The sequence below is a fragment of the Clavelina lepadiformis genome, chromosome 1, assembly GCF_947623445.1.
Source record: "Clavelina lepadiformis chromosome 1, kaClaLepa1.1, whole genome shotgun sequence".
NCBI classification, from domain to species: Eukaryota; Metazoa; Chordata; class Ascidiacea; order Aplousobranchia; family Clavelinidae; genus Clavelina; species Clavelina lepadiformis.
Genome location: NC_135240.1, coordinates 18,290,873 through 18,795,110, shown reverse-complemented (window position 1 = coordinate 18,795,110; position 504,238 = coordinate 18,290,873). Strand labels below are relative to the sequence as shown.

At 34.8% G+C, this 504,238-nt stretch overlaps 14 protein-coding genes and 3 long non-coding RNA genes across 34 annotated transcripts; 9 read left to right on the top strand and 8 right to left on the bottom strand.

The window, feature by feature from the left end:
* Positions 1-3,560: 3,560 nt before the first annotated feature.
* Positions 3,561-20,918, bottom strand: LOC143453844 (band 4.1-like protein 4). 3 transcript variants are annotated; one of them, XM_076954965.1, is made up of 21 exons: positions 20,688-20,918; positions 20,387-20,452; positions 20,123-20,238; positions 19,857-19,941; positions 17,368-17,478; positions 15,736-15,787; positions 15,417-15,599; positions 14,503-14,623; positions 14,155-14,331; positions 13,981-14,044; positions 13,775-13,911; positions 11,332-11,450; positions 11,098-11,191; positions 9,978-10,109; positions 7,256-7,381; positions 7,056-7,166; positions 6,864-6,914; positions 6,723-6,791; positions 6,443-6,532; positions 5,274-5,431; positions 3,561-4,978 (listed from the first exon to the last, which is right to left on the bottom strand). In XM_076954965.1, exons 6-21 carry the CDS (start codon positions 15,770-15,772, stop codon positions 4,863-4,865), a joined length of 1,785 nt encoding a protein of 594 aa, XP_076811080.1. In that variant the 5' UTR covers positions 15,773-15,787; positions 17,368-17,478; positions 19,857-19,941; positions 20,123-20,238; positions 20,387-20,452; positions 20,688-20,918; the 3' UTR covers positions 3,561-4,862. The 3 variants fall into 3 exon arrangements, with proteins under 3 accessions (XP_076811080.1, XP_076811081.1, XP_076811079.1); XM_076954966.1 differs by having other exon boundaries at positions 20,729-20,918; XM_076954964.1 differs by lacking the exons at positions 20,123-20,238; positions 20,387-20,452; positions 20,688-20,918 and having other exon boundaries at positions 19,857-20,029.
* Positions 20,919-26,777: 5,859 nt separating this feature from the next.
* Positions 26,778-52,476, top strand: LOC143445587 (uncharacterized protein C8orf34 homolog). Of its 6 annotated transcripts, none has more exons than XM_076944800.1 (13): positions 26,779-26,909; positions 31,183-31,278; positions 36,426-36,501; positions 43,406-43,558; positions 43,677-43,765; positions 45,892-45,991; positions 46,904-46,991; positions 47,330-47,459; positions 47,546-47,628; positions 48,895-49,000; positions 50,407-50,522; positions 51,549-51,604; positions 52,152-52,476. In XM_076944800.1, the coding sequence occupies exons 1-12, from the start codon at positions 26,841-26,843 to the stop codon at positions 51,589-51,591; spliced, it is 1,149 nt and encodes a 382-aa protein (XP_076800915.1). In that variant the 5' UTR covers positions 26,779-26,840; the 3' UTR covers positions 51,592-51,604; positions 52,152-52,476. The 6 variants fall into 6 exon arrangements, with proteins under 6 accessions (XP_076800924.1, XP_076800915.1, XP_076800932.1 ...); XM_076944817.1 differs by lacking the exon at positions 26,779-26,909 and adding an exon at positions 28,434-28,586; XM_076944835.1 differs by lacking the exon at positions 26,779-26,909 and adding an exon at positions 36,957-37,045 and having other exon boundaries at positions 31,224-31,278.
* Positions 52,445-58,414, bottom strand: LOC143445618 (33 kDa inner dynein arm light chain, axonemal). Its single transcript, XM_076944857.1, has 8 exons — positions 58,377-58,414; positions 58,082-58,212; positions 56,244-56,405; positions 55,988-56,167; positions 53,363-53,495; positions 53,079-53,257; positions 52,626-52,790; positions 52,445-52,562 (listed from the first exon to the last, which is right to left on the bottom strand). Exons 3-8 carry the CDS (start codon positions 56,322-56,324, stop codon positions 52,527-52,529), a joined length of 774 nt encoding a protein of 257 aa, XP_076800972.1. The 5' UTR covers positions 56,325-56,405; positions 58,082-58,212; positions 58,377-58,414; the 3' UTR covers positions 52,445-52,526.
* Positions 58,415-66,211: 7,797 nt separating this feature from the next.
* LOC143453465 (nucleolar transcription factor 1-like) lies at positions 66,212-87,202 on the top strand. Its single transcript, XM_076954813.1, has 20 exons — positions 66,212-66,394; positions 73,246-73,301; positions 73,886-74,011; positions 76,769-77,005; positions 78,284-78,463; positions 78,649-78,759; positions 79,588-79,712; positions 81,447-81,630; positions 82,019-82,074; positions 82,404-82,582; positions 82,678-82,745; positions 82,809-82,886; positions 83,463-83,614; positions 83,835-83,958; positions 84,062-84,229; positions 84,329-84,481; positions 84,633-84,743; positions 84,833-84,964; positions 86,461-86,535; positions 86,726-87,202. The coding sequence occupies exons 1-20, from the start codon at positions 66,349-66,351 to the stop codon at positions 86,828-86,830; spliced, it is 2,466 nt and encodes an 821-aa protein (XP_076810928.1). The 5' UTR covers positions 66,212-66,348; the 3' UTR covers positions 86,831-87,202.
* Positions 87,203-95,083: 7,881 nt separating this feature from the next.
* Positions 95,084-114,232, bottom strand: LOC143445414 (vitamin D3 receptor B-like). 2 transcript variants are annotated; one of them, XM_076944501.1, is made up of 12 exons: positions 113,898-114,232; positions 113,005-113,127; positions 110,950-111,016; positions 110,639-110,806; positions 106,854-106,984; positions 103,949-104,127; positions 99,853-99,941; positions 99,219-99,359; positions 98,904-99,052; positions 97,001-97,117; positions 96,679-96,851; positions 95,084-96,548 (listed from the first exon to the last, which is right to left on the bottom strand). In XM_076944501.1, exons 1-12 carry the CDS (start codon positions 114,103-114,105, stop codon positions 96,477-96,479), a joined length of 1,617 nt encoding a protein of 538 aa, XP_076800616.1. In that variant the 5' UTR covers positions 114,106-114,232; the 3' UTR covers positions 95,084-96,476. The 2 variants fall into 2 exon arrangements, with proteins under 2 accessions (XP_076800616.1, XP_076800626.1); XM_076944511.1 differs by lacking the exon at positions 113,005-113,127.
* Positions 114,233-118,383: 4,151 nt separating this feature from the next.
* On the top strand, positions 118,384-121,372 carry LOC143445407 (uncharacterized). The gene is made up of 2 exons (XR_013113817.1): positions 118,384-119,863; positions 120,039-121,372. It is a non-coding gene; the product is annotated as an uncharacterized LOC143445407 (long non-coding RNA).
* A 1,133-nt stretch (positions 121,373-122,505) lies between these two features.
* On the top strand, positions 122,506-197,602 carry LOC143465550 (WD repeat-containing protein 81-like). 4 transcript variants are annotated; one of them, XM_076963905.1, is made up of 24 exons: positions 122,550-123,309; positions 126,786-126,840; positions 130,441-130,543; positions 132,853-133,026; positions 135,029-135,211; positions 136,998-137,205; positions 138,764-138,936; positions 142,907-143,191; positions 147,529-147,724; positions 148,974-149,187; positions 150,884-151,114; positions 152,581-152,697; positions 155,234-155,346; positions 157,356-157,540; positions 161,751-161,879; positions 164,442-164,508; positions 169,496-169,738; positions 172,157-172,268; positions 176,778-176,913; positions 184,802-185,027; positions 188,698-188,879; positions 189,274-189,454; positions 191,236-191,389; positions 196,850-197,602. In XM_076963905.1, exons 1-24 carry the CDS (start codon positions 122,593-122,595, stop codon positions 196,996-196,998), a joined length of 4,533 nt encoding a protein of 1,510 aa, XP_076820020.1. In that variant the 5' UTR covers positions 122,550-122,592; the 3' UTR covers positions 196,999-197,602. The 4 variants fall into 4 exon arrangements, with proteins under 4 accessions (XP_076820038.1, XP_076820020.1, XP_076820029.1 ...); XM_076963932.1 differs by lacking the exon at positions 130,441-130,543 and having other exon boundaries at positions 123,235-123,309; XM_076963914.1 differs by lacking the exons at positions 150,884-151,114; positions 152,581-152,697.
* Positions 197,603-198,292: 690 nt separating this feature from the next.
* On the bottom strand, positions 198,293-215,726 carry LOC143465570 (43 kDa receptor-associated protein of the synapse-like). The gene is made up of 7 exons (XM_076963942.1): positions 215,274-215,726; positions 212,110-212,395; positions 207,164-207,310; positions 206,737-206,958; positions 204,138-204,191; positions 203,551-203,750; positions 198,293-199,025 (listed from the first exon to the last, which is right to left on the bottom strand). The coding sequence occupies exons 1-7, from the start codon at positions 215,633-215,635 to the stop codon at positions 198,935-198,937; spliced, it is 1,362 nt and encodes a 453-aa protein (XP_076820057.1). The 5' UTR covers positions 215,636-215,726; the 3' UTR covers positions 198,293-198,934.
* An 8,691-nt stretch (positions 215,727-224,417) lies between these two features.
* Positions 224,418-266,852, top strand: LOC143444324 (serine/threonine-protein phosphatase 6 regulatory subunit 3-like). Of its 2 annotated transcripts, none has more exons than XM_076943519.1 (22): positions 224,418-224,637; positions 228,685-228,844; positions 230,412-230,525; positions 231,832-231,969; positions 234,153-234,331; positions 238,966-239,088; positions 239,157-239,286; positions 239,927-240,079; positions 241,050-241,247; positions 243,501-243,684; positions 245,166-245,329; positions 246,175-246,221; positions 246,287-246,338; positions 250,156-250,252; positions 252,134-252,224; positions 254,684-254,796; positions 255,858-255,976; positions 259,463-259,533; positions 260,906-260,964; positions 261,571-261,643; positions 261,761-261,931; positions 264,870-266,852. In XM_076943519.1, exons 1-22 carry the CDS (start codon positions 224,504-224,506, stop codon positions 265,180-265,182), a joined length of 2,883 nt encoding a protein of 960 aa, XP_076799634.1. In that variant the 5' UTR covers positions 224,418-224,503; the 3' UTR covers positions 265,183-266,852. The 2 variants fall into 2 exon arrangements, with proteins under 2 accessions (XP_076799634.1, XP_076799633.1); XM_076943518.1 differs by having other exon boundaries at positions 246,124-246,221.
* Positions 266,853-267,961: 1,109 nt separating this feature from the next.
* Positions 267,962-271,183, bottom strand: LOC143444325 (uncharacterized). Its single transcript, XR_013113708.1, has 2 exons — positions 271,036-271,183; positions 267,962-270,765 (listed from the first exon to the last, which is right to left on the bottom strand). It is a non-coding gene; the product is annotated as an uncharacterized LOC143444325 (long non-coding RNA).
* Positions 271,184-273,739: 2,556 nt separating this feature from the next.
* On the top strand, positions 273,740-354,204 carry LOC143457171 (kinesin-like protein KIF13A). Of its 2 annotated transcripts, XM_076955223.1 has the most exons (34): positions 273,740-274,239; positions 276,119-276,481; positions 282,989-283,070; positions 283,230-283,242; positions 283,665-283,818; positions 291,892-292,072; positions 296,384-296,606; positions 297,457-297,569; positions 297,778-297,889; positions 302,094-302,182; positions 303,635-303,758; positions 304,207-304,317; positions 305,692-305,826; positions 306,736-306,875; positions 309,766-309,926; positions 316,709-316,777; positions 319,111-319,247; positions 324,565-324,698; positions 326,488-326,650; positions 331,945-332,118; positions 333,974-334,123; positions 335,642-335,886; positions 335,977-336,114; positions 336,243-336,527; positions 339,544-339,676; positions 339,784-339,908; positions 346,076-346,194; positions 347,362-347,488; positions 348,299-348,354; positions 350,923-351,038; positions 351,380-351,487; positions 352,431-352,550; positions 353,655-353,765; positions 353,836-354,204. In XM_076955223.1, the coding sequence occupies exons 2-34, from the start codon at positions 276,412-276,414 to the stop codon at positions 354,076-354,078; spliced, it is 4,461 nt and encodes a 1,486-aa protein (XP_076811338.1). In that variant the 5' UTR covers positions 273,740-274,239; positions 276,119-276,411; the 3' UTR covers positions 354,079-354,204. The 2 variants fall into 2 exon arrangements, 1 of the variants encoding a protein (XP_076811338.1); XR_013117127.1 differs by lacking the exons at positions 273,740-274,239; positions 351,380-351,487; positions 352,431-352,550; positions 353,655-353,765; positions 353,836-354,204 and having other exon boundaries at positions 276,276-276,481; positions 347,362-347,501; positions 350,923-351,005.
* LOC143457192 (uncharacterized) lies at positions 343,536-348,343 on the bottom strand. Its single transcript, XR_013117128.1, has 2 exons — positions 348,273-348,343; positions 343,536-344,826 (listed from the first exon to the last, which is right to left on the bottom strand). It is a non-coding gene; the product is annotated as an uncharacterized LOC143457192 (long non-coding RNA).
* Positions 354,205-365,574: 11,370 nt separating the features above from the next.
* LOC143452312 (uncharacterized) lies at positions 365,575-379,949 on the top strand. Its single transcript, XM_076953263.1, has 5 exons — positions 365,575-367,697; positions 368,880-369,025; positions 371,423-371,589; positions 378,173-378,264; positions 379,086-379,949. Exons 1-5 carry the CDS (start codon positions 365,591-365,593, stop codon positions 379,622-379,624), a joined length of 3,051 nt encoding a protein of 1,016 aa, XP_076809378.1. The 5' UTR covers positions 365,575-365,590; the 3' UTR covers positions 379,625-379,949.
* Positions 379,950-391,504: 11,555 nt separating this feature from the next.
* On the bottom strand, positions 391,505-399,197 carry LOC143446341 (serine/arginine-rich splicing factor 1-like). The gene is made up of 4 exons (XM_076945936.1): positions 398,959-399,197; positions 396,375-396,538; positions 394,854-395,026; positions 391,505-392,007 (listed from the first exon to the last, which is right to left on the bottom strand). The coding sequence occupies exons 1-4, from the start codon at positions 399,126-399,128 to the stop codon at positions 391,822-391,824; spliced, it is 693 nt and encodes a 230-aa protein (XP_076802051.1). The 5' UTR covers positions 399,129-399,197; the 3' UTR covers positions 391,505-391,821.
* A 13,360-nt stretch (positions 399,198-412,557) lies between these two features.
* Positions 412,558-428,119, top strand: LOC143445649 (YTH domain-containing family protein 2-like). Its single transcript, XM_076944905.1, has 6 exons — positions 412,558-412,667; positions 414,566-414,682; positions 420,399-420,599; positions 424,775-425,538; positions 425,959-426,640; positions 427,301-428,119. The coding sequence occupies exons 1-6, from the start codon at positions 412,644-412,646 to the stop codon at positions 427,364-427,366; spliced, it is 1,854 nt and encodes a 617-aa protein (XP_076801020.1). The 5' UTR covers positions 412,558-412,643; the 3' UTR covers positions 427,367-428,119.
* Positions 428,120-436,579: 8,460 nt separating this feature from the next.
* Positions 436,580-447,081, bottom strand: LOC143465309 (serine/arginine-rich splicing factor 7-like). The gene is made up of 4 exons (XM_076963570.1): positions 446,796-447,081; positions 444,468-444,659; positions 438,460-438,573; positions 436,580-436,914 (listed from the first exon to the last, which is right to left on the bottom strand). The coding sequence occupies exons 1-4, from the start codon at positions 446,987-446,989 to the stop codon at positions 436,758-436,760; spliced, it is 657 nt and encodes a 218-aa protein (XP_076819685.1). The 5' UTR covers positions 446,990-447,081; the 3' UTR covers positions 436,580-436,757.
* Positions 447,082-458,925: 11,844 nt separating this feature from the next.
* Positions 458,926-503,568, top strand: LOC143458860 (death-associated protein kinase 2-like). Of its 5 annotated transcripts, none has more exons than XR_013117717.1 (14): positions 458,926-459,096; positions 462,995-463,106; positions 464,907-465,497; positions 467,950-468,029; positions 469,094-469,211; positions 471,218-471,338; positions 473,742-473,936; positions 477,607-477,759; positions 478,409-478,507; positions 481,460-481,605; positions 481,851-481,979; positions 482,051-483,665; positions 483,732-483,786; positions 486,805-488,498. XR_013117717.1 is itself a non-coding variant. In XM_076955754.1 (11 exons), the coding sequence occupies exons 2-11, from the start codon at positions 488,542-488,544 to the stop codon at positions 503,196-503,198; spliced, it is 1,491 nt and encodes a 496-aa protein (XP_076811869.1). In that variant the 5' UTR covers positions 483,658-483,786; positions 484,536-488,541; the 3' UTR covers positions 503,199-503,568. The 5 variants fall into 5 exon arrangements, 2 of the variants coding, with proteins under 2 accessions (XP_076811869.1, XP_076811877.1); XR_013117716.1 differs by having other exon boundaries at positions 484,536-488,498; XR_013117715.1 differs by having other exon boundaries at positions 482,051-483,786; positions 484,536-488,498.
* Positions 503,569-504,238: the final 670 nt, after the last annotated feature.

The window sequence follows — 504,238 nt, the reverse complement described above, 5'->3', positions numbered from 1 at the left end:
AGGCTACCCGTGCAGGTTACCTGTATCAGGGCGAATTTGAAATGGAAAGAACATAGGTGATGTAAACAATTACTCGGTTTAAGAGTTCTGTAATTCAAAATGTAAGAAAATTACACAGAAAATATTAAAACTAGAGCCAAACTGAATCGGCAAATTGCAACTAGCCGTGTAAAAGAACGAAGGATCTTAATCAAAGGCAAATAGAAGAACAGAAACGGTAAATCAGCTAAACTCAAACTAATTCTTGCATGGTATGACAACCTTTATCTTAGGAGACTGTCTTTGCACGACTTAAACCCAACAATGATTTCTCGTCGCTCGATGCCTGATTACCGAGCTAGCTTGGTGGAAGTACCGATTGTCACACATTTTTTATTTGTTTTTTATGATTTTTTGCACGAATTAAGTGTTCAGCCCGAGCAAAAGTCATTATGGACATCAGACACTGAATATGAGCCTACTATTCAGTTGGTCAATAAATTAACAACTAAGATTTGATGACTTGCGTCAAGTTACTGGAAGACTCGAGTCGGTTAGAGTCAAGTGATTGACTCGAGTCGGCTAGAGTCAAGTGATTGACTCGAGTCGGCTAGAGTCAAGTGATTGACTCGAGTCATCACAACACTACAAAACGGGATCCAACAAATGCACTAGGTGAGGGGCGGTGAAAGTTGACAATAGATCAGGTGCAAAAAAATAGTCAGACATTAAATCTAAAAGCAGAACCACGGTCATGAGATATAATAAAGCGATGTCAGCAAGTGGTGGAGGAAAAAACAGCATAAAAGAACAAACAGAACTTCAGTACACTGTAGTTTCCATTATGGGTACCACCGCCAGACAAGGAATAGCCGTCGTAGAGGGCTGCAACACCAGCGAAGAACCGAAATTGGAAGCAAATCTAAAACGCGCTGCATCATACATAAATGAAATTGTTGATGAATGTGTAGTGGCTTGGGAGCCACATCCAATACCATTATATCAATTGTGGAAACGTATGCGCCATTTAATTATTGAAACATTGTTCATTGATAAAACTGCAGCTAGCATTTAATATTTGGCTGCAGTTGCAACTTGATAAAACTGCAATCGTAATGTAATATTTGGAAACTTGCCCTAAATAACTTTATGTGAAAATGCCGTTTAGTGCGTTACCAGGTGATTTCATAACATCCTAGTTTTAACTGAATGTAATTCCCATTGCCAACGCTTTGCCTTTATCGTTCACACATTCTGAAATGTTCGTGTATATTGTGTTGAATATTTCCGCTCACATCGCTCCGCTTTATAAACTCGAACTGATACGCGAGTAGCGGCGCAGACAGAGATACCGAATCGTACGAACGTATTACGTTAGTCGTGTTAAAATGTAATTCGTTAGACTTGTTTTAATTGGTGAATGCTAAGTTTGTGATTGTGTAATATTAATCGGAACCTGTACAGTTCCTACAATAAAGGATTGTTTCTGATAAACTGTATATGTTAATCGTAAGAGCTTTCGGCTAGTAACACGTTAAGGTTAGAGAATTCTAACCGCACGCAACCACGGAGTCAGATCATTAATTCGACAGGTAAATTAAGTCCGAATAACAATAGTTAAAACAAACAGCATCCTCCGCAAATGTACAGCTGAAGAGCAGAAGGTAGAATTTGAAGATTGTGGGGCTTCTTTTAGGTCCAAGCGTCAGAAAATTTCTACGGTTACTGCAAGATAACAACAACTCCATCAAAGATCGGAATTGTTTCAGATACAAAGACAGATGGCGAACAAAGTGAAAGAAAAGAAGGCGGAGATGGAAGAATTAAAGGAAACCCTGAAAGAAATTAATTGTGTTTTACATAACTTTCTGGCGGCCATTTATCAAAAATTAAATCGAAAATGACGTGCGTGGTGCAGTGAATATCACGCCTTCGTCTGAAAAGAGCAGAGGTAATAGTCTTGGCGAATTACCAGCATTTTTCAACAGCTACTGAAAAAAATCATAAAATAGCTTAAACTCTTCTGGGCATGAAAATTGTGTGTTGTTATTTAATATCAAGTTTGATGCTTTGTGTTTTTCTATTCCGTTTTAATTTTAATGTTTTCACTTCAGTGTGATTTTGTTTTTTCTTGTTTCCCTAATCATAGGATGAGCTTACACTCGTATTCCCTGTTTACTTGAAACAGTTGACTTTCATGGATTTTTAAATAGCTTATTAAACGCAAATGAAAAATTTCACAAAGCGTGTTACATTTTCATTACGTGTTACTTACTTACTCTGTATGACATACGCCTTTCTCCAAGACTGAGGGTATCTACAACAGCTGCGCTAATTGATTGCGAACGCCACTTTCTCCAGACAAAATGTAAAAACGAATCAAACTTTTTGTATTAACGAATATAGTTTTAATGACGTTTATAATACACAGATAACGTTTATTCACGGTGCAGTAGAAAAGATCGTAACAAGTCTTTGCCGTTGACCTCCAGCATTATATCTCGGATTTTAATCATCGTAATCTTCGATGTGTTCCACAGGAGAATTAAGTAAAGGAATGTCATTACGACAACAAATATAATGCAGCATACAGCATTCTAAAATTAAATTGATCTTGCACAAACAAAGGTAGCTGCTGGTTGTTCCTTAAGTTGAGAGAAGTTATCGCCAAGTTTCTATTTATTGCAACATGTGGCGTCGATGCTAAAACCTGTCTTCCGTGAAGCAATTGCATGGCGGAGGAACGGCCGAAAAGAAATCAGGCGTTTTGCCGTGCGACAATATTATGGGGAAGATACTTGACGTCATTTGCTTGGCAAGCGATCCAAAAGGTGGAGTGATTCCTCCATAGGTTAGCAAGAATTACACCTGCACTGGCGTAATAAAGCTGTTGATACGTAAATCTCATGCAGAGCAAAATATTAAGTTTTTGCCATACCTTTTTTGTAACGTTTCATAAACTTTCGTTATGGTAGAATGTAGTTCACTAGTCATTATAGTGGGGAGAGTGCGCCTCCATGTTTAAACAACAACCGTTTTAAAACAAAAACTGCGAAATATTGAAAAACACAAAACTTTTTCGGCAGAAAAACTCGAAAAGATGAGTCTAAACCAAATTGTCTAAATACCTGTGAGCAACAACCGAAAGTTTAAAACCATTAGACATACCATATTTCGTCTGATATATTTACTGACTCTTCTTTGTTCACTTCACTTGATTCAACACCGGGCTCTCAAATTAAAAAAAAAACAGATTTTTCTTCGTCATATTCAACAAGTTATTCCGAAAAAATATGATTTTGAGCATATTACATTATTCTTACACAGTGAACAACAGGACACTTCTCTTTGACCATGAACCAAAATCTTTGAAAAATACCAACGGTAATGATCTAACTCTAACTCTAGAAGTAGAACAACTTTGGCCAGACTAAATCAGTTTACTTCTAGTTTTAGAATCGGCATATTACCAAGAAACAACTTTCACAAAACCATAAAGCGAATTGCTCCAAAAATATTTACTACAAATATTTTACTTCACTAAAGTCATCAAGTATCATTTTACAAAAACTCGAATAATATGAAAATAGAGACAAGCATTTATTACCAGCATCAAATAACATAATACAGTATGGTAAAAGAAAGTATAAAACTACACACATAGCAAACACTTTACAAAAATAAGCAACAACCAAATACAATTATAAATTAAAAGATTACTGCAATGGAAGATTGATATGATTAACTGATACAACATGTTCAACGTCAGTGTTCAAACATACAAAACGCAGATTGCAATATGGAAGGCACTCAAAACATAAAGATTACGAAAGTAGAAAAACTACCAATAGCTTATGAATTTATAATAAAATTACTTGTATTATTTCCAACTCGTGACAAATGGGAACAAAACGTGATGATCACTTATCTTAACATAGTGCTTAAAGCAAATCAATTAATCAATCAATATAACAGAAAGATATTTTAACACATTTAGCGAACATTGAATTTATCTTGAAGTATAGCCGAAGAAAAACTACAAACGCGATGCTTGAAGGGAGGCACATCACACGTTTTCTTCAAGATCAAACTTTCTGTGAATAAATGTACCTAGAAGCATATGGTTTTAAAAGCTATGTGGTTTAAAAATCAAAAGGTCGTTTCGAAGTTCAGAAAAAGCTGTGCCCAATAAAACGCATAATACTAAAATAAACAAAACACCATTGAAACTAATGAAACAGTACGGAAATCATGGCGTTATATCTAAGCATGCAAAATGTACAAAAATATTTCCAATAAATGTATAACAAATACGCTAAAAAACGTAGAAGTTTGAAAAAAGTGATTACTCTTGCGGCATAAACTCTCAATCTTGATGACAGATGTTGCAGTTTGGCAATATTTAATGACAAAAATTTTGAGTTTTTATAAAGCTTACCCTTGCTTAATGAACCTCATTCACTTGCGTTTATTAACTGTAATTTAAGGAAATATATGCAAATTCCACAACAATAAAAAAAAAACAGAATATACTTTATATATATTAATTTCCAAAAACCACCATTATAAGGATCAATTGCAAAGTCAACTACCAATGTTGCAGGCAACCGTAAGACTTCAAAAACTATTGTGTACTCGGTGGTTGTTAGAAATTCCAGTTGTTAGCACATATAAATTACCACGTTCGTAACAAGGCAACACTGACTTAGGTTTTTTCAACTATATATCAATTACCCCTTAGATCGTCAACCAAACGTCACATGCAACAGCTTAGTTTAAGATTATACATCATCACAATACAACATTTTGCAACATTGTAAAAAATTCTTGAATGGAAATACCACTACGGTAACTAACTAATTGAATTACTGAGGAAAAATGCTTTAAATCCGACTAAAAACCAGCTTTACGTTCGCATCTTTAGCCGTATCAGAGGGTTGATTTTTTCTCGTTTTCACTCTCTGCGCTTTTCCTGAGTTTGTTGTGTGGAATCCATCAACTGTATACAGAGTTGGAAATACAATTATCACCAGGAACAGCACGTTGTTCACAAATAACATCAAAAATAAACACAACATTTGAAATGCAAAAGAAAACCAGAAATCGACTACAATATAACCCATGCACCTCAAAACAAGGCTTTGCTTAGCATAGTACATGTCACTACAAAATAAAACTGCCCTTCAATGTTATACAGACATTGATAACACGGTGTAGGAGGAACCAAAAATGTTATACTGATACCGGTGTCCTGAATTTGAAAACTGAATCTCAGGTTAGATCAATATTGCTACCTGATAACGATGTTTTAGTGTCCCAATCGTTTCCTGGGTATTTTGGTGATCTATACCGTTGATTGTGACTATGCACAGCTTTCCTTTGCTTTTCTTGGAGCACTGATGTGGTAATAGACAGTGGAGAGACCATGCCTTCTTCCAAAGCTTGGTTGTAACTGCAAAACAATCATCATATTACTTAACAGGTCATAAACATACTTTATTTGCAACATCACTAGCTATAAATTGATAGTTAACATAAATCCTTCAATCAGGGCCGGGGCAAAAAACGGGGTTAAAATTACTCAGTTTGAAAGTCATGTAATTAAAACAGTGTATCTTAAACTTTTTTCTTCAGTCAGTGGAACAATGCAGGGTTGATCATCACCCCTAGAAAAGCATGATTGACAAATTACAGTGTTTCTTGAAAATTTTTATGATATGCTGGCACACTTTAAAATGCTAGGTTTATGGAACGTGGGCATTTAGAAAAAAGAAAACACAAAACATGTCTTTTTGCATTATTTTCTCCCATTTCCTCAAACCGAACTGCAACGAATCTTTCAGACAAACTAACTTTCTGAAATAATTCCACTTGTCAGTGGTAACAATGCATTCTTTCATGAATTCTCTATCTGCATGAGGCTTCACTCTTTTGCAATGAGTTTGGTAACTACATAACTTGTTCTGATAATACAATCATGCTTTTTGCAGTACATTGGCTAAGTACTTTACTGTGTTTCTAATTCGCTTTGAAGATCAACAATTTTATCCTGCTGCACTAACTGTTGCAGATTATCATGGCAGGAGTCATACTAACATTCCTAATTTGAATTCTACTTTGCTACTACAAGTCTGCCACAAATAAAACAACAGATTTAATTTTATATTGCTGTTAATGTGCCTGGTAGCAAACATGGTATTTTTAATGAAAAAAAAAAATTTTTCTATTCTTTCTGGAACACTTTACCTTAACCATCAATCTTTCTTTTGTTCCCAGACATCACCCTTTTGCAATTAAAATTTAATTATTCCAAGAACTTCACAAGGAGCCCAGTCATAAAAAGGCAGCTTGCTACATCACAACAACAACGGACAGGTGCCAACCACCATTGACAATGAAAAGTATCACATCCCAACAACGTTGGGGAAGAAAAAGTTTCATACAATATGTAACATTTAATAACCTGTTAGTTGAGATACCACTCGTTCGCTTTCCAGACGAATGCCGATGTCGGTTTCGACGAACTCGAACAGGTGTTGGATTTCCTTCGGTTCTGAAAGCAGAGCAAGTAATACTATATAATTTTTTCAATAAAATATTGCAGTTAGCAACTTTTGTCAGAACCCATTTGCCCACATTGTTAAATATTTTCGCCGTTGCAATTAAAGTAAATATTAGGAAAATAATCTTTTGGTAAAGATAGTTCTTTCTCCCAAAGCTGTGCGAACAAATCAAAAACTCACTTGACTTCAGTGTATGGTATGTCTTGAAGCTGTTCTAATGACTGATTTGTGGGATCTACTACATCTCGCCTGCAAACAACATGGAATTTCACCACCACTTTGGATAAACTATACAAGCTTATGATGATAACTCTTATTTACTTTATATGTTGCCACAGTTGTTCTCTGGCGGCTTCATCTTCCCTGGAGAGCCTACATTTATGAAAGTAAATTTAGCAAGCCCTATAAATTTATCTCGAAAACTGGCATCCAAGTAAACATTCATTCAATGTGTGATGATTTTTGCTAACAGTACCAAACTAAAACATTCGAGAAAAATCCAAGAATGTTTACCTTTTATTTTTCCTTGCCTGGTGTGAAGAACTGCCACTGTTTCTTCTTCTGTTCTTTTCGATATGACTTCCTCCATTGGCCATTTCAGTATCTGTGTAATAATGTTGTCGCCTGTGTGAATAACAAAATGCAAGATTTAGCATAATCAATTTTGCTTGACACAAACACTTGCACCATGAGGAAGAATTTATGTCACCAACCTTCTCCTTCGGTGAGATGTTTCACTCACATCACTACCCATGTTAGAACGATGCCGAGCTCTGGCTCGAATTCTTCTCTTGCTGGGACTGTCTGATTCTTCTCCACTTGAACGACCTCTGTGTGACCTATTCAAAACAAAAATAACATTTCACGATCCAAATCTAATCTTGAGGTTATTTAATGATATTATTTTCAAATAGTGAACAATACACTTACAATATATCAAACTAACAATAATGATGCGAAACATAAATTGAAAGTCAGAAATGAGAGAATCAATTCAAAAAATTGAAATAAGGTAAGGTTGTCTAGACTCTAGAGCAAGGCTTCCCAAACTGGGGGTCGCAGAGCGTATACCAATTTCCCCTTGCGGGGTCGCGTAACGAACTTCAGGGGTCGCAGAGCGTATACCAATTTTACATGAAGTACAAAATACAATCAAAACAAAATATCGTTCCAGCCTAATGAACATTGAAACCACCTTGAGACCAGCATTAACAGATATTGAGCCACGGCTGGACTTGCTTTGTAGCAGAAAGCAGTCGCACCAATCACACTGACTAAATGTGTGTGCTTTTTTGTTTCCAGTAGCCTACATATGTGTAAAGTAGTAAGTAGGCTTTGAGTACTGGTTGCTTGAATTCAGTCTTTGCATCTAAATAAATGTCACTAATGACTAATGTGTATTTTGCACTGCTAATCAATTTAAACGTGAAGGGTCGCGGAAAACTTCAGAAGTTTGAAAGGGGTCGCGAGCAAAAAAGTTTGGGAAGCCCTGGTCTAGAGCATCATAATAACCTAATAATTAATAATCAACTAATAACCATGCTGGCAGTCAACATTCAATTATGCTCTGAATATGAGTCCTCCTATTACTCTTTTCTTCATGATCATTATCATGATACAGCACTGCATAGAGAAGCTGCTAAATCAATTAACTTCTCACATGTAGATTAAATGGTGTATTTGGTAGCATTCCCGATTTCTTGACTGGTCCAAGTTTAAATGTCGTCGAGGATGAGTATGAAACGATGTCTTTATTATGGCAATATGTACTCATTTCCATGCACCATTTAGTTTTTCATTTTTTTACTCCTTTCATCAAATGAACTGACAATTTCACAATACATCTATGTTTATGTTCATGTGTAGTAATTATGATGCAACTTGTATGCGCTTCGATTGTGTGCGCCATAAATTCATGAAAGGGATATTACACTGGCTATACACTCGTTGCAACAGCATAGACTACCAATTGTGATTTACTTGATTAAAAGACGCCTATGAAGCTGGGGTGGAAACATCCTTCAAGAAGTGAGATAGGTCATATTGGAGTTAAGCCAATCATGGTTATTATAATAAGTCAGGTGGCACTCCTCACATATCAAAACATCCAGACACGCTACATGCCCATTACCATTCTTGTGTTAAAGTTACCTAATACAATGTTTATGGTACTTTTCGAGACTAATTGTATGGCTTAAAGTATTGTTGAAAGATTCATAAAAAGAGTTTATTGCATTATCATTAGAATGTGCAATTGGAGCATTATCACAATGATATTTACGGGATCACGTCAATCGACCGTGAACAAATTCACCAGCGACAATTGGTCGTGGTCAACTGACCGGCAACAAATTGGCCGGCGATCAAATTAACCGTCGACGTTGTCGTTGTTACGTTGAATGAACTAGAATTTAACTTGACCATAAGTACTCTATCTAACTATGTCCAGAAAACAGAGAGATTTTAGTAACTGACAGTTTAAGATCAGAGCAACGTCACATTAATGTTATTTACTACACACAAAGTAAATCAATTTGGTTTTTAACAAAATTAACTGCTACAGCCAATCTGATTTGACATAGGTCTAAGCAAATAAATTTGATTCTTTCTATTTCCAGCATTCCATCATCCTGTTGGGTACGTTTGTAACTACAAATACCAATTATGCCATGTATTATTTTTCATTTCATTTTTTCATTGATTCTCTTGGCACTGTATGTATTGAAGTAGCTTTTGCCTGTATTCCATAATTTAGATGCCAACAACTCGTGTTTGGAGTGTGGGTCAGTTTGTGAACTGCATTGTGTTGTTGACAAGAATATTTTTATACCTACTCGACGTTTTGCAAGGAATTCTTTGGTTATCAGCAGGAAGCTGGTTACTATATTGTTAATTACTTCTTGTGACATGGTCGCATGAGATAATGTTTGACGCAGAATCATTTTTTTACCTGATTCCTACTTAGTTTTTGAGTAAAAATTAATCACTCAACAGAATCTCAAAATATCATCAAATTAGACTTTTGAATGAGAAAACTGTGGTGACCCATTACAATCACCAACGTATTCTATGGTTAAAAAGCACTTTTGATGAGGTAGACTGCTTGACTTGAGTTCCGTTTCACTTTCGTTTCGTTCGTTTTAAGTTTTACCTTAAACTGGGGGACCATGGGTCAGTTTTAGTCCAGCATCTATTCTAAAACGCCTTAAAGGCAAATCTTAAGCCCGTTTTTCAACAGGGAAACTATTATTTTTCCTGCTTGCCTCTAAACAAAAGTGATCTTTTTGGAGGAAAGAAAAAGTCTATGCTAGGTATCCGCAAAAAATATACTGTATTTGGGGGTCCTTGTTTAAAAAAGTTTAACAACCATAGCTTTAAACGTTGCGCTAAAATTTTCGTCACATAAAAAATATATTGCAGTTTATTTTTACCAACCTATGCTTTCTGGTACGATTTTCAGTGTCACTAAGAGAATGTAACTGTCGATTCCTCTCACGACGTTCACTTTTTGGAGTCATGTATTGCGACAATTCATTCTGATTGACATCTTCAGCACCAAACATTCCTCTGCATAAATCAAAAGTAGTATTGTTTAGATTGATGTTATAACCATACAAATAAAAAAATGATAATTTCATAAATTTAAAATTTTCCTATTTAGAAGAAAACTGAAAAAGATGGATGCTTGCTAACTCGAAAATTCTGCTTAACTTTTAATAACTCTGAGCGAGTTCAGTAGAAGGTGTTAACCATGCAGCACGTTAACCATGGTGGCTTGCTGGTGACATTTATATTAATTTTTTGGTTATCAGTGATATAGGTATGCTTTTTAATAGTGGTTTGGTACAAGATTGTTTCTCTTTTTCTCATCTCCATCCTTCCCTTGTTCTCGTTTTTTGTTTTTTTTTCTTTCTCTTCACATGCTGTGTATTTCTTTGTTTTCACTGATGGCAGACATTTCGCTCTAATGGTAACCTTTGCTCCGCACAGTTATGGCGAAAATAAACAATACAATACACCAGGTGATACTTTTGGACTTGAATACTGTAAAACAATGAACTTATACCAAGATTATGTTATTTATACTGGTACTGATGTCTGGTACCTAGACCTTTCATTCAATGTTTAGTTTTTTTAACAACAGCATGTCCTAAATTTTCTATAAATCTGGTTGAGAAAAAATAACTTCATGGTATGTCCATTGTTTTACTGTACAGTATTTATGTATAAAGGTCCCACATGGGGTTAGAGCAAAACGTCATCAGTGAAAACAAAGAAATACACAGATGAGAAGAAAGAAAGAAAAAACCAGAGTAAGGGAAGGAGGGAGGGGAAAAAATTTTTTGGATACCACTATTGAAAAAGTGTACAGATATCACTGGTAACCTAATTTTTTAGCTTAGACTACAATGATCTCTTTACAGTTAAACTGAAGAAATTGATCAGCATCAAGCACAAGTTTTAATGGCATAGTAAAAAATTGGAATCAAAAGTACTAGCTTAACGTTTCAACAAAAGTGCAATGAAATATATTGCGTTTGAATTCGTTGCTTACTTTTTGTCAAGCACATGTGTCCAAGACAGTGCATTATTTTCTTTGCTATGTTGTCTATTCTGGTGTGGAAGATTGTGTTCTGAGTTGTTGTCGCCTTCACAAAACACAATATAAACTTAGATAGAAACGGAAAATGCCACACCCAAAAAGATCTTATAATTATGATAGCCCAAAAAGCAGTTTGTCGGATTGTGATGAAAACTATTTGAATTTACATGAAGGCTAATGGCAAACCTTCATTGGTATGATTTACTCTGGGAGGATAGCGTTTGCTGCTACCACGTTGGACTTCTGGCTCTTCCCGTTCAACTTCTGACTGTTGCGCTTCATTCTCTGTTACACGACCACTTGACCTTGCAAAAAAAACAACCAAAAACATTATAGTACTTAGAATTAATAATAATACATTCATTTATAGATTGTTTCAATTTACCATTCACAACTGAAAACTTGGCATGTTAACTTTTAATTTAAATTAATGCCCGGAAAGAGCAGACTGGTCTCCAGCCTAATACTAAGGAGATCGTTTGGCACAATTTCAATCCTGATTCCTGACTTTGAAACTTACTAAATGAAGTTTTAACTTTTCCGGAACTTCACCATCCATAAAAGTTACAAAATAAATCACTCAATTTAAAACAAAATCGCAGTAACTTCTTCAATGCGGCTAAATTGATAACACGAATTATTGCTGAAAAAAATTTCAAGAAGAAATGTGCATGATCAAAGTAGGCCCCAACAACTTTGGCACTACTACTTCCAGGCCTGGACATCATACAGTGACTGTTATACTACCGGTTTTCATTAGAGTTTAGATTAGGTCCTAAAACAGGAAAAATACATGTACACAGTCATGGTCAGTGTTGAGTACTTTTAAGTGAAATACAACAAAACAATCATAAGATACATAACATGCACATAACCGTTTTACGCTGAATCCCACTCGAGCAGACAATATCAAAAAATAAACTAGCTCTTTTGTGCAAACGTGGTTCAGCTAATTTTCTCACAACATCATCGAACACTGTAAAACTTTCATCGATTCTGTTAAGGATGAACGCATTAGGTTCTTGAACCTCTTCTAAAAACATGGTATTAAAGCCTTCTTCATGCGTGGCTTGAATGGGCCCAATGAATTTTCTTTGCTGCACTTTTTTGTGAGCTACAGTCACTTTTACCAGCAAGTAGTTACTAATCTTCATTTACCAACCATCAATTTTTTTGTCCACCTTGATACAGGAAGTTTTCTTGAAGATCTGCTTCACACTCAAGGTTTCTCTCTTCTTCTAGACGTTCCAGCTTAGCATTTCTGTGTCCTTTCGAAGAAGAGTACGATTGCTCCTCCAATGCCAGATCTTCTAATCAAAGTGTTTTCGTGGCGTTACGTACCTCCCTCCTTTTCTTTTTTTTTCGTGGTTAAATTTTCTTGCGAGTAGTCAAAAACTGCCTCACTCAAAAGAGAAGAGTTGGAAATGTCATCTTCTACTGTGCTGGGAATTCCTTTTAAGGCTTGCTGCTGATCAACTGGTGACAGCAGATATGCATAAAATCCTTTCTTTAAGATATCACTTATTCCATCCTGAAGCAGTTGTTCTTGCAGCCATTTCAGCAAACCAGGACAGTTCTTTAGAAATTGTACACCGACCTATCAAAGTAACCACCCGGTTGACGATAACTCAGCGATGATTCTTCACCACGCTAGCTCCAGTTACCAAGTTTGTTTTTGTGCAAGTTCTGATATATAATGATTTTTTATTTGGTATTTTGAATTTTTGCAATTTTCACCTTTCTTGCTCTAAAATACTAAGGATGGGCCAATACGAACCCAAACCCGATTAAATTCACCGAATACCACCTTGTCGAAAATTCGGGCGAACACATATACTAACAATGGCGAACTTGAATACAATATATTTCTCAACTTTTTTTAAAAATGATATTATTTCAAATAGGCTTTTGATCATTAATTTTTAACAATTATGTCTCGTTAGAAAATTTGACAAAATTTTGATGAAATTTTATCATTTGGTGTTGGTATGGATATATTTGGGATTCACTCATGGTGAACTTTATAATATTCAGATTCACACGATCCTGAATATTCGTCCACATGGCACATTGCTATAAAATATACTATATTGTGTTGTCGGGATGAGTTTGCAGCAAAACTTGGTAACGAATGTTCTAATAACCCTGTGTTCTTGCATTCATCATGTGCTGCATATACATTTTTTTCAGTAATATGAAAGTAACAAATTGGGCTTGAGAACTGTACTTTTATGATAAACAAAATTCAAAATCTGATACACAGGCTATAAAATGTGTAATTTTTTTTTGAAGTACAATCCTGGTTTTAGAACTACATATGACAGAAAAGTGTTTTTCACTATGTTTACTGATGCGACATTTACAAAAATATTGAACATAAATTTCTCACAGCGGTTTGGGGGAATTCCCAAATTTAGCTTTGGGGCTGCTGTGGGGGTTAGAAAGTAAAAATTTTCAAAAATTTTATTTTGCAAATTTAATTTTGGTTGATGCAAAACTGGATTAATTTATTTAACTTCAACTTTTTAAACATGATCAAAATATGAAGAACTCTAATATACATAAAAACATATATACAGACTTAACTTGGTACACAAGTTGATGTAATAAAATATCTTCTTCCACTCACCTATATTTGTTACTCCATTGTGTATTTGGAATATTTTGAGGTAATCTGTAAAATGCATGATGATCAACTATGCTCTTCCAAACATGATGGCAGAGGCCAAGAGAACTCAATTCAAAGGTGTGTGTATTTTCAACAATCTATAAAATAAATGAATTTAGAAAAGGAACATCAATAAATTGGGGCTTAACAGACTATGATTAATGTACCTGCTTGGTTGTAACTTTCAACTTCAAGTATTGGTCTTTAAACTCAACATGGTCAATACGCTGCCTACAACAATGCAGATGCAAATTTTATCATTAATACAAATTGTTCTACTTTCTTCCAGTAAGAACCACAGTATTAGCTTAATAATACTAAACTCACAAATGTTTAGTTACCAGTAGTACACAGCAATCCTATATTTATTTTTGTAAGTTTCAATGCCCCTGGGTGAAATTCCAATAGAGTATTTCATCCCAGCATCACCCTTTACAGGATAAATTTCAACTCCATACTGGTCCATTTGGCGACATTTCCTTAAATATTGCATTTCAGCAGTTGCTGGAACAAGTCCTCTGGTAATGCAAAGGTCTAGCATTGTACGGTAGCATATATATTTTACATTTAATACTTCTTTATACTGTTAAGTCTAAACTAAAGAACACACACAAGTTAACCATAACAAGTTGTACGAAAATCATTTTTGTAACTATTGTTATAACATAGTTTGACGTTCCAGTTCATACTTGTACATGGCATGAAGTCGAGCAACTTCAGACTCAAATTTCTCATCCTGATTTTGCACAAATCTGAACTCAGATACATATCCTCGTTTGTGCTCATGTTCTTGGTAATCTCCAATTTCGGCTAAATGTAACAAATCAAGCTAGCTTGTAAACGCATTGTCACTATTCATTGCTCCAAGTTTTAGAGCAATTTACAACATGAATGGCCAAAGTAAAATAAACTTATGTATTAGCTAGAAAAAGGGTTTAACACAAAACCATCTGCAAAATTATCATTGGGGACAAAGTTCAATCTAGTATATTTCGCAGTCAATCAATAAAATATCTATTATTATTTATCTATTTGGCACTTGAACTTGGATATTTTCTAAATCGACAATAGAAACGTTTTTCGGTAATTGGCTTGGAAAACTGGCACCATATATTTTGGAAATAATTGAACCCCTGAAAGAGATGATTCACAATAATATCGTACCCCACCATGTTCTCACAATTATGGAGTATATTAACCCATGAATGTGTTTCTCAGTTAAAGTGGAGTTGGATATCATTACCTAACAAGCCGTAAATAAAAAACCTCTTAGGTCGTTGGTTCAGAGATTGGTAAGGTGTAGTGACTGCAACATGTTAACGTATAAGGTTAACTAACTGGAGTCAGATATCACGTTCGAGCATCTAATTACAAAATACACACTCTACAAAGATGGTGACCATGACGTGATGTTGCTACAGTACTACCATGTTTTGCGAGATTTTGTCAATAATTGGTATACACAACTTTTATAAAAATTGCAGTAAAAATTGGCTGATAGCCCAACACCAATGCATGACAGAAATGGACTATGCCCAATACAAACAATGTAATTAAATAAAGCTTCAAGCATATCACTTATCTGAATATTCAAATGAATTACATTGCAATGCAAGAGAAGAAACTTCTGCAGCCTTCTTCCATGAACATGGAAGCCTTCCACTAAAAATGTCATTTTTTAATTGTAGGAAAAACTGGTAACGAGTAACTTCCTCTTTCAATGCACATGGGTCAACTGCATAAAATTTGACACCAAAATGTAAGGTCCAGGGTGTGTTGGAGGTAACTGGCAATAAAAAGTGAAAAATATGGTTCACGATCAATTGATTATATTGTGTAACTTTTAATTCAACATTACATATGCTTGTATACACTGACATATAACACAACCCATTAATAACATAAAAAGTAAATCAACTTACTACTAACAAATGAATCATCATCGCACAATGGCTTCATAGGATCCAGCCAATGCTAAAACACAACACAACTTTTTTCTAAAAACAATATGGCATACAAAAAAGTGAAGCAGTAAACAGATATATAATTTTTTCATTATCTTGTGGTGGTGGTTCTTAACTTTTTTTGAAGTTTTTTTTAGTTGCTAAAAATATTATTGTGTAACCCTCAATTTCCAGGTATTAAACAGCCTGTGCCAAAATAAAATAAAAATGAAGCAGATATAATGTTCAAACCAACACTTGATCCGAACTAAATGAGCATTACTAACTTTTAAAATAAACTGACTAATTCATATAACTTGATCTTTCCAATACTTTATATTGCCTCAGCAGCCAAGGAGAGTAATTAAATTAGTACTCTTTGCATGTCCTATAGCATTTGCTATCAGGTGACACTCATCCCAAACTAAGGGCCATAAATGTTGAAGTAATAAAAATATCATTACCAATTGGTATTTTATCTCACATATTAAATAACAGTGAGCACAATGACATTTTATACTTTTCTAAATAATATAACGTAGAAGAATAACAATTTAAATGAAACACAAGAAAACTGCCTAACATAGTGAGTTGGCACAGTGCTATTTGCCTTTCTCGCCTCAACAGTCTTTAGCTACGTAGTATATTTTTAAATGATTACTGCTTGAAATGATTAAACAAATACAGTGCTTACTCGATTATCTGGTCTAGTTCAGGGGTGTCCAAAGTACGACCCACGGGCCAACTGCGGCTCGGCACCTGTTTATTATTGGCCCGCAGCCATCATTGAGCTCACACGTAACTTTGTATCAAAGATAAAGAAATACGAAACAAACGTTGAAAGTTTAAGTCTATCAAACTTTATTTCAATACGGTATACATAATACTGCTTAACTTCACACTATTTGGGTGCAAATTATTTTTCCAAGCATTTAGTGGTAATTATTAACTTGCTTTCGTTAATTGTAAGGTTACCTAAGTTAATGTACGTTATTGAGCAGATATTGTGTAAAAATTTAAAAGTTACTACTACTATTTAACATTTTCAGTAAGAAAATGAATTTTGCCACTAATGCCTTTGCTCATGATCTTTACGATGTTTAGTGCGTTGTAGGCAAGCAGCGATCTTCACACATAGTGAGTGGCCCGGACACTGGTTAACTTTTTAGCACATGGCCCTCAGTTAAAAAAAGTTTGGACAACCCTGGTCTAGCTGGGAAAATGTTTTCAAAAATTTGAGTGGATACGCAAAAAAACGAGGAATTGAATTCTTATATTTTAGTCAAAGAAACAGTAGGCCTAATGAACAAAAACATAATACAACAGTAACGAACAAAAGTTCATAAATTCACCAAGAAATTTCCCGCTTAGCTACCAGTATCAGTTGCAACAGTAGATGTACCAAAAATGGATCAATTACAGAAAGTCTGCGGGAAGGTTCATGTTTTTCGACAACAACAACTCTTTTACCATGTTCAGAAATTTTGTTTACTGGTTTAAATGTTAAAATACCATGAAAATATACAAAATATTCAGTAAAAAAGTCATCGCCTATGTCTATGGAATAATGTTAATGTAATTTACTCAATAAATACCAATCATATAACTTACGTATTGGACCTGATGATCAAAGTATTTCAGACCAAAATATTCTGTTTCAATTAAATTAAGATGCAAACATACAGCTTCCAAAAGGATATGAGCTTTTGATGTACTTGATACCTGCAGAAACAGCATAATGAAAGTAATTTAACTTGCTGCTTAAGCTTGTGTATGCGTCTCTTACTGACGGTGCCGGAGCTACATACTGCGGGGGCCCTATTTCATGACGGTTAACGAGGCCTCTTAACTATGCCTGGTAATAAATAGATAAAGATTGGTGTTTTATTTTATTCTTCAATCGTAATTTTGATCTTCCATATAACAGTGTGCTCGTTCTGTCGCTCACATTCTTTTTAGTAAATTAAAAGATGTTCACTCCGGGGCATTTTCGAAAACCAATTGCATTTGTATGTTGTACGTTTGCATTAGTGCGGTTGAGTTGACCGGGGTTGAATAGTCCAGGGTTGAATAGTGCGGGGTTGAATAGTGCGAGGTTGAGTTGCCCAGGGTTGATTTGACCAACCATCTCTAAAAAGACATAAAAACGCACCAATATTGTTATGCATTTGGGTCATTCCACCGTTGCGGATGTAACATTTTCACTTTCATAGTTTTTTCCATTTCTGTAACCTGATACAACTCATTATGAAGTAACGTCTTTACTGAAGGTCCTGCACTAACGAATGCTATATCATTTGCAATCCCAATGCAATATTTTAAACCAACCAAGCTCAACTCATTGCCGTTATGGATGTGACCTACTTTGGACATGCTTTCTGTAACATTTTTTTCTGGTTCAGTATTTTGCGCACAAGCACCACTATGCAGCCATCTTTGTTTTTGTTTAAAAATATTTTTCAGTAAATATTTTTAATGGAATAACAATCTGAAAGCAATAAACATGCTTTCAAGATACGGAGGAATTTTGGCCGTTTTGAATGTGATGTTATGGATATATATATATACCGTATTTTACGGACCATAAGGCGCACTGTCAATAAATTCCTTTGATTAGTTTTTTGTTCATACATAAGGCGCACCAGGCTATAAGGTGCACCCGATTATAAGGAGTATGGGTTACCATATAAAGCTCATTAAAATACGTTGCGCGCATTATGATCCATACATTAGGCGCTCCAGCTTATAAGGCGCACGATCAATTTATGAGGAAAAAAAAGCATTTAAATTGCGCCTTATGGTCCGTAAAATACGGTAAGCCATTGTGTGAATTGCTTTGGTTTCAAGTTACACATTCATTTGTGCAATAGAACAATTATTACCTGATAATTGTGATATTTTCTGTTTGACGTATTTAGCTCATCAACTTAAATTTTCATCATTATGACATCACATTATTTAAAAACTGCTATTAAACTACAGCTATTTCTAGAAGATTAAGCCATGACCAACTTTATTAAGCACATTATTAAGCCATGACCAACTTGGCACTACCAAAATTACTTTTCAAACTTCAATAGTTGATAAAAACAATATTTTGTTGAAGGTATAATTCCATTTGACTGCTTTGTAGTGATTTTTAGAAGCAAATTATACTATTTACTAATTCATGGAATGACCCATTTCTTATCCAGTTAACCGATAGCCAGATAGTCCAGTCCTAATCCTGTGTATGTAAGGTTGTGCAGGCAGTTAAACAGTTATATTCTGTAATACTAACATGCGAGAAAGAAACATGTGTTGTACCAAAGTTGCATTAAACAGGAATATTTTCCTCTTTTCCTGTAATTGACACAACATAACAAGTGCATTTATTGCTTTTTTTCTTTCTTTCAAAACAATCACACAAAACTACAACTTTCACACATTTTCTATGACCATGCATTTGTTTAGTTAACTGTACAATTGTGCAGCTGTTTAACTTTTAAAAACTTTTCTATAAAGCTATCAGTTATTTTAACTCAAGAAGTAAATTAAAGTTTGGGTTGTTTCTGGTTGTATGGTCTACCACAAATTAGAAAATAACTATGGGCATACCAAAATATTGAAATACTTGGACCTGATCCTCTGAAATTTTGGATACCTCCATGTGGAAAAAGCACAGAAACAGGAGGCTATAGCTTTCACAAAGTTTAGTTGACAATAAGCAAATGAAATTTCACACCTTATTACAAATATTAGAACCCATGGTTTTCACAATTGTCGAAATTAAATTGGAATGACCCTACAAGTACCACTGTAACAAATGATTTGTTGCTATAGCATAGTCGTACATGATGGTAATGAAAAAAAAATGTGACAAAGATAAAATGAAAACAGAGGTTAAGGTTAATAGGGACAATATGTTGCCATGAGTCATCTACCACAAAATATGTACCAGATCATGCTAATTACTTTAATATACACATTCCATGATTGTGAAATGCAATAAAATTAATAAGGTTTCACAAAGCTGAAATACTTGAATCACATAAGAAATAAATTAATCATATATCAACAAAAAATCATTTTGCACAGAATAAAACGACATTGTAAACTACCTTTATGTTTTGATTATGGCTTTTTGAAAATGTAAGGTGAGTTCCATCCAGCAAAATCACTTGACAATGAAATGGTTTCTTTGATCTACCACAACACAGCATAATTCTATAACTCTTTGTACACCTATCACATTCTCACATTATAAACAAGTGTCCTAAAAGTTTGCAAAATATTTTCAGTAATACCAGTACTTCATAGTTATAACGGAAGTTAAGAAATAATGTATATGTGATACTGGTATGCATATAAGTATATTCTGTCAGACCTCGTTCATCTGAATTTTGAAAAACCTGGAAACCTCGCTATCTGGCATGAGTTTGCTGGGAATGAAATTCTTTCCACGTATTTACCCCTTTAATCTGGAAACCTCGCTGTTCGACTCTGACATAGTGATTTAAGAATGGATATATGTGAAGCAACCAATAGTATCAAATCAACTGAAAAAATACGCTAATCCAGATCACGACTAATGTTAAATAGTTCTGTACCCGGTAAAGCCTATACCTACAACTACACCAATTTTTCATACCTGTACAGGTCATAATTATATCAACGAAGTGACTACTTCACTGTGTCCGTATTTAGGTCACGTAACCTGTTGTTAAAAATAGGCGGTTAAGTTAAGAGGCTGAATATGCAAAAGGTTGATTTTAGGGGTCTAGTATACAAGTGAACAACCATGCAGATGACGTCACAATTTGAGTAGCTGGGGTTTAGTATACAAAGGCATCCTGTGGTTGCGCACTTGTATACTAGGCTAGACCAGATTTATGCTGTGTAAGGTTTTATTGAAATTATATTAGAAGGTAGATTTAGGTTAGGTTGAATACCCTTTTGCGCTATGCGAGGTTTCCGTCCTCACTGAGCTCACCTCAGGACATCTGCGTTACTCTTTAACAGATGTACCGCCCCAGTCAAACTCCCCACCTGACACGGTCTTCAGAGCGAATCGCCTATGTTATAAAATTTTATCTTAGGTTAACAAGAAACTGACAAAAATAGCTTCGAACGCACGATTTTCTCCGGTGAAATCTCGGCAGCCTTAAGTTATATCAATATTTGAAACCTCACTAAAAGCCTGAAAAGGCTAAAAGGGCTAAATACAAAACAGTGTTTCTCAATGACTTTCTAAAATGAAAATTATGCAATTTTCACACATAATGCAAGGCAAAAAGGCTGATAGTCGCAAAAGTAAAACAACTGAAAGCAACGAGATTGAAAAAGATGTAAACTACTCTACAGTATATGGAAAAGGGTTGGATACAACCAATTTGAAAAAGACTGAAAGTAGCAAGACTGGAAAAAGCTGAAAATTAATATTTTCAAAAAGGCTGGAAACAACTATACTGAAAAGGCCAAACAAATAGGAGAAGGGCAGGAAATGACCAAATTGGAAAGAGCTGAATACGACACTGTGAAGAAAGACTGAAAATGATCGAACTTAAAAGGGCTGAAAACGGCGAGATTAAAAGGATTGGAAATTGTGAGATTACAAAATGCTGAAAACAATAAAATTGGAAAGGGTTGAAAACGTAAAGATCGAGATAAGCTGAAAATAAGCATACAATGCAGGATAGGAATCGTCTATCTCGTCCTCTTACCCGTACCCATCTATATTGCAACCTAGTTATCAAACTCGAGTTGCAAGTCAAGTCATTTACCGTTTAAGACTCTTGAAACATGAAGTCAAGTCGAATCTTTTGGTATAAATGACTCGAGTCAATTGATATTCGAAATCAAGCAAAAATACTACTTTTGTTAACCAAAAATATTTAGGATTATTACAAATTTAGCTTTATTTGATTGCAACGTAGGCGTTCGTAGAAAAATAAATTCGCTTTAATATACTTTAATGTATTCAAACCAATAAATAGGGATTCGTTTTACCGTAATGCTAAAACGTAATAAAAAAGAACCAACTCAAGTCAAGTCGAGTTATTTCAAGTATTTTCAGAGCTCTATTATGAACTCTGAAAACATTAACCCTTTCGTTGAGAATCAGTAATATAGGCCTATCAATATTCAAAACATTGACAGTGTGGTTTTGGTACTGTGATGCTCACGAAAGCTATCAGGAGTTAATGAACGCGCTATCAATGGAGTGAGACTAACGAACAATTGATCACGCAATAGTTAACAACAATCAACCCCAACAATACACGCTCAGTAAGCACAATGACAATACCAAAAAGAATGTAACTGTAATCTGTATATACCACTAGTGCAGAAATAAACATATTTATTAATTGAATGAAATTAAATAACCGCGATGATAACACTAACCAGATAATTGTATGGCAATACGAGTCCTGTCGACTATCCGATAGTCGCTATTGTTTCCGGTTCGTCTATTTCACTTCGCTTTTAATGACGCAGTAATTTAACCTAATTGCAAACCTTCATTCAGCACAGTGTTGTCGCTCAAGTTTGATAGAGGTCTACATACTCATGTCACATATAGGTGAAGAGATTTCCAGTATCACTATGTATTGAGTTTATCGTTTTTCCTGAAAAGTATTTCCTAACGCGAAATGACGACGCAATGTCTAAAAGCTAGCAGCAGCCACTTACACGTTTAAAAAATTTGGCAATGGGAAGAGAGAAAGGCGAGAAATAAGGGTAGGAGTAAAATGCTTACCTCTTCGTCATAAAAACGTTTTAGAAAATGCGTTGTGTAGCATGCTAGCGCTAATATGAAGTAATGATTGTTTTTAATTCGCAAATTAAATTTTAAGCAATGCTCGCAAAAATTATTTTTACTGCCGAGGGTGGCGTTACAACATCTCAACACCCTGGCTGCATCCTCCCCTGATTGTGATCTGTGATGCATTTGCATTGTGCAACAGACGGCTATTATCCGTTTTAAAATAATTAATTCCCCGAGTTCGTTTGCGTTTTTGCTAAATTTCAAACAATACACAAGCATTTTAAAATACTAATTAATTCGTCTATTTCGTCGATTCTTTTTTTTAGTTTATACAGTGTATTGTTTGTAGTAACCTGATCTTATATCCACCATATAGTTTTTTTGTTTAAGTTTTTGTTTAAAACTAACATTCTTGTGGCTAAACTTAAACGTGAGCAATTGATTTCAATAGTCACATCAGGTAGAAAGTGTTTTACGTTGCTATCATGTGGTGGACAGGACCAGGATACCACAAACAATTCACTGCATAGAGCAAAAAAAGAATTGACAAGATTGATAAATTAATTAATATTTTACAATGTTAGTGTCTTTTTGAAAATTAGCAAAAAGGCAAACGAACTCGAGTATTTAATTATTTTAAAACGCACAATAGGTGTTTGTTGCACGGTTTTGTGGTTAACGTCAAAAAATCGATGCAGCCGCCTTACTAGATGCTATTAGGTCTACGTTCGCAATTAACACACTCATGGCTGTGACGAGCGTTAATCAATTAACATTTATGGAATAATCCACACCTAGAAAAGGTTATGGCGTAAATATGTAAAATAACCGTTGAGAAAAGTAGGCCTCTTTGTATGCATTAAATTTTGTTCAAGTACATTCTGGTCTACAGTATTTACTTTTTGCTTAGACTTATCCTGTGATCTTAGACGCTTTTTTCAAATAATTACATCATTAGCGCTTTTATTTTTATTATTTCACCACTATTAGGCCTATGTTGTGATTGTGGAGGCAAGCGCCACGGTCTGATGGACATTTTCCTTTAATAAATTCTTGTTTTTCGCTTTAATTTGCATTTTTTTGTTGATCACTTACTTGTATTTACCTTTGCATTGTCGACTTTTGTCTATAGTACTTTACATTACTTTACGATTATCGGTTTTAGTTTGTTTTTGTATAAACAATTTTATCTGTTGTCCGATATGCATCTATATATCAGTGCTACTCGAGAAGAACACGTGGTTATCCTGCCAATCAAATAAAGCCTCCTTATCATGTACAGAAAAATATGATTGGCCACATGTTTACAACTGTTGTTTTACATACATCACACTTCGCGTCCAACTTCATTTTTAGGTCAAGCAAAACTTTCTTTGTTTCTCCTTTCCTTTACGACCATGACGTCCGTCGCTCGCTTGTTTGAAATTGAATTGTTTATATAAGTACCCATGAGATTCACAAATACACCATTCCAGAGTTACCATATCTTTGAACCTCGCTTGTATATACTGTAATCCACAATTACTTCTTTTTCCCTTTCCATGTGTGTATAAGCAAGTCTCGCCCCTTTGTAGTTTCTTTCTTTTTATTATTGTCGTATGTTGTGTTATTGAGTACACGCCTTTTGTGCGCTTAATGGATAAAATATGTAGGAACATTACTTTATTTTATCTCAGGTGTGTTGTTGTCACAACATACAGACCTGTGCTGTGCTTTTCCCAAAATGCGAATGTTAGTACCTTTTGGATTGGAAAAATCTGTAACTTTCAAAAGGCACCAGGATCGTTACTTTTCAAAATTAATCATAATAGGGAATGGGACTCTAGTTCCCTGGATGGAGTTCATTTTAATGGAGTTTTTTTCCAATCCAGACAAACACAGGTCTGTTCTGAATAACTGCTTTTGGCTTATGAGGACATCTTAACCTAATTTACTTGTTGAATTGTCTGACTATTATTGCGTGCGGTTAGAATACTCTAACCTTTTATCGGCCGAACTGTTTTAATATTAGAGCAGTAATAGCTCACAAGAAAAGGTTTTTATTATAGGTGTTGTACACTTTCTCGATATTACTAATAACAATAATCAAGAACATTCGTAATACTACTGTTTATAAGATGTCTATTGAGTTGCAATCACCATGGCTAGCTGAGACAACTCATCTGTTTATTTCAATTTAAATATTCACTTGGCAAGGCCTAACCCTCCTTGATGTGTAGAAGTGAAAACGTAAAAGCCATGGGAGTTAAAATGTTCGACGTTAAAAACGCATCAAGTTGTAGCATGCGCAACGAGCGAAACAATGTTTTGATAATGTGAAATACATAAAGTTAAAGCTGACACATTGAGACATAGATAAATAATTATAATCAGTGTTAAGATTAAGAAGCTAGCATTTCCAATAAAGACTTCTCATCAGCATATCTGCTGGAAAACAACCTGGGAACGCACTAAAAGTAGTGTTCATATGAAGTTATTCAGAGCAAGTTTTAAATATCAATTCACAGTTCAAGTGTTTATGAATAAACAATTTCATAAATTTAAATGAATAACTACAAAACACTTTTACAAGAAATGATGTAACGGTATTAAAAATACCACCCAGGCCGCTGTAGTTCCATTCTGACTGCGTTACATATGGAAATATTCTGCCATTTTCCCAGCTTCAGTTTGTCTTTAAATTAATACTTTTATACTCTTTGGATTCTTTAAGTACCGGTACCCATGCTACCTCCTTTCTCGCTTTAGCTTCAGTATATATATCAAACAGGGAAAATAGGCAACAACCTGTCATCAATTTAGGGATTTAGTTTTGTAGGCCGGCTTTGTCTTTGCTTGAATAGCTTCTTTTACTTATTGGCTGCAGATTGAGGTTCTTTCCTACCCAATGTTAGCCGCACCAAATTCACCCCACACAAGCAGCATTAAATTGAGGCCTCAGAAAGCTTCTGTTTCTTCCATATAGGTCGGCAGAGCCGCGGTACTTTTTCAGTACCGATACTGGTACCGTCGGTACTTTTGAAAAATAGTATTGAATCTTTGTACCGAATTACTTTTCAAGAAATTTCAGTTGGTCCTGGTACTCAATACTTTTCACGGGATTTTTTCAAAATTTTAACCATTATGTTTTCAAATATTCATGTTAATTAATCCTTAATACTAATTTTACCTTTTTTTGATCTTTTTTAATCTAAAAATGTCAAGCAAAACTGCACGCAATTAACGCCACATATGTTTTGACCTGAAGTAACCTTTACCAAGGACATAATAACAGCATACATTGCATTCGCAGCAGCATCTTTTACACAAAAAGTACCGGTACCGACAAAGTACTAAACTACTTTTTTGAAATGGTATTGAATACCGGAATCGTCAATACCTTTTTTGCCAAGTACCAGTACCACATTTTTCTGCCTTAGTTGTGGTGTATTATCATTGTTGTTAATATGATCGACCATTAGTATCAGCAAAACTTTTCACCCTCACAACTTTGGCAAAAATTACAATGAATAAATCAAATAATGCAGAAACCAAATGAACAAAACAATTTAAGCACCATACTCATCATCTCCCCTTGCTCAAAGTAGACATATTACCATTACTGTAAACTGTAACAATGCCAAGCATGCAGTACGGGTATACATAAAATATGGGCATAGTATCATCATATCATTATAATAAAAATAATAGCTGGCAAAAAACGAAAGTGAAGACAAACATTAAACGGAAGACTTAAACTACAAGATGAAATATATGTGTGCATAAACATATTGGGTTCCAGAGATAACAAGTCAATTATTAAGCATATATATGAAGACTTGCGCGACCTAAGTGTTTGATATTAGAAGATAAGCACGATATCATTCTACAAAAGTTATTACATACTCTTTGTCATGGTATTTGGTCCATGACCCCAAATGAATATAAAGTAGCGTAAGTGAGATTCTATTAAACTATGATGCAAAATAAGTAAGCCACTACGATTTAAGTATTACTTAATTTTTATCACTGTAACCATGTTTATTTTGATTTTTTGTATCATAGAGGTTATACCATTTCCATGATAAGTTTTCACTCAAGTGAATACCAAGAAACTTTACTGTGCTAACGCATTTGATGCTTTGTTCATTCCACTGTTAAAGATATTGAGCTAGAATATTTAGGTTTAGTTGAGAAAATGTGAATTATTTTTTAAGCATTAAACATCAATGGGCAGTACACACATGTCACATAATTGCATAAACATAACAATCTTAGTACTTATCAATGACAGTTGTATGAATTATATATAAAAAGGCTGGTCACCCTGACTATACTATAGGCCATAGTGGAGAGTATGACGACTGCATCCTTGAGATTTTTCAAGACTGCGCTTGCTGCACCCGGATGTCAACTTTCAGGAAAGGTGCGATCTCTAAAAAAGAAACATCCAATTTTCCTTTTTTTTCTAGCGTTTTTCTATTGTTTCTCAGAATGCCTATGAAAATTTAAGTCTGTAACAAATTTGGTTTTACATTTTTATATATATATTTATTATTATAAAATGACCTCAAACATTAACAAAAGATTGATACAAAGAATATCTCTTGTAGACTCGCAGCCTGATGTTGGTGACTTGCGTCATCCTTTTATACAAATGATTAACCAACAACTACATAAAAGAATAGCAGCTTGGTAGCCAAGTGGTTAAAGCTCCGGACTTGTAATAATGCGGCCCACGTTCAATACCTAGTGGCACTACTGGCGTACTGCCATTAGGGAAGGCATTAATGACGCTTGTTCCTGTGTAGTGGCCCTGGTGTACACTTTCAAATTCGGGCAATGAGATATAAGCCAAGTGAAAAATGTGTGACAATTGCAACGTGCACAGATGCAAACTTGGTAACCAGGGCTTGAACGATAAGAAACCATCCTCGGGTATAGTTCGTGTCCAAACTGTCCTCAGTCTGAAGATAAAGATTAATTATCATACCATACCATACCAATATTTACCTGTAATATAATTTGGTATAAGAAAACTTTGAACAACCTGATGAGGGGCTACATGCAAATCGTCTTAAATTAACATTGGCCTTTCCCAAGTTTTAATGTCTATTGTTTAAGTTATAGCAAAGTTTAGTAAAGTAGTAGTGAAAACTTATGTTAAATCACTTCTATTCTTCAAGCTATTTTATTGTTCAATTCAATTTCAAAATTAGAACAACAAATTAGCATTTTTAATTACAAATAGGTTAGCTTATTTGATACAAATAAGGACAAAAAATCATTTATTTTAAAAAGAAATTAATATAGATGCAATAGACTGTTATTGCCTTATACTGTAGCGTATGTATATTGTTGAAAATTTTACATGACTAATTTTAACAATTAATAAACTCCTTGAAGTTTAACTAGAATAGAACATATTCGACTCTACTAGGAGATTGTGACAAAGTGTTGAATTAGGCAAATTGCCTGAATATACAAACAGGTCACAACACATGTACACACACATTCATACATTTAAAATGAGTTGAACATTTAGGTTTTGTTACATTTTACATTACTTATGCTCTATGAAAAAATGCTTAATTAGACAAATAAAAAGCTTTTCGGGATGACAGAAAGGTGCCTAAGTAAGAAAACTGTTGAATTACGCAAAGCCAAATTAATTGAACTGGAGTACATTGAAATGTAACTGTAGATAATTCTGCCGGGATCGACAAAAATGCGACAAATTAGGCAAATCGTCGAATTAAACAAAGCCAAATTAATGAAGTTCTACTGTAGTTAACCACTGATATTTTTAATTATGCTCTCCCTTCAGATTAGGTTCATGACGTTTACAAATACAAAGAAAGATAGCGTCAGGACAAAAAGGAAGAAAAAATTTGGGCTTGCTTTTCAAAACTCTTATAAATGATATTTTACAATGGTTTATTTTAGAATAAATTAGTCCTGATAATTTCATACTGCTTTGTGCATACCAGTAGTAACAACTTTTTTACTTCCATTTCTGGTGGCAACACTGCTTTCCATAATGTCTTCCAAAACACGTATACAGAGCTATTTGAAAAGGAACAAAGTCAGTGAATTATTTGAGGTAAATTTAATTACATTTAATTTAATCATATCATACTATAAAAATGTAATTTAATGTAAATGTAATTAATAAAATTTAAGTTTAACATTGGTCTTAATGCTTTGTTATACGAAATTAAAGGGTACAGAAATATATACTGTATTTGTATATGGGCAATGAATAATGCTGATTCCTAAAATTTTACAAAATGCTTTAACAGTTCTATCAATGCTTTATTAAAGTACGGCAATAATGGCATAATAGATATTCTGTGATACCTTAAACCATGATTTTTATAGTAACTCAGACAATAAAACAACCAAGTTAAATTTCCATAGGATTCATGAAAAAATATTATTGTTAGTGATCATTGCTGGTAGACGCTTTTTAGGTCGAGTGTCGAATATGCTTCATACTGTGACAATTCTTATCATATATAGTCAATTCTGATACAGCACATTTTTTGGAAACTTTCCAATTAAACGCTTGTCTTTGCACCTACTGGCAATGAGTCATACTTGTATGATTATTGTATCGTACATACAACTTATGCCTAACTATATTTATCCGTAGTTATGTTTTTGAAAAGCTACCCTACCCTATAATTTAAAAAATGTTGTGTGCTGATTATCCTCCCAAAAACAATCAAAAACGGTGCAGCTGAAGGAAGAGGGGGCGCAGTGTGATTTGCTATTATCTAGGTCGACTTAGGTTAACTTTATTTAACTGAAAGTTGACTATAAATCAAATAATAATAATAAGCATCCACAGAACCAACAGACTTAAAATGTAATTATACACTAATGTTCAATAAACTAGAGATGATAACAAACACATTTATCGGATAATCTCATAAAAATACCTGACATATTAAATATGCGATTAAATGATTTCATTTGTATATACATGTTCATAGTTTTTGGTCAGCTATAGATTTATACTGCTGCCATTACATCATTAGTGTTTTGACGCAAAAGAGAAACAGTAGTTTACTGTTGCTTTCTGCTTCCATAGTATTCAGCTAACTTGGATTTGTAGCAAGCCATTCATCAGCTGAACTGTAGCATTATGTGTATGAATATATTGTAAAACTCTTATTGTAAAGTATTTTTCGGAGAAGTTTTTGCATGCATGTTTATGGAAAAATTTGTTAGTATAAATTAAATTATTATGGTAGTAAGCAGTTTTGCTATGACTTAAGTCAACTCGAATCATGTTTTTATGACTTGAGTCAAAAGTTCTAAATGACTCGGTTTGACTCAAAGTCTAAAATTACTGAGTCACGGTATGACGATTGTGACAGCAAAAAGACAACTTTTGGTAATGAAATCGGATTTTTTCAAAAAATCTGTAACTCTCTGTAAAAAGCATCAACCAGACTAATTTGTAGACAGTTATGACGTTATAGTAACCAAGTTAATGCCATTCATAATGTCAATGGTGGGCGTAAATTTGGAGGGGGGCTCGAGGTGAGGTTAGCGCGACTTAGGTTTAGGGGTCTAGGGTAATTATGTATAATTACAGGAAACAGAGCAATATATCCTAGGAGGTCCAGGGGTATGCTCCTCTGTGAAACTTTGAATGTACATGGTTTAAAATGCGTAAAATTTTGCTTTTCTTTCAAAAAACTAATTCCCTGAGGTTTGTTTCTGCATTTCTTTTAAGTTGATGGCCCCCTAAATTTTGCTCTATGGCCCCAAAGATCTCACTCCCTTCATTTCTTTGTTGCTATCGAGTGCCTAATACCTCAAAACTTCAGAGGTTTACCTACGGAGAACATAACGTTTTTATTCGTTTTGGCATGTAAACGTTGAGCATCAAGCTCGTATTAATTGGACTGAATTCACAAGGAGGTTCGCTTTACACAACTTTTCTGTATTTTAAATACAATCCATACAGCCAATTAACATGAACCAGTGAATGATTTCTGACCTGATAATGTGTGACTAGGTAACAGTCAAATTCGTATGCACTGTTTGTTTTTTTTAGAGCATGTGTACAGAAATAGAGGGGGAGGGGCGGGTGAGCGTCTCGCTTGTCTCACCCTAAAGCCACTACTGCATAATGTGATCTCAAAATAGTTGTTACATTAAAGACATTGACTTGACTTAACTCGAGTCACAACTTAAATGGATTCGACTTGACTAGAGTCAGAAAAAAATAACTTAGTTACAATCCTGGTTGTAAGTTTGCTTTGCATGTGTTATTTTCGGTTTTTCTAGAAACTACTGTTTTTTGGTTGAGAGTAGCCCGTTTTTCTACATAAACGAGAAGATAAATTGTTAAAAATCCTCATTGATTTGTTTACGTTAATTTGCTATGTTTTTCTTACTTGGCTGGAAATATATTGGGTCATCAAAATAGTATTACAATAGTCCTACTTGCTTGTATGTCAACCTACATTATATAAATAAGTCAGAATCATGTGTGCGGACAGTTGTGTAAACTCTCTTGTTTTCTCTCTGTGTTCTTTTTGCTATTTTAAAAAGAGAGAAAAGAAATTTAAGAAGCAAATTTAAATCGCCTAATGTCACCATGTACAGTTATAGTAGCCAGTGTAAAATGTGCACAGTAAACAATTGGAAAATTTATCATACTGTCATTTTTTTCAATTTAGGAGATGATGTCGAAACTCGTTCAAGACTTACCAGCTAATCCTGTTGAATATTTATTTAATCTACTTCAGGAAAAATATTCTGCAAATAAGAAAGTTGTAAGTATGACATTCAACATAGATCTGTCTTTTGGATGCCCATTGGCGAGAAAGGTTATGTAATATATAACCATAGTGGCTAAGGCACTAACCTTCCTCGGACATATGGCATAATGATATTCTAGGCCAGCATGCTTACAACATAGTCATCACATAAGGACGTTACTATGCAGTTACTAGTATGTGAAACAAGTTAAAAAATTTGTTCTAAACCCACACAAGTGATGTTACAAAAATAGGATTACTCTGACATATAAAGTTAAAATCATAGAAATTATTACTTGAGCCCCAAGTACTTTGCTTTGATATCTCGATGTTGTTGAGGATTTCTCAGACTGCAAATGCATATACAGTATTGCTAGAGTGCAATATCTGACTTTTCTACTGATTTATTTCAATTACACTAGTTAATTTTTTATTTTTTTATTCATTTAATCAGCATTTTATACTGGCTATTAGTTTAAACATGCAAAAAATAACAAATGTATAAATAATGCCGATTATTAGTTAGAGCAGGGGTGTGCAACCTTTTGTACAAGAGGGCCAGATCCCAACAACTGGTTGAAACCGTGGGCCACACCTTTAATTAACATACACGTAGTTAAAAGCACAAAATCAATAACAGTTTCTTTCGTTATTGGTCTTGTGACTTTATTAGGGGTTATCTCCTTGCAGAAATATAAGTTAAGACGCAGGAATTTCTAAAGAAAACTGCAATTTAAATTTATTGTCACACCCGCTTTAAACGAATTCAGTGAGAAATTTGCAACTGGCTCATTTTCCCGACGACTTTTTCCAAATTTGCTTCAAAGGAAGTGCTAGCAATTCGAAGTCCATTTTCCAAGTGTTCGTCTGTCAAAACCGATCGATAGGGGGATTTCATGAAGCCCATTTTGGAAAAAAATTGTTCGCACAAATACGTCGAGCCAAAAAGTGCCATTTTTGAAGCTATGAATTTTTTCAAATGTGGAAAGTCATCTTGGGTGAGATGTTTTCGGTAAAAATCGCCAAGATTCATTTCCAAATACTTTTCTTTTAAATCACTCTGTTGTTGGAGATCAATCAGTTCGAGTTGGATTTCAGCTGGTGCTCTGTCAACATCTGTGTTGAATGGAGAAGAGAATATCTCAAACAAATGTTCATGAGATTTGAAGTCCTTGAAACGAGCTGAAAATTCATGCAATAATTTTTCAAGTTGCTCTACAAATTCAGTCTTCTTCTCCAAATTCATTCCACAGTCTCTCAAAGTTGGAAAGTGAAACACATTTCCTGTCTGCATGTGACTTATCCAAAGTCGTAATTTGGTCATAAAGCCTTTTATGTGGCCATACATCTCATTCGCATACTGGCTTTTTCGCTGCAGTTTTGTGTTGAGTTCATTCAGGTGCACAGTTATATCAACCAAGAAAGCTAGCTCGCACAACCAATTTTCGTCTTCCATTTCAGCTATTGGGCGCCCCTTAAATTTCCAAAAATTAGCGACTTCTTCCCGCAATTCGTAAAATCGTCGTAACATGCCACCTTTGCTCAACCAACGCACCTCGGAAAAGTAGACTAGATCTTGATGTGTCGTGTTGAGATCATCTAGAAACTTTTGAAACTGGCGATGGGGGAGCCCTCGTGCTCGAATGAAATTTACGGCTTTGATAACCGGGTCCAAGACGTGTTTGAATTTCAAGGATTTTGCGCATAGGTTTTGTTGGTGAATGATACAATGAAAAATCACAATATCGTCATTGATATTTCTCTCCTTCAAGGCAGACTTAAAGAGGCCTACGAATCCAATACCAGTTCCCGACATTGATCGAGCACCATCAGTAGCGAGTCCGCATAAGTTGGACAAGTCCAGCCCAAACTTGTCAAAAGCACCAAGTACTTCAGTCAGAATATCAGCACCAGTTGTCGTACCCTTCATTGACTGCAGTGACAGAAGCTCTTCCGTTTCGTTTAACTCTTTGTCCACTCCCTTCACAAATATGGCCAACTGTGCCGTGTCCTTCTGGTCCGTACTTTCATCCATCGCAAAACTCCATGAAACAAAGTTCTTCGCCTTATCCCTGAGAGTGTCGCTAATACCACTAGCAAGATCATCGATACGCCTCGTTATCGTCCATCGTGACATACTTATTTTCTCGAACTCACACTTCATTTTAGGGCACATTTCTTGTGCAATATCCATAATGCACTGCTTCACAAAATTGCCGTCAGAATACGGTTTCATGCTTTTAGCTATTCTTAGTGCAATTAAGTAACTGCACCGGACTGCTTTTTCGCTATCACTGTGCATTTTTCGAATCATCGAACGTTGAATTTTTAATTCTTCCTGCAGTTGCTTTACTTTCAGCTCTCTGTTATGTCCAGCTAGCTTTCCATAAACATCTTTAGAATGCATTGTCTTGTAGTGTCGTTTAACGTTGCACTCTTTTGTAGCATTAACAGTTTGCTTGCAAATAAGACATAAAGGCCTTTTATCTGTATTTTCAATGAAGAAGTACTCCAAAGTCCATCTTGTCTGAAACATTCGATTCTCATCCTCCAACTTTCTCTTTTTTGTCTGCTGCAAATTTGCTACAAAATTAGCCATTGCAGAGTGATTAGTAAATCTGATATATATTACAATTATTTGCAGAGTGAAAAGTTTGTACCTGAAAACCAGTTTACAGTAAGTCAGTCATTTCAAGGTGCTAGTTAAGACTGTTACATACTTTAGCTACTGTATCTCTCAGACTATTTACTAATTGCTTAACCTTCAATTGCCCTTTCTTACTTATTTAACAGCGTCTACATTTTCCTTGAAATGCTAACTGCTCAGCAATTGACATCTTTGTGAATTGCGTTCTTGCTTTGCACAAGCTAGCCGTTAGGCCCTAATCGTCTGTCTGTGACGCAACAATACCCTAACGCAGGGGCGGGCAACTTCTTCGGTCGGCGGGACTGATATGAGAAAATGAAGTACTTGGCGGGCCGGATTCCTGAATAGATTGGAACGCAGCTTTGTCTTATTAATGTTCATGGTCGAAAATGTTTGCTCATAAATGTATGTAGACCCGAACAGAACAAGTAGATTTATGGCCATCTTTCTCAGGTTGGCAAACTTGGACTTATTCAGTGACGCAATACAGGGATTGTGGCAGAATGTGGCCGCAGGCCACATTATCATGTAAGACCGGAAACTGTCTGCGGGCCGCTCAAAATCCCGTCGCGGGCCGGATCCGGCCCGCGGGCCGTATGTTGCCCACCCCTGCCCTAACGGTTAGGGTATTGTTGCATCACAGACATTCAGCCAAGGTTTGATTCAGCACTGCAAGGGGATTGGAATAGATTGCACATAGCAGACTAAACTAAATTAAAACTCGTTTCGGGGGCCGCATACCGTTCAAAATTGTCACTTCTCCGCGGGCCGCATATTTTTCCTTTGCGGGCCGCAGCCATATTTAATCTATTTATGCCAAAAGTTGTAACATTCAAAATTTGATACTTTCTCGTTTAAAAGGATATCAGTTATGTCAATACATCATCATAAAATGCTAATTTTCAAATGCGACCTTGAACTTTTAAAAATACAACAGTTGATGTCATACATGTAGGATGCTAGGGAAATTCACTATACGATTTCAGGTTGTTGCGCATTTTAAGCAAAGATCAATTTAAGTGCTCATGCAAAGTTTTTTTTTAAGTTTTCATTAAAAACGGAAGGAATGAGACACAAATGTTCAAGTTTTACCAGACAGTGCAAAAAGTAGATGGAAGTTAAAAAAGACTTAAGGTTTGAAGCGTTTGCGGGCAACAATGGGCTGCGTGATCTATGTATGGTAAAATAGTCACTCTCCAAAATTAAGTCTAGGCGCTTACAGTTTGCTTGCTATTTTGCATCTGTCTTTTCTTTGTTTTCGTTTTAACGGGATTAACAGTGAAACGATTTAATTTTGTGAAAGCGACAATAAACTTTTTTGCTAGATATGTGTTCACTCGATCTGTTCTCATGGATAAGGCAATTACCATTGTTGTGTTTGGTGTCCACATGAAAATGTTTCAATTACAGCTGCCACTATTTCACCAGAAAAAATCGTGCGTTCTAAGCTGTTTTTCACTGTTCCTTGTTAACCTTTGAACTTAAATTTTTGACTGTCACTATTTCACAGGAAAAGCTGTTATTTTTAAAGCTCTTTTTCATTGTTTCCAGTTATGTTATAACCTAACGTAACTCGATCAATTTTCAAGTGTGTTCAAGTTCAAGTTTGATTTCAGAAAAGTTTTTAAAGCCCGGGTTCGAGTTCTGCATTTTCAATTATTCGAGTTCAAGTTTAATAGAAAGGTTTTTAAAATCCGAGTTTGGATTCTGTATTCCAGTTATTCGAGTTCAGCAATATTATTAAGTTCTACTTCAAGTTTATCTGATCAATTTTGGTAGTTTGGTATAATTTCAAGCTACAAAACTTCATGGAGTTTTTATTATGATTCATATAACAAACCAGCAAAGCACGGATGCATGCCATATTAAACTTAAAAGTAGAAATAGATTTGTTCTCAAAACAGTTAAGTTGGTGATTTTTCGCTAACAAAATGTTGTTGTGTATCTAAAAATTCAAGATACAGTAGAATTTATATAGAACGGTTTGGAATATATTTACTTATAATGTCAGTTAATCTACAAAATCGCTTTTCGTCAAATTGATTAAAAGTAAAACAAGCTGCTCTCAGTAACAGATTTAATTCCAAACATTAAAAAACGAGCAAAATCAAGGCAATTTTATGTTTCAAGTCTAATTATGATACGTTAAGAAAACTTTAATTTGCGAGTTAAAGTTCGGCAAAATAACCGAGTTCTTTAGAGTGTGCAGCCCTATCGAAATTTTCTAAGTTTCGTTTGGATAAGCGTTTACACCTTTCATTTATCAAGTCTAAGCAATCTGTAACACTCGTTTGAATATTTTTTTCAGTTGCTGTATCAAACAAAAACCCTTTTCACTATGCTTAGCTAGGCAGCTAGCTTATTAGTTGACCATGTCATATGTTCTTATAGTATTACTTTATTACAGCTATCAATTTGCTGTAAACATTCATTAAGTGTTATAATTTATATTAGTGGTTAACTGGTTATATTAGAGTTTAACGAAATAAGCCTCAATCCATTTTATGATGATTAGAGTTCCCATCAAAAAACTGCAGTGCCCATTACAAGAAGTTTAGCTCAAACATCTCCTAATGCTAATCGCTGGAGTGGTAAGTATAATAGTTCTATGTTGCTTTCTGGTGGTATTTTTATACATTCAATCACAGGTAGTGTGTGGTTTTTGGTGATCTCAACCCACAATGTCGTATAATCATAAGTTTATCATGTAGCTTATTTACTGTTTGTTTGTGTGGTGTCCAGCTTGCACTGCTTTTAGTTCTTCATCTGTTTTCAAAACCCAATCTATTCATTTTTGTGTGCGAAAAAGTGCATCATGTGCTTTAGATATTAACTTCAAACATTAACTCCCCCATTTGTACAGTATTAAGCAGATTTTGCTATATAGAACAATATAAGTTTCAGTATAGCAAATTACGTCTCATTAGTTGAAGTAGCGTATGATACACAGTGGATCATTATGTTTACAACAGTAAAACCCAGGCTATTGACACAGGATTTAATCACAGGAGTCTTCAAACTTTCATTGAAAATCTTTGACCATTAGGTGAGATGATGAAGGTTGATCGGCACATGTGTTAATGCTTAGTCACGTCTCACATGCACATGTTAATGCTTTCTCCTTCTTGCATACTGGTGGGTATGTGCCCTATAAATGTTTAGAAGAACTGTTTTGTGGCAGTGAATAAATTAATGATTTTAAATATTGTGATTTAGATATTGTGCTGTTTTTATAATTATAAACCATTAAAAAAATTTGTACCAGATTTTGACCCTGAGCATGCATAGACGTCGATTCTCGGGTGCCAGGGGACATGTCCTCCGTGTTGTGAATTATAGGGGGGCAGAATAGCCCTCCCTGGTTTTGATCTTCAATTAACCTGTGTAACTTCTTATAAATTTAAATTTTCTTATTTTTTGCTATCAACATCGATGTTTCGTCTCAATTGCAAATGAAAATCGTTTTCTTGTTAGTTAGTTATCTTATCTTATTGGGACACTTGTTAGTGTTGTGCAGCAAAACAGCTTTGAGGCTTCTAGATGAGCTTTCGATAAAGAGTCTCCACTCAGAAGATTTGCATGAAATACCTACAGTCTGAAAGAGTCCTTCTATATAATGGCAGTAGCATAAACCATCTTTAAATGTGTAGAACACTGAGAAGCTGCGATGTCACTTTCTCTGTGAAGTAATTTGAACACTGTCAACAACTAAATCCCATTGCTTTAGTCTGGAAATGAGTAGCTCAGCATTCGACTTTGTCAATGAAAATTCCCTGACAAGATCGTTAATATCTTCTTGGTTGGGGTAGTAGGGGCACCTTTCACTAGAAACTCACAAAGCTGTAGTGGCATGGGAGGCATTTTTAATACCATTATGTCATTCGTGGGAAAATAGTCGCCAATTATTTATTGAAATATTGTTTATTGATAAAACTGCAATTGTCGTTTAATATCTGGAAACTTGCTCTAAATAACCTTAGGTGAAAACGCCGTTTAGTGCGTTACCAGGTGATTTCATAACATCCTAGTTTTAACTGAATGTAATTCCCATTGCCAACGCTTTATTTTTATCGTTCGCACGTTTTGAAATGTTCGTGTATTTTGTGTCGGATATTTCCGCTCACACCGCTCCACGCCGTTATAAGCTCAAACTTCTGTGCGAGTAACCGCTGACGCGCAAACAGAGATACAGAATCGTACGAACGTATTACGTTAGTCGTGTTAATTGTGATTCGTTAGACTTGTTTTAAATGGTGAATGTTAAGTTCGTGATTGTGTCATATTCGGAATCTGTACAGTTCCTACAATAAAGGATCGTTTCTGATAAACTGTATCTGTAATAACGTAGGAGCTTTCGGCTAGTAAAAGGTTAGAGAATTCTAACCGCACGCAACCACGGAGTCAGATCATTAATTTGGCAGGTAAATTAAGTCCAAAATCACAAGTTAAGACTGACAAACAAGTGCAAGACCTCTGCGTTTTGGTGACAACCTCGACGTGTTTCAATCCGGCAGCCATTCTTCATTCTGGTGAAAACACCCGACGTGTTTCAATGTGGCTGGTACTGCTAACTTTATTCTTGTAAACAAGTTGATTTAACAACAACGACAGCAATGGCTCCAGCTCAAAGTAGTTCAGTTTCTGACGGAGATGACGAAGACGACGATGATGACGACGCTACAACCTCTTCTGCCACATTCAGGACTTCTTGCAAAATCCTTCCACCGAAACGTTTTTCTGATTACAAACACAACATGTTCTTTTGTTTGCTGCTTACGTGTTTTCTTGTGTTTACATCAACCGATCAGGTGAATCTTCATCTGGACTCACGACAGTTTCTATTAGGTCAACGTTCGTCGCTTGGATCGCTTGCATCGTGCTCAATCGAGCGTGGATATTGCTTAACGGGCAATCGTATGTTTATATGGCGAGTACCTTCGCATATCAACTGCCCCCCAACCAAGCCTCTTGGATCGCATAAGATGCTACTCCATTACAACTCTACGTCTTTATATAGAGTTTCCTTACCTGACCTCGGGATCTCCGTACATCACTGGAGGAAATGCTCCACACGTGCGAAAAGCTGCTATGGCGAACATATTCACTGCGACAACAACAACTTTATCTTTCGCTACCAGCAATGTACAGAGCTCGACAGACTCGCTCTTTTTCGTCCTAACCTGCCAAGGCGTGTATCTTCTCAAACGCCACACTCTCAATTCTCGCGACTTCTTGCAACCTTTGACGGACAACAGGACGATCTCATTTCCGAAGTTCTCACTACTTTCAACGAAGAGAACAAGTTCCTGCATTGTCAACTCACGAAGCTGATTGGCACACTCTACAAAGCAGTTGGGAAGATCTTCCCTACTGAGATACTGTCTTCCACTCTTGGACATCAAACCATGGGTTCCAGCCTTGGAGATTTTATGTCCAGAGCAACATGTCACTCTATCAACGGTACCGTCTTACCGTCACTTCCGTACCGCAACGCGTTTAGCCAATGTCCTCTCATCCTATATCGCTATCAAAACGGCCACAGTCAATACGGCCAACTCATTTCAGACAACATTGTCTTACCGGGAGTACATCTGCTGGAATCGTATCGACCAGCGAGAAGTTTTGTCTTCCGATATCTGGGACACACTGTCCTTTATCACAACTACACTTTATCGCACGAACATGTGCAGGTGCACCAACTCAACTTACCTTTGTCGACTATACACATCAACTACAATGCTCCCGACTACGAGAAGATTCTCAACGAGCTACCTGACTCCGACTCGTTCACTGACCTTCAATCGCTGCTCAGCTCTATGTCTGAAGCCGACCTGCTTAAGGAGAAAATGCGACATGTCATAACAAGTCTTACTACTGGCTCCTACGTCGCAGACACATTCACGCACGCCGCAAAACAAATGTTACTGCTTGCACTGTCGCAGATTACGAATCCATTTCTCTCAGCCCTTATATTCATCCTGCAACTACTTGCCATGATGTGGGCCCTCTTCCATACCATCGGGTTTATCCGATCATCTCCGCAACATTTGCAGTATGCCAGATCTCTTGTATCCCGTATTCGCGCTGGGCGCCACCAACAGCAGGCACGAGATGCACGTCCACAACAAACTCAACCGTCGCCTTTGCTTCGACGTTCTCGTGACCAACCGTCTTCTTCTGGATCTTCTGTGACGCGCCGCCCGCTTCGTCTTCTCGTGATGAGTTCGCAGACACACACACACTTTGAGTTTCATTATTTGTATCAACTTGTTTTTCGGTGTCGCTAATGTCTTATACATGTACCCTTTTGCCATTTCCCTTTGTACTTGTCGGCCGACATTTTTAGTATATCTCTTTTGCTTAGTGCATGCGTAATAATTTGTTCATGCTCACTGTTGTTATAATCAGAATGTTACATTTTAATTGTCAATTTTTTCCCTTCCCGTAGCGGGGGAGGAATGTAGTGGCCTGGGAGGCATTTTTAATACCATTATGTCATTCGTGGCAAAATAGTCGCCAATTAATTATTTATTAAAATATTGTTTATTGATAAAACTGCAATTGTCGTTTAATATCTGGAAACTTGCTCTAAATAACCTTAGGTGAAAACGCCGTTTAGTGCGTTACCAGGTGATTTCATAACATCCTAGTTTTAACTGAATGTAATTCCCATTGCCAACGCTTTATTTTTATCGTTCGCACGTTTTGAAATGTTCGTGTATTTTGTGTCGGATATTTCCGCTCACACCGCTCCACGCCGTTATAAGCTCAAACTTCTGTGCGAGTAACCGCTGACGCGCAGACAGAGATACAGAATCGTACGAACGTATTACGTTAGTCGTGTTAATTGTGATTCGTTAGACTTGTTTTAAATGGTGAATGTTAAGTTCGTGATTGTGTCATATTCGGAATCTGTACAGTTCCTACAATAAAGGATCGTTTCTGATAAACTGTATCTGTAATAACGTAAGAGCTTTCGGCTAGTAAAAGGTTAGAGAATTCTAACCGCACGCAACCACGGAGTCAGATCATTAATTCGGCAGGTAAATTAAGTCCAAAATCACAAGTTAAGACTGACAAACAAGTGCAAGACCTCAGCAAAGCAAAGACACGCGACATGCAAGCATAGGTGAGACAAGTAAGGCCAAAGTGTGATAAAAGATAATAAAAGAAACTGCAAAACGTAACATAGGACGGATTTATGAAAACACCTCAAGTATGACATAATAATGCAGTTTTCCTGTTTAATGTGACGACGGGCGATGTGTCCAGCCTGTTAACTGTTTCAAACTGCATAAGTATTTGAGTGAGTCAGTAGAATGGATTTAACTTTCACCCACTATAAGCAACCTCTGCTCCTGTGAGTAAACTTCAAAATGTCTAGTTTAACCAATTCAATTTTCTGATGAATTACAATGCGTAAATCTATCAATTCGTATACCCTTTGAGAACTGAAGCGTCACAACAACATTATGAAAGTAGTTTTGGCGATATTTTAAAATTTGTTAACAACTTTTAAACAACATCAATAAAAAAATTTGTGTGGTTGTAATATCGACTTCTGATTAATAAAATATTTTCTGCTGTTTCGGCTCTTGGTACTCATTCTACGTATCAATTGAAAAGATTAGCCCACATCGTATTTTGCTGACGTAATGTCACTCAATCTGTTGTTAACGATGTGCATTCAAATAAGGCTGCTCTTAAAAATTGCCCCAAAGATATGATTTATTTGATAAGTTTACACGCATGTTTCCACATGCATAATTAAAACTATCTACAGTACTAATAAACTCAATGAAAATGAAATGAAAGAATAATATGCTTTTAAGCTTTTTGCTTGTAAGCTTTTTAAGTAGCTTGGCGGTCGCCATGTTCTCAGATATGTCGGCAAATCGTCTTTGATAGCGTCTTTAGTGAAGACCATTTGCTTTAACTATGATAAGAAATTCTTTTTACATTTACAGTTTAAATAAAGTAGGCATAATATTTTTCTTGGGACAAGTTGGAAAAGCAGGCCAGGTTACTTCATAAAACGTACTGCATTATATAACCACACAACGATGATAATGTTGTGCCAATCTTATGCTCTCACAATGGGGAAAACTCGAACTTTAAATTTTTCATATTTTTCCTTTTCTTTTGAAAAAACTGACGCCTATCATGCACGCGACTTATAAATACGGTATCAAAATATCTACAGTAGACTCCGCTTACTATGACCACCTTGTGACCAGACCCTTTTGGTCACATTATTTGAATGGTTATAATAACCAAAGCTCTTAGGTTGTTAGCACCGATAAGCTACACCAGGATCGATACAGCTTAAAATGATAAAAAACATCGAATTCATCATTTATTTTATGTTATGCAGTAGATAGATATAGAGAATTTTTTTCTCCAATCAGAGAATAAATAAATTATAGAAGTTAACAAAATTAACAGTTGCATGGCGTGGGGCGGCGAAAGACCTTGCGATCATTGAAGTCTACCACCCCAGATTCTATGACAAATCAAAAAAAGGCTTTCGTATATCAAAAAGTTAATATTATAATGTAATTAATAAATGAAACAAAATTAAAATATAAAACAAATGTTACAAGAGCATTCCCCTCAACAGAACTTCTCCTGCAGCAATTCAGATCTCAAATGTTTAGAGAAGTATTGTTTTAGTGTTTAAGCATTGTTAGAGTGTGATTTGTTTTTTCAACTTATTTGATAATTTATTCCAGAAGTTTGGCACTTCTAAATATTAAGCTCTTTTTTCCGTTTTCTGTTTTAGTACGGGGAAAAAATAGAATGTCTTGTAATACCATGTCTTGTAATGACATGGTATTGTATATCACAGAAATAATTGTTGAATATATGGTGTAATACTGATAGATTTAGAATATCATTTTGAACATAAAAAGTTTTTAATTTGGTATATTTATTACTAAAGGTAATTAGTCTTACTATTTTGTTTAAAAGTTTTAAATATATTTAAAGGTTTTAAAACACCGTCTGCTGCAGATCCCCAGACTACTATTTCATATTGTAAGGCACTGTAAACTAGGTCATAGTATAACTATAACATCATTTTTTTTTTGTATATTGTCGAATTTTATGTAGAACACCAAAGGTTTTTGACATTTTCTTCAATCTAGTCATAATATCTGACTGATCATAGTAAATTGATCATTTTATATGCCAAAATGCGTGAAAAGGTCATATAAAGCGATTAGTCATATTAAGCAGATTCTACTGTAGTTTTTATATTAACTGTATATATACTGAAATGTGTATGCTACCTTTCTAATGTCATTGACTTTTTAATGTCATTGATCGTTGGAATAGGTTCAGTTTTAGCTTTCTGCATTAGTTGTGTTATCAGCAACTAATTGGCATTTTTAACCATTTATTTTTTATAAATCTTGTCTGTCAATACTTTTTATATATACATATATATAAAAAGTATATGATTTGTTAGGCTACTGCACAGTATTTATCTTTCAGATGCTGGTAGTAAAATTGAAATAGAAAGACTTTCACGAACTGCAGATTTAAGTTTGGTAGATACTGATGGCCAAAATGACTCAAATCGTCAGTATGCTAAACCTTGGTTAAACAACTGTAAAAAATCATCTTATCTAAGGGAAACTAAGCATGGTAGGTAAAAATAGTGTACCGTGCAAAGTGTGTTAATTGTTTAAAGCTAGTTTGTTTCTTAAACAGAAAGAAGTCTTATTGCATAATGCTGTGAAATAATTATTCTGTTACATTTCAGGATCACCGACTAAACTAGAATCTAGTATGAGAAAGACTGCTACTTCTCCAAAGCCTTGTAATGATAAAATGGCTGATGAAGATTTGTCGGTGAGCCTGTTAACTAAGAAGAAATTTCCAAGTATTTAATAGTAATACGGTCAGATCTCATTAATCTGAACTACGAACAATTGAAATTCCTGCTATCCGACATGAAACTGTACAGAACAGACTTCTCCCCATGTATTTTACATCTTTAATCCCGAAACCCTACTGTCCGAATCGGACACAGAAGTTTCAGATCGAATGTACTAAATCAATAGAAAAAACTCTGATAATGCAGATTGCGAAGTGCGAAGCGAAAAAGATTGGTTGTGAATACAAGTTTTTTGCATTTGTTGTATTTGACGAAAATAAAATAATAGTACAATTATATACGCACAATGAAAGCAGCAGTCTCACTCTTAAAACTTCTCTAAGTTAAGTTAAGTGTCATTTACATTTTTTGATGAAACTCAGTAGTCTGGATTAACGAGGTCTGCCTGTACCTAAAATCTTTCCTAAAATATTACTGCGATTTAGTTTTTTGTTTCTCACAAAATCTTACAGAAGTTTAACTTTGAGAGAAGGCTTGTATGGGAATCATGTAAACTTTACCATGTCTGTTGGACAACATTTTTCGGTTGCACACACAGAACACTTATCATGTTGCTAAAAAGTCTTTTTGTCTACAAAAACTATAAGTAAGTTTGCAATCGAACAAGGAAGGAAATACATGACAACTTAATTGAAGTCTTACGTGGTGTGGATCCAATGAGTAGTGCTTCTTAATTCTATGAAAATACAAAGCCGAATCAAAACATAAGCTTTTTCCTCTTTGCTTCCACTACTAGTTTTCAGTAAAACGTCTCAGAGTCGTTCAGCATATATCATGTGCATAATTTACACCCAATTTTTTGCTTTTTTTTCTTGGGCAAGAATCTTTGAGATATTTGTGAATATGTATAGTTAAAGTATAACCGTAATAATTTAAGGGTGAAAAGGGTGCTGAAAGGAACCACATCAAAATTACATGTTACTTGCTGCTTTTTAATGCATAATTAGGTTGTAGGTCTTGTCACAGGGAAAGCCTAAAAATTCTGCTAAGGAGTATGTCTTATATTTTGGTAAAATCACGGTATATATGTATAGATATCGATGTTACAAATATACCAAAGTCCAATGATAAAAATTAGTATAGACTTCTTATTCTTAAAAAAAAAAATTTATCTTACTATGCATTTGCAACTTTAATGCTGAGTTTGGCGAAACGGTGAAAATCTTTGATGGTCTAAATTTTTATTTGGAAGTTGGACCATCTTCAGAAAAACTTTCAGTCAGAGAATGAGAAACAATTTTAATCCCAGAAACTTCTTAGTTGGCACACTACTGGTGGTTTACAATCGTGTTATTTCAGTAACATTTTATTTTATGAGCACATACCATAGCATTGAAAAGTTTGTAACATTTGATTACGATGGTCAAGACTTAGCTAACTATTTTATTCCAAATGCTTACAATAAAAATTATACTAAGCGCAATTGCACACAGATAAAACATACCTATACTCAACTACGAGGTGGAAATAACAAGATACACATTATCAATTGGCTTCTACTGTCACAAACTTCTTGCACTGTTTTCATTGAAATTGCAAACAACTTGTCTCTCAAAATACTCATTAGTTTATTGTTTTCATCAGGAATAGTAAACAAAAGTCGTAACAAACATGTGTTTATTGCAATAACTGCTATAATGCATATAGTAATATATGGAAGCTTTTCACTGCAGTGCTGAATATGCTTGTAATTATTATGCACAATTTCCATGATCATGAAGCACTCTAAACTGAAGGCAAAATGATAATTACGTTTTGCAGCTTAAATGCTGTGTAAGAAATTGCTTTCCGCAATGCATGAACTTAAATGGCTCATATGGTAATTGCCAATATACAAGAGAAAATCAAAAATTGTGTTGCGCCAAAAAGAAAAGCGAGAGTGCGCTCTACAGCAATGTGCGGAAAATTTTTGACTTTCCCTCCCTCGTATATAGTATCATAAATTTCAGTCTTCTACTAAAGGTAAATATTTCCTGCCATCTTTTTTTTTAAATGTTTGTATTTTGTGAGAATACTCATAGTTTTTGTGTCATATGTCGCATATTTCAATTTTCAAACCTAAGATTTTATTTTTTTTAAGGACGTGGACTTGCGTCTCATATACGCGTCTCCCAAAGTATGTGGTAAAGAAATAAATGTGATGCATGACGACAGTGAGCTGCCACCAGTTGATTTTAAAGGTATGCAGTATGTGTGTGTAGTATTCACATATGTGGGAAATTTTTAGTCACAAAGTCTCCTTTTTTGATCAAATCAATGTACTGTACTACTGTAGTTGAGTAAAATTTGCTTATCTTGGACAATTACATCTTGCTAATAATCAAAAGTCCTTTGATCCAAAGTTCTTTGGTCAAGCAGACTAAATGTCAGTGCAATTAAACTTTATATTTATATCATTTGTGTTTCTTTGAGCGATCCATTGCTTGTAATAATTGTTAACGCCTTTGTTATTTTGAGATCTATTAAACCAAATATCGTTTTTGGCCTCTAACGCAGTGTGCTCATTAAATGGCAAGGAATTAAAAAAAAAACAGGCTAAAAGATAAGAAGAAAAAGAGACAATGAGAGACACACCACACACATTTTACAACATTGTTAAGCTACATGAAAGTAAAGGATAAAGTAGCACTATGTTTGTATGTGGTATTGAATAAAATTAAAGCACAATATGCTGCTCTTGCATTTTTATGTGATATATGTTTGATAGTTGTTTTTCCAATTTATTGTCCACAAAATTTTTATGTTTGGTATAATCAGTGATAAGTCTTGCTTGATACAGAGTTTGCTTGTGTTTGTATTGACCCTACACTTGCTTCACTGTTGTACAAATGAATTGTAAGAGAAATTACAATTTTGCAATGAATTTGTTAAAAAACTAGCAGTTTGGTTTCCACTAAACTTGAATCGTTTCCATGTATGTTGTATAATATCCTGGGTGTACTGTACAATTAAACCAAAGAACTACAGAAGCGTTGCCAAATTTTCACACCGGAATTATGATTTTTATTGTTTGTTATGTCATGGCAAAAGTATAATGAATGAAATTACCAATTAATGAGCAGATGATTGATGTTTTGTGTTTATCCAAATAGGAAATTTGCAAGATAAAAGTACAAACGAATATTTTCGTGGGCCATCTAGTGAAGCCGCAGCAAAGCTCAAAAGACAAAAAGAATTAAGGTACCATTACACTTATTTGAATTTGTTTTTTGTGGTTTAACTGGGCTGTTATCAAGTAATTTTTTTCTGACTCGAGTTAAAACAAGTTAATGCATTTACTGTAACTTAAAAATCCTTCTGATGTCCCACTATATGTAGCATTGAGTTGATTATCATAATGTCATGGTTGCCTTCATATTAATGTGGTTTATATTTTTTTTCAGAGAAAGGTAATTTTGTAGAAAAATATTTGCTTTTGTTACCTGAAAGTTCAATTTTGTGGTGTCACAACTGTTTTGTTGTTTACTGTTTGTGATTGTTTGTTTACTTGCAAAACACCATAATACATGTTTTTGTAGACAAATGGTCTTAGAGGCAGAACGTAAACCGAAGTTAGCAAACAAAGTTAAAGTAGATGATGAAACTGATGATGATGATGCCATAGAACTTAGCGAAGACTGGTCGGACCTACAAGATGAAGGCGTAAAGGTGTCTTGTTAGTGTAATACTAACCTCTTCGATTTGACAGTTCGATTACTCACCACTCGCAATATTTTCTAATTGCCATCATGTAGAATCCACCCAAGACTGGGATTCATGTATCCAAATTGAGGACTCAGAAAAAAGAAGAAATTGAACTAATTCTTAACATGTCAAAGTAAGTTTTAAAGTAGTATTATTTAGTTTAATCCTAGAACTACCAGAAAATCGTTATACCTAGAACGACCAGATTGTTCAATTGGCCGGTAGATAAGGATAGCGGTGTTTGCAGGTGTTGCTAAGGTAATTTAGCTCATTTGTGATTTATAAGCAAGTTAATATCAGAGATGTGATCAACTGAGTTTGATTATTCGCTATGGTCGTATCAGAAAAAGTGCAGAATTGGCGTTTTCTCTTCATCTGTTCATGAAAGTACTGGAATTGGCTGGTGGACAGATTTACACGTTTCAGCTGTAGTAGCTATTACAGAAAGATCTAACTAGTTTTGAAAGTTCTACAGTGTTTAGCTTTGTCAATTTTTGTGTTTCTAACAATTATAGTGTAACCAATAGCATAAAATTAAATATATATATAATAATTATATAATTTGCTTGAATTCATTTCTGAGATCCAAAGATATCGGCATGGCGCATTGCAGCAGGCGCCACTTTCTTTTGCAATTAGGAGAGTTGTTGTGCACTGCAGATAGACAACGACGAGCCCCTTCAAATCAACCTGTACAATTCGCGCAGCCACCTGTAAATGCTAGCTGGGTTGCTGCATTCCCTGAGAGAAAGAGAACCACTTGCAAGCTGTGTCAGAAAAACAAAACTCGAACGCAGTGCAGCAACTGTACAATATATGTGTGTGGATCATGTGCCAAATCTGTATGTCATGCTGGCTTGCCATCACAACACTAAACCCTAAGTTTCGAGGCCATGATGGCGTCGTCAAAAATTTGAGTACATCTGCAAAAACACCTTGCTGTTTTGATTTTATTGGTATACGAACGAAACGTGTAGCTAAGCCACAATGACTATTCTTGTTCTATACAATTGTCCTTTTTGCCCTCTTTACGTTGACTGAACCTTTTTCTGAAATTTTCTTTCTTCTCAAACTGTTATGTGTAAACATTAAGGTTTGCAGGAAAACTTTAGCCATTATTTTTATTTACCGGTCAATTGACCGGTGTGGTTGTTCTAGGTATATTTACGATTTTTTCGGAGGTTTTTGGGTAAAACGCAATTATCTTTATAGAGCACGTAGTTCATACCTAACTCGAGGATCAGTCCGTAATATTGTTTTAAAAAATTCCCTACCGGTCAATATTTAGTATGTATATTGCAAAACCGTCAAACCATTAACTTACAAACGTTTATTTTCTACCTTTGTATAATAATCTATTACTTTCTACCTACCTGAAATTAAACAAATCTGTGCACAGATTTTTTGACAGCCTGGGTGGTGCTGTTAGTGTAACAGACTTGGATGGCAAACCTAAATCACAAGTTATAACTGACCTTGATGATGACTTTGAAAGTGCTTCCCAGGTAAATTCGGCAATATGTACTTGTGAATTTCTGTTATATTGTTGTTAGTGTTCATGGTATTTTATGTGTCTTATGTTGCTATCAGTCACAAAATATTGATCGTGCTTTATCTTTTGAATGCAAAATAAGTTAAGTTTGGTTTCAAATGACTAGCTTTAGCCAAGATATCAATTTTGTCAGTTTTTGTGATTGTTTTTGTATCTTCATTCTTCATACTTGTTTTCATGAGCAGTCTTTTTATTTTGGCTATGACCGTATTCCAAAATTTCATCATCAAGCTTGAGTCTGTGCAGTACACGATAAGAAAGAAAACATTGCATAGATTAATATAAAAAATTTAAAAACATATCTGTATGAACACCATTCAATGGTTAAATTGAAAACCATAATTTATTATAGTTCTAGTGCAATTATGCATAAAAAGCACAATTTGGAAATCATTCATATGCAAAACAAAACTGATGCCAGCCGGTGAGGTTGGTAAAGTAAAACGTTTGAAAGTATTTAGAAAATTTTCATACAATTTTGTAAAGGTGCTAATTTCCAAAACCATGTTTTTGTTGTATTATATCAGAGCTGGGCAACACTCGTTTAAAAAGAGCAGCGCTTACCTTCATGCTTGTCAAAGAAAAATCAAGTACCACTTTTACTCACGTGCTTGAATAACACATTTAGCGCACTCGCCTTTAAGGTTGCGCTCACGAAAATAGAAATGAGCATGCTCGTGTTCATTATCATAAAAGGCATTTTTGTCATTTCTGTACATTTTCGTTACACAATTGCATTTGCATGTTGTAATGCAGAACTTGTTTCCATTTTGTAAGTTGTCATGATAACGTTTAACTAAAAGTTTGAGACGGTTAGAGGCAGCAAAAGTAGATTGCTAGTTCACTTTATTGGAATTTAGTTTTAATTACTTTCTGTTTTTATTTGTCTTATTGGAACATAGACAATGTAAGTATAATAAAGTTTGTTACATACATAATATATATAATGCGTATGTATTGGGATTATTTAATTTTGTTATTTTTTCATATCCCTTACTCCAATACCATTCATAAGCATATAAAAGTTCTTTAATCTGTTCTTCTTAGGCTGTTGTCATTGTTTCTTGTGACCACTTGAAAACAAAGCATTTAGTCCATCAACCATGTGCGCTACAATCTAACCTATATTTGAAGTGTATCCTTTGCGACTAGGCCACTGTTTTTTATTCACCTTCACCTGAAAATTACAACTAATCTCAAAGCGGTCAAAGCTTCTATACTTTGTTAGCTGCAAATGACGTTCACAGCGTTTTTTGTGAACGTCAGCTCTGATTATTGTAAAATTATATTGATTTATCTGGGAAACTTATAAGCATAGTATGTTAGATCGACATTATGACAATGCTGTTTTGAACAAAGGTCACTGGGCCAAGACATCCAGTGTGGGATGCTCCTGACTCAGAAGTGGATTCAGCAGTTAGTTCGACAAAAAAAAACATCTCTCGCCGCATGAAAGCATCTATGTTTGATTTAAAGTAAGCCACTGATTAACATTTACACATTGTAGTAAAATTATTTTCCTTGAAGATAGTTTCCTGTGTTTTGTTATCAAACATGCATAGTTTGTTTTTGAAAAGAGTTGTAGTAGCAGTAGTTGTATGTTTTGCAAAATTTTACTGATATTGCAATGTGGCCTGTATAAATACATTGTGAACGTGCATATTTAACCAATTTTCTTGACCTTTTTTTTACAATTTCTAAACGTTTCTAACTTCCCGTTATTACACGATCATATCACACTGGTTTAATCCAGGCATGGGCAATAGTTTTATACAAAGAGCCAAATTGAAATGTTATGAAAAGAGCAAAGGCCGGACATTCAATTAATTTTATATGTAGGCTTTTAACAAATCATGATAAGAATGTTGTTTTATTATTTCCATAAAGTTTTCTGAATCTCATTACAAAATTACTGGGATGCTTGGCATCTTCTGTTTACGCATTATCTTGTGACTAATGCTAATAGGATCGTCATAAATACTGTGTTAATAGTGACATAAAATAATTTGGTACCATACCATGACCTACACATTTCTCCTAGTAAGTAGATTAAAGGGTTATAAAGAAATTTGCACAACATGGTCTACATATTGAAGTTTATGCGAGTGAGATAAAATGATTGTGTATGCCGCACTTTGGACAGCAGGTCTTTTGTTGGCCACCTCAAGTCTAAAGTGAAAAAATCTAAAGATTACTTGTGTACTTGCTGTAACTTTATTCAACCAGTTAATAACTAGTATATAGACACACTTTTCAAATAGACATTTTGTTGCCATTTTTGTTCATTAAAATTTTTAATGCATATTGGTGCAAAAAATGTGTTAATTTCAAAGAAGCTGTCGGTGTGTATTAAATAATTTATTAAGTCGTAAATGTAATTATCTCGTTCTTAGAATTTTAAACTTGTATTTTAGCTCAGCATTGGGTATCAATTCATCAACATATACCAACCTGGTCTCTAACATTAACTTTAAAAATACATTTTCTTTGTTACATTATAGGTCAGAAGTAAGCAACAGTGGCAGTCAGAAAAATAAAAAATAATCATCCACTGCTGGTAGGTGATAATGTGGCATTATAAGCTGACAAAACATCGTATCATTTATTATATTGCTATTAACTGTGCGGAGCAAAAATATGATGTTGGTCGTTAAAGCACAATAATAAATATGCTCATGAACAATTTATATATATTTCTCCTGCACAAGTATCATGGCTCGATTATAAGCTGTATTTATTGGTGCTAAAAATTAATCCAAGCTGCCATTGATTGTAAGCCATATGTAATCATAGAATAAGACGAACAGGAACAAAAGGTACAGTAAGCCCTCAGCAATATACTCCCAATGAAAATATTTTAAACCGGTTACATAAGGTACAGTAAGCCTTTTCAATATACAGTATTCTCCATGACAATATCACAGATAAAATTTTGGTTTGATAAAAATGTAAGCAGTATAAATGATGGTGCAAAACAATTTGTAAGGTGCGGCTTATAATCGAATCAATATGGTATGAGTATTTGCTTAAACATGAAGTGCTCACGTATCTTGTTATAAAACACTTGGTGCTGCATAAAATCTATTCTTGTTTATTTGTTTTAGTTAAACTGAAAGAAAACACTAGCCCCGAGTTACCAGAGCGGCCTTAAAGAGCTATTGTACCGCAGTAGTGTGTCTATAAATCTTGAACTTTTTTAGTACACTTTTACATTACGACATTAAGGATATAAAGATCAATAAATTTTTATTTGTGATTAATTTTGTATTTTTTTGTTGTACAATATAAATGGTGTGTGTCTAGCAAGTAATATGCACTGTATGTTTTTAGTTAGTACCACTCTAAGTTGTAATATATTTATACTGTAGTATCAGTCTTGTGCAAGTACCAGACAAACTTTGGTAAATAAAACAGCTGTATTTAAAAATATACGAAGTTGCATTTATACACTAACATAAACTAACACACAGAGAGTCATCTTATTTCTTCGGGGCAATTATTCCTTCAAGCTGAGTCTGAAAACGAAAAAACGAGTTTAATTGGCATCTCAGTCAGAGGCATATTTGTCAAAAACATACTTTAAGTTGTTGGTTTGTTCGTTTGAGGAATTGAATTTCTTCTGAATGTTTTTTCTCTTCCACTTGTCTTCTTTCAGCTTCCCGTTTCTCTATTGCTTCACACTTTGCTTTCAGTTCATTTACTGTTCTTTCCAGTTCTCTTTTTTCATTTTCCAGATCTGATATCTGTTATTTACTACAGTAATCAATTTTGAATTTATACTCTTAAACAAACAATGGATCTACTTAACAGCAAACAGTGAGTTGGCCAGCACTCACTAAACAAAAGTATAAAGTGTAATCTTAACAACACAGAGAATCAAGTAAAACACTAGACAAATGCAGCATGAACACAATAAATACTCTTAGTTTTGGTCTTTTTCGAAAGCTGTGCTCAATTTAGTATTACCTTCTGAGCAAGCCCAACAATTTATCACTAACATTGTCATGTATTTATTAAAAGACATCTTTTACCGTTTTCTCCATGTCTGCTTTGCCTTGTTCTGCTTGTAGTGCTTTCCTCATGCCAAATGCAACACTACTTTCATACAGGGTTTGGTAAGCTGCAATTGTCATTCGAATTTCATCTCTCACACGCAAAAGAAGCAAACCACGTTCTGCGCAGTTGATAGTGACTTGCCTTATTAGCTCATCTGCAAAATATTAAGTTGTTATTTATAAACACTTAATTTTTTTAAGATTTTTTCTGTTGAGTATGTTATAATTTCAGCACGAATATCCTAAACCAAATTCAATACCAAAGCACTGGGAATAGAGTTCTCGTCTCACAGGACAGATTCCTGTTTCCCTGGCTTGCCTCTGTTGTAATCGCTTGTCAAGTTCTTCTTGTAGATTTACAACATCAAGCCTAGTTGCTGGTGTACTTGATACCTTTATTAAAACAATCTAAACCATTACAGATGGCAAAAATTTGAAGTTTATTTGTTCGTAATTATTGCCGTAGCCTTACAAGTATTTGTGTGTGAGTGAAACTGTATTTATTGGCTTTAAATAACTATTTTGAAAAAATATGAGGCAAATTCAGTAGAACGCCTAATGCAGTTTCGTTTAATATTTCAGTTTACTTAATTAAGCATATTTTTGTCAGTCCCAGCAGAATTGCATATATTCTAATGTTAGCCATTTCATTTAAATGCATAATTTGAAAGTTTGATTACTCTAGGAACTTTTTTTCTATCCCCAAAAAGCATTTTGTTAAAGGCTATGCATCAATTTGAGCATACGCAATCAATGTTGTAAGAGAACCTGACTCATGATGGCATTTTAATTGCATTAACGTTGACATATATAACCGCAAGTTTTATAGTCATTTCATTTTCTTTGGGTGAGTGAGTGTGTTTATATAAGGAATGCATGAACTCTATTTAATTGTGCGAATAATGTGTCTGTCAGTGTTTCACTACCGATTCCATAACTCAGTAAATCACCTAATTTAGTACTTTTAGTAATCCTCTGGATATGTAGAAACTTCCCTCATTTGGTTTGTAAATGGAAAGAATACTAAAATGCAGAATTTTGTGTTCCGATGTTTTTTTTGATTTAATGAAGCTAGGACCACCACATAAAAACTGGAAGTTATTTGTATTGTTTATTTTTCGCCATTAAATATGCAGAACGAAAATGAAACTGTAACCAAATGTCCAATGAAGTGCTTAAATTGATACCAAACATAATTTCTGTAAGACAGGTTTTTTAGTGTAACAAATACAGTTTAAGCTGGTATTGCAGTTGTAGCCACTTTTTCGATATACTAGTGGCAAATTTATAACACTATGTAACACAATTTTTGTTTGGCTACTTTTTTTAGGCCCCTTTATGTATTTTTAGGTGCTGAGTTCAAAAATCCCGTCAGTTTTTTCAAGTTTTTTCCTACTACCATCGTTACTTTTTGTTTCATCTGATGTAGCTGTCAGTAGCAAATTGTGTTTTACTCTTGCAGTAGATTTTAACTCCATATCAAGGTTCCGGTCGGTTTATAAAAAGCAAAAGTCAGTTTTAAAACGTTAATAAGAGAGGCTTGTAGATTTTTCAAACAGTAAAAGTCATTCAAAAATGTTCTTTTGAGCGAGCTTTTCTTCTATGACCACACCTGTCTTGCCTTACCAAAGACCAAATGTAGTCTGCCATCATTGTACTGTCCCAGCGGCCTTTATATCTTTTTTCCATTGGCTCAATATCCTGGCAAAATCTCTCACCATGCTTCTCACTGAAGTCACCAAGATTTTCTTGAAAAAATTCCAGATGGGAACGTTTTTCCACGAACTTTTTGTAATTTTGGTCCCTTTTATTTCCCAAAAGTCCATCAATCACACCTCGACATGCTTGCCACGCTTCTTTTTCTGTTTCATTCATTTTTTCTTTCAAGCTTTTACGCTTTAACATTGTGTTTATCTGGGGTCCAACAAATATTCCTCCTTTTATTTTGGCAACTGATCGTCTGGGAAACATTGAACAGATTTCTTGCAAAACTTGTCCTTGAAAATTCAAAGCTTTTAGAAACTGTTTTACCTGACCTAATTAGATATCATGAAACTACCTAAACTAACACGACTTTCTAATAAGGCTATTCTGAATTTAACAGGCTGAGATAAAACGAAAACTGAGATAAGAAATAAAAGCACTTTTGTCTGCGAGATTTCCCACCCCACATGCCCATTCATGTCCTCAAGTAAATAGAACGCAGATTTACAGCATGATAATGCTGACAGACAGAGATCATAGCAATCATAACATTAATGAAAAATCATTGTATCTTGAAAACGATCGATGATAGAAAAAAAACGATAGCATTTTTGGAATCAACGCTTGAAAATCATACAGACACACTTAAAAAATGTAGCCAAACAAACTTTTTTAAAAATTTTGTTACGTAGTGTAATAATACATCAACGTTATGGTAAGTATTGTACTAAAGTATGGCAAGAATTACAAGCGAATTAGGATAGTGTATTTAATGTATCTTGTGCTAGATAAAAAGCGTAACATGACATGTAATGATATGGTTTTTGTTTTATACAGGGTGCTTGTTTGCCATAATTCAAAATAATTTGAAATTTGCTATCAGATGGATTTGATTGTCTACTTGAATGGCTATTTTTTCTTTTTCATATAATTGGCTAATTAGGATTGCAAGTCGATTAGAGTCTAGATTTAATAACTTGGGCATTTTCTAAGTAAAATATTCTATTAAAAAGTAAATATCATGTAGCAGGTGGCTGGAATTTTTAGTTGCTGATCCATTAAACGTATTCTACTGTGTTACATAATGCAAAAAATTTGAAATAACACTAAAACTATTAGGTTAGGTTTAAAATGAAGATGTTTATGTATGTTTATAAATGAAGATATGAAAACCTTCCCACCTGTTGAACCCACAATTGGCCCGACTCATTCCATTCCCTTGGTGGTAAAATACTGTTCAGTATTTCATCTGTTTGTTGTTGCCTACTTGCATCTATTGGAGACAATTGCCCACTTTTGGGAGGACCTGGGACCGGACCCTGACCCACAGGTTGCTGAGGGCTAATTTTTAAAGCTCTAGACTGTAAAGGAATTTAATTTGTAGTTTATACTAAATTTGCTCATGAATAACTGGGCTTTAATTTAAAACCATATTACCTTTGGAGTTTTCTTTTCTGTATTTCTGCTGACTAGCACTGGATTATCATACTTGAGCAATGATGAATTCGGTGGGATCATATTGAAGTTGTGATTATTTAACTAGTATTGTGGCCAATTTCAATTAAAACCTCTGTGGTAAATGTATAATATACCTTCCTACTGAAAAATAAATAGAATGTTAAAATTCATTTTTTATCAAATAATACAAAAATGCATCTAACGGAAATTTCATACAATGTTGGTGTATAGAACTGTGATCATAATTCAGCTGGAACAAAATGCTGTATTGTTTATTTTCCTTTCAAAATAGTTACGCTCACTAGCCAAAAATAAAGTAGCGCATTTTACACTTGGGAAGTTAAATTGTCATCATTTAATGAAAATCCTCGATTTCCAGTCATTTTGATTATATACAGACACTGAAAATTTCCTTTGTGTTCATACCATATTCAAAGTTTAATTACACCTCACGATCACTTTTAAGGTATCCATTATGCGTAAGCTGTTTTCTGTCAGGGTGGACCAGTTGCCTGGTTACCTCATTCGGCAAAAGGATAATGCCAATAATAATAAGTGCTTGCCAAAAACCAAAGTAGCGATTTTAAATACAATAATAAATATCTAAAACAGTAAAAACGAAGGGGTAACTAAATCGAAGATTATTGAAAACGTCTATATGCAAGGATCATGTTACAAGTACTAATCTACCTGTTTTTAAACGCAAGAATCCCAACTATGAAACACCCACTTTTGATAAACTGGATGTGTCATTTGAGCACGGAGAGAATTGTACAATTGTAGCCTAAGTTAGCTAAGCCTGAATCAGGAATGAAGTAAAATTGCGTGAAACTTGAACTGGTGTTAAACCGTATTCAGCTGTGGCTCAACCTATCCTATGGCACTAATATGAAGAGCATTATAATTATGAGAACAATATACTGCAGTGGTAGCTGGTTTCATGCAAAAGCAGCAATTTTAAAGTTATAACAAATGCTAATAATCCATACAATGCATTTTGATTCATGAATATGGCTTCACTCGTCAAATGACAGATAAGAGCTTAAAGATGATACCTTAATCATGTCAAACTATGCTATAGCAACTTTGTTTCGTGGTCACAGATACAGTATTACATCCTACATCGGTGTCTGTTTAAGAGTCATCATTTTTTGTACTCACTCATCTGTACATTCTGCAAATTCACTGAGAGACTTTTGTCTTGGGATTACAAAGGTTGGAGATCTTAGTCAATGATCGACGATCAACATTGTCAAGCACGTATGTATGTCATGTATGTGTATGTGTAATTCTCCAAGTTTTCCTAAATCATTTCATTTGTCAAGATTTTTTGCCAGGAGGGCAAAATGTATCTGTGGTGTAAGACTGGTGGATAGAAGGACTACAACTGAACTTGTAGACTATGTCTAAAGCCACTTTTGATGGAAGATCTATTTATTAAATTACAACAACGTTTTGACTAAAAATCGTCTTGGTTTATGTGAAGTATTGCATCAATCAGGAAGATTGCACAATGCATCATGTTTTGTTATTTTACCTCATGGGACAGTAGGCCTAGATAAAATGAGGACACACTAAAAGCCGGAAAGTTTTTCTGAACTAAGCCTATTTTCTTCGTTTCAGACTTTATAGTGAGATCCGAAAAATGCTACAAAGACAAGCTCAGTAACCATTGGGCTTGAGTGATAAAGAATCATCACCTAGTTTAAGCCATGGCCAAACTGAAGATAAAGACTGTGTTACTAATCACCGAGTTTAAATCATGCTAAAGATAGCCTGAAATCCTGAATGTCGATGTCACAAACACGCTGACTTACGTTACACTAGTTTCTAAGCTTGTGAACTGAATTTATTTCTATGAACTTCTTTGTGAAAAGGGTGACTTCGTTTATGCCAACACAAAACTGCTGATCAAGTTGAGTTGGTACACCCGGGCAGGTTTCCTGAACTGAAAAATAGCCTAGTAGTTTAATGAGGTTTCTTATAAATAATAAATCCTAATCCAATAGGCTACCCTACTGAACGACGAAAAATACAACAGATATTTGAAGTTACTTTATATACCGTAACTGTAAAAGAGCTGATAAATTACAGAAATAAACTATAAATTACCGTAGTTAGGCAGGTTATACCTTTTTCCATTCTGGGTTCTCAAACCAGAAATAACAGCGTTTTCCAGGTCCCAGATTTAACTGCTGGTATTGTTGTTATAGCAACCCAAGTTTCCATTTAAAAATGCACAATATTTATTCACTTGGAGCGCGAATGAATATTGTGTTATTGTATAATGTATATTATTATTGTGGTATTTTATTGTTATTATAAAACAAACGATTTAAAAATATTTGTGTCAATATAAAAAATAAACTTGCAGTAAATCCAAAACCAGAGAATCCAAAGTATGAAAACTACAGGGCCGGATCAAGACAGTGATGGCCTCGAGCGGGGCTAAAAGGTACCAGGGGGTTTACACGAAATTGTCTCTCTACCATTTAATATAAAAAAAGCATACAAAGTATTCAGAAACAGTATTCCCCCAAATATGTAATAAAAATTCTATATTTTTTAACTATTCAAGCAATACATTCCCACATACATTTTAAACCAAATTAAATTATACCTCTATTATTGGTTTATGAATTTAAACTGCAACTATGCATTTTGGAGAATTACCTGCAAACGCAATTTTTCGTTATTCGTCATTATTTCTTCGTTAATAGACCTTTTTGTACACCACAAACGCTTGTGAATGTCAGTCACGAGACACTTTCTGATGACAAATAAATAATCGGCTGTTTCGCCTATCTGTTATCTTGACATAGTTCATTTGTTTATTGTATGCTTATAGGCCCGTGGCGTACAGTGTTACCTTTTTGTAATCAATTACATAACAAAAATCAGTGTTGTGTTTGCGGTTTTCCCCTTTTCTCGTATTGACAGATTCTTTAAAAAATCCTAGTTGAAGCACGAATTGTCGCGCGATCAACGCCGTGCCAATGAGGGACGTTGTAGTCAAATGTCTACAATCGACTCGCCTTATTCCTTTGTGCAGTCAAGGGGTCAGAGGAAAGATGTAAATTTGACAACTCTCCCATGTACAAGCATCAACGTTTGATTTAACAGGAAACAAGTGATGTTAAAGAATTGTGGCACTCCAAGCCAAATTTTTTTAATTTTAATAATTTAATTTTTTTTGAACATTTTAGTTTTCGTTTATCCTGGCGACCTTGTAAAGTAGCCTACACTTCGACTAGCAAGTGTTGAAGCGAGGATGCTCGTTATATTTTTTATTGCTCAGTTTACAACGCCCAATTGAAATAGAAGTTTTTCGGGCTTTTGATTTTGATTTTGCGCCACAGAATGAAGATTCAAAAAAAGTTAATTTTGCAAACGAAACATGCCGTTAATCAATCCAAGCCAAACGAAGACTAAACATGAAATTTTTTACTAGTTCAGCGCTATTCATGAGGTTAAGCGTGGTACAAGAATGGGCCTGTCATACATTGATTCACGACAGCAAGTAGCAATGGGTAGAGCAATAAAGATTCATAGCTAAATACTCTTGTATCATTTCCGATGATGAGTTCACAAAATGGAAACGGAAATCCCTCAATCGATCAGAAAATATACGATCTAGCATGGACTCCCAAAACGTAAAACGGCTCGCTCCATGGCAATCAGTGAATTATCGCCCACTGCTCCGTCGCGCAAAAATAGTTTTCAATCTGAAAATGACAAAGGTAGGTAGACAGAAATAAATAAATTACATAAATTCCAACACCAGTGCAAAATTTACCACTGTTAAGTTTAAAAAGTCTTTTTAAGTACTTCGAACCTTCATTTAGGTTACAAAATTTATGTCCAAGCTTTAAAAATTTTGGTTCCTTTTTTGCTCGTGAGCAAAGGTTTGAAAACTAACATAACCGGTGCAGGTATGGGTATATAATAAAAACCTAAAACAGTAAAAACAAAGGGGCAAAAACCTGAACCGCAGTTCAATTTCTCTTGGCCGCAACTATACCTTTTAAGTGCGGTAACTTTATCGAAGATTATTGAAAACGTGTTTTTGAAAAGTACGAATTAGGCCCTACATGGCTATATGCAAGGAGAATGCTACAAGCACTAATCTACCTGTTTTTAAACACAAGAATGCTAAACTATGAAACACCCACTCTTGATAATATAATTAATTGAGCTTATCAAGATCTGCTTGGGCAGTGCAGTTGCGAAAATTAAAAACAAATAACGGGAAGTGTCATTTAAACATGGAGAAAACCGTATAATTGTAGCCTAAGTTAGCTGAGCCTGAACCGGGAATGAAGTAAATGTTTGCATTCTTTGCAAACCCCAACAACAGTAGGTTATAATTACAACCGCAAAAGTAAAATTGTGTGAAACCTGAACCGGAGTTAAACCATTTTCAACTTTGGCTCGACACCAGGCATTAAATTGACTTGGTTGTCATTATCAACCGCTGCCAAATAAGTTAAATGTAGTTTGACTTGTAGCCTAGTGCGTGTGTTTTTTTAACTTCTCTGTATTTTGGTTTTGACCTAAATTAGAACGTAACAAAAAAGTTTTTAATTATAGTGAGTTGCATTTGAATAGGCATGTTGAAACTTCGTCGTTTGAGCGTTTCTTCTTTCCCCAACTAGATTTCTGGGCATGACGTCATCAGCCATGTGATTGTGTCTTCGTCCAGTGTTTTCAGACCACGCACACCATGTGGGGGCCGATGGATTGGGCAGTCATTGATGACGTGGTCTGCTGTCTGCTCTGTGGCACCACACTCGCATCCTGATGAGGGAGCCAGTCCCCATTTGTGCATATCTGAGCGAAAACGTCCGACGCCGGTGCGCAGGCGAAACTGAAACCGTACTATACCAGTTGATAAGTAAGGTGTGCATTGCAACCCAGCATAAAATCTGTGGTCCAGAAGAGCTGTTGGCCTGAGGCGGAGTTCTAACCAAAAGAATGGATGCTGCAGCCGTCTGTTTTCCAATAGCACCCTGCTATTTTATTTGCTCCTAAATCGTTGGTGCAAGCTGTAGTTGAAAACGTAATCAATGGCAATTCGGTTTTTAAGAAAGTGAACGGTTGGTGTCAATTTTTTAAAGAAAAGTGTGCATTGGTTTTTATAAAAAAACGTTTGTAGCCGTCCATGCCAATAATGCTCTCCGTACGTTCTTTTCACAAACAGTCTCCTATCCAGGCCGTAGCTAGCATTCAATTTTGAGGGGGCGCACGAAATTCACGAAGGGGCAGAAATCTAGCGCTAACGCACACTCAAATGGAAAGCTATTAATCTTCAAAGTTACAACAGCTTTTACAGTCACTTTATGTTGATGGATTTCGGAAAACACTTTTGTGTAAATGAATTACACATGTTCACAACCTATAGCCTAAAAACCCTAAACCCAGTCAGCAAGTAGATTGCAGCCGCCAGCCTTTGCAGACTTAAACGTTTTCATCTACTTTGCCCAACAACAATCCTCACCCACCATTTCACTCTTTGTTAAGTGTAATCGCGCGTTTTTGTCCTACTTAGCCAAACCAAAACCTTACCCGGAAAGGTTTTCACTTTTATCCAGTATGGTGTGCCATATCCAGTGGTGAAGAAAACGTTTCACCTTTGTGACGTCACTATTGCACTTCAAGTCGTATGTCATTCTAGCTTGTTTTCAAGAAGATTATTGCCAAGGAAAACGGCGCTCTATGAACATTGAGCAGTTTAAGAAACCTTTCCTGTCTGACAACAAGCAATTTTGACTGAAAATATGTTAAAAATTTCTCGTGCAATCACCAATTGCAGCTTGCTGTTTTTGAGTAGGTAGCACCGCAATTGATGACGTCACTTAGTCGCTGATTAGTGATTTAGAGAGGTCGTATTGCATTGTTTATTTTTCATGATTGTCTGATAAGGAAAGAATAAAACGCTAACCAATATAGCGTGATAAAATAACAATAAACAATTCCGCCAGCAAACAATGAGCGGGAAAAAGCAGCAAATCCCAAAAGTTTAAAACGTGTAGCAATCATGTAACTAAGTGATAAAGATGAATAATAGTTAGCATGGCTGCTAAACCAATATACAATAAATAAGTCAAAAAATTGCAATGGTAAAACAATATTTACAAACATATGTGATAAGTTATATTATGTTTGATTCTACGGTAGTGCAGTAACTAAGCAAAAAATATGCTAATAAAACGGACTTGTAAAGATACACTTATATTGACATCTGACATGGCAACCATAAGAACGACTGTTATTGTTGTACAGCAAACTGCCCATTTCAAATAGCACCCTTTTACAATTTATCGCTCAGTATTTGAAAGGCTGTTGTTCAAAGGCATAGTGAACTGTCATGCAGTCACTGAGCAGCAAGCAACAACAGGCTGCAGCATCTTTTGGTTACGAACCCGCTACTTGTCTGAAGTGAGGAACTGCTTGTCACAACCGCAACTCGCGTTATTGAGAGATTTCGACCACATATAAAGGCTTGCGGTAGTGCCGTTTGTTTGATTGTCGTCGGCAATATGACATGAATATTGCCATAGAAACAATTTAAGCACGGTAAAAAAGCATGGCATAACTAATTAAAGTGCCAAAATTATGGACTAATTGTAACTATTTTTTTACAAAAAATATGTATTTTAACTCCCCTGACCGCACGACCCTGGTTTAACGTGTAAAAACCTGAAGAACACTTTGTCTTATGAGGGCATCTTAACCTAATTTACCTGTTGAATAATTATCTGACTCGATTGTTGCGTGCGGTTACGGTACTCTAACCTTTTGTCGGCCGAAAAGTTTAGATATTACAACAGAAATAGTTTACAAGAAAAGGTGTTTATTATAGGCGTTGTACACTTTCTCAATATTACAAATAACCAAGAACATAAGCAATATTACTGCTTACAAGATGTCTATTGAGTTGCGATCACTATGACTAGCTTAGACAACTCATCTGTTGATTTTGATGATTCACTTGGCTAAATCTCTCTCTCTTTCTGCTCACTGGTAGAAGTGGGAGTTTATAAAACGTGAAAGTAATGGGAGTTAAAATGTTCGACATGAAAAACGCTGCAAATCGTAGCAGTGCTGCGAGCGAAACAATGTTTTGACAAGGTGAGATAAATATAGCTAAAGCTGACACATTGAGACATAGATAAATAATTATAATCAGTGTTAAGGTTAAGAAACGAGCATTTCTGAATCTTCTGAAAAGCTCTTGCGATGTCATTCCATATACATCTCTCGAAGGGCAAAAAGTTCGAGCATTTGCTAAGCTTTTGAAGAACAAAAAGAATCTGACAGAAAGTATTGGTGCAAAGTTTCGGCTCGAATTTTAAGCGTGATAAAATTCCTGTCATCAAGAGGGTTAGCCTTCCGCGGAAGTTTCAAGCATTTTTGTATGAACGTCAAGGCAGGACGATTTTGCTTTATTTGAAGGTTTATTTTTATTTCGGAAAGTAACGAGTTGATTGGTTCTCCACAAAATGGAAACTTCCTACTAATTTTGGAGTTATTGGCAGAATACGATACTTTTCTAGCTGAGCATATTCAAAAGCGAGTGAACAAAGGCGACGACCACGTTTCATATTTCTCATCAACTGTTTGCAAGAAATTTATTGACATACTTGCAACGAAAGTCTTAAATATTATTATTTCCGAAACAAAACTAGCAAAGTTTTATTATTCAGTGTCTGTAGACTCAACACCTGACGTCACAATTATTGACCAGCTAACAAAAGTGTTTCGGTATGTTTTACCGGATGATCGTGTGGAACGATTTGTCAAATTTATGTCCATCCGTGAGCACACTGACCACCGATTGACTGATGTTCTTTTAAAGTTTCAGAAGACAAGGAAATCGGCTTGAAAGATCTCAGAGGGCCATCGTATGACAACGCTTCTAACATGAGCGGAAAATATAGAGATACGCAAGCTATAATAAACGAGCAAAATTATCTTGTAGAATAGCCTACATTTTTTGTGCAGCACATGCATTGAATCTTATGGGAAAATGTACTGCTGAGTCTTGCCAATCAGGACTGCGTTTTTTATTTTTGTGCAGTGTCTCTATGTGTTCTTTTCACCTTCAACACTCAGGTGGAATCTCCTTACTGACGTACTGAAACCACTTCACTTGCCAACAATTAAGCCTTTGTCTCACACATATTGAGAGGTGTATTAAATGATGCCGTTATATAAAGAAATTCAAATGTTTAGATTTATAAATGAAAATGAGTTCTTGTAAGTATTTCCTAACGTATCTATTGTATGAAGAATGTGTCTTTGTCTGATGATTTCCAGTTGTTCGGGCGAGCGCTCATTTTCAGTGTTTGAAAGAGTAAAAAATCAACTTCGTTCGTGTATGGGCCAGAAAAGGTTGTTATCCTTAGCAATACTCTGCATTGAAAACGAATTATTAGAGAAAATAAATACCGATGATGCTATTAACAGCTTTGTTTTGCCAAAACCAGAAGACTTGTCATCTAAATGTGTATTTAATAAATAAATATGTCGGGTATAATTTTCGCTATTTCATTTTAATTGTTGTTGGAACAATGAACGGAATGAATTATAGGCCTCTAACTACCATGTTGCTTCAGGTCCATCAAAATCTTAATCCGGCCCTGGTAATGAATATAGACTATTTGCACCCTAACTAGTTATAGTAGGGCTACGCGGCCTAACTATCATAAAATCTGATTCCTGCTTTGTTACGAAAGCGTATCCCTGGAGCGTTCGCTACATTGTCTGCTAGATAACGGTAGGACAGTACGTCGATTTGCCGAAAGAGTTATTGTGTGTTTTTCTTTGTTCACCATTCGTTTTTCGAGTCAACTTTAAGACGAAGAGGCACATAAACGCTCTTTTGAGACGTCTCTCTCCGTCAAGTATTGCTTGTGCTTCGTCACATGTTATTTGCTAATAAAATAATATTAAGTTAGCCGCAGCTGTGGATCAGGAACAGCTCAGCAACATATAGGCCTATAGCGTAATGGCTTTGGTTGATTGATTGCGCTATATCCTTCTCAGTTAACACAGGCCGGTAGGGGCATGGCAATTTTTTTTCCAGGATTGTATGTAGAGGTTTGGCATGACTCTGCGTAAGTTTTCCGTACGAAAACCTCGGATATTTCTATCGTATTTAGGAAAAGCTTATAAGGTTACAAAGTTAACTTGCAAAAAAACAAAACGTACAAGCTTACTGGGAATAGAAGGTTTTTGATAGAAATACTTGCACTGAGTCATGCAACGTTTTTACGTCACAAGGACAGAAAAAATTTGACTCAACACCGTTATTGGAAACCAGAACATTCCACAACAAAAAAATAATTCCCTTTTACTGGCTGTTCCACATCCACCGATTGGTTAGCGTTAAACGTCCATAAAGACAAACAAAAACAGCAGATCAACTCTACTTAGAATTGTGCTTCCAGTCCGGCCGCTAATTTCAACTGATCGTAACGCTCCATGTGCAGCGTAGAAGGTCGCGCTTTTGTAACATCATTATTGGTTTCCACGGAATTGTGATGTTTGTAGCCTGGCCTGACGCCAACCGCCACTTGTCTACCTCAGGAATCAGAGTGCTTTGCACTGATATGTGTTGCTATATTGGGCGTTAGGCTGCATACCGTAACAGATTATGAACGTACGATTTTTTTCCGGTGAAATAGCGACAGGCTATAATAATCTATCATTGGCAAGAGTTAATATTATTTTTTTGGTTATAGGCTAGTAAAAGGAAGAAAAATCCTGTTCATTTATAGCCTAGCCTAGTTTTATTTCGATCAAACAATGTCTGCCAGAAGTTTTTTTGTTTGTTTGTTAGGATGATATACGTAAAAAAACATCAGTGATCTAAAAAAACGAATCACTTTTTACAGATCAGTGATTTACATTGACGTTAGCAGGCGGCAACTAGACTAGCTAAACCAGAAAATTTTCATCGGCAGGAATAGGCTAGGATTTTTAGTATAAAGTGTATTTTGTTGACAAACCAAAGACTTACTCAATGTCGGAATTGGTGGATGGCTCACTTTCTTAACCATTTCTCAACAAAGCAAGAATTATGAGCAATAAAAAGCATCTCAAGCAAGAGGAATCTGTGACTGAAGGTGAATGGTAACCTACGGTATTAGGCAGTGGTTGGATTCAAACATTTTAACATCTGGTTCTCTAACTAACAGCATGCCATATTGGCCCGGGGCCAAAATATACAGATCTATACATACTCTTGTCAATAACCGGTTCCCATGAACCGGCTGAATCTCACCACTGGTATTAGGCCTAGTCCATTAGTGCCAACTGGACTGCATACGTCGACAGTTCGGCGCGATAGCGTGTACTGAAGGCTCAATTCTTTATTTATTATATACTGGCGTTCACACAGCCAGCTTTTTTATTTATTATAAATCAGCGTGAAAATAGACAAAATCGGCATGCACATTGATAAATAATCTCGTGTGTTCAACTGCCACACTTTCCACTATGGGGCCTAGTAATAGACCCTTTTTGAGTTCCTGAAATTTGTTTAGGTGGCAGAGTTTTATCAATCTCCTGTAGGCCTACGTAACAATGGAAATTCTTGCCCCACTTAGATTTGTTTTTTGAAACACAAGCGTTTAGGATTTTGGATCATAAAGATTTCGCTTAGCAGTTGGGTTGCACATGAATTATTTTGGTAGTTGATCAACTGAGTGACAGTTCATTTGAGTGACACATTGGTAAGTACTGTTCAAACTACAGTAATGGGTTAGGGTTAATTATGTCACTCGAATGAATAATTTATGTCATAATTATGTCACTCAAATACTGTCACTTAAATGAACTGTCACTCAGACGATATACACCCAATGTTTTAAGCGATAAAACAATATTGAATATATGTTACCTAGCGGTGTTGCACGCAGAATATTTTCCAATGGTTAGCACAGAATTATCTTATGCCCATAATGATACAATTGTGTTGTATTCTACATATCAACCTTGTGTCCAGGGGCGAATTTAGTATTGTGTTGAGGGGTTTGAAATTTTTTGAAAGCCTGAAATTTCTGCCTGTGCCAACCCCAAAGCTGCCCAAAATATGTAGATCACTAAAATTTTGCCCTTTCGTGCCTCAAAAGAGTTTTAAAACTCCTAGAAATGATTCGTTGTTATTGTAGACGATTTTTAAATTTCATAAACAACTATTTTGGAATGCCATATAAGCCGCTTTTTTATGCTATGCAAGGTCCAGCCAAGTTTAACACAATGTCTGTTTTAACATTTTTCTTTTTATAAGTAAACATTTGCTTTATCAAATGCCTTGCTTTTATATGGATTTTGCATCTCACTTGCTCCATACAGGTGTTAAATAATCTCTAGTACACGACGCAAGTTAATTATGAATGGTTCTTGTGATCTTCATAATAATAATTATTATTCAACACAAAACAAAGAATAATTTTGAGTAATTTAATCATAATAGCAATGCTTTGTAATTATTACACAATAAAACCTTTGTTGATTTCATAGACGTTTTGCTTAGGTTAGCCAGAATAAATCAGTCAAATAGAATTAAGTAATGTACTTGTGATAAATACGTATCCAATCAGTGACAATAATTATGACTCTGAAACTAACATGATGACATCCTGCAGGTATGGAAGAAAGGGTCTATTACGCTAGGCTACAAAGTTGTGATAGAAAAACTTGTGATTTTAGGTGAAGAAATTCATTTTTCAGTCATCATCAAAAAGAATGCCATTAATTCACCGGAAAATATTGTGAATCGCAAAAAAATCGGTAAAAAGCTATGTTTCACAGTTTCTTGTTAATCTAACTTAAATACAATAAGATTGTGAGATGCAGAATCTCCCTACTGTAACGGGTGAGTCTAATGATCAATGTCCTGCTATAACAATAAAATTCAGCAAGTTTTTTTTAAAATCTACCAGACAGTGTGTTACAGAGAAATATATTTTTGCCCAATAGCGGAATCGTCAGTTCCTTATTCAAATAGAATGAAATCTAATCAAACTTAACTTATCAAAGCTAACTTAAATGTTATAACATAATAACTTGAACCTTACCTAAATATACCTTCTAATCTAAATGTAACCGCAATAAAACTTTAAACAACTGAAAATAAGTTTTTGCATACCTTTATCTTTAACCTTTAACAACCTATCTTTAACAACAGGCTGCATGACCAACATACAGTAAAATAGTCACTTCGTAATCAAAATCATAGCAAAAGTTTTACCGCTGTGTAGGCTCTGTAGCTGAGTGGTTCGAGTACTGGCCTCGCAATAAATGCGGCTCAGATTCCGTTTTTTATCTCAAGGTTTTATCGATTATCGCAGTTAAGTTATGATGCCAGTTGTAAAACAATCAGCCTCCCACGTAGCAGGAAACGTTTTTCCGCTTACTATGGCATTGTTTGCACTGGAGACATTGCCTTTGTTTACAACGCCACTTTCAGTACAATGCAACATGATGCGTGAGGTGTCGACAGCTAGTCTTGTACCAAAAAAAGTTGTCTAGGTAGCTTCAGTGTATAATGCGCAATTAAGTTGCCAGTTTCGTTTTTGTTTTTTTGTGCCCTTGTTTTCTCTTTCAAACTTTGTTTTTATAAGTCACGCAATGAATTTCTTGTATTTAGTTTTTGACAATAACGGTAGCAATGAAACTGTAATCATTATTGTAAACACAACTTTTGAAATCTTATGGTCAGGTCAGATTAGGTCATGTGTTATAAACTTTGATTTCTTTCCTTTATCTCGTACCGCCGTTTTCACATGATTTTTAAATTTGCGATAAAACCGTACATATTCCACATCACAACAACAATAAAGCTGATTCTTAAGTCAGGGGAATCCCCAATTTTTGTGAAGATCCGATCTGGAATTTAGATAGTTTGGCATCCATGTAGTACATATTACACTTCATTTATAAGTATAGTTGAGAAGTACTGAATTACTGTCCCGTTGTACTTTTTCAGTTACCGATACTGTCGGTACGTTTAGAAAAAATACCAACTCCCTTTTCCGAATTACTTCTATCAAGAAAGATAAGTTGGGGGTTACTTAAAAGTACTAGGTACTTTTAAAGTGATTAATTGAAGGCTTTGAGAAGTATGTTTTTCGAAACCTAATTTTAATTAAACCATGATTCCAATTTTAATGCTTTACGAGGTGTGTTTGAAAAGTATCCGACCTTTTCTATTCCATATGAAAGTACTGCCACCTGCACCAAGTTTTTTTTGGGATATTGTTACGTCACTATTAATCCGTACGTGTGAATCATTTCAAGCCGATCGGCCATGTCATTCTCTCTGTGTTAAGCATTGAATGCAGGTATACGGTACGTACTTTGCGATTTTTTTTTCATGCAAAATCGCATTTCAGTGACAGAACTCATCAAACAGAGACATTGCATCGAGTTTTTCCAAAAGCTTGGTGATAGTCAAACTAAAACAATTCGAAAGATTTAGTAGGCTTTTGAAGAGGCCAGGCTAACTCAGATAAAGGAATGGTTTAATCGCTTTAAAGATGACCGAATGTCTGTGGAGAGCGAGCCACGCTCAGGGACTCCATCTACAAGCCGAAACGAGGAAGTGGTTGAGAAGGTTTGCCAATTAGTACTGCAAGATCGTCGTTTAACAGTACAAGATATCGTTACAGATGTGAGAATAAGCACGGGTTCAGTTCATTCCATCTTAATCGAGGATTTGCACCTGCGGTGAGTGTCCGCCAAATTCGTTTCCGAACTGCTGGCAACAGAAAGAACTTCGGAAGGAAATTACCCTGTACATGATTAATTGTGCAAACCATGACCCAGAATTTATGAAGACTATATCATCACTGGCGATGAAACATGGGTTTGTGGTTACGGCTCAGAAACCAAGTTTCAATCCTCACAATGGAAGCATGTGGAATCTCCATGGCCCAAAAAAGCACAAGTTCGAAGCCATATGAGAGTGATGATAACCTGTTTGTTTTTATTCCTGATGCCTTGTGCATCACGAGTATGCACCAGAAGGCCAGACAATCAACAAAGAGTACTATTTGGAAGTTCTAGGTCGCCTTTGTGAAGTGGTGCGAAGAAAGCGGCCAGAGATGTGGGCAGCAAAGCATTTTCAGCTTCACCACGACAATGCAACCACTCATTCCGCTCATGTGATCCAATCCTTTCTGGCCAAAAACTGCATGCCACTCGTTCGCCAGGCTCCTTACTCTCCAGACTTGGCACCATGTGATTTCTGGCTTTTCCCCATGTTTTAAAACCACACTAAAAGGGACATGATTTCAGTAACGAGACGAAATTATAGAGAAATCGCTGGAGGAGCTATAGAGAATTCCGGAGGAGCAATTCAAGAGATGTTTCGAGAAGTGGAGGAAGCGCTGGGAAAGGTGTGTGGACCTCCGAAGGGGATTATTTTGAAGGAGATTAAATAATATTTATGGAATACATTGTGTTGTGTGCTTTATGCCAAAGGTCGGATACTTTTTGAACAGACCTCGTATGTTCTTTTTTAATCACCTCTGTTTATAAGTTATTTGTTCAGGAAAAAGTAATTTCGGTTATGTTTTGTTTAAATAAATACATATAATACATTTATATGTATTAAATATTAATTAATAATACTTAAATATAATACATTTAGGCTAGGAGGCTGTTCTATGTACAAAATTAAAATCTTAATATCTCAACAAACGTTAAGTTTTAACCAAAACAATTTACAGAGTTTTTAATCTAAATGTATTATCTCAAAAAATGCAATAAAAAATTCAGTTTTGTGTTGTTTGCCTAAGTCGCCAGTTTTTCTGTTCCGCTAGAGGTGTCGACTTAAATAAATTCTTCTATATCCGTATGTAATGTATTGTTAAATTTCGGTTCTGCACGATTGATTTGATGGAAACCAAGGTTACTCTAAAGAGAATAATTTAGAAATATGGAGCAAGTTTATCTGTGTTAAGCCACCAGACATTGACAATCAGCTAGGCTTGCAAATATATTTGTTCTTTTTTTCTGGCTAAAATGTGGCTTCAGAACATCTGTGATTGTATTGTGTTGTAAACATCTTTGATGACATTAACGAAAGACGCAGGACATTGTTGCAAGAGTGAGTTAAATAATATGCGCCAAAATTGGATAATAAAACATTAATAAAATTAACTTAATTCTTAAAGGGGTGGTGTTCAAACACCTGGACACCTAGGCTAGATCCACCTCTAAGTTTCGGTTATAAAAAAACAGACATTCTATAAATTGCCCTTCCAACGCAGAAAACGAATCAGCATGAAGCTTTCTGCATGTATGAGTTCCTAGATCCTATAAACTGCTTAATAATCCTAAAAGACTTATGGGCTTTGCTAAACAGCTTCATGAAGACCGAAACGATAGCTTTACTAATGCGAAACATTATGGATCTGACTTTAATACAAGATAGCATAAGAGATTTTACATGGTGAGCACTGAGGTGAGGTGAGATCTACACGACACCAGCATGTAAAAAAGCAACTAAACAAAGTTTTATGTAAGCCCAAGCGTTACTGACGCACACAATTGTGAAGATGGGTATCTGATATAAAGCGATAAACTAAATATTAATGAAGAATTCTGTAAACTTAGAGGATTGCTTAGGCCTAGTATTATGGCACCTACGAAAACAATAAATACAATCTTTGGTGTATTTTCCAGATAGTAAGAAAATAGTTTGCTCGGTGTATTGTCATGCAGCTTAAACGCAAAGAAAACTGTCGTATTCGCACACACCCAAGCGCTGTCACGTCTTTGTGTTGGTTTTAATAACTTCTTAATTTCTGCTGCTTTTAAAAATGATCAAATAGGCCGAGCTACCAGGACTTGAAGATCTGTGGTTGTGGATGTTGGCAAGAAGCACCTTAATTGTATGAAACCATGCCACAAAAAGATAGTGCTTTGCAATATTCATTTTACTTAAAAACAAAATGAACTCATCAGTGCAATATTAAATATTAAGAAATAAAACGAGATTAAGAAAAAGGATAATGATTAATGTTAAAAGAAATAAAAGAGGCTATTTGGCCATTTTGGCCTACCCACCCTAGGGGGCACTATTCTTCTAACTGTATTAAACTTTTCACGCAATACTTTTTAAATAATATATACCAATTTAAATCGAATATATTAAAATGAAATATTTAACAAGCATATTTACCTTGGCATTGAAAAATAAATGAGACAATACGCATGTGTCGTGACTATAATCTTTTCCATTTATAATGAAGCTTCATTGTCGCTTCAGAAACAGGAAACAAAAAAGCATGCTCAGCCGGTCAGCTTGCACATAGCGTTGGTTCTTAATTATTTCCAATCAAATTTAGTCTTGACAGAGTGATCTTGTTTAGCTTGTTTAGAGTTACCCGAAACTTTCCGCCATACCGCTCGTTTTCATGAATGCTACGCATCAGAGACCAAATGTTCACCCACTGCATGACTGAAATATTTTATTTCAGTTCACCTAACCGTTTCTGGTGATGCTTGAAGAAAAGTTTTGCAAAATAAGGCTGAATTTACTAATAAAAATCGTCCCAAAGTTAGTACCTTTTAAGTGAAAACTTTAGTTCAAGAGCAGATTGAAAAAGTTACAATTCTCAAAGTTTTTTTTGCTAAATTAGTTTTTATTGATGCAGAATAGGATTTGTTTGATTTAACTTGAACTTTTTGAATATGGCCAACCCTACCAGGCGTGTTGTGATTTTTTCACTTCAGTAAGTGCATGTCGGTGAAATAGTGATTTTGTTCGTACTTCCGTATTTTCTCACTATTTCACTTTTGCATTTTTGTTTTACTTCATCACTTCCGCAACTTACTTACCTATTTCTTTAGATTAGTGTTGACCTCAAATTTGACCTTGTGTACCATATCAGTATAATAACTGAATAATCCAATACTTCCTTTTAAGTTAGAATATTTTTAACAATTACTTTGATTTTGACAGATTCAACAAAATGGACAACAGAAGACACAAACAATTTGTTGTCAAGAATGTTGTGTGTAAGTTTCTGTAGTGTTAACTTCATAAATGAAATTTTTCATTTTTTGAACTATTTGCAGAACTATGGGCTGCTGTAAATACTCATGTGAGGGTTGCTAGTTGGAGGTTGTTTTTGCCTTTAGAAATGGGTGTGACCCACGCTTAGCCCAAGTTGCACTTGATTGTTACATGCCTCCGGTCATGTTTAGCATCAGCGAAGTTGTTATCACTGCGGTATCTGTTGTAATTAAATGGTGACAAAATTCAACACAACGAAAGAATAAATTCAAGCGAATCATGTTATTTTTGATAAAAAGCTTTTAAATCCCCGTTTTTAAGTCACACTAAAAAACTCATTCGACTTAAATCAGATAGGAAAGTTTGGTAAGAGCATGATAAAAAATTTACGGTCCGCTTTGTGTGTATAAACCAAAATTAGTCTTTTGCTTTCGCAGATTCCTTGGATATATTCTAAACTGTGCGGAGCATGTCTAGCAATGTTATAGTTAACAATGAGCCAAAAAAAACTATTACCAAAAAAGGTTGATAACTACGGCCTAAGTGATTCAACTAAGTTAATAGGAAGCATTTTTCTCAATTTCAGAATCTTTCCAAGCCTGATACCATGAAATACACAAGTATGTTGGACAAACTTGCTTGGGATAAAGTTAAATTTGGAAATTTCAGTGCTGATGATTGTAAATTGAAATGGACTACATTGTCTCGGGAGGTAAGATAGTGCATGTATTGTGATGTTATTTTTTGATTCATAATTGGTTTCTTACATATACAAACAATCACAGACACATGAACAGGGTTGCATTTTTGTTTTAGGCTAACCAGGTGAGCTAGTTATCTTTGAGCTAGTGATATAATTATTACATGGAATAATATTTTGAGCAACATAAGAAAATTATTGCATAGAGGTTTTTCACCCATGAGATTAAACCAACTGCAATTACGGATTTATATACTTAACGTATTAGGTAATTCAGCAAATATGATGCTTAAGCTGCTTTGTAATCATTCTTTTAGGAAAGATCCCTGCTCTTACCTGATCTGCCTAGTAAACTGCATGCTGTACGTAGACTAACAAGGAAATTAAATTAAGACACAAGGCTTTGATTTACTTATTTTTTATGGTTCATTTTGCAAACTAATTTTAGTTTGTTGTAAAAGTGTAGCAACAGAAATATGGTTAATGCTAATGCTCTACTTGCTTATATTTATATTCTAAACCGACTCTTTTACCTCTGTGCTCTGGCTCTCGTGACTCAGAGTCAGCTCATTTAGGAAATCCTTATGTGAATAAATGATGGTGTTTATTACTGTCACAATGTAATAACTTAATGCGTTTGTCAGATTGTTATTTAGAATGGTTTATTCCAACGTGGAAAATCTTATATACAATTACTACACAGTGAGGGCACAGTGACAATTTTTGAGAGTACCCATCTTGTCTCGTGTTGTCAACAAGTTAGTGTCAAGTAATAGCTAATAAATCTAACTGTACAGCAGGTTTATTGTTAGAATCAGTGAGGGTTTAATGAAAGGCGGAGGCATAAGCCAATTACGAATTACTACTCACTATAATTACTGTACATATATATTAGCTGCAGTATTCTTGTCATTCTTGGTCATTCGGCCATTCTTGCTCAGAATCATAAATGGAATGACATTGAAACCCTTCCCAAACCGGACCAACTTGTATTCGATACATGGAATGCCATTTCTGACTCTGATATTAATATAAAAAATATGCCTTTGGAGTCCTTCGATCTTTGGATCCACATACTTATGCGAACAGGAGTTTTTCTGCTATGAACTACATCAAAAGTAGACATCGCTCCCGCCTCACAGATGAGAGTTTGCAGTCCTGCATGAAACTAAAAATATCTTCTTTCATACCTGACGCGGATACGCTGTGCAGTCACATTAACTGGGTGAAATTATTTATTAAAAGACCACTATTTGGAAAATGTACGAGTATATCGGGTGTGTATGTTTTTATCAGATCATGTACCGACGAATTGTGTTTTCCAGTCAGGTTGACAGTTGACTGCTGTTAAAATAAAAAAATACAAGTTAGTTCTATTTTCTTTATTGATATAAAAAAGAAACATACTAAATTTTGTACGTGTAACTGTAAACATTAGTTTAAATTATATAGGTAGCGTTAGCTTTTTTGTTTTAAGTAGTCAATTAGGTGCTGTGGTTCAGAGTAGGTTTTAGTTTGGTGGAAACGAGACCAAATGGTTCTTTCAATGCTAAAGGTTGCCGACACGTGTTCTAAACCATAATTATCATCAGCTGTAGTGGCAAATAAGCATCCAAATCCAAAAGGTTTCTTTTTCTCACCTTTGCTCATTTGTGAAGAGTGAATAAACTTTGGTGAATTCACTAAACAAATCGGCAGTTTGCACAGGCCGACAGGAGTAATTATAATATCTCTTTCACTACGTTGATAGGGAATAGGGAAGCTATTTTTATTTTACTTTTGTCGCACCTCATATGAATACTTCACAGCTGAAAGCCTGACACGAATTGTCCCCCTAAATGTATTCCCCATCCGTGTTAATGCACTTCTGCCTTTGATGTTGCAAGCCACAGAAAGACTGGGAAACTCCTCCTATATGAATCTCTTCAGCTCTTTCGTCACTGATACCTTGATTTCTTCTAAAGATGTGAGATGTGTTTATTTTATCACCTTCTTCACCCTGGGAAAAAGCTAAAAGTCACATGGTGCTAGATCTGGGTAATACGGAGGATGGTCGAGAGCTGTGATATTTATTTTAATTTAAAGCTGCCTCATACTGATTGCGTTGTGTTCGAGAGTATTGTCATGGTGGCGAAGACGGATGTTGTTTCTCCACAGAGCCGTCAGCTGTCTTAAACGAGAACATGCTGACAGAAATACCGATCCACTGTTTCACCTTAAGGCAAAAATTTATGATGTACCAGATTGACTCTTCTGGTCAAAAAATGCAACTAGCATCCTCCATTTCGTCACGGCTACTCTTGTAGTGCTTGTGTCACTCAAAAAGTCATGTGCACATCATCACATCTTTCCGGTAACCTTCTTGAAGAAGCTTGAAACACCTAGTTGGAGCCTTCCACAGCTTCACCGAAAAAATTTCAGTTGACTGATTTGCCAACAGCACAGGGTGCAAACAAGCGAAAGTCAAACTACACTGACAAGGGATACCAACACTATGTTACACAAAAGCTGGAAACAGAAGAACGGAATGCTTGAAGTTAAAAATATTATCACACAATGGCGCTAAGACTCAGCCAAATACTGCAAAGGAAATTAATTTGAAAATGTTGTCATTATATATAGTAACAACTAGAGTTATTTTCAAAATTAAACATTGCTGGTCAATGGTTTGAGAGGGTTTATCCCAATGTACAACTTTTTGTATGTGTTATCTTATACAAAAATCTAATTTGGTTTTCAACATGCTTCAACATTAGATTTTCATTAAAGGTACGAAAATACAGAACTCTCACGGAGCTGGTTATTGATGCAAAGGAATATTTAAGAGATCCCTACAAGGGTCAGATTAAAAAGCACCCAGATTATCCCAAGCGACCACTCACTCCATACTTTCGTTTTTTCATGGAAAAGAGAGATACATTTGCAGAAAAACATAAAGACATGACTAACCTTGAAGTTACTGCAGAACTTAGTAAGCGGTATAGAGCATTAGCTGCAAAGAAAAAGGTGAGTTATTTTATTTATCATATGTATTAAAATTAAAAATCAATTAAATAAATTTGTTTCTGTAAAAGTTTTATTTTGCATTCTGTCTTAGTTACTTTGTCATTATACCGCCAAGTATTCGGTGACGTTATATGACTTTGAATTTCCACAAGTAATACTGTTGAAAAACAGGTTTGGTGACACTTAATAACGCGACACTTAATCACGCGACACTTAATCACGCGACGCTTAATCACCGACACATAATCACTAGGACATTTAATCACGCAACACTTAATCACGCGACACATAATCACTAGGACATTTAATCACGCGACACATAATCACTAGGACATTTAATCACGCGACATTTAATCACACATTTACAATGTTTATTTACAATTTACAGCAATGTTATGCATGGGAAATGTAAGCAACTGCACGAAGATAGACTAAAATCTCGCTTGACAGATAACGGTCAACTGTGTTTTGCACGCGCAGTTTCAGTGCCTTGTACCGCATTGGAATAGAAGGTTGAGTACTAGCAATTCCTTGCAAAAACGTTGCACGTTGTGACAATAGAATAATGTTAGATATTAATATTACATAGGTTATACGTAGCAATGCAAAATGACATGTTATTTCCTGATTGGCTAATGTGTTTGTATAAAAACTAAGGTTTGGTTAGAATCTCCCCTTCTTGTCTCTACACATAATATCAGTTTTACCTTCTGGACTGTTCATTACTGAATTGGAGTTATAGTTTTGTTTAAATGTGAAAAGATGATGAAAATGTTTCTATTGTGATACAACTTACTTCGGACAATATAACAATTAAGTTAGACTTTATGAAGCTGGTGTTGATTTAAAGAAACATTATAGAGAAAGCCGGCGCAACGGAGTCAAAGACAATTGTCGGGGAGTTCTAAAAGAAAGACTAATAGCCTTTGGCTTTAGGCCAACCTTAAAAGCAATCCACATCGCCATCCCCACAGAGAGATGCACACGAGCTTGAATTACTGAATTTTCCTCACGCTTTTCCGACATCCAAGTGATTATGTGTCGCGTGATTAAATGTCGCGTGATTAAATGTCCTAGTGATTATGTGTCGCGTGATTAAATGTCCTAGTGATTATGTGTCGCGTGATTAAATGTCCTAGTGATTAAGCGTCGCGTGATTAAGTGTCGCGTGATTAAGTGTCGGTACACCGAAAAACAAGACTAAAAACAACTGAAAACCAGTCTCAGCCTATGTTTTGTCACTAATCAGATAATTGGAGGAAGTATTTTTTCATGCAGGAAAAGTATCTTGAGGAATGGAAGAAAGAAACCATTAATTTCCAAACAGCTATGAAAAAATTTAAAGAAGATCATCCTGATTATTTTGCTGTGGGCCCAACAAAACCACCGGAACCTCATACACCTATGATTGTATACAAGGAAGAATTTTATGAAGAATATGCTCGAAAGCACCCTAATGTAGGATAACAATGTTTTATTTTATCACTAATCAATTCATTGTTTGAGAATCTAATCTTGTTAATGTAACACATGGAGTGCTATTCTTCAATTTCTTTTGTAACTACACAAAAAAGCAAATAGTTTCTTGGCATAAAAATATTTAAATGTACTGCATGTATAATTATATCCGCATATACTTTTAGTTATCCAAAAAAGAATGTTGTGAAGCGTTGAAGAAGAAGTACAAAAGTTTACCTGATGACAGAAAGCAAAAATACATAGAAAAAGCTTTGAAAGAACAACAAGACTATAAGGTATTTTCATATTGCAATACCTTTACAGTGAGAGCTTAATGTTACATTTTCTGCTTTTTTATTTGGTATCTGCCAGGCAAGTTGAACTACCTAACGTTTATGGGCCTTATTGTAATGTATATACAATATACAAGATGTCACAAGGGCTGCACCACCTTGATTCGTATTTGAAAGTAAGGTACTGCATTTTCTTGATAAGAAAGTACATAAAAAGTTTCTGAAAAATACATCTTAAAACACCTTGTCTTAACAAAGGAGACTTGAGGAAGTGAGCATAATTACTAAGTAACAGGATAAGCAGTACTGTAATTTTAGTGCATACGCTACTTGTCCAATTTATTTATTATTGCAAAGAAAATAGAAGGTTCCCTTGAAAAAAAGCCACACTGCAAAATGCATTTGAAAAAGTAGAAGCTGCACCTTCTGTTTGAGTAAATACAGTAACTGTAATTATCAAACATGAACGATCGAACAATAAACGAAAACTATCCCAGCAAAACCTCAAATGTTAAAATTCAAAAAAAAACTTCCACTGCAATACTAGGTCCACAGCTGTGTTTGAACTACGCTCTTAAACAGTTATGTGATGGTGATTTCAGCTTAAGAGGTTCCCTTTGCAATACAGTGTGGCAAATCTTTTTATTAGCAATTCGGTATGCTTTGATGTTGGCGTGTATTGAATAAATACGAGATGTGGCCATTGATTTTAGAAATAGTGTTGAATGTAATTTACAATGAGATTACGACACTAAAACATGACATGTTCAAAAAAAGTTAAACGTTCCTTGTATAAACAGTCTTTTTAATAATTACCTTTATTTCTTTAAGGTTGCCATGGAGAAGTATTTGGAAAGTAATCCTACTGTGGCAAAGAAAAGCAGTAGGACAGTTTTAAACAAGTATGAAAGAAAATTGAATGACAAGAGCATCGGGAAGCCGGACAAACCTCCATCGTAAGTACTTACGTGAAAATATGGTCCTAAATGATCATGGAATACTGTACTTTTGAGTTCTTACATTAAACACAGTATGTGTATATTGGATTGAATTATGTGATAAAACATGTAAATAATAAAGTCACCATATCTGAGGACCCACGTATTGCACCATTTTATTCGTTGCACAAAATTCACAAAACCCTGCCCTAACCCTGGCTAACCAATTGTTTCCGGCAATGGTACACTCACAGAGATGATATTTGGCCATGTAGAAGGCGTGTTAAAACCTTATGCATCCGGAAGCAGCAGCTACATCCAAGACACCACTGATTTTCTCAAAAAAAATCGCATTGGTGAGAGATCTACCTGATGACACCATCCTTGTGACCATGGCTGTGAAAGCATTATTTACAAACACTCCTCAAAAAGCCAATCTACACGCCATCCGTTGTAGTCTTTCACCTGATCACACCTCTACCGTTACCAAATCTTTGACTAAATTTATTTTGGAACACAATTAATTCATTTTTGAAAACATAATTTATCTTCAAAAGAAAGGCACAGCTATGGGAACTTGAAAATGATATAAAGTGGAAAAATATGATGCGGTGAATGGTGATGTTTAATCTTTGCATAAATTTCCAAAAGGTAAGAAATCCTGGAGAGCCTAATCAATTTGTGCTGCTGACTAGACGAAACTTTAAACGGCCCTTAGAGAAAAGTTTGCAGTTAATATTTCCATCAAAGTTCTTATTACAAATCCAGTTGTAGACTCTCTTCTTTTGGCATAGGTACTTTGTTGTTATTTTACTCAAAATAGTTTTTACCTATCTAGGCTAGTTCGTGTTTGCCAAGTCCTAGACCTATTAATGTTTTTGCTTCTTAAAAATGTATATTTTGAAAAACAACTGTTTAACTTGGTTATGGTTTAGGGCCTGGAAGTTTTACAGTTGTTTTATGTGGACTTCTGTCCAAAAAAATTGATAACCATACCTGGTACTAGCTTAGCTTATTTGTGAGGATGAATCCTACTTTTGCTACTAGCAGCACTGGTTATCACTTCTATAGGTCAGCACCAAGTGACTTACCTCTGGGATCAAGTATAGCATCCAAGAGATTGTACCTTACTTCCACAAAAATGCAGGATGTGAACAGGTTATGAGTGCAAAAGTTGATTTACAATTCAAAACCTCTTTTCCGGCGTAGAGGGTAATTCATAGTCAGGAAGATCTCCACAAATTGTAAATATTGTGAATACAAATGAATTTCTACTAACTACATTTGGACAGTGTGGCATGCAAAAGATGTGGCTGCTTACAGTTTAACACAACTGGTGTATCCAGGGTGTTTGAGCAATTACATATTAATTAATTATATCGGTTTGGAATTAATGCTCAGGTATTACTATAAATCTGACCATATTTTACATTAGACCTATCTTCAGGTTTTTCCTTCTGTGTACTGTGTACTTCTGTGCGTGTACTTCAAGTACCTCACCTGATAACTACAACTTGCAGGACAATATACTCCCTTATTAAAGACTAATTTCTTGCAAAAACAATCCAGTGATATAGATCATATTTCTGACAAAACCATTTGCAACTTTACAACGTAAAATTGTGAATAACTTTTTTACTGTATACATGCAAAAAGCAGTTTCTAATTTAGCTACTAGCTGGTCATTTTTGACTTGCACAAAAGTTTTATCAGGAGCTCTTTAATTGGTTAATTAATTATATTTCTTCATAGAAATGGATATAACTTATTTTGTACGGAGACAATGTCCACGCTTAAGTCTATGTTGAGTCAAAATCGAATTATTGAATGTGGAAGACTTTGGAATCTCAAATCTGCAGAAGAAAAGCAGCACTATCACATACGTTATTTAAAATTAAAAGAACAGTATAATGAAAATTATAAGAAGTTTTTAAATGTAAGTTTGATGCTTATGTTAATGGATGTTTAAATGTTTGAAATTATGTGGTTTGATTGTAGAAGTGATTGAACTGTGCTTACTATTGATGAGCATATGTATTTAGCATATGGTTGCTTGACTTACGATTTGATAAAGCTGTGTTAAACTTTGTAAATGAAATATACAAACATAAATAAATCTCCATAGTAATGAACTAGAAAAGAAAGTAATGGTTAAAGTGTATATACTGTATGTAGTCACTAATCAAAAGTTCTTTAATTATTTTGTGATGTTACTGGAGTGCTCAAGTTTCTGTACTTTTTGAAAAAATAAAATTTTGGCACAGTCTGTGAAATTCTTCATTAGCTTTTATTATAGTTGCTTTGCTTTGAATTTTAATTATTAGAGTCTTACACCTGATGAACGAAAACAAGAAAAGGAACAATCTCAACCAAAGAAAAGGTATTTAGATATTTTGATGTTTGATAGTACATTGTTGTTTCAAACAGTTATTTGCTGCAATATTGCGTGCAGCAAATATCATGTAGCGACTGTCTGTTATTTGTTTATCTGTTGGTGTTAGATTGGGTTGCTACCTACCTTAATGCCAACTCAACACTGGAATAATCCAAATTTTGTAATAACAATCATAACTAAAACTTTGGCCAATGCTTGAAATTTATTCAATACTAATGCTCGAACTAACCCAATCTCTTAACTCATCTGAAAATCTTGTTCCTGTTAAAATCAATTTATTTCAATCAAAAATAAACAAAAAAAATTTATTGAAGGCAAGCAACAAACTCAAATACAACGGGAAAATTAATCAAGTTAGAAGCAAAAGATAGTAGTTCTGAAGATTCAAGTGATGATGAATATGAAAACATCAGTGATCATTTGAATGACACTTCAGATGATGATGAGGATGAAGATGATGACAGTGACAGTGGAAATGATGAAGAGGATGATAGTAAGTGAGGAGAGTGATCAGCTTGATAAAAACCAAAATCATTTCTAAATTTCACGGTGTATGTTTGTGTGAGTGTTAATTACATTAGTATTTAGATGAAAATGAGGAAGATGTTATTGATGAAGATGCAAAAGAGGAAAATGACATTAAGAGTAAAGTGCTGGTGGGTAAAAGAGTGTTTTTACCTGGCTCATCTTGTTATTAATTGTTTTTAATTTTTTCTTAGTTACCAGGTCTTGCCCCTGTAAGACCAACTACTCCTATTTCTGCACTCTTTCTTTATCAGAAAGCACATCGAAAAAAGGTTTGCGATATTACTTCGAATATACAACAAATTGTATTACAATTTTACCTTGTAAAATAAGAAACAGGATATAGTTTGGCACTCTTAAGGTGAACTTTATATTTTTTGACATGTTACCTTGTTTGCACATTATTATTGGTTAAATGCTGAACTTGATAATACAGAAAACAATAGACTCTTGACTGGAACCAAGCTATGTGCGACGACTTAAACGAGTTCTATTATAGTGGCCGGTTGGCACTGGTCATCTGTTTATGCATAACGCATTTTTTGAAAAAGTATAAAATTATTTTGCAAGTTTTGTATCGCTTTCGATGTTTGAATATTTGTTTGCTTATAAGTTGTCTCGCAGCTTAACATTTAGTTTAAGTGCATTTTTACTGAAGGTTTTAGTGACTTGTCTATAATGGCGATAATGATGATGACATTATATGATGTTATATGTCAATTCACTAAGTCCCTGTGACGTGCCTTTATGCTATAATTTTTATGCAGTAGTAGGTTTAGTTTTGTACAAAACAAAAATGTTTATAAAGACAAACAAATGAAAGCTTCTATCTTTTTTGTGAATTTTAGGTGGAATCTCAGTATCCTCGGATGTCATCTGATGAAATTACTAGACTTCTTGCACGTCGATACCATGAATTGCCAGAGCACAGACGCCATAAATATGCACAAAGAGAAAAGCAACAGAGAGCATTATACAATGAAAAAATGCAACAATATTTGTAAGTTTTTACAAGTTGATCATGAATCTGTATACAAAATCTTTTTAAGCGTTCTTAAACATTATACTATTTGTACTTGGTGGTTGAGCTAGAATTTCTGTATTTTACTAGTTTTTCAAATCTGCCTTATTTTCATTTGTACAGCTAAGTTGGATTATTTTTGTCTATTTACATTAACTTAGCATGACATTTTTAATGCATTACGGCAATGTTTTATTAGAAAAACCGGTACGAAAAAGAATGGTACGGAAACCAAAAATGATCCACCAGTCCAACCTCAACCAGTAACTGGAGAACAACTTTATCATGAGAAATGTGCTTCGTTCTATCAAAAGAAGTTTAAGGTTTTTGTACAAAATTGAATGCTTTGTTTTAGCTCACAATACGTTTTGCACCTGTAACTATTTTAACCATGGGTTGTTGGTAATTTCATTAAACTGTTTTCAGACTCAGGCAGAAGTGGAAGCTGCATTAAGGACTTCATGGAGCAAATTTAGTAAAGTTCGTAAACAACCATACATCAAAGCTGCACAAGAACTAAATGAAAAAAATATTGCCGCTTATCGTGTAGCAATGGAAAAGAATAATTTTGTTGTGCACGACAGTGTTAGTGAGGTATAATTAATAATCATGTATGTTGCTGCATGGGTTATTTAGTTTATTGTAAAATTTTGTATAACATGCACATTTTGTATTTGTTTGTATGATTTTAAGGAATACAGTACCGAAGGAAAAAGTAAAACCATGTCTGCAAGAAAAGTGAAGCTAGATGGGGAACCAAAAAAGCCTCCACCAAATGGTTATCAGCTCTTCAGTGCAACATATCTTTCAAAACTCTCACATTTGTCCCAAAATGAGAAATTTAAAGTAAGATAATGATATCTTGCTTTATATCTGCCTCAGCTAGAAATGCTCATTAATTCAAAATTTATATCGAAGTAAATATTTCTGAAGTTCATAGCTAGCTCTTGTAACTTTTCCTCGACTCTATCAAACTAAGCAATTGCTTTTACTACAGGAAATTGGGCGAATGTGGAAAAAACTTGATCCTGCAAAGAAACAAGCATTTGCCAATGAGGCTAAGAAAAGCAATGATAAATACAAGAGGGAACTTGAAATTTGGCTCAAGGTACTTTGCTTTTGCCTGCGAAAAATCGCTTGGTAGGACAAATTCTTTTCACATTCTTTGTGTAACTGTTAGCGATGATACTATTGCAGCAACTTCCTCCAGATGTTGTAAAGCAGTATATCGAACAGCAGTCTAAGAAAAGAATAAAAAAAGTTCGTGGTGATGCTGAATCATCACCAAGTGACAAAAAAATTAAGCTTACCAAGGCAGAAGAAGATCAGGTATGATATGCATTAAGAAATATACCTTAATGGTATTTCAGATTACATCAAATTATATCGCCAATTCATAAAATTGCACCCCTACCAAAACTTCAACAAGGGGGTGCAACCTCAAAATGACGTCATAGATCAAAAAAAAAGGTTAGATGCTTTCATTGTGCCCAAAATACCGCCTAGAGAAACTCCAAGCTTTTTTAAATTTCAAAATGATGAAACAATGAAACATCCTAGAAACTACGCTTCTGAAAAAAATTTTAGAAGCTTGAAAATGTATGTTTTCAGCACTAATAACTCCCTCCCATACTCTTTGGTGGTTTGCTTTAATACATTTCTCTTTAACATGCTGTTTGGGCAATGATTGGATCCAGTCATGTGATAAGGAGTTATAAGGCGTAAATTAGTCACATGCCAAATTCAACACAAATCTGAATCTTGCAGGCAGATTCAGATCAAAATTTTGTCCACCCTCTTTTCTAAAACAACTTCCTCGCACTACATAATTTCAAAAAGCATTGATTAACTTCAATAGTGAACGAAATCCCAACTACATTAAATACTAGAACTTCAAAATCCTGTAAGGATTTAAAACAAATCTGCAAATTTTTGATCCACTATAACAGACGAGTATCAATCAAGATTTAAAAGTCATGTTTCACTCAGATTAAAAACTGCAAGTATTAGGGTAATTATGAAAAAGGGAATTTGGTAACTTGGAATTATTTTATGTTGCATTTTATTTCATATGAGCTGTATACATTCAGGATGTTTTTTTGGTAAGTTATTACAATTTCGGGATATGTCAAGCCGGGGAAGTGTCTGTTGTGGAAATTGTGTGCATTTGTGTATTTGCTTTATTTGGTAACGTATATAATTGTTCAAAAAGCAATTCTAATACTTGAAAAAGTTCTGCATGGAGCTTTCTGAAAGTTTACACTGATTTAGCTTGTTTTAGTCTATAATTTGTAATACTAGTGTTTAAGTCTATAATTTCATAAATTTCCAACAAAATTGCCTGTCTCCAGCTCCTTCACTTGCATGTCAACGTTAATACTAAATATTTTGGTCAAAGAATATTCCTTTTATCAATTTTTATGTTAATTTTTACGTTTTATGTGCCTCTTTGCTATTTTACATACGACAATTGGCAGTATAATTCCCAAGGTACTGTCAAAATTGCTCCTACCATACTACCCTATGCTTGGTCTAACCACGTTTTTTTATGGTGTTAGATTTGCTTGACCATATATGTTCTATAGGAGTTTTATTTTTTCCGGAGCCATTGTTTTATACCACTGTATTTTGGAAAACGTCAAATGTTATTGCTATGTTATTGATGGGCCTCGTGTGACTCTTAAAATGTAACAAACAGATTGAGTAAACAGAACAGACAAAACTTGATTTTCTTTTGTATTAATAATGTAGGCAAGATTACACAAAACTTTACCACCTTTGAATATGTGAAATATCATTTTTCTTGAATAGCATTGTTATTTTAGGAAACTAAAAACGTTGATCATAGTAGTTCCAGTGAATCTGCAGCAGACAGTGATTCTTCAAGCTCTGAGGACGAGGTAATTCCGAGATTTTTTACACGTTAGTCAATAAATCAGTGTTTTTTGTACGTTTAGTATGCAAAAAGATATGTATAATGCATCTTCTAGTAATACGTTTCCTATCATAACTATCCTCAATTTAAATGAAATGAACTGCTCTAATACCATTGTGGTGAAAAATATTACATTATATATATCTTTATTACAGAGCGATGACGAAGACAGCAGTTCAAGCTCATCGGATTCTGACGGGGACGTAAGCAGCGGGAGCAGTAGCAGTGAGGATATGTCATCTAGCTCACAGTCAGATTGATTAATGACGTAACTTGCAGCAGTCAAGGTGTAAGAGATCACTAGCCGGCCGCTGTTGCATGATGTTCTTCATTTGGATCATAGCTCGCTGGTTTTTAGCGAACTCATTGCATACTACAAACATCATCGCACACTCATTGCTTCAAATATAGCTAGATTTTGAGCAATTCTGTTTTGTGATAATGGCATTTTGTTTCTGCTATCATTGTAGTAAGCATTTTTAACCGTGCTTTTAAATGGTTATCTTTTCGGAAGTATAGTTTGATAACTTTCGTTATAATACTGCATTGTATTTGTCACTGCCTATTTTTCTCCTATCTTTTTACCACGATTTTCAAGAATTGTTTTAATACAAAATTGTTTGGAATCACTATTCTTCGTGCAATTACACCGTCAGTTGTACGCCTGCGACGTATGTTTTTGGACAACAATGGAAAAATTTGTTAACAAAGGTTTTTGTTGCAAAATTTAACAGGAATAACAACCAGTGAAGTTGTAAAGTTAACAACAACACAAAACAATTTGTGAAGTTACGTGCCTTGTACATGAATTAACAACATGTTTCACAACTTTTTACTTATGGCATATGACAATAACTAGTTCCAAACATTTTCTTCTAATTAAGATCATTGCAGTTTTTTAGATGATACAAAACGACTAACTCTTGCAAGGAAACATCGATCATTCTGCACTAAGGTTACCAAATACCAACCTGGGATTGCTGTGGATGGCAGCATAAACTTTAGAGAGTTCAATTAGATAGACTTCAAGTTCAATTTATTCTTTTATATGATATTTTGTCCTGCTATAAACTAAACTTACATTTTGGTTATTTATTAACGGTCGTTATAACGTCTATCAGCAAATTATATTAGAAAGTAACTTTACCACCGTAGGTAGTATGCTCAGCTCGTTATTAGCTTACATATAGGCGGCTATGATATTTGGTCAATAAATAAGTAAAACGTTGATTTTCTTTATTGAGGGTTTAATTGAAGAAATATTTACGTTAGGTTTAGTTTACTATGTTACAACAATTAAGCTGGGATAACAAGGATTAAAACTGTAAAAATAGCCTTGAACAAAACATGTTTTCCGGAGTGGCAGTGACAGCCAATACACTTAAGCTACAAAACGCGGAGGATTGGGGAAACCGGAAGGAATTGATACAAGAGTGGGTTGTTACAACTCGTTTTTTGCTGTAATGAATCTTTTCTTTCGCTAGAATTACTATCACGGGATCACTTTATTCGCATCCTTGTAGGCCTAAATGATGTTAATTTTTGCGGATTTGAATGTTGCCGTAGAGGTGGGAGATAAAAGTATGTTTTGAGAGTTAGAAAGAAAACTTTTGCTTTTCTGAAAAATTGTCGACTAAAGTTGTAAAAAGAGCACATCTTGCCTACTTTAAGATCAAATAAGGTGACCAAGATAAAAGTTGGGCACCACATAAGGTTTGCAAAACTTGTGTGGAAAGTTTAAGATGTTGGACTCAGGTGAAACAAGTACATCTTAATTTTGGATTATAAATGATTTGGAGAAAGAAAAAAATCACACAAATGGCTTGAAGAACACTTTGTCTTATCTTAACTTAAATTACCTTGTAATGAAATGATTGTTTATCGTTCCTTATCCTGTAAGGGCGACCACTTCAATTACAAAGTCTGTCTGTTGAATTGTTGTCCTTGATGATAAATGAGTCTTAGGTCGTTGTTTCGCTTTTCTTAATCTTAGAATTAATTGTTCACCATGACAACTGTATAAACTGATTATATTGTTTCTTGTTTAAACGATTATATTAAGTAAAACATTGTGACAGCTACATAATAAAGTCGACCACTTTCTCGGGTTAACTTCGTAGACTGTGACGCAATGAATAGCTATAAATGAAAGAATAACTCACGTCACGATTTATAACGATATACAGGAAGTCATGCATAGGCGACACGTAACGCAATGCTTTGCTTTGCCGATTTCCGTATTCTATGCGGCATTCGATTTGCAAGCAATTTTATAAAATCATCACAACCTGTTGAATTACACCATGTAACAAAATTTTGCGAAATTTTTAGTTGCCAAAAAATGTTTATGTATTGTGTTTTGCTACTCGGAACTAATCACAAAAATGCAAATATTTTTCCTGAAGTGTCCTAAATTTTCAAGAAATATCGCTTTTTCTGATTTTACCCAAAATTTTTCAGTATTAATAAGCATTATTTTGTATAAGACTCACAAACACGCTAACACATAGAAGTATTGTCCATAATATAGCCTGGTAATGCATTATGTAAGGATCCATATTGCAAACATTCCAAAAAACTTCAGAAGTGGTTTTGTTTGCGTGATTTGCGTCTATGAACTGAGAAATCTTCTCGTATTATGACCACAAATAAACCCCCATCATGTTGCGACTCCACCTTCCTTGGTATCTTCTTTCCATATCAGAAATGTCCTGGTGAAACCTTTCATCATGTTCTTCGCTTACACACCCATATTTGGACTGAAAAAATCAAGGTGAGAGTGCAGGTAATGCATTTTCAAGGACATACGACATCCCAATTTTTCGTATTCCTCCATCAGATTGTTCACCAAAACTTTATAGTCATCGCTTCGTTTACTACCGAGAAAAAAATTAACTACTTCTCGAAATGCATTCCATGCTTCTGCTTCTCTCGTAGTCATTTTATTTTCAAGTTCTTTACACTGGAGCATAAGTCGAACCTCCACAGAGTTGTATCTAGCATGGTTAATACTTTCAAGAAGAAACTTTACATTTTTGTAATCTTCTCTCATTTGGACAGAATGGTCAACGGGTATAGATGGATACTGGTTTCTATTGTTAAGGAGGACACATTTCAAACTTCGGGAAGAACTGTCTATAAATAGGCGCCACTCCTTTGGGTCATGATCGAGCTATTCGTATTTCTTCAAAAAGGTTATCAACATTACTACACAAGCAAAGAGAGCCGGTCACAGAAAAATACCTTGAAAATCTTTCATGCCTTTTTCTCGACAAAGAACATCGACATGACGAATCTAATAAGTTCCATTGTTTCAACCTTGAAATCAGAAGTTCGGCATTTGACTTAGTGAGCCCCATGTCTCTAACTAAATCATTTAATTCTTGTTGGCTTGGGAAGTGTGGTTCTGAAATCAAGTCTGTATGAGATATGTTGAATTCATCATCTGAGTCTTTTTCAATATCTTCAGACCCTGCTAAATCTTCTGGAGCTTTTTTGCTCGGTGGTTTGGGCAGTGGCAACTCACTGCTATGCGGAACAGGTGCAATAGAAGACGGTATAGAAGGATATACAATGTCACGTCGGTTTTTAGTTCTTCTAAACCTTGAAATGTCAACCATACAGAAATAGCAGTCATCTGTATGATTTTGGGGTTCTCTCCAGATTCTCGGAATAGCAAATGGCATCGAATGCCGGTCTCCTCTAAGCCAGCCATCCAAATTTGATCGGCATGTTCCGCAGATCACACGAGGTGCCCAGTGTTTATCTTGGTCACCAATTTTCATGCCAAAATAAAGTTCATAAGCGTAAGAAAATTTTGCTTCTACCTTTATTCTGTATTTCACTTGCTTTAAACTAATGTATAGACCACAGACATAGCAAAAACAATCAGCAGACAGCTTACATTTACGTGATGATGACATCCCTCAATTTATCGAGAATCACGCTACCTGTAATTAACCTGATAAGATACCAGTAACAATAAAATAGCCAATGTGGCAACCTTGATATACTGGCTCACTGAGACTATGCCAAGAATGATCATTGTTACGATACAGGCTACAATTATGAAGTTAAAATGTTGGGCCATAGTGACGTCACACTGCACCAATGTTATAACGAATTTACAATCAGAGTTAGAAAAAACAGGGTGCTGAAAATTTAAAAAGCTTAAAATAACATTTTTATACAACATTTGAGACAAAAAATTGCCAGAAATATGTTTTACTCAGTAATATGTTTCAGAAAATATTAAAAAATCGTCACAACTAAATTTTTGTTACATGGTGTTATCTGACTCTATTGTTGCTTGCGGTTAGAATACTCTAAGCTTTTGTGAGCAGAAAGTTTTTAATATTACAACAGAAATAACTCACAAGAAAAGGTTTTTATTATAGGTGCTGTACACTTTCTCAATATTACGAATAACCAAGAACATAAAAATAATACTACTGATTATAAGATGTTTATTGAGTTGAAATCACCATGGCTGGCATAGGCCGTAGACCAGGGGTTCCCAACCTTTTTATGTTCTCGTACCACTTAGCCACCACTGATTTTCAACACGTACCACTATTTGCAAAAATGTAATATATATATAATATATATATATAATATACAAAAATGTAATGCTGTTCAGGATTCAGCCACTACACGTGGGAAAACCAACATCAGAATAAACGCAATTCGGCAATTGCACAGACCACATTGCTCACGTAATAGTTTCGTCACACACACCATTCACATTGCACATATAATAGTTTCGTTACAGACACCATTAAGTTCGCACAGCAGCATTGTATTAATAACAATGACACGCAAGGAGCAAGATCGACAAAAGTAGCTTACTGAGTGCAGAGAATTTAGTACGGAAAGAAATAAAAGTGTTGTTCGCATATTTTAGCAACTCAAAATTAAATTGTTATACTACTATATATCGCATGCAACGGAGAGCTGCTCGCGTACCACCTGAAAAGCTCCCGCGCACCACTAGTCACTAGTGGTACGCGTACCACCGGTTGGGAACCCCTGCCGTAGACAATTCATTTGTTGATTTGGAAGATTCACTTGGCTAACTCTATCTCTCTCACTCTCTATTCACTGGTAGAAGTGCGAGCTTATAAAACATGAAAGTGATGGGAGTTAAAATGTTCGACATGAAAAACGCTGCGAGTCGTAGCAGGTGTAACGGGCTAAACAAATTCTGATAATGTGAGATATATATAGCTAAAGTTGACACATTGAGACATAGATATATTATGACAAAGAAATAGTTCGCTTGTGCACTACTTGTGTGAAGTATTACACAAGGAACATATCTTTCATAATGTCCGCGTATGCTGGCGGTAATTGTTTGAATATGAGCGAGGACGATTGATGGTTGGTGACTTGTTTTGCTTCTGCTTCGATGGATGAGTTCTCATTTCTCAAATTTGCGTGACTATGCTGTTAGTTGCTTGATTCTGTCTATACAAATTACTAACTTATAAAGTTCCCATTTTATTTATTATAACACAAAGGTTTTCACCTTCGGGCAAATCTTGCTGAATGTTACATAGCGCTGTAGTAACCAGTAAAATCGATCACACGAAAAGGAAAGATTGAAAACATTACATCAGTATTTATATGTGACACACCAGTTCAAGCGAGGAAATTATCTGACGTCATTAAGGAAAACGCAAATTTGGTCAACAACTGAATTACGGGATTCTAAATTAAATTTCAAACATCTTGGAAAACAACTCGTGATTCGTGACGTAATCGTCACAATATAATGATCAGTGTTAAGTTTAAGAAGCGAGCATTTCTTATAAAGACTTCTTATTAGCATAGATGCTGGAAAACAACCTGGGAACGTAACAAAAGGAGTGTTCACACGAAGTTATTCAGAGCAAGTTTCCAAATATCAATCGACAGTTGAAGTGTTTATCAAAAAATAATTTCATAAACTTCAATCAATAACCAGAAAACACTTTTACAAGATATGATTTAATGTTATTAAAAATACCACCCAGGCCGCTACAGGTTATTATTTCTGTCCTGTTAACATTAAGGGGCTAAATAAGAAGTGCAAGCACCATTTGAAATATCCCTGTCTTGATTCTGCTATACGACTGGTTCTTCACAGAGATCAAATAACAGTACCAGGTAACTTACAAATTTGCCAGAACTTTAACATGAAGGTATGGTATCATCGTCAGATATTTCCGATTACTTTTGGAATGTCATGAGAGATGTTCCTCGTACCCAAAGGTGGGCAGTCGGTGCTTAAGTACCGTAGGTAACGCTACCCGTACTCGGCAAAAAATGTACCGATAGATCCGGTGTCGTGCAGAATAGTGACTCATTACCAAATATTGACTGCAAATACTAAATTTGTGACGTAACAAATTCATTCATTCATTGCGCAATCGAGTTGCCTACAGAACTTACCGACAGAAGTAGGCCAACACCTGTGACCTACACACGGTGTTTTGTTTGCCAGTATACATGCATTCGCAAACGTTTCGGTATCATACTATTCAGCAACTGAATAGGAACACGTATTCTGCTGAGCAAAATCCTTTATCACACACTGAGTTTATTACGTCACAGAGGGGTTCAATATTTGGCAGGGAGTCACTATTTGGCATTACACCGGTATTCGATACTATTTCAAAAACATTGTTCGGTACTTTACCCGTACTAAGTACCGGTACTTTTTGTACAGCGGATCCTCTTGCAAGTGCAATTTTTGCCTATATTATGACCCCACTACAGTTACTTCAGGTCAAAAAGTATGTGAACTCACTCTTCGCAACTTTATTAGACACTTTTAAATTAAAAAGAACAAAAAGTGCTAAACTTGGCACAAAGTTTTAATTAAAATGAAGTTTCGAAAACATACTTCTCAAAATTATTTGAAGTAATCATTTTAAAAGTACTGAGTACCGGGATCGACTTTATATTTCTTGAAAAAAGTAATCTGGTAATTCGGTACTTTTAGAAAAAAGTACCGACGGTACCTGTATCGGTACTGAAAAAGTAATGCGGTACAGTAATTCGGTACAACAGTACCGCGGTACTTCCCAACTCTGCTCATACGGTATTCAGAAGAAAATCACCCAAATGAAAATTTTCAAATATGTGAATTGAAATGTTTTGATAAGTATTGTTGGTCAAGTGCTAATGTTTTATAGCTCTTTTTTTATCAAGTTTATGTTATTATTGAGCGCTTCGAGTTTGTGGTATTGTTTATGGTAACAAAGGATAAGCTTTATTTCTAAATCTGGATGTGATACGTACAAAATAAGATCAGATTTGAAACTAGTGACCCAAATTTAGAAAAGTTTAGCTGTCAAACTCCATTCCAGAAAAATTGTGTAAACCAGTGATAATTTAACACAGTGTTGCAATGACATAAGTGAGAAGATGTCTTGATTACTACTTTCATTAAACAAATTGCAATAGCCTATTCTGGAAAGTTGACTAAGTTTTGGAAATATAATATTGATTAAAAATTGCTAAAAGTTAATTATTTTGAAATAAGGTTACATATTTTTTACAAGATTTTCGATTAATCCGATCTAGTAGATAATTAGGAATTAGTGAACAGGACTCGCTAAATAGCTCGTACATATCATTTTTCGTCGCTGTGTCAGTTAAACTTTATTTTTTCTCGACTTTTATTCACACCAACTGTGAATAAATCTATTCCGGTAATTTTTTATGTTACAAGCCTACTGCTACACTACAATTTAGTGTGTTAATTCAGTTAGCGCAAGAAATTAAACTTCGATCACTGAAGATGGTTTTTTGGCGTTTAGCGCCACACAGTCATGTCGTATGGCACTACCCCTTTAACTTTTTGAACTTCTCGGCGCATTCCTCACATATAATTGATTGGTATTGGGTGTGCTATATCAATGCTTCCGCTGACAGAATGTCTTATTTTGCACTACTTTGAATAAACATTTTCGTTTGAGATTTTAACCCACTGTATGTCTACAGAAAAATACACGTAGCCATTGTGGCAGTCAGGTTAAGCGGAGTTTATTGACGCAGACAAATGATCTCCCAACCAGAGATCGCTGCAATGGTGACCTCGCAAAGTTCTGCATGCATTGCTACAACAACGTCAAAGGACCAACGCCTGGTTGCAAATAAACGTAAATTATTTACAAATTTGCTACCCTAAAATCGAATAATCAACCGATTACTAAATATGAATCCAGAATGTTTCCAAATAAAATTCGATTACCAACAAACTGCTAATGATTGACAACAATCGATAAAGAGCACCCCAACCCCAGTGTTAACCCTGTTAAACTGATTTAGTCAGAAATGCTAGCTATCTTATAAAGCTGATTATGTCGATTTTCAAGTGGGTAAGAACATTATGTAAATTTTACATAAGCTAGTTGCCAATTCTAAGGGATCATGCAAAACAGCATTGCGTGGCCTGCACGAAAACTCTTCCTGGAAGGCTAAATCTACATCTAAAAGGAACATCCCAAAATTTTCTTACAAGGATGCAAACACACTTCACTCTTTATATACAAACAACATCCATGCAATTTTAAACAAAAAATTATATCTATGCTGATAAAAACTGCCCGCCATATAGGCCAATTACGAAAATTGGAGGAGCAACAATTTTCGAAGGTATCGATATCTTATTTTACTTCGAAAAAACGATAAACATTTTTTAAAAACATAACACATCCGCATATTCGTAACCACGCACATGATCTTTGATCAAATGGTCACTTTATACTACGACATGCTAGGAAGGAGAAAAAATAATACCTTATTACATACAAACTTACAGTAGAAAGGTGATTTAAGGAACAGTATCTTATGTTATTACTTACGTTCATTTGCTAGGTCTCGAATTCTAAACCAATTGCACTTTGTGATAACTAACGGATGGTTACACGAGCAACAGAACAACAACGCAGACAGTTATTAAACTTGCTCCGGTGAAAATAACGGCCCAGAGAATTAAAACATCAAACAAGTAAGATATCCACAGAATATGCTTATTTTTCAAGTAAGTAAGTAACAGCTTCTTTAGAAGAACCCTTTTAATGATAGAAGACGTAATTGCGCAGAAGTATGAATAATTAATATATGCGCAGTAAATAATAAATGGTACGGATATTCTACATGTAAGATGGTTTATTTAGTGTAAAGATATATTGTGCTGCGAAGAGCAACAGAAAAATAAACAGCACGCAAAGAGTAACGTATGCTAGAAAAATAGCACTATGCATGCAGCGTTTTTTCGAAATTAGTATATATATACAATTTCACATGTAAATATGTATTTACTGGAAGGGCTTTTGTACAACGTGTACAAAAGCCGGAGCTACAATGCACAACCAACCTTTCCTTGCATTGGTAATACTTCACAAACTCTCGACCTACGCCACAAAACCATTCAAACACTACCAGTTCTACTGGGATTCTTGTTAGACAGAAAATTAAACCGGCGAGGTAGAAAAGTGCGCATAACAGATGCTTGCAAAAGCGACAGAAAACCTAAGATTCCAACAATTCCAGTCAACATAATACATCGAAAAAAATGTACACGAAATAAAAAAAAATGAAGAGATATTTTCAAACCGAGACGATACGATGGCCGTTCTTGTCATTGAAACTTAGTTGAAATATAAAAACACTTTCAATTTAATAAAAACAAAGTTAATAAAACCAGGTCAGTTTATGAATCAGAGAAATGGTTCTACCCACAAGATATCTTTACAACAGTAAACCAATCAAGATTTTGGTCCTATCACATAACCCATTTTACAAAATACTGCCCAAAAACATTACAAACGCGAATTCACTGCTGTGTAGTTCTTGCAATGCTGCATCGCTCCAATAAACCACCAAAGATGTAGAGAAAAGTATTCTTAAAATGTTTCAACTGTTGGGATCATCGTCGTCAGGTCGAACTTCTTTTACCAAAGGATGTATATTGTCTCCAAACGTTTTCTACATAAAAATATAACACATTAACTCAGGTCAAGCAAAATCAGTTTCCTACTCATTGCTAGGTCTAACACAACATTCTTCGTCCAGGAAAAAGTATAACTTTGCCTAAGTAAAAGTATCTTCAACTTACTTCAACAGTTGAGAAGGCATGAGTACATAACGCGTTCAAAGTTCTTAATCGTGGAAGAAATGCCATTATACTGGCAAACCTATTTCTTGTTGAGTCAGAGTAAGATTGAAGTGCGCAAGCAATAATTTCTTGCTGAGCTTCTACTCGATTCTGATCAACAATATCAGTGCGATCTATTCAATGAAAAGAAATAACGAAATATTAAAAAATCAATTCACAGACCAAGTTTTACAATATCAAGTGAGTGGGTATAGCAACTCAAAAATATAACTTAAATGATAGCACACAGGGCAAAAGGAATTATAACGATCTCAAATACTACCAGCTGAAAAAAGAGCAATAGCAGAAAGAGTGGACATTTCTATGTCATCCAAACGAAGAGCACTGAGATCTTCATGAAATTTAAGGTATGTGTCCGTATAGTCATCAGACATTCCACCTGGTAACACAGTCGAGCAAATTAATAATTGATTCAACTATGCGACAATCAAAGGTATTATAGGGTAACTTAGATCATTTTCAACCTATTTTCTAAAAAGGATAAAAATATGCTTATTCCAAAAATATAAACGAAACTTCTCTATCTTTTTTCGTTAACGAGTTATTTGCAAAACCGTTTTCAAAAAACTGTGCAGGGAGCGAATCTGACGAAATGTCACCAGGGTTGTTGGTGATGGAGCACGCTTCAAGCGCATATGAAATCAATGGAAAGTTGCTGTTGGAAGACTCGTTTCAGCAAATTTAGCGGTCTTGTTGGACAATTATTTTAAATTTTTTTCTGTGATGGATGATTGAATAATTATACGAGGCGATTTTAATCAAACAGTGTTATCTGTATGTTCATTGTGTGGCCTTAGCTCTAGGTACAGTATAACTATATACAGTTTGATTAGGCCTAGCTGACTTTCAGCTTTTCAATAATGTTTAGAAATAAACTTTTAGGTCTTACCAAATATAAAAAAAACATTGCCAAGTTGTTGCAAGTTAAGTTACTAACACTCAGTTGACTGAGTGACTACAAATAAGGTTGACTTGATTGTCAGTAGCAAGATCATGAATGAACAGAGGCTAGCCACTAGCTAGAACTGTAGGCTCAAACTTATGGTCAAGTGCAGAACCGTGTGTTGTAATAGTTAGATCGTATGCTAGACGTCTTCTACTCAATTTGTGATGTCAGGTTGTTCTGCACTAGTAGACCCAACAGTTGAGTGAGAAATTGTTTTGAATTGTCAGTTTTTTAAAAATAGATGTCATGCTCCAGGTTGGAAAGTTTACAAATTGTGCAGGGATTTTAAATCTGTGCGTTACTTTGTTTTGGTAGGGCTAAAAAGTTTACATTTATGAACATTTTTTAAAAGCTGAAGGGCAAATAGGCCTAACAAAGCTATATATAGTTACTGTGGATTAGGCTTAAACTACCTAAAGTTAGGCTACACAATGCACATACAGTTAACACTTTTTGATTAAAAACGCCCCGTATAATTAGTCAATTATCCATCAGTGAAAAAATGTAAAAAAAGCTGTCTAACACAATCACTAAATTCGCCGAAACGAATCGGTGCAACAGCAACTTTCCATTGATCTGATATGCGCTTGAAGCCTGCTTAAACACCAGCAACCCTGGTGACGTCACATCCACTTCTCGAACAGTTTTGCAAATAACCTGTTAATAAAAAAGACAAAAAAATTTTGCTTCCATTTCCAAAATCAACATATTTTTATCTTTTCTTTAGAAAATATGTTGAAAATGACTTCAGTTCACTTTTCAACTGTCATTGCATTGTCTGTTGCGCTATTACGTCAACTTCTGGCCAGCCAAATTAAAGAATACATCCATAGGAAATTGCACATAGACAAGTTTAACCAGAGACTTGAGTGGTGAGGAATCATCGCCAAGTTTAAGTCCTGCAAGGACTTACCTCACACCGAAAACAATGATTCTACCACTGTAGCATAACTTTTCCTTAACAAGGAATTAGGGAAAGATATTATATGGCATCAAAACTGTCTCTGTACTGATATCAAAACACATAAGTTTTTTGAACACGCAGCTTGTAGCAAGATCAGGTGAATATTATCAGATAGCTTGCAATGGATGCACAATTGCACATACTGTACATGCAGTATTGTAACAAAGATTTTCGTCAGAGGTCTGTTTATAACACATAAAAAACCTAATGTTAACATAGCCGCTTATATTATATAACTACAAAAAACTTGCCAACCCTGTAAAAATGACTCCCTTGTGTAATAGAAGTCTGGTCCTAGGGTCAATGCTTTTCTTTCAGAATCATATGTATAATTTGCTTTTAGAAATAAAATTTCGGTGCAACCCGCTTTAAGAAGAGCAATTTGATCATTCAAATCCAAGCCTCTAAAAACAAATCGTATTTACACAACTACATATTTCTGATCACAGTTTATGTCAAATGTACAAAAACTGGCACAACACTTTCTTGTTCGTTGTTGTTTTCGAAACCTGTGCACTGCCATTTCAACCAAATAAAACGAAAAACAAATACAAAAAATGTTAAACTTACAAAAACGTGGGTATTTTTTTGCAGAACTTTATCACTTCTCTAATGCTGTATTCCATGATATCAGTGAAATGCAGAACATGGGCAGCATTAGTCATATTGCTTGGTGTACGGGCAACCATATCAGATGAAAGTGTCTTAATTCTATGAAGAAAAATGTTACGAAAAAACAAATTTAATTAACCAATGAACTAATAGTTATTAAAATGGAACAATAATAAGAACTGCAGATCTGTTTCAATGTTATTTGAATCAATCAATCAAATTCTTTCAATGTTACTCTATTTTTTAAACAAAATCAATCGTTTCAAAAAGCATGCTTATAACAACTTGAATTACATCTCTCATAAACCAGTCTACCAACCGACTGAAATTTGGTCAACTCGTCTTTATTATCGTGTACAGTCGTACTATTGTAAATTAAGTTTATGTTAACATTTCGTTTTAATCCAGTATTATTTATTGTAGCAATAGCCTGTTTTTCATTTAAAACAATGATTTTTCGTTGTCACAGTTATCCTAAGTTTTTTCAAATTGAAACAATTAAAAATGTTAATTTGGTCAATACAATATTGCTTAATTAGCAGTTTAAGAAAAGCGTGTAATAAAAGTTTTCTATATTCAATTAAAAACTCACAAATCAAGAAAATTTGAGCTGTTGCTGGAATTTGGAGACAAAGATGGAGAATTTCCACTGCTAGCATCTTTTTCCACAATCTCACCACCCTAAAACAAGTGTAATGTTAAGATACGAAGTGCCAGCATTATGTAAATACAAAGTGGACCTTTGTTGAATTCCGAATCGAATCAGAATCTTGAAATAATCACTTCGAAAGTATCAAGTACCGCGACCGACTAATATTGCTTGGTAGAAGTAATTTGGTACGGTGATTCAGTAATTTTTTCCACAAGTAATGACGGTATCACCTCTGGTTTTTGGATGGTTAGGATAATGAAGTAATGTTGGCCATGGGATGGTTATACCACTCTCATGAACAGTGATTAATGAACCATGAAATCGAAATTGTAACAATTGTTTATGAAGATAATGTCATTTGTTTCAACAAGTAGAAAAGCAAAACAGGGCTATTAATCAGCAGTGCTGCATAAAAACAATCGCATTGTTGATACAAAGAGTAACATCATGACTGGAATGAGTTCAACTGGACTGAATAAATTTTGACCTAAGAAAAACTTCACATGATCTTTTCCAAGTTTACTTGATTGATATAACTTTAGTAGTATTGATAAGTGCACCTGAAATAACAGACCAGTAATATGTTTTTTTCTACTTCATAAATTGCAATGAAAAGCGTTTAATACTTCTGTTTTAGCTAAAACTTATTAGATCACACATGCCTGGCCTAGAAGCGTTGGTACAATGGCAGTGACATATATATATATATATTATTTTGATTACTCGGATAGTGCCACAATGGTAGACTAGTGCACAATGGTGAACATTTATGCACGAAGTAGTCACAATCACAACACTAAACTAATGCTAAGCTTTCAACTAATCCTCATTAGTGTAAAAGGAAAAATAAACTAAAGAAAAATTATTTACCATAAACTTAGGTATCCGTAACTACCTTAACTTCCTGTTTGATCATGTATACTAGGGCTTCCCAAACTTTTTTGCTAGCGACCCCATAAAATTTGATACAATTTTTCGTGACTCTCCACATTTCATAGTGATAAATAGCTAAAAGTATTTATATGCTTTAGTATTTATCTTCAATTTTGTTAAAACTCGATACTGGTCTGGTACTTAATAAAATCTAAAAAAAATCACTTCAGAACAAAAACAAACGAATAATCACATTTATTAAGATTAGCTGTACAGCATTAGCCTATTCAATGAGACGGATGTGACTGTGTTTCTTTTTTGCACAGCAAGTCAAAACGTGGCTCAATGTTTGTCAGTGCAGGTCTCAATGCAGTTTCAATGTTTTTAAGGCTTGAACGGTACCTTGTTTTGATTGCAGTCAACGTTGAAAAAGCATACTCACATAAATACGTTAAAACAAATGGCAGGAGTACAGTTACAGCTACATCAGACAATGTTGGATATTCTACTCTAACACTAAGCCAAAAAGTACAAAGTTTTTTCTTTGAAATTCAAGTCGCAAATTTAAAACAGAAAAAAAGTTCAGCAAGTTCTTCCTTACATATGAGAGAAGTGCTCGATGCTTTGTTGCTGTACTAGAAATGGGTTCCGGACCCAATCTAATTTGGCAATGTCTAATTCTGGAAGAAAATAGATCCGAAAGTTGTTCACCAAACTTGACAAATCGGCAATTACAATTGCCTTAATAATATCCGATTCCACATTATTTGAAGCCAAAAAGTCTTCTGTGGATGGGAACATTTTAAATGAATCATTTTCAGCATTTTGTTTCCAGATGTTTAATTTCTTTATGAATGCTTCAATTTTGGATTTCAATGTGAAAATATTGGTGTTCTCTCCTTGGACGGACAAATTCAGTTGGTTGAGCTTTTCAAACATATCTGATAAATAGCATAATTTCAACAATCAACTATAATTCTGAAAATGGTGGACCAACTCTGAATTTTGTTGGGATAGAAAAATCATAACTTCGTTTTTCAACATTAACAGCCTTTTTAAAGCTTTCCCTTTGGATAGCCACCTTACTTCACGATGAAGTAAAAGTTTATTAAAGTCCGATTCCGTTTCATCACATAAATTTGCAAATAGGCAGGTATTAAGTGAGCGGCTCTTTATGAAGTTGATAACTTTCACAGCATCTTGTATAACTGCATTTAGATCAGGAGAAGTTTTTTTAGCCGCTATGGCCTCTCGATGGATTATACAATGTGTAAAAGTAACAGGTGCATCACTAGCAGATCACTCTATCATGAAAACCGGCTGTGTGTCCCGTCATACAGGACATATTAAATAAATTATCTACTCCAACACAGTTCTTCCAGTGCAGCCCCACCTCCATGAAAAAATTAACAACTTTCTGAAAAATATCCATTCCCGTGGTACGTCCACACATTGGTTGACAAAACAGTAAATCCTCGTTCATGTCGTCATTGTGATTAAATCTCACAAAAGCCAAAAGATATGCCATATTGGTAACGTCAGTGGATTCATCAAGCTGGATAGCAAATTTAGAAATTACTTTAATTCTTAGAATAAGTTGCTAACGTTGATCATGGCTAATTTCAGAAATTCGCCTGGACATGGTATTGTTTGATAAAGGAATTTTTCGCATTTCATCGGCTACTGCTTTTCCGTGAACAATTGCATTCATTTTAATTGTGAATGGTAAACAAAGTTCTTCACCAATGTTGTACGGTTTCTTAGCTTTAGCAATCAGCCAAGATCCCTCAAACTATTCTCTTGTGTACTCATCTTGACTGGGAAACTCACCTTCAAATGATTGTTGTCGTTTTTCTGTTGTTCTCAATAAGCGTTGAAAAAACTCAACGAGTTTATTGCAGTAAGAATCGTGTTTGGTCTTAAGATGTCTTTTCAACTTGCCAGGTTTAAGACTCTCATTTGCCAATATTTCATTGCAGATGAAACAGAGTGGGCGGTGTTCACCGTTTTCCGATACGAAAGTAAATCCATACTGAGCAACACTTTCATTATATTTCCTATTTTTCGTAGATATACTTGGGCTTTTCTCAGTCTTGGAATGCTTTGTAAGGCTGCAAGTTGGCGTTAGTTTTGCCTATTCTACATTGTCGACAGCTTCAACATTCTCTGCAATAACAATATCTCAACCACTTATCCATTCAGTTTGTTTAATTAAAATCTTTTAAATTAAAATTTTTGTTGTGTCCGTACTCACACTAGCTACCTTGCATACGATTTGTTAAAACTGGTCAAAGTATACTGCTTTGAATCAGATCACTGGCAGTAACTGAACAATTCTTGCGCTCACTAGCAGCGTGGACCGTGCTTCTACCAGCAGTAGCCTTTAGCTAGCGCGCGCATTCACATTGGAAGCAGAGCTAATGTGACAAAACAACAATATTGTGATGAAATAAACTGCTAATAAACTTTGGTAATCCTTCCATTTAGAAACACATGTGTTGACTGCTGTAGTGTGTAGAGTATGGATTATAAGTGAACTTTAGTAATTGTTAGAAACAATGCCAGTAAAGGAAAGTATCATCTAATTTTAGGTCGCTTCGTAGTACGGTCCTACTTTTGTGTGAAATTGAGGTACTCTTCGCGACCCCTGAAATTCTTCATGTGTCCCCGCAAAGGGTCGCAACCCCCAGGTTGGAAAGTTCTATTGTATACTAAGCATGCATTGTTGATGTGTGTAGCTAATTGCAATAGCATTTATTACACTGCGTAATACCAACTGTCAAACAACATGTGAGCAAGTCAATTATATGAAAAATAAGCCTGCATGTGTATTGTGAGAGTTCATAGAAGATTTCATTAATTGGGAATATTTCAAAGGCTAGGATTCTCAAACATATGTGCATTCATACCTCTTATTTTTAAATTTGAGCATTTTGAATCAATTGGAAAACAGATAAAACTTCAAAAGAAGTGGATGGGCAAACTACTTTTTCATAAAACACTAGTATCTAGCAAAATAAAACCTTAAAATAATGCGTTCATATCTTTAAATACATCTACAAGTACAAGAGATGGAATAAAAACAGAATATAAAAAAGCTAACAGCAAACAAACAACAGGGTACACTAGTTCCAAAGAATTTTTTGTCATCGTCATTTCTCACCCTTAAGATGCTCTTGTCTGGAGGACTGTTGCTTTGCAAGAAAGCAGTGCAAATTGTATCCAAAAGATCTTTTTCTTCTTGACTTAGTTCCCTTGGCACCCATGCTTGTGCTGTCCTTTTCATACGATTTGTTAAGACAAGATTTTTTTTGGATTCAATTTGGTCACTAGACATGATACCTGAAAACAATACCCTGATTATACCCCAATTGGGAGAAAACTGACCTGCGTTACAGCAGACACAAATGTCAAAATACATTAGTTAAATGTAATGCTTGAAATATTTTTGTATACTGAATAACTACAATTTTAGCATTTTAGATTGGTACGGTATCATAATCTTTATCCTCAAATTAAGAAAAGTTCTTTGCTCAACTTAAACTCAGCAATGGTACTACTCAAGCCTTGGTGTTTTTGTTCAGAACCATTAATTCAGTTTTCGCTTGACATCGCTCTCTTTTTCTTACATGATAACAATAGATAATCGTATAATTATTCATATCAGTATATTACAGCTGTTTCTCTCAACAGAAAAGTTTAAAAACTCTAAAGCAATATTGAAAACACCAAAATTTTGGTATAGAAAATGACAGTGTAAAATATTATAGTAATGGAAAATGATAGTAAAGATTCTTTTTTCCAAAATAGAAAGCACCTTGGCCTAAATAAAAATTCACTTGAATGAAAAGGTAAAGGATGGTTTTATCACAGACAAGCTCATTGATGTCTAGTCATAAGTAAAACTTGCTTTCATTGAAAGGACCTCTTGTTTAGGATGTATCTAGATAAGCTAAGTGTCAAAGTATCAATCAGCGGCATGCGTGCCCAGTAATGACAACTATACTTTAACTTCATATGCAGCAAATAGCTGTCGAGAACACTTTGGCCGGAGAAAATTGACTAAAACAAACCATTTTCATGTAGAACAAAGCAGCGATTTGGCCCACCTGCCACTCTGTAATAACACCCAAGAAATGTGGAAAGCCAGTCGCTACATGAATGTGCTCAAATATTACACAATTCAAAACTGCTTTACAAAGAGCGATTTTTTTCACTTATAAATTGCATTGAATTTAATCAAGTGTAATAAAATTGTGTGGAGTATGATAAGTAATCGATATAGACAATACTGTTGGCTCGAAGGGAGAAATTACTCAAATATGCTGAGAAACGACATGGTAGATGGTACGACACCATTCAGGTTAGACACCTTTATGCCACAACAATGGTGAATTCTTACATGAAGATGAATTCTTCTCACATGCTCATTGAATAATTTATTAATTACTCAGATTACAACTGGGTTATACATTCACTACAATGCAAATCTTTCTATATTGCAAGCATTATTGTAGGTCTCCAGAAGTAATTTTATTATGTTGTAAACATGTTTGAGCATCACAATAACTGGCAGACTTGCAATTTGCAGTGGACATTTCATTCATCCCAGAACCATAAAAACAACCATTGGTCAGATTCAGACTGCTTCCGCTTCTTACTACCCGTATATGACTATGCTTAATGGTTATCAAAATCAACTCCAGAATTCAAATAGACCCTAAATCAAAAAGTTGGTAATGCAAATGTTTTTATTTTCAAATCTTTTTCGGATCTTGAAGAAAACTAACAAAATGTCCTACCATGTGAAATGCTCATGTGTGTTTTCTTCCAAAAAAAAAACGCTATTAAAAAAAGGAAAAAGATGAAATTGATGAACTACACACATAAAAATGGCAGGGAAATTGCAACAAGCGATGGTTAATAAACCATTAGAATTCGAAAAAATGCAACTTCACTTAATACACTACCTCAGTGTTGATTTTAGTGGAATTTTAGTGTTTTGGTGTCATGGCAACCAAATTTTGAATTGGGTATCCAACATCGAGCTGAATGGATGCCCACTGGGCATCTTTTTAATGGTTGGTTTTCACTGCAAAATAAGGTTGCTCATGTGACTGATGTCTGGACAATGCCATTGTTTAAGGTGTGATCTCTGCTGGACTATGCTACTGGCACAGCTTGAAGAGATTGTATTAAGAGATGTAGTTGCAGGAAATGACTCTGACAATTGTGACCAGACCAGTGGAGAGAAAAAGTACAGAGTGTTTATGAAATTTTAAACCTAAAAAACTGCATCATTGATTGTGGCTGTTGGCAGATTAAGCTTAGTTTGCCAGAATTGGGTATCCAACTTTTTGAAGGGTACCCATTTTGCAAAGCCAGGGTGCCCAAGGGTATCCAAAGGGTATTCACTGCTATCGGTTGTATTTATTTCAAGCTTTGTACTCGTTGAAAAATTCCAGTAAAAAACCACATGCCTACAATAAGACTAAGCAATCAGTAGGGATAGACTGATATAATAATCGGGCACAGTCGATATACAATCAGCGGCAATATTTCGGATATCGGTATCAACCTTTTTTAATCCAGCGGCTGATATCAGATCACTTCATAACTGGGTAACTATAAAAATAGCTATAAAAATGGAAACACGTTGGCTACTTCTTACTGTCCAGAAACATTTTTCAAAGAAACTGATGCAAAGCCTTAAATCTGCTACCACATAACCGCAATTATCTATATCAATTCCCAAAATGACCATATTATATTTTCAAATAGACAACGTAAAGTGAATGCGGTATATAACAATAACAGCAATACAGTATTATATGTCCATATAGTTAAAATTGTAAAAAACCAAAAGGTAGAAAATATTAAAAATCATATTTAAACTTTTTTCTCCCAAGACCATGGCTTCTATTTATTAAGCAGTTCTGAAAATAGTAAAGTGTCCGAAGCAACTTTTTTTTAAAAGAAATGTTTAAATAGGGGTATTTGAGTTCTAAGGTATTACCGTATATGTAACAACTTACAAGTATTGAAATTTCATATATAAAAATACTAACATTCACGTTTCATTCCTATTTGAATGCATTTTCGAAGTCGACACGCCTGGCATTGTCTTCTGTTGCTTTTAGTGATGTTGCACTTATTGTTGTATTGACAGGAAAAACTTTTATCATTTTTAATGCTTCGCCTGGAAAAAAATCTATATTTAATTATGTGCAGAAATACGAGTCTTAAGCCAGTAAAAGTAAGAAATGAAGCCAAATACCATCTCATTCATAGCCTTGAGGGTAATATTAGTACATATATTATACTCTATGAAATACTCCCAATACCAAGCAATAAGTATTTCTACAAAGCTTGCCAACGGACATGACATTCTCTACGACCAGTGATACTTAACTATGATTAACAGTCATTGATTCAACAGTCAAAAGAATTAGCTTCAAATTAGTTCATAAAAGTTTGCCCATGCAATAGCTTTTCCAGTGCAAGATATTGACAAATCAGTAGGGAGCTTGCTGCAAGCTCTATGCCAGTTGGAAAAACTGGTTTTAGCCTAATGAAGACCAGCATCAAATACGTCATGGTGTATTGTAAAATTTGCTTATTCGAGGGCTGAGACAATGTCGGCAAGCCTGTTAGACCTTTCAAAATAATTCAAAAAACACACAACCAAACGTTTCATCAACTGTGCAAAATGACATTGCAATCGGTCACTCTGACGGATGAACATGAAAATGATGTATTTAAATTGGAAAATATTTTTGAAAAACTTCATGATAAAAGTGCCCAGCAGTGGAATAAATTCATGAACATGAACCTCAAGAAAAGAGAGAATGACTACAGTGCTTCAAATGCGGACTTTATGGTCTCAATGTTGTCAAAAAGGTGAAAGAGTGAAAAACATTTTAAACTAAAACCCGACTTAAACTCTGGACTGAGATTGGCATAAACATGCCAACATAAACATTGATGAAAGTTTGGTATTTTCTCTGAATGCCACGGTGGCTAATTTGCTAATGTAACAGTTATTACTAAACATTACCAAACACCATCAGTAAAATATCAAACTGGTATTTATTTTGTGCGTACTGATGATAAACCTATCATTATGTTGGGCGAATTGATGTCAAAATTTAATTAGCAGGTTGTATAAAATTTTGCGATGCCTATGTATACTTATGTATGCTTATGTATATTCTATTGCTGAACACTGTATTTTGGGAATCGATAAGAATTGTTCACAACATAACCAGTGTACTATTGAATACAAAAAATGTATATTTAGAAGCGGAGGTGGCACCATTTTTTTACCAAAATTACAGGGCTTAGCTAAAAATCAGGTTATCAATTTTTGCTTGCATTCTTGCCTATGCCAAGTTATTAATACCTGAAACATTTGGTGATCAAACAGGCATGACTGAGGTAGATGTTTTGATAAATTGCATTAACCATATTCAAGAAAAGTGGATTGTTGCAGGTACCGAATATATTTCTTCCACTCATGCCAAATTAGTCCAGTTAAAGCCATCAAATGTTGAGGTTGTAAGTCCTAGCAAGATCTTCCATTGCAAGGATTGTTCCAATCACAGGTGAAGGCAACACTGAATATTCAACTGTTTGCTCAATTTTACCTATTACAAGAGACAAGTCCACTAAGTGCTAACGTTGAGTTAACTGCACTGTACGGTGAGTTTTGTTTGAACAAAATGAAGCTGTCAGAAGTAAAATGTCCAAAGGTGGTTCTCTGTATATATACGTTTGTGATATATTTTACTGCATCCTTGCAAGTCATATTGGATAGGCAGAACTGGTTAATCATTTAATCGAAACTGAAACAATTGTCTGGTGTAGTTGTTTTTGAACTCAGACCTCGGATCTCATTTTAAATGTTACTAGCAAATCACAACAAAGTTCTTTGACAGACGGAAATCTGCTCTCACCTGCCACAAAGAGCTATGAGTTTAATGCCATGCAATTTGGTCTCTGTGATGCACCGTCAGCCTTCCAACACTTGATGAGATAGGTACTGAATGGTGTTAGTGTATTGGCACGATTTCTAGTTTGGATGATATTATCTTGTAGAGTCGTATATTTATCGATCACAGGGAAGGTTTAGATAAATTTCACAAGACTTCGGCAAGCTGGCCTAAAACTCAGAGCTTCCAAATGTATGAGTACCCATAATTCATTAAAGGTATCATTTCATATTTCTTGGCCAGTGCATTATATCACACGAAGGAGTTCCATGCAACCCATAAACAGTAGAATATATTTCTACCAGGCCTATGGCAAAAACACCAGAAGACATTTGTCAATTTTAGGCTTATCATGCAGTTATGGAAAGTTTCTTATACAATAATGTCAGATTGAACAGCCCTTTCACAACTTAGCAGATTGAAATTAACAAATTATTTCTGAACCATAAAATTTGAAAAACATATCAGCTGCTAAAAAATTTCCGTTCTCCGATACCCTGACCTATACAAACCGTTTATTGTAGAAACAGTACACAGACACATGTAAAACAAGTGTCGGTTATGTTTTTTTGCAACTAGTGGATTGCAAAAAATATTTCTTATGATAGCAATTAGCTCACCAAAACTGACTGAAATTAGGAAGGAGTGAATACAGATCGTTCTTGTGTTAAAGTTATTCTGATGTTATTAACTGAAGAATTCCTACTGAGAATGGGGTAGAGAACATGCATCTCATTGAAACCAGAAGAGATTTATGAAGTATGGACAATGCATCCACTCATTTGATTTCTTGCTCAACTTAAACTTTAAATTAGTCCACCATGCAGGAAGTAAACATACTAACGCTGACTCACTAAGTTGTCAAATTTGTTCTGGTGATACTTCAAAAGTAAAACAATTAACTCAGTCGTTTTAAACTTCAATAGCCATAAAAGTCCAACTACAGCCAAAAACTGTGAGGCGTGTTTTTAGAAGCATCTGAATGATCAGAAAAAACATTATCAAGCGCAGCAAGAAAATGCTGTTTTGCAGGAGCTATTTGAGATTTTGCATCTAGCCCATTGCAACTGTCTTTGGAGGAAATTAAGCCATTGCTGTTTTGCCTTCCCAAGAAAACTGATGTCGGTAGTCAGTACTGTAATTCCTCCAGCTTACGATACGAAAGATACTTCTTATGCAGCATTGAAGAAACTGTTCCAGTGAGAAAAAGTGATCATAGTATGTTGTCCAGGTTTCAGAAGCATGCAAATAAATTGGCACCAGGATTGCTTAGCAGTAGTACACAAGGGTATTGGTTTCTTTCTCCATTTCTTTCTTTTGTTGTAAGATGCTCGTGGGTGGGGAAGAATTTGTCTCTTAAGTTGGTATGCAGGCCAGACATGGAGGAAGCCTAGCCACAGACAGCAAGTATCGCCATGAAGTCCATACTCTGCTGTCTGTGTGGGATGCGACACTATTATAATAAGCATATTGGAAGACCTTTAGTATGACATTGGTTAGTTCAGTGATATAGTTGAGGTGCCTTAGGGTAAAAACTCCTATCTCATTGATCCCAGATAGCAAGTGTCCTTCAACAATGTATAAAATACTGGCTATAAATTTATGCTCTACACCTTGGTCTAGGAGATTGGTAATAACTAATAAGTAATTTTCAGTGATACTTAATTAGTTTAAAAAGCTAGCTTAACTAGCGTTTGTCTACATATAATGCAACAAAAACTATTTGATATCAACAATTTTTCACCATAGAAATTTTAGGTATGCCTGCTCATGAGCCATTGTTTGTTTTCTTACTGATGTAGTATTTTGAGTGATGTGCAAAATAAAATAAAACCATACTGTAACAATAACATATATTGCACCTGAAAAATCCTTTACACCCTTCACATGTTAAGGCATTGAAATGATAACCAGTTGCTTTATCATTACAAACACCACAAACTTTCCATGAATCGTCACTATCATCATCAAAAAAGACTGAATCTGGGTCTGGCGGATCGATACTTGGAAATACCTTGTTGTCACAGGTGCTGAGGAAATACATAGACACTGGGTAGTAATGTACAGTTATACAGTATGTTGCACAAATGATCACTTTCCATTTAACATAGGCAACAGCAAAGTAATTTAAAGAAATGAACAGCAGTTTTCCGTAACAAATATTATCTTGTACCTTTGATGATTTCTTCCAATGGAGGTTGTGGCCTTAACAAGGGATCTGCTAGCTAAATCTTGAAGTTCTGTGACAAATGTTTATGCTATTTTACAATAATATTTTGCAAATGCAAAAGTTCAACGTACTGATACATAAAAACATCAGCTGTAATCAAGAAAACGACAAATCTAAATATAATAATTAGTGCAGCTTATTATTGAAAAAAAAAACATTTAGACATATTCAGAATGTTTCATAAAGCTATAAAAGAACATAGTTAATGAAGCACAGTTTAAATTTTTGAAAATCCCCAAGGCAATAGCCAAATTGTCAAAACAAACTAATCTGCCAATATTAGTGAATGGTAGTAAAATGTATTTCATGTCATCACATGATTGTGGAAGTGAAATGATCACTTCACTACTAAAATGTTTAGTATCCAAAACAGTTGCTGTGATTAGCAACATTGCCGTTGGAATTTACAATTAAATACATATTCTCAAATCACTGCCAAAAAAGGCTATTAAAAACCAAAAGGCATGATTTTAAAAAAGTGTACAAATTTTCATGTGTAGAGGTAGACAGTTTCTTTATGCTGTAAACAGACTATTGCAATTTATAAATAATTGTAATTTGAGTAATGGCAATTACAGGTTTGCTGTTCTCTTTTCACTGTTGCATACTTTACACATTTTACATAGGACCTTTGTTTCTTGTAAGGACCCATATTCTGTATATACGTGGATGAAATCTGCCCCCATTCTGTACAACTTTCACAACAGTACTTATATAAATACAATTGTTCCTGCACAAAGCATCTCAGCTGATTGTGTTGCTTACTAAGCAGTGTTACGTCACTTAGCTAAAAAATTCAGAAAAAAAGCCACATAATGCAACGCATCATGGTAACAGAAGACTTACACCCCTGGGTGATATGTACACGAAAAAATCTATCAGACTTGAGCACCAATACTGTGCAGCGTAAAGATTTGCAAATTGCAATTGTGTCAAATTTTCATGTCATTTGAAGCAAAGTAATAAAGACAAGCATAACAGGACGTGATATGACAGATGAGTTAATTAGCACAATAACATTTTATGGACAAGTCAATACACCTTCTAATTATTTTGTCTGTTTTTCAGCAGTAAGGAGTCCAGAAACGAATTGGAAAGTGGTTAAGACCCAACCTTGAAAAGCACATAACCTACAAACGTCTTTTATTTTAACGTTTTGCTCAAAACAATATGCAATTAAGGGAACAAAAGTAGCAACTGAGACCAAAAATCTACTGCAATAATCCAATTTACTCATTTAGACAGTGTGCAACGAACGATGTTTTTACTTGATGGTGGGCCAGGGTAGGATTTGGCAGTGAATTAGTTTTGTATGCAATAAAAACATATACAGTCAGTCCTCGTTAATCCGGACCACTATGTTCCGTTATAAAAAGTCGGTTTAGCAGGGTATCCGGATTATCAGAAAGCGAAAAATCAATCAATCTTGCAAATGTAGCACCGTGTTCAAAAAGCAGTATGCACCTTACTCCAATTCAAAGTATGCGTATTAGTTTAAAGAGTGAAACTGCAACATTATTATGCGTAGATAATCGGCTATTGTGTTCGTCAACAAACTACTGTATCTAGGACAATCGTGAATCATTTTCTCTTCACTCTTAATAGTCCGGTTTATCAGAGTTTATTGCTATTGATTTAGCATATTTGTTCCAAAACTTTTGTGTCAGAGTCGGACAGCGGGGTTTCCGGATTAAAAGGGTAAAATGCAGAGGAAGAAATTTGTTCCTGGCAGTTTTGTGTCAGATAACAGAGATTCCGGTTGTTTGGGGTTCGAATTAATGAGGTCTCACTGTATATCATATGTGATTAATCATGTGCAACTAACGAATTTCATTTGTAGTAACTTTTAGATATAAACCAGTAATGGAATTTGTAGTCCTGATAAACAGCCAATACCCTTTAAAACTAAACTTTGACACAAAAAGGTGTGAGTTTTGTGATTTTCTATGATATGATATCAATTACAAATGAAGTAAACCATATTTAACTAATAACTACCCATAGATGATAGCGTAAATGGTCCCAACCGAAATCCATCACTAGCTGCTGGGTGAAACGCTCTACAAGCTGAAAGAGACTCATCTTTTTTCAATATGTTCGTCTTTGGCATGAAATCTTGGTCTAAAGTTTGCATTTAGGTTTAGTTTTTAAACTCTTCTTGCTACTTTGAACCCTATTTAAAACCGCGTTTGTAGTAGCAGTAAACAGGTAGCACCTTAAACACAGATTTATTCATTGTAACTGTAAAACAAGCAAAAACGGGAAAACCTTCTCCAAAAACACTAATTTCCATCCGTGTGAAATGACAATTAAAACAAATTAGCCACATAAAATCCAAACATTATCAGTGATAAATAAAATGAAAACAATCAACACAGCCTGTTTATGGTTGGGGCTGAACAAAAACCTATTTATCTGGTTCAATTGTACCACTTTTGATCCAAGAGACACAGGTAAACCCCCTTTTAGTCATTATGACTCCATAATTTTTACCACCTTTTATATAATTCCACCTTTAGCTGTGTAACAATAAAATTGAAAACAAAATGCAACGCCTTTTTAATGTAATTGTATTATTAGGAATACTTTTAAGATCTAAGCAACTTTTGAAGGCTGCAACCATAGAATAACTCCAATTAGGCCTATATATAATTAATTATAGTTTATAAACCATTCCCATAAAGGAGTCTTGTGCAGCATTTGTTGGTTCATTCAGCAATATACAATTATACATGTATCCTAATTATGAGAATACTTCACAGCAAGCTCTAACTGCATACATTTAAAATATGCAATACGATATAAAATAAGTTAATAATCTAATAAATAAATTACTATAAAATCAGATGCATATATACAAAATTACAGCTGAGACCAGTTAATAAGCCTACCTTCTGGGCTGGATGATGATTGATCACCAGTGTAAACTATGTTGTCTTTATGACCTCTTTGAGACTTGAAGTTAAAAGACATGTCAGGTTCACATGCAGGTTTAGAATCCTGAGAATGTGGATTATCAGAATTAGTGGGTGTTGAACGCTGATACATGTGATTGTAAAGCGAGTCCACCTTCATCACAGAACCAGCAGTCATCATCATTTTCCATCTACACTGAAACTAAATTAGGCTTGCTGATGATAATGGACGATTCTTTATGTGACATAACAAGCATCAATAGCAGAAGTACAAAAACTTAACATACCTAAAAAATAACAACTAAGCTTTATTTAAGATATGGATGACTGTGTATATAAAAGCTATACTGTATATTAAATACTAAATCTTTTGTCAACAACGGCAGTTAATTATCTAAATGAATTAACCTATTACCTGCAGTTAAGGAAAAAAAAATTTTTGGCTCGGCCAATATTTACAATAGCCATTACAAAATCTAGGTCAAAGATTTAGGTTTTCCTATAAACTTCTACTAATATGCCTCGGGCATATCAGCTCCAGAACAATGTCAGACTTTCATGATGCTTTAAAAACCACATTACATTGGTGGTGTGATAGAAATTGCTACGTTTACAACTTAACATATCATCTGCAATCCAATACTATCTAAATATAACACCATGGTGCCAGTGTGTGAACGAAATAATAAATTACAACCTATACATCTGATGTATTTTTGTTTAAAAATCAACACTTCTATATAAAAAAAAGCTACAATTAGTTTCCACACTTGCGCTGGGAAATTATTATTCACAGTTTGAATTGTGAAATTTATCAATACCTTGTAACCTGTATCTTCCAAGTTTTAAATTACTTGAAAGTTTCAAAGTTTCTGCATTAAACACAAACAAAAAGCACAATACTGCAAACAAAACTATTAAGTTGTTATACAGTAACTATGATGTGATTATTTCAATTGATCAAGTCGGGGTATATTTTCAATACAATCTCACAGTAGTTAGTAAATACTTCAAGTAGAAGATTCACCAAGAAGTATTACACTTTACCAAACTTTATATTATCGTATGGTACCCTACTATTACTAACAAGAAGTTAATGTACAGTGTCAGTGATAACACAAACTCCATACAACCAAACATTATTAGCCAAAACGTTATGGTTATTTGCCATCAAACCAAGGGCACTGACATAGTCAGCTTATTCTGAAACAGCCTCAACTGTGAGTTCTGTTACTTTCTTATCACTTTGTTAGCATTAACTAACCAACAGAAGATTATTTCCAAAAAACAAATATTGAAATCAATAATTAATTGATGAACAACATTCTGTATTGATTTAACAAACCTCCAGCTATTCTCATACAGTATATACATAAACATCAGCAATCCTTTGAAAAGTACACTTTAATTAATGTTATGAAGCCCAACAATTAGATTTGGTTGTTGCCCCACATTTTGCCAAAGCAAAATTGCATGTATTTTCTCCTAAATCAGCTGCCTATGTCACCCATGTAAGACAATAAGCTAATGCAACAGTCACAACATGCAGCTTTGTTGTTCACTTGTTTAGGGTTCTCACAATCAGCAAAGCTTAATTGATTGAAGATGGGAGTGATACCAGAATTAGATACGCTAGGCATAATATCAAATCATTACAAACCTACTAATTGTTCATGCTGGTATAGTGTAATGTAATATTTATTAGGCATGCTTGTACACATTATGTCACTTAATTAAAAACTTAATTTGTGTGAAGAGAGTGATACCAGCCAAGAATTATCAAAAAGTGAGTTTACAAAACGTTTTCCAACATTTTATCTATGAGTAGTTGCTACTTCATTGTTTAATTATTTGCATATGACCAAGGTTGGCAAGTGTTTTATTTGTGAGGATAAGTAAAACAGTACATAATTATGTGTAAGTGCTGGATGAAGTGAAAAAATGGAAGTGATTGCTTTGGTAAGTTATGTTGGCAAAATACATTTTATATTTCATCTCTTGCAATATACATTAAAGATATACTTTATTACAACTGGTATAAAACCTAATAAAACTATTGTTTAAAATACCATAGTTTAGAATGCTAGCTGGTTTGCCCTTCTGTATTAGATTTACTAACACAATAGCCATTATTCGCGCAATTAATTTTTATCCCCGCGCACATAACAAACTTTCCAATCTGGACCATTACTCGGTCTGTATTTTGTGGCAGCTGCACATCCGAGATAAATTTTAAGTAACCTTTCTGCATACTAGACCTTGTAAAATAAATAGACACTCATTAATTTAAACGACATTCACAGAGCTTTGTTGAAAAAGTATATAATCTTTTGCTGCAACTTTGCATTTGCGGTAACTACCAAAACGAGACGCTATCTACTACATTTTAGTTGAAGTAGGGACTACAAACGCAAAGTGTCCACAGCTTATTAGTGTATATATTCGACCATGAGCAGTTCGTATCAAGGTAAAATCAGTCACAACTCTTTGGATATTATCAAGTGGCTGGTCGATCCAATGACTAAAGACATTAACATCTATAGCAGAAAAAAGGTCACAAGCAAGAAGTGCTGTGAATTAAATGTTTAAAATCCTCGAATAAACAAATAAACAATGCAGGCTTCACCCATTTAGCAGTAACGATTGGTTGAAATTTGATTAGAATCGATGAAACTTTATCCGACCCACAGATAGCCAGAACCTAGATAGATCGATGAATCTACAAGCCTAACCTAATTTACAAACTGTGTTATTGGTAGTTAAGAAATGCACTGGGGAAATATTGAGTAGGTGCACACTTGGCTAGCCGTCGCACAACTGCTCACTTGAGTTAGCGCTTCAGCATACCCCAGATCTCGGTGAATCCTTTTATGAGATACAGATTGGACGATCACTATATCGGTACAGCTTGGTACTTTCATCCTCTTGTACTTTTGCACTTCGATTAAAAGATTTCAATGGAAAGGAGTTATGAGGTAACAGAAACGAAATTCTGATGTAACAACCACTTAACAATCAATCTTGATATTGGAGAGAAAAAGTAAAAGTGACCCAGCTAGCCTATATGTATATCGCATCATATTTGTCTTTCAGAGTGCCTCAGTGGGATAGCACAAAGTGTGAAACCAATAGCCTACAGTACTGTATACAGTATTCTCTAGCCTACACTTCCACAACACATTGACGTTTTGGCTAGGCCTAGTTTAGTCTGCCAAACCACAGTTCTAGGCCTATACCATCCATCCATCTCCAGCCTAGGCTACACCACATCAGAGACCAGCTTACTGTAAGATACCTTATTTAATAAGCCTAGTCTATACAATCACATCAAAGATTTCTACCTACCGGTATGGGCTAGTAATTTTTGATGTATTGATCATATGATCCTTAACAAAAGGCCTACCGCTTACGCAATACCTTTACAGGTTTATGCTGTGACTATACGAAAGGCTGGGTTATTTAGCTTACTAGTATTAGCCTAATATGTTAATAATTAGGGATTGCTTTAGGAGTACAAGAGAGCTGTTGCCTATGGCCGATACTCCTATCGAGTATAACTATAAACAGCTTATTACAAGACAGAGCAATGCTACCATCTAGGGATGTGAAGCAAGGAAGATTATTCGGGCTCGTGCGAACCCGAATTCAATGCAGATAGACACAAACAAATCCCGAATCTATTCGTATTAGAACTAAACAATAAAATTTTATCCAATAGTTGTCAAGCCTTGCTTGTAAATTTATAAATAATATTTTATTCGGGTTCGCTATTGTTAGTATTCGTGTTCGCCCGAATCTTATACAAAGACGATATTTGGCAAATCTATTCGCGTTTGGGTTTGTATAGGCCCATCCATGGTGCCATAGTTGGTATAGCACACTAAAAGAAACATATCTTTTAGTATACTATGATAGTACTGTGCAGCATTGTCACAGGCAATACAATAACAAGGTAGCAGCCTAGACATAGAATAATAACACAACTTGTTGTTAGATTTCTATGATCTAGGTGAATTGCGTGGGCGCATGTCGCCGCTAGTGGCATTTGAACCATAGATACCATATATAGTTATATACAGTACAGTAGTTATGTATAACTAACATAATAATCAAATTATATATAACTACAGTAGTTATATATGAGATATCTATGACACAAACCTATTTATTGCAATGGCATATCCGGTTCCATAACTGAAATTGTGCACAACTCGTTTGGTGTCGGTTGGTTGTGCCGAGTTCTATGCTATCGGATTGTAAAAGAGTGAAGAAGTTCGCAGAAGTTATACGCGGATAGTTAAATTTTGGAATTATTGTTGCCACTTTGTAATAACTTCTTCAATCATTCATTCATTTTATTTTTCGTCTTCAATATGGGGAAGGAAGAAATTGTGCTCACGCAGGTGTTCGCAAACATGTTAGTAGTTATCGAAAATAATTTCCACAAATTGGACAGGAAAAATATGACAAGGCCCTGAGGGCAAAAACGTGCATTACGGACCAATCAGAGAATGTAAAAAAGACTTTAGAGTCAGCACGGCCACCAAACCCAAATTATAAACACATTATTAAAACATAATTCTACACAAAAACAGTAATTTAATAACATTTAATGTAAAACAAAAGTTATTCTTACAGTTTGGCAGAACATAAGCGTTGTCTCACCGTCAAGATGGAACCGACCTGTGTGTCTGGATGGAAGAAGAAAAACCCCACTAAAATGTACTCCATCCATGGGACTAGTTTCCCGTTCAGTTGGCCTGTTTACGCGGTAAGAATCTTTACACAGGTCGGTTGTGAACAGAAGTAGGACATAGTCAGACACGTCACTCGTGTCCAGCCAGATGGTTTAATCAGTTGGTGATGTACTGTAAGTGCCAGGAAGAGATGAGCATATCTGATGCCCGGTTTGATCTTGGAGCAAGCGATCTTGAAAATCCATTTTTCATGGTTCACATCTTCTTTGCCAGGGTGTGAGTAAGTCACTTTTATTCAATCCGAAGTCTTTTTATTTGTGTTCTGAAAAACAATATTTACAACGCAGGAGAGTGTGACGGTTACGTCACGAAACATGGGTTGTTTTGTAAATGCTAAAATTTTATTTAGGGATTTTACAATTCAGTTATTGACCAAACTTAAATTTTTCTCAATGACTTTGCTTGAACTGGTGTGCCATATAAATACTGTTGTAATCGTTGCAATCTTTCCTTTACCCTTTTCTTTTTCACTTGTTACGACTGCGCAAAGTAACATTCAGTAAGCTTTGCCCGAAGGCACAAGGCCTTTGTGTCTGATAAATAGTAATGGGAACTTTATCATTTAGCAATATGTATAGATAGAATTAAGCGGGTCGGAAGCGAAACAAGTTATCAACCATCAGTTGTACCTCGCTCACCAGTAACAACAGCCGCCAGTATACGCGGTCTTTACAGCGAATATGTTTGTAGTGTAATACTTCACACAAGTAATATACAAACGAAATCCTTATTTGTCATAAATTGATACCCTGATAAGTTCGAAAATGCTGACTTAGTTGCACATTGAGCGAGAAAGAATGTTACCAACTATAGATGAAGTTTTGATGACCAAGTTTTAACAGCAAGATCAGTCAACTACGAACGCTAATCAACGAGGAAGCTTTCACGAAATTCAATTTTTAATATAAGCAACAAGACAAATTCGAAAACAACATAACTATTGGCATTGATACCTGGGTAATGTGGTGAAGCTTTGATCACCTAACCAACATGTTGTACATCTCCGAGAGCACGAGCAAACTATTGTAGATATTTCTTATGCATCAAGAAATAAAGTCCATTGGACATGGCAACAAACTGCATCTTACTACCGCAAACAAGGCTTGCTACAGCCGCGGAAAGACACACGCAGACGTGATCGCTCATTTTTTAACCTTCGACACGCAAGGGAAATGCGACACTTCTGTAAGCTTATGTCTCATGTTTTGTATATCAAGTGAAAAGGTGTATCAATATTTGTTATATTTGCAGAGCTCTGTCATTGTACTGTACTTAATTTTTGTTTTGTTGACTGCAATAAATATTTTAACCAAAGAAACAATTTTATCGAATTCAGCTTGCCTTTCAATTTCATTTTCAGGCAAGCTTCCCACTGAGAAGAGAAGGGAGACTATGTGACGGTTACGTCATGAGTCATGGGTTGTTTTGTAAAAGCTGAAAGTTTATTTTGGGATTTTACAATTCAGTTATTGAACAAACTTAAATTCTCCTCAATCACGTTCAGATAAATTACCTCGCTTGAACTGGTGTGCCATATAAATACTGTTGTTATCGTTGCAATCTTTCCTTTACCCTTTTCTTTTTCACTTGTTACGACTGCGCAACGTAACATTCAGTAAGCAGTATATATCGATATGCAATGTTATGCTTCGCTAAGCCGATGTTCCAAAACGAGAATTCTATATCGTATTCGATCTGTATATTATAATATTATCACAGATATATGGCTTATTTTTAATATAAAACTTCGTATCCGGGCAAAGTGGATGCAATAAGTAGCTGGCGTTCTTATTTGTGATTTTATCAAGCCAATTTTACTGTACTAGCTTGTTCGTATGTTGCAATCACGTGAATTTTTGCACAACAAGCACCAGCGACATGTTGGGGGACATTCTCTTAGGTTCCACGACATATGACCGCGGGAAAATGACCGCGAACAAACTCACCGGGGACAACTGAACGTGACGTAAATTGACCGCGAACAAACTGACTATGATGTAAATTGACCGCGAACAAACTAACCGGGAACAGACTTACCGGAATGAAAATTGACCGGGAGGTAAATTGACCGTGGGAGTCCTGACGTACAGCTTCAATCTGACAATTTACTTAACTAAAGTGTCCATTGTTATTGCAATGAGTCCATTGTTACAACATGAGATAGGCTACAACGCATTGTTTCATAATCTCATCAAACAACTCGTCTAGACCGGGAAAATGCATGTAATAATAGGAAATCTATGAATAAAGGTGAAAAACCCGTAGGGTCACCCTACACCCTACAAGGGGCCAAAAAACTCTACGAGTGGCAACCTTGACTGCAATACACATACTAAATTGGATAGTGACTAGATAGCGACTAGATAGTGAATTAGAATTTTGACCTTTTGACGGCCAATTTGTCGCCGGTTAATTTGATCGCCGGCCAATTTATCGACGGTTAATTTCATCGCCGGCCAATTTACGTCACGGTTAATTTGATCGCCGGCCAATTTGTTGCCGGTCAGTTGTCCACTACCAGTTGTCGCCGGTGAGTTTGTTCACGGTCACTTCTCGTGATCCCAGGCTTGCACGTGGCCCGTGGGGACAAGTTGTTTGAAATATTTTCGGCACAAAAAAATTTTGTAGCCTAATGTTATAAGTGAACAATAGCTTTACGAGTGAAGTATTGATCGTGTCTTACTAAGGTATTAACATTGATGTTGACTAATAGACATGATGACAATTATTAATTAACATTTGTGGCGATTGTTCAGTATTGTTTCAGTATCTATCTGTACATTTGCTGCTGGTTGTGCTTTTTTGTTCCAGACGTCAGTAGGTGGATGTAAGCGAAATAAGCTTTAACCCTAACTGATAAAAACAAGATCGAGGTCATAAAGAGACTCATATTGAGCTCATTAACCATCGACGAGGCAATGTGACGTAGACTTCAATAAACAACTGTACATAAAATCTTTCAGTCACAGATTAATATGCAGCAACAAATTTATTATAAAAATTGATAAACAAGTACCAAACTGAAGTATTTTTAAACTATCAAGTACTGCGAAATAAATACTCGAGTGCCACAAAAATGATATTCAAGTAGTGCTCGAGTCAGGTACTTAACTTGAGTGACGCAGCTCTGGTGGTTATAAGAAAAACGGAAACGCTGATTACCGTTATTGTTCATTAAGTTTCATTACCTTCATTGATATTTTCGCCATTTCTAGCCAATGAGCATAAAAGAAATTTTCACTTGCTAAATTGTTTATATATAAACAATTATTGCTTTTCACGTGCTACTTGTTACACTGTTTGTTCTAAAAACCTCTCTAAATTTTTAAAAGAGTTTAAAAAGTTTGAAACAAGAGTACAACTGGTAACCAATCAAAGAATTGGTTATAAACTGCAAAACAACTTAATTACAACTTATGCATTTAAGAACACTTAAGTAGCTACAAAGAAATTACTTGTGAACTATTTGGTGCATTCTGTTGAACTGACGTTCATTAAAGAAGTGAACCTTCTCCAAACGTTTAAAAGTGTTTAACAAATGAGGGCTCACTGGTTACTACCTTATTCATAGAAGATATCTTTGGATTTTTCCAATTTTCTTGGTAAAGTCCCAGATTAAAGACTAACCAAATGGGGAATTTTAATCGCCGAATTTCTATCTAAAAAGCAACAAATTTTTCAACCAGGACGACCTCTGGATGCTTCTTGGATTTTGGACCAATTGCAAAATTTTCTTGACACATTAGGTTATAGCCTACCGGTAACACTGTTTCCAGAACTCTAGTTTTCTGTATGTCAGTATGTAGGCCTGTAACTTCAAAGCTTATAATGGTGATTTAAATTAGATCGATGACGATGTTATATTACTCATTTTATATTCTTTATGCTTTAGAACATACCGTTAACTGCTGATTATGCATAATACTTACTTCTATACAAAAGCTCTGACGTTTTACCCCCAGTATAAAAGCTTTGGACTAATCTACCAACTGCTTGCAGAAGAAGACTTTAGACATGGTCAAGAGGAGTTGCTTGAAAAGTATAAAGCCTACTTTAATTCAAGAATTGGGTTTAGATCGCCATTGGTTAGCGAAAGTGATTTAGACTTGGACAGTTTTGAAAAAGATACATTACCGAATGCGCTGTTCTGTAAAGACGTTTTCAAACTGAACTCCACATTCAGTTTTTCCCAGGTGGATGAAAACAATGAACCTGAATTAGTTGGTAAAAGTACACTTCATTCAAACTGTTTAACACAGTTTATGATCCACGAAAACAGTAAAAATGTGCATTTTTTCAATATTGAAGAAATTTATACAGTCAGTGATGCTTTGATGTACAGCCCATATGTTTTTAACAAGACAAGTAGCTGTCCCATGTTTGTGCTTTTCCAGCTTCTTAAAACATACAGTTTTTTCTATGACACTTTTCCATTGTTGGACATGACTTCTGTATCATGGGAGAATATGAGCATAGATAATAGACTTTGGATAAAACTTGATATATTGGAAAATCTCAGGATGTTTTCTGATGGTCTACAAAATTACCAAGATGAACACCGTAAAAATAAATTTAATTTCGACGGCTGCAGTTTGGGAATAAATTCTATTCAGGAAATTTTAAAAAGTTGGGTAAGTGATAACATATAACAGTTTACTGATTGTTTATAAACAGTTTATAAATCACTATTGATGCTAGAGACACTTTTAGACAAAAGTAGTGTCATTATACCTAATGTTTTTGATTATTATTAAATTTAGTTGTATGCTCTATCATTTAGACTAGTTCAGAACTGTTTTAAAATACACACTTCCAGTGTGAGACAGGTTAATAATTAATCTCTTCTGCTAATCACTCTTAGTGTAATGAAATCTTTGTAGTATAATGTCTTAGAATACTCTACATCATTTTTTAAAATCAGGTTTAATAAACTGGAAATATATCTATCAATCTAATAATAATGTCATACAAGAAATAAAGGCTGTGAAAGATTCCCTACGATTAAATGGCTACTGATTATATACTACATACAAGCCAAAAAGAAGTCAAACAAATTCCACATAATCCCAAAACATTCCAAGGTTTTGTTGTGCTTCCTGTGGTGGATCCAGCCGGAGGGACAAGGAGACTATGTCTCGATGGAAATTCTAGCTTGTACTTACACTTCGTGTAACATATCATCGCGCGTCATGTATGAAACATGATACTTCTCTTTCCGCTCAACATAGTTTCACTGAGTTGGCAGTAATTTATAGTGTTTAACTTATAGTTTCGCACAATTAGATTAAGGGTTCATGATATAATGTAACTGGATTAACACTTCAAAGTTTTAAACTGCAAATCTCTTATTACAAAATAATTGTATTTATTCGTCCAACGTCAGAAAAACATATAAAGTCGTAACGTAACAATACAACATAACATTGTGATGTCATATAATGTCAACAACAAAAAAATACCTTTCAAAATGTGGGTTGGTATGACACATGTCGCTCAGACGACATTTGGCGAGTATGCATGCTAGTGTTAAGATTTTGGAAAATCACTTCCACAAAATGCAAAAAATTACATTTTTTGGCAAAAAGGTTACCCCAGATTCTTTTCTTGAAGAAAATGCAACCTATCTTGATAGCTCACCTGCAGAAGCTGTTGTTGTTCCAGCAAAGTCAGACCGAAATACTGATGTTAACCTTGAACCATCGTCACTTGCTACAGTGGCTAAATTTAAGTTTTTCAATCCAACAGGTAGGATACTTGTGCTGGAGACATGTACAAACAAGTCTAGTTTTGTTCAAGAGCATTTAAAATTTGGACCTGCAGACCTCTTGCAAGTGATTTGATTACGGGAGCATATCCTTTGACCGGGTCACGAATATTCTACCCACACTGGTATGGTAAGTATGACTGGCTGGAGTATTCTCCGAGGCAAGATGCCTCTTTCTTTTTTCCTTGCATGCTATACAACAAAGAAATTTATTTTCCTTTCCACAAAACTGGGATGCGATCCTGGAAAAAATGTGATGACAAGTTTAAACAACATTTGAAAACCTCTTCCCATTTATGGCAAGCCGACGTCTACCAACATCAGCACAGGGTTTCAGAAATACTACCTAAAGAAATTGCTGAACAATGAAAATGTGAAGTAGAAAATGCGGCATTAAACAAAGCAGCACTGTTGACAATATTTAATCTTCTTCCAACCTTATGTCGTCAAAATTATCCAATATGTGGACACGATGAGTCGTCTTCTTTTTTAAACTGGGGAAATTTTTTAAGAGTTTCTTGATTTGATGATGACTTAAGATCCTATATTGAAAGAGTGGAAAGAAAAACTTTATCGTCGTAATGCAAATTACACTTGCCCTGTTATTCATAAAAAAATGATTCAGTCCATGAGCTACTATGTGTTGCGCGTGGTACGATAGGAGATTAAAAAAGCGGAAGTTTTTACTGTGGTTGTAGATGAAACTACTGACATTACGTAGATGTTCCCATTGACAAAGCGGCTGTTAACAAAGAATCCATTCGTGACGCAGCAGGCCGAAGAAAAGCTAGGCGGGAGGTGAAAGCAAAGTTTGAAGAGCGCTACAAAACGGGGAAGAACAAGTGGTTTTTCCAAAAGCTGCGGTTTTAAAATGCAGAAGAACTGCATCAGCAATTTACCAAGCAATGGTGACAGGAACTACGAATTTAGGCCTTGAAATTGAAAACATTGCTGGTCAGATCATAGAATGGGGCTGCTAACATGAGTGACTGCTACAATGGTGTAGCAGCTAAGCTTCGGGCTACTAATCCAAAAAAATTTATATCCACTGCTTTGCCCATTGGTTCAATTGTTGATGTACGATGTGATGTTGGTATGTCTGCAAAAAATTTGATTGCATCAGAATTTTTTGAAATGATGGAAAATGTTTATGTTTTTTCTCAAGGAGTCCTTTAATAACCACTATGTTCGAAGAACAATGCAACGAAAATGTAAAAGTATGCCGTCTTAAACGATTTTGCGATACTCGATGGCTTTCAAGAAATGATTCAGTATGAACATTTCAAGATATTTAGTTAGCGCCTTTGTTGACATTTCCTCGCATTCAATGAAACAAAGATCTTATTTCAGATAAATCTTGTCATCACCAAGCAAAATCTTTCTGTCAGTATTTTGGCTCAATTGAAACCAATTTTATTGCTCTTATGCTTCGTCAGCTACTTTCTCTTACTACTCCTTTTGCACAAAGAACTTCAGTGACCGTCTTTGAATCTTTTAAAAGCTAATGACATGGTAGCAGCTTCGTACATACATGATTTATGATATATATATAAAACCTATTTATATATGTACAAATCATATTGGAGAATACAAAACTAAACATGTTCATTCTTCTTACAGTTTCTGTTCAGATGTGTTTAAACTGCTCCCACGTTAGACAGTTAGACTCACTCTCAAGGGTATCATTCCTCTATACATCCATTTCTAATCGTACCACCGTCAATGCCACAACATACGTTTGGCAGACGCTCAAATGTTATCCGTGCATATTTGCCAGCAACTTAAAAGTATACAACTAGTTGCTCCATCTACCATTCTCTCCATCAATCACAACAGAACAGACATAAAGCTGTAACAGTCAGTTTGCCACTGGCTGTTGTAGAAGGAGGTTGTGTTATGATACCAGAGTTAAACATTCAACTGCAGCTTCACATAATAGCAATGAACTGTCGGTATGGAATTATATGGATTATTATGGTAAATAAATTTATTGCCTAAATATTTGTACTTTTTAATACCCATACAAAGAATGAGTTGACCTTCAACAATGGGTAAGGAGGCAAATCGGTTGCTAAATAGAATAAATCCCACCACCGGGTACATGTCTAGGTATAATTTCATTTTGTTACAAAAATCTGAGGCATCTTTGACATCATCATCTCTGAGGCTGGCTCCGCCATTGATCTCACTTGTTGGACATTTGAAAATTTCGGCTGGCTATAATATATTTTTGTGGTTACCCGATCTCAAACTTAACTTGCACATATATCTAAATTTGAAAAAAAAAGTATTTAAAAATAAGCAAAGTTATCTTACTTTTCAATGTTTTCTTATACTCCACAGATAACTAACAGAATTTCCAACTACGATTATGTGATGTTCTTAAACCACATAGCAGGTATGTCATATTTCTGCATTTCGTAGTTTTTTGTATGTCATTTTTTAGGTGCAATTACGTGCAAAGGGATATCTTGGCTTGATTTATGCCATAGCCATTACCGTATATACAGGCATACAAGCCCTCTTCCAGTTTTTCAAGCCAAAAATATGTCTTTAATTTACACCTGGCGTATAAGCCACCTCGTGTTTGCCACCGCAACGTTATGCGTCATAGAGAAGACGATTTTTTACCACTAGTTGAATATCATCCAAATTGTGTGCATTGACGTTTTCATTTGTTACTGCTGCAAAAGGGTTTCATGCACCAGTAAATGCTAGTGTTCGACAATAACCACAAAAGAAAAAGTTCAAGACATATCTCATTGTGCTCATCTTTTTTCTTTGTGGTAATGAAAACAAATAGACAGTGGCTTTTATGGCAAATGTTTAATCATACTAACACCATAGCACAAAGTTTGTGATTGATAAAGACAAAATTTGAGCTTTTGCATGTGAATCTACTACCTGCCAATGAAATGTAGATCATGAGCCTAATTCGCCAGTTAATTAAACTGTGCTGGTACACGCTGCATTGTAATTAAGATAAACACGAATTAGATAACAGTGTGTCAAATAACAAATTATCGCAACTGGTCTTATTTCGTATGTCTATTTAACACAGTTATAAATCGTAATGTTGCACATTGATATCGCTTTAGTTTGATAAAATTTTCTGTTAATGTCACAGTCTTCCCTTAGCGCTATACATTACATTGTAATCGCCTTTTTTCTTTAAAAGTTTAAGCGAAATGACAATTTAGCGCCTTGTTGCCAACACGAGCAGCTAATGTGTTTTACGTGGTGAAAAATTTAACCGGATTTTCGTCAAGGCATTTTTTATATTAAAGCAATCATTTTGAAAAATTGTCAATAAGTCATACAATTGAAAGACTTCAAAGCATCCATCATAAAATTTATCTTATTCTTTTCGTATAAGGTATTGATTTCAAATGGTTTAGTTAAAATAACTTTCATCAGAATTCACAATGTAATAAAACCTAACATAAAAGTAGGCTGAGAATGCAATGACATTAATCACGAAAGTTGAATGTCAGCCGAAAAGCATCTCATTTACCGGTATGTCGACATTCATGATTTTCAATAACAAGTCAACAGACTTGAACAATTACTTTACGAATAAAAATCCTTAATTTTGTTGTTCAAAGATGATAAAATATGTGTATAGCTTGAACAAAATTCGGCCGATTAGACATAAATTTTTTTCAGATATTTGGTCGGGCATATAACCCTCTCTCGTTTTTTGTTGCAATATTTTTGTCAAAAAAGGGGGCCAATATGTATGGTGCACAGTGTATATAACTGACAAATCATTTTTTATTAATGTCAAGAAAACCTGATTATGGTGTGTAATAGAAAAATGAATTTTAACACGTTTGAAATCAGGAGCAAAACATGATACTTCAGAATAACTGTTCGAAACAAATTCATTTTTCAGAAAGAAATTGTAACGCTAAAAACTAATCCATTTATTGAGCAATATAGAATACATTATCTTGGAAACTTTTCATATTTATAGTAATTAATATTTAAGTTATGTTGGCCAGATATTAATCTGGTCATAAAATAACATGATTGATTTTCGAGAAGCTTACAGGTTGAAATAATCAACCTCTTAACAGAGTAAAGTTTTGGTAATTTCCCTGAACTATGAATCACTTGACTATCATCAACTGTTTGGTGTTATCACTTTTTGCATTTTAGATGAGTTTTCATTAGATTGAAGTGGTGATATATTAGTTATTAGTCTATTGATTAAGGAAAATGTTCTTTAATGGCTTTGGTTAACTTCATATGGAATGACCCGATCACGCACTCAATGCATATTCACCATCTGTATTGTAGGTTTGCCTATTAAACTTACTAATAAAGGAAGATTACAAAGAACGATAATGCTAAGAAAGTAAATCCTGCGACTTGAAGCAGGTTTGATACAGTGAAATCACAACAAAACAATTAGGTTAAAAGAAAACTTGCATGAAGAATCTGCTTTGTAGTCTACCGTATATAACCCGTCACATAGAAGTCCCGTCCCAGTTTTTTTTTGGCAAAACTATGTTTCTAACATTACCTGGCATGTAATCCCTTCAATTTTTTCCTTCGACAAACGTTTTGGGTCATCTCGAAGACAACTGTTTACCAACTTGAGTGTCATCCGAATTGTACGCATTGATGTCCTCGTTTGTTACCGCTGCTGAAAGGTTCCATGCTAAAGTGAATGCTTGTAATTCGCAGGACAAATCTAATTTTGCTGATCTTTTTTTGCTAATAGGTAATGAAAACAAAGAGACGACAATTTTAAATGATAGGTGTTTAGCATTTGGGCTGACACCATAGCTCAAAGTTTGTGACCTATAAATGCAATTGAACTTTTTCTCATTAATCCACTACCTGCCTATAAATTGTAGGCTTTAGGCCGAATTCACAAGTTAATTAAATTGTATTGGTGCACGCAGTATTGTAATTAAAATGATAAACACAAACCAGACAACCTTGTGTCAAAATATTACATATCGCATCCGGTCTTGTTTCGTCTATGGTAATATACATGTTGGTCATCTTGCGATTAGAATTCAATATTGCTCTACTCACTACTCCACTAATTGGTAGCAAGCCATAATACTGGCTGATGCGCTGTCTAAATGTTCTGCGCGTTGAAATTTAGTCTACAATAGGTGAAGTAACATACTGAAACTTTGGTGTTCTAAATGAAGTGTCATGGAAGTCAAGGTGTTTTAAGATAGAGCAATACAAAGGGCTATTTTGTCGGCCAGAGAACCTGGCTTATTGTAATGCAGCCAGTCTTTGATACCTATTGTGCTTTTCTTGCAATGCTAGCAAAGACAGTACGAGAATAAAGATTATGATGCCATACCAGTGATCTGTAACGCCATTTGTGTGATCTAGTCACATTTCCAGACAGTGCGAGGTTTTTCCAGGTCGACAGTGCATGCACTATAGGCAACGACGTCTATGCAATACACCCAGCTTTAATCATTTATCCTAGTAAAACATCAAGTTATTACACATTTTAATTGAAATGTAATTTATAGTAATTTTATTAAAAGTTTATTTTCTTAAAAAAATGTATTTTTATGACTATATAAAAGAAAATACAAATTTTTTATCATCTAACAGGGTAATGCTGTATAAACCTCACTGAAGGTTGCTAAAATAAAAGAAAATGCATTGTTGTGTTAAAATTAAACTGCCTTAATATTTCCATATTTAAAAACAATTTTGTTGGTTTAAAATTATTGCATAACCACCCAGTTCACTTGCATGTGACTTCGGATTTTCTAAAAGTGATATATTTCTGAAATCTTGAAACTTACCAGTTACCTACATCTTTTTCTGCTGAACAGCCTTGAGTCCAAGACATAAGGCTATGCATATTTCTTTTTTTATTAATTCTTGAAGTTATACAACTTTGCAACTTATGCTTTGCTACTTTGCAGATGTGTTTGGAAACTTATTTGTATATGAACCAAATATATTTTTCAATGTTTTTTCTTTGACATACGAATATTTACTTCATCAGGGAAAAAACTAAATGATCCACATTGCCATCCAATGATACCTTGGGTGTCAGATTTATCTGTGTGGAATGGTGGATGGCGTGAGTTGGATAAGTCGAAATATAGGTAATAAAATATAATTTATAGTTAAAGTACAGTACTGATGCAGGGAAATAACCTTCTTAAAATCCGTTTTTTTTCTATTTGGACCATTTTGTTGTATAATCTTTCCATTTTTTCAAGTGGCATTGTGGCCTGTATGTATGCATTGCAGCACATCAACATAAGCAGTAAAATTAACATGCCACCAAATAAATAGCTAACAAGAAGCAACACTACAAACAACTAGTGCAAGACACTGAGACAGTGTGCCGTCAAAGAAAAAAGTGTCTCCACAACCACACAAAAAGTTTCACGATCTCTTATGACCTACGCACAAAGCTTTCTTTTGGAATTTAAAGTGCAAGTGTGACACTCAAATAATTGTGTCTAAAAATGAAGTATTAATTATAAATGTATCACTTCACACTATCATGCAGGATTTACCTAAAAACTTCTGCATTAAATTTTCTAGTATCATGATCCTTATCCTCCAACTGTATTTTCGCAAGTTAAATTCAGCCATGATTGCTCATCGCTTGAGCTTTGGTTACCAAGCTCATTGTTATGCAAATTTCAATAGACACACAAATTTTTTTTTGTTTTGTTGTTTTTATTATATTACTCAAAGTTGGAACTGTTAACTGATTTTGGTGGTTGGTTATACGTATTACAATAAAATCTTCATTAAGTTTTGTGGCTTGAAATTATAATAAACTAAAAAATCAATCAGAAAAACTTGAAGTAGAACTTAATAATATTGCTAAACTCGGACTTGAAAAACCTTTCTGAACTCGAATTTGAATTCACTTGAAAATTGATCGAGTTCACAGCCCTGAATATCATCTAAAGAAAACATTTAAGGATGAATTGACACAGAGATTTTTTACTAAAATATTTTATGTTTTTTAACTTACATAGTTTCCTTCCTCGCTGACTTAATTAAGCTAAGTAAACAAAACAAGCGCGCAAGCGAAGTCTTCGCGATCTGTAGTACAATGTCGCCATTTGAATGCTCATTTTGCTTTGGTTCTTGGCTTTGCTTGCAATAAACAATCTCACGCTTTGACCTCAAATTAAATGGGATCTTTCAAAACTAGATGCAATCTTTTACAGCGATATTAAATTAATTATATAATAAGGAAAAAATCATGCAAAAGCATGAATATTGTAGACTTAATCTTTATTCACAACGTCTGGTTAACATCGTATACGTTGTTGTTTTATCTTATGCGTCTTTGTCCACAATTTTATTAAGCGACTTTCAGAAAGGTCAGCTTCTAATATCGTGTCTGCATTCCAATATTGCCAGATGGGATACAAAGACGGCTTTGTAGTATTAGCGAGTAGTTTTTTTTTGTCTGCTGAGACGGAACTTCTTACAAGTTTGTGACATTACTTCAAGTAGTTTCGTAACTGAAAGCCGAGCTTCACAAATTCTAAGTTTTTTCCTTATCGTAACCACGCAATGAATCATGCATCACGGTGCAAATGTGATTAAACCTAACCTAATAACAGATTTATGAAAGCAAGGTGTTATTGAAAACCGACTTTCTCGCCATTCTGTACAAATGTGTTTTTAAGAATAAGTCGTTTACTGGTGTTCAAATCTTCCATGATTGGCTTTTTTAACAATGACCGTCATGTTTGCATTCATTCCTCTTATTACAAACTTATTCAAACGCACGTGCTTTCGAAAATTTACTTGCCACCTTTTTTCCTTCGCTGCAATTCGATGCATTAATCGTGGACACGATTAAATACCTTTAAATTTACAATACAGTAATTTAAGTGTTTGTATAGTGTAGTAACCATTGTGTTGAGTGAAATCTGGTACATATAATTGTCATGGATGAATGCATGAATGTGATGCAATGCATGTATAATAATCGTCATGCATGAAGAAGAAAATTGCAGACCCTCTCATGTCTTACCCAGTGCCTGCTCAAATCATACCCTGACATGTAGAACTGTTTTAGTTCCTAAATTAGCCAATAAATTAAGTGTACTTATCCAATATATTTGCTAGAACGAGTATATATTTGCTATAATTTGGTATATAGGAAGGTTTTAAAAATCAAAAGCATCCATAATGCAACACCTTTTTCTCGAAATGTTTATAGTGCTCTTCTCTTTGTGTGGTTTCAATAAATAGTTAAAATTTGTAAATATACCTAAATATTTCCAACTGGATCGGTTTGATTTCGTTTGAAAAGTTTTTCATCAATATCGTTAGATTCCTTCTCAATGAATTGCTACAATAATGCATTAATATACTGCTTGCTGTAGAATAAAACATGAATAAAACAAAATAACACATCATGATATTTTTATAGGCTGAATAAAGGCGAAAATCAGTTAAGTGTGCAATATGCAATGGTATCTTCTCAAACTCCATCAAAACTGGATGTTGATATTCCTTACCACATTCCTGACATGTTGTCAGACATTACATATTACGTATACAAAGCGAGGCATATTGAAAAGGGTATTCTTCAAAAACATGTGAGGTCAGTTATCCATGGTTTTATTTTTTGCTGTTACCAATTGGTAGTGCTTTTATCTGTTCTAGTCTTGTTTATTGATACTGCAATCTTAGTAGCATCGTAACATCTTTTTTCTGATACAGTATGAAGATAGATTATGCTGGAAAAGATTTTATTTTACAGTTTTACTATCGCTTACTTGCTATTTATGTAATTTTATGATTGTTGTGTAGTGCCATTGTGTAGCTAGATCTGTGGTCCCAAAGTGTTAGAGGTGGTAAAGATTTATGGTGGTTTATATTTAGATTACTCATCACCTAGCTATGTCATTATAGCCTTTAAAACGCATACAAAAGATTGCATAAAATGTTGCCAAATGCTTAACGCATTGTACATGACTTTGTTGAATTTTTGAAACAAGAGGAAGAGGGTTTAATAAGCAGTGTCATAATGACTTATAAATTGTTCAAGCAAACATCGAATAATTACAAAAAAATGGACCATTTATGATGTCTCTATCTAACCATTTTTTAAATCACCAACGCTACATACGCCGTGTAAAGTCTATACATGTAAGTTTCCATTAAGTTGCGTAGTAAGTGCCATAAAAATACCCAGGTAATGAAATTGACATTTTTTGTGTGTTCTGGAAGCCTTTTGCTTCTCATCGAGTAAAAACATTGGTAATTTGTCCCTTAAACGGCGGCTTTCTTTGCAGCTTTTTGATGTCAAAGATTGGCAAATGCCAGAATCATGTACGCGTAAACCAATTTCAATACAGTATGACAAACGGCAATGTAAGAAAGTTTATTATACTCGACAGTTACAATTTCTTAATCACACATTTAGTTGTCTATTCTGTTTAAAGTCAATACAGTATCATTGTTAATAATGAAATAGTTTAAAAATGGAGCAGATGTATCTAAATCATACTAAATGCTTTAATTATGGCAATCGATCAAACCTACTGTGAGTACCATTTGTATTGGCATACAGCTTGCTTTTTTTTTGAAAAATCCACTGGCTGTAGGTTATACACTGAAACTAACTGGACCACTTTTTTCTTTAAGCACAAAACTCGCCACTAAAACCTCCTCACTGCTAGTGTTCATATTTTGGAAATTTTTTAAAATTTGCTGTTCCTGCTAATTTTCCTGTGCAAGATGTGATACAAATAGGATTACAAAATTTTTTTAAAATTGAACCCTGTTTAGACTCTTCTCAAAGGCCTCAAAGATTTTCTAAAATTGGGGAATTCCTATGTGTTTTCAAAATACGCACTGTTTTAGTTAACTCCTACCTTATACCTTATACCTTATATCAAAGGTAAAATCAGTTTTGAACATTTTAGGTCTGATGTCATAGAATGCATCGTATGTTCAAGTAAGCACAAATTCAATGAAAGTTATCTTAAAATATAAAACAGAAAAATCTGTAAAATCAGTCAACCATTCTAGCTTTGCACTTTACTGCAAAAGTTTGAATTGCGACTTCTATTTTGCTATTGCTACGATAACTATTTGAAAGTCAGTTTTCCATAGGGTCAAATTCCGTACAGTGCTCATACTAAATCAATAAAAATAATTGCAAAGATGGGCACGAGTGCGCTCCTTTTTGTTAGGAGCTTGAGCAAAGCTCTTTTTTCAAATTGAATGTGTGAGTGGAAGCGCGCTTCTCTTTTGGGGCCATCTGCTTGTTGCTCGTTTTTTTACGCAAACTACACTATGAAAGAACAAATATAAAAAAGTTTCCTAAAAAATTAAGTTGAATTGTAAATTAAAATGCTTTGAGACAAACTTAAGACAATTAACAAGTAATCACCTGATGTGATGATGGTAATATTACTGCATATACCTTTGAATTTCTAAAGTCAGGAGCATTTTCTCAATGAGGAGCATGAGCGACGCTCTTTTAAAAAGAACAGTTGCCAAAGTATGGTTAATTGCAATCAATTATTTCCAAGGCTTGTTATATTAACTTTTGAGTGTTGTAGCATATGAGAAACTTCATTATTGGTTATGGTCAGGGCTTATTGGGAACCAAATGAATACCCAGCAAGCATCCAACGCATACATGACTGGACTCCAGATGAATGTATTCCTGAATTTTATATGGACAGTTCTGTGTTTTTTTCAATACATGGCGACATGAATCATCTGAATACTCCTAGTTGGTCAACGTCACCAGAAGACTTCATTGCAAAACACATGTAAATATTTTACTAGCAATTTTTGTTTTTATTTTAATTGACTATGATGGTTTAAGATGTTTAGATGTTTAAATAACTTTATAGTAAACTGGTGTCAATACAGTTCTTCAATTTTGATGACCATTTATTTCATAAAAGTTTAATATTTTGTGTCAAATGCAGTTGGTACTACTATTGTAGACACATGTAGTCAAATATACCTGTTTTTTTCCGCAGAGGAAGACTATTTTTTTTATACTGGTGGAATAGACTAACTGGTTAACACTAGAACGGCCGAGGTGTCGAAATCGACACTTTTTGAATTTTGATGTATATTTTTTTTTAGTAAAAGCAGTTGCAACGAAATAAAATTTTCAGTAGCTTCCTAACTTTCTTGAAAGAGTTTGGATAAGTAACATTTACCGAAATTTTATTTTCGATTTATTTTTTATAACCTGTTATACCTTCAACGGCCGAGGTGTCGAAATCGACACCAAGATGATTTTAGAGGTTCAGTAGACTACAAAATCTTTTTATTTCGCATGATTACTCTTGCAACTATCATATACTTCAGATTAGCCCAGTTTTTATCTTTTCACGTGATTGTTTATCTCCTTTAGATACAGCTTTTACGGAGAGTTTATGACATCCTAAACGTACTTTGTCCATGTACATTTGTACAATAAAAACTCGCTTTGCTTTGCAGCGAAGGCGAACTGTAAAATGCACACGACAGTTTTTGTACAACGTATGGATTGTATGCCATACGCTATTAGCAGAGCCAGGCTATAAACTGTACAGTAGGCCAAAACAAAACAAGGTAGGCGTGGACGTTTTCGACCAAACGGCGAGAAAATACACAACTCATGCAGCAAGTAGACGATGACCTTTGGCTGTTTGGACAAAACTTCTGGACATAGTAGAGCTAAATTCCTGGATTCTGCACAGAAAATGTTTCGGTAGCAAAATCGGCCGACGAAGCTTCAATATCCAGCTTATGGAGGGGTTGAGGGATGCTTACGCGGTGAAGAGAAGTGAACCCACTTGGTCCAAAGAGAAGTGAACCCAGCGCAGAGAAGACCATCTGGAAAGCGAAGGAAATGTGCGGAAGAAAGTCGTAAAACTATATAGTTACAGTTTGAAGTCACTGCAGCAGGCCAACTTGCGGGGTGTGTTGAAACGGCGACTGAAAACTTACAGAATGCAAAAACTGCACAACGTAAATAGATCAACATGGGTCGTGCTGTAAACTCTAAAGACTTATCAATTATCATATTGTGTGTAGGAAACATATGAGCATTTTCTGAAATAGTTAATGTTTTGTTAAGATACCTACCATCAGAATAATGATTGTTTATGTTTCAACTCATAAAAATTGTTTTTTTTTCGTTTCTTACAAATGTGTGCAACGTCATCAAAGGTCGTATTGCTGTAGGTATGCTAGTTTTTGTTTCTACTGAACAAGCAAAATACATCCTAAATTCATTACGGAAGTATTTAGTTTTGAGTTTTTCGTTAAATTATTTCAAAAAGTACATTTTTAAGGATGGTGTCGTTTTCGACACCACCGGCCGTTAGAGGTAAACTTGTTTTCCGGCCGTTCTAGTGTTAAATAATAAAATGTGGGCCTTTTCTGGACTTTTCCAGAAAATTTTATTTAAACCAGTGTTCATTTTTATTTATTAAGACAAAATGCAAAGTTGTTTGTACAATCCTCTGCATTGGCTTCAATGATCCACATCTGAATAGCAGTTTCTAATCTTATTACTTATAATATATTTGATTAGAGCTCCACATTTTCTTACAGGTCAATGCTGGAACATTCTGAAGTATCAGAATATTTGCATGATTGGATCGATATTAACTTTGGGTATAAGCTGTCCGGAAAAGATGCAGTTAGAGCCATGAATGTCTGCCGACATTTAGTAGATCAACATAATGAGCTAGTAAAGAATGGCATAGTGCAACTCTTCAACATCCCACATCCAAGAAAGCATCAATTACAAAATATTTCTGTAAGTTTTGCATTTCTGTGAGTTTTAGATTTTTGTTTGTTGCACCATACGATGTTGCAGTTTGTGAAGTATGCACTATTGATTTACCCAATCTAAAATCTTGGTTTCAAAAGATTTTGTTTTGCCTTCATCGAGACAAATAAGTTGATTGCGTCAAATTTCAATACCAGTGTTGATGTGAAAGAAAAATAGCCTGTATAAATCATTAAACAACCAGTAAACTGCATTTAAACAGTTGCATGGTTTTATGTTTGAACAGGAAATGTGCAGATTCATATTTTCATTAAAATAACATCTAATAAATAAAATAGATCTTGTTTTATGTATTTTTCAGAAAATAAAGCCCAACATCCTTTATTAACAATTGCTCAATTACAGTTTAGTTTTACAAGTTACAACTTTTCCAACCTTACCTAACAGTTTAGCCATTGGTGTCAACTTTCTGAGTGGCGCCGCACCGCCTCCCGAAGATTTTTAAGTTTGTGCAACATTTATGAGTAAAATTGATGATCTAAAACTTCTGTGAGATAAGATCAGGAACAAGTGACTGACAACTAAAAAATTGCATTGTTTCGACATTACAACTGGATGAATGCTATGGGCTCGAATCAATGTAGAGATACATTTTTGTTATTGCTGCATTATATTTTTGTTCTGGTATTTGAGGTTCATCTTAAGTGTGGAAAAAATTCAACAAAGTGTTTAAAAATAGTTTGAATCTTTTCCAAAGCAATGTTTGTCAGCCTTTACTTTTTTTTGTGTCGGCAAAACGTAGAAATAACTTCAAGCACCATCTTCACAAAAACGTTTGCAACTAAACCTTAACTTGTATGTATATGGTGTGTGATAAACTGATTCGCTTGTCACTGATGTAAAATAATGAGTGAACAAGAACCACGGATCAGTTATTAATACAAAACATGCATCATTGAATGAAATGTAAAATACGTCAGAAACTTCCTGAAATCACAAACACAAACATATTCAATGAAGTCAATGAGACATATGCTGTTGCTTCTTAAAAAGAATTTTTGACAAATGTATCTGTAGGTTGGTTTCAAAACGAATGGTTGGTTTCCAATTCACAAAAAAATTTCAAAACCCAGGTTTTGGGTACATATGATAAAAAAAACAGAAAGCTACTTTTAACATTATTTTTCGAGGCTTGAGAAAACCAATAATTAATAAACTCATGAATGTTGTAAAATCACTGCTATATTCAATTTTGGTCAAACAATTACAATCCAATCAATCCAATAACAAACGAATTATTTATGAAGTATTTATTTCTGAAGCACAGTTTTTACTATTTCTTTGTCGCACACAGTTTGGAATCACTGCAAGTGTTCACAGACTGTGGTAAAAATGCCATCCTCGGAATGAGATATGTCACTAAAGGAATATGTAATAACCAGCAGAATAATCATGCATGAATGCGATTAAATTTTTTTCTGCACAAAGCATCTCAGCTATTTTGTATTATTACCATTTTGCATGTTTTACTCCTGTACTCTTCCAATTCGATATGGTAAACACCCTTTACCATTGCACATTTTAGAAATATCCAGAATTAACAAATGATGACCAGCAAAATGTGCAACAAATCTTTCCAGCAAGTAATTTGAAAATTGGGCTCACTCGGCCAACAAGTTTGTGTGGAGAAGATCTTCATTTAGAAAATCTTGAAGATTTGGAAAAGCTTTTGAGATTCAATTTTGTAAAGCCTTACGGGTAAATACGAGCAATTTTTTTCTGTACTGCCGGAGTTATTGTGATTTTGGTTTTCTTATTAATTTTTTACGTTTGTAATGTTTCATAAAAAATACCCTCGAAATTTGTTTTTTTGTCAGCATGTTGATTGTAGATCCCATTTGAATGATAGTGGCTAAAATTTACCTTTAAGTAATTGCAATTGTGGGCAAGATTTTGATTGAACCATTCACTATTTAGCTACAGTGCCATTTATGAAAAGAAATATCAAGGGTATCTTTGTGTCAAGGACGAAATTGATTAATCACATACCGCTTAAACACATAGATCATTTTTTTTGCATACAAATTTGAGACCCCAAATAAAATCCTATCTAACGTTAAGTAAAAACTTTGGTTAATCACATACTACTTAAAGGAATAAATCGGAAATTATCGCGTAAGGTTTTTGCCTCAGTTGCTGCTTTCATTCGATAATTGCATATTTTCGCAAGCAAAATGTTCCTACGAAAAACGTATGTTGGTCATGTGTTTTGCGACGCAATATCTTAGTTTACTTTTCAATTTGTAGCTGGTTTTCTTCCTGTGAAATAACAGACAAATATAGTAGGTCAGCCAACTTCAATACAGATCGAAGTATTAACACTAATGTTCTAGAGGTGATAAATTTTCCTACCCAGCTCCCACTTCATTATGCAGTAGGACATAGCAGTCGAAAATTTGAAAATGTCGCCTAAGGTTTGAATGATTTGTTGAAAAATAGTGAGTAGCGTTATATTATGCGCTTTAGGTCGATATGCCGAAAATCGTTAAAGTAATCTTTGCATTTAGAGGCCTAATTTCTTAGCACATTTTCGGTTTACACAAATACTGACATTGACTGTTGCCACGAATTGTTAAAATTTTATAGCAAGATCTCAAAACATAAAGGAGTTATCAGATGACGAAAAGTATTTATTTTGTAAAGTTTTTGGTAATTTCTGGTTGAAGTAGTTACATGATTAATATGAAAAATGGGTGGTTATATTTAATTATTTTTGTTTAGTATAACTATTTTGAAAGTATGAAAAGAATGTTTTCTGTGACAGACAAGTAAAAAGTACTATAGGTATGATTATGGCGTACTTAAGTATATAACAGGAACATTTTGTGATAAATAAGCTTAAACTACTGTATCTTATGGTTGTTGTATTTGTATAGTAATATGTAAATGTTAGCCTACAGTACAGTATACTCTTGGCTGTTTGCTTTAGTCTGCTCTGGTACCCGTAACTGCGGTAAGACAAGAATGCTATTAACAGTTCATGTACTGTCATCTGTGACATTCTTATGTTGAAAATAAACATTACCTGCTATTAATCACCTCCTATACCTATGAAGACATATTACGTCCAAAAGGTATTAGCCACCCTACCTTACCTAATACAAACCCTATTTAACTAGCTTATTTTTTTTTACATTGCGATGTCATAATGACCGCCTTCCTTGTCGTTTACGGTGCAATTTCGGCATAACCACCACATATTATTATTAATTCTTTCAATTATTTACTGACAACTACTATTTAAGGTTAGCTTGTTTTTGGACTTGCCCTCAATAAAAGGCAAGAAAAAAACAGAAAACTTTCTAATTATGGTCTTATATTTCTATGGATGAACATGAAAATACCAGAATACCAATTTATGCTTGGCGTTTTATATTGTTATAAAAGGTTTTTAAGTTTCAAGTGATTGTTTTGAAATTTCAGTGAATTCGGCTGATAGCAGCCGCCGATTGACTTGCTTGGTGACTATTTGTGACTGCTACATCCTTCTGCATATTGAAGCGAGATCTGGCTAGGAAGAATTATCATCTCTTCAACATTTGCATTAATATTTCGATCCGTATTAAAGTTGGCTAGCCAAATAGTAGTTATTATTTCCTTCCTTTCCTCAAAATTTTTTATTGGCCTGCATAACTAAAGTCAATAACATCGGATGATTTTTAAATTTGGTACGTTGGTGGGGTTTAAAAAAATCTCGCTCTGATTGTTAATTGGGCGGGACCATGTGACTACTTTCCGGGGAATCCTCAAACACCTTCAGATATAGGCACTTTTCGACGCTTAATACCTTCTTTGGGTAATGGACAGCTACATGACTTCCCAATTTACCATATTAATGACGACTATATCCGGTCACGTGATAAGGAGATATAAGGCAATTTATGAGGTGTAGTACTTTTGATACTTTGCTTTTTCTTGCATAACTAATTTCTTCAAAATTTGTGGAATTACTTAGCGTTTTCATGGAATGTGTTGTGAAAAAAAATTATTCCAACACATGACCACAACTACAGGAAAATGCCTCTATAATCCTAATTTTTACTTTAACGTTACTCTAAAATTGTTTACTATACAACAATGAAACTTTGTTCGATTGTTCATCTGTTTGCTCGCCATCCAAACAAGAATGAGTACCTTCAGTACATATAGTCACGTGATTTTAGAATAACAACCCAAAATCCGGCTTAAATGTAAAATTTTTGATTTTGGAAATAACTTTTTTTACTGAATTGGTAATTTTAAGCAAAGCTACTTTCAGCAGACCCACATCCTTTAAAGGCGTAAAATTCAAAATTCACGTACATTTTCTTTCACTGTAGCCAAAGCTGAAATGGGATTCCAAGCTTTTACATTTTTTAAACATTAATATTTTAATGGTTTTTGCATCAATGTTCTTGAAACTTAATAGGTTTGTGGCATGTTTTGAGGTAAAACAGAAAAAAATTTTCCATTCGAAATTTTTAACCGAAAAGTGATTATTTTCAAGAAAAGTTCCAACAAAAATTTTAAGACCATATTTAGAAATTTTGTTCCGTAAAATCATTAGTCTGAGCGTAAGTAACATATTCAGTTATTTTCAGATCAATTATGTCACTGTTTCAATTGGAAATTGCCAAAAACTTTTGAAAATAAGCAGTTTTTGGTATCTAATAACTTCTTCATGCTTCGAGTTTGTGTTAAGAACTTTCAGCAATTGGTGGCAACAATCAAGGCCAGTATTCATGTAAAAAACATATTCATTTAAAACGCGCTGAGAAGTTAAGACTCTAAGTGCGAAGATTACTTTGACATTTTTAGGCATATCGACCCAAAGCTCATAATATAACGCTACTCACTATATTTCAACAAATCAGTCAACTTTTTGGCGATGTTTTCAAATTTTAAACCATAACATAGCTGTTAGCACTAATTGTTGCTGACTTGACTCGAATATCAATTCATTTGGTTTATTCAAATAGCAATTTGTCTGTTTCCAACTGAATTGAGGTTTATTTTTAGAGCCATTGGTTTACTGTATATTTGGAATTCGTTGCAATTTTGTTTTTTGGTGCTTACTTATTGGTAACAGACTTGCAATGGGTCTATGCCTGGTTGTAAATGTGAGCCTACTGTATGTGGCAGTTTCTACAGGCCTTGAGTGTCGGGCGTTTTGCTTGACCAAATGGTCCAGCTTATTGCATGATTTAACCTGTTAGATGCAAGTTATCTCTGTTTTACATTCAAAAGCACAAATTCACAAACTTGATATGCCTCTATGGATAATTAATGGATGTTATGGGTTGGCCTAAGGTAAGGTGGCCTAATTTTTTTTCAAAATGAGTTTAATGTCTTAATCCGCTGCATTACAGTGAGACAGAGATTTTTAAAGATTTCATTTATACTCTATGCTTTTGGCTATATATTTAAATAATTTTTTGGCTCACCCAACTACCTCATACAGCATAGTTTGGAGCTCGCTACGCTAGCATATTGGAAATGTTTGAATTTTTTCTTTACTATCATTCGTATAACGTTAGATTACTAATGACAGTAACATAGCAAGATGAAGCAAGTTAAGGTTAAATTTTAATGTAGGCCTGCAACGTGCACAAACTTTGTTTTTTTTTAAGCAACATGACGGTACCAATAATGGTATAAGTTTTTATATATATATTTTTATACTTTTCAGATCAAGTGAAACGCACTCACAACTGAATTTATTTCCTGAGAAGAAAAACTGGTCACAATGCAATGTAACCCAGATGATTGCTGATCGTAACCTGATATCATTTGTATGCCTTACTGTGGAGTTGTTTTGCTCTGTAGAAATACAACATTCGAAGTTTCCATTGTCACTTGCAGACAGATTAAGTAGAGCAGTGTGTTGCTTAAAGTCTGCTGCAACCACAATCCCCCAAACTATCCAAACTGTGCTGGACAATATTCTCAATGCATTGTCAGAATCTGTTGAGAGGTAGGTATGTTATTTTAAGTCCTTACACATGTAATAATTGCAATGGAAATGTAGTTAACTTAAACCTGCACGAACCTTGTGGGACATTACACGCTTGTTGCTTGTGGACGTTTATGTTTTATTCATGTGGCCTTGGTTTTGTTCATATTACATTCGTATTCTCATCAACAGAACACAAACCCAAACATTTGGAAGAGATATTGTATGCTGTATTCATAATCGTACATTTTATTCGTGAAGCATTTAAATTCACTGCTGCTTAAATCCTAATTATGACCCAACAATTAGTTATTAGAACTCATTTCGGTTTCCCAAATTCTTTTTCATTCATACATTCAAGGAAGCCTTGACTAGACTAGGCCTAAATGCAGTTACGTGAACGGCTTAAAAAATTGTTTAACAATAATTTAATCGTTATCTTCAGACTGAGAAAATTTTTTGCACGACTTACTCTCACTATAATCGCTATAACTGCCCAGCACTTAAGCCCTGATTACTGAGCTTGTCGTTCTGCAAGTTCCAATGGATAGGCCTTCATATTTTTATTTGTTTTTCTCATATTTTTGAACAACTAAACAGAAGAAAACTGTTTTAGACGATGTAATTTGTGACTTGCTTGTTACAAACAGTTTCAAGTGGTATCGAACGTACAAATACGTTCAATACGATAATTTACAAACTTAAAATTTCACAAATATTCTGTTGTTACTCACAGAGATTTTTTGTTCTTGATTGGTAGTAGCAGTAGAGTGGCCTCCGTTAAAATATTTTAAGCAACTTGAAGTTTAGGCTAGGTAAACGTGATTAAATTAGCAAAAATAAACTTTGAAATTCAAAATTTTGAAAACGTTTAGCCTACATCTTACCACTACTTTATTACTGTCGTTACCTGATGCTATTCATTTTATGAAAACAACTGATATATATCACTCAACATGTTTCTGTGTCCCAATTGATCGCCACCTAACAGATGCTCTACAAAACACAGTGATGTACCTTTGCAGTAAACTGTTTACTATAGGTTTCATTGCCACTATTTGAAATGATTTTACGTTACAACTATATAGCCTAATCAAGACATTTCTCATTCAAATATATAAGATGCCGGGTATGTTTTTGTTGATAAATAGTGCTAGAAATAAATTAGAACCTTCTTTGTTCAATATTAAGGTTTTGATTTTGCAAAATATGCAATCTGATTTTTAGGGAAAGAAGTGAAAGTATTGCTGTAGATTTGTAAATTATTGACCTGCAATAAAACTGTCTTAAATTATGCTATGAATATTATTACTATTATTACTATGAATGTATTAAATTATGTTACATTTTTACCATATGTTGAACTTTATTACTGCTTTTATTCAGTGCTGAAATGCAAACATTTTTGACACATGTCAATATTAGATGTGAGCAACATGAAAGAGTTGACATAGAAGCATATAACTTTTTCCAGTAAAACAAGCTTGGGCAATATTGCTTGTGGAAATATGTTACTATGCAAAAACCATTACTGTATGGCATACAGTATTTGTACAAAAATTTCAGATTTAAATTTTAGTTCCTTAATAAAGTGAAAACTTGAAATTAGGACTTATATTTTATCTTCTATCTTCAATTTTAACTCAAATACCTTAAATCAAAACATCTTTTTTCCGTACTAAAAATCTTATCTTTAATAATAGGCTGTGTAACCTAATTAATTTACTGTTTAAGTTAATTGTTATTGCTCCTCTATAGACTACTGCCTTGTAGTGGCAAAGTAGCTTGAGTGCCTCGATGAAATTTCAAGCTATACTGGAGAAAACATTTATCTAAAGAGGTAACCATATCAGGTCAGGTCGAAAGTAAGAGATCAGACTAAGTGTCCATAACCAAAGATAAATACGCACCAGAATGTCAAACATATCTATCGTTGCGTGAATTAACAAGGAACGCATTTGAGTTATAGGCAGAGGGGCTCAATGTCCATTCTCCGACAGGATAGGAGCAGGAACTAGTTGAAGACGCCAAGCGGTATCGATTTCTTCAACAAAGCGCCATCGCTTCAGAACTGTTCAGCCGGCTAATGGCTTTTTTGGAAACTTTTCTGCCCTGGCCTCTGCTCTGCACTTTCGTTGGCAACATATCAACCAAATTCAAGAAAATTTCAGAATGCACGGAAGACATTGAAGTGAAGTCGATGGTATTTAAATCCGTGACCCTAGCATCTGCTAACAGTGCTTATGGGTTCGGTGTGGTGAGGAGTAGTGAGGAAAGAACCCCATCGTGAAACCAAAGAGTTAAAGATGCTATTCCCAGCAAGGAAGGCAACATACCAAGCCTGGCTCCATGACAGGTCTACATCTATTATGAGAGCTCAGTACACTGAGTTGAGAAAAGCTGCTGCAACAACAATGAAACAGTTCAAAGAACAAACCTGGAAGGAATTTGAACAAATGTTGCAACTACGGAATAGTGACTAAAGCATTCTGGCAAACCATCCGCAGACTGCATGGCAAAAGATGATCTGCTGCGAAAACTGTTAAAAACCAACAGGGTGGGCTCCTATCGAAAGAAGATGATATCCTTGGCAGACGGAGAGAATACTTTAAAGATCTATTGAACCCTTTGTCACAGAAACACCAACTAATGCGCAAACAACATTATTCATAGAAGAAAGTCATCTCACTGAAGCTGTAGATGAAATCGGACCTGAAATGTTGAAGGCAATGAACGGAGTAGGAATCCTCCGGTTGACCCAGGTGTGTCAAGTGGCATGGAGTTCAGGTAATAAACCAAAAGTTTGGCAACTGGGTGTTATCATTCCAATACACGAGAAAAGTGACCACGGTTTGCAATGACTCCTGGATGAAAATAAGCTGAGAGGATGAAAACTGAGGTAGTCTGCCTCTCAAGAAACCTTAGTCAGTGCTCACTGGCCACTGCAAGTGTGGGGAGAAACACTGAAATACGTAGAGAAGTTCAAGTATTTGATAGTGCAATTCACAAGTGATGGAAGGCAAAATACTGAATTAGACACTCGAATTGGTAAAACAAATACAGTCATGTGAGAGCTTCAGCAGTCGGTTGTCATGGAGCGAAGGTATTCTAATACCGCAAAACTCTCAATTTTTAAGTCAGTTTTCCTTTTAGTTCTCACCTATGGTTATGAATCTTGGATAATGACCGAATGAGTGCACTCACGGTTGCAAGCTTCAGAAATGGGATTTGAAGAAGGGTTTATGTTGTAACACTACTAGATCAATTGCGTAACACAGAAATCAATAAATCTTCAAATGTTGAGCCCCTCCGTCTTCGAACTGAATGGTCCCAACTACGATGGTTTGGTTATATCACCAGAAGGCCTCAGTAAGTTCTTGCTACTTCCATGCTTCCATGCTATGGTTGAAGTTAATTGTGATACGCAACTTTTGTTAAAATATGCTTGTAATCGAGAAATTTTCATTGTGCCATGAAGTCACTCTCAGTAACTGAAAAACAATAACAGCCATACCGACTCTTCAGCATCTTTTGCCAAACTGGAGTGGAATTCCAACCTTCTTCTCGCTCGCTAAGTTAAAGAACGAGAAAAAAGGTTCATTAGCGAGCTTTTTGCGAGCGAGTTCCTTATACAATTACAAGAAAATCTCAGTATTTTCCTGTGAAGCTAAGACGCAGAGAAGAAGTGTGTGTTAAATCTAAGGAGAAAGTAAGATGAGTTACCAAAATTGTCACCTGTGTACTGTAACTGTTAAGGCTATAAAACAAGCCACTGGTTGATATAAGTAAAAATAGATGCATTAGTGAGTTCTGTTGAAAATAATTAGAAGCAAAATTAACATATGTTAACAACCGAGGTCACAGCAAGTCCGAAATAGCAAGCATGGAAAATTGTGTTGACATAAGTTAGTAGGCATATTAGTTATTGTTGTAACGATGCATTAGTTTGAAGCCGGAGTAATCTTGTTCTATGTAACGTTGTTCAATATGCCGTAAAATTCTAATATTGCTACCCTCGTCATTCTATACTGATAAATGAGTTCAACGTCTGATTTTTGCAAAGGGTCTTGGCTGCTACCCCTTACTCTTTTAATTCTACTATAATGTCGGATCGCCAAAAATGCAGTCATTGCTAAAGTAAAATTTTTTTTAACAAGAAAATAATGCTTAGCGAGTGCAGTTCCTCATTATTTAACGAAAAAAGAAATTTAACTACCGACAGAAAATTTGAATTGATCTAGCTCACTTAACAAGATTTTGCGTCACTAACGAGCTCGTACAATTTGTGTTTGTAATCCCACCCTTGGTTGTTTAATTGCTATACAAGCTTCAAAGTTAATGTATAATTATGCTTGCAGGACTGTTTTGCACTTACAAGAATTGGATTGCATGATTAGTGATGGAAGTTTTTACAAGGACTCTATGAGACGTTTGTTTAAATCCTCGGATGAGCATTTTTCACCAACTGTGTCGCTTTTGACAACAGAATGCTTTCGTTTCCTACATTTTCCTGATTTTTTTGAAACATTTTATACTTTCATCACAGATTTTATGGTACGAAGTTTATTTCTTGTCATTATTATGTGCAAATTTTTACAAGCTAGTATTTTCTGATAAGGATAGAAGAAATAACATACATCTATTTTAGCATACAAGCACCCTTATGTCATGTTATAAATATTACCCTTAAAATGCATACAATGCTTAAATCTCTAACTCATTGACGCTAGCTCATTCAAAAATTGTACCGTAATCAGTGCAGACATTGACATTGTAATTAATCCTTGGAATAATAAATATCATAGTTTTTACTCATAATTTTAATGGTCCAATTGCTGAAAATTAATGAAAATAATTAATGACACAGATCACATAAAAGAATTTTCTGTCTACCTATCGTTACATAGATAATTTCAGAAAGTCCAATAAATTCATATTTTTTTGGTTGCATGCTATGATACAGTAAAGTTACGAAGCTACTACAGTCACTGGTGCCAGCCTGGCATAACAGTGTGTTCAAGCAGTGTGACATGACATTACATCTTATGTAATGTAATTTAACTAATGTAAAAAGCAGAGCATGTCGAAAAACTATAGTTGCCAAAGTTATGTTCAATCTTACATCAAAGTGACCTAATAACTATGGCCATAGTTATCTAAGAGTGTTTGTTACCTGTTTTTCAGATTTGATACACAAAAATTGTAAAGGCTTTATCTGTGAAAACCTAGACAAATTTCAAGTATAAATCGTACTCTTTCTTTGCGTGGAAAATTAGTACAAATCTATTTTTAAATACAAATATAAACATCCGCTGAATTTAAACCAAACTTTTTATGTATCATTGCATAATAGATCGTTTGAATATCCTTGAACGTTTGGATATCTGTAACGATTGAAAACACTAAACAAAATTGAAACTACGGTTCCTTTTGTACGCTTGACATAATGATTTAAGACCACAGTGAGATCGTAAATCACCCTTTTTGCAATTATATTTTTGCTGTAAAAGATAAAAAATTAAGGATGTTTGTGCACGGAATAGTGAGTATACAATAATAACTGTAGGTTAAAAAGACATGCAAGAGCGCATATCACAAGTGGGATTTTATGCAAAGGTATATGGTAACCAAACTGTTACTATAAAAATTTAAAATTTTACCTATGTTTGTTAATGACATTAAAAGTCTACTGTAATGATCTGTTCTGATATTTTGGATTTTTTGTTTTTATTATGTTTTGCCGATAAATAAAATATTTTTGCAAGTATCTTTGTTATTATGTTTTATATTTTATTGTTTTCAGGAATTTAAAGAAATTTCAAATTCACAATTATTTGCAGAAGAAGAGTGTTTATACATGATTGAAACAAGTCTTGTGGATCTCTTGGCTCAAATTCAAGAAAATTGTGATGGCATTAATATGCTTCTACCATATTTAACTTCTTTTCTTCAACAGTCAGTTGTTGTCTCATCCAGGGCTCTTGTTTTGTTTTTTGATCATGTTTCAGAAGCCTTAGGTGAATTAATGTTTTTCTAGTTTTCTTGTTGGTTTGTAATGGAGTTTTTATTATACATTCTTTTGGTGTTGTTATGTTTCCTTTATACCTAGCATCTTCTAGCAAATTCTTGTTTTGACTTTATATGCATGCAGATATTTTTAGGATTTTTCAGCTATAAGCGTTTGTCAAGTAAGGATATTTTTCAATCTATATATTAAAAACAAGAATTCAGAGCTTCGTTGATTTAAATTCAAATCACCTTGGTGATCACCATGCACAAGATTTAAACACTGGTTTGCCCAGGATATATGGCTCTTCTGTTTTCATTGCATCAGCATAAGAACGTCATGGTTGTTGTCATCAGTAAAATAAATTGAAATAGGGGCATAATGATAAATAGGACAGCTGCAATGACATCAGGATTTATTTTTATGGTCGATTACTTCAGAACAATCTAAACAACCCACTTTTTGGGTCAAGTACATAGTCTAGGAAACATGTCATTTGCCAGTTTAAATTAGTTAACTAATTGTATGGTACCGATTATTTTTTGTGGGGAGCAAAAAATGGGGTGCTTACCTCGTTACAACGAAATAAGTGAAAGTATGCTCACAAACAGTCAATGAAAGGAAAAAAACTGGAAAGTTTCCAGGGCATAGATCATTGGTTGTCAAGCCCAGACATGAGGTGATTGTTTATGGCTAGCCAAGTGATTTAAGCCCTTGTCATATGAAGCAACTTTGACAAAAATCACAAGTTTGATTATATTCGTTGAAGTGCTCACATTAGATGACTTCACTTGCGCTACACAATTATGGTGGGTTTACAGCTCTAAGCGATAAATTGTATCCTTTATTTTTTATTGTCTATCTCTGTTACGTTTTGTTAAGTTTTGCGCAACAGACAATATAGGATATGATTCATCATTTATAGTGCTGTAGACAAGCGTTATAAGTTTAACACGCTTACGATTTTGCATCAAGCTTTGATTTATATTTGATATTATTAAAATGATTAATAATAATCAAAAAACTTTGATTGTGTTTGATTCAAATCAGATAGTAAAAAAAAATTCTAGCCTTAGAAATTATTATATTTTCAAAGCTGCTGAGATTGAGGTCACATATGTTTTGACCTGGATTAACTTGTAGCTGGCGTATAGCAGAGCAAACATTGCACAGGCAGCAGGATCTGCTATACAAAAACTACCAGTACATAGTACCGAACTACTTTTGTGAAACTGCACTGAACATCAATACCATCATTACATATTTGGCCAAGTATCGATACTCTCATCCATCGTACTTTCAAAGTACGGTCTGCCTACTTCTGTTCAACGCTTAAGCCCCTGGTAACCAAGCTATAGTTGTTGTGCAAATTCCAATTAGTACACACTTTTTTCTATTTTAGCTTTTTGATATTTTATATTGTATTGCCCGATTTTGAAGCTGTTTATCAAGACCACTGAATAGGAGCAAGTGTTGTTTTTGTCTTTTCCGAGGGCGTTACAATGCTAGCATCACTGGATATCAAACATGGGCTGCATAATTGCATGCCCAGCGATCTAATCAATTCGCTAACTAACCGAGTAACAATCTAGCTAGCTTCCTAATTAACATAACAAAATTATCGTAAACTAGAAGCTCTTTGTAAAACTAAATTTGTTCCATGTTTTATTCTGTGTAGTAAAAGAGCGTTGCAATCATGTTTTTAGGTCCCACTGCTACTTGCAAGTATCTCCTTCCTGATGTCATAAAACTATATCGACAAGTGGATGCATGCATTTCAACTGATAATGAAGACCATATGATTTGTGATGCTGTACAAATGTTGTATGATAAAACCTTTTTCATACAATTGCTAAAAAGGCTGGGTTTAGCCACATTCTTGCAAACATTTCCTCCTCTTATTTCAAAGTGTTTTGTTGAGCTTCAATGCCATACAGGTAGTAGAATGCAAATGCAACCAGTGTAACTTTATACTAACATGAAAATTTTAATGTGTGTGTAACTGATACAAAAATTGTATTTCTTAATAACCTTTACAGATACAATAGAAATTCATTAACTCAAAGTTAAATAGACCAAATAAAGCACTTTCAAATCTGATTTAATATCTGAACTTGGTAAAGTTTTCTAAAAAATTGGCTGGACTAATGGATGCTTTTTTATTTATCAATTACCTCATGTTTTTCTTCTAATCTAAATCTTAACTCGAAAAGATTAAAATTTGCTTGAACTAAAGTAGTACTATACAAGTGAGTTATAATATGCAATCTTAGTTTTTCAACTGCAGCTTGTAGGACTCTTATTGTACTGCTCACTGATCAATCTCTCTTGTACTAACCACCATGCTGCTTTTGTATAAAGCAATTACTTATGCTTAAAGGATGAAATGTGTCATGTAAGCTTAAAATGCAGTAGTGGTTAATGGTGCGAAGATTAATTTTGAATTTGATCGGATAGGTATCAGAAATTTTAGTGAAGTAGACTTATTTAGCTTATTTAACTTATATTTAGCGAATTTCTGAGAACACCTCAACTATCACATAATAATGCATTTTCCCGTTTAACTTGGTCACTGGTTATATGTCCAGCCAGTAACCTGTATTACACTGCAAAGTCAAGTGAGTGTGAAGAATGGATTTAATTCTAGCGCGCCATAAGAAACTTCAACTCTTGTAAGTAAACTTCGAAATGTCTAGTTTAACTAATACAAATTTGCGATGAATAAAAATGCGTAAATCTATTAACGTGTTCACCCTTCGAGAACTGAAGCGTCACAATAATGGGCAATGTTAAAAACATTATGAAAATAGTTTTGGCGATGCTTGAAAATTTATTAACAGCTTTTAAACAACATCAATAAAAATCGACGTTTAAACTTTTGAGTAAGAGAATGTTTTCTACTTTTTTGGCTCTTGGCACTCGTTCTACGTATCAATTGAAAAGCTGAGGACGCAACCGACGCATCGTATTTCATCAACGTAATGTCACTCAATCTGTTATTAACGATAAGCAATCAGTGTAGCAGAAGACCAATGTAAAAAAGCTGCTCTTAAAAATTGCTCCAAAGATATGAATTGTTTGATAAATTCAAATGTTTGTTTCCCCATACATAATTAAAACTGTGTCTAGACCTAATTCACTCAATGAAACTGGAATGAATGAAAATTTGCTTGCACAATAACTTGGAAATTGCCATTTTCTCAGATATGTTGGCAAATTGTTTTTAATAGAGTCTTTAGTGAAGAGCACTTGCTTTAACAATGCTAAGAAATGAAATGTTGCAACATATTTGCTTTTGTTATTGTAAAGCAATTGTTCATGTGCTAACAATTTATGTAACATAATTAAAATTATATGGTATTATGTTCAGATTTCTACATTTTTAGATTTATTTTTTGTCTAGAATCTCAAGTTAGATGTATGCAATGGATGATGAACACATTTGGCCCTGTTTTGACATCAAAATACATCATTCCTCCACTTTTGGATATGGCAAGCTCTTTGTTCTGCTTGCCTTTAAGTATGACCCCCTTTTTATTTGAATTGTAACCATTTGTAGCCATTGATTTTGACAGGCACTTGTTCCTTAAAACCACTGAACAGGAACAATTTTCGTTGTTAATGTCTTCAGTTCAGTTAGTTATTAACATCTCAAGCTAATGAATTCTGGCATGTTTTGTAACAGCTTCTTTGCTAATTTTCTTGCTTTATTTTTTGCAAACAAACATATTTGGTTTTGCGTTAATGCTACCACTAAAACAGTAAAGTATCTGCTCCGAACAGAGTGCATGTAAGAGTTGCAATATGTTAAACTTTCTATGCAGTTCTGGTACCTTTCTATTTGTTATTTAGTCATAGTCATTATTCTAAATTTGATTTGTTAATTAAATATTAACAATTAAATTTAAGTTATTGCTTATTACTTTATTGTCATTCAGTTTTCTTTTTTCTTTTATATACATGAAATGTTTTTTACTTGTAAATTTATTTGTTTCAGAGCTACTTTTAGTTTAACTGAGATAGGGTCGAAATTGATTTAGTTTTTACAAAATTTTTCATTTTGCTAATTTTTATAGTTGGCGCAGTTAGCACAGTTTGGCATATTTATTGTCTTTAACTAATAACTTTGTTCATGGGAATGCATAAGCATGATTTTCTGATGGTAATACTCACCTTAATTCCTGTTTATTACAGCTCATCTTTTAGTGCACTCATAGGCCACAATATCGTGCTCATCCCATAATCTGTTTTGGTTGTCATAAACAATGTCTTTAGTGTTCATGAGCATGTCCTATACATTCGTCTATAATGTTTTTTGTATTTTGCATGTTCTAAGCCCTTGGTGTGTTGCTGTTACAGTAGAATTTGCCTATATCAACAGTTCGCTTATATCGACACCTTTTTTGATCCCCCAGAGCATTTTGTTCGTTTATAGTGACACTATGACTTATTACGACTTAAGCAGTGTCCACAAATTGTCATGTTGGATAGCTGTCTTTGGTTTGGCTATTGTCTTTATCGGCTGATGAGACTCTCTCTTCTCACAGAGGAATTTGACTACTCTTGACCTTACTGTAGTAACGCCATATTGCTCCGCATCAGAACCGTCTGCGTGCTTATTACGTGTAAATACAGCTACCATTATTTTTCACGATCTTGTTTGTGCTGTTCTTTGCCGTAGTGTATGCAAAAACATAAAATTAAGCGGCAGTGCTGATTAGAGTACACATTTAACCTTTACCAGGCCCTTACATTGAACTAAAACCAAAATTTAGGAACAATTTATGTTGATTCGTCTGTATCGACACTTTTTCTTCATCCCCTTGAGGTGTCGGTAAAGGCGAATTCTGCTGTAGTAACAACAGCTTGGTATACTTTTAGTTAATGGAAACTAGTATAAACACAATTTTTTCCAGTTATGTCATGCTCAGTCCAGTCCCATTGTAGGAAAAACTTTTTTCGAAAAACAATCGGATTTGTATGTTTTAAATTTACGTGGTGAAATGCGTGCTTAACTGTAACTGTTAAAGTGATATCACACTGCACGAAGCCCACGAGAAATATTGCTTTCGCGTTTCTTGCAAAACTAGATAGCACACGATGCCGACAAAGTTATGGTAGGCAACTAAGTTTGGAGAAAATATTTGTCAGGAAATAAGTCCGATTAGTAATGACTATAATAAATGAGCTTTATTTGCATTTCACCTATCTTTAACACAAAAAAAACATTTTTTTCTGGGAGAGTTCCAGCGACTGCTATCAAAAAGAAATGCTAGTTTTGCAAAACTGAAGCGCAATGTTAAGTAACTACTTGTTATAAACCTGTTTTGCCAATAAACAGCAATGATATCACAATATTTACAAAACATGACATGTGCAGCAGCAGGAAAAGCTACGTAATTACTTACGACCTTGTGGCACATAAATTACACTATTTAAATTCTATTTGTGTACACTACTTTCTAAGCCTGTATCGGTTAAGTTATGAAAACAGCAGCATGAATCAAATCACAACACCATGATGACAACTTTGCTCCTTGTTGTCTAATTAAAAAACAAGGCATTTATATTGAAATCCCATAAGATGGTTCTGGCATGCCGTGCTTAGTTTTGAGAAAACGTTGTTTACTATTTTTCATTAACTTTGCTGAGCAAAATTGTGCATGAAGTTAGTCGCAAAGCAGCCATTTTTTATTACTACATAACATTATAGTCTTAGGACAGTCCAACAACCTAAAATTTCTTTCAATTCAACTATTTTTATCCATTCTGTTTACTATTTACCATATTTTCACTGCGATGCACAAAAAGAGCGAAGAACGAATAACCTTTTAAAAGGAGCGCGCTCGGAGATTTCTACAAAAAGGAGCGTGCTCGTTCCCATCTCTGCCAATAAAATAATTGTCCAACAAAGCTGTTTTATAAAATCCTTTAGATGCAGCATTTTTCTAGGCTTCTATGGTTTGAAGTATTTACATTAAAAACATTTTTTTTTCTTGTTCACTTAACATTCCTGAAATTATTACTTTGAAGTAATTCTATTTTTCTTTTTATAGAAAATACAAGAGAGAAAGCAATGGAGTTCATTTTGCAGAGTTTGATTTTTGCATTGAACCGGTATGGCACACTTTTGTTGACCCATCAATACATTCCTCATATTTCACATTCAGTAAGTTTTTGCCGCTAATGATTAATTACAATATTTATTGAAACTCGGTTCTGACAAGGAGTGCGGTATGATATAATTTTTTACGAAGACTAAGCTAAGCCTTTGCACAACTCCGGAATCATTTATCGCGGCTTTAACACAGGTTACTGAAGTTGTATGAGTGCTTTTCTCCATATTTACCTATTTTATTTATCTTAGATTCACACAATCTTGCCCAAATGTAGCCCTGTTCACTGATCACAAACAAGCATCATTTATGCCTTGCCTATGGGCATTGCTATGACTGAGTGTTGTGCCAAGTGTCTTGTCTTGTCTTGGCACTTGGATGACTAATATGCGATGTCATTGTAATTAAAATACAATATGTTGTAATCAGTACAACAACAGCAACAAAAATATTCATAATGTAATTTTATTTTCAAAGAAAACAAGAAACTGACTGACATTGTCATATAAACATCAAAAATCTTTTACTTAATTTTAGTATCCTATAAATAGTAATTGCCAAGTCAGGTTTGCTTTACTCTGAAGATGGGCAATAGATGTGTCTGAAACATGTCAGTTTTTTGTTTTGTTTGTAAATTAAATAACAGTATGATTCTTAAGAATATTCTTGCTGTTGTTGTAGTGATTACAATAGTTTGGTGAAGAATGTCATAAACTGTGATTGATTTGCAGAATGAACAACAGGGCCATAGTGATAGGACATCTTGTCTTTTTCAATGCTGAATAATCCTGCTAACATAGCCTGTTTCAAGATCAGTTTTGCTTACCAGCTTAAAGAATTAGGGCATTTTGTGAGGCTGTAGCTGTTGTTTTCACTTGGCCACCACCATTGTGCAAGTGCAATGATTTACCAAATTTGTAAAGTTCCATGGCAAACTAGTATGTTAGCGACACAATAGTTTCAGTAAAAGCATGTAAAAGAATTTGTTCTTTTAGGATAAAACACAGTATTTTCTTGTATTGCATTTTATGTTTTGTACGTTATTTCAATGTACATAGATCAAATGTAAAATTTCACACTAACTAAAAGAAATGATTGATAATACCACAATTAGTCACTGTAACGAGTAATAGTTTAATGAAAAATAAACCATTTACATCATCATTTAGAAATTAAACCGATGGTCACAATTAGTGTTAGTTCAGATATCGATAATTTTTAAAGGATATCCGAAATAGAAATAGAAATCCGAAGAAATAGAACGAAATAGAATATCCGAAGAAATAGAACACTAGTAGCATTATAACATTATCAGATCTGCACAAGAATACCCTGGAAATAAGGGCTAATTATGACAATTAGCACAATGATATACTTCTTTTAAGATATTTTTTTTCACTATTATAGAAAGAAATTTGTTTGAGAGAGGATAATATGCAAGCTTTACAAAACCATGGAACATCTTCAGGCTCTGCACATGTTGATTTGAATTCATTTTTATTTAAGCTAGCACACTTTGGTTAAAACCAGTTACAGTGTTCATTACAAGACAAGAGAATTTAAAACAATGTAATTGCAATGTAACAATTATGTACAATAATGTAACTTTCAGAGTTACATTAATCTGAAACTCCAACCATTTGAAGAATGGATTTACTACTACCTGTTTTAATGCATACTATTATTATTATTTTTAATACGAAATAATACACAATACACAACATTTGTAATAAAGTTTCCAAAGCCTTAATACCAATAAGACAGCATGCCTAATTGCATTTTGTGCATTGCAAAGGTATAGTGTAATATGAAAGTTATTGATGTGTAGTGTTACGTTATATTGACTTAAATGTTTTTATTCAACACTTAATCCTCAAACCACACAATATATTCAAAAACTGGTTGAAAATGTTCCTAATGGGAACATCTATTATTACATACATTATTTCATTTGTGTGATGTTGTTTTTCAGCATATTTAAATTTATAGCCTTCACTAAGCATTTTTGACGTGTCATTATTTTTAGATATAAAATTAGTTTAGTTTTATTTACTACTTTTAGATTTCCTCTGCCATATCTGGTATTAGCATTACTAATACTTCTATATCTGTGCTGGAAGCTTCTACTACTCTTCTTATACATTTTACATCATATTTGAAAAAACATCAGATAATGGAGCATTTTGATACACTTTCGAAAGGAATTATTATGCCATTGGTTGGAATACTAGGCTCTCGAAATGTCAGGTAAAGATATTCAGATAAAAAATAAATTATTATGACTTATTTGAATCAGGCGATTGTTGCAAGACTAAATGAGTTATATTTACCTTATATACCGCCGTATAAGCCCCCTTTTTTGATGAAAATATTGGACCAAAAAACGAGAGGGGCCTTATACGCCGAACAAAGAATTTGAAAACTAATTTATGCCTAATCGGCCGAATTCCATTCATGCGATAAATAGACCACGTGTGATCATCTTTAAACAATAAATTAAATTAATTTTACACGCAAAGTAACTGTTCAAGGCTGTTGACGTGTTATTGAAAATCATGAACGTGGATGTACCAGTAATTGAGATGCCTTTCAGCTGACTTTCAACTATCGTTAACTATTAACATCGTTGCATGCATAGCCTACTTTTAGCCTACAGTACTGATTAAAGTCATTGCAACTACACTATTTGACATCAATATCTTTATACGAAAAGACAAGGGATGAATGTTATGGTTTACCATTGACACTTTGAAGTGTTTCACGTAGTTTATTTATCGACTATGTTTGAAAACGATCGCTTTAAATTACCTCGGTGGGAATGCGGTTAAATTTTTCACCATACCAAGTGTTTCAGCTGCTCGTGTTGGCAACAAGATGCTACACTGTCATTTCACTAAAGACTTTAAAGGAAAAAAGGCTGCAATGTAGAGCAGTAATGGAAGACTGTGACGTGTACAGAGCTTTCAAGCTAAAGTGATAACACTATGCAGCATAAAGATTTACAACTATGTTAAAAAGACAGACGAAATAAGACCGGTTGCGATGATTCTTTATTTGACATACGGTTATCTAGTTCCCATTTATCATCTTAATTATAATGCTGCATGTGCCAGCTCAATTTAATTAATTTGAGAATTTACCCCACAGTCTACGTTTGATTGGCAGGTGGATTTACGTGCAAAAGCTCAATTTTCTTTATCGATCGCAAACTCTGTGCTATGGTGTTAGCATGATTAAGCATTTGCCATGTAAAGTCGTTGTATCTTTATTTTCATTACCTACTAGTAAAGAAAAAAGATGAGCAAAATGAGATATGTCTTGAACTTTTTATTTTGCGATTATTGTCGAACGCAAGCATTTACTGTTGCATGGAACCACTTGGCAGCAGTAACAAGTGAAAACCATTAGTCAGTTGGTTGAAGTGGAAGAAGAAGATCAGGAATTGTTTTAATTGAATAATCACATAAATATCTGTCATCGTCTAACTTGACAAATCTCTTTAGAAATTTCTTTAAGCGTTTCAATGAGGTGTACTTGCAATTATGTGTAAATATCTACAGTTATCAATTAACGAATCACTTTTAGATAATGACCTCTTAGTTTAACATATATTTGGCTAGGTTAAGCCATGCATTAACTACTAAATGGCATGTAGTTTGCTGTGAAAAATTCTTTCCTGACTAAGGTTACAGTATATGCTAATAACTTAATAACTTTGGCAACATCGTTATGTGATGCGGTGATATAGTGTTATATTATGGTACTCACTCTGCTATTTTAGGCAACTGTGGATTTCGATATTGAGTAATCACTATTCATGTTTGAAAGGCTTCATGCCATGTTTTTATAACTGATTGAAGCATGTGACATATGATATCAACCACTAACTTTGTTTCTTTTTGCAGAGTTTATTTTTAAATCCAAAAAAGTTATAGTTTGACTTTGTCAATATTGTTTTGTCTTATTAGCCTTGATGAGACAGCTATTAGTAAATAACACAAGGACACAGGCATATCTAGTTTAATTAAGAAAAATAGATATTTACAGGCTTTTGTTTCACGAGTAGACTTCATTGTTGTTTAGAATCTTTGTTTTTGCATAAAATTCCTTGTACTACTTTAGTCTACAGCTCTTACCATTTTTTATGGCATTTGTAAAAATGTTTGAAATGGGTTGTAATGTATATGGTCCCACAATGGATCCATTTGTGTTAAATTATTGACTTTTTTATTAAATATTGATTGGTTGGTCAAAACTGAAATTAACCGGACTCAACAAATCCGATTAATCAGATAAATTACTCCATTGTGTCTGTGTAATCAATGATGACGTCATAATTGAATTACACACGTCAAAAATTGTTTAAAGCACTCAAGTTACTGTTTTCCGTTCCATAAAATAGCACACTAAGGTCTTTACACATTTTTAATGTTCTAAGGCACCGGTTTTTAACCTTTTTCATCTGCATTCCTGTTGAAGCCAATCATCAATCTAAATTTCTAAAGTATCAACAAACCATGGAGGGTATATAATTGCTATACAAGCTACGATGGCTTTCATTCATGATATTGGTACAAAGCAATGTACTATTACCGCCTCGACACTTTGCTAATATGATTAATATATAGCCAAAACATATAATGTTCAGCATTTCTTAAACTTAAGCCAAAAAAAATAATGTAAACGCAAGTTACGATTAAAGTGACGGGCAAGTCCGAAAGCAAGTGGGCCTTAAATCAAAAAGTAGTTGTCAATAAACATACTGGTGAAAGGATTTTTAATAATATGGAGTGGTTTAGCAGTTATTTCTAAAATTTTGTTGCAATTTTGACCTCTTATTATAACGAAGAAGGCGGTCATTCTGATGTCACAATATAAAAACAATATGCTTCATTACTGTGGTTTGCATTAGGTGTGATAGGCTAGTTTACGTGTTTTGGATGAAATACGAAATAAGTAGGTGATTAGTAGCAGATAACTTTTATATTTAGCATAGAAATGTCACAGGTGACAGTACGTAAACTGGTAAAGCATTCTTTTTTTCCGTAGTTATCAGTACCAGACTACGCTAAAGCCAATAGCAAACATTGAACTGTACTATAGGTTAGAATTTACATTAACCAGTACAAATACACAAACAGTAAGCTAAGTTAAGGTTAACAGTAAGTTTAGGCTTACTTAACGCAAAATGTTCTTGTTGTGCACTTTAGTACACTATAATTTTACCTAGTATTATTTTTATTTGTCTGTCACAGGAAACATTCTATTCCTACTTAATCAAATACCCAAGTAATCGCTATTGCATCATTTATTGTGACGTCATAAGGACAGCCATCCTCGTCAAAATTAAGCACAGAAATTAAGTTGTTTTTTTGCCTCTTATAAGTGCTTAACCACTACATGTTAGTATAAATCCTTTAACAAGTACATTTACTGACAACTACTCTATGATTTAATGCTAACTTGTTTTTGGACTTTCTCCTTACCGTAAGTTCTATCTGCATAAAGTTAAAATTAGACCTATCACGAAAAACAGCCAAAATTTTTCGCTACCACTATTTCATCGGAAAAAAATTGTGCTTTTGATGCTGTTTTTCACAGTTTCTTGTTAACCTAACTAAATGTTATAATGATGTTTTAACCTAAATCTTCTCTTCCAGCCTAAATGTAATTTCAATCAAACCGTAAATAACTAAAATGAACTTTTTGCATGTCCATTCTCTAAAACCACCCAACTTTAACATCAAGAAAACAAAATCATGAAAGGAAAATCTCGCGACGCACATCTCAAATTAGGTAATATATTGTTACATAATAAATAAAAATCATAACAATGGTGTTTATGCCAACCACACACATTTTAGAGAGAAAACAGCAAGTCTCCCTTTTGTTGCACAATGAAACACAACTGAAATTGCTTCCATACAAACATTTCCTTTGCATGAATATTTTATCAAAATCCTGCATTTGATGAGATGCTGGTTTGTGCCACTTGATAAATTTGTTGGTTCGAATAATTAATTATTATCAACTAATTAGTAAATACGTGGTGCTGATCCTACCTTGCGAAACCGACCATGATAGCTTTTGTGTTTTTACAAATCAATACTCATAATATGAAAATAATATGAATATGATAATCAATAATATGAAAAAATATCAATACTCAATCGAGTAATTGGACTCAGACTGAACTCGGCCAATCCTCTAATAGTTAGAAATACAACAAATTGCATAATAAATACATTCTCAAAATTAAACTTACAAAACTACATATTTGAGCTTATTGTGTTTGCTCCACGATGTCTGTCTATATCATTGTATTCCTACCAATTTATGGCATCACTCATAATGGTACTCTAAATTTGCCAAACTACTCAAAATCATTTACTGTATATTCTCTTTTTTTGTTTCTACTACTGTACTATGTTTACATTTATATAATTGTTGTTTACAGTTTTTTAGGAAGCAAACGAAGAAAAACACTGTGTTTAAAGGTGATTTCTTTGCTGTTTTCCATCACTGTGCGTATTGGTCGTGATATGGCTCAAACTTATCTTTCGCCCATTTATGTTTCATTTTTCAGGTTTGTGACGTTTTCAAATTGATTTCTTGCTCATAAATTTCTAAAGATTTATGTACAGATAGATCATATAGTTAACACAAAATAACCTTGAATTAAAGCAGAAATATAGTTTTAAAATTTTTCATTCATCAAAGGTTCTAAATTTATTTTTTAGTTTTTTAAATTATGCATAAAGATTAAGTTGTTTTGAAATGGTTTTGAATTACCATTAGCTTGCTGGAAACAATACAACTGCAGGTATACACATATTTTTGTTAAATCTAATTAGCAAATGTTCAAACAGGTACATGAAAATCAAATTATAATCTGTAAGTTGTAACTGTGTAAAAACTTCATTCATAAGTGTTAGGAAACAAAAAAGTACGGGGTGAAAATAATAGTTTTGTGAAGATTTGATGCATAGTTGATAGAATAAATACAGGGGTGTGAAAAAACGATTTGAGACGTTATGCAGCGATTTAGTACTGAGGATACGAAACTAAGTAGGCTATAGGGCAAAGGCTATGGATTTCCAGACAATAAAATCCCCTATTAAATAAGCAAACTTTTAAAAATACATTCCTTTTAAAATTTTACGAGAACGCTTGCCTCCCATTCCTTTAAATTAAAACACTGCTTTTTTATCTGTGTTATCCTGTTGAATAACATCTCGAATTCTTTTTTTTGCACCCATGTCTGCCACCATCGATATATCCTATCAAATATGTAACCTTGTAAATTTAATCTTTAAGACGTTTTTGTTTGCAACCCTTTCTGAATGAAGACTTTATATGCAGTTTACAATTTTATTTTCATGTACAGACACTCCTTAACTTACAAACATCCGATTTATAAACATCCGGAGGTACAAACAAAATTCAACAAAATTTTTTGCTAGTTCAATTAAAATTTTTTCTATTATGTACAGTAGCCTTCATCTTTTGGCTACTATTCCAACCTTAACAATAGTATAGCGTAGGATTACAATCGTCGCCGCTTTATATACTCATGGTTAATAATTCTACTAAATTATAAAACTAAAATTGAGTATTGTTTCAGTTTACTCACTCCATTGTTACTGGTGTAAAATATTCTGACTTATGAATTAATTTATACCCTTGCATGTGAAGCATGCTGTTCGTAAGCATATACATATACAACACATATATGATATTAAATAAACAATATGATAACTTACAAACAATTCAACATGAAAACGTAATTCGTTCTTAAGTCGTAGAGTTGCTGTACTTATTTTAAATATGTTAATAGCACAAAAATATGTTTAAAACTAGTTTTGTTTAATTAAACTATGTATTTACCTGCAGTTATATTGCTTTTACAAAGTTGTCGTTGTTTACTGTAAAGTTGGCTGACTGAAATCTAGCCATGTATAAGGATGTGCATTTTACAATATCAAAACTTCAAGAGCCGAATCCAAAATTATTTGTTTTTTGTTTTTGAATGGATTTGATCCTAATTACAATTATTGCTCACAAATTTGTGATAAGAGGTAAGAACGCAAATGGTTCTTTCTGAAAAATGTAAATCGAGTAACACCTCTTAAAGATTTATTTTTAAAAACACTTGTATGGAAAAATTTGTAAGTAAATTTTCATTCACGCTTTGCTTTAATGAATTTGTTGTTACATTAGCTTTATTTACAAGGTAATGCGGGATTCACTGCAAGCGTTACAATAAAGAATTTTGTGTACTGTGTAGCTCGGCTTTCAGATATAAAATGATTACGCAAAACTGTTCTAATTAATATTACTTACTTGTATAAAGCTTTCTAGTCGTAGACAAAACAAACTACTCGCAAATTCTACAAAGTCTACTTTGTATCACATCAGCCGAAATTGGATTGCAGTTATGAAATTAGAACAAGGCTTTTCTGGAATTCGTTCAAATATATTATGGGCATAGACACACGAGATAAAACAAAAGCGTACGATGCTGATCGGATGTAGTAAATGAAGATTAAATGAGTAGTCATGTTTACGATTTTTTACTTGGGCATACAACTATTATCACTCTTGTGTATAGTTTGAAACAACCGGTGATATATGAAGTCAAATATTGACGTTGTTTATTGCAAGCAAAGCCAAGCAACTATATTCAAGCTATTCACAGTAGCAATAACAATTATTCACTGAGGAGAAATGCAAATGACAACTTTTTGCTATGGATCCTCACAGAGATTTCGCTTGAGTTCGTTTTACCTTAATTAGGCTTAATTTAACTTAATTAGACAGCTGAGAGAGCGAACTGGTCAAAAGTCAACAACCTTTTGCGAAAAGCTCTTAAAAGCCTATTCTTAAATCTTTATTTTATATAATTTTGCTCTAACTATTGTGTGCATTTAACAAAAAATTCCCATGTAAAATAAGCTTAGAAATTTTGGACTTAAAAAAAATTATTCTTTTATAGTACATTAGTTTCTTTTGCTTATCCCCAGCCAATAGCCATGTAGTAGTTTGTTGCGCCAAATTTTTTCCAAAAATGCAACTTACACAAATTGAGTTTTTTTATAATATACAGAACTGTCACATACACATATCTAAACCTTGTTTGTATTTACAGTTTGTTTTCACAGCACAGTGTTATGTGGAATGAAGATGGTACTTCATTTGACAAAACCCACACCAAGGTATTGCAAGAATTTTTTTTCGTGTAACATTAATCATTATGAACATAGTTGTTTATTTGACCCAAAGAATGTGTTTTTTCAGCCAGTGAAATTTGATATTTATTGATGGTGCACAAATGGTACATGTTTTTATCATTTTTTTATGGCCACTGTCACATTTATTTTGGCTCTGTTGTTGGTATTCCAAATTTTTGCCAACCATTAAATTGTGGGACTTCTTAAATTACAATTGTAGTTATTGAAAATTTTTAATTATTTTAACTGTAGAATTTTTCAAAAATATTTGCTATTAAAGCATTGTGGTGTAAAAATGTGTTGTGGGTAGCAACGTTAGTTGTTTGATTTTAGTGGTACTACGACACTTTATCGAACGACACTTTATCGAACGACAGTTAATCGAACCGACAGATGATCGAACGACACTTTATCGAACGACACTTTATCGAACAACACTTTATCGAACGACAATTAATCGAACCGACAGTTGATCGAACGACACTTTATCGAACCGACAGTTGATCAAACCGACAGTTGATCGAACGACAAACTTTGACAATAGCTTCAAGCAAGATTTTTGCGTGTTTCTCAAACATTGAGACAATGAGCCATTGTGATGTGCGGTCTTTGTAATGGTGTGCATTAATGAATTGTGATGTATATATCATAAAGTTGACGATATATATTTTATATCTATATTTTATATTTATATCATAAAGTTGACGATTTATATTTTATATCTATATTTTATATTAGTATCATAAAGTTGACGATTTCGCATGGCGGCCGGCCCGAAACATATTAATAAGTTATCACAAGAATACGGCCCGCCGTTTCTTATTAAGCTCGCGAGTTTACTAAAAAACTAGGTGTGGCCGACCCCGCACACACATTTTCAATCGTTAATTACTAGAAAACTATACGTCGTAGATTGATCAGATTTTTACAGGTTAGTAGAAACATCATCTGGCTTCCTGTATACATCATAATTGTAAAACTAAAGAAAGTGAATTTAGTGTAAATTAGGTATTTCTAAAAGTGACACATTTCTAGAAATTCTTCTTGTTACGCCGCGCCCCCGCTGTGAGAAGAGAACGAAAGAGAATAGTTAGTCAAGTTATTGGTGCGTACATGAGTAATACGCTTCAATGCGGAGAGAGAGCAAAATTATGAAAATATGACGATATCTCAAAAATTACAAAATCCAACTTTATCAAACAAACATGGACAGATAGCTGAACATTTTTTATGAAAAGTCACCAAATTTCAATTTTCTACAGCAAACAATGCAACTGTACGCCACGTTTTGCTATGACTGTGTGCGGGAGAAGCAACAGTCGATTCGATCAACTGTCGGTTTGATCAACTGTCGGTTCGATAAAGTGTCGTTCGATCAACTGTCGGTTCGATCAGCTGTCGTTTCGATCAGCTGTCGTTCGATTAAGTGCCGTTCGATAAACTGTCGTTCGATAAAGTGTCGTTCGATAAACTGTCTTTCGATTAAGTGTCGCGTCACGGATTTTAGTATGTTGGTATAGTTCATGTGTTTACGCTGTATGGATGCCTTGTTTGGGCACTAAGCAGCAGATGTAGTATAAACATAATTAAGAGCATAACAGGAGTATCTTAGGTTAGTTAGGGCTTCGTGTCTTATGATATACTGATGCTGTTACTGCCTTCATACTGGTCAAAGTTTATGCTTGGTTACAATTTAGACAAGCCCAAGGTTACCCCAAATCATTTAGGTCGTTTGCTATTTTTGTGCCAGCAATGTTTTGTGGACCAAGAAGTTTACATTTTTTTTAAAGTTCGACAACCCAATGGATTTTAGCACAATACACTTTGTGAGTTGACTCCAAGTTTAAAGCAGTTCTCTTTAAGCAAAAACCTGTTTTTGTTTCACCATTACGAACCAGTACCTAACTACACCTTGATATTTAGAATTGGTAGCGTATTAAGTAACAGATGCAAGTGCGTAAAGTAAGCAAAGCTGTTGAGTGGAATATTTCATGGTGGCAATACATAAAAATTGCTTGTAGACTTGTGAACTCAGTTACATTATTTTATGGACTCAGGATTGAACATGGCTGATCTAAGCCTGAGGTTTTTAAGCACATCTCCTGTCAATTGATTCTGATTCGTTCATGGTCGCAAGATGAAATCCAGTGTATACACTAATCAAACATCATAAATTAGTGAATATGCTGTGATAGTATTTATTAAATGTTACTGTAAGTAGTAATTAAACTCAAATAAAGACAAAAAGTTTAAAGCTGTTTTAGAATTAGCATTCTTATAACAATAATAGACTGTACATCAGAAATTTTTGTATAGCATACATTTGTTAATTATGACAATGATGCTATATCGAGATGATGTCATGCTTTTAATCACAACTTAGGAAGACCTATATCAGGGGTGTTCAAATGATTTCTGCCATGATCCACCATGGCCAAACCTGACAACATGATGATCCACTAAATACGAATAGTAATCATATTGAACATGCTTTAGTTTTTATGGTGCTTTATTTATGTAAATGTACCCTACATTGTAGGGCCTACAACATATTAATAACTTTGTAAAAGTCAAAAGTGAAGTGTGCTACAGCTGCAAGATTGTTTCAAGACTACATTGGAAGATCCACACAAAAAGTTAAAAAGATCCGGATCGAGATCCGCCATTTGAACACCCCCAACCTATATAGAAACAAACAATTTCTAGTTATACTTAATCCAGCATTGCAGTATATTAAAAAATCTAAACATTCCTTCTACATAATGGGTGACCTAAACTACAATCTACTGGATGGTACTAACCCTAACACATTGAAGTTTACTGAAGCCATGTTTGAACAATCCTTTTTTCCTTTGATAAGTTAAACTACGCGATTCACTGAGTCATCTGCAACAATCATTTACCACATTAGGACTAACATAGTTAACGTTGAAATTAATAGTGGAATTATTGTAGACTGTATTTCTGACCACTTACAAATTTTACAATGTTCTAGGTTAGGCTCACCTAAAGCAGTTTCCCGCCAACAGCCTTCATTGAAAGGAATATTCAATGAAGGCAACATATCACAACTCATGAGTAACCTACAAAATATCAATAATCTTGATATACGGCTTAACATGAATGTTAATAGTGCCTTAAGCAGATTTATTAATAACTTTTATAAAAATTTTGAATGCTTCCCTGCAAAACAGGCTAATATACAGAGACCAAGAAATCAAAAGTGCGGTGTAAACCTGGTTTAAAAGAACTGAAAAGAAAAAAAGAGTTAGCCCATAGAAAGTTCTTAAGAAAGCCAAACCCAAAAAATAAACTGAATTACCTTTCCAATAAAAAAACTTGAAACTTGAGAGAAACTTGAAAATAAACAAACAGAACTGTTTCAAGGATCTGTTAAATCACAATAAAAATCATCAAAGCATCTTGGAAAATAATAAATAATTTACTAGGGAAAGCAAAGAAGCAAAAGTCCTCTGTGTTTAAAATTCATGGTGACTAGAAAGAAATCCATTGAAAATTGCGAATTATTTCAATTTTTATTCTCATCTGTTGCAAATGACTTGTTAAACAAGATTCCCACCTTCTCCCTCTACATTTCAGAGCTTTTTAGGTAAGCCACTATGTCAGTCAATATTTTGTGAACCTACTTACCCTAGAGAGATTCAGCAAGTAATAAACAGCGTTGAACCCAAGCAGGTATAGACAACATACCATGCAAAGTTTTGCACTTTTTGCCTGAAAAAAGAATAATTACTCTTGCACACATTTTTAATTTATTATAATGCACTGGGACTTTGTAGATGCTCTTAACATCGCTAAGGTGATTTTGTTTTGCCTTCCCTTCTACAGTAAATCCTTAACCCAACAAACTATTCAATATATGAGACCAAAAAATTGGAATTCTCTGCCTAATGATTTGAAACTTTTTTATTAAAAATTAAAAAGTTATTTTGCTTCATCATCACATTTGCATGACATTATGTGACAATTGTGTAAATTATTCATTGTGTAAATCTGCACTCCAGCACTATGCTTTCATATATTTTATTGCATTATACACTTGTTTTTCTCTTTGTTATGTATATATTTTCAATTGTATTTCAGTAATGCATGTTTGCTGGCTTTAAGTCACATTCTGTTATTGAGTGTAGGCAACATTTAGTAATACTGGAACTGTAATCATATTGATGAGGTTTCGCTGAATTTTTAAAACACATTCACTTGCTGTATCTTTCTTTTAACTTCAAAATAGTAATAGCTTTCCTGAACCACATGCCACCAAATTTGTTGTTGCCAAACTCTAGACATAGGCAGTAAGTATCCAGCACGCGTACAACAAGTACCTTTTCATAGAACACTTTGATAAGATAATGGTATTGGAAATTTCAAATCGGATTAAAAAAATTATATATCAGTCTGTTGTTTATTTTTTAAGTAACTTATAAATTTTCAACACTCATTACACAACTATTTTGGATCTTTACTGCAATTACTGCTGATCGCTTTTACATATTTTCATGACAAAAGACTGAAACCATTTACTTGATTGAAACGTCACCACAAGCGCCACTCAAGTCTTCAGCTTTAGATAGAGTGAGGAAAAATGAGTGATTTTGCCAAGTGGGATGAATGTGGGTTGTAGTTTGCTGACCCATGAATTAGATTACAAACTTACTCTTTTCTGACAAAAGAAACAACAGGTTTAGTTTAAAAAAGTAACATTTTCAATTTGCTGTTATTTTTGAGAATTTCTTGTCCTCATCCACAAATTCTAAATTTCAACATGCAGTCTTTTGTTTACAAACAATTGTTTCAGACGTTTATTCTTTTTTACCAAGCTCATATTGGAAAAGTGTTATACTATAGTTTTAATGTTAGCAGAATTTTAAAAATTGTTTTTACTTTATATGAGTGATTGTAGTGGTTTTAATGTTCTTTAACAATATAAGTGATTATAATAACGATTTTTTAGGCAGACATACAATGCTTATTGGGCGGTGAAACTGAAGAAAGTGTGACGTTTCATGTAAGAGAAGAGCTACAAGAGGCTTTCTGCCCAGAAACTGCATATCAAGCTTACATACACATCACTAGATTTATAGGTGAACACAGCATGGAAAAAATCTTAAAGGAACATTATGAAGTTGTTCGGAAATTCTGCACTTTGTCCAAACAGGTGACCGGAGGCAATGTACATCAATTAAAAAGTGACAAGGTATGTTTTAAAGTTAGCAAACATACATAATGAGATATTTTATTTTGGTCAAATACACTCATACTTAAATTGCAAAGTCAGAGTTTTCAAATACAATGTTATGGCAATAGGTGCTGGTGTACTCATTTTAAATGGCACCTGCAACAAATTTTTACCCCACAATGTTTTTACAAATAATTAAATGCAAAAGTTTTTTAAAGCATGCTATTTGGTTAGTTTTCTTAAGACCCGCAATTTACTTGCAATTAATTTTTTTTTCTCTGGGGTGTCTTTAAATGACTTTCAAAGTTTCAGATCAAAACTGACAGTTTCCACTGTAATAAGTACTATTTCCAGCTAATATGCAAGTCAATAGTTAAGGAAGCAGTAGTTTAGAAGTGAGCGCAATTATATTAACTTCATGATTTTAAATCTTTAGTTTAAAGTGAATTAAGATACTAATGGAACATCTTCTGTACATTTAAAAGGTGTTTTGTTTATATTTAATTCATCCATGTATTGCAGTGCATATGCCATGGTTTGAAATTATTTCATGATTTGGCATATTAAACTACAAGCAAATTACCAGTAAGTTAATTTACAGCAGTTAGGACTGTAAATTTTATGATTAAACCAAAACAGCTTATTGAACTGGTTTCATATTGTGAAGTTATTGAAAATTTACACATGAAGTTTCTTTGCAATAATTGGATTATTTTTACTGCACTTGCCTCATTTAATAATTCAGCAATTTTTCATAGTTTGATTTTTAATAATACGTGGTATTAGAGTGGTTAAAGCGTTAGCCTTGCAATTATGTAGCTTGTGTTTGATATCCAGTGATTCTACCGTTGTATTGCTCTTAGGCAATGCATTGACAACTTTTTTTTCCTGTTTAGTGATCCTGGTGAACATTTCCAGGATTGGGTAATATGATGTGGAATTGTGCTAACTGGGCGTGTTGTTGTCGTTGATTATTGCCAATTATTGCTTGATTCATTGTTCGCTAGTCTGACTCCATTGATAGCGCATTTATTAACTCCTGATAGCCTAGTTGAGCATCACAGTACCAAAACCCAACTGACCATGTTTTCAATATTGATATATTATTGATATTCAACAAAACGGTTCATGTTTTCAGAGCACATAATAGAGTTGCATTCAGCAGACTATTAATACTCACCTGAACAATTGATAACTAATGAATTGAGCACTGTAGTATGAATGACGTAATTCAGAAGGAATCAAAACCGTGTCGCGTGTACTAAACATGACCAAAATATAGCACAACGCTTGTTGATAAACAAAAATGGAACAGTAATAACATTATAAATCATCAGATCTGCACAAGAATTTCGTCAAAATAAGGGCTAATTATGAAAATTAGCAGCTCAGTATTTAGGACTCGAGCGATGAGGAATCATCACCAAGTTTAAGTCGAAAAAACAATTTCTCTGGTCCAAATATAAAGGTCATAATTATGGCAAGTTTTTCAATGAAGTAAGTTTTAACAAAAAAGAGTGATAAAAACACTGTAATTACTAATTCTCATGGTTGTTAGGCTAATATTAACGTTTTTATGACAAAGAGGCAAGCATTTCTCTGTCCCGTCCTTCTTCCCATTTCCCACTTTTTCTCGTACGTTTTTTGAAATTCTGAAATATGTTTTCAGTGTAGTTCAGCGGCAGTACTGTGCTGAATGAAGGTTTGCACTTAGGTTGAATCATTAAAAACGAAGTAAAATAAACAAAATGGAATTGGATAAAATTGTCAATAGCTTGCATTTTGCCATACAATTATCTGGTTAGTGTTATCATCGTGGTTATTTAATTTCATTCAATTGATAGATATGTTTGTTTCTGCACTAGTTGTTTATACAGATTACAATTACATCATTTTGGTATTGTCATCTTAATTACGATACTACTCGTGCCCGAGCAATTTGATGAATTTGCTTATCTGACCCGCTGCCCACAATTGATGAACGGGTGGTAGTGGATACTTGCGCAAAATTTATTTTGTTTTTCATAACTGAAAACTTTGCTTGATGATTCAAAAGCAGTCATCTCTTTGTTTTCATTAACCATTACTAAAGAAAAAAAATTAGACATGTCTAGACTGTTGTTTTACTACAGCAAAGAGCGTTTTAATTGCGCCAATTAACGAGAGCAGCAACATACACAGTTCGTGTCGTTGTTTTGCGTGTCGTCATGGCAAAGCTAAAAAATGACAAAGTAACAAATAGAGTAAAACTGCTCAATATTCAATAATATGGACTTGATTTTGTCTGTGGGGATGTGGATGCTCTACCGGACTATAAAGTAAACAAACACATAGTATGTTTAATGGCAAGTTCGTATAATAGCACTTTTTATTCCACTTGAGGTGTTATTGTAAGAATAGTTTACTGTGGTGTAATATGTTTTAATATATTTTTAGATAATAACCAGTGTTTCATCTACCAATGCAACCATAGTTGGAAACTGTATTACCATGAATGATTTTGGAACAGCTATAAACCTAAAAGAAACAGATGAGTTGAACTTGAAAGGTTTGTTTAAATTCCTATTTTGTCTGCTGTGATTTATGTAGATATACTGCAGTCACTGTTTTTGTTTTCATCACAACATTCGAAACAAGACCAAGTCAAAAATTATGTGTGACTTAGGCGCATTATAATCTCTGCAACCTCGTTGAAATTACATAGGGTTTGGCCATCCCGTAAAAAGTCACAGAAGCCATAAATGGCAAAATTTTTTTCCAATTGTATATAATTAACATAGACACCTTAAATAGAAGGACTGGTAACTTCTATGCTCGGTATCTGGAACTTGGGTCCCAAGTTGGAACTTGGGTCCCATCATAATTTGTGTCAAATACATGGTAAAACCTTCATTCTGGTGTCTCTTGGGGGGTTTTGAAGGGTGAGGAATTACTTTTTCATACTTTTAACCTTCTACAAGGTCATCTGAAGGTCATCTAAAGGTCATCTAAAGGTCAAATCACGAAAAAATAGTCCAAAATCACTCAAAATATTGCATATTTTCCCACTTAAACAACTGAAACACACAGTATGTTCCCCTGTGACTGAATTAAAATGTATTCATGGACAGTTTAGCCTGAATATTTCAACACGAACAATGAAATTTGTGAAACAACAATGAAAAACAACAACAAACAACAATGAAATTTGTGAAACAACTATGAAAAACAACAACAAACAACAATGAAATTTGTAGAAATGAGTAATCAAAATACTTGTTGGCATACTAAAGATACTTGTTCAGTTTTTAGTAGAGAGTTTTTCTTTTCTTCTCAAACAGCCGAGTTGTCTTTCTTTGTCACTGTTGTCAAGCACAAATTCTTTCAAAAGAATGTTTGATAAAGTAAGACATGCTCCTTGAATTACAACCATTGGACTATCAATACGACGCAAAGCATGGCTGAGATGAGCTCGGCAGCAATGCAAGTTGCACTTACCAAACAGTTTATAGGCTGAGTGTACAAAATGTACTGTTGAGAGTAGAGGTACAGTTAGTCCACCTCTATTTAAGTTTGTGAGAAACTCCGAATTAATCCGATGGTCGTCGTCATTTTCAGTTTCGATACGCAAGATATTAGCTCGATATTTGTGTTCCAAATATCCAGCTAGAAAAATACATTTATGCTTGACACTGTCATTAGATTGCACTAGGTCTTCAGTGTTAGCAATGGTGATGTCAAATTGATCATCATCAATGCAAATGTTAGAGGTGCAAGGCACATCATGAGACTCGCACGGAGTTGACTCATATTTTAAAAGTGCATGGAGATTTTTGGTTTTTGGTCAAAACGTCGACCTTCTGGAGGAGTGAGCAGTAACTGTAACTGAGCATAAATAAACTGGAAATGAGGCGAATCAGAACAGCTCATGCTATTCAATTCCTCTACAGCACTTTTTAGATAGTCTGTATCTTTGAACTCATACTCAGTAATGCATGACAGAATTTTGTCTAACTGTGACCACTTACTAAGAAGGCTATTCTTTTGCAGACAACCAGCTTTGAAAAAATATGTTTTAGGTATGTCCTTTCCATTTTTCTCAACACATTTAAGATGCAAAAATCCAAATGACGATTGAACGCGTTGAAAATGAAGAAATTGAATAACAGAACGTCCTTTTGCATCAGTTTTGGAAATGTAAATGTCATCACTATCACAAAAAAAAAGATGATCCTTTGAGAAATGCTGCTTGATTTCATTACAAAAAGAAGAAAAGTCAGCTATCTTATCCAGGCCTTCAGTACGGAATCGTTCCTTTTCAGCTCTCGCCTCTGCTGAAGCAGTTCTAGGCCTAGTTCTGGGTGCTGAGGAGACCTGCTTTAAGCATGACTTTAAAACTCCAGGGAAAATGGACGGTGGTTGGCTTGGTCTTTTTCCACCTTTAACTGAAATCCATTTACAGTCAAAATGATTAGCACAAGCATAGATCTGCTTAAGCTGTAGCAAACTAGAACGTTCATTTGGCATGGCATCAATCCAGCGGTTTCGTTCTACTTCATCAGTTGGAAATGATACCACTTTAGAGTACGGTTCCTCCCTGTAATTGCCTCGACAACCATATACATTACATTTCTTAGGCATTGTGTGTTATTAACAGAGACCCCTGAAAAAACTTTGTTCCGATTATGAAATAGAAAAAAAGAAAAGTTGCTTTAAAAAATTACCCTACTCTATCGGCATTGCCATAGCCTATAATTGGTTTCATCGTCACATGTGCTTATTTATCAGCTATTGAAGCAGTTAGAAAGCTTTAAAGTCACATATGCTTGTCTGCATGCCTTATTTTAAATATTTATACAGTTCTTTTCCAAAATTCAAAAGATTCGCGGCACACCTGAGAATCTGTGACGGCGCACTAGTATCTGTGATTGGGACCCAAGTTCCGTAACCCGAGAGTGCGAGTTACTAGTCCTTCTATTTAAGGTGTCTATGATAATTAACATGAGAAATTATCAAAACACTTTTTCTCTTTGGAAGCACTTATTTACACAATCAAATGACAAGTTTGAAAGCTAATTATGGCTCAATTTATGCAATGTCAGGTGTTAGTGAACTTAAGTACATGAAATTAAAATGAAAAAGCAACTTTGAAGTTAACAATCTTAATTTTAAAACGCCCGTAGCCCAAAAAAATTGTGGTTGATGTAGGGCAGGGCTTATCAAACTTTTTGGGTCTGCGACCCCATTTTAGAAAAGAAATTTCTATGCGACCCCTTGAGAGGTAGCCTAAACGTTAATGATGTTAAAACATTAAACGTCAAATTACAAATCTCAAGTTGTACTTTTGTCTCTGGCAAAATTATACAAGTGCACACAACCCACCAAAGTACAGCAGCAGTAGCCTGCAGTAATAAAAGAATCTCGTAATGGAAACAGTAAAGCGAATAAAAAAATATTCAAAAAACACTTGAATTTATAAACATTAACTTTGTTTCGAGACCCCAAAATTTGGGGTCGCAACCCACAGTTTGGGAAACTCTGATGTAGGGAACCAATTCCCCTTAATTGCTACTGCTTAAGCATAAACTAAGCTTGTGGACGATATTCGAATAGTAGAAAAAGGTAATTAAATTGCTTGCCTTCTTTAGATTGTCACCATTTGTGGTCCACATACAGTAGATTAAAGATGTGCTTAGTCTGACACGAATTTTTGTTATGCACAAAATCAATTGTTTTTGTTCTTCTCACAGATTTGAATCGTGCAGATATAGATTTGATCCTAGGATTGGAAAATGGTCGCAATTTCAAAAACTGGTTTTGACCGGGCCCAATTTTTAAAAATAGTTAAACTGGTTTTACGCCAAATATTTTACCGTAAATAAACCTTTTGGTTTATGACAGACTTATGACAAACGGTATAGTTGTAAGCCTTTTTGGCTTTTTCACTTTTTCCCGTTCATTAGTGCATGCTAATAACAGCTAACTTAATTTTTTCTTCCCAACCACGCTTTTGAAAAAAATAAAACGATTGATTACTGGAAATGATAGCAAAACTTCAATGTAAAGAAAGCGAATTTAAAACTTCTAAAACTGTCGTCTGCAAAATCATGTATGAAGTAATTTTTCAACATGGACATAAAGCCGAAGCCATTTTGTATTTTTAGAACAGAATATACTATATGTAGCTAATATATTTTAAGAATAAGGAAAATGGTATTGGTATTTTGCTGTAAGTGGATCAATACCCCATCTATTTTCCCAACTTTTTCTTGGTTACTCACCTTTACCCAACATGTATCAGATTACACCATTGATTACATGTATAATAAGCAGGAGAAAGAGATAGATGTAAATCACTCGCTTAATGCATGTGATTATTGAGTACGTAAAGAGACTTAATACTAAATGAGTAACTACACAAGGAACAGTCACGCTTCCAGCTGTTTGTTGTATGGTACTGTGCTAACTAGCGTATTCTTGTTAGGGTTGATTGCTCTTAATTAATTATTATTGCTTGATCGATTGTTTGTTAGTCTGACTCTATTAATAGCTGATGTTGTCTGAACCGTGTTAACCAGATTTTAAAGTAAAAAAAAAAACAGGTTATAGCTTGGCACTCTGAAGGTTAATTTTATATTTTTCGACACGCGCTTTCGCAAGCTTTCACAGTACACCTGAAGAAGCAAGCTTATCTCGCGAAAGCTTGTGTCGAAAAATATAAAGTTAACCTTCAGATTGCCAAATTATATCCATTAATAGTGTGTTATTAACCCCTGATAGCCTAATTGAACATCACTGTACCTAAATCAAACTGTCAATGTTTTGAAAATTGGTGTATTATTGGTTCTCAAACGTAACAGTTACTGTTTTCAGAGCACGAATTAAAGCCGCATTCGGTAGACTGTTCGGTAGACCGGACTACTATTGCTAGACTACCTTATTGAGAACTAACGCATTGAGTGTTGTAGTACGAATATTTTCATACATTTTACATTGGCTTCAATAACTGTTTTTTTTGTATTTTTCGAGTCACATAGGGTGCTTATATCTATTTCGCTACTTTTTTCTTTCTTTACAGATTTTGTTTTTGCTGATATGAGTGACGATTGGCAGGCATACTGGGAGCATGAAGTTACTTTGTCTAGTAGCAATGATCATTTTCGTTTCAAACATTTTAATTTGCAGCAGTTTTATGGTCATTCAGCAGCTGTAAGGTTAGTAAAACAAAATAAATTTTAAATTATGTTTCCTGTTTACAATAAAAAAAACATGTATGGCATTGTTCAAAGGTTTGGATGAAAATATTTCACTTCTGTATTATAAGCTATTACATTGCTTTTTATTATGAAATATTGCATTTTGATACCTGTCAATACTGCATAGCAGAATATCTGTAACACGCCTACTTTCCAATCAGTACTTACAGTTGTGCAACTGGAAACTGATCCCTTTACATTGTGGTTTTCAATCCTTGAACTTGCAGTTGCCATTCATCATTTGCACAGTTTTTCTCTTCCATCACTTTTTCTTTTCTGCTTCCCATTACTTCATTACAGTATTTGGATTCGAGTAGAGCCCGGATCAATTACGAGCTGTGGCTATGACCATGTCTTTGTTTTGTCTTTCATATGATAGTAAAACAATAAATTACATTAACAGTTTTTGGGAACATTAGATAACCTATTGACAAAATGGAGAAAGATTAATTCATAATATTTTGATGGCTTACCAGTAAAACGACTTTCATCAGTTTTCAATTTCTTGACATATTAATTATCCTTCAAGGACGGAATAACATAACTTAGGCATTCATCTGCATGCAGTCACCACAACATGAAGAATACAGCAAAAAACTTATTTACTTACATTACTTTCCACAACTTTAATTACACAGGCCAACAAAAAAAATTTTTTTAAAAGCATGATATGTTAGATCGATTTTGGGGTATATCAGGGGCGCTGAGTCCGAAAATGTCATTACTTTTGTTGAATTGGCTCTAGTTTTTGAGATATTTCTTCTTCCTACATTTACCAGGAAAAGTTAGAAATGTATGTTAGTGAGTAACAAAGGTTAACAAAAACTGAAGCCATGTGAAGCAGCTATTTAGTTTTGCCCAAATGTTGAGTTGTCTGGCACAAATTTCTCGCTTGGGAGGTAAATAAGACCTTAGATTAGTTTATATCATCTCCCATCAAGCACTAACACAAGCCTTAACATCTACACACAGCATACATTCTTGATTTGGCAACAAAAATAACGTTTTACCGGGACAGAGAAGAAATGTTAATGCAATTTTTCTCTCAAGAAGATAATTTTGTATACTGTAAAAACATCGGAGGACTTCTTTCATCTATGGGTCTACTTGAATATAAACCAGAAGAATGGAGGTTATTCATTGACAGCTCCAAAAAAAGTTTGAAATGTGTGCTACTTCACAACGGAAACAAGTTTGACTGTGTTCCAATTGGCCACTCAGTCGTTTTAAAGGAACACTACCAACGTGTAAAGATAGTCTTGAAGAAACTTTCTTATACTGAGCATAACTGGGAGGTGTGCGTTGATTTGAAAATGGTCAACTTTCTCTTAGGACAACAAGGCGGCTACACCAAGTATCCCTGCTTTCTTTGTTACTGGGATAGTCGGGCCACTGATCAACACTGGATTAAAAAGGAGTGCCCATACGTGAACAGCTTGTGCACAGAGATAAAATCATTGTAAATGAACCTTTGCTCAGTCGTGATCTCATTATTTTACCCACATTGCACATCAAATTGGGTTTGATGAAACAATTTGTCAAGGCCTTAGAAAAAGATGGTGCTTGTTTTAATTACCTGTGCAAAGTATTTCCTGCTCTTAATATTGAAAAGCTGAAAGCAGGAATTTTTGATGGGCCACCAATACGAAATTAATTTAAGATCAAGTTTTTCCATCACATATGACTGAAGTTGAGAAGTCAGCCTGGCACTCTTTCGTTGCAGTTGTAAAAGCAAGCAACTATGTGGATCTCGTAGAAGTGAAGCTTACGAACTTTCAAGCTCTTGGATTAAGGATGAGCACAAAAGTTCACTATCTATTCAGTCACTTGGATCGCTTCCCTGAAAACCTCGGAAATATGAATGAGTGAGGAACAAGGTGAAAGATTTCACCAAGATATCAAATTAATGGATGAGAGATATCAACGTAGATGACTTACATGATGGCAGATTACCGCTGGTGCCTAATGCGAAGCTGTCCACAACAAGACTACAGGCGAAAGTCGTACAAGAGGACTTTCCTGCAGATGACTTTAAGCTAATTTGAGTAATTAACTAGAGTGCATCTAAGAACTTCACTAATGCACATCCTGAGATTGATATATTTCTTCGTAAAGTGTTTTGCTTTGAATACTCCGTGGTAAATGAAAAAAATTGATTGCTTGTTCATTTCGTCTGTTTTTACAAATTGTCGTCTTTCTTGTGTAGGCGTAGGCATACTTGGTTTGTTATTACCAAATTACTGCTATTTATTGTTCACTTCAAGCAAGTTTTAATGTGGTATTGGAAGCTTAGTCTCACAAATTGCAATATGTTAGGAGAATCTGATAAAAATACAAATAAATGGGGCATTTTTTGTGTTGAATATATGGAAACGAATAGATTTATGCAGCACTTCTTCATTTAGCTAATTTCATTGTGTCTTTAGCTTTTGCTCATTCTTGTGGTTTTAGTGCACATAGACTTACAACAACATTTAATATAGGCTGTTCCTTAAGATAAAATGCAACCTACCTTCAAATTTAAAAGGTACCAAAAATATCGAAATTCGCTAATATCTTAAAAACTAGAGCCAATTTGCAAAAACTAATGGCATTTTCGAGTTCAGCGCCCCTGATATACTCTAAAATCGTTCTTACTTTCCATGCCAAAATTTTTTTGTTGGCCAGTGTTATTATTCTACATTAATGTTAACTAAATTATACAGAGAATCCTTTTTTACAATCGAAATAGGTTTTAAAAATGTAAATGCCTGTAAGAACATGGTTTCACTTGCTTTTAGTTTTGTACCTTCCAATTTGGGTTTAGTCTTTTTGGGAAGCACTTCCGGCCAGCTCATCAAATGTTTGATCAAGAATACATTACGTAGATATACTAAATGTTTTATACCATAATATGTTAGCACTTTTTCATATGTAAGCTTTAACAGCCTAAATGTTGTTGCAATAATCTCAAACTTGTCTAGAAATTATGCTGTTTTAGGGGGGATAACTGTTTGTCCCTTTCAACAAAAGCTCAATTGTACTTATTTTTATTTTGTGTTATTCTGTGATAGTTTTATCAGTCTGTAACATGCCATATTCTAAAAATAATACTTTGAACGTCATTATATTATTTATTTTTCCCTATTACTTGTGCAGAGCGGTAGAGATACAATGCTAACTGTAACACCAGCGCAATAGCCTGACCTATCGGGCATTACTCATTACAGTAGGCACATTTTACAAATGCACAACACAAGTTGTTTGACTCTCAACGAAGCAGTGGAAGAATTAATTAATTAGAATTCTTAGCACACTATTCAGAATGTTGTAATTATGGAGCCCTTCGTGACAAGATGATTAGGGATAGGATTTTAGTAGGCATTTTAGACGCAATTTTATCTGAACGCTGGCAAATGCACTCAGATCTGACGTTAGAAAATGCAATTAAGATTATTCACAAGATTAAGAATATTTATTAACGTGATCAATCATCTAAAATCTATCATCATCCGTCACGGGATTTTAGAAGAGTTGTTGTCCAACAACGGCCACAGTATTCGTCATTCAAGTTTCGTGAGTTTCCATTAACGTACAAGTGTTGTCATTCAACCAGTAATCCTCACTATCCCCAGAGCAATGGAGAGGCTGAACGTGGCGTTTAAACAATCAAAAGTCTTCTAATGAAATCGAAAGATTCCTACCTGGCACTGCTGTCATACCGATCAACTCCACTGCAGTGCATAATTCTTGATCCTCCACCTCGTAATTGTTGATGGGAAGAAGACTGAAGACCACTCTATCTGTTTCACCAGCCGCACTTATTCCTGACCGGACATATCTCAACCAGTTTGTTCTCATAGATCACTCCATTAAGGTTCAACAAAAAAGACACTTTGAAAAGTGTAACCGTGTGCTTGATTTACCGTTTCTGTCACCGGGAACATTTGCATGGGTCACAGATAAAAAAGATATTGTTCCTAGGCCTCGTAAATTGTCATGTTCTAATGCGCCACGTTCCTATAATGTTACGTAATTGTAAACATTTGCAGCCAATACTGTTATCTCCCAGTAACAACGTAACTGATGACAAAGAGTACCGCACTCGATCAGGTCGCAAAATCATTGCTCCTGATCGTTTAAATTTAAAGTGCTGTGGTGACGTATTTTCCCTCCATTATTTGTTCTATTTCTTGAAACGGGGGATGTAAAGCTATATGTCTATGAAGTTGTGTGTATGATTTCTATGGGTACGAGGTTCGCCTATATATATATATATATATATATATATATATACGATACACGTGTTTAAATGGCAGAGAGTCCTTGAGCACTAATAAAGCTTCTTGTGTGTAATGCTTGTGTGCGACACGACAAACACTACACTTTCTTTGTGGGTCATTCCCATGTCTCAAAACCAATCCCAATAGCTTCATATAAGCTTTCATATTTATCTTTATTACTTTAGCTTGACTATCACCAAGTTTTAAGCATGAATTTTTTATTGTGTGTTGTTATTTTGGGTTAAGAAATCCAGTTGAAGTACGCTACATGTCGAAACATGGGCCATCGTAAATTGAAAATTATGTCTACAGTTGGCTTGAAAATGCCATGTATGGCGAAAGAATGAATTGAGTTACTATCAAAAAGTTTTTGCTTACACGGCAGTACCTTTGGTAGAAAAATTAGAGAGCATACTTTTTAACAGTCCTCAAATTTTTTGCCTTGTCCTTGATTTTATCACGCTTGATCATTTTCAACATTCATATCTTAGCCAATTGCGAAATGCACTCTTCATTTCTTTTACTGTTCAGACATCGGAGCTGCACTTTCTGCAATTCCCAGTTATTGAACACCATATTCTGTGTAGCACAACTTTCAAATAGACTCTTTAGTTGGGTGGGTATAATTTTTAGAAATACATCTACAATCCTACATGGTCATTAGGTCATTTCCAATGACAAACTTTGATCACTTTCTTGACATAGCAACACACACCTCTCGTGAGCCCATGACTTAGAACATGACTGTTTAGAATTCCTATTCAAACTTTGTATCCGATGCCATCACATCTTACTTACTAATCAAAACTAATCAATTTTGCTTACTTTTTAATAACTTGCTATAGCAGATAACAGAATTCAAAATCTGTTCGTTTTTCTTGTCTTAACGATTATTCCACAATTGCTGTATTATGGTACTGTGTAATGTCTTCATTTTTTTCATGTACTGAGCAGAGTTGGATCAATTGTAATTTGTAATTGAGCTGAATGTAATTAATTACATTTTTCATGTAATTGTAATTGTAATTGTAATTGAAGCATTTTTATTTTGTGTAATTGCAATTGTAATTGTAATTTGATAAAATTTTTGCCTAATTACAATTTCAATTACATTGTTATTGAGACCTGGTGTGCTGTATGTGTAACGTCCAAATTAGCATTGTTGTCTATTCCAATTATATGATTTAACTGATAATGATTTATATGATTTGGGTCGCCCAAAACTCCAAATAGCTTTGTCATTGTGTTTCTATCCTCGTGTTTCTTTGTCTTGAATTCCTTTCATTAGAGCCGATGAGCCATGCTTGCGTCCAATTTCGTTGTCTCATATCTAGTCGCGCATCAGCTTTAATCGCAGCCAATTTGGTACATGTATTGCAGTTGTTATTCAGCAAGTGGAAGAAGAGATGAGACGTGAACTTGCACGTTTGTCAAATGTTTACTTGACAATTGATCTCTGGACTAACCGCAACATGGCAAGTTTCTTGGGCATCACTATGCATTTTGTTGATGCAGAATGGAAGCTACGCAGCTTTGTCCTGGCAGTGGACTCATTTTTAGGACGGCATACAGCTGAAAACATTGCTGAGGCTTATGACAACGTAATAGAATAGTTTAGACTTACAACAAAAGTAAAAAAGGTTGTGTCAGACAATGCTTTCTCCATGATAAAAGCATTTCAGGTTTCCCTTCCTGATTTCACATAAAAACTGGTATATAACTGGCATAAAACTGGTGAAGAAATCAATGAGGACAATGAGAAACAGTTGACTCCTGATCCTGAACAAGAAATGATCGAGGAAAGTGCTCATTTACATGCTCTTCTCAATTACTTAACAGAAAGAGTAAGCTGTTTTGCTCATACACAACTACTTTGTATTAAGGATTGTCTGCAAAATTCGGAGTTTGCTAAGTCTGGGAAGCAGCTGGGAAAGGTGGCCAAAATTGTAAATTCAGTAAGAAAATCTGTAAATGCTACCTCTTATTTGCAACGTAAAAAAATAACTTTAAGAGCACAGAATGTGACAAGATGGAATTCGCAGCTTGTTATGTTGCAAAGTGTCTTAAAGGATCACGAAGAAGTTAACGCGGCTCTCACCTTGATCCAGTCACGGGAAAAAATAACAAATCAAGACTATTTGGCATTGAGTGAGCTCGTGAGTGTGCTACTGCCTTTCAAGGAAGCAATGCAGCAAGTTGAAGGAGAAAATATTGTAACATCCTCTTGCATTTGTCCGGTAGTGCTTGGCTTACTGAAAGCAATGGAACAACTAAAAAACTCAAATTTCCACTATTGCTAATCTAATCTTAATCTAATCTAACTAATCTTAAAGACTCTCTTTCTAAAAGATTGTTGCCATATATAAATTCTCCGGACAACAGACTTGCATCTCTTCTTGATCCACGATTTAAAAACAGCTGGATTGAAGATGACGTTGAAAAAGAAGAAGCAATACGTTTGCTAAAAACTCATGTGGCAAGGATTACGAAGAGAGTTGTAGCACAGAGGATGAAAACCCTGCAAAAAAGCCAAAGCTATTTAACTTCATGGCGGAAGGCTTAAAAAAGAAAAGACCAAGAAATTCAATAAGTGAAGTCGACAGCTATTTGGGGGTAGAAACCATGCATTTCGATGAAGACCCACTAATGTATTGGAAGAAGAAGTCAGAAGAACTTCCCACGCTTGCTACTTTAGCCAAGGATTATTTGGGACTAACAGCAACATCAGCCCCGTCAGAAAGAATATCTTCAATTGCGAGTAACGCAAGAAGAAATTTACTGGGGTCAGAAACTTTACGCACCCTAATGTTCATCAAATGCAATCCAACAGTTTTTGATAAAGTGAAAATGCGAACCAAAATTTTGCAATTTGTAGTTATCAGGAGCTTCTTTCCTTTTGCATTTATTTTAATTTTACACTCCTTATCGCTATCATCCTTATCGCTGTCGCCTTATCGCTATCAGCTTGGTGTATTCGTTTGATTACATTTCATTGCCTGTCTTGTAGCCTATTCGTTGTTAGTCGTTGCCAGTCGCTCAAACTTTTGGTTGTTAACAGTCACTTAAAAAAATTTTCTGTGTTTGTATTTTTCAGTACTCATGATTAGGAATAGTTAAAATATTCGAAAACATTCGAATTTTTTTTAATTAAAGGGTATTCTACGTATCATGAATGAAACATGAAAAGTTTGTGATTGTTGCTAATTACGTAATGTAATTGTAATTGTAATTTGATATTTTTAGCAAGGAGTAATTGTAATTGTAATGTAATTGTAACATGTAAGGGAGTAATTGTAATTGTAATTGAACTGAATTAATGTGATTGATCCAACTCTGGTACTGAGGAATGTTGTTTACCCAGCCTTAGCCTTTAACTTTAATTTTTGTTCCTTTCTAAGCTATTTCACTTTCGAACATCATTGTGTCACAGCACTGTGGTTGAAAACTTTTGCTATTGTTTTATTATGTATATTTAGGAATTTAGTTGATTGCGACTGTATATTGCAAGTTATATTTTATGTTTGTAAGGAACTACATTTGAATAACATAAGCTATACTGGAAGCAATATTTTTTATTTTTTCAGGAACATTTTTGTACCCGATTCCGAGCAGTGGTTTATGTCAAGTAGCAAAGATAAAACTGTTAAACTGTGGTCATTGTGTGATGTTACAAAACAAGAACTTCAGCCATTATTTGTGTATGATTCCCACAAAAAACCTCTTATTTATACCACACTTGTCGAGGCATATAGCAAGGTGGCTAGCTGTGATGGAACTCTTCATATATGGGACCCTTTCACAGGACAGCAAGTAATTCTAGGATTTTCTATTTGCGATAAAGGGTTGAATGCAGAAAGTTGGATTAATTTTATCCCAGGCTAGAAGTAATCCAGGATTAGCTACACCAAGATTATCCTTGGTTAGTTGATTATTGGTTAACAGAAACTGAATTTAAATCGAATGAACTGATCCTGAGTTAACTCACTAATCTCAGATTATTTTTTATGTTTAATAAACTGGATAGCAAGGTAATAAGGAGATAAGTGGTATGATAAAGCAATTTTACATTTGTGAGAAAGTTCCATTTTTTGAATATGTCGTCAAACGAAAATGTTTCTTACTGCTGGAATTTTTAAATTTCAGTGTTTTTGCAAAGCTACCACTGGGCTCCACTATATGAAGCATTGGTTACCAACTGCTGTCACATGGCACACAATTGTGTGGTGAAATATCATCAGCTATCATTTAGCATTGGCTAAACAATAGCGAAAAAATAACTTAGGTTGTATATGTTGGTAGATATAGCAGAAACAAAACTTGGTAAATGAATTAGCATGCCGTGAGAAAGGTAGGCTACTATTGACATAAACAACGATAAAATAACCCAAGCGTTTTTTTATTGAGTGCTGTTTGTCATTGATCAAAACAAGCAGTTTCAGTTCACATGTTTGATAAAAACATGACAAACAGAGTTCAGTTAACTGTCACTTTTACTAATAAAGGTAAAAGTAATAAAAAGTGCGTTTCTAAAAGTGAAAATATAATCTTTAGCTATTCTGTTCTAACCAATCTGACTTTGTTCAAGCAAGAAAATTACCTTAGCGATAATTGGCAGCAGCAGCAGAAAAAGTGCTTAATGCAATGTTAACCCAGATCTAATAAGTCAAATTCTGTGTATTATTATTATTATTATTGTATTAGCTTAATTCAACTTTCTGCATTCAGCCTTAAATGTTTTCGACACCTTTTTCATATAAATGTAAGTGGTTTAGTATTGTTTGTTGCCTTAGCAGACGGCTTGTTTTGTAAGTAACCGGTAGCCTTTTAATTTTTTTATGTGATCCCTGATTTTGCAAAACGTCTTTTATTTCTATTATTTAAATTTCATTTATATTTTTACCTATCCTTTTATGCATTTACCTTCCCACAGTTATTAATGATTTAATGCATAAAATTTTTATGTAACATCTGATGATAATTGCAAAAATATACAGTCGAATCCGCTTAATTCGGACACCGGATAACCCGGACAACCGCTTTATTTGGCCAAAATGCTCGAGAACGGAACAAAAGTAAAAATTGAACGTAAAAAACTCCCGTTAATTCGGACAATTCTCCGCTTAATTCGGACACAGGTTCGCAATTCCTATAGTTAGGTTATGACACAATAAACAGTGCTTCGTCCGTTTTAACACAAGATGCAATTGCATTATGAGTGATTATGGTGAAACAATGACAATCGATGCAGTAACAATCGACAATGAACTGATATAAGGCCGTGCCAGCTTCATAGTCGCTTTTACTTCGGTACAATTGCGTCCATCTTGTAAAGCAGAATGGTACAGAAAAGTTTTACAGAAAAAGTGAAATTGCTCACTAAAGTAAACGAAGAAAAAAATAAAGACACTTCCTTGACAGTTAGGCAGTTAGCTGGGTTGGTGGGGATATCAAAATACAGATAAACAGTATTTGTTGAATCGTTTGGTATCGAAATACTGTACAATACAACTAACCTGAAGGTATAACTCTTGTGCTTTTTGTGCGATCAGTGCCAATTACTGCAGCAAAGCGCAGCTGCAATTCATTTATTACGCAACACAACAGTATTTTAAATGCGTTGTCTGCCTTTACGCATGACCATGAAACGAACAATTAATTTTCCGCTTAATTCGGACAAAGCCGTTTCTCCGCTTAATTCGGCCAAAAGTGAGCGGAACCAAAGTGTCCGAATTAAGCGGAGTCGACTGTATTAGTTTTGTACATTCAGTCAGGATTGGACAGTCAGGCAATGTGTATAAGCCCATCTGTGAAAGCAATGCCTTTGGGTGTTCAAAGTTTAATATGTGTTTGGTTACTCTGCTCATTTGCATGAAATGATGTGAGATGTTGTAATTCGGATTTTAACTTCAATTCCTGTTTATTACATACTGCCATGTCATGTGTCAACTGATGGTTCGGTTACAATAGTTAATTGATCAATGCTGAATCTGACTCCATTGATATGCATGTTCATTAACTTCTGATAAGCTAGTTAAGCGTCACAGCATGTTAACCAAACTGACAGTGTTCTTGGATATAGTTGTATTAGTGATTCACAATGAAAAGACTACTGTTTTCAGAACTTATTGAAAAAGATGCTTTCAATATCACTTTAAACTTGACTGAACCTACAGAGACTGCATTGTGCAACGACAATAACTTTATATCATCATCAGATCTGCACAAGAATTCTGTAGGAATAAGGGCTAAATATAACAATTAGCAAAATCAAATGCCTGCACACACGAAGAGATTGAAAAAAGTGCAGATATTACACGCATTTCAATTGCGTTTACACAGCGAATGCATACAGATAAAGAGATAGTTATAGATGTTTTGTATGCATAAAATATACATAGTAACGGAATATGTACCAAACATTCGTAACAGCAGGTCCGTTGGGTAATTACGTAAGTTTCTTAATTGTAAATTAGGTGCAACACTATTTGAAAGTGAAAAATATTAAACTTTTGAACATTGGTATCTACAATTCCAGAAGTTTCTTTATACTCTAGTTGTCTATTAATCATTTGTGACAAGTGTGACCAAAAAAAAACTGTTCAACATGGGATTCCATCAACTTTCCTATGACATTTGCAGAAAATATTGATAAGCAATTACAATTGCAGTTAGACACACGTTTTACTATACCAAGTTAATGTTTGCAACATACGAATTCAATTGGTGTCCTAAAATGTTCCCGGAGTAAAAACATCTTTAATTGCCAAAAAGAACGGGAGCGTGAACGAAAAAACGAGCGCACTCTTTTCATTATAGAAAAACATAAGCATGAGTGAAACTCTTTTTACAAGTGCAGTTGCCCAGTTCTGCAGCTAATGTAAGATAACGAACATAATATCACGGCTATTGAATACAATTACCCTGTATATCAGTGGTTCCCAAACTTTATCTACTCACGTACCATTTTTTTGGTTCATGCAGCGTTCTCGTACCACCTACATTGTAGGTGGTCCGACAAAACTCCAGAATTCAAAAATAAAAAATGATAGGCAAAATGTTTACTAAAGGCTCGTGAATATTAAACAAAAATTAGTCGAACTTTTACCGCCCTCGCTACAGTGCTACAGCATAACTAAGGTATTACAAAAACTGACTTCAAGGATTTGTTACGTAGTAATTAATGACGTTCTGTTTCGTTACAAAGAAACCCTGTTTTACAATCCAATGCATCAATACCCTAAGGAATTAGTATTCAGTAGGGAATAAAGCATGAAATTTCACGCTCTACCTAATTTATGTGAATTAAAATAATGCCGACGACAATAAAAGATCTTTTGTGATCGTTTGGTGTGAACTTGATAAGTTGCTCGCGTACCACCTGGAAGACCTTCGTGTACCACTAGTGGTACGCGTACCATAGTTTGGGAACCACTGCTGTATATGATCTATTTACCTAATTTTCGAGTTTATTTCTATGCAGGAAAGCAAATATGGAAGTACAGAATTAAAAGCTAATGTGACCGCTATGGAAGCCAGTTCTTCGATGCCACATATAGTATTGACGGCCACAATAGATTCTATGCTTAAAGTAATTGATATAAGAAGTGATTGTGTAGCTCAGGAATATAAACCAACAGTTGGACCTTCTTCTGGAACGATCAGGTAACTATTCAAGTAACCAGGTAATCACTATATAAAGGCCTTAATCGTTGATAGACAACATTATGTTTGCATAAAAAGAGAAGAAAAACCAAATAAGGTTTAAACAGGAAAAGCATCATGTAGGCTAAGAATTTATAAGTATCACGTTAAGACTATCACTTTCCTAAGGTAATTAAACAGCCACCTCCCAACCACCTTTTTGCCTTTAATATTTTATTTATCCATGTTATTTCGCCTTGGGTAGTCATGAAATATTTTTTGTCAAAATCTCAACAATGTAAAAGGCAAGCATCACTTGGCAATGGGCTTTCCCGTAGAATTCTGTATTACTGTTACAAAGCATATTTTACAACTGTTTATTTGTCTTGAATAATTGCTTGTATTTATTCAATAGGTGTCTTTGTTCAAACAATAGCTGGGCTGCAGTTGGGTTTACTTCTGGTTTAATTTCTTTGGTTGATTTGCGTATGGGGTTGATGCTTCAGATGTGGCAAGGTCATGAAAGCGATGTAGTTGCCTCACATAGCATAACTGGTAGCAGTTTTGTGACTTCATCAGCTGATCAGACACTTATGGTAATAACATACTTAGCTCTTTATTTAGTTGTAATACGAGTTAAGAGTTTAATTTTATTAAGAATTTATAACATATACTGAAGTACATTTTGTCAAAATTTGGTATGACTACGGAGATTTCCCGGGCTTAATCAGGGTTACAAATTGAGGGCATGTACGAACAAATTAACTGTCACGTAGACAGGTCCACCAGGAAGTTAAACACCTGCTAAACACCAACAAATGAAGAGTCATATGGTTACATGATGACGTGAGTTTTCTGTCCAGAAAAGATAAAATATGCACTACCTCAGCAATTGTGAAAACTTCTTTCCAGCCATTCATAAATTTCATCATGTACATACATTCATGGTTCATTCTTGTCTTTCTTTGGAAACAGCAACAGCTTGGTACATTCGATCAACAAAAAAGTTGAGGAACATACATCTTCCACCGCTGGACTGTTTAAAAAATATGCACTTTTGGTTTAGAAGAAGGCAAGGAAAACTACGATACAAAAGTTACTTTGTCAGCTTCTGAAACAAAATTTCTAGCGATAAAAATGAGATTTGCACATTTGTTCAACAACCATATTTAATGTTGGAAAAATTAGTTGTATTGGATTTGCCATACAAAAGTTTATTTACCATAGCCTTTGTCAAATCCAATACTGAAAAAAAGCAAAAACAACGATGGCAGCTTTTTCACACAAGCACATTGGTACAAACTTCCCATCTAGACACCTGATTTGTTGTAATTTTGTAGTGATTTTCGATAAGAACAATGACTTGTTGTTTAGTGGCTAATACTCAGTGTCAAAAGATAGGCTTTTCAATGCAAAGTACATTAAATCAACAAGCAGTTACCTCTAAAATGTGACATTAATCTACTGACAAGATTGGCTTGCAACAAGATCTAAAGTGGAACCACCTATTTACATTATTATTTGAAACAGGCTAAGTGCACTGGGCTTCTTAAACTAATCACTGAAACTTAACAGCAAATTTTGAAAAAAAATTTCAAACACCAAGACAACAACAAACTAACTCATACCGACACCATATGTGCATTGAACCAAACCTATCCTTGTATTATTCAGTTTAACGCTTTGCATGTGACATTGTCATAAATAGTGTTGCTTACATATATATACATGCACACGTTGCTTACATATTATCACATAAATTTTCTGTACAGTGGGGTAACTAAAAATAGCTTCCTGTAGACTGACTGTGACTAAGTAATTGCCCTTAGGGTATGTGACTGTATACTATCGATTTTTGTTGATGTAAACTACCACAGAAGATTTTGACCATGCTATTAGAATATCGTAACAATTGCAAGAGAAGTATGTAAGTAAGTAAGTTAATCTTGAGAGAAAGAATCAAAATCATTTCTGTGCAAAAGAGGCAAAGAACTTGAATACTTAACAAATCATGAATATTGCTTAATGTTTATTATATTCCTATTTTAAATCCAATCAAAAGTGGATTGTTTTTCTTGATTAGTACTAAATTGACAATAGGGATAAAATTAGCCGCCCAAAACATTGGCTGCTTTTGCTTGGAAAAGGTTCAAAATGGAGTGACCATGTTTAATTGCAGTATTAATTCACAGTCGAGTATTATTTTTGTTACTAAACTTCACTCATATTTTTAAGATATCAGACTGCTATTAGGTTGAAACTATCCTTCAATTATTTTTCTATAGTTTCTGTGCAAATTTAAGAGTTCTTGGTATATATGTTGAAGTGAACTACATGTATTTCGGAATTTTACAGTATTATTTGATTTATTTTTTAGTATTGGAACAACCAGTCAACAGTGCCACTATTGATTTACAATGCTGTGCCCGATGTGGTACATACTGTTATGAGTTACAATAGCGAAATGATTTCAGGATCAAGTTCAGGCCGAATTTCAGTCCATTCTTTGCCTGCTGAAGGTTTTTGTGGAGGTAAAGCTAAGATATCATCGTTATGTAAACTGTTACTTAGTCATACAAAGTTTTATCTTAGTGACATTATTGAATTGGCCATATGCCCACTTGATATATAAAGTGTGTTATTAAACTAACAGTACCAAGAACAATTTGTCTGAAGCCTATCTGGGAGCTAAAAACGATTTACATCACATTGTTATGATAACGACTGGTAACTAACTTGTGAAATTGGATTTTTTTGCTTTCAATGTTTGTGAAAATCCAATTGTCCAGTTAGTGCGTGTGGTGAACTACTGGTATGCCAATTTTCTTGTATAAATCGCTGTACCTTTATTGAGAAATTTTTAATATCTTTCTTCTTAAATTCAACTGTATACACTCAGGAAGGTCGCAGATAAGTTTTTTCTGTATGTTTTGCGTTGCTTTCTATGATATGTTAATTTGGCAGATTTAAATCTTCATGCACATAAAATTAACATCTTTCATTTTCACAATTATCTCTCTCTCTCTCTTTCTGTTTAAAATCATCTGTGTCCTCCAAAGAGGGTCATGGAGGAAGCATCTCTAAAAGATCTCTAAGTAGTTAGCAATTTTGCCAATTCCGTTAATGGGATGGTTAGTCATGACCAAGTCAGATCAGTGATATAGAGTCAGACCTCGGTTATCCAAACCCCCAAAAATATGGAATCCCCACTATGCAACATACAATTGCTTGGATCTGATTTCTTTGCATGCATTGTACCTCTTAATCCAAAAACATCAATGTCCTACTCTAACAAAACACCAGCTAATTCAGAGTATGACAAATGCTACACGGACCTACATATTTGTAATTTTTTCTTGCTTGTCACATATCAATGTTCGTTTGTTACATATCAATGATTTGTTTTGCAAGTCGTTTTATTTGGTGCTTTTTGGTGTCATGACCATACTATTGTGGTTGGGATCTCTCAGTTCAAAGAAAAGTAGGAGCTCAACATTTAGATATTTATGAATTTTAATGGTACACATTTAACCTTGTTGCAGCATTAAATCATGAGCCCATGTTCTGCATTCTATCACTCTGAAACTGCATTACAAGGTGCTTGAACTTCTGAGTAAGGTTTTTTATGGAGTCAGAGTTCCTTGGCTTTCTTTACTCTTGTTTTCATCCCAGGGTCATCACAACAGTTGCCAAACCATCAGATGTATGTTAAATATCAGGTTTGAAAGAAGCAAGGAGACTTAAATGTGCAGTCAACAGATGACTGACTGACCCTACTGCTTCCAACCATGGAACGCTCTTCATCATGCCTGTTTTTGTTTATGTAAACTATAATTGATAGGATAGGTGACTGCGCACACCCCTGGCATAGTCCAACATCCACAGTGAATAGTTTTCATTTTACACTGTTCAAACAGACACAAACTTTTGAGCAATTGAATTAGTACAGTGATTTAATGACTACAAGTTAGCTTGTAACAACAATATACCACTGCAGTACTTCCTGCAGCTTATCTCGAAGAACTAAATCGTTTTGTTTTTTCAATGTTAACAAAGCAGCTGTTTTTTGCGTATTATCAAAAATGTGTAAAAATTTGCATTAGAAAACATGTTAGACTAAGCAGAGATATAACCGGTAATTAGAACACATTCCATGTCATCCATTCCAACACATGTCATTTTTTGGCCGCTGAATTGATAACACTCATTTGCCAACCTAAACTTTTTTTCACACATGAGTCAGCCAGAGAGTACCTCCTCAATAAACGGCCTTCATTATTTCAGGTCAAATTTCATCATGACCAGTGCAGTCGCCTTACCAACTTTCGGAGTTTTGACAAATTAGGTAACATTAGCCTCAATGAGATTACTTTCTTCCGCAAAACACCTTTAGCTGTGTGTCAATTTATGTTTCTGCAACAATATTCAGCAGATTTTTAAAAGATTCTCACTACCTGCCAAGGATATCTTTCTCCTTGATCAGTACTTAGGAGGCAATTATGTTGGTTATTAGCAGATGATCTTTTATATCGCAATCTGTATATGGTTTGCCCGAATGGTGCTGGCCGAACGACATTGTGCTACTCTTTGCAACGACCAGTACTGTGTCATTACTCATTATAATACACTTTTTAATGCGGTCATCTGTCTAATCAGTTCTTGATCTTAAACTGTGAAATTCTTAAAATATAATCTAATTTTAAAGAATGGGTTTAACGCGTGCACTGCAAACAACTATAAGCGACATAACCAGCATAGCCAATAGACCTTTTGCACAATTCGTTGTGCGCATGCGTAAAAATGCGTTGTCCAAATAGCAGATGAGCTTCGTCACAGAAAATGCACGTGAAATTTTTACAGACACTATTTTCGTTGCTTTATAGACCTCTGCGTCACTATTATTAACAAAAATTATATATTGCCAACTCATATATGCATTTTCACAAACGCCGGGCAAGTTCTGAGTGGAACACCATTCAAAAGTCAAGTTGTAGAGTGTAGACCTCTGCAGGGGCAGCTCATAAGTCTACAACAAACATATGGACCGTGTAATTATTTTGCCGTATTATTGGACGAAGTTAAAAATTGCTGAATGAGGATAACCTAGTCAGAAATGTACAAAAGAAAGTTATATTCAAATAGGCTTATTTAAAGGTTGAAATTAACTTACAAAGGTACGGTACCGTACATACCGGACTACCAGTAGATGGTGATCTAGACAATACGAATGTTTCTTTAGGTTAGAATTTTTGTGGAGAAATTCTATGTGCGGTATTGTGGCAGCCACGGTGCCACCACACGGTGATTCTGTCTTCTTTTGTACCTTATTCTTCAAATCGTGTCTCCGTTGATCACTGCCATGCGTAGTTGTTGTTCATCGAGACGAGATCAACAATACAAGTTGGGTTTTAGAGTTGAAATTGTTTGGAAGTAGGCTACGCTCGGGACAGCTCGTGCTTACTGGAAAGAGAGAGATGAGTCGTAACTTTCTGAGCGCCGCATTGGTTAAGCTTAAGCCCAGTGAACAACGGTTTCTGGAACGAACTTTCTGTCGAAGATGCCGCCCACTTGTCATAGCTACGTGAGCACAGATCTCTTAAGAGAAAAAATGGACTACTTTAACTGCACAGCTGGATCGTTTGCACAGCGTAATCAACAAGCAAGCAGCGGAATTGCAAGAATTACGACAGCAAGATGAAAGAGTTAAGGTGCTTCAAGACGAAGTGAAAGAATTAAAACAACGGTGTCAAATGCTGGAGGCGGCGACTAACAACACTGCAAGCACACGACCATTGCACCAAGTACGCCAGTATTCACCGGAATGGTGTGGCGGCCACGGTGCCACCATGCGATGATTCTGTCTTCTTTGGACATTATTCTTTAAATCGTGTTTGCGTTGATTACTGCCATGCGTGGTATTTTCTCGCTATATATATATATATATATATATATATGGTGCGTAGTTGTTGTTCAGGGAGACAAGATCAACAATACAAGTTGAGTTTTAAGGTTAGACATGTTTAGGAGTAGGCTACAATCGGGACAGCTCATGCTCACTGGGAGAAACGCATGCTTTCTTGCTCGTTATTACAGATTATAACCTTTCGGGCCACGCAGTATCTTTCCGAAATAACTTCGAAAATTTACTGTTTCTCAACATTGGAAAAGCTAACAAAAAGAAGTCTGCATTGTAATAGATAGGCGAAACAGCCGATTGTCTTCAAAAAGTGTCATGTGACGGACATCTTAATTCAACCGTTTAGCGTGCAAAAGGTCTATTTAAGTTTGTGATAATTAATTATGCGTTAATCATTCAGCCTGTTCATCATTTAATAACCGAAGCGTTATGATAAGAGTGGCATTAAAACATGCATTGTGAAATTAGTTATGGCAACTTATAAAAAATTGTTCAAAGCTTTTAAACAGCGTCAATAGAAAAGCTTTGGAAATGTCTATTTTGTAGAAGAAATTTCTTCCAATTTTAAGGTTACCCCCCCTTTTTGAAGAAATGAAAGAAGATCAATTCACAAAAGCTACACAGATACGTTGAGCATACTTTTTTTCAGTAAACGGACAATTTAAACTTTAAAAAGTTACTCCATGAGTTACACTGACTCATTTTGATTTTGATGATCATTTGTATCCAACACCTAGTTACATAGTTTGAATTTTTAGTTTTGAAGTTAACTAGAAATCCATTTGATAAAGAAGAAACAAAATAATGATTTGTTTTTAGTTTTCGTTGCACGACATTATTTCTTTGTTCTCAGATCCATTCTCTTAAATCATTTTCAATGCCATCTTCAATGGAGAACAATTGCTTAAGCTACACTAAGAAATTCATTTTTATGTTTACACTTTAAATAAAAAGTCACAGTGTGTTTTGAAGACAGACTCGAAAAATATATTACTATGTAAAACACATTGTGATGAAGCATTACATAACGACACAACAATATTAACGTGTTGTCACTTTTACGCGCACACATTGGTGAAATACCGGAAACACTTGTAAAAATTTGCATTTGAATTTTTGCTCTCTATTCAATCTGCTGCTCTAATTTTCGTACGACAGCTGCATAATTTTCTGGTCTGTTTCAAAATGCAGGTAAGCGTTCCGTAGTAGTTCCAAAAAACCCAGTAGAGTTCCGCGGCCGAAAAGTTAGGGAACCACTGCCGTTGAAGATACAGTATTGTTCCGGATTTAAGTGTGGCATGCATTCCGATAACGAGAATAACAGCAAAATGACCTTTTTCTTTCTTACCTTATAACATTTTTCAGCGGCACTCAACCTAAGTAGTCAGCTGTTAGTTGGCTAATTTGTAGGCAAACATGAATTCGAAATATGCTACTAGAATTAGGACTCTTTGGAAAATTTCAGCCTCAACATGAGGATTGTTATTTTCCCATGACTTTTTGAATCAGATTTTATCAAAATCAGTAACGTCATCAACCACTGTGATAGGGGTTTTACAACATCAGGCGTTTTTAATGTGAAACCGGCAACGTTTTTTTTTTTTTTGCTCCAGTATAGCTTCTTGGTTACCTATTCTCACCAGATTATAATATGTTTTTCTTCTTCACGACCGTTTTATTTATTTTTGTCGGTTTTGTTTTCGGCCTAGTTACCGAGAATTACAAGTTTCCTGGAAGGTCTGACGTTTTTCGGATGATGTGCGCGTTTCCCAGCAGCGCAGCTTTCACGAGCCTGCTTATGCTGTGTTTTCCCAGGATATTTCCATAATATTCCTGTAGCTGAAATGCTTGACGGGCGCGCTAGTCACCCCCGGGCCGATTTGGACTTTCACATTCCAGAGTCTCGATATTTATTATTAATATTATAGTTATACATTAATTAGTTGATTGTTTTTCATTGGGTTTTTCCACATTCTATGATGATTCTGATGAAATAATTACTGTGGGGAGATTGCAAGCTTGCAATTTTACATATCTTGGATCGAGCGTATTGACGTCAGCCTTGCTTTTACAGATATGAACAAGGATTGGAATAACTCAACGATAGTTACAAAGTTACACAATGACGCACTTAAAGGAAGCCTTAGTGCATTTGCCACACTTCCGATGAAACATCAGATCCTTTTATCTTCGGATACTGGTTGCCTTAAGTTGTTTGCCTAGTATGAAAGAGAATTTTTTCAAAATATTTTTTTTGGTTTTTCAGAATCCAGTTCATTTTAATACTGTTCGCATAAACTGAAATAGTGTTTATTTAGTGTACCGTTGGTATGTCGCAATGTCATCAAGATTGATATTTAATTTCAAACCAAGTTGTACGTGCGTGAAGAAGTAATTGCACTATAATATTTAACAACGGTGCTTATATAATTTACTTGTTTCGCTGTGGATTCTTCCAGAGGCATAAATACAGCGCCTCCTTACCGCCAATTTCCATTTGAGTTCGTGAAAGCTACTATGTAGCTTTATTATTATGCTGTTTTTGGCTTATGTCATAATACATTATTCGTTTCTCACTGCGAACAAATCTGTACTGTAGGTTGTTATTATTTTCCTATTTGTATTTAGTTTTCGTCGAACTTGTTTTGTTTGGTTTTGACCGATTCTAACATTATTATCAATGAAAATGAGTTCATGTATGCATTTCCTAACGCTGTTGTGTTAAAATTGTATCTTTGTCTGTTGATTTCCAATTGTTTGGGCGAGCGTTCGTTCATTGCTTAAAAGAGTAAAAAATCAACTGCGTTCGTCTATGGGCCAGAAAAGGTTGCAATCGTTTGCTCTACACTGCATTGAAAACGAAATTTTGGAAAAAAATAGACACCGATGATGCTATTAACAGCTTTTCTTTAACCAAAACCAGAAAACATGTCATCTGAATGCGTGTTTAATAAATAAATACTTCGGGTATAACTTTTGCTATTTCGTTTTAATTGTGGTTGGAACAATGAACGGAATGAATTACAGGCCTTAACTACCATAATAGCCCCAGGTCCATCAAAATATTAATCCGGCCATGTAAACGTAACTAATTTATTTCATGCCCGTATTAGGCCCGAAAGTTAATTTTGCTAAATGAACCTAAGTCATTTTTTGACACTCTTCCTTTTCTAAGTTGCGCTCTGCGGGAGTTTTTTAGCGCTCTGCGCGCATTCTCATTCCTGTAAAGAAAGCGAAACTACGACGCAAAGCTGTCATGGCTGTGGAGAATTTTGAGTAAAGTTCTGGCCAATTTTTTTTTCAAAAACCGACCCGAAAAGCTCGGCCCGACTTACAAGTCTGATGTGTGCATTCCGCTTAACCTTCTACAGTGGTAGCCTAATCTGTTGTGATGGACTACAGATGCATTTTTTAATGAGAGTCATCGTGACTGTAGAACGTAGTTTCAAACTAGGCTACCCTAAAACAAAGGATATGGAATCGCTCATCACGTCATGCAAATACCAGTAGGAGTTTTTTATTTCAGCATTTATGATCCGTTCGATCGTGTTGAATACATGCGCAACGTTTAATACAGCGTTTTTCATAGCCTATAGTAGGCCTATAAAAATAATGAGTCACCAAACAAATGTATTTTTCAGTCTTAATAATGTTCACATAGCCTACTCCAGAAACCTCAGACCCCACAATTTATTCATTTAGGTGGCATTATTTTGTTGTGTACAAACTGACAGTGTTCTTACTAGACTGCTATACTTGTAATTACTTTTTGCTTGATCGATTGTTCGTTAGTCTGATTCTATTCATATGCGTGTTCATTAAACGCTGATAGACTAGTTGGGCATCACAGTACAATAACCAAACTGTCAATGTTCTTGAATATAATTTTATCATTGATTCACAACGAAACGGTTTTTTCTTTCAGAGCACTGCATAGAGATACATTCAATATGACTGCCAATGCTAGACTGAACAATTTAGAAGGCGCATTGAACGCTGTGGTAACGTATGATGTAAATCGGAAGTAATAATTAATGTGTCGCGCATACTAGACACAGCCAAAATATAGTACAGCGTTTGCTGTTAAATACACGAAATAAAACACTAATAACATTATAATATCATAAGATCTACGCAGAAAAATCCGTAGGAAAAAGGGCTAATTATGACAATTAGCACAGTTGCACTTTGGACAAATCCACTCGTCTTGTAATTTATTTTTCATTGAAATAACTTTGTCGGCAACACATCTGCAAAACAAAAAAGGTGCACTATAATAAATTAAACCTTCCCATATTCAAAGATTGAAATTTTTATTTTTCAACTAATCCAATTGCGTAAAACGCGCAGACAAATAGGACAAGCGATATGTAAGATGTTGACTGTTGTATAGATAGAAACCTATCTAAATAAGAAAAACATAAACTTAGATCTTACACAGTGAAAAAGTTACCGAATAACTTGGTAAGACATCGGGTCTACCACTATATGTCCATCACTACTTGTTGCATTCTTGAGAGTTGCGAGGGATTCAAAATAAAACGTTTTGAGCATGCGAAGCAGGAGAAATTGCTATAATTCATAAATATTTTGTCTTTTGTACTAAACTTTGAAAAGATAGATCTTCTACTCTCTTTTTAAAAGTCACTTTATCTTCCCAGGAGAATCGTGAAGCAACAGCTCAATTATTTTACACATCGTTTTTCAAAACATTTGACATAAAGCCATGGTTGAGATAATCGTCACTCGTAATCAACTGTCAATCATATGCATTTTACTGGTAATAGAATTTTGTTGGAATAAATTTAGGATTCGCAGTAACCAGTTCATTATTCTACTTGTAAGTTACCAAAGTGAAACATAATATATTTATTTGTAGCCTAATAAATTTGCTGTTAAATCAACAATTAACTTTTATCTCGTATAATTTAATTTAAACGTTAACTGGCAGTTTTTCACGGCCAAAAATAAATGGTTATTTCTCAAACTAGATTGGACTGCACGGTCAATCTAGCATTATCACAGTAAAGCTGTTGGAAGAGATACAGTTTACAGACGTTTAGGCTATTCACAATATTTTTTAAAAGTTGCGCAGAGTTTCCGAGGTGTGATGTATGAAAAACTTATCGTACTTAACGCTTAGTTAATATATTTCATGTTATTTCGAAGCTAATATAAAACTTTATTGGGTGTCTTGAATTTGAAAATACCGCTTTATTTGATTATTTTTCCAGAAGTAATCACTAATCATTCAAGCCCTGGAGGGAGTGTGAAAAGTAATCGATTTATTTGTCCAAAACGCACGGTTTATTCGAGTAAATAACCAAGATCTAAGAAAAATCCATTACAATGCCCGGGTTTTGGTGTGATTATTCCATTTATTTGTAAAAATAATCTAGAAAGGTCGATTACAAATATGATAAAACGTTTCATAATCAACCTTAACACGATTACTTGGTAGACGTAATCGCCGCAACAATGAGGCTACACAATGTGGGGATGGTTTTCTGAGTCGAGGCCGGAGTGCATGTTAAAGATCAGGTTCGAGGAAGCCAAAAGAACTATGTCATCTCCAAACAGCAAATGAATGATCCTACTGCGTCTATCCATGATACACTCTTCGCTAAGACTGTGCCTGTCTATCCAGTTCATGTAAACTTTGAAAAGGAGAAGGGACAGCACACATTCCTGACGGAGTCCAACATCCACAGAGAACAATTTTGACTTAACATTGTTCAAACAGACAAAAACTTTAGGTCAATTGTAGCCTACTTCGGTTTAATGGCTGCTAGTAGGTTGACACCAATACCGTACTCTTGCAATACTCTCTAGAGCAGACCTGGGCATTGTACGGCCCGCGGCCACACGCGGATCTTTGGTTGACTCTGTCCAGCCCTTGAAAAGTTGCGGTAATTGGAAATGACAAAATTAAATATATTTTCTAACTATACATTATGCATGAACTAAAGCTGCATTGCTTTTATTTAGAACTTGTTTTTTATTCACGTGCATAATGATCCAATACCAAGCCTCAGAAACAATCGCCAATTACCAAGACATTTTCCAAGACATGATTAGATGGTTGCCAGCTGAGCAGGTCTCAAGACGACTTTGGCACTAAAAATGTCCGCTCACGGTAAAAAAAAGAAAGGTGTACGCCGAATGCAGGGTTTTCAACAAAAAATGGACTGCTAAGTATTTGTTTACTGCAGTCGAAGGTAAAGCCATGTGTTTAGTTTGCGGCGAGCAAATCGCCGTCCTTAAGGACAATAATTTGAGTCGGCATTACGAGACGAAACATGCGAAGAAATACAAAAACTTGACTGATGCTGAAAGGGAGCGGACGTCGGAAGATTTGCTTGCTAAGCTGCAAAAGCACTAAGCTTTACACATATCCAGAGATGCAGCAACCAAGACCAGCTTTGTGATATCCCACAAACTCGCTAAAAACAGTAAGCCATTCTCGGAGGGAGAGTTTGTGAAAGAGTGTTTGGTAGACACTGCAACACTGAACAAATGACAGGCAGCTTTATTATTTCATTGCTTAATTATATCACATATATATAGCCTACTTTGACCAGCTTGTCACAACAATGCTATTTACTGCTTTTTATAAACAATATTAATAATAATATTATGCAGAATTGAGTTCAGCCTTTAGGTCCGGCCCTACACAATATTTTTGTTTCTCATACGCCGCCATGGAAAAAATAATTGCCCAAGTTTTGACTCGATTTCACCGCATCGTTTTTCAGGACAGTTGGCATAAACGTTACCTGGTAGATTAAACAAAGAAATGCCCCGATATTTAGGACACTCCTTTTTGTCACCCTCCTTGTGTATTTAGATGATAACACCTACTTGCCAATCTCTTGGCGTTTTACCTGAGGATTCCTCCTCGGTCCATGGCCTTCAACATTTCAGGTAGAATTTAATCACACCCAGCTGCCTTACTAGCTTTCAGAGATCTTAAAGTTAGGGTAACTACGGCCTCAGTGGGATTATTTTCTTATCTGAAGCATATCGTTTGTGTTTCCGTTGGTGTTTCTGCGAAAAGGTTCAATAGATCTTTAAAGTATTTTCTCCATCTGCCAAGGATATCCTCTTTGGTTAAGAGGCCACTTTATTGATTTTTAACCGACTTTACAGCTGATGATCTTATGTTACGCAGTCTGCGGATGGTTTGGTAGAATAGTTTATTAGCTGTATAGTATTTATAGTCACACTCCAATTTTCCTCCAAATTCCTACTCTTTGGATCATTTTACTACCTGTGCTGCAGCATTTCGCCTTCTTTGCTCGGAGAGCTTCTTTAAACCTGTGGTTCCACCATGCGGTTCTTTTGTCGCTATTCCTCGTCACACCGAGCCTTTTCCACCCTCAAGTAGGCTACTGGTAGCAGATGCTAGGACCGCGGATTTAAACAGCGCCCATTACACCTCTATGTCCTCTGTGCATTCTGAAAGTTTTTTGAACTTTGTTGACACGTTGTCAGTAAAATTTTTCGTATATCCTTGTTTTTTAAGGCTTCCCACTTGTTTCTAGAAGTTCAGTTGGTTCTATAAGATATTGGAAGTGCCAGAGGTTTCAAGAGATGCAGGTTGCATACAATCGGGTTGTGAGCGGTTGAGAGCTCGGTTCCCCGTTTAATTCGAACGTCCATTAATCTACTGAATCTACTAGTAATCCATTCATCACTCAATCTGGTCAGAAACTGATGGATTGACCCAACAGCAGAAGAGTTTCCACCCATCAGCCAGCTGATCAGTTCCGGAGCCACAGCGCTTTGTTGAAGAAACCCCTAACATATCTAAGCAATACCGTTTGGTTGCGTCAACTAGTTCCTGCTCCTTTGCTGACAGAGAAAGGACATTCCAGTTTCCACCTGTTAGCCAAGACAGATTCGTGAGCGAATAAGCGTAGAATCTCCAAGAGTACAAGTACTCTGCGCTGTCCCCAGTCGCTTCGCCAAACACGTGGAGAACGTATTGGCGGGTTTCCCTTTCCTGGTGACTTATGGGGGGGAATGTCGCTTACATTTCGAACATGCCCTTCTACCTAGAACTCGAACGTATTTCTTGTTAACCTGCGCAACGAACGATCGGTTACGACTAGGGATGGGCCGATACGAACCCAAACCCGAATAGATTCGCCCGAATATCGCCTTTATGGAAGATTCGGGCGAACACGAATACCAACAATGGTGAACCCGAATACAATATTACTTATAAATTTACTGACTTTTGTTAAAAATGATGATCTAGTTTCTCGAAAAAGCTAAACTAAAGTTAGCAGTACTTACAAAGAAGGTCGTATTCTTAACGATTTTGCTTTTTCGATCGTTTTTTAAACACTAGATTTCGAAAGAAAGCGATTTGTTTATCCATTACATCATGTTACAAGCAAGACTTGACAACTTTTGGATGAAATTTTATTGTTTGGTTCTAATACGAATAGATTCGGGATTCGTTCGTGTCGACCTTCATGATATTCTGGTTCGCACGAACCCGAATAATCTTCCTCGCGGCACATCCCTAGTTACGACTGACATTCTTGTTCGTAATCATGTTTGTTTTGGGCCGCTTTTTGCCTGACCTATTACTTTCGACCTGACCTGGTATGGGTATCTGTTTGGAAACAAAGCTTCCAACAGTATAGCTCGAAAGTTCATCGAGGCACTGTAGCTCCTCTGCCACGGCAAGGCATCCATAAAGTAGTTGAACAATATATTTCGCATTCTATATGCTAAACATTGAAAGCAAGTAACCATACTTACATCAAATGGAATACATGAAAACATGATAAAATTTCCAACTGGTCTTGCTTCTCTCCTATTGGTTGATTACATAATGTACACCACAGACCAATCATATCCTGAATATAGTGATATTGCAACATGCTCTCTTTCGCGGATGTTGCATTTGACATTCTTTGATGCAATATAGCCATTTCTCCAAAAATTCGCATGGTGATTGCCTGTTATAATATAGAAAAATGTTAAAAGCTGAATAACTATGCTTGAATTAACCTTGTTTGTTTTTCATGGAATTGCTCAAGAATTCAAAGTAGATGTATTCAAAATTTATATTAAAGAAGACAGTTTGCAAGGTTAATACCAACACATGTCAGATACGGCAGGTATGGTCTAACTTGTAAAATACATAGCCTAAAGAGTGTTTTTACAGGGACCAATTACTTTCCAACTGGACATAAGCTTAGTAGAAAGGATGGGTCAAAGACCAAGTTCACAAACCTCTCTGGGTGAAAATAAAGAGTCATTTTACACTGCAATAATTAATAATCATAACTTGTAAAGTCCCAATTAAAGGTATGTAAAACAAATTCTTACTTAAATACACGCACCTTGCAGTCAATAACCTCAGCCAACTGTCGTGCACGTTCATATTCAGCAATAGCCTATATAAGATAATAAACAGATAATAATTATATTATCTATTCACAATATAATAAATGAATTTGCAAAATAAATGCAATAGTTGTTGGGATGATCAAACAAAACAACATCCAACCTTTGTTACAAAAAAAAAATATTCAACTAAATTTTTATTTGACATTATTTTGACACAGACAACTTTATTGCTGGTTATACCAGACTTATCACAAATCGGTTTTATGTGACCATTGTTTCACTGAAGTTGATTTGTAGCGGCCTGGGTGATATTTTTTAATACCATTACATTATTTCTTGTAAAAGTGTTTTCTAGTTATTGATTGAAGTTTATGAAATTGTTATTTCATAAACACTTCAACTGTCGATTGATATTTGGAAACTTGCGCTGAATAACTTCGCGAACACTCCTTTTAATACGTTCACAGGTTGTTTTCCAGCATCTATGCTGAATGCTGATAAGAAATCTTTATTGGAAATGTCCGCATCTTCACCTTATCACTGATTATAATGATTTATCTATGTCTAAGCTTTAGCTATATGTATCTCACGTTGTCAAAACATTGTTTCGCTTGCTGCACCTGCTATGAATTGCTGCGTTTTTCTTGTTGGACATTTTAACTCCCATCGCTTTCACGTTTTACAAACTCGCACTTCTACCAGCGAACAAAGAGAGAGAGAGAGAGATAGAGAGCCTTAACTGAGTGAATCATCAAAATCAACAGATGAGTTGTCTACGCTAGCCATGGTGATTGCAACTCAATAGTATTACTTATGTTCTTGGTTATTCGTAATATCGAGAAAGTGTACAGCACCTATAATAAAAACCTTTTCTTGTAAGCTATTTCTGTTGTAATATTAAAACCTTTCGGCCGAAAAATGGTTAGTTAACGTTAGAGTATTCTAACAGCACGCAACAATAGAGTCAGATAATTAATTCAAGAGATAAACTAGGTTAAGATAGCCTCATAAGTCAAAAGCAGTTCTTCAGATTAATACCGGATAAACTTAAATAAATGTAACACTGGACTATATGGTTGAATGTAAATAAATCTGACTTTTAACAACCTAAAAAGTTGCAAGATGGCATATTAAAGAGATCAAAGTAGCGTTCCCAAAAACCCTGCTTATTTGAAGATACTGGCAAGACGAATCAGTAGGCTACCTATCAAGAACATAGCTATTTTACATTGTTTAATAAAATCAAACGTTTATTACGGCATTCTCCCCTACCAGGAATGATATCCAAAGCTATTTAAATAATTTGCAATGTTAAATAAAAATTAGCATAGTTCAGAGTTTGTTTCAGTAATATTCTTTAGGCTTTCCAGTGGTTGCTTTTGCTACAATGACCTTTGCAGATCAAGTTGCTGTAACTCACTGTTATTACGGTCAGCAAAGTGATGAAAAAAGTCTTAATGGTCGTGACACAAGTGAAGTCAAGTCGAGTCATTTGGTCATATTTTCAAGGCAAGTCGAGTCAGTAACGTCTATCAAGTCAAGTCCAAGTCTTAACAAATGCCAAAGCACTATTTACGATTTAAATTTTATTTTAGATCAATAAATAATAAATGGCTTTCTGAATAGCCTACTCTTAATCTAAATATAAGCATAAAATCTGAATTTTTCCATTTCTGACGCTTTGGCACATTCAATATAGTGTAGGCCTATTACATTGCAGATTTTGAAAAACTTCTTCCACAAATATTAAAACTGATTCTATAACATTTTGAAATAATTTGTCTTGTGACTCGATTCAAGTTAACTAAAAATTTCAAGTTAACACGAGTCAATTCGAGTCTCATAAGCATTAAAACACAAGTCAAGTTTTTTCCGAAAACCTGACTTGAGTCAGACTCCAGTTAAGTCATTGGCTCGAGTCTTTCCATCTCTGAGCCCGCACCAGGCTACTCTTTAGCAAAATTACCCTTTTCCACGGAGGTACAAATAGTATCTTTGTTTCGTTGGCCAGATTCTGACTCAGACCAAATATATTTTTAATTTAACATTTTGCAACGTTTTGGAATCGCTTTCTGTTTCTTTTTCCTTGTCACGTACAACTTGTTTTCACTATATACGTTCTAAAACAAAATTGCTCAAACTGTGTAAAATGTAGGTAGATGTTGTTTTTAACAGACTGGTATGTGTTTGATATTCCAAAACTGCATCTTTAAATACTATTGCTTTTTTATCAGAATTGCACTTTGCTACATAGCAAAGCGGATGAGAAAAATGAAGCAGTTTGTGATGAAAGCGCTATATTCTCAGGAGAGTTATTTACTAACCCGAATTTGTGTTTAGACGTGAGGACACTTTAGACTTTAGTTTTGAAATGCGCTGTGGGCCAAGATATTTTATTATTGTTTCGAGATTATTTGCATGATCCGCAACAAACACAGAAAATGAACAGAATACCAGCGTAATCAATTAAAGTGCGTGATGGCGCTAAATTTTGGTTACCATTCTTTCTGAGTTTTAAGCATCACATTAACAGCCATACTATTAAACAAATTATGTAAAATTTCAATTATTCTTTTGTGATTACAAACATACCTTGCCATATTCCTTTCCTTTGAAAAAAAGTTTTGCTCTTCCTATTGCTACTAATGATTGTCCATAATAATCTCCAACCTCTACCATTAAACCTCCAGCCAAATTATATCTAGGTAGTGAGCGTACATGATCTTTCTTAATTCTGTGTATGTTAGCAAAGCAAAGCATACAATAGGCTTGAGATTGACGATCTTGGTCTTCCAAGGCCAACTCCATAGCATCCTGCAAAACAAGTTTGCAAGAGAATTGATGATGATTTAAGATATAGACGGTAACTATCTTTACTTATTAATTTCCTAACGATTTATATGCCGCCACAACTAAATATTTGAACTATTAGTATAGGCATGTTGTTAAATGTTATGCTGCGCATTAGTTTCTATGGCCATTAATAAATGCTGTGTCATAAGAAGTCAAATGTACATACTTCACAGGCCTCCATTGCATCCTTTACTTTGCCTATTTTTCGATATGTTTCTGCAAGAGTAATTTGTACAGTACTTCGATATTTCGTATTCCAGTCCTTACCATGTTGTTGCAAAACTTCTAAACCTTTCACCGAAAAAAAGGCTGCCTAATTTAAGAAAAGATCAGCATTTCAAAAACGGAGGGTAATTAATCTATATTAAAACTAGCTGCAGAAAACTAAAATATATTGTAGCAAATACTCCATAACACATCAAATTCATTGTCAATTCATTCACAATCAACTTATAATCCATTCCGAGATTAAACGCAATATAACATTAAACACATTAACAATAGACACGTGCAGCTTTAAAAGACATGCAACATGCAATTTCCATGTTTGTGGTGGGCAAAACCATGTTAACTTCAATATAGTTATCAAGGTAGGTAGGAATACAAGGTAGCATTCTACAGGCCATTGCGTCTTACTGTTATTTATTCAACGCACGCTTTCGCAAGCTTCAGAGCTTGCTTGTTCGGACGTACTATGCCATTTTCTTCTTGTAATTTGCCTAATGCAGACAGTTTATTTAGTCGACTTGTGTCGAAATTAGTCGGTGAGTAGCATAGGCCTTGTGCCTTGTTTAATTGCGTTTATGTTATGTGTACCATATAGTTTGCTGTTATAAGCTTCATGTGTATTTTTAGAAAACCGTGATTGATGTGATTGATGTGATGAAGCCATATTGTCATTAAAATTTTGTTATTGAACGTGGATTCAGTAGTTAGGTGAATGTCTAGGAGCGTTTTTGTCTAAAATACTACAAGTAGCTTCATGCGTTCAGGTCGCTCAAGTGTGGAGGTTACACGCCCCAAAAACTGCTTATAAATGCCTTAAAACGAATTTTCATATTTAAACGTACGGTAAACTTCATAAAGCTACTTTTCTCGGCCAGAAAGCGATTCACGTGTTGGAATACAAGTGTGTTTCTGTGTAAGCACTTAACATGTTGATTTGCTATAGCATTTAATCTTTATGCCATTACATAAACGAAAAAAGCGAAATAACATCGCTTTGTTTAGTCACTGCTATGACGACTGACCCGCTGATCCGTCTGTGTTAAAAGATCATTTAATTTAAACCTATGTGTCTTAAAGTAACATAATAAACTAAGTGGCATGTCTTGAACTTACTTTTCCACGTTGTAAGCAATTGTATTAACGTAATAAAACCAAAACCTGCTCACTTCTTTATATATATCTTTGATTTATCTATACATATATACAGTATATCTGTGATTTACTCAGTCAGTGTGTGAGTCACAAACCGAAAAGGCTTTTAAACGATCGGGTCTAGAGACGCCAAATTTTCACAGAAGGTGCAACTGCTAACCGGAAACGCCCTTCGATTTTCGATTAACCCCCCGCGAACCTCGCCAGGAGCGAAAAATTGGCCTCAAGTCCCTTCTCTCCCGCCGTCATCGAGAGAAAATGAGGAAAACAAAGCACACGTACGCTTGCGGGTCCAGCACGAAAACCGGCCTGAAGTTTGTTGAACTTTTTGCTATTACTCGACGTATGATGGGTCGATTTCGACAATTAAAACACTTATAACAAGGCTAGACATTCCCCTTTCCAACCGTGAAATTGCTTTCTGTTTAACTGCGGCAACAAGCGAGGAAATTGAACATATAGGAGCCTTGCTCCGGCCGGCAAAGCAAAATCAGCAAGCAAGCACTATGGCAGGGTTTTCCAACCCGTGGCCCGCGGGAAGGTTCTGAGTGGCCCGTGCGGTATTTGTCGAAATGACTTATATTATCAACTGAATCGCCTACGTAATTTATAGCAAACTTGCATTCCGATAAATTGGCATTTATTGTTTGTTTACTAATTTCTGACAGTCATGTGGAAAACTCGCTTCGCGATGCTACATCGTCCATCTCACCGAATATTGCCAAACTTCACATTCAAATGTCAAACGTGTAGTAAAATCTTTGTTGAATTTACTATGTCTTAGTATGTTTATTATTCTTATAATTGTAAAAGACAATAATACTTCTAAGTAATAATATTTCTAAGATTGGAATTTCGGTGTGAGGGTTTTAATTAGAAATTGGCAGTAAACACTCAAGCGGCCCGCGCAATCATTTGTAAATCGCATGTGGCCCTTTGGCCAAAAAGGTTGGACACCCCTGCACTATGGAGACATCTCAAATTTTGAATCACATGCTCTTGTGACGTCCCTATTCCCAGTTTGACTTAATATGCGATGAATAGACTAGGACTAGGATGATTTGAATATGCGATGTGTAAATAACTTCAACTACACAACGATATAGCCTACTTTGGGATAGCACTTAACAATAACAATAAGCATTGGAAAAAAACACGTTAAGGTCATGTTTCAAGGTTTATTGGTGGGTATTAAATTTTTGTAAGTGGCTATTTCGCCATATACGAAGGTACATTGCGTGACCTGTTATTAAAGATTGGCGCTTTAGTGAGGAGAATTGACAACGATAATACTTTTATCAACGGGAGGTAGCAAAGACGCTTTGGAACACTGCGGATGAACATGCAACGTGCTCTATGTGGAGTAGCTTTGGCTGGGCATACTACAATAAATCTAAAAAGAATCTTTTTAAAAGAGGAAAGGTGCCAACAAGCGGCTGGCGGTCAGTCTAGCTCAGTGGTTCCCAAACGTTTTTAAAAGAAAGTAGGCCTACGCAACGGTCTCCTTGCAATTTTTTAAATGCCTCACGGTCTCTTAAAAAATCAACACAAATAAACACAAAACAATACGTTGGTTTTTACGGTATCAATGTGACGGGTGTACCTGCTTCTTTGCAACCAGTTGGGCTATGTTTGGTTCCGTTTTGGACAACGCAACCCTAATATCGTGAATCACATTCAACCGGTTTCGAGCTTTGGGCTTCATGGCAAGTAGTGCCGTTTTTTTGGAAGGTGCTTCGCGGTCCCAGAAAATTGTCTCACGGACCCCAAAAGGACCGCGGACCCCAGTTTGACTCTAGCTATTTAAACAAGCCAGGCAAGAAAGTACCCTACTTATGGCCTACAACTTTGGAACACCATATATAACAAATTTGTTACGCCGTTACACTCGATTATCATGTGATTTGCACAGATCTATCAAGTTTTTTGATAAAAAGAGGCAAGTTAGGGTCGTTTCTTTTTTGCTTGAGTGAGTGCGTGGAGCCACTTTTGGCGCGCGGTCCAATTATAAAAAATTGCTGAAATTGGCCTAAAACCGGTCCTGGAGCAGTAAGCCCTGTTCCCACCAGTAGCATGAACTTTGGTAGTGAAACTACATAGTCGAGTTAGTAGTATGAATTCGTATTCAAAGATATTACTAGTAGTCAGACTATAAACTTCTGCTCAAATATGCTAGTGCGGTCGACACCATTCTAGAAATCGAAGTACGCCAATAACTGCTGTTATTTAGTTTCACCATAGTTACATTACAGCATATGTATTGACTATGGTCCCCCGGCCGTCTGTTTCACAATCAAATTTTGAGATATCATTCACTTTAGTTTATGGAAAATTAAGAACTACTGCTGGCTATTAAAAGAAAAGAGTAAGATTCTAAAACAAAACATTTCAAAAAGCTTTCCACATTTGAAATCCTGTTATTTACGTTACGCTATAGTACTGGAAAGTGTGGTACATGCATGCACGAGATTCATCAATGTATTTGCCAAAGTTTTTATGTTCACGCCGACTTATAATCAGGAAACAAGTATAACTAGGTTGTTTGAGCGCCAATTGTAATAAACAAATAACTTAAGCCTCTATGCACGCCAAAGTTTATGTCTTTGCAGGGAGGATAACTGTATGAAAACTGCAAAACATTTCATTCGATATTACAGTACATCTATCAAAGTTATATAATAGACCCAATGATGTTGACATAACCTCAGAAATGTCATTATGAAGTAATACTGTGTATTGAGGTCATAACTTGTCTAGTGCTTTGTGCACGAAATATTTCTGTTGGGCAATTGTGTTTTGTGATGTCGATGACCGCCCAATATGAGTCCTGCAGTGCAGTCCCTTATGGGTCCTTCAAGATATGACTGTTTTCCAGATGGTAGGGTGAAATAAAGAAAGACCACAACTCTCCTGAAACCACTTCCTGTGCTACATAATCCCAGCAAATATTAGCCCTACCAACTTCAACCTTGTTTGAACAAAATCTCGACTGTATTTAATCCTGAATACAAAAAATTTCGTGAAGACCTAAAACAAATCTGCAAAATCCCGAGCTACTGAAAAGCAAAGTACCTGGGGTTAATTATTACTGAGGTTATTACCTTATTACTACAAGCCTGTATCCATAAGGAATTTTGTTATTCGGGATTTTTTTATGTTGCAGTTTATTTCATATGTATTGTATACATTCATTTTTTTGATACATTTTTACTGTTTTGGGACAGGGTTAAGTGACCATTAGGGGAATATGCCATACGGGAAACCGGGAAAGCGCTGTAGAACCTAATATTATCAGATTTAGTGACGTTAAAGAAAGCTTTGTCAACCTGCAACACCTATGTTGGTAGGATAAGGCCTAACCCATACATATTTTTAGCAAAATAATAATTAATTCGTTTGTATTATAATATAATAATTAAAATACAGTTATAATTCTGTAGACAGCTGAAAGCAAATGGGGCATTAGCTGTTAAATGGTTTAATAAAAATTGGGAATTGGGATCAAGCAGGTTAAAGAATCGTATACTCGTATCAGGTTTGACTATTGAAAGATTATTACGTCAAAATTTTTTGCAACTTTTTAATCAACTGAAAAAACCATGTTGGACAGTATACGTCATAGTCGTCAGGCAAATTAGTCAAAGTTGCACCTTACAGTACCATTGCCCTCATTCACGATGCTTAACATAATTTCACTATAAATATGTTCATGATATATGCTCTGTGTCATACCTTCTCATAGTCCTTTAGGAGCAGGTAAAATTCACTCATAGCGCAACAAGTAAGGCATTCCAAAGCTTTATCGCTTTCTTTGAGTGAAATTCTTAGAGCAACCTCAAAATCTTGAATTGCTTCTTTAAATTTACTCAAATGGAAATTTGATTTGCCTTTGTAGAAATAACCATGAGCTTTGAGAATTAAAGCATTGCCTGTTGTGGTTTCTATTTCTTCAGCTTGTCTTAAACATTTTCCTGCGTAATTAAGACTTCGTTTGTACTCTGACAGCAGAAAATTTGATCTATGAAAAAATGGTGAAATTGACGCTAAACGATTGATATAGATAAGTTTTATATGTGCCCATTTATTACAATTTTATTTAAGCACGATAGGTAAAAGTATAATAAAAACTAAAAAATAAAATGTTACCAACATATTCAGAATATTACTACTTATATATAGTTGTTTCAATAAATTGTTTGTTTTTTCATATAAACACACATAAACATTTTAGTTAGTTAAGGTTTAATTGAAATTAAATTAGATCTACATTAAAGCGTCATAACATTGCCAACTAAAGATCTGAGAGGACGAAGATATCAAAGTTCATGGGAGGAAGGCAGGCCATGGTTGACATTCGATAGATCTCGTAACATAGCGTATTGCAAAATTTGCAAATAAGCATGTGTGAACATAAACCAACAGGATTCTCGCATTGGAACACGGGGAAGAATTCAACCAGGAAGCACGAAATCAGCGTCACTCATAAAGTTCGCATCTAAGTAAAAGTTATCGACTGCGAAAAATATAATGCTGATATGCTTTTATCTAAAAGTTCCTTCAAATTAATAAAATCGACTAGCTTTAGAATCGACAGTTGACACGGTAAAATTCCTGGCATGGCAAAGTTTGGCTGGTTACATAAATAGATAGACCAATTTAAATGGTGCACGGCAAAAATTCAGAATGAAATAATGCAAATGATGGCTCATGACTTACTGCGAAAAATTGTTTCTTCCATAAAAGAGAATCGTTGTTTTGCGTAACCGCTGACAAAACTACCGACATTTCTGATTGCTGATCAAAGAATCTTCTTGAGTTGTGTCAATATTTTTCAAACGTAGCCTTATGACGTATCATAGAGCCACGTGGTTATGGTTCCGTTGTCACAAGGTCATTAGTGGGAGCTAAAATATTCTGGATGGGCTTAAATTTCACATCAGTATAGCATGTATAGGAAGTCGCTTTTATGCATAAAGCAATTTAATTTTTTCATTGACTGTCCTGAAAAAATTGTGGTGATGACGACAGAATTTTTATGGACGGCAAAGTGAGCAAAAATTATTTAAAAGCAGCCTGCAAACGTTTTTGTCTGACAAATTTTACACCATAGCCTATAGCTGAGAACTGAGGTGGACATATGATTGGATACTAATCAAGTTAAAAACTCAATTGGATTACAGTTCAATCGATTAACTGATCCATCAATTCAATAATAATCCATTCCTCGTCCTGACAATCTTGTTCAATACAAGACTAGTATGACGCCACAAACATGTGTAACTGGTGATACAACGACTCAAGGTTATATCAAATAATACGATCAACGGTTTATAAGGAATATAAAAGTAAATTGCAACGCGGCTAACGCTACGCAAGTATAGATCTACAAGACGCATCGACCTATTAATTGATGCCCCTACGGGTCAAGCGATTCACCCAAAAAAAAAACATTTCGGTAACATCTGAAAATATTGGCTACAAACCCGCGATACAAGTTATATTTCGTGCCATTTCTTATTAAAATTATGATGTAAAGACCTAATGAATTTATAAGATATGCAGCAGATAACGGGACAAACGATCGATCAGGAAAATGGTGTTTGACTAAAAAAATAGTATTCACGTCTTGCCGGCTTGCGAGTCATCATGATAAAAAACAATCTACTAAATAAGATGAATATGCTGCTTAGGCTAAACTTTAAAATGTTTATTCCTAGTTTTTGTATGAATATACAGTAGCCTATATGCAGTAGTAGTAGCTCCACCACACCTCCGAAGACAGGAAACCACCCAACGGATTCACGGCCAAATTGACGACTTGCCCGACGACATTCCACTCAGTCAAGTCACTCAAAATGCACCCACCACAAAACGATTAAATAGCCGCAAACCTTTCTATAACTCATACAACAGTAACTTCGATGTGTACACAGCCTGGAAAACCTACTGGCAAAAACACAAACCTCTTGGAGCAGATTTGATAACCGACCCCACAAAAGCACTACCCGGTTTCCCAACAACCACACGAAAAATGTGGTCCACGGCAAACAGAATACGATCAATACAGGCAAGAACAGCTTCAAACTTATATCGATGGGGCTTAATCGACTCCTCAACATGCCCAGCATGTAACGAAGCCCCCACGATACCGACCACCTCGTGATAAAATGCCCCAATACAAAGTTGACTGGAGGCTACAACACCGTCAATCAATGCGGCCAAAACTTCAAAAACTGGATGGACAATATGATGGTGAATGTGTGAAGACCATACGACGATGATGAGTAGTAGGCTATTATGTTTAGGCTTCATCCTATGAATAAAACGAATTCGTTATTATACTTATAAGACATGTTGTTTTGCATCACACGGTTTCTTTGCGCTAGCACCAGCAGAAGATTAATTGTATAAAATTGTTAACATCCAAAAAATACAAGAACAAACTTAAGTCGACAGCCAGTGACTTTCCTCAATACTCAACAAGTTTCATGATACCATACGGTAAAAAAACTGCACGCTAGTTTAAGGCTAGCCAAACATACAGTATCAAATCTACTTGGCCTATTTTATTATTACATTCGAAGAGAATATACTAACTTAAAACACCCATTCATAGAGCTGCTGTAAGGCCCCAACTTGATTGTTTATCATATCGCATTTTTCAATTATTTACTTTACTCAAATATTAAAACAACAAAAAAACATAAAAAATTGGATGCGCAAAGCAAACTTTGTTGGCGTTTATAGCAATCTTTGCTCTTTATACCTAGTTAATGCTTGAAACTGTAAACATAACCTTTACGTGGATTAGGCTTAAGTCTACGTTACCATAGGCTAGGCATATATCTATAGGTTTTTATTTTATCAAAAAAATTTTATGGAATGAAGTAACTTACTTGGATAAATTTAAAAAAGAATCTGCTATTATTTCAATGAGCTTCAAGTTATGAGCATGCTTGCATTCGTTTTTCAATTCAAACGCCAATTCAGTTTGGCGAATAGAAAATGCCAACATCAAGCGATGTTTTCCCCACCGTTGTAGCAGCTGAATAGCAAAACCGAAAAGATTCCATTTTTCAATAATAGAGTGTGATGTCTGGTTTATCCTCTTTTCCCACTCTAACAACAAGATCGTGTCGTCCAATTTGCTACTTGTTGTTTGTAGAAACTTTTCCAACTTCAACAAATGCTCGTCTTCCAGCTTATTGCTCCGGTTACAGTTTAAAACAACATTAGCATGACAAGAATACTGAGACATCTTCCGATGTGAAGATTGCCCTTCGGTCTAAAGCAAAGGCAAATAGCAGCTAAAATTTTTCATAGCTTACGTGTGTTATGTTTAAAGTAAATATACCTATGTTATATCAAATAAAACAATTTTACTTGTAATTACTTTGGTCTATACAGCGCAACGTTATACTGCCCTGTATTCTGATATTATGCATCGTCTTTCATAACAACAAACTTTTTTGTAGTTAAAAAGTTATAGGTTATAAATCAAACGTCCAACATATTATAATCCTTATATCATTAGAAAGCAGTTACTATAAGGGTTGTCCTAAAAGAACTTCTTTTTGTTCAGCCGATTAGTATGCAGCAGCAGCAGTTATAATAAATCCTTTTTGTTCTACATGCACTATAGACCTACTGACGTCTGTGCTCATTCTACAGACTGTTGTTGACAACTGCAAGACATTATAACTGACAGGCACAGCTGTTCCAGTAAAGTTTTTGTATCTGTTTGTTTTCAGTAGGGATGTGCCGCGAGGAAGATTATTCGGGTTCGTGCGAACCCGAATATCATGAAGGTCGACACGAACGAATCCCGAATCTATTCGTATGAGAACAAAACAATACAATTTCCTACAAAAGTTGTCAAGTCTTGCTTCTAAAATGACGTAATCGATAACCAAATCGCTTTTTTTGAAAAATAGTGTTTAAAAAACGATCGAAAAAGCAAAATCGTTAGGAAAACGACCTTTATTGTAAATACTGCTGACTCTAGTTTAGCATTGTCGGGAAACTAGATCATCATTTTTTACGAAAGTCAGTAAATTTATAAGTAATATTGTATTCGGGTTCGCCATTGTTGGTATTCGTGTTCGCCCGAATCTTCCATAAAAGCGATATTATTCGGGTTTGGGTTCGTATCGGCCCATCCCTAGTTTTCAGGAACGTTTGAGGGTGTACAAAAGTGTATGTATTTTTAAAATTGTGCCTTACGAAAACTACAAAGGACAAAATATATAAACTTGTCGATAACTACAGTAATTTAGTTGCAAAGGATATTCAAAATCAAGGCGATTTCATTTGAATCCGTTGAACAACATGCAACTATGTTGTATGTTATTGTGGCATTAAAATTGAAATGTGTACAAGTGTTGTTTTCTAAAGAAAGCGTAGACAAACTTACATAGACAAACGATTGCAACGTCGACGGGCAGAACAACATATGTTACTTCACAGCATACCTACAGTATACCTACTTACAGCATTCGAAAAGATAAGAAATACTGTAGTCTGATATATAGTGATAGAAAGGCGTGTACAACTTATATTATTGTGCTATACAGTAAATTAACGCCAATTGAATTACAACTTAAGAATAACTTATGCACTGAAGAAAAGTTAAATAGCTGCCAAGAAACAACTTGTAAACTATTTGGTGTATTCTGTGCTACTTTCATTCATTTAAGAAGTTAAGCTTCTCTAAAGTTTTAAAAGGGTTCGACAAGTAAGAAACAAATGTGGCAAACAAGCGAAGAATTGACAAACAACTCCATAACAACTTTTTTTTAATTGACATAAAATAAAATTACCATCTATCAATTAAAGACAGGCAAATTCATGCATAGCTATTACACAAATCTTCTTCCCCAAATGTGTAATGACTATTTCAGTGAAATTCAAGCAGTACACAAAAACAATACTAGATCATCACAGGATTGCTTATTCTTGCCCCGAACCAAAACAGCAAAGGGCAATAAAAAGTTAACATTTCAAGGACTTAATTTTTGGAATAAACTACCAAACAATATAAAAAAATTAAGTCTTATAAATATTTCTCATATCAGTTGAGAAGTGGACTTGTGCAAGGGAAGTGCTGTTCAGATAATTGTGAATAGGGTGATGGTTGTATGGTTGTTGATTTCTTTTGCATCATATTGTGGTTGATTTTTTTCTGCTGTTGGTTGTGTGTATCTCTTTTTTTGTTTTTCAGTGTTGGTTTAATTAGGTGAGTTTAAGTTTTTCTACCCGTTTTAATTGTTTTTCTCTTTTGCAATAGAACCTGGGGCAGATGACCTAGCTAGATGACCGTGAGGTCTTTCCGCTGCCCCACGTTAATTAATTATGTTGAAATTACGTTATGACTTTTTAATTTGTTTTGAATGGTGAAATAAATTCTATCTCTCTCCCATCAGATAAAGAAAAAATACCTACATAGTGGAAAGGTAACATTAGTAATCCGTACGGACGGTATCAAAAATTCGTCCCGGCAAGCATCCCACTTGTGGTGATTTTTATCTTGCCTAATCTAATCGCTTTTATTTTTAGATTTTTCAATAATATTCACAATCAGTTCATACATCTCTACACAAGGCTTACGTTTTGAATATTTGGCCTTATAAATCGTAAATCGGTCAATAATTAAGAAGTAAACAGTTTGCAAGTTTTGAAAAATCAGATAACTCGATCAGAAATACGAAAGAGTAGGTTGTTTACTTGAAGGCTGTGTGGCCATCTCAAGCGCTCAGACAACCAGTTTAAAACATTTTCCCAGAATAAAACGGTTTGTGTACAATGTATAAATACATGCAGTGTAGCTTCAACACTGTTTTCGCAGAACGCGCATAGCTCAGTCTTAGAGATTCCAAAGGCAAAAAGCGTCTGATTTGGAGCTATTGCCCTCAAGTTAAGTTTTATTTGAAACGAGCGAAGATTTGTTTCCATTGTTGGGCAATATAATTCGTTCCAAAGTTGTTCGGGCGTACAGCAACCCAGTTCTTTATCTCAGTTTTCCTGGACCTTGTTCATAGTTGTCACTTTTCTGTTCCCGAAAATACTCGTAGCTATTTTTTGATGTTTTTTATTTTAGCAGAATACATTCCTTTAGTGTTTGCTAATTGTTCATTATATCGTTAACTTGTGTAATAAGACTTTCCTATTCAACCGAAATGGCGGATTAACATACTCTATGAAGAGCTGGTTATTAGTTTCAATGTTATTTTCGGTGCCTGCATAACAACTTTAGGGATTCTAATTGCTGATTTGGGAAGTTACGCTGTCTTGTGACGGACTTTGGTTGGTAGGTTGCGTAAATAAGTTCGGAAAGTCGTTGACAAACTAAGCGGTTAGCGTAGGCCTACGATAAAGGACATGCAAGATGCTAGCTTTTTGTAATGGATTGAATTCATGTGCCTGCCTATAAAGCATACGATACTACCAGGAACACGAGATTTTTATCTAATCCGGAACTGATTTATGAAAATGTAAACAGTCCACTAGATGCAGTCAGTTACTTACACAAGACAGTGTGATCGGTTTGTATAATTCTTAGTTTCTATTTTGAATAAAATCTTCATATGTAAGTTACGTTGGGTTGAAATAGTTAGATAGCTCTGCTGAAGATGGTGAAGTAAGCCACAGTCTTGAAAAAAGCACAGCAGGCAAACGCAACGGATAAAAATGAATAAACAAGTCAAAGAAAAAAGATGCTTCAATCAAAAATATTTCAGTTGTTAATATTGTAAGCTAACAGGACCTTCAAAAGAATGGCTTTCTGGGTGTAAAGAAGTTGCCTTATCAATAGGGCTTATTTGAACACTTCACGAAATGGTGAAACCAGAGAAGCATTGTCTGGAAATGATAAGCAATTAGATTTGTGTTTGAACTATTTAACCGAATTATGTTTTAACTATAAATAAACTGAAGTGATAATATGTAAGCAAAAAATTAAAACAAATAATTTTTCCAGTGTGATGTAATAGGCTACTTATGGTATAATTGTGTGCAGGGATTAAATGAAAAGCACCTAAAATATGTAGGCTAGTGCAGCTGCTGTACCATGGTTCAGAACTTGAAGAGACCTACTATAGTGACAAAGCACATTATACTGCAGCTGAAATTAGCTTCGATGATAGAGCCATCATTCATTACCGTGGTGAGAATATAATTCGGTGGCTGAAAAAAACAATGCCGAAAGTCTCTTTTGGGTCAATCAGTGACAAAGTTTAGACTAATACATTCAGACACATTGAATAAATGCATTTCATGAGAATGCTAAATGTGTTTGCAGACAATTAATGGTGTGCCTGTCTCTAGGCCCCAACAGCATACCGTCCTGGACCTTTTCTAATTCATGATCGTGAAAACAAATTAGCTGGCATCAGTGCTTCACTGGAATGTTGTATGAACTTCAGCGACAGTATTGATGCAAACGCAACATGCAATTGGTGCCAGAACATAAAATTATTGCAGCAGTTGATTTAAGAACTCATTTTGATCAACCAAATGGGGACATTCTAAATATGGCAATGCCCAGATGTATACGAATGTGTGCCTATTTTAATTTACACAAAAAAAGTCAGGACCGTGCATTTAAAAAACGATATTGTCGTAAACGTGCATTGCGCAAAAAGTTGAAATGTCATGTAGTTGTACGCAAAGTTTTATGGCTACGCAAACAATATTGTCCAATTGGTGCGACGTGAACTTAATTTACAGTTTTTCTAAATAGTGCACATGTTTTAACCAAACATCAAAGCTGTAGGAGCATCATTGTATCTGCTACGTTGGCGTTGATGCCCAAAATCCAACTCAAGCGGGTCCAGGTTAATTACTTTGGTGAAAACATAATCTGCTCCACTTTAAAGCACCTCTTCAATGATATGTCCTATAGACTTGGCCGTCATCAGCAGCCCAAACTCTGTTGCGGTACTGAACAGCATGAAGGATCGATCAACATCACACACTAGTTTCCGGTCAAAAACTCTTTTTCTCCAAATTTGCAAATAATCAGGAAATGTATGTTAGAGCTATTCAACCCTCGTTTGTGTATGGTCATCGTCAGCTTAAAAGGTGCCAAATCTTGATTGGCTTTTTTCACAGCATCAAATAATCCACTGTTCATATAGTCAATGCAATAACGACAGTGCTCCCAGCGTAGGTAAAGTTTGCGCTGCGATACGTAAACTCATCTTTTGCCAACGGTTTGGAGATGAATATGTCATCGTCAGTTTCGAAAGTTACCGAAGATCATCTAAAGCTGAAGTAACTTTCGATTTTATTTTGGATGCCATGCCACTATTCCTTCAAAAATATGTCTTCGAATTTGCATTAGCCTACACTTGATCAATGATATCAACAACACTTTTCAATACAGGCTCTCCAGTTTCTACTATTTCTTTCTCAAGCTCTTGTATTCTGCAAACAAATAATTTCAAGCTCTAATGTTCAACCGCTTAGCTTAGATGATCAGGTTTCAATTTTGTGGACACTAACTTTTAACTAACTAATGTTTTGTGAAATCCAGCATCTTTCTTCACTACAATGATTCAAGCCACGGTAACTAGAAACCAGTATCGTTTTGAAAGAATCGGGTCTTTCTGATTTATGGACATCGGATAAATGACGTTCAGAGCATTTCAAGCATGCTTTGCTTGAACTACTAGATAAACACCAATCCAGCATTCTTTTTTTAACCACCTGAAAATTCCCAAGTATGTTCATAAGTTATTTATTGACTAAAAATGGTCAAGTTTATCCCGCTAAACTGATAGCCACTTACAAATAATTTAAAGTAAAATAAAAGACAGACTTTACAACCGCACAATTGTGTTGTACTACAGAGTGAATTAAAACAGGTAGCCTACACAATTTTGAAGTGAAATGTCTTGATTTTTAAAGCTTGAGCAACGCTTGTATTTCTCTGTGGTTAATGGTAACTGATCTTCTCCACATAATTTAGGCTGCCACTACTTCACCAGATGAAATCGTGCGTTCAAAGCTACTGTTCACAGTTTTCTTATTAACCTAACGTTAACGTTATCCATAGTAACCTAATCCTAAATTCCACTCTAAATGAAATTCCAATAAAGCCTTAACTAGCTAAGATCAACTTTTTCGCATATAGATTCTCCTAATCTAAATATCTATATGTTTAACTTGTAATGAAAAGTGGTATAATGGTACCTTAGCCTGTAAGGTTTACCCACTTACACTACAAAGTCTGTTTACTTGTGTATATCTCAACAGTGAACTTTGATAGACTTCAGCAATAATGACACAGGAATGACTACTGTATAATCTGATTGTATTTGAAGCTTCTTTGAACGAATACATCAAGATAGAACACTGTGACAGCAACAGCACAAAGACATGTTGCGGCGTTGAACGTAGAAACCAAAAAGACTGAATGAATCAAAATGCACGCACAGGGTAAGCTGTTGATTACGTCACGCAGTGTTATGCTTCACTGATTCCATAGATGAGAATTCTATGTCGTACACAATTTTATATTACATTAATTGATATATTTATCACAAACTATAAGCTGCGTGACCTACCTACGTTGAAATAGTCACTATCCATAATTTATGCTAAAAAATGGCATGATGTGCTGTCAAGTGAATTCCCATTATAGAGCCAGCAAGACTTAAATCTTCAATGAAATGCAATGTATATTTTATGAACATCAAACGGAACACCACAGAGTGAAATGCAATGCATTTGCAAAATCCTTGTTAATTTTCAACCGACAAATTTAAAGAAGAAAAACCTTTTTCCACATCAGATAATACAGAGTAAAATTTAACCTCTTTACAACTGTGCTAATTGTTATAATTAACCCTTATTTCTTCGAAAATCATTCAGAACTTTTGTGTTGATTAAGTTTTGCAAGAGTGACAAAACATGCATCTAGCATTCTAGCTCAACAGGCGGCAAGCAAAAAAAAACTTTACTACACCCCGGATCTAATGTGATGTTTAAAAAGCAACTGTTTGCCAACGTTGTTGCTGTGGTCAGGAATGACTTTATCAGAAGCCTTGTTCGATATTTTTTGTGTTTTTCTTTTATTTAATTTTCTAACACAATACTTGTTAAACCTTGCAAGTGATTAAGGAAAACACAATGTAGGTGACGTGTATGCAGATTATACGGAACTTTATCAATCAATAAGTACAAAGTATTGGTTGTAAGAGTCACCTTTATGGAGTATACGACTATACGTGATATTATTTATTGCCGCATTGACAGAACGTTTGTTTACATCGGCCAAATCATGATTATGCTAGTTAATGTATTTCATTAGTAAAGTACAAAAATTAGCAGCAAGTTTACCACATTTAAAAAGTAGCATGTCAGCAGAATAAAATATGCAAATAATATTTGAATATGTTTTGCGTAAAGTTGCTTTATGTAGATTTCATTTGTTGCTACCATTTCACAACAAGTATTGTAGGCTGATATTAAATGTAAATAATGTTTCTTGGAGAGTATTTGGAATGTGACGTTTGTATTGGTTTCAGCAAACTAGTTTCTTTATTTTTTTAAATTTTTGTTCCTCTTCGGTTTGCTGAATTTTTATAGACGCCAAAATAGTAAGCGCCACAATAGTAAGCGCCACAAAAGTAAGCGCCACAAAAGTAGGCGCCACATCACAAACAAAAAAGTTAGGCAAGCTTTTCCTTGGTATCCGGGCTACAGGCTGTAGGTTGGTGATATCTGAACTCTGCTGTGAATGTATAACATACAAATCAACCCTGTAGTTGTGCACTAGCTAGCTAAGAATGCTGAACCATTATCGCCTGTTGGGGAGACTTGAATTGTAGCCTAAATACTTACGTTATCTTAATCAGCCAGTAGTTGCAATTTCTTGGGAGTTACAGGGATTTTCATTTTGCCGGCTTGGCAGCGGAGTCATTCTAGTAATAGGCTAGCAACAAATGTGGCTTGTGTTGTGTGTCTGATACCCAGTGGTGCCATACAGCTGTTTTAATGATTTTAGGCAAGGCGTTAACAACACTTGCTCCCTTTCAGTGGACTGTTCAAAATTTGGGCAATAACTTACCATATAAAACTCAAAAAACTAAAATAAAAACTATGTGACAGTTGGAACTTCCACAAAGCTAGCTTGGTAACTGGGTTTAATCATCGCCAGGTTTAAGTTGTGCAAGACTTTGCTCTCTCAAGGATAGAGCTTATCATACCATACCATTGTCTGTTGCATGCTCCTAATAGGCCTAGCAACTCACTTGCCACTTCAATTCTAAAAAGTACTATAACTGAAAAGTCCACACAGCTTAAAACAGTAGATGCTGGTTAATGCTACTACATCTACAGTTGTACACAAGAAACCGCTTACTACATCCAAATTGTTCAGAACAGAATTTTCTTATAGGCCTATGTTTATCATTACAAAAACCTCGATTAATACATCCAGCCATTGCTTAATACCTCAATTTTCGATTCCACATGCAGGCTAATTGTTCTTTATTGTGTACAAATAATTGGTTATTTTAAGTAGCAATGTGCTAATTAAAATATTGTAATGAAACAATAGCTTATCCATTCAAACCGACTGTTTTAGAACAGCAATCATTTTAGTAAAAGTGGCATATGGCAGTTTAGCATGGGCATTTAAAATCGGATTTTACAACCACCACTTGAGGGAATGTTTTAACTGAATTCTACTGTAATATATAAAACACATAACATTACAAGATTTTACTACCAAGAGTGTTGTGAGTTGGCCACATTTTTGGGTTTTATGTATTAAATACTATCCAACATACTGCTGCATGCTCAGGTTTAATGAAAACTGTAGCAATCGTTGGAGAATGTCCTATTTTAATTGACGCTCTTTAATTGGTTCAAGTGGCGCTCAAACCACTCGGCTATCAAGTCGACAAACTTGCAGCATCCCCAGCATTTAAAACTTAGACCACATTGAAAATTCATTCCTTAATACTTATTATTCACAACGTAGTGCTTGCCTATTTAAACAGGTCATCTGAGGTTCACATTGTACCACATTTGGAAGTTTCTATTTGTGTTTTAGAAGGTAGTGTATTGTTGCTTATATTAGAAAGTTATATATAGTGTATTTGAACCCAAGCTTGAGAACATGTTCTGGAAATTTGCAACCACCTCAAACATTGATACATTACTTGAAAAGGAAGATATAACTTTACAGGATTTGATGGATGATGATGATATTTTGCAGGAGTGCAAAGGTCAAAATGCCAAATTAATAGATTTGTGAGTATTTACAACACTAGTTTGTATTGAAATTGTACGCTCATGTATACACTTTAGGTTTTGATTTTCATGTTGCACAACCATAAAAATTGTATATATTCATCACCAGCTTTTTTGTCGTACATGCATACATTTTATCCAGTGATACATACATTTGTGATTCTTGCATTGAATACACATTACTTTTTAGTGGATATGCCCCCGGACATCCTGGCTCTGTAAAAATGGGTGCCCTTGGAAAAATTGGAAACCCAACTTAGAGTCTATGTACAATAAACTAAGCTTAATGTGCTAACATACAAAATCAGACTATGCAGTGTTTTTATGTTTAAGGCAGGGGTTTTCAACCTTTTGTAGTTGGGCCCACTTTTATTCTGTCAAATCTTTCATGGCCCATTTCTCAAAGTAGTAAATAGGTTATGGGATTGTCAATTATAGGAATCGACCAATATGTTTTTTTCAGGGCCGATTCTAATAATTTTGTGGTCAAAGAAGTTTTAAAGTGATCTGATATCAGGCTGTGATGATTAAGTGATCCGGATTAAAAAAGGCGGATGCCAGTATGTGTCAGAATGTGATATATCTACCAGTCCCTAGTCAATTATAATGAATTGCCTCAGTAACAGATTTACTGAGTCTTACTGTTTAGCCTAACATTGCTGTCAGCTTAAAGGCTACATCTAGACTAAAAGTTTGAAGTATAACATCTGAAATTAAAGGAACACACTGACATTTTTAGAAACGGAAACATAATCTGGTAATAAATACAAATAACCTGGCCTATCTCAAAATGCTCCATGGCCTGTTGGTTGAGAACCTTTGGTCTTAATGTTTCATAATGCTTTTAAGCTGTATCTTTTGACAATCGTCTGGTCACAATATCCAGAGTCATTTTCTGTAAAGATATTAGGTTATTGCAACCTTATCATGTTATGCTCATAGTATAATTATGGTCTGGCACACATCAAGCCTTAAACTCTGGCACTCTCCAGATATCAGTCATGTAGGTAACTGCATTTTTTGTGAAGTGCCACCGATCCATTGAAAAAAAAACAATGTTTATCTAGTACCTATATATTCAGCTCAATTTTGGATGCCTTATACAAAATTTGGTTCCCATGGCACCGAAATATCTGTTACAATTATGGTTGGACTATCCGGATATTGGTTAACCGATTAATCAAGGCAATTTTAGCTATCTGGATAACCAAATAAAATTCATGCATAAGCTTAAACACCTCGTAAAAAATAAAAAAATTGTAAAAATAAAATATTGTGGTGCATATCTCAAATTAGGTGATATATCATTATGTAATAAATAAAAATTGTAACGATGGGGTTTATGCCAATCGTACACATTTTAGAGAGAGCAAATCTCTCTTTTGCTGCACAATTAACTGGAATTGCTTTCATACAAACATTTTGTTTACAGGAATATTTCATCAAAATCCTGCATTTGATTAGATGCTGTGGTGTGTCACTTAATGAGTTTGTCGTTCTGATTAATTATTATTATGAACTAATTACTAAATACGTGGTGCTGATTGTAACTTGTAAAACCAACCATGAAGTTTTTAAGGTTGTCAAATAGAAAAACACACAGAATAAACACTGTGGCACATGTGACGATACTTTTTTAAAAAATGAAAGCGGCCTACCGAAATAAACACATTAATTTTGTTAATTTTTGAAAATGCTTGTTTCATGAAATGGCGATCTTATTGGCATGCTATTTTAATGGCTTGCCTATTTGTAAAAATTTATTGCAGTCTACTAAACATACGAATACCAAAATGGTTGACCTAATTGAGTATTAAAGCTATACTCGATTGAGTCCGAATATTGAAAGCATGCCAATACTCGACCTAGTAATTGGACTCGGGCTTGACTCGGCCGATCCCTATTCAAGACAGGTTGTAATTTCTTCCACAAGGGAATCTTGGGTCACCTTTTTTGCCAAAAAAAGATACTTTTTTTGCATTCTGTGAAAGTAATTTTCCATAAATTTAACTCTACCATACTCACCAAATGCGGGATGAGCAACATACGTCATACTAATCTACTTCTTGAAAGGTGTTCTACTGTTTTTTGACATTATACTATTATGTTGTGTTACAACTTACAACGTTATATAGTTTGTTCACATTGACCGATTAATTTCAAGTTTTTCGTAAGAAGAGAATTGTGTTTAAGATTTTGAAGTGTTATTAATCCAGGTTCATTACACCATGAATCCTTAATCTAATTGTGCAAAACTATTTAAACACTATATTACAGCCTATTCGAAAAAAGTAAACAATGTGAAAAGAGAAGTATCATGTTTCATTTCAAACGTGCAGTGATATATTACACGAAGTGTAAATATAAACCAGAATTTCTGGGGAGACATGTTCCCCCTGCTGACGCTGCGACTGACCTGAAGGATTTTTTAGTTTGAAGTACCCAATGTACAGTAGTAGTGATCAGTGTAGTGATGTTATAACATAGTAGTGTAGTAATAAGATAACTTTTATGCCTGCCCTAACACCAACTGCAACTGTCCCAACACAGTCAAAAATCTTTGTGTTGAACCACAGTAAAATCTTCAATATCAACAGCATTGTGAGTTAACAATGGGTAATTAAATTAAGTTCTCACGCTGTGGTGAAAAGATAAACCCATGACCCTTTTTACCAACTGCCATTTCATGTGATTACAGTAGCAAAACAATGATAAAACAAGTGATATTTTGTAAAATAATTAAGCATGGTAGTGAAAGATTTGTTAATGCAATTAAATTGACATAAAAAATGCCCTGATAGAGCGGTGATGTGATAATCATTCATAAAGGTATTCGTGAACAAATGTTGATCGTTTTTCGAAAGAATACCAATACCGTTAATTTGCTGCTACTGTCTTTGCTAAATATATTCGTGTTTGTTGCCGCACAATGCTACTAAATGCAGATAAACCCATCAATCCCAGGTAAATTACCTTATTAATAGAAATTAGCATAACTTACTGTGTGCACTAACATGAATTAATTATATCAGTCTAGTTTGTTGTGGTTCTTAAAGTTGCAGATGTTATAGGGACCTGGCATGTGCTCCAAAGTTACATATATGTTCCTCCCAGTGGTTACGTATATATGTAGGTTGATAATATTATGTGAAGGTCACTATGAGACGGTCACTATGTTTCTATTAACACTATTTTTTTGTTTCTGGTCAGCGGAAACAAAAAAATTTGTGTGCTACAGTAATTAAGTTGCCAAGTAAGAAATGGTCATTGTCATTTGTCTTAAATGCATTTTTGTCATCAATTTTTTGTCATGATAATATCTATGATTGTGATTACAGAACGTATCAGTAATCTCATAAATTAAAGTTGGTTAATTTATGTGTCATTTATTCACAAGTAGTCACATTAATGCGGTTAATTAAGCAATATCAGCCCAGGTTATTCCTATGTGATATTTTTTCGTAGGATTAAGAAAGTCGTATGGCATTTGTTTGGATGTACAAGAATTATGCCTTTTTTGATGCATTCATTTAAATCATTGTTTTCTCAAAGTCGTTGCCAGCACCCCCTCAACGTTCTCCTTAACTGGGGTGCTACAAAGTGAGCAATTTGGGGTGCGATGGTGGAAGAAGTAACAGATACTTTGAAAATGCGACGTTGTAACATTAATGTCAGTCATTGTTTTCTCTTCTGTTTTTGCGTGTATGATGTCACAATATGTTCCATTTAGTTACTGTTGGAAGTTAAAATTCTGTTTCAAGATTAGTGTTATTCTCAGAATCATACAGAAGCCAAAGGGGCGTTCGTAAGTTGTTCATGAGAGCAGCATTTAAAAGGTTTGAGAAACACTGATTTAAGTCATTCGGCATACGAACACCATACTTGTTCTTTGTGTTGCCGTTGGCTAAGTGTTTTACTTTCTTTATGCAAACTGTAAAGTAACAATAAAATGACTGCGAAACCTATGACCAACCAAATAATTTGGCTTGACTGAGTTTAATAAAACATTGGAGTTTTTGCATATTTTAATTTGAATCTTTTTTGTAGCTTATGTCGACTTGATGTCATGGAGGAATTGGTTGGTTTAATTATTACTGATCCACCTGACGAAACAAATGATGGGATAAAATATAAGTATCCAAACATTGCCTGTGAACTTTTAACATGTGATGTACCACAAATGAATGACATTCTGGGAGAAACTGAGGTACTAGCTATTATGCATAAGTTGAAATAAATATTTTTTCTATCGTTGGTTACAAGTGGTATAGCAGTGAAATTAATAAAATGATTTCAATAAATTTCATTTAAATTTTGAAAATTTTTAAATGCTATAGCAGTTTCATTATTGACAAAAAATTTTCGGTTGGAGAAGAAAAATAGTAGGGACAAAACAATACATATTATAGTTTTCAGTTTTGCTCCAGAAAAGCGAAAACAAGATTTATTGAAATTCATTTTGATTCCTTTATTAAGTAGTGCATCATATACAGCTATTAAAAGTAGTGTGGATATAGAAAATTTTGGAAGGAACTGGGGATTCCCCAAGTTATTCTGACAAGTTTGTTTTACCGTTAGTATATTTGCTTTCATACCCTCATCCATCGTGCATTGATTAGTGAGCTAAATATATTTAGGTTGTTTTTTGGAAAAAAACTAAATGGTTGTTAGGGTAGCTCGCTCCACTGTTTGCTTTCCCAGTTATATTACCCTAGGTATAAGACTGCATGCATTTACAAAGCTTGTTGGTTACGTATTTCGTGGAGTATGATGACGTTGGTTGCTGATACGCATGTTGGAAAAATGAAATCTATTTGTTTGCGATGCCTGAATGCATTGTCAGAAAAACAATTTTTACATCACAATTGCAAGAAATACTGATTTTAGTGAAGACAGAAGCATTTAAGTGCAAGGTTACAGTTGTATTTGCTGTTAGCATAGCCTTTGATAGTTGATACAACGTGTTTAAAGAAATCCAGCGTGAAAAAAGCATGCTCATAGTTTCGCTCTTAATTTGAGAAAGGAACATTGCTCTCGAGATTGTTCTTAAAAAATGAAGCACGCTCATGCCCTGTTCTGCCTACAAATACTTCAGAATTTGCAACTCCTATAGCAACATACATCAAGAATTTAACGAAATAATGCGTGTACCGCTTAGCAATAGTTGGCCAGAGTGTGCTGTGGACAAAGCCATCCACTGGTTCTCCAATAAAAGAAATGCATTTACCAGTCGCTTGTTGGGTGTTGGAAAGCACAGATCCAACCAAGCGACTGATGACGGAAACCTCACTGTCATACTCTGAATATGGCAATTTAGAAAAAGACATGCCAATCAATAGCAAAAAACATCTGCTAATCAGGATTAGACAAATGTTACGTATTCATACATCAATTTTTCATACTTGTCACACATAAATGTTTGTTTTAGGCGCAGTCATTGACCAATTTTCTAACTTTATTTTACTTGAATAAATTTTTATTTTTGCAGCCGTTCAATTTTCAGTACTGTTTTTTTTCACGTTTTAATTTAGTGTAGTCCTAAATTCTTCCTAGTTTAACATAATTTTGATTTCACTGTAGTATTCATGGGTTTTGAGTTATCCATATTCCTCGTTAAAGCGACATTTTTTCGATGAGACAAAGTGGTTCGCAATCACAAGTGCTGACTGTATTGTATTCATCTTAAAATAAAAAGAATATTTAGGTTAGTGAAGGAATAAGCAGAAATTAAAGCACACCAAATATTTATGTTTTGGCAAACATTTTGTTTTCAGAGCTTACGAGAAAAACTTTTTTCATTTTTGGAATGTGAGGAAATTCTTAATCCCTTGCTGGCCAGCTTCTTTTCTAAGGTTATGGGAATTTTACTATCTCGAAAACCAGAACCTGTAAGTTGCAAATAATATATATCTATGGAAATTTTTAAAGTTTACTTCTTTGTTAATAGTTTCGTTCATCATTAACGTCTCGATACGATAAGATGGTTAGATTTTTCCACTATAGTGTTATTAAAAATTTGTTGTTGTTGCTGTGCGCTATTACATTCGAAGCTGTTTTATATTCCTCAATCAATGTAAAACTTATTATCTTGCACAGCTTAATTGCCTTACTTTTCCAAAGAAATTGTTCCACTATTTTTATGTGGCCCACACCTTAAATAAGTTATTACACATCGTTAAGTTCAAGTCAATCTTCATATGAATAAAAATCAATGGCAATGCAAGTTTTACTGTTTTTGGCATATATTGTCATATTAATTTGATTGGAACCGCCCTCGATTCTAAAATGCACCTGACAATGATAAAAAGTTAATGTAAGCCGCCCTTGATTGTAAGCCGCACAACATGTGTGGTAATCGTGTTGAAATTAAAATACGGTAAGCTGTTTTAGATCTGTGGATAATGTGTTAAGTTCGTGGAGAAAAATTCGCACATAACAGCTGTGAGTGCGAAACAAGAATTCTGGTTTTACCCAAGGGAAGAGTTAAAAGTGTTTTGTCAAAGAATTGCAGCTAATTAAAAAATAGCAGCAAATAAAATTTTTGTTCGATAAGAAAATGTAAGCCACACTTAAATGTAAACCACGTAAAAAAGAAATTAGTAAGCGCGGCTAACAAACGAATAAATATGGTGCCCATTGCCTGAGAGTACAAAGAGTATAACAAGGTACTCAAGAGTGACCCATGTGATACCCCTTGTTTGACGGGAACTATGGCTGAATTGACTTCGATCAGTTAAATACGAGCAGAAAGAGAATTAGTTTTATTAGCTGTATCTTTTGTTAATTGATGTAATTGTCTAAAAGCAAACAGTGCAACCATAAATCTGACTTAGTTATTTAACCAGGTTGAGAAATATCAATGTGATTGTTACCAAATCAATTTGTTGTTAAATGACTAAACTTAATTCTAATAATTTGGTAAAAATTTATTGTTTGAACTTCTAAATAATGAGTAAATTAGTTAAGGAGCAGGTTACAGTAATTTTTGACTGTTAATGATTATCCACAGCTTTAATGGTTTGTATTACAGATATTTACTTATAAAACACCTATAATATTATACAATGTAATATTCACTGTGGATTGTGGAATACGTAACGCATTTTATTTATTTGGTAATAATAACCGGTTTGTTATTGTGCATAATATGATGGAAAAAAAGTCAGTTGTTTGTACAGTAAATATTTTTGCTAGACCTTAGAGTTTATCAAAAGTAGAGATGATTTTCTGGGAAGTGTTCTTAAGCATTTGGAAACATCAGCCATAATGGACCTGTTACTTCGCCTGGTAACTTGTGTTGAAGCTGTGGATCTTAGAGCTCAAATACTATCGGTATGTACCACAGCATGTTAAGGTAGCATAGTTTGGTAATGATATTTAGGAAACTGAAAATTGTGTACTGTGAAATAGATATTTTTACGGAAAAATTTTCAGTGCAGTTTGGAGTTACTGTATCACAAGCAAATCTGTTTCTCACAATCTATAGAATGTCTAAAAATAAAATGAATAAAGCTGGGATTCTCGAATTTTTTGTTTCTGGTAATTTTTCACTGAACCTAGACATGTCAACTGCAAAGTTATTTCAAAAATGTACTACATAAAAAGTTAACGTCCAAGAAAAACTGTAAAATTTATTACTCTTTGAAGTTGGTTAGTTGTTTGGTTAGTTTATTCATTTATTTTTGATTTAATATTAGTACTGTACTAAAAGATTTCATTAACCATTTAACTTCGTAATTAAATTTTGCTGGAAAACCACACTAGTGGTTCCAAAACTTTTTCGAGTATGACCCAAATTTGCGTTTGAACATTTCGCGACCCAAGCCTCAAGCAGCGTATTTTAACACGAAAAAATAACGATTGTATGGAGGATTTTTTGCACTAGCCTAAGTTTTCAAGTTCATTTGCAATGCTAGTCATCTACTCTTTTGTCAAGTACCTATAAGCCTATGATACAGACAGACACAGACAGTCAACAGACAAGCAATGGTAGTGTGTTCCACTCATTATAGAACAATGTATTTTATTACAAGCATAGGTTTACATTGCCTTGGCGCGACCCAATTTTTTGACCCATACTTTGGGAACCACTGAACTAAACAATGCAGAAATTTTTTTAGCAAGGATGGGTTCAATTTGATTTTCTGTTTTTAAAAGTGACATCAATATGAACAATGAAGATGTCATGATCACATAAGTTTATTCTTTGTGTTTTGCCACTTTTAACATTCTGAACATTAAAAAATTAGCTGTAATAGCTACTACAGCAGCAATAACTTTAATTATTGTGCAATAGTTGAGTAAGAATAAATGTACACCCATTCTTTTGGCACTTAAAGCATACCCAGTGGCTGATTTGGAAAAATTGTGATAGAGGTGTCACAAGAGAACGATTAGTCAGGGGATTTACCAACTAAAGCAACTATGATACTACAAATAAAGCAACTATGATGCTACACCTTGCGCAATCACTGCAACTTTAGCCAACCTATTTTTGTGCTGAAGCCTAAAATAGGTGCCATGCATGGAGTATGATAGTCTAAACACTATCAGTTATAACCCACACCGGGTGTGATTTGGCCTTTGATATATACCGCGTTCAAAAAAGCATTGATACTTGATTCAGAGGCTAGCGGTCCCTTAATAAAATTTATTTTGGTGTCACAATTAAATTCAACTTTGGAACGGTTAAACATGGCGAGTTTGCAGTTTGCTTTGGCATTTTAATTGCTGTAACTACATAATTAGATTAAAAGAAAAATGTGTTGATGATTGGTTCTAAGTTTCAATGAGTTGACTACTGTGGAGCTTATAATTATTATTGAATCGTTGCATTCCATATTACATTGATAAAAATGAGTTGAGCATAACTTCAAACATCTTTAATTAAAAGATTACTTTCTTAACTCGATTATTTATTTCAATAACCTGTTTCCAACAGTTTGCTTCTAAGTGATATTTTCAAATTAGTTAAGACTATTTATTCACCGCAGACAGGCTTATACTTTTATTTATTGTAGATCAGACTATTTTGCTGTATGCTTTTGGACATCCTATTCTGTTATGCCTGTTTTCTCGATAGTTAAAGTTTTCCACTCGTGTCGTCACTACATCTGGTTTGGCAAGCGGGTGTAGGCATATTATTGCACCTTATAGAATAGGAGAACAATTAGAAATGCTGAGCAGTAAAAAGTCTTGCACAGTTTAAAAATGCTTTGATTCAGTGACAGATTTTGGTTTTATATAGGTTTTATTAGCGGTTTCTACTTGTCTGTTCATTATAAGACATTGTCAAACTCAGTTAAGATTGTTGGCCAAAACTATTTCAGTTCAATTAATCTATTATATACTGTAAAAATTAGACTACTGTATTTTGCGACTTGATTCAAACTGTAACTAGTATGATACACTTTATTTGGCAAGAAATGGTTTTAAAAATGTGGTCGTAGGAACTAAATTGACCATGAATGTTTTGTGTTAAATTATTATATCAGGGTGTTTCATGTATTTTGTAGTGGTTGAACGGAAACAATCTTGTGGAGAGATTAATTGGTTTGATAGATCCTTCAGCTGATGATGAGTTTCATTGTAACAGTGCACAATCGCTATGCGATATTATAAGGCTGAGTAGGGAGCATATGTATACAATGCAAGAGTCTGCTCAGGAGGATCCTTTGCTAGCTACCTTAGAGCGGTAAGAAACATCAAATTTATGTCAAAATTGTCAATTAATTTGTTGATTTTAAGTTTTTTGTGATAATTAATCACTGGAATATTTGTATTTTATGTTTCAGCATTTTCCAATTATTGCATCTTTACAACATGAAACATTGCAACATATACTGTTATTACTGCTTTTGTTACCATTGTTTCCTGTGTGGATTGATACCACAAATCGTGCACTTTATACTAAACAATTAAGTTTACATCTTTACATTTAAAATTAATATTTATTAAAACTTTAAGTTCCAGCTGTTAGTCATTGTCATAACGATATGCATGAAATCAACTGGCACCAAGAAATATGGTATGGTGGGTTTGCTGCACCCCTAAAACAAGGAACAAGTACCCTTTTTCTGTTAAAAAAATTGTTAATTTAAAATGTCAGATAAAGGTTATTGCTTATAAGTGTTCTCTACCAACGTTACCGTGCACAGTCTGCAGACTCCACCATGAAATCTCTCTTTTATGATATCATTGTACAACAAAATTGCCATTGTCAAAAGACATCTTCCTCATATAAAGACATGTAAACATGTTAGAGCATAATAAAAAAATTTACTCAGCTTTCAATCGGTATGTGTTGTGTTGGATTGTTAATACTAAGTGCGATAAATGCGAACAAAAGAAATTGCTTTATTTTGCATCAGTCCACACAACCTTAATTTGAAACAAGAAAAACTTTCTGCTTACACTATATACTAATAAAACTCTCCTAAAACTTATGTTGCCAAAAATAAATTCAACATTATTAACAATGTTGTAACAACCATAACCATTATCAATAGTTCATTGCAAAAACAGTTCAGTTTTGGGCACTGCTGCATAGTACTTCATCTGCATCATGTAGTAACTCATGCAATTTCTTCATCTTCCGGTCAAATCTATTTAGCAAATAATGTTAAAACACTTGTGATACAATTGTCAACTTGTTAAGTTTTATGAAATTTATAGCATTTTTAGGAACCCTACTTTTTATCTTTAAAAAATTTTGTTTTGAAAATTTCCTAAGAAACATAAGCAATAAGCATAGTGTTTCCATTAACAAACCCAATTGATCACATAGAAGTCTTGCTATAGGATGCAATTTCAACTATCACTCCCATTATTTTTTGCTGCCAGGATGACCTGTGTACGGCTTAACTAACTTGCGAATCAGCAGTGGTTGATTTTGCTCAATTCTTCTCAAATGGAGAGTGGCAAACTTTGTGGCCTGTAAATTTAGCACAGAGGAGCAGACTTTAGGCCATTTCATATTTGCTCCATCTGTTCAGCTCCTCACGCAGCACAAGGTTTGCTCGTTGTGTATGATGCATGGCCCTGGCCATCCTTAGTGTTGATGGAGTTTTGGTCTCTTTCTGTTATTTTACCTGTTTTGGATAATGTTCTTTCCTACTACAGTGAGACCTTGTTAATCCAAATCCCAAAGAACCGGAATCCCCGTTATCCGACACAAAACTGCCGGGAACAGATTTCTTCCTATGCATTTTACCCCTTTAATTCGGAAAACCCGCTGTCCGACTCCGACACAAAATTTTTGGAACAACTGTGCTAAATAAATAGCAATACAATCCGATAAACCGGATTATTAAGAGTGAAGCAAAAATGATTCACGATTGTCCTAGAAACAGTAGTTAGTTGACGAAAACAATAGCCATTATGTACGCATAATAATGTTGCAGTTTCTCTCTTTAATACCTACGCATACTTTAAATTGAAGTAAGGTGCATACAGCTTCTTGAACACAGTACTACATTTGCAAGATTGATTGATTTTTCGCTTTCCTATAATCTGGATACCCCGCTAAACTAACATTTTATGACGTAACAAAGTGGTCCGGATTAACGAGGTCTGACTGTATTTGCATATCTGCTTATAAGCAAATCAAATCTTATATATAAATTTGCACTGATAATAACAAACAAAGAAACAGTACTTACCTTAATAGACCACTGAAATGTTGCTTGTACAAGAAAGTCATATGATGTAGCGGTGACTTATTGAAACAATTTTGTTTGTGTGGTTTAAATATTTTGCTTTGTTTAGGTTGCAATAAGGTCAAGGATAGGTCTGTTGTGAAGGTCAATAGCCGTTAAAAAACATCCTGGAATTTAAGACGTTGCATGTAACTGACAATAATTTTGAATGCTTAACATGAATTACATTATTACATCACCTATTTTTGGGTATGTACCAACCACGCAAAACATTACTAACTATACTTTTTACTTGTCTTCACACACTGAATAAACATAGTTGAAATGTGTGCGATATTTGACAGTTTCTGTGGTATTGGCTCTTGACCCACAATGTTGCTTTTTCGAAACCGGGCAATAGCATAAAGCAACGTACGTTTGTAATGCGTTTTAATAACATGCTTTAATAAAAACTATTGCTCAATCAAATAGACACAGATCAGCAATGGCAATACCGTAGCATTCATTAATTTTAATTTTCAGAAATGTTTGTCTGAAAATAAGTCTGATTGATAATAATTAATGGTTATACTCAATAACCTTTACTCTTATTTCAACCCTACCATTATAACATAAAACATGGATAACGATTTACTTGGAAAGTTGCTTCATTGGATTAGACTCTGAAATTTTTTTCAGAAATTTTTGTGAATTTGTTATGAGGAAGATCTAAAACCATAAAATTGACCAGAATCAATTGTAAAGTGAAGGGAGTTAAAGCATGTAATTTTTAGATTGGATTTTTCTTTATTCTCAATATCATGGTTGATGTCTGGCTAAAATTGCAATAGATAGTAGTTTTAGAAATCATCAGCATTGTCATCGAGGGGGCTAGGCATAAATATGTTTGAAGATAAGTAGCGTATTGAAGCCCGAATGCAATGTCATGAAAAGAGAAGTTGTTACACAAAGATAATGAGGAAAACAGTCTAAAACAGACAAGTAGAGTGAGTAACATTCATGCTTACTTTGAAAACAGTCAAAAAAGAATGCATAACGCAAGATAACATGTAGACTGATTAATTAATTGATTAACTGATTAATGTCGAAGGGCCAATGGTAGCCGAGTCAACCTTTTACTCTTCACTACAAGAAAAACCTGGAATAGCACGTATATGCAAATAAACAAAGGGTTTTTAATTTCTGAAAATCAGTTAGGTGAATTGCAATGATTAAACTTTCTTACGCGGTAAAGTCTTTAATTTTTCCTTTATTGTAACTATAGTGGTAATTGAAAAAGTAAGGCATTTCTCTGCTCAATCCTTCAGAACTACTGCATCAAGCAGCCTTTGAACAGTCATTCATAAGAAAGCGTTTGTGACAACACAATGTGACACTTACTATCATGCAACATACTGGGACAATAAACCCATTGCCTTGACATCAATTTTAAAGGTTTACACTTTCGGAATGCTTTTCTAGTTCGATAAGCCTAAGCCATAATATATCCAAAAACACAACATGCATCTACATTTGTTGGCCAGATGTTGCCGATTCAAGTTAAATATATCAGTACAAAAATCTATTTCCAAAAAGGGAGGACAATTCGATCAACATGAAAAAGAGGAGAATTGGTAACCCTTGGATCGCACAATGCATAAAATGAGATAAGATAGAAAACAGTTAGGTAAGCAGAAAGCATAACATGTAGAAGCCTAAACATTGGATTCAACATGTGCTCTACAAGCAACTTCTGTTGGTATATACCAGGGGTGGCCAAACTGCGGCTCTCGAGCCGCATGCAGCTCTTTGAGCCTTTGATTGCGGCTCCTTAATGAATTTATCATTGTTGAATTAAACATGCATTTTCCCGGTCTAGAAGAGTTGTTTGATCCGATTATGAAACAATATGTTCTGTCACACGTAGTAACAATGGACTCATTGTTAGTAATAATCAAATTACACACCAAAAAGTATATTATTGTACAGAAGCGTGCTAACTTGTACACTGTAGTTAAGTAAACTGTCAGATTAAATCTGTACGTCAGGGTTGACCTAGTTTTAAGTCTTGGTTACGGTTATACTAATAATTGTAAAAAGAGTTGGTGAAGAGCATGAAGCAGGTCTGGCCACCCCTGGTATATACCTTTGAAATGTCCAGATCAGCCAAGTCGATTTTGTGACAAATAATTTTTCAAAAGTCATTCAATTTATTCACCGCCATTAAAACGTTTAACATTAATGTTTAGCATGAAAAAATCATTACAAAATTACAGTAGTTTAGGTGATCTTTCAAAATTTGTTAAGAACTTTAAAACAACACCAGAAGAAAAGCTTAGGATGTTGATACTAAAACATTGTAAAAAAACAAATAATTGAGTTTGAGTGGTGAAAAAAATTGAGACAAATTTTGTGGCAACTGTTGGTACATTGTTTTTTATTTATGGTCAGTTGTATAGGCACAAATTAATTTCAACTGCAATGCATTTGTAAAATTCGTGGATCCTGTTTTCCCGTTTTTAAAATGTCTGAATATGCCCCCTGAATTATTACAGTTGTCTTGTCGCTTTTAATTATTTGGATTCATATGTGTTGCTGATTCTTGCAAGTAGCTGGAATTATGAAACTGCTATTATACAAAACAATTTCTCCCTTTTGACCAACAAACCTTTTATGCTTCAAATGTTTTTAGCAAAGAAACTGTGCAACTTCTCCTAAAACATATGTTCGACTACGGAATCAATGAGTCGGTCATCATAAATGGCATCAGTGTGTTACTGGCTCTGCTTGAGATAAGAAGACCTGCACCTTTTGGGTTTGTTACCAACTTTGTACTAAGGTAATTATATTTAAAAGAATTTCAAATACTTTCATTTTAATCAGGTTTCCTGAAATGGCACCTGAGCTGACCCAACTTGATGTTGAGAGATTGGCTTGTGGTGTTTCCAAAACATTGCATGGCTTAAGTGATCGCTTGTCAGATTTCTACCATCTTCTTGAAAACCCTCCATCGGTAGTATGAAACTAAAACTTATAATAAACATTTGTATTTTTAACATTACGACCATTAGCCTTTTTGATATAGCAATAGCTTCGTTTTTTACTTGTGCTTTGTTTGTTTGTGTGTGCTGAAACTGAAAGTGCTATCAGGTAAAATATGTCTTTCTAAGATAAGACTACATAACTGAAACCGAAATTGAAAACACATAATACAATACTCCCAACCTTTCTGGGTTAGTAAATTAAACAGTAATGTTTGTCCAGATATGTTGCATAGCTGACATATAATGTGTTGGTAATGGCGATAGGCCACTTGAAGATTGGAATTGAGGTACATTGCGAGTTGGCAGTTATATGATATAATCATCTAGAAAAGTTGCCATTACCTAAGGCTTCTGTAATTAAATTACGATGCTAAAAATGGATTGATGGAGACACCCAAACATCAGCCTTTTTATATTTTCATGTGTTAGCCATAGGATTTGGACTTTGCATTGGATTTCACTTATATTTAAGCCTATCTTGCTTTTTTTATTAGCCCACAAGTTAGTTTGTTTATTACTCAATGCAAAAAAACAAATTTCTAAATAAATTTGAATAAAAAGTTATAAATTTTCAGTTTATGCTTTATGAGATAATATTTGTTTTTTTAGAAAAAAATCATGCATTGTACTTTTGGTGAACTGAATCCACCATTGGGTAATACAAGACTCCATGTTGGAAAACTGCTTTCAGCCATTCTTATAACAAATACTCATAACATCAATGTACAGTTATCAGAGCTACACGTTTTCAATGCATTATTGGTAAGTAATATTGTCCAAACATAGTAGAAGTAATTTATATGATTATTTTAAGAACTATACTTTTATTTAAATAACAAACAAAATTATTTCACTTCTTTATTAGTCGTTTAGCATTCTCTCGGGGTGATTTTATCATCCTTGATGTTAATGTGTAATGATTTTCTACACTAAAATCTCCTTTGTTAATCTAATGCTGTTAAGTGTAATAAAGCGATTAGTTGGTTTTAAACTATTGTTTCACTATGGTAGATGGTAACAGTAAATGATATTTATTATAGAGAATAACAGTAAATCCATCTTCACCTCAGTCAATAGATTTTGTTATGTACCGAGTTGAACAATGATTCAGGTTTTTCTTATCCACATTTTAAGTCTTTTTGATAATGCTGAATTAGTTTACTAAATTATGTTGTATTTAACTGCTTATGATGTTGATTTATTACAAAATTAAAGTCACTTTGAAAAATTACATATAGTTCATTGATATAGATAGCGCAACTTAGCTCTTGCTAGGCTAAGGTTTTTCTCAAAAACCCCACTGTGTCTTGCCTCCATTAAATATTTTCTAGTACTTTAGACCGAATTTGTAAAGAAAAAACTAGTAAATCTCAATGATTGACATCCCACCTTAACCATTGTTGTGTTCAGACATTAATTTCTTTTTTATCCTATTGCGCTAGCTGTGATAGAAACTTATCATGATCCCCCTCTATAACATGTCTAGTTACTCACACTTTGTTGTTGTTATACTGCGTGTTGTAATTTTAGTGATCTTGTACTCTGAGAAAAGACCACTATGAGGTTCGAAACATGTTAATGTTAAATAGAATACGGAGATTTCTGCACTAGTTGATATTTTTTAAAAATTTGGTACAATATATGTATAATCCATAAAAAAGTGACATATCTTCAGATTTTTAAGCTTTTAATTTTTTATCCTATGTTCATGATTTTTTTTAATATTCACCAGGATCTCTTTTTTCGTTATGAGTACAACAACTTTCTTCATACCCAAGTGGTACATTGTGTTCAAACAGTGCTTGGAAATGCAGTGACAGTTGGTTTTTCCCCTTGCTGTTCTACTAAAAGCTCCACAGAAAAAGAAATGGAAAAGGATGACGATGATGACACCGATAATCCAAGAAAAGTAGCTCCATTACTAACTCATGTAAGTTGTAAAGTTGGTTCTTCGTTTTTGCTAGGGATGTACCAGGTCGAATCCAAATCCAAGTACTCGCTCAGGTATTGCGATGATTTCTGATACTTGTATTCGGTGGGTATTTCATTATGTACACCAGGTCTCTTAGTTATCAATGTTTCATTTTAATTATTTCCTATCCAGTAAATTCTGGAATACTCGAGTTTTAACTAAACTTTAAGTATAAATAGCAAACGTAGTTGTAGTGTAGATAATATTTTGTTTTAGCAATGATCAGTTGCACTCCTGAAGAAGGTATAATTAAAGAGAACAAGAGCCCCTTGACACATGCTCACTCATACAAAAAAATGAATAAGATAGCGGAGGTGACACGCTGAGGCTTCACACGTGCGAGTTTATACCTAAACCTAATCGTTTATTCATTAGATATACAGTAGAATTCGCCTATATCGATTTCGCCTATATCGACACTTTTTCGTTAATCCCGGCAAAATTCCTATCTTTTACGTACAATCGAGTTCGCCTATATCGACACCTTTTTAGATCCCCCAGAGCATTTTGTTTGTTTATAGTGACACTATGACTTATTACTAGGGCGATTATTTTTTAACCTAAAAAAACGAAAGTTTTTGACCTAAAAATTGAAAATTTTGACAAATTTTGACATTAAAAAACTTTTTGTTGACAAATTTTGACGTATGAAGAACTCAAGTAGTTAAATTACGCATTATTGTACAAAAAGTTAAAATTTATTGTAGTTAAGAAGGGCAAAAATCTGAACACAGACCTAGCCTATTCTGAAAAGGGAAATGAGCTAATTACAAATCATTGCCAAAAAAACTGCAACTAAAATACAACAAAAACTGTTCAATACATTTGTCTAAACCAGGGATGTCCAACCTGCGGCCCGCCTGAGATTTTTGTGCGGCCCGCTAGTCATTTTCACTCCAAAAGTATGTACTTTATGTACCCATTTTTTTTGAAATTTAATAGGTTCTGCGGCCCATTGAATTATTTCAAGTGACAATGCGGCCCACTATAACAAAAGGTTGGACATCCCTGGTCTAAACACTCTAAACTAAAGATACATGATGTATCTAAAGCAAACCGAAGCAAGAGCTGATTCACAAGAAGTAGACAATGGGCCATTTACAACAGTATAAAGTAGGCTACAAGGTGTACAATGTAAAATGACAAGTTCACCTACAGTGTAACCTCTACGACACCACGACAGTGCAGTTTTTAAACAATTTTGACTTGGTAAAAAATTTTGACTTTTTAAACAATTTTGACAATTTTTGACCTAACGCTATAAATTTGACAAATTTGTGACTTTCTTTGACAAGTCAAAAAATAATCGCCCTAATGATCACAATAGATTTTTCTGTTATAAATAGACTAAGAAAAGCCTTCAATAGGCACTTTATCTGGTGCAAAAATCAACATTCTAAGTTAATCGAAAATATATGAATAAACTAAGTTTGATTTTAAAATTCGATTAAACCAAACTAAACCAAAGAAAAGTTTCTCGCAATTTTTGACAACCAAAGCGACAAAAAACATGCTGTGTTTTAGGATCTGCCCATTATATTCTTGGCTGTAGTCATCGTTTTTAAAAACGTCTGGACCGTTCATCTAATATTGCCATGGTTATAGCTGATAAGTGATAAGTAGTGGCAAAGTAGAAAATTTGATGAACAAAAAAATAGAATTTCAATTTGGGCTCGTGATGAATGGGCATATATGGCATACATATTTGTTCATCATATTTGAATTCACATACTTCACCAAACTCTAGTCTGCCTGCATGTTGGGAAACACTGAATTAATGGTACAGTTAGGTTTTACATTTTGGTATCACAATTCACAAAAGTGAACATAATAACCTTTTTATTATAAATACTCCAACCTTTTAACTTCAATGAAAAAGGTTTATATTATTTCAGATAAATTGCTGTGCCTGATGTAATCATGCTAATTTTAAAAGTTTAAATAAAAATTTAAAAAATGCAAAAAGAAACGTGAGTAGGATTTTGATTACATGGTTTGCAATATTCTGGTTTTGAGATTAAGATATTGATTCTTTTGTTCTGATGGATTCATTAAAACACTCAGTTTTTTCTGTCGTGACAACACAATAGTTCATAAAACAATTTTTATCATGCTAACAACTTTTTAGAATGTAATAATTATTTATGTCTACCACTGCAGTGTGGTAATGTAAAAAAGGATTCATATTTTAATGGTGTTTACTTTGTGCAGCTTTTTGAAGACTGTCGGATAATACAACGAATTCTAGATGCTTGGGATGACAGCAAGTGTTGTGAAGCCGAAGGTGCCACCCACAGGAAAGGAAACATGGGGCATTTGACATTAATAACGAATCATATAGTTGAAAATATGGACAAAGGTGCAAATTCTGAAAGAATTCACCAATTTATTGAAGGTTAGTGTGTAAGCAAAGCAAATGTACAATGTAGTCTAAGCTAGCATTCTTTCTGAGAAAATGTGAAGTTCACAGCTCCCATTTTTTGTATTTGGTATGTCCTTCGCACTACCCATCTAAACAGACTTGCTGATATAAGCTGTTTATGTGAGCAGAAATGAGAGTGATATTATTATTTACAATCAACTGGTAATGTCTTGAAATAATTAGTTCTAATTTATATCTGAGCTTTCAATGAAAAAAGGGTTGTGAAGAACTGCTTTAGAAAATATTAAAATATACCCAAAGCCAAAACACCATGATGCACGGCTTTGTGTTTTATTTTGTGTGTTATTACATAGCCACATAGTAATTTTGTCGAACAGCAACACTAAACACATTACTTGGTTTTCCTCCATTGTTGTAAAATTTCTGAAATGTATGTTACAAATTTAAAAGAGAAGAAGTTATTACAGAAGACTGAAATTTTTTTCAGTTGTGACATAAAAACAGAGCATCACATGCACTTTAATATGTTACACAGTGACGGCTGCATGAAAGATAAATAGTTCTCATGTTGACCTAAAATTTAAAACAAAATTTGTAGTCCAGAATTTCAAGTGCCCAATTTTGTTCATTGTGAAATTGTCCAGAATTTGTTTTTCTGCAAGTCTGCAATTGCTTGGCATTTTGCATAAATTGCACAAAATAGAAAAAAGGATCGCTGGTCTGAAGTTTGTGAAACAAACTAAAGTCTGCCGGTTAATTCTTCTTGGAGAAAAATTGGAAAACTGAAACCTTGCCCTTTAAAAATTTTCCAAGATCTGAAAGAAATTTGTAACTTTGAATTTTTGAAGTACTCAAATGTTTCACTGCCATTGACTCAAAAATTCTGTTTCTTTATAAATTTTTTGTTTACGTCAGTGCTTGTTATCTTGACATTAGGTCCAGAAATCTCTCATCCGGTAATAATGAAGTGTTCCTGGTCATATTTATATGTTGAACCATACCAATAGGTTTTGATGAGTAATTGGTGCTAATAAGTTATCAAGGAGGTGCCTAGTTTCCTTACTACAGCTGGTAGCTGCAATTTTGCTTAACTTCAGATGATGACTTTGAAAGTAGTAACTTACTTCAGTAAGTTGTTGTCAGGACAAGTTAATGAGCTCAGACATGTCAAGTTACGCACTAATAAAGCTATTAATATGTTAAGCCTTTTTATATATTTGGAAGGTAACATTTGTCCCCAGAAAAATTTTTAAAATGGGTTAGGACATGGCCGTTAAATGCCCTCATTTTATCGGATTATGTTGTCTAAAAAACTTGCATGGTCGTAATGGTTACAGCAACAAAACAATTGTTTGAAGTCATAAAGCTTAATCATTTGCACTTAGATAAATGCTAAAGATTACACTTTCCGTCCCTAATGAACGCCTATTTTTTTGGGTTTAATTAACATCTGTACTTTTTTTAAATTATGTGCTGAAAATAATTGTTTTTAGGCATGCCTGAAGAAGATCAGGACAGATGGCGTAAATTTGTAACTGAACCTCTTGCAGAAGTAAATGAGAGAAATTCTCGTGAATTAGGGGGTCATAATCCAATGCATTTTTCTTCTGATGATGATGGGGAAGATATTGCTTTCAACCCAAATTCAGCTCAGCAGGTACAAAATGGAAGTACATTATTTGCTATTATTCTTCAAAAACAACTGGAATGTGTATCAATTGCACTCTTTTGTGGTACCAAGTTAAGTTAGTTTTATTAAGCAAAAAATTGACCGTTTGATTTCAGTTACTAATGAACTGTTCTAGAATTATATCCATGAAATGTTTGGATATTTTTGTCTTGTAAAATTTTTACAACTTTTGGTCTATCAAGTTCCAGGTGCAATGGGGTCCAAATCCCACTTATCTTTCAGATGTCTAGGCACATTACATCATATGCTAACCATGGCTGCAAGGTTCATCATATTTCAGACAAGAGTTTAATATGCCCCTGCCCCCAGGGTTTCGAAATTTTTTCAAAAACTTCACGCCTGTGCAAATTCCATAAATCATACCTTAGATAAAGGCACAAGCTTTGGTTTAAATAAGCAACAAGTTTATTTTCACATTTTTTCAACAGATTTTTTTAGTTTTCTAAGTAGCTGATCATTAAATTATTTGCATGTCTAAAAACACTTTTGATGCTTTGGCTCACACACAGCAAGCAAAGTTTCTCTGGTAACACAGAAGATTAGATTTCCTGTCTTTTCTGAAAATGTCTCAGTAGTAAAATACTACTATTTTCTGCTGATAAGTATACATACACTATACAGTATTGCTTTTTTGTGCAACTTCTCCATCAGTTGAATATGAGGGTAATTCAGCAGAGGATCCAAAGCATAAAAAGTATTAATATACCAATGTACAGTCATCGAACAATAGAGAAACTTTGCCTATGTTGTGTGTCTGTCAGGCATTCACAAACTATCAGATTCAACAAATCACATCCGATTTTATTGACCAGTTTGGATTTGCTGATGGAGACATTATTGATCAAGAAGAAACTGACAAGTATGTGATTGTTTATTTGGTATTTTTTGGTTCACCTATATCCTAATTGTAATTTTTCTTTGCAGATTCGATAAGATTAATTCTGTAGACTTCAACGTGCACACAGAAATCGATTCTGTAAGTCAGTCTTTTACATGTCTATGTGAATATTTCTAGATTTTAGATAGTGCAGCTCTTTGGCTTATTCCAATGACCGTAATCATAATTTTTACATTACTTATTCAACGATCTGTTATAAAAGATTAATATTTTGAGTGAGATGCTATATCAACTCTTTTTTTGGTTTATAATTCAAATTCATATACAGTATCGGTGGTCCTGGAATTTATTTATTCTTTATATCGATCTAATATCTTTAGATAAAAAATTCACACAGTTTAAAAACAAGAAAATAATCGTTTATTATATTGGAGCAAGGTTGTGCAACAGTTCTATAATATGGAATAGATTAAAGGGTTTTAAAGCCGCATGTAGAGTTGGGATTCCGGACCAAATTTGAATCCCTGGGATTTTCACCCTACCATCCTCAGAATTATTCAGGCAATTTCTAATTTTATTGCCAAAAAAAACAAGGACTGAGAACGCATGTTCGGCCTCAACTGATGTAGGTTTGATAGTTTTCAGGGCTCCAAACAATTTTTCCAAGTTTTCTGGCCTCTTCTTGCTTGTCTCATACAACATCATTTCTTTCTCCAACACTCGAGAGTTGACCTCGCGGCATTCTGTCTCTTCATTTTCATCAGCTGCCATAAACGCATTTAGTTTTTGAGCTAAGGTCTATTGAGTTGAAGTATCTTGGCTGCTAACCAGTTTGATTTCTTCGTGTTCTTCAGTAGTGCCGTCTGTATCTGATTCGTTAGTAGAAAACAATCTTTGAATAAGACTTGTTGCCAAGGTGACAATTTTTTGAGGTCTTATGCGATTTCTAAGTTGATCTTGAGGTTGATCAATGAGTGAAGGTTTCCTGAAGTATTAGAGAAGTTGAATCAGGTCATTGTTGCGACGCTCATCGATCCGAATCCTAAACCTTTCATTTAGGTCTTTGCTAATTTCTGATCTCAGATCTCCAAGTTTCTTCAAGACGAATGCAATTATTTTTCTGATAACAACAAGTCTATGACTGAGTGACTGACTCATCATGGACTAGCTTTTAATTTTCTCTCTGTGCTTTATCACTCAATCCCGAACCTGCTTGTGAGATCTGGACAAATCATACCCGTCTGCTTTGAATGCTCGACACAGACGCTCGCTCGTGGAAATTTGATTAAATGTAAACCCATCCACGGCAGTCAATTGACTAAGCAGTTTGTCGAGACTCGGCTTCTTCAACTTTAAAAAGAGTCAATTTTTCGGACTTTACATTTTGGCTGATCTTCCGCTAAAGCTTTCTTCAGACATGATTTCACTGCAATTTGATGTTTTGAGATTGGCACAGTTTACACTTTGCTTTCTCTGTAGTTTTGCAGTATGAAAAGCTTCGCCAGACTTCGGACTTTCTCTGTGAACTTTCATCTTGAAAACTAGACGTTTTCATTAAAATTTGCCTAGACTCAGTCAGAACTAGTAGCAACCATATGAATACAGTTTAACTAAAACCTGATGCACAAGCTCCAAGCCCGTGCAATAAAAGCGATTGTTCAGCCATCGTTACGCAGCAGGTCGCATGACAACACTTTGTGCCGAACCTAAGTGGCTAGCAACTGTAAAACTGTTTTAAACAAATTTAATCCACTTATCAAGCAATGTTGAACTTACAAAAAGTTAAATGAGAAATCCCGGGATCGGAATTGAAATAAATGGCTAAAATCCCGGGGAAAAGGGATTGGGATTTCCCAGGGTCCCAACACTAGCCTCATGTAATTGTGCAGTAAGGCTATGCAAAATACTCTCCAATCTCTATGACAATATCACAACCAGGTTACATAAGATACAGTATCGGTAGGTCTTTTCCATATACAGTACTTTGTATTTTCCATGACAATATCACAAACAGATACAATTTCTGTTTGTTAAAAAAATACAAGTCGCATAAATGATGGTACAAACAAATTTGTGACGGCTCAGTTATCTGAATTTAGCCTTTAAACGTTGTTGTTGTCCAACGCTTTTCTCAGGTGAAGATTTAGAAAGTTTCTGAATGAGATCTGCCAGAATTTGATAACAGGCTATTTACCAACTTATGGACATTCTACTAAGTTTAAATAGTTCTGTTTTACTTACGGCCACTCACTCAGAGCCCTGATTACAAATTTTTTGTTATATTGTTTAAGTTTGTTTTACATTACGTAACATCTGTTAGCCAAAGTAAAACTTGTTTTAATCTAGTCTTACCACAATAAAAATTATATTGAATAGTGTCTGCATAAACACATTGTCAACAACTACGGTGATTTTACTTTTGTGTCTGCTACTTAGATGTAGCATTTTTTTCTTAACTGTATTTAAAGGAGTTGAGAAAAATTGAAAAAATCACATAGTGATACATATATCATCACGAATTGCATATAAGAGTTAACAAAAGGAATCGAATGTTTTTGGATGGAGTGAGGTGTTGTTCGTTTCCCATATGGTCGCTGCTATCGAATATGACCAAGTTTGGTTAAAATGAGGTTTGCTTGGCAAGCTACATCTTTGAAAGAGATGTAAGTGGCTTCATTGTCGGTCAATGCTCGTCTGCAAAGGCTTTGTTGTCCACTCATTTGTATGATGTGCTGTATAGAAAGAGGAATATATTATCGTAAATGTGGTTTGTAGATTCTGCAAGCGAAGTCCATCAACAGAAAAGTGATCAATTCTTCTGTGATTGCGCAGCAGAGTTGGTGAAGAGATTGTTGCACTTGATTGATGCACTTCAATTACGAGTTGCATCACACAATGATTGTTTATTAATGCAGTTCAACAAAATGTTTAAGCAATTCATCCAAGTATAAGTTGTGATAAGGGCGAAAGAAGCACTACCGGGCGGTAGGTCTGTCTTGCGTCATTTAAAAACTGAAGCGTAAAGCCCTTGCCTAATCGATCCACAAAAGGTAGGTATGTTCTTCAATGGATGGGAAAACGAGTGTTTTAAGAAGAATTCAACAAAATCCATTTTCATCAAAGGAGCAGTTGAAATGTGGAGAATCAGTGTCAATGAATGTGCGATGGATGTTGCTGTAAAATATGTTTAAATGCACGATGCGTAGATTGTGCACAGCTTGTTGGAAATCAGGTTGACACGTTGGCAGCGTACATGACGCTTCCTGTCATTTTCGTTTCCACATTAAAATTCTGGCTGGTTTGTGAAAGTATGGTAAGCTCAAAATACAATTCCAGCCGGTCTATTGAGTTCAATTTCAGTGATTAGTCAATTCAATTACAAATCATGGATCATCATAGTCTTCGCCATCTTCTTCAGAATCTGAACTACTTTGAGCTACAGCTATTGCTGTCACTGAGTTAAAGAATGTTGACACTTGAGTAGTATTATACTTAATATTGCTGCACTGCTTTAATTGTGTTCACCAGTATGCCAACTCGACTGTGCGTATACTGATTGATAGAACTCATCGATAGAGGTGCATTCAAAATTACTGTAGAACTAGACTGAACATACAAAGACCGCATTTTGCACTGGAGTGACAGTTGATAATTCGGAAGTAATAGAAATGGGTCGCATATACTAAACATGGCCAAAATATAGCAAAGCATTTATTGGTAAACGCATGAAATACAACACTAATAAACATTATAATATCATCAAATCTGCACAAAAATTTTGTAGGAATAATGGCTAATTATAACAATTAGCACACCACCACTGAGGTAGTGTCAAAATAAATGTACCTTGAGTTGGTTGACTATATGTTATTATATCAAATGACATTGTTTCAAGGTAGATATATATGTTTCGAAAAGATTTTTGAAATATTACGTTTTTTGTTTGTTTTTTTAGTCCAATCAAGATTTGTTTGAAGATGTTTGTAAAGCAACACTTCCAAGCTTTGGTGAGAGTAGTGATGAAGATGATGATAAAGATTTCTTTGAATCAGGTAGTTTATTGAACAATATATGTTCAGTATTTGCTAGAATCTAAAAAGATATTTTTGTGCCAATACAGTGCGTCCTTTAAGATATCTGGGCCTGTATTTGGATAACAGTCGCTGAATTTACATTAAATGTTCCTTTAGACGAAATCAGTAAAACATGTATCCATTTTGCCAGACAGTTTTACACGATTGATTAAATTATCCAATACAGTCAGACCTCATCAATCCGGACCACTTTGTTTTGTCAAAAAATTTTAGATTATCAGAATGTGAAAACTCAATCAATCTTGCAAATGCAGCACCGTGTTCAAAAATCAGTTTGCATTTTACTCCAATTCAAAGTACCGAGTTTTTGGCTAGACAGCAATTAAAATAAAATTATTTTTATTGTATGATACTATAACACAGGACTGGCCAACTTGCGGCTCGCGAGCCGCATGCAGCTCTTTACATGGTATTATGTGGCTCTTTCGTTCATATTGTCCCTTCGAAAGAGAGCACATTTTACCCATTTTGGGCAGATAAACAGAAAAGTACTCTCTACTGGCTAATGTTCAATTGATATTTGCTAAATAATGACTGATTATAATTAATCGGTTATTGTTTTCATCAACTAACTCTGTATCTAGGACAATCGTGAATCAGTTTCGCTTCACTCTTAATAATCCGGTTTATCAGATTTTACTGCTATTGATTTAACACAGCCATGTTCAACCGAAATTGTTACGAGAGCCAAAGATTATCTAGCATTTTATTTTAGAGCCGCACACTAAAATTTTTGATCAATAATATGAAATTAGACAGTTTTTCAGTCATAAAATATAAACACAAAATCAGACATTTCTTAATTTACGACTTTAATGTGAAAATTGCTTATGAATGCTATTGCACATTTTTGTAATATTAATAGGGATTTTTGATGCTGTCCATCGTAATTGGTTTGACATATTTTCATCTGTCAGTTTGTTGCGGTTTTTCGACTTGACAATCTTTAACTTGGAAAAGAATGATTCACACAAATATGTTGTTCCCATTGCTGCAGTGATACGCATTGCCAATTGTTTGAGGTTGGGGAATTTGTCTTCATGGATATATTTGCCGTAAAACTCAATTTTTCCGTTTTTTCAAAAAAAATATCATACTTGACTGAAGACTAATTAACTCCATCTGCAAATACACTGGAGCTGATTCTACCTGAACGTCAAATGGACACATAAAAATTTGGAATAATTTGTCAATTTTTGTAGAAAAGTGAATCTTTCTTTGAATGCTTTCAAAACTTGTTGATTTTGTTGGCGTATCTACAAAACTCCTTGCTGTCACTTTCAGGTATCAAACTTTGGTTTCAACTTGCCCATGGAACTAATGAGCTTTCCTCCACATATGTTATATCTATAGCCACATTTAAAAAAATCAATAGCATCAAAATGAAACTTTATTTTTAATCAACATTACACCAACAATTGGTACAAATTAATTATTTAACTATTTACCCTTGAATGAGAGAATACTTTAGCTCAATTAATTTATTGGTTTACAGTATTTATGTATTTTTTTTTTGGAGTTTTTGTGAAAGTAATTCACTTTAACTTGGTCATTGTATTTTGTACAACAATGACATAGTTGTTGATATCACTTTAGTTACAATTTATATGAAAAAATCATTACTATTTTTAGGGGTTTGAAAAATGGACTTTACAGCTAAATCCAAAACCCTAATCCTAAGCTTTATTCCAATTTGTAGTAGTTGATTTTTGTTATTGCTACAATCAAAAGCTCAGACATTTAAAAAAGTTTTTTCACTGCAGAAGAACTTTTACTTTAATAGCTTACATATTATATATTTTACTAAAATTGGATTATAGTTCGGTTTTATTTTTAAAGGCATTCGGTTTGATGACAACCACCAGCAGCTCAATGAACCAGCAGGATGTGATTTAAATTTTGTTTCATCATTCCCAACTTCAGCAGAGAGGTAAATCATATTTTAACTATAATTGTCCACTATATGACTTATCTTTTAGTCTAATTTATTCATTTTGATAGTGATGATAGTGAAAATAAGATTTATGTAGCACCCTGGCAAAGTGGGCTTGCATCTGTACAGCTCCAGTGCTACCCTTCACAGTCAAATTAATGTTATCTTTGAACCGTTTTAACCATCGAATGTTTTATCTGATATAATCATAAACTGTATTTGTTAATTTATGTTAATTAGTTTTATTAATTTGTTTTAATTCCTTTGATGATGTTCGTAAAGTTAAGCTGTTTTTATTGCTCATTTGTTTGTACTGTTAGCAGCCTTGGTGGAAAGTTGGAATGATGCATACTAAGTAGAACTTGCTTATAATGGATGCGTATATAATGGATAACAGTATATATCGGATGAAAATTCTGGTCCAGATAGTTTCCTGTTCTTTTTAGTGCATTTCAACTTGCTAATAATGTATCCATTATTGTAGATAATAGATACATTCGCCAATTCCTTTGAGAAAAAAGCAATGTAAAATATCTCGTATATAACGGATCCATTCATCATTGCAAAGATATAGATTGTTGACAGTGCAGTTGTTATTGTCACAGAAGAAAGTGTGTTATTCTTCATACTTGATTCGATCTTTCACTGTGCTGTAATGTATTAACCAGTATGCCAAAAAGAAAAGGTTTCATTTTCACAGTGAAATATTGTGCAGAAAAAATACAGTACAGTATGTTGTTTCTGACTTGAAAATGTCTTGTAATTAACTCTGGGGTGTGAGATGTAATACATAGGGACCTAGCGAGTCTGCGGGGTGTGCCGAGGACTAATTTTGTATATAACGGATATCGTGCATAACTAATGAATATTGCTGGTCCCAGTATGTCCAGTATATCCCAATCTGTCCGATTTCTACTGTACTATGTAACTTTTTGTAGTCTGACTTGCAGGGATTTTAAATTAAATGTTTCCGAAATTTAATCCAAAATAGCAATGTATTTCTAACAGCTGGAACCAAAACTATAATTAATAATCACCATTTATCAGAGATGGTAATAAAACAGCCATATATATATTTCTCTCGACACTTTTTGCTTGTAGATTTGGATCAACCTGTTTACTATCGAATTAATGAGCTGTGCTGATTTGTCTTTCTCTTTTTTATTCTTGTGGGCAGTCAAATAATGGTGATATAGTTTAATGATTTATAATGATGATTTATTTACAAACATTGTAACAACACATCTCAAAACATGTATACTAATGGGTAGAGAATGATATCTTGCGTTATAAAAGTAAAACTTGAGAAGGCATAGGTAAAAATAAGTAAATTAGCTTACTTATAATTAACGGATCAAAAATAAAATGGGATGTGCATCTCTGTTTAAGATTTTAGCATTCTAGTAGATGTTGCATAAATTGTTAGAGGTGTCCAGGTTGTTAGGGTTGCTTGAGTATCCTCGCTTTAGCTCGCCTCACTAGTATTCAAACAGTTAAAACAGCGCCATATCCTCAAGGGATCATCAGTTCTTGATTTTAGTTCTCTAGCTGGAAAAAGCTTCTTGCTATATACTGCCGGGTTGTCATCACTTGTCATGTCTGGATCCTTGCAGAAAACTACCTTCTTTCATTAGTTGTACTGTGCTAATGAGGAAGCTCTCCTTGACTTAGGTGATTATGAGCGGAAACACAACAATTATTGTGTTCCTGCACTATTTGAAATGAAATGCAATGCTGTTTCTGTTGCCAGTGGTAATTATTTGTATTAAATCGAAGCAAAGTAATAACACACAAATCTGAGAAAATACTTTAACAACCACATAATTTAGTAATTACAATTGATTTTTGACGATAAATGTAGAAGGATAAAAGTATTTAAAAGCAGTAAAAATCTTTTATCACATTATGTCTAATCTAAACAGCTCTTATGTCGGGAAAAAAGTTAATTTTGTGCAGACTCTACTAAAACATATTCTAAATGTTGTTTGCCTACTACACTCATGCCTGCAGGTTGGATTAGTCAAGGTCATTTATGTGCATAGCACCGAATAGTAATGTTTCACTTACATCAAGCTTTTTGTTTACTTCACCAGTCAGACACATTACATAGTGATACAATTAGCATATAACTATTTGATAAGCTGGGGACGTTCCTTGTGGAGAGAAACTTTTTTATATCAAATTTCCTAGCAAAAATGTAGATGTGACCAATATGCAAGGTACAATGTTGTTAGCTTCATTCATAAATAACCTTAGATAAGTACTCTGTTAGAACAAACATTTGTTGTAAGCATTTCCCTTTATTATCTCTAATGGCTAAGCTTTTTAATTTCACAAGGTATGGAACTAAATTAAAAAATGTTAAGTTTTCTGTTTCTTTGCCCAATACTTTATGTATTATGTAGCTTAATTTGTAAAAGTTTTGCATAATTTATTAAAACAAATATTATTTCAAGGTTTTCTGGAGAGCAAAATTTCACCAATGATGATAAAGTCCAAAATACTGAATTTCATCATGTTGCTACGTCTGGCACATCTATTTCCATATCGGAGACATCACAATCACAAGGTACAGCACATAACTGCAGCATAGTATAGAGCAATAGTTGTCAATCTCAAGCACTCGAGGCAGAGTGTTTAGGGGTTTACCAACACCATGGCATGTACCGGTGTGTACTTAATTTTGCCACTCATCAGCGTTTCAAAATGTATTGATTCATGCACTTATTCAAGTAGCTTTCATTAAAGTAATATGTTAAGGATGAGACATTTAAAATGTTAATTACTTGCTTCTTTCGCTTTCGCACAATATTTGTGCTGGAATACACAGACAAGGTTGCCGTATTTGGTATCTCAAGTATCACTTAGTCATGGAGGAAAAAGCTACAAACACACCATTCAATTATTTTAGTTGTTTTTCAATTACCCAGTCGTTTTTCTGTTCCAAGATTTACAGTACACTGCAGAATTGCTTTAGTAAAGAACTGAGATTGTTAAAGCTACAAATAACAAGCCTCAGAAAAGGTTTGCGATAATAAACTTTGTTTAAGAGCATACTGTCCACATGTACTATAGTTCTGTCATCACAGGCAACGAATTTCGAAAATGTTCCAGTGGACGAAAACTGATAAACATTTTGTGACATCACCAAAAACGTGGCCTGTCATCTGATTGAAAGCATGACAACAGTGTGATCATTGACGTGATACTGGGGCCAGAGCCTGATTGTTAATTTGTATATGTGAGCAACCTCCGTTACAACCACTTGTATGCCACAATACATCAAATTCATATTCGTTGTCATGACGTAAAGGACGTAATGGAATGCAAGAAAAGCACATATGGATTATGCATAATCTACATAATCCGCATGTGCTCACTTTTTCATTGTATCGCTCACTTCATCAAGTATCCTTTGTTGATAAGACAACATTCTTACACTTCAACGTCGTATGTTGCAGGCCTTTAGTACTGTAATTTTAGCAACATTTTTATTATAAGGCACTTCCTAATTAAGGGTGCCTTTTTCTCCGGCAAATATAGTTCCCCAAAAAAGACATTACATAGATGCTGCTTGTACTATCAAAGATGCTGTTGTTGTATATGTGTTTTAACAGATAATTTACTCAGGTGAATGGATATCGACTTCTAAAGAAAATGACTGTGTAGTGGACAGCAGTGACCACGTTTACCAGAAAGGAAGCCCAACACAAGTTTTGCAGGAAGATAAATCAGCATGGATAACGTCGGTAAGATTTATTCGTTGGTTATTTATTGTTTTCTAAAGTTACCATTAAACTAATTTAACTTGATAATACTTGAGAAAATGTACATGGTAGGTTTGTTTTTCATTACATTTGAAATCAAGTTTTTAAATACTGTGAAGTGTGAAGCGTCACTAATATTACTCCATGCTAAACCCATTAGCCAATACGAGAAAATCATATTATTGTGGCTGAAATTCTGAATATGTGCAACTAGTTTTAGAAAAAAAGCTTTTATAATAATTTAATTACCTAAAAATCATGTTGGGTGAAGTAATCTAGAAGAGCTCTGTGTTTGGTGAATTTTCCAAACTTGCTGGACTATTTGGACAACTGCAAACTTAAACTTCTTCAATAATCGTCTTCTTCATCTTCAATAATAGAAATAGTCCACCCTAACACTGGTATTTAAGATTAATGGTATTTTCTACTCATGACACATCAGCAACTACTTCAAGCTGTTGGTAAAGTGCTAAACTCATTTCAAACCACAACAAAATATTATATTTCCCGTGTCTACTTGCCATGTAGAGAATATGGGCCTGTTGTATTTTGAAGCAGCTCTATCTCAATTATGATACAATACAGTTTATAAGAATGGCACTGATGCGGCTTTTAAGCCAAAAGTGGCCCAGCAGACAATTTTCCAAATAACGTACAGGTAAGAGTTAAGACACATGTGATAGATGCTTGCTTCACTTGCTACTTCAAAGTTTTTTTTTTACCGAAAACAATAAACATAAAATCTTTTCAACATAATATAAATGTATCTTGCTAACAAACAGTGTTTACAAATCATTAAATATTGTACATAAAAATAAACATATGTAACACCTCGTTTGTTGCTGCAGCTAAAATTTCTTCCACAACTAGAAGTTACTTGCAAAGATCAGTGCATAAACACACAGCTTCTTACAGTATTTGAGATGTGAGTCGGCCAGATCATTATCAACCACATCCTACGAGTCTGCGGTGAGGCACAATTGGTCACTGCCTAACCACCTGTATCTCTACATCTTGTAGTTGGATTGAATACCTCTAATATTAGAATTTTTGGCCCATAAATGACCCATAAAACTAACTGCTATAGAGACTGCTACTGCTCTGATTGAGTGGAGAGCGACCAAGTGGTCTGAACTACCTGTGTGCACGTTCATAACTGCAGGTGCAGCCTCAAAAGCCGGTTCACCATTTCCGCATCACCGCAGGACTTGTGTGAATGTGAATTGCACAGGGCACCAGCCTCACTCTCTCTTCCCGGAATTCTAGGTCCAGGCAAGCCCAGATGGTTGGGGGAAATGCGGTTTGCAGCGAGATGACAAGGATGTTGTGTATCACAGCCGCACCGACACACTAGACTTCACACAACGGTTTGACAAGTTACAGCTTGTAGTTGTTGTAAGTTGCATCTTACAAAAGTGTATGCTAGACATGGTACCTGACAAATTTGTCCAAGATTATGACTTTTGAAACAGTGGGCAACCAGTTATGTGTGTTGTTGTTGTGCTTTCACCCACATTAACACTGACAAGAGTAAGCGACTTGTGTTTCTTACATATGACGCATAAACCTACCTGGTGTACAAGCCCACGGACAATGTTTTTGTTCAAAAACGGCAATTGTAATATATTCCTGGCATATAAGCCCACTCATATTTTCAGTCTTCAATGTCTTTCGTTCCTACGTTAAAAAATGATGTACAATTAGAGGCTAAAGCAGCAAATTTTTGCATTGAATCATTTGAAAGAATTTGTTAATGTAATTTTTTTCTGAACGGTATTTAATCTTTTGCCAAATGAACAGAGTTTAAAGATCATAAGAATTATTCACAAATTAGTGCGTTACATTTTTTTGTGAATCTTCTTGGGGTGCATTGCACACTCCTCGCTATTGGAGCTTTCAATTTGAGTTTTCCATGTATTCGGCTGAGGAATTGTGCAGCTTCATCGTCACCTTAAATGAATGGTATGGTATCACAATTTTTATCTTCACACTGAGCAAAGTCTTTGACAATTTTAACTCTGCAATGTTTCCTTATTATTTGAGTCCGGGTTACCAAGCCAGCCATTGAGCAGGTTTGGAATGAAGCATGGGTTTGGAACTGTTCATCAGGACCACTGAACAGGAGCAAGTGCCATTAATGCTTTGTCCAAGGACATTACAATGGCAATGCCACTGGTTATTGAATACTAACCACACTATTGCAAGCCGTGCACTCTAACAACTCAGCTACCAAGCCAAACTGCACATATTTCATCCTTTCCCTCACAAAGAGCGAAGAAGTCGTCATTTCAACCAAGCACCATAAGCAAGCAACTTACACTCTCCCAAACTGTGCTTACCGTTGTTATGAGAAGAAGGTTAGAGAAGGAAGAGTTCTTGGTCATGTTACGGAAACATAAGAGCTTCGTGTTATTTAATGAGAGCAAAGTTTGGACTCGTTTACTGATGTGGTTTTAAACAGATAGATACAATCGTTACCTTTTCACTGGTTACAATTAATGTGCCAAATAGTATTCTTGGTTGGATTTAATATTGATTGTGTGTTTATCACAGTCCGACAAAAAGCTTGAGCAATTCGTCCACGACACCATGTGCAAGGTGTGATGGAGTGGGTGAAGAAGTCCTACTAGGAGGTAGATCTGTCCTCCGTCATGTAAAAACTGGAGCATAATGTCCTTGGTTGACGTAGGGGCAGATATGTTCTTCAATGAACGGGAAAATTAGTGTTTTAAGGAGAATTTGGCAAAATCCATCTAGATAGGGATAGTTCACAGCTTGTTGGAAATCAGTTTGATGCGTTGGCAGCGTATGTGACATTTCCTGTCTTTGCGTGCCCATGTTAAACGGTAGTTGATCAACTGAGTGACAGTTCATTTGAGTGACACATTGGTAAGTACTGTTCAAACTACAGTAATGGGTTAGGGTTAGGGTTAATTATGTCACTCGAATGAATAATTTATGTCATAATTATGTCACTCCAATACTGTCACTCAAATGAACTGTCACTCAGATGATATACAACCATGTTAAACTCCTGGTTGGTTTGTGATATTATGGTAACCTAAAATATGGTTTAAGCCGGTCTATTGAGACCTATTTCAGTGATTAGTCAATTCAATTACAAATCTTAAGTCGTCATCTCTTTCGGAATGTGAACTACTCTGATCTGCAGCCATCGATGTCACTGAATTAAACAGTGTAGACATTTGAGTAGTAATATTTGTTACTGCAGCTAACATACGGGTGTAGAAGCCAAACACAAGAGTTTCTACGCTGAAAATCTTTCTTCTCGGTTTGAAGAGCTAATTTTACTTTACTTTTGAAGAGCTGTACTTGAGATCATCCACGTACCAACTCGACTCGAGTGTAGAGTCTTATTGTTTTATTTTAAGTGCAATTTGTTTCTTTTTGAAATAAGTGTTCGTTTATTTTTGTATTTAACCCTTTACTGTTTTGCTAATATAACAGGGTGAAAAAAGTATCATATCCGAACATACTGAAGGTTGGGCTAATTTTGACAACATGGATTGCACACCTAGGTAATAATATTTCTACGATATTGCTGTATTTAATATATAATTGTTGTAGGCAAAACATTGTGCTTTTCATAGAGTGAGTGGCTCAACTATTGGTTAACTTTTTAGTACATGGCCCTTAGTAAAAAAGGTTTGGACAGCCCTGATATAAACGCTCATTGTGTTAACATTCTTCAACTGTTTGTGGCACTTGCAGTCACTTACAATAGTAACTGCAACCCTTTATTAATAGTAGAAGTTTTCTATCTTTTTGTTCAAAACATATCATACATTGCATATATCTTAACTTAATATAGAAAATCATATTCACCTGAAATTAAACAATTATAATAAGACAATCATAATTAATAAGTTTGACATAGAGAGGTCATTATTTAGTTAAAGTTTCACCCATGTTGGTGTTTCACAATGTTTGTATTACCACAATGTTGGTTGGTCAAATCTTGCTGCCAGGCCCTTTTAATCATCTCAGGCTCGTTATGAACTACGGTAAGTGTATGCTACAGCTAGATAAATATTTCATTCTACAAATTGTACACTCAATTTTGCAGGTTATATTTGTAACTATAAAAGTGATAAATAATTTTACTGAGAAAGTTAAATATGCCAAGTAGATGAAACAACACCATTTCAGATTTTACTCATGTTTGTCATTACTGGGTCATTGAACACAGTTTGTCCACATGTCAAAGTTTTGTTTGAGTTCTATTCAAGGTGAACAAGCACTAAATATTATTTGAATTTGAAAGTGTATGGCATGATATCTGAGGAACTTGGGCATCCTAACTGTCAGTCAAAAATATTTTTCGGTCTGGCATGTCTTTGAGGGTTCAGGATTAAGTTTTATTGGTCATAAAGTAGTCATATTTTCCAAAATATTATTCTATCTAAGTTATCCGGAATAAGTGGAAGAATGTGAATTCTGTTTATCTTGGTTTGCGTAACCCCCCTGTCATTTTTTATCCTAAAACCACATTTCTAGTATACATAACATATGTTCACAATTCTTTAGGATGGGCTGCATCATGTGCTAATTAAATGTGTCCGTCTTAAACTTTATTTTACCGTATTCAAAACTCGAAGCATTTGTGACAATTATAATAATAACGTAACAGCTAATACAAACTGGGCTAATGTGTGCCATCTATGCCCTTTTAATTTTTTAGTTAAGCATTTTAGGCAATATTAAACTGTATTTGCTTACTTGTAGAATGTACTCATTTATCTATGTTTGTTAGCACAATTCATGTCATAACATGGTAACTATTCAATATGTAGATAGTAAACATATGCATGTTTGCAAAGGACAACTTGAAACTTTGAATTGAAGGAATTATTTAAATGTTTTTAAAGCTATGTTTCTATTGATGTTTAGGAATGATTCCACCCTGCCTACGAGTTCTCTGGATGTTTCTGGCGAAGAATATATATGCAGTGAGTTGTTATTGTTTGTTAAGTCGTTGAATGTAAGATCAAATAATTTCAAGTGCTGGATTGCCAGAATAAAAATGCCAGCAGCATTTTATATAAAATAGAGCCTGCAAATTTTGTTGTGTTTTAAACATGAGCTGTGGAATTTTTAAACTCGCTCTTTTTAGTTTTAAAATATCACATATCAAAAAACATTCATAAAACAACATTACTCACATAAAACCTGACTGGTTACCATTTTCTATTGTGAACTACTTTTCTTAGCTATTTAGTAAGCATTCCAAACTTATTCCAAGTCCTGTGATTACCAAAAATGCCAGACTGGATACCATTCTTCTGTTTTTCTAGAACAGTATCAACATTTCATATTCCAATTTTAACCCTGTACCTTGCTATGGTTTCTGCCTATATTGGCAACATGTTATATCAAACTGAGCTCTTAAAAGTTTTACTTATAATCAACATTCTTAATAAATCAAAAAGGAAGTGAATATTTGTACTTTGATGTATGTAATGTTTCCTGTGTTTGCTGTGAATAGTATAGTGTGTACAGTTGGTATTTGGTACCTGTGCTTGCAAGTTTTTAACAAGCATTGTTGTATTTAATAGATTCCACAACTCAAAACGTTTCTAGTGATAATCAGCCATGTATGACAAGTGAAAATTTCAAACTTATGCCATTGTAAGTATGAAACATGTGTGTAACAACATCAATGCTTTTATGCAGAGATTCCATTATTTCCAAGGGAAATAAATTAAGTTAGCCTAATAAGAGAGTTTTTGCATCTGTTGGTTCCAGGCAGATGGACGTAGAAAGTGATGCACAACTTTACACCAGTCAACAAACAGAACCATCCACCATCTTACCTTTAAAGGACGAAGCTGATGCTGAATTGTCATGTGTTGTCATGCTCTCCGCAGATAGTCCTGAACTAATTGATGATATTAAAGAAGAGGCTCCTCATCAGGAGTAAGATTATATATAATGTTTAAGAGTAGAATGCCATTTTGCTCTTTCTGGTAAATTTGTTTACTATACTGTATAATAACAGTAACAAATGTTTAACTGTGTTTATATGTTTTGGGTATATGTTTTTAGTATTGTTAATTAAGCTTTATATTTGAATGGAAAAATGAATTATCTGAATTGAAATATATTAAGAGTATTTCGTATTTCAAGTCTCTAAATTATAATTACATTCCTGTGTTCTGCAGTTTTAATAATGATGTCCCCTTGTTCTCTATCGGTATCCATTACCATTTGCAGACATATTAAGAAAATATTCTCCATTTTGTAGCAGAACATCAACAAATTAGCAAATAATTCTCTAGTTAGTTCTCAAAAGCATTAAATTTTTCTTTTTATGAATGTTAATAAATCCACGTGCATGTAGAAATTATTGTAGATAGTTTTCTTCAGTCTTATTTCTATCATAACCAGGAATAGTTTTTTTTGCATTATCATTGACCTGTCACTATATCTGACATGTTTGCGTTGGAGACAGCTGCTAAACAATGGAATGTAGGATGACATTCTTTGCAAATTTAATCATTTCCATTTTTATAGTAAAACATAGTTTTGCTTGCAACTAAAAATGTGGCTTGACAATTAAGGATATTGGCAGCTTTCTGCCTGCTATTGATTAATGCAAGTAGCTAAATTTTGTAAGAATTGGCAATGTGATTAGTGGTGACTGGTTAATTTGCAATGTGATGAGTGACTGCTTTAACATACTTTTACAGAGTAATTAGTTGCCTTTTTTTAAGTTGTGGGGCTGAAACTTGCAACATTGGGATGTCATTTCAACAAGGAAAGTACTTGATAGTATGTAAACTTTTTTTAATTCGTGTTAACTCCATCTTGTACGGAAATGACCTTAACGTCCAAAAAAGTCGAAGTCCAAAAACAACCTGGCCTTAAATCAATGAGTTGTCAGTATGTATACTGGAGAAAAGATTTAACCAGTATATTTACTGACAACTAGTTTTCAGAGTCGCACATATTTGCCCACTTGGACAAGCACTTTGGCGACATTTCAAGCCGCCTCTGAGTAGCACACGTATGCCGACGTTTTTGACTTCGCTCTGTACAAGCTGATGCGGGACTCTGACATTGCTTTTAACGGTTCTAGCCGCTGTAGCATTTTTACTGTTTTTATCGTCATGACTTTTAGTTTTTGCTTTTCATTCAATACTTTGAAATAGCATTTTTTGTTCTTTGCTTGTGAGTTGGTATGTGCAGCTGAAATTTGTTTTATCGATTTCAGCTTGCTTTTCAACCAAGCTTTATCTGCTCAGAGAGTAATATGGCGGTCAAGGCCACACTAAGTAGCCTATCCAGAATTTATGGAAAAGAATTTATTCATTTTTTGGAAAATTTTACTTTAATTTACGTTTTCGTTTATTCTGACGACCTTTGTGAAGTACACACTTTTATTAGCACGTGCTGAAATGAGGATGCTTTTCCTATTTAGTTTTGTTCAGTTTACATCGCACATTTGCAATAGAAGTTTTTCTGGCGTTCTAATTTTGAGTGCTTGCTAGGAAGAACAGTAAGCATTCTTGAGGAGTTGGAACATTCAGTTAAGAAATTTTCGGTTTACCTTATGCGCCACACTGGAGACTCCGAAAAAAGCCAAGATGGAGGTGTCACCTCCATCTTCTCGACTAGAGAAAGATTTTTATCACTTCCACTCGCAAGAATCATGTTAGTGCAGTCTGTAATCAACTTAGCACAGTGCTTACGAAGACTACAAGTTTTTCGCCAGGTCGCATCTTCTTGTTGACATCGGCAACTCTTCTCAGGCGACACCACGTACCACCTCTTAACTCTCAGCTTACAACTACGTATGCCGACACATTAACTCGGTACATATATACGGGACTTCTATATTCTTTTTATATTTACAGTACACACTATTGTGTTTCACGTGGCTTCTCCAACATTGCATTTTAAAGGCTTAATGTGGTAACACACTTTTGTATATCATATATATTTGTATCTTTTGCCTTTGTTATCACCAAAGTTATAAACACATTTTTCGATTTTAGCTTGGTATTCTAACCAAGTCTTATCTGCGGGAGGAGTAGTGTGGCGGTCAGTGCCACATATCCCACACCTAAATTTATTTCTTTTCGAAAGATTAAATTGGACTTGTATCTTCAATTTTGACTTCTGTGTGACCTTCCGTGTTCTTAATTGCATTCGAATTTATAATTTAAGTTCCATGTGCACGTGTTACAAAGGTCGTTTTATATCGTCTCTGATTTACCGAACGTTGAAGTTACACTTTTCATTGGCGTGAATTGTGTCTGCTTTCTGGGAAGGACAAGCCTGTTGAGCAGTCACAACTTTCAGTTATCATATATTCAGCTCACGCAATGCACCACAAGCTTGTCTTTGCAGAATACTGATTGTTATCTCTTGTCACTATTATCTTTGTATTGTAACAGTCAAAGAAAATCAGATGCAATTTTATCTCAGATGCTATTTTGAACAATAAGAACATTTATTTAGATTTCGCTTTTAAAATCCCACCTGACAGACTCGTCATATTGAGACGTGAACTTACAATGCAGAAGTTTCTCAATCTCAATCTTTTCAATGCATTACATTTACAGTATTTGTTAAAAATGCCCTATATATATGAGTGAAAGTCAGCGTTTGCCACAATATATTCATTTTTTGTTAACAATCAAAATTCTTTCTTCATACCTTGTTAAAATAGTGACTAGTGATGTATGTGATGACTAGCGATGTGTATATATGCGGTTGTATCTTGGCATCAAAGTAAAACTTAATCAGATTTTACTAATACAGGTTCAGCGACAAGAGTAGCAAGAACTGTTTTTCAAAGGTTTAATTTTTATGATTCACACTGTATAGTTATAACCTCTTCCTTTTACAGGCAGGTGGAATATAGCCCCGAACCTATTGTGACGCCTTTGTCCATTGACGAGCAAAATCGGCCAGAAGTATCTTCAGAAGATCTCCAAAAACAATCATCCACCAGTGAAACCATATCGCATTCCACAATGGAACATGAATTAGCTGCAAATTATGATAACACACCTGCGCTTCTTACCCCGTGCAGCAGTTTCAATCCTGTCAGTACTAGCATTTCTAATGACCCAGTATTTATTGAGACTTCCTCTAGTGAGCATATTCAGTCCGAAGAAACTTCTGACGTCGCAGATGGATGTGATTCAATATCTCCTTAAATTCCATGTTTGTTATGTGGCAGAATTGTGATGCTTATACCTGGTAGCTAAACATGAAACATTAGATTTACTGTTTGTGACTTTTATTATTTAGCAAACACCTTATTTCCTTCATATTTCCTCCAGTGCCCTACCGTGATGACAGACTTATTAGTATAGTAAAGCGTTGGTTTAAATCTTCTGCTAGAACAGCTCTAATAATAATTAATCAATAAATTGTGAAATTCACATGGCTGTAGGAAATAAAAATTATATATATATATATATCATGACAGATCTTGTCCAGAGTAAATTTATTGCCACCACATTCAATTACTTTTGTCAGAATTGTATTTTAAAAGTCTTTAGTTGGGATTTTTAGCAATCAGTTTATCAATATGCTATGTGCGTAGGTTTAATGGGTTAATGAGAAAATGTAATTGCGTAAGTATGATGTATAGAGTAAAAGGTATTTCTTACCACGTGGCATTGTATTACAAGCCTCATTGACTGTTACCTGTCATAAATATGAACTGAGATAATGTTACTTATCATAGTATTTTTGTCACAGCATAAAAATCACTTGTCATTATTTTCAGGAACATTTTCGTCAAACTTAGTACGCCAGATGTCAGTAGACAGTAGGGTAATTCTAACGCTAAAAAATGAAACAACACCAACAGTACTGGGCTCCGCAACAACAGGGTGTTTTAAAACGTGACGTTGGACTTTTTCATAGAAATTGCAATATCCCAGGTTTGACGAAGCCTTGATAGTCTTTACATCCTTGGGTTTAAACCTGTGGCCCATTTGTAGCGACCCAGTTTGAGCTCGCGGATTGTGTTTGGCAGATTGTAACAGGTTCAGAGAATTCGTGAATAAGAATTTTTCACGTATCGGTAAAACCAGGGACGGCCTTACGCCGATGCGACTTCATTCTTCCCCGAACCTCGCGTTGCTTGACACCGAAGCAAAAATAAAAAGTTAGATTTTATTTTGCACAAATCACAGTGTTATTTTTCAATTTGTTCTCCAAACAGAATGTATTGGTAAAAGTATATCACGAAGCAAAGCATTAATGGGAGCTGATTTGCTAAGGAGTAATATTTGATATATTCATTTACGTTTTTAAGTTATTTGAAATCGGCAAGAGACCCCGCTACCAGTACTCGCATCGGGCATGTCCCTGAATAAAACAGTTATGTGTCTTGGCGACAAACTGACCCTCTGATGTTTCTATATTGTACAATAATTAGCCATATCGTACCAGCCGCGTTGGACTGTATTTTCTTTCCGAGAAGGACTCTCCAGCGCAATATGGACGTGGGTAATGGCTCAAACGCACTTTAAGGCTGTACACAGAACAATCGACAAGAATAAATGACCCACGAACAACGACGGATTCACAGACAAACACTCATTTTATGAATCTTTACCGAGCTAATGCCGGACCCATAGTCAGTTTCAAATCTGCAACTCCAGAAATAGTAGTATAAAATAGGACACTTACGCCTATAAAAATAACACCTTGTTCACATAATTAGACTGATGTAATAGGATGCATTATATTGATTTTATGTGCTGGTTTTTATTGTGACCTTGTAATTTCAGCTATAAAGGAAGAAAGGTGTAATTATGGTATTGACATGCTAATCTTAACGCCAACGTAAAATAAATGGAGTGATGCTGTTTTGCTTGGTACAAGTTTTCTTTGGTAGCTAAAATTGATTACCTTGAACTAATTCTTTAATAGCAGTTCAAACTTGTTGTCGTTAACCATGTTGAAAAAATGTTATCAATCTACAGTAAGGCCACTACTGCGCTACTGAGGGGCGGATTAGCATGAATCCACTTTAATGCGAGCTTGCCACTATACGATGACGTATATTATTAAACATGTGTTACATAAAACACAGATGTGTATGCCAGAAACTGCAGCTTCGCTAACGGCAAACCGTCATACAAATTTCACTCTTGAGTGTGGGAGAAAAATAGGTATATTTAGATTTTAGCACGAAAAAACAGGCGTTAGCCTCAGAGTAAAAGGAATACAACGAACAGCTACGACTATAAGAACCTCTTCGCGACCCAACACTCAAACCGAACTGACTAGCAATACTAGCATCACATAATTTAGACTGAGAGAACGTGGGTAATAAAATTAGTGACGTAAGCAAAACGGTGCGGAATTTCTATTGCGCTTAATGAATACACAATGCGGTCAAAGGCAAAACAACTAAACTTACCGTAACATTGATGGATGTTACTATTATACGTAGAGTAGCGCAGTACACATCCACAATTTATTACACCTTGTAGAACTTTTTTCACCTTCCATCACACCTTACACGTGAATGGATTGCTCAAGCTTTTATGTCGGACTGCACTGACAAACTGTCACAGTGTGATGCAGCTCGTAATTAAAGTGCATCGATCTTTTCACCAACTTTGCTCAACACAATCACGGAGGATCGTGCTTTTCTTCCGTTGACGGACTTCGCTAGCAAAACCTAAAAACATACTTACGAGACTTCCTACTTCTCTCTATACAGCACACCATGCGATTGACGATGCGACAACAAAGCCTTCGCAGACGAATGTCGGCCGACAATGAAGCAACCTACAATTCTTTCAAAATGTTGCCCGTCAGGCAATTATGGGGATGGCAATGTTGATTGTTTTAGGTTGGCCTAAAGCCAAAGGCTTCATTATTTCTTTTAGAACTCCTTGACTATTTTATCTTTGACTCCGTTGCATATGCTATCTCTGATTGTTTCTTTAAGTCAGCACTACATTCATAAAGTCTAAATTGTTATATTTTCCAAAATATAGTCGTAGTCACATCAGAAACAATTTCATATCCATTTTCTATCCGAATACAGCTATCACTTGAATTGAGTGATGAATAAGCGAGAAGGGAAAAAGAGAGCGGTTTGAACCAATCCTAAGTTTTTATATCGCTATATGAGCCAATCAGCGAAAGATATGTTATTTGTATCATGTTACGTATAGATAGTATTTTACAATAATAATTAAAATGTAACATATTCTACATCACCGAGGTTCTTTACCACAAGTACCATCTAACTTCATACACTCTAAAATGTGACGCTACTTGAAAACACTCAAATACTGTGCCAAATATGTCAGTTTAGGAATTCAATGTTTGAATGACATGATTAACCAAGGATAAACAGCTTTTTAAATATTACATTTGGTCTAACTGGAGAACATACAATCGCTTATTAAAATGCCAATTATATAACTTATTACAATTCACTATTACAATCGCCATACAATCCTCACCATAACCTAGGTAGGTCACATTCACCACCAGCGACAACCCATTCGGGAAACGAGCAACACCTCACTCCATCGAAAGACATTTGATTTCGTTTGTTACTCCTATATCAAATTCGCGATGATATATGTATCATTTTGTGATCTTTTAACTTTAATACCCACTATCTTCACTTTCAAACTAAATATTAATAATTAATCTACGGTATATACTGAAACATACTATTTTATGTGACGCTTACAGTGCTGTCACATGGGGTTCTACCGCGAGCATACTTTTTCGAAATGCCTGAAGGGCGAGATAGTGTGCTAATTGTTATAATTAGCCGTTATTCCTGCGGACTTGTTGTGCCGGTCTGATAATATAATTCTGTTATTAGTGTTCTATTTTGTGTGTTTACTGACAAACGCTGTGCTATATTTTGGCCGTGTTTAGTATACGCGACCCATTTCTAACTTATTACTTCTGAGTTACTTCAACCGTTACCACAGCGCACAATGCGCTCTCTGTACGTTCAGTCTAGTTTTTGCAGTGATTTCGAATGCACCTCTGTTTTGTGCTATGAAATTTGTAAACGTTTCGTTGTGAATCAATAATATAACTATATTCAAGAACTCTGTCAGTTTGGTTACTCAATAGCGCAACGAAGACATTACGCTATTAATATTTTGCTGTTGAGCTGTTCTTGACCCACGGCTGCGGCTAACCCGGAATTATTTCTTGAGCATATAACATGTGCCGAAGCACAGGCATAACTTGACGCGTAGAGACGTATCAAAAGATCGTCTGTATGCTTCCTTGTCTAAAAGACGACTCACTCGAAAAGCGAACAGAGAATAAAGAGAAAAACAATAATTATTGTTTTTAATTCTTTGGCCAATTAAACGTGGAACCCTACTGCTGTCTAGCGGACAAGGTGTGAAACGTTACATAACACTTTCCTTCCTTCGAAAAAGTAAAACGGGATAAGCAATTTGTCACTAGATAATTTAATTAATAAAACTAAAGCAACTGACAGGGAAGATTTAGAGTCTAAATCTACACATCTAAATTTTAGACAATAGAATTAAGCAGGTCTTACGGTTTGGTCAGCGCACTCCAGAGACAGCACGAAGCAGTCAATGGGAACAAATAATATAATTAATGAACACACAGCGGGAGGCAGGAAGCTGTAAAGAAAAAGTTACCGATCTTACGTCGGCGATTTTATACATGTTGAAACCAAAGTAGGTTATACCATATAATTGTAAACAATAAGGTTTAAAGAAATTTCATTTCATAGGATACCACAAAGACATGATGAAAATTTAATTACAAATGCGAAACATCAAAACTACAGTGTAGGTACAACTACTATACAATAGACTATAGAGTAATGCTTTTCAGAAGATTCTTTCCGTGTACGCTGGGCATCGACCCCTGTGAGTTAACCCGCCGTAAAGCAATGCTTCAAAAGATTGGGCCATGCCGGAAATTTGCCGAACAGACAAAACAACGTCACGTCCATTGGGTCTGATCCCTCATCGGAACGTTGTTGATTGTTGTAGAAAGAATGCCAATTGTCGCAGCAGAGAAGAATATTCCCATGTTGGGTTAAAGCGGCGGTAAAAATAGCACAACGCGTCGAAAGCTGCACATTCTCTCACACATCCTTCTGAATACTTCTGATCGTGCAGTCTCTCATTCGAGAACACTTTAACACTGAACAGTTGATTTGCTAAGCTGAACCCATTCTTGACTCCAATCAAAGATTGCGTTTCAATCTTACCGGGGTCATCAAAATATATAGCGCAACGAAATACATTAACTATATATATATATGTGCTGTTTGGCTATTCCTGATCCACAGCGGCGGCTGACTTGGAATTATTTTATTGCCAAATATCATGTGCCAAAGCACAGGCATAACTTGACTCGGAGAGACGGTTCAAAAGAGCGTCTGTATGCCTCCTTGTCTAAAAGACGACTGACTCGAAAAGCGAACAGAGAATAAAGAAAAAAAACAATGATTCTTTAGGCAAATAAATGTGGTATCCTGCCACTATCTAGCGGACAGGGTGGTGAACGCTACAACTGCACTCTGATGCTCAACTAGTATATCAGTGGTGAACGAACACACATATCAACGGAGTCAGATAAACGACCTATCAATAATTAATTATAAGCTAAAATCCTAGTTGGTACAGCAGGTTGTGGAACCATGTATAAAACTTGTTTTTTATTTACAGGTTTAACAGATAAAGGATGCTTGCTGAGGTTTGTGGTCAAATTCTCTGTTAGTTACAAGTCAACCCAACGTTTATCTGTAAAAACGCTAAGAATTAGAGTTTGATTGTGTTAGAGTTCTTGATGCATATTTTTGATATAAGGTTGTATAAATTCTTTTGCTCAGCATCAAGTTAACTGAACTGATTGGCCTAACTGCCGTGCTCATACAATTTCACAATTAACAAGAACAATTACAATAAGGTTACAATAATGTCGCAACTCATATACCTTTTGTAAATCTGACTATTTCAGCCTCGTGCAACACAATTTTACCACTTAATGCTGTATAAATATACAATATTTACCTTGCTGTAAAAGTTGTCTTCGTTTCTTAGGATTGGCCGTTGCATGACGTTGTCAAGTTGCAGAATGACGTATAACTCTTGACGACATATTTGCAAAATGAGAGATTATGAGAATGGGTAACGAGCTTTTATCTTTTTGAAACGTAGGCAATCGTTTTTTCGTCTGGGAAAATATGCGTACACAACCTTATGTCATCAGGAGTGTTTTGTTTTAAATCAATCAAAAGATAACGGAAATGTTCTGACGTGGCATCCAGATACGCCTCTTTTAAATAGTTATTTTTACTAGGGAACATTTGTCTAGAGAAGTGTTTCATTTGTGAGGCGTCCTTTACATTTTTTAATAAAACAAGGTAATGGTAACTGTTCTGTGAGACTTGCCTTTGTGAAATAAATTTTGTACAATGTAAATTACACTTAGGGCTTGATGGTGGTTTCTTTGTGAATAAATCGGATATTTTCGAATCAAAACTTCCCATTAAATCATCTAAAATGATCAATTGGTTCAGAGTGGGATTTAGTTTTTCTGAAAACCCCTCGATAAACACCATGCCTTTCATTTGATCATAACCCTTTTGCCATTTACTATAACACCACATGATCTGCTTTCGGGCTGGATTTATCATCTGGGAAGTATATTTTATAAGTCTCGAGACAAACACGGTCTTTCCACAACTCGTTGGGCTTGAAATTAAACAGGTAAAGGGGTGCTGTAATGTATCATCCATGTTGAACAATAACACGTGCAAACGAAGTATCAAACTATTTATTTTAAAAACCCAATGATTCTCAGCGATCTGCCTGCTTACCTTTGGCAAAGAGTTGGTTGCAATTTGTTCACGTGGAAGAAAAGGAAGAACAGTATTTACGTTTGTGTAGTTGATTTTTTGAAATTTATCGTAATGTCTCCGCTCATTGGTGGTTCCCGTGCTAGCATAGTCATCAACCACTTGCAATCAATCTTTGCTCGCTATGGTATAGGCTGCCCAAAGAATTAGTGTCTGATAATGGGCCTCTATTTAATTCTTTTGCATTTACTGAATTTTCGGACAGATATGGCTTCAAACATACCTCGAGATACACTTACTTTACTAAAAGCAATGGTGAATACTATACTATGGTCGGTTGTGAGATGGAGTAGAAGAATGAATGAAGATGGTTAGCTACGTCACTCATATCCAGCCAGATGGTTTAATCAGTTTGTTTGAAGCGGCATACATCACCGTCGACGGTGATGTAAGTACCAGGAAGAGGTAAACATATCTGATGCCCGATTGCATATTGGAGCAAGTGATCCTGAAAATCCATTGAACCACTGAACCAGTTTCGATAAAACCGGGCTCGTACTTGTAGTCAGTGGTGGGATTCAACTGGCTCTTGGAATTTTAATGACCTCCGCGAACCCGTTGTTAACAAGCGTATGCATAGGTCTATGTGTGTATCGGCCCCGGGTCAATATGGCGGGATCACGAGAAGTGACCGTGAACAAACTCACCGGCGACAACTGGTAGTGGACAACTGACCGGCAACAAATTGGCCGGCGATCAAATTAACCGTGACGTAAATTGGCCGGCGATGAAATTAACCGTCGATAAATTGGCCGGCGATCAAATTAACCGGCGACAAATTGGCCGTCAAAAGGTCAAAATTCTAATTCACTATCTAGTCGCTATCTAGTCACTATCCAATTTAGTATGTGTATTGCAGTCAAGGTTGCCACTCGTAGAGTTTTTTGGCCCCTTGTAGGGTGTAGGGTGACCCTACGGGTTTTTCACCTTTATTCATAGATTTCCTATTGTTACATGCATTTTCCCGGTCTAGACGAGTTGTTTGATGAGATTATGAAACAATGCGTTGTAGCCTATCTCATGTTGTAACAATGGACTCATTGCAATAACAATGGACACTTTAGTTAAGTAAATTGTCAGATTGAAGCTGTACGTCAAACAAATATTTACTTTACATATCATATACTACCATCAACTTAAACACAATAATTCAGCACTTGCACGGTCAATTTACCTCCCGGTCAATTTTCATTCCGGTCAGTCTGTTCCCGGTTAGTTTGTTCGCGGTCAATTTACATCACAGTCAGTTTGTTCGCGGTCAGTTTACGTCACGTTCAGTTGTCCCCGGTGAGTTTGTTCGCGGTCATTTTCCCGCGGTCATATGTCGTGGAACCCAATATGGCATGCTGTTAGCGAGAGAACCGGATGTTAAATTATTTGATCTCCACCACTGCTTGTAGTGTTGAGTATGGGTCTAATTTATGTCATTCCCTGTATAAGAGTTGTAGGCCTACTTTCATTCTACAAAGTTTCATCAAAATCTGAGATGATCGGTGTCAATTTTCTTAATATAATGGGTGAATTGACACGGAATGACCCATATCGGAAATTCACACGCCAACTACCCTACAGAAAATGATATCGCGTTATGTTACATTTTAGCAATAACTATAGGACGCACACTGAGTCGATATCACATAAATTTCTATGTAATTATTTGGTATCATTTTTTTCCAGACAGACTAGATTCATGTCACAAGTAGCCTATTCAAGAGTAGATCTAGAAATTTTTTAAGGATTGATCCAAAACGGTTTCGGATTGGGGAATTCCCGTATGTGAGGAAATTTCGTCAAGTTTACGAAGCAGTTCTAGGTCATATTGCATTGTTATGAAAGAAACGTGTTGTGTTATTTATTATTTTTTTCGGTGACTGATCTATTTAATTATTCGCTTAAGGCACAATCAACTTGTTAAACAAAGTAAAAAAGTTACGTGATCGTAGTGATATGGTATGGTAATGTTTATCCTCGGACTAAGGAAAGTCTTTGCACGACTTAAAACCGGCGATGATTGCTCATCGCTCGAGCTCCGGTTACTAAGCTAGCCATTGTGCAAGTTCCGGTTGTCATCACTTTCTATTTTGTTTTTTTGAATTTTTGGTGTAGTATGGTCACACGTTCTAATTAGCACGTTATTTGAAACTTTCCAATTACATGTTTGCTTGTGCATCAACTTAAAATAAGTCATTCTAGGGTGAAAGATGGTATCTATACCTACACTTTTTAGTAAAAGCAGTTTTAAATAACAACAACTACTTTTCAATTAATTAGCAATTAGTAATTAGCAATGTGCACTGCGATTTTATTGCGGACAAGAAACATCAAATTAGCCGCACTGGTCCCCAAAACATACGCGGTGAGTATAAATGTTAAAAAAACGATTTACTCGATTTGCTTCATGAGGCATGTCTCAAATAAACGGAACAGATGATGCACAACTAAATTCGATAACGTGCAACTGTACTTTATGATTTTCTCTGTACCTAACTAGCTCAGAAATTAATTAGTCACTCTGGTAAATGCGAAACTATCCTTGTTTGTTACCTGGTAGGCTAAGTCCTATTAAATTGCAATCCCACTTATGGTTCGAATTAAAAATGACCATTTTTTGTTCATAATATGTATTACGTTTCGTGAAGGTAAAATCTAAATATCGCAAGTAATATTGTCTGCCAACAATAGAATGGCATGCCGTTAATATCTTGAAGTGAATTATCTGCCTTTTTGAATTTCTTGACGTGTGGCCTTTTTCAACTTATTCTGAATTGAAAATTCATGAGCCCAAGAATCTAATGAAATTTTGTTGCTTTACCAACTAAAATGGATGATTACAGCAATAGACTAAGACAATGCTTTTTACAGCAAAAACGTGTTCCGATAAAAAAATAAAATTGTCAGTACTAAATAGCGTTAAGAATAGTTGATTGCTGCAAAACCCTTGCCAGTCTATTTCCTTGTTTAGTGAGTCCACTTTATTAGGTTTTTGCACTGGGCATGGATACAATAGAAATAAACTAGTTGAAAACAAACTGCATATGAAACATATTTAACATATGATATAAAGGTATACATCTTTTAAGACACCAAAGAGAAAAAGGTAAAACTTTAGTCACGTGAAGAACTGGAATTGAAGCACAAAGAGTTGTCTCAATACCACTCACGTGATCTGCATTTTTTTTCAGTACAAACTTCAAAATGAGTATTAAATGCAAGCGCACATCATTTCTTGTAACTCTGCAGAAGAATTAAAAATGTTTCACGTTTCACGTTTGACCGAAGACTAAGTCCCTCCATTAGTAAATGACATAAAAACTTTTTTAAATTTTTCGGCGTGGTATGTGTCGCAGCAAAGTTCAGACAAATCCAGATGCAAATGTTCAGACAAATGCAAAACATGTTATTGGCCTCAAATGAATAGCCTCACCAAATACATTCAGGTAAGAAGGTCAGGCTGCATGCTGTGAGCTTATTTTTAGCGTGTGGTTAGATGAGAGATAGACCACCAAAAGGACATGAAAAGCTATATTGCCTGAATTTAGAGCTGCCCACCAGGTCCACTGAACAGGAGCAAGTTTTGCTAATGCCTTGCCCAAGACATAACCCGGACTGCAGAGTGTGGCAATTTTTGCAGAGATCTTGGGAGTTCAGAAGCAAAATCCAGGTTTGCAAGGAAGCAGCTGGTGTGTACTGCGACAAAGTCTGTCTGACATTTGTTTTAGGCAAGGTGCGGCCTTTACAATAGAAAACAGAGTGTATCTCTAATTAGCGTCTCTAATTAGTGTATCTCTCTTTTAGAGAGGTCACTTATCTTCTGATGTGCAATACTATTTCGACCAAAAAACTCAGTTATGCTCCTGCATACTCTGCAGTTTGGGGTATTACAATAGCATAGCACCACTGGGTATTGAACACGGAATGGGCTCGAATCAGTCGGCTACAGAGTCGACTTTAACATTGCCAATACCAAACCAATTGATAACCTTTATTTATTGAACAATAGGTTTTATTAAAGGAAGCTTCGCACATTTCAATTATGTTAATTTGTGAGGGTAGACAAGTTGGAAAGCTAGTAAACAAAATTTTGTTTTGATAACATACCGAAGAAGTAGGTTATGTAATAATTGGTTATGCACTTTATGCTAAATGTTGCTAATACTTGTGTTACATGGCTTTTAATTACCTTAGTTTTGTAATTAACTAAGTATTGTAATTACCGTACTGTTCGTTATGTGCAGCACTACATTTGAAGTATTTGGAATCATGTTGAGGTGCAAGGGATTGGAACTGACTTGGAGTGAAAAATCTTTTTATATCATGAAATGTTAATTTGAGTTGTAATTTTATTCTATATAGCTTAAGTTTAGCTGACTATCAAATTGTTGTGCAATTGTTTATTTTTCTTTTTTTTGTTTAAAAATAATTGAATGTTAAACATTGAAAACTACATTTTTTCTGTAAAGCTTTACTAATGCTATATACCTTGACTGCAGACAGTAAAATCAATGCTATTAAATAGTTTTATGTCACTATGATGAAATCTGAAAATGCATCTACCAAAGTGAAGGTGGCTGTACGTGTGAGGCCGTTCAGCAAGCGAGGTATATCAAAGAACTATTAGTTAGTTTGAGAATAAGTGTTTTAAGAGCACGTTTGATTGCATTTTTTTAAAGGATTTTTTTCATATTTTTATCTAGATATAGTTTACCTTTTTGCATAACATGTCCTGGTGTAATAGGTGATTTTAAATTGAAATTAAAGGCATAAAATATATGTAGGCCTACTCATTGCTGCACAACTATGATGTAGAATGACTTAGCTAATAATGTGCAAATAATAAAAAACATGTGAAAACAATCGACATAGGTAATAATCCCAAGAATTTAATATTAATTTAAATGCCAACCATCAGCTGCCGAATGCTGCTAATTTTGCTGTAGCAGAAAGCATTGATACTTCATTTTACTTCGCTTTTGTGTGATCTATTTATAAGACAATTTTTTATATTTTATTAATTATTTTATTTATGGCGGTTTTATTTATTTATGGGCAGTGACAAGATGCCAAGATATTTTTTTGGCATTTGCACTAATCACAGATAATAGCATATACGGCTTGCGGAACAACTTTTGTCATATAAAGAGAGCACTCCGGTACTCACACAGCAATTCCGGTACTGAAAATAATCTCTTACCAAGAAGCATTTTTAGGAAAATTGGTGGACGCCAATTCCGTGTGCAAACACAATTCACTACCTTAGGTCATAGCAAAAGAGTTCCCGTAGACTTGAAATTTTCAAAACTTTTAATGTGTAAACCTTTGCAACTCCTTAAATTAAATCTAAAAAATTTGTAACAAACTTTCAACTATATTTATTTCATCATTTGAACTCAGCATTGTCCATGACTATCCCATTACAGCAATTTTTTATCTCATCTTTGAATCGTTCATGTTGTGAGTAAAGTTTCCTGAGAGGAAGTGATGACGAAAAGTTACATGATATTGCATGTCCGATAATTTTGCTAGGTTGGAGCCAAAGCTTGCTACAGTATTATCAGCAATTTCTGATTGTACATATATGTTAGAATATGCTAATACTCAAAATTTTGTTAAGGAAAAGCAAAAAATCAATTACAGCTTAAGCTGACGAATTAATCTTCTGTTGCGAAGAGTGCCTAATAATTTGTCACACTAAGACCAACACCCTCAAAACAAATTTTTTTTTTCAAATCAATGTATATATATTTTTTAAAATTTGATCAAGAAGGTAAGTTTTTCTCTTGAGTAACTCAAAATGTGGTGAATTTGCATCTGAAAATTAAAAATTTTAATGCTAGACCTTACTTACAGGTTAGATTAGATGAAATGTGAAATTATTGAGAAGTTATTATGTGATCAGAATTCTCTACGCTATAATGCTAAGTGTTTTATGTTATGGAAGCATTCTGAAATTATTTTTATTTAGTTGAAAATCTAAACAGGAAGCCTACTGGTGTATGTTATTGTTAAAATGTACTCTGTGTTCAGACATTAGGCTGAGAGAAAAGAAAAAAAAATTGATATATTGGAATAGGCTGACAACAATTATGACCATGTGTGACAAACATATGTGCCAATGGCACATGAATAGTGATGTACTATTCCCAAGTATATCAGTTGTGTGATTCGCTGTAAACGCAGTTAATTTATTGCCTAAGGGACATGTAAATGTGGTGTGTAAGTATATGGTGTGTGTGCGTGTACAACAACACCTTTCACTATAATTGCACATATTTCCAATTTTTATTGATAAGCTAATAAATAATATCACTGGACTTATAAATTTTTAAAGGGATATTCTATTCCTAATGGACATCAGCATCACCAAAATTCTTTTACATGCCCTAGTCCTACAAGATGCCATGCACCATAAGTTCGGTATTTCTAAAATATCCCCGCACACTATGTGTAACACTTGGACTGTGTGGGATTACGGATGTTGAGCAATTAATTTTGTCGGTATTTGGATAAATATTCCAAAACTTTGTTCTGTCATAGAATTTGATTGTAAATGTTTGTATAGATAATAGATCTATGCTATGGCCGTAACTATTGAGACACTAGTATAGTTGTTTTCTACTTGTGGTACTAGTGGTGTACCACAAGCGATCCGCAAAAGCAAAGCATCTTTTGAGTCAAATGAGAGGTTTAGTGGAATTTGTGACGTATTAGTGCCTAATCCACATTAAGAACACAATCCGTAGCACACATACTGCACAGGCACATTGTAGTAGAACTGCCGTGTGTCATACAAGCCTTTATTTCTGTTATATGACTTCATATGCCCTAGAAGCACATGAGTATGTGGTAGATTGCTGTAACTGTGTCCTGTATCTAGGAAATTGTTGAACAGATAAAAAAAAAACTCTTGTTTCACACTTCAAAACATATTTCGTGGACCCTTAAAGGACCGTGGACTTCAATTTTGGAACCACTTTGCTATACATGTACACTTATTTTTCAAAATGTTGCTAAATGCTTTAAATGGAATTTAAACTGTTTTATACTAAATTCAGTAGCACCATGCATCATGTTGGCTGTTAAACAACACACAATAATTTATTCACATATCATTGAAAGAGAATGTGTAATAGGCTTGATTTTTAGCGGTTAATAAATAGCACTTCATTGTTTGTAACACTTTATTTCAGTTACCATATATAACTGCATTTAAGCCCTCTTTTGAGGTAAAAATGCAAGCCCAAAAACAACAGTGGGCTTACTTATACTATGAACCTCTTTTTAGGGCTAAAATGTTTCATACTACTTTGGTCAACTCACTTGTGGTAAATAGATCTGACATTGTCACTCTGAAAATAAAACAGCCAGGTTACACATGGAAAAGGAATGCAAGTTTAACATTTTGCCCAATATAATTATTGATGATCAACATAGTTAAAATGCTTTTTTTCAGCCATTAACTTTGTAATTTAATTTTTTTTAAAACTATAAATGTAACGCCAAACTAAGACCTGCATCTTTCTTTATTTTTCCTTCCAAGAGAGTTAGGGCCAAAGTAATTGCTTGCTTGCCTGATGACACACACCATAATTTATTTTTTGTTCGCATGCACGCCCTTAAAGTTTTATAACAATGGCTTTCTTTTTAAGCAATGAACTAGCAGGAATGTATTTATTCTTTTCCATGTGTTTGATCTTTTTAATCATAACACTGGCCAACACATATTTTTGTGCCAAGAAAATTTCAATGGTTTTAGGATAACTTTATGTGACTGAATCTGAAAATGGCATTAGTTTTGGCATTGGCATTCCGAATTGGCTCTAGTTTTTGAGATATTCAATATTTTTATTTCAAAATAGTGCTAAAATTGAGCAATTTCTGACAGTGGTATTCCCTTTATGTTACAACTTCTATGACACTGTATCTGTCTTTATAAGCATGTCCATACATTATTCTATTATTTTTGATGCTATATCATGAAAGACTGCAACTTTTACCACAAAAAGCCTTTTGTATGCAAGTTAGGTTTAATGTAAAAATCTTAGAAAATTAGACAATATTAACAACACCAAACACAGACATTTACAGATGCAGATAGTGTCAAAACACAAAAACTATTTGTAGTAATGATCAAAGTACATTTTGCAAACTGTTAAAGCACAATAATGAATCACATATTACAACACAAATTAGTCAATCGTTACAAATTTTCTTTTGTAGCTCTTTCTGGAATGTGATGTGACTGAGTCACGTTGGAGACTCCAACAGTAGTCTGCCATCATATGGGCATCCCACCTGCTCTCGTACCTCTCTTCCATTATCTTAATGTCCTGGTGAAATCTTTCTCTTTGCTCTTCACTTAGATCACCGAGGTTTGCAGGAAAACAATCTAAGTGATTGAAAAGATAGTTTTCCTTGATACTCATCTTTACACCTAATCTTTGAACTTGCAAAGCATGTCTTCCACCAACTCCTGGTAATTTTCCGCTTTTTGATTTCCGAGAAAGTTTTGTGTGACTAAGACAAATGATTGCTAAAAACTCTCCGTGTCTGTCATAGATCCCACAAAACATGGATCTTTTATGAGCTTGCGGATCTGAGGGCCATAAAAAATACCTGCCTTCAACTTTTCCATAGTCAAAGAGGGAAATGCTTTGCAAATATAGTTGAAGCATTTCCCAGTTACAGGCAAGGCAAACTGTTTCATTAAACCAAGTTTAATATGCAGTGGTGAAATGTTGATTTTCTCTCTGGTAACTAAAGGCTCGTTGACGACGTTAGCTTCACCTACTCTCATGGAATCTTTAGAAAGCCAAACTTTTTTCACCCAGTGATCATCACGTTCTCGACTGTCCCACAAGCAGATAAAACATGGATATTTTGTTTAACCGCTTTGCTGGCTCAGCAAAAAATTTACCATTTTATAGTCTACACAGATTAACCATTGGTGAGAGTAATAGGTCAGTTTCTGTAATACTGTTTTGTTGGTGTTGTGATCTTGCTTTAATTTTGTTGAGTTTCTAATTGAAAGAGATGCATGCTTGTTACCATTATGTAGTAATACACATTTTAATCTTCTTTTCGAACTGTCTATGAATAAGCGCCACTCCTGAGGTTTATATTGTGGCACTCCCATTTGCAGTAGAAACTCTTTGATGTCTTTGCAGAAAACAAGTTCTTTTTGTTTGCTAAAATACGGAAGTAATTCTTTTTCTGTTGTACGATAGAATGTGATTGAAGCTTCAATTTTAAGGCAGTTTTTTTCTTTGAGTCGGGATGCCAAAATTTCTGCTGCTTCTTCGGATAAGTTGAGATCCCTGACAAGACCACTGCATTCCTCCTGTTTAAATTGCTGTACAGTTGATGAACAATTTTCAAACATACTTCCACTACTATTACTCGCGGAGCTTTCTACCTCTTCATGCAACTCACCATATTTTATCGATTTATGTCGGATATTTTATGATATTTATTTATATTTATATATTTTTTGTCTGCTAAATTACTTTGTTCAGGTATAGGCACTTCGTCACAGTGAGGCGCAGGTCTTTGTGCAGATTCTAAACCACGGTTATTCCAGGTACCCTTCTTGTGGCGATTGAACCCTTTTAGATCAACCAAACAAAAGTAGCAGTCATCAAAATGATTTTTTGGTTCTCTCCAAACCGTCGGCATACCAAACCTAAGATTTTTAAGCGTGCCTTTACTCCACTTTCTCAAGCTTTCTGTGCATCCTTTGCAGACAATATGCGGTGCCCATGACTTATCTTGGTCACCAAGCTTCACTTTAAAAGACGCAAAATAAGCCTTCCTCACAAAGTCAGTGATAGCTTTTCTTTGGTCTGTTAAGGTATACTGCCCACAGATGTAACAGAGTTTATCAGGATTATTGCGACAGCTTCTTCGTGACGAGTTCACATCTCTTAAATCAAACTTTAGTTAATTCAGTATGAGCTCAAAAGCAGTCATGATATTCCTTTCTCTAGCTATAGAGCTATTAGACTTTGGCAAAAAGTTTACCTTATCTCTCAAACTATAGCTACAAAATAAGATACTGGCTGATCTAATATGGTGTACCAAAGCTTGAAGTGGTAAAGTTGTGGTAAATCACAAAAGCGTTTTCAATATTGTACTACTGAAGTAATGGGTTGTTACAACAACACTTAAACGTATTACATTGGAACCTGGTGGGAAATAAGGAATGAATACTACTTATGAGACATTTCTAATACGCCTACTAATAATGCTTGTGTTCCAATTTGGCAAATACAAAGTTTACCATTTTTCTGTGGTCCAAAAACGGAAAAAAAACTCGATACCTTAAAAACTAGAGCCAATTCAAAGAAATGAATGTCATTTTCGGACTCAGCAGCCCAATATTACCCAATTGCCAATATTAAAAGCTGCTAAAATATCTTTGGCACTCGACAAAAATTTTTTGTTGTTGGCAAGTGATAATAGGTCCGGTTGTCTGTGCAACAATCGCACATTCTCATATGACACAGTTTTTATCTTATCTCTTGCCTTTGCATCTGGGAAAAATATGAGGTTGACAAAACGTGGCATAGTTAGTTGTAACAGATACCGTAATAGTATTCCAGTACTTCTCAGAAAGTTAATTAGTCTACTGTTAGAAATACATTACAAAAGTAGTTGCTTTTAAACGATGCAGTGAAAACATCTGATGCTTTAGCCTGAACTTGAACGCTGTTCATCCTTGCAGTAAGGAGAAAAATGTAAGCGGGCTTATGTACTGTAATTAATGGTACAATTCATACCAGGTTGTAACACCACCTGGCATCAGCATGAAGCAGTGTTCATCATCTCATTTACTTGGTGGCACTGGGCCAGTATATGGAGATATATAATTATACTCTGTGTGCGTTAATAGAAAAATTTGAAACTTTAAACTATCATTAACATGAACTAATGTTTGGATAAGAAAAATTCCCATCATAAAGTCCCATAGTCATTTTGAAAAAGGTAGTGAGTATTTTTTTTCTTGAGGGCCATTGTAAATGACCTTTATGGTGTGCTTCAAAAAGCTAATTCAAGATACCCTAAGAAGCTATCAGGTGATTGGTAAAGATTTTTTCATTTTATTGTAGAAGTGGATCTGGGTACAAAATGTGTTATAGATATGGCTGAAGATCAAACATTTCTTCTTCCACCTGAGAAGGCATCTGACAAGTAAACTTGTTTTTGAACCTTATTACCTTCTAGTGTTTCACATTTCGTAACAAAAAATATTGTTTATTTACACATGTATTTTACCTATTGTGTCACAATTTTCTTTAACTAATATTTATACGTAATTATGTTTTTTTTTCATGTTCAAATTTGCTTCAGAAAACAGCTAAAGGTATTTTTATTTATACTCATTTTGTGTAGTTGCATGTACTGAGAAGTGGAAATTTTTTGGTACTCCTGAAGGAGCTTATGTTTGCGAAAGCTCGTGTAGAAGAATCAAAAATAAAGTTAACCTTCAGAGCGCCAACCTATATCTTGTTTTTTTATTTAACTATATACTGGATTAACGCGGTTCGGCCACCATGAAAATATAAATTGGCGAAGTTGCAGTATTCTTAGATGTTTAAAGATCTTAGAAAAAATTGCAGAAGTAGAACAATTGGAAAAGAAAAATATTTCATTTGAAGCAGAATATATTTTAATAAATTAGTTGCACACCTTTTGATAGTAATACTACCTAGTACATATACTATTTAACATAATATTTCTTTTAAAATATGTTGCTTTAATTCAATTGATTTGTTCTGTATGAAGGTGTTTACATTTGATCATTGTTTTTGGTCAATGGATTGCAAAGATGCAGACAAGTTTGCAGATCAATCACTGGTTTTTAAGAATATTGGGGTGGAGTTATTAGAAAATGCATTCCAGGGATACAATGCTTGCATTTTTGCTTATGGACAAACAGGTTGGTTAAAAATCACTTTGCTTCTTATTTATGTAATTACTTAAGTTATTGAACTCAACACAATATTTTTGTAGAATGTTGTAACATATCGGCTTCGAGTGAATTCTTCTTTTATCTGGAAAATTGCTAAAACATTTTCAAATATTAATTCCGAGCCAGTCAAAGTAAATTACATCACTGTTCCACTGTCTGGTGATAACAGTTTTAGACAAACTAATCAGAGTGGTTGCTAAATTTTTAAGGCTGCTGAACCATGTGATCATGACTTGTCATATCTACAGGTGGGCTGATGTAGAACTGGGCTTGACAATGGCTCTGACCAGACGCAATCATTTAGTCTGTCTGAAGAAGATTGAACTTTGTGTACTAGTCATGTTTTTGTCATTTTTTTTACCAATCATCTCTTTTCATGTAAATTGTAAATGATTTATAGAAAAAAAAAGTTTTGAATTCAGGCAATAACTGCATTGTAATTAGGGTAGGGTAGGGTTATCCAAGTATCGGTTAACTGATTAATCATGCCAATTTTAACTACCTGATGTCTGCAACCCATCAGCTAGTTTGCAGTAAAAGAAACACTGATTGACTCCTTGTTAAACTTAATTACAACCTGTATTCAGACCTCTTTGTCCTGTATTCTTTACAAAATCCTAAATGTTGGAGAAAATTTGTTTTACTATGTCACAAAGAATACGCAAAGCGCTGGAAATATGTCAATAAAATTACACGTTTACTTCTGAAAAGTAATATCTTAGTAGATGCAATTGCAATGTGAGGACTGGGAAGTTTCTAAAAACTTTGAGATAGAATGCACGAATTTTGAATTTGCAAATTTAAAATTAAACTAAAAAAAAATAAAAAAGTTGAATATACCATAACAATTGTAACGTAAATATAACATATTGTATTGTAACTTATTATATGACATATTGTAACGTATTGTAACATAAAACGTAAATTAAAGCGTTGTACCGATTTTGTGACAAATAGCTCTTGTGTAGCATCGGGTAAACTGCTTTCCGGTGAGGATTAGGCAACACATCACTACTAAAAATTTATTTAGGCCAGTCCATAAGATTTTTGGCTGGCGAGCAGTGAATATCTTTGTTGGTGTCAGGTGGGCGATTGTGTTAAACATGCACTACTTCTTGTAACCGCTTCTATACTGTATTTGTGTTCATGCCAAACCTTTCATAAAGAAATTTTTATGAACCTATCTTCAAAATTTACTGCAAAATTTACTAATTAACTGTCACATGCAAAAAAGCTAACCAAAAGATTTATTATTATTTAAAAAAATAGATTTCTAAAAACTTCAGCAAAGTTTTAAGCTGCAAAGCACACAAAACTGTCTGAAATGACCTAATATACGAGCATGACCTAAAGTAATCTGTAACCTAAACTTGACGCATTTGATAAACAGTGCTCAGGTCATTATGCTATAAGTCACTGTGACCGTTTCAATAAACTTTCAATACAGTAATTTTTTAAGGAAAAGATTAAGATAGAATGTTATTGTTTAATTTAGTCATGGTTCATGATGTTTTGAACTTGGTTGGTTTTCAACTATGTTAAATGATCCTTTTAATATAAACAATGCTTGCATGAGTTCAACGCTTTTATTGCTGACAACAGTAAGGTCACTATACAACAGCCTTCCCCGCTTTTCTTCCTTCTAAATGTCCACTGTTTACAAGCACATGCTACTCTCAAATAAAATGGCTGAATAAGCCCGAATTTCTACAGTGAAGTAGGATGCTAGAGAGAAATTATCCCAATCCTACTACTGTGACCTCACAATGCTCAATTACGCCTCAGAAAATGCTGATTATCACGTTGTTCTAGTTTCTCACATTGTAATATTTCTGCAGACTGCAATCACACTTTCCTTCACTTTCACAATGTGAAATGTTAAGCTGTGTGCCTTCCATAGACGCAATGTGAAATTTTGAGCTGTGTGTGTCAATTGATGCAGTTGGTTATTCTCGGTAGATAGATGATTAAACTTGCTGTTTTAATCGTAAAACCCCCAAAAGTCAGACAAACTGAGCGTTGTAAGAAGAATTTAATTATCAAAAAGTTTCAGCAGAAAAATTTGGTGCACGTTGGAGATACAAGAAGCTCGTTAGTGTCATTGCAGTATTAGTGATCGCTTAGTGTTAATATGTCATTAAAAGTGAAGTAAATATATGCTATGTTGAAAGTCGTATTTTGCCACACTGTTTCTGGTATTCGGTTGATTATTATAGTACTACAATTATTTGTTTTGTGACTTGAATAGGTAATGGATAGTCTGGATACATGTGCAAAGTTTATTTTTCAACCGCAAACTTTGCTCGATGTTGTTAGCTTTAATGTCAACCTCATGCAATCTAAAGCTGCTGTCTGTTTAGCTTCATGAGATATTGAGAAAAACGATTAGCAAATTAAACAGGTCTTCAGCGTGTATTTTGCCATAATTCCTTTGAATTCATTAAATTTTACATGAAACGTTTTAGGATCGCTAACAAACGTGAAGTTTGTTAGTAACAAAAAATATGGATGATGTTCAAGTAGTGGAAAAAAGTTGTGTTGTAGTATTTGTCACAAACCTTTTGTTGCAAGGACGTTAGTTGGCTAATACGTCAGGTAAACCTTAAAAAACGTACATAAACACGAAGACCATCGAAAAATCTCATAATCCAGAAAGTAGGCAACAACTTGAAAAGTAAATGAAGTTGTCTGAATATTCGACTATCAACATTTGCAAGGTGTAAAATCTGCCCATCTCGTGAACTGAAGGAGAGAAATTAATCGCTTGTTCTAAAATCTAAATGATCCAGGTGTGAGCAGGTAATCGCCCGCTTCACAGCCAGGCCTAAAAACATGATAATTACGCGCTTTAACACTGCAAAACACAATCAGCAGAAAGAAATGGAATAATCACGCGGAAACTTGGCTAGAAATTTTTTGTGTTGATGACAGTATGTTGCCATGCCACCACCACCTTGTGCAAAAATAAAAATCAGTGCCTATGGCTACGATGTTAAAGGTATTTCAATTATGTCGATGGTCAATGATACCTAATAACACACGAAGCGATTAAATTAACTTTAACGATTAATTGCATGTGAATTTCTTTGATTTTGTTGTTTTAACCAAAACAACTAGTGCACGGTTTATCGCATGCATGGTATTTTGACTAATGAAACGTAAAATGTTATGATGAGATTTAAGGTCTGGCGTTAAAGCCGTCGCCTGTTTTTGGGTCTGATAGTTTTGTTTTGAAAGGCTTATATGCCAGTATATACTAAACAAATGTTTTTTTCTGATAGTGAAGTTTGTGTGGCTTTGTTAGAATATATTTTTGAAGAATACACAGTCATCTGTTCACGGTAAACCTTTTTCTAGAGCATACCACTTAAACATATATATCGGATAATCGTATCTGTCATTTGTATTTATTATTTAGGTAGTAAATGTTACGGATATTCAAACTAACCCTAATCACTATGTATTTGGATATCAAGTTAAAAATTTCTGATCTAGATGAAATATATGGGCACACTCTCTTTTGTCATTTTTTACCTTGCCTACAAGTGTAAGTGTAACAAGAAGACACCAGGTGGAATATTCTTTAGTAATTGCTTCCATGGAACAAAATGGATTTCATGTATTGGGCACCATCCTTATATCACAATGTTGAAGTGCTTTAACATGTTTTCACAGACATGTACATTATTTTTTATAATTATTGATATACAAATTATCACGAATTATCAAACGTTATAACGAAATTGCTATACTCAGATTGTCTTCGGAATGTAATGCAGTTTGCATCAGTTAGCTTTGTCAGGACTTTATTTGGGCAAAGTGATAAATTCTAGTTAGTTCACTGTTTGTTTTACTATTTTTGAGAGCTTGATGGAACGTTTTCTGTTTGGTTTAGTTTTAACTGGTTTCATATAGCTGGAAAATACACGTTAAAGTGAGGTCACTATCTGTTTTGCCTTTTTTAACCTAATATTGACTAGCGTGATTTGATTAGTGATATTTCTTAGAGACTCCAGCGTACTGGACTAGGGCAAACAAGGCTGTGAGAAATCCTCACTGCTTTAAACAAATTAGGAAATTTTTCGTTGCCCCCGTTTATTGAAGACAGCTACATGATTAGAAAATAATTATTTCATTACATTATAGAGCACTTGTATAAAAAAGATTTTTGATATGAATCGATCTGAAGAATTTTGTGAGAATTTGTTGGTCACCCGAGTCCTGCTTCGCCTTAATTAAAGTTTAGGTTCAAACATTATATGCTTTCTTGGGCTCACTGGAAAAAAGCTAACATTTTAACATTGGTAAAATAACCGGATATGGTGAATGCTCAGCTTAAGCCACATGATTCTACATTATATGTAACCAGGGTCGGATTGAAAAGATTATTAAGTAGTGTGTTTCGTTCGTCTGAAGTTTAGAAAATTGGGATTCCCAAGAAACGGGAAGTTTATTTTACAGCTGGTTTATTTGCTTTCATATCACTATCCATAGTATATTGTCCAGTGAGGCCAATATACTATGGATGGCATATATTGCCAGCCATTTTCAGAAGACTAGGTCATTCTTAGCCTAGCTCATTCCACTGCTTGCTTTTCCTGTTAAATTACCCAAAGTATAAGACCACATGCAAATCGATTACAGTTGTTGGTAACTCGTTTTGTTGAGTACGATTCCTGTTGGTCATTGACACTTTTGCAAAAAATACAGTGCATCCGTTATTCATGGGTGGATATGTTATCTGAAAAGTGAATGTTACGTCACAACACAAACACTGCTTTAATGCACACGGACGCATTTTAGTGCAAGGCTATACAGTTATATCTGTATTGTGCCATAGCCTTTGATACAATGTGTTTAAAAACCGGGAAATCAGATAAGGCTAGGAAATTTGTGTAAGAAAATCTTGTTTGCAGAAAATAATACTGTACAAGAAATAAAGAAGTCTACATGTATTGTTGTATGCATTATCATTTGTATTTGAGCTGTTTATCTTCATTTGTGTTAGTTGACTAGTCTGTTTTTAGCTTAACCATGACGAAATTCCTAACAATAACACAAACTTTGTACTTTGCCGCTCCGGTTTCTTAGCACAATTAAAACACTTCTTATTATAATAAATCAACAAACACTATGGACATGTCTTGTCATGTTTCTTTGCTAATAGTTAATGGAAACAAAGAGATGGCAGCTTTTGTTACCATCAAGTGAAGTTTTTAAATGAGAAAAACGAATGAACTTTTACACAAGTATCAATCACCACCACCATCATCTGTTAATAAATTGTGGGCTGCCAACCAGATATGCAGGTTAATCAAATTACCCGGGCATGTGTAGTATCATGATTAGGATGACAATAAGTGTAATGAAATGATATAATTGTAATCAGTATGAATACAACGAGTGCAGAAATAGACATATTTTAATAATTAGATGAAATCAGTTAAACACTATAATAACTACTAACCAAATAATTGTACGCAAAATACGACTGCGACCTGTCGTATATCATTCTATTTTGTCTATTTTACTTCGCTTGTAATGACATGGTATTTTAATGCAGTGTTTTTGTCCAAGTCTGATATAAGTCTATATGCCCATGCCACAAAGGTTTATAGAACCTTCTGGTATCACTATTATTATTCCTGAAAAGTTATTTCTGAAGAAAAATCACGATGCAATGTGTAGAAGCCAACGTGGGCCACTAACATGCTATTTGCGGGACCATTTTAACCCCATTCTAGTCAGGCATTGTTAATGGTACCAATGCGGTTTCATTACCACTAGACTGCGCTCAAACCAGATGCGAGTATTTCAGAGATACAAAAGAGAAAAAAACCTTTTAAGCAATGCACTCACAAATTATTTTAACTGCCAAGGGTGGTGTAGCAACATCTCAACAACAGTACTGTATCCGCAACATCTCAACAACTGTACTGTATACTTTTATGACCTTTGTGTTATACCTACAAAACTAGAACGGATCATAGAGCAAAACGGAAACATACCTGCTTAACTTAATTACAAGGAAATACACCTTATAAACATGCCTATGTACCAACTGGACCTTGAGTAGTAACAGTAAATTTTTTTAGCTTACAAAGCAAGGGCATAAAACCAAAAAGTGGTTTATTTCAAAGCTCAGCAAGGACTGTTGACGTTAATTGTGATTATTAAGCACACCTTGAATTTTTCACTTTGTTTTGTAAAGTAGCCATGTGTCTATGTGTTGAATTTCTGGACACAAATTCAATTTTTAGGCGTTGAATCATCATATAAAGTTAGGATTTTCAAAGAAGAGATCATCCTGATCCAAATTCCTGACATTGAGTCAATGGAATAAATTTTAATTTTAGTCCCGCTGCCATTCTGGTTTTGAATTAGTTGTGAGAATGAGGATTGTCATATTTTTTTATCTTTTAATTGCAATGATAAACTTTTGTGTATCATATTGCAATTTTTCTGCTTCTTCACAGTTCATGGCAAAAGAAATAACAAATCTGAATTTAATTTAGCAAACAGTGCTTATCAAACTCAGTATACTGGTTTATATATGTAGAACTGGTTTGCTGACGCTCAAAGCAGGATACATTTCTTCACTGCTTTGTAAACTTTTCCATTAATACTTTTTCATTGTTTTCTAATAGCCAGTGATATATTTTAGCACATAAATGTTTTTATTTGTAATTGCACCGTTAGGAAGCAATAAAATTGAGATTCTTGTAAAATCAATAACTTCATAAAATCGATCACTGAATCACCAAATAGATCATGAGTTATATTCTTGATTACCCAAATTGGAAGGGAAAATATGGCAAGCAACTTTTTATCTCTACATTTGGCACTTAAGAGAGCAATTGTATAGTTTTAGTGTAGTTTCATGTTCACTTATTGGTAAGTGGCTAATTCATGCATGATTCTTTATAAAACTAGTTTTAGTAATGTGAAATTCTAACCTTTTAAAGTGGTTTAATTGGTTCTGAATGGCATAGATATTAAAAATTATAGTTTATTGGTGAAGGAATTGGTAGAAGAATATGTGAAGGATAACGTTTTAAGAGTGGCATAAATTTTCAAAAACCTACAAAACCAGGAGTGGATCTAGACAATTTTTAAGTGGCGTGTCTCGAAGTTTGACAATAGGATTCCCCAAGAAATGGGAATCCATTTTTCTGAGTTATCTTGCCGTTAGTTCACTAGTTTTCATATTTTCATCCATAGAGTATTGGTTAGAGAGCTGAATATATATATGCTTTTTTGAAAAGACTAAATTGTTCTGAGCCAAAATCACTACACTGCTTGCAATCTTTGTCAAATTACTCAAGGTACAAGATTACATGCAAATCTGTAAGGCTTTTTGGTGATAGAAGCAACGCGTTTTGTTTAATATGTCTGATCGATGCCCATGTTTCAAAGATGTGGAGCTATCCAGTACCGCTATGCATTCAATGCAGTGTGTTCATTGCATTGCATTGTGTTTATCATTTTACCTGAAAAATATTTCTCAAAGCAAAATGACGATGCAACGCATAGAAGCCAACATGAGCCACTGACACGCTTTGTATGGGTTTCAATGCGGTTTCTATTCCCGCTTGACTGCGCTCAAACCAGATGCGAGTATTTCAAAGAGGGTAAGAAAAAAACTGAGCAAAGGGAGAAATGGAAAAGTGGTGAAAAATGCTTGCTTCCTGTGATTAAAGCATTTTAGAATATGTGTTGTGTTGCATGTTAACATTGAAACAAGTAATGGTTGTTTTTAACCGGCAAAATAAACTTTAAGCAGTTTACGCAAAAATTATTTTAACTGCTAACGGTGGTGTTGCAATATCACAACACTCTGGTTGTATTCGCCCCTGTACAAAACCATTAGTTGTAGTATGTCACAACACTGCTAACATGTAAATAAACAAGTTAAGCACACAAGTCTCCACAAATGCCACTTCTGTAATGCAACGGACCAACGGACTTTAGAGTTTTGCAACACTAAGAAATTATATGATATTACTAATCAATTCATTTTTAGCAATATTTATTTTGAAGGCTCAGGAAAGTCATATACAATGATGGGAAGTTATGAACAGCCTGGACTAATACCAAGATTGTGTAGTGCATTGTTTGAAGAAATTACTGCTAACACAAAGTCAAACAACAGTTTCAAAGTAGAAGTATCTTTCATGGAGATTTATAATGAAAGAGTCAGGGACTTGTTGGATCCACATGGGTGAGTAGTAGGAGTTGCAAAAAAACAAGTATTTTCAATTTTCTGGTTTCAGTCATAATTTGTGTCTTTAAAATTTTCTTTAATGTAGATTCCAAACAAGAAAATTACTTAATCATAATATTAATAATCACTGACTCTTAATAATAAAAAAATGAATAAAATCTTTGAACATGTACATTGTACATGCCCTATGAAAGTTTTGGGTTGTTTGCACTCTATGAAATTTATGGAAACTGCTGTGTCCCAATACCTAGTTGAGATTTACTGTAGGAATAATTTTGTTGTCATGTGCAGGGAATTAATTATCCATTTTTTGTTTTCTTTTACCAGAGAATTTTAATCTAAAATTAAAACTTCATAAAAAATTACTTTGTTTGGAACATATATGAGGTTTGATAAAATTTTCATTTAGTGCTACATCTTAAAATCCCTTAAGTTTTTTTGTGGTTATCAACCTTAACAACCTATTTTTACCATTTATTTAACAACCTAATGACCTATTTTTAACTAAAAGTAAGTAAAGTATGGTCAAACGTCCTAAGACGGGCGCACACAGATTTGTCCTCAAAAAATGCACTCCGGTCATTATAAAAAACAAACAAAAAATAAATTATCGTCTTTTATGTCCTTTTGTTGACCTATTTTTCATCTAACCATATGCTAAAGATAAACTCACTGCTTGTGGGCTGACCTTCTCATCTGAACGTATTTTGTCACGTTATTGATTTTAGGCCAATAATATGTTTTGCATAAGCTGTCTGAACTTTGTTGTGGCACGTTGTACGCTGGTAAATTTGAAAAAGTTTTTATGTCATTTCGTAATGGAGGATCTTAGTCTTCGATCACAGTTAAAACATTTTTAAATCTTCTCCAGAGTTAGAAGCAATAACGTACGCTTGAATTTGACATGCATTTTGCGGTTTGCACATAAAAAAACACAGGTCACCTGAGTGTTCTTGAGACAACTCTTCGTGTGACTAAAGTTTTTTTCTTTGGTGTCTTTTAAAATGTAAACCTTGGTTTTATATGTTAAATATGTTTCGTAAAGCAGTTTATTTCTACCCATGTGCATTGCAAAAGCTTAATAAAGTGGACTCAGTAAACAAGGAAATAGAATGTCAAAGCCTTTGAACCATTTCTAACGCGAAAAGTGGGGCTCTAATTTCGAATTGTGGATGAATAGCTACATTGTACTTGGAATTATGCTACCGGCATTAATGCATTTACTGCCTTATAACTTCAAAATCACTCAGCCTTATCATTTTCGATTTAAACCTGGTGAGTAATAAAAACCTACTGATTGGAATGCAAAACATGATATCATAATCGTGGTGACCGCAAAATGAGAAAAGTTGTTGGAGTATCGTTATGGCTTAATCGAGATTAGGGGAGACACTTAGTCTAGCCTAGCAATTTCAGAATTTAGTGGTGAATGTTTAGACTGAAATATACCGGAAGGTTCCACTAAAAAAAACTTAACACAGTGGACTGATGAGGACATGAAAAGTGCTGTTGATAAATTTCTGAAGGTAAAGGGAATTGCCAAAGTATGTCAGCTAATTACAACATGAATGGAAACATTTTACGCAAAAAGTAGATTTGCCCAGTAGACACCGGGTAAACTTGCCTCGTGCCTAGTGAAGCAAGTCGAGTGAATCGTTATTTTAACATCTATACTCACCGCGTATGTTTTGGGGACCAGTGCGGCTAATTTGATGTTTTTGGTCCGCAATAAAATCGCAGTGCAAATTGCTAATTACACATAAAGTAGTTGCACTTATTTAAAACTTTTATTATTACTAAGTGTAGGTAGGTACCATCTTCTACCCAAGTGTGACTTATTGCAAGTTGATGCACAAGCAAACTTGTGATAGGAAAGTTTCCAAAAAAGTGTGCCTAATTAGGGCATTTGCCCACACTATATATTCAGACTTGTGTAAAATATGTGATAACTACATTGTTTGGTTTCTTTGTACAAATAGCATTGATGCTTTGTTTGTTTATTACTGTTATTGCATAGTTTGAAATTTAATTTAGGAAGTGAAGCTTCTGTTTGAAAATTGTAAAAAGAGCGCATTGCTTGATATTCTTGTCATTTGGTTTGGTACATGTACACAATTATATGTGGTTGAAAAACTTTTCCTGATGTGCCAGCTTAAGTATTTGTATTGTCACAAAAGTATTCACGGAATATCGCTAAGAATAAGGCCACAAAAATTGAGAAGTTTGACCAAATACGGTATGTTTAGGTTTTTGTAAGGAAATTAGAAATGAATGTCTTTAAATTGAATAAAGTTTTAAATCTATGCTCATTGTTTTGTATTTTCGCATTTATTTGTTCGCTCATCATTGTCGCTATAATTTAAACTTGCAACTTGTTCTTCGTCAGTGCAAGGAGGTGGTTCACATCTCATGACTTCAGCCCTATGCTTCCATGATACTTCAAAAATATGTGCATACACTGGGTTATTAGTTTTTATTTTGTAAGAATTAAAAGATAGACCAGGACATAGCAAGCACTAATATGGAATTTTGGTGCCTTTTACTTTATTGCTAGCTTCCATTCCATTATAAAATTATAACATTCATTTAAAAAATTGAAGTGTACTAAGTTTAACTATTTAAGTGAAGTGAAAATGTGAAAGTGTGAAGATGACATGACTGCATTTCGAGCCATTTCACAAAAATAAGCTTAATTGAGACTTTGTCAATTTAGCATGACACGGTTTAATTCAGGTCCATTCCATAGTGTTAGGATGTGAAATCATCATCATCGTCGTATGGTCTTCACACGTTCACCATCATATTGTCAATCCAGTTTTTGAAGTCCTGGCCGCATTCATTGACGGTGCTGTAGCCTCCAGTCAACTTTGTATTGGGGCATTTTATCACGAGGTGGTCGGTATCTTGGGGGGCTTCGTTACATGCTGAGCATGTTGGGGAGTCGATTAAGCCCCATCGATATAAGTTTGAGGCTGTTCTTGCCTGTCTAGATCGTATTCTGTTTGCCGTGGACCACATTTTTCGTGTGGATGTTGAGAAGCCGGGTAGTGCTTTTGTGGGGTCGGTTATCAAATCTGCTCCAAGAGGTTTGTGTTTTTGCCAGTAGGTTTTCCAGGCTGTGTGCATATCGAAGTTACTGTTGTGTGAGTTATAGAAAGGTTTGCGGCTTTTTAATCGTTTTGTGGTGGGTGCATTTTGAGTGACTTGACTGAGTGGAATGTCGTCGGGCAGGTCGTCAATTTGGTTGTGAATCCGTTGGGTGGTTTCCTGTCTTCGGAGGTGTGGTGGAGCTATAGCTGCCATGGTTGGAAGCCAGATCTTGGGTGTTGATTTTAAGGAGCCTGAGAGAATTCTCATTGTATTATTGAGTTGAATGTCAATTTTGTTTGTGTGTTTGCTGCGTTCCCATACTGGCGCACAGTATTCTGCTACACTATAGCAGAGTGCCAAGGCTGATGTTCTAAGTGTGGTTTGGTGAGCACCCCAAGTTGTTCCAGTGAGTTTCTTCAGAATCGAGTTCCTGGTTTTCAATTTCTGCGCTACATTTTCAGTGTGTTTGCTGTAAGTCAATGTTCTGTCTAGTGTTACTCCAAGATATTTTGGGTTACGCTCTGCTGGTAGCGGCTTGCTTCCAATGCGTGAAGGATGTGAAATAAAAATCAACAACAAAATCAGCTGCACATACCAGTGAAAACCGATTCTTGTGATCTGGAAAAAAAATGAAAATTGGATTCGAATCTTTCTTAAGGATTCATTATCCTAGAATATGCATTCCTAATCCTGTCAAGCTATGTTGTTGACTTTGTTACTAGTTGCAAATCTGCTGTTTGAAAGTAAACTAAATAAAATAAAAGCATGTGCACTAATATTAAAACAGTTCTGAGGGCCAACTCTGCGTTTCTCAATTGCTATATAGTACAAATTTTACAAGCAAATAATCGTATGTCGTTATATTAAACTAAAATGATCCTGGTCTGAATATGGTATCATATATTGTCTAATTTTATTACAAAGTAAGGCTCAAAATAGACGTAGTGCCAAGTCAAAAATTTACAATGGCTATAATATTAAAGACAATTCATCTGCAAATAATTTATTACATCATGGCGCGAAGATTTTGAAAAAACCATTGTAGTAGTTGAGCTACATTGTATGATGTCAAGTGCAAGGCTTAGCCCTTGCTTGGTGGTAAATGATTTTCCTTAAATTGAAAAAATTTAAATGTGTCTAATGTACACCATATGTGTATACTTTCCCATTTTTTATGTAGTATATTTCATATACAGTATCTGTATTATATACTTTTAGAGCAAAGCAACACTTAAAAGTTCGTGAGCACCAGTCTCTTGGGCCTTACGTTGATGGTTTGCAACAACTTTTAGTTGCATCAGCTGAAGATATTCAAGAAATTATGTCAGAAGGAAATAAGTCGCGTACTGTTGCTGCTACAAAGATGAATGCAGAATCTTCTAGGTCTCATGCTGTTTTTACATTAATTGTGACTCACACAATGACTGACTCGGAGTCTGGAGTAAGTTGTGTTTGAACTATTGTTTTCCAAAATTTTGAAAAACTATGTGAGCAAAAACAAAACAGCTTATACAGCGTAAAATCTACCAAGCTTAGACAGCTAACACAACAATACACTGCAGTATATGCAGTAAAAATTGTTTCAATGTAGCCACAGGTAATATTACTAGCTACTTTTTATGACTATTCTGGTATTGTCTCGAATTTTTCCGTACGAAACATTTTGTTTAACACTATCAAACTTCGTATATTATAGCCACATTTTCCCATTTTTTCCATATTACTTTTCTGGCCATGCAATGCTTCATTGTTCATTATCGATTAATTTATTGGGATTACTTTTATTCCTGATGTTGCCTCTTTTGTATGCAATTTTTTAGATGCATGCTTTTTACCATGCAGCCTATCTATAAATGACTAAAACACGTTGCTTGATGTTTTGTTGTAAACCGTGTCAGCGCAGGTGTGGTACAGCTTTGGATGTTAAAGTAAAATTGCTTTGTCCACAGCTGCTCACATATCTCGCCTTCCACTATATAAATTGCAGAGCTGTTTCTAATCCATAACTGTCGGTGACTTGAATTTTTTTGTTAATATATAGCCATAGTAGTCGACGTCGGAACATTTTCCAAGGGTGATTAACATTTTACATCATACTGAATGGTACACAATCAGTCACCGTGGGTTGGGGCCTCACTAAGATCATTTCATTGAAACCGGAAACATTTTTTTAATCCTGAAAATCAAAATTTTGTTTCATATGTTGGCGTTGAGAGTTGTGGTTAAAGATGAACAAAAAACCTTTAATTTTTTTAAGTGTAAAATTAAGTGTTATAATTTTTAAATTGTAGATTTCTGGAGAAAAGGTGAGCAAGATAAGTTTGGTGGATTTAGCTGGAAGTGAAAGATCTTCTAAGACGGGAGCTTCTGGAATCAGGTTAAAGGAAGGAAGCAACATCAACAAGTACAAAATTTAATGTGATGATTCTTGAAATACACCATTTTAATGATAAATTATTTATATAAAATACTATTTTCTAGTTTATAAAGCTCTGATGTTATAGTTTATATGTTATGTTATGATGATGCTTTAGTTGTTGGTGTGGATGTAACCTAGTAGTTGTGCCTACATTAACATTAACAATTTTGATGGGAAAAAATTCTTTTTTCAGATCACTGACTACTTTAGGCTTGGTCATAAGTGCATTAGCAGACCAGGCATCTGGTAAAGGAAAAAACAAGTTTGTCCCTTATCGTGATTCGGTTCTGACCTGGATTTTGAAGGTGATTTAACGGATATATTTCCATTAGAATCATCTATCTGTCTACCTTTATCTATGTGAAATTTACTCAGTCTGCCTGTCTGTCACTCTGTGTGTAAGTCTCAAATCCCAAAGGCTTTCTAACGGCAGGGACTAGAGATGCCAAATTTTCAAGGAAGTTGCAACTAATAACCGGAAAAATTATAACACGTATAAGATTGCTGCTGCTGCATTTTATCCGAGTCAGCCCTGTCTTCTACAAAAAAAGAAATACAGGTTTTTTTAATTGTACAGTTGGCTCATACCAATCTGTAAAATCTTTAGCCTGCATGGGGAAAGTCATTTTCTGCTCAGACGAAAATTTTAGTTAAGTACCTCTAAGGTAAGAGGGTTTCATAGTTATTGTACCCACACGGCAATTGCACCCGCACCAGATTGCACACATTCGGGCTTTGGGGCTGCACCAAACAAGTACTGTAATACCTAAGAAGATAGATACAGAATTTGTTATAATAAAACCGACAGGATAAGACTGTTAGGCCGTATAGTGCTGCTCTCACTGACGTAATAAGAGGGGCATTGTAGAACCATGCTCCTTCAAAAACATCATTTTAGGGGCCATTAATGTTTTCAAATCTTAGTTATTTTTCATTCATCACTTTTTGTTGAGTACCATTGCTTATCAGTAATATGATCTAGGAAAACATATTTAGCCCAATAAGTGGGTTATATGGCATCAAAATCGTTTTATACCGCGTTGCGAAATTGTTGTACACAGCGTTTCAACATTGTAAACCATAAATTGTCAGCTTTTATAGTGCGCTAATTGTCATGATTAGCCTTTGTGTCTAGTACAGATCTGATGATATTATCCAAATTCTTGTACAGATCTAATGATATTATCCAAATTCTTGTATAGATCTGATGATATTATAATGTTGTTAGTATTTTATTTTGTGTGTTTAACAATAAACGTGTTGTTTAACAATAAACGTCTTTATTTTGGTCGTGTTTGGTATACATGACCCGGTTTTGATTACTTCTGAATTACGTCATACGTACTACAGTGCACAAAGCGCTAGTTCTAAATGGGCAGTCTAATATTAACAGTCCACTGAATGCAACTCTAACCTGTGCTCTAAAACCAATAACTGTTTCGTTGATAATTAATTATATATCAATATTCGGAACAATCACAGTTTGGTTTTGGTACTGTAATGCTCAACTAGGCTATTGGTTGTTAATGAACATGATATCAATGGATTCAGACTAACGAACAACTGATACAGTGATACAGCACCAATATCTAACAACTAGTAAGAACACTGCTTAGTTAGTACACTGGTCACCCCGATGTGATATAAACACACAAACTTCTGATTATAAATATTAGAATACATTTCATAATTTTTGCTTCGCCCATTTTAGAGGGTTTGGCCAAGCGCAGAAATTAAACAAATTCCATTATAGTTGACTCCTTCAGTGTTCGTTTTTCTTATAAATTTTGACAAGTGGTGGAACAAATACTGCCCCTGTCTCCAGGCAATGAAAACTCTAGGTATGCCTCTGATTCCCTGTGGGTGCAATTTCTTATTGGTGAAAACCTTTGTGGGTGCAATACCCTGTAGGTGCAATGCTATGGGTGAAATTACTTTAGGTGCAATCACTATGGAACCCAATAAATGCATTAGGTGAGTATCGGTCAAAGTTGACAATAGATCAGGTGCAAAAAAAATAGCCAAACATTAAATCTAAAAGCAAAAATGCGGCCAAAACTGCAATGCCATGACCACCAAGGTAAGAGACTCTACTGACGCACCAGTACAGGTTTTGCCAAGATTTCATAGATCAATATTATAAGCATTTTATTGCCATGGCACCAATATTATTTTAATCAATAGTTTGATTCAAAGACGCTTTGCCATACAAAGGTTGAAGATACAATGTGCTGTATGTGGAATAGTTCTAAATGACCGAACCAGTGATAGTTAATAACATCAACATTTGTAACCCAAACTCCTGTCCATCAAGCATTACACCGTCATCTTGGCATTGAAACGTAATAATTTTTTGTGAAGAAACAATAACCGACTTCAATCATTCACTTTCGATTTTCAGTTAACCACGTTAAGCTGATAGTATATGCGTAGCTGCCTTTACAACACTTTGCCAAACAGTATAAAAAAATTGTGTCGAGATACGATAGAAAGGAATAGCACAAGCATGTTACCTACGTACCAAAAGACATTTCGATTACTTTTATGCACAGTTACCTCACTAAGCACAGCAACATGTTACACCGAAATCATGGTCAATGCATACAGTAGGTGAAATGCACTGACTATACCGAAATATTGTGTTTCACGGAAGAATATCTAAAGTATATATCTTAATTCCATCAGTGCCTGGTTTGCTTACATTCCTTAGTATGTCATGTTATAATAATTAGCAAGAAATTAAAATGAAAAAATAATAATTAGACACAAATTTGGTTAATTTAAGCTCATATTTGATGGTTGAGCATTAGTTTTTTTGTGATATGTTAGTAAGCAGATAAATAGGTTAATACCTATAGATGCAATACAGTAGGCTATAGCATACATATTACATTTCAAATATATGAAAAATGTTTTTACAATAACGTGAGGAAGAATGTGTAATAATGTTAAAGATTTTGCACGAATAAAATATTTTGGAAAATTGGCATTGATATTTCAGAAAACGAATTGCGAAAGAAGTAACTTTCGAAAATCTAAGATAGGAATCAAAATTTTAAGAAAATGGACTGTTAGCATTTTTAACATATAATTGTGTGCTTTGTTTCTTGTTTTTAACGAGTTCAATGCAATGTCTTTGCAAGGCAACGCAATGGCGAAATTACATTGATAAGTGTAGCATAATAAAAGTGATTTTCATCATAACGGTTAAATATGTAACACATTGTATATGTGGTGTAGATGCAAACGGCTAAACCAATAACATTAATCAAATTATACTGATTTAATTTAATAAAGCAATTCGAAAAGAACTTTTTTATCAGAGAAGGTTTACCATCTGATACAGAATGTTTTTCAAAGAGTGACAAATGTCACTTTTTAATTGCAAATTTGGGCCTTGCTAACTTGAAAGGTTTCAATTATCATGTGTAATAAATGTGGAACTGAGCACAAGTAGGCCTATACATTATGTTGGTACTTGCTAAGCTTTTTGTTTTTTTGACATGCAATGTCGTGAACGTGCAATGCCATGAATGATTGCATCTTTTTATTCGTTTTAAATTTACCATTTTGTAGTTTCACTATAAGAACTAAGCATGTTTTTATATTGTAGTTTATTTTATGTTTGGTAGTGATAGTATTTCACCAAAAAAGTGTAAAGTTATTTATGATTAATGACTGTCGTATTTGCAGTGAAACTTTGTAGATATTTTGTAAAAAGATTAAAGGATTAGAAAAAAGTTATGTAGGCTATTAGTATAAAGTAAAAGGACTAATATGATGAGACCATGTTTTTTTCATTTTGTGGACCCTGCTAGTTGAAGTTAGGAAGAGCTAGCTTGTCTGATAAACTCTCTTGACGTGATCACTAAGATAGCAAGTGTTGCCAAGAAAAGCTTATTCAGGATTATGTTGCAAAGGTCAATAATGATAAAAGATATAACGTGGACATGCGCTTTGGACATGGTAAGTGTGAAGCCAGATAATAAAAAATAACCAAGAGATGACTTGTAGGTGAGCAAAAGAAAAAAAACATCCGTTTTGCAAGGCAAAGATAATGAGTGGTGATAGCAGAAGATTCTAGGTACGGTAAAAGCCTGAAACCGGATAACAAAAGAAAGGACTAAAAAAGAGTACAAAGAAAAAACAAGTTGTTTTGCAAAGTAAAGGTAATGTTTTAAGTGATAACAGAAGACATCAGAGGCATAGGAACATTAGAAACATAGCATCACATAGGAACATCAGAAATAACACAAAATCAGTGTATTTACATTGAGTGTTGTTGGGCTGTATGCTTGTAATAGCTAGCTCCTGTGGAGTCTGATGGCAACAGAGTCTTACAGCTCAACCGAGCTCTATAAGTGGCGGGAATAGCCTATCACAATGCGAGATACACCACAACTTTAAACTCTTATTCACCACAGGCTTGTTTGGTGACCTTTTACAAGATAACATTTATTTGCTAAGAATAATCTCTTCTTTTATATTCAAACGTTTTTTTCTATTTAGGACAACTTAGGTGGCAATAGCAAAACCACAATGGTTGCTACCCTTAGTCCATCTGCTGACAACTACGAGGAAACGCTCTCAACTTTACGGTAAGTGAAACATAGTCCTGAAAGTGTTCCACTAAAGTTGCTTGTTAATTTTCAGTTGCCAGTATGAATGAAGTGCAGTTTTTGTACTTTTTCATTATGATGCAGCACAAACCTTAGGGAATTCAAAGGTGGGTTGAATTCTATTTTTACCCACAATTCAACAACTGTGACTTCCAAGGACTTACAAGTTAAACATTTATCACATGCTTATGTGTGACATAAACTAATTAGGTGAATTGAACATATAACACCATATGGTAGGTTATCATATTTGAAGTGTATCCATTTCAGACCTTTATGATACTTACTGTTGAATGCACAAAAGTGGGTTGAATGCCGATTACCTAAACTCCAATTAACTATTTCATGTGGTCTGCTGGTCAATTTTATTAACCTCGAGAATTATTATCAGTTTTACGATATAGCAAAACTGTACTTTGTACTAACTCAGTACTGGTACTTTGGATCCAAAACAGATGCTGAGACGTTGGGTGACACGGTTAATTCAGGGATAATCCATACTTCTGTATATGCCTCACAACGAAGGGAATTAATTCAAGTGTTTAAAACGTGGCGGACATACCCATTGGCAGTAGCTGTGCGAAAATCTGTAGCTCCCAATGAGCACTACTTTACAAGAACATCACCATTATGGCGAAGTTCATGTAAAGATATGCAGTGTATTTTCTTATGTGGGGCATGTGCAAAACAGAAATTTTTGTACTTTCCGCACAACTTGCTTTCAACGTTTTATGCCAGGGAACAATTAGTATTACTTGATAGTGTCAAGATTTTTTGTTTTTTACAGTTTAAAAGTAACCTTCAAATGAGATAATGTCAAACAGAACTTGCATTGAGTGCCAGTGCCAGAGACTGCCATCTTTTGATTAGACGAAAAAGCCGATATATAACCAGTAAGCCCCAATAAACATTAATAGATTCTGTGGCTGATTGACTTGGACTTCGTGACTTATTTTTCTGCATTCAAATTTAAAAATGGATACAAAAACAAAATTTATAAGCAAAGCTGGGCAGCCGGTATAGAAGAGCAACTTGTTGAAAAAATTCATCGCTTATCTTTGCTCTTGAATAATTAAAAAAGCGCCAGCACTTTGTCGCTGGCATTCCTTCTTTTTTCTATAAATCAAAATTTTAGCAGATCAAATTTTCTTTTAGGCACACTTTCGAAAACCAATAAAATTTGTATGGTTTGCTTTTATTTCATTGCTTTTGTGTATATTTTACTGATTTGTTTGTTTCAATCAAACTCCTTTAACATGATTTATGATTAGGCTGCATACTGTTGCAATCAGCGAAACTATTGGATGGTTTTAACTTTAAGTATAATTTGCATTATTTAAACACTCCTCAGACAGTGAACTCATTACTTTTTTATTTGATTTCATCATCATTTCATCAGTATTCTTCGTTAAGACTGTTTTTTTTGCGCAGGTATGCTGATCGTGCAAAGAGAATTGTTAATAAGGCCATTGTCAATGAAGATCCTAATGCTCGAATAATACGTGAACTGCGTGAAGAAGTGGAAAAATTGCAACTGCAGCTTAAACAATCTGAAGTGATACTTCAAGTTTTATTGTTTTAATTGTTCTTGACACATGTTCAGTGTTTTGTGAGATAAATTATTTGAAATGAAAAACATTTGTTGATGCCATTGTGTCATTGTATGACATGACACCTGCTTGACATATGAGACATAATATTAGGCATGTTTTTAATAATTACTAAAAAGAATCTAACAGAGTCCCCTGCAGTCAGTATTTGTTGATTTGGTTCATTATTGAAGCTTACAAAAGTAATTGAAGTAGCTGTGCAGTAACTTCATGGAACTGTGTTGTTTGTAATTTGCAAAATTATGATTAAATACGCAGATAGTTTAGATGTTTTTTTTTCACTTGTTGATAAAGGTACCTTTTTAAGTATTTAGTTAAGAAATGTTTTCATAATTTCTAACCAATTTTGAAGTTTTTTTTCTATTCATGTTTATGTTATATATGTTGTTGCAGAGCATGCGAGCACCAGACTTACAAGAAAAATTACAAGAAAGTGAAAAGTTAATCCAGGAAATATCACAAACTTGGGAGGAAAAGCTAAGGAAAACAGAGCACGTGCATAAGGTATATTTGAGTTAGGTTTTATGAAAACAGCTTTGCCTGACTGCCATAGTTCTACTTTTAAAAGCCATTGAAAGTGCGAGTTATTGTAAAATAATATTCGTCACAGCCGTGTATAGGATGCATTTAAAACACTCTCTCCTATTGCATAGAAAATTTTTATTGGATTGTTCTTTTAATTATTGATGTGATAGCCTGTAAAATCAAATGTCGTTAACAGAACAGCTGAATATTTCTTATTGATACATGGATGAAAACGTCCTACAACTAATTGAAACATTTATATATGGATCATGGGCACCAACTTGGTTGTGCCGTGAATGCTTGAACTCTGCTAGTGTGTTGCATTATCTAAAATCCTAAGACTTGTAAAACCACTGGAGGCAACAATCACTTACTAGTTCCTAAACATGACAGTTTAAGCTCCAAGTTTATTTTCTGAAATTCACTTTGTAAGATTTGACTTGTTTACGGTGTGAAGACCATTAATAAGTTAGATGCTGTGCTGTATTTGTATGAAGAATGAACACTTTTTATTGCAGTTTTGATGTTTAGCTGTAAAATTGAATCCAATTACGTCAATTTGCACTTTTTAACATACAGTAAGCACTAATTTTATACCCTACAACGTGTAATGCATTCTGCGTATAGAGCTAGGTTTGATCATTTTGCTTACTATTTTGTTGAAAGTTCAATATTTGGAAATTTACAGAGAAGTGATTTCATTTTATGGAATCCTCGATAAACCCTAATTTGCGTGATATGTGTGCAATCAACATTTTCTCCTTGGTAATGTCATTCACGATCAACAAGGCACATGTTTGTATGGAAATGTTTCAATTATGTTAATCGTTTTCAGTCGTTAATTTTTCAATCGATACAATTTTTTTATTTCGTGTTAACGCGTTAATATTTTGTTTTAACTGGATGATCAATTGATCATATTCCTGTTTGAAAAAAAATGTTTGTACTAATTTTCGTTGCAAAAAAGTAAAACTTAAACTCAAAGTTCTAAGTTCTAAGTTTTCATTAAAAAAGCCTTCACACATTTTATATAAAAAATCTAAACAGTGTATCACACTATTACAGCTAGGCTTAATCTTTACATCGTTTAGACGTAGTGTAAGGAGTGACCACAACAACTATACTTAATTGCAATTTGCAAACACTTGTCTTGTCTCTGTCTGTTTTGTGCGTGGGGTAGATTTTGTAATGTTATGAGAGACAGTGATAACGACTAACCCTACTTACCCAAAAAAATATTTTCTACAAATTTATGTAAACCTTCAGGCACTGTTAACTGGCCATCATTGTGGGGGGTGTGTAAACATTGAATTTGGTTTAAAATGCTTGTATAAGAAAGTTGTTATTTTGTAGAAACGTCAAGAGACTTTGGAAAAAATGGGAATATCTTTAGAGACTTCTGGAATTAAAGTGGAAAAAACTAAGTGTTTTTTGGTGAATTTAAATGCAGATCCATCATTAAACGAGCTTCTCGTTTACTATTTGAAGGTAATCGGTACCAACTTACTGCTTCTTACATTATGTTGTTAATTTTTAACAATTCTGGTCCACAGCTAAATTTAGTCACATCCAATCACATGTGATGTGATCGTTGGTTTGATACGCATTTTTTATGTAGATTTCAATTTTTTATATTGAAACATTTTTGGCGTTATAATAATAACATCGTTGAAGTACCTTTTATAAATATTGAAACAAGTTTAAATTGACAATCTCAGTAGTTGTAAGTTACAGAGTAGTTATATTTCATAAGTAATTAACTGAAACTGAAGTCATTTTCAAAATAATTTTTTTTTAAAAAGATAACAATATACTGATTCCGAAAATGAAACGAACTTTATCTTTTTTCGGTAACGATTTATTGGCAAAATCTTTTCAAAATCTATGCAGGGAACGGATGTAACTTCATCGGGGTTATTAGTGTTCGAACATGCTTCAAGCTATGTAGTAAATATAATAAAAATGCAATTCTTTCCCCATGGGATCCTTGAACTTTAGGAAGTAAATTACGCTTGCCGGATACTATGGCATACTGGAATATGGCAAAAATCACACATCGCTTCATCTCCTTACACAGGCCCAAAGTCACATTTTGTACTTTTTCATTCCAATTTCTATTCAAGTTTCCCGCCAACCTGGAACTAGGAAATGTGCCAGCTAGTGTAATTCCTGGGCTAAAAAACCACACCAACCTCGCTCCCTTCTGATTAGTTTAGACAGGTTTCTAAAACCCTACATAAAATTTTAACTGTATCAAAGAAATCTCACCTGAAGTTTTATAATTCTAATCATCAGTTAACTTTTTCTGGATCTGGTATTGAATTCAGTTCATTGTTTTTTACTTCCTTGCCCATCTTATGAATGCAAAGTAGTCTATAATGTTTTTCTTTGTCTTAGCCACATACTTTGGTGGGTAACTCTGAAGAAAGTGACATGCAGTTAAGTGGTCTCGGCATTGCACAAAAACATGCAGAGATAAACATATTTGAAAATGAAATAGAAATGAAGGTGACCCTTGGACCACTGGATGGTGCAAGGTTTGTGATAGTTTTTGATGTTTTTTTTAATGATGTTATGTTGGTTAATTAAAGACAAATATCCAAGATGTTTTTACATGTATATATGTACTTTATAATATTTCTTGAAGCTGCAATAGCTTGAATGATTTTAATTTTGTGGAGTCATTTTGTTTCAAATTACATAAAGTTATCTGTTCTCAATGGAAAACATACTGAAATTTTTAAGTTAAAATGTGCACTATATCCATCCCAATTGTTTTCATTTAGAAAGTTTTCTAATTTTTATTCAACATTTGGCTTAAATTGTAATTTCCATAAAAATATAAAGAAACTAGTTATGTTTAATTAATATTGTAAACTTTTACATTTTTAACAGCATTGACAATTGCTTGTTATTAGCTATTTATCTTTCAAGGTCATTGTTTCTATTGTTTTTGAAGAATAGTTTGAATGCACTTTTTGGTTTTCAAAGCCCAAATTAAAAAATTTATGAATTTATTTTTTGTTTGCCATTTCATAGTCTATTCCTGAACATTAGGCAAAGTTATCAGATTTGGTCTCACACTAATATCAAAGTTTATTATTTTGTTTTGTTAATAAACAATCTCTTTTCACAAGGAATAGGCCTAGTTCACTAGGTTGAGGTGAAAAAACGTTTGTTTGGAATTTTAATTGCATGCGAATATATTTCTTGTAGTGACCCTTACTGACCATAGAAATGCTATTTTTAGGAATTTTAAGCATTTTGTTCATCACCCATTTTGAGTTAATAAAAAAATCAATCTTCGTTAAAAATTGCAAAAAATCGCTTCTAACTCAAAAAATGTACAAGCGTAACCAATAAAATTTCCCACTAAAGGTAAAACATATTATAATAATTAAACAATATCGACTTCAAAAAATTAATAAGTTCTCCTTTTTGGGTCAAAAAGGAAGGATGCTTAGATTTTGCATGAAGTGCAATGCATTGCATTCCAGCGTAAATATGAACAGTTTTTAAATTAAAAATTTAAGTAAAATTCCAAAAAAACGTTTTTTCACCCGATTGTTCACAGTACAATACATTCCTATTGCAATCACTCATTCTCACCCAAAAGCAATGTGTAATTGTGATTTACCACATGGGTTAGCCCAGTGCTTCGCAACTGGTGTGTAGCAGTGTGATCTGCACATATTTTTAATTAAGAACTTGAAACTTTTGATGCAAAACAGGAAAACAGGACACGAATTGGAGTATAGCACACTTTGCAGTAATCACTTCTATCTTTATTCGAACTATTTTTCTTGCACAACCGAAATTGCCCTTGTGAGTAAAGTCTTCTAGCAGAGTAAGTTGGTAGATTGTGAAAATGAGGCCCATATAACTTCAATTTACGATGAGCCATACAAATGCCAATTGAGTTTATTACAGCAAGCACAAATACCTTACTAAAATATATTATAAAATGTTTTTCATGTTCCTAAATTTTTGTGTAGGTTATTTTTAGCTGATGTTTGAAAGGTTGTAAGGGTGTGGTGAATAATAAAGGTTGCGGAACACTGGTTTATTTGTTTGTATTTTGATATTTCATTTAGTAAACCAATGTAGTTTGCCTATAATTATTTTATAACTTTTGACACAAGCTGCGTTTGTTGATTGGTAGGGAAGCTTTGTTAAATTTTGTATCACTGCTGGTAGTTTAATTATCGGAATAGAGCTTTGTTTAAAGTTTCATAATAATAACAAAGTTCAAAGGATGAATAAAACAAACAAAATATTTTTAAACATAATTAGCAAAATGTAATTTTGCTTGTTTTATTCATCCTTCAAATTACAAGCCGCTCCAAACATTGTGCACCGAATGGCAAAGTTAATCAGATGTTAAAAAAACACCACTAAGTACTCATACACACCGATACGGTATACATTTCACACATTAGCTTTTCTCATCACATGAGCAGCAAATATATACTTTCAGGTGTGAACTTAGCAATACCAAAGAATCAGAACAAAATTGTTGACATGCCTTGTTGATTTGCAAAACATTTTTTTTGATTTATGGAAATTCAGTGAAGCATACATTATTAACATTGTCCAAATTAGATAAAATAAATAAAGTTGTTGAGCAGTGCAGCAAAAATACCCCACACCCCAAAATTAGTTGTTTGTAATTGATAAATTTAGTTATTTACCTTTTACTTACTTTTGTGCAACCTCCAGGCTCGTATAGCTGACTTCACTCAGTCTTGTGAACATGTTAATACAAAATTTGTTTTAAGTTGGTCTTTTCGTAAAAGTTAAAATGTAGTTGGCATATATTTTATGTGCTACCTGAGAAGAACAAGCAGCGTACCACAGGAGTCATCTTTTTTAGTTTTTACCAACAGATAAAAATTAATGCACCACAGAGTTAAAAAACAAGTTAACTATATAATTTTTGCGTGTCATACTTAGCACTCATTTCCCATTAATAACGTTGCCATAATATATAAAATATTTCAAGCCAATTTTCTGCAATGCAGTTTCTGACGATTTCAGCTTAGACTGCATTTTGTCGCATAACACATCATAATTTTTGGCTACATCGTAAACACAGACCAGATGATGTCAGTTTTTTGATACTTCAACCACTGATATCTTTGTGAATATTGCATTCAAAAAATATTCTAAACAAAGTTTGTCTTGGTTTTTCACATTAATGTATGTCATGTGCTTTTCAAACAATTGAAAAAGCATTTTTCCTGTTCTGATTCTTTAAACTTGAAGTAAAATACAAATTCAGATACAGATAATTTTAAATACAAATGCAAGCATTATATATCCAATTAGGCATGGCTTTTTATAGTTGCCTCAGCACTTTTTATTCTTAGTAAGAGTTACTAGTAGTCCATACATTTGAATTTCAACTACATGTTTGTGTATATAAAGGACTTGTGTCAATGGCCAACCAGTGATGATAAAAACAAATCTTCATCATGGGGATCGGATTTTATGGGGTAATAATCATTTTTTTCGAATCAATATCCCAGAATCAAAAATGGTGGTTCCATGTGATAAACTTGCTGTAGAAGATGGCAAACACAAACTAGGTAAGACTTGTTGCATTTATAGTTTTGATGAGTATGCCTTGTAAACACAGATTATCCGATACATGTGTTTCAGCAATTTTCTCTATTACTACATAGTACAGCAAATTGCTGTGTACATATCACTGTCTACTGTACTAATCTAGAGCTAATCTTAGTAAAGCCGCGCAAACATCCTGTGTCTTCCATATTTTAGATCAATATTTGAGATACATTAAATTTAGCTGCATTAATTTTCTGTGGCATCTCACTTTCTAGCTAGTTGATCACATGTACCGTATACAGTAGCATATAAGCTCAGTTTTGAAATCGTTTACAAACTCAAAAAGCAGCAGAGTGTATACCCTTAATCCTTATGTCATACTAAAGTTTTTAATAGTACTTCAGTCAAATACCTGTGGTATAAACTAGTGTTGTAAAACCGGTATTCAATTTTTTTAATAAAAATGGTAGTAATCAAAGCTGAAACTCGTTTTTCAACTTTCAGACATTAGGCTCCTCATAGCCCATTATCAAGAAAAACTTTTATTGTGTATTTGTGATTTGGTATGCTTAGATGTTTGATGTTGTGTTTTCTTACCAGTATAGTATACAGTAAACTTCGCATATGACTAAAAAACCGCTTATTTCAGAAAAAAGTCTGATTCGGATGGTTTCCTAGTTTTTAATGCATTCAACTTTGCTGGTCACAGATCTGTTATCGTATATAATGTATAACTTTTACACTCTATAGTCCCATTGAGACATATTGTAAAATACCTCGTATATAACTTATCCATTAATTTTGCAGAGAAATTGATTGTTGACACTTGAAAGTACGGTTGCTGACTTACTACTATATATAAGTTGGTCTTTCTAAAAGAAAGTTATTGTATCCTGGCGCAGAGCCCGTAGTCGTTGTGATACGTTTCTATCGCACAACGTGAATCCATATGCAGTGCCTATGTGATGTCATAGATGAAATTTCAGCTTACACTTATACTGTGCTTTACAGTACAGTGTGTGTCAGTATGGTGAAAGGAAAAGAAGATTATACTAAGAAATATTTGTAATGAACAATTTGAATTTGAAGCGCTTTGTATTTCAAACTAAATAAACTGCTAAATGCAAGAAATGCGACCGCATCGGGGGTTCTGCATCCTCATTGAATGCTCACATTAAAAATGTCAATGGCATTGATACCTCTGAAGACTTGTTCGTTGAATAATCTGGATTATTCAAGAAACAAAACTGTTTAGTGGATTTTTTGCAGGAAAATGATTGCAGAAGAAATTTCCAAACTTGCTAATAATAATGAATTAAGTGTCCGTTGTATTGCAAAAAGTAAATTTATTCAAAAAAATTTGCAAAATATCAAATATGACACATATCACATCACATGAAGGTGTCAAAAACGTGGTACTTGGTTTCGATAATGCGAAGAAAAAAAAAAACTCACCAGCACTGACTGTGAAAAAGGTAAACATGCTAGCAGTGATGAACATCATAGTACTGAAGAATGTGAACTTGAAGAAACTGAAGGAAATCAGGACGAAAGTGATAGCATATTCCAAAGTGCTAATGAAACAAATGGGTTACCTCAAACTACGGAACAATATTCAAAAGTCAGAAGATTTTGTCGAATGTTTCGGAAATCTTCACATAAGAATGATAGGTTGCAGGACTTATGAAAAAAGATTTCAATCAAGAATTACATATCATACTAGACTCATAGGAACTTGTTGGAACTATCTCTTGGCTATGAATGAACGCTTTTTAAAACTCAGAAGCCGCATTTCTGAAGCTCTGAAAGTGATAGCCTCAACTGAATATGTTTTTGAGAACAAATAGAGACCTAGCTGAAGCTCTTCCCCCCTCGAAATCCTTCTGAAACTTTCCTCCTTTCAAGATTCTTTTTTACTCAAAGCTTACATGTTCATGAAGAACTGCTTAAATGAAGTAAGTAATCGAGATAGTCCTATTGCTGCTTGCGTAATGGAGTCTGTCAATAGTCGCTATACAAAGAACAAATAAGTTGTTTCATTGTTGTGGTACGTAACTGAAGTCAAGTATGCTGAATAGCTACTCGTCAAACTAGAAATTGATCCTAATGAAGCTGGAAGTTGTGAAGAAGAATATGATTCCTCAGCGGCAGGTGAATGGGTGGGTTACAAGCAGAAGTTGCACCTCAACTGCATGATGGTGGCCTGATGTCTGAGTACATTAACAAACTGAAAAAAAATTAGAGGTATACAAAAAATAACTACGGCCTTTCAACATTAGCACGGTATTTAAACAATACGAAGCTACCCACCTAAAAAGTGACAATTTACAACTTTTGTTTGATGCACTTCTCACGACAAAGTCAACTAGTGTTGAAAATGAACGATTATTTTCTGCCACAGGTTATGTTTTTTAGCAAATTATGACCAAGAATGTGTGATGAAACACTTTGCCCTTTGTTTTTGTGCTGCTATTTCAGGCAAAAAATAAGCTGTAAAGGTTATGCGTTTACATTTTATATGCGGTTAGTTTTCGTTGTAATTTCCAATTCCAATAAAGCATTGGTTTCTTTTTTAGTGTTGTTTTTGAAATCACTTGTGTCTTTTTTAATAATCTACACTGGTCTATACCATCGTATCTATCGATCACTGAAGGCTTGGTTCAATAATATTGTGTATCATTCACCTTAACGTGCTTTTAACAATTTGGGGGAAAAGCAGTTAAAACCAGTTTTTTACAATAAAGCTCGGTGAAAATTGTATTTTAAAATTCCGATTATTTAGCAACCCTACTATAAACATCTCCTGTTGTCATACCTAAAGTATAAACTGTAAGAACTCACAGGTATGCAAGTTTGGCATTTGTTTGAAGTCAGTTAAAAACTATTTCAACATATCTTTTTCTATATTTCTTCCTTCAAGGAAACTAAAATACAAAGTACTCTAATTGTTTGCTTGATGACAACGAACATCTTTTTTGCATGCATCCCTCTGAAATCTTATAACAATTGCTTTGTGTTAAACAAAGTATCGGTGAGAGCGCAGTTAATCTTTCCATAGTAGGCCTTGTGATCTGTGCATCGATTGATTATTTTCATAAGACTTGCCTTTTTCACTGATCTTTGCATTTGGACAAAATCTTTTGACTTAAGAGAATCACATGAAAACTTTGTCAGATTGGTATCAATAAAGGAGGCTTGAAGAAGTGAGTGTTACCTTATCCTAAACACTCACCGATTAACAGGATTAGCAACACATTTGTTGTTGAGACTCATCAGCCGAAAAAGACGATAGCCAAACTAAAAACAGCTATCCAACATGACGATTTTTGTACACTGCTTGAGTCGTAATAAGTCATAGTGACATCATAATTACATCAAATACGACTAGGCAACCTAAATCGTCATACAATAACGTCATAAAGTCGTAAGTGAGATTACGTCCCGCAGGTAAAAGAAGAGCTACAATTGTCACTATAAACGAACAAAATACTCTGAGGAATCAAAAAAGGTGTCAATGTATGCGAACTGTCGATATAGCTGCAGTTGATATAGGCGAACTCGAATGTACATAAAAGATAGGAATTTCGCCGAGACCAACGAAAAAGTGTCAATATATGCGAACAATAGTGTCAATATAAGTGTCAATATATTTTATATCTATATTTTATATTTGTATCATAAAGTTGACGATTTATATTTTATATCTATATTTTATATTTGTATCATAAAGTTGACGATTTCGCATGGCGGCCGAAACATATTAATAAGTTATCACAAGAATACGGCCCGCCGTTTCTTATTGAGTTTCAAACTGCAGTGTTAGCTCTGTTTGAAAAAATTGTGGTATTGTTACGCCGCGCCCCCGCTGTGCGGAAAACCAGTTGACCGGGAGAAGAGAACGAAAGAGAATAGTTAGTCAAGTTATTGGTGCGTACATGAGTAATACGCTTCAATGCGGAGAGAGAGCAAAATTATATAAATATCACAATATCTCAAAAATTACAAAATCCAACTTTATCAAACAAACATGGACAGATAGCTGAACATTTTTTATGAAAAGTCACCAAATTTCAATTTTCTACAGCAAACAATGCAACTGTACGCCACGTTTTGCTATGACTGTGTGCGGGAGAAGCAACAGTCGATTCGATCAACTGTCGGTTCGATAAAGTGTCGTTCGATCAACTGTCGGTTCGATAAAGTGTCGTTTCGATCAGCTGTCGTTCGATTAAGTGTCGTTCGATAAAGTGTCGTTCGATAAACTGTCTTTCGATTAAGTGTCGCGTCACGCCTTTTGTTACAGCAAATTAGTTGTTAATAGTCGTTACTGCCAACATCCACAATTTGCGTGGTCTTCAAGTAGTGGTATACAGCCAAACGAAGTGTTAAATTTATTCTCTGAGCAATACTTTTATTACAAGAAATAACATTCGTCTGCTTCAGAAAATGTTTGTTGCAGGAGAAGAACCATTTATGTTTATTTACCCAGTATACAATAAAAAATATTGCAGCTGTGCTTGTCGCAAACAGAAAAGTTTGTTCCATTTTTATGTGCAAGCGTATGAAAGACTTTTAACATGATGAAAGCGCTTCACCTTGTAAGCTTGTCGCATCCTTAATAACAAAGCTGGAATAATCCCAGCTTTTACTCCGGAATTTTAAGACTTTTTGAATTTGATTTTTAATGTTCCCAAAACTTATGCAAACTCTCACAATTAGCCTTAAACATAACACTACGTAACACAATTTTTGTTTGGCTACTTTTTTTAATGCCCCTTTATGAATTTTTGGGTGCTGAGTTCAAAAATCCAGTTAGTTTTTTCGTACCATCATTACTTTTTGAGATATTCAAATTTTGATGTAGCTGTAAGTACAGCAAATCGTGTTCTACTCTTGCATTAGATTTTAGCTCCACATCTATGTTTTGTTTGGTTTATTAAACGCAAAAACCAGTTTAAAAACGTTAATAAGGAAGGCTTGAAGATAAATGTAACATAGTTTTGTCAAACAGTAAGAGTCGTTCAAAAATGTACTTTTGAGCGAGTTTTTCTTTTATGACTACTCCTGTCTTGCCTTACTAAGGACCAAATGTATTTTCCCATCATTACACTATCCCAGCGGCCTTTATATCGTTTTTCCATTGGCTCAATATCCTGATGAAGTCTCTCACCGTGCTCCTCACTGAAGCCACCTAGATTTTCTTGAAAAAAATCCAGATGCGAACATAAAAAATGAAGTTTGACAGACATGCGACAACCCATGTTTTGGTAACTTTTGATCAGTTTCTCCATCAACTCTTTGTAATTTCTGTCCCTTTTATTTCCCAAAAATTCATCAAACACACCTCGAAATGCTTGCCACGCTTCTTTTTCTGTTTCATTCATTTTTTATTCCAAGCTTTTACACTTTAACATTGTGTTTATCTGGGGACCAACAAATATTCCTCCTTTTATTTGGCAAGTGATGGTCTGGGAAACATTGAACAGATTTCTTGAAAAATTTGTCCTTGAAAATCCAAAGATTTGACAAACTGTTTTACCAGACCTAATTTGATATGAAGTGGAGGCAGTAAAACTATTTCCCGGCTTACAAGAGGTTCCCTAATAACGTTGTACATTCCTGGGTTTAGTTTTTCCCGTGTCGGCCATTAATTTTCTCATCTGATAGTGCTCACCGTCAGCTCTACTATTCCCACAAGCACAGAAAGCAAGAGTATTTTGTGTAACCACCCTGCAGACCAAGCAAAATTCCCAACATTTTAAAGTCACCACAAACATACCACTTAAACTGAGTGTAATTGATTTTAATGAGCAGTTGCTTGACGTTTTCATAATCTTCTTTCATCTGTAAGGAATAAGCAAGTGGAATTGATGGGTATATGTTGCCATTGTGAAGTAACACTGGTTAAGACTTTTGGTAGAACTGTCAATGAAACGCCGCCACTGAGTAGGATCATGATCTATTCCAACAGCACCAAACAGGCCTTCTACGTCTTTGCAATAGCAAAGGTCTTCAAAAACGTCAAAGTAGACAGAAAACCCCAAGTGCCTATTCCTGTGGGGGAGGCAGTACTCTTACTTAAATTTCTGCACTGTCTACTAGACATTTTGATTTCTACTATTTAAAAGATGAACTGAATCTAAGATTTACACAAGACTTAACTCTACAAAATGTAATCATGTGGCGTACTTCTCTCTGTAAACACTAAACACGACTTTCTAATGAGACTATACTGAATTTAACAGGCTGAGATAAAATGAAAACTGAGATAAGAAGTAAAAGCACATTTGTCTGCATTTCAAACTTCCACTCCCATTCACTTTTTCAAGTAAATAAGACGCCCATTTACAACATGATAGTACTGACAGACACAGATCATAACCGCATAAAATACCTACAGTTAATGGAAAATCACAAAAAACGGAAATTTTTGTATTTTGAAAACGATCGATGATAGAAAAAAACTGATAGCATTTTTGAAATCAGCGCTTGAAAATCATACAGATACACTTAATAAATGTAGCCAAACAAAAAATTTTTCAAATTTTGTTACGTAGTGTAATTTATCTTTTAAGTTTATATTTGGAGAAATGTCCCCCAAAAAAAAGTAGGAGAGATTTGAAACAAGCTTTAGGTCAACACAATATAGTTGGCTTAAACTTATCTGCAAATGATATCAATATCATTTATTTTTCTCATAAGATCATCATTTTTTCTTCTTAATCTCAGTATTTGTCACATTTAAGGTGTTCGTTTTGTTTCATTTTTGTAATAGTTAAGTTCATGCAACATTACCTTTTAGATAAGACACCACCTGAATTTGCAAGCTATGAATTTGCTCAACAGGAAGTTCTTTTAAACCAGTTAGAAGGTTAGTAGAAAGGCTCGTTGATTTTATTTAATTCAATATATATATATTGTTAGTCTTATTATATTTGATAACATGATTGAGCTTTCTTAAACTATGAGCAAGTTCTTTTTATTGCGCTGTACAGTATGTAGTATATATAATTTTCTAATGTCTGTAAACAACTTTCTTGCATAGTTAATAAATTTATAAAATTACTATGTACACTAATCAGTCATATGAGTTTGCATCTGCTGTTATCTAACCAACAGCTAATGCAGTGGTTCCCGACCTTTTTAGGTTTGTGTCACACTACCGGAGAGATAAGTAGTTTGTGACACCCAGTGGTAACATATAACAACGCATTGTGTCATTATAACATTCTCACAATGGGGAAATCCGCAATATTTAATTCGCTCTATCCAGATTTTTCATTTTCTTTCATAAAATCGACGCCAATGCAAACAAGTCTCCATTCATTTTGTAGAATCTAATCGATTGCCCATTGCCGATATAAGTCAAAGTAAAAAACTTGCGGTACCCCTGAGTACTGGAAATGGCACACCAATGCAATGGTTGGGAACCACTGTGCTAATGAGTTTAGTATCGTTTTCAGACATTCTGTTTTGTTTTACTACATTGGTCATTCCACAAAATTAGGAAAAAAGTTAAAAAATCAGGAATTAGTATACTCATGAAAATTTGGATAAGGCAGTCTAGCAGTTTTTAGCCTTTGTGAAGTCAATTTGTACAGATCTCTCGTTTTCCAAAGCATCTCTTTTTGTAAAACACATTTTTTTCAAAGTCTTAAAAAAAATTTCTTTAACAGTGTCATGTGTCCTGATTGCTGTCAAAACATTGCCATGTCAATACCACATGAAAATAAAGCTAAGAAAATAAATATTGAGTGGATAAAAAAGCTAGTTGAAAAATAAACTACATCTCACATTTTAAATTAACACATCTCCTTCCAAATTTATTTTTCATTCATTTATAAAATACCAATTCCAAAAGTAAATGCAAACCCTAATCGAGTGCACACACTGGATGGACTAAGCTAGCTTACATATTAAATTTTGCTGTCATCGAGAAAATACATTGTGAGCTACTGGAGCCCAGAGCAGCAGTGCATTACCACTCAGTACCAGTAGTTAGTATATGCTACACCGAATGCAGTAGCGTCATAATGGTATTATAATTAGCTGATGAAGTAAATATATTGTACAAAAGTTATCATAGTTGTTAAATTTAAGTATTTGTATGAAGTTGTGTTACGTAGTTTAAGGTCAAAACAATCATTAGTTTTCCCTGCAGTGTTAATTGTAATGACATTAAAGTACTTCATACTTGTAGTAAGAATGACTTCACAGCAGTAAGAATGACTGATATTAAATTAATATGTTTTTCTGTCTCTCGTTTTTTTTTAATAATTGCAAAAGATAAATTAAAAGAAAGATAAAAACAATGACTTTCTGAAAGTAGGTCTTAACTTTTTCCCGCTTGTTACCAACTACTCTTCAGCTTGGATTGCAGTAGTAAATTATTTTGGACAAACAGCTTTGGACAACTGATTCATCAATTTGTGTTAAGCTATTGTTCATCAAAGATTAAATTGCTCAACTAGCTTGAAACATATTAAATTTAATTGAAGAAACTTCGTAAGTTATTGAGTTGGTTGTCAGGGCTTTTTAATAATATAGTTGCTCTATATCTTCAATATATTCTAGTTACTAATTGTTGAAAAGGTACAAAAAATGTCTACATAGGCAATGCTTGAAGATTGTTGGTTTGTAAAAAGGCTTTTCTTACCAGTTTGTAATCTTTATCAGCCATAGGTAATAACTAATAAGTCAACTTTAGCGAAGTCTGTAGAGTTATTGAGCCTAAACCTACCACTGCAATTATTCCAAATTCATTGACAACAATGATATTTAGTCATTGCAGTATTCACTAAAATATGTAAAAATTTGTATTCAATTTACATCTGTTTATGGTTTTATGGAAGATTTGTAAGTTCATTTTGTCCTTGATGCAAGATGCATGTATTAGTAGAAATACTAATTAACATAGGACAATTTGTAAAAGATTCAATTTAGCTTTACAGTAAACATTTTTAACTTATTTGTTGATAATCTTACTAAAAGTAAGATAAAACACATAAAATGATACTTTTAAAACATATTCACAGCAGCAATAATTTGATGCAAATTAATGAACCAAATGTAATTTTGAATCAAGTTCATTGTCTGTTCAGTGTTGAAGCACCACTAATTGCATTGTGTGAAATGATTGTGTGGTAGTTAGAGAAACTAAACACCACATTTGCATATTACAAAAGTTTTTGCATGCAATTTCAGCTCCAATTCAAGACACAATACTGAGTTTGGAAAAAGAATTTCACTTACTGCAAAAAGAAAATGAGTTGACAACAGAAGATACATCATCCAGTGTTCTTTTGAAACTTGAAGATACTGAAAGAAAAAAATATGAATCCGTAAGTGTGTCATCAAAAGCATTAAACATTCTGATTCATATTGTTGTTTAGTTGTTACTGTGTGTACAATTGTATTTTCTTTTGTCTTTATTTTATTTGAGGAATTTGAAATAGTTCACTGCTGCTATAGCATCTGCAGACCTGTAATAATATGCTGAAAAGTCTCCATTCTTCATAAATGTCTAGTCCATTGTCTTGGACTGGACAAGGTAAATCAGCTTGTGACATTCAGTGCCACCTGTGTTTTGTAATTACTCAATTACGTAACTGTAATCAGAATCGTATTGGCGGTATGCGCATTTTTCATGTGCAGTTTCACACAGTTTGGAGTACCAAATAAAGTAAGTTTGTATTTGAGTTACACTCCTGTATCGTGCCAGTTTGGGATTTTAGCTGCCTGTTAGGCTGAAATGAGCATGCTCTTCAAGGTGTCAGATGTTTTGTGTTAAACGAGCATGTAAGTTGATTATTAGTTTCATTAATTTAATTCACACCTGCAATTTTAAGCTATTGTATTTAATTGGTTACTACATTTTTCTTCATGTTTATTATAGTCTGCTGGGTAACATGGGTCTGCCAACCATCATGTTATTTTCAAGCAAAGGCTTGAACTACAATCCTTTATTTATTCCATCAGGGTCACCCAATTAATGTTATTTTAAAGGATAAGGTTATGGTTATGATGATGATAAAGGTATGATTGCAGTGTAATAGTAGGGGCACATGGCCATCTAAGTGACCATCACAATCAGTTCTCGAAAGTCTCATTTGTTTATTGACATCACCAAAATTTCTGTGTATGTGTGATTGCTCTAGGACAGCTCTAGGCATCCTCGAGGTCACTCCTATCCGTAGTCGGGCTTAAGTGCAGGAGCGTTTAGCAGCTGATTTGCTGGAACACAAGGATGCAGACGGGCAACATAGCTGAGTAGGCGCATTTGACAGTGTCTGATGATGGTAGTCAGTGGTACGAGATGATTTGCTCAGCATTTCACTTTGGCATTGGAGCAGAGTTGAACGAACTAATCTTTTAACCTTTGTCAGACTGCATGGGTACAATTGTAACCTTTCCAATTTTAAACTAAGACAGTATTTTTTCTAGAAATCTAAGAGACCTCAAATTTCCTGACATCTCTACATTTTTGTGTTAGATTATGCAGACTAAATTTCGACTAAAAATTTTTTCATTTTACCGAGATAGAGGATCGAATTGTTTTTTCACCCTTAAGAGGCGGCATGGGTGCAATTGTACCCTTACACATTTCGTATCGAAATGACGCCAGAATAAATAACACCAAGACAATTTTTCGAATGTTGAGTGAAACAGATTACAGAAATGATTTATTTGATACAGAAATATGTAAGAAAACTTAATCCAGGTGGTTTTAGTCCGTTTTACAAGTAATACACTGTGTTTTTTGTCACTGAATGCTTGTTGCAAACAGGCTGAACCTAAGCCAAGCAGATTTTCCTGGTCTTACGTCGTTTTCGTTTCTGGCGTCTGCAGACATAGCAGCTGCCAACAATCGATGTAGCTCCACGACTTCCATGGGGTTCTTTGGAATTAGTTGCTGTCCCTTCTGGCGGTGTCGCAGTGTGCCATCCTAGAACCATTTCCACTGCAGCTCGAAGGAAACGGCTTCTCATCACCATCCGGTCGGTCGAGCGAGCTTCCACTGAATGCATACATAGCATACAACGGCATACAGAAACTTTCTATGTTGGTATTTTTTCCTGATCTCTGGGTTGTGTTCCCTGTAGAGTGTAGATGATTAACGACGCTAAGTCAGTGAAGTCGATCATAAAAACGCCAAAGGCCAACGCAATGTCCGTCGTTTACACTTTACTCACCCAGCATTTTGTCCATCGTGTCCACCCCACCTTTGGTTTTGTTATAATACTTGATTAACTCTGGTTTGCTTGATTGCGTCGCTTCGACTTCTCCAGTCATGTGCATGGATGATAGAAGAGCACAACTGATTTTTTTTCTTTTGCACATATGAACAGACTGTTGCATCTTGATGGTAGATGAAATTGGTATAGTAAACAGCCCTTTCCTTCGCAGGGCTGCATGTTGCTAGGCAAAAACCTATTGGTTTTTCTGACTGTTCCAACTAAAGTCGTGTCCCATGTGTTCAATACTTTAGCTAGCTGTGCCTGTGAAGAAATTATTGGTGTTGACATTTCTTCCAGAGCCTTTATTAAAACAGACCAGGTCCGAAACTGCGCGCTCACCAATATTTACTTGTCTGTGACCATCTATTGGTTTTCCAGTATAAAGCATGTAGCGGGTAGAAGTTAGATGCATGATAAGCCTAGGAATCCTTGATGCCATATTTAGCCGGTTTAGATGATATATACTGTGTAAATTTAGTATGTCCTCGATATGGAAACAATTGTTCATCTATGATGATGCATTCATGCAGTTGTAGGCTCTCTCCAAATTTTTATTCAGCATAGGCCAAATATCTCATATTGGTGCAGTTTAATCTTTTTGCACACGCTCTACACGGGTATTTTCTAGGGATGTGCCGCAAGGAACATTATTCGGGTTCGTGCGAACCCGAATATCATGAAGGTCGACACGAACGAATCCCGAATCTATTCATATTAGAACCAAATAATAAAATTTCCTCCAAAAGTTGTCAAATCTTGCTTCTAAAATGACGTAATCGATAAACAAATTGCTTTCTTTCGAAAAATAGTGTTTAAAAAACGACCGAAACAGCAAAATCGTTAGGAAAACGACCTTCATTGTAAGTACTGCTGACTCTAGTTTGGCATTGTCGGGAAACTAGATCATCATTTTTTACGAAATTCAGTAAATTTATAAGTAATGTTGTATTCGGGTTCGCCATTGTTGGTATTGATGTTCGCCCGAATCTTCCATAAAGGCGATATTCGGCGAATCTATTCGGGTTTGGGTTCGTGTCGGCCCATCCCTAGTATTTTCGTTATCAAATGTAATAAATCTGAGCATCATCTTGAAGCGGTCTCGAGACATAGCTGCACGTACAAGAGGCAAAGCATGTACTTTCCACATATCTTCCAGATTATCTTTGGTGTTTCTGTGTACACCAGCAACAATAAGGATGCCAATAAATTCTAAAGAATCTTTGCTAAAGCTCGACTGAGTGAAATGCCATGCAACATCACCGGAAATTTACAGGAGTTGAGTACAGGGACATAATGAGCTGTTTGTCTGAGTATAATCGAAGTCACAGAGATAACATATCATATAGCGTTGTCCAATGTCTATGTGGCCTAACAACACGTGTGGTACTTCCATAGAGCACAATATTTAGACGTTCGTACCGATAAATAAGGCACACCGCACAAAAAGTATAAATAACTTGGAAATTTCAATATAAAATGTACGTGGGTACAATTGTACCCATACCGCCTGTAAGCGGTGTAATATTATGCAGTCCGACAAAGGTTAATTGCGTTTTAGGCATCTTTATTGGAATTCACTGAGACGAGAGCACGACCTGGCTGTCAGGGTCCATGTTTCAGATGCATACAATAGACAGGAATAACAGGAGTCAAAGGAGGAGTTAAAGGAATTAAAGGAGCATATTTTTGTGGGTAGCTGGATCTTGCGATCCACGTCATGTGCTAAAACACATGCTCAGTCTTCATTCTATTTCATCATCAGACAAACATTTTCTGTTGACCTTGATGCCAAGATAAATATAACTATCCACAACTAGTGATGAATTGAGCAAGTTTTGGAGTGAAGTAAGACAGATTGAAAAAAAAAGGTAAAAATACAGCTGAATTAAAATGAGCACTAAGTCACTGAGGTCGGTTGATAAAGAATTGAATTCACTTGCGTTTGAGTACTTGTGCATGACACACACACAATGTGTTTGCTACCTGGATACGAAAATCATATTTTTAAAACGCAATCATACCTGTGAAAACTTAACAGAAGTAGTCATTTTACCATCAATTTCTCCATCTGATACTGTAACACTTGCTGAAAGCCAAACTGGAACTAACAGAAGAAATTAATCTGCTCTGTTGCGCAATTGAGTTCATATACTAATTGATATTTCTCATCCTCTCATGTAATTACGTACACAATCAAGTATGTCTGTGTAAGAAAGTGCATGAGTGTAGATATTGTAACAGTCATCTAATCTATTTTTTCGTTTTGACCGAGCACACATTGGGCTATTGTATTCTTTCAAAGCAGATGATTTCAGGTGCACATTTTATAAGACAAAATACTACCTAACCCACAGCCATACTTTTACTAAAGTCTGGTTAAAACACCAAAAATTAAAAATATATCGGCTATGTTTGAAATTAATAACACTGAAACTTGCAGCCAATAGACTCACTGTGCTGTAATGAAATACCCATCACGCACAAATATTTAAATAAGCTTTTGAAATTATCACAATACCCTGTAAGGATTTGGCCTTGGATTCTACTCGATGCCTATCTAATGTGCGTATGCTATAAAAGTTATAGCAAACAAATTTAACATAATAACGGTAGAAATGATAAGAATGAAGTAATAATTTAGGTATTATGTCACACTTGCTACACTTCAGGTTGCCACTTGCTGGTTTTCGGAATACTTTGAGCAAGGCTTTTAGTTCAGGACCAGCTTAAAAGTCCTTGACTTCTAAATTGTATAGGTTAAGAATACATCTTTCATAGAAACACAGCCAAAACCAGATTTTCTGATCTATTGATTCTTACTCAAATTAAAATAACTTTCATTTCATTTAGGCTATTACTAAATTAAGTTGCAAAAAAGCGATACAATATGCAACTGTGTCCAAAATGAATAGTTCAAGTAAAAGAACTTGGAAATTGGTGAATGACTGTGCCTAAAACAAACATTGATGTGTGACAAGTATGAAAAATTGACAGATAACTATGCAACAATTGCCTTAATCTATAGCAGTTTTTTATCAATTTAGCTTACCCTTTCTAAATTTCTCTGTTGGAGTCAGGCAGTGAGGTTTCTAAATCAAAGGGGTAAAATGTATGAGAACTGAGAAGAAATTTGTTCCTAGTAGTTTCATGTTGGATGGTAGTAACCCAGTTTTGCAGGGTAGGATAAACGAGGTCTACCTGTACTGTGCGGTTCTCTACTAGGACAATATCCCAAAGAACAGTTTTTTCATTTCAGTATGATAAGAACTGTTAGCCGTAAAAATACCTAAAATTAATTAGTTAAAAAATAGAAAAAACTTTTCCATCTAAGTCTTACAATGGAATGAATACAAAATTTCTGAAGATGAACTGAATTTGTTTAAATTACGTTCATATAATTATAACTTATTATTTGAAACAGGAAATTGCAAGTCTCCGACAGCAGTTGTTATCAACTGCACAAATTAGTGAATTTAGTCAAGATAATGCTTGCATTGGTGGAAATACGCTGCAATCTGCATGGAAGAACCAGTACAAGAATTTAAAGGAAGAAAGGTACGCCAATGTACTTTGTAACATGCTGATTTTTGATTTTAACTGTCTTTTGCAGGGTTACTCAACTATTTTTAACAAAGGTCCAGTTACAAAAGTTCAAAAATTGTTTAGGTCCGTTATAACTCTCATGAAATAATTTGCAGTCATACAAATGTATTAAAATACAGTATATAAAGTAATATAATTCTCTGGATGTGTATTAATTTAATTTTAAAATCTCTGGATTAAAGATATAAGGCAAAGTAGAGTTGAGCTGGCTGTGGGAAGAATAAAAGCATACTGTTCTATCCATTCTTCCATGAACAAACGATTTTCATTGTTGAACTTCCTTCTCTTGAAAGATGCCATATTATTTGTAATTACCGATTCTACTTAAATTTGGAGTGAACTATAAAGTTCTACAAATTATTGTTAGTCTGGAGCTGAACAGATGTAATAAAAACACTGCACTTAGTTCCTGTACATATGCAAAATGAAACTGTTACTTGTTTTTGCCCTTTGCATTTTACTCGCCCTTTTGTTTTTTCCGTGGTTGCATTGTGACGTCAACAAGGCTTGTTTGATTTTTTGAAATTGTGCTATTGTCTGTTTTTTTTTTTTTGCAAATCAACAATAATGGATTTGGTTTTATTAAAAAATTGGTGTCCTTTCTGAAGTCACAAATATGATTGTGAGTTCATAAAGTTTCTTTATGGGTTGCAATTAGCGCCTTGCTGATGATGGGTTTTCCCCAAAAACAGCGCTGTCGAAGGCTACATTTTTTTGTGGTTTTGTATTAAACTTGTGTAAACATTGTTTTGTCAACAGAAGATGGCGCAAAACGCCGGCTGCCCCGATTCAGAAACGACCTATTAACAAAACTCGCTAGAAGACTAGTTTGAGCTACCACTTACACACTTGCTGATTAGTTGAATAAGCAAGAATAACAAAACTAATGATGAACGATTTCATTTGCATAAATACTGAGACAGATAAGGTCCACATTCGGACCGCGGTCCGCCAGTTGAGTAGCCCTGATCTATTGTCTACTCATTCAGAAGACCTAACATCACCAGCAGGTTGAAGCCAGGCTAATAACTTTGCAGCAAAACCTGTATCTTACGCAATCGCCTGTATTTAATGCATTTTGCAATAAAATATACTTTTGAGACTGAAACTTTAAATGTTTGTATATTAAAATGTTCCTTAGTTTTTCTTCTACTGTCTGTATTTGTTAGATGGGTACACTGGTCATAGTTTAGGTAACTGAGATGTTTGTCATTCATTCAATTTTAAAAAAATTTTTTTTTTTGAGGAACCCAAAATTTCCGCTAAAGTTTGAAACGAATTCAAAGATTTTTAATTATAAATATTTGTTGTTTTAGCTAAATTCTAAGGATTTTTCGTTGAAAAAAGGAGCTGTGAATAAAACAAATCACATACAATTTTTTTATACAATGAATATTGACGTTTTCACAAAGTGTCATATCTTAATATTATTGTAGTAGCATATGTGTGGTAAAATTTTATTTTTGTTGACTGAAACCAGAATGGTGTAGCCTGAACTCTAGTGTTGAAACTATTTGACTTTTGCCAAGTTGTGTAGTTTTTATTGAAAATGAAAAGTTGAGTACAGTCACTATAAATCAGAGTAATTACCAAACGTTTTAGCATTCTGCCACATTTGTTTTCTAATTATGGCAAGAGCTGTTCCAGTAGCTTTTTGAAACTTTTCAAGCTATTTGTTGATTGTATAAATAAGTTTAGATAAGCATAAACAAAGTTTGAATTCAGTTATTATGCTTTGTAGAGATTTTACGCTTCGTAGCAACATAGCAAATCTCAGGGAGAGTTTGGCTAAAGCTCATGCTCTTTGTCGTGAGGCTAATGCGATTGCTGCTGAAATGAATAAGGATACCAAGTTTACTGTTACACTCAGAATTCCAACTCACAATCTTACTCCTGACAGAAAGGTATGTTTTTATGACAGTAGACAATCTTAATCTTGTCTTAGTTTATTGGCTGAGAAATTCGTGTAGATAATTAAAATGTGTAAATAAAAATAATAAATCCTTTTGTAAATTTGGTAGTGAAGCTTCAATTTTTTTAACAAATTGCAATGTGACGAACAAAAAATGTTAGTATATCTTCTTCTGTGCCGAGATAGTTCTGGCATTGTTTTTGCTATTGTATATATATCGTATTTTCTGGTACATAAGCAAACTTTTGAGTGTGTACAAATCATCTCAATTATTAGAAGTTGGCTAATTTTCTGAGTATAAAATGTAACCTAAAATAATTTTGCCGTAATCACTGCTAAATAAACACTGCATCAAGACAGTTTTCGATTGCGGCTACGGGATCACACTTTCACCTTTCCACATATGTTCACTTGGCCGTCCTGACCATAATTAGCAGATGATATTAATGATTTTATTGTTTAGAAAAGTGAATGATGCATAGATCAGTTCACATACATTTAACAACGAAAAAACAATACTTGATATGAAAACAATCAAACTCCATGAAATTCTTGCCCGTCGTCAAAGGAAAAAATTGTTAACACTAAAAAATTTTGGATATGCTATTGTCAAAAAAACCTAAATATGGAAAGAAACAACCAAACGATATAATGCCAATGTGACAATAAGATGTGGTCTAGGTTTTTAACAGTTTATTCTTGTGTCTAGTTATCTAGGTACCTAACGTCTTGTATAAATGGCATAATCTTGGTATAAGTCCATTGTTTTACAGTATTTAAGTCTAAAAGTACCACATAGCATTAGAACGAAACATTGGCTGTCAGTGAAACAAAGAAATATACGGGTATGAGGAGAAACAAAGAAACAAAATACAAGAGCAAGGTGGGAGGGAAGAAAAACTGAAAAATGTTGTACCGAAACCACTATTGAAAAAGTGTATCGATATCAGTTGTAAACGAGATGATCGCTCAGATCATTGTTTTACCTAAGAAGGTGATATTTTTGCCAGAGGTGAACTTGAAATTCCGCATTTCTTCAAGGAGTGGATTTAAATTTTAATGTTGTTCTTTTCCAGGGTTACACCACCCTTTCGCACAAACGGTTGAGCTGTGAAGCTTTTAAAGCAGCAGACGCCTTCTCGCTGTTCATCATGCATACTGTCTTTGAAGGGTTTATTAAGGCTCACGTCAATCAGCTGCACTATTAAAGTACATCCCTAGGAAATAACTGTCATGCCAGTGTTGTTATGGTGCAAATATGTTTCAGTAGACTCTGTTAGTATGTACCTGAAACTTGTCCCACACCGATAGAATGCTTGAATTGCGCAGTGCACCTGGCTGATTTTTCCAAACTCAGTTTAACCAAAGTTTTACGCCAACTTTGTCCATTCAACCCTTCATAGCAGTGTAGAAAAATACCGGTAGCAAACCTGACAGGAGGTAAAGGTTCATTTAAAGATTACCAATGACTTCAATTTTGACCCATCCGCCATGCAATTTAAAGCAACTGCAAACCTCTTTTTTATGATCCGTTGTTTTCATAAAGATTGCTTTAGCCCCACAACTCTCTACGGTTTTGGTAGAAAGCATATCGAACCAAACAAGTGTTTCATCCATATTTCTGATTTGACTTAGCCTATCTTTTTCTTCATTTTACCGACGAATAATTGGTCTACACGGTTTTTGCGGCAGATTGTGTTTGGGTCTTTTTTACCTAATTTGGGGGCGCTGAATCCGAATCTGGCGATATTTTGTTTCTATCACATCACGTTTTTGAGATAATATATATGTTCATTATAAAATAATACTGCAAATCAGAGACCGCCTTGAAATGTAGAGGTTGTTTTAATCAGAACTGCTGGAACGTTTAATCATGCAAAACACGAACACAAAGCCTCGTGTTCATTTAAAAAACATCACTAGAAATTGACCGTTGAACAATCAATGTAATGATACAGAAATGCCACAATCTTTAAGAACTCGAAAATTTTCGTTTTAATGGCTTTCGTTTGTGGGTAGTGGTGTAACTTTCTCTCTTCAAGTTCCAGCAGTAATCTGCCATCATGTGGCAATCCCATCAGCCCTGGTAGCGTTCTTCCATAACTCTAATATTTTGGTGGAAGCGCTCACCTTGTTCTTCACTGACGTCCCCAAAGTTTTCAGGAAAGTAATCTAAATGATTTTTCAGAAAATGTAGCTTTATGCTCATATTGCATTTTATCTCTTGCATGCTGGACAACATTTCTTTTACGAGGTCTCGATAGTTTTCTGCCTTTCTGTTGCCAAAGAAGTTACTAACAACTAAAGAAAAAGCATTCCAAGCCCTTGCTTCTACTGTGTTCATTGATGCTGCAAAGTTTGGATCTCTAAGCAGCTGCCTTATTTGTGGGCCATTAAAAACTCCAGCCTTTTTTTTTCACTAAGACTTGGGAAGGCTTGGCATATGTACTTAAAGCAATCTCCATTGTGATCAAGGGCTTTAACATACTGTTTCATTGCCCCAAGTTTGATGTGAAGTGGCGGCAGGATGATCTTCTTGGTATCCACTAACGGGTTATGAATGATATTTTTTTTCTCCAGGTGTTAAACTGCTCCTTTCTGGCCACTTATCTTTTATCCAATGCTCATCTTTGGCTCTGCTATCTCAGTAGCAGAGAAAACAAGGGTATTTGGTGTAACCACCTTGCTGTCCTAACAGAAAGTTCATCATTTTTATGTCTACACATAATCCCCTGCCATGATCACTGTACTTCTGTGTTTCCAGCACATTCTTAATGTTTTCATACGTCTCTTTGAGTGTCACAGAATGTCCTACTGGAATCGATGCGTATTTATTTCCATTGTGAAGTAACACGCACTTTAGGCTTCGTTTTGAGCTGTCAATAAACAGTCTCCACTCATCTGGTTGATATTTGGCTATTCCTAATTGCAAAAGAAGACCTTCAATATCATGGCAATAAACCAAAGATCTTTTAGAAGAAAAATAGTTCAGAAATAGCTTTTCTCAATTCCGATAAAATGTGACAAAACATCCATGCTGGAGAAGCGTATGCAGGGCAGATGTATAAAGATAAAGATGGTAACTAAGTAATGAGCTACCAAAGAAAAATGAATGCGTCCACATATCTTTTCGAATTTGCGAAAAAAAGGTCCGTAATTGAAAAAAGATTGAGAACAACCGGATTAAATTTAACCGAAAACTCTGTCATTCACTGCTACAACAAAACTTTCAGACGAGGTTTCATCATAGGTGATTTCAATAACAATATTTGATTTGTTGCTGTTATACGCTCACCGTACTGTCACTAACGAAAGTCAAAATTTGATCAATTTGTGCAAAATGCACAGCGAAAAAACCTGACGTGATGAAGCAATTCTGAGCTCAGAATTGGATTCAGCAACCAAAACTTAGCCTAAATCAATCATCAAAGTTCATGCAACAAAAAATTTTTTGTTTTTGTAGACCAGTATAATGAAACAGTGCAAGTTTGCAATCTTCTTAACTTGCTTTTCTGGCAGCAATTGGGCAACTTCCATTCTTTGTGGTAATGTGGGTAGTGCGATGTTGATTGCTTTATGTTGGCCTAAGGCCAAAGGCTTTAGTCTTTTTTTTAGAACTCCTTGACTATTTTATCTTTGACTTCGTTGCATATACTATCTCTGATTGTTTCTTTAAGTCAGCACAACATTCATAAAGTCTAAATTGTTATATTTTCCAAAATATAGTCATAGCCACATCAGAAACAATTTCATATCCATTTTCTATCCGAATAGAGATATCACTTGAATTGAGTGATGAATAAGCGAGAAGGGAAAAAGAGAGCGGTTTGAACCAAGCAGATAGGTTGTTGTTCGCCAGTTTCATACTTTAGATCAGTGGTTCCCAACCCGGGTACCATTTGCGATACACAGGGGTCCCGCAAGCTATTCCTATTATTCATTTTTATCTGTGACGTTTTCATGTAGTTTGTAGGTAGGATTTACTGTTGCTGATTCAATTTTGATGGACAATTGTTTTTGTTACATCACAAGTACAATTTTTGTCATGCCGTATGCTGTTTCAATGCACAACTCATAAGTTCTTAATGTAGCACATTTCAATTATTGTGGTTTTGTGACATCACATACAGTATCTGTATGAGTTCTGCTGATGATCTGTTCTATTTCAGCCTAGTGAACAAGTGTAAAGTGAATACTGTGTTTGTAAAGGATTTTTCCCATTGTGTCTTATTAGGAGAGGAGCAGTGTGTTAAGTTACAGATAATTAGTAATAATTATTTATGATGGAGAAGTTTATTACAAGAACAAGATCTAGTTATGTCGATCAGAGCGAGGTTGTGGAATCTGAAACTAGAAGTACAAGCGAAAAGAAACCAAAGAAAACTCTCCTTTATTGCGACAGTTATTTAAATATAGGCTTTACTTGGTGTGGTGAAGAAATGCAACCTATACCAAATTGTCTTATTTGTATTGCAAAATTATCAGATGAAGCCATGGTTCCAAGCAAGCTGATCAGACACTTTTCAAGTAAACATGGTCATCTTTCTTCAAACTGAATTTCCTTGCCTTGGAGAAAAGGCAGTGATGATTTTTACTACAGTTTTCCACATCATACTTATGAGAGATTGGATTTTCAGTTTAATTTCAAAACAAAAAACGAAAAAGGCTACTTATAATCGAGGAAGAAATGAGAGTAGCTTTATCGAAAGTGCGTCCAGATATAAAGCGGATTTGTGTGAGAAACCAAGCCCAAACTTATACAAACACACTGAGTTAGAAATAAATTGTCAATACAGTTTATTTTGTGTTTTTCAAAATGCATTTTCAAAATAAGTAAAATTTATGTGTTGTTTATGTTATGTTGATTTTTCAATGTGTAACTACTAAGTAAGTGCCTTTCCTAATGGCACAACTAGAAAACTTGTTTGAACTAACAAACTGCTGCAGTCAAAGCCAATGGTCATTGATTGCAAAACGAGATGCTGCAAAATGTTTTTCTCTTCTGTGGGGTGCTGTGAGCATAAAAAGGTTGGGAACCAATGCTTTAGATATTTCAGCCGCTTTTGATCCTATTGGTTTTTACATTTTTAGCTGTATAGTTTTATATTTTAGCCATGTATTAATAAATAATTGAATTATTATTAATTATTTTTTGTTGTTTCCGTATTTCTCATAGATTACTGTTGTGAAGGGAAATATGTATATCTTATGACATATTGAAGTTGACAGATCTGTGAAATGTGTCTGCTATTGCTTAAATCTAATGGATATTATTTTTTCAAACAGAAAGGTACATTGTTATGTGAGCCTGCCATAGAAGTTGTTCGCCAAGGAAAAGACTGCCAAGTTTGGGCAGTAGAGAAATTATCTAATCGTTTAATAGAAATGCGCGAACATTATGAAGTTCACAAACAACTGATTGAGAAGAACAAGTTACTTCCTGTTCAGGGAATTGATATGGTAATAATCTAAATAAGACTGTTTAGACTAAATCAGAGTTGAAAATACTTGTTTTGATGTTCTAGGAGGTGTATGGGTTTTAAAGAAGGGTCAATTTCTTTGTTTATTTGTACTTTATGTAGTACTGTAAAGTTATTAAAAATGCAATTGCTCAAAAATCGCTCCATGGGTATCCCTGAAATTTTGCATGTGAGGCTTGCGTGATACTATCTCATACTGGAATATAGCAAAAATCCCATATCTCTATATCCCGTTACATAAGCCCAAGCTTTTTTGAACTTTGGGCCAAAAAACACACATTTTCCACTTTTTCCTGCCAATTTCTCTCCAAGTTTTTCACGCAACCTAGAACTTTCAAATCGCGAACTGCGAGAGGAATTCCCAGGCTAGAAAACAACACCAACCATGCTGCCTTCTGATTGGTCTAAACAGGTTTTTAAAGTCCTACGTAAGAGTTAAGAGTAAGATAGAATCAGAGAAATCTTATTTTTTGATCCTCTTGCCTCCTTAAAGCAAACTTCCCAAAAACAGGTGAAATAAAATTCTACACCAACCGAACACATTGGCATGTTAAGCAGATGTAGATATTAGATCCACTGCAAAAATTTTAAAACGAATTCAGATTTATTGAATACCAGATCAATATATTCGCACAAACAAAAATAACTTTGTGTTTAGCACGTACCTACTTTCATAAGCTATAACTTATTACAATAAAATATTATAATGAAACATTTTGGTTGTAATACAGATCAAAGTTACTGACAAACTTATCACCTGTTTTCACAACTAGCAGACTTAGGCCAAGACCAAGCTTGACAAAATAGTCAAGCCTGAAATTAGAAATTCTAACAACACTATAACATGTATGGTTCATACTACTAATGAAATTTCAGGGAAAGGTATACATGAAGCAGTTAGAACCAACTGAATATTACCAGTTAATAAAGATTTCATCAAGTTTATCTTGAACCTTGTTAACATAAGATATTTCACAGTTATATTTCCAGCATTACACACTGCCAATATGAAACAAGCATATGGACTTGAAAAAAGGTCAATTAAATTTTTTTTTTATGCAGTAAAACTGCAGAAAATTGCCTCATCGGGCTTGCTAAAATTTTTCTAAACTACGCTTGCATAAAGATATCTCATACTGGAATATGACTTAAGTGACAAATCTTAGGCTCTTGTTACACTTACCCAAAGTCAACAGCTCATTTTTAGGACTAAAACTTCACATTTTACTTATTTCCATGCCAATTTTTATCTATATTCTCAACATTCAAACGTGCCTACTGCCAGGGTAATTTCCATTTTAAAAAGCAACACCAACCAAGCTTCCCTCTAATTGGTATAAACATATTTTCAAAGGCCTCTGTAAGAGTCAACAAAATGAAAGAAATCTTATTTTTTACCCATACAACTCTTGAAGGATTTCGCATTTAGCCATGTCAGATTCCGAAATGGAGTTACTTTACTGAAATACTAATATTTAAAATTAAACTAAAATTCAAGCTAGCTTCATCTCAGTATAATCACAATCATTGAAGATCGAATATCTTTTATCAAATCGAATGTCACTCGTCATTCAGATACGCTTCCACCTCACAGTGAAGTAGTAATCACGTGTTGCCATGAATTGTGCTGAACATTATGACTTCAATGTGATAATTGACTTGCAATAAATTTATGTAAAAATAGCAATAAGCACAACACACTAATTTATACAGTCACTGGAGAGTTATTACCTGTACATACATTAACAGAGCATTTGTAGTCAAAACATGTTAATGACACTTAATTAGATTGTTTAGTTTACATATGTTAATTAAAATAAGGTATATTTTTTTAGGATCAGTCATTTACAGACAGTCGTGAAGATCCTTTCAATGAAATTGAATCTGGTCAGAGTTTGATTGGTGTTGCTAATGTATTTTTGTCATGTTTGTTGCAAGATGCGCCACTATATTATCCTTTGCCTATCATTAGCCAACATGGTCAGGTAAGGTTGGCCCAGTTCATTCAAATGTTGATACTTTGCATGTGTTTTGTATCTGTTGTGACCTTGGCTCAAATGAAGCTTTTGAACTTAAGAAACTTATAATACCAAATTTATCCCATTTGGTTGAAAATTAAAGTAAAATATAGACATTATTAAATTAATCGTAGCCTGCAGTTTTAGCAAAAATAAAACGTGTAATTTTTAATGCAAGCATGAAAAATTCAGGATATGTAACTTTACAACTACCAAAAAAACTTAATTTTTAGGAAATGTATAGTTAATTTACAATTTTTTTGCCAGAAATCACTTTCAGCTTCATTCGCAAACATTAATATGGCATAGATTACCATATGTACCACCGTGTAAACCTTTGTCTAATTGTTAGCCTTAAAATCAAATTTTTAGCGCATAATTGGCCCCTTTATGAACACATTCTGTTATCAATGTTTAGAGACAGACTGTGTTCGCTGAGGATGAGACAGATGAGTCATTTTTGTCCAGACTTTTATTCAGACTGTAGATCATACATTTAAGAATGCTAGAGTGCAAAACTACAATACTAGCAAGGATTTGTGGAAGTTTAGTTTTGTTTTTTTTTAGTTAGCATTTTAAAAAGGATATATTTAACATGGGTTAGTATACACTAACTTTCATATTGGATTAAGGCAAGATTTTTTCTGTGGTAAAAAATGACAGTTAAAACCAGTTGCCAATGTGATAAACACTTGTTACAGTCTGGAAAAAACTATTAAGCGTTTAGTTTGAGAACAAAGTTGTTATTCCATCTATTTGAGCTGAGGCTGGTCAATTAACGAAATTTGTTTCCTGCTAAGAATGTCCTGCAGACTATTATCAAGTTTCCTTATTTTATTAACTTGAAGACAGTAACAACTGTATGTGTTGGACATTTCATGTTCTGTTCTGTAGATATTTATTTCTATTGTTGATTTATATGCCACCATATATGCAGCTTCAAGAAGAGAGTCTCAATCTTTACTTTAAATTCATATGACTATGAAATTTACCACAACTTAATAAGAGCCTAAATCCATATATGTATTTCAAAAAATCAAAAGCAACGTTACTAAAATGTGTAATAGTTTTACTAATACTAATATTAAACAGGTTTCGTTAAATTGATGCTAAAAATACCCATTAAATTACTATCCCTTAAAATCACAAGTTGTAATTTGTATAATTTATGCAAATTTGCGCTATTTTAAGTTGCTGTGATTGATAGCACTGTATTTTAGGCATTGCGTTGAACTAGTTGGTAATGAGCTTTTGATACAGTACAAACTTTTTATTATTAATTAACTATATTATAATTTTGATATTAATAAAATGGAAGATCTTTGATCATTACTTCATCAATATATTTATCATTTAACAAATTCTATTAGTGATCAAGGGAATTTTAAGTTATGGATCCGGTATTCCGTAAAGTCCAATATGTTAGTGCAAAGTTTAGAAGCCTTTTTTACATTCTTTTTTATCTTTAATGAATATTGTCTGAAGGTTGTAGGAAAGCTTGTGGTATGCATTCAACGTGTATCAGGGGCAATTCCAACCAGTATTTTTGGGAGCTGGAGTGATGATGATCTAAATTTTGGTTCAAAATATGTAAAAAAAGATCAATCCTATGAAAAGTTACGTACTGAAGCTACTAGCATGTCACTGGATGAACGTTGTCAGTCTGCACAGTCTTTGTTAGATACTTCTGATACTTCAGTGACCTCAGTAATTCCGCAAATAACATGCAGGTAGATAAATGAATAACGTTTCATTAAACCATTAATGCAGACCTGCATTTTTTACACAGTGTGACTAACTATGTATGTAAATGTTTTCAGGGTTTCTATAATGGAAGCAACAGGTTTGGCACCAACATTTTCTCACTTTGTTGTGTGCCGGTATACCTTTCTTGACTGCCCTAACAATACCACTGTGCCACCGGATCTTAGACTGGATGAGGTTTCACCCAAACATCGGTGTTTAATTTTTGCATGTTTCTTATATCCCAAAACTGTGGATCCATAGTGCATGTTATATTTTCAAGAATTTATTTTTTGTTAAAATTTTAATCCCTGCAAAATTAAAATTTCCTGTCAATTTCTAGGACTTCTTTGAATGTTCATTTTAACCACTCAATGGAATTCACATGTAATGTAACAGAAGAATTGGTTGATCGTTTAACATCCAATGCCTCTCTAGCAATTGAGGTGTGGGGCCATAAAGACCGATATTCTGCTGAGACTGCCAGAGCACCATCGCAATTGTCTCATTTGCCCATTGAGTTATCTTCTAGATCATGCGCATCAAGTCAACCTGTTCCACAAAACACAAATTTTCGTCTTCGTGGGTCTAGTCTGTTGTCAGAAAAGAACAAATCACTCAAGGAAAGGTTTGTTTTGTTTTGATTTTGTTCAGCATGGGGAAGATTCAGCATAAATCACTTCAATTTGCTGGTGAAAGTTTGTTCAGACTTCATGAAAGGCCATGGCACCCCATATTTACTTTGTATTAATGTTATTCTAGTAAATTTAATTTATTTAACATGCAAGATTTTTACTACAGTTCTGCTATTATAATGAAAGATTAGCACAGGAAACAAACCCAGAAAGCGTTTTGACATTGACATAAATAAAAAATTAACTAAAACAAAAAATACCCAAATAGTACACAGGATCAACACATGAATTGAAACACACATGGAGGACTTGCATTACGACATGCAGCTGCATAGAACAAAATTAACACAATCGCACAAATTGGAATCCCGTTATCATATCCAGGGTGAGGGCACACAGGTGAACAAACAGAGTTTTGTGTGAAAACGTTAAGCAAACTTCTCGAGCCTTCTATAGTTTTCTTGGCAAGCTGATTGTCCCAGAAACTTAAAAGAATTACTCACTCCCAAGAGCTTTGATATAGATTGTTTATTTGTTCCATCCTCCTTTTCATAGGAAAATTTCCTGTCTCTATTACCAGAAAAAGTCCAACTCTAAGTAATTAGAATTAATCTGAGGTTTTCTTTTTTTACTGGGTTATTTTGGACATTGGCATCCAAAATGGTTTTAAAGACTGTTGTCATTTTAAAATTAATTCAGGCATTTTTTCTGTAATTAAAATGCACTTGGTATGGTATCATACGTTTTACCCTTGGACTGAGGAAAGTCTTTGCTTGACCCAAACTCATCGCTCAAGCACCTGTTACCAAACTAGCTTTTGTACAAGTTCCGATAGTTACAAATTTTGTTTGTGTTTTTCATCATATTGCCGAATTTACAATTGTTCACCAAGTCCACTGAACAGGTACAACCATCGTTAAGGCTTTCCCAGAAGCATGTAGTAGTGCCACTGGGTATCCAACACAAGCCGCATTATTGCGAACCCATCGCGCTAACCACTCGGCCACTGAGCTGATCATCAGCCATAACCAAAAAATCCAAAAACGTATAGTAGGTAATGCATACTCGGTAAACACCATTGTGGAATGACAAAACCTGCTTTGATAAACAATATCACTATTAATTGATCAGAGCTGCTTTTACCAGGAATGTGTAAAGAGTAAGTTAGACAAGTTTTGATATTAGAGCGCTTTTATTATCATTTACTGAACCTTTTTGCCCTTAGCTAGTGTTCATAGAATAAAGGTTCATGCTTTTTACTGTTTCACTTCGATTTTGGTTGTGTATTGTTCAACGCAATCAAGCTTTGACAGCAGGGACCACTTCTCGATGTTACAAAGAAGCAATCCCTTTCTCAAAGTTTGCATGGCGGTCAACATTTTGTGGTAGGTTGGAAATGTTACCTTGTTATTTGAGGTCATTGCTCATCTTTGTTCATGACTTCCACTTCCAATCCGTACTCACATTTGACTTCTTACATGTCTCAAAATCCTTTTCCACATTCAAAGTCGTAATCCAAAACTAAGCCAACCAACCATTAGAAATCAACTCATCCATCTCATCAACTTTGATCTTGTATTTATTGCCCCCTTCTGGTGGTGCTTAAATAAGCAGCCCTGTTTCAGCTTCTGTTGGTTTTGTCAGATTTCATTGTTCTCCTAAACTAGTCTATGTGCACTCAAACTAGTCAAAAAGTGCACTCAAAGTTCTACTTCTTATTTGGTAAAAGAGCGCCCTTAATTGAGCGCACTAGTACCCAGCTCTGGTAGGAACACCACTTCCAGCTCTCGAGTTTTTTTTTTTAAGTCATCTTGCTTGTGTCCGCTGCAGTTGTCAGTTAGCAAGGGAAAGTTTTTCTTCTCATATTGCAAGTCTCTCCCAATCAAGAAGTCATCAGTAAAACAATTGACACCTCATCCTAACAGATTTGTTTGCTTCTTAGTTTACAAGAAGTTTTTATCCCATTGAAACAGGGAGGTTTGTGGCTCTATCCATTAATGAGTTTTTCTCTCCAGTTGGAGAGCCGGTAAACAATGCAGTCACACCCTCGATGCTTTTTTTCCACCTGTTTATTAATAATTTTCAGTTAAATGTTTCAATAATGAAAATAAAAATATGACTGGGCATGAAAATAGAGTCCTGTTTAATTTGTGTTGCTCATCTCTGGTGATTCATATCTCTCACCCAGTTCAGTTACTAGCTGAGCCAATCGTCTTCAGTTGGTCAATCAACCTCTGCAGACTTGCCTTGGAGAAACTTGTGGCTAAGTTGAAGTTGTTTTGTGAGTCTTCCTAATCAGACTTCATATCCAAAGAAGTCTTCTTCGCCCAGTTGATCGATGTATGTGTTGTGGCCTTTGCTTTCAAAATAAGATCACTGACTGATGCATCCCTGTCTCAGACATTTCAGAGCCAGCCAATCATAGCTGTATCAACAGCAGAATATTTTCTAGTTCAGTTTTTGTGAGTTTAAATCCCGCCATCTCAGGAGTCAGTGAATCCCGCCATCTCAGGAGTTTTTCCTTAGTTAAGCGTGATACGTTCAGTTGCTATCTAATATCAGAGCATCTAGTGCCTAGCTTATCTAATCAATAAACGCCAAATTAATAGACAAGTTAGACGTACAATTTTGACATACAGTTTTGATACAAATTGAAGTGAAAATAGCTTATGCACCAGTGACATTATGCCATTTGAGCAAGTCAAGTTGGTCTTAAGCAGATCAGAATTTAGTTTTGCTAACATTTTATATGTTTTCCATATTTTTTAGTAAAGCATTCCAGCATTACATTTGTTAAACACAGTACACTTCATGTCACTATACGAAATTAACCACACATGCTGTTCAATGCATTTTAGCGTAACTAACCACTTGGACAAACTCTGGATAGATAAAATGGAACTGCTAAAAGTGTTAGCATCTGTGGAAACATTAACATCAAAACTTTTTTTTATCTGCAGCTCTTTAAGTGCTGCTGTTGTGTACAAATTTCTTACTTTTAATTTTTAGGTGGAATGAGGTAATAAAACGTATTCGTTTGGATGTTTCAATTCAAGAGTTAGGAGATAGCAGTAATTATGAAGCTGTTGATGTACTGCCAAAAGCGGATGTTCCAAGTATAGGTGTTTTTCAACTCAGACAGGTACATGAATAAATTAAATGTAAATCAATCAAAAAGTTTTAAACGCAGCCCATTTAACATAGTATTTTTATAAACAAGGTATTTTATTTATATTAACTAAAATTTAGGGTCAATCTAGAAGAATTGAGATTAGTGTAAGTCCAGTTGCTGATTCCGGAACTCTTCCATTAATTTGTAATAGCATCGTCTCAGTTTATGCTGGTAGCATATGCCGTGTGATGACAAATGAAAGGTACTTGATATTCTACTTTGAATTTACACTTACTTCTACTTATAATTAGTTTTTCATTTTAATTTCAATTTACTTGAATGTTAAGTATTTGAGACAATGTACAAAGAAAATTTAGTTACTATACTTGCAATATTCGTTTTACTATTGGTCATTAACATTTTAGGTTTAAAAATAGTGTTAGCTTGAAAAGTACTCAACGAGTACATGTTAGAGCTCTGCCCGGGCAAAATTTTCTGCCCTCTCCCCCACCGCCTGACTCCCACAACCACACCATGCTGTTATAGCGAATGATGGAGCTATATATATGTATTGGAATCATTTAACACCAAAGGCTTTAATTGCCCTTTAGAACTCTGTTTGTCTTTTATTATTCTGACTCCATTATTTCTTTCGCTTTTTAGTTTATTCCAGCAAGCAAAACGTTTATAAATGTCCAAATTTTTATATTCCAATTTTTAACCACACTTTTTGATACATATTAGAAGAAATTCATGCATCTATGTTTTCAAACCTCATATTTTACACAAGAGAGTGATGCCTTTATGTTTAAATTAATCAGAGAAAACCACACCGTTCTATGTTGTAGAAATATTTGCCAACAGAGCATAATCCAGAATTCAATACTTTTGTTAGCTTTGAATACCATTCCAATCGCTAAACTACTTACTATATACTTACTATATACTATATATATATATATATATACTTCACTATCGCATTTTAGTTAAAACCTAGCAAAGCTATTTGTAACATTTCAAGTACCACATCAATCACCAAACAAATCAGCTATCAAAAGCCAATTGCGAATATTTTAAATGACACTTCCTAACTAGAAGACAACACAAATCACCTAATTAATACATCAGTTTATAAATTATTATGATTCATTACTAAAATTGCCAAACTACTGTAATTGATTAAACCCAGATGCTCGCAATTTTTTATTTCTTCGCCTACATCTACAGTAGGTCATTTCCGGATACCCGCGTGTGTAAGTGAATCATTTATATTTGTTTTTTTTATTCATATTTTTTGTTTATTTGTTAAATTTAATACTGCATGTTTTTAAAGAACCGCGCACAAATAAAATATTATTTATGCTGTTTCACTTTAAAGCAGAGCGTCTTTTGTTGACAACATGATCTGCAAGGCTGAAATTATGTTTACTTGCCGGACTGGTGGGCATAATACATAAAACATTACATGCTATTTTTGTCAAATTTACAAGGTACAGGGCAGCCTGCTCTTTCCAACTACTGTTTGACGATGCGGTTATTGCTTATGTAAAAAAGCTCGATAACAAGGCAAGATTAAAATGATTAAAATCGTAAGAAATAAAACCGTGAGATTAGGTTTTTGCAACAGAGATATTAAACAGTTACCTGCTGAACAAAAAAAAAACAGCGTAATTGCAGGTCAATATTGAGCGTTGGTTGGTGATTTTCGATTTGGACGTTTTCTTTTGTCTTAAGTTTTTGGTTTTGTTTAGCAACAGATGAAATTACAGGTCTGCCTTTGGTTTATGTAGATCACAGGACCTCTTTTTTATTTCCTCTGTGATAAAGCAATAAGTATGTCACTTCCCATGTCATGTTCTTTTGTGAGTCGGGATCGTTAATTTAATAAAATCAGCATGAAGCTTTCTTGTAAATAATATCCTTCCTTACTATGACTGGAAGCTGTAACATAATAACACAAGGAGGGAAACAACAATTAATCTTTTTTAATTTTATGGTTTTATTATTGTGAAGTAAACAAAATGAACTGATATCATTGTGTTTAATAGAATAAATGCAATCATCAAACAGGTAAAATACAATGCAGGAGCCCAGCCCGAAAAACATGTTGTAAAATTGTGGATTCCTGCCTCACATTTTTAAACCATATCCGCAAACGGCCCGCAAAAGCAATAAAGTTTGTAAAAATCTTTTTGTAAATACCCCTGTCCATTCTTGACAACAAAAACTTTGGTAGCATTTCCAACCTGAGTTTTACAATTTGAAAAACCAAGTTTTTTATTTAATGACAGATCGAAGTGTTTTAGGTATAAAAAGAAACAGCAACAGCATCAATGGTAACCAAGTGCCTTAATCAAGCACACCCTATATAGCTATATAGCACACCCGATGATAATTACATGAGGAATGCGCCGAGAAGTCCGAAAAGCTTAAGGGATATTGACTGTGTGGCATTAAACACCACAGTTCTTACCGTCAGACTGGCTTTGCATACTTGGTCTCCAACGTAGGCTTGTATGGGTACTCGTTGCAAAGCGTTCATTCGTTATTTCACTGAAGACACAGCCTCATCAATACTGAAAATCCAGTTTTGAATACTGTCGTTAAACGATTTGATTTTTCCGGTCATCGTTGCAAGTTCGTTCTTCATCAAAACATTTGCGTCATCTTGGTGGCTTTGTTCCCTGTGTGAAAGTTGAGTTACAGAGAACATGTCTGAAGATGAGGTCTTTTTCGGAACGTCCAGGAAATTAGCTCAGGCGCTGGCAGAGAAGAAATATCTGCCAACCTCTAGGTCTGCGGCTAATGTTTCTTATGTTTTGCGGTTCCTCAAATCCCTAACCAAATCCAAGTAGAGTACCACATTCTTCACAGGTAATTCTCAACAGCAACAGATGCCATGTTTCTCTGCTTCCGTAAAGCATAGACAAATGAGTGTATGGATTCTTCCAGGTCTTATACTCAGTCTAAAATGCTTGTTTTAATCTGCTGATTTCTGCCTTTAGTTGTCATGCCTCTCAATCCCTTTTCACCAGCTCCTCAAACTCATCACAAAGTCGTAGATAGAAGCATCTTTTTCTTGAATTTCCTAGATAAAATCCTTATCGAGACTTTCAATAAGAAGATGCTTCTTACAATCTTTGTTTGCCTTAATGCTGGCCAAACTTTACCACGCCGTTACATCTTCTGTGAAAATTGAGGGAACTTTTTTCTGCTTAAAACGATTATTTGTATTACCGCTGTTGTTACCACCGAAGTGTTCTCCAATCGATTCGTTCGGCATTTATACATCCTTGTTGGAAATAATAGGGTTAGGTAATACGCTTATTTCTGGTTCTATTTTAGTTTTGCCAAACCTGGTGTTGTAACTGTGTTTTTGCTACTGACGTGTCTTACTGACGCTAATGCAAGTTCTTAAACATCGATTAAATGAAGCACTGCTAAACAACTATAATTATGACTTTGCAATTAGTATTACTAGCCACTCTAATGCCGAATAAGCAGAAAACATGGTATGAAAACATCAACTCTGAAACAAATTCAGATATGTCGATCTAATTTCTAAAATAACTGTTGCTACAGCTATATCAAAACATTTCAAATCGAACTTTCGTACTATTTCTGCTCTGAGCCACTAGCCTATAGGTAACAAACGTATAGTGTATAATACCAAGAAACACAAATTTTCCTTATACAGTATATACCAAACAACAAGAAGCTTACATGAAATCAGAATTTGTTCATGAGCTGTACAATGCTTAAGATCTGTATGAGTATGTATTTAGACTTGATGCAACTAATGTAAACTAAAACACAGGTAAGGTAACACAAATATGACATAGTTTTCGAAATCGCTAATAATATAATTAAATTGCATTCAGAACTAGAAATCACCTTGAAGTAATATAGCACAAATATAGCATAAGGAAAATATATCACTACATTCGGAACATCAGAGTTAATACGAGACAACTGTGTTATGTTAACTAACCGTTGCTAAAACATTATCAGAAGATTGCGATTTACTATTAAACAAGACTTAAGGAATGGTTGCCGTACTGACGTCTGACAATTTTCATTGTCCTCATGATTAATAATGATATATCACAACAATAGAATCTGACTAACATATTATGTTCAACATATTATACTTCGTAAATGGCACACAACATGACTGAACTTCAATGAATGACAAACACTAAATAGCATATCAGAATAGGGAAGAGCAAGCATTTAAAAGATTGAATATCACCAAGCTTACTAATTTATATTTAATGTATTTACATTAACCTTTTCTCTAAATTGATTCTAGACTATTTGATGGTTGTTGCATGGCGTATACCAGGGGTGGGCAAACTTGTTCAATGTAAGAGTCACTTGCGGAAAACTATGAACACCAGTGAGCTGCAAAATCAGTAGTGTTAATACATATACGGGAAACAATGTATGGATAATGAACAATAATGGATATTACTATTCAGCTAGAAGAGCCGCTAAAAACATGTCAGCGAGCCGCGTATGCCCACCTTTGGCTTAAAATAAGCGAATGAGCCAATATAATCACAATGTAATCTGCACAGCTCTCTAAAATCTGGCAATAATGACACAATAAAGAACACAGATCAGTAATGTGCAACAAACATAGTTGATCACTTGGTGCTGACAAAGTGCAATTAAGTTTGTATTCTACATGGTGACCAGCGTTCGCCACACTCTTCCCAGGTCTTTGTCCGTTGTTCCTCACATGACTTCTGCCCTCTTTGAAACATTGGATTTTGTCGTCATATTTTCCTCAAAATATCATGGTCCTAGAACTGTTCATCTTGGTGATGGATCACTCTTCTTCTTTGTCAATCCAACAGTTTAGGCCCAGGTGGGTGTTGAAATACTCATAGATTCCTGGCTGCCAGTATATGTGTTCAAGTATGCATGTTAAAGCTAAAGCTGAAGGTATAATCTCGAGTTTGTGGATGAAGTTGAGGCTGCTCTACAAAGGATACCAAAAATGATTCCGCCCTTCTGTTGAGAGACTTTAGTAAACATGTTGAAACTGATTACCATACATGGAAGGATATGATTGGAAGGCATGGTGATGCATATTACTGACTTTAATGAGAATGCAAAGTTGTCTCTTACAGCACAAAGCCTCAACCACTGGGCCTTGGGCCATTTGCTACAAGCTGCAAAAAAATAACTTGGTGTTACGGATAATTTGATAGGGATTGGAAAAAATTGTTAATAAAAGTATTATAATATACTGTAGATACCAGTACTATAGCTCACTGGTGGTACTGGAAACGACAAAGTAATTTTGACAAATGCAATGGTACAGAGAAATACAGCAGCCCAAAAAGCCTTGTTGCAATTTTTCAATCGCCCTTGGCTACTAGGAAGATGTATAAATTGTGAAAAGCATTTAAACACAGCAAATTGTTTTTCTTTTCATGATTTCACTTCTCTTTCTGTTGCAGTTTACTTTCGAATTTACTAAATGACTGCAAAGCAATGTAAGAGAATATAGAAAAATGTGATTGTGATTTGTTAGCCAATTGCTCACTACTGCTGCTCACTGCTGTAATCAACATTGAATATTAAATTGTGACAAAACAATCTCCTTACAATGCCGTATGTAGGTAACGAAAAGCCTACTGTGGATATTTTTGTTGGTTTTTCTTAAAAGGAGGCAAAAAATAATGTTTCAGAATCCATGAATTAGGTTAATTTAGGCTGTTTATATCAACTATGTCTGTCAGTTTGAAACACACAATATCCAGCATGAAGCAGGTTCATATATTAAAACAGTTTAGGAATTGCTGTCTTGCAGCCATGTTGCCACTTTGTTTTACTTCATTTTTAACATCTTTTCCAACACAGAGCTGTTGTGCTGCTGCAACCATTACCTTTCTGAGAGTACACAGTTTTTTCGAAAGAGAGAGACATGTTGTCAGTTTTGGGAAATGGAGTTTACGCCGCTAAACACTCCCTTGGTAAAATGTGCAAAAGGCACATACATCAGCTTCACATCAAGAATGTGGTTTCATCATTGAATACTAGTAGTGACCTTATACACATTTTTATTACATTAAACACTAGTGTTTCTCAAACTTTTTTCCTACCTCACAATTATATCACCAATTGCTTGCTCTAGGAGAAGAATAACAACATTTCAGTTTTTGTTAGTGGTCAATGGTTTCCAAAAATTCTCCAAACAATCAATTCGCTGATACGAACTAGCAAAGCTTTTTTAAATTGCCAATTTTCTCAATAACTAATTTTTTGTTGCCGGTAACTCACATTGCGCAACAACTACAAAGCCATAACACAAAAAATTGAGATATACTATTGTTATAATAGTGCAATCTTTTATTGGTTTAATTTTAAGTAACTAGTTAAATAATGTTGAAAACTGATTTATAATTTTTACTGCAGTGGTTTAGATAGCTATCAAGAATTTGATCTAACTTGTTTAAGAAGTGAATGGTTACATGCTCTGGATCGCAGAAAAGTTCATCTGGATAAGCAAATAAAAAATCTAACCAAGAAACAAGGTATTTTTGTTAATGTGATTATATATTAAGCTTATAGACAATAATTATTTGTTAAAAAGATATTCATTGCTCATTCATAATTTTGCTGTATATTTAAATTGGCTACATTGTGTTCTGCCATCTGTGGATACAACATTGTCAGAAGCCGATAGCAAAAATGCTTATTCACACTACAAGTACCATAGCATTGCCTAGTTTTATCAGCTAACACATTATCTAATGCAGAGGTCGGCAACCTTTTGCATGTCACGGGCCAAATCCAAATTTGTAATGTTTTGGTAGGCCACAACTTTTCTATGTTTTGCTAAGTTCAAGTTTTGCATGAGTTCCCTAAATTTTAGATAACGTTATATTTAGGCTAGTTATTGTTGTAACAACACTGTGCATGGTACTTTCCACTTCTATCCCTATCGCTTCCGCTGATTTACATTTTTTTCCAAGCTGTTCAACAAACTTTCACTTTGTAGTTTGTAATAGCCTGATTAGTGATTACAAAACACCCTGTTTTCTATATGTACTTTCTATTGTTAATCTTATTTTCTCCAATAGGGTTTTATGACTTCATAATAATTGTACATAAAACGGCTCAGTAGGTTCAACCACAATGCTTTATAAAATGTTCCACTCTCACTAATGCACGTGTCTGCAAACACACAAATTTATTACGTAATTTCATAGCATTTCCCTTTTGTCTGCATGTATAACATTATCACAGATTTAATACATTATAAATTGTTTGAAATTCATGTGTTAAAAAATAAAATTTCAAATGAGACGGCGGGCCATATTTTTTTAAATAACTAACAAGATGTTTCGTGCCGGATGATTTTTCTTGGCCGCAGGTTGCCGACCATTAATCTAAAGAATGATTCAAGCACAGAACTTTATTTATAGTAATTTTAAACTACTTATATTGAGGGGCAAGTATTGAAATAGTTCAAGTGTGGTAATGATTTTGGCATGTTTAATGACTATGGGCATGACAACGGAAAACATTTGTAAAGAGAAAAGTGTTTTTTTTTAGCTGATAAATAGAGTAGCGAGTTCTTTACCGTTAAATATAACTTGTCTTGATTGTTTGGTTGAAATTTATACATTTCTTTCTAATTTGCTTTTGCCTGTTAATGTCATGAAATCATTTTTTGCTCCTTGCTCATAAATTTTCAGAAAAAACAGAACTGGAAAAGGAAAGAGAAAGTAGACTCTTTGATCAATGGGTTATGCTCACTGAAGAGAGAAATGCTGTTGTGGCTCCAACTGCAAACAGTGGTGTCCCTGGTGCACCAGCATCATGGTAAATAAAAGATGTAGGTTACAGGTGGAAAGATGTTATTATTAATAAAAAGATGTGTTAGCTGTTTGTAACTTAATAAACAGTTGTTGTATGATATTAATACTTAGTCTTAGTAATCTGCGAGTGCAGAAAAATCAGCGTATTTGAGTTATTTGTGATAAACTTAACGTTGCTTTAATCGAGAAATAATGTGGGCATACGGATAAATTAAAATAAATAACCAATTAAAAATACAGTCAGACCTCGTTAATCCGGAGCACTCTGTTTCATCATAAAATGTCGGTTTAGTGGTGTATCCAGATTATCGGAAAGCGAAAAATCAATCGATCTTGCAAATGCAGTATGCACCTCACTCCAATTCAGTATGCATAGGAGTTAAAAGAGTAAAACTTCAACATTATTATGTGTAGATAATCGGCTATTGTTTTCGTCAACTGACTACTGTATTTAGGACAATCGTGAATCATTTTTACTTCAATCTTAATAATCCGGTTTATTGGATTGTCTTGCTATTGATTTAGCACACTTCTTCCGAAACTTTTGTGTCAGAGTCAGACAGCAGGGTTTCCGGATTAAACGGGTAAAATGCATAGGACGAAATCCGTTCCTGGGAGTTTTGTCTCGGATAACGGGGATTCTGGTTGTTCGGGGTTTGGATTAACGAGGTCTGACTGTATATGATTACATTTGCCCTTTTTAATGAACATCGTCAAGTGTAATAAATATAAATCACGATGTGTTTATTTCAAAGATATCATGTTTGATAGCTTTCAAAACGTCTTACTGATAAATGTGATACTTATAATGCAGGGTTCCTCCATCTTCATGTGAATTGCATGTTCCGGTCCTTTTCTTGAACCTGAGTGGTAATTATAACATATTACTTCATTCAATTTGAAAGAGTACTGCACTTACTGTTTATGCTAATAATTTTTGTGCTTGAAATAATAAGCTTAGTTTATTACACTCAAACTCAATCAGATTTAAACAGAATCGTTTTCTATGCTTCCAATTATTATTATTTAGCTCGGTAAACGTCTTTCAGTTTAGATAACTTTGTGCGAAATCTAAATGTTCAATAAAGTTTAACTTAGGTAGGGTGTAAACTAATTTAGTATACCAAGCTGTTGCTATGATTACAACAAAAGCAGGAAAATTCATAAAGTTATTTTTTTACCAAACTGATTATTTGGGGCACATCTGCTGCCTATCTTTAGAGTAAAACAAAGGTGACTGGGTAATTAGAACTTGTTGGTACTATAGATGAATGGAAAAAGTTTTGATGTTCGTTTTGGCCATGCTAGTTGTTATAAGTAGCTTATTGCTATTACTATTTTCATGGCGGTTTTAAGCCTTTTTGACTTTGTCACTTTTTTCTTTGCATTAACGCGTGCTAATTGCAAATAGCATTGTTTTTTTTTTGTCTTCACTAATCTAATGACAAAAAGAAAGTGTTAAACTAATCTTTTCTGTTTTGTGATGAAGGACAATTTTAGCAGAAGACATTTTTCCAGAAAATCACGTTTGGCTTTTGAATAAAATATCAAATTTTAACCCAAAAAATATTCTTCACTAATTGTTTTCTTTTAATCCTGGAATTAGCATATCATTATAATTATTATTTGTTATACACTTTCAATTTTCACTCAGTTTGCAGAGCAAGAAAGTGATGTGAACTTTTAACTTCTTGTATTTGAACGACTGGAAAGATTTTTAATAACAGCTTAACAAACAATTTTATTGAGTTCAGTCAAAAAAAGAAATTAAATGCAGTGTGCCAAGTTCACAATATTTTGTCATTTAACCAGATATTTCCTCACTGAATTTTATGTATAAAATACATAATGTCTGGCATTTATTTGGTAGCTGACTTACACTATTAAGTATAATGGAGGCTGCAAAGTAACATGATGTAAACTTCACTTTAGTAGCCTCCATGCACAATTAAATAGCCTTCCAGTGATATTGCAATATTAGATCTAAACATTTCACTTTAACAAATACCAGTTCTGTGTACCAAGCATAATCGATGTTTGGTTAACATTTTCTGACAACTGACTAGTGCAGGCCTACCTTTTCCTGATCCAGAATTGTATTCATGTTATCCTGACTTATCATTTGTTTGGGGGAAGTGCTTGGTGGGTTGTAGTGCGGTGTGAAAAAAAGTGAACTTCAAGTGCTAACTTGGAAGATCTCGTCTCTCTGATAAAAGCTATTACATGTAGTTAGTCAATCGTTCTATTGTTAATCAAATAATGTTATAGCAGCAGAACTAGACTAATGTTACATACGCTTCAATAAGTGTTGTGCATTCTGTCTCCCAACCCAACAACAAAAGAGACACTTTCAAAGACTTCTGTGCCATTAAGAATGTCAAGTAAAGTAACATGGTATTGTCCATTGAGTGACTTGGTTGAACACAGTTTAATTCATTTCATGTAGCATACCACAGCTACTTGAATACAATTTGATTAATTTTTTTTTGCATACAGCTAGGCATATTAGGAATATCTTATAGTGAACGAAGTAACAGAGTAGTTAGAGCAATGAGCTCATAATTATGGGACCCCTAATTTATACCCAGTGGTGCTACAATGATGCTGTAATACCCTTGCAAGTGATAAGTGCCAAATTCAGGCGTAATGATAATAAAAAATCAAATAAAAAATTGTGTGTGTCTATTGGAACTTGCACAAAGGATAGCTCAGTAACCAGGGCTTGAACGATAAGGAATCGTCGACGAATTTTAGTCGTGCAAAAACTTTCCCAATCTGAAGATAAAGATCATGATACCATATCAAGCAGGGGTATTGCTTGAAAACTGTAAAACTTTGTTAGGTAGCAGTAGCATCATTACACCTGTAACATTTCATTAATAGGAGCAGCTTCTAACCTCCATAGGATTGTCAAGTTCGTTAACCTGCATACATTTTCATTTTTTTCCATCCTTTTACAATTACATATGAAGTCTGTAATATTTTCTACATAAACAAGAATGATATATAATTTTTTCATGTAAGCTAACCTACATGCCTGTTAATTGTTTCCAATTGAACCCCACAATTTAATTTGTCTCGTAAATTGTTGAAACCGATTCCTCTTGAAATCCTCACAGGTTACTTTGTGTTGAACAGTTAACATACAAGGAACAAGATTACTTAAAAAATCGGTTTCCACCTGCATTTACAGCAAAATTAAGCATCCATGAAAGTGATATGCAATATGTTACCGTCATGTGTGGTCGAACATTTGGAAAAAAATATTCAAAGTTAAATATAAACTTTACTTGGTACTTCACAATATTTGCCTTCAGTTACAATTACTCTTTGCAATTAAATTTTTTTCTTTACTTATCTGTAAAAAGATCTATGTGGCAAATGCATTGTAGTGATGCCAATTTCCATATAACGTTTTAAAAGAATAAAAATATTTAGGCTCTGCAGATTGTGATGATATTATACGCTGTCCAGTTGGTTTGGAGAGTGAATTGCCAATGGAAGTACCGGGTACATTTGTGCAACTTCCAGTGATTCATCCATCAAAGACCGATGTGAGCCATTTTAATTTGCTTTTGTTTGGAGATAAAATTACCTGGCAATGACTCCAATCAGTCATTAAGCTATTACACATTAAGTAGAATTTGATTATATTAAGTAGTAATGAAACATGTCAATTAAACTGAGAGATATAGGTAAATATGTCTAGAAACTTGCCAATTTGCTTATTCATATAAAAAATAATATTTGACTATTTCCAACCACGTTAATAAAACGAGCTCTTATTGGTTGATGTGGCAAAAGAGTTTGTATTGCCTTTTTGTGTTTGTTTCACTAGAATGAGACTTTTTAATTGTTGTCAGTTTCATATTTTGTTAAAGCTTTTGTTTTGCAGTTTCGGGGATGTATGTCATGTGTTGTTTCATGGGATTCATCACTACATGACTGCCTTTTTATGAACAGACCTACAACTGCAAGTGAACGCTTATATATTATTCTTAAGGTATGAAAACATTATAGTGACATTACAGTATTTAGTTTTAAAGTTATGTGTATTAGCAGATTCATTTCAATAAACCTAAAAAGTACATAAACTATATTTATTGGCATCTATATTGGAACGTCATGGAGATTCCTTTTAGTCCTTCATGGTATATCATATCATCACCAAGTAAGAAAAAACATGCATCAACTGGAAAATGCATGTTGTCAAGGTCGTTAATCAAAAATATGGTAGTGAGGAATTCACGCTGAATGAATTGTATTCAGTTATTGAACATAATTAGATACACTAGAATTAAATATAATGAAATAATTGTGATGGTGGCGTTCAATTGTTAAACTAACCAAGCTTTATAGATCTTTTTTTTGCATTTTTATGAGATTTAAAATTGATCCAGGTTAATTTTTATCCCCTCAGCTACCCAGTTATAAGTTATTAAAATGCTGAGTGTGCCATCACGCACACAGCTTTAGATATGTAATGCTATAAATGTGTACAGATATTTGTACTGGATCACCAGAACATATCTATGTTGTATTTTTATGTTTTTGTACATTTTTTAAATATAAATGCCTGTAAAGTGTATATAATGGAACTTCAGAAATGAGTGTGCAGATATCCTTTATACATCATTTTGATATTTCTGCCATTTACAGATTTAGTCGTATGTATAAAGTTATCTATATGAAGTTGTTAAATGTTTTCAAAAGGTTATATTATGATTACCTGAGTTGATGAAGCAGGGCTAAACCACATGGCCGAAGATGGCTAAGTGGTTTGGCAATCTGACAATCCTGGTCAGTAGCCATGCGTAGGATAGTCAATAGGGTAGGATCTGTAGCAGTAGCATAGGATAGTCATACTAAAATTGAAATGAAATAAGTTATTTTAGAAAGACCGCTGTGCTCTTCTTGAAATTTCAACAGATACCTATGTGTTGTAGGTACATATCAACTTAAATCATCCTAAGAAAATAGACATTGTTATGAGGAAAAGGATATGTGTGTCCATTTACAAACAACGAGGTTTTGCTGCTACACTTTTGAAGAAAGTTCAACGAAAGGTAAGGATAACCTCGCTAGTTTGAGTAACCTTACATATTAACTTTTGTTTATATTTATTATTATCTTTTATCCATTATCACTTTAAAAAGTATTGAATGCCAAAAAGTGCTTCCTTTCAAAACTTTTTTGGCTAATTCTGATGAAAGTAGCCGTGTGATAATTCTGAAAATGTGTGCTAATCTTATTTGCGCTCAGTATAACTATCCTTTGCCTTAAAATTCAAGAAGAGATAAGCTTAATTGATCCGATTTTTGACAAACAAAATCAACTTCAGATTAAAAATTTTGAATCAGAAGAAGTTTGACACTGCACTTTTCCATGCCCATGTATATCTCTGATCACGATATCTGATGTAGTTATCTGTGATTGTGTGAATGGGGGATAAATAGATGAACAACCGACCAAAGTTTCATTGTGTTATCATAAATACTTTTAAGTTACTTTGAGGTGAAACTTGGGAAAATAGAGGCGTTTCCCCATAGTTGTGGTCATGTGATCAATGCCAATGTTTTTCACTACATCCCATGATCACGATAAATATTTCCTCAAAAAATTATCCCAGGTAACCTTGCCTATATACAGCATATATATGAATTTGCCTTGAATTTTGGCCTAAAGAAGAATTTTAGGTACTTTCATCGCAATATTTTACCAGATTCTGCACGCGAACTCGGACATTAAATCACGCAATCTGCTAGGGTAATTTCCAGTCCAGAAAACAACACTAACCATGCCGCCTTCGGATTGGTCTAAACATGTTTTTTAAAGCCCTACATAAGAGTCCAACAAAGTCATAGAGATCTTAGCTTCTCCTGTTTGACGGCCTCTTATTCAACATCTCTGTAGCAAATGAGTGATCACATAATATTGTTAGCCTTCTTCTCTAAATTTGATCCGCAATGATTAAATTATTATCGTCTAATATTGACACTATAGTAACACAATTCATTGCACTGTACACATTTGGCCACATGATGTTGCCAGTGTGCAATTGAGCTTGCATTCCATAAATAACGAGTCAATGCTTGCCACAATGTGCAGTTTCATTAAGTAATTTTTTTAATAGTTTAATTATTTTTAAATTATAACAAAATACTTTGTAGGGTTTGCAGACTTCTGGTGTATTGTATGAAGTTGTATCAAATATCCCGCTCGCATCATATGACGGAGAAGATCAAGAAACGTTGGCTTTGCTTGCGGCATCTGATATTGAGGTTAATTTATCTGAATTTTTGTCGTAATTTAAACACAACTGATTTGCTAAATGTGTTTTTACTAATTCAGGGCAAAAATTCAATTGTGCATTCATCAACTCACCAAAGTTCTGATGAAGAGAGCTCAGATTCAGGACATTTTGAAAAATATGTTATGCGAGCAACAAGATCAGTTGATAATATTCTTGCATTGGATCGTGTGAGACAAGAAGTTGCTTTACGGGACTACACTCTTGCGCAGAGTGAAAGCAATGCCGATAATGTTTCCATGATTTCAAAAAGAAATCAGTCTCAGACATGGTCATTAAAATAATGGAATGAGATATAATTACCACCACATGCAATATTTTATTATCAATGTTCTGTAATTTTCGAATATTATATTTTTTTAAACGCTTGCGTAGTAACATATTCAAAATGAAATGCAGAAAAGACCCTGTTTAAATACCTTTTTTATGTATTTAGTAATTTGTCTTTACAAGAATTAGGTTACAGCGTATAGGGTAATAGTGAACCCCTGGCCATGTCCACCTAGTAGAAATGCTGATGCTACAGTAAATGAAGACCACTTTTTTCAAACAAGATTTTGTTGGCCAGTATGGAAAGGGAAGATGAATTGACCTGATTTTATGGGGAATTAACTAAAAGAAGATATATCCTACATCAATGAAATTAAGGCAGATTACCAAAGTTGGTACGTAATGTAGTGTTGTAACTTTTGACCCAGAGTTAGGATGACTGTTTACACTTGACATAACTAAACAAGGCGTAATTGTGCAGAACGGTGTGAAATTCACCTATGTTGTTGGAACGTGGATAAATAGTGAGTTACAGAGCTTATTAATGCCGATGCAGAGCTTATCTGTCTTAACTTATGTTAACTTAATTTACCTGTTGAATTAATTGTCGGACTCTATTGTTGCGTGCGGTTAGAGTACTCTAACTTCTTGTCAGCCAAAAGCGTTTAATATTACAACAGATATAGTTTACAAGAAAAGGTTTTTATTGTAGGTGCTGTACACTTTCTCAATATTACGCATAATCAAAAACATAGTAATACCACTGCTTATAAGATGTCTATTGAGTTGCAAACACCATGACTAGCGTAGTAAGCTCATACGACTCTCTCTGTATCTCTCCGTCTGGTCGCCGGTAGAAGTGCGAGCTTATAAAACGTGACGCGATGGGAGTGAAAATATTCGACAAGAAAAACGGAGCATTTCAAAACATGTGCAGCGAAGAACACAATGTGTTGCCAATGGTAGTTACATGCAGTTGAAGCTGACGTGTAGATAAATATAATTAGTACAAAGTTAAGAAGCGGGCATTTGCAATAAAGATATCTTGTCAGCACAGGTCCTGGAAACGACCTGGGAACGTACTAAAAGGAGTTTTCACATGAAGTTATTTAGAGTAGCCAATTTGTACTCATGGTCATACAATTTACTTGATTGTCAGACTTTTAGCGTTTACACACTGCACTGATGGCTGACCAGCTTTTATAAATGCAAGCATAGCGTTTTATCGCGCAAATGCTTCAAATATCACAGGTTACGTTCAGTGCACACAACATTATGCATGTTAATAATACTGTAAAGTCCGCCGGTCGTTAGCGTCAGCTGGTGCGCATAGACGAACCATACAGAATCTAGGTTGCCCACACCAAATTTACCTTTGCGTTCCTGAATTTGACAGCTTCTCTTGATATGACAACTGATTGAAAAAAGGATTTGATGTATTTAACAAATCAAGAACGGTTTTTAAATACTGACTTGGCCAGCCGAAACATCAATGCAAATAAACTCAGCACCACTGCGAAAACAAAACTGAGCAATTGCATTTACGTTATTAATTAAGGGTGGTTGAAGTGCCTTTAAAGAGAATTGACTGAAAGCACAGAACACACATACAGGCTACAGTATATATATATATATATTGTTGGCATTGCGGCGCTCGGAAAGTTTGACTCCGTGAAAACGAGTAAGAAAGGTTGCGTTTATTGCCAATGAGCAGTAGCCTTGCCTACTTGAACAATCCAGACTCTTCAAACCCCAACGTCTATTGCAGGGGTGGGCAAATGTATTCAATGGAAGAGCTATTTACAGAAAATACAAGTACCAGAGAGCCTCAAATTTCTTTCAATACAAAAACGGTAAATAATGCAAGTTCACTAATGTTGATAGGTATGAACTAATTAATAAGATTTCTATGTTGGCCATGCTACAGCCATGTGCTCTCTTGGTTGTGCATTGTGATTCGTATGTGGAGTAATAACGTTCATGTTCAAGACTGTCTAAATACAAGAGATTCTGCCGAACGTCTTATCGACTTAGTTCAACACATAATATCACGAGAGTAGCGATATTAACATGGTGGCAGCGAATCCTGTGTTGTAACAAGTTGATCCTACGAAGTATACTAACATAGACCTACAATACTGTACCGTACTAGCCTATTTCCTGATAGTATCCATCTGCAATGGAAGGATTACGGTTACCAGAACCTCTAGACATACATTCAGCGTCTTTAGCGGAAGACTACCGACGTTGGAAAGAACAGGTAGAAGTCTATCTTATAGCCAGTGGAGCTGATGCGAAACCTAACAAAGTTCAGCGATCAACCATTCTTAATTGTGCTGGATCTGGTATGATAAGTGTAGCCAAGCACTTCATTTACACAACAGGTCAAGACAAGGACGACCCGGCAGAACTGTTCAACAAAATGGCCGCATATTGCAACCCAAGGCAGCATGAGTCCCTTGAAGCATACAAATTCTGGAGAGCCACATGGTCAACAGGCAACTTTGATCACTTTTTAATAGAGCTTCGAAGTCGTGCAGAAACCTGCAATTTTGGAGACATGAAAAGTCGCATGCTGCGTGACAAGATCATCTATACTGTACCTGATAAGGTGCGCCAAGTGCTACTAAGAGAAAATGACCTCACTCTTGACAGAGCCATTCAAATATGTCGTTCTTTTGATTCGTCTGGTGCACAATCGCAACAAATGCAAGTTGAAGATGGTACTGTACAAAAAGTCAGTAGCAACAAGCATGAATATGCCAACAGAGGAACTCGTCGTCACACATCACTCCTGTCAGAGTGCAACTTTTGTGGTAAAAGCCATAAACGTGGGAAATCATTTTGTCCTGCGTATGGGAAGAAATGCGAAAAATGTCATGGTTTGAATCATTTCAAATCAAAATGTCGATCACGAGTTCACTGCATTGAAGATAAGCAAGCTACATTACGAGAGGTGGAAAATGAACCCGAACAAGAATTTTTGCATGCCGTGCACGATGGAAAAGACAGACTGACTGCTTTACTTCAAGTAAATGGTTGCACGGTACGATTTCAATTGGATACCGGTGCTGACGTCAATACTATATGTAAGAAGTATGTGCGATATACTCAACTCCAACCTTGCACCAAACAGCTGACAATGTGGAACAAAACCAAAATTAAGATAGCTGGTCTTGCAACGTTAAATGTCACCAACACAAAAACAAACGAGGTATATCCTGTATTATTTCATGTTGTTGACAATAATTTGAATTGCTTGCTAAGTTATAGCACAGTAACAGAAATGAATTTGATAACTGTTAATGCTGATTCGTTTATTGCAAATGTTGTACATGATGATGTTATTTTGGGTGATTTAGGTACTGTATCTTTAACTGTTGATAGTAGTGTCAAACCGAGAATTTTACCTTGTCGCCGCATACCTGTAGCCTTGCAAGAAAAAGTTAAGCAAGAGCTTGACAAATTGGTTGCTAGTAATGACATTTCAGTCATCGATGAACCGACTGAATGGGTCAGCCAAATGGCTATTGTATCCAAGCCTAATGGAAAGATAAGAATCTGCATTGATCCACAGCCTCTCAATGTCGCCTTACAGCGTGAACATTACAAACTGCCTACCTTGGATGATATATTGCCTGCTCTGAAGGGTGCAAAAGTGTTCAGCAAACTTGATGTTAAGCATGCCTTCTGGCACGTTAAGTTGGATGATGACTCCAGCCGACTGACTACTATGATTACCCCTCACGGTCGATTCCGATGGAACAGACTTCCGTTTGGTCTGAAAGTGAGCAGTGAGATCTTCCAAAAAAGACTACACTCAGCCCTGTCTGGACTGCAAGGTGTATTTGCAGTGGCAGATGATGTGATTGTTATTGGTTGTGGAAAGACCACAATCGAGGCTGAAACACACCATGACCAAAATCTAACAAAACTACGTGAGAGATGTCATGAATGTAACATTTTGCTAAATGAAGAAAAAACTGTAACCAAAGCTTCGCAGATCACATTTATGGGTCACTTGATCTCCAACAACGGAATAGCACCTGATCCTGCGAAAATCGAAGCAATTCAACGTATGCCTTCTCCTGAAGATGTTTCCGGTGTGAAACGATTTTGTGGCATGGTACAATATTTGGCTCGTTTCCTGCCAAACCTAGCCAATGACCTGGAACCCTTACGGAAACTGACGAGGAAGAATGAGAAATGGAAGTGGAGCGAAGAGTGCGAGAAAGCAATGAATAAAGTTAAAGAAAAGCTCTGCGAAACTCCTATTCTGACATTTTTTGATCAAAGAAAAGATCTAATTCTTCAAGTAGACAGTAGCAAAAGTGGTTTGGGAGCAGTGTTGCTTCAGAATGATCAACCCATTGAATATGCTTCTAGAGCCCTGACAAAGACAGAGCAAAATTGGGCTCAGATTGAAAAAGAACTTCTTTCTGTTGTGTTTGGTCTGGAACGTTTTGATCAGTATACGTACGGACGAAAGGTTATAGTTCACAATGATCATCGACCCTTACAGTCTATTTTAAAAAAACCTCTGAGTCAAGCGCCAAAGCGTCTCCAAGCTCTGATTATGCGCCTAAATCGTTACGATATTGTTTTTGAATATGTCCCAGGCACTGCATTAGTAATTGCTGACACATTAAGTCGTGCCTACCCGGAACTTCTCGATCAACCAAACCGAATCGCACAAGTGGTTACAGAACCAATTCTAGATGAAATTCCTGATGAACGATTAAAAGAAATAAAGAATGCAATACAAAAAAATGAGGAATCTCAACTCCTGCTCGAAGTCATCAAGAATGGGTGGCCAGACAACAAAGAACATTTGCCTCCCATCATCAAACCTTACTTCTCCATTCGTGACACACTGAGTCAAGAAAATGGCATCATTCTAAAAGGCGAGAGAACCTTCATCCCTCAACCTCTTCGATCAGAAATCAAATCTCAACTCCATTCAGCTCACCTTGGTGCTGATAGCATGTTACGAAGAGCTCGCGAAACCGTTTTCTGGCTAGGAATGCCAAACGAATTAAAACAACTGGCTCATGATTGCACAATATGCCAACAAGCAAAGCCAAACAACCAACGAGAACCATTACTGCTACATCCCGAAGGTTTATCACCATTTGAAAAAGTTGGTGTTGATTTATTTGAGTTGAACCAAAAGTCTTATTTAGTCACGGTTGACTATTTTTCAAATTTTGCTGAAATTGATGTCATGACCTCAACAACTGCAAAGCACGTAATCATTTCGTTGAAGCGTCATTTTGCCCGATATGGAATTCCTAAATGCATTGTATCTGACTCTGGACCCCAGTTCATCTCTACAGAATTTCAAAGATTCTGTCAAAAATGGGCGATACAACACTACAAATCATCACCAGGACACCAACAATGCAATGGAAAAGCGGAAGCTGCTGTGAAAACACTAAAGAACATGCTGAGACGTACTGCACAAGATGGGAAAGATCAGTGGCTGGCACTTCTGGAATTGCGCAATACGCCACGACAAGACGTCAACTGCAGTCCTACAAAGATATTGTTTGGTAGACCAACTCGATCAGTGATACCGATTCACATTCCAAAAAGCAAACATCTTGACATCAATCGTCGTCATCAACGCCGCACCTCAGTCAAACAAACCTACGATAGCAAAAGTCAACCAATGTCAAAATTGTATATCAACCAACGAGTTTATTTCCAAAGTGCGGAAAAGAAGGGATGGCAAAAGGGTAAAATTGTACGCATACTTGGGCCTCGTTCATATTTAGTAGAATCATTGGATGGTTTTCGTTATTGTCGTAATCGAGTACATATTCGTGTTGACCATAGCAAGTCTAACAATGTGTATGAAGATACTGATTTTAATTTTACATTTTCGACACCTAACCAAAACAGTCAACCCACAGCTAACAACTACACTGTTGCTAACACACGACCTAATCGTACACATAGAATGCCAGTAAGATATAATGATTATGTACTGTAAATACTGTGTTTGTGTCACCTTACCTTCACTGCTTTATTTCTTGCCACATATTATGCATGTAGCTTTAAACTTCAAGTGTGCCTCACATATATTGCGAGTAGTATGTTATTTCAGTATTTTCTGTGTAATGTTATTTCAGTATTTTCTGTGTGCTCATAAAGCCTTCTCACTGTTAGTCTTTACTTAAAGAAAGGAGGATGTTGATAGGTATGAACTAATTAATAAGATTTCTATGTTGGCCATGCTACAGCCATGTGCTCTCTTGGTTGTGCATTGTGATTCGTATGTGGAGTAATAACGTTCATGTTCAAGACTGTCTAAATACAAGAGATTCTGCCGAACGTCTTATCGACTTAGTTCAACACATAATATCACGAGAGTAGCGATATTAACAACTAATATATAATAAGAGAATTTTAATATAACAAAACGGTATTAATTAACACAATAATAATAACGGTAATAACAAAGCAACATGCACAATATTTATTAATATCAGTCTTTTGTTTGTTTTGCAGTGTATTTAAGTAGACTAAACTGAGCTAAAGCTTACTGTCTTTGCAATGTAATTGCGTTGACTTACTGTTAACTAACTCTTCGGAGTCTATGTCTAGTGTTACGTCATAAACGAAATGCTGGCCTAAATAAAGAAAAGAAAAAGAGATAAACGTTCATTAATGGTACTCTTGGTAGCCTTTACAATTTTTTTGGAATTTTACGATTCGACTAGAAGAGCCACAAAAACATGCCGGCGAGCCGCAGTTTGCACACTACTGGTCTATTGTTTAACTCGTCTGCTCGAAGAACAAGTACGCACGATGTATATATATATATATATATATATATATATATATATATATATATAGCAAGTACCACGCACACCACTATTAATCACTGCAGACATGGTTTAAAGCAGGGGTTCTCAACTGGGGGTACGAGATTGAACATCAAGGGGTACGAAAGTACGTTACGTACATTTAATTGAGCTATAAAAGCAATTTAATTTAGCAATATATATATGAAAAATTCCATCAGAATTTTTTTGGGGGTACGAAGAATGCTCTGACCTGACAAAGGGGTACGAGCAGCAAAAAAGGTTGGGAACCCCTGGTTTAAAGTAATATGTCCAAACGATAAAATCACCGCCTGGTGGCATCGTGGCCGCCACAGTACAAGTATTGTACACGGAGAATGGGGCGGATAGAATATTACACGCTTCTTGCAGAATTGATAACATCATTTAATTGACAGGAAATGTCTAGTCCACCGGTGTCGTCATCTTCAACAGAACCGGAACGCGGATATAGAACAATCCCTGGAAACGAAGAAATGCACCACCTATAGGACAAAGTCTCTGAAAAAGCAGGAACGCGGCACTTGTAACAAGAAGATCTAAAAACACAAGAAGTTGTTAATTGTTAAACATCTGTTATTCAAAAGTTTGTTATCTACAACAAAATCGTCCAAAAACACAGGAACATGATATCTAGATTCTAGAACAAATTCCTCGTAGTCATTGACACGAACGATTCTACGTCTATTGTGCTAGAATAGCTAGATGGTGGTCGGACGATTCAACCCACGGACGATTCAACCCGGGGAGGATTCAAACCGCGGACGATTCAACTCGAGGACGATTCAACCCGCGGACGATTCAACCCGCGGACGATTCAACCTGCGGACTATTCAACCCGCAGACGATTCAACCCACGGACCTTTCACGTACTTATGGCTTAGGTTATTACCAATTTAGGCCTTAGTAGCCAATTGTAAGCTTAATATTGGACAGTCTCGTGTGGGGATGGCGATGTAGTTTGTTTTCAGGTTGGCCAAAGGCTATTAGTCTTCCTTTTAAAACTCCTATACAATTGTGTCTTTGACTCCGTTGCGCCTGCTTTCTCTATAACACTGGCCAACAAAAAAATTTTGGCATGGAAGGTAAGAACGATTTTAGAGTATATCAGGGGCGCTGAACTCGAAAATGCCATTAGTTTTTGCAAATTGGCTCTAGTTTTTAAGATATTAGCGAATTTCAATATTTTTGGTTCCTTTTAAATTTGAAGGTAGGTTGCATTTTATATTAAGGAACTGCCTATATTAAATGTTGTTGTAAGTCTATGTGCACTAAAACCACAAGAATGAGCTAAAGCTAAAGACACAATGAAATTAGCTAAATGAAGAAGTGCTGCATAAATCTATTCGTTTCCATATATTCAACACAAAAAACGCCCCATTTATTCGTATTTTCATCAGATTCTCCTAACATGTTGCAATTTGTGAGACTAAGCTTCCAATACCACATTAAAACTTGCTTGAAGTGAACAATAAATAGCAGTAATTTGGTAATAACAAATCAAGTATGCCTAAGCCTACACAAGAAAGACAACAATTTGTAAAATAGACGAAATGAACAAGCAATCAATTTTTTTCATTTTCCACGGAGTATTCAAAGCAAAACACTTTACGAAGAAATATATCCATTTCAGGATGTGCATTAGTGAAGTTCTTAGATGCACTCTAGTTAATTACTCAAATTAGCTTAAAGTCATCTTGTACGACTTTCACCTGTAGTCTTGTTGTGGACAGCTTCGCATTAGGCACCAGCAGTAATCTGCCATCATGTGAGTCATCTACCTTGATATCTCTCTTCCATTAATTTGATATCTTGGTGAAACCTTTCACCTTGTTCTCACTCATTCATATTTTCGAGGTTTTCAGGGAAGCGATCCAAGTGACTGAATAGATAGTGAACTTTTATGCTCATCCTTGATCCAAGAGCTTGAAAGTTCGTAAGCTTCACTTCTACGAGATCCACATAGTTGCTTGCTTTTACAACTGCAATGAAAGAGTACCAGGCTGCCTTCTCAACTTCAGTCATATCTGATGGAAAAACTTGATCTTAAAGTAATTTTCGTATTTGTGGCCCATCAAAAATTCCTGCTTTCAGCTTTTCAATACTAAGACTAGGGAATACTTTGCACAGGTAATCAAAACAAGCACCATCTTTTTCTAAGGCCTTGACAAATTGTTTCATCAAACCCAATTTGATGTGCAATGTGGGTAAAATAATGCGATCACGACTGACCAAAGGTTCATTTACAATGTTTTTATCTCTGTGCACAAGCTTTTCATGTATGGGCCACTCCTTTTTAATCCAGTGTTGATCAGTGGCCCAACTATCCCAGTAACAAATAAAGCAGGGGTACTTGGTGTAGCCGCCTTGTTGTCCTAAGAGAAAGTTGACCATTTTCAAATCAACGCATATCTCCCAGTTATGCTCAGCATAAGAAAGTTTCTTCAAGACCATTTTAACACGTTGGTAGTGTTCCTTTAAAACGACTGAGTGGCCAATTGGAACACAGGCAAACTTGTTTCCGTTGTGAAGTAGCACACATTTCAAACTTTTTTTGGAGCTGTCGTTGAATAACCTCCATTCTTCTGGTTTATATTCAAGTAGACCCATAGATGAAAGAAGTCCTCCGATGTTTTTACAGTATACAAAATTATCTTCTTGAGAGAAAAATTGCATTAACATTTCTTCTCTGTCCCGTTAAAACGTTATTTTTGTTGCCAAATCAAGAATGTTATGCTGTGTGTAGATGTTAAGGCTTATGTTGTGCTTGATGGGAGATGATATAAACTAATGTAAGGTCTTATTTACCTCCCAAGCGAGTAATTTGTGCCAGACCACTAAACATTTGGGCAAAACTAAATAGCTGCTTCACATGGCTTCAGTTTTTGTTAACCTTTGTTACTCACTAACATACATTTCTAACTTTTCATGGTATATGTAGGAAGAAGCAATATCTCAAAAACTAGCGCCAATTCAGCAAAAGTAATAACATTTTCGGACTCAGCGCCACTGATATACCCCTAAATCGATCTAACATATCATGCCTTTTGAAAAAAAATTTTTTTTGTTGGCCTGTGTAATGTTTCTTTAAATCAACACCAGATTCATAAAGTCTAATTGTTATATTGTCCGAAATATTGTTGTATCACATCAGAAACATTTTCATCATCCTTTTGCATTCAAATCAAGCTATAACTTCAATTCATGTAATGACTTCACTTCAGAATAAATCAGTAATAACTCAGTAATAACTTCAATTCAGAAGAAGAGAACGATTTTTACCAAACTTTAGTTTTTATACCCGCTGTATTCAACCATTGGGCGAACGCCATGCTACATTTTACCATGACACGTGTCCATGTAGTACATTATTTAAGCTTTTTCACAAAGAACTATCGATTTTTGCACCGGGAAACACAAAAACCACTTGACACACTTCACTACGTCATACGTCGATTTGCGCCTTTAAAAGATGCAAGTAGCCTACACCAATAATAAATTAACAATAAAAACAAAATGTGCCATTCTTTAAAATTAAAGTCAAACAGAATTTTATATATAGATTATATAACTTGTTATGTTTGCTGCTGAAAACTGGACAGCTCACTGTTTGTTTAGAATTATCAAGGTTGTTCAAGAGTATCAAGATGTGAACATAAGTTATGCTATCCTCACAAATACAACCAGTTTTTGAAAGTATGAATTAAAAAGTGCGAAACGTAAACAGCACAGTACAATATTCTTTTCTACAAATCAATGTACATTTTCTTGGAAAATTTCCACATCGTCCCTCACTTCTGCATTTTGTTGAAAAGCTAACCTTCTACTGATTGCGTTACAAACAGCAGTTTGTCTGTTACTGAGTCAGCAAGCACTAGCCAGGCTCAATTACAAAACAGCAGGGCACTATATAACAATAGCACCCACACTTTTGGTTACAACCCTGCTTCCAAATTTTTATGAGAATCGATAAAAACTTATTGGGCCCACAGGATCTTTTCATAAGGTGTTAGGGTAGATCAATTTATAGTTACATTTACAAGTATTAGCCTTGATATGAACTGAAGAAAGATTGAATAGGTCTGGTGCACGCTTGGCTAGCTGTTGCACACCTCCCCACTTGAGTTAACGGATCTGCACTCCCAAGATATTTTTTGAATATTAAAATATTTTTCTTTTTTGCGCTATCTCGCACTTAGTACTCTGCGATAGACTCACATCTCAGATGTTTTACTCTTCTTGACGCCCTATTTGCTAATGATTTCATACGAAATGATGAATTTATTCGAAACTTCGGTTTCATATTAAACCTGACATAAAAGGTCATAAAGAACCTGAAGCTTCACATCATCTTCAGAAAAAGTTGTTTCAGCGAACAACATTTATATTAATTTATGACAACTTTTTGTTGCCTATTGCCATCAAAAATTATATAACTCTTTTATAAATGTTTCATGTACAATATTTATTATGTTGATCCAATGATAAACTATAAAGGTTCTATGGTAATGCAAGATTAGTCAATGTTTGCAAAGCACTTATATATATATAAATTATGTAAGAACTATGTGTTTTTCTGGAAAATTATCAACTGCACATGGTTACTAACATAGCTAAGTTTCCAACTTCAAAATTATATAATTAACATAAAATTGTTCCTTTTAGATGACACACTTTTATGTTAGGTATGACAGCTTTAAAGGACTGTTGTGATTTTAGAGAAGTTGTATATTGTCATAATTTTATTGGCAAAAAATTGGAACAAGTCAGGACAGTACTTTATAATCCATCTAATTCTCAACCTGGATCCTTTTCTGACATCTCATGTGATATGTACATTGAAGCTGATACAAGCAAGAAGCTACAAGATTGTATTTCTTTAAGGACTGAAAAAGTGAAACATGTATTTAATGCTGTTATAAATTCAGCTACTGATTTGGAAGAAATTGGTATTGATGTCGGCAGCTATGCTCATCCTTGCATATTTGTCAAAACTTGCAGTGCCAAAGATGTGTTAGCTCCATTCCTTCACTTGATTAATTTGAATGCATTTTGGCTGCATAAACTTTTTCACCTGATTAAAAGAAATGATGACAATTTACGTAAAAAAGAGGAGTTTATTGTGCCTCATGAAAAATTAAACATTGGGTTTAAATACAGTAATTTATGCTGTGATTTAGATTTCATTTGGCCCCATGGAAAATTGAAAAGCCATTTTTTGTTGACACAAACTAAACAAATCATTAAGTCAAAGAGTTACAATCTTAAAAATAGGGAACCTTTTCATGCAACAAAAAATGTTTGCCATAATGTCAGAGCAACAAATGCAACGATGTTTACTAATAAAAACAGTACAGTGATGAATAGACTTTCAAATGGATATAAGTTGGATTTTTTGCCTATTAGTAAGAAACTGATATCAAATGCTGTAACGAAATTGGAACAGGCATGGAAGAGCCAAAGTGAAATTTCTGCAGTAAATCAAAATTTTTTTTCTAAAACACTGGAAGCTAATCTTTCAACTATGATAATTGATGAGAATAAAGTTGAAAAAGCTCTTTCAGCATTAAAGGATGGCCATGAATTTATTGCGTATTCAAGCAAAAGAGTCAAGAGGAAAAGTGGTGAAAGTCCACTTTTGCTAATTCGAAGAAGGTATTTACATTCTCCAAAGTTGTCATCCAACAAAAAGGAAAATTGCAGATATGTGAATGAGGCGTTGGACTTATCCAAATATGAAATTCCCAATAGATATCCTGAATACTCATGTTTCGATGATCAGTGCAATACTAGTATATGTGTCTTACACCCAACTTTTTCATTAGCAGTAACTCAATGTCAATGTAACTGTAGAAACAATCCTCGAGTGTATGGTGCAACAGGAGATCCGGCAAGCTTACTGAGTGACAAAAATACACCAATGAAGAAAGTTGTGCCTGCACCAGAAACTAGCGTTGAATTATGTGAAACGGTTGGTGAGGTACAAAACATTAATGTCACTCATACTTCTAAAGACACATTTTCTTTGGATATGTTATCATCGGTGACAAATCTCGCTAGTAAAGTTTCCAGTATGTTAGAATATCCTGACTCTCTACAAGAAATGCTTACTGCTATTTTAGATGGCAGCCTACATACTCTTGAAAAATTATTGCTCCCAAATTTAGAAACAGACTTTGTGCCCTATACAATGGAAGAGTTCCAAATAAATGATGAACTTCAAGCAAGGGTTGGTGCAAAGCCAATTAAAACCAAACCTACTCCTACTGCTGATTTATCGCAGGAAAATATTTTGTTCAGTAATGTCCATGGAGGTAAACCAAATTCTAATGTCACGCTTCTTGAACGTTTAGGAAATTTTTTAACTGTTAAACCCAATACCAACAAAAACAACATTAAAAGTAACGGATTTTCGCATTTAAATCTAAATGCAATATCAGATGAGCAACTTATGTCATCCTCTACAAAACAACTAACAAAAAAGTATAGTGAAAAAATGCAATTTTCACAAGCAAGCAATTTTGGTAAGCTATATCAGCCACTTGTGAAATCATGCAATGTGATTTTGAAACCGATTGATGATTCATTGCAAAACCATGGAGTAAATTTGAAATCTCAGTCTACAGTTCATCTCTCTGTGTTCAGTGATAAACCTCATGGACATGGCCATCAAAAATCGGAAAATTCAACTTTCAATACTGAAGTAAAAACCAAAGTTTGCAAAACTGCTAAGAAGCAAGTACTTGGTGTCAAAAGAAACTCCGGTTTATTTTGTCTCAGCTCAGGTATAGTTTAATATTTTAGGATGTTTTATGAATTTGGTAATGAACTTTCTTGTTTTTTTTCAAATGTTGTTACAATATTATAGTCAACTAGTTAAGATTTATTTGTCATATCCTGATCTTTACAAATGTATCAGTCTTAAAACTCTGGAGTTTTTTCACAGAGCTTCAGCTTCACAAGTGTATTGCATGAAATATAGGTTTAAAAACATAATGTGGAGAGAAAATTATTGTTAATTATCAATAAAGTGACGGAAAGGTGTTTAGAACCATTAAGTGTTTGTGTACGAAAACTAACTAAACAACCTTTTTTGGCACAAGAATCGCCATCAATGCCTTTCACATCTTGTTGTTTTGTAGCCTACAGTTATGTGTTAGTGCCAACGAAGCAATATTAATTGATAAAGATAAACATGCTAATAAACTTAGCGTGCTAACTTAATAATACCTTCTATTGCGATAAGTCAGAAAACGTTGAGATAAATGCTGCAGACGCACCTCACTTTGCTTTCTTTGATTTTGGCATGTAGGAATGAGTAGATATGCACGCAGAGTCTACATAAGGTTAATCTTTTACGTTAATAATTATTATCATCATTATTTTATCAGTATCAAGCGCTGCGAGCAAATAGATAGCCACAGCAATGCTCTTGTTTTGCTTGTTAAATGCATGGCCAGAGTGTAATCGTTCACTCAAAACTATGACCAGAGTGTGATCATTCATGCGTAACTGAGAGTATGCCAATAAGTGAAGCCGGCGGCTAGTGTGCTTATTCGTCACAACTACAGTCTACATGTATAGTATGATACTTCAAACTGTTGTTAGTTGTCCAGATGCAAAGATGACTAAAAAAGATCACACGCAAAGAGAATAAAAAGCAATAAGCACATGCACATTATATACAAGATAGATTTTTTTCTCCATAATAATTGTTAACTAAGCAAGGAGTGCAAGTTATGCATGATTGCGAGCTATACTCCAATTAGTACACTTAATATTATTCAGTGCTTTAGCATAAGTTAACCACTAGCAGTTTTTATTTCATTAAACTTCTTCCACCATAAGTATCTAAGACATAAAAATTTGAAAACTTTTGTTGGTGTTGTTGGAACACTTAGTTAAATTATCCCATACTTGAACAAGTACATTGGTTTTGTTTTATCTCCAACTAATTTTGCTTTTAGATGTCTATCGATTGAAGCGCAAGCATAAGGGAGTGGTTAGATATTGGCCTCATGAAGTTGAGGAAGTGTATGCAGTTTTGAAATCATTTCATAAACCAGTATATCAGTATTCATCAAAGTTTTCTACTCTTTCACCTAAAATCAAGGTATTTACCATGTTACTGTATTGGAAGCAGCAATATGCTACTCTACTACTATTGCACTAGAATTTGCCTAAGTCACCATGTCAAGAGGAAGAGAAAAGTGGTGACTTAGGCAAACAACACAAAATAGATTTTTTATTGCTTTTTTGAGGTAGTACATTTAGATTAAAAAATCCGTAAATTGTTTTTGGTTAATACTTAATGTTTGTCAAGATATTAAAATTATAATTTTTTATGTAGAATAGCCTTCTAGCCTAAATGGGTTTATAGATTAAATGGCTATGCTAGTTGGACATAATTATGTGAAAAATTTTGGAGGGGAGCATTTAGTTTTGCCAAGACTAATTAAATGTAATGTGTGCTTTAGTTTGCCCAAAATTTTAACGGATAATTTAAGTGAGAAAAACAATGTTGTATCAACCAGTGTAAAAAGCTGTTATTCGTTTGTTCGATATATATCATATTGTAAAAATTTTGATAAATTTATAATTGTTATGATTTTTTCATAAAAGTATGGTCATCAAACTCAAAGTTATACTTATACACAGGTTATAATCAATCGTGATACAAATCTCGAAAAAAAGGTAAATTTCATGCCAAAACGAAAATTATTTCTTTCCTATTTGAAGTCACAATTTAAACATATCGGTCAAAACTGAAACACTATCAGTCTCTAACTCACCATTGAAAACAGTAACGCTAACGATTATTTCCTGTGGCATATGCTTTCTATCTGTTTTCAAGGGCATGAATGGTTTGCAATTGTTGTGGGTGTCCAATGACCATATAGAAATATTTCAATTGCATGGAGTGAAAGATTAACTCTCCCATCATATCAACACTGTCATAAATGAAGGTTGGCATACTGAGACCAGTGGAGCCCTTTCATGCTTTTTGATAGATAACGAATTGTGTCATTCAGAAAGTTATTCAGTATTTGTAACTTAGCTTTGCGAATTCGTAAACTTAAGGTATTTTGGCTCTGTTCGTCATAGCTTTCAAATTTTATTTGGTAAATTGTTAGCTTACATCGCTTATTATAAAGCTTTTGAATTCACACAACGTCTTTAAGTTGAACATATTTATGTTGCAATATGTAAAAGATAAAGCACTTTAGTGGACTGACTAGCAGTTTCTCTTTTATAGTGCCACTGGCTTCTTCTGCTGAACATGTTGTATTAAACCATTTGTTCTAACACGCTAAAGCCTTCAGTTTGTTGTTTATTTATGTAAAATACTCCATAAATGTATCCTCCATATATTTTGGTAATGGAAAATGCCTCTTCATGAACACTTACACCCAGGGCATTGGACTTAGAAGTTTTTAGGGAAATCCAATTCCAACCCAAATTTCACTCATAAGCCCATGATATTTCAAATTCCAATGCAAAACACAAATTAGCAATAATTAAAACGTTGGACCTTCTCACCAATCACCATTGACATAAAGGAAAAACACATTTTTACGAAAAAATACAGTAAGTTAATAATTAATTTATAATTACCCAGAATAGCACAACTAACACTCAACAGTCATTTTTCAATCTTCAAAGCGTTCTGTTGTTGAGCACCAGTTAAGCGGATTTCGCTACACGTTTGTGTAAAATGCTTTTGCTGTTAACCCAACCTGTATATCTTAACTAGCAATTACAGTTTTGACAAAACAATTGAGTTGTATCATTTGAATGAACAGATGGCATAACCATGCGTCCATGCTTCTTGGAAATTTCCACAAACCAGTCCAAGAAATCAGTCTACGTGGGATACGATTATTTTGTAGGAATTTTTATGTGCAGTTATCCTCATCTAATGGCCCTCAGGTTGAGAACCACTGCTTTTTCAGAATTTTAAAAGTTTGCAATAAGAATTATGTCAAAGAAAATACACCAAAACTAAATTAAAATTAATCGTACTTGGATTTGTCTGTAAAATCTGCAAGTCAAAGTCCAAAGTAAAAACCCTCAAGTCAAGTCCAATGCCCTGGACTGGACTGCACAACATAAGTTTTTACCAGCAGCTTATCTAATTACTGTGGTTAGCATTAGCGTTATACATTTCACAACTTAGGCATAATATCTCATTCACATACCATCTCATCTGATAATAAATTCATCAAAACTCTTCGTACCTACAGTGGTTTTGTACATCAAACAGGTATCCTTGTCATGCACGAAGACCGTCAAATTTGTGACAAAATTTTAGCAATAATTTCACAAACGTAAAAATTTTGAAATTCTTTTACTAGTTTATTCTGTAAATACCTAATGATCTTTCATATAACATTAATTTGTTTTTGGCTACCCTAGACTTCTTATTAGTGTTTACATTTTTAAGTATACATTAAGGAACATTTTTAAACCTTTTAAGTAGGATTTTTATTTACATTATGTATCGTTGAAGATGCTAGTAGATGTTGTACCTGGACAGTTGAAATCTCTTTTGATGGATAAACTAAACATGTCGCATATTAGAAGCTCTTATATGGATGCCACACAGGCCAAATATGCTTTTCATAGTTATCCAATGTTACCTCATGTTATAACTCAGCCTGCATCTGGACCTGCTGGGTATGGTTTTGTTCTCATTAAACTTAGATATTAATGCATTATAATGCTTATTCTTGTTTTTATTGGTTTGTATTTTCTGCATAATTCTGTATAGAATAATTAGCTTTAATGAATATGAGGTAGGCAACATATGCACGCACAGCTCAAACCATCATTGTATTAACTTGTATTTCTGGGGATTCATGTTGTTCCCTGTTCAAAAATGTTGACAGTTGCAATGTATAACTATACTAAATTTTTGCCGGTTCACTACTTGAATCACGCATATGACTAAAGCGTGCTTTGGGTAGTGCTTCATTTGAACCGTATTGACTACAGTTGTGAATTTGTGGGCAGAAATTGTGTTTGTGGAACTGCACAACATGTTTGCACACAACTAAGTTTATTATGTAAATTCACAAAGGCCTATTTTGTTTCATACACGTTCGTTCTCTTTATTTCTGGCACAAACCCATTACCATAAGAATTTCGTTAGAACTTTGTTACATTAAATCACAATAGAAAACCAATAATATTACAGATGGTACTTCCAGAGAATAAATTGCACACTATTTTTTACAACATTTACACTTGTATTCTGTTGATGAACAATCAATGATAACCCGATGATTAGTGTGCTGCTATTTTGTTTTCAAAACTTTTCTGGAAACATTAGTAAATGCTCCTATGTTGTCAGGCGATAAAAAATATTGCCTACCTAAATATAATTGGTTTTCTCATCAAAGTATTGAATATTATTGCTGGCGAAGACTAAATTTGGGTTTCGTACTTGTTAGTAGTGTAGTCATCAAGAACATTGTAATGTTGTAGCAAAGTAATTTTTATATCGTCCTTTACCCAACTTTCTATGTAGACTAATTTAGGATGATCATCTTCAGTTCACTTAGAAACAGTTCTAAATTAATCCAAAGTAGCATTATCCATTTAGGGTGTGCCTTAAGAAATGGATTTTTGATTTTCCATTCTTAAAAAATGTTCTATTTGATGAAATTTAGCTTATAAAATTTAAAGCAGTATTATTTGTTTAACCCTAGAATGGCCGTAAAATTTTTATAGCAGATCCATTGGACCCGTAGTGTGGCAATACTTGCTAAGCACGCATATGCTTAGTTTACAAAGTTGAAATTTTGGGGATACAGGCTGGGATACTGGTAGAGTAAGTTTACTACACAGAACTGAGCTGCAAAACAATGAAGGTAAGCCCATGCGGTGACTGAAGACTAGGGTTATAAAATGAAAAAACTAGGGATGGATTCCGCATAAAAAAACTACATAGGCTAAACAGGTCTCTCAGGTTTACCAATAGGCTAAAATTGTCAAACTACTATAGGCTTACGCAAAGACCAAGTTAGAAATTATGATGTAATACACCTTTACCAATATAATGGCTAGTATATATTGGCAAATTTTTCAGGTTTAAATGGGAAAGTGATCGAGTTTAGATGAGAAATTTGTACACAGGTCCATTGGACCCGGATGGTAAGAGATGCTATATTCTTATTTTTCTAAGTAATTGAAAAAATTTCAGGATAAACAATCGGACTAGTTTTAACACCTTTTCTAGCTCTAGGAATATAAGGAGCCTTGGCCCACCAAACTCTACAAGCAAAACGTAACAACAATTCAAAGTTGCTGACCGGGTCCAATGGACTCGTATGGCCATTGTAGGGTTAAATGTAGCAGCATTGTCATCTTATATCACTTTTAAGAAAATGTATCAATCTTTTGATGTTTTGCATTGTATTAGCTTAGTATGTACGGCACCTGGGCAAATAGTTCAACGAAATAGCGTAACTGAGTTGACAGCATTTTTGTACTACATAATTCGCAGGTTTGTGTTTCTAGAGGTACTATGACACTTTATCGAAAGACACTTTATCGAACGACAGCTGATCGAACGACTCTTTATCGAACGACAGTTAATCGAACCGACAGTTGATCAAACCGACAGTTGATCGAACCGACAGTTGATCAAACCGACAGTTGATCGAACGACACTTTATCGAACCGACAGTTCAAGCAAGATTTTTACGTGTTTCTCAAACATTGAGACAATAACCCATTGTGATGTGCGGTCTTTGTAATGGTGTACATTAATGAATTATGATGTATATACCGCTGGTGCTCTCCCTAAAGCAACATAATTAAAGCGGATGATACAGCGAAAGCGCGTATGTCCAGAAGGAAACGGCTTGATGGATGAACTCCGCGTGAAACCGAGGGGAGAAGCCTTCGTTGTCGAGGAAGACGATGAGAACGAATTCTATATGTTTGCGTCTCAAAAGAATCTGGATATACTGAACAACTGCGCTAATTGGTTTTGTGACGGTACATTTGATGTTGCCCCACTTGGATACCAGCTGTACACGATACACGCGCTGGTCGATGAAAATCGCATGGTGCCACTCGTATACACCGTTACCGAGAACTTCGCATAAAATGCTTCCAGGCACTGGCATTCGTTCCGCCTGAAGACGTTGTACAACGGTTCGAGGACTTCCTGGCCACGTTCAGTGACGACGATGAGCAGCACTTGTCTGAATACATTGACTATTTCGAAACTACTTGGATTGGACGATTGTGTCGCAGGAATCGTCGTCAACCTCTATTTCCTATCCGATGTTGGAATGTCTTCCACCGGGTTCAAGATGACCTTCCACGAACGAATAATAGTATTGAAGGATGGCACAATGCGTTCAGCAAGCGTGTCTCAATATCCCATCCGACGCTTCGCAGACTCGTCAAAAAAATTAAGCGGGAACAAGGTTCCAACGAAATGTTAATTGAGCAATTGAGTGCTGGAATTGCTGGCCCACCTCGGAAGAAGCGCTACGACGCTGTCAACCAACGGCTGAAGAGCATAGTCGAAAATTATGACTCAACAAATATTGACATAAAAAGTTATCTTCGAGCAATTGCACACAACTTGTAATTAAATGAATGCGATTGAAATGTGCACTTCGTCAGTTGTCGTGCTTTTAACAGTGCATATCGTCAGTTGTTTCGATAAATTGTGGATCTTTTAACCCTATCCTAACCAGGCTCGCGAGTTTACTAAAAAAACTAGGTGTGGCCAACCCCGCACACACATTTGCAATCGTTAATTACTAGAAAACTATGCGTCGTAGACTGATGAGATTTTTACAGGTTAGTAAAAACATCATCTGGCTTCCTGTATACATCATAATTGTAAAACTAAAGAACGTGAATTTAGTGTAAATTAGGTATTTCTAAAAGTGACACATTTCTAGAAATTCTTCTTGTTACGCCGCGCCCCCGCTGTGAGAAGAGAACGAAAGAGAATAGTTAGTCAAGTTATTGGTGCGTAAATGAGTAAACGAAAACGTTACGCTTCAATGCGGAGAGAGCAAAATTATATAAATATCACAATATCTCAAAAATTACAAAATCCAACTTTATCAAACAAACATGGACAGATAGCTGAATATTTTTTATGAAAAGTCACCAAATTTTAATTTTCTACAGCAAACAATGCAACTGTACGCCACGTTTTGCTATGACTGTGTGCGGGAGAAGCAACAGTCGATTCGATCAACTGTCGCTTTGATCAGTTGTCGGTTCGATAAAGTGTCGTTCGATCAGCTGTCGTTCGATTAAGTGTCGTTCGATAAACTGTCGTTCGATTAAGTGTCGTTCGATTAAGTGTCTTTCGATTAGGTGTCGCGTCACGGTTTCTAGAATACCACTTTTTTAAATGTTCCTACTAGAGATTTGCATTTTTTTTCTTCAAAACTTTTGGTCCATTTTTCATAGAGTTATTTGCATGAAAAATTTCAAACACCTATTTAAATTTTTTTATTTTTTCTTAGGTCCAGTCTTACTAACTTTATTTTTTTCAAGGCCTCTTCTTGTACAGCACAATGTTTTATTCTGTACTTTACGTAGATCTTTTACTGAAAGTCCAGCATTTGGCCATTAAGTCAAAACTTGTGCATGGTGTCACAATTTTTATCCTCGGACTGAGGAAAATCTTTGCATCACTTGATTTCTCAGCATTGCCCTGATTACTGATCTTGTCTTAAAATTGAGCAAGTTTTGATGGATACACATTTTTTTTTGTTGTATTGCCCGACTTCGGCACTGTTTACCAAAACTGCTGAACAGAAGCAAGCGCCATTAGCACTGTTGCCACAATGCTGGGAATCGAACCAGGCTTGCATATTTATGAACCAGGCACTGTAACTACTTCGCCACCAAGCACATGATACATAACAAATAATCTTTTTTACAAATGTTCTTTTATGTTTGAAAATGGCCAAGTTAAAACCATTAAACCAAGTCATGTATGCAACATTTTTCTCTGATATGCCACTTTCAAACATTGGAACAGCAATATGTCACCATCAAAAGCTTTTCTTATAGAAAAAACATAAGAGTGGTATTATCCTCAAGTGTCCCAGTGTATAATAAAGTCTGGACAAAGTTTCTGGAGTACACATGCCATTTTTTGCAATCTGGCCAGGTGAAACACTGATTCTTTTGCCTGACAGGCGGCCTGTTGCACATGTATGCTATTAGTCAGCGATCTTGTACAGGGATTCCTAGTGTTTGGGTTGGTAGATATTATTAATGGCTTCTATCTGGCCAATGCATTTAAATTTCTTGACTTATCACTGCACTTAACCATAAATTACACGGTTCTAAAGAGGATTGTTTTTGTGGTAGAAATAGATGCTGATAAATGCTATACATTGAGTAATCGTACACAAGCTTCTTTCGGAAAATTAAGTGAAGAGAAAGGACGTGGGATCAGCTTTCTGCTGTTACCGCAGCCCTTGGGGGTTAATTTATTGGAACTGGGATTTATATAATCTGTCCAGTGTCAAGCTGTACTTTTCATGGAAATTTGGCATCTCTTGACCCTACCATATAAAAGATTTTCTTGTTTGTGTCTGACACACTGGCTTAATAAATTGCAGAGATACACTGTAGAATGTAGATACTGCATAGTATGTGTTTAGCGGTCAAAAGGGCAGTTGCAACCCATCAACTTGCTTTTGAGTCGACTGACATGCTCAAAACATTACCACCTATACTCTTTCCATTGCTGCTTGCTGTCGTGCCTGCAGTTGATAGACACAAATACCAACACCAATAACCAATGTACGTATGGCAAGGCTCACTCTTACATTACATCTAAACTCATGAATAGCAATGAACTTCATAAACAGATGTATTGCATTTTACAAATGTATCATATTTGGCTTGCAATTATAAAATGGCATGATTGCTGCATATATAACTTCATTTGGATTGTGGCACATTTACATAACGTATTTTTGATAACAATGTAATGAAATACCTACACACTATGACTGAACATCTACTGTCAAGTATTGCCAATGACAATTTCACAGGCAGTTTGTCAAGCTTTGTCTGCTGGGTAAATGATGTGGCATGTAGATGCTTTGCAGTATGTTAATTCCTAAACATCACTTGTTTTTGTAAAATCCAATTTGGCCTGTAGCTTTCGCTTGAAGATCAACCAGTAAAGTTGTATTGCACCAGCACCACACGGAATTAAAAGAATGGCTAATACAAGAATCAAATTGAAGAATTTGTACATAGGCGTTTGATAACATATTGGAAATTTTGCAAATAGACAGTTTGCTTTATTGGAAATATGTAATGTCGTCAACTAATATTGTTTATTTAAAAAACCTAAAAATTGTGTTCAAAGGTAATTTCCCTAATGCGAAACCACAGCCTAGATTCTTGAACAAATAATAACTTGCTTAAAATAATTTATTGGAAATGTGGTTGATAAAATTTTTAAAAAATGAAGAATTCTTGTGACATGTTTAGAGAATATTGTGTATGCATTTTGTTTTATTTTCAATGGTGAAGACAAAATTCTGCATACGCGGTAACTTTTAGCCCAAGGCTTATAATGGCCTTAATCTGGCTCTGCACAAGGCCCAGTTTTCGTTCATGTTCGATGCGCTAGAATGACTAGATCATTGTATAGCCAGCATCGTGTTATAAAGCCCAGACAGTATGAAGCGTTAATGAAACACAAATAACATAATTGCACAACGGTAGCCTAACAGACTCTTCTATGGACTACTGTCTTATCGTGACAGAGGAGCTTGGGTATCTCATGAACGATATCTCATGTTGAACTAAAAGAAACTTTTGTTTCAAAAAATACCCACCCAAGTCAAGTTGAAATTAAGATATCCAAAACATGTTTCTTTGATGAAACTCATGCAAAATGAACAATCCTGAATACTCAAAGGAATGTCAATCACACCACATTCCTGGGCATTTGAGTTTTAGACAAAGGAGGTTGTTCAAAAAGTAAGTGACATTTTCCCCCAAACGTAGGCCATAATTAATTGGAAACCTACCAATAGGTGAATCACTATATGTTTGGGAGTACTTGTACTCTTGGAAATCGAATACATTCGTGGTGAGTGTAGAATTGCGCTGATTTTTAAATAAGTTAAATGGTTATAAATGTCAAATGGCAGTAACCCATTTTTTCATTGAAATATTTTAGACAAAGATTACATTTTATCTATACATTGTGATAAATATATACACTTCCATTTTTTGCAAGGCTTTCGACCTCAGTTGAAGATGTGTACGAATCAGCACCTCATAACATTTTTACTCAAAATCCAATGGAAACATCGAGAAAACAAACAAGAGGTACAGTGCCTACAGTCTACAAGCAGTCTACATAATATTTTAAGGAACTCAGAATTATTTTGGGGAAGTGTTTTAATACCATGCCGTTGCAGTTACAACAACTGAAATAAGCAGGCCCATAGTAAAACATCTATTTCGACATGAATGCTCAGTAGAGCTTTAGACTGTAGTCCTTCGTAGAACATTTAGAATGGAAAAAACTTAAAACATTTGACAACAATGAAATCACCTGTAATTCAATTCATGGTCTCATTTTTAATTTAAATCAAACTATTTAACTTTTATATGAAATTTTCCCATTGAAACAGTTACGAATGTATAGAATGTTAATGTTAGTTTTATGCTTTGCAAGACTTTAGAGTGTGCAGCGCTAAACTCTAGTGACTCCTCCGAAAAAGTTTGGTGATAAAACAACCCCTAATTTTGAAATATCGATAAAATGCAAACGCTTTGTGTGATACGGAACCCGCAGTGCATTATTGTCCTTGTAGCATCAATTGCAGGCAGGCGTGGGTTTTTTGACACCGTTGCAGCAAAACTTTTCTGTGACAATCTGTGAAATGTAGATCATTTGTAAGTGTAAGATGTAAACTTTTCTGCGACTTTCATAAACCCAGCATTTACTCTGCCAGCACAAATCGCTGACAGACATAGCCTTCAATAAAACAACTCAGTTAAAATGACCATTCAAACCAACAAAACGTCAAAGATATTCTGTGTTGTGCCGTATATCCCTTAACTTTTTTACTTTGTATAGTGTATAGCTTTGTTAGTCAAAGATGCTTTGGAATTGATGAGTAATATATATGCTTGTTTTTCAGATGTTCTGCATGAGGGAACTGCTACATCAAGTACGATATTTAAAACTTCTTTTGAGAATTTGAAAGAGCAACTTTTTCTTAAAAGGAATGCTGACTATGCAACTGAAGTGACCAACTCTGGTAGTGAAGGCTTAGCATGCACTGGCGTAAATATGGTGTATGTCAGTTTGGATGAAACGGAAGAGTGTGATACACCAAGTTTGGGGTCTAGTATGTCGGTTATAGAGCAGACTAGTAACCAATGGAATAAACTTAGTACCGCAAAGAGATCCAAGAAGAACTGGAAATTAACTCATGTTTCCACTAGTAGCTTTAAGGAAAAGGTTTTAAAGGAATTTGATAGCTCAAACGGTCAACTGACTGAGGAAAATTTTCAGTTGGTTAATCCGTTTATCAATAATGTTTTTTCAAAGCAGAAAAAAAAGCGGGCCAAATGTCAAACTTTTTGTTCGCCAGCAAAGAATGGTCATGGAAAGTTTATGTTAAAACACGCAACTCCTGGCTCATACATTAAGAAGATTTTACAAACCGGTTTATAAACAATAAAGTACTTAAAACAGTTGCACATAGTCATTTAGAGTACAATATTTTCATAAGAAATTTAAAAAAATATATACTGAAAATTAGCAGTCAACTACAAAATACCAGTCGTCGGCACAAAAATAACAAAATTCCAGCGTTGTTACTTGTTTTTCCAGATATGTTTCTGAATACATGCTAAAAAGTGTTTGAAAGTGTTTAATTATTATTCAAATTATTCTTATTTGCGATATATAGCATTTTGTTTCATTAACACTACCACTCCAGTATCCAAACCATGATTGCAATATATCTGGCACAATACAACTAATAATTGAACCACGACCATTTGTCTATTACACTGGACAACAATTTACAACTTATTTTTTATTCCTCGCTCATTTCAAGTTTACCTAGACTAATTTTGCAATGCTGAATCCAAATCTGGTCTTAGATTTTTTCTAACACGTCACGTTTTTGAGATATGATATATGCTCACGACAACCCATAACTGTGATTTTGGCTGAGCGGAACAAAACATTACATGTAATCAACCCAGTAATTTCTATTGAAAATAACAGCATTATCATACTGCACAATTTAACACAACCCAGGATAATTAAATCAGACAAAAATAACATTATATTCCCTCAAAAGTGCTTTATACACTTGTTCTTTCGAGTATGTTCAGTGTCAGTTTCACGCTGAAGAAACCAGCAGTAGTCCCCCATCATGTTTGGGTTAAATCGACCTCTATACCGCGATTCCATCACAGAGATGTCTTGGTGAAATCTTTCCCCATGCTCGTCGCTCACATCACCCAGGTTTGGCGGGAAAAATTCCAAGTGTGAATGAAGAAAATGCAGTTTAACCGACATTCTGCAGCCCATTTTGCGGTATGATTCCAGCAAATTGTCCACTAGTTCCGAGTAATTTTCTGCCCTGTACTTCCCAAGAAAATTTTGTACAATCTGTACAAATGCATTCCAGGCTTTTAATTCAATTGAATTAAGCTTGGATGGAAATACTGGGTCACGGATCAAATCACGTATTTGGGGGCCAACAAATATTCCAGCTCTCAGTTTAGCATCACTTGGTATTGCACCAAATTTTTCTTTTATATGCAGGAATCCATCTCCATTGAAATCCATTGCCTTCACAAATTGTTTGATCAGGCCCAGTTTAATGTGAAGTGGTGGCAAGTACACTTTGCTCGGATCAATTAGGGGTTGGCACTTAACATTATATCTTCCAACAATGTAGTCCGTTCTCATTGGCCATTCAGTTGTGTCATAGTGGTTTGCATCGTCTCGACTGTCCCACAAACAGAGAAAGCACATATGCTTGGTGTAACCCAACTGCAATCCGAGCAAAAGTGACACAACTTTAAGGTGTCCACATATGTTCCCCCCCCTCCCTTTACCCCCCCCCCCCCCCCCCCCTCTATAGTCATGGCCAAGAACATTCAAGAATGCATTAATTGTGAAAAGATAGAACATTGCATTTACAAAATAATGTCAATATTAATCTTACATAACATGCATTGTGACATAATATGACCAACAATTCGCTGGGAAAGAAAATTGCACAATACCTTGTACTGTAGAACCTTATAATATAGTGCCAATCAATGCAAAATCCGAATTTCGTGAATTTTCATATCTTGAAAACCTGACGTGATAGACCAATTCTGATTTCAGATTTGGAATCAGCGTCCCAAAGTTAGTCTAGGCAGTTTATTTTCATTTGAGGAATAATTTTGCTGTTGTCCAGTGTTATCACATAAAAATCTGAGCTCAAAGAATCGCCTTCTAGCTCTGACCAAAGCTTCTGTGTGCGCATTAGCGGATTTAAGGCATCCCCCTCACGAATCCAACAATCTTGGGCCATAGGTCTTTTTACGTCGTCATAACTTTTTGTTTTTGCAAGGCGGCCCGATATGTAAGTTTCTTGCGTAGTGGATTCTGTAACTGAGTGGTTGGACCGCTGACCTCGCAGTAAGCGCGACTCGTTTTCCGTGTGCGATACCCGTTGACTAAGGCATTTATGACACTTGCTCTTGTTCAGTGACAATCGGAACTTACACAAAGCTCGGTAACTTTGTTTAAGTCGTACAAAGGTTTTCCTCAATCCGAGGTCAATGATTATTATTATTATATCATTACCTAGGAAAACATAGACCTATAATAATACGGCGTTCAAACTTGTTGTATACGATCTTTAGTGTACAGCATAAATTGATAGCAAGGGTGGGCGAGTTGTCACAGCTGTTTTTTTTTCAACTTTTGCTGACTGCATCGACATTATATTTGCTTTGTTGTCGTATTTTGCCGATATTTTCATTCCGAGTCCAAGCAGACAGAAAAAATATACAGCTTTCTTATTAATTTAACATATCATCATGAATTTTGTACTCGATAAATATTTTAATTATTATTATTGTGCCTGAGTAAAAGTTTGACATCACGTTTTATGTCAGTTACATTGCTTAATATGTCGGGAGAATAACTGAAAGTTTAGCAACTGATAGCATTCTTCTACCAACCGTCATTTACGGTTTGATTTAAATAGTTTTGTTGGGGCGAGTTGTCACATCTGTTGAGAATTCGCCCCTGTTTTTTTTTCAACACAAATATAATTTCTTTGTAAAAGTATAAAAATCTTGCGTATTTATAATCCCAAAACAAAACGCCCAATAGTATCGCAATAGTAATAGCTGCTGTGAGAAAAAATAACATTCACTGTTAATTTTAAACAAGTTAAGGGCAAAATATGCTAGAAAGACTTAAAAAATTATGGCATTACGAATTACAACGAATGGTATATCGACTTGCAGTTGCAAAGAATATGCGAATGCCCTGATTTTTATCTGGTCGTATATGTTTCGCTGTTAAAACATAGCGATTTTCTTCATGAAACCGAGAACATGCACATAATATTGTGACATGGGGAGAGTTTCCGAAAAATTTAAGATTTTTACAAACTTGATTGTCTTGAAATCTATTTGAAGTTAAGAAATTATTTTGCTGTCAACACAGAAGGTACAAGGGCAGCGCTAAAATGTTATACCTCGATCACTGCTGTTGCATTCATCAAAAGCACAATTCAGAAAGTAACTCAAGTAATTTATGTTTATGCAAAAATTGTAACAACCCTTCCAGGTCTCCCTCAAATGGTGGCCTGCAGGTGCATGCTGACAGCAAAAAAAAAATTAAAGAACAACGTTTAATTTCTTGTTATCAAGTTCAACTTTAGGTTACTAATCAATTAAGAAAACCCCACAGACACTCCAATACATTTACATACATAAAACAAAAGTTATGTTTAGTAATTATTTTTAGTTCTCTTTTCAGCGGTCTATATGGTCACAAGCTGTTTGATGTCGTTAACAATATTGTGTCCGTACCATATTATGATAGTTTCGAGTTTCTTAAGTCCTACATTTCAAACTTACAATTACAAAACTTATTGCAGTGGTTCTCAGCTTGTTTTTAGCTGTAGGCTATAAGCTTATTACGACCAGTTTTAGACATTGCTATGGAGAGACCGTTTTAACTATTGAGGGTATCTTTTTTAGAAGTTTCAGTCTTCGCTGGACCACCAAAATAATACTCCTTGTGAAAGAAAATTTTATTTCTTTGTAAATACGCTTCAAGATCACAATGGTCGGTTAAGTTAAATTACTTTAAGAGTCCAAAGAACAACTTCAATTTGCGGTGAACAAATATAACCTTATTAATCGTTTAAGAAAGTTCCACAGAAACTCACATAGCCTACATAAAGGAAATATTTACGTTTAGTACTCATTTCATAAATTTTTCATTTCTTTTTCTTGATCACAAGCTGTTCGATGTCGGAAGTGGTAGGCTTGCTGTGAGGTCCGTAAACTCATTTTATAGTTGCTTAATTCAAATTGGGACCTACTGGTCTAGAAATTTCTAATCATCAATCAACTTAATACAGTATACAGACACGTGCCTGCTGTTAAAACTGCTATATACTATGCAATTTACAGTAAATCGCACTTAGGGTTTATAGCTTTCTGATCGACTGCTAGGGTGGTACCAGACGTGATTTAACAACGTTCATTTTAATGGGATGGAGTTCATTTTAGTGGGTTTTTCTTCTTCCATCCTGACACACCGGTCGGTTCCATCTTGACAGTGACACAACGCTTATGTACTGCAAAACTATCGGCGTAACTTTTGTTCTATATTAAATGTGTTTAAATTGCGTGTTTTTGTGTTAAATTGTTTAAATAATGTCTTTGTAATTTGGGTTTGGTGGCCGTGCTGACGGTAGTAACTTTATTACATTATCTTATTCTTCCTTAACACACGTTTTTGCCCTCAAAGCCTTGCCACATTTCACCATCGAATTTGTAGAAATTTTTGTCAAATGCTAATATTTTTGCGACCACCTGCGTCAGCACAACTTTTCGTCCTCCACATTGAAGACGAAAAATAAAATGAATGAAAAAAAAACGAATGAAATGAATGTCTTTTGGATCATTAAAAAGTTGACAAGCATACTAAAGGGTCTTCAAACTAAAAACACCGGTTAATGTTCGGTCAATTAGAAGCCATAGCTTGTCATAAACCATTCGCTCTCTCGACTCAACCTGACTTACTGTATTTTGTGACGTGGAAAAAATTTATTTCATTTATGCATTTTCGGTTGTATTTAACACGTACACCGATGAGTGAGCATAAATAATAAACAAATAAATTCTTTGCTTTACTGAATACAACAATCATTATAAATTACGCTCAAGAATTGGTGGCGTAATTAGATTGCAACATTCTGCTGTTAGCCAATGGGACAGAAAAACTATTTCTTCGCAATAAACTTAAAAGTTATTTCTTTGTTTTGTGCTCATTATTTGTTAAATATAAGATCTTGTTCGTTTACATGTTTAAAACGTCTTCTACAATCGATGCTAAAATTCTCTTACGTAACAAGGTGTCAATTCTATGACAGAGTAAATTAAGCACGGCACAAAAATTTCTTACAAAACAAGGTGAAAGCTTGTAGAGTTAATGTTATATATCTAAGTTTGATGTCATTTTTATGGGAGAAAGGAAACAATGTATCAAGATATGCTTGCAAAAATTGTTCAGAGTTTGCACGATGGAAATGTAATCTTCATCCTCAGACTGGGGAAAACCTTTGCACGTCTTGGTAGTCAGTGCATTTTATTATTTATATGTGCATTTATTCTTGTAGAAGCACCGTAGAAAGTTTTAAGTTATTATGTGATAATATTGAATTAAGGATTATGTTCCGCTTTTACTAGATTTATACGCTGTTATCGGATAGTACTTCGGTGAGTTTTGTAGATATAGGCCTATTTTGTAATGATTATTATTACCGTTATTGAACGTTTTTTAACTTCTTAATGGTCAATATTCATTCTACGCCTATTCATCTTCACATTTGTGTATATAGCTACACCGAAGAATATTGACGATTGTAATAGTTTAACCATACCTGGTCCGACAAACGTTGGGTAAGAAAATACGATGTTCATTTGTGTATTTGCTGCATATTATACCTAATGTTTTTGTTATACATTTTGATGATACTGTTCTGTGTTTTCTTACGTGTTATTTCAATTTATAGAAAATATAGTTTGAACTGAAAGATGTACCACCACAAAACAGTGCCGCTGACATGATCTGCTAAGCGATTCTGGAGAGTAAATCTTGCTTGTTCACTTGTCACCAAAAGTTAGTTAAGCTCTAAGTTATAGTTTCGACAGGTAGTGGGTTTCCTGAATCTGTTTGCGTCTGCACGAATTTTCGATCTTAGGTTCACAAACAAACTCATTTCGTGTGTAGCGTCTGGTACTGTCGACCAGGGTACACTTTCGGGCGTTACAACCCGTTCCCTTGGTATCGCGCCTTTGTGAAATTTACATACATAGGAGAGACCAAAATACAGTGAATCACAAATGTTTATTTTCGTCTTTCTTCAGTTGCTGGTTTTCGTAGAAAATCCACTTCGGCCTAAATTCTTTTTGGCTTTATGGAACGGTCTTTAACGATTTTGTATATTTAGATATTTTACTTTAAAAGTGAACAAAAAATTAATTCTTGGTGGACCGGTGTCGTGCCAAATTTGTTCTGGACATTGTGACGTAAAAATGTTGCATGACTCAGCGCGAATTTTCCGATAAAAACCTTGTATTCCTGGTAAGTTTGTAAGTATGGTTTTCTTGTTTGTAACCTTGTAAGTTTTCACTAAACCCGAGGGAAATTTCCAGGATTTTCGAGCGGCAAGCCTAGTCTAAGTTATGCCAAAGACCTACTTCGCAATACCCGGAACAAATTTGACATGACACCGGCACCGAAACAGTGAATATAGTACGAGTGCACATTGAATAAAGACTAGAGTTTATGTATTTGATGTCACTATTTTCTGAAAATCAGGCGTAGGCTACCTTTACATACATGCAGTCTTGCGAATACGAAATCAACTGTTTATAAATTTAGGGATGTTTTTGTTGAGACATTTGAGTAGGTCTAAGTAATAAATGGCTTCATTTATAAGAAACGAAGCACAATGCGTTGTATTAATTATATCTACGGCAAAATTAATTAACAAAACCAAATCAACACAAGACAGTTAGCGAAATTCAGAAAATGGACAAAAGAAAAGTTTAGAAAAAATATATCCATTTCAAATCTGCTTAACGTATCAATTGTTTGTATGACGATAAAAAGCCGTCATTGATTCACAGCGTACTATTGGCAGCTTGGGAACTAAAAAGCTGAAAGAAATGTATTTGAAACATATTTTGTTTTTCAGGTTTAACTAATATATTTATCCACACTTATAACTGTAATTTCTTGTAAGCGCAGTCTTGAGTAACCAGGAAAATGCACCAAGAAATAATCAAAAATGTTTTCCCACTTTCATTTACTTTTTCCTACCAGACGTCACGTCTGGAACCACTTTTGTTTGCAACAGTGGCGTTTAGTTGCTGTCGATTTTGATCAATTTTTGAAAATAATCTGGCAATGATACAATAAAATCTTTGCCCTCGGCAAAGATTGCAGGCTACTTGCAATTTCCACGAACTGCTAACTTCAAACTTGAAGAACCAAGATTGATTTACAAAAAGTTCCATTTTCAATGTGCCTTTCGACAGTACCGAATACAGTTACCTTTTTATTCCAGTGGCCAGTACCGAAAATTGCGATAAGGTATATATTTATTAAGGCGTAATAACGTACGCTAATTGAGGTTATGTTTAAAAGTATTTGGGTTAGACTTAAAAAAAATGTGAAAAGATAGCTTCAAATGAAAGGTACATACAAATAATGAACTACCTGACAAGAACCCTCCGAAATAAGAAAGAAAACAACGACGATATTCTTCAATGGTGGGACGAACTCAAATCTGAAATTAGAAAACACACCACTAAGTACTGCATATATCAAAAGAAAAAGAAAACAGCTGAAAAACGCAGACGAATTTTGCAATTACATCAAATTAACGGCAACATAAACCCTTCTGACCAGGCTGTCTATCAACTCTTAAACCAAACAAAGGGAAGACTTAGAGCCATCCAACATAATGAAGCACAAGGAAAACGCATAAGAGCCCGCTTGGAAAAAATAGAGAAAGACGAACGACACTCCAAATCCTTTTTTGAAATAGAAAAACGAAGAAGTGCCAATACACAAACCAACGAACTAGAATCAGGTAAGAATACTCAAGCATACAAAGCACTTCTACACTAACATATGGGGAATACCAACAAACACCAGCAGAGCCACAATTGATGCACTCTTAAACGGCCTACCAATTGTACTAGCCTTCTCAGAGAAAGACAGCCTCTCCACTTACTTTCTCTCCCAAACTGAAATAAAAAATGCTATTTTAAGTGGCAAGCTCGAAAAATCACCTGGAAATGATGGCTTATCCTGGGAATTCTACAGAATCTTCTGGAATGAGCTAAAACACGACCTCAACAAATTCTTCAATATTTTAATTAGACAATCCATGACCAAAACCAAGAAAAATGCGGTTATCAAACTCATCCCCAAAAAAGGCGATCGCAATAAACTGGAAAACTGGAGGACTAATTGCACTTTTAAAAATCGACTACAAAATACTTGGAAAGATCATGTGCCAAAGATTACTCCACTATCTGGAACAGCGAGTCTCTAGCACCCAGAAATGTGGCTTTTCCAACAGACAAATGTCTGAAATTCATCAAAATATAATGGCCGTACTTCAATACGCAAACCTAAAACACTTACCTTTCGCCATGATTACAATTGATTTCCGCAAAGCTTTCGATCCTGTTAACCACACTTTCATCCTCTCGATACTCCAATATCTTTAAATCTCGGAGAAAATAATTGACATGGTGAATATCGTTTATAACGATATTAATTCACAAATCTTGGTCAACAGAGCACTCACAGACCCTATTAAGATCGAGAGGGGGATAAAACAAGGATGCCCTTTCACAATGGCGCTCTTTGCTGCCACAATGGAACCGCTGGCGAAACTCTTCTCCATTAAATTATCAAAGAAACCGGAATAAAAGTCGGAAAGTCACACACAACACTTCAACAATATGCAGACCACCAAACATTCATCGTAAATTCACAGGAATCCGCGCGTGCAAATACTACATCTTTTTAACAATATCTCTGGTCTAAATTTTATTCCAATGAGCCAATCCTCAAACAGTCGTCAAAATGTCGTGCCTCAACAGGAAATCAAAATCCTTGGAATCACTTTTCTTCGGGAAATCGCCACTAAAAACACCAAAAACTGGCACGTAATATATTGCCAAATAATAGCATCACGAACAAAGAAGAATCAGTATTTTCGGACGACTATCTATAATTAACACCCTGATTTTACCAAAAATTCTCTTTTTGGTAGGAATCAAAATTTTTCTGGATACCAAATATATTCCAGCTGATCGGACAAAAATTCTTGAAGAAACCGAAAGAAGACGGCGGACTACTTTTTCCCGACATCGAACTCAAATGCAGAGCTGCCCAGTTAGAACAAATACGATCCATAGCCAGAATAGAACACCGAACTTTGGCACTACTGGGCAACTTACAATCTTTTTTTTTTAAACAATAAAAATCAACTAAGTTTATAAGATGTTCTCAAACTCAGAATCCCATTGAAAACAACCATCGCTGCAATGGAACCAAAGAACAATGATTACTGACTTTGAAAAAATCTCTACAACAGAAAATAATTTTGACTAGGAAAAAGCAAAATTCAAACATATATACTTGGTTCTATTAAACCAGGGGCGGGCAACTTCTTCGGTCGGCGGGCCTGATATGAGAAAATGAAGTACTTGGCGGGCCGGATTGCTGAATAGATTGGAACGCAGCTTTGTCTTATTAATGTTCATGGTCGAAAATGTTTGCTCATAAATGTATGTAGACCCGAACAGAACAAGTAGATTCATGGCCATCTTTCTCAGGTTGGCAAACTTGGACTTATTCAGTGACGCAATATAGGGATTGTGGCAGAATGTGGCCGCAAGCCACATTATCATGTAAGACCGGAAACTGTCAGCGGGCCGCTCAAAATCCCGTCGCGGGCCGGATCCGGCCCGCGGGCCGTATGTTGCCCACCCCTGTATTAAACTCTCGGCTAAACTCTAAATCTGTTTCTCAGACTGAAAATCCAATATCTATTATGCAGGGATTGGAGGGCATCAGTTATTTTAGAGCTAAAGAAGAAAACATAAGTTATACAATATTACAATAACATAGAAAAAGAACATTTATACAGAATTGCATATCATGGATATAACTGGGGCGATACTTTAAAAATACGAAACATCTACCATTTTAAAGAAGAAAAGAGGACAACAAAATTTTTTGATACCCGCCAAGGCAGTGTACAACACTTGTTATTGACTTGCAAAGTTACTGGCGTTATATGGAAACATATAGAAGAATTTAATTTACAAATTACTGGAAAACCCTTCAAGCGGGCAGAAATGAGCTTAATGTACAACACTTTTGAAGTTTCTACAAAGAACCAAATAACAATTAAGGGATTTTCGGGAAAAGCGGATGAGCCACCAATCTATGAAGGAGAAAGAAATCAAAGCAAAAAGAGACGGAGAAAATCTTTGAGTGAAGACACTCCTCTCCTTCAATACACCTGCTCTAGGCAAATCTCCCGTTTTAGCGCATTACCTTTTTTCTTTCGCTGCATACTGTATGATGCATATCTTTATGCTTTTGTGTTATTTCCTTTTTAGCAAAGCAATGATGACTTACCAGCAATTTTAACTCTAACTTACTATTAAAATAAACTCCAAGTTTACGCTTAATTCAAATAAATCTAAATTAAGTCTGGTTCGGAGGTGCGGTTAGATGGGCTTGCCCGAAACGACCTCCGATATAGTCTGAGAGAAAAAGAAAAATATCTTAAAATGTAGGGAAAGGTTTGGAACATGCAAGAAAATATAGGAAATCGTGTTACATTAGATCTTGCAACGGATAAAATTGTTTTGAACAAGGAAGAAAACGTAGGAAATCAAGTAAACGTGTCAACTAGGTTATTATAATGTAGGAAGTCGTTTTGAACTAGCATGGAAACGTGAAAAACTGAGTAAACATTTCAACTAGGATTTTAAAACTCAGGAAAAGATTTGGAATATGCAAGAAAACGTAAAAAATCGTGTCACATAGGATCTTGCAATGTTGAAAATTGTTTTGAACTTGCAAGAAAACGTGTCAGCTAAAATCTTAAAACGTAAAAAGTGGTTTTGAATATGCAAGGAAACGTAGGAAGTATGCAATTTTTCACATTTTATTGACTTGTTTCCTCGTCTGATCAAAATAATTTTCTACGGTTTAACGATCTGGGTGGCATGTTTTCTTGCCATTTCAAAACAATTTCCTGCATCACAAAAACCTGGCTTACGTGTTTCCTCGCAAGTCCAAAACGATCTCGTACGTTTTAAAATCCCACCCGACATGTTCCCTTGATTTACTACGTCTTGTGCTCACCATTATTGTGTGGGGATCATGATAGAATTGGCAATTAGTTATATAAATTGGCATTTTGCATAAGTTTTTGCATTTTCTCCAGTTAGATAAAATTGAATATTTAGACAGCTGTGTTACACTTGGTAAATTCTGTTATTCAAACAAATTGTATTTCTAACTGACATATTGGACGCAGATATAAGCATTTCAAGTAGCATTGTTTTCACGGCGTAAAGTTTGAAGTGTACTTGATGAAACGTTTAGATGACGTAGAATGTATGCGATACGTGGTTTTAGGGTAGCAGTGTAATAATAACATGGCGTTAGCTGATTGGCTGACGTGTATGATATAAAAGGTTAAGCTTGGTTCAAATCGTTATGCTCGGGCTGGCTAGGCTCTGCGAGGGCTTGTCCCTTCAGGACTTGCTAGTACTTCTCACAGTTTTTAGTTTTGGATCTGTTTTACGTTTTGGCTTATTCAGTATTGAATTCAAGTGATAGTTCTATTCAAATGTGGAATGGTGATTAATTGGTTACGATGTGACAACTTATTCGGACAATATAACAATTTGACCTTATGAAGTTGGTGTTGATTTAAGAAGCAATATAGAGACAGTAAACGCATCGGAGTCAAAGATAAATTATCTCGGAGTCAAACAGTAAGACTTGGTTTAGGCCAGTCCTAAAACTAATCCACCACCACCCATTTCCCATAATTGGATTTCCTATATTTACTGACAGTAGGTTTGGAGATATTTCCTACTTCAGTATCTATTTCCTAAAATTAGTGTTCCATCGTCAAATTTTGAATTTTTTAAAATGCCTATATTGGCAAATGTTAACCTACATTGCCTACAGTCTGCACATCGTTTTGTTACGACTCCTGCCAACATAAACGAATGATGATGGTCTGTGTGTGTCTTTATTTAATATTGAATTCCATTTATGACATCAATTTTCGCAAATTTCACGGATCCCAGTGTGAAAACCTCTGGTTTAACGCACGTTAAGGCAAAAAAGAACTGCGATCGCCAAGCCAGAATAAATAGGAATCAAAATTGATATGGCGATAATAATATAATGCGTGTCCAAAACTTTACATCTCTTATAAGTCTTAGTAAATTAGAAATGCAATAAACACTACCAATGTCACGGTTAAATCACACATCCTCATCCAAGTTAACTGAATTCGCCATCACACTTAAACATGATATCTTTTTTTACGATCTGGATCGAGAGTAGCGGCGATAAGCACGGTTAGGAGAACGAGAGCATGATCTTTTGGGTGAAAAAGATGGCCTTCGACGAGGTCCTGCACTATGTGAGCGAGATCGTGATCTTGAGCGAGATCTATCTGGCGAAGAACTTCTTCTTTCCATCTTCACTGTTATGCGGGCAGTTTCACCCTATGAAAGAAAAAAGTACCTAATTTACTAAGCATTCTTTTTGCCAAGAAAAACCTATATACTGTATAAGTATTATGGCTAACTATCCGTGTAAAAAATCTCCTGCTACAAACTCTGTAAAACATAAACAGGGCGGCCTTCTAACCAAGGGTGCGTTATGGGGAGAAAATAATCTTTGAAATAAGGCCAAAAGCACCGTGTTACCCAACCTGTAACACCTCCAAAAGCTGTTCTGAACCATAGCTGTGATAATCCATCTCTGTCCTTAACTTATGTGCTTCGTGACTTTAACGTTAGTATGTTACTACGCTTTATGTATACAATGTTTGTTGAAAATTTTTGAATGACATTAAAAACTACAGTGGTATAAACATAGACCGTTGTTAAGATGCTGAAAAATAGGAGTAATTATTACATATAGAGGAATTGAGTCAGAGTTGAAGGATTTTTAAACTGACACTACAGCCCAGAGGAAAAGAAGAATACAACCCTACTTGTCTTCATCACATAAGCCAGTCATATTTTCAGCAGCCACTGCGTTGTGGATGAGGTGGAATGGTAGAACAATCAAATATACATGGTATGTGACTTGCTCCTCAGCATCACCTTTACAAACCGTAGAGTTTTCCACTCCTCTTTTGTAAAGAGTAGAGCAAAAACACTTGACGTTGGTTCGCTGGAAGTGGAGCTGGAGGTAGACCGAAACCAATATGTACAGTGGAAATTCGGTGGGGATAAGGTGGCGTGATGGCATCAGAAATAAAATTGTGAAGTTTGGCAAGGCTTGCCTGTCACTGTCACTTACCGAAGCCCTTAGTTCTCAGCTTGTTCTAACAGTTGTAGGGAAACCAGTACAAATGTGTGTCTTGATTTTAGCTGTCAAGCTTGCGTGTTTGCTGAAGCAAAAAGCTTTGAGTGGAGCACATGGAATGGCACCGTTACTCGACAGGCTAGAGAGAGTGTGGCTCTATCGCAGCAAAGCCAAGCAGGTTGGATGCCGGCAAGAGTAGGAAGTTTGTCTAGTGGAATGCAGTCATTTACAATTCGCTTCCATGGGTATGTTGAATTCTAGATAGTGAAAGAACACGTAATTGCTCCCACACTTGGAACTATTGCACTCAATGATGCAATTTTGAATTTTGCAACAACGTACCTGGCTGAGAAGCAAGAAATTGTCTAGAAACTTATAACAATTTGCGGTTAGCACTCACTGAACTCGTGCTGAACATTAAAACATTAAGCAAAGATTAGCAGAGCCAAGGTAGCCATTGGTTTTTACTTTGTGTATTAGAAATAAAATTTTAGGATGGTTTGCGTCGTCAAGGTTCGGCAATTGTCTTTGATAGGTTAAGGGGCCTCGACTTGAAAAATGTTGAAATCTTGTCTGGGCCTTGAGCCTTAACAGGTTTTGCTTAATGAAGGACAGCGGAAAAAACTCTAGAGATGCTTTCGCAGCAAGTGTTTCTAATCTACACAGTTCAGACATTTCATTTTCCACAAGTCTAGTTGACTTGTGGTCTCTCTTATCGTGAAACCTGTTTTCCACAAGTTGGGAGGCAATGGCATTGGGCGAGAGGGGCACAAATGAGGGGAGTGAGCTGACCCACAAGTGATGTTTTTTAGATACTTCATGGGCGGTAATTCTGAATACACCTCACAAAGATTTACATGCTAGGAAGTGATGCTTTTACTCCAATATTTTTTATGGGCTATTTTGAAATTTTTCTCGAAAGGAATTTGCGTGTTAGTGGCTCATAACAGAAAGGACCTAATGACATTTTTATCTGAAGCTGCTAACATCAGCTTGTTAAGGGGGCAATACTGGACTAATGCTAACTGCTAATGTAAAGTTAAAGCAGAAATTCCCCCGCACAAGGAGTTTGATGGTTGACTGATGTTTTGTTACACCTTCAACTAAAGATTCCAACTCTTCATCACACCATTTGTAACAAGTTTCCTGAAGACAAAAACTTTCACTAGACATAACTTACTCTGCTGCATATAATAATTTCCATAAAATATGCACCAAGTAATTATCCGTGTTTTCTTAACTAGTGGACTAGTCAAAAACAATGCCACAGCGTTGGCAATGATATAATAACAACAGCAATGTAAAAATTGGAGTCAAAGTATCAATGAAAATTTGTCTAAACAATAGTCCTACACTTAAAATAAATGCTGCTTCTTTCTGCAATTTTACTGTCTTCTGACACATTCTGTCATTTTGCGTCAAACACATATGAGTTGTATTGGAATAGCAACTTTCGTTACAAACTAACCTCACGTTAACTCACTTGTAGGATCGAAGCGCTATGTGTTCACAAGCTATATATGCAAGAAAAAGTTTGGAATGCAGCACCATGCAAAACCTGGAACAACCTAATTTTCTATCTGGAGATCAATTTCTCCCTAAGCTAAATGTTGAATTGCCTGAATAAGTAAAAATTTTAGAGCCAGAATTGTCTAGCTAGCAAAAAGTGCAATGTCTACATTGTGTGCACTAAAATAATCTTCATCCTAAGCTATTGATCTTCCTGGTTCTGACACAAATCTCATTGGTAGAGTTTAAACAACCAGACAAAATTTGTATCATCTGATTCCAACGTGGTGTTGTATGCATAGGTAGAGCCAGAGCAACCCAAGTTACCAACACAACATACAGATGGATGTATGTATGTATCACTAACCAAAATATGTAACAGAATCAGGTTGAAAAGGGTTTAAACAAACAAAATCATGGCTATTGGTGCAATATTGCGTTCATTGATAATTACATCCGAGGACCGAGATCAAAGCATAGACTAATTTGTAAAAGCTACCAGCCTACCGACATATAGTTGACTCACCTCATGAGATTTAAACCTTGTCTGATCCAAGTGCCTCACTGCAAATTTCATATCGTCGTGATTCATAAATTCCACCACACCACTTCCGTCACGATATACATCAGCATAACATACATCGCCTGCTTCTCTCATATGATCCTTCAAATCCTGCCAACTTCCACTTGATGGTAAACCTGCATGTACGAGAACTACCATATTTATTTGTGAATAGATTAAATACGCAAGTGTCACACCCCAAAAATATGGTTGAAAACGGTACAAATTTTTGAACAGAGACACCACAAATTTATCTATTAGCCTTCAAAATCATTGTTTTCTTCACTGTCACCCAAGTCACACTCTTTGGTATAAGTCAAACTTCAACCTTTTTGGAAAATGTTTGGTACAAGCAAAAGAAATGCGACCTATACATGTAGCAGTATAAGTACAGTACTTCCGATACAATCGAATTTGAAAAAGACATCTTTAACCACTTTAAACATTGGGCTTTTTTCTTGTAAAAGGGAGTGTACAAAATGATATGGAATGGTAAGGAAATCTTCATCTTTATATTGAGGAAATATTCTAGTTTAACTGCACTTCACATGCTGTTTTTTGGGTCTTGAACCTTAAATAGTGCATAGTTAGTAAGCTAACAATAATTGCGCTTTTTATTGAAAAGACCAAGTGATTCTTAGTATAGCACACTCCAATTCCTGCTTTCTGTGTTAAAATACCTTAAGTATAAGAGTCTAAGACAACATGCAAATCTACAAGCTTTAATAATAGAAGTAGACTAATTCCAGTAAATTCTCTGCAAAGTTGCTGGAAGGTCTGACAGCATTTCTGCAGAAGGTTTCAATGCAATCATGAATGCCTACACTAATGGACAATGACAGTTAATTTTGAAAATTTGATTTCAGAAATGGTAACCTGCGTTCTCTCTCAAGATTTTTAGGACTGCAGATGTGCCCAACTCAACTTTTCAAAAATCTGCCCAATCTCCATTATAAATGACTTATGCCTTAAATTAGCTTTTTTCTTATAGAAAATTGACAAAACTCAGCTTTTTGCAACAGTTAAGAAATTAATGTTTATGCCTTCTATCTATCATGTTTAATCAAAATGTTTTTTGCATTTCAGTCAAAATATCCACATAAATCTATTATGACTACTTGAAGTCTGTGAATGTTCTATCATGTGTGAGTATAACTAAGCAATTAAATCACTTGGGAGTAATAAGGATACCAGAATTTGACTACAAAGCATTTCTTGTGGGTAGGTAGTTGAGATCATGTAGTTTATGTCTTGGATCAATTTCTACTTTTCACTTAAATAAGAATTAAATTTTCCAGTTTTATGAAGTGTCTTTGTCTTTAGCCCCACTGGATCAATTAGGTTCAAGCATGACAGTATCACAAATAGTGCAGTATAGCATGAGTGCAAGTGTACAAAAGATAGCATTAGTGCAAGTTTACGTTAGACACCCAAAAATAGAAAACTAATGGAAATTTGTTGAAAAATTCTTTTAAAACTTCTTACCTTCCACAACTACTCTGTATTCAGTACGTTTAGACGGAGGACCAGGCTTTCCTCGAACGTAATTATTTGATGTGCGCCCAGCGGAAGCACGTGGCCTTTCAACTTTCAATCTAAGTCCCTCAAACTTGTAATCGTTTCGTCCTCTCACCGCATCATCGGCATCTCTATGCAATTAACAGAAATCAGTATTCAATAAAGTATCACACACCTATCCCATAAAGAAACAACCACCAGTAACAATATGGGGACTGGAAATTTAGGTGATTTTTGCCATTTGGTATTACCCATTAGCTGCCGTATAGCTGATGATTGTCAAATCATAAATCATAATTGCAGACGAAAATATTGTGTTCTTAAAAACTGAGAAGGAAATTGTATTAAGCTAAATGTAGAAATAAAAATTCCAACATTAAAATGATTTGTAAACGAGTGATACGATACCTGTGAGTTGATACGTTATAGATTACCAAAAATTTGCCTGGAAATCTTTATTACATGTGTGTTTTCAGTTAAAAGCTAAAGATTTCTTATTCACTAAAAAAAGTTTTTGCCACTAAGCAGCCAGTTGCTGGATAAATTTTCCCAGCCATTAACCATAATGGCATAAACACATTGCTTGGTTGTTTACAATTTAACAGATTATTGTATTGCAATCAATAGTATCAAAGCAGATTCATTTTTTACCCATTTCTGTTTATTTTAAGTCTTAAGTAACTGAGAATGACCACTATTTTTATGTTCATAGTTTACAGAAATATGACAAACATATCTGGATCATCAACTACCGCTACAATCATATTAAATCCTAATGTTCCACTAAATCCAACACTCCACATTCTTCCATTTTCAGTGATCATTCTGATAATATCCCAATAGATACTGATATCCCGCTAAATTTCACCACTAAATATCCTCCATTCCATTCCATTTGACTTTAGAACAAAATATATACCAAAGAGTAAAGTTCGATTATTATAACAAATACTATTAGAATAGCATATGACTGAAGTTTACAAAAACCAGTATAACTACTAAATCATATCTGCCATTTACCACATTTAAACTTTCGTGAACTGCATAAGCATCTAGGTAAATATATTGTGGTCAAGGAACAGAAACAAATACATGAAAATAACATTGCATATCATATACACTATAGTAACAATGTAATATATTATATTATCGTTGCATATGCTCATCGCAGGCCACAACAAACAACAGTTAAAATGTTAGTCCCACACTGAATAAAAAAAATTGTATCAATTAACTAAAAGTTACAACCTCAAATATCTGCCTTGATCCTTATCGCCAGTGAACATGTTGCTACGAATAGAAATAATTTTGAAGTGACTTAAAAATTATTGGCACGATTGCAGTTGATAAAAACAGTACGGTAAGTTTTAGCATTGCTGTGGACTCTTGGAAAAAAAATTTAGACCATGTCTCACAAATTTCATCTGAGTTATTCATAAGTGCATCTTGAAAAGAAAATGCAGCTAAGTTACTCGGAATATTTTTGAATGTTTCAAATCACTCTTAACTCCATTTATGGTGAAGCCAAAGGCAGTGTTTTGCGTTTTAGGAAGTGAAGCCTGCTGCCCAAGCAACCAATTTAGAGCAATGGCAGCATAATTTGCTTTCCTACGGGATTTTTCACAAATAAAACAATCAATAAAACATATAATGCTTTACCTGATGTATAATTAGTCACAGAATGTCGGCTTGGGAAGGCGACAATGCTCCTCATGCCAGTTAGCAATATATTTACGAACAGATTTTTAGGTTTAACCAAACAAAGCTAACTTACATGATAAAACTAGAATGACAATGAATGCTTGAGATGAAAAACGGAATGAGGTTGCTCTAATTTAATAAGAACAAACAAGCGATGGATCATTTAATGCTGATTTGCTAATTTTGGAAGAATATATTCAAGTTTATGTTTGTAGCATCATAACCTATTAACTGTTTATATACAGTACACTGATGCAACATTTAGTTATAAAACATGCAATAAAAAGTGCATTGGACATTTTGTCTCAGTTCAGTTCATTCATGGCATGTCAATTCATCAGAGACTGGAGCAAAGCAAACAGTCAGCATGGAATACAAAGAATATAAATTGCACACAATTCTTAAACTTTTCAAATGGCTGTAAGAATTCAGTGTCTATAAGAAATGATCACCATTTTTGAGACATGGGAATAAAAAAACACCAAACAAAGAAATAATTTGGTTGAAATTTAACGAAATTCACCAGTAAATTTTAACTTTTGTTACAATTGATGTCCTGTTTTTTAAAGTCAGAATGTTATGCATCAAAAAATTGGATATGGCTGGTTTTGTGGCAGACCCCAGTAAGACATTGGGTCAGCCATGAATACCCAACAGAAAAATACCACATGTGTATGATAATAAAGGCTATATCAGGCAGTAACAAAACGTAATAGTATAAAATACGATTAAATTTTGTAAATCTAATAAAAATTGGCAACCGAAAATTTGCCAAACTTAACAGAGTAGTTTGAGAGTATAAAAGTGGTCTCCTTTAAATATATCAATCTTTTAATAATTTTCAAATTACCTGCAGTCTTCAAAGTCAATAAAAGCATAGGGTGTTCCTCGTCTATTTTTTAAATCGATATTGCGAATGGCTCCATATTTGTAGAATAAATCATCCAAGTCCCTTTCCCTTACATCTGGGGGCAAATTGCCCACATAAATTCGACAATCAGTGGAACCAGCTCGACTCATTATTGTAATCTAAGATAGGACTGTATAGCAAACTTTTCTAAACAAGATTATGCATTGTGATAAATTGATAATGATAAATAACCTATACACTAATTTACAATAAAATGCATACCAGAGCCACTATTCAGATATTTTTCTGGACAATTTGTCTAAAAGGCAGTATATAATGACGTATATATGTACAATTCCTCTTTCAAGACAAAAAATGTTAGGCCAAGAAAAGAGCGGTTGCAAATACACCAGACCTAAAGTCTGGTTAACAAATTGCTAAAACGCTATGAAATAAACAATGATTCACAGACAATATAATTAAAGTTTTTTTCGCACAAAGTGTCTCAACTGGTTTTGCCATTTCACCCAGACTGCAGAATATGCCACTTTTCGACAAGATCTCCGATGTGCAAAGACAATCGCCCCGATGAGCAGCAATGATACGTTGCGTGCAAAATGGTGTACTGGTGAACAGTGGACTAAATAAAATTTTTGGTGCTCACAGCTTAAGATTTTACAATAAATTCACAATTTCTATATACAACTAACTTCAATTGTATTTATAAACGTGGTTTAATCAGTTTAAGTTAGGACCACAAACATTATCTGTATGTTAGGCTAAAAAGCTAAGACTATTAAGAATCAGATTCTGCTTTGTTCAATGCTCTTTAATCTTATCTAGCCGTGAGTTTTTAATTTTCTATTATATAATCCACAAAATTGGTGTTTTTATGTGGAGTTACTGTCTTTATTTTGTATTTTGAGAAGAGAAAATTCTTAACTTCATTACATTACAGTTTTATTTGTATAAATTTCTATGCATTCTAAATCCTATATTATATTAACAGAACGTCAAAACTTGGTCAAAAGATACAATCACCGCAAATACTTATGGCTGATGAATTTAGAGAAGTAAAATTTGTAACTGTTTCGTTGCGTAACAGCATCATAATGGAAATTTCATTAGCCTATAACAGTGTTAGGCAAACTGCGGCTCGCCGGCATGTTTTTTGTGGCTCTTCTAGTTGAATCGTAAAACTCCAAAAAAATTGTAAAGGCTACCAAGAGTACCGTTTATGAACGTTTCTCACTTTTTCTTTTCTTTATTTAGGCCAGCATTTCGTTTATGACGTAACTCTAGACATAGAACCCGAAGAGCTAGTTAACAGCAAGTCAACGCAATTTCATTGCTAAGACAGTGAGCTTTAGCTCATTTTAGTCTACTTAAATACACAGCAAAACGAAAACGATGACATCTAATGCTAGCAAAAAACGAAAATGTGAAGATGAAAACAGAGGTTTTAATCTAGAGTGGGAAGAAAACTATGCGTTTACTAGTCATAATTTTGTGGCTCTCTGGTACTTGTATTTTTTGCAAATGGCTCTTCCATTGAATACATTTGCCCATCCCTGGCCTATAACGTAACAAACTATTTATTAAGTCAATAAAATTATTAAAAATAATTCAGTGTCGTTTTCACTGGAATTGAAACTCTCTTAGCTGTAACTGCTTTTTAAGTGCGATAGTTTCATTGAAAAGATGTTGAAAAGTGTTTTTCATTTGTGTTAACTATATCTAGTTTTAAACGTAAAAGATTGTAAACTAATAAATATTCAATCACTCTTAATAAAATTTTTTGAGTTATCAAAGTGCTAGTTGGCAGGTTAGGCAGTTCAGTTGAAGAAATTAAAAAAGAAATTAGTTTTAGAACGTCACATGAACCTGGAGCAAACCCAATACAGTGGCCTAGGCCTTGCATATTTTGGATGAAAGTTCTGAATGGTATCCTGTTTTTTTTAGTGCATTTAACCTTGCCAACAACGGATAAATTCTCCAGTCCTTCTGAGATTCAGCACAACAATTAAAAATGTAGAAAAGCTCCTATAAAACGGATCCATTAAGTTGGTAAAAAATGTTTGTTGGCAGTTAAAAAACAAAACATAGTTGAAATGTAGTACAATTGCTTTCAGAGATGTTTTTTCTTATTCACAGAATGCAAGTGACAATGTCCTCCATTAATTTCCAACTTAGTGGCTACTAGTTTTTCGTTATATAAATTATGTGCCTGGCGCAGAGCTAGCAATTATTGCAATTCCCTCTCGCACAGCATTAGTTCAAGCAAATACTGTTTTTTCAAACAGCCTTCAGTTTCAGTCTTATCAAATTTTCATTGTTTATCATCATCCAGCATGGGCGCCGAACTTGGGCGGATTTTTCCGCCCTGGATTTTTCTAACAAATAATAGCGATTTTACGTTCAAAAGGATATGCAGTCAAATCCGGTTAATTGCATTCTCGATAATCGCATAATTCGTTTTATCGCATAAAGGGCGCAAGTCCCAAACCATAGTCTATCATTTGTAAAGATAATACTTCGGTTTATCGCATAACGGTTTATTGCATAATCCGCTTAATTGAATAAAACTCAAGGTGATTTATTCGATTATTCAAAAGTTTTTAAAAGATAAAATTAAAAACAACGCGCACTGGGAGCGCACACGCAATGCGTAAGCTTTGTGACTTGTAGTGAGCTTTGTTACGAAACAATCAAACCAACGATGCTCAATTTAAGCATTAACACGTGGCTGTCAATACGCAGACATTAACATTCGCACTGTTTTAGTTTGATTTAAGCGTTGCGTTAAGATGATGCCGTAATATGTGAAGAAGAATTACGAAGCAAAAAAGTTAAAAAAGACGACAACAATAAAGAAAGCTCTGCTGACGCAATCACTGTGACAACACCAAAAAATAAAGAAGTTCTACATGTACTTCATACAATTCGCCAATCACTAAGGTTTGAAGGGGCAGACATGGCCACATTTGTTCATTTAAAAACACAAATGCAAGAAAGCATGTTTTCATCTTTTGCGTGCTTGCATGAATGGATGATGGCAATACAGTACACAATAAACGTTAGTGTTTTGCGTGTTGACGTCTTTACATGTGACCAACTTCGCCCGTCAAGTAAGAAATATAAGTGGAATTTGCACTTTTGCATAAACGCATAAAAAGGCTTGGCAAATTGACTACGCAATTACAGTAACCGAATTCGACTGTATATATATGCTTTCGTTGGAAGTGTTTTCCCATTTCTGGTGTTACGTCTGTACAGACAAACATAATGACCAAAAATAACCTTGGGACGACGAATGCGAAGAGTTTAAAGAGAATAGCGAGTGCAAAACTAGAAGAGGTGGGGAAAATCACAGACGAGATACTTTGCTGCAGGGTTGAAAATTTTAACGTTCTTGATTATGTGTCAAATAGAAGTATATTCAGTAATCGTTGCTGCTAATTTTGTTAGATCTGTTTCGTTTTTTTGATGCGAATAAAAAAAAAAACGAACAATAAATAAATAATAGATAATGATTGAATAATGCGTATAAGAACTAAAAGTAGGACGTATGGTAGAACAAATAACATGCTCCCAGCGGTCCGTAGATATTTGGGAATTCCCCAAACATCTGAACCCATTAACTTTTCCGCCCTACATTTTGTAAACTTCGGCGCCTATGTCATCCAGTATTCGAGTGCATGTGGAACCGAGCAGTAATTGTGATCCAGATGGAAACTCAAATACTAGTCTTCTATATATGGTTTTGTTTGTAAAAACTTTTATGTTTGAACTGCTTTCTTAAACTGACGGCTATATAAACACTAGTACAGTATTCGCAATGGAAAAACAGATATTAGGTACCAATTCTTGTATTCAAGTTTGCAATGATTTTGTTATGTTACGTTTATTTTTCACTAGTCTAGGCTTTACGTATTTGTATACTCATACAAAATTATAAGTTATACCTTGCTATACTGGATTCTATGTCATAAAAGTTATATCATACGTTTGTTAAAATATAATTGGGTGACATCAATGATCATTGCGTTATCTACAGAAAAGCTACAATGCTCTATTTAAAAGACAAACAACACCGATCAACCGAAAAAGTGCTAGCTCTGAGAAGCGAGTGAACAATCAAATTGACCCCGGTGTATGCCTGCTGTGCAGTCGACAGCTCACTAGAGGTAACAGATTCTATAAAGAACGTCATTGGACGAGAAAAGACACAAACGAGAAGAATTACGAATCCTACATTGCTCCGAAAAATCCTATTGAGCTCGGGAATTACTCCGCGAAGATCAATTGCAAATACAAAAAACTGATTCTACTGCTGAGGACACAGCAGCTTGTGAAATTGAAAGCAACAAAAATTCTGTCAAAGATTTAGTTTAAGGGGTGGATGATCAAAGTTGCATATCCTAATCTATCGATTTGCCTCCAACCATACATACAGCTCTATCTCCTTCAACGTTTGCCAGAGATGGATTTGCTGCAATTGGGCAGTCAACAATGATAATTTTCTAACGTTGGAAGCACCACAAAGCTGTGATAGTAATGCTGCATTGTCAAGAAATGAAAACGGCATTAACAGAATATTGTTAAAAATTGACGAAAAGAATCTTTAGGACGGTCGGGCACAGGTCCATAATGAAAGAGCGAATTTAGAATATGTTGGTTCTGCAAGCATCCAAGCTGCTACAAACTTGGTAGGGATTGCAAATTGTACGCAAATACGCGTGGAAACCCTTGCTGATGGCTGTCGGATTACCTGTATTCCATGTGAAAAATAGAGTAGAACCAATTCTTTTATGAAGAGGTTAGTTTCGTTACATATGCTTAGAAGATGTTATATTATTCATCTACAAAAGTCTCTCATAAAAGAAAGATTATCTTCCATCGAACAGTAACGCAAAGTGTTTATTTTTGGTAATCTTACAAACAGATCAAGGAGCCAAGGGCTAACGTACGACGTTGTTCACACGGAAAATTTTATTTAACTTTATCTTTATTTACCTTCGATCAATTTAAGTTCAAGACGTTAAGATATTATAATTTCCATCCTCAGACTAAGCAAAGTCTTTACGCGACACTCGGCGATGATGATTGTTTAAGAAGATGATTTATCACTGTTTGCGCCCAGTTACCGAACTCATCTTCGTGCAAGTTCAGATAAACTCACAAATGTTTGATTTTTACATCGTAATGACACTTTTTATTTTGCATTACACTGTAAAAATACGATAATCGTTACGGTTTAGTTACGCCTATAGGATATGCGAAGTATACTGAAAACTTTTTAAAACTTGGCCCGTCCATTGTATAAATACAAAAGTAAAAGCGAATCGTAGTGGTTGCGCATCGTTTTACACAAACCAAGTTACCTGAATATTGTTCTCCTTGATTATTACAATATTTATACATACACATCCCTTATTATACAATTATTCACAAATCAATCAATCAATCAATGAATTAAAAATTTATTTCGCATTGCTCTTAACTCCAGTGTACTTCTTCAGTCTTGCACACAACAAGCTGCAATACTGTAAAAGCCTAAATGCTTCATAAAAATGCATCCGCAATAACCCGGAAAAAAGTAGTCTTGGAAGAAATCGTTATGCTCCGTTTTTGCATCAGTTGAAATTATTATAAAATTATAGTAAAAAAGTGAATTAAATTTTGCACAATATGGTGAAAAAAACTTTTCTCTAGCCCCAGGCAAACGTATTTAACATGAGCTTTAAATCCCGAAGAAAAAATGTGGCCGCAATACAGACCATAGACCCTACTTTGCAGTCTGGAATTTCACGTAAGATTTTTCAGAAAAAAAGACAAACGCAGTGCAAACATTTTAGCTGCTCTAATAAACACGAACATCAACACACACAATTTGGATGACATTCAATTGGTGATAAATAGCCTAATCGTCTTGCCTGAAACGCAAAATGTTTACTTCCAAAGAAAAATGTAAAGGAGCTCATATGCCAGGAATATATATATATATATTAGTTAAATTAAAAACAAAGCTCTCTTGTAAAAAACCAGGAGGGCGTTTTAGGTCAGTATACATATGGTACCAATTCTGCAACAGCATAATTATAGCTAGGGCATGGAAAGTTTTTACAATACAAAAATGTTATGCTATAAATAACAGCTTAGTCTTTTGTGGTGCTGGTGCATTTATTATTCAGTTAACCTGTACTCAAGCTATACTTTTCTAACCAGAATTGTTATGCATGCTGTTGTTGTTGTAACAAAATGCATTATAGCCTAGCACATACCGGTAGCCTATAGGCTATGCAAAAAATTTTTTTCCTTGCAAGATATATTTTTGGATTAGTACCGGTACAGGTAATATCAGAGCAAGTTCCAAGTAACAGAGCAACACTACGTAACATACGCCACTGACAATTAAATAAATTATTCTTTATTATATTTATAACGATTCCACATGATCTACAGTAGGGTTCCCAAACACCATGCAAGGTATAACCATTCTGACTTTTTCCAACCCGAATTTTTCGTTTGTAACGTGGCGTTTATAATATGTGGCGTCTACATAGAGTGGCGTACAAAAAATTACTTCAAACAAAGTTGGAAATGAAAGAAAGCGGCAAAATATGCATCAGTTGGTAAGAAAACATCTTAAATCAAAAACATACGGCTTATCTTGCTAGTTCATCCTTTAATTCCATATAAATGTTTCGCATAATATCTTCAATATGTTGCTAAATTAATAGCTAATTAAATACGATTCCGCATTAATAAAACAAAAAAAAATTTCCACACGCTTGTTCATGAATCACTCTAAAATAGAAAATTATTAAATTTGCTGAAGTTATTTTTCATTTAATATTCAAACTAATTAGCGACTTAACTTTGATCTTCACCGCTCACAAACGGTCGCTTGCATTGAAAAGGGCCAAACTTCGCATCAAATATAGCTGTTCAAAAAATCTCTTTCTGCAAAAAATATTCAAACAAGTTTTCACTACGCTTGTTTATCCACCCGGACCATTTTAATGGGCGGAAAGTAGACGAATGGGGTGCGAAGAAATGTAAAATATAAGAAATACCATCGGTAACCAAAATAAAAAATGCCGAACTTTGCAATTAAAACAAATTTTAGATAAACCTAACAGATACTCGAAAAGCACTTTACCTACCACCAGGGTGACAGGAAATGCAATAATTCGTCCCAAAGTTTCAATAGATTTTGTTGAGAAAATCGAAATCACTTAAGCTTAACTTTTTTCTCTTTCTGGTAAGTGATATAAAAGCTCCTCCAATTAGCGTTTCCAGGTGGCCTAATATTCGGACTAAAAATTCTCCCAGATACCTTGCTACCTACTCGTTGACTGAAGCCATTATGCCCTTTAGCGCCACCTTCACCTGAGACTAAAGCTAAAAAAGTAAAAATCACTTTGCGTGTTGACGGAAAACCAAAAAATTATTTTAGGCCTTGGAGGCAGTAGGCTATTCGTGAATGGAGATGCAGATTCTAGAAAAACTTTTCCCAAAGAAACAAATGTCTAATCTTATATTTGTATTTTTTTCCAAATTTTAGAGACCGGTTTTATTTTGTGATGAAGGTTTTCAATGGCACGTGCAGGACATGCTGTTGTCGATTGTTATTTCACATTCCAATACTGTGTGATGATTGCGTTGATCGTCATGAATTAAACCGCGTCTTGTCAATTTGACAATTATCAACTTGATGGAACCACAATAATTTTGTGAACCTAATACAAAGGCAAAACAAAAACACTCCGGCTGCTTAAATTTTTAACTCTTAGGCTATTCTAGAATAAGATTCGAACTTCTGCATCCAGAATAAACTAGTCTACATTATTTTAGGATAGTCAATTATTCTGCATTGTACATCTCTAGTCGTGACTGGAAATTATGGCAGATTTCAATGAAAAACTCGTGGGTGCAAAAATAAATTTTAAGTGATGGTGTGTAGCCTACAGTTCTTCGCTAATTTATTTTAAATTAGCGTTCAAACAACCAACTTTTTCTTTTTATTCCTATTACTAGCACATCGAAAAATCGGCGTACACTTTGGCAAGTATCGTGCCTACGTGTGTGATGCTTTCTACTGCTATCATAGAATACTGACAACTAAAGAAGGCTCACTTGCGTTTGTTTCTTTATGGCGTAAAATTCGTTACACGTGGTTGCAATTAATTCTTGCAGCTTCTTTGCATTCCATATAGTTACAGATGCATGCAGTTACAGAATACAGTCCCAATTGTGATAAACTATGATAATTGTTCATAAGTCGCGCACAAGTCCCCCCCCCCCCGGACTGCAGAGTATGGCAGTTTTTACAGAGATCTTCGATGTAAAGAAGTATAACTTTGGTGTGCAAGGAAGCAACTGGTGGGCACTGCGACTCATAGCCTAAGGTTGCCAACGTTTGTGCAAGCACGGTGTGGCCCTATGTGATAGAAATTATGGAATTTTTTTTAGAAACATCGTTTTTAAACACTAATTTTGCAGTACAAGTCGGAGAAAAAGTTTTCCTCCTTTTTTCCCTGTCTCCTTTTTTCTGTTTTGGAAAAAATATCAGGTGTGCTCTTGCCATACTCTGCAGTCTGGCCCGTCCCCCCTGATACCTGGACTATATAGTATGGCCGTTTTCAGCAAAATCTTGGTGCACCAAACAATCAAAAATGTCATTTAACAATGGTTTGTGACAGAACAAATCTGTGACTCGTATAAGGGATTGGCGCAATGTTAAGTATTGTTCATTTGGTCATTTTTTCAGTGTTACCAATAATAAAGTGTTTAATAAAGATTGGAAATATGTAGTTGCCACAACGCAGCAAATTCTTAAGTGTCTCTAGTGTGTGAATGTGGCATGTGTGGTCGCGCTGTTGTGGCATGTAAGGGAATTTGCGCAATGCTAGTTTTATCCATTTGGTAACTTATCTGTTGTTGTTAATAATTAATTGTTAAATGTAGAATTTGAAATATTCAGACACAGTTGTCATAATGCGCCAAATGTATATATGAGTCGCTGGCTTGTGGCTTCGTATAACATTGACTCGTGCAGAGCGTATGGTGTGTGATCTTATATAACATTGTTTTGTTATAAAAATGGCGCTTAAAGTATGTCATGTGGCACATGTCCTTATACTGTAAAAATGCAGTGATTATGATATTAATTCAAATTTAAGCCTCAAAAAGCACAAAAAATAGCTATAAGCCACACTTGGACAGAAGTGGCACCAAGAACTTCTATTGTTGAAGATAAAGTTTTGACAAAACTATTCATTGACCAAAATTAAGCCATGCAATTCGTTGTAAGGATTTGTGGTAATATACAAAATTAGATATGTCTGAATAAGATTTCAAGGTTATTTTAATGAATTTGGGTTACATTGGGGACGTCAAAAATAATATAAACCACACTTTTTCCTTGTTTATAATCCACCATTCAAAATAAGCAGCATGAAACAAAAAAATAGCTGCCACTTATCGTGGAATGAAAAAATGTAGGTACATTTATTTAAGTTTCAATCAATCGGTCTTCTTTATCTGTGTTTGCTTAAATATACTGGGTATTCATTATTAACATCTTTTGTAGGTTACATTGACATTAAAAAATTTGATCTTGCTATGCAACATCTATCTTTACTACCACATTACAAAAACATTACAATATCCTCAGCCTGTCCAATAGTGCTTTCCATGGCATCATCACTCAACAAAATCTACTCATTGACAAATGTGGAAACGTCACTGTTAGAGGGACACTGAAAAAACAATTGGAAGCACTCATCCATGATGAAACACCCGTGTTGTTGTTAGATTTATATACTAGTACTATGGGTTGTACTAGTACTAGTACTTGAAGTAATTGGTTTAGTATCATATCACTCGCCATGAGAAAAGTTTTAGCACGACTTAAACTCGACGATGATTCCTCAACGCTCATGCCTCGGTTACCGTCACCGTTAGCTGCGATATATAGCCGTTGTTGTCTGTGTGGTCTTTGTTCCGATTGATACCCACATTTTGTATTTAATTTTTTATGTTGTATTGCCCGAATTTGGTACTGTTCATTAAGGCCTGGTCTGTAGTGTTGGGTAGTCAATGTATGAAAAAAGAATATGCTGTCATTTTGAACACCTTCGCTTTCAAATGCCAATAATGCGATAATGCAAGAGGCAATATGAAAAAGTTTTTCATTGATTTGTTGGAAATTTATTCTTCATTATGCAGGTATATTTTTTGCATTTAACTAAAAAAATATTCACATAAACATTTATGTGAAACCTTTCATTTTTCCTTTTGTGGTTACTCGGCTCTTTTACGGTCTGGCTAAACCTTATACGCTGCCAACATCTCCAATAGTTTGCGGACATGTTTGTTTTTTTTCGCGAACATGCAAATCCATAAATTTATTATAAAGAATATAGAAGTATAATGTAATAACTGATTAAAATGTAAAGATATAAATATGAATAATAATAAATAATAATATTGAAATAAGATATAAAGAATATAAAGCTGCATGATTGGAAAGTTTGCTGTTGTTAGACGAGAAATTCTTCCTGCAACAACCTAAAAAATTTAACCATTATACGTGTGAAAATCTGCGCATCTGCGGGGAATGTGCAGAAAAAGTGCAAACGCATAACTTTGTTTATTTTGCAAAGAAACAAAAAACTTATCCACAAGCAGATTACCGGTGTAGTGCGAAAACTTGTCCCTCATTGTGATGTTATAGATTCAAATCTAAGTAAGGTTTTGACTCGGCAGAAAAGGAGCAGTAGTCTGACTAGTGAAAAGCGACTAACAAGTTAAAACCGGGGTGCCATTTACGTTTCGCAAGGGTGCCGCAAGTTGTTGCGCACTAATCACTAGTCCAGGAAAACGGTTGCGTATTGTGATGTTATTGTGTAATATCAATGTTTCTGGTCAATTGCACAATTCACTTACATTGGAACCCCATTGTGATGTTATTGTAAAGGGAACAGGTGGTTTGCTAGAGGAACAACACAGTGTTGTTCATACAAAAATTTACTTTTAGCATTATTATATTGGAGAAGTGTATTACGAAAAAAAGGAAGTCAAGTGATAATGCACAAAGATTATTTTTATTTAATGTAGAAAGTTTTTTGTTTGACTGTGGGTGCCGCCAAATCATTTGGTTGTTTGTAGGGTGCCGTAAGCCAAAAAAGGTTGAGAACCACTGAGTTAAAATAATGAACACTTCGTCCTCCATTTCTTGTAAGGGCCGAGTTCTCGGCAGTTCTTTCTAACAAAACAACAATTGTGATAGGAATGGGTATAAATGCTATTGACTGCTGAGTAAAGTGTAGTTGTTTGTTTATTTATAGTTGTTGTTTAACTGCTGAGTGTAAGCTTCAACACTTACGCATTTATTAGGAAGTCGTTATCCAAACTTTCTATTCTCAAGTTGGTTCAATACTCAATATGCCGATGTTTATTATTTAATTTTCTAACTGCACTAGTACTGGTTTCCTGCTGATTCAAAAAATAATCATACTAAAATTCATGACGTCGCGATAGGCAGACAGATTTTGACACTACGCTGGTATTTTTTTCCTAATCAATTGCTTCAAAAGCATTGTAAGGTTCATTTTGGAACTACCAGAGCTGGGTAATCGCTCTTGTAAAAAGAGCATCATTCACACTCTTGCTCATCGATGAAAGACAAAGCATCGCTCATGCTTGCGTTCTTCAAAGAAAAGAGCATGCTTGTCTTGTCGCTCTTTTTGGCAATTAAAAAATATTTTCACCTTGGTGCATTTTCACACACCAATCGCATTCGTATCTTACAAACATTAAACTTGCATTATAAAACATGTGTCTAACTGCAATTATTATGATTTATTATAAATGTTGTAGGAAATTTGATGAAATCCCATGCTGAAGAGTTATCTTTTGGTAATGCCTGCCACAAATGATTAATAGACAACTAGATTACTAGAGCATTAAGAACCTCCTAGATTTGTAGATGATGACACTTAAAAATTTAAAATTCTTCACTTTCAAATAGTGGTACACATAATTGACAATAATTATATGTAACTTTGTGTAATTTTACGTAACGAAACTGCTTTTACAGGTTTGGTACATATTACGTGACCTACTTTTTGGTATAATGTTTTGCACACAAAACAGCGATAACTATATTTTGTCGCTGTGTAATTAGCAAAATTGAAATGTGTTCGACATCTGCATAGGCTGACATCGGCTATTGGCCCACATTGCCATTTTTCAGAACCAGGCAATAGCAGATTTTAATGTGACGTAATAGCCATCCTTTGATAATAATTAACTATTTCTTTGACCATAAATCGAGTATGGAGAGTATCATAGCAGTGATTAGCAGTAAAGCATATATCGATTAAGTCATAAATATAGCTGCAACATGAAGAAAATTACTACAAAAGAATCACAACTTTGCATATTGTTGTCAGCTTAAAAACAAAGCGTTTTTATCGAACTGTTAAAAGAAGTTTCTGACATGCTGCTTGGCTTTGTGTTGCATGTTATCTTGTTTATTTTTGCCATGAGGAGCAAAAGTTATACTTAAAGTTAGTCTTAAAGTTACCAATTTTTTATTCACTACATAAAATGATTGTCTTACACCAGTTCAAAACAATAAAATATTTTTTAATCCAACTATTTATAGCCATTTTGTGTGTTCATAGTGTTGTTTGTGGAAAAAAAGTGCAACAAGTGAATAACATTTTTTTTCAAGACTGGGACAATTGAATTATGAGAAAATTGTGTCACAAATCAATTATAACGTCATGTTAAACACTAAATGTGGCCATTAAGTCAAACTTTTGCCCACCCTTGTTATCACTGTAGAGCATACGTGTCAAACTCCCGGCCCGCTTTACAATAAACCTTGGCCCGCAACGCTATTTTATACATTGAACTATTTCCGGCCCGCGAGATCATTGTACAGAATAACTTACTTTTTCAAGCAAGAAACAAAATTATTACAAATCGCACAATACAGCAGCACAAAAGTTGTCCCATCATACGATAGAACAAATCGATTTATTCTATCGCTTGTAATCTTGGCTGCTTTTTTCTTTATTGTTTGTTAATTCTTTAATGCTTTTGCAAGGAGATGAAAGAAACATAATGATGTAAGAGAAGAATAATCAAAAATGGCTCAGTCAAAAATCGTAAAAAACATCAAAAATTTGTTGTTGTTTCGCTGCCTGTTCCAATTCATGTACTCGTGTCTTGAAACGTTCAATCAAGTTTTATCCTTATGGCCCGCGGCGTTAAATAAGTTTTGAGTTTTGGCCCCTGGTGCGATTGAGTTTGACACCCCTGCAGTGTAGAGGATGAACTTCAGTTTCTTCTTGCATGAAATTTTATGTGATCAAACTTTTTTGTTTTAAGTCTGCATTATAGTGTCTTTACATATAGGTTTGTCAAAGGTTAAATCCTGCTGCGGTATTATTATGAAATTTTAGTGGTTGGGGTTGGATGATTTCTACATAATAAACAGCGTCGTGGTATTTTAGGCTTGTGTTCATTTTCAGGATGTTTAATTAAAAGTTTCTTCAACTTAAACTTTACACTTACAGCATAACTAATGGTAGTTGTTTTGTACAGAGAAACACAAGCAATACACTGTTAAGTATCAATATTGTGTTATATTTGTATGTATCGTTATGTCCAATGCCAGAGTTCATCAGGTGAGTTTGTAAAGAAATTCATAGTTTTTGTAACACGAGATTTTTTCAAAGAAAAATTAAAAGTCAGAATTTAAATATGCAGTAATTGCTCCTAATATATTTTTTAAATTCTGCTTGGATAAAATAAACTTCATACAAATTTTTATTCTAATTCTGTTTTTTGCTGTTTATCTTCAGTCATAGGCGCTAACTTTTATTTTTAAATGGGCTGGCACTGGCATGGCAACCTACTGCAATCAACGCTGAAAACTTTCGAGCAGACTTTCAGCATGATTGTTCACTTGCTTTCTATTAATCGTGTTTTGTAACAATAAAGCGTGTCATCGTCATTTTTTTAGGCCCAGCTGTTTGAAGTGGCGGATTAACCGCTCTCACGTAAATCTTTCGGAGAAAGCGATTAAACGTTCTCCTTGAGCGTGCGCAGATTTTACACCTTGCACATGTTGATAGCCGAGTATTCAAAAAACTTCATGATGAACGCATTTTCATTTTGTTTTCAAGTCATTGCCTATTTTCTGGATTATGTGGGAGTATTTTTTAAGATTTCACCAATGTATTAGCCAACTCGCGTTATTTTTGAAACAGAAGTTTCGCATCATATGAGTCATTATACATACAACCATTTTCCACTCCATCGCTTTGCGTCGGATTTCACATTTGTTAGTGATACTAATATGTTCCATGTAACATTAAATGCATTCAAAACAATTACAGCAAATGCTCAAGATGTGTTTAACTTAACTAATCTTTCTTCTTAATATTTCATCAACCTAAAGAGACGACAGTTATTCATCACAAGTGGTTAACATTAGGGCTAACAACGTCAAGCAAAGTTTACGGTCCACAAATGAACTTTTGCACATGCATCCAACACCTGTCAATCAATTGTCGGCAGTAAGCCAAAGTTGCAAGTCAACTAAATAGCGTTGCTGAAAACAGAAATTCCCCAATAAACAGGAATTCTACCAAGTTTATTTTACCGTTGGTTTGCCTGTTTTCATTTACCCATCAGTAGTGCAGTGTTTAGTGAGCTAAACATATTTTCTTTTCTTGAAAGAACCAAATTTCTCTAAGCCCAGCTCGCTCCGCTACTTGCTTTTCTTGTTATCCAAAGCATAAGACTGCATCCAATTCTCCATGAGTTTCTGGTTATCACTTATCAGTATTGCCGTTTGTCAAGTACATTGCGCAAATAATAAATAAAATGCACGGTTTAGGCTAAGCGGGTTTGCATGCAGTGGCGAGATATAGAAGGTCAATGAAGCTAGCTTTAATGTCATTCCAGCCTTTTAATAGTTAAAGTCAAATGAAAAGATTGTTGTTGTTAGAGCAGCTTTTTGAGATATTTTGGTTGTATGACGGCAGACTGAGTTGTCTTGCCCAGTCTAAAAAACTATTTTTTCAAAGATTTTTAAGGTTTTTTTCGAAAACCCGATTTTGTTCCAAAACTTGCCCACCCTCACTGAGTCATTTTTTCTCTGCTCTGTTCTTATCCAAGTAAAAAACAAAAACGACTGTCGCCATGCCTGTGGCCATATTGAATTTTTGCTCAAATCTGTGATTACTATATCCTAATTGGATGAGTTTCTTGCTTTCTCTTTACTGGAATTAATTTAATCGATCGTTTCAGCATGGACTGAATAAGAGAAATAAAAAAAATGCCCATTCCAAGCTCCATTATCCATTTAAGTCTAAAAAGTAGTGCCGCTAGTATGAAGACTACTAAAAAGTAGTGTGCTGTCGCATAGCTCTCCATATGGCTTATACACAGATAAATGGGTTATTGAATTTTTTTGGAAGAACCCCTAGCTTCTTTCCATTTCCCAGCACGCTCTAGCAATTTTGGTAACTTATATTACTTAATTGAACAAACTTATGTGTTGTCATCATTCGTTTAGCATTCCAAAGATCAAAATGATAAAGCTCAGTTTCCAAATGGATATGAACAAAAGAATTGTGAAGAGCTTGGAAAGGACATGGATGCAAACTACTTACCCCAAGGAAATCTTGGCCAGGTATTAGTTGCTGGATGATATTTGAAATTAGCGTATTATATATATTACAAATGGTATGATTATTTTCGTTTCTGTTACCAGTACTATGAAATCTTCAGTAGAAATTTTGCCTTTTTTTTCTTAAGGGCAAAATTATTTTTTGAAATATGACTGTTGCCAGGCAGACAAACAAAAGTGTTACATTCCTTTTTTGTTAAAACAGGTGTCATTGGCAAATGAATGGACTCAACAAAGTTAAAACATCTCGATAGGAACTATGTCATTATGACATCATCATCGTAATTGATGCAAATTTAGTTACGCCTATACATAAATGAATTAGACAGATATGTAGGTTTAGTGTAGTTAAATGAAATGAAATTGCTTCACTAGGTGAAGAGAACTGTTTATATTGAGGTTGTTGGAAGGATTACTACCATGTGAATGTGGTTCTATTCTTTCTTAGCTAACACGTGTCTTATTTTCACGCTTCAACTTTGTGTGAAACTTTTTGGCAATACAACTGTTATTTTTGTTTTAATGCTGCTCGAACCAGTAATGACTACATTAAAAATAACACGTTATTCTGTAGTTCATGATTATGATATGTGACGTCACCTCATAGATACTGCATCGGGAAACCCTGTTGTGTCAGGGCCATTTCAGATTCTCTTAATATTAAAAGAAAGAAAACATTTTTATCTCCTTTTTTGCATTTGCAATCTTTACTCTTTTTAATTTACAACGATTTATCACTTGTAACTCCACTTACTATTCTATGCTTAGATATGATTGCAATATGAAAATATTACTACAAACATGTATAGTCAAGTGGGGCAAAAAATGCAAAATTGACAAACTTTTGATTTTCTCGCTAAAAAATGGGCCAAAAAGTCAAGTTTTACCCTCTATTGATCAATATTAATATTCCATTGATGTATCCAAAAAATTGGAGCATTATGTTTATTCTTTTTATTTTTATCGAATATTTTGTGTTGTTTTTTTTCCCCAGTGTTTGGGGCAATAAAAATCATGCACTGGGTAAAAAAAAACAATCAATTTTGACAGCAAATTTTGTTTATTAAAAGCAACACAAAGCAGAAGAAATAGCAATATATACAGATGAGGATGAAACTGTAACATCTTGTTCAAACAAACAAAAAAGTTTATGCATTATGAAGTCCATATTTGCTTAGGAACACAAATTTTTCTTTCACTTCCTCTTCTTCGGCAAAACCAAAATATGATTTTGCACGTCCGACAGAAGTTAACACTTCGGTTGAAGGACCCCAAAAACAATTTTCAACGTTGACTATATCTATGTCCTCCTTTGTTGGCCAGTCCCAATACACTGCATCTTCTGAAGTTGATTTCTTGTCCCAAAACTTAAATTCAGCTTGCTCAATTTTTCCATCAACCTCGTCTCTGAAGACCTTCAGAAGTTTTCCCTAATAATATGTTTTTGGCTTCTCCGAAAACACTGCAAAGTACTTTCCAACTTGCTTTTTGTTTATTTCCAATTTAATTGTTCTCCTTTCTTCTGTTCATTTACACTTTCTTCAGTTACATCTCTTCTCTTGTTTCGTCATTCATTTCTTCAGATTCATCGTCAGACTCTTCTACCATCTCATCCTCTGTATCTACTCTCCTCATGTCTTCATCCATTTGTCTTTGAATTTCTCGCTCCATCTTTCTTTCTATTTCTTCCTCCTCCTCCAGGTCCAGTGAATTTATTTCTTCATCTTCGTCTGCGTTCCTTTTCCTTCTCCCAGCTTTTCTCTTTTTTGCAATTGTTCCATTTGCTTCAAAGTTTTCAACTTGCTCGTTAAATTCTTCATTTGTTAAAATGCTTCCATTCATCTTCACTCTTTTTCTTTTTTTCTTCTTGTCATTTGTTTGTCGTCCCCTTGATTTTAACACACTTTCTATCGAAACCGATTCATCTTTTGACACAAGCCGTATTTCATACTTCATCCCTTCGGGAGCGTGAAGTTGCAACTCATTGATGATGTCCTTTGTTGTTCTGATCCGTGATTGTACTGTGGTGCTCGTCGACGGTGTGGAAACAGCTTAAATGTTGCAGATTGATGAGGTGGATGGCATTTGTTCCACATTACTTGACCATTCAGTTTCCTGTGGACTGGTCTTTTCCAAAATTGGATTGCCTTCTTCATCTTTTGGAGAAACACAATGCTACCAGGACTGGTTAAACTAACACTGAACAGAGACTTCTGAAACTGGTAAATGCTTACAAGAAGGTTAAGCTTTTGAATGGCTATTTGGCAGGAGTTCAACAAAGTGGAATGGTACATAAATCAATTAACTACAAAGAACAACACAAAATGATTGGAGAGTGAAACTTCACGCTTAACTTCACTCGCTTAACTTAATTTCAAATGAATCATCAGTACATTAGGATTAATGTATTTACTAGAGATCAGGAAACTGAGACAATGCAAGTAAAACATTAAAATGCTAGTTTAATTCCTTATAGCAACCAAAATCGTTCTAAAATGAAAGTTATTAAAGATGGGGTAAAAACAAACAAGCACAGGGAAAATAAAAACAACTGTCTTTTTTTGCCTCAACACATTGTGTAGTTTTGGGGTAAAAAAAGACAACATAGAATAGAATGAAAGGTTAACAACAATCAAAATTGAAGTACTGGAGTACAATCATACTAAAATATCATGTAGATACACATAAAAAGATTGTGATTGTCAACCATCGTTTTCGATCCACAAAAAGTTTAGTAAAGAGCAAAAAAAGTTTTTTTGGACCGTTTTTGGGTCAATTTAGTGATTTGCATAGTTCCTGAAGAGTACTTACCTCTAGACCTGTATTGTATGTTAAAAAACTATGCAAATAAATGATGTTTCTAACCATGCAAAGCTTTTTCAAAAAAATCATTCTTAGGGGGAGTTGGGGGGGTTGTCCTTTTTTACCCCAAGTACCCCTATGTTTTTTTTTGCCCCAACTGACTATATTGTATATATACAAAATATATTTTGTTTTCCTGCTCATCTTTTATACAATTAGTCTTACATTGAGTTCTTAATTTTTAAGAGTCACAATTCTCAACAGATAAAAAAAGTGGTAATCGACCATTAAATTTTTTGATTTAACAGTGAATCGACTTGCCTCGGTTTGTGTAATACCCAGTTTTGATAATTCTCCATTCTTAAACAGTTGGATTGTTGATTGGTTTTATGTGATTGAAATGTAGTTTCAAATTAGTTAGGTAATAATTAATGGATGTAAAGGAATTTACCAGTGTTGGTACCCATCTTTGACTGAGACTCAAGTTTACCTCCCATCCCGAGTTTGATGCCTAAACTTTTGTCCAGAAATTCGACTAATTTGTAGTATGTTAAAGTAGTTCATTCTATGCGTCCCTCCTCTACCACTAATCCGATGCTAATGAATGCTTTCGATAGTTGTCAGGGCTTCTGCTCCCCTGGTTTTCGCCACTTAGGAGTCCAATAATATGCAGAGATGGGCAGTTGATGATTTAGAAGTACCATGAGTATCGGCACATGTACTTGGTAAAAATGTATTGACTGTTTCATAAAAGTAGTTTGGTACTTTGTTTAAAGTACTTCTTGTCGGTACTTTTTGTGTTGTGAATCCTGCGGAATGTGCAATTTTTGCCTTTATTATAGCCTTGTTACAGATTACTCCCGGTCAAAACATATTTAACCTCACTCCTTGCGACTTGATTAGACATTTGCAGCTTAAAAAAGAACAGCGCATGTTAAAATTGGCATTAAGGTTTATTTAAAATAAACTTTTGATAAACATACTTGTCAAAATTTTGAAGTAATCAGTTGAAAAGTACCGAGTACCAGGACCGACTAGAATTTCTTGAAAAGAATAATTTGGTGCATTTTCCCGAAAAAAAAAACCAACGGTCCCGGTATCGATACTGAAAAAGAACTGTGATGCAGTAATTCAGTGCTGTAGTACCGTGCATATGCGTCAAATTTTTGAGAAAAAGTAAAAATTCTCTGCAGGCTGATGTAGCTTTTCAGATCTAAGTTATAAAAGGAAATATCCATGTTACCCACTTATTCTTTATGGTTAGCCAGAATCGCTAAATCTTTTAATCTCCTCTGGGTTTATGTTGATTGTAGGTAGGTTTTGAAACAACGTAATGTACTAGATGACTGTTCTGCTTCCCACGCTGATGTAGGAAAAACCATGTATACAGTAAATGCCGACATCAAATATGAAAAATGGTCTTTAAGTGCTGCGTTAATTGACAGCTCTTGTGGCAGTTGTTTTACGGTTGGGGAACATTTGAAACTCGTGCATAGAGCAAACCACTGGCGTAAAGCTGCAAATCGTTGTAGAACTAAAATACTTTGCAAACATCTTCTTACGACATTTCGACATCGTCCAACATCGACCACCAGCATTGGTTGCATGACTACTTTGAAATTTGACTTGAACTGGATGCATCATACCAAATAAGCGTTGCAACAAAACAAAATAATTTTCAAATTTGTCCAAATTCGTTAGCAAGCCAAATGCTGAAGATCAGATTTTTCAACTGAAAGTAGAAATACCCTGCATACTGTACAAACAATTTATTATACAAAGAATCATTGCTTAAATATTCCTTGACATCGACGTTATATTTGCCAAATAAATGAAGCAAATTACTTGTTTTCTTTTTGTTTCCATGACACCGCAGTTACATATGACATCAGAAAGTGAGGTCAGCGCTAACCTGTTTCCCTTCTGTTTCTCCCCAACACGCTTGTCCAGACGCACACGATAGGCAGGATCTTTCAAGCAAACTTTCCTTTAATAATATTTTATCATGTTAAATGTAGAACAGTTGATCGTAGAATATTTGATTGATTTGAACTCCTTACCTGTAAACTCACCAGTCATTTGTATTTTTCAACCAGGGTCCCTTTTTTAACACGGCAACATCGTTAAACACTCAAACGCCATTTGCGGTGGCTCAAATGCATCACGGGCCGTATGTTGTCCGGCCTTTTTATAGAAGAAATCGCTTAACTACGTGTCATCTCACTACCACTCTCCGTAACCTGAATATCATCTCGTATAAATACAAAGAGAAATTTTATAAACAAGATGATTATGTACCACTACTTGAATCTCATCCAAATTGTATGCGATGTCGGTGGCTATTGTTAGTGCATCGAAAACATTTCATGCTACTGTCACTACTGCATTTCACCGGAAGAGGTGTTGCATCGTAAATTTTTGATGTGATATGCTATATGCTTTTAAATAATGAAAAGGTATACAATAAAACAAGTCGAATCAAAGAGCATTTGTGCATAACTTTTTTATACACCTGTGAAAACTGGGAAACGGTGCCTTCCTGCACCCCTGCACTTGACACCCATGAAACTACCTATCTCTGCTAATATGTTGTATGTAAAAAGTCGAGTTGTGATTGCAGTGATCACTTTCGATATTCATGTGCAAGTTTATTTTGGCCATGGATTAGTTTTTGCTAATTTTTGTCACTTTTTTAAGAAGTTTTTTTTGTGATGTGTGAGGTCTTGTTTATGGGGTTATAAAAGAAAATTGCGATGCATGGTGGCAAACCTATTTTATGCAGTATGATCAACAACAGAATTTAGGAAATTTATAAGGTGTTACATAACTTAACTAAGTATAACTTTTTATTCTTCTCACCATAAATGTTTTTTCAAAGTAACCGAAATGGGGAATAAAACCTTTGTACAATTTGCAGGCATATGGCATTGCTCCTACCACAGACTCCTATATGCCCAGCTATTATGGTCAAATGGCATTTCCGTATGTAGGGGGAACGGAATGGTCCACTGGAAGCGATAGTATGCCATACCTAACAGGATATGGAGGTGAAACACAACAGCCAGGCTTTATACCAGATGCTATATTTAATCATCCTACTGCATTGGGTACTTCACCAGTAAGTGGTATTTATAAAATTGAAGTTGCTAGCTTATTTCTTAGGGGTGTCAAGTTTTGGAATTATTTGGGTCTGCTAAACATCAATGTTTAGATTTTGAAGTATAGGATTTTGAAGTTTCCTCTTATTTGCAATTTATGATGTACTTTCAGTGATCATCATCACATCATCTTTGTATCATCAATTCTAGTGTTACTTTTTCATTGTAAAAAAACAGTGATTACTAGAAATTTACTACATATGGAATAATACTCAAGTTCTCAATATGATGTCACAATGATATTGTTTGCTAGTGTATTTTCCTGGAGCATTGTGTTGTGTCTAAAAACAGATCAGTTTTCTCAGCTTATTGATACCATCCACTTGTTATTTGTTAATTGCAAGCACAGATACAACACATTAACGTGAATCGTAGCAGCAATCTATGACTACAAAAGGTGATTGTTGTGAGCATTATAAATGTGGTCAATGGCAGAGAAGGGATAAAACAAAATCTCACTTTCATATTTTCGTGTTTTACATAATTCTAGCAACAGCATTGAACGAGTTGGATTTTATTTACTTAGGTCAGTAACAAAGCCAAAGATGTACTAAGATTGTTACGCTACGCCATACAGCAGAATATGTTAGTTTTTAAAATTTCTCAACAGTCATCAAACAAAATTAACCATATGTGTTGATAAAAATGTCTAAATAAAAAAAAGTGCAAAGTTATATTTCCGGTATTGGTAATTTAGGGACCGGATTCTTATACTATCATACATACCTTTTTACAAAAAACTTTTAATTTACGACGAACGTAATGTGTTGTATGATTTTCACAAGAAAAAGGTGCTTATTTCACGTCCCAAGCATTATGCCGCGAAGAAGGCAATGCGTTATGCCAATTTTCAGATTCCAAATGGAACACAAAATCCAAATTAGGTGTAGTTATATTCAAATTAATTAATGTAAACCAAGACATACCCTTTTTTTCTACGACCCATTTGTAAAACAGCCAACAAAATTTCTATCACCACCAAAAAGTAAGTATATCTTTACTATCAACTATTATAACAATAACAACTGTGGTTGCTTAAAAGCAAAACGTACTTATACACAGATTGGATTGCTCCCACGGTTAAAGAAAAACTGAGTTTAAAATATCTTAAGAAAATCACCAGTTAAATTTGCTAGGTTTTGTATTTAAGCTAATTGCAAATATATGTACCCAAGGACTCAATTAACAAGTTTCAAGTTAAACCTTTTCCAATATCTTGCTCTTTTAGCAGTACGCCATCCTAAATATCATGTAAAGAACAAAACCAAAGCAGAAATATAATATGTAATTCCTGGGACAGGTTCAGCTCTATGCCAGGTTGACTCAGATAATGACTGGATTTAGATGAACTGTTGTATTCACAGAGACCAGATGTGAAAAATTTACCATGATTATTATAAACAATAAAAGTAAAAATTCTTTATATTTCGCATTATAAAATGTTTTTACCGGGTACATTCTTTTTATTGCCAGTGTGTGACATCATTCAACTAATTACACCCTAAAGCAGGGGTATGAAACATGCGGCACAAGATTGTTTAATTCGATCTTAGACTTGTACAGAATGAAATTCTAAAAATGTAAAAAAATTAACTTACTTGTCAGTGGTTTCCAACCTTTTTGTCTCCGCAATGCTACCGATGCATTTGTGGATCCCTGCTGTTTTTAAATGTAAGCAAAATTTGTTTTCAGATCTACAGGTTGTTAGTCAGATTTTGACAAAGCAGAGAAAACAGCATTTACCACAACAGGTCTAGTCAAGAATGAAAACTAACCAATAAACCAATAAAAGAATGTAAAACTATTTGTAGCTATATAGGCATTTTATCGCCGGAAGTATGTTGGCAACTTTAAGATTGTTATCACACATGCAATTGAGATTGTGAATGAATATTGAGATGAATATCATGTTGTATGCTTGGAATATGCAATGGAATGTAAGAGTTAGAATATCAGAATATCAGCTTGCTTATTTTTCAATGTTTTTAAACAATATATCTCTTAATGGTCTACACTGTATCATATTATCCACCTATCATTGAAGGATAGGCCCAGTAATATTATATATCATAAATTAAGCCAAACACATTTATTTTACATTCTTGGTGTAAAACTGTTTTAACCGTTTTTTTTCACAATCGGGCCCCATGAAAAATGTTTTTCGGAATTTAATTATGCAACAAATTTGTCAACAAAACTAAAGGATTTTCTTGGCATGAACTTTGAAACTACTCGAAACTTCAGAAGCGTGACAGTGTTAGCCTTCAACAGTACTACCACATAATGCAACACACAGGATTTCCATCTCATATAATATCACTGTTGCAATCATGCAATCATGTTGCAATGACCACATTGGAGATGACACAGCTGTCTTTGAATCTTAACAAAAGAATATGCACGAATGCTAAGTAAAGTCAGTGAGGCTAATAAAGTAAGATTGCTCCACTTTCAAGCCAAAACTTAAGTTGTGGCAGCAGAAGCTCCTGAGCAAAAAGAAATTTAACATATTTATTCGGATACTATTTATTCGGATATTTATTGCTAAACTCCAGCTCCAAAATTAATATTATAAATCTTTTTAACAGATTTTAATTATAAAAGTAGCAGAATAGATATCTAGAGTTATTTATAACCACGAACTTCTTCACATCCACCAAACAACTCTACAAGTTACCCTTGCGGTACATGGCAACAAGCATGCAAGAAGGGAGTTTGCATTATAACATGCATGAGAGATGGGAGTTCACATTAATACAAAACATGGTTGACTGGAGTAATACATACATTGGTCAAATTTTGTTCAAGATTACTGTTAGATCATTATATTTTATTTCTGTATATGCTGCACTCAATATTTTTGGTAAATATTTGTAACAACAAATGCAATTTATTCCCGAATAAATTTGTTACGTAGTTTCAAGGTATCATACGTAGATAAACTGATAGTCAGGTAACTCTGAGCCTTGTGCAAGGCTACTTTTCTGCAAAAATGTGTCGTGGATGACCAAGGGCCAGATAAGTTGACAATAGTAAACGGTGCACACGATTAAAAGAAAATGCAGACAACAACTGCAGCTATGCTGTATCAGCAATACATGTTTTTAGTCTTACTTTGGCTATTGTAAGTTTAAAGTAAAGTTTTCAATAGAAGACCTTATGTTTGCAATGAAATGATAGTAATTGATATTCAGAAATATTTGTATGTATTTTTTATTTTTATACGAGTTATTCACATCTAACTTAATCAGTAAAAACAGAAGTATATTGGGAATGTTTCATTTCTTCTCAGATAAGGTAAAACTTGTTTCAAATTTAAAAAGCTGTATTCGATAATTTATTAGTGTTAGAAACACCTATTTACTGGTTTTTTTCCAACTCTTACCATGCACATGAATGAAAATTGACACTTCGTTTCTTCTTAACTTTTTTCTCTAACCTTTTTGGAGGAAACACTGCACACCATCGTAAAATTTCTTTATGGATTTTGTAATAAATAAATAAAATGTTTCTTGTAAACACCCCCATGGGTAGAAAATACTATTTCTTTCTGCGCATAGGTTTAATTCTATTTGGCGTAGCGTAGAGTTTCCATCAGTAAAGCTAATGACATTATTATGTGTTTAATATAATGTACAACATGTTCACAAGTTTATGTTAATGGTCAAAAATCAACTTCCCAACAAAACATGTTTAAATTAGATTGTTGTGACTGGGCTTATTTTGTTATTAGGTTATTGATAAAGCATTCAGACAGTCGGATGCTTGTTCAGATATGTTTTCTTTGGTAACTAGTTTTAGTACTTTATCATCTACTGCGTGATGTGAAAGAATATTTTTCATTGATTCAAAATTTTCACAGGATGTTTTTTAAATTTTAGTTTGTACCTATGATTTTTTAGTCCAGGGGCATAAACGGTGTACAAATTATTTTGCAAAATATAACCATATAGTAAGCATTGGTAATTTATACATAGCAAACATTTTTAGAATACAAGTATTCATAATATATACTTCATAGTATTCATTAATAGGTCAAAAAAATTTACTATAGTCCAACAAAAACATGATTAACAGATTTTATCTAATTCTTTTATGTTTTGCAGTGTTAACTGTATTTCTTTTATTATTTCAGGCTTATTTTAATCAGCCGTACAATTACTTCCCTGCTAACAGCGATTTTAGCGCTTGGGCAACTTCCACTACAGCACATGCGGCTGGTGTTCCAGAAAATGTTGCTGTAACAGGTTTCAGTCAGCCAAGTGCTTACAATGGTGATTATTATTCAGTGATTCCTGCAACTCCTCGTGATTATTTAAGCGGCGGTGAAGTTTTGTCGTCTGCTCACAGTGCTGTATTAGGACAAAATGTAGAAGAAGTTGCTACTGGGCTAAACTCTTCAATGCCAAATAACAACACCATCAGCAAGATTTCAGACAATTCAAGTGGTTTAAAGATGGTTGAGCAGGGATTGCAAAATATTAGACTTGGTATTTCACCCATTGGACCTGACGCATTGAAACCTCAAAATTGTTCTCAAATGGTAGGAAATGCTGGAACTGCCCAAAATTCTTTGTCAGTGGGAACAGTAGCTGGTAGTGCTGTAGGCAATAGTAACAATAATATTAGTGGCAGTCATTTGTCCGGATCCAATGCACCAAAACCTGTTTCATGGGCTGCAATTGCATCGAAGCCAGCAAAACCTCAACCCAAACCTAAAGTTAAGCCATTAGTGGGTGCAGGACTACCTCCACCTATTAAACATAACATGGATATTGGAACATGGGATGGTTCTCAGCCACAGCATGGTCGTGGACCTGTTAAAGGACAAATGCTGGGACAACAGGATTTGCAAAGATGGTCATCTCCAAGACAGTGTGGTCCAACTGAAAATAACGGGTTAGTACTTGACTATTTTGGACAATATTTTTAAGTTGTAAAGTAGATGCAAAATACAACTACAAGCCAAAGTGTCATTGCTTGAATAATTTCGGGTATCGAAAAGTTAGAATATATACTCTATAAACAATGTTGTCTTTCTTACGCTTTTTACTGTGTTTGAAATGTATCTATCCACTTTAAGCAAACAATCACATCAGCATGAACATCTGAAAACTTCAGTGTTTTTATTTATTGCTATTTCATTATTTTTCCCTAAGGCGAGGCTAGATAATGATTTTTTCTAAAACATTTTAATTATGTGGTTTTTCACATATCTGTAGTAAATAGTATTCTAAGAGATTTCAAAAGTTCTGAGTTTATATTTCCATGGTTTGGGATATAGGATAATAAATAAAATGGTACATACTCGATTTGCAGGAATCTTAGAGAAAGAGAAGCTGGTGGGTTATCTGGACTTGCAACTGAAAACAATTGTGGAGTAGACAATGTCATGGGAATAGGTGATAACAAATCTGAGGATATTGGTAATGCTGTTTTAGACAAACTGAGATCCGAAAATGAATATAATCCAAAACGTCTGACGTTAGATGTTCGAAATGCAAGATTTTTTGTTATCAAGTCGTACTCAGAGGATGACATACATCGGTCCATAAAGTATAACATTTGGTGTTCAACAGAGCATGGTAACAAGCGCCTTGATGCAGCATTTCGTGCTCAACAAGGTCGAGGACCAGTACTTTTGTTGTACTCGGTAAATGGCTCTGGTCACTTCTGTGGTGTGGCAGAAATGTTAACTCCAATAGATTATACCAAACGTGCTGGGGTATGGGCTCAAGATAAATGGAAAGGAAAATTTCAAGTGAAATGGATATATGCCAAAGACGTTCCTAATAGTTTGCTTCGTCATATTCGACTTGAAAACAATGAAAATAAGCCTGTAACGAATTCAAGAGACACACAAGAAGTTCCAGCTGAAAAGGGCAGACTGGTGCTGAAAATAATAAGCAACTATAAGCATCAAACAAGTATTTTTGATGATTTTTCTCACTATGAAAGGCGACAGGTTGAAGAAGAAGGTCAACGAGCTAAACGAAATGAGGTAAAAAAATGTAACATCAACATCCATACTTTAAAGAAAAAGTTTTTTTATTATAAATTCCAAAAAAGTTTACATTGTGCAATAATGTCTTACTTTGTGAGTAAGAATTTGAAGTAATTTGCCCATTTATGTTTATTAATAATGAGGTGTCACGTTCTCCTTGTATAAAGGTTGTTTTACTGATCCATATACATATAGTACCGAATTACAGTATCGGTACTTTTTCAGTATTCAGTAATTCAATTTGCAAATCAACCAGAAACTTTTTTCACATGAAAAATCTGCATTATTTGTCTTTAAGGCATCCTGAACGTGCATTTTGCATGCGCTCAAGAGACCTAGAGTTGTATTACTTAACAAAATAAATTTTTAATTGATTTGTAAACTTATATCAATTTACATTTGTGTTTAGTTTTTCAATGAGTTAGGCCACAGTTTGCACGGTTTATGAATGTTTTATTGTTAAAATTACAGTAGGTGCATATTTAACAAGCTGCAGTTTGTATATTAATCACAAGCAGAAAACTATTATGGTGACAAAAATGGTATTGATAGAAGCTCATTGTTAACATCCTTCAAGTTAGAAGTATATATGTTCAGCATTTTTTCAAGTTAGATGTTGTCATTAAATAAACTAAGTTATATTTCTGTCTTATCCAGAGATCTCGTGACAATCTGCGAAAGAACGAAAAGCATGCTTACACTCAGCATAAGGAGGACTCCTAACTTTAAATTTTTGTACATATAATTTGGATTATAACTCAATAGGTTGTGCATCAAGTTTGTTGTGTTGCGTATGGCGCTGTATGTAGTTGATTACTTGAGCTGGTTTAAAGACGTAATTTTTACATTAAAGTCATTTTGGATCGTAATATTATGCAGTTAAGTTTGTTTCATTATGTTTCACACTTTAACTGTAGATTCATTTACCAGCAACTCCTTGTTAATGGTGATAAAGATTCTGATAACCTTAGCACTTCGCTGTATTAATGTATACACATGTGAAGTTCTTCGTACGATATGCCAAGTTTGCTCAGTAAGGTTTTGACGCTGTGTATGATTTACATTTGAACTACTTCATTGCTAATACATGCTTATTTTAACTGAAAATGTCGGAAAGGATAATGAACAATTGACAAGCGTTAATGTGTTAAATTGTATGACAAAGTGATAACATGTGCACTAAACAGTGTACTACAGTTTTACCACGACCTAACACATAATGACTGTAGCGTACAGAAATATTCACGCTATTTATAAGCATATGTGTTGTCATGTAAATGATGCTTGTATCTACATCAATAATATTTAGTTTTTAACCAATATTTTATCAACAGTATTTTATGTCCGTGACAGTGGAATTGCGTTATGGTTATAATATGTGTGCACCTTCCAGCAAATTATGCGTAAGTAATCAATTATTGCTTTTTGCCGTTTGATCTGATCACGAAAATACAATGTGTTACATTGCTAAGGTAATATTACATGTTTGATTAATTTGCTCATGAACAAGTCAATAATTAATCTTACTTTTTAATATTTTGGTCAATATATTTTGCAAAATTTTGATATCAAAGCATTACCAGTTCGTCAATGAATACTCAACTAAAATCTCTGTGTTAATCAGAACTTTCCTGGCCCTATAAAAAGGTGTCAAGCAATGAGGAATCTTTGACGAGTCGCTAAGACTTACCTCAGTCCGGGGACTAAAAGTATGATATTATTCCGTATTGCTGACTCAGACGAGCTGAAGAAAATCTTCAATCGTCCAGATATCGCTTGCTTCAAAGCCCACTTATCTACTTCAGGCACTAGCCCTAGGAGCAATCCACTAAAAAAATTTTGCTGTGTATCAGAATTTTTGTCAATTTCCCGAAGAAAGTATGGGTTTGGGATATTAAGGCATAGCTGCAGGCCCACCGGAATACGTAAACTTGCTGGATACAAACATACCCGACAAGATGTTGACAGTAGTAATGAAAGAATATAAACTCGCTTAAGTTGCTATGTATCGGTTGGTCCTGACTAAAATGCTTTCTGTTTTATCAAGTTCGACTAAGGCTGCGTTTACTGCAACTCATTTTTCAAACTGTGGAATATGTGCTGCCTGTTTCTGTGATATAACTTTCATCTGATAACTTGGTTTAAGGTAGTTTTCATAAACTACATAAAAGTTGGAAAGGTAACTTATGTTTGCTTACTTGAATTCGGGTAGTTTTTATAAATTGCCTACAATTTCACAAGAAAATGTTTGTTGGTGTAGAACAGGGGCGGGCAACTTCTTCGGTCGGCGGGCCTGATATGAGAAAAGGAAGTACTTGGCGGGCCGGATTCCTGAATAGATTGGAACGCAGCTTTGTCTTATTAATGTTCATGGTCGAAAATGTTTGCTCATAAATGTATGTAGACCCGAACAAAACAAGTAGATTCATGGCCATCTTTCTCAGGTTGGCAAACTTGGACTTATTCAGTGACGTAATACAGGGATTGCGGCAGAACGTGGCCGCAGGCCACATTATCATGTAAGACCGGAAACTGTCTGCGGGCCGCTCAAAATCCCGTCGCGGGCCGGATCCGGCCCGCGGGCCGTATGTTGCCCGCCCCTGGTGTAGAAGGCAGTTTTGGAACTTGCGTTTTGTTGGCTTAAGGTCCTTCGCCCCTCACCAATTTTTTCTGCATGAAATCTGCAACGGTTGTTCTATGGTCAGGTAGTTTTCCTTGCATGTGAAGGCTATTGCTCATTTTTGGATATCTTTAAAAATTTTGCCCGCGTATCTTGATTGTGATTTTGGCATTTTACACTGCTTCTATCAGTGCAATTTGAAAGAGCAACCGAAAATTCGTTTTAGTTCTGAACATCCAGGGCTGTTTTAGGCCGATATCTTGAAATTGGACCCTGTGCACTCACTTGACCAAAGAATAAAACGATCCTGCATTGCGTCGTCTCATCGTACAAAGATCGTGCACAGAAAGAATAGAGTGCAAAAAAGTTAAATGATTTTGAAAAACTTTTCCAACAAAACGTCAGAGAAATGTATTTTTAGAAATTTTTATGTAAATTGTGGCCTTTAGCTTCACACAATCATGGCACTATCCCTTTAAAGTTTCAGTTTCGGACTTTTCTGTGCATTCCTCACACTTAATTAATATCAGAGTGCTTGTGACGTATACCGTACGAGACAGAATGTCTTGTGTTTCGCTAGTTCGAATAAACGTTTTAGTTGAGAGTTTTTATTCTGCTGTTTGTAATTAGTGTTGGCAGAGTAGAACACGTAGCCTTCATGGAAGCTAGTTAGGTCAAGTGAAGTTTATTGACAAGAAAATTCGATGAACGAAAAGGAACAAAGATGTGAAAACGATAATGGCCCCAGAATTGTGTTTGTGATAGAGCATGGCCCAATACCTCTCTTAATGCGCTAGTGGGACTGTGGGATGAGCATTATGCAACATCACCGTTTTTGCTGGTCAACTGCGAAAGTATAGTGGAACGAATTAACAAAAATAAATCAAGCTGCTTTTCTATTAAAAAATCATAGTTCATTGCCATCAACACATTTGCCAATTTGTAAGTATCATGAATAATTCTGACCTCATTTCCCCCCTACCCACTCTCCTACATAGCTGCGCCCGAGCCCAACCCTAGTTACGCCTCTGAAAAATTGCGTTTTTGCAATGTTTGCGTAGGCTTTTGTATTTCTACTCCCCTTGAGGTGATGACTTAGGCTAATTTTACTGTATCATATTTTGTCCACCATGAACACGTTCAGAACAAAAATGTCAGTGAGTACTTTGATTGTGAAATGTAGGCAAGCCCCGTAAATTGCGAAATGCGAACACAAATAACGCAAATATAACATAATAAAGAAAATGACTATTTCACCGAAAGTGTGTCACGCAGGTAGGGGATTAGGTTGTATGCCTATTCAACCCCGGCCAAAGCTACCTCAGTTAACTCAACTCCGGCATACTCAACCTCGGTCAACTCAATCCCGGACAACATAAGTTTGCATTACCGAGATTGGGTGGACCGGGGTTGAGTTGATCAAGGTTGAGTTGGCCGAGGTTGAGTTGAGTAGACTAAAGTTGATTTTGCAGGAGTTGAGTTGACCGACTCCCAAGGCGTAAGCTTAGGAGAATGGGTTAGTAAAAAGTTGGTTTAAACCTAGAAGTTACTGTGGGAATGGCGATGTTGATTGTTTTAAGGTTGGCCTAAAGCCAAAGTCTTGTAGTTTTTTTTTAGAACTCCTAGACAATGGTGTCTTTGACTCCGTTGCGCCTGCTTTCTCTAGTTGTTTCTTTAAATCGGTCTTTAAATCTTTAAATCGGAATAAGTCTAAATTGTTAGGCCTAGGCCTATATTGTCCGAAATATAAGTTAGTTGTAGTTACATCAGAAACAATTTCATCACACTTCACCTTCGAAATAGAGCTAGCACTTCAATTCATTAATGAATAATCCAGAAGGTAAACTGATAAGATGAGAAGAGAAGAGATTTTAACCAATCCTAAGTTTTTATACCGCTGTATCCAACCAATCAGCTACAGACCTGTTGCTTGCCTTGCTACGTGTAACATATGTCATATGTATTATTCTACATCATCTATTTTTCACCAAAGTACAATCCAACTTTGCGCCGTAAAATACAATGCTACTTGAAACACTTCAACTACAGGTGGTATGTCGGTTTGGCGCTACAATGTTTGAATAACAAACTAAGCAAGCAAAATACACTGGTTTAAATATTCAATTTACATCTAACCGGAGAATACACAATCGCTTTTAAAATGCCAATTATAGAACTTATTTAAATTTATTATCACGACCGCTACAATACTATCGCAAAAAAAGATCATGAAGCTCCTTGAATTTTGGCTGTAGTTGTAGTTTGTACTGTAGTCTGGACAGAATCCTTGTACTAAAATGTCTAAAACAGCCACCTTTTCAGCAAGTTTTGAGCTTAAACTTTTACGACAAATAATCTAAAATATTGAAATTTCCAACCAAAACCAAATTTGCAATTTAGCCTGGACCTGCAACCAGCTATCGCCAAAACCATAACAAACCAGCCCACATCGACGTCACATCCACAATGGACCGGAAAATTTCCTACTTTTTTAAACTGACGCTTTACGTGCGAAATCGTCATTAACACGGTGTTGCCGGCTTGAAATTGTTTTTTTTTGTGGTTGAGCCACAATTTGATTTCATGTAATGTGTCGCGCCACTGGAGGGAGGGCTCTTCAGCTAGATGCGGGTTGAACGCTCAATTGAGCTTGAAGCACTTTGCTCAAGAGGTCGTGATCCAATTTAAAGAGATAGGATAGAATGCAATCAAATAAAAAATTTTGCAGGTTAAGCTGAACGAAAGAAGAAAATCACGCAAGTTCTTCAGTGGAGCGATACTTTTCTATTGCGTCGCACCGGCAAAAGTCTCGTTTCGATTGAACAACTCTCCAGTATAAACGCCAAGACTTCATTTCGAAGCGTACCTTAATTGCTATGAAATGCGCAATTACAACGATTTTTAATCTCAATTACCAAATATAATTGCCTGCAAGTTATCACAGACACGATTGAATGAAAATGTAGCTAATGCATGGCTATTTTAGCCGTTTAGCTAGCAGCAAAGCGCGACTGAATCGCAATGCGTAGCTACTGCGGCTAGTGGAACCATGGTAGTTTAGAAAACTAATATACATGGCCCGGTGTGGAACGATACGGCGTCGGAGTTTTCATCTGTTGCATAAGGTTTTTGTTTTGTGCTTGGGCACCAATTCGATTTCATGTAATGTCTCGCGCCACTGGAGCAACGGTGCTTCACGTAGATGCAAGCTGATCGTTCAATTGAGCTTGAAGCACTTAGCTTAAAGGGTCGTGATCCAATTTAAAGAGATAGGATAGAATGCAATGAAATGGAAATTTTTGCAGGTTAAGCTGAACGAAAGAAGAAAATCACGCAAGTTCTTGAGTGGAGCGATACTTTTCTATAGCGTCACACCGGCACAAGTCTCGTTTCGATTGTACAATTCTCCAGTCTAAACGCAAAGTCTTCATTTCGAGGCGTCCCTTGCTTTGAAATGCGCAATTACAACGATTTTTAATCTTAATTACCAAATATAATTGCCTGCAAGTTATAACGGACACGATTGAATGAAAATGTAGCTAATGCATGGCTATTTTAGCCGTTTAGCTAGCAGCAAAGCGCGACCGAATCGCAATGTGTAGCTACTGCGGCTAGTGGAACCATGGTAGTTTAGAAAACTAATGTACATGGCCCGGTGTGGAACGATACGGCGTCGGAGTTTTCATCTGTTGCATAAGGTTTTTGTTTTGTGGTTGGGCACCAATTCGATTTCATGTAATGTCTCGCGCCACTGGAGCAACGGTGCTTCACGTAGATGCAAGCTGACCGCTCATTTGAGCCCGAAGTACTTTGCTCAAGGGGTCGTGATCCAATTTAAAGAGATAGGATAGAATGCATTGAAATAGAAAATCTTGCAGGTTAACCTGAACGAAAGAAGAATATCACGCAAGTTCTTGAGTGGAGCGATACTTTTCTATAGCGTCGCCACGTACGATTGCACAACTCTCCAGTCTAAACGCAAAGTCTTCATTTCGAGGCGTCCCTTGCTTTGAAATGCGCAATTACAACGATTTTTAATCTTAATTACCAAATATAATTGCCTGCAAGTTATAACGGACACGATTGAATGAAAATGTAGCTAATGCATGGCTATTTTAGCCGTTTAGCTAGCAGCAAAGCGCGACCGAATCGCAATGCGTAGCTACTGCGGCTAGTGGAACCATGGTAGTTTAGATAACTAATGTACACGGCCCGGTGTGGAACGATACGGCGTCGGAGTTTTCATCTGTTGCATAAGGTTTTTGTTTTGTGGTTGGGCACCAATTCGATTTCATGTAATGTCTCGCGCCACTGGAGCAACGGTGCTTCACGTAGATGCAAGCTGACCGCTCATTTGAGCCCGAAGTACTTTGCTCAAGGGGTCGTGATCCAATTTAAAGAGATAGGATAGAATGCATTGAAATAGAAAATCTTGCAGGTTAACCTGAACGAAAGAAGAATATCACGCAAGTTCTTGAGTGGAGCGATACTTTTCTATAGCGTCGCCACGTACGATTGCACAATTCTCCAGTCTAAACGCATAGCCTTCATTTCGAGTCGTACCTTGCTTTGAAATGCGCAATTACAGCGATTTTTAGTCACAATTACCAAATATAATTGCCTGCAAGTTATAACGGACACGATTGAATGAAAATGTAGCTAATGCATGGCTATTTTAGCCGTTTAGCTAGCAGCAAAGCGCGACCGAATCGCAATGTGTAGCTACTGCGGCTAGTGGAACCATGGTAGTTTAGAAAACTAATGTACATGGCCCGGTGTGGAACGGTACGGCGACGGAGTTTTCATCTGTTGCATAAGGTTTTTGTTTTGTGGTTGGGCACCAATTCGATTTCATGTAATGTCACGCGCCACTGGAGCAACGGTGCTTCACGTAGATGCAAGCTGACCGTTCAATTGAGCTTGAAGCACTTTGCTCAAGGGGTCGTGATAGTCCACTTCAGTTTACAAAAACGCGTAATCTGCACTTTCACCTCTGTACACTTGAACCGGTTTACTTAATTTGTCATCATAACAACTAACAAGTTCGTATACATACCCACAATCGATGTATTTTTGGTATTTTTCTGTGTAGGATGTCTTTTCACATGGTTGATTAACTGACACTTTTTCAGTTATTGCTTTAAAATCTGCATATATAACGAAGAGAGCTGGTAGCTGCTTGTTAAAATTTTGAAACTTTATTTAACTTCCTTCTTTAGGCACTTGAATTGCTTGTTTTCCATTAGTTACAATACAGTTTGATATGTGTTTGTTTAAGATGTCTTCGCTGCTGAAACATTGAAAGCAGTATCTACAAAAGTACTTCTGGTGTTGATGTTTAGTTTAATTGTACATAAATCTGTTAAAGTCTTTTATTCAAACATAATATTGGTTTTGGTTTTCAGTTAACACTAACAGATGGAGAGTGTTTTCAGCTTTCCTTTTAGAAATACAGAGAAAAAGTTTTTGTTTGTCTTCAGAACCAAAAACATTAATGCTAATATCATTTTGGTTTTCAATTTTAGGTATTTGTTTGAGTGAAACTGGGAAGGTTAAGTTGTTATAGTTCAAAGTATCAAGTTTTTTTAATAACTAATTCTTTCAGGATTGCTTTTTATTTTGTTGCTGCATACACAAGTTAAATGACACCACATAAAGCATTCGTCGTCTTCATTTCGAATGTTAATCAGTCCTTTTCTAGAATGCTTGAGTTCCTGTGGTAATGGAATAAAATAAATCCCTTTTAGTGGTTTATATTTGAGGATATCAATGCAATGTCCATCAGCAGACTTAACTTCTAATCTAACCTGAACCTTCACTAAACCATTCTCCTATTTTATTCATTAGGGTCATCCTATTTGACTTGTTGCATTTCGCACCATTTCGTCAGCATCTTCTTCACTCAATATTACGATCGCTTTGCTATTGAAGTATACTTACTTTTCTTTTATTTCATCGGCTCCATCATTTTTTGGTCTCTCAAAAGTAATTGTTGCTTGGAGTCCATTCATTTTGCTGAGATTCAACAATAATTTTTCTTGTAGGCCTACAACCGCGTTTGTTTTCATGAGTTGTTGTAAACTGTAAAGGATCTTCATTCTCAACAATGTCTACTTGGCAAGACTTTGCATAGTTTTTTTTTAACGCTGTGTTCTGTAAATTTGCTTTTGCTGTTTTAAGAATAAAGGTTCTTGAAAAAGCTTTAGAAGTTTTAATGCTATGTAGTACGTAATCCAATATTTATTTTGTAATCGCTCAATAAATAAAAAAAAATTGATTAAAACTCTTGCGCTTAATTTCAAGAAATGCCGTATCTAACATAATCTGAAAAAAGATTAGCGAAAACATAATATCGAGTTTTTTAGTAAGAGCAATTTTCCCAAAAGTGTCACTTCATGGGTGTTCATGTAGAGTCACTAGGTATCGAAAACTAACACGGGCCGCGTTATCACAAGGCCATCGTTCGAACCAATTGGTTACCGGGCCTATCTCCATGTTCTTGCGTTCGATTTGATCAATCAGTCTAATGCACACATGTTATGGAGAATGTCGCTTTAAGTTTTTCATCTGCCGAACGTTGAGGTTTAAATAAAGTTAGCGTCCATCCTGGGTGCTATCTGGAAAGAAATGGCTACCTTCTACAGCAGTCAAGCACCTTAAGTGGAGCCATCTTTAATTTACATTTAGTTTTAACCATCATTCAATGCGTTACAGTTACGAAGCTCCATGTTATCCGGGCTCGTGTTGTCCGAGATGGGGTTTCTTTTCCCATCCACTGATGTACTACATTGAAGCAATTTACATTCATCAACCTGCTCGTCTGTTTTATGGACGTAACTAATCATAGGTTTAGTGGCCGTTCCAGTTGTTACCAGCAATTATTTACGTTAATTTTCTTGAGCACATTTTAAGCCTTTTCGGCTTTGACACTTTTTGCTGTTCATTAGCGGGTGTTAATAACAGAGTGGCTTCAATTCTCGTCCTCAGTCCTTTTGACGAAAAATAAAATGATTGATTGATCTGCGTCCGGTATTATGTGAAGGCGCGGTCAAACGGCAGAAGAGCGTGACTAAAGTTCTAATTGACAATGTTTAGCGTATTAAAATGGATGCCTCAATACAATCTGTTCAGCGCATAAACCATAAATAGACATTCCGGAAAAATGAAAGTTGGCGAAGTAAAAATTAGGCCTACGCAGTTAATTGTGCTTCTAACTATGCTTTGCATTGATTACCCCATAAGGCAAATTAGTAGGCCTACTGCTTTTGAAGCTTCTTGTCAGACTACTTATAAATTTCAAAAACATCCTCCCAAAACAAAACAACTGCGCTTTGTATTTCATCATAAGTCATACATCGACGCTGAAAACATACCTCTGACATTTTTAAAAAAAAACTTCCTTGCAGCCAAGTCACAACACAAAAATACACGGAATTAGGTACATCGGTCAAGCAGCAAAAATAGTTTGCGCTATGACAAATTCCAGTGAACAAATTATGAACGTGATCGTGACCTCGACAAACTTCTACCATTGCGCTCATCATTGGACCTCTGACTACGCGGTTTGCGTGGAGATCTGCTGGTGGTCCTGGATCTCCTTCCATTCTCACGCGAGTTCGATCTAGACCGTGAACGGGATCTCGAGTATGACCTAAAATTACATTGTGTACGGAAATTTAAAAAAGATGACTTTAAAAAATTGAAATATTTCTTTTCATTAACTGCAAAATATCCATCAAAACTATGAAAAAAAGCACGTTTGTCATTTGCCGTACTATGTCATCTTCAATTTTTTACACGACAATTAAATAATTCTGCCGTTGTTTGTAATTACATTTCATTATCACGCGAATTTCTAGTAGCACTAAAACATAAACTCACCTTCCGTTAATTATGTCGTTTAATTGAAATTACACTTAATTTATTATGCTGCAACATGGTCATTAGGCCTGCAGATTTCTTAATTATTTAGTACACATATTACATTGTATACAAGTGTAAACAAAACATCCAAGGATACACACACTCAATCAACGTACTGTTGAAAGATATGAAAATTACTCTTTTATCAATGACGATAAAAGTATGCATGGTCTTAAAAAACTTTGTGGGGGTTGATAACCAACTGTCAATTATTTTCGCATTTAACTTGCTTTATTGCAAAATTGAAGATAAATCAAAATAGCTCTACAGGTCCCAGCAAAATCACCAAACAACACCACCGCCTTCAGGTAACCTAAAGTATTTTAATGGGATCCTTCAGCGTCGACTTAACGAGCAACCTGCTAGTCTCCCAGCTAGGTTGTCCTTTGTTGAACACAAATATGGGTGCTGACTGCACAAGTGTAGCTGGGAGATTTCAACATATGACAAGCACTGTTACTAAGAACTGAGTCAGCGGTAAATATTATACGTTATAAATAGGACCAAACCAGAAGATATTTTGGCATATTACTGAAAAAAATCTGTTTAATCCGATGTTGTTTGGCCACTAGGCCTAGATGTTGGGCTGGAGTTGAGCAGCCAACCAATGGGTTATGCTGTCACTGAGAAAGTGAAAGCCCTTGTCAAGCCATCCACATAACATACTTGGAAAACATTGTGTACATCGGCATAATGTGTGAAACGTAATTGACAATTAACGAAAAACCATAAAACAGTGAGGTCCAAATTTTGGCACAACAAAGTAGAATTGTTCACTATGTTTAATAATAGTCGGACTATTTCATGAACAACGTTTAAGCAAAATTGAATTACACGACAAACAACATGTGTGTACCACTGACGTAGGGAGGGTCAAAATGTCCAGGAACAACAAATCTAATTTCAGGCATTCACTCCAGCGTGAATGTTGTATCTGTGGTGAGGTTAATATTTGGTGAGGCACTGAATGAACCTGGGTCCTAGGCACAGACACACAGTCGCTATTTATTTTAATGGGTGTACACTAGTACTTTGTTCTCATAGTCATAACACAACGATGATTGCTTTATTAAAGACTGGTTGGCAAAAGAGTACCATTTTTCATACTACATGTCAACACTATTTCACGTGCTGCGAGTAGTATTATATTTGACATAATTACAAATTTTCAGTTGAACAACCAAAGAACTACAAAGAAGCTAAGTCATTTTCATCAAATATTCAGAAATGTAGTGATGACATTAGAATGAAGCATTCCTACTTTAAAACTTACCTTGACCTGCTTCTTGATGGGCTGCGCCGCCTTGGCGACTTGCTATAAGAGCGACTTCTTGTACAGCGCTTCTTTCGCTGTGGTGTCCGAGAACGTGATCTTGAATGTGATCGTCTGTTGTGCAGGAACAATGCATAAAATAAATCATGCATCTAAACTACTCAGTCGGTTATGAGTTCTCGTATATGAAAATTAAACATAGAAATTGTACACATGTGTCATAAAACAGCTAACAAAAACTTAAAAATACAAGAACAGGTGTACAAACAATTTGCAAAAGCCCATTTACCAAATGCTTCTAAGATAATAATAAAAAAAGTCAAATAACCAATGAAGCAAAAGGAAAAAATACGCTAAAAAATTAAGAAAAAAAATCTCGAAATAAAGAAATCAGGCATCGCCGTTTCACTCTGACAACTCTGAATGTTTATCTACGTTCTGTGTTGGTACACATTTTCCTCTCTTTGGAAGATTTAAATATTGAATTTGTATTTACTTATTTCTCGTATATATACATCATACTTTAATAAGAGTAAACTGTTGTTATTAACTGGTGAAACTTTGGCCTCTCAACGACATGTAGCATTTGTTTAATTAAAGAATGAAATTTATTACAAACCTGATTAAAATTTCAAAATGTGCATCCTGACCTGGATACAGTCAAATAATAACAAACAAGATTATAACTCGAACAGAGTAGAAATAATAACGGTTTTTCCCAAATGGTCAACAAACATATAATCAGACTGTCAATGATTCTGAAAGGACCTGTTTTCGAAACCGAAAACCTTTTTGGCCATGTGAAGTTTTCACTTGTAGTTAGAATAAACAGTCAACCTATGTCTGAGGCCTGTAATACGCACAGCTTTTGACTTCAGCATATCATAAAAGATAGTATAATAACTAGTAAATTTTTCTGTTTTCATCTCTTAAACCTTAATGGTTGTAATAATAAATTTAAAATCTTCGATTATGACCATAACAATTGGAAAAAGTATTGTCTAAGCTTTTAAACTATGTGCAGGATCATAAAGTTCATACCAGAATCATAATGCATTGAGTGAATTGAGCTTTAAAGCAAATTCCATCTAACAGTTGATTTGATTTTTCGTTCTGTTTTAGCCTTAAGGAAGGAGTATCTAACATTTTTGTCCAAAGACATTAAAGTACGACTTGAAACGAATTTACTTTTTTACAAAAGCAAACGGTGACATAAACTATCTAAAACCCTTTAACTTATTGTGATTACAGAAATGGTCTTTTGCTTTGTGTATGACTCGGCATCAGATATCATTTTCCTTGATTCCTTTTTACCAAAAGATTCGACATGGCTCAAGTCATTACTTCCAAATGACTCTTCCAAATTTTCACCACTAGAGGGCAAGCTTACTCCTTCAACATGGTGAAGAATTTTGGCCGTCTAGCAAAAGTCAAGCATGCAAAAATATTTCTTTTAAAATGTGCACCCGTTTTCCGTCTTCTGCAATTAGAAGGCTAAATCACAGAATTCTTCATCCAGAATCCACTGTTTTTTAGTTATTCTACCATTTTGTGTCACAGAAAATGTCAAGGAGTGTAAACATTTCAGGTTATGAATCAAAAGATGCATGCAACACTAAGACATTGCATTCTGAAAGAGCGTTGTGTAAGAGAGTTTTCTAAAGCCAATAACCTTTAATTTTTGAATTCGTGATGACCAAAACAGGCACAGGCTTCAAAAACAGGGTATTTTGAAAGAGTTTAAGGCAAAACACTTAGCTATATTAAATACGTTGCACTGAAATTTATAGATCTCTACCAGTTGAGCCATACTAAATAAAAGTAAAGTTTTCAAAATAAAAGACTAAGATGATATGGTCACATCATCATAACCAACCGGGGAAAGAACTACAGTAACTGGTAGCATCACTGACAAAGCCTGGTGATAACTGCTACCCTTTAGAATTTAGATGAGCTGGGAGATAAGGCATAATAGAGAAATCCTAAAGATGCTACCCCACAGAGAATGAGAGAACTGACCACACGCATACTGAACTCAAATCCTATGTTTGAAAACAACATACGACCAAACTTTGAAAGCAGGAGAATCAAAAGGTGAATAGGAATGATTTCCTGCACAAGTGTTCATCTGATTATTATGAAATTCTGTTGCTAAAACACACAATTAGTAACACAATTCAACATATAACATTTCAAAAAAATTCAACAAAAGTTTGACCAAAATCGACTTCTGCTCAGAAATTTTGAATTACTCCCATAAAAGTAATGTTAAAAGACAGTTTTTATACATTCTACTCTGTTAAAAGTAATTTTGATCTCAGGTAATGACCAAGTAAAAATGAGAAGACAAATCACAAAGGATAAGATCACGAGGGGCTTGGGCTATTATCTTCTGATAAAGTTTTTGATTGATGTTCTTAAACTTAAACAATTACGTACAAATGACCCCACTGCAACAAAAAGGAAAGAAATATTTAAAAAAAATGAAAAAATCTGTCAACTTCAAGTAGGTTCCCAAAATTGTTGTCTCTCAAATAAAGTTTTTTTGCGAACAAGCCCTGGACATAACTCACGAGAATCATTTCACAACGTTTCAAGAAAAGATTATCCGGAACAATAAAGTTGTTCAAGACCAAACGATTTTCTCTAAAGCTGCCAAGTAATTGTTATCTTTGGGTTCATATCTCCTTATCACATGACTAGATGCGGTTGTCACCCAATATATGTTAAGGAAGGATGTTGTTCTCCATCACCTAACTTCGTGTGCAAAACGACGAAGTGAGAACACCAAAAAGTGTAAACTCTCAAAGATTTAATTCTCGAAGAATTAATAACAACTATAGTTTGGATGAGAAAAAAACATATAAAAGGTTTGATTTCGATTGGTGAAAATCGATGATCTCAAACATAAGCAATTGTTACCATCATTGACCAAAAAGTGTCATTAATTTATTTATGGTAAAAGATCACAGATTTACCAATGTCTAATACCAACGAAGTTTTTATGCTGAAAATGTTATTTAAAATCATTTTCAAGTGTCATCTGTTATATTTGGTATTTATTCCTAATAAATTCCATTTCATTGAAAATTTAAAAGATTACATTACAAAACAAATACAGTACCAAGACTTTTAAAAACAACTGTAGCTCATACTGAAATCAGTGCAGAAGCTTCTGATTTCAGCAGAATTATGAAGATGATAATGGCAAATCCTAACTTAAATGTAAAGTAATAGAGGTTACGAACCAAGCAAATAGCAAAAGAGTTTGGTACATGGGCTTTTACCACTATGGACACAAAAAACTATAATATACATTAAAATAAGAGACAAATGTTAAGGACCCAGTTTCGAAAACCAGCTAGAATTAAATAGAAAAAGTAGTTAATAACTATGTAAAGGTGATCTGTAGATCTCATGTGACTCATCAGAATGAATATATGCGAGGTTTCTCCAATAACTCTCCTCTCAAATCGTGGATCTCAATCTCAAATTCTATCTCCTAAATGACATATGCGCATTCAGTCAGTATAACACTGCTTTAATTTTTTCATATAGGTATTAGCAGAAATACTGTTTAATGTCAAATATTATGTCAATGTCAAAATAATGTTTAATGTCAAACAAAGAAAACAAGCCCAGGCGTTCCATGAAAATACTACATACTTTACCATTGATGCTGATTATGGAAAATGATCTAGAGGGCAACTAAATTTTAATATATAAAAGTTGGGCCAGTCACCCTTGGCTATATTCTCAGTGAACTTAATTATTATAATCAGTTAATCACCATTCATTTACAATTACATACTAGAAATTTGTTAACACAATAAAAATAAGTATATGTTGCAATGAACCAACATTAATTTTCTATGTTGTTGGGGCACTGGTAATATTTTCCTATCATAATAGCACTATCCTACTATTGACTACTGCCTTGTATGGCAAAAAGCTTAAGAACCTATTAACCTATGGTAGATCAAATTAATATTTAAAGGAACATTTTTACCAACACAAGCTGTAAGCAAGATTCCGGATACTTAACAACCATGAAATCGACAAAAATTCCAACCAGACCGTGTCATTTGGTGCATGGATAAAATAGAATTTTTTTAACTTCAGACCAAGGAATTCATTTAAAATTATTCATTTAGGTTTTCAAACTTCAGACGAAGTAGGCTTAAATGCAATACTCTCTCCCAAGATGCCCTACACCAAAAATCCACCAATACAGCTGTTTCATACTATGGGAAAGAAACTGGGGAAACTATACAATATTGGGATTGATAGCTCATAGGAGTGATTCATCCTGATTTTGTAAAAAAATGGCATGTCCTCATTGGAAGAGAACAAAAAATCAAACAGAAAAAGATCTGAATAAAGGTTAAATGATATTCCTTGTATTTTGTAAGCATTTCTTGAAAAATGAACAGTGCCAAAATGTCTTGCTCACTCAGGTGTCAAATCGCAGTTGTCAATCGAGTTCAAGAAAACACTGAAAAACTAGGAAATTGGTGTTATTATCCCAAAACACAACAAAGTGACAAGCAGTGTTGTTACTAGCTGATTTCATAAATCTTAATTCCATCAGTGTTTGGCTCGCTAATGTTCTTTAATATATCATGTTACAATGATTGGAAATTAAAACAAAATTACAGTAATCAAACAATGGGGTTTATACAAAATGTGTGCAGTGAATGTACAACAGTATGTGGACTGTGGAGTATATCTAAATGGCTGAACCTATGAATTTAAATAAAATTAAACAGATTCAATAAGACAAAGAAAGAGGACCAAAACTTTTTAGCAGCTAAGAGATTTGCCATCCAGAGAATGGTGGGCACTCTAGTGAGAAATATTCCCAGACATAATTCGTACTATTCTTGTGCGAACAATTTCGTTATCTTTAGGGGTTACATATCAATGGGCACATTTTGAAATCAATGAATGAATACTTTATTAATCTACTGAACTGTTATTTAAAACAAATCTGTTTTCACCATTTAGATTCACGAAGGATATATCTTCTTATGTAGTGTTATTTGCTTTTATTTATGTGTTATTTGCTTCTTATTTGCAATATGAAATGCAGCTCAACCTTACCTAAATTAATGGGTCACTACAATGGTCTTTTATGACACAATTGAGTTGTGAAAGATAATAATGAAAGGTTTTGCTATAGCTTCAGTTTATAAGCGTCAAGATGTTATAAAGCAACAAAACAAACAGATTATGTGTAACTTGTATGCACAATTAAGTCATTGATCATAAGCGCTGCACCTGGTATGCAGGGAAAGTAAAAAGCATTTTGACAAAGCAGAATGATGTCAAAACACCTTAACCTATAAAACAATGACTGCGTTTGATGGTCACTTGTGGCAGGACAAATATTATAAAAATAGTTGAAATATGGAGTCAGTCATATGTTGTATATTTTCAACATAAACCTTTGGAATTCAGTCAATCATCAGCATTATTTTGTGATATACAAGAACTTTAAAACTATTGCTTGTATCAGCGTTAAATATGCATCACATAAAAGCTCCTCCTAACTTTCAAGACCAAAAGTATGTTTCGAACATACTCTTGTATAAACCCCATAAAAAGCCTTTCCCGGCAACAGAGGATTTCTAACACAAATAAGACAGCTGTCTGCCACTACTTGAATGGTATCCACAGCAAGAACGGATACCAAATCATATACTTTTCATATACATGGTCCTGGCATTGTAGTCAAAATCAGAAAATAAAATTGAAATCAAACCAACACCAAAATTAATTGAAATTTATTATAAGCTTACTTTCTTCAAAAAATTTCAATTCAATAACAGTGATCTGATGAATATGAATAAAATTTGATGATCACCTGAAAGATTGTACTATTTCACAGCTCTGTAATTATCAAAAACTGTTTAGAAAACTATATATATTACTTCGATAATTTTCTTTTCTGGCAACAGCTTTCACTGACTAGTTACACTTACACTTAAACTAAACTTACAAATTACCTTCCACGTGTTCTTCGGCCGTACAAGTCACAATCATAGGCATAATGACCAGATTCTCCACAGTTATAGCATTTGTCACTTGGATGAAATGGCCTTCGGTAATTACCGAATCTTCCACTTCCTACATCATCTCTGCGACTCCTTGGCATGCTATGTGATCTTTCAACTCTTATCCTTCTTCCATGAAGTTCCCTAAAAATCAATGCATTTATGCCAATAACCTCAATTGATACTGGTAGTTACTTATCGAGCAGGCAAACTTTAAGTAGAGCAAAAATCAAAACATAAGTTCACCTTTGAAAATATATTGATTACAAACTACTTGACTGTCATACCAAAAAACCAAAAACACTATAAAGAAAGGGAAAGAACAGAGCATTTAAAACTTCTTTGTAAAATCAACCTGAGAAGCAAGTCCATGTCATAATGATATCTCCATTGAAACCTTATGGGCAGTGTTAAATTTAACAGAAATCCATGAAATAATTCAGTATAAAGCTATTTTACTTACACAGTGAGTCCTATGTTTGCTAAAATATTCTTGGCTAAATAGTTTTGACTTTGTGAATACAGTCGAATCCGCTTAATTCGGACAGCGGATAACCCGGACAACCGCTTTATTCGGCCAAAATGTTCAGGAACGGAACAAAAGTAAAAATTGAACGTAAAAAAACTCCTGTTAATTCGTACAATTCTCCGCTTAATTCGGACACAGGTTCGCAATTCCTATCATTAGGTTATGACACAATAAACAGTACTTCGTTCGTTTTAACACAAGATGCAATGGCATTATGAGTGATTATGGTGAAACAATGACGATCCATGCAGTAACAATCAACAATGAGCTCATATAAGGCCGTGCCAGCTTCATAGTCGCTTTTACTTCGGTACAATTGCGTCCATCTTGTACAGGCATGTGCAACCTTTTTCACTGGAGGGCCAAATACAAAATTTTGAATGACATCGCGGGCCACATGAATTTTTTCAAAAAAAAATTAGTATCATTTTCCTATGAAAGTAGTTTATGTAGTCAAGAAACAGATTTCATGCAGTCCACGACACACGTATGTTTATTGAAAAACTGTGAACAATTGTTGATGGAAGATGAGGAAACTAAATTCAGTCAAGCGTATTTAATCACAAATTATTGTGATTTTTGCTGTTGCAGATCTTTGCAAACTTTTGGAATATTTGCTTTTACAGAACTACATTCTTACGCAGCATTCTTACATCACAAAGCTTCAGCGCAATATTAGTGTACACAGCGCACGAAAATTTCATTTGCTTTGATGTAAACCGCATCAAAGAGTGATGGCTAGCATACACTTCTAACATTCTGCAGAGCACCACGCGGGCCGCACGGAACAACCTGGCGGGCCGCTGGTTGCACATGTCTGATCTTGTAGAACAGAATGGTACAGAAAAGTTTAGCAGAAAAAGTGAAATTGCTCACTAAAGTATTTAAACAAAGACGTTTTATGCGATCAGTGTCAATTACTGCAGTATAGTGCAGCTGCAATTCATTTATTACGCAACAGTACAGTATTTTAAATGCGTTGTCTGCCTTTACGCATGACCATGAAACGAACAATTGATTTTCCACTTAATTTGGACAAAGCCGTTTCTCCGCTTAATTCGGCCAAAAGTGAGCGGAACCAAAGTGTCCGAATTAAGCGGAGTCGACTGTACATAGATTGCAAAAGCCATCAAGTGACCATGCAAAGGAAAAACAAATTTGTAGTCGCACACTGCTTTTTGGGATGTAATTTTTAAAATATTTTAAGTAGAGCTTCTATTTTTGCCATAACATTATTCATTTGACTACTCACTGACTTCATTCATTTGTATTTTTAGTATAGTTTAATACCTTTGCTTTCTGTTTTTTCAAATCATTCCATGTGCCTGTTAATCAAATAAAAATGTTGTGTAGAAACATACATCTCTATTTTCATTGCCATGTGGGAATATTACACAATTTACCGTTGCGGTTCCTGTAATGTATTGAGGAGCTTGACCAAGTGCAAACAATAGATTCTTACATGGGCATGTAACTTATATATAAATGTTGAAAATGCTCCACAAATGCGCACTTTTGTTCTTATTAAATCAAATAAATAATTCGAATACATGCATGGCCCTTAATGGTGTGTCCTTCACATACCCCAAAGCCAAAAAGTCACTACACACATATTAACTTGCTTGAGAATAAAAGTTGACATTACTTCCTTTTAAAAAATAACCATTTTGCAAAAAAAAAATGTTAGATTAAACATATATTATAACTTTTATTTTAAATCCAGTTTATCAAAAGTCTACACTTAAGATTACCTTCCATCCAACCCTTTAATTGCATCATCTGCATCTCTTGAATCTTGAAACTCAACATAAGAAAAACCGGGAGGATTTTTAGCTACCCAGACATTCAAAATACGACCATAATATCCAAATTCATATTCTAAATCACTTCTAGTTGTAGTTGATGATAAGTTACCAACATACAACTTTGTACCACGATAGGACATGTTGCTTTTTTCAGTTGAAGATTTTAGAACTGGCACTACGCAATTGTACTGCTCACCAACTAGCTAAGTACATACTAAACAAATAGAAAATAAAAAAATTATTTTGATAGTAGATGGATAGTTCAGTAAAGTTGAAGTCAACATAAAGTACCAAATACTAGTAGTGGCTAATATAACAATTACAAGTAATGCAGAAATACTCATGAAACATTTATATTTTCAAAAAACGTTTTAAACCAACATGGTACGTCTTCAGAGCAATGGCATATATGATATGAGCCAGGGTTAACCAAACTGTGTACTCCAACAAACTGGTAGGTCCCGTAGCAATCAGCCACTTCACTGGGTCATGTGATGCAGTCCTCAAAAACTCAGTTAGGCAAATAGATAATTAACTTATTCATATTCAGCCATTTCTGATAATGCCATTTTAAACATTTCCCAATCTCTTTATCTTCAGCCTTTTCTGACCTTGCTGTTTTCATCACTTTTCTTTTCTCATTTTCACTTGTCAGTCTTTTATTACTTTGTTATTCATTCTCTTTACAATTCGGACATTTTGAGTGGGAGTGTACCAAATCGTACTGTTTAGATTTAGTCTGAATTTGCGAAAAACGGAACCGAATTATTTCGGCTGAATCATGCAATCTAATATTGCATGTATTTTTGTCGTAAAAGTGAAAAAAGTAGGACCTATAAGGAAACAGCGGCTTATATAATTACAGACACACAATACTTGAATTAACGTATACTTAGTTGTAACTTCCAATGAAAAGACATGACATGACAACAAATTGCTTAGATTTCCTATTACATGCAAAAATAATTGTATCCGCTGTTGTTATGGTTTTCTTGCAATGAATTAATTTTTAAACATATTTTTAAAACTATTTATCGGTCAAATTTACTTGCCAAAATTTCAGTGCACATCTATTTTTCAGCCCTATTCCAAATAACCATTTTCAGTCTTTTCAGATCTGATCATTTTCAGTCCTTTCTGATCTTGTCGATTTCAAACTATTTTTAACCTTTTCTGTTGTTGAGAATAGAGAGTACGGTATATTAAAAAGGCTTACAGTACCTTATGAAACCCGTTTGAAATATGGAGATTAAAGAGTACATTGCAGAGGCTTACTGTATCATTATGTGTGGCTTACGATGAAGTCAATACAATAAAACTGGATGCAATAAATCGTATTTTGACACACATGGTTTGTGTTTATCCTCTTGATCATAATACTGCAAGAGTCACTGCAAATGAATTAACTTTCTATTTGATCCATTGCCAACATTTCATTTGCAGGTACATGTCATTCAAAGCCATCATCTCTTAGTTTTCATTATTTGATAAAAAATGAGTAAAGTTAGACAATGTCCTGAAAGCATTTTCATGTGCAATGCCTGGCAAATACAAACATTTACTATAGCATGGAACGTTTAGTAGCAGTAACAAATGAGAACATCAACACATACAGCTTTGATGCCTTTCAAGTTCAGAAACCGTTGTTATTTTGATGACGCAAAACGTTTGTTGCAGTAAAAAAAAGTGAGTATATATGTACACAGGGTATTTTTTAAAAACATGTTCTTGGCATGAAAAAATGGAAGAGAGCTTCCAATACACAAGGGGTTTGTAGACCAGTATGCAAAAATTAAAAGAGGTCAATATTTTGATACACTTGTCAATATGAATGTGCAAAATAGAATAACATTATTCTAGGATATGTGAAGCAAGAGTGAATTTTTTAAATCCAGATTTCCGAATGCTATTTTAGACTAGTTCAACAATTAACAACTGGGTGATTCCACAATAACGAATTTTTGTTTCTGGTGTACTGGCGTAGGAATAATTACCTTTAAAAATTATCTTTACACACAAGAAAGATGATACAACAGATCAAAGTAACAATAGACCCATCATGTTACTAAATGCAGACTAAAAATACCAGATTATAAATGCGCACCAGTCATTATAAAAACAGAAAAAAAGTTATCGCCATTTATGTATTTTTGTTGGCCTATCTTTCATCTAATCATACACTAAAGATAAGTTCACTGCATGTGGCTCAGCTCACTTAAGTCACCTAAGTGGTCTTGAGACGAATCTTCACAGGACTTAAATATTTTCCTTTTATCTTTGGTGTGTTTTAAAATGTAAATCTTTATTTTATATGTTAAATATGATTCATAAAGCAGTTTATTTCCACCCATTTCCAATGCAAAAACCTCAAAGTAGACTCATTAAACTAGGAAACATAATGGCAAAGCCTTTAGCGCTTACTACCTTATAGCTTTAAAATCACTCAACCTTATCGTTTTCACTTTCAGCGTGGTGAGTAATACAATCTCTCCCGATTGGAATGCAAAAGACGATATCATAATCGTGGTGACCACAAAAATAGGTATGCTATTGAAGTATCGTTACAGCTTAATCGAGATTAGGGGAGTCATTTACTCTAGCCTGGCAATTTCAGAATTTACTAGAGAATGTTTAAACAGCAAAATGGCAAACGATTCCATTAAAAAACTTAATACTGTGGATTGATAAGGACATGAAAAATGCTGTTGATAAATTTCTGCAAGGTAAAGGGATTTGTTGAAGTATTGTAGCTAAATATAATATGAATGAAACCATTTTACAAATTTACATTCTACAAATCAGTGATCCCTTGAGGGTAAAACTGCGAAAAGGAAGCAAGTTTTTCATCTTTATCAGATGTTACGTTTCACGTGTTTAAATTTTTCTTAGGTGTTATGCCTCACATGTTTTCATTCTTTTCATTATGTTTTAATACTTAAATAACTTAAATAAATAGGAAAATATAGGTGAAAAACATCGTCTTAGTCTATTGTTGTACTCATCTATTTCGTTAGGTTAAGCAACGTAATTTGATAAGGGTTTATGTAAAAGGGATTTAATACAGAATAAGTTGAAAAAAAAGCCATACGCCAAGATATTGCAATAGGCAGATAATTGACTTTGATATTAACGGCAAGGCATTCTAGACAATACTATTTGCAATATTTACATTTTATCGTCACCAAACATAATACCTATTATTAACAAACAGTAGTGATACTTAATTTGAACTATTAGTGGCATTGTAACTTAATAGCATTAGGCCTTAAAGTAATTAACAAGGAAAGTATCAGATGCACTCGTGTGACTAATTAATTTCTTAGCTAGTTAGGTGCCGAGAATAGTCATAATATAGTTGCACATTACCGTATTTAGTTGTGCATCGTCCGTTCCGCTTATATGGCACGCGCCTCATGAAACAAACTGAGTGAATCGTTTTGGTTAACATCTATTCTAACAGCGTCTGTTTGCTGAACAGTGCGACTAATTAAGGATTTTTGGCCCAAAATAAAATCGGAGCACAAATTTCTAATTACACGAAAAGTAGTTGCTTTAATTTACAACTGTTATTATTAGTAAGTGTAGGTATAGGTACCAACTTTCACCCCAAGTATGACTTCTTGCAAGTGAATGAAGTGAAACAAGAAGACCTCTAAAGTCTTCATCTCTTCTTGATTAAAATTGAACCTATAATCCAAAAAAAGTAACATCCAAAGGGCTTATCCTTTTCTGACAGACAGCAGGTAAAAGCTACGAGGTATGCCGACAACATTACCCTGTGCATGCGACGCTACTTCCCTAAAAGGTTTAATGTTAAATATTATCACTCAGCCCCTTTTTCTTACAAACACCACATGGTCTGACTCAGAAATCAAACTACTGGGCTACCATATATCGGAAACATGAAATTAAATGTATAGGCCAAAATTTACGGTAGAGTAATTGAGGAAATAAAGAAAATTAAAACAACGTATGCCACTTTCGACGTTACATCCGTTTTATTGAAATTGCAGATTCTCTTGATCTTTTTGATCGCCGCTAAATCTAAAACCCAATCACCCACCGAATAACAGAAAAAATAAACCAAAAGATTGTAGAATAAGTTGTAGGTAATTGCGAATACATTATACGATCGAAATTTTATACAAACAAAAATTAAACAGGGAATAATGCCAAATTCCACCACTAATGCAGAGTTAACTTATATCAAATCTATCGAAAACTACAGTCGATCAAAATTATTCAACGAACCCATAGGCCTATATAGGTACACGTGAAAAGCATGTCGAGTATCAAATTAGCCATCAAATGGCAAACCATCCGAACGTTTAAATCGTTTAACGCCATTTAAATCACCTTGAACATGCAGAAACTTCAACTTCTTACAATCAGCATCTCCGAAATATTTTGGAGAAATACAATCTTACACAAGAAGAACTGGCTGCTGGCTCTACACTCAAGTAAACACCCGTATAGGCTAGGCTATGCACTATTAGACACCAAAAAATTGGGAACAAAACACAGTCGCTTATACAGTGGGAAAAAACGCATTCCGAGATGCTCCCTTCGTGCCTAAGAACATTTTATTTTAGATTAAATCGGAATATTTTTCCCTAAAGCATAGTGGCAGTAACACCTCCAATCACGTATCGCAATGGGAAAGACTAAAACCTGGACTGGAACTGGACACCACCCACCACGCCAATCTGAGAGTGAGACGTCGAGGTGGTCACGTGACAAGCAAATTGTAAACAGCGGGGGAAAAAATGAGTGTTCGAAATTTGGGTGCTGGTAGCCTGCATGTACAGTGTGTAATTTCGTTGTGCGCTAATTTACGGCAAGTGCTATTGGCTAGATTACTTGCTGGCAGTCAATGTAAATAAGATTACAATTTTTTCTCCATGTGGTTGTGAGTAGGTTTTGCCGTACTTGATTATGGGGCCTTTGCTGTTTCTCATATATTATAATGACTTCGTTAAGTACATAAATCATATGCCATTATGTTTTCTGACGATACAAACCATACAGGGCAAATGTGTCAACAATCTAGTTGAATTAGGAAAAATTGAAATGTCTAGAGTTACTGATTGTACTGTCACTAATAAACTATCACTCAATGTAAACAAAACTAAATTTATGACCTTTTCTGTTAAACTTCACTTCACATACGCTGGTGGTTCATGGTCAAAACATTGAAAGAGTAAAAACAATCAAGTTCCTCGGTGTCTAAATATCTCAAGGGTCCAAATTTTATTGTAATGCTTATTTTTTTTCTTTTTTTATTATTATTTGCACGTCGGGTTTAGTGGCCGTGTTAACCATTGATTGTTTTTATCTTATTTTAATATCATTCTTGCATGTTTTAAGCCCTTGGGCTTTGCTGCTTTTTCACGTCATTTCCTGCTGGCTGGACTGTGATGTTTCTAGATTGTAGGCTAATGGTTAGAATTTAATTTTTCGTTCCCCCACTGATGATGACAAAAAATAAACAATACAATGTCATTTGACTGGTAATGGTGACGTTATAGGCTACTGCTGTATGGCAAGACTTTCTAATTTCTAGCTTAGTTTTGGCAATAGCCTAGTTTAAAAGTTCAGATTGTACTCTTTTAACATGTTTAGTAATATGAATTTGTTAAACGCGGAAGCTATAACAACGTTACAGAGAAAAGTTAAAAGCAATTTCTGGTGACATAATTTGCCAATATCAACTTCCTCAGGATTTTTAGAAGAATGATAATTATCTCATTGATACTCCAGGTTTATATTTAGTTTATGTTTAGATCAGCTTGGTAATGAAGTTATTAGATTAGTTTAAACAATTTCAATGCGGCAATGCTGGGTTTGATTGTAGAATTAGTGAAATTAAAAATCTGCATATTAAGCAAACTGTAGTGAAACTAACAAAATTTTAAAACGACTTCAGTTTCTGAACTTAGACATTTCCACAAAACAACAAATGAAAAATTGAAGGGTCTTGACAAACTTATAAATAATCCAGACAGACTACTAGTTGTGTCTGGCTTGATTGAAACTGTTAAGCACTTTACCACAGATTTTTCGACTTTTGATTACTAAAACGTTTTTACTCTTGGTATTTTAATGTACTGACGCGTCGTATTTCACCGACGTAATGTCGCTCAATCCGTTGTTAATGATGGGCGATCAGTTTAGCAGTAGACCAAAGCAAACAAAGCTGCTCTTAGAAATTACTCCAAAGATATGAATTTATGTGATAAAGCAAAACGTTTAGGTCGCATACATAATTGAAGCTATAGGCCTACTGGCCTAATTAATTTAACAAAACAAAAGAATAATTTGCGTTGAAGATTTTTGCGAAGTAAGTTGCCATGTTCACAGATACGTCGGCAAATTGTCTTTGATAGCGTCTTTAGTGGGTCACTTTATAAAAGGCATTGTGATAATGCATTACATGAGTACATGACAACGATAAGGTTGTGCAGATCTTGCGATTTCACACTGGGGAAATCTCTAACTTTCAATTGATAACACTGGTCAACACGATTTTTGCGGCAGACTGTGTTGGGGTCTTTTTTACTTAATTTTGGGGCGCTGAATCCGAATCTGGCATTATTTTTTTTCTATCACATCACGTTTTTGAGATAATATATATGTTCATTATAAATAATATCGCAAATCAGAAACCGCCTCGAAATGTAGAGGTTGTTTTAATCAAAACTGCTGGAACGCTTAATCATGCAAAACACGAACACAAAGCCTCGAAATCATTTAAAAAACATCACTAGAAACTAGCCGTTGAACAATCAATGTAATGATACAGAAATGCCACAATCTTTAAGAGCTCGAAAATTTTCGTTTTAATGGCTTTCGTTTATGGGTAGTGGTGTAATTTTCTCTCTTCAAGTTCCAGCAGTAATGTGCCATCATGTGGCAGTCCCATCGGCCTTGGTAGCGCTCTTTCATATAACTCTAATGTCTTAGTGAAAGCGCCCACCTTATACTTCACTGAAGTCCCCAAGGTTTTCAGAAAAGTAATCTAAATGATTTTTCAGAAAATGTAGCTTTATGCTCATATTGCATTTCTTCTCTTGCATGCTGGATAACATTTCTTTTAAGAGGTCTGGATAGTTTTCTGCCTTTCTGTTGCCAAAGGAGTTACTAACAACTAAAGAAAAAGCATTCCAAGCCCTTGCTTCAACTGTGTTCATTGATGCTGCAAAGTTTGGATCTCTGAACAGCTGCCTTATTTGTGGGCCACTAAAAACTCCAGCGTTTTTCTTTCTTTTCTTCACTGAGACTTGGGAAGGCTTAGCAGATGTACTTAAAGCAATCTCCATTGTGATCAAGAGCCTTAGCAATTTAGCATACCATTTCATTGCCCCAAGTCTGATGGGAAGTAGCAGCAGGATGATCTTTTTGGTATCTACTAACGGGTTATGAATGATATTTTTCTCTCCAGGTGTTAAACTGCTCCTTTCTGGCTACTTATCTTTTATCCAATGCTCATCTATGGCTCTGCTATCCCAGTAGCAGAGAAAACAAGGATATTTGGTGTAACCACCTTGCTGTCATAACAGAAGGTTCATTATTTTTATGTCTACACATAATCCCCAGCCATAATCACTGAATTTCAGTGTTTCCAGCACATCCTTAATGTTTTTATACGTTTCTTTGAGTGTCACAGAATGTCCTACTGGAATCGATGCATATTTATTTCCATTGTGAAGTAACACGCACTCCAGGCTTCGTTTTGAGCTGTCAATTTTCTTTTACATTATACGAACAATGTTATGTTTATTGTTGACAATGTTTACGTTTTACTAAAGAGCAGGGTGCTGTCACAAAAAGCATTTAAGTCTACCTTTTAAGTCTCTAGGGCAGATGTATACAGATAAAGACGGTAACTCAGTAATGAGCTACCAAACGTGATGTATAAACCAAGCGCGATGTATAAAGATGGTAACTAAGTAATGAGATACGAAAGAAAAAAATGAATGCGTCCGCATATATTTTCGAAAAGAGGTCTGTGATTGAAGAAAGATTGATAACCACTAGATTAAAGTTTACTGAAAACTCTGTCATTCTGTGTTACAACAAAACTTCCAGCCGAGGTTTCACCATAGGTGATTTCAATAACAATATTTGATTTGTTGCTGTTATACGCTCACCGTACCGTCGCTAATGAAAGTCAAAATTTGATCAATTTATGAAATTGGGGAAAATGCGCAGCGAAAAAACCTGACGTGATAGAGCAATTCTGAGCTCAGAATTGGATTCAGCAACCAAAACTTAGCCTAAATCAATCATCAAAGTTCATGCAACAAAAATTTTTTTTGTTTTTGTAGACCAGTGTAATTAATAATTAATTAATTAATCATAGGTTTAGTTGCCGTGCTGGTTGTTACCAACAATTATTAACGTTATTATTTTGAGCACGTTTTATGCCTTCACTCTTTCCCGTTCATTGGCGGTTATTAGTAGCAACCTGTTTGATTTTTCGTCCTCACGAAGCTTTACTCCTCATTTTTGGGTCCACCTGTTATGCTTTTAGGGTTTGTAACCAATATATTGGCCTTGCAAGGCGTAAAACAGTGTATATATTATGACAAAATAATAGTTCATCTGTGTATTACTTAGGTGAAGTATTACACAACAACCACATATGTCATAAAGACCGCGTTTGCTGGCGGTAATTGTTAGAATATGAACGAGGACGATTGATGGTTGATGACTTGTTTTACTTCTGCTTCGATGATATGAGTTCTCATTTCTCAAACGGCGTGTCTATGCTGTTAGTTTCTTGAAATCTGTCTATGCATATTACTAAATGATAAAGTTCCCATTTTATTTATTATCAGACACGAAGGCTTTCACCTTCGGGCAAAGCTTACTGAATGTTACATCGCGCTCAGTAACAAGTAAGACGGTAAAAAGGCTAAAAAGGAAAGATTGCACACATTACATCGGTATATATATGTGACACACCAGTTCAATGGAGGAAATTATCTGTCGTCATTAAGAAGAACTTAAGTCCGGTCAACAACTGCATTGCATGATCTCAAAATAAAATTCAAGCATTTCGAAAAACAACTCGTGATTCGTGACGTAACCGTCACAATATATCATAATAATAATATTATGAATAGACCAACGATGTAAAACACGTCGTTAAATACATTTGGTTACAGCTTGATTTTTTTATTTTTGTACTGTAACGAATTGCTGCTTTGAATGATTTTCCACAGCAGTTTAATAATTCTTTGCTTTAACATAAATAAAACCTGGCAACTCTGTTTCTATAGCAGGGCAACAACAAAATAAGTTCATACCAATTTAATATACAATAGCTTCTTTTAAGGTTTCAACCGCTCATTATCGATGGGTCTAGCCTATGGCCGCTTGAGCTTGACACACTAGGGTCTTTCTGGCGTTTTTAACACAAGGTTATAGATATAGGCTAAATTTCTAGATAGAAGGTGGAACTTTAGATTACTAGTGAAAAATCTCCCAGGCCCAATAGGTGATTATAAGCCTTGGCTATACGGTACCGGTTGCTTACTGTACGTTAAGAGGTACAGTAGCCTAACACCGGTTGGTTGCCTGATTTGCAGGATTGAACAAAGATGTTGACACTTGTAAGTGCGGTTTCCATGAGATTCAGTCAGCTAGCGCACCTGAAGTGCATTAACGAGCACAACTAGCTTACGCCTAGGCCTATCAGGCTTATTTAAATTGCCTTAATAAAATATGAACTTGTCCAGATTTTATGCCTATACCGGTGATCATAAAATCAATCATGGACACAGTTTTATTTTTTTACAATATTAAGCCTACATACATGTTTTATTGCAGAAATAGGCCTATTTCATAGCAGATGTGTCAAACTCAAGTTGCAGCTAGAGCCCAAAGTGGAAAGTAACCTGCGGTCAACACTAGCCTAATATGCGAAAGTGAGGAATAACAACACTAATTTTTGAAAGAAGTGAAGAAGTATTCGTTGCAATTTAGTCATGAAAAGTGATCTCGAGTTGAGGTCTGTGGGGTTTAGTTTTTGATTAATTTTGCATTGTAATTTCTGTAAGCTGGTATCGTTACTTTCATAAATTAGTATTGTATGTACTTGCACACACAAGCTTCATTAACGTTGTTCGAGTTTCAATATATAATCGTCGAGGTAACTCACATGAAATGCACTGTGGAAGTGGCATTGAATATTTCAAGTGATATGGTACAAATCAAAGATACCTACTGGGTAATAATAATTAATTTTTAATAAACCTAGCTGGCCTATATCAACTTGCACACATTAATCCCACCTTTAATTTATAATAGATACCAGATGTGCATGCAAACAATTGCCATAAAAGTGATTAAACCAAAAACAGGGCTTAGTTTTGAACCCAAAAGCAAAAATTAACATAATTAGTTAGTAGTACAGTACAGTATTTATTTATTTTGAGTTATTTGCTTACCTTGGAAGGTGATGACCTGTAAAAATGTGACGAAGCTGTGGAAGCTTTTACCAATTAATAACTTTCAGGATTTGACGAATGTACCATATGAAAGACATCTATTTAGATGTGCAATACCAGGAAAGTCAGCGACAGTTGAACAGTTCATTACCAGGTTGAAACAAACAGTGGAAACTTGTGACTTTGCTGATGCAGATGAGCAAATCAGAGATCAAGTAAAATGGTTTTCATTTTACTGGTTTTGGTTTTGGTTTTCAAACCGATTACGACAAAAGTTCCTAAAAAAGTGTAAACGGCTTTTTGTAAAATTTTCAGGGAAATAGCTATGACCTATGAGATGGCTGAAACACAAGTTTTAGTGTTTTTCAAAAAGCTTAACGACTGCTGACAGCATATATTTTACTAGAAAACCAGAAATAAAATGCTACATGTACAGATGGAAAATTCACAAAGGAAAAGACCCAAAATGTCCAGCCAAACGAATAGAGCGCCGCAAATGCGGCAACATAGGTCACTTCGCTGTATGCTGAATATGGACCAGTATCCAAGATGAAAAACTGCTGGTAGCCTATGCCAAATCCGAGATACAGGTGCTGATGGACTATTATTTTTGTTTAAGCTTAATTGAACAACCTCGGTACCATAGCCAGAATTGAGTTTGGTGGGTTATGGCTGTGATAAGCCCTTGAAGGTGATTGGGGCTTTTCAAGCTTGTGTGTGCGTTCTTGGGAAAACTTTACCTATAGTGGAATCCATGGTGATTAAAGGAGACGGAGAATCACTCCCTAGAAAGCGGCCTGCAACATACCTCTGCATTTTCTCAAAGCAGATATTAACTGTATTTCAAGTGAGCAGTTATTACAGAAGTGTGGTTCTTGGTTTGAAGGGATTGAGAAGCTGAGAGATTTCCAGGTAAAGATTCCCATTGACACAAACCGGAATGTCACTACTGTCTGTCAACATCTACGTTGTGTCCCTTAACATATTCGTTAATGTTTAATCAAGAAGCTGAAGGAACTGGAATCCCTTGATGTCATCAAAAAGATTAATACACCTTGGATTTCACTGGTAATTGTCGTGTATTGTGCCAAAATTGGCGTATGGCAATCGCCTCTGTGTGTATATGTGGCAAGCTAATAAAGCTATAAAACTAGAAAGACATCCAATACTAACCACTGATGAAGTCTTACTAGAATGTTAAGTAATCTGGATATCAAATGGGCTTACCACCAAATCGAATTAGAACCTCAGTCCAGGGAAATAACAACGTTTGTCACTCATGAAGATCAACGAATATCTCTAGTTTCTTGCCATCGAATTAACTCCCATCACATTGAGATCAATTGAATTGAATTGCTTGCCGATGGACAAACGATTGGCTTATAAATAACCACTTATAGCCATAGATTTTTTTTTTTCAAAAGAAAATAAAAAAATGGGAGTGCAAGTTAATAGTTGGGGATTACCTTTTCAATTGATATGTAAAGCGAGTACCAAGAGCCAAAACAGTAGAAAACATTTTATTTAGCAGAGGTTTAGTCAACGCTTAGTTTAATTTTATCAATGAAAAGTTGATACTCCAACGGTACAAAATTTTTATTGATTTTTCTCATTTCAGTAACCAGGGCTTTACATAAATAGTATAATGCATAGTAATAGGCTAAATAAACCAAAAGACCTCTTTCAATTGGAACTAGACAAAGAAATTGCTAAACGGAAAAGTAAAGGGAAATTTACTGGTTTTTCTGATCCGAGTGATGTAGATGACAGTGCATTTGAAGAAGATAAACATAGTAAGTTCATTGCTACTTGAAATTTTGATCTTATTGTGCTTTCTAAGCTAGTTCATTTGTTGTAAAGTACTTAGTCGATAAATCATAACCTGACAGTTTATCACTAAATTTAATCCTAACAATATTGCATAGTCCTTGTCCATAATCCAACAATAATAGTTTGTAGGATCGTTTGCAGACATTTTTTTTTACTTTGTCTGGAATGACATTCATATTTTATATACTGCATGTCACTTTTTCAGAGGTCCCTTCATGTGTCACTACAGGCAATTTCTATTGTATTTAGCAATTATTGCATGTCTTGTTTCTAATTCTTTCTCCACTCAGTATACTGTAAATGTAACTCCATTTTTGGCCTGTGTGAGTGGCTCTAGGTTTTACACAATTCTGCATTTTCTATAACTGTCCAACCGATACTGTTTAAAAAATAATTAGAAAAGATTGACTTGGAAAATTCGTGTTTTCATTAAATGTATACCTACATATATTTAACCTCTATTCCTTGCCAAAACCACATGCGCAAACAGTGTCATTGGGCCAAAAAACACAGATTATGCACATGTTGTTTAGCTGCAGCGCATGTTGGATGGTGGTTAAAACCGCAAGGCAATTATTCATTAGTAATTATTAATTTAATTATTCAAGTAAAGAAATTTAGAAAGTTGGTCAGTGACTGCGCCGTAAACAAACATTGATGGGTGACAACTAACAAACTTTGTACGAAAAATTGACATACATAAGTAAATTGTATAAGTATAGGTAACATTTGTCGTAATTCTTACTAGCTGACAGTGTTTTTAGTAAATTTATTTGGCATATCGATTTCTAAAGTGCCTTGTCGGAGTCGGACAGCAAGGTTTCCGAACTTTAAGTGAATGAATGCATGGGGAAAAACGTTTATAACAATTTTATAATACGAATATTTGCAACATTCCTTATATTGCATGATTAAGCCGAAAAAATTCAGTTCCTTTTTGTTAAAAATTCAGTTTACGCCCGAATTCAAAAGGAACGATTTGCTACACTCCTACTTTGTGCATCATGGCATTATGTGCATTTGTCTACTATCCAAGTCGAGCAATGTTTGCATTTAACAAATATCCAAGCCGTTTGCAAAATTGTACGCAGTTTTAGCTACTCCTTTTTCAAATTGGATTAGGCTAGCTTTGATCTCATACTATGCTGGAAGACTTGTAATTAAACAATCATCAGTTCACTGAAAAATGGTTATGGGCAATGTGTGTTTTTCTACATTTACAGCTTACTTTGAAATCGCCTGTAAGTGGACGCTTAACTTGGCACTGCTACCATAAAAAAAGTCTAAAATAAAAAAGTAATCATTTAGTTACCAAAAGCACGCATAATTTATCCCAAAACTTAGTTTTGAGAGAAACTCAATTTTTTCAAAAGTGTTAAATTTTGCTACAACCCACCGGACCACGTACTTTCCCCACACAAATTATATTTATGCTGAAACAGGAAATAGCTTCGATTGGTCAAATGCATAACATTGTATCGTATTCTATATATTAATACTTTGGCATCTTTATTAAAATAGAAGTTATTTACTCTGTAAATAAGGAATGTGTGACACAGCATGTAGTTGAAACTTATGATTTAAAACATTTCAAAAACTTTTTGTGTCAATCTGGTTGTTTTGTTGTTTGTTTATTTGGTTATAAAGGTTAGCTTTACTAAAAGTTATGTGACTCTTGGATCTGAAAAGAAGTATATAATTTTTGAGGAAGTATTTAAAAATTCTTTTCCGGTTTTGAGAAGGTATGTCCTCATGGTTTCAGTAGTTTTGTCAGTCTATTACCATGTTGCCCACCTGGAGATTATAGCAGTTTTCGACAAGAAATCGTGCATACAAAGAGTCGTAAAAGTTGTTACCCTTTGTCACAGGTTAAAATTCTGAACATGTCTTAAATTGCAGACTGATGTAGTAATCATATTCATGTTTTTTTAATAAATGCTTCTGAGTTATGTTGTATGTAATTAGACTGATGCTGTCAAATTACATCAAGCTGTGCAATTAGCTAGCCAATGCACAACAAGTCAAGCAGAGCTATACTTCATATAACTATTCATACATAATGCATAATATTTAATGGGCCCATCAAACATTGTTAAAAGGACTAATTGCTTTGCTTGTCGTATTATTGAGTGAAATTATTAAGTAACCAATAACTTGAAAAATGCCATATGGGGCTTTCTCAGATTTGCATGTGAATTTAATGTGCCGTAGGTTATTATTTCATGAAATCCCAATGTATTATATATCATATCTTTATCTTCTGCAGTGACTGGCTAACCATAAGAATCCTGGGTTAAAAAAAGAAATTTTTAAATTTCAAGCAACTTTAAACCTGACTTGTTGGCTCTGTAGCCAAGTGGTTCAAGCGCTGGCCTCAGAATAAATGCGCCTCCTGTCCCATGTTTGATACCCATTGATGTTATACCGTTGTAAAGCCTGACATGACATTAACAACACTTGCTCCTGGTCATTAGACCTGATGGACAGTTCCAAATGCGGGCAATATGCGTAACAGTACTATACAAAAAATCAAAAAAGTGTGAAAATTGGCACGTGAACAATGGCTAGCTCATTATCATAACATACCACCACAATTTATCCATGGACCTGAATGTATTTCCTGATGTATTTAACACACCATTTGTAATTTTGCATGGATAATTACCAGACTGAAAACCAACACTGGGTTCGGATTAGTCTAACAGATTTTTGTATTTAGCGTTACGTAGCATATCTAACATTTTCATGGAAGTTGCAATGTTCAACGTCGGTCGAGTCCATACCGTTATTAGCCTTTTCTGGTCAAATTAAATTGAGCTATGCAGTTGGCCACGTCAAGACACAGCAAACCAACCAGTACAATACTTTATTTTGTAAGGATTAATGCACAATACATAATATTTTAAAATAAACCTTACAATTAAATATTATTAATTATATTAATTATTATTAATATTAAAAAAAAATATTACAATTTGTGAAAGTGATAAAATTTAAATTAAATCACTGATGTAGGCCTGATGACAATACCGTTATATTGTTGCTATTACTATTGCAATAATTTTGATGCAGTCATAGAAGTACAGTATATGATTAATACTCAGTTTACATGGTTGTGTGTACAATTTTCGATATGTCTGAACCTAAGTAGTTGTTGCCTTTTGTCCGGTTTTATGATATACGTTTAACATATATTATTATAGATTATTTACCTGCAGGCCACTTTTGTTTTCCCAAGCCATTTGTTAGGCTCGCAAACATTTGTATGATTTGTAGCAAAACTTGAATATAGATGTGTTTAGAACAATAAAAGTGGAGAAAACATGATCTTATTTTGTAGTGTTGCCTTCGCATCATAGCCTAGTGATATGTAGCTTCACATATTCAATGTAATTTGGCCTGCGCATGTAAGTTGAGTTTTATTTGTCGCCTATGATAAAATTAAGTTGATCACCCTGGTTTAAGAGAAAATTGCTATAATGAAGTGTATATGAATCTTCTATCATAAGCTCGTCGATATATTGCATATTACCTGTCTAGTTTGTTGCTTGATAAATCAGACTTGTTTGTTGGTTATATATTACTATTATTGATCAAATTATATAAAGTTGTTAACTTCAACTTGGCCACATCAATGTACAACAAACCAAACAGCAAAATACTTTGTACAAAAAGTATGCCGTAAATTGGTTTTGTGCAAAGACTTATGTCAAAAAACAATGTTCTACATCAAAATGAGTTAGATGAGAAATTAGATAAGTTATATAAGATAGTAAATAGATAGTTAGATAAGTTGATTAATGCCTAGATGAGCTGAAATCTATGCAACTCATCAAATCCTAATGGTGCAATTTTTGCCAGGTTTTATCACAACAACTTATAACGACAAGCAAGAAGTATTAAAGTCTTCTAAAAAATTTGATGAACAGCATAAAAAGACTATTCGCCATCAGAACAAAACCAGGCGGACAAAGTTTGTATTTATCAAAATTGCTTTTCTTAGTCAAATTGTTTATGTATGTTTCGAAATGATAATTTTGCCTTTGCTAAAATTCATAAAAATATTTCATTATTTCCGAGATTGCCAACTTTTTTCAGATTGGACACACTAGCTGATTGAAATAACCAGCGTTAGTTACATAACCTTTCCAAATAATTTAACATTTTAACTTCGTTATGCCACGTATCTATAACTGGGCCAAGGGTTGCTACTGTGACATGTTCAGTGGAAATATTTATGTCATAAAGCAAAATCAAGATGAGTAATAATGTTGTTCGCTTCGAGGTTTAGATTCAAGTGCAGAGTGTTTTACTGAATTTTGTATTGATTTATATGGTAGGAATATACATAATAAGCCCACAGGTGGCAATGAATTTGGATTTAAAAGTTATTTGTATGGTTTAAATTAGTTGTCTTTGAAAAATGTATGATGCCATATTGTTTTGAGGTAATGACAATAATCAGGTAGGCTATAGATAATAGTGCAATCTTTACTGTACTACTAATATTGTAGTGATAGTTACAAACTGAGCGTTAGTTGATCTTAAGTTGACTTTAATTGAAACCAGCCAACAAGGCAATTCTTTATATGAACGAAATGTTTTTATTTGCCTGACAGATTATGCAAACAAGTTATGTAAAGTATTGTTGCATTCAAAAGATATTCCTGTTGCTTTATTTGTACTTTTAAACGGTTTTAGGTCGATTAAACCCAGGACAACCCAACCAACGTATGTAGGTTGAATTGTCCTTGTGTTAGATTGACCCGGGGACGCTGAGGTTTAATCATTCATTATTTAAATTTTCTTAGGTCTTTGGTTGAGTCGTCCATGAGTTGAAATCACTCAACATATATATTACTTTTATATACAATATTCCTAATTAATCTCTTATTTGATACAAAATTCTTGTCTTCCTTACCTTACTGCTTCAAGCAAGTGTATTATTGCAATGAATCATAATTTTGCTTCATGATGTCGAAATCTTTGCTGAATGGGTCAGGATGATTTTCAAGTTTCAACGCGTTTTTGACAATAATTAACTCAGTGACAATTTTATTAAAATTCACTCACTAGTTTATTCAGTTAATTTTGCTCTTTGATTTAAGATTAGCTTGTTTTTGCACTAGCACCATCCTTTAATATGGTAGGCTGTTGAACAGGGTGCGGCAGAAAAACCTACCACATTTCAAACTAGGAAAAAGAGACAAAATTTATAAGCAATCAAAACATTTATTATCTCATCTCAAAGTGAAAAGGTTACCATTTGATGTATTTATGTTTTAAAGATTACATCATGTAGGTGGCGCCCTCGAGATGTAGATGGCGCCCCTCGAGGCCTTCCAGGTGGCTTTTGCTTTAGTGCTGAACCCGTAGCTCTGAAATTTTTGAACCAGAGCATTACAGATTTTCGATTGGGACCAGGATCGTTACGGTTTAGTTTGAAATGAGTCTTAAAATTTCTTAGCGTTCGAGTCACAGATTCCCCATTTCTAATGAAATCTTCCACAATAAATGCACGGTGTTCGCCCGTCCAGGCCATTTTACATACAGATACAAAATTTTAAAATTTGCACAAAACATTATTTACTTATAAAACTAAAACCTGAAACACAAATGGTAAGTCCTTTGCTGCAAAATTTCAATTCAACCTCCTGTCAGACTGCTACAGCTTTGGTACTACAGTACAGTAGCTACAGTAACAATTTGAAATGTGGTAGGTTTTTCTGCCGCACCCTGTACTTATTTTTAAACTGTATCTTTTCTTTTTCAGAAAAGCAACTGAGTTGGATTGGGAATTAGATATTGGAAGAAGTGGAACTAATTACAGTGAAAATAAAAGTGAATCTTTTGATGATAACAAAAGTAAATCTTTTGTGAACTCTACATTTAGTATGGATCAGCTGCAATACTTTTCAGAAAATATCTTTCCAAATGAAACCAAAACCGCAAAATTAACTGCTGATATGAGTTTGGCCTCATCACTTCGCACTCAACCTCATTTTGCAGAAGATTTCTCCAACGAAAAAGTTTTTTCTAATAGGAGCCTACCTAGTCCTCTTGCAGCAAGGTCTACTGTAGTTTCTGAGTTTGAGCAAAGAAACTTACCGCACCGAAGCGATAACATTTCATCTCCCAGCATACCTGTTTTGTCTGATGATGCAGATTCCTTCTTGTCTGTGGATGGTGACAGGAGCTATACCAATTTGAAAAGTTATTTATCAGATGAGTCTTTAAAAACCTCTAAGAGCTCTAAAACCTTCAACTCGCGCAATAAGAAAAAACCACAAACAGTTTTCCAAAGAAATGACACTGGAAGTTTCTCAGGAGTCAAACATTCGCTCATTGCACAGCAAAATATGGGGTATATATTGTAATTATAAATTGTTTGTTTGTGGCATTATAAATATTTATTTTAAATTTAAAGCAAGTCACTCCAATCATCGGCACTAGGCCATGGACAGTTTGCAGCTGGATACAAAGGCGTAGCTAGGGTTTTTGGTGCCCAGGAACAGAGGCAGTTTTTCCACCTCCACTTGTAAAGATAAATGAGAGCTATGGTAGAGTTAGCTGTCAAGCTCATGTTTCTGGGTTTGTTCATGCAGAACGCACAGAGTGCAAAAATTTGTGGTTTTTACAGCAGCAAAAATTTGTGGTTTTTACAGCAGCAAAAAATGCGGTAAATGAAATGTATTCTCATATTTTTACCTGACGTAGCTGACAATTTATTGCTGATGTATAGTGGCAAATACAGCGAACAAACAAGAAAATGCAACAGACTAAAAGGAATAAAGATGTCAAAACGTCTTTCCAATTTAAGAATTTGTGAGGGGAGCATGATGTAATGCCCTTAATACACCTGTGCCTGACTGTCTGAAAGTCTTAATTGATCAACTGCAACAATTTTGAACCAAAATACTAAAAACCCTACTGATGTCTTAGTAAACAGCATTTTTAAATTATGCTTTTAAAGTATTGTATTATGGCTACCCGAAAACTGCTGTTATTCTAGGGAATCATTTCTTCATTGCCACAACCATGTTTAAATTGTAAGTATTATCAAAAATTCTGACCTTGTTTGCACCCTGTTACTGGTATCCTTTCTTACCCCCACTTGATTTGGACTATCAGGATATCGGCTACCATGATTGGCTGAGGCGCTTTTAGATATCTGGATAAAATTGGTTAACAGGATAGCAAAAAATTAACATTAATTATGCATTTTTATGTCTTTTTAGCTAATGTCGCATTCCCTGTTTTCAGGTATGGGCATTCTATAATCCGACAGTTAGTTGGCAGTAACAAAAGTGGTGATTGACTCCCTATTAAACTTAATTAAATCATTTATTGAAAGCTTTTTGTCCAGTATTATGTACAAGATGAAAGATGTTAGAGATAATTTGTTCTATTATGTCAAAAGCAATGCACAAAGCGATTGAAATGCACCTGTAACATTACAAGTCAAACTACCGGTGAGCAGTGGGTAGTTTTTGGGGGATTAAAAAAGTTTAAGATCGATTGTATTCTTCTGAATTGACTAAATTCAGAAATAAACTAAAAAAACTAAATAGGTTCAGAGACATTCAGAATTTGTGAATTTTTTGTATAGATGTGTGGTGTTCTTAGTTCTTATCACAAAACTGCATCATGCTTTAGTGTTTTTTCAATTGACGCATTGTGTTTTACAAAAAAATACGAAAAAGCTGCTTTATGCTTACCACTTATTATCCCTTTAACTGGTTTGCAAAAACACAAATGTCCATATATATATATATAGAATTGATAATAAATATCAGTTTATATCCAAAATAGTTCTAGCCCCCACCCCCTCCCCCTAGCAATGTCTCTGCTGCAAAGATTCCACACATCAAACGTGGAAGAATAGAAATTATTGGAAATCCAAATATTGTGGTAAAGGCGCATTAATAGTAGTACACCTTAGTAAAAACATTCAGGTTAGATCGATGAAGATGCAACGCTTAACTGCTTGATCTTTGTGGCTAAATAAACCGTCAGGGTTGAGCTACATGGTCAATAACCGCCCCAGATTTTTTGTTGTACTGCTCTGCAAGAAAAAATAAAAGAAACCTTGCGCATCTTTGTGCAGCAATAGAATTAGCCTTTTTTGTTGGATAAAAGTTGCGGCAGGCTACACGATGTGTTTCTTCAGGCAAGCTTTGTTTAGTGGCAATCAGTAAAGCAATTTAACATAGCAAACTATTGTTCTTTCCTAACCTGTATAACTTTGCTTCAATTAAATTAATACAGTACAGGTATGGAGTAACTTATACATTTGTAGAAATATGAACATGTGTAAGCATCTCTTCCTAACACCCAATATGGTTTATAATTATTTGTAACAAAGGCATTGTGGGATAGCAATACTGTATTTATTACAATGTGATGGCAGAAATTTTTCACACTACATTTCTGCTTTACAAAGCGATTTTAACAGAAAGCTTAGTATTTTTGTGATATACGGTGTTAAAAGTAGACAATTGTATAAGGTGGAAAGTTTCAGACATCTTTGTAATAACATAGAATAAGTTTATACATGAGTCGTGCAAATAAGTTTTCTTAGTCCGAGGATGAAGATTAAGATGAATAATACCATACCATGTTCAGTATTTGTGCTATAGTAACTTTGGTTGAGTGATTAAAAAAAATACTTTTATTTAAATACATAAGTGAACCTTTTCTCTGGTTGAAGTGAAAACTGAAAAATAGAAATAACAAAACTGTGGAAAATGTTTACTTGCTTCAAATTAATAATACTTGCTCTTAAGTCATATCTTAAACCCTTATGTTGTTTTCAGAAATTTGATCAGCCCCTTAAAAGAAAAACATGACTTAAGTTCTTTGCCAATGGAAGAACGCATACAGGATGAAAACAAATGTGAGTTGTGCATGCGATACAAGTATATCCTTTGTTTCTGTTGGTCATTTATAGCACTGAAGTTTTACTGATAGTTCTTGTAGTAGCCTCTGTGTTGGTAGTAATTATAGACCTGTAGAACTAATTCTAACAATGTATTTACATGGCCATCCAACATGTGCATTTAATTCCATTAAAAAATATCAGGTGACAACAGCAGCAATCGTGAGAAACGGTCTGTCTGGAACGTTTTACATAGGTTGCTGCAAGAGTTTTCTTTCCCATTTGTTTAAGTGCCTTTTTGCTGTCCTAGTGTAAGGGAAAAATGTCTTTTTGGCATTTATTCCTGGGTTAGGTTAATTAACTGCACAAGACCTAAGAAATTACTGTTGGATGACAGAAGTTAAGTCTAATCTTTCGTGCCATTTTTATAGGCTGTAATATTTCATAGAAATCGAAAAAAGTCTTATTAGTCGTGACACAATTCAGGTCACTAACACTGCAAGTCCAAGTCATTTAATTACATTCCCAAGTCAGGTAAGCCAGTAACGTATCATATCAAGTCAAATCCAAGTCTCAACACATGCCCAGCCGCAAACAAATCACCATTTACAATTTATTTTTTGTTTTAAGTCGATAATAAACACCTTTCTGAATACTCGTAAAGTAAATATGAGCATAAAATCTGATTTAATTCATTTCAGACACTTTTGAACATTCAATATGTGATTGTGTTGTTGTGTACAACCATTTGAAGTAATTACAGATCAAAATCGAAAATTTTGAGATCTAACGTTTTACACATTCTTTTGCTTCTTTGTCTCCTCATTTTGTGTGTTCATGGGAGATCTCACGTAAAAAACATTGGACGTTTTTGAAATTTGGTATGTGAGTGAGTTTTAATAAAATCCCAGACAAGTTCATATTTGGGCATGATCACATGACTACTTTTTTGGAAAATTCCCGAAAACTTTCAAATTTTGGCCCTTTTCGAATCCGTTTGTTAATGATGCCTGGATAAGTTATCCGAAAAGTGATTGTTAATTCAAATTATTATATTAACCATTCTGAATATGACTTTTTAGTGAAAGAAAACACAGATGATGTTTCGGCGATATTGGATCAGGTTACAATTACTAATGAATCAAATCGCTGTCTTCCTCTTGAATCATCCTTCTTACCAACAAGCAAAAAAATTGACAGGTATTTCAGAAGATATTACCCATGATTTTGGCAATTTTGTTTAAACTTCTCTTTAAGTAACAATTCTTTAAAATATTAAAAATTATATCTCTTTTTGCTTTTAAAATGAGTTTAGTGAAATTGGTTTCAGCACAATTTTCAAGATTTGTTGTTAATGCTGTTGCAACACTTGAACTTATTTTACAAGGGTACTGAAGATGTTCAAAATGCCAAGGAGTACTTCTTGGCAAAAAAACACGTTTTGCTAAACATACAGTTATGAAACTTTCAGTCCTATTAATTAACCCTTTTTTTCCAAGCTACCTGGCAAAAGACAACACTTTTGCAGTTGGGTTTTTCATACTGTCGGGTTTAATTTGGGCTTGCATTACTTTGTGTGTATTTCTTTTCACATGGCACATGTTATTTCGAGGTTTTGTCTTACTTGAGTTTAGTTGATATTTTGTTACATGCCAAGCGGTTTGAACTATGCTCCTGTCGAAAGATAACCTACTGATATGTGACCTTGAAACGGAATAAAAACTGCCATACGCAAATGATGCTGCATTACTATTGGCACGCTCACTAATTTTATCGCTTTGCATGGCAGAAGAGAAATATAATGTGAAACTTCGCCTACTATTCTTATTATGTTACCTGTATCCTGCTTAGTACATGGCCAATTTGGCACTGAGCCACCGCAGAGTTAAAGATTTAATGCACAGAAACTTCAATACTAATATTTTACCTATATTCTCTATATACCTTCTATATTTTATATTTATTCTCAATAATCAACATTGCTGCATGTTGCTCGCCATGTCAAAATTGTGTAAGATTCATAAAAAAAATTGCAAGATGTTTGACCAAACGAAATCTAAGCTGTTGACCAAGCTCAATGAAGCAAGCAATTATAAAGGAAGGTACTGTAAATCCTTTATTCATAAATAGTCGAAACTTGCACAATAGCTTTGTACTGGCTTGGTGTTAGTATGATACACTATATCAAACTACGTGAGATGTTACTCAGGCAGTCAGACATGCCATATTGAAGGAACAATGCAACTAAGAGTTTATGCTTTTGTGGTGGCAAAACTCACAGAGAAAAAAAACACCATCTAACATGCAGAAATCAACAAAATTCTGCAAAACTGTGAATTTTGGTGCAAGAAAGCAACCATAACTTGAAAACCTTTTACTCGGTTGAGACATCAAAAACATCAATAAACGCATGGAGAAGTTTAAAAAATCTCACAAACTCTCAACATACAGGCATGCTTTAGTTTTTGATTTAGGCGTGCTTTTTTGTTTGAAACCATAATAATTGCAGAGAGTGGTCAAAAATCCCCTCCTGTGTAAAATAGGGTGAAACAACTGTATACAGAAAACAAGATGTGCAAAACAAACAACACAAAATATTTTGCTAACTAGTGTGGGTGTCATCTTGTTTTTATATGTTACGCAAAAGTATTTATCCACCTATGCAAGGAATAAATCGTATTTAATGTAAACTTTAAGTTTTAAGCATAGAGTCCAAAAACAGTATTTAATGAATTTATTAATGAATAATGCGGCGGATTGCGGCAGACTGTGGCCGCAGCCCACATTATCATGTAAGACCGGAAACTGTCTGCGGGCCGCTCAAAATCCCGACCCGGCCCGCGGGCCAGATGTTGCCCGCCCCTGTACTACAATATACTCCAGTGAGGTACAAAATACCATGGCTTTATGTGAGAATTGCAGAAGTTTTGTCTGTTCAGTTTTTGTTTGTATCCATTTTGAACTTGCTAATTGCTTTTAAGTTTGAAGGTAAAAGAAAACACAACTGAAAAAACGGATAAATTAACTTTGAAGAAAGTATTTAGGGTTTGGCCTCCTAGAATACTGGATTTGTTATCTGTTTTTAAATATATTATGTTTTACAGGGTAGTTGTGGTATTTATGTTTCATTAGTGATATTCTCAAAAGCAAAAGTCATTCATGCGATTACAAAGTAGATATAGCAAATCCAATGTTTGTATTTTCAGAAGTAAGCCTGAAACTGCAACACAGGGGTTTCCTCAGCATTCAACGCAGATGATATTGAACTCTGTGATAACAAAAGTTGCAGATCACAATGAAAGTTACCTGTTAAATGCTTCAAAGCAAGTATGTTTATTTTCTGGTTTTGTTTCTTTTTTTGTAACCGCAACAATTTTTATTTGCATATCACATTTATATTGCAACTGTGTAAGGCAATTTGTTGATCAAGGAGGAAGTGCCTTTTTACAGCATACCATGTAATAGCATTGGTGTCATATCAATATGGAATACAGTAGTCGCCACTTTATATGCCCTGCCGCCTATTAAGCCCAATTCAGCACGGCCCCGATTAACTCCATTTGTTCCTGTAGTAAAATACTCAGCTTTTTAATCCTGAAACTCCGTTTAATAAGCCCGTTTTCGGAGAGATTTTGCATAATATGAGCGTGAGTGCATGCACGATGCTGGTTTTGCAGTAGTATACTACGGTAGGCTGTACATTAAATGCAATCAAGTAGCATATTGTTTCTGCACACCCTCAATCTGGGTGGCAAGCTAACTACAGTATCCCATGCAATGTTCCCTCTAATTTTTCACGAGTCTGAGCAAACACACTAACTACCTGAGCGGTCCCTTGGATTACTGTGAGCAACATCAGACGTGCCACGTGCGCACTGTGGCCATTATTATGCGTTTATTTTATTTTCAATTCAGGTTGGATTTTTTTCTTGTGCGCAGCACAGATTTTCTGTGCGCGGAGACCGTGTCAGCAGTGCGCATTTGCGCACGCGCGCAGCTTAGAGGGAACATTGATCCCATGCAACTGTTGCATCACCAGCTTGAATGTTGGTCTTTATTCGTCTATAATTTAATATAATTAGTTACCTGTTGTGTGTGGGTATTGTGTACAGTCATTTATAGGCTCTACATTGATGAAAACACATATTCCACTTTATAAGCCCATCCGCTTAATAAGCCCAAAACTGTCCGGTCCGACCCGAGGTGGGCTTATTAAGCGGCGACTACTGTAATACTAAATTCAGACATAGATTAGATGATATTGTATCATGCTTAAGGTAAAGGTTTGTTATCATGGAAGTTTAACATTCAGTTTATGTAGCATTCCATTTCAGCGACGCTAGCTAATTACGTCATTTGTTATCAGTGCTCTTAATTATCTGCTCCATGATTTCATACTGTCTTGAAATGTTGTCTTGAAATGTTTTTGTACACTGTTTATTCATCATTTTTGGCAAGTGTCTTTTGTTGAAAGCATGTGGAGATATTGTTAAGAGACAGTTTTTTCAGCAACCTTCATAGTGTAGGGCCAAAAATAATTCGGATAAATCATGGGAATTAGCATTAAAAAATGCAAAGAAATCAAGCTGAAAAAAAAGGAACTTTGAGAAAAAAACTAACATCAAACTTGAACTAAGCACGCTTATCTTGTGTAAGGACAGTTGTTAGTATCAATGCAACAAAACTGTGTTTTCCAGCAATAAATCTTTATCCTTGGACTGAGGAAAGTCTTTGCTCGTATCATACACTGGGTATCATACAATAGCTGCATGATTGTGGGGATTGTGCCGTAACCACTCAGCTACCAAGCCAACAGGCTAGGAAGATGGTAAATCTTCTTGTAGATACAATACATATTGAAACGCCTGACAGAGTGTAGGCAACTTGGATCCAACTACAATTGGCTTAAAAGTACCAGCCAGGAAATATGTGCAAGTGGATCGAGTGGCTTCAGCGGTACAAAGTTTTGATTTTTTGCTGCTGAGGCCTTAGGCACCAGGAATATACTTGCAACCATTTTTTGTTGAGTTATACCTGTAATCTTAATTCTAATTAATTTCACTCTGTAATTTAAAAATTAAACCAGAAAATCCTATGCTGAATGAACAAAACATATTTTGGGAACTGCAACATATCAAAGCTAGACCTGTACTCACACTTCAAACTGTCACAAAGCTCATTTATTAAAATAAAGAAAGGTTTCGAATTTTGCAAAAAAACTTGACTCATGAGGGGCTCAGAACGAGACTATTTTCAAAATTTTTTGAAAAATCTCAATTTTATTTAATATAGAATGAAACTAGTATATTTAACTTCTAAATATACCGCAAATGTGGCTACAAGTTGTAACCAGACATCGAGTTTCTTATCACACCCAACAATAACAGGGAAATTGAAAGTATGCCAACATTACAGTGGAAGTCGAGGAAGCTATAAGAACACTTAACTTAGACAATACACCAGGAGTTGACAATGTGTAATAATTTGAGAATGAGATTTTGAAATTCTGTATAAAATTATACAACAGTTCGAAAAATATTGCAAAATATTATTTTTGCTTATCGTTTTTGAACATTTGTTTCCTATGTAGTTAGATATACTTTATTTGTAAAAATACTATTGGCAAAGTTTTTATCTTCTAAAAAGACCTTTTTATTTTAAAAAATTTAAGTTTTAACGATAGAGGTTACATTTTTTTTAAATATTATAAACTTTTGTTATATTTGCCAGGTGCATTCTTCAGACAATGAAATGGAACCGAATATATCTACTACAAAATCCAAAAAATACAAAAGAAAAAAGTCTTTCAAAACACCACCTGCAGATTATCATGGTCTAGGATCTTTATCAGCATTTCGGCTACTCGAAACACAAAAAAAAGTGGATACTTCTTCGTCTTCTGATTTACGGAAATCTATATACCTAGTAAGTTCTAGCTAAAATTTAATTTATCCTACTATTTCAATTCTAATGTGTGAAATTACACTTAAATAACGTTTTTTGTTACTTATGACATACATAACATTCCATTAGAGGTTGACTGTAACATAACATATTTTTCAACTTATTGTGATTAGTGGCACCAAAACTGGCTGTTTAGGTTATGCAATGTGAATGCATAGTATACATGTTATGCCACGAGTCTATTTTTTCTAAAGCCAAGGGTCATGACTCATCATCCTAATCATGGTAACCAGGACTTTTCTGATTGGCTGTAAGTATGTTTTGCTCATGAGCAGCCACAGTTATTATCTTAGCTGAAAAATGTTATAATTATTACTTTTTATCCAAGTCATTACATCACGTTGTTTTCTCAGTAGTTTTAGGGTGAAACAAGCTGCATTAGTGTACAAATCAAAGCTTTAGTTAAAAAAATGTTGTATGGTTGTGTGTAATAGTCACGATAACTAACGCAAGTTGAAGTAGTAAAAATATTACATTACTAGGTGTACTGTATGGAAATGTACTATTAAAGAGTAACAGGTTATCCAACTTATTGTTTGATAACCAATCGTAACACTGGTATAGGGGATTCTGATACCTTGATAGCAACAAAATTGAGAGTTTGTTACAGTACTCATTCAAAAAATTCCATCATTTTCCCGAACTGGTCTGTATTAGTTGCTACATTTTATATGCTTAGCATTTCAAGAAGGTTTTTCCAACTGTTGAAGTCACAGCCTCTGACGTTTTGCAATTACTTGCGACAGTTTAAAACACTGATTTTCCTTGAAATATTTTTCAATTGTGTATTGACTTAGACAAATTTACCATTGACGAGCAGAAACCACAATAAGATTTTCTGTTAGCTTAATCGATCTTAATGAATATTACCGATTTTCAGCTTGTACAAGCTGGCCATGCAACAAACAGTTTAGACTTAGCATTGTGAACACAGAATTGCAATTGTATTCGTGAATTAGAGGAAAGCAATTTATGGTGCTGCCAAGGGTTCAGAAGTGGTATGTTTTAAAGCAGGGGTGTCCAACCTTTTTCGCCGAAGGGCCACATGCGATTTATGAATGATTGCGCGGGCCACTTGAGTGTTTACTGGTAATTTCTAATTAAAACCCTCATACCAAAATTCTAATCTTAGAAATACGTATTATCCTCTTTTACAATTATAAGAACAATAACCATTCCAAGTTATAGTAAATTCAACAAAGTTTTTACTACATGTCAACATTTCAATGTGAAGTTTGGCACTGTTTTTCTCTAACTAGTTTGGCAATATTCGGTGAGATGGACGATGTAGCAATGCGAAGCGAGTTTTCCATATGGCTGTCAGAAATTAATAAAAAAAACAATTAATGCCAATTTCTCGGAATGTAAGTTCGCCATAAATTACGTAGGCGAATCAGTTGATAATATAAGTCATTTCGACAAATACCGCGCGGGCCATTCAGAACTGTTTAAAGTATCTAGTCAATATCCTTAAGGTTAAAGTTACCGTAAGATACAACAAATTTAAAATTTTGTTGCTTCACATTTAGTCTATTCAGCTTAATCCTTGGAAATCCAAAATTAAACCTATTAATTATTCTCTTTTATTTTTGTGACAAATATTTGTAGTCAAAGCAACATTTTAATATTACAGAGGTTGTTAAGAAAGTAGAGTGAACTTTTGAGACCAAGATAAGACTTGGGAATCTTACTCTGTAAGTCCAATGTTTTAGAGTCCAATGTTTTAGAGAGCGTAAAAAAGGCAAAAGAAAGACAGGACTAAAATTTTTTACTATGGTTTTTTGGAGAGAATACTCTACTCTTGTGAATGACTGCTATTTTTGTGTGATAAATTTTGCAGGCAGTGACTCATTTACTTTATTTAAAATATCTTATCCAAAGTTCTCATCACCTACTAATCAAGTCATCTATCCCTTTCTGAGGTAATTCCAATTCCAGTCTTTTACACCTAGGAAAATTTTTCTGGTGACATGTTTTTGGCAAGCGATAGTAATTTCCTGTTCATGGAGTCTTATTCCATCCAAAACTAGTTGGTTAGCTTGCCACTATTTGATACAATATCCAGCCATCAGGATTGCTCATTTCACATTGCTTAATGATGTCACGTAGCGATTTTATTTGATCACTGCAAACTCTATCACAATTACTTATTTCGATTAACAAACCCGTCGTATATTTTCAGCAATAGCTGCCTAACCAGTATATATCATTATAATTCTGGTATGCTTAATGAAAAGTATACTAATTATTTTTTTGATTTAAGGTTAATTTTTTTTTAAGCTTGCCCCTCACTTCAAAGATGATTTATTCTTCCCAAAATATCTGCCAATTATGTGAATGCGGGCACGTAGCCAGCATGGGTTTAGGTTTAGGCTGAATCTCACTTGTAACAAATCCAGCCCTTGCTGGATGAAAACTTGAGCCCATAACACCAAACAATGAACTGATGGAAATTTGTGTTTTATTTTTAACTGGTACTAGACTATAGGCTACTTGCAGAAGGCGAAGTTTCCCTGAAGGGCCATTCAACTTGTTATTCGTTTATCAGTATACGATACTTTTACTTTTGTTATTGGGCGTCAGTTATTTAGCATCAGTTATATTGACGTCAATACGTCATAATACAATCATGGTCAAAATTTTCTATTGTCAATCACCTACCAAAGTTTTGCCTGTAAAATATAATTTTTCAAGCTCAGTATGTGAGCCCAGCCTGGACCAGCAGGCTAGCTATGAGCCTGTCTGAATATAAAATACATACATATTCTTCATGTTTATTTGAACTTTTTTCTTGAAACTTGGAAGTAATCAGTGAAGTACAAGGTTTCTCTTGACAAGAATAAAAGTTTTATGTTTAGCAAACACACAATATTTTTTGTTTGTGAAATATCATCATGTCAGTAAACTATGTTTGCAACCAGGTATATTTTAAAAAGTGAAAGTTGTTTTTTTTTCAATGATTTTTAGTTCCCACTGCTACTTTACTGGAAAACCATATTTCTGTTTACTATTACATGTTTATGTCTTGTAATTTGCACTTGGAATTGTATAAGCTTAAAGTAAACATCAAGTATGGTCAGATTTCTTTGTTTTTATTAAATATCACAGAAGCAAAATAATCAATAAGGAAAAAATTACATGCTGTGTGTGTTGCATGATACCAACATGCAATGCTGAAATGCTGCACTGCATCTAACTAATTGTCCATTGTCAGTTATAATATAAATATGGAGGTATACCTGATATTGGATGAATACCATATTGCTTTGATCGGTATGGTATTGGAGTATTTTTTCTCAGACTGGGCAAAATCTTTGCATCACTTAAAGTTTATAACTACTGTATTTGTTACTGTTTGAACCCTGCTTACTGAGCTTGTTTGCATGCATTTTTCAATTTATGAAGTTTTGAAACGCTTAAATGTATTTTAATGACTTCATACCTAAAGGACTCTTTAATAATATTAATAAATTGAGAAATTCAAGATACTTATGTACGTATTGGGGTAGGTGAGTAAATATAGAAAGTTGGAATTTACAGCATTTTCAATTGAATACCTGTAGTTTGAACGCTGAAAATTTCTGCAATAACGTATTATTTTAATTTTATTTCTGTTTGACAAATTTTTAAGGAATGGCTCGCTAACAAAGAAAAGGTTCTCAAGGTAAAAAAAATGCAAAGTCTACAAGAAGAGGAAAAGGAAAATGAACGAAAAGAGCAAGACCGTAAGGAAAAAATAATGGAGAGGGAAAGTGCAAGGAAAGCTTGGCTTGAGGAAAAAGAGGTTGGAAAATAAAACCATGTTAAAAAATCGCTTGTTACATATCTGTGGTATAAAGATGTAGCATCCTAAACATATGACTTACTAGGTGAAACATTGCTTGTAGCAAGAATTATTTTCTAATTAGTGAATTGATTATATTAATATTTGTTGCCCTCTATAGAGCACTATTTACTAAATTCAATTTATGTGTATGATGATATTACTAATACTTATTATAGACCACTTTTATGCAGTCTTTTGTTTTCAATTCTTTTGACATGCGTTATTCTTCTCATGAGATAAAGATTCTAATGAATTAACTAGATTTGGAAATTAGTGTAAATGTGATTATTTGCCTAAACTCTACCATAATGAAGTATAATGTTGATACCTTGTAACTTGGATGCATTCTAATCAGCATAATACATTTTAATTCAAATTAAGTAATTTAACATCTGCTCTGATGAAAAAGGTCAGTGATATATGATGGGTAGTTTTTATGCGGTGGATTCTCTGATTCTTTCTGATATTAAACCGTTACATATTTGAATTAATTCTTTGTATGTAAGGTATGATATAGTTATGCATTAAATAGTTTTACTATTGTCTTCCTCTATCTTGTCAATCAAGTTCAATCAGTGTGTAAAACTGAAAATATTGCTTCAAACAGGTCATCATTAAACGTAAAGAAAGACAAAAAACAATGGAGCAGAGAAAACAAAGAGAGGAAAAATTAAAGAAAGAGGAGGAACGATGGAAATCACAAAAGGTAGTTGTTCAAATAACTACAAATGATTTACAAATACTTAATCAGCCATTTGCAAAGAAAGTGCTGACAGATCACAGGCCATTTAAAAATTGTTTGGATGTTTGGTTGTTTACTTATATCGCATTCCACTTATCGACTTTGGTAACAGTTGTTTGTTGGATTTTTCTGGTATTCTTCATTTTCACCAACTTGGGAGAGATTAAAAGTTTAATAATAATTAATCAATAAACTGTAAGCATTAATAAACTAAAAAAGTACTCAACTAAACACTCCTTGTTTCACAGCAGACTATTACTTGTTTTATCGTTTCCATACAGATTATAAACAAAACAAAAAGGATTTGAGGATGTAGAAAATTTCATATTTTCTCATGTTAAAGTCATTTAAATGATCACGGGTTGACCAAACTGGTGTCTACATATTGAATACAATAAGTCTAGGCATAATTTGAAACATAGAATTATAGGTGTTCTTTAATAAACAAAAAAGTCCATATTGCAGACTTGGCCAAAATCAGTCGTAATGACTAAAAGGCATTTTTCACAAGCCCTTACATAAAAGAAGTATGATTATACCAGATAAATAGTTCTTTTCTCAATGGCAAATAATATAATCTGTTTAGTTGATTTTCTGTATAATGTTCGTCGTTGAAAATGTTTCAAACAACCAGTTAAGCACAATTCTATGAACCTTATAATGATACATGTTATGTGGAGGAGAAAGTAGAGTTCTTGGACAAATTGGCAGCTGCTGGTGTCTGTACCTCAAAAGGATGATATCATAGTCACGGCCAACTTCAATGGGAGAGTAGAACCCAGAATAACATCATGAGAAGACTACTTTGTTCAACAAAACAACAAAATCACACAGACTATTAATTATCAACAACGGGTACTGGGTAGCAGCTGCTGGCACTCTATGCTGAGTTCAGGCTATGGATCACAGGCACATACTTCCAAAGCAAAGATAATCTGTTACAAGCAGAACGATCTAAATTTATCATCACAAATAGATTTCATTCTAACAAGGATTTTAAGCAGAAGAAATTTTACTGCTTTTAGATGTAGTAATCCCGAATGCATTTTTGAACAGTGGACAAAGATGTTTGCTCAATAACTAATGAAGACAAGCCAAAAAGTGCAAGTGCCATAGATAGTCAACCATAGAATATCAAAACAGATAAGTTTCAAGAAACTACAAAAAGAAATTGTATACTAAATCAACAAGTAATTGAAAGCTGACACAGCAGGACTCTCCACCGCAGAAACATGGATATTCTTCAAAAGCATACTAAGAAGTAATGAAGTTTAGTTTATCTTAAACACTCTGGTGGAACAATATGATGAAGGAAGCTGTGAACAAGAAGAACAAATTCTACCAAAGGTAGATGTTATCCGAGTAGGAGTAAGACTACATGAATACTAGATTGTCAAGGTGACAACAACAAAGAATAATAAAAGAAGCAAAAGTTAAATCATTAACATAAGATTGTGAACATCTAAGTAAAAATGGTAATACCCATCATGGGAACTCTACAAAAGTGTTAAAGTAATGAGAGTTTACCCGTATGACCTAGCAACGATCATAAATGACACCGAAGGAAACCCAATATGAAGGAAGCTAAAACAAAATAAGTTAACAAGAATGTTTCAAAAATCTGCTAAATTAAAAACATTATGTTTCAGATGAATAATTCTAAGCAACAAGTTCGAAATTCCAAAAAAGAGGAGTCAACAATCATCCAGAACTTTAGCAGGAGATGAAGTCTAGCGCCAGTTTAAGAACAGGTGATTGTGGTATTACCTGGAGTATCAAATCTTCCAAAAACCTTGGAAGGAAAGAAAAGACATACTGGCAACATTCAGTGGGAAATACAAAGACAGACACAAAGGGAAGCAAGAGAGATTATGTAAAATACTAGGAAATACTGCCGTTCACTGCTGAGTCCTGTGGGTAAGACGTATGCCAAGTTTCTAGAACAACAAACAGGATACAGATCTGAACCTTTCCTGAGCAAGTCACAGATGGAATTGAGAAAGGGAAGAGGTTATAATTCGCCCTTTGCATTGGGACAGCTGTGTGAAAATACCAACAGAGAACTACATATGGTCCTTACGTAACAGGAAAAAACTTGAACAGGTAGTAGAAAAAGTAACCTCGAAAATGAGCACAACATTTTAGGCCAAATTTTGAAGGACATTTTGGACTTATGGAAGCAGCAGTACCGCCATTCTGCCGCCAGGCGGTCTCACATATTGATTTGGGGTAACATGGAAGAGCAAAGTGTATTTTCAATGAGCATAGTATTTAAAAGCATGTACCAGTAAGTAGTTAACGGCTTGGTGAAGAAAGGCGCCGTTGACAACCTGTTTGTTGAATTTGTCTAGACCAAAATGGTAATCTGTCATAACAAATCACTATATACTGTTGATATTTGCATAAATTACCTTGTGTTGTCAACTTTTTTATGTTAAAATTTGTCATTGTTTGTTTCTGTGAACGATTTTTAAAATTTATTCTCGAAATTTCCTTTTGAAGTATTGAACTCTGAACATTTTTGCTTGCTGATAGCTTGCACAATCTCCCACGTGACTGAGCGAATTTATGACGTCATCGGTGACACCCTAAGACCTCGCTCCCTCCAATTATATTTTCTGGTTACACTCCTGCGCAAATATATTTTAATCGGTAATTGAGTTGGCATACCGACCTCTAATTGCCATTGCGGTTGTTAGTCACATGATATACTTGACAATTTTAAGTATCACTTCGATGGGTGCATTCCACTTGAAATTGAACTACAGTATGTCTTAAATAAATTGGATATAAGTATTAATCCACTGGTGGGAGTTCAGATCACTTTTTAGTAAGATTACCTGGCCTCAAACAAAATGCACATTATGCTGTCCTGTACATGTTGTATCTAACACTTTGTTATGTGTTTTATTCCAGAAAGTAGATGCTATGCGCCAGAAAGCACTGCAAGATGCAAAAAGACAACATCGTGAAAATCAGAAGCAAAAAAGGAATGAGGAAATGATTGAACAAAAGAAAAAGTCAGACAAGAAAAAAGAAAACCAAAAAGCTCTGGATGAATGGTAATCATTTCATTCAAAAAATAATTTTTGTTACAAATATTCTTGAGTTAAAATTTAATGTGTCTATAAATTTTTCACAAACATTTGTTTGGTATTTATATATGGGCTACCTTAAACAACTATTATAGTTGGTTCATGTTTAGATGTAACAGCAAAATATTTATTGGCGGTTAAATGCTCAGGAGTTTCATTGAAATGCTTTATTTCTATAACTTGTGTTTCTTGCAATCTTTGCAATTCTGAAGGATGAACGAAAGAAGCAAACAGTGGGAATGGGACAAGCAAACCGAGATAAAGCAAACACGAAAAAAAGAAAAAGAGATTCTACGAACCCAAGAGAAAAAGCGCGAAAATGCCAAACAGGCATATCAGTCGTAAGTCACAATTTGATGGTATATCATAAACAATATGACGAATCGGGATTTGAATATTTTTATTTTAACAGATGGCACACAGATAAAAATAACAGGAACTCAAGCAAAATAATTGTAACTCACCACGATTGTTTTGACAAACCACCTTGGAGTCCAGCTAATCAAGTTATTCCATATCGTGGTTAAAACTATTGTTGTTACATTTCATTACACATGGTTGATTAGGTGCTGTTATTTCACATATAGCTAATTGCAAACTTGTCCGGTTTTGTATTTTGGTTAACGTAGTGTACAGTTAATGAGCATTGGCATATGGGGTGTTGGACTTCGTTGCCTCTAATTTGTGCTATAGGCCTACTTTAGGGTGCATTGCAACACTTAAAAGACTACTGTACATGTGTTGTTTTGTGTGCATGCTATGTTATTTTTTGACCGCACGCCTAGTAGCTATGTAGCCCGTTTTATCTATTTTGAATGTGTGTTGGCGGTCTGATTCAGTTTAGCATAGTCACAATTTTTACATTACCTATCGGCTATCACACTCGAATTAGGCACAATTATAAAAATTGAAAACACGAGAAGTATAGTCAAAAGTTCGGCAGCTCACTTGAAACATCATCATTTTGTTTCTTCGGTGGACACAGAAGCAATATTTTTACATGTTTTTTCTGTTAATCTATTCTTAATCGTATTTGGTATTGGTTTGTGTAACAGTCTTTATTGTTTATTATTGTAGTTTGGTTACGTATTTGTGGGTTTTCTAAGATTTGCGTCTCGCTCTCATTTGTTCATCAAAGCTTATATTTAAATCTCTGTGATTTACTGAGTGAGTATGTGTCAGTAAGACATAAACCAGAAAGGTTTTCTAATGACGGATACTATAGGCCGCGGAATTTTCACAAATCAGATGCTCAATGCAACAAGAATTTAGTCAGGTTCTTCAACAGTACAACTATTCCTTCCCACACTGGTGTCATCGGCGTATTGGCTACGAGTCTCGCAGTCTGCCCTACCTGCTCCTGATCTATAGGCTACGCTCTTATAAGGTTTCTCTCCAAATTAGTAGTGGTTTACCTTTTAGTGTTGTAATGACTCTAGTCAAATGTCTTCAATTAATTGAATCGAGTTAGTGTCCAAAATGACTCAGGTTACGTTAGCCTGTTAAAGAAAAGACAGCAAAAATGGAACTTTAGGTAACGAAATCGAATATTTAAAAAAAAATCTCTTCCAGATCAATCAGACTAATTTCTAGGCAGCCATGCGTAACGTTGTCAGTGTTGTGTTGTAATGACCTGATTAGAATCAACTTAAGTAACATTTTTTGATGACTTCACTCAATTCAAAGTCCAAAATAACTCGAATCACGTTATGATAGCCGAGTCGGCAAAAATGGGACTTCAACTGTAGATAACTTTCGAGATAGCGATTATGTTATGGTAATGATAACCAGTTTACGAAACACATAGTGTGACGTCAGGAAAGTTTTTAAGTTAAATGGATTGAGTTAACCTGAATCGAGTCTGAAAAAATGAATTGGTTACAAAATTGTTGCCTATGTTTCGACGCAGCGTATTGTTCATTTTTCGCATGTCGGCTCATTTTGTATCAATGGAAATAATTCCAGTTCGCCGTAGTTGTGGTCTCGTGGCTCAGTTCAGAAACGGTTCAAGAAATACACTAGCTGAGGTAATAAAGAAGGTATAGAATAACATAGTATAGCTGAGGGGCATAATGTTTTCCTTGATCTTCAAGGCTACCATTCGACATTTGATGAGACAAATCGATAAGTGGAAACGTGCGCAAGCAGGTGATAATAATTTATCTCTGTTTCTTTTCTATACGCTAATTAAAATTAACAAAGTTAGGATCACGTGACTGAGCCCGTATTTCTTCATTATACAGTACTATTGTAATGAAGTGGGTGTATGCTGTACCTTAACCTGTAAGGTTGATCACTTCACTACAATGTTTGTCCGTTGAATTGTTTCTTGCGCTCGATGGTAAATGAGTTTCAAAGGTCGTTGTATGCTTTTCTCAATCTTAGAATTAATTGTTCACCTTAGCGAATTATTGTCTGTTGAAGGTGACAGCAAAGTTGTCTAACTTGATGCTAAACTTCTTCAAATAGAGTTCACAATTGTTACACAAGCATCACAACTGTATATACTGATTATATTGAAGCTTCTTTGAACGAATAGATTTAGATAAAACATTGTCACAGCAACAGCATAAAGACTTCCATGTTACAGCGATTATCTTAGTAGACTGAATGCATTTTTCAACTGTGTATATTAATAATACTAATGTACACAAGATAGGCAGCCACGACATTTAGCCTATGTCACAACTCAAAACAGAAAACAGGAAGCTATCGGTATAACATTTATCTCACATTTCGTACAGCCGATTTCCGTAAACAAGTATTCTATGCGGCATTCGATTTGCAAGCTATTTTATAAAATCATCACACTATATACTGGTTCACTTTGACGATCGATCGATTTGACGTATTTGTATTCTTTGGCATGACGTGATATACGGTTTTGTCGCAATTAGATGACGTAACCACGACGAACAGCTGATCGTCTATGCAGAAATGAACAACGCAAGCGGAGGGGCTCGGCCATACGTTGGCAGAAGTAGCAGGTTACCGTACCTATTCTGGGGCCTACCCTCGACTTAAAGACTAACAGAGAAGGTTATGTTAGTCTAATTTTGTTTTGCACTTATATATCACAGAAAACAAATAACTGTGCTAATTTTCATACGAAAAACATGTTCGGATTTATACACTTAATTGCGAGCTGTTAGTTTGAAGATTTATGATGAATAGTGGAGTTGTAGTTGAACAGCTCGAACACACCACTACGTCAGAAAGCTGCAGCACGTAGTGATTTCTGGTCTATTACTTATTATGAGTCGCCAAGGTCGTGCACACTTTTCACAAGCAGAAAGTTCGATTGTTCATGCTGAATTATTCTTGTCTGATTAGTAATGAGGTACAAATTATACCTCATATATCGCGTATAATAGTTGTATTGTAACGTTTAACTTTTGCCGTTACCTGTGCGGAGCGGAAGTTAGGATGCTAACTGTTGTAGTTATAGTAATAATAAAAGATGATAGTCAAGAGAAACATTGACACAATAGGCAAATTCCTTAATAATCGATGCTGATAAGGGAGTGCAAAATTAAAAAGAAACCAGTTTTTTATCTTTAAGTAAATTAACCTTGAACTTTGGCCAACTAGGCCTATTTTTAAGAAAGCCAGGTCACATATATGTGACGCAGTAGATAAAACTCGGCATTAAATTAATTAGGCCTAAGTTGTGCAAACTGTAAACCAAAATTTTGCTTTAATGTATGGGTCTCTTGTATAGGAATTTGAGACAAGTAATTTTAGTCATTACTTAGTCCTATGCCAGATGGGCGATCGCTCCAGGCATGATAGCTGGAGTTTTTTAATTTAAACACTTTATTCTTACAGGTAATCTTCGATATTTTAACACATGTATATGATGGTTTTATGCTAAATCTTGTATGTTACAACTACCCATTTTCAGATTAATAACATGGTCTATTCTGTAGGAAATCCCTGATATAATTATAAAATTTGCATTTTTCATCTTTTAATGATTTATTTTATTGTTATGGGAATAATATGAATGGAAACACTCTTGTAGCTTTTACAAATAAACACTTTTCAAAAGTAAAATATTCCACTTTCAATCCTCTCGGTCATGAAGAGGTAATATTCCTTTTAAACATGCCCAATAAATTCAGTTTACTTACAGTCAATTGATAAAAATATAAAAAAACGCTTGTAACACTTTTTACTTCCCAAAACGACTAAATTTATTTGAAGACTTAGTGCAGTACAGCGGTAGTGTACTAGTGTTTCTTCAATTATTATTTGTAACATAATTTTAGACCTTCGTATAGATGTGCAATTATAAGAGTGTGCAAACCAATCAAGTAAACACATATGAACTCTCTTACACTTTTCGTGAATCAATGAAAAGTATTTTGATTTAGACCCTATCATCATGGTTATGGCACTTAAACATAGTCTTGAAAGTGTTTTCTGTACACAGGTTAGCCAAAATGTGTGGTAAACTAGAAACAACCTGGCTATATTTTGATCTGTATTAAAGTTTGCAAGCTAGTTATTACTGCCATTTCTTTGAGTCCAATGAAATGAATAGTACGTTAATTAGGCCTTTCTGATTACTCATTAATTACGTTCATTATACTGTTATCACGATAACACTTTTGCTTTATAATAACAAATAAGACTAAATTTCATAGTTAAATTTTTGGATAAACTTGAAGTCAATGTTCAAAAGTAGTGGAGTAAAATGCCAGCCAGCTATGACAATGTGGTTTATTGGTTTTTGAAGCTCCGGTCTGCCTTTTTTCAGCGTGTTGACATGCTGTCATTTGCTTTTGTTGCTGTGGCCTTATGAATGATGTATTTTTAAAGGATCTTGCAGAATAATGCTAAATTACTCCCATTTACACCTAAAGAATTGAATCCTTACTGTTTTTGTCATTTTTCTTTTTTATCATTTTCTGTTTTAGATAGTTTAAACTTTCATTAATGATTTCTTTAAATTGTATTCGGTAGAACTTGGAAATTCGGTATGTGGGTTGGGTTAGAAAAGAAGTTTAGTTTCATAGATGATCATGACCACATGACTACATTTCTAGGAAATCCTAAAAAAACTTTCTTTTACTTTTTAATGTTTTATAACTCCATTAAGCTTTGCTTTTGAACTTTGGTGATGGAAAACAATTCTCCTCTCGAACATATGTTTTATTTTAGCGAGGATACATCAGGTATTATGTTAAAGAGACACAGGCCAAAATACAAAGAAGATCTGGGATTATGGAAATATCTGTAGATTAGTAGAATGTCTGCCAGTGGTAAAAGTACAATCTGAGTCAACAATCCTATTTCACATGTACACAATTGACAACATCTGGCTTCAAAAAATCAATAAAGTGAGGGGTAAGTTCAAAAACAAATTGATCTTATATATGAAAGAACACACTATTCGTTGAATATTCTGGTGAAGTAGTTTTGAAAAATACTTCTTGGTTAGGTAATTATGAGCAAAAAAAAATTGCAAAATTGGCTTTAATTGTAATGTAGATCAAAGCGCTTGTGATGTTACAAGTAAGAAATATGAAGAAACACCGAAAAAAAGTGTGTGGATTTGCGCTAGAAACAATAAACTGGTAGATTGTAGAAGTTTAGTTACTTGAAAGGTAGATCTTGGGACAAAGAAGTTTGGGCACCCTTGCTATAACCCAACCACGGCAACCAGTAGGCCTACTGTTCCGATTTGACGGGTAGCCTATATGGTCCAAAAGATATTGTAACTTCACAGTTAATTACCGCTCAGGAAAAGCAACATCAGCAGCATGTTGTCAAGCAATTTGATTAATCTATGACATAACAAGAGCCTTGATCTATGTCACAATCAAGGCCAAACGCTGAGACTTTTGGGGATTTTCTTTTGCCAATACCTACCTAACCACGAACTATTTTTCAGATTTATTTTTTCAGGATGTTCTGTTAATAGCGATCTTTTAAACAAGAACAAATTGTTTTTGGACTTTCCCCTCACTTTAACTGGCAGTTAATCATGGCTACCAAAAATGACATGCTATTGACACATCTTGCAAAGCTAATGATATAATGAAATACTAAGCTATAAAGTAGGGCCCGGCCTTTTTTTAATCCAGTGGCCGATATTGAATCACTTTAAAAAAGGGTAATTTTACTCGCTTCAGTAACGGTGCTGCCGTGTCTCCAACGCTGTCCCGGTTATACACAGAGCCAAGACAGAAATAGACAACCAATCGTCAGTGAAAGTTTTGCATTTCCAGCTGTTTAACTTCCAAATTGTGTTCCTTTATGGATATGTGTTAATGGTGTAAGCTGTTTGATAAGTAATTAAAAATATTTCGAAAAAGTTAAGTGTTAAAGTTTGTATTGTTCAAAATTTTAATGTTAATAATCTCTGTTTTACTAAAAATTGATATCAGCTTCAAATATTGGTTATGACTACGTACTAAATAATAGATATCGGCCGTGAAAAAAGCGTATCGGTCAATCTCTACTATAGAGCACACTAGAACTAGATGTTATTCAAAGAAATGACTTATAATATAAATATTTAATTTTTGATCTTACTGTAATGTGGTATTGTTCCTCAGACAAGAGTTGTTTTCTTTGATGTTTTGTCCAAATGTATTACTATGATAATGACTCATGTTACATTATGAATACTGCACCACCAGCTTCACATTGGCACCATTTTTTATTTTGTTGATTGTATTGGAAAAAGATATATACATCAGTTTCTTAAAAGCCGCTACACATTACCCACTTTTGTAACCAGTTGATAATTATGTGAAAGTTTTATTTTCAAGTATTTTTATGAAGTAAAATGAAAAATGTAAATAATTAAAAAGGTTAATGACGTGATAGATATATGTTTTGTATTTAGATATGTTAGTTTAACAGTTGTGATATTTCTTGCTTAGTCATATAATGCAGTTTCGTCAGGATAATGTGGAAGACTTTTATGAGATAACAGAAGAAATTGGAAGGTAAATGTATATATTTACTGTTTACGAGACTGTTATTATTCCCATATGTATTGCCAGTATTTTTTGTGTGTAAATTAGTATTAGACCAGGGGTCGGTAACCAATGCAGTGTGCCGGAATATGAATAATGTCAAAATAATAACAACTTCACGTGCCAAACATTTTTGTGTGTTTGGTTTTGCACTGTCAACTACCTGATTTGAATAGTAAACAATGAACAGATAAGAGACAAATTTATTTTTTAAACTTTATTAGATAAGATCGAATGCAGTCAGAAGAGTCCCTTTTTAATGAAATCCCTGTCCTTGCTTTTTCTTGCTCAGCTCTGTAGTATTGGGACTATATTTGGACATTTTCAGTTAAACACATGCTTCCAAATGTTCTTCCATAAGTCGGCTGCGATGTGGACTGAGAATAAACTTCATGTGCGAAAATATTTTTTCACACAAATAAATGAGTGGATCAAAATGCAGACAGCAAAACTATTTCCATATTCTTTAGACGGCTAAATTTCACTGGCAAAGATTTGAAACATGTCAAAATGTTTGTTTTCAATCGTTTCCAGCGCATTCTGCAATTCGACGAATTTCGATGTCGACAATATGGATGCTTTGAAATCGATGAGCTGCATCTGGAAGTCTTTGATGTCCATCCATTCAAATGCAGATAAGTTCAAGTCTTCACTGCTCTCCAGCTTGATGAGAGAAGAAAACAATAAACCAAAATGTTAAAAAATTTATTGCAAAATTAAGACGTTAGATCCCTCATGTACATATCAATTTCAACTGCATTAACTTGGTCACCCACTGATAAAGACTTACGGTGTTTCAAGTGGCAAAAAGTTGCAGTTTGGATGTCCCGTGTTTTGGCTTAGCGATTTTATTCAAGAGTAGCACATGCTTGCGAGCAGTGGACATTTAGGAGAAGCACATGCTTGCGAGCAGTGGACATTTAGGAGAAGGAAAGGCAGAGAAGGCTGTTGTACAGTGACTTTACTGTTGTCTGCAATAAAAGCGTTAAACTCATGCGAATTTTTATTGTATGTTTCAGGTAGTGTATTCGATATGCCAAGACGTGTTACTGCCCAGCTGGCTTTGTTGTGATTACAAAAAAAATTCAGCAGACTGCTCAGATGGTGAATACTCTGACAGCGAGCTAGATGACCCATTTATAAACGCTGCAGAAGAAGTGGAGCTTGATTCAAGTGGGGAAGAATCAGACATTGATAGTGCTAGTGAAGACGATGACAGCGATTCACAGAATCAGTGCAGTGAATTAGGACTTCATCAGAAAAGATGGAACAGCTTGTCAAGCTTTGGCAATTTCTCATGTGAAACGACGTCGCTTGCAACAGCAAAATATACTGAGCTTCAAGTCTGGCCCAACTGCATTTGCAACGAGCGGAATCATTGAAAGCAACCCACTGTCATCTTTTCGCGTTTTTTTTGACGAGGCAATGCTCAAAAATATAAGAAAATGCACTGTATCTGAAGCCCAACGCATTTCTGGCAGAATGAACTGGGATGTGACACTTAGTGAGCTGGACAAATTTACAGGACTGGTTACTGCAAGAGGGTTATTAGGATAGGTCTGCCAGTGGAAAGTTTGTGGGATGCAGCCTGGGGGTGTAAGATGTTCTATAAAACTCTATCGAGACACTCTTGATTTACTTTGGTCGTATCAGTGCAGCAAATGAAGGACTGCAATTTTTTTGGGTTGTCCTGAAAGTAACATACAGGTGCAGATATATTTATATATATATGCTGATATAAACATTTCATACTGATTGGTCCAGTTGACACGATCCAAACATTACAACCATTACTACCCAGTATGCTACTTTATTAACGGTTTCAGAAAACTGACTTTCGTCATATTGGTGGTTGGTTGATTTAACCACTTTAATCTAGATTGCAAAAAAATCTTTATAGAGAATACCAGTAAGGAATTACTAAAGTGGAATTTACCTCACCAGAAAATACAAAAAAGAAATTTGACAAATTTAAAATTAACAAAATAGAAACGTTTGTTCAAGTTGTGTATTTCCTAATATTTTTTATTGTAAGGTTTTCTTTTCTGGCATTTTTAGAGTACTGGTACTGCATAAATTGGTCATATTGACAGTGATACACCTCAAGTTTTTATCAATATGTATTTGTGTTTATAGTGGGCAATTTGCTATTGTGAGAAAATGTGTCGAGAAATCATCTCATAAGCTATTTGCAGCAAAGTTCATAAAGAAAAAGCGAGCCAGAGCAAGTCGAAGAGGTGTAAGTGATTAATTTAAAACAAAACTGGCCATATATTGTATATTGTAAAATTTCAGGTGTAAGTCACCCCTTTTTTGCATGAAAAATTGTTGGAGAATTATTTTCTTTCAAACTAAAACATTTCCATGTAGATGCCAAACGTAATCAACATTAATAACGTACACCTATTCTTTGTGCAAGCATAAACCATGCAAAATAGGCTTCAGTATTGATTGCACAAAATCGTTTTACTTGATGGTAGACTTTTTAAACTTATTTTTTTGTCGGAAGAGTTGTTATAATAACACTGGGCTCATAATAGTGCAAGTGATGTTGTAATGTGCTTGGGTGAGACAATAACGACGCTTGTCTAATCTTGTGTCTAATAGAACTTAAACTAAAACAAGTGCAGTAGTTCAAGTGATGCAAGACTTTGGACAATTCAAGGATAATGATTATGATGCCATTCCATATGCTGCATAAAAAATAAGGATAAAGTTACGCTGTAGACACTACTTTGTGCTTGCGATGTATGACATCATTTCTTAGAAATGTTCTGTAAATCCTTGAGAATCGAGATACTGTTTTGATTTTTATTGCAATTAGTCTGGGTAAATTGGTCAGCTCGGTGGTGTAGAGGTTAGAGTGATAGGCTCGTAAAAATGCGGCAAGGCATAAACAATCCTTTTTTGTACAGTGGTCCTAGTAAACAGTTCCAAATTTGAGCAATATAATATAAAAAATACTCAAGAAAATTGTCCGTCACATCCATCCATCCACATGTCCATCCCATCGCAACTTACTCTAAGACAGTGTTTCTCAACCTTTTTAGCCCACGGACTATCTTCCCATTAGCATAAATATTACTCAGGTAATAGGAATAAAAAATAAGTTAGTTCAACACTAAAACAGTAAGATAAAAAAGCAGAAGCGGTTTGTTTATTGGGCACATATGCACTATAAATCTCAGTGAGAACCTTGAAAATTACGACCTTTGCTCAACCTATCGTAGTGAGAACCTTGTCCCTGAACTTGTTTCACAAATTTGTCGAAATCAGGAATTATGGTCGTCAACGCACATCTGATATCATCTTCCGGTTGAACTTGGTTCCGGTACTTGGTTTTAACCAAGTACCTCCGACAGAACATTCACCCAAAATTGAGTCAGAGAAACAATTTTGAACTTGTCTCTCAACATCTGTAAACTTTGCAGTTCAATCAACTGTTCAGCGAAGCAATTTACAGTGAGACCTCGTTAATCCGGACCACTTCGTTTCGTCAAAAAATGTCGGTTTAGCGGGGTATCCGGATTATCGAAAAGTAAAAAATCAATCAATCTTGCAAATGCAGTACCATGTTCAAAACGCAGTATGCACCTTACTCCAATTCTAAGTACCGAGTTTCTGGCTGGACAGCAACTAAAATAAAATTATATTTTTTTGTGTGATCCGACCCAGTGTCGAACCCCAGAACCACAGTATTAAAGACGAATGCTCTAAGCCAGAAGTGACGAACATGCGGCCGCAAATCGGTTTGACAACCGCTCTTGCATGGCGAAGCATTCCGGCGGCACCAGCAGTCTTGAACTTTCTTTGACCTGTTTCTAATCTTTGTGCAATGCGATATCAAAAGCTGATAGCACGATTGAGTTGCAGCAGTATGTCTTCAATAGATTGCCGCACTCAACCGATGTACTGTACGTATTTTTTTGCGACCGCGGAAGCGTTGTTTGTTACTGTTGATGAACAATTTATTTTTTCATTTCTAAAATACTGTACAGTATTTCATAGTATGACTAAAAAGCTGTGCGGCTTACTCAGCTGTAACTGACAAAGTGGCTTGCCACAACGAATAGGTCCGTCACCCCTGCTCTAATCACTAAGTTATCTCCGCGATCTTAATCCATTTTTATTTATCAAAATGCATCAATATCGCAAGATGGCAAGAACAGAAACTTAATGTGAAATCAAAAAAAAACAATTTATTACTTAAAAAAGTCTGTTATCTCACGTTGCACGAGTGATTCTTTACTGAAAGATTTTATGTTCCTTTTCATAGCCCACGCACTATCAAGATAATTTGTGACTTTCGGCAATGAAGAGTGTTGCTCAAAGTAATAAATCAAAGTAGAAATTGCAGATATGGCCTCATTTGTTGTCACTGCACGGGGTGGACTTTCTGTCTCATCATGGTCACTTTCGGATTCACTGTCGCGTTGAGTGGGTGGGTTAACAATTTCAACAATGGCCTCATCCTAAGATAAAACTTCGCCAGTACAAATCCCAGTATCAACGTCTAGCCAGTCGCAAACAGACATGAGATGTTCACTAGAGATTGTATGGAATCCTTGCATGTCTCTTTGGATTTCTTCAACCACTTCTGCCTCTGTCCCACATGCCGCCGATGTAATCTCAGCAGAAGAGGCCCTGGGAATGATGCCTGTATGCTCCCAACAGTTTTGAATTGTTTCCATCTTAACATAATTCCACGCCTCTCTGATCAAGTGCAGTGCTTCCCGAAGATTAATGGCCATTGGCTGATCATTTTCTATGGACTGCAAGAAATGTTTGGTCAATCCTTTTCGATAGTAAAGCTTGAAATTTCGAATTATCCCAGCATCATTTGGTTGAAGATGAGCCGTTGTATTTGGTGGTAAGAAATGCACCTGAACATTTTCTAAATCTTCTGGAACTTTGTGACTGGCAGCATTGTCAAGAAGAAGCAGAACTTTACGTTTTTGCTGTATCATACTTCGGTCAAAATCTTTAAGCCAATCTGTAAATACCACACTTGTCATCCAAGCTTTACTGTTGTGTCTATATGTGACATACACGTTTGGATCAAAATCCTTTCCGAAAAAGCGGGGCCTTTTTGCTCTTGCAATTAACAAAGGCTTTAGCTTATCTGATCCAGTTGCATTTGAACAAAGACTCACCGTTATCCGCTCTTTATTTTTCTTCTTCCCTTTTACTGGACCTGTAGCCAGTGTTGCATCCGGCTCCAAGCGATAAAACAACACTGTCTCGTCCATATTATAGACCAGGGGTGGGCAAATTTGTTCAATGAAAGAGTCACTTGCGGAAAAATATAAACACCAGCGAGCCGCAAAATCAGTAATGATTGTCAATTTGGTTATTATACTATTAGTAGTCATTTTGGGATATTACTTTTTAACTAAAAGACCCATAAAAACATGTTGGTGAGGTGCATTTTGACAACCTTTGCCATAGAGTATAGAATCTATACCTGAAAACAATGTCGGAATCGATGTCTAGTGTTACGTCATAAACGAAATGCTGGCCTAAATAAAGAAAAACTACACAGAAACTTTCATAAACGGTACTCTTGGTAGCCTTTACATTTTTTGGAATTTTACGATTCGACTAGAAGAGCCACAAAAAACATGTCGGAGAGCCGCATGCGGCTCACGAGCCGCAGTTTGCCCACGTCTCTTATAGACGTTTTGTAAAGCATAGTTAGCAATGATTTGTTGTAAATTTTCCCTACCGTTTGAAACTTCAACAACATCAGCTGCAGCAGATTCTCCGTGCACTTTTTGCAATGCTGTTCCGTGTCGTTTCTTAAAACGATTTAACCAGCCATTTGAATAAGCAAAATCTTTAACACCGAGTTGCTCTCCAAAAGTTTTGGCTTTTTCTTTTAGCATGTCGCATGTAACCGGCAGATTTCGTGAACGGACATCTGTAAACCACAGAAAAATAGCGGATGCTAACTCTGGTTCCTTGCAGGACCTAGCTCTTGTAAGGCTTTTACGCTTGATGTCATCTGATGATAGCCATTTTCCCTTTTGTTTAAGAATGTCGGAAATTGTTGACCTTCCTACATTTATTCCCCATTTTAAGTTGAAATGCTGTCTAATCTCATTTTGCGTTGCCTTTTTATGATCCCGCTGGTATTGGCAGATCTGCTGCTTCTTTTCAGTTGATATTTCAATTCTTGTACGTTTAGATGGTGGCTCTGATGAAGGCATACTGAATAGCACACCTGAATTTTTTTACAAAGTGCAATGCTGTACAGTACTGTACTTTTTAATCAATAAAGACCGCAACGTTATTATGCGTAGATAATCGGCTATTGTTTCGTCAACTAACTACATACTGTATTAGGACAATCGTGAATCATTTTCGCTTAACTGTTAATAATCCAGTTTATCGGATTCTATTGCTATTGATTTAGCACATTTGTTCCAAAACTTTTGTGTCGGAGTCGGACAGCGGGGTTTCCGGATTAAAGGGGTAAAATGCATAGGAAGAAATCCGTTCCCGGCAGTTTTTTGTCGGATAGCGGGGATTCCGGTTCATCGGGGTCCGGATTAACGAGGTCTCACTGTATTTCTAAATTAACCTCTAACGCTGACACCTCAAGTACTTCGTACCCAGTTAAACATCTTCTTATAATTGTGGGAAGGAATATATCGATCCAGCTCTAAAACAAATGTTTTGAGGTGCTCAAGAAAGATTCGATGAATACCGCGCATATCAATATTTTTCTCCTCAACAAATAAGTTCAACGCTGGAAAAGCAGCCATCTTCCCATTTTCCATTCGATGTATCCACAATTATATTTTACCTTTGAACGCATCAATGCTTTATGTTACATCTAAAATATTTTTGTCTTTTCCCTGCATAGAGCTATTCACTTGGTTCACATGGCTGAAAAAAAAACAACTAAGCAAAGCAATTTGGCAGTCCATTTGTCATCGCTAAAGCGATCAACAAATTCATGTTTCTGTTCTTTGAAAAAGGTACTGATTTCATCTCGTTGGTTGGCCACTCTCTCCAGCACCTTTCCCGCGATAATCAACGAACGTTTGAATGGAACAGAAGCCAATTGTGTTCTGCCCCCATTTCTTCACATAATACACGAAATATACGAGTGTGCAAGGGACGAGATTTAATAAAATTAACCGCAGAAACAAGTTATTTGAAAACTATAGCAACGTCTTCTTGTATCTCTTTTGCTGCCAGATTTTCTCGATGGAGAAGACAATGAACAACAGAAATGTTTTTGTTTTCCTTTTTCAAGAAACTCATAAAACCCTTTTTACTTCCCATCATAAACGGAGTGCCATCAGCGCAAAGAGACACACAGTCAGACCACTCAAGCTGATGTTCTTTAAAGAACGAATCCACTTAAATATTTGCTCTCCAGTGGTATTTTTGGCAAGTGCACGGCATAACAAAAACTGCTCCTCGTAGTAATTTTCGTCAACGTATCGCACAAACACCATGAGCTGTGCATCATTCCCAATATCTATTGTCTCACCCAATTGCAAACTAAATTTTTTACTCTGCTTTACAGAAATAATAGTTTGTTGCGGAACATCTTCTGAAAGTTCTTGGATACGCGTTGTTTGACAAACGAACCATAGCTAACTTATTAGCAACAGCATCACCACACATTTTCCTGGTCATTTCTACAACTACTGGTTTAATCAAGTTCTCTCCCGCTGTATGAGGCGCTTTTTCTCGAGCAATTCTCCAAGCAACAGAGAAAGAAGCACGCACTGCTTTGCTGTGAGGGTAAACTACTCCTCCCCAAGCAGCTGGGTGATCAAAGAGACTTCTCTTTACCTGATATTCTTTTTCTTTAAACACATCAAGAGGTCTGTTGACGAATTTTTCATGGTTTGCTTCTGGGTGTCGATGACGTTTTGCTTCCTTCAAAGAGCTGTGCTAAGACTTTTAAGAACAACACACACTGTGGCCTAACTTCACCATTTACCTCGACCGAAGTAAATCCAAGCGTCAAGTAATCATCTTTATATGCAAACACCTGCTTTCGTTTTGCCATGACTAGATATTAAATTAAGTTGTGAAATATTTTAACTTTTTGCCACAAACAATGCCTAATCTGGCTTCTGCACAGACATTTACGAGCATAACCTTCTCCCGCAGGCGAAATCGCATTGCGAGAGAAGGAAAGAAACAAAAAAGGCGCTGACGCTTGGGAACTCCACTTTTAAAAAAGAGGGTAATTCGCGCACCCGGAGTTGGAAGAAGGAGAAGAGAACAAAAGAATTAAGAAATTGGATTGCCACCAGCGTTAAAAAGAGAAATAAGCAAGGCTGTTAATTAGACTATTCTAAATAACCAACAAATGGATTGTAATTACCAAAATTATCCAACACACCAAGGTATCTCTTGCGACCCTTACTTTTTGAGGCGAAAAGCCGTCGCGAAAATTATGACCTATGCCTAATTATATAAGGTAAATTAATGGGCTTGCGGACTCACAAAAACCTTACGTGGACTCGGGGTTGAGAAACACTGCTCTAAGACAATCAAGACTCCAGCATTAAGGCATCATCTTCGAGTTTAATTTGTAGAAATAATATTCTCAGTCTGAGGATAAAGATTCTGATACCATCATTCCAATGCCTGCAATTCATGCCACTAGATATTCCGTTCCTTATTGATTAACACCATTTAATATACTAAGGCCATTTGTTGTTTTACGTCATTTTGTGGTTGAGATGTCAGTTATTTTAACACAAAAATTTACAGAATATTCTTTTGTTTTTGCTTTCCTGTTCATCTCTTACATGAGTAATTTTGTACTTTGTTCTTTGCAAAGTTGTAATTGCGACAATAACTAGAAAGGCACTCAGAGATCGCATGTCTTTGCCAAGGCAGCTAGATAAAGTAGCACTGTTTCATTACATTCTGCTGCTGTATGGTGCATTCTGTGATTCTTTTTAATATCTGCTTTGTAGCCTACCTATAACCCAATAATTCAAAATATTATTGACAACCAAGTCTCTGAACCAAGTTTATGCAAAATTCTTTACTTTCAACATGCTCATCCCTGACAACAGGTTGTTTGGCTTTAGTTTATTAAATTATAATTATGAGTAAAGTCACTTCTTAATATTCAATAGTTATTCGGTCGATTTATATTCACAGGCAGTTGTTAGCAACAACAACACAAATTAGTTACTAAAAATCTATATGAAATTTCCTTGCAATAAAGTTTTTTGTTAATTAAATTTACTTGAATCAGATTTAACATTATGTTTTTCATTTAAAGTTAGCTATTAATTTCAAGCGATTTGTATGAAAAATACCATTTTGCAACAGCATTTGCAAGGTCACATTGTGATGCCATTTGGTTTGGTGAGTACCCTAAATATGACATCCTTAACTCAATACACTTGCAATGATTTGCATACCACCAAATAGACAAGTGATAAGTTTAATATAGTTCGTGATAAAAATCTTTTAATTGTCCCAGTTCACCAAACCTAACCTTAAATAATCTGAAAATGTGCAAATAATTTCATGCGACATGTGTGTTTCTGTCACACTTCTGCCTATGCTTTTTTCTTTTGTCGCGTAGGATTTATTAAACAGAGAAGTTTAACCATATGGGTCTGGGATGTTTTTTTACCCATAAGTGACCCTCGATAGTGCGTTTGCCTAAACCAACCTTGTATCAATTCTTCCTTGTATTATAGTTGAGCTATCATGAGAATTTGAACAAAATTATGTAATAAGTTTTCGTGTGCACATGTTGCTAACAAGTAAACAAATGCCCATAATAATATAACCTTCTTTGGCAGAGATAAAACCAGGTGATTGCTTTACTAATTTAATGCAGGTTGATGTGATATCTAGATTTTCGAAAATACTAGTAGTCAGTACTGATAATAATATTTTATTTCCAGGCAGTTAAAATGTAGCATTATATTGATTAAGAATTATAACGTTTATGTATGAAATTCACTAGATTGTATCACAACCTTTGACTATGACTCATTTATAAGTTATACCCTGAGTTTGATGCCATAAAGTTTGTTTAAAAATGTGACTTAAACACAGGATTTTACGGTAATGCCTGCTTAAATTATTTACATTATAATATCATCTATTTTATTGTTTCTAAGAATTAAATGCAAGTTTTGAGTAGGAATACTGTTTGTTTAATTATAATGTTTGTAGCCTACATGTTATGTTGTTTTATCGGTTAGTATCCAAATCTATTTGTAGTGTGTTTTTCAATTTCAGGTTACTAAGGAAGACATTCAGCGTGAAGTCAAAATTTTAACAAGCATAACCCATGACAATATCATATCTTTACATGAAGTATTTGAAAACAATGCTGAAGTTGTTCTTATGCTGGAGATGTAAGTTTTTTGTTAGAAATTACAAACAAAGGTCACTTTCACTTACTGGTAAACTTTGTATAAACCGTTTTGTTAAATACTATTGCTGTAAGGGACAACAGCTAACAGGTTTGATTAGTATATGACCCGAAGTGCTCTGGTTTTTCATTTAACTCAAGTACTGGAATAATGCATTTTAAATGTTATACCTTAGTATATATATTGTAATAATGAATTGAATGACACAAATTTATGTTTAGTGTTTTTAGTCAATAGTTTTGCGTTTGGTGTGTGTGTTTTGGTATGATTGAGCTTAGAGAGTAATGTTTTCTCTGATTTTGTATTGGTCGATACTCGATACAATGTTGTTAAATCCATTAGATTGTGATTGTATTTTACTTATTTTCAGCATTCTGCGATTTCAGTGATTTTTCAACCAGAAAAAAATCCAATAAGATTATTAATTGTGACCCAAAAGATTGCCAAAATATTGCAGTCTACTGACCTCACATTTACGAGAAAAACATTTTCTAAATCTTTTGCGTTACTAACTGATGAATTAGCGGGAGAGAGAAACATTGCATATTAATAAACCAAGCTTTAGGATTATACCAAGATATACTGTAAGAAGAGATAAGGGAGGCAGAATTGGCCCTGATGAATTTGAAAGAAGATTGTTTAAAAAAATATAGCTATCTGCACAAGATATTGAGATACAAACAGTGAAGCAGTGACAGGCTTTGCTTCATCATGGACGCAATACAATATGCCAATAACATAGTTTTATTTAGCATGCTATGCACACAAGGTATCTTAGTCTTTTTTGTCGAAAAATGTCAGTTTAGCAAGGTATCCAGATAATCAAAAGAAAGTCAGAGTGAAATGTATTCATGAATTCATGTAAGGCAGCATTCATTTAGCAAAACACGAGATAAAGAAACAAAAAAGGTACTCTATTGAATATCCAGCTGTATCCAAAATGAATATTTCAAGTAAAGGAAGTTGGAAAATTGATTAATGACAATGCCAATAATAAACATTAATGTGTGGTAATGAAAAATTGACATAAAAATATGTGTATAACATTTGTTTTAATCTTGATCAGCAGATATTTATTCTATTGATCTGGCATGTCCGTTTCTAAATTACCGGTTGAAGTCGAACAGGGTTTCCAGGATAAAAGGCATTGTAAGAAATGTCCGTTCCTAGCAGTTAAATGTCGAATAGCAGGGATTCGGTTTGGGGTTCAAATAAACGAGGTCTGGCTGTATCTATAAATCTCTATGTACAATATCCAAAGCGATGTGAATTCTTTTTTATTTGTACAACACATTATCTGTTTTGCAAACAATATATTACGTTTATCATACTGCACTTGCTGTAAGACTGTTAATGGGTAGCAAGTGAGGCAATTACCATTTGTGTTCTACCAGGCCGAAATTACCAGATATCCAGGTTTTGATTATTCTTGTGTTAACTTTGAGACCTGGGTGCTCTTTGAACAAAAGTATATTTTCTCATTTATGCTCACCTTTCTGTTTTATTAGTATGTTATAATAAAATATAAGATAAGTAAGAATTAAGATAACAAAATAAGTTCCAAATTGGTGAATTACAATACATTTCAACTCAAAAGGTGTTTCTGCTACCAATGGTAATTTCAGCAAGAAAGAGATAAAACAATAAAATACTTTTTAACTTTGTAAAGCTTCAAACAAGCGTTTATCACAATGATATTGACTTATATAACTAGTAACTAAGAAGTAACAAGTACAAAACACTCAAAATCGAATCAGTGACTAACTTAAGTTGCACGTTTCCATGACTTGATTTCTTACTCCAATCACATTTTGCCAGTGGTGACAGCAAAAAATAGTGCTTCAGTTAACAAAAAATGGATATTTTTGTAAAACATTACACTTTTCTCAAAGAAAGTGTCAACAAGACCCTTTTGAAACAGCCATAGGTCCTAATGATATAATCAATTTTGTACAACCTTAATGTGACAGCAGAAAGTTTTTAAAGCTGAAAGTATTGGATTGACTTGATTCGGGTCATAATTTAAATTGACTCAGGTCACAACTTATATTTAGTCGACTGGATTTGAGTCTGAACCAATGACTTGGTTACAACCCTGATTCCAGTGTATATCAGCATTGTTCTTATGCTTTGTGTACTAGCATTTACAAATTGGCTATTAAATGCATGGTACATGTTCTTAGGGTAGCTGGGGGTGAATTGTTTGATTTCTTGTCTGAAAAAGATTACCTCTCTGAAGCAGAAACAATAGACTTTATAACACAAATTCTTTCTGGAATGGATTATCTACATGACAGAAACATTGCTCATTTTGATTTAAAGGTACTATAAACTTGGTTTTTGTCAAAAAATTGTAATGCAGTTATTCCGTAGTGCTGGCATTTGTTGCTTGAACGTTTTAGCCTGAAAACATAATGTTGCTGGGTAAAGAGGAAGCGCGACATCGCTTGAAGTTGATTGATTTTGGACTTGCTCAAAAAATTGAGCCCGGCAAAGAATATAAGAATATGCATGGCACTCCAGAATTTGTAGGTATGTTCATTGTTTGCCTCAATAACGTATTGTGCTTATACATGTATTTGCATGCATGTATATGTTATTTGTTTTTACTTTTCTTAGCTCCTGAAATAATTGCATACGAACCCATTGGATTGCCTGCAGACTGTTGGAGCATTGGAGTTATTACATATATTTTGTGAGTTAGTGATTGCTGTAGTTTAGTATGTTGACTTTAAGCAATGCAAAATGCAACACAATGAACCTTTACATTTTTTTAGACTTAGTGGATGTTCTCCATTCCTTGGAGATGATAAAGCAGAAACTTTTGAAAATATTACCAGGGTTGATTACAATTTTGATGAAGAATACTTTAATAAAACCAGTGGCCTTGCAAAAGATTTTATTCGTCAGCTTTTAGTGAGGGATCAAAGGTATTTCAAATTTCAACAAACGGCATATATGATACTTACTTTTTTACCAGTTGTAAATTTATTGACATAGAAATGAATTTATCTTGGCATGTCTCCCTATATTGTTTAAAATGCATTTAATTTTAGGAAACGTCTGACAGTCAAGGACAGCCTAAGCCATGCTTGGATTAAGGTAACTATATTGTCAACATAGCCGCTTACAAGAAATAAGTTTATACTAAAATGTGTGTTTATCTACATATGCAAACGTTATCGTATTTCTAGTAGATATGCAGTAATATACACCAACTGTTATCCAATAATATATGGTGGACCATGCTATTTAAAATGTGTATAATATCAGTATATCACACTCATATTATATAGTTGTAATAGTCGAATCTTGTGCTGAAAACTTCTATGATGTTTCATGCTCAGCCTATTCTTCTTTCTGTCCTTTTTGAATTCTTTTCATGTATCAATTTTCTGAGGTATAGCTTTCTTATTTCTTTACTCTCTCCATTTTCTATTTACTCTGCAGGGAGCTGCTAATTATATTCCTGCATGGAATACACATGAACCTATTTATAAACCCACTGTTGAACCAAAACGGTTGTCCGCAGGCATTGTATGTAATGAAAGCAGTACAGATGATGACGTAGGCTCTGTATCACCATTTTCTGAGAAACCGGCACATGGCTTGAAGAGTGTTACAATGGAAAATGATAATCGAGAGTTGCAAATGGCTGAAAATACACAACTGTCTCAAGGAATACCCATACCTGTGATGCATGTTGACTCGAGCCCCGACTCATCCCGTTCATCGACTGAAGAGCATTGGACCCCCTGGTCATTGTTAGAAAATACATACGACAAAAAATCTCACATGGTTTCGTCACTTACAAAGTCTCAGGATTTGTTACAGCAATTGCGACACGAGCGGGGGGAGTTGGAAAAGGATTTACGTGTATTTTCAGAAAGTGTTCAGCTTATGTCGGAGGAGTCGGTGACAAGCCTTCGTCAGCGTATGGCAATGAAGATAGCGGATATGGAAATGAGTTTTAATAGTTTTGCCGATGACCGTTCAAGGAAAAGACGCCAACTAAAAGCTTGTCTTGGAAATGGTGGGTAGGCCTATAACGTTTTGCAACGATTATGTAAACACTATATTAGAATTTTACGTTTTACTTTTAGGTCAACTTGAGTTGCTGCAAAGACGTTTTCAGCAAACCAAGGCTAGGTTTCATAATTTAGCTGAAAATGATTCGTTATTTTAAGAAGATGGCTGCCCGCTATGCTTTAAATTGCTGTGTGTACTGTGTAGTGTATATCCAATGCATTTTGAATATTATTTGCACAAGCCGATATTTTGCTTGTGAAATAACCCCAAGTTTGATAACGTACTGATATAAGCAATTAGTGTTCAGTAAATATAGCTACACAATGGCCTAAGCGGATACGATAATTAATAGGGAATAGACCAATAAATAGCAGTATAAAATTAAACACTCAGTTATACTGATACTGTTTATATGTGTAACATTATTTTCTGTATATATTTTGTTGCATGCGGAAATTGAATGCCACTGATCTTGTTAGCAAGCTTAATTGATTTTTGCAATTGTTAATAAAACATAAGTGAAATAAGCACAAGCATTTTTAAAATCTCCTTGAGGTCTAAGCCTTGCTAGATGTAATATTGTTCATCACATAGGTTCAACAGTCAAAATTTGTGTTCATTCCTAACCTCTTAACTAACAAAATTTAAGCGTGCACGTCCTACACGTGCTTGAGAAACTGAAAATGCAGGCGAAATATATTTTCCTTCAAGTTAAGACTTAAGAACTGCGTTATTTTTGCGTTACTGCGTGTAGAAATACAAAAATTGTGTTGAACAGTGCTTCTGTGCTTCTTGGATTGGGGCTTTACGACGCCATAATGCTCAAAAACAAACGAACTGTGAAATCTCCTGCAGCTATAACAGAAATGGAAACACTGATTACAGTCTTTGTCAATTTTCGCATTTTTTCAGTGTCCTCGCCCATTCTTATTATGTTACTCTACTTGCATTTTATTCTTACAAGATAAATTCGATACAGTATCTTTAAAATTGTACATGGCCCTATATTCGAAAAGCAAAGTGTAACGTAAAAGAAGTTTTTTCCTTCAAAATGGGAATTCAATCATTCGTTTTTTTGGCTTATACGCTCAAATTTCTGAAAGAATAGTCCCAACTATACCGGGTGTATACGCTTACGGTTGTGACTTCATTGTCTTTGCTCTGCCGTCTCTCCGTGAAATAAGAGGACATAATTCA

Coding starts and splice junctions, on each gene's coding strand:
- LOC143453844 (XM_076954964.1), bottom strand. CDS start 19,958: ATGCTGTGTTGTGGTAGATCAAAGAAACCATTTCATTGTCAAGTGATT. Junction 15,600..15,735: donor TGATGATTCATTTGTTAGTA/GTAAGTTGATTT, acceptor TTTTATTGCCAG/TTACCTCCAACACACCCTGG. Junction 6,533..6,722: donor ATACCATACACTGAAGTCAA/GTGAGTTTTTGA, acceptor CTCTGCTTTCAG/AACCGAAGGAAATCCAACAC.
- LOC143445587 (XM_076944809.1), top strand. CDS start 26,841: ATGACGACTGCATCCTTGAGATTTTTCAAGACTGCGCTTGCTGCACCC. Junction 26,910..31,182: donor GATGTCAACTTTCAGGAAAG/GTGCGATCTCTA, acceptor TTTTCAATTTAG/GAGATGATGTCGAAACTCGT. Junction 43,559..43,676: donor TCTAAGGGAAACTAAGCATG/GTAGGTAAAAAT, acceptor GTTACATTTCAG/GATCACCGACTAAACTAGAA.
- LOC143445618 (XM_076944857.1), bottom strand. CDS start 56,324: ATGATCCCACCGAATTCATCATTGCTCAAGTATGATAATCCAGTGCTA. Junction 53,258..53,362: donor ACTCTATTCCCAGTGCTTTG/GTATTGAATTTG, acceptor AATATTTTGCAG/ATGAGCTAATAAGGCAAGTC. Junction 52,791..53,078: donor AAGCAGACATGGAGAAAACG/GTAAAAGATGTC, acceptor AGTAAATAACAG/ATATCAGATCTGGAAAATGA.
- LOC143453465 (XM_076954813.1), top strand. CDS start 66,349: ATGAGCAATAAAAAGCATCTCAAGCAAGAGGAATCTGTGACTGAAG. Junction 78,760..79,587: donor AAGAACAACAAGACTATAAG/GTATTTTCATAT, acceptor TATTTCTTTAAG/GTTGCCATGGAGAAGTATTT. Junction 82,075..82,403: donor CAATCTCAACCAAAGAAAAG/GTATTTAGATAT, acceptor AATTTATTGAAG/GCAAGCAACAAACTCAAATA.
- LOC143445414 (XM_076944501.1), bottom strand. CDS start 114,105: ATGATGATGACTGCTGGTTCTGTGATGAAGGTGGACTCGCTTTACAAT. Junction 111,017..113,004: donor ATTTACGCTATCATCTATGG/GTAGTTATTAGT, acceptor CATTTGTCACAG/AACTTCAAGATTTAGCTAGC. Junction 106,985..110,638: donor GGGTGTAAAGGATTTTTCAG/GTGCAATATATG, acceptor ATTTTTTTCCAG/GCGAAGCATTAAAAATGATA.
- LOC143465550 (XM_076963905.1), top strand. CDS start 122,593: ATGCATAATACTTACTTCTATACAAAAGCTCTGACGTTTTACCCCCAG. Junction 126,841..130,440: donor GTTCTTAAACCACATAGCAG/GTATGTCATATT, acceptor TTACTTCATCAG/GGAAAAAACTAAATGATCCA. Junction 143,192..147,528: donor TTGTCAGAATCTGTTGAGAG/GTAGGTATGTTA, acceptor TTATGCTTGCAG/GACTGTTTTGCACTTACAAG.
- LOC143465570 (XM_076963942.1), bottom strand. CDS start 215,635: ATGTCTCAGTATTCTTGTCATGCTAATGTTGTTTTAAACTGTAACCGG. Junction 204,192..206,736: donor AAGGAAAGGAATATGGCAAG/GTATGTTTGTAA, acceptor TATCTTATATAG/GCTATTGCTGAATATGAACG. Junction 199,026..203,550: donor TTTCATGTATTCCATTTGAT/GTAAGTATGGTT, acceptor TTTGTTTTGCAG/ATGTGTTGCCGACAAAGTTA.
- LOC143444324 (XM_076943518.1), top strand. CDS start 224,504: ATGTTCTGGAAATTTGCAACCACCTCAAACATTGATACATTACTTGAA. Junction 245,330..246,123: donor ACCCAAATTCAGCTCAGCAG/GTACAAAATGGA, acceptor TGTGTCTGTCAG/GCATTCACAAACTATCAGAT. Junction 259,534..260,905: donor AACATGGATTGCACACCTAG/GTAATAATATTT, acceptor ATTGATGTTTAG/GAATGATTCCACCCTGCCTA.
- LOC143457171 (XM_076955223.1), top strand. CDS start 276,412: ATGATGAAATCTGAAAATGCATCTACCAAAGTGAAGGTGGCTGTACGT. Junction 296,607..297,456: donor TGACTGACTCGGAGTCTGGA/GTAAGTTGTGTT, acceptor TTTAAATTGTAG/ATTTCTGGAGAAAAGGTGAG. Junction 339,909..346,075: donor CGTGTGATGACAAATGAAAG/GTACTTGATATT, acceptor TTTTTACTGCAG/TGGTTTAGATAGCTATCAAG.
- LOC143452312 (XM_076953263.1), top strand. CDS start 365,591: ATGTTAGGTATGACAGCTTTAAAGGACTGTTGTGATTTTAGAGAAGTT. Junction 367,698..368,879: donor TTTATTTTGTCTCAGCTCAG/GTATAGTTTAAT, acceptor TTTTGCTTTTAG/ATGTCTATCGATTGAAGCGC. Junction 378,265..379,085: donor ATCGAGAAAACAAACAAGAG/GTACAGTGCCTA, acceptor CTTGTTTTTCAG/ATGTTCTGCATGAGGGAACT.
- LOC143446341 (XM_076945936.1), bottom strand. CDS start 399,128: ATGAGTCGAGCTGGTTCCACTGATTGTCGAATTTATGTGGGCAATTTG. Junction 395,027..396,374: donor ATACAGAGTAGTTGTGGAAG/GTAAGAAGTTTT, acceptor TCGTACATGCAG/GTTTACCATCAAGTGGAAGT. Junction 392,008..394,853: donor CAAGGTTTAAATCTCATGAG/GTGAGTCAACTA, acceptor TTTCTTTCATAG/GGTGAAACTGCCCGCATAAC.
- LOC143445649 (XM_076944905.1), top strand. CDS start 412,644: ATGTCCAATGCCAGAGTTCATCAG. Junction 425,539..425,958: donor GGTCCAACTGAAAATAACGG/GTTAGTACTTGA, acceptor CTCGATTTGCAG/GAATCTTAGAGAAAGAGAAG. Junction 426,641..427,300: donor AACGAGCTAAACGAAATGAG/GTAAAAAAATGT, acceptor TGTCTTATCCAG/AGATCTCGTGACAATCTGCG.
- LOC143465309 (XM_076963570.1), bottom strand. CDS start 446,989: ATGTCCTATCGTGGTACAAAGTTGTATGTTGGTAACTTATCATCAACT. Junction 444,660..446,795: donor ATTAAAGGGTTGGATGGAAG/GTAATCTTAAGT, acceptor ATTGATTTTTAG/GGAACTTCATGGAAGAAGGA. Junction 438,574..444,467: donor GGCCGAAGAACACGTGGAAG/GTAATTTGTAAG, acceptor CCTGCACAACAG/ACGATCACATTCAAGATCAC.
- LOC143458860 (XM_076955754.1), top strand. CDS start 488,542: ATGCAGTTTCGTCAGGATAATGTGGAAGACTTTTATGAGATAACAGAA. Junction 498,995..501,195: donor GTTGTTCTTATGCTGGAGAT/GTAAGTTTTTTG, acceptor ACATGTTCTTAG/GGTAGCTGGGGGTGAATTGT. Junction 501,545..501,631: donor TGGCACTCCAGAATTTGTAG/GTATGTTCATTG, acceptor TACTTTTCTTAG/CTCCTGAAATAATTGCATAC.